This window comes from Orcinus orca, chromosome 15, assembly GCF_937001465.1.
Source record: "Orcinus orca chromosome 15, mOrcOrc1.1, whole genome shotgun sequence".
Lineage (NCBI taxonomy): Eukaryota > Metazoa > Chordata > Mammalia > Artiodactyla > Delphinidae > Orcinus > Orcinus orca.
Window position 1 is genome coordinate 88897335 of NC_064573.1, and position 520004 is coordinate 89417338.

General features: G+C 51.2%; 13 protein-coding genes, 1 long non-coding RNA gene and 1 other non-coding gene across 68 annotated transcripts; 9 read left to right on the forward strand and 6 right to left on the reverse strand.

Moving 5' to 3' along the window:
* Positions 1-32758: 32758 nt before the first annotated feature.
* Positions 32759-118424, forward strand: FBRSL1 (fibrosin like 1). 16 transcript variants are annotated; one of them, XR_007471885.1, is made up of 20 exons: positions 32763-33439; positions 48274-48474; positions 64806-64910; positions 67078-67113; positions 85730-85759; positions 104069-104114; positions 106583-106910; positions 107025-107245; positions 107982-108421; positions 109177-109227; positions 109429-109524; positions 110081-110149; positions 110308-110337; positions 110534-110605; positions 111807-111936; positions 112460-112733; positions 113933-114010; positions 114214-114297; positions 114494-114731; positions 116336-116476. XR_007471885.1 is itself a non-coding variant. In XM_049698527.1 (20 exons), exons 1-20 carry the CDS (start codon positions 33161-33163, stop codon positions 117168-117170), a joined length of 3198 nt encoding a protein of 1065 aa, XP_049554484.1. In that variant the 5' UTR covers positions 32766-33160; the 3' UTR covers positions 117171-118424. The 16 variants fall into 16 exon arrangements, 14 of the variants coding, with proteins under 14 accessions (XP_049554488.1, XP_049554484.1, XP_049554478.1 ...); XR_007471886.1 differs by having other exon boundaries at positions 32765-33439; positions 114533-114731; XM_049698527.1 differs by lacking the exon at positions 112460-112733 and having other exon boundaries at positions 32766-33439; positions 107982-108050; positions 108222-108421; positions 116336-118424.
* A 6565-nt stretch (positions 118425-124989) lies between these two features.
* Positions 124990-130884, reverse strand: LRCOL1 (leucine rich colipase like 1). The gene is made up of 6 exons (XM_049697698.1): positions 130851-130884; positions 129291-129490; positions 129104-129185; positions 128840-129054; positions 127231-128450; positions 124990-127022 (listed from the first exon to the last, which is right to left on the reverse strand). The coding sequence occupies exons 1-5, from the start codon at positions 130882-130884 to the stop codon at positions 127890-127892; spliced, it is 1092 nt and encodes a 363-aa protein (XP_049553655.1). The 3' UTR covers positions 124990-127022; positions 127231-127889.
* On the forward strand, positions 129723-154596 carry P2RX2 (purinergic receptor P2X 2). 8 transcript variants are annotated; one of them, XM_004276623.4, is made up of 13 exons: positions 146845-150383; positions 150776-150960; positions 151256-151391; positions 151499-151570; positions 151681-151756; positions 151836-151932; positions 152106-152186; positions 152320-152458; positions 152838-152968; positions 153207-153297; positions 153418-153483; positions 153570-153647; positions 153840-154091. In XM_004276623.4, exons 2-13 carry the CDS (start codon positions 150785-150787, stop codon positions 153942-153944), a joined length of 1248 nt encoding a protein of 415 aa, XP_004276671.1. In that variant the 5' UTR covers positions 146845-150383; positions 150776-150784; the 3' UTR covers positions 153945-154091. The 8 variants fall into 8 exon arrangements, with proteins under 8 accessions (XP_049554513.1, XP_049554518.1, XP_004276671.1 ...); XM_049698559.1 differs by having other exon boundaries at positions 146847-150383; positions 153919-154595; XM_049698556.1 differs by lacking the exon at positions 146845-150383 and adding an exon at positions 129723-129858 and having other exon boundaries at positions 153570-154091.
* A 1120-nt stretch (positions 154597-155716) lies between these two features.
* On the reverse strand, positions 155717-212024 carry POLE (DNA polymerase epsilon, catalytic subunit). Of its 4 annotated transcripts, none has more exons than XM_004276622.3 (49): positions 211874-212023; positions 206835-206976; positions 206308-206388; positions 205832-205876; positions 205586-205678; positions 205121-205275; positions 202358-202499; positions 202151-202231; positions 201395-201502; positions 200964-201074; positions 200604-200689; positions 200307-200426; positions 198713-198845; positions 198506-198619; positions 198183-198395; positions 197799-197906; positions 193227-193355; positions 193050-193152; positions 192812-192958; positions 192257-192402; positions 188401-188549; positions 187257-187349; positions 186869-187013; positions 184483-184640; positions 183910-184105; positions 183057-183271; positions 181446-181548; positions 180931-181011; positions 180695-180817; positions 175043-175255; positions 174614-174823; positions 174210-174353; positions 172689-172829; positions 172329-172482; positions 172146-172252; positions 171746-171922; positions 171416-171639; positions 171062-171282; positions 170606-170810; positions 169313-169486; positions 168243-168368; positions 166398-166530; positions 164733-164916; positions 163590-163721; positions 163282-163475; positions 158963-159163; positions 158474-158599; positions 157708-157797; positions 155717-157584 (listed from the first exon to the last, which is right to left on the reverse strand). In XM_004276622.3, exons 1-49 carry the CDS (start codon positions 211933-211935, stop codon positions 157471-157473), a joined length of 6852 nt encoding a protein of 2283 aa, XP_004276670.1. In that variant the 5' UTR covers positions 211936-212023; the 3' UTR covers positions 155717-157470. The 4 variants fall into 4 exon arrangements, with proteins under 4 accessions (XP_004276670.1, XP_033296509.1, XP_033296510.1 ...); XM_033440618.2 differs by lacking the exon at positions 211874-212023 and adding an exon at positions 211045-211247; XM_033440621.2 differs by lacking the exons at positions 155717-157584; positions 157708-157797; positions 158474-158599; ... (2 more) ...; positions 163590-163721; positions 164733-164916 and adding an exon at positions 163728-164732 and having other exon boundaries at positions 211874-212024.
* TRNAW-CCA (transfer RNA tryptophan (anticodon CCA)) lies at positions 190575-190647 on the forward strand. Its single transcript has one exon. It is a non-coding gene; the product is annotated as a tRNA-Trp (tRNA).
* Positions 212025-212132: 108 nt separating the features above from the next.
* Positions 212133-219937, forward strand: PXMP2 (peroxisomal membrane protein 2). The gene is given in 5 exon segments (XM_004276770.4): positions 212133-212377; positions 214063-214179; positions 215688-215731; positions 215734-215849; positions 218705-219937. Coding segments are annotated over 5 exon segments (507 nt in total). The 5' UTR covers positions 212133-212255; the 3' UTR covers positions 218813-219937.
* Positions 219938-221776: 1839 nt separating this feature from the next.
* On the forward strand, positions 221777-231439 carry PGAM5 (PGAM family member 5, mitochondrial serine/threonine protein phosphatase). 3 transcript variants are annotated; one of them, XM_004276621.4, is made up of 6 exons: positions 221777-224820; positions 227140-227318; positions 228268-228393; positions 228461-228549; positions 228683-228816; positions 230504-231439. In XM_004276621.4, the coding sequence occupies exons 1-6, from the start codon at positions 224630-224632 to the stop codon at positions 230652-230654; spliced, it is 870 nt and encodes a 289-aa protein (XP_004276669.1). In that variant the 5' UTR covers positions 221777-224629; the 3' UTR covers positions 230655-231439. The 3 variants fall into 3 exon arrangements, with proteins under 3 accessions (XP_004276669.1, XP_012390990.1, XP_049554519.1); XM_012535536.3 differs by having other exon boundaries at positions 228686-228816; XM_049698562.1 differs by lacking the exon at positions 221777-224820 and adding an exon at positions 225214-226408.
* Positions 231440-232880: 1441 nt separating this feature from the next.
* ANKLE2 (ankyrin repeat and LEM domain containing 2) lies at positions 232881-257046 on the reverse strand. Of its 2 annotated transcripts, XM_012535507.3 has the most exons (13): positions 256809-257046; positions 249411-249881; positions 246640-246846; positions 245414-245607; positions 245148-245336; positions 242234-242356; positions 240524-240590; positions 239150-239322; positions 237685-237791; positions 236653-236843; positions 235710-236352; positions 235030-235161; positions 232881-234723 (listed from the first exon to the last, which is right to left on the reverse strand). In XM_012535507.3, exons 1-13 carry the CDS (start codon positions 256990-256992, stop codon positions 234558-234560), a joined length of 2847 nt encoding a protein of 948 aa, XP_012390961.1. In that variant the 5' UTR covers positions 256993-257046; the 3' UTR covers positions 232881-234557. The 2 variants fall into 2 exon arrangements, with proteins under 2 accessions (XP_012390961.1, XP_033296514.1); XM_033440623.2 differs by lacking the exon at positions 249411-249881.
* A 7705-nt stretch (positions 257047-264751) lies between these two features.
* Positions 264752-309871, reverse strand: GOLGA3 (golgin A3). 4 transcript variants are annotated; one of them, XM_049698520.1, is made up of 24 exons: positions 309555-309871; positions 303641-303953; positions 301402-301524; positions 298487-298599; positions 293532-294190; positions 292759-292870; positions 290615-290921; positions 288211-288413; positions 285528-285665; positions 283905-284066; positions 283267-283635; positions 282427-282504; positions 281414-281677; positions 280329-280423; positions 279398-279614; positions 276802-276945; positions 275953-276150; positions 274968-275084; positions 272943-273082; positions 272057-272189; positions 271712-271834; positions 270192-270356; positions 268650-268813; positions 264752-268132 (listed from the first exon to the last, which is right to left on the reverse strand). In XM_049698520.1, the coding sequence occupies exons 2-24, from the start codon at positions 303771-303773 to the stop codon at positions 267916-267918; spliced, it is 4374 nt and encodes a 1457-aa protein (XP_049554477.1). In that variant the 5' UTR covers positions 303774-303953; positions 309555-309871; the 3' UTR covers positions 264752-267915. The 4 variants fall into 4 exon arrangements, with proteins under 4 accessions (XP_049554477.1, XP_033296508.2, XP_004276816.2 ...); XM_033440617.2 differs by having other exon boundaries at positions 281414-281716; XM_004276768.4 differs by having other exon boundaries at positions 301282-301524.
* A 6903-nt stretch (positions 309872-316774) lies between these two features.
* On the reverse strand, positions 316775-339342 carry CHFR (checkpoint with forkhead and ring finger domains). Of its 3 annotated transcripts, none has more exons than XM_033440615.2 (17): positions 339249-339342; positions 338949-339092; positions 335417-335516; positions 332991-333100; positions 332043-332102; positions 331698-331916; positions 331145-331312; positions 328625-328778; positions 327352-327669; positions 324719-324861; positions 323557-323673; positions 322925-323008; positions 322411-322481; positions 321382-321469; positions 319546-319653; positions 319042-319094; positions 316775-317870 (listed from the first exon to the last, which is right to left on the reverse strand). In XM_033440615.2, the coding sequence occupies exons 2-17, from the start codon at positions 339079-339081 to the stop codon at positions 317850-317852; spliced, it is 1947 nt and encodes a 648-aa protein (XP_033296506.1). In that variant the 5' UTR covers positions 339082-339092; positions 339249-339342; the 3' UTR covers positions 316775-317849. The 3 variants fall into 3 exon arrangements, with proteins under 3 accessions (XP_033296506.1, XP_004276666.1, XP_049554508.1); XM_004276618.4 differs by having other exon boundaries at positions 319022-319094; XM_049698551.1 differs by having other exon boundaries at positions 319022-319094; positions 339268-339291.
* Positions 339343-376069: 36727 nt separating this feature from the next.
* LOC125961319 (uncharacterized) lies at positions 376070-382523 on the forward strand. Its single transcript, XR_007471888.1, has 3 exons — positions 376070-376302; positions 377502-377604; positions 381812-382523. It is a non-coding gene; the product is annotated as an uncharacterized LOC125961319 (long non-coding RNA).
* Positions 382524-382813: 290 nt separating this feature from the next.
* On the reverse strand, positions 382814-402767 carry ZNF605 (zinc finger protein 605). Of its 10 annotated transcripts, none has more exons than XM_033440602.2 (9): positions 402696-402767; positions 401687-401834; positions 398529-398628; positions 398300-398429; positions 396624-396760; positions 396125-396291; positions 391633-391753; positions 391310-391402; positions 382814-387893 (listed from the first exon to the last, which is right to left on the reverse strand). In XM_033440602.2, exons 6-9 carry the CDS (start codon positions 396137-396139, stop codon positions 386098-386100), a joined length of 2025 nt encoding a protein of 674 aa, XP_033296493.1. In that variant the 5' UTR covers positions 396140-396291; positions 396624-396760; positions 398300-398429; positions 398529-398628; positions 401687-401834; positions 402696-402767; the 3' UTR covers positions 382814-386097. The 10 variants fall into 10 exon arrangements, with proteins under 10 accessions (XP_033296493.1, XP_033296492.1, XP_049554506.1 ...); XM_033440601.2 differs by lacking the exon at positions 402696-402767 and adding an exon at positions 402499-402661; XM_049698549.1 differs by lacking the exon at positions 402696-402767 and having other exon boundaries at positions 396698-396760; positions 401687-402308.
* Positions 402768-416318: 13551 nt separating this feature from the next.
* On the forward strand, positions 416319-429000 carry ZNF26 (zinc finger protein 26). Of its 2 annotated transcripts, none has more exons than XM_004276614.4 (4): positions 416319-416758; positions 424933-425059; positions 425329-425424; positions 427047-429000. In XM_004276614.4, exons 1-4 carry the CDS (start codon positions 416726-416728, stop codon positions 428396-428398), a joined length of 1608 nt encoding a protein of 535 aa, XP_004276662.1. In that variant the 5' UTR covers positions 416319-416725; the 3' UTR covers positions 428399-429000. The 2 variants fall into 2 exon arrangements, with proteins under 2 accessions (XP_004276662.1, XP_033296503.1); XM_033440612.2 differs by lacking the exon at positions 416319-416758 and adding an exon at positions 416824-417179.
* Positions 429001-457164: 28164 nt separating this feature from the next.
* ZNF84 (zinc finger protein 84) lies at positions 457165-485064 on the forward strand. Of its 6 annotated transcripts, XM_033440597.2 has the most exons (7): positions 457197-457391; positions 457805-458040; positions 458813-458870; positions 462092-462278; positions 476403-476529; positions 477344-477439; positions 479249-485064. In XM_033440597.2, exons 4-7 carry the CDS (start codon positions 462264-462266, stop codon positions 481231-481233), a joined length of 2223 nt encoding a protein of 740 aa, XP_033296488.1. In that variant the 5' UTR covers positions 457197-457391; positions 457805-458040; positions 458813-458870; positions 462092-462263; the 3' UTR covers positions 481234-485064. The 6 variants fall into 6 exon arrangements, with proteins under 6 accessions (XP_049554505.1, XP_033296488.1, XP_033296489.1 ...); XM_049698548.1 differs by lacking the exons at positions 457197-457391; positions 457805-458040 and adding an exon at positions 457165-457190; XM_033440598.2 differs by lacking the exon at positions 457805-458040.
* Positions 485065-497188: 12124 nt separating this feature from the next.
* Positions 497189-510705, forward strand: ZNF140 (zinc finger protein 140). Of its 6 annotated transcripts, none has more exons than XM_004276616.4 (5): positions 497189-497360; positions 497659-497711; positions 499281-499407; positions 499797-499889; positions 508784-510705. In XM_004276616.4, exons 2-5 carry the CDS (start codon positions 497703-497705, stop codon positions 509968-509970), a joined length of 1416 nt encoding a protein of 471 aa, XP_004276664.1. In that variant the 5' UTR covers positions 497189-497360; positions 497659-497702; the 3' UTR covers positions 509971-510705. The 6 variants fall into 6 exon arrangements, with proteins under 6 accessions (XP_004276664.1, XP_033296487.1, XP_049554510.1 ...); XM_033440596.2 differs by having other exon boundaries at positions 497192-497360; positions 499794-499889; XM_049698553.1 differs by lacking the exon at positions 497659-497711 and having other exon boundaries at positions 497192-497360; positions 499794-499889.
* The last annotated feature ends 9299 nt before the right edge of the window (positions 510706-520004 follow it).

The window sequence follows — 520004 nt, forward strand, 5'->3', positions numbered from 1 at the left end:
TGTAACAAATTCAGTAAAGACTTTAAAAATGGTCCACAGCAAAAAAATCTTTTCAAAACCCCAAACCAAGCGGACATCCCCATTCCCTCACCACCACCACTGTCACCCGCTGTCACCAGCAGCCACGCCATTACCCACAGCACCCCAAACAGCGGCACTGCTATTGCCGACACCACCTTTGGCATCCCTCCCCCCCCCCCCCCCGCCAACAACTCCACGAACCAATCATCCGTCTACCGTCCCGGGATTCAGGAGCTGAGGTCCGCACCCTCAGGTAGCTTGCATTCCAGTGACACGGGACAGATGACGAACAAACCTCCACGCAGATACACAGCACTTGTGGGCCGGCTGTGTGGGCCCGGTGTAGAAACTGAAAAGCAAGGCCCCTTGCTCAAAACACAGGGGGAGAGTGTCGTAGGCACTAAACCTTTTTCTCTTTTCTCGCTTTCTTTCTTTCTTCCGCTGTTTCTCTCTCTCTGTCATAGTATTTTTCACTTGCTATTTCATGTCATTCTAACTAAATAAAATCTTGACACTATTAGCACGAATTTCACTCTTCATTCCTGCATCATGCAGTGCACATGCCACAGCATGGAATCTACGGGCAGCGTCACCAGACTCACGTGACGTGTGTGGCTCGTCCCTCAGCCGGCCCAGGAGAAAACACAACCTAGACCAAGGGAAGTCGCAGGGGGAAGAGAGGACCCCCCAAAGCTTGGAGCCTGTCTGAGGGACGTTGTAAAACAGAGTACTGATGGGAATGTGAGGTACCACCAGGCCGGCGGATCAGGAGACCACGTCCACTGATGGGAGGGGGTTACTCCCAGCTCCCAGGAGGACAGGCCACGGGGAGGTCAGGAGGCAGAGGGTGGGATGCACCGGGGTCAGAGCCTTTACTGGGCTTCCCAGGGAAGGATGCCTCAGGGGAGCCCAGCAGTGACTGGCTGAGCCATTCCCGGGGCTCTGGGGCGCGGGGCTGGCTCTGCCCTGGGGGTGAGAGCCCACGGCGGGGGGTCGGGGGGGGCTCGGGCTGGCTGGGTTACACGTGACAGGGGCGCTCAGGTGAGTGGCTTACAGCCTCCTGGAATCCGGAACCTGGGAGAGGCCGTCCCTCCGGGTCAGCGAGGCCCCAGACATTCATAATTACGGAAGGTGGAAGGCGTGGTTGATACCAGGGAGGGTGCCAGGCATGGGGACGTTTGTGGGGCCTGTTCCTGCCACACGGTCGTGTGCTCGGACCTGACGACTGAAGGTCCCCTCCTCCTGATGGTCTGACGGCCAGCCAGGGTCTGGGGGTGTTGGGCCAGGTGTCTCCCCTTCCCAGAGGCCCGTACCCCAACAGACCACTCAGACAGGTGATCCCCCAGGGAATTTAGACTTCCGTGCTGGGACGCACATGCTTCCCTGATCAGGGTCCCGAGGGGCTTGCGTCCTGCAGGCTTGCTGCCGTGCTGCCATCCGTGTGGGGCGGCCACCGCCACCCAGCGCTGAGACACTGCAGGGTGGGCTCCCAGCCTGATCTGATCCCTCTGCCCACACCAGGCCCCGTGGAGGGCAGGGAACCAGGGCCTGGGGCCCTGGGGTGGGAGAAGGGCACTCTCCTCCATCCCATCCAGCCCCACTCGCAAAACAAGCTCAAAGACAAAATCATTAGACGTTTCAAGGCAGCGGCCGCAGAGCATTAAACTTAAGTGTGGTCCCTTGGGTGGGGGGGCCCATGCACTGCTCGGGTGACACTCTGTGAGGCCAACCCAAGGTGGTGTTTTGATCAGAGGAGCCCAGGGGGAGAGCTGAGCTGTTCAGTCCTGGATGGAAGGTGGCTCCCGGCCAAGGCCCCGAGGAGGGAGCAGGGCAGCCAAGTGGGTACAGGCAGGAGGACAGTGTGGCCGGAATACATGAACAGGGTAGAGGATGAGCTCAGAGAGGATGCAGGGAGGGGGGCTCAGCCGTGGACAGACAGCAGGCCAGGGGAAGAAAAACAGAAGCTGGGGTGTTGAGGGAGAGTCATGTGTGTAGATGGAAGAGCCCCTAGAGAGAGACTGTGGACGATGCAAGAAAGAAGCAGCTGCTGGGGGACCATGCGGCCCAGGTGAGGGATGCAGGCCCAGGCGCAGGAAGCCAGAGGATCCCGGCAGCTGCCCCTTGAAGGCAGGCAGGCGGGGTCCCGGCAGATCAGGACACGGGGTGCAGGACTGGGGAAGTCATCTTGCAACTGCTGGAGTAGGAAACGAGGTGGGGGGCGAGAGTGAGGATGGGAGGGGTGTCTGACGTTGGAGAAGAGGAGAGACGGACGCCGGGAGAGAGGGCAGAACTGGGAAACGCAGGACTGACAGCTGCGGACACTCCCGGGGTCAGTGGCTGTGAATCTGAAGTGAGAACGATTGTTGTCCTTATGTCCCCCGCAGCCAACTTCAGCTGAACGATGCAGAGAGCACCCAGAATGATAGCTTTTCAGCAAAGCGTGATGAAGGGAGAGCATGGCGGGGTCAGGACACCCATGCAGGAGGGACCATGAGGGTTACCTGCCGAGGCGCAGCGGGCGGGAGAGGTGGGGACGGCGAGAAGGCGGCGGTCCTGGGGCAGCAGAGGGAGAAGGGGGACGACCAGACAAGGCTCCGGAGACGGGGCTGGAAACCGAGGTGCCGAAGGACGGGGCGCTGCAGCCGAGGCTGAGCGTGGGGGCAGGCCAGGGGACCCGGCACATGCGGACCTTGAAACGGGCAGGGGGGCGACCCAAGTACAGCGGATGGGTGTGGGGGGAGCCGGACCTGAATGCCTCAGGGAGTGAGGGGCGCCCGGCAGTGGGCAGCCCAGACCCCGGTGGGGAGGGCAGAGCGGGAGGGACCCACGGAGGCTGCACAGTCACACCAGCCTATCCAACTATGTCGACTTGTCAGGGACGCGGGATGCTGTCCTGCCCCCGCCCGCTCCACCAGGGAGACCCCACGATGCCAGAGCAGCAGGTGGCCACGTGCAGGGCACCAGGCTCCGATGGGCTCAGGTCTCCCGGCCTGGAAGAATCTGACGTCGCTGCTACCCACGTGGCCAGCAGGGAGGCGACGGGGAAGAGGAGTGTCCCCGAAGCCTGCTCCTCTGGGGTCAGAACGAGACAAAGGCAGATCCTACACACACACAGGCAGACCAGGACCTCGTACCTTCACGTGGGAGACTCTGCATCCATCATTTAACAGTGGATGGAGCTCCGTGACTTGGGGGAACGGAAGCCCCCCCCCCGTGTTCAAGCAAGTCGCCACAAGCGAAGGGGTGGTGAGGGGCAGCCCCTGTCTCCCACCGTCTATGCTGACAGGTCCAGATGCACGGGACCCAGCTCTGGCCACCCAGACACTCCTATGCCCGGCTTTGACGCAGAGCAGAAGTTGTGCTCATAGCAGCCGTGGGCAGGAAAGGGTTAACTCAGAAGGTCCCGCTTGTCCACACTCTGCAAGCTCCCAAGGTCCTTAGGACTGGCCCTCGCCAGCTTCAGGGAGGTGACCTCTGAGCCCCGGGGAGGTCCTGCCTGATAAGAGTGTCTTTGTTTACCTGGGGCCCTGAGCCACACCAGACTGTCTCTGCTGCCATGTGATTTACGGTCAGGCCTTTGTCCACACAGCGTCAGCTCGACTTCCAGAGGGGTGGGAGGCTAAGAGCAACCACATGGGCAGGCAGCTATGTCTATGTGACCAAACCCAGCGAGAACCCTGGACCCCAAGTCCCGGTGACCCTCCCTGGTCGGCGGCACTGCGTGTGTTGTCACTCATCACAGCTGGGAGAATCCAGCGTTGCCCACGCGACTCCCCGGAGAGGGCAGGACCGGGACCCCACGCCTGGTTTCTCTGGGACTTGGGCCTGTGTGTTTCTTCCCTTTGCACATTCTAACCTGTACCATTTGCTGTAATAAACTGTAGCCCTGAGCATTGCAGCTTTTCTGAGTCCTGTGAGACTTAGCAAATCATTGAAACTGAGGGTGGTCTTAGGGACCACCAGACTTGCAGTGGGTGTCAGAAGTGAGGTTGTCTTGAGGACCCCACACAAGCAGGAAATGTGCAGGTGTTTCCAGGCGTGCAGAGCACCCAGAGCCAGCAGGGGGACAGCCGAGGGCTCTGCCTTCAAAGGCAGCCTCAGTCACCCCTCACCAGCCTGAGCCCCGACACAGGGACCCTGTCATGCTCTGGCCTCTGACCTCCCTGTGTGTCTTCTGCACCTGTGTTAAACTCACTTCCTGCGTAGATCACCGAGTCGATTTCTCCAGATCCAGAATGCTGACTCATCCAAAGGATGCGGTCTCGCCGGGACCTGAGATGGGACCACTGAGAAAGGTCGTCATGCCAACGGCCATTCCACCTGGAGACCAGGAAGGAGCAGGTGTGCAGCCCTGAGTGGGAACAGGTGCGCCACGTCAGCAATCAGCCGCAGGTGAGACGGCTGGGCGTGCTCTTTGAGGCAGAAGGAGGGACAGACATGAAGTCCAGAATGCGGTTTCTCACTGAGACACCGGGAGCCTTCCAGGCCCACGACGGAGTCAGGGACATGCTGGGATGAGGGACACGCTGGGGTGAGGGACAGGCTGGGGTGAGGGACACGCTGGGGTGAGGGACACGCTGGGATGAGGGACAGGCTGGGGTGAGGGACACGCTGGGGTGAGGGACACGCTGGGGTGAGGGACACGCTGGGATGAGGGACAGGCTGGGGTGAGGGACACGCTGGGGTGAGGGACATGCTGGGGTGAGGGACACGCTGGGGTGAGGGACACGCTGGGATGAGGGACAGGCTGGGGTGAGGGACACGCTGGGGTGAGGGACATGCTGGGGTGAGGGACACGCTGGGATGAGGAATGTGCTGGGATGAGGGACAGGCTGGGGTGAGGGATGCGCTGGGTTGAGGGACACGCTGGGATGAGGTGGGGTGAGGGACGTGCTGGGATGAGGGACGCGCTGGGGTGAGGGACACGCTGGGGTGAGGGACACGCTGGGATGAGGTGGGGTGAGGGACGTGCTGGGATGAGGGACGCGCTGGGATGAGGAATGTGCTGGGGTGAGGGACACGCTGGGGTGAGGGACACGCTGGGGTGAGGGACACGCTGGGATGAGGGACACGCTGGGATGAGGGCTCAGCTATTGTGTCGAATGCCTTCCTTGTCACCTGCAGTTTGGGGGTCCCCGAGAGCACCCTCGCCCTGGCCCCGCTTCTCTCCCGCAGTCATGCCTAAGGTGCATTTGCTTACTTATTCTGTCCCCTGCACAGGGGCAGCCACTGAGGGTGGAGGCGTCCCTGGTTTACACACTGCTGGGTCCTGAGTGCCTGGCGAGGACTCGGGGAAGGCGGGGTGGGATCGCCGAGTTCCCGGGGCTCAAGACCACCCCCGCTCCAGCCTGGTAGGGAGGACTCACCAGGGGTGACAGGCCCAGGCCACGGCCAGAGAAAAGGTCTGGAAGGTGCCCTCCATCACTGGGAACTCGCTGAAGGCCCTCCTGACCGGCAGGTGTGGGGCAGGACTGGGTCTGCTTTGCCAACACTTGGTCATCGGCAAATGCTCCCGCCCAGCATCCCCACGCCCGGGAGGAGGATGCCCCAGATTCCCCCGTCGGCCGTGTTGTCCGAGTGGGGCACCTCGGGCACTAACCCAGGCCTAAGGTGTGGGCTCATGGCTCTCCTTGGCCGCGTGACCGGTTCTGGGATGGGCACTATCGGAGCCAGTGTGACGAGTGAACCACAGGACTTGGGAGGCTGCTGGGACAAGGGCTTCCTCTTTCAGGACCCTCCACGCGGGCAGGACCAAGGCCCTCTGCCCCTCCCCCATGCAGCTGCCAGTCACCAGGGCACTTCTCCCTCCCCGCTGCTGCCCTTGGCCCTGCCAGCCCTCTGCTGGCTGCCCCCGCATCCCACTCCTCTGTTTGCACCCCGCAGAGGCTCCTGACTGACAGATTGCAGCCACAGCTCCCACGAGGGGTCCCGATGCCTGCCCTGAGTCCAAGGTCACAGCACCTCCCTCTCTGTGCTGTTGGCACCCTTCCACCCACCCCCAGGGCCACTCCCTCGGGTCCTGGGAACACAGCCCATAAGTGCTCTGCAGAGGATCGCTCAGTCCTAAGCCCCCGGGAGAAGTGCTATCCCACCAGCTCTGCGAAGAGAATCCAGTGTTAACCCACTGGCCGCTGCTCAGAGCACCTGCCGGAAGCCGTGGCCCCCATCTGCCAGGCGAGCGTTCCAGCTGCATCCCGGCGCCCGCTGCTCATGCCGTAGCCCCGGGGCCGCGGGTGACTGAGAGGCCAGAGGACCCTCAGGCGGAGGCCACAGGTGCTGCGTGCGGCCGAGCTGGGCCAGGGGTCCTGTGCAGAGTCAACCTCCCAGTAAATTCTCCAAAGTTCAAGTGTAACATGCTTCCACTCAGCTTGGACTGGCGACCAGAGATCTCCAGGAGGTGACGTGACTCCCTCTGAGCTCACCACCCAGGAACTGGATCTCCCAGCAGGGCCACTTGAACGGGAGGCTTGTCCTGGGGACCCCTGGGCTGACATAAGGGGTGTAGATATCTGGGTCTTGGAGGTCAGACTCCCCCCGCCCCGCCTCTCCTGTCGGGGAGGGCGCTCAAGGCAGGCACTGCAAGTACAATCACAGACACCTGAGTGGCCCCCATGGGAGGGCCCCCAGGAGCCCCCAGGAGCCAAGGGCCAGGCCTGATTGCCCCTGGGAGACGCCCCCGGCCTGTGAGAAGAAGCCACGCAGAACCCAGCAGAGAGGAGGCCAGGCCTGCTGGGCAGTCCTTGCCCAATGGAATAAAGGGTCCCCAGGAGGCCAGGCAGGGCTGAGTAGTCCCCGCTTAAGAGGCCAATGGGAGGAGGGTGAGCCCAACCAGCTCAGGAAGGCAGGGGGCAGTGAGGGCCACCCAGCACCGCCCAGGAGTCTCCAGGGCCCGCCCACACCGCCCCCATGCCAGGACCACATCCTCTCTGGCGCCTCCTGCCACTGGTCAGAAGTGTCTGAATAAGGAGTTCCCAGGGCTCACTCTCTGGGGCATTCGCTGAGGATTTCACTGGTTTTCCTTCTGCAGCGTCAGGACAAGCTGAACACTCTCTTAAACAGGAGAGACTGGGCAGGGGAGGCGGGGAGGGGCGCTTGGGGGGCACACCCATCCCTCCTTCCACTGGATGTGCAGCGGCCCAGCGGACAGCCAGGCGGGCTCGTGTCGCGGCTCTGAGGACACAGGCCCCCCAAGGGCAGGCTCAGAGGCCAGGCCGGGGTCCCCACAGGCTGAAGTGCACGGAGGCCGGATGGATGACGGCCCCAGAGGTCAGGCCCACGAGTCACAGGGCAGGACGTCCACCGCTGGCGAGGGGCGGCCAGGCCTGGAAGAGGGGATTGCAGCACCCGCAGAGGCGCTGTGCTCTCCTGCCGGCTCCTCCGGCCCCTCCTTGCAGCCCTCAGGTCCCTGGGAAAGACATCCAGGGCTGCAGGGCCGTCAGGGGCAGGTGTGGAGTGGGGCGGGGGGCAGGGCCAGGCCCAGCCTCACCCCAAGCGGCTCCCACCACGGGGGGCACGTGCAGGTGTATGAGGGGTTGTGTGAGGGTGTGACGGGCCCCATCCCCGGCCGCCTTCCCCCAGGCTGACCCCAGAGCCCCGGTCAGGTTGCTGTCAGGGCAGCTTAGCTCCTACGCCCTCTCTGTCAGGGCTGCCGGCTCCCCCTTCTCAGCCCAGAGCCCACGCAGGTTCTCCCTTTTCCAGAAAGTTCTAGAATATGGACACATATACCCACAAGGAAGTAGTTATGGCTATTTCATGAAGATAATTTCTGAAAGTGAAACCACTAGGTCAGAAGGGTCTGAACCACTATGAAATTGCTCTCGAGAAGGGCCGGGTCCATGTAATTTGCCTGCTGACTTCCAGACTGAGCCCCTGTACTAAGAGACAGAAACCCAAAGTGACCGCCCATCGGAGTACCCATATCTCTCCCAATCAGGGAGCCCTACTTGTCCCTCCATGGCCGCACCTGGTACTTGCTTGTATATATTTTTTTAATAACTTTACTTATTTATTAACTTATTTTTGGCTGCGTTGGGTCTTCGTTGCTGCGCGTGGGCTTTCTCTAGTTGCCGCGAGTGGGGGCTACTCTTCGTTGCGGAGCGTGGGCTCTAGGATGAGTGGGCTTCAGTAATTATGGCACACGGGCTCAGTAGTTGTGGCATGTGGGCTCAGTAGTTGTGGCTCATGGGCTCTAGAGCACAGGCTCAGCAGTTGTGGTGCACGGGCTTAGCTGCTCCGCAACCTGTGGGATCTTCCTGGACCAGGGCTCGAACCCGTGTCCCCCGCATTGGCAAGCAGATTCTTAACCACTGCGCCACCAGGGAAGCCCTATTCGTATGTCTATATGCATGTTTAGTCACACTTCTGCCTCTTCCAGCATCCCGCGGCTCCTGCAATCTCTGCTCCATCTTCAGGGGTCCTTCTCCTCTCTGTGTCTCCGTCTCTGTCTCTCCTCTTATAAAGACCCAGTCTTTGGATTCAGGGCCCACCCTAATCCCATATAACCTCATCTTAACTTAGTTGCATCTGCAAAGACCCCATTTCCAAATAAGGCCACGTTCTGAGGTCCTGGTGGACATGAATTTGTGGGGACACTCTCCCACGCAGCACACTATGAAACCACAGTCCGTATAAACGGCTTTGGAGGCATGCTCCCTCAGCCACCGACTCCCCACGCTGTGCTCCGGCCACGCGTCCCCGCAGGGTGTGGCCAGCATTCCGGCTTCGTGTCTGAGGGCCTTTGCATGGGCCGCTCCCTCTGCCCCCACGTTCCCGGGGCTCGTTCCTCACTGAATTCTAATATCACCTTCCTGGTCATCCAAAGCAGACCAGCCGTCCTGGGCATCCTGAGCCCCACTGTGAGGCACTGGCCTCCGTGCGGCACACAATGTGGCTTCGTGAGGCCACATGTGCCTCTAGCCGGATGGCGCCCCCAGGGCAGGGCTCTGCCTCTGCTCACAGCGGCACCCCACCGCCTGAGCAGCGCCGGGCGCGTGGCCTGTGTGGAGGGGCTGAGGGTCCCAGGCAGAGCCGGCAGCTGGCAGGGCCCCAGAGCAGGCGTCTCAGCACACCCAGCAGCAGGAGGATGGCTGATTTAATTGAAGCCCAGAGTCCCTGCAATAAGCTAGGAAATGTATACCTGCAATTTGTGGGCCGAGCTGAGCAGGCAGACGCCTCAGGCCTCGTTACGCCTCCCACAGGAGGATTTACTGGGGCCAAAGGCGCTGCAGTCTGGATTGGCTCCAGCCCGCCAGCTCGCTCTGGGTGGCTGGGCGGCAGGTTTAGGGGCGCCCGCCCAGCCCTGCCCAGCAGGCCTTGGGGGTCAGGACGAGCTCCCAGCCAGTCTGGGCGTTCTCTCCGGTCTGCTCCCCGGCCTGTGTGAGAAGGGGTTAAGGGAACATCTGTCCAGCTACTCAGTGGTGCCAGTGTCATCCAAGGGATCAAGCAGGGGACACACCTGCAGCTGGCAGGGCAGGGCCGGACAAGGGCTCAGTCCGCAGAGTAACCGGCGTCCCCAGATGGACACGTCGGAGCCCCATGTGAGGCCACAAGGCAGCTGCGAGGCCAGCGCCCAGCGTTCGGGAGGCTCTGTCCCCGTTCCTAGGCCCGGGGGGACCAGATACTCAGCCTTCTGCCACCCAGGGAAGAGTGCCAGCAGAGAGAGCTGTCAGCACAGAAGCCTGAGGAGGCCACCTGGCCAGGGCACAGGAAGGTGGGGGGCGAGGAGGCCAAGAGAGCAGGGTCCCCCAGGCCATTTATAAAGACTGGCTTTTATTCAAGTGGGGGGGACCGCTCAGAGAAGAGGGAGGGCGCTGAGCAGGGCAGGGTCTCGCCGGCCCAGGGCAGAGGGCAGGGATGGGCCTGGGGGTCAGCCAGGGGGCGCCAGGAGGAACCTGAAGGGCTTGCTGCCCCCGGCCCTGCACCGGCGCTCCGACAGGCGACGCGGGGGAGGGGAGCCATTAATTTGGAATAAATAGGGGTGTGTGTGGTTTTACGGGTTACGGCTTGATAAATAAGACTCTGGGTAGTATGTGAGCATGTGTGAACGTGTGTGCATGTGTGCGGGAGTGTGTGGGCATGTGTGTGAATGAGTGTGTGAGCGTTGAATGGTTGGTGTAGTGTGTGAATGTGCTGCCTGACTGGGGTGGCCTAAGGTGACGTGTGTGACACACCCTTCCTGAAGTTCAGAACAAGAACAATCGAATGTCCCACCGGTCTGTGGGGCGAGGCCGCCTGTGTGCCGGCAGGCGGTGGCGAAGACGGCCAGGGCGCCGCGGACCCCTGCACCCACGCCCCGTGACTTGTGACAGCCTTCCCATCGAGGTGGTGGGGGGAGGTATACTTCCCCTCCCCCGGAATCAGGGCTGGCCTGTGTCCCACCCAGATGGTCAGACCAGGGAGTGTCATCGCTCGAGCCCCGGACCCAGGCCTCAGGAGGCCCCCGCTTCCAGAGAGCCCCAGGGGAGGCTTCCGGGGAAGACAGAAGACCCGGGCTAGCCAGCCGAGGCGAGAGGCCACCGCTCCACACCCCCCACGCCCCAGCAGAGCCCCGACAGACCTGGAGCAGCATGTGGAAAGGGCTTCCTTCCCAGCACAGCCGAGCAGCTGAGGCCGGGCCCTCTGGAGGCCGAGGGGGTGTGTGGGAAGCCCCGTGAGGATAAGAAGGCCGACCCCAAGCCTCCCGCTGCACGACCTTGCGGCCAGCGTAGCACAGCACTGGCGGGCGTCAGCACTCATCTAAGGCCTTGTTACGGGTCGAGAGGTTGAATGGCCTTCCAAGAGTGTGCGCCCAGCACCTGTGAGTGTGACCTCATTTGGAAAAAATCTTTCCAATGTGATCAAGTTAAAATGAGGTCTTACTGCTGCACTGAATCCCTGGAAGCAGACACGGCAGGGGATGAAGGTTGCTAATCTGCTGGCCTCCGAATAAGATGACACTGGCGATCAGGCGGGCCCAGCGCCACCACCGCGCCCGTAAGTGGGAAGGGAGGAAGGGAGGGGCTGTACGTAGAGCGGGTGTCACTCCTGCCTCGGTGCGTAAGTCGGAAATGTCTCTAGACATGCCCCGGGGGCAACGTCACCCCAGTGAGATCCCTGCCCCGCCTGACGCGCCGGCTGGGGTCCCCACGACCCACACACCCTGAGCCACGTGGGGCTCAGCTGCGGGAGGTGAGGGCCAGGCGCCCTGCGCCCACGCCTGCGCCCCATGCACTTACTGAGCACCCTCCCACCGAGCCCAGTGCTTCACGCGGGCCCTCAGTTCTCTGTCGCCACCTGACAAGTCGCCCAGACTCCGTGGCTCAACCCAACTGCACTCAGTTCTTTTGCTCATGCACCTGCCAGGTGGGCAGGGCTCAGTGACCATACTTGCCTCTGCTCCACACCTGGGCAGCTCAGCTGGGTGGGAGGACCCACAAGGCTGGGGGCCAAGGGCCTTGGTTCCTCCCCACATGGCCCCCTCCACACGTGGCCCCTCCCCCACGTGGCCCCTCCCCCACGTGGCCCCCCCCACGTGGCCCTCCCCCACGTGGCCCCTCCCCACGTGGCCCCTCCCCCACGTGAGCTGCTGGGGCTTTCCCCACAGCATGGCGGCTGGTTCCAAGTGCAAACATCAGTGTCACACAGCCCAGCACATGGCCCGACGTTCACTGTGCTGTGTCAGCCAAGGTAATCACGAAGGCCAGCCCGGTTCCAGGGCAGGGAGCAGCCCCACCAGGACCAGCGGAGGGCACGCAAGTGGGAGATGCTATGCCAGCATCTTTAGAGACTCGCCTGCTACACGTGAATCAAATCACTGTAATCCTCACACCCCCATCTGAGGCAGACGTGTGTTCCTGGTGAGCAACCGGGGGAGCAGCGCAGTCAGTAAGTTGCCCAAGGCCACGCGCAAGGACAGCGGAGCTGGGATTGACACCCAGACCTCCGTCCCCAGGGGGTGGGCATTCCCTTGTCGCAGCTGAGTGGAATCCTTTGGACAATCCGTGGATTCCAGCCACGAGGTTGAGGAGTGTCCCCTAAGGGTCCTCACCCACCTCCAGGACCGGCGAAGGGGCGGCCCGGCCGGCACAGCCCGTCCGTCAGCAGGTGGCGACCCTCGGCCCAGCGGTCACTGTCTCCTTCAGCATCCAGCATTGTTTGCTGTTCGCCACAGAACAGGTTGGAAGTCTGGCCAAATGCTAAGATTCACACACGTTTCCCCAGCCGCCTTATTCCTTGCTGGTCTAGTACAGGGGTGGGGGGAAGAGTCCCAGCCCCCAGAGATGCCAGGTCTCAATCCGTGGGACCCGTGAATAGTTACCTTATGAGGCCAAAGGGCCTTGGTCCTCAAATGGGGAGATTGTCCTGGGTGATGGGGGTGGGCCCAGTGTCGTCACAAGGGTCCTTATAAGGGGAGGTGGGGGGTCAGTCAGAGAAGGGGACGTGACGGCAGAAGGAGAGGTTGGAAGGATTGGCTCTGAAGTTGCAGAGGGGTGGGAGGCAAGGATGAGGACAGCTTCTAGAAACTGGAAAAGCAAGGAAAGGACTCTCGCCGGAACCTCCGAAAGGAACCACCTGCCCAGACCTGACCCCCCAGACGGGGATTCGTGGGGAGAAGAGGGCCGGGTGGCTTTGAGCCGTGAGCTCCTGTGATTGTCAGGCAGCAGGGGAGCCTGCCACCCGGTGACTGTTCCCTCTCCCAGGGCCTCCAGTGTCCTCTCGAGGTCTGCCCCGGAATTGTGCCCAAGGCCACATCCATCTCAGAGGTCCGAGGGCTTGGCCCCCATCCTCTCCACCCTTTTGGAAACTGAAATCTCACTTTGTTTGGTCCCCAGCCTCCTCTCCTGGCTGCGAGGTCTCTCCCTGAGCTGCTGACTGGGGCGCAGTCAACACCGCCAGCCCAGAGGTGCCCCCGGGGAGGGCTTCGTGGAGGGGTCGGGTGTCTCTGGCCATCAAACCGCGTCAGTCCGATGTTGCTGAGAGGGCTGGAGGGCCGGGCTTGCATCCCATGGTCTGATGGTCACAGGAATCAGGAGGCAGAGGCAGGGAGGCAGCCCTCCTCGGGGCCCCAATGCGGCAAGCCTGGGACCCCCATAAAAAGGACTTCCTCTCCCGTGCCGCCAGCTCTCCCAGGCCAGCAGCCTCCAGCACCTGCAGCCAGGCCACCTGGCGGCACCCACCCGCCGGTCCCCAGCCCAGGACTGGCTTTGGGGGACATCGAGGTGCTGGTGTTTGCATCGAGACGCTGGTGTTTGCATCTGTCTCTCCTATTTGTACGTCACACTTCGAAGTTAAATTTTAATCTGCATTTAATTGCCGTCATTGTCTAGGTATTATATGCTCAGAAATGAAGTCTAAGATGGAGCAAGATGAAAGTCGGGGTCACCCTCCGCCACCCCTGTCTCTCGTCCCGTCCCCGAGAGGCCCTAACAGAGCTGGCTCTAGACTTACAGTTAAGGCAGCCTCCGCCTGGCGCCGCCCGTGTCACGCCTGCATCTACGAATTCGTTTATTCCTGGGCTCCTGTTCTCCTGAGTTCCAGCTCTCTCACTTACCATTCGGTGGCCCCCAGAGACCATCAGATGAGAAAGGGAGGGCACACAGAGAGGTGGAGGTGACGTGATGACGCAGGCAGAGACGGGGCAACGCAGCCACCAGCCCAGGACAAGGATGCTGGCAACTCCAGGAGCCGGAGGAGGCCCGGCCAGATTCGCCTTGGAACCCGCAGGAGGGAGGGCCCAGCCCTGCAACCCCTGATCCCAGAGCTCTGGCCTCCCGGCTGTGAGAGGATAAAGTCTGTTGGATGCGGCCCCCAGTTTGTGGTTACTTGTTGCAGCTGCCCAAGGTGACCAGCCCAGCTGGATGGCGGATGAGAGCTGGGTGGAGAGCAGGTACAGTAAATGGTGCAGCCGCGTCTGGACGATGGGCTGTGGGTCTGCACTGGAACGTTCTTTCGGCTTCCCCGTGTGTTTGAAAATTTTTCATGACAAGTGTTGGGGAAGAAATGAAATGTTAGCAAAATAAGAAAACTGTCTCTCCCCACCACCGCTTAACAAAATCTGAACAGATGTTTAAAGACCAGCAGTGTGAAGGGCAGCTGAACTCTGGCCAGCGGGTCCAGGCCACCCGGATGTCCCCGTGCTACCTGCACAGAGGCCTTCCCCTCCCCGCTCCACCTCAGCCTGGCCTCCCACTCCTGCACCCCAGCCTGCCTGACCTCCATCGGGTCACCCGTCCCGGTGAGGCCTTAGCAGGAGGACCCTATTTCTCGCCAACGTGTGAGGCTGGACATTCTAGGGACGGAGAGCAGGGCCACGTCCTGCTCTGCCCATGGCGGCCACCCCGAGAGCCCTGGAGCAGGACAACCCCATGGGAGCAGGGCCTCTCTGTGCCTGGCTCTGCCTGCCGCCAGTGCCCAGAACAGGGCCCGACCCACAGGCCACAGTCAGCACTCGCCCATTCAAGTGACGAGTGAACGAGAGCATTAGCCAGCACCCCACAGTTGCCTCTGTCCTGGGGACGCCGTGGTGGACACGAGGGCGCTCACAGCCGTTTAGGTGAGTCCCTGTCTCGGGCAGAGGAAATAGCTCTTAGCTCTTTTCATGTCATAGCCGTTGTTATTCAAGCAGAATAAATATGACCAGCCACCAGGGGGAGGCTGGCCTCCTGCCTGCCGCCCCAAGGAGCCGGTGGGCCTCCCCCAAGAGCGGCTCTGGTCCTGTCCCCTCCCCTTTGAGATCCGGCCTGGAAGCAGGACACAAGCCTCTGTTTGGACCTCAGCACCACAACCTCTTGCTGAGAATCTCAGGCAAGTCGCTTTGCCTCTCCGGCCCCCATGTTCGTCGTGAAATGGGTACAGCGCCAGCAGCCTCGGAGGCGGCCTGTCAGGGCCGTAGTGCAGGTGAAGTACCATAGACAGCCTGCAGCTAAGCAGCGTTGCTGTTGCAGGTGCTTGGATGGCCACCTGGCGTTAGACGTTTTCTCCTGGAACAAAGTCCATGTTGGGGTGAAGGAGTGGAAGTCCCTGTCGAGAGACAGGCCACGCCCACACAGACAGATCCAGGTCCTATTCCCGGGCCCTGGGTAAGTAAGCAAGATGCCTGGGAGGGGCCTGCACCCCGGAGAGGAAAAGGGCGGGAGGAGGGTTGGGCAGAGGAAGTCCAGCTGGGTGCAGGTCAGAGACGGGAGTGATGGGGCCACAAGCCCAGGGACACCTGGGGCCCCCAGAAGCTGGAAGAGGCAGGAAGACCCTCCCCTGAGCCTCTGGAAGGAGCGTGGCCCTGCACACACCTTGACTTCAGGCTTCGGGCTTCCAGAACGGTAAGAGAACGCATTCCTGTTGTTTCTGGCTTGTGGTGCTTCGTTGCAGCAGCCCCAGGAAGCAAGCACGACACCCCAAGCCTGCCCCTCACACAGCGTCCCCCCGTTGAGAGACGACTGCTCCTTCCTGGTTTCCTAGGTCGATAGGAGGACCTTGGCGCCTTCCCAATTCCTGTCCTCCCGGCCACGTCCAGCGCGTTGGCGCGTGCTGGCGCGTCACCGGCAGCTGGGTGCCGGCGCGCACAGTGGGCCAGGGACATGGGCTCGGAGCAAGTGCATCCGACCAGGACGAGAAGGACTCGTATCCAGACGCACGTCCCCAGCCCCGCCTCTGCTGCCTAGGTTTGCAGTGGCTTTAGCCGGCCTCCTGCTTGTATCCATTCATTCATTCATTCTAGGAATGGGCTCACGTGATTATGGAGGCTGGGAAGTCCCACAACCTGCCGCCTGCAAGCCGGCGGCTCAGGACAGCCGGTGGGGTAGATCGGCCCGCGTTCTAAGGCCTGAGAACCAGAGGAGCCGACGGGGTGAAGCCCGGTCCGAGGGCAGGAGGAGGTGAGACGAGGTGTCCCTGATCGCCAGGGAGGCGGGAAGAAGGGGGGCGTCCTCCTGCCTGCACCTTGGGCGCTACTCAGGCCCTTCCAGACTGGAGAGGCCCGACGCCGGCGAGGCCTCTGCGGCAGGGGCCCGCGGCCAGACGAGCTGACACACGAGGCGCTGTCTCCGCCTCTCCTACCTCCTGGGTCTCACGCCCTCCCCGGCGCCCGTTTGGCTCAGAGGCCGCGTCACAGCAGCGATAGGTGACGGGCCTGCGCACATGCCCCACTGCTCCCCGCCGGGCAGCCTGCTCGCCCCCGCTGACCTTCCCCGGGCATCACGTGGCTCGCTCCCTCACCTCCTCCAGATAAGGCACCTGCTCAGCCGGCCCTGCTCTGCCCTTTGAGTACGCTCGTTCCCTACCGTCTTCCTAATGCATTTTTCCGTGTGACACTGGACAGGACACACAGCAGCCCGGCTGCGTCCCAAGCCCGGAACACCAGCACACAGTGGGCACCCAAGCCGTGCCACCCGAGGGAGTGGCAGCTGGAGCCCGAGGCACAGCGCTGGGGCAGCGTGGAAGCCCCACACCGTGTGGCCACTTAGTGTGCCCCCTGCCCCCGCCCTGGCCCAGGGCACAGTGACGGGACCCAGATGGCACTGTTGGCAGTTGTAGCCGTGAGGCTCTGCCTCATGGAAGGACCTTGTGTGGCAGGTAGCACGTTCTGACCCTGCCTCGGGGATTCTCAGTCTGCTGCAGCCAGAGACACTTTGCAGCGGGTGTAGAGCTAACCCGCCCCCCCCAAGTTGAGGGCTGGCCTTTGTCCGGCTCCAGGAGGGACCCGAGGCCCCGGGCGTCCTGATGGGAGCGCCGTCTGCGGGGCCGCGGCCCGTCAGAGTCCCCGATGGGGGTCACGGCGGGGCTTTGGGCTGAGTGGCATCCGCTCCCCCTCCGGAGGGGCTGGACACTGGGGGCAGCCACGTGGGTCCCACAGCCCCGGTAAAAACGGGATGCCGAGGCGGGGAGCCCCCGGCTGGCAGCACCCCGTGCGTGTGCTGTCACACGTCAGGGCCCACGGGGAAGACACCGGACGCTCGTGGTCGGGGATCTCCGGGGTCTGTCCTGCGCCCTTCCCTTGGCCGGGGTACTTCACGCCCCCTCCCTGCAGTGAACCAGGACCGTGAGCACAGAGCCCTGAGGGGGCTCGGGTAGTCCTCCCAGGGGGTTGTCCAACCCGAGGGTATCTCAGGGGCCTTGGACTCGTAGTCGGTGTCAGAAGCAGGGCTCTTGTGTGCACTAGGCTCCCCCTAACTTTGAGGGTGGCTAACGCTCACACGATGGCCAGCAGAACTGCTTCCAAAACTCACACGGGGCACCTTCTGTGCTCTGTCTCGCTGCGTCCCAGTAACGAGAAGAGAGCCTGACACAGAGCGGGGGCTTAATCAATACCGGCTGGAATCAGTCAGTTGCCCGGTTTGATGTGAGGGTCGGGGAGAAGCAGGGGTGCCTTCCAGATTCCAGGAGCGCTGTCTGGGCCTGAGGACCCAGGCACTGGGTCACCGTGACAGAGAGAAAGGCCAGGGGGCGGGTTGACCCCTCTGCTAGCACCTGACCCCTTGCTGCTTCCCAGGGAAAGCGTTGGCCCCGTGAGAGTCGGAGATGACCTTCCGTCGCATCTATGTGGACGGCGGGTCCTCCCAGGCTGCAGGGGCTTCCTGCTCCGAGGGCTCCGTCCCGGCCCTGGGAGCGCCAGGTGGCCTCTGGTGAGCCGAGGGTCCCTCAGTGCACGGTCTGACCTTGACCCAGGCCGCAGTTCTCTCCCAGGTCACATAGGCTGAGGTCACTGGGAGCTGGGCCGTCGTCCACTCGTACTCACAGCCTCTGCCCCTCACCCAGGGTGGCCGCGTGTTCACGCGCTCTCCCCACTGCCACAGCAGGGTCCGCTCTCAGGCCTTCACCCAGGCCTCTATTTGACGCCCCCCCCCCCGCCCCTGGCCTCCTTTTTAACTGTGACCTAAGCCCCCTGGGCCCTGTCTTTGCCAGCCCTCACCACCGACTGTCACCCATCTGACTCACTTATTGTGTCTCACTGGGGTGAGGATTGGGGCCTGACTGCAAGCAGCGCTCAAGAGCAGGGCCAGCCGGCTGCCTGGGGCGCCTGCCGACTCCTCGACCCCTTGGCCCCCATGAGACCCGCATCGGGCTCCTGGCCTCCAGACCGAGGGAGTGCCTCTGGCGTGGCCCTCCCTCCGGCAGCCGGGAAACCGCACGCCCGGTGACAGTTGTGAGAGCACATTCATCCCACGGGCTTTGCCGAAATCAATCTGTTTGAACAACAACCCTCTGACAGAGCCCTGGGGTGGGGGGACAGACGGAAGCAGCTGTCACTAACAGCTGGTGGGTGCCAGGAGCCTCCCGCAGGGCCTCCCTGCAGGCCCAGAACGGCCCTGGGCTGTCCCCACCCTCTGGCTACATCCCTGCTTGTCGTCGCCTGGAGGCTGTGGGGTGGAGAAGGATTGCATGTGTTAGATGAGTAACGTGGCTGATTAAATTTGCTGGGCAGGCTCCTGGCACACCACGCCGTCTCTCCCTGGGGGGCAGAGCATCTGTTTGAGGTCGTTGAAAAGACGGTGATTGAGACATCCTGAGGACTAGATCCCGCCATGAGCGCACAGCCCCCAAGGACAAAATCCTGGCCCCATCACTCAGGCTCCAGACCCCCCGAGGGGGGCGGGGGAATAAAGCCCAGGCCCAAGGACAAAATCCTGGCCCCTTCACTCAGGCTCCAGACCCCCCGAGGGGGGCGGGGAAGTAAAGCCCAGGAACACAAACAGGCGTCTAGCAGCTCCCGGGTACTGAGAACGGGGGCGGGTCACCATCTGTGCCTTTCCTGGAATTTCCCTGCCCCACACTTCCCCATCCTGCTGTGGACCCGGACAGGGCAAGTCAGGGGCTCCCTGCCCTCCGGCCACCACTGAGTCCAGCCCAGGGAGCGTCCACAGGAGAGCAGGGCCAGGGGCAAGAGAGGGAGGCCCCCTGGATGCCGCCCTTGACCTATCTGGACCACAGCCCCTGCGGGCACCCTGCCCACGTAGGGTCCCCTCCTCTCTCCCTCCCCGTGTGTCTGTCTCACTCCCTCGGTTCCCATGTCTGTCCTCTCCCCTCCGCCCTTCAGCCCCAGGTGGGACAGCTCCTCCTGTGCCAGCCCCACCTGTGGATGCCCACGCCCCAAACACACCTGTGTCCCTTTGCAACACGGCAACTGTACTTCCTGTGAAAAAAAAAAATGTTTGGTAGTTGCCCTAGAGTCTGCGATGTACATTCACAACCTATCCAAGTCCACTTCCAATAACACTGCCGGGCTCCACAGGCATGTCCACACCTTCCTGGAACACTGCTCTGTTCACATCCCCATAAGCTATAACCCCCCGATACATTGTGCTGGGATCATTCTGAAGAAACTGTTACGTGTTAGGACAACTAGAATAAGAAAAAGCGAAGATTTTATTGTGCCTTCATTTATTCCTTCTCCAGCTCTCTTCTCTTCTGCAGACCTGAGCTCTGGCCTAAATCATTCTCCGTCTGCCTGAAGGCCGTCGTCCACCATTTCTTTCGAGGCAGGTTCCTGGCGCCTGTTTCTTTTCTATACCTTCCTCAGAGGGCCCAGGTGGAGGGTGCCTGACTCATTCCATTTCATTTAAACCTACGATTTTCAACAACCCTACGACATGGGCATGATTTTGCATGTCCTACAGGTGAGGAAACTGAGGCCCAGATTGCTGTGTGCACAGCGTTGGAGGTCATTCACCCACGCAATGACTTCAGAGCCAGGCTCCGAACCACTGCACCTGCACCCAGGAGACTCTGCGGGATGGGTGAGAGATGAGCTTCAGTTGGCCCAGTCCTGCCTGGCCCTCCTGGGAGCCCCCGGCCTCCTTCCACCTCCTGCCAGCCGTGTCGCTAACGCCGCTGTGGGCCACACCCTCAAGCCTGGCTTCTTCCCTCATCAGGACGCAGGGCGCGGCCTCACGTCCTCTGAGAGGCTCGTGAAGCGCCTGCCCAGCTGCCAGCTGGCCCAGTTGTTGCCATGGAAAAGCCCAGGGCGTGTGGGCCGCCTGGCAGCCCGACACCCGCTCCCCTGGGACCCCCCGGCCAGGCTGCTGGCCCAGTGCCCAGAGCACACATGTGGCTGGGGACCTGCTCCCAGCGGGCCTCACTGAGGACAGCCAGAGGCCTTCCCTGGGAGGGACAGGCGATGCTGGGCCCCTCTGCATCCGTCAGGGCCAGGGGAGCCCCACTGCGGGCGACAGGGCTCTTTCTGCCTGCCCACCTCCCTCCCCCTTTTTGCTAATGGCACCCCAGCCTGCTTTGAGGAGCAGCCTCCTCCTGTGAGTACAGACTCAGGGGCCCCACCCTCACCTTGGTCAAACCCAGGTCTGGCCAGTCAGCAGGTGTCACTCCCCTACCTCTGTCTGTGTCACACAGGTTGGTCCAGGTCTGGGCAGGTAACCTTAGTCAAACCAGTGATACTCCTGGATACGTGCAAACACCTAGCAAAGGCAAATGGCTGAGCACAGAGCCAGGGAGACTCAGATGTGTCGGCCTGGGTTGACCTCTGGTTCAAGCCATACCTGAAACCAGTATCCCTGGCATCTCCCATTGCCTGAGGTAGCACAGCTCCATTTTTATTCATGCCTGACTGGGTTGGGTCTTTGTCACTTTGGGGAGAGCCCTCACTAACACTCTTTGGGTCCTAAGAAGATCCCTCCAGGTAGGCTGTGTCCTGTGTGCCTTTAAACTAACCACCCCCCGGGAGCTTTGGTGTCTGTGTCGTAGGGACTGGGTGCTACAAGGGCCTCTCACTGTGAGAGCATCCTGCACTCTGTGTCATCAGGAGGACGTCAAAAGAATCTCCTTGTGACGTCAGCCTTTCCCCGTCTTCAGAAAAATGTCAGGGCGCCCAGGGGAGCAAGAAGGGCCGAGCGTTGTCTCTTTAACAGAGGTTTGAGCTGCCTGCCTCACTGCAGCAAGAAGAGACTTGTCTGTGCACAGCCAGCCAGGAGGTTCTTTCTTGTTTCCACCCTTGTGTTCCAACTTGTGCCCAGCTCTTTGCCCTGGGACTCATTCCTTGCCCATTCCTGACCCTGCAGGTGGAGCCTCCCAGGCTGGCTTGTGCCTGGGCTCAGCCAGAAGGAGCCTTCGGTGGGAGACTGTGTGTCCATCACCCTGGATAGGAGCCCATGGCCCTCAGTACTTCCTGCAAGACCTGGTGTGGGTGTTCCAAGTGGGGCTTGAGGGACTGGGAAGGAGTCACTCCACATCCAACTCTGCCTTCTTGGAGGAAAATTCCACAACTTACCCCAACTGTGAGCAAGTCCCCATGTCTCCCCAGCACATCACATCTATGAGTAGTGACACTGCAAAGAGTGAGACTGAAGCCAATATATTGGTCCTTTAGCAAAGCCGTGATATTTCCAACGTCCCCCCTGACTCTCCCCATGCAGGCAAAGCACTGTTGCCTGACATCTGGGCTGGAGACCCCAGTGCCAGAGAAGTCTTCCCTGCGTCCCTCACCACTATCACCACCTCCGCCTCCACTTTCACTCTCAGGATGTTGATGATGGGGGTGGAGACAATGAGGAGGAGGAAGATGGTGAAACAGGTGATGAAGAAAGTGATGGTCGTGATGATGGAGGTGAGGGTGGTGATGATGGAGGTGAGGGTGGTGATGATGGAGGTGATGGTGGTGATGATGGAGGTGATGGTGGTGATGATGGAGGTGAGGGTGGTGATGATGGAGGTGATGGTGGTGAAGATGGAGGTGAGGGTGGTGATGATGAAGGTGAGGGTGGTGATGATGGAGGTGAGGGTGGTGATGAAGAAGGTGATGGTGGTGATGATGGAGGTGATGGTGGTGATGATGGAGGTGAGGGTGGTGATGATGGAGGTGATGGTGGTGAAGATGGAGGTGAGGGTGGTGATGATGAAGGTGAGGGTGGTGATGAAGAAGGTGATGGTGGTGATGATGGAGGTGATGGTGGTGATGATGGAGGTGAGGGTGGTGATGATGAAGGTGAGGGTGGTGATGATGGAGGTGATGGTGGTGAAGATGGAGGTGAGGGTGGTGATGATGGAGGTGAGGGTGGTAATTTGGGACCCATCAGCCCCGGATCATGACTAAAAGCTATGTGACTTCTAGGTCAAGTTGTTCAACCTCTGTGTGCTTCAGTGTCCTCAGTGATAAGATGAGGATGAAAAAGAATTGATCTCATTGGGTTGCTATGACAATTAAACATCTAGGTAACTAGATGGCACTCTGGTCATTGATGACACTCAATAACTGCTAACTATTAGTGTCACTGTCATCATCCCCCTAGTCACAGTGTTTGATCAAGGATCCCCACGAGAGTCCAATCAGAGTGAACCCTGGGATTTTACTAGGACCATCTCACTGGGGTCACTGCCCTGGCAGAGTGCGATCGGGCAGCTGCAGTTCTGGGCCATTTTGCCCCAACCTGCAACCAGGGTGTGAGCCTGGCCAAGAACAGGGCCGACACAGGGGACACCGGAGCTGGTGGAGGGAGGCAGGGTCTCGGCAGGTTATCTGAAACCCTAGGTCAAGCTGGGTCTGCCCTTTTCAGCAACATGAATAAAGTCCTTTCATTCTACGTCCGCCAGTTGTGTTGGGTTTAGGTTCTTCACGATGGAAGGGGCCCCAGTGGGTCCATGTGAGGCTCCGCTGAGCCCTGAGGGCAGGTGATAAGTGAAGGATGAGCCATGCAGGGTCTGAAGGGTGAGGGAAGGAGGGAGAAGAGGCTGTGGCCATGGGCAGCAGCTTGAGCTTCCTCACACCATGGTGGCCAGGTTCCAGAACTGGCCCGTCTCTCATTCCCTTCCAGTCAAGGGTCGCCGTGTACACCCACACGGGTTGTGCACTGCACAACTTCAGGAGATGCCAACCTTCAGCACTTAGGCCTTCCAGCCTGTATCTGGAGTGACAATTTTCAGCCCAAATCTCTAAAGGTCAGCTCAGGTCAGGTTAAGCATCAATTCTCTGGAACCACCTGAAACAAGGCTTAAAGAGTAACCTGGACAAGCAGATAAGGAAATCCAGGGGCAACAGATATCTGCGGAGACAGGCAGGAACCAATGAGCGAGGCACATGGTGGAAGGGAATAGGGAGTGGTGAGGATAGTGGCAGGGGAGCACGGGCTCTGCCTAAAGGTGTTCAAATGCCTTGACCTTCCACCTGCCAAAAAAGTGGGCCCACAGCAGAATTCAGGTCAAGTTCAGAATCTTTGAAATAGAGACACTGCGCCTTAAGCAAGGATGGAGCCTTATGTGTCCCACAGAGAGCCCAGCAGAGCGGGTGCTCGGCAATAACACTGACCTGGGTTAGCCTGAGACTCGAGACCTCATGTAATCTCTGAAGGACTAGAAAATAGGGCTTCTGCGCACGAGTCCAGATAGTTACAAGCGCAACGGCTGGTGTGTATCGAGTCCTGTCCACACTCCAGGACGCGTAAACGCTGTTGGAGAGACATCTACTGCTTACAAGTACCTGCGAGCTCCTCTCACTTCCCAGCCTCTCCTGTTTTGGGGACCCATGTGGCTGCTCTGCCCTGTGTCACTTCAGGGCCACCGCAGGACGGGTTGGGGCCTTCCCTCCCAGCTCCCTCTTACACGGCTCGGGCAACTGATACCGTTCCAGACAGTAGACCCTCCACCGGCCTGGGTTCCTGAATGACCACGTGGACAGGAATGGAATGAGCCTGTGAGAAGCGCTGCGCTTCCAGCTCCACTCGCACCGTGACCTAGCCTGTCGTGGCTAAGGCCTGGGTGCTCACACACAGTTCAAGGCAGTGGAGAGGGAAACAGCTCCGAGAGCAGCCGCCGCCCCTCGGAGCCCGTGGACGTGCGCCTGAATCCCATTCCGGTGGCTCCTGAGCGCCCCCACCCCGCCCTCCAGGGCTCATTTGCTCAACCTCCCTCCCGTGCGCTCGATAGGCTCCTCTGGCCCGAGTCAGCGGAACCTGAACTTGCGTGTCTGCCGTTTGCAAGAAAAGCCAAAGAAAACCTGACAGATCCAACGTTGTCCTGCTCTCCTCTGGGTTCTCCATAACCGAAGGGAAGTTCTGGGGTTCCAAGGAGCTCAGGAAGTGTTTGCTGGATAAACAAAGAAACCAAGCGTGGCACGGGTGCCTGAGAGCTGCCGGGGCCGGACGCCTCAGGGGCCACTCCCTGCCTGAGGAGGTGGTGGGTGGCATCAACCCTGACTGAGGGGCAGCCAGGACCCTGGGAGGGAGTATCAGGCTTCAAGGCACAGAGAACCCGGGCCCCATCCCCTTTGCTGTGGCTTTCGTGGGCTTTTGACAGGTAACGGGGTCGTTTCAGATGCACTCTTTCAGTAAGATGTGCTTGTGGCGGAAGACTCAAACTGGATTAAGCAAAAAGGGAATATATTGAATCACGTGTATGTGAAGTCCATGCATAGAACTGGCTTCGGGTACAGCTGGATCCGAAGTTAAAAATATCGTTAGATCTCAGTCCCCTCAGTCTCCTTGCTCAGTTGTCCTCCATGTGGGATCCAGTCTCTGGCAGGCACTCCCCTTGTGATGGCAAGACCCCAGCTGACACCTGCCTACCCCCAAGACCTGAGGAAAGAGGGAACCTCCCTTCCATGGTCACCACCAAGGCCCTGGGTCATGTGCCCACCCCTGGACCAATCACTGGGCACATAAACGGGATGTTGCAACTGGCATGGCTTGAGTGACACACTCACACCTGGAGCCAGAGATGAAGTTAACACCTCCTTAACTTCATGGACTGAGTACAGGAGAGGAGGGATTCCCCAGAGGAAAATCAGGATGCCAGCAGCAAAGACGTGCTGCACGATGGACGATGGACGATGCCCGCTGTCCACAAAATAGCCGTCCATGCCCCCCTTCCTGGCTCACAGAGCCCCATTTTGTTCCTTCAGAGGCAGAAACCCCAGGACCACAGGAAAGTCTGACCCCCAACCCCAGCCTTATGACAAATCATATTTGGTGGAAGACAGTCATTAGTAAACCCACCCCCCCTTTGCCAGTTTTTCACTTTCCCAGCTTCCTTTACAACAATTAATGGCCATGAGACACACTATTCTGGTGATGAGAACTCCTGGGATTTGGCATCACTGTTGCTTTCCTCTCCTCGTGGGGTGCTGGAGTGACGCCATGATGGCTGGAACTGCAGCAATCATGTCGTATCAATAAAACATCGAGTAAGATAAATAAAAGCCAATGCTGTAAGTAACGTTCTATTTCTTGATTGTTACATGGGTAACACGGAACACGTAACATTTTATGAGAATGCGTTGAGCCTTGCACTTTTCTAGCTGGAGACAATTAAGAATTGCAACTGGGCTTCCCTGGTGGCACAGTGGTTGGGAGTCCACCTGCCAATGCAGGGGACGTGGGTTCGTGCCCCGGTCCGGGAAGATCCCACATGCCGCGGAGCGGCTGGGCCCGTGAGCCATGGCCGCTGAGCCTGCGCATCCGGAGCCTGTGCTCCGCAACGGGAGAGGCCACAGCAGTGAGAGGCCCGCGTACCGCAAAACAAAACAAAACAAAACAAACAAAAAAAAGGACGGTAACCTGTAATAAGAACACCTGCAAAGAGTCTTGTGTTAGCTCAACTAAGAGATTAAATGAGTTAATGCAGGAAGAGGATTTGGAACCACATCTGACAGATAAACTCTCAAAAAGCGATGGCTGTTAGTGCCCTTGTCACCATCACCAGTGCTGCGCCACCACATGGTGCCCCATCCGTGGCGAGCTTCTCCCGGCCCTACCTTTCTCTCCAGGTACCGTCCCACACCATGTTCCCCTTCACTGTCACACTCATTGAAAGAGGTGCCTGTGCTTCCTAACGTCACACCCACAGCCAACCAGTCGTGGCAGAACCTGGTAACTTCGAGTGTAATGACTTGCTAACTACCCACCTCCAGTACTGACTGCAGGCCCCCGAGGGCCAAGTCTGTGCCCCTCGAGGTCACCACTGCCTCTGCTACACACACAGATGTCCTGAAAGTCACTGCAGAACCAACAGCTGGTTCCCACAGGCTGGCAGAGCAGAAACGTTTCAGTCCCTGACCGCTGGGCTCATCACAGTCCATGCCTGAGGCACCCAGCTGTAGCTGAGGAGCTCTGTGAGGTCTTCTCTGAGCCTGGCTGCACGTCCCCTCTACCCTCCTCATCGCCATCTGCATCAGTCAGCTAGTCCACAACATGCTGAGTAACAAACAGCCCCAAGATCCCAGCTTCTTTGGACAATAAGTGTTTATGGTTCATGTGTTTGGACATTGGCTGGACTGCCCATTTCAGCTGGACTCACTCTAGGATGGGCATGCCCAGCACTGTAGCCAGGGCACTCAGTCCTGGGTGTGTCTCACCCTCCCTATCCTCCTGGGTCCAGTGGGCTAGCCTGGGCACGGCCTTCTCACGGCCCTGGCAGAGGCATAAGAGAGCAAGTGGAAACACACAGGGTCTCCTGAGTCTAGGCTCAGAATGGGCACATGGCCACTTCCATCCCTTCCATGGACCAAGGCGAGGTTGTAGGGGCCTCTAGGAGGGGGTGCTGGTAGGGGAAGCAACGCACCCCCCTCAGGGTAGCAGCCTGTAGTCATTTCTTGTGGCCACAAAATGGGCAGCTTAAAGCAACAGAAACTCACTCTCTCCGAGTTCTGGGGGCCAGAGGTCTTAGATCAAGGTGCCAGCAGGCCTGTGCTCCCTCTGAAGGCTCTGAAAAGACTGCCTCTTTACTGCTGACCTGAACTTAGCAGGATGAGACTGCTGCAACCCTCACCTCCCAGGTGAAGCCAGTCTGAGTCCAGCCCGACCTGAGGCCCAGGTGCACATCTGAAGCTCCACAGCAGAGGAAGCCAGGCTGGGTTTGGGTTTCTGTCCACTTCAAGTGGAAAAGCCCCAGGGGTCCCTGCGGCCCTGTCCTCCCTCCCACAGGCTGCCACCCCCAACCTGCTGTGCATACCGCTCAGGGCCATGTTGGGGATACAGGGACAGTGCAGACAGGATCTCCCTGCCTTGCAAACACCCCTTTCTTTCTTTTTTTATAAATTTATTTATTTATTTATTTTTAGCTGTGTTGGGTCTTCGTTGCTGCATGCGGGCTTTCTCTAGCTGTGGCAAGCAGGGGCTACTCTTCGTTGCAGTGTGTGTGCTTCTCATTGCAGTAGCTTGTCTTGTTGTGGAGCAGGGGCTCTAGGCGCGTGGGCTCAGTAGTTGTGGCTCGCGGGCTCCAGAGTGCAGGCTCAGTAGCTGTGGCGCACGGGCTTAGTTGCTCCGCAGCATGTGGGATCTTCCCGGATCAGGGCTTGAACCTGCATTGGCGGGCGGATTCTTAACCACTGCGCCACCAGGGAAGTCCCCAAACACCCCTTTCTTGCATGAGCCTTCCACTCCTCCAAGGCTGGACCTGCTGGAAGACACCCTCCAAGGAGAATCAGGAAGCCGGGACTCCTGGGGCGCCCCAGACAAAGGATACTCAGGGCCCCCAGTGTGTGCGGCACGGAGTCAGGCCCACAGCTGCTCTTCTGGAGCTGACGCACTCACGAAGGAGAGGGTACCAAGATGGCAGGAGGGAGCCTGTGCCTGGAGAGGCCTTGGGCCCAGGGAGGTGCACTGCCTGTGGGACTGGGCCCCAAAGCCTGGCCTTCTGCGATGGGCGGATAGGGGTGGCGGGACAGCGCTACGGGGTGTTGCCTGTGTGTCTCTAGCATGGCCAGGAGGCCGGGCAGCAGCTGTTAAGATAGAGCCTGGACAAACCCACGCTCCAGAGGGACCTCTCACAGCCGTCCCGGGGAGCCAAGCCCTTCCTCGGGGCTCCAGGAGGGGCAGGAGATGGAGGAAGCCCCTGAGGCTGCAGCCCAGAGCTGCCTGAGCCTCTCGGGGACAGGGGCTGGTGGGTCCTCACTCCGTGGGTGACGCTGGCAAGCCGGGCGCCTTGCAGGGCCCCCGGAGGTGAACTGATGGCTCTCGCTCTCACTTCCGCCTGCCAGAGCGCACGGACTTCTCACGTGGGCATCCCTGACCGGCCACTCGGCGAGGGGAATTCTGAGAAATGTTCCCACTCAGCTGGGTGAACCCAGCACGAAGCGCCCAACTGCACTTCGGGGAGGAGTGACATCTGAGTTAGGGCTGATGAAGAGGGAGGTTGTGGACAGGGTGGGGCAGTAGGGGGTCAGGACAGCTGGGCAGCCCCCGAGCAGCAGTGGCTCAGAGCCCAAGCACAGAGCAGGTCCTGAGCAGCAGGAATGAGTTGGGGGGGCACACTTGGGATGAGCACACCCAAATTCCAATCCCCTGGATACCCTGCTCAAAACAGATTCTAGGGAATCCCCTGGCGGTACAGTGGTTAGGACTCTGCGCTTCCACTGCAAGGGGCGCAGGTTCCATCCCTGGTGGGGTAACTAGGATCCCACAAGCCTTGCAGCGTGGCCAAAAAAAAGGACAGAGTCTAATTTCAGTCAGAGGCCATTGGATTGGCGTAGCCTGGGCCCCTGTTGTGACAAATGGGAATATGGTCCCCAAATCTCTACTTCCTTCCTGCAGCAGGGCCACACACACACACACACACACCCCCGAGAATACAGCACCACACTCCCCTCCCCACGCTGGAGCGGCGGCCTCAACTTCCTGCCCCATGGGTGGCAGTCTTGGCTGAAAGACTTGCTTTGGACAGGACGTGAGCAGACATGATGAGGCTTAAACATAGACTTTCAAAGTGCCTGTGCAGTGTGGCTTGGCCCCATGAGTTTTGCAAAGAAAATGCCTCAGGTAGCTCACGTCTTACAGCCTGGGTCCCAGAGAGAGACCCTTGAAACAGACCTGAACTTGACCCACAGTCTGAAGCTGAGCCCCTCCAGGAACCTGCAGCCCCACCGGCAAGAAAGAAAGAGTTATGTTCCAAGTCACAGAGATGCCAGGGGCTGTTTGTCACACAGCATTAATATGGCAGGAACTAGGACACCTGCCCATTCCGGGGCTAGGAGAGGGGGGAGCGTGCAGTGGGCCGTCCACCCCTCCCAGACTGCACCCATGGAAGGAGGCTATGGAGGCACGCTTGCCGGAAGGAGGTGGGATGGATACTGGGAAGGCAGAAACCAACATCATCTCTCACCGTGCTGGAGCAAACAGCTGTTCACAGACGGGGCAGCAGAGGCTGGCCTGTTAGCAGGAACTCATTTTCTGGCTGTCACCCTACAAGCGAAAAGTATGTTTGAACCCCAAAGGAGCAGCTGACTCTGATGATTTATAGGGCCTGAAGCGGCTCTGTGAGGGCAAACTGAATTCTGAATACAATTCCACACCAATTACCTCTGCTCAGAGCCTGACAGAAAAGCAGTGACTCTAAGACAAAGCCAAACAGCGGAGACTGATGGGGCTGACAGGCCACCCTGGAAGCAAATAACTTTCAGCGATGCCTCTCGGAGCTCTGCTGGGGAGGGCGCTCTGCTGTGTGTGGTGACCGGGCGAGGGCCTGGCTCTGGGGATGGGCCCAGGGGAAGGCTGGGCTTCTGGCCTCACGGCAATGGCCAGCAGGCTGGGGGTGGGATGGGGGGCTTCTCTCTGGCAGCGTCCTGCCCTTGGGGAGGGCCCCCTTTCCCCTGTTGGACTGGGAGGGATGAGTCCTCAGGGATGGGATGAGGCAGGAGAGACCTGGCCTGGCTGCAGACCAGAAAGCTGAGCCCCAGGGGCATGGAGGGAGCTTGTGGGAAGGCAGAGAAGAGGGAGGAAATCAAGGTCATCAAGAGCCAGGTCCTGAGGGGCGCATCTCTCGGGGGAGGTGGAGCAAGAGGCGAAGAAGCCCTTTCTCACGTGAACAAGAGGGGCGCACAACCTGTGGTCCCCAGACCCGCAGCCCCGCTTGTTGGAAAGGCAAATCTCCAGGACCAGCTGAGTCTCTGGTACGGTAACAAGCCTCCTGCCTGTGTCACTCCAGGTGGAGTTCAGACCACCCACCACAGGGAGCGTCGTCATCACGCCCCCACCCAGGGTTTACGGAAGGGACAGCTGATGCAGAGAAGTGAGACCATCTGCCCACAGTCCGATGACAGAAGCTGAGGTTGGAGCCCAGGTCCTAGATCTGCACTGCCCAGCAGAGTAGCCACCAGCCACAAGGGGCTGTTTCATTTCAGATTAAAGTTAATAAATAAAATGTACAGTTCAGTTCTTCAGCTGCATGAGCCACATCTCAAGGGCTCAAGAGCCTTGTATGGCTGGTGGCTACTGGACTGGGCAGCATAGATCTAGAAAGTTCCCATCACTAGCATGGTGTAGAAGCTATCCCTTAGCCACTGTTGGTGTCCGCACTCCAAAGCCACCCCCCCATGTCTGTCCAGCAAGAAGAGAGCAAATGTGTGTGCAAGCAAACAGGTCAAAACGAGAGACACAGGGGCCCTGTCACCCCTTACACCAGCAGGGAGCGGAGGCGTCAGGCGCTCAGCTCTGCGGGGCTCCTGCAAACCCTGCGGAGCAGGGTTAGAGCCCTGGGAAGGGTACCCAGTCATTCTGTCACCATGTGCATAGCTGGGGGGAAAATGAGCACAAGGCAGGCAAGTAGGCTTCCGGCCTCAGATCGCCCCACCCTGCCCCTCTCCAGAGGGGAGGTTCCCTGGGCCCAGAATCCTGAGGAGATGGCGGCAGCTGGTCCCTAAGGCGCTGGCCAGCCACCTGGAAATGAATCGAGGGAGGGAAACACCTGGGGGGGGAGGGGGGTGCTCCCCAGGAGAGCTAAGAAACTCAGAGAGGAGTTCCCACAGGGCATCTACAGAGACCCCATCCTTCACCCTGAACGCACATCCAAGCGTCTTCAAGAACAGATGAGCAGACACAGTCATTTCTACACTTGAAAATTTCAACACTAGAAGCTGGACCTTCCCAAGCATTGCTCTAGGAGGGTGGGGAAGGGGTGACAAGGAAGGGCCCATAGGAAGCCCCTACAGTCCCCAAGGTCAGTTCAGCAGCCCAGGCTGCAGGTCTCTGAGGCCTCCGGAGCAGGTATGGGGCCTGGAGACCCCTCTGGGGATGGGCAGGCAGGCCCAAGGGCCTAGATCCAAATGAAACCCGGAAGATTTCCCCTGGGACCACCCCCCAACACAGATTTTCTGGCCTTCTGTCCTCAGAGGGGAATTAGGGGAGGACGAGCGCGGAGAGGGTTTGCTGCGTCCCTAACAGGGCTCTGAAAAATCTAAAGGGATGTGCTGCTGGGGGAAGCCAGAGTTACGGCGGGATCTGGGACGGGAAGAGGGGGAGGGGGACCCTGCCCCACCCCAGGGAGGCTAGGAGAGGCTGGGGGAGGGCCCGGAGCAGAGGGAGCCTGGCAGGATGGGCCTGGGAGGACTGGAGGCTGGTCTGGAGGTCTGAGCTCCCCACCACCCCCGTATCCAGAAGTTTGCAGAGCAGCCTTCCCAGCCGCCCCCAGGGACAACCCTGCCAACAGCCTGTGACAACCCAGACCACACAGCTCCCTGCCCTGCGCACGCTGGGGCCCTGGGCTGGCTGCTGGCTGGCCCCCTCTCATCTGGTGGGTCTCAGCTCGAACTGCCACTCCTCAGAGACCTTCCGGGACCACCCCATGCGCACTTCCTGTGACACTTCCCGTGACACTTCCCTGTCAGTTTTCTTCAAGTTGCCCTTCCATATTATGTTATTTGGCTGCGTTCATGCTCTCTCACTTCTAAAAGAGCCATCTGTCTCATCGACTACTGCATCACAAACAGCGCTGGGATGGAGGGCATTTGGTAAATGTGTGCTAAATGAATTGATGACCTTAAGATTTGAGGAAGACAGCGGGCCCCTCCCGACCTGCAGTCGGTCCTCACCAGTCTCCATGCGTGAAAGAGGAAGGTCCTCCTAGACCTAGCTTTCAACTCTCAGGCTGCCCTTTCTCATCCGTTCCTGCCCTGGTGCAGCCCTGGATGGGGAGCAGCCCCTGCACCCCAAATTGCTGTCTCTGTGCCAACCAGGCACGCCCGGGGCCTCCCACCCAGAGGGGTGAGGTGGGGAACTTGACCCAGGAGAAGGGAGAGGGGCTGCACTTCGTGTAGAACTCCCCCTCCCCAGACTAGAACCCAGAGGTTGGGGTGCCTGGGCAGGGGCCGGTGGAGAGCACGGGGAAGCCGTGGAGGGGCAAGACCAGCCTGCAGGAAGCTCCCGGGGGAACAGGGGCAGGAGACACGTGAAGAAGTCCTGGACTGGGGCGCAGGGTAGTGAGGGGCCGAGAAACTGTCACCCGACTTTCACACGCCCCCACTCGGGGCGGAGGTGGTCTGTGCCCCTCCACAAGCAGAGTAAGACCCTTACCCTCCCCTGTATCAGGAGTGGCGGCGAGGACGCCCCACCCTCGGCCCTCGCATCAGGGCTGGGACAAGGACGCCTCATCCATGCTCACCCTGCGGGGGCGGGGGCGGAAGGGGGTGACGGTGAGCGTGGAGAGGCCCCCACTTTTCTGCTCATGCGCTCCCATTTAAAGATTCTTCGGAACGAGGGTGCGCCTGGGGAGGCGCAAAAACGCCCCCCCACCCCGCAACTGAAACAGCGGGCAGCGATCCAACTCCCCACACCTCTCACTTTCGGGGACGCCTGCCCAGGTGCGAGCGGAGGGGCGGGAAGCGGGTCGGCCTCCCAGCTGCCTTCCCCGAGGGGCGGGATGAGGGCGGGGCGGAGCGCGGCTCGGGCGGGGCGGGGCCGGAGGCGGGGCGGTGGGGCAAGGCCGAGGGGCAGAACGCGGCCTGGGCGGGGCCAGGAGGGGCGGGGCCAGGACGGGGCCAGGGCGGGGCGGGGCGGGGCTCGTGTCGGCCCTGCTGAAGCGCCCACTTCCTCTGGCGCCGGCTGCCTGGCGGAAGTACGTCAGTTGTTATCCGCTCGGGGCGCCGCTGCCACCGCCGCCTCACGAGCACAGGCGCCTCAGCCCCGGTCCGCGCCCCGCCCGCCCACCGGGCCTCCGCCCAGCCTTCGCCCGCCGCCAGCCGCCCGCCGCCAGTCGCGCATGGGGCGTGCCCCCGGGTCCGCGGCCGACGGCCGCTGAGCGCCGGCCGCCCCGCCGATGCGCGCGGCCTCCCGCGCCGAGGCGCCCAGGCCGCGCCGGGCCCGGGGCTGAGGCCACCCGCGCGGCATGTCTGGCCCGGCCCGCTGCCCGCCGCCGCCCACGGCCGGAGTCGGCGCGGTCCGCACCGAGCCCGGCGGTGCCGCGTAGCGCAGCGGCAGCGGAGCGGGAGCCCGACGGCGCGGCCGCAAGGTCACCGCGCGCCATGGAGGCCAAGGTCCGCCAGAGCCGGCGCTCGCGCGCGCAGCGGGACCGCGGCCGGCGCCGGGAGGCGGCCCGCGACGCCCGCGACCAGAGCGCGTCGTCGGGGGACGAACCCGAGCCCGGGCCCGGCAAGGAGAACACGGGCCTGCCCCGCGCGCCCCCGCCCCGCGCCGCCGCCGCGCGCCCCCCGCGCCGCCGCCGCCGCGAGTCCAGCTCGCAGGAGGAAGAGGTCATCGATGGCTTCGCCATCGCCAGCTTCAGCACGCTGGAGGCCTTGGAGGTAGGTGGTCCCCCCGCGAGCACGCTGCCGCGGGGTCGCGAGCGGGAAGCCCCTGGGGCATGGGCACACCCACCCCTTAGGGCTCCCCGGGCTGCGTGGGCCCCGCGCGCCCGGCGGGTTGCTCCTGGAGGACCGGGCAACGTGCATTGGGTGCAGGTGTGTTTGTGTCTTGAGGTGCTGGGGAGAAAAATCTCTAAATTACACTGTCCGAACTGGGGGCTGTCTGGCTACTCAGCCGGTCTTTTTTCAATTGTGTTTCTGTTGCCAAAATGTCACTTGATTCGGTTCAGGATGTGCTAGGGAGGTGGACACTGCTGGACTTGGTGGAGGCCGTGATAAAATGGATACATGGGGAATTCCTCCTGTTCCTCTCCTCCTCCTTGAGGTTTCTGTTTAGACGGGGAGAGGGAGGGTCATGTTTTATCCCCCTCTGTGCGACCGCTGTTTGCTGCGTGGTTAATAGGATGGCAAAAAAAAAGTTGTTTGTCTGGTTGAGGTATCATGGACAGTGTTTGTTGAGCAAATGCTTCCCTTCTCGCCTGGAACCAAGAGAGTGGAGAAGGAAATGGATGCTGTCAGAGTTGGCAAGTGGACCGATTGGGCCTGGGTAGGAATGCCGCCTGGCTGCGGAGTCCCGTGAGCCCCAGCCAGCCCGCCCCTGCACCCTCCAGGGGCCCCAGGAAGCACTTATTTTGGGGGACCAGCACCCGCTGGGTTTGGGGCCCCAGGGACCGCTCAGTTAACAGCTCCCCTTTTCCTGGGGGTTGGGGCCAGTGGCCTAGGACTCAGCAGTCACAGAGGCTGAGCTTTGGGGGAAGGGAAGTCCCCACAGTGCAGGTCTCTGCAGTGAGCCCCCTCCCAGGGGTGCCCCGGGTCCGTAGAGAGCCTCAGGGTCAGGTGCTGGCAGCCAGGGAGAGGTGGCCCAGGGACAGGTTTGCCCCTTCTTGTCTGGGCACGTGGATGCACAGAGGTGGGGCACCTGTGTCAGGATCGTCTGTTGTGCACATCTGGGAGGCCTGAGATGCCTCCTGGGCCTAGGGGTCCTCAGCGAACGCGCTTTGGTGGGGTGTGGTGGCACGTGCCTTGGCTCCGTACTGGGCAGGGGAGGTCCCAGGGCTGAGTTTTCTGCCTTTGTACAAGCCAGGTCCTGCCCTGCGGCCTCTGAGAGGGGATACACCACCCACCTTCCAGAAGTGTACCCGCTCTGCCCCGGGGGGAAAAGACAAAACCCCTGCTGCGGCCTCCGAAGCCCTGCGTCCCATCAGCTGGCCTCTGCCACCTGACATCGTCTCACACCGGCATATCAGCCCCTTTCGGGTTTTGCCTCAGGGCCTCCGTACTTGCAGTTCCCTCTGCCTGGGTTGTTTGGCGCCTTCTTGTCTCAGGCGCAGATGTCACTCTGAGAGGCCCTCTCCGGGCATGGCCTGAAGCAGCGTGCCTCCCCCAGCTGTCCATCGCCCAGTCTTATTTCACACACTTTCTCTGCTGTCAGTTACCACTCTTGCCGAAGCTGTCTGCTCTGTTGTGATGCTCTCCCCGCCAGAACTTGTAGCTGAAAGAGAGCAGGCCCCATGTCTGTGTGTGTGTGTGTGTGTGTGTGTGTGTCCCCTGCGGGGTCCTAGTGCCCCATACGTGTTTGTGGAATGAACCAGTGAGAGGAGAAGCTGAGGTTCAGGACAGCTGCGCCCAGGGTCACTCGGCGCACCTGTCGGGTCCGCACGCCGCCTGCAGTGGCTCTGGCTGCGCCCCTTCTGCACCAGGGGCCGGAAGGTGCAGCCTCGGCTTTAGGGGACTTCTGCAGGCTCAGACCAGCCCGGCCGGGTCATAGTGAGACTGAGCTTGCCTTCTGCTCGGCGTTCACACAGCCGCACCACCCCAGGGCCACTCCGTGCCCCTTTCTCTGCCCTTCTGAGCCAGGGAGGAGCCTGCCTGCCTTGGAAAGTACGGGGCTTCTGGACGAGTCATAACTTCTAGACCAGCCCCGCTTGTTTGGCCTCATTTCTTGCTAAAGTGTAGTGGTTTTCCCCCAGAGTTCAGATAGTTGATAATGAGGCTGATAGTGACAGCTAGCACTCAGCAGATGAGTGTGCTCTACCAGGTGCTGTTCTGAGGCCTGCGTGTCCCCACGGCACAGATGGGGACATTGAGGCCCAGCACCGTGAGCGTTGAGGCCTCAGCCTGCCTGGCCTCAGAGCTCTGCCAAGCCCTTGGGGGTCCGTCTTGGCCTCCATGCAGACACAGGCTGCCACCCCTGGAGCATAACCTAATGTTGGATGTGGCCCTGCTCAGGAGGTGGGACCTGTGCGCGGTGCCAGTGTCCCTCAAGTTCTCCTTGCCTTTGTCCTGAGGATGCAGGCCCCAGTCTGGGCAGGGGGTCTCACACCTGAGCCCTGGTCCCCATCGGCTTTCTGAGTCTGCATCTATCTGTGTGGGGGCAGCGAGCAGGTAGCAGTGGGACAGCAGTCTTGTGGTTTGGGCAGGACTGGGGCTCTTTCTTCTGTTCTCACTGACCAGGGACATTTGGGACAGACTGATGGACAGCCCTTGCTGTCCCTCTGGTTCCTGTGATGTCTCCACCTCCCAGTGTGTTGACCAGAGGTGATGGGAAGGCCCTTGGGGGCAGGCCAGAGCTGCACTGTGGTTCTCTCCCCAGGTCCTCTCAACCTTTCTTCCTTATGGCAGATCTGCCCTCCGACCGCAGGGCAGGTTGTGCGGGCCCCGAGGTCTCTGGGGAGTCGCCTCGCAGGCAGTCAGGACGTGCCCAGCAGATCTACTGTGCGCCTCCTGGGGCTTTCCCTCAGGGCCGCCAGCCCTTGCCCTCAGCTCCGTCTCTGCAGGTCTGGAGAGAAAGCATTTGCCGCTAGAACCACTCTTCTGGTTGGGCATCCGTATGATTCTTTGTTAACTTGCTTTTCGAACAGCAAAACACTTTTACGTGCTTCAAAAGTCAAGCTTTATGACAAGGTGTATTTTGAAAAAAGTCAGGTCCAAACTCAGCCTCCTTCAGTGACCACTCTCGCCAGCCCGTGGCCTTTCCAGAGCATGTTGTGCAGCTGTAACCGCGCTTTCAGTCTTGTGTCTCCTTTTGTGCAGCATAAAAGGTTATTTACCACATCTGTACACATGTCTGGGAGGTGTGTACCCGGGAATAGAGATGGAAAGGAAAAGACCCCACATTTTAGCTGTGGTCGCAGGTGACAGGCTTCCTCTAATTCTGTTTCCTACACGCTGACCAACACGTGTTACTCTTATGAGCACAGAGCACACCCCGAGGCTGCACGTGAGCTGCTGCACGTGGAGTCGTGCCTGGGGAGCCCTGCCCCTGCTGCACTCCACGCGGGGGGCTGCCCAGGGGCTTGCTGTGCATTTCCCCTAAAAATAGTGGCGCTCTTCCAGCTTGGGAGGCAAGCCTCACGCCCGCTGAGCGGTGGGATCAGGTCTGGACCTGGCCCCGTGGGGGGTCGGGGAGTCGGTGAGGGGTGCCGAGACGCCCCCTACCCCCGGCCACATCAGGAGGCTCAATGGTGGTGGTCTGTCTGCGCGCCGGGTCCAGCGGCCCACGGGGGCGGAGAGCACGTGGTCTGTGCTGGCTCTGGGTGCTCAGGGAGCTGGGGTGGAGTCCCCGCGGCCCATGGACGGAAGCCCATGCTGTTGGTTTGCCTGCGGGCCCACGTGTCCAGCTCAGCCCTCTGACGGGGAAGCAGGGCTGAGACCACGCAGATGGTTGGGCTCTGTGAGGAGAGCCAGCAGCCGGAGAAGCCTTCAGCTTGCAGAGCGTCTGAGCCTCCAGGCCAGAGCACCTCCTCCAGGCTGCCTTCTAGTCTTCAGATGGGGAAACTGAGGCTGGGCGGGGGGACAAGTCCTCGCCCAGGATCTGCCCGCCACAGTCCCAGTCCGCAGATGGGAAGAGACAGAGGGTGGTCCTGCGTGACATCGAAGGGGCAGCCTTTTCCTGCACTGCAGGAGCAACGTTGTGGCCCGGGCCGGCTGTCCCACCTCTAGGGAAGGGCTGTCCCTTCTGAGCACCGTGGGGATCGACGCCAGACTGCAGAGCCCAAGGCTGCACCAGGCTGGGAGGGCTCAGCTGCGTCCCCCGCGTCACCACGTATCCATCGCGGGCAGTAGGATCACAGAGCGAACTCTCAGAGGTGACACCCAGCGTGGAGGCAGCCACAGTCCTGACGGACGTTCAGCTCGTTACCCTCGCCTGCCCCTGAGCACAGGTGAGGGTCTTGAGCCCCATGCAGGGGGCCAGGGCCATCTCCTGCGCTCCGGCACGCTGGCCCACTCCCCTGCTCCCATGGCTGGGGCTTGCACACACAGCACTTGTGGCCCCTGGGCCTTGGTTTCCCTGTGTGTCCCACCCACGCTGTGAAGGCCGGCGGGGGGCTGACGACAGGAAAGGTGGTGGACGTCCGTCTCCCCACTGCCACCCTCTCCTGGGCGTCTGGAGGCTGTGCTGCGCCTGGGGCAGAGCGTCGTGGGCCCCCGCGGCCTGCAGCCTCCCCTTCCCACAAGCTGAGTTTGCCCCGGTGGTGCGGCCCGGGGGCAGCTGCACCCCGCTTTCCCTTTGCCCCACCCTGGCTTCTGGGCAGTGTGCGCATGTCTGCGCTGCGGAGGGCTGGGGGCCCGGGTATGCGTGTCAGGCGGGCAGAGTCGGCCTTCTGTAGGAGGGATGCTGGCGCTTGGAAACCACCCCTACCGTGGGCGTGGGGTCACTGTGAGCTGGGGGCCGCCAGAGTGACAGCAGTGGCACGCAGTGAGACACCCGCTGGGGGACACCACCGTCCTGGCCTTGACCCGTGTGGTTCACGTGCTCTGCGCAGAGCCCTGGGAGCGGGGAGCCAGGGTCACGGGGGCCCTGTGCAGATGGGGAGACTGAAGCATTGGCCTGGCCTCTGCCACTCACCTGGAGCAGGGCCCAGGTGCCTGCTGTGGTCTCGCTGCCCAGGCCGTGCTGCCCGCCTGCCTGCCGGCCCTCACTCCTCTGCCGAGAGCCCCTTTCTGCCTCCTTGGTGACTGGCGTACCTGCTGGCCCTGGTGCCCCTGAGGATGTGTCCCCAGGTGCAGTCTCGTGAGGCCCCTGGGCAGCCGGCCCGCCTCCCAGTCAGAGGCTTTCAGCACCGTGGGTTGCGTAGCTGAGCCGTGGTCCCCCTCATCCAGCCCTGGCAGCCTCCCTCTCCTGGACGGCTGCTCGGGACGGTCTCTCGTCGCTCTCGCTCCTTGCGGCCCAGGCAGCGGTGGCCCCAAGGTAGGCGAAGGCAGGCCCGCATGAGGCTGCCGGGCCTCTGGCAGCAACCGCTGGCCACCAGGGAGGGCTCTGACCCGTCCTTCTCTCCTGACTCACTAAGCATCGATAAGCAGTGGCCGTGCCCGTGCTGGCTGCGGGCTTGGCTCCAGGCAGATAGGTGACTAGACTCGCCGGAGGCTGGGGGGAGGTCACGGGCTGTCATGACAGCGTCCGCCGTGCAGGCCAGGCGGCTGCTGGGCAGGAGCCGGCACGGGTGGGGCTCTCAGGTGGAGACGCCTGGGGAAGGTGGGTGAGGCGCTAGTCGGCTGGGGTGAGGGTGGGGATGTGGGTGGTCACTGGGGTCACCTGAGGTGCTTTCTCCCTCGGGAGCTGGAATCTGAAACCTGCATGAAGTCAAGTGCTTTGGGGACTTGGGGCAGACGTATTTGGCTCCAGTTGGGTGTGGAGAACCTTCCAGTGCCCTGGTTTCCCACAGTAGTCCTGGAAGGAAAACGCACTGCGCTACTCCCTTCATTCAGCTCACCAGGACTCTGTGTGAGTGTGGCGGGCGAGCTGATGGGATCCTGGTGCGCGCGGAATGTATGTGAGGGCAGGGACTGCCGGGTCACAGCCTGGCCTGGGGAAGCGTCTCAGTGGCCCCGGCTCTGCTCCTTCCTTGGAGCAGCCACCTGGGGCGGTCGCTGCCCTCTGGACGCCGCACGGAGCAGCACACGCTGACCGGCCGCAGGTGCCTGCAGGTCCCAGACGAGGGAGGGTTCTCTGGTGAGAGCTTAGCGTCAGCCGGTGACTGTGGTGAGCAGAGCCGCCATCTGCGCGAGGCACACGTGTGGCCCTGGCAGGGGGCCGCCACTCACACACCACTGCCAGGAAGGAGTGGGAGGCCCGAGTCCGGCCCGTCTGTGGTGATGCCGAGAGCCACGGAAACAGGAGCGACGGCCTTCGGGGCCTCGGCTCACTTCATCCTCCTAGCAGCCCTTGCAGTGGGTGCTTGCTGTTCCATTGTGTAGACGAGAAAACTGAGGCATGGGGGTTAAGTCACTTTTTGAGTCTACAGGGCTGGCAAGTGGCAGCGCGGGATGGGAGCCAGGCACAGGGCGTGGGTCTGTGCTGCGCCTTGGGGGCTGGGGGTGGAGGCCATGTGACCAGAGAGCGGCAGGGCTCCCACCTTTCCAGCCTGGGCTTCACCTTTCTGGCCTAGGGCTGCGTGTCTGGCCACCCTGCCTTTCCTGTCCTTGGGAGGGAGGGGCCTCGCAGTTTCACGCTGAGTCAAGAGTTGACCCTGTGAGGATCAGGTTCCTGGTGGGTCCTCCAGACCAGCTTCCATGGGAGCTCCAGCCCTGCGTGGCCATCAGCCACGTCCTGAATCCTCTCCCCTGGCCCTGTCCCACTGGTCGCCCCCAGTCTGACATATTGTGCCACCTCGGGTGCCTGGCAGCTGCCACCCTCCCTGCAAATACTCTGCAGCCTTGGGTGGGGTGTTCTTGTGGCCCCAGGGCTCCCGTCTCTGTACGAGCCAATCCCCACAGGGACCGTGGGTCTGCCACGACCCCATCACTCAGCTGACCTCACACACCACAGCTGTCCCTTCTGCCCCCCAGCCCTGGACCCACATGTTGGTCCTCAGACCCTGGCAGGCCCCTAGGCGATGCTTTTCCCACGTGCTGCCTGGCCTGCCCTCAGCCCTGGCTCCGCCTGCGGCCCCAGTGAGGATTTGTCAGACAGGAATGCTCATAGACTCATCTGGATACAGCCAGGGGCCCCTGGCTCCAGAGATCACATCTCTGCCTGGCCCAGATCCCCTAGGGGTCCCTGTCTGTCATCTGCGGAATGAACCCACGTTCCCCTCGAGGCCTGGCCCTACCCATCTCCTCACCTCGGTCCCTGCACCCAGGAACGTCTGCCCTGGGGCCTTTGCCCAGCTCTCGCCGTCCCCCAGGAGCAAGTTTAGGATGCTTCTTCCGAGGCCCTCCAGCCAGCTGAGGTGGCCAGTGAAGCTGGTGAGTGTCTCCCTCTCCTCACGTGTGGCCCCTGCCAGCCCTGTGCCTGCTCCGGGTCTCAGTTTCCTCGTCTAGGGAGTGACAAGGTGGAAGTACCTGCCGCGTGGTCCTGCGCCCTCCCCGTCTCCACTTCGAGGCCCTTCTCTGAGCTTGTTTCTCTTTGTGCCCCACCCGAACGGAAGGCAGGCACGAGATGCTTCAGCAGCAGCGGCCCCGGCCCCCACAGCTTCCCCTGCCGGGCCAAGACAGTGTGGGATGCGCTGTCTTGGCGTGGAGGAGCTGGCGGTCATGCCGAGAGGGGCCTGGACAGACTGACCTCGCAATGTCACTGTCAGGACAGTGGCTGTGACCGTAAATCCCAGTCGAGTGCGGGGCAGAGGGTGGCCCAGGCCGTTGGCCAGGGTCGCGGTGGGGGACCCACACGTGGACGTGGTCTTGGGTGGCGGCTCAAGCGGACCCACAGGGCGCAGACCTGGGCAGGCGGCCGCCTTCTTCCACCAGGCATCGTCTGGCTTGTCTTCAGCAATGGGGTGGGTCTGTGTTTTGTTTCCAGGTGACTTCTCTGTCCTGGCACACTGCGGGGGCTCACTGGATATGTGAAGGGGTGGGTACAGGGCCTGGGAGGGGCCTCCCTCCCGGAGGGGCTCCCCACTCACGTGCAGGGCGCTGGCGCTCGGAAAGCACTCCAGATGCCGTGGTCATCCTGCTGGAGGCCCGGCTCCTGACTCCCGGCTCCCTGACCACCTGCCATCCAGCCATGCCGGCCTCACCGGGTGTTCAGCGGGCCAGCGGGAAACGGACCCAAAGGGACCAGGATGCAACGAGGCAGGTTCTGGAAGCTTCCGGAGCAGCTGAGATGTCAGTGAGGCCTTCAGGAAATGGTCCTCAAAGGCCAGGTGACTCAGGCAACATGACTTGCCTGGAGGGTTGGCACACTGGGCGTGGGGTTGAGGAGAAGACGGGCAGCGGTGCCTGTGCGGTGTGAATGTGACTTAGGCGGTGGACGGGTCAGGGAGGACAGTTCTGTCCCGGCAGCATAGCTGGAGGTGGTGACTGGACCTGGTCCCCACGCCAGGGTTGGGACAGCCGGGACAGCTCCCAGTTCAGCGTTCAAGCCCTGAGAGAGGTCAGCGGCAGGTGCTGGAGGTGTCCCCGGCCTTCCTGCACCTGGAGCAGGGCCCGGGGTGGGGGTCAGGCCAGGCAAAGGGACCTTCTCACCCCTCCATCCTGGCCCCGAGCCCACTGTGTGGGCAGGGAGGGGCTCTGGTGAAGGCTGTCTAAATGAAGGAAGATGCTGTCGTCATGGTTCACGGGGCCTCCTCAGTGTCTCTAGGACTTCCCTGATTTTGGCACTGGAGTCCCACGTCGTCGCCAGAGCCTCCCTAGTCCCAGGCAGGCGTGGAGAGTTGGTCACTTGGGGGTGTCGGGCACCAGTTGCTGGTGGGTGGTGCAGAAGCTGCCTCCTGTCTGGCCAGGGGGAAGGGGAGGGGGTTCCCGCTTGGGGAGAGACGCTGCGCTAAGCCACCTGCTCCCCCGACCACAGGAAAGGAGCTCCTGCAGTTGAGTCTCTGAGGAGTGGGGAAGGCGGGGCGGGGCCTGGGGGCTGCGGTTTTACCCTGTGTGGGGTAGGGGGAGTTGGAGGCAAAACTTGCAGGTGAGAGGGAGGGAGCCACGTGGGTGCCAGGGCAGAGGGAGCAGCTGCGCCAAGGCCCTGGGGCAGACGCGCTCTGAAGGGCATGCAGGTCGGGGGATGACAGCCTGCCCGGTGAGCCATGGCTGAGGCTCTGAAGGTAGAGTGGGTGGGGCCGCACTCAGACTGGACGTGGGTGGGATGTGGCGTGAGCTCCTGGAACCATGGAGAGCAGGTGCCTGAACCACGAGTCGGGAGGGCTGCTGGGGCCCTCAGGTCCAGAGGTTCTGGGAGAAGGCAACCTCCGCCACCCGCAGCCTCCTGGCCCCTTACGGGGATGGGTCTCCAGGCCTGGCCCTGTCCTAGGGTGACATGGACATCCCACAAAGCCTTCCTCTGGGAAGTGGAGGGACAGGTGGGGTGGGGGGCAGTGGTGAGGGCCCAGGTGGGCCATCTGCCTTCTCACCCCCGGCGGCGAGAGTTGCCCAAGTTTGGTGACGAGGGGTGAGTTCTATGGGTTGGGGCCCAGGTACTGGGGAGCAGACCCCAGCGTGGTTCACAGAGTAGAGGGGCCCCCGCCTGGCCAGAGGGGTGTGGCCACGCCTTTGCCTGCAGGGTCTGGGGGCCTGAAAGGGCCTGATCCAGGTGGGAGCAGGCAGCCTCAGCCCCCCGGTGAGGGGAATCATTCCAAGTCTGTGTTTACTAGTTGTAATTGCTTTTATCTCTCCACGGTCGGTTTACAGAAGCGAGTTAGAAATTGTATCGGTGCTGCATAGTCATCCTGTTTAGGGGGGTTAACAGGTGGTCACGTAAAATCGCTGCAGGAAGATCTAGTCTGATTTCACAGCAACGTGCCCACCCCCGCCCCCGTGGTCCGGGAGGGTCAGAGGGCCTGGCTACTGCGGGGGGCTTCGCTGCAGGGCCACTGCCTCAAGTCAGTGGGGGCCCGCAGTGTGGCTCAGAAGCGTGGCTGTGTGTGAAACCCCCGCACGCCTCAGCCTCGCTCCTCCCTGCAGGCCTGGGCACAGCTGCCGCGCCAGACTACAGATGAGGAAACTGAGGCCAGCGAGGGCAGAACTCTGGCACTGCGTGTGCCCAAGCATGGCTGAGCCTTCAAAATGGGCCCAGATACACCCCCGTGGGGCTGGTGTCACAGGCCCTCGAGGGCAGCCCCAGCCTCGGGCACCAAGCTCAGGCCTGGCTCGCGCTCACTAGCAGTGCGGTACAGAACAGAAGCCCAGGGAGCTCTGCGGTCGTTCTCATGGCAGTGGCTTGGGGTAGGGGCAGCTGCATCTGGACGCTGGTAAGCCCTGCTCCAGAGAAATCCTGCTGAGGTGGCGGTTTTCCTTCCAGGAGAGGAAACTGGCAGGGCCCTTGGCTTAGAGTTCATGCTCTCGAACCTTCAAGCGGGAAACACCATGGGCCTCGCTTGGAGCCGGGACGTGTGCAGCACGAGGCCTCCTGCCTGCGGCAGCCAGGAGAGAGCCGGTGGTCCTGCCGTCCCCTCCGTCTGCACAAGGCCCACGCCTGGTGCACCTCAGCCCGGCCAAGGCAGGTGGCTTTCCTGCTCCCCCCATTCTTCCAGATGCAGGAGGTCCCGCCCTGGTCCCCACTGCCACTGTGGGCTGTGGTCAGGATGGAGCTGGACTGAGTCCAGGCCAGGGGAGAGGCACTGGTGTTTCAAAGATTCTGACAATCTAGTTGTTTTTAATGAAAAACAATAGAATGCCAAAAACAGGTTTACAGAAGATGTGACGAGTTAGAACAGTCTGTGGTTGACAGACGCATCCTTTTTACCACATGAACGATGCGGTGGCCAGATGTGTCTGGAGAGATGACCTAGAATTTTCCTGAGGCCCTTCCAGAACCTGTGGAGGGGCCGAGGTGGGTCCCGGAGCGCGGCAGGGGCGGGTCTGTCTGAGGTGCTCACCACGTGAGTCAGCACCACGCTTGCTTCGCTGCACGTCTGCCCTTCCCTGTCCTTCTTTGTTCACAAATGCTTGTTAGAAAGACAGGTCCCAGGTGTCCCCCTGGGGCAGGCTGCCCCTGTAGATTCATGGGTAGTAGTGGACTCGTTCTCTGTGTTTGCTCGGACGCGCCACAGGCAGCCCTGTTCTGTTGCAGGGCTCAGACATGAGAGCTCAGAGGTCATCCCCCGGGCTAGAAGCAGTCTTTGTGACTTCAGCCAAGTAGGTCAAAAGTGGCCTCGGGTGGCCCCAGAAAGACCCTGAGGCGGGTCCTTGCTCCCTTCCTGCCCTGTAAAGGCGAGGCTCACCCCGCAGTGATGCGGGACGTGCGCATCCCAGGACCAGGTCGCACGGGGACAGGCTGGTTAGTTACTCTTTCCAGAAGGAGGTGGCCCATGGGGAGGTCGGGGGAGATAACTTGCCACTTTCTGTGGCGATGAGAAGGTCAAGGTGGCCCACGGTGGGGGGGCTCCGAGGTGTGGGAGTCGAGAGGCCCGTTGTCAGGGCAGGCTTGGGCCCGGGGCCTGACCAGAACGGCTGCAGCCCAGAGACTCGCGTCCTGCCCGGGGCCCCAGGGTCTCTAGGGTCCCGGGTGTGCAGGGCGGGGTTGCCTCAAAGCCCCACCTCCCCACGCCCGCGGGGCCCCTCAGGTGGCGCCTGCCCGTGCCAGCCTGGCCCCAGACGGGAGGCTGTGTGGATGGGGCTGCATTTCCACCGCAGACAGAGTGCGGCAGGCGTCCCCTGCATGCGGGCGGGCCTCGTCCTGTCTGCTGAAGGCCTGTGTGGAACCAGGAGGCCCGCCCTGCTCCGAGGAAGAGGGGGCTCCTCCTGTCTGACGGGGGCCTTTCCTCCACCTTCAGACTGGAACTACTCCCGCGGCCCTCTGGGGTCACGAGGCCGCCCGCAGCGGGTCGCCTGCACGGTCGTGCCGCCGCCTCCTTCTAATCGAGCTTCGCCTGCGCACGCACGCTGTGGGTCTGTTTCTCTGGAGGGCCCTGACTCATGCACCCCTTACAGCGTGGTGCCTGGGGACTTGCCCTGTCTCTCCCTGGGGCCTCTGACCGCAGCCTGCTGGGCCCACCCTCTGCACCACGATGGGGCTGGGTGGAGGTGGGCACCCACGGGTGGGCAGTGAGGCTCTAAGGTAACGGCCCTGCAGGCTGGCGCCCCGTGGTCAGGAGGTGACATCCAGGGTGGACAGGTAGGGACTCTGGAGGCCTTGCTGCTCTCCGGGGCCTGTGTGGGAGCAGCCTGTTAGCAGTGAGACCCTTGTGGGCTGGGTGACCAGGAATATCTCTGGACCTCTCTGGGCCTTGGCCTCTGTCTATAAGGGGGCTGACATTCATGCGTCACGGGCACACCAGGAGTCAATACGTATTAAGTACTTTGCGTGTGGAAAGCGAGCCACCTTCACCAGTGCTTCCTCGTCACCGGAGGGACAGCCTCAGCGTTCTTCGCCAGGGAAGCCTGTGGCCATATCCTGGGCCAGCTGCTGACCAGTAGAACCTCCCTCCTGGCATCACCGTCCTGAGGAGACGGGCACCAGAGGGGGAGCATGGAACTCCTCATCACTTCAGGGACTTTGCACTGGCTGCTCCCTGAGGGAGGCTCCCTGGGCTCTGACCAGGGGTCGTCCCCAAGCATCCTGAAGTGGCTCCTTCCTTTCCGCTTCCCTGCCTGTGTTACCCTCCTGCCTTTTTGGGTGTCGTGACAACTCGCCTGTTGGGCCAGCTCCCTCCTGATCTGGTCCCAGGTGCCTGGAGCCAAACTAGCCTAGAGTCGGCGCTCACTGCCAGTTTAATGAGTTGGCCTGTGAGCAGGGCCGGTGCTGGGAAGTCCTGGGGTCAGCAGGGGCTCTGTCGGCAGGGCATGAGGGAGAGTGACCCCCTCGGGCTAAGATGAGCTGGTGCCCTTGGGGTTCTGGCAGTGGCCACGGAAGTGCAGATGACCTGTGGGTGTCCCTGGGGTCTGATAGCCCAGAGTGTGAGCATGGGGAAGGGTCAATCCTGCATCCAGGACGTTGGGGTCCCACCTGCTGCTCAGGCAGAAGCCTGTGGAACTTTGGGCAGATCCATGTGTGGTGGGAGTGCTTCTGCGTGGAAGGGTGTCTGACCTCACAGATGCACCAGGACGAGCGTCCTGCCTGCGGCCTCACGGTTCAGCTGACCTTTAGGAGCCCCCAACCCCACTGGCACACCATCCCTCTCTCTCTTCCTGGTTGACGCTGAGTCAGCCCCTGAGTTGACACTGGGGACAGGGCAGGGATGCAGGGCGTGCAGGAAGGTGAGTACGCCAGCCCTTGGTGTGGGGTCAGAGGTCAAGGGGTGCCACATGCCCCCTCTTGAGAGGCTGTGGATGGCCCTTCCCTCCCCAGATCCTGCTTGAGCCGCAGGTCTGTGTGCCCATGCATTTGGGCCTGGGAGAGGAGGGGGATCTGCTGCCGCTGCCTTGTGCAGACACGACTGTGTGCAGCCGCCGAGGGGGGTGGTCAGTCAGCCTGCGATTGGACATGGCTGCTCCCAGGCCAGGCCACGGGCCACACCAGGCGGGGCAGCTGGGGGGCTTCCGTGCCTGGAGGGACAGCTCCAGTCTGGCTGACCTCATTGGCACTCCTCTCGAATTCTGGGAATTGTGGCCCCCCTTCACTGGACGGGAGGAGGGACGTGGGGAGTCGTCTTGAGGTAGCTGCTGGCTCCAGGTCAGAGGAGCCCACGCGGCAAGCACAGCACATCCCTTTCCCTGCCGCCAGTCCAGGGGACCACAGCAGGCTGGGACATTGGTCCTTCCTGCCACCTGCTTAAGTGGCTTAGGGACGTTTCCTGGGGGGCCGTGAGGGTGTCACCTGGGATAAGTCACCATTGCCCTCATTCAGGCTTTCCTCTTCCCCTCCTTCGTGGGCAGATACTTTCGGAACCTTCTGGGTCCCTTGTTGGCATTTCCTTAGCTCTCTCTTTAGCAGCCCAGTGGCGCTGGCGCTGCCCCTGGTTCCCCCATGGACCCAAGCAAGAGGCCGGTGGGTGCACCTTCCCTCTTCACCACCAGTGAATGCCAGGCATCTCTGGGCACATTGGCAGAGCTGCGGGTGGTGGTGGGTCCAGGCCCCCTTTGCACAGTAGGAGCTGTGCAGGCAGTGCAGAGGCCCAGCCGCCCGTGGGGATGGGAGACCATGCTGCCGTTGTCGGCATCGTTTTAGCACGTGCTTATTAGACACCCACTCTGTGTCAGGCCCGGCTCCAGGCACTGGGCACAGCTGTGAACAAGGCAGGCCCAGCTCCCTGCTCCAGGGGTGACGTCTGGGGTCGCTGCAGCTCTGCACACCTGGCTGACGTGGAGACTGCTTTCCCAAGACGGGCTCCCATTGGGTCAGGATGCCAGTTGGGCATCCTCGAGTTGGGCTGATAAACCCACGGGTGGCTCAGGACCAGGGGACGGGGCAGCTGGAGTTGCAGCATCTCTGCCTGCAGCCAGCTACTGTGGTGATGGCCCTCAGCCCAGGGCTCGCCCCGGTCTCAGACCAGGAATCCAGAGGGTGCCAGGATGGGCCATGCCTCCTGAAGGCCAGCCCAGCCACCAGTCTCAGCAGCTGCTTCCTGCTGAGCTTGGGTGAGGCCTCACACTGGGCCAAGGATCAGGGCCCCACGTTACTGGCTGGGCTCCTCGGGAAACTCACCCCAGTCACCCTCCCCAAACCCCCAGTCCTGACAGGCCCACCCACGCTCATCAGACCCGTCTGCCGCCTACCCATTCACCCATCTCCCTTCATTCCCCTTCATGTGGCCCTCCCAGGATGGGAGGCTCCTTCCCGAGGTGTGGCAGCCTGACAGCCCACTGCAGGGGGGTGGCGGGGAGTGGCACCTCCAGGTAGGTGCTGTCACATGCCCAGGGCCCCACCTTCGGCACAACGTGGTCTCTCACGGTGTCACTGGTGGGATAACACTTGGAATCGTGTCACTGCCGATTAACTGGCTTTGTCCTTCCTCACCCCACAGAAGGACATGGCCCTGAAGCCACATGAGCGGAAGGAGAAGTGGGAACGTCGCCTTGTCAAGAAGCCCCGTGAATCAGAAAACTGCCCGACTGCAGAGCCTGGTGAGAACGGGCGGCCCCTGGAGGCAGGCAGCTCCGAGCAGGACCTGGAGCCCACCTGCGACCGAGGGGAGAAGAAGGCCCCGCTGCAGCCCACCAAGCAGGTGAGCGCTGGGCCCTCCCACTCCGAATCAAGGGCTCCCGGGCGGCCGGGGGGCCACGGCAGCACCTGGACACCACCCGTCGGCATCTGGGCCTGCCTGGCAACGCGCTCCGTTGTTGTCGGGGGTGGGGTTAGGGGCATACGTGGATTGGGGCCGGGGGCAGCCGCCTGCCGGAAGTCTGAGGGTGCTGAGTGGAGGCAGGGGACACCCCGGGTTGGGGGTGGGGGTCACAGCCAGAGAAAGGCAAACCAGGCCAGGAACCCAGGAACTGGGGGCAGGGGGTGCTTGGCTCAGGCGGAACTGGAGGGTGCACCCGCTGATAGGCTGGCCCCGTTTCCCCATTGCGTCTGTCAGGCTCCGCCGACTATGGGGTGTCCAGCGTGTCTGTAACGCGTGGGGACCAGGCTCATTGCTGGGTGCTCTCCATGTGCTAAACTTACGCGAAACGCAGTGGGTCTGCGAGACAGGGAGGGAGTCACATCAGTTGTGGTTGGTGGACCAGGTGCAAGGAGCAGCCCTGCTGGGAGGGGCCGTCCTTGCTGTCACCCAGAGCCCAGCTGGCATGGGGCAGGGAGACTGGGGCCAGGGGCTTTCTCCCAGGGTACAGGGTTCTGTCCTAGGTGTCGGCTCAGCACTACAGCTGTTTTCCTCTCCAGGGACTCACTGGTTTGCGCCTTCTTTTCAGAGAGGGGTTCTTCTTGGTGTTTCACACTCCACTTTCAACTCCCTTGGGGATTGGAATGCTGGTGAGGGGGCAGCATGTCTCAGGGGCCTGGGCTGGATGGGGGGTCTACAGGCACACCTGCCCAGGTGGACACGTGCTCTTTCTTCCATGCAGGTGTGCTCCCCAGAAGGGGGGCCGCTCCCAGCCAACCACTGGGACCAGAACGGCCCGGCCCAGCGCCAGCAGCAGCTCCAGCCCAGCCAGCCCCAGGGGTCACTCCCAGCCCCGTGTCAGCGCTGCCAGCCCCGTCGGGCTCTCCCGGACCCTGGGCAGCCCTTCCAGCCCCAGCGGCCACTCCCGGGTCAGCGCAGCTGGCCCCAGCGGTCACTTCTGGGCCCAAGACAGCCCAGCCAGCCCCGGCGGTCACTTCTGGGTCCAGGTCAGCCCTGCCGGCCCCAGCAGCTGCTTCCAGCCCCAGATCAGCCCTGCCGGCCCCAGCGGTCACTCCCGGCTCAGCCCCGCCAGCCGCGTTGGGCACTCCTAGCCCCCAGGCAGCGCTGCCGGCGCCTGCGCTCCCTCCTGGCCCCGTGGCAGCGCTGCCGGCCCCTGCGGTCCCTCCTGGCCCCGTGTCACCTCTGTCGACCCCTGCGGTCCATCCTGGCCCCGTGGCACCGCTGCCGGCCCCTGCGGTCTGTCCTGGCCCCGTGCCACCTCTGTCGGTCCCTGCTGGCCCTCTGGCACCGCTGCTGGCCCACGCGGTCGTGGATGGGCCCGTGTCTCCGTGGCCAGCCCAGCAGGGCATCCTCAGGACAGCGGTGCCGGCCCCCACAGTCACTCCTCGTGCTGCGCCCACGTCGCCGGCCCGCCAGCTCACTCTCGGGCCAGTGCTGCTGCCCCCGGCGGCTGTCCCTAGCCCCATGCCAGCCCCGAAGGTCCCTCCTGGGCCAGCCCAGCCGCCCCCGGCGGTCCCTCCTGGGCCTCAGTCAGCCCCAGCAATTAGTCGAAACCCCAGAGCAGCCTGGCCCCCCCAAGCCTTCACTGCTGGGCCCTGGACAGCCGTGCCAACAAAAGCGGCCACTCATGGACCCAGAACAGCCTCACCCGCCCAAGCGGCCACTCTTGGGCCCAGAACAGCCGTGCCGACGAAAGCGGCCACTTCTGGGCCCGAAACAGCCCTGCCAGCCCCTGCGGTCACTTCTGGGTCCGAGCCAGCCCTGCCAGCCCCAGCCGTTACTCCCTATACCTGAGCGCCCGTCACTCCTGGGCCGGCCAACCCCGCCCCGCCGGCCTCTCCTGGGGCCCCCGAGCCAGCCACGGCAGTCCCTGCTGGACCTGGTCCGGGCCCATCAGCCCCAGCTCTCCCTCCTGGCCCCAGGCCAACCCTGCCGGCCCCTGAGGTCACGACGGACTCGATCCTCCACCCCTGCAGTGGCCCGCCAGGCCCCATCTGTGAGCCCTGGAGCCTGACGCCCGTTTTCCCAGACCACCCCAGGTGTGGCTGTGCTGGGCCGGGCCAAGGCCCCCTCAGCCTGTGGCCCGAGATGTGTTGTCAGACTGGCCGGAGGCCTTCTCCGGACAGGCCGGGCCGTTTGCGGCTGGAGGCTGAGGCTCAGGCTCAGCAGAGACGGGAGCCCCTGCAGGGCCACCACCGAGCCGAGGCCCCCCACGCCGGGAAGAGAGGAGAGGACCACAGCGCCTTCCCACCTCCCGCCAGGCTGGCCCCCGCCGTGCCCGCTGCTCTGTGACGTGCACGCGCCCGGGAGAGGGCACACAGCCACCCCCAAGGCTCAGGCTTGTGGGGTGGGGGGTCCTTTAGCATCTCTCTGTGCCTCTAAAGTGCCCACATGTCCTTGGATGTTGGACTTCCACGCCCGGGTGTGCTGCCCAGCCAGTGTGTGAGTTTGTGTGTGCATATACACGGCGTGTGTCTGCCTGTGCGTGGAGTGCGTGCGTGTGTGATTTGGGGGGGCGTGCCAGCTGTAGGCCTTGCCCTCCTTGGGCCCCACCCCATCTGGCCAGTGTGCATTCCCGTCCCCCACCAGGCAGAATGTGGGCACAACCAGAGCCAGGCCTGAGGTCCTGCTGCTTCCCTCTGCAAAGGGTGATGTTTGCCCAGCTCTAGAGTCCTGTGACTGTGGAGAGGGGACGCGAGGGATGCTCAGGGCTGTCTGTGGTTGAGTAGCAATTACTGGTGAGACAAGAGGCTCCCCCTCAGGACTCTTCTTCCACCCCAGTGACTGAGCACTGAAGCCGGGGGCAGTCTCCTGTCCACCCCCCCAGCTTTGGACCAAGAAAGCCTGCAGGGCCTGAGGCCATTCCCAGAATGTCCCCTCCCATCATCCCACTCGTCCCCTACAGCTTTCCGGCTCCGGGCCCCCTAGGACGTCCCCGGTCAGGACAGACCTCACACTACAAACCTTTCTCTGCTTCCCCCCACTCCCACCCGACCCGCACCTGCGCTCAAGGGCCACCACCCCTTGCCCCTGACCTCTGGCTCAGGGCAGCCCCGCACTAGTGCTCCTGGAGTCCTGGGCACAAGGTGGGAGAGCAGCGTCGGCCACCAGGGGTGCCCTGGCCAGGCTCCCACGCGGTGCTCTGTGCGCCCAGTCTCACCCGGCTGTGACAGCCACCTCTAATACCGACCCGGTTCATGGAGGCCACGGAGGTGCCCCCCGGTTTCCAGACCCGAGCCTTCCTCCCTGCTTGGTCATGAGGACCCTGGCCCTCGGGGGGTCCTGACACCCAGAGCAGAGCCTACAGATACCTGGTCTCCCTCCCAGAAACATGGGGCTTATTTTTCTGATTAAAGAAAATAAAAAGTGCTGTGCCATTATTTTTATAACAGCATCAGTGTTTGTAATTTAACAAAGTATGTGTCGTACTGGAAGTGCTTTACTCTGACAAGTGGTTTTCTGCACATCTGGACTTGCCTGTCGTTCATTCCATTCCGGCTGAGCTGCAGGAGAGCAGCCAGGGGAGGGGGTGCCTGGCCTGGACCTGGCTCACTGCGTCACATGGTGTGGGCTTGGGGGGACTCAGCTCGCCATAATCACCCTCCAGGCCTCCTTGGCAGCCTCCTTGATGGATCAGCTCCACCTGTCCTGTTTCGGAGCCCCAGCTCTGGAAGGGGTCTTTTTCTGGATGCCACTGAAGGCGCTTCTGAGGTCTTGTTGTTGACCCTTCACGTTCATTCCCACTGTTCCCTGTCGTCATGCAGTGAGGGTGGCAAGGCTTCAGGCCACCCCCTCCCTCCCAGTGCCCTGAACTCCCAACCCAAGGGGCAGCGTGAGCATCTCTGCACCGCCCACGCCCCCGGCCCCGTGCTCTTGTCTGGGCGTGGCACAGGCAGGCCAGGACTGGACGGGTGCAGCTGCTGCCTTTATAGGCCTTTCTGCTCTGGGCATGTTGGCTGCAGTGCTTGGGTGCCACTTAGTGGGGGAGACAGGACTGTCGGGGCACCATCTCTGATGGCAGAAGGGGGGTGGGGAAGAGGGCTGAGCCCACAGGGACACCACGGCTGGGGCCGCCCTCCTTCTTCCCCTCCGGAAGGGCCCCGACTGGGGGGGAGCTCCGAGGTGACTGGGGTGGGGCTGTTCCCTGTGTGATTGCTGCTGAGGAAGGGGCTTGGCTTCTGCCTGAACCTGCAGGGGCCCTCTAACCCCTACGGGGCTCCGCATGGCTGCAGCTGGCCTCAGGTTCAAAGTGCTGGGACCTTGAGGGACGTGCACTTTGGCGAGGCACCCGCTGGCCACGGAGGGGACTGGGCTGCGTGTGTCGTGTCCTGGGGGACCCGTGTTGCCATGAGAAAATATAGGTCCAGTGTGGCCAGATCTTTGTTTCCGCGAACAACTGGAAACCTGGGTTTTTCTGTGGATTCAGTGAGTTTTGAAACTTTGGTGGCTAATTCTAATTTGATGACTCACCTTGTTGGCCAAAGGACACAGCTGTGTGGGCTCTGCGTGGCCTGGTGGCAGAGGTTGGGGCCCTGGCAACTGACCTGGCCCCGAGGCCAGGGGTGTGGGGTGTGGCCCACCCCGTCATAGGGAGAGTAGGGCAGCCCAGCCTGGTGGGCAACTGACCTGGCCCCGAGGCCAGGGGTGTGGGGTGTGGCCCACCCCATCATAGGGAGAGTAGGGCAGCCCAGTAGGGGCTGGAGTGAGTCTTTGGGGGTGTCGTGGGGCTTTGGGGGAGGCCCCATGCTGCCCCAGGGAGCCCTCGGACGGAGACCAGAGCCTGGGCACAGTGCTCTACTGGGACCTCTCCTCCGGCCCTGCAGCCCACCTCCCCTTCTGCAGACTGGGCTGTGGGGAGGGGACAGGCACCTTCTGGGCAGGAGCCCCTGACTTGGTGCCTGGTCCCTGTTAAACCTGTGATGGGCAAGGGCAGTGGTGGTTGTGATTTGCTGCCAGGTTGAAGAGGGAGGGGTGACCAGGTGGTCCGTCCAAAAGCGGCCAGAGATGGAGCGTACTGTGCAGGTGCTTACTAAGGAGACCCCTTGGGATCCAGCCAGTGGGTGGCAGGGCAGCCCCGGGAGGTGAGCGTGGGCGACCCCTGATGAGTCCCTGGCCCTCAAAGAGGACCACACGCCACTTCCAGCGTCCACCTGGGACGCCCAGTCCCGGCTGGCAGTTTCCTGGGGAGGATTGCTTGTCTGCTGCCGTGCGCAGGCCTTCCCCATGTGCGTGTGCACGCACCTCTTCTGAGCACAGAGGTGCTCCACACGTGAACGCCTGGTCACTCCCAACAAGATCTACTCCATCACGTGGGAGACACTCTGGGGAGGACAGGCCCCTGGACCGGCCGCTCCCCGCACGAGGACGTCGTCAGCACCTAAGGCGCCGACACTGAGGATGCGTCCCGACTGAAGCAGATCACCTGCGCCCCGTGAAGCCTCTGTCCCTGCAGACACGGAATGTGACTCAGTCCCCCAGTATGTTAGGAGAGGCAAGCGTGTGTCTGGTGTGCACAGACGTCTGGCTGGCCCGCCTCCCCCCAGCCAGGGGCTGCATTGACTGCAAGACACCCCTAGCAACTTGTCAGAGCGGGGGTGGTGGTGTCTAAGGAAGATGGTGTCCATGTCCAGCCACCTGCCCTTGCCTGGGGGGCTTGGCAAGAAACCTATCCCAGGGGTGGGACTGGGGAGGTTGAGACTGAGGGGTGCACCGCCCAAACCCCTGGGGGGGTCCCAGGGGCCTTGTCAAAGGCAGGTCCTGACCCTGCAGGTGACGCTTGGAACAGCACACTCTTTGATAGGACTGTAATAGGAGCCACATTACAAGTATGAAGAGAAGAGACAAAATTAATCCTAATATATTTTAGATCCATGTACCGTCAGCTCTGTGTATCCGCGGACGCAGGGGGCTGACTGGGCTACATCATTTTATATGAGGGACCTGAGCAACCGTGGATTTCGGTATCTGCAGGGGGCTCCTGGAACCAGTCCCCCACGGACACCGAGGGACGGCTATATTCTAAGTAGTATCGTTTCAACATGTAGTCACTATGAAAATTATCAATGGGATATTCCAGTATTTTTGTACCAAGTCTTGGAAAGGCAGCGTGTATCTTACTCTGCCCTTATGCAGCCCTTCCCAGTAGAGACTGGCCTCAGACTGGTCCAGTGTGTCTCAGAACCGGCAGGGTGGGGAGGTGAGCTTCCCAAGTTCACTTTCTCCCCACACTTGCTCCTCTTGTTGGTTTCCTCATTCTCTCGCTCAGCCAGCCTTGGTTTGACCCCTCACCACTGGACCGCAAAGCCGGGCGCGTGTCAGCCTAGAACCTCCCCTTGAGCACCAGGCCTGTGTATCCAGGGCCAAGACCCTCCACTCAGATGCCACAGCCCCGCACTGAGTGAGAACAAGCCAGAACACAGCTCTAAAGCTTCCCCGCACTTCAGTGGGGAGCCTTGCGTCTGCCCCAGTGATTGGGCCAGAAACGGGGAGCCACCTTCCACTGCTCACTCCCCTACCCAGGCCAGTCCTTTGCTTCTGCCTCCTACCTGTCCTTATGAGCAGGGTTTCAATAGAAAATTCAAATGGAAACAAAAATTCACCATATAGAATGTGTGGGGTGCAGCTAAAGCAGTGTTCGGAGTGAGACCTCCAGCTTCAGTGCTCGTGTTACAAAAGAAGACGGGTTCAAGATCAGTGACCTGAAGAAGCTAGAAAGAGAAGAGGAAGGAACCCTAAAGAAGAAAGGGGCGAATGCAAGTGAGCGTAATTAGTGAACCAGGAAGCAAACGATAGAGAAAACAAAGCCAAAAATTGTTTCTTGGAGAACATCAGCAAAATTGAGAACTCCCTAGTTAAGACTGATCAAGCAAAAAAGAACGCAGATTACCAGTGTTAGGAACGGAAAAGGTAGTAGCACTGCAGGTGCTACAGACGTGGAAGGGATAGCGCAGAAACGATTTTATTCCAGTAATTGAACAACCTAGGTGAAATGAACAAATGTTTTGAAAAATACAACTTGCCAAAACCGACATAAGATGAAATAGGTGATCTGAATAGTCCTGCACCTGTTAAAGAAACTGACTTTGTCACCGGTGCCGTGCCTACCCGTCACGGCCAGCCCACCACCATCTCACCAGCAAAGAGAAGCTGACCTCACAGTCGGCCCAGGGACTGTGTTCAGCGACCACGCCTGTGAGGCAGCGTGTTGCTAGTGCCATTTTCAGACGAGGGCACTGAAGCAAAAAACAAGCAGCAACAGCAATAACAACACGAGGAAGCATCTCTGTAACTTGCCCAAGACAAGCAGGAAAAGTGGCTGAGCCAGAATTCAAACCAGGTGGCTCGGCTCCAGAGTCTCTGCCCTTGACCCTGACCTTTCCGTGGAAGACAACAGCAGCAGCTGGCCGGCCCCCGTCTCCCTGCCTGTCTGCGGGCAGCGAGGTTCCTCTCAGGAGCTCATTTGAGCATGCCCTTCCCTTGCTGAAAGCGTTCTGGAAGGTCCCCTCCACCCTCGGGAAGTCCTGGCTCCTGGATATGGCCTGAGCTCCCCCTGCTCCCCCCCACTCCAGCCTGCCTCCCAGCTCACTCACCCTGTGGCTCAGCTCCCGCGCCGCCCACCCCTCCGCATACTCCCTCCCTCCCCTGTGCCCGTGCCCCTCTCCCCCGCTTTTTTTTTTTTTTTTTTTTTTAATTTTTATTTTGACTGTGCTGGGCCTTCGTTGCAGCACGTGGGCTTCTCTAGTTGCGGCACGGCCCGCGCCTCGCGGCATGTGGTATCTTAGTTCCCTGAATGGGTACCCAGCCTGCGTCCCCCGCATTGGAAGGCGGATTCTTAACCGCTGGACCACCAGGGAAGTCCCCCGTGCCCCTCTCTTTCAGCTCACCCTTCTGCGGGGTGGTGATGACCCGTTTCTCATCTGCACCCCTCCACCAGGCCTGGTAACCCCGAGGCTGGCAGAGGGCTGGGCCCCTGGAGCCTCGGTAAACGCCGAGAGTGAGACAGAGAGTTGCAGAGTCCTGGGCGCACTCCACGTTGGCCCGTCCGTCCTCCTCACCATCACACCTGTCGGCCGGGCCCACATTTGTTTGCCAGTTTGTTTAGGGGTGTTTCTGATCACTTACAAGACAGTTTCCAGACTGGGCCGGGTAGAGTCCTTCCAGAAGATTCACACCTGGCCTCTGGCAGATGAGCATCGTGGTGGGGAATAAGCTCTGACACCTACTAGCGGTGTGGCCTTGGGCAGGTGACTGCCCCTTGGTGCCTCAGTTTTCTCATCTGTACAGTGGGGTAATGACACCCCTCCCTAAGGGTTTTCGGTGAGTCAATTTAAAGTCAGAACCATTCTGGGTCCTGGCTAGCTGCTGTAAATGCCTGGCTCCTTTAATGTGCATGGTTTCTCCCACCTCCACCTGTTCTGAGGCCTGGGCTGCAGCTTGGGGGGGGGCAGCCGCGGGGGGCTTTCCTGGGTCGTTCTTCATACTCTCCCCCTCCCCCCCCCATCATGCCGTCATCGTCATCGTCATCGTGGGCTCTGCGCCAGCCTGGCTGGGACCACACACGCGGAGGTGCAGTTCCAGGGTTAGGCGCCCGGGCTCTGCAGTGGCCCCAGGCAAGGACTCCTCCTTTCAGATGGCCTGTCTCCTCGTGTGTGAAGTGGGGCTGTCAATACTGCATGCGCCTCAGGTTGCTGAGATGAAAAGCTGAGTTGGCGTGCACGGTCCGTGCTAGACCCGCTCGTTTGCTGCCCTTACCGTGGTTGCTGCTTTATCGTTATTCCCTGTAGAAGGGTTCCTCCTGCCTCCTGGGTGAGGCCTGGCCGGGTGAGGCTCAGCTTTGGCCTCCTTGGCAGGCTCACCTGGCCCCATCCTGCAGGGGGAATCCGGCGGCCTGGCAGGGCCTAAGGGCAGAGTGCTTGGCCTTTCCGCGGCTTTGGCGCCTGTGCCCGGGGCCTGCAACATGGGCCCCCACCCCAGACGGGACCCTCACGCGGATGGAGCATGGGGGACTTGCTGAGGGGCGCTGTTGGGAGGAGGGCGGAGGGGAGTGGACGCCTGGGCGCGGCCGGCACCCACCCCACGCCCCCGGCCCGCCGTGCTGTCACAGCCCGTTCGGCGTGTACTTCTTGGGGCTCTGTTGTCAGTCCCTGTCTGGGCCCGGGAATGCCTCGGTGACTACGACACCCGTTGGAGTTCCAGACAGGCGTGACAGGAGTGGGGAGATTTGGGGGTGACAACAGGCCTGCCTGGAAACGGAAGGGGGCTGCTTTAGACCAGGGGATCGGGGCGGCCTCACCCAGGAGGTGACCCGAGCTGAGGCCCGAGTGACAGAGCCAGCTGGCCAGTACCCTGGGATGGGGGTGGCGCAGGGCCTGGGCAAGTGTGAATGCCACTCGCCCACAGAGGGGCCACTTGGGGGTTTTATGCTGCGCAGTGACGTGAGCTGAGTTATGTTTTTCAAAATTCACACTCGAGGAGGGCTGGGCGGCTGCGGGGAGGTGCTTGCGGCCTGACTTAGCAGACAGATGGGGCCGGCAGTGGAGCAGGCTGAGTGGAGGTGAGATGGAGCCCAGAGGACCCTGCTCTGGTGGCACACACACCCAGAGTCCACTGGCACGACTGGGGGCAGGACACGGCACACCACCCCTGTCCCCCAGCAAGAGGGACCACACTCAGGGCGTCGTGGACACTCACATGCACTTGCTTACACAGAGCTCCCAGAGCCTGCTGGCTCCTCGGGGTGTAGCCTCAACTCAGCCAGCATCCCGTATACAGTCTGTTGCACGTCTCCATCCCCCATCTGTCCATCCATCCATCAGTCACCCATCTGTCCATCTGTCCACCCGGCCGAGTCCTGGGGAAGGACGTGGAGCAGCGGGAGGGGTGGCCAGCCTCCGAGGGCAGCAGCTCGCTCGCTGACCCTGTGCTGGCCGTGGGACCCTCCCCACTGTGCCGGGCCCCATGCCAGGTAGTGGGGACTTAGGACAGCCCCTGCCTATTGGGCACTCGCGGTCCAGCGACCCTGCTTCGCTCTCAGAGGGACACCTGGTGACGCAGGAGTGGAGGGAGCGCCGGGAAGGATCCTGGGAGAAGCAGGGCCCGCGCCCAGAGCCGGGGCTCCTTAGGGCTGACTCCACCCCTTCGCAGCCCGGAGAACCGGCCCCCTCCCTCCCGCTTCTCCGGGTCACCCGGCGGCTGCAGTACCACACTTCACCAGCAGGCGCTGCTGTCAGTCGCGGACGCCAGCCTGCAATGCTGCACTTGGGGTGACCGTCCTCCACGCGGAGCTGGCGGGGGTGCTGTGCACATGCGGAGGAGAGGCCGTGCAGGCCGCCTTGTCGGGTGGGGCGGGGGCCCTGACCTTCCTCGCCCACCCCAGCGTCGGACTCGCCCACCAGCCCCCTCGTGGGTGTGTTTGCACGGTCTGTGAGAAGGGCCCCTCCCTGGGCCAGCCTTGCCCTATGGCCCTGCCCAAAGCCCAGGCTTCCCAGAGTGGGAGGCAGAGCACAGACGTGGAGCTCGGAGGGCGGGGGCGGGGGCTGAACAGAGTAAAGTATGTGATGTCCTCACTGCTGTCACGTGCCAGGCCGGAGGGGGTGCAGGTTCAGTGGGGTCAGGTGGCCCCCTGAGCGACAGGGAACGGGGTACAGAGCAAGTAGTCTGGGCGGCAAGGGGCTTCCTGGGCAGAGCTTGGGGTTTACAGCCCTGGGGCACTGATGTAGCCGGGGTGACAGAGGGGCTAGGGGGCGGGGCACCATGGGGAGGGGGGCCGCATCCCCGGCACAGCCTGGGCCTCGGACCCGGCTGCAGTCCAGGCTTCAGGTGGACCGGACAGGCTGTCGCCCCCCACTTAACTGTGCCGGGCACCTGCTCCGAGGGATCATGGAAGGCTTCGGAGCCCACAGAGCGCACTGGACACTGGGGATCGGCTGGAACGAGCAGGGGCCGCGAGTGGGGGCGAGAAGGCAGATGGGTTCTCACGGATGAGCGCAGCTCGGCCTCCCAGTCCAGCCCGCGGGGGCCAGTCAGGGCCATGGGCTTGACCTATGGCTGCCCAGACGTCCTTGAGGTGCCCAGGGGAGTCACCTGGGGGGCCCAGGAGCGCTTGGTTTGCACAGGGGTTGGTCCCTGAGAGGAAATCGGGGTGCTGGGAGGAGTGGGGAGTGAAGGAGGAGGAGCCTCCGCTGCAGGCCTGGGTTGCCATGTGGCCCCGGCACGGAGAGGCCGGGAGTATGCACGTGTGTGTTTGTGCGTGTTCGCTGAGTGGACACGGGATGGGGTGCCTGGGCTGTCGTGAGCCTGTTTCTGCAGGGGTGTAGTGGAGTTGGCCATGGCGGCACTGTTCCTGACTCCCTTCTCGCTGGGATGTGCCTGACCCTTGCCCCACCCCCCCAGAGCCTGTCCCCCGACTGGTTTGAAGGAGACTCTGGGTGGCCTCAGCCGCAGCCCCCTTCCAGGGTTCCCCAGGGTCTGCACTAGGCCATCCTCCACCCCTTCCCCTCCCAGGCCCGCAGGTGTGGAGGCCAAGTGGGTCTCTCCTTATCCTGGAGGCCAGTGCAGACCAGCCGTGGGTCAGAGGGCACCTCCCACCGCTGGGGGGCAGGGGGGAGAGGCATGGGGCAGAGCCCAGAGCCCCTGAGAATGTGTGTGTGCTCGTGTGCACTCCTGAGAGCTCCACGGGCTGGTGCTCGTCTGCGGGCAGAACCGTCTGGTGGGGCGTGAGCTCCCGCAGGGGCTGTCGCGTGTGGCTGTCCGGGTTGTGCACTGCACAGCTCCAGGGCCGCCACCCCACTGTCGCCAGAGGTGGCGCGTGCATCTGCGTGCGCACAGCAGTCGGGTGTGCGGAGGGAGGGCGCCTCTGCTCCGTCTGCGCGGCAGGGCTCCATGGGTTGCGGGGGCCCTGTGTGCGCCCTGCTTCAGCCAAGGGTCTCGGCAGGGTGGTGTGCATGCGGGGCGCCGGGCAGGTGTCAGGAGCCGGTGGGCGACGGTCGGGATGTGGGCAGGAGAGGCCGGGGTGGGTTCACGCGGGGCCGTCCAGGGGCTCTCAGTCACCCTCGTATCTGTGTGCTCTGGTGGGCGCTGGTCTGTGAAGGGTCTGGAGTCCTCGTGAGCCTGCTCACTGCTGGAGAGAGGGGTGCCAGGTGCCCCCAGCCAGCCCCAGGGCATCCCAGGCCCAGGGCGTTTCCTCCCCCCACCAGGGGGGAAGCCACCTGGTGTGCAGCTTGAGGGGCAGCCTGGGGACACCGCTGGGTCCCACCTCTTGAGCCCCTTCTCAGCCGCACCCCCTGGACTGGACGCCCACTCCCCACACTCTGGGGGGTCTGATCACCAAGTGGAACCACATGCTGCCTCCCTGTGGCCAAGTGCGCTTGGCGGCCGGCCCGGGAGACAGACGCTTCCTCCTGGGATGTGCCACAGAACCCAGGGCGGGGAGGGGAGCCCTGCTGGCCGGAAAGCCCCGGACCCCAGGTGCTCCTGGGGTGCCTCAGTCTGAGGGTGGTGTCCTCTCCCCACCCTTCTGAGGGCCGTGACCTGACTCTGCCAGCTGGAGAGCAATGCCCTGCTTCCACATATCCACCCGTCTAAAGGGGAGTGCTGGCCCCGCCAGCCTGAGGACACGTTCTGGTGGTGTGCCACCTTGCACGAGCCGATTGTTGTGTGTTCAGGAATTTTGCACACCTCGAGGAAAGCCTCGTTGCTCCCGGCAGTGCCGTCCCCTACCCTTCCCGATAGCCTCGTGACCCACCTCCTCACCTTTCAGAGTGTCACCTTCTCAGTGAGGCCCTCCCTGGCGACCCTTCTTTGCTCTTCTTTGCCGTAGTCCTTTCAAAGCACCTGTGGCCATTGCCGACCGTGTGCTGGCCTCTTTGTGGGCTTCAGGGGGCGGGGCTTGTGTCTGTTTGTGTTCATTGCCCAGAACAGAGCCAGCTCATAGGCACTCGGTAAGCCTTGGGTGGGTGGATGGATGGATGGGTGGACGACGGGTGGGTGAATGGATAGATGGATAGATAGGTGAATGGATGGTGGATGGATGGGTGGGCAGATGGATGAATGAGTGGACAGGTAGATGGGTGGATAGATGGATGGATGGATGCGTGGGTGAGTAGATGGGTGGATAGGTAGAAGGGTGAATGGATGGATGGATGAGTGGGTGGCTAGATGGGTGGATAGGTGGAAGGGAGAATGGATGGATAAAGGATGGATGGATGGGCAGATGGATAGACCACAAGGCCCAGGGGTGGGCACAGGCACAGGGCCTCCCAGCTGCCCTACCAGGACAATCTGTGCCCAGGGAATCTGATGTTATCTCTCCAGCTCCAGCTAGAAATGGAGGCATGGCATCCCTGGCCTTCTGGCGTAGCTGGCTAGCAGCATTTCTGAGCCGCTAGGAAGCAGGGCTACAGGACAGCCAGACCCGAGCTTGGGCTGTTTGGGGTCCTGGCCTAGGAAGAGAAGGTGACCAGCCGTCCCAGTCCAGGGTTGGGGTGGTTCCCAGGGCACAGGACTCAGTTTTACAGGATTTTCTGGGAAATGGGGCTTTCAGAGCTAAAACCAACTGCCTAAGGAAGGATGACAGACCCCAGCCTGCCCCCCTCTGCAGGGCACCACCGAGGAGTCAGGATAAGGCATCCTCTCTGAGGCCCAGCTTGGAGAGGAGACAACTTGTGTGAATGTATGATGTGGAATGTGGCATCCTCCCTCCTCACATTTCAGCGGTGTGGGGGTTGTTCTTCAGCCTCTGCTTCCCCTCCCGCTTCGTTGGGTGTCCTTGTGCAGTGAGCAACCTGCACAACTATACACAGCGGCCCTGCGCCAGGCCTTTCCTGTCCTTGCAGTGTCCCTGGGTCCAGCCTTCTTCTTCTTGGGCAGGGACCCTGCTCCGAGCCCAACCCAAAATACTGTCCCCAGCAGTGAATGTGGGGCTCATGGGGGTGATTACTAATGATCAGAGCTGTGAGTCCCAATTGGAGCCGCAGCAGAATCCCCCCGAGGCCTGATGGCGCAGCGGGTCTGCGGTGGGGCCTGAAAGTGCGCACTTGCACTAACGAGCTCCTGGGTCCCGCCGCTGCAGGTCCAGGGACCCCACTTTGAAAACCACTGGACTAGGGCGTTTGTTTTCTTGCAGAGGCTCCCCACCAGCAAGGCCGTGAGGAAGGTCCCCCAGGCTCCCATATTCCCTCCTTTTGGTGAGACCTGTCACGGGGTCCAGAGGCAAGAAAGGCCCATCCCTGCGGGGCAGTTAGAGCCCACTGGGGGCAGCAGGGACACCTGGTGGCTTCTCGGTGCTGGAGAAGGGTTCCGGCTCACAAGCAGAGCCTCTTACCCCCATAGTGCCTGTGCAGCTCTGTCGGCACCCCCATTTCACAGATGAGGAGACAAGCTCAAGCACAGTCAGAAGAGGCAGCGCTGGCCCAGGGGCTGCGCGTTCACCGCTTGGCTGGGCACGATGGAGCTAGTGAGGCGGGGGTGCTCCTGCCTGGGCGAGGACTGGAACCCCACCCTGGGCCTGCCGTGGGGAGCGAGGGTGGTATTGAGGCGTGGGCTCCCCCGGCTGTGGCTGTTCCAGCTCCCCAAGAGGGGCTGCCCTCCCCTGGGTCCTTGCACCCAGGGCCCGGGCTGTGGGTGGTCACTGGTTCTGTGTTTGTCATTACACTCTGCTGGCCGCACAATGTAGGGGCCTGTGGCTTTGGGGAGTTGTGCCCCATCTCAGGGCTTCGGTTGGCCCTGGGGAGCAGGGGCTCTGAGGGGCTGCCTCGAGAGAAGCTTCTGGCTGAGCCCACCCTGGGCTCTGCAGGAAGAAGGGCGCAGGCCATAAGGGGTTTCCTGGGGACTCGAGAATATTCCAGAGCATAGCTGGTGCACCCTGCTGACCCGTCCTGGCCTTCCGCCCTGCCTGGGGTCTCCGGGGCTGAAGGATGCTTATGACAAAACGGCTGGGTGTGGAGGACGGGGCCTGCCTGACCCCATCGTGGTGCAGGTTCTGAGCACTCCTGAGCTCCGCGAGCTTGTGCACTGGGCTGGGAGGCCTGGGGGTGGATAGGAGGGCAGGACGTTCGCACGCCCTGCACGGCCCCCAAGCTGCCCCACAGGGACAGGGGCCGCCCCTGGAGCAGGGGTCATCGGGTGCTAGGCAGCGTGCAGGCCGAAAACCACGGCCTCGGTGTGCTGCTAGGAGACGTCAGACACGCAGACGAAGGTTTGGGCTGTCGGTGTGTGTCCAGATGAAGCTGTGGGAATGTTCCAACACAGGGAGGCTGGAGAGACCGGGAGGTGGTGGGATGGCCGAGCTCAGTGGGTCCTGCCAGGAGGGCACCAGGAGCTGGCAAGACATGGGTGGAGGCTGGCCTGGTTCAGGGGTGGTGACTTCCTGGGCCAGGGAGGGTGGAGGTCTGGGGCTGTGATGTGCATCCCTGCCCCACAGTTTTGTGAGGTTTGAAACTATTTCCGAGTAAAAAGAAAGATGCAAGCAGGATTCTGGGTCCACTTTCCACACTGTCACTTAACCTCTCTAGGCCTTGGTTTCCTCGTCTGTAAAGTGGGCACAGAGCATCTAACAGGGCTTTTGTGTGAGGAGCAAAGAGCTGAGGGCCCGCCAGGTCTACAGAAATTCTGGCAGTTATATGACATGGCAGCACCTGTCCTAGTGAGTACTACTTGCTTCGTTCTGCAGATGACAGAACTGAGGCACAGAGAGGTTGAGTAATGGCCCTAGGACACAGAGCGGGGAGTGGCTCTGCAGACCTTGCAGCCCTGACTGCCCACCTTGGGTTGTGGTGAGGACTGAAGAGGCCCGGGAGTGACGTGCATGCCGGGAGCGGGGGTGAATTGCCGCCGGCCTGTCTTGACGCCCCATGACCGGCCCTGGTGGAGTGGAAAAGGGCAGGGCGGCCCATTGGCCCGCTCGCCATCCGGGACTCTTTACAGCCGTCCACTGGGCCAGCGGGAGGAAAGGACAGACAGAGCTGGTAGCAGTTTATGCTGCTGAGTGCCCGCCCTTTGCTCTCTGAGGCATCTCTTTCCCACTCTGGGTAGGAATGGGCGGTAGTGGGTTGTAAATGTTTGGCTGTACCCCTGGCGCCCCCGCCCCAGGCTTCAGCCCAGAGGGACCGGGTCGCAGAGCGGGGAGGGGGTCGCGGAGCGGGGAGGAGGCCGAGCCTGGCTGTGCCCCGGCCCCACCCTGCAGGGTGTTTGCTGAGCCCGTCTCTCCCGTTCCCCAGATGAAGGTCACAGTGTCCAGAGGGGGCGACCACAACAGTGACGGCGACAGCGTCCGAGAAGCCACCAGCTCCCGGAGGAGCAGTTCTCGGGACCAGCTCAGTGACGTGAGTAGCCCAGCCGCTCACCGGAGCATTTCTGGGTCCCTGGGGCGACTGCCAGACCAGCCCCCAACCTTCAGACACTGCAAGCCGTGTGCTTAGGGGCCCAGAGTCTCAGCTGAGGGTTTTGTGCTCACAGTTAGCATCTACCTTCATTAAAACATGATTTTTCACTAATTAGGGCTTCCCCGTTAGGAGGGATTTAAATGAGGAGCAACCATGAGGCACTGGCAGGGGCCCACGGAGGCGATCGTGCTGGGGTGCAGGTCCTGCGTCCCGCTGGGGGCAGGCTCGGGGTTGGTGCCAGGCTGGCAGCCGGCAGGGATGTGGATGGGGAATGACTCCCACAGATGTGTTTATTAAGAAGGGCAGGGGGAGTGTCCCTGGCCCGGTGAGTCGGTCTGGAACTGCAGGGAACAAGCTGGAAGCACTCCCACCTGCCCAGGCGGACCAGCCTGTCAGCTCGGGCTGGCAGGGGCATGGGTGTCCAGCAGTCCAGCTCTCTGCTGAGGCAGCCACTGGGGGCCACGCGGAGGGGAGGGTGCGCCGCCGAGGCACAAGCTGGCCCGGGTCTGGGGACACCCTTCGGTGTCCTGCCTAAAAGACGGCTCCCTGAGCTCAGGTCCCGGGGTGGGTGTTCTTGGGGCCCAGTGTGCAGATGACCCGGGCAGGCAACACACAGGAGCTCCCGCTGGGATTTGGCCCACCACAGTGGGGGTGCTGGGTAGCCCTCCAGGGCCCCCAGGTCTCCCTGGACCATGGAGAAGGGGATGGGCAGGTGATGTAAGGGCTAGGGGTGGGGACAGAGGGGCCCCAGGGGGAGGGAGGACTCAGGCAGAAGGGGCCCCAGGAGGAGGCGCTGCTCCGGGAAGCGGCCTTTGTCTTCTTGACCCCCAGCTGCAGAAGTGGCGGCAGAGCGAGCTGGGTTTTCTGCAGGGCTAAATGGAACGAGCCGTCTCTCATTATCATTTAAATGGGGGCTGGGGGAGGGCGGGCGCGGGAGGCCGGGAGGAGGGCCTAATTGCCGGGCTCCGATCTTGTTGCCACAAGATGGGAAAATAGGCTGGTAATTGTCTGGGGCCGCGGGGGCTGCCCTAGTTCGAACTCCTCTAATTGCCAGCCGGGGTAAATGAACGGAGACCGATTCTGAGCACAGCGCCGGCGGCGTGAGGGCGCAAGCTTGGGGGCAATTGTGGCACCCTCCCCACCCCCATCCGCAGGGCCTGGGACTGGGCCAGCCCTGGGGGTGAGGGACCCCCACTGCGGTGAGCTCGGCCTGGCAGACCCCAGGGGCTGGCCCGGGCCGCCAGGGTCTGCCTGGGGAGGGGAGGGGTGGCCCGGCCTCAGCTGAGCAGAGCAGAGTGGTCCAGGCTGCAGTGGTCACCCCTCCCAGAAGAATCTTGGCATCTGGACCTCAGTGCGGGCTGGACCCTGGTCTGTGGGTCCCACAAACCTCAGACAAGCCCACCCTCGCTGACTGCGCCAATGTCCCCCGCACACACACCTGCCCGGTCACCATGTCCTGTCCGCCTGGACCTCAGGGCTCAGCCCTGGTGACCACCGCCAGCCCTGGGGAGCTGGTGAAATGCACTTGACTGGTCTCTCCCGTCAGATCCGAAATGCCCTTTTGAACCAGAGGGAGCGCCATCAAGCATCGCTGGGGTCGCCCTCACAGGACCTCTGGGGTGGCTGCCAGCCTCCGGGCCACAGCTGACCCCCACATCTTGACATCTGAGGCCCCAGCTCCTCCCCCAGGAAGGCTTCCCGCTGGACCCTGTGACCTGGGAGGCTCGTGGGTGGTGAGGGAAAGGTCGACCTGAGCACAGAGAGGGGGTCGACCCCTGGCCCAGAACCCCGTGTGGAAAGGTGGGGTTGGTCCTCTGGGAGGGGCTGAGATCTGGCCAAGGGCTGAGCCCATCCCCGAGGCACGTGGGGAGACCCCGCTGGGCTGGACCACATCTCCAGGTCTGGGGGTGGAAGGCTCCTGGTGTGGGTCTTCAAGCCAGGCCCCAGGCTGATCTGGGCTCCATGGTGCTCGGCGTGGCCCCAGGCCAGAGTTCCAGCAAAGACCCCGGAGGGGGCTGCTGGTCTCTGCCCGCTCAGGTCCTCGGAGGAGAGGGTGGCCATCAGGGGCTGCCCCCGGTTCCTGACTGTCCTTCTTCCTTCCCTGCAGAGCTCGGCGCAGGCGGTCTCAGGCAGAGGTTACTCCGTAAGTCTCCCGCCCTGCTTCTGCTGTCTGCTCCCCGCACCCCGGCCCTCAGGAGTCCCGACTGTGCCAGGCGCTGCCCCCAGGCTGGAGGGGGTTGGTGCAGGTTGGGGGTGGGGCCAGAGTGGGCAGAGGCGGCAAGGGAGCATCCCGCCTGGGGTCCTGGCCTGCGAGGAGTGTGGGTGGGCCGGACACTCTGCCTCTGGGTCCTGTGGGGCAGCGCTTGGTGTCAGGGGTCCCACCCGTGGAGCAGCTGCCCCCCAGCGCCCTGACACCACCTCCTGGACCATACTCGGCCGGGCCGGAGAGTCTGGACCGGGACATGAGGCCCCAGCCCCTTGGCTGTCGTCTGGGGCCCAAGGGCAGGAGGGGGACAGCCTGCTGCCGCCTGATACTCCAGCCAAGGGGGGTCCCGTCCCTGTCCCCCAGCCCCCTCCTCACGACTTCATTTCATTTCCTCTTAAGTATCAGGAGGACTGTTAATGACACCATAAACCCAGAGCTCCGTAAAAGCCATTTCTGCGGATTTACAGCCGTTTTGGCTCGTTGGAGGGCAGGGGCCTGGGCTCCGCCCGCCTCATCCCCGCAGCCCCTGATTTACTGCGAGTTCCAGAGTTCCAGGGTTTGACAGGCAGCCTCTCTAAATCACGGGGGCTTTTTATAGGGTGTGTAATTAACCCATTAATTCCCCGGGTGGCAGGGACAGCCATGGATCCCTGGCCGTCCTCTCCCCCAGCTCCCCGACCCCCAGGGTCCGCTGGCCCAGGCAGCTCTGCCTTCTGCCTCTAAGCCCGGGCCAGGCCATAGCGTCTGCGAGCCTTTGACCTGGGGGGGCTGGACACTTCTGGGTGGTGGTCCCGGGTACCACCAAGGGGTGTCTCCCTGGGGAGGCCTCTGCCCTCCTTGGGTAGCCTTGGTGCTCTCATCTGTGGTCACAGTCATGGTTGGTGGCCCGTGCTGTCCCTTCCTCCCGTGGGCCTGGGCGGACCTGACACACCAGCATCCCCTGGAGCTGACTGTGTTGGCAGTGACATTCCAGCCAGGAGCTGGGCCAGGACCAGGGCTGTGGGAGATGGTGGGCAGTGTGGCGCAGGTCGGCATGGGGGCGAGCTGGCACGGTAATGGGAGCCAGAACACCCACCGGCCTGCATCGGCCCGAGGGTCCAGGAGTCCCGAGAGGCTGGGCCCAGGGACGCCTTGTGTGGAGCCTCCCACTGGCTCTGAGATGCCCGGGGCAGCTGGGGTCTCCCTGCCCCAAGTCTCCTTGCCAGAGCTGCTGGGCGGCCCTTCTGCTTCCAAATCACCATGTGTCATTCGTGGTTTCTCCCCAGAACGCTGCTTTGAATGTTTCCTGGAGAAGAACCTGTAATTAACATGCCAGCTGCTTGCAGCTTAGCTCCGTACCGCCGCTGCACAGGAGTGACAGATGGTGGCGGGCAGGGGCCCAGCCTGCTGCTCAGCCGTGGGGTTCCTGAGCCATGTCTGCGGCAGCCTGCGTGTGCGCACCAGGCCCTGGCGTGAGCAGATGTGTCCGCAGGTCCCTGACGTGTGCCGGCCAGCACTGCAGGGCATGCGTGGTCAACCCGGCCCTGGTGGCACTCTTGCCCAGTTGGCGTGGTCGCAGGTGGGGCTGCCCCTGCAGCTGGAGGAATGGAAATGGGCCCGGAGGACCCTTGCCCAGCAGGCAGCGGCTCGGGGCTGGGGGCAGGCAGGCGGCTCTGCCAGGAGCCAGGGGCAGCTAGGGTTTGGAGGCCAGCTGGGCTGAGCTCAGGGCGGCTGCAGTCCTGCCTCTAGACCCAGATTTCACTGTGGAGGCCTCAGACACACCTGAGGGTGCCACTCAGGTTGGGGGCCGTGTCTGTGTGTGGCTCTCAGTGAAAGGGGAGTGTGTGTTGTGTACCCCTGTGTGTTGACATATGTCGGTCACATGCACGTGCCTTGAGGCGGTGTCTCTGTGTGGCCATGCGGCTGCACGCCTACGCGTAGATACGTTACGTGTTTCTCTCTGGCCATCTGTGTGTGTGTCTGGGTCTTGTCCTCTCGCATGTCTGTCTGGAGGTGCCCGGATGTGTCTGTGTTTGTAGCAGGTGGGTGTGTGCCACACGTGTGTGTCTGCATGTAAGTGTCCATCTGGGAGCCTGTGACTGGACGTGGCACGGGTGCATCTGTACATGTACAACTGTGATTCTGCAGTACGTGTGTGTGTGTGTCTGGCCACGTGGCATTGCGTGTAGGTGTGTACCTTGGCCTGTGTGTCCCTTGCCGTCTGTGCGTGTCTGCAGTTGGGGCCTCAGGCCCAGCAGGGGTCACGCTTGTCCTTGCCTCTCCCCGACAGCATCCCCCCACCCCCATACTAGGTGACAGGGCGGCGGGGGGGGGGGGGGGGGCGTCTGTCACCTGACCTGGTTTATAGACCGTACTTAAAAAAGTTTAATTTGCCAAGATTTATCCCCAGCAAATCCCCAATTATCGTTCATCCTCAACAGCGTCTGTCCTGAGAGCTCCGTGCAACCTCCCCTGCCCGCCATCAGAGGTTCATTAGTGCCATAAAATTACTTAGAAAGTGATTTTCCTAATTTGACTGCTTGCAACCAAGGACACGAGGATTCGTCTCCCGCCGAAGCAGGGGACTTGGGGCTTTCCTGTATTAAAGAGAAATGAGTATCTAGACTCCCGCCGGGGCGGGAGGCCGGCCCTGGCCCCATCCCGAGTGTGCTGCCCGGGGACGGGAGTGGAGGACGCCAAGCGGCAGTGACGCCGTGGTGACCCGGGCAGGTGTCCCATGCCACCCTCGGGGTGAACGTTGTTATCCTGGCGATGGCTGCCCACTCTGTAGATGAGGGCGCTGAGGCACGGGGGCAGAGAACCCGCTGCAGCGCCCACTGTCAGGAGGGGTCTCTGCTAAGGGACCCCCGGCCCTGGCCACACCTCGGCGTCCCTGCCGTCCCCTCCCGCCCAGCCCCGCCCGCCCCCGGCCCCTGCTTGTCACCGACGGGAGGAAGCCTGCCCGCCACCTCGCCCGCCTGAGCCCAAGGCGCAGCACCCAGCTGGTTGCCTTTGGCACCTCTCCCGCCCTCACTGGCCAGTCTCAGCTGAGCCGCCATCCTCCCGCCTCCCCTGGGCTTGGGTGCATTTGTTTCTTCCCTCCTCCCCTCAAGACACCTGGGTTGAGGTCTGCTCTGCACCAGTCACCGCCCTTCACGGCAGGCTGGGAAGGAATCAAACAGCCAACGCCCCTGCCCCGGGGATAAGTAGCGTCCCTGTGGAGGCGGTGAGCGCTGCGGAGGAGTTTGCTTGGCGTGGCGGGAAGGCCTCCCCACCTCACCCTGACACCGGAGCGGCCCTGACACACACGCACACACAAGGAGCGGCCCTTGCCGCGGGGCCCACGTGTGTCGTGTGTCGGGAACAGTGCGGGGGCGGTCAGTGAGCCTCTAACTCTGGTTCCCAGTAGAGTGGTGGAGGGCTGGGAGGAGGGGGCACCTGCCTGCACCCTGGCCTCCAGGATGTCCAGGCTTGCCTGGGTCGGGCGGGACCCCACCTGCCAAACCTGCCAGGGTGGCCCCCGTACACACACACACACACACACACACACACACACACACACACACACACACACACACACACACACACACACACGAGGCACGGTTAGCTGATGGGCGTGACTGCCTCAAGGGGGTTTCTGGAAATGAACTCTGAGCTGTTGGCTGGGCTGCAGAGAGCCTGCCAGTCTCACATCACCTGCACTGCAGCACCAGCCCCGGGTCTCAGGGACCTCCACACCTCGCGTTCCTGGCGCAAGTGGGTGAATAAGACGTGTCAAGGCCCAGCTGGCGACCTGCCCCAGGGCCACGGCGGGGGGGGGGGCTGCTGCGGCCTGTGGCGTGCCCCTGGCTGGTCCCTTCCCCTCGGAGCCTGGGCAGTAGGGCAGAGTTAAAACTAGCAGCTGGCGTGGCCCAGACAGAGCCGACACGAGGGCTGGCAGGGCCCAGGCTGGCGCTGTGCCCAGCCAGCTGTTGCCGAGGACGTCTGTCTGGAGGGGCGGGGAGGGGGGCCGCCGGGGCTCATCGTCGAGGAAACACCTCGACATCTGGGGTCACGGGAGGCTCCTTTCCTCCCCGTTCTGGGGCTGGGTGCCAGCTCATGGCTGGTGGCCTCAGCTCCTCTGACGTGGGCCTCCCCGGCGGGCTGGTTGGGCTTCCTCCAGCGTGGTGGCTGGTTACCAGGGTCCCGAGAGCTTGGAGGAAGCAGTAGCGGTGGCGTGGCCTCAGCTCCGGGTGGCACGGCGTGGCTTCCTGAGGCTGTGTTGTCGTAAGCACCCCTTAGGCTCGTGGGGAGAGGCTGTGGGTGCCTCCCCTCTCTGGTCAGAGTGTCAGCACCTCATGAGAGGGGTGCAGGCACCTGGGCAGCCTGGGGAAGCACAGGAGCCCCTCCCCACTCTGACGAGGCCTCTCACACTCGGGGGCGCAGCGGCTTCCGCTGGGGAAGTCAGCCGTGCACGCGCGTGTGACACTGGCATCAGCCCGCACGCAGCCCTGTGAGGTGCGGCGGTGGCCGAGGCCAGCTGCGCTCTAGCCACGACGGCAGGGCCGTGTCCCGTGCCCCGCGTGTGCACGCGCCCACCACCCTGTGGCTCCTGCCGGCCCTCCTCCCGGACGTGCTCGTCGGGGCTCCCGGCTCCACACTCAGCTTTCTGCCCTGCCACCCTCTCTGGCAGGAGCGAGCGGCACAGCCCTGCCTTCTGGGAGCCCCGGTCTGGGGCTCAGGAGGGCAGAGCAGGTGGCCCCCGGGGACGGGGTACCTGGTTGGCCGCCTGCAGGTCACTTGCTAGCTTTGCCCGTAAGCCAGGGGCGATCGTGGCTGAGATGAGGTGCAGCACGTGGCGGGGGACTCGGCTCTCGTGAGCCTTCAGGGGCGGGACGGCTGGTGGACGCGAGCGGCAGAGTCCTGCTGGCTGGCAGAGGCACCCGGGGTGCCCCTGGGCCGTCCTGAAGCCTGCCTGCCCCCGTGCCCACCGCGGGAGCGGCTCAGCGCCCTCAGCCCCTGCAGCGCCCACTGCACACTCTGGCGGCCCGGGCCTCCGCTAACCCGCCCCGCTGCCCCCTCGCAGCCCGCGGCAGGCTCCGTCTTTATGAGGCGGGTTTACAACATCCGTTACCCTGCTTCTCGGGCCACTTCCGAGCAGCCGTAATTTGTACAAAAGCAATAAAAGCCTGTCAGGCTTTCCCTGGAGCCGGGAACTGCATCCTCGTCCCACCTCCGAGCACAGGACAGTCCTCAGCCGCCCGCTGGGAAGGGGTCGCCAGGGACGGCGGGTGTGCGGTGGGCAGTGTCCTCACCTGTGATGCAACCCCAGCCCGTGCCCAGCCAGCCTTCTGTCAGGAGGCACCGTCTGCCCATACATCCATCCGTCTGTTCGTCCATTCTTCCATCGTCTGTCCTTCACTTGGCCCACCTCTCAGGGTCCTGGGGTGCAGCTGTGCCCCACATTCGACCAGGCAGAGGACACGGAAGTCCTTCCCTGTGGGTTGATGGAGAGCCTGTGTCCCGCTGCCCCTGTCATCCGGCACCTCTCCTGGCCTGGCTTGGGGCAGGGGGGTCAGCACCGCCTCCTCGGCCAGTTGTGAGGGGTTCTGAACGAGGCATGTGGGTACATCCGTGGTTGTTATTCCCAGGGAAGCAGACCGTGATGTGTTCGCCTTGGGAGCCAGGGCCAGGAGGGGAGAGCGCCCAGGACAGCCGGACCGTTCTTTGTCGCTGACCTGGGTCGGTGGGTGTGGCACCAGGAAGGGAATGGCCCTCAGGGCCTCTGCTCAGCTTCCTGGGAGCGGGCACTGGGTGGGGGGCCTCTCTAGGCCGGGGGCAGCAGGGTCTTCCTAAGAGGGGTCTAGGCCCCAGATAGAGCAGGGACAGAGTGATAAATAAGAGAAGCAGGTGACCCGCACGGTGCTGTAGGCGTAGGTGGTGCAGGCACAGGGGTGCTGGTATGGGGGGTGGGTGCTAGCTTTACAGGGGGTGGTGGTGTAGACGGAGGAGCGGTCAAGGGCTCGGGATTTTCCCGGCACGAGCGGCCCCGAGTGGAGCCGTGCGCATCTGACAGGTCTGCCTGCCGGGGCTTCCCGTGGGCGCACTCTGGGCCCCTCTGTCTGTGGCCATCCTCTGCAGGCAGCCGGGTCCTTGGCCCCTGACTCTGCTGCCCCGCACAGAGGTCAGCCTGCCAGGGCGCGGGGTGTGTAGCAGGCAGGCCAGGGCAGCATGCCCTCCCCCTGAGGGCTCCAGCGTCGGGGCCCCTCCGGGGTCCTGGGGACCCGGCCTCCCGGCCAGGAAACCTCCTGCGGCCACCCTCTGTCCGGCCAGACGCTGGGGTGGGAGAAGGAGGCGTCCCGTGCTCCCCGGGGGTCCCTGGCCCAACCTCTTGGCCCTGAGCCCGCGTCGCTCCCTCCGCCCCACCGCTGTGTGCTGCTTGTCCTCTCAAGGAGCAGCGCCCCAGCGTGTGCTGCGGGGAGGCCGTCTGCGAGCCCCCACGGGTCACAGTCCGGTTGGGGTGGCACAGACCTGGGCGGCCACCTGCCTCTGGGAGCCCTTGGCCTCGGGGCGCGTGACCCGGCAGGACGGCTTGGCCCTCCGGTTGCATATTCTGGCTCCTGGCTCTGCTCTGTCAGGAACACGCTGGAGCCACCTCCGGGAAGGCCAAGTGTGGCCCCCAGTGTCGATCAGGGGAGGAGCAGGGATGGCAGAGCCAGAGGCCACTAGCCCCTGCCCGCCTGGAGGCTGCACTGCCAGTCCGAGGTCCTGCGAAGCCTTAGGGCTTGAGCGGCCCGCTGGGCAGGGCCTAGCAGGGTCTCAGGTCGGGAGAGGAGGTGAAGCCGCCGGGCTGGGTGCCACCCGGTGCCCCAGTCTTCTCATCTGTAAGACAGTGAAGCCCCGGGACCCGCCCCACAGGGCTGCGGGGAGAACCCGCGAGCCTGCCAGGCGCCTGCTGTTACTCTCTGCGTGCGGCGGGTCGCTGTCACACTCCACGTGTCTGCCGAGGGCACCACTGAGGCCTGTGGCCTCTGCGCCGCCCGCCCTGGGGGCACAGGATAGCGAGTCTTGGGGTCCCTTCCCTGGTGGGGAGATGGTGGGAGAAAGCAGGTACATCAGCGGCAGGTGCTTCCAGAGAGTGCTGGCTGCTGTGGAGGGCATCTGGGGCAACTGTGCCAGCAGTTAGGGGCAGCGTCCCAGGAAGAGCCAGCAGGGAAGTCGGGCCAAGGGCAAATGCAAGCTGGGGTGCAGGTGCGCCAGGGGCCCGAAAGGAGGAAGGGAGGGGCCCGCCAGCCCATGGCTTCAGCAAGGCTCGTCCCAGCTGCCCAAACACATCAGGCGTTGGCACTCCTCTGGGTGGGTGGCTCCATGGGAGCTCTGGGGAGTGGTCAGCAAGCCGGACTGGAGGCTGGGAGGCCCTCTGCTCGCTGGGGCCTGAAGCTTCAGGCTGGGTTGTCCGGGCCTCGGGTTTGACACGGGTGTGTCACCCTTGTGTATCTTGTGCTGTTATCTGAGCAAGGGTCGGATTTAGTGGCAAGAGAGCATTCATTCGTGAGAAAACCTCAAGTCTCCATGGCATTTTGCAACCATCTTTAAAAGGCTCCCCCCCACCCCCCATTATTTTATTTCAAACCGCAGCAGACCCACGAAGAGACATCAGCCCGCTGCAGAGGCAGGAGCTGAGATGCACGCACCAGCCCGCCCAGCGTTATGGAGCCGCTGACGGGAGAACACCCGCAGCTGGCCTTGCGGGGTCAGGCCTTCAGGGGGCCTTGGATCTGGGCCCCCCTTGGGCACTTAGCAGGCACTGCCAGGAGAAGCTACCCCGGACACCGTACCAGCCCCTGCCCTGCAGGCACCTCCATCCCGATGCCGAGCCCCTGGCCTCCGTACGGGGTCCCTCCCCTCCCCTGCTCTCCATGTGGAAGGCTCTGGGACATTCTAGAAACCACTGGCCCCCAGAGCTGTCTCGTCGTATCCCACTGCTTTGTGCACTCAGCTCTGGGCGTTCTGCCCCCATAGCTGGGCGGCAGGCTGCAGGTGGCCTCACCCACACTCCTGACTCCTGGGTGGGCGCAGACCCACCCTCTCCATGGCAGCTCGAGGCCCTCCACGGGGCTCTCCCTGTGGGATAGTGGGGCGGCTCGGGGCCCTCAGGGGGCCAAGGCAGCCCTGGGGCTGGCCTGGTGGCACGTGTGCCACTTTCCGTTGGTCGGCTCAGCCACGCCAGCCCAGGTCCGAGGGGAGGGGATGGGCCTCTGCCCTCGACGGGAGGGCGACCGAGAACATGGCCTGCTGCGGTGTGGCCCTGCCGCCTCAGGACGCCCCTCGCCAGGCCAGCGAGCTGCTTCTCACTCGTGTGTTTGTCATAGTTGCTAAGTAACCAGTTGCCCTGACTTAGTTGCTTAGGGCAGCAGCGCTCACCATGAGCGTTTCTGAGGGCGGGCATTCAGGGGCGCTTGGCTGCGGACCTCTCCAGAGCACAGCCTTCGGTGGGGGGGCGGGGGGGCGGTGAGGCCCAGCTCTGGGCAGCGTGGTCACTCTGCAGTGGGCTCTGGGAGGGCTCGTGGGGGCCACCACAGCCCCCTCCCCAGGTTCCTCCCCCGCCCCTCTGGACAGGCGGCAGCTTCTACCCCCGGCCCCACCCGTCCCGCCCCCTCGGCCTGCGGGGCGGCTGCAGAGGCGAGATGCGGCGGGCGCCCGCCCCTCCTGGCCCAGCCTGGGGTGCCAGCAGACCCTGAGCAATTCAGGCCCCTGGAGGCCCCGCCCCCCTCGCACGAGCCAAGGACTCTCGTCCAGTCTGGTCCTGTCCCTAGAGCCTGGACGCCGATGCTCTAGGGAACCCCTCAAGGCCACGGCCACATGTGCCAGGAGCCACGGCTGGAGGGACGGTCATTCTGGGGAGTGGGTGGGTGACAGGCAGGCCGCTGGGAGTGAAATTCAATTATGTGGAACAGGCGGGGCTGCCAGGACCCAGAAGGTTAGGAATTAATGTTAACACCGTTCTGGTTAAGACTTTTTGTGTTGATAAATAATTCATAAGGCAGTTAGCGCTTTGAGTCTGACAACAGGAGAATATATTAATACAGTCGACTCCAAAAAGGTCAGCAGCGGGCGGCAGGGGCCATCTTTTATTCATTCCTGACATGGGATCGTTCATTATTCCAGCCCAGTGAGGGCTGCGGGGAGAGCCGCTGATGAGAAAGGGAGAGCACGTTTGGTGTGACCCAGCGTCCTAGGCGTGGAGGAAGGATGGACCCAGCAGGCCCCAGCGAGGCCCCTGAGGCGAGCCGAAGGCTGCAGCGAGGCCCCGCCTGCTCCCCCGCAGCTCGGGCGGGCAGTGGGTCCTAGAGCGGTGACTGCTGGCCGTCCCCAAGTATTTGTGGCGCCCTCGCTGTGGGCCAGGTACCACTCCAGGCCCCAAGGTCAGAGGATTGAAGAGAACCCAGAAATCCCCGCTCTCGTGGAGGCCATGGAGGGGGGGGCAGATGGGAAAGAGGGGAAGCAAGTCAGAGGAGTGTCGTGTCAGCAAAATTGCACGGAGCGGATGAAGCAGGAAGGGGAGAGGATGTGGAGGGTGCCCTGAGGCTCGGGGTGCAAGGGTGCCATCCGAGGAGAGGCTCGGAGGAGGGGCCCGGCCTCTCCGGGTACCTGTGGCATTGGCGCTCCTAAGGGGAACGGAGTGCGTGGGACCCTAGCCATCACGTGAGCATTTGTGTGTCAGTGTGTGTGTGCTTGGGCATGTGTGCAAGTACGTGTACAGGTGTGTGCGTGTACACAACAACGTGAGTACACGTGTGTACGTGCAGGTATAATTGCAGTCGCAGTGTGGCCGGCCAGTGGCGGGGGGATGTCAGGGGAGCTGGTGGCCCGGGAGGCCTGTGGAGATTTGGGGACGTCACGTTTGCCCCGGGAATGAGGCGGATGTCACTCTTGGCTCTCAGCGGTGATGCGGCTGCTGCTGTGTTGCCAGGAGCTGCTGGTGGGGACAGATGAGGCATAGAGCGGAGGATGGGGGCTGCAGGGATAGACACGTTTGGCCCGTCTGGGGGCAGCAGATTTGCTAATCGGCTGGCAGAGCCTGCGCGGAGGGCTCAGGGAGGGCTCCCCGGAAGGACGGGGCTGCCCTCCGCGCCCCCTGTCCCCGCATCCTGTGTCGCCCCTCACGGTGGGACCACATAACCCCAGCACAGAATTAGAAAGCAGAGAGTTCGGCCCTTGGTGAAACTGATGGGAAGAGAAGTTGCTGGGGGAAAATGACTCGTTCGTGATGTGAGTGCCAGGCCTGAGTCCTGGCGCGGATGCGCAGAGCAGAGGCCATGGGGCGCTTGCAGTGCGTCCTCATCGCTCTTGGAAAAGTTACCCACAAGGAGATGCCCCAGTTCTCCTTGGTATCTGTGGGAGCTGCACCGGGAGAAAATGAAAAGTAACTTTGTGTTTTTCGTAACAGGGTCAAGGCTCTGGTGATACTGAGCAGGCTGTCAGCTTTGTGAACATTCCAGAATTATGTGAGGTGCTAGGCAATGCTGTGGGTACGGCCCCCAGCACAGGCAGAGCCCCACTCTGTGTGACACCCAAAGCGCCCTCTGGATACCGACCCTCGAGACCCGTGAGGGGAGGAGGAGGGCGGGAGCGGCCTGTTGTCAGGGCCTAAGTCATCCAAATGCTCATTCGTTCATTCCCTGCCCGTGCTGTCTGGGGTCTGTGTGTACCCCACGAGTCATTCATTCATTCGTTCCCTGCCCCCTGCTGTCCAGGGTCTGTGTGTACCCCCCGAGTCATTCATTGGTTCACTCCCTGCCCGTGCTGTCTGGGGTCTGTGTGTACCCCACGAGTCATTCATTGGTTCACTCCCTGCCCGTGCTGTCTGGGGTCTGTGTGTACCCCCCGAGTCATTCATTCATTCCCTCCCTACCCCCTGCTGTCCGGGGTCTGTGTGTACCCCACGAGTCATTCATTCATTCGTTCCCTGCCCCCTGCTGTCCGGGGTCTGTGTGTACCCCACGAGTCATTCATTCATTCACTCCCTACCCCCTGCTGTCCGGGGTCTGTGTGTACCCCACGAGTCATTCATTCATTCGTTCCCTGCCCCTGCTGTCCGGGGTCTGTGTGTACCCCCCGAGTCATTCAGTCAGTCACTCATTCCCTGCCCGCGCTAGACTGCAGGAATGAGATCTTTGTACTTTTTTTTTTTTTTTTTTGGCCTTGCCGCGTGGCATGTGAGATCTTATTTCCCCGACCAGGGATTGAACCCGTACCCCCTGCATTGGGAGCGGGGTGTCTTAACTACTGGACCACCAGGGAAGTCCCAGAATGAGATCTTTGTTCTCAGGGAACTTGGGTTTCACTGGAAGGAGGCTGATGATAAACAAATGAGCAACTAACTGAAGATGGCTGCAGGGCGAGGTCAGGACTGCATAGGCAGCTGTGGAGAACTGCACCCAAGCCCAGCTCAGGAAAGGGTGGGGAAGGCCAGCCTGGCAGGGGAATGGGGGGCGGGGCAGCAGGCCAGTTGCACAGGCCAGGCGTGGGAAGGCCTGGAATTCTGTTCCAGGTCCTCCTGAGGTTGGCGGGTTGGGAGGGGCGGCTTTTGCTGTGCCCGCCTCCCCTCTCACTGGGCACCGGCTCCACCCCAGACTCTCCCCACTGAAGACAGACCACACGCTGGCCGCTCGGAAGCCGCGGCGTCCACAGCGACAGCTCAGACTTGGGGCCTGGGATGAAGCCGGGCTGCCAGCAAGACCCGCACCGTGTCCCCGGAGGCTTCCCTCAGAGGCAGCTCTCAGCCGCGTCTGAAAGTGCAGGAGGGGCCCCAGCCCCCCACCCCGCTGGCTCTCAGGCCCCGCGAAGCCCTCGGCCAGGCTGCAGGGCCATCTCTTCTCAGCCAGGCTTGGCGGCGCTGTGGCCCCCAGAGCTCCACCCACTGCCACCTCTGGCTCCGGCTCCCGGCCGGCGAGGCACAGGCGCTCAGGCAGAAGCGGGGAAAGGGGAACGGGCTGCGGGGCTCAGTCCTCCCGGCCCGGAGGGGCCTGGGGCAGGCAGGTGGGCCGTGTGGGCTGAGCACCTGGCCCAGGCGGACTCGGGCCCCTCTGTCCCCTCTGCACCCCATGACGGATGGCGTCCCCACAGCGCATCCCTGCTCGGTGGTCTCCCCACCTTCTCTCTGCTCACAGAGGCAGTCCAGGCTCAGGCTGTTAGGATGCAGTAACTTAATTGCTCGTTAATTGAGTAATTAGTGCTTTGTTTTGCTTTAAAGCCTAAACACTCAGAAAAAGTGACTTAGCTGAGTAAACAAGAATGGGATTTTCAGGATCCACCATCCAGGCATCATGCCTAGTTAATCAGGGCCGACTGTGACTTCCTGGGCCGAGGGGGCCAGGGGCTCTTTGAGGGACAATACTGGGACCTCAGTCCAGTCTTGGCCACCACGAGGGAGTCGCTGGCGTGGGGCCCTGACGATATGGGCCAGGTTAAGACTGTGGGTTCCGGAGCCCTGCTCACCCACCCTCCAGCCATGCCCTAGGAGGACTCCCAACCGCTCTGCCTCAGTTTCCCCGTCCATAAGCAGGTAGATCTGTGGCGGGGCCTAGTGAAGTGTGTGGAAGCAAGCCCAGTGAGCAAACACAGCATCAGCCCCGTGCCCTGTGGTTTTCTGGGCCTCTGCCTCTCTTCTGCCCCCACTCCTGCCAGCCCTGCGGTCCCAGGGCTTGCCTGGGGTTCTAGGGCAGGTGGACAGTGGCACAGGGCCATTTGGGGCCCGGACCCAGCTCACAGCCCCTGCTCAGTGGCCATGTGGCCGCAAATAAATCCCTTTAACCTTTGAGCCTCTGCTTTCTCGTCTGTGAAGTGGGCTTATGCCAGGGTGAGCACTGGTGGCTGCGGCCGCCCTTGAAAGGAGGGCGGTACCAGCCTTCCCCAGCCGTGTGCCCAACTCCCGGCACTGCAGAGCCAGCCACCCGACAACCCCATGGGCACCCCATTCCGCAGATGAGACAGCAGAGGCCCCAGCACTGCCCTCCTGGCACCCCCGCCCCCGAGGGCCCCCAGGGTCTACTTCTGACAGGGAGGGGGTGCCTGGCTGAAACCCTCAGCCGGTGCTCCTTTACATGTTGGAGGTGCGCATACAAGGATGAGAAGTGGCCTTGCCACTGCAGAGCGTAACCGAACAGCGCCGCCTCTTCCCAGGCTGCCCGCGGCCCAGCAGGGCTCACAGCGCCTCACCTGGCTCTGTATTTTCGCTGAGTCGCTCAATTGGCATGTGTTCTACATCCCCATAGGGCGTTTGCAGCAGAAGCGAAGGTGACGCTTCCGCCCGGGCTGGGGTCCCTCTGCTCCCCAGGCAGTGACGCCCCTCTCTCCTCCCCCAGTTCTTCCAAAGCGGCTCCAAAAAGCAGAGTGTTTAATAAGCTGGAGCTGATGTGGGGCCACGGGCGGGCGCCCCGAGCGCAGGCACGGACCGTCCACACAGCCACCGCTCCCGGGCCCGCGTGGCCCCACGGCAGGTCGCCTGACTGTTGAGGTGCCACACCCTAGTGGGACAGCTGGCGGGACACGCTAGGGTAGAGCAGCCCTGGACAGGGTGCCAGGTGCTCACGTGTGAGATGCCTCGGAGCACGACTCCCGTGTCCTGGCGCTCAGGCGTGCAAAAGGCACACATGAGCCGCGAGAACATGCCCAGCGAGCGCTGCCCACGCCGAGGACTGTGCCACCGGGGCTTCCCCGGGCGTCCCCTGGCACACCTCCGGCCACGTGGCTACGACCCAGGGCAGGGCTCAGCACCGGCTGCCCAGCAGCTCAGACCTTCCTCGCTGCCACGCTCAGGTGGCCTGAACAGAACGTCCTGTCACCTTCCACTCACGCACAGACCGCGGACCCTGCGTACTTTTTCAGTTTGCAGCTGCTCCGGCCTTTGCAGGTGACGGTGCCCACTGGGAGCCCGGCCCAGGCCGGGGGGAGGGGCCGGCCCTCCTTGGCCCCCAGCAGCTCTGCAGTCAGGGCCTGCTGCTGGGCAGGGGCCGGCCCACCCCCGCCTCCAAGCGCCAGGCCACACTGACCCTGAGCCTGCTGGACCCCTGGATGGAGGGGGGGCCGCCTGAGTGAGAAGAAGGGCCGGGGCGGTTTCACACCCTCCTTCCAGCAGCCCCCCGGCCGCCCCTCGACCTGTGTCTCCATTGCACAGTGGAGACTCCGCAGCGATCAGGAGGGACACCCCCGCCCCCATGGGTGACTTTGGCCCAGCCCTGGGTGCTGGAACGTCTGCTGGGGGCACAGGCTCAGCAGCAGGGCTCCCTGCCCAGGAATTTTTCATGCCTTTGTTTGGGGAGTGGGAGAGGCAGCCTTCCTCAGCGCTGCTGTGACGCAGCGGTAATTAACGTTCGCTCTGAGAGCAGAACAAGGCCCGTCTCTGCGGCTGCTGAACAGCCGTGTCAATTTGTGGAGGCCCGTGAGCCGCCCTCGCCCCAAGCCAGTAGCTGCCCAGGTTTCTGGAAGGGTCTCGGTGACGGAGGCCAAGCTCTCCAGACCTGCTGTGCAGGTGCCCCCAGGGAAGCAGGCACTGTCCGGCGACAGTGTCTGTGCCCAGGCCCGTGGATGGCTCAGGTGCCTCCAAGGGCTGGTCGGGTGACATGGAGGAAGGGGCCGGGGCACATCACGGTGACGGCGAAGGTGACAGTGCTGATGATGAAGATGACGGTGACGATGGGGGTGACACTGAGGAAGGTGGAGATGACGACGACAGCGGCTCACACTTATGAAGCCCAGACTGCCAACCAGCTGCTGCTCTGAGCTCTCCACCCACACTGACTAATTTAACCCCAAGCCACCGCAGCACGGAGGCCCCCCGTCTCAGCAGACGAAGAACTGAGGCTCAGAGAGGTGAAACGAGCAGCCACCATCACCGAGAGTGAAGGCAGGGGAGCCCCGGGCTCCAGGACCCACCGGGGGGCTCTGTCCCCAGCATGCGATGAGGGCCAGCACTCAGGCCCTGGACGCCAGGAGAGGCGGGGCGGGGGCCCAGCGGAGCCCTGCCTGGCACTGGGTGGGGCTGTGTGTGGGCACGTGGCTCCGCATTCCCAGTAAGACGCAGGGTCTCATGAGAAATCTCCAGATTTTTAAATATTGGCAGCGAATTTTTTTTTCTTTTTTTTTTTTTTTGGGGGGGGTACGCGGGCCTCTCACTGTTGTGGCCTCTCCCGTTGTGGAGCACAGGCTCCGGACGCGCAGGCTCAGCGGCCATGGCTCACGGGCCCAGCCGCTCCACGGCATGTGGAATCTTCCCGGACCGGGGCACGAACCCGCGTCCCCTGCATCGGCAGGCGGACTCTCAACCACTGCGCCAACTGGGAAGCCAGCAGCGAATTTTTTTTTGAAAATTAGGCCAGTTAGGCCAAACAAAGCCTCATCCAGCTCATGGCTTCTCACGCTGTGTCTCAAGGCCATGTCCACCCATGGATGGGTCCCTCGTCACATCACGTCCGTGAACGTGGGCGACACGCAGTTAAGCCTTGGGCATCCCCACGTCACATCTATTAGCGTGAGTGACACGGTGGCCTGGGACGTGGAAGAGCTGAGCTTTGGGGCTTTGGGATGCGGGACCCTGAGCTCACATCTGCCTCTGACCTACACGGGGTGGTCTTGAGCTCCCAGCGGGGTGCCTCTCCCCAGCCACTCATTAGAGTCACCTGGCCCAGGCTTCAGGCTGACGGGGTCTGAGGTCCCTTGGGTGAGCTGAGGCGCACTCAGGACTGTAACCCTCTGGGCTGACTGAAGGAGGGGCAGAGGGGCTGGTCCTGGATGAGTAGTCCTACTGGTTCATTGTTTGCTGGCTCGACCAGGCTGGGCGGAACTGGTAGGCAAGTAGAGGGGCGTGCTGCCTCCGGAGCGGGATTGGAGCCGGGGGCGAGCAGGGAAGGGTACAGTTGATACTGGGCTCGCATCTGGGCCAAGCAGTGCTGCCTTTCTGGTCAGCAGCCGTCAGGGTCAGGCAAGAGCTGGTACTTCCAGGGCCCAGAGACGCCTCCCTGAAACGCTCAGGTTTGGGCCTTCAGCCATTCCAAAGGGGAAACGCTCATTCTTGGCCTAGTTGGAAGACAATAATAATATTGAGTGATGGTGGTGGTGATGGTGGTGGTGACAGTGATGATGGTGGTGGTAGTGGCGGTGGTGGTGAAAATACAACCACACGGTGTATCATGATGAGTACATACCCAGCACTGTCCCAGTGCTTTGCCCGTATTCACTCATATAAGCTGCACAACAATCCTGTAGGTGGGCTGTTGGCTCTGCTTTACAGAAGCGTAACTGAGGCACAGAGAGGTCATGGTACTTGCCCAGGGCTGCACAGCGTAGGTGGCAGCACAGCGTCAGAGCAGGCGTCTGCTCCAGAGCCCATGTCTTGGGCTCCCACCATACCCAGCACATCCCTTGGGGCCTAGGGGCTGTCCCCTGCTCTGTGGACTCCCCGCCTGGACCCGCACCCACACCAGGATGACGCCCTCCAGGACCCGCCCAGCCCAGCGCAGCCCCGTGAAGGTCGCCCCACTCAGGCAGCTCCCACAAGACAGATGGGGCTCTTTTTCTCTCTTTGTCCTGATTAATTGCCTCATTCAATTCCGACTGTATTGCAGTTAAACGTTAATTCAGTGGGACTTAATAACGTGAATTCATTTGCAGTGCAGCCTGTGCTGCCTGAAAACGGTGAGCTCTTTGGTTAATTATAGGCTCCGACTCGCTGGAAAGCACCCTCACCCCCTCCTCGACGTCAGATCATTTAGCTGTCACCAGTGGCACCGTCCGAAAGCGCAGAAAGGATGGAACCGGGCCTGGGGTGGAGCAGGGCCAGGCCTAGGGGTGCTTCCAGGCTGCCCAAGGGACAGGTGCGCTGCGCCCAAGGCCTGGCCCCCTGACGGTTTGATGGGATTGCAGTTTCCACCTCAAGGGCTAGTTAGGCATAAAGAGGCCTGATTGGGGGTGTCTGGCAGCTCAGCTAATTCTGCAGCATCAGAGGGGTTCCTGTCCCCCACAGCCCCCCTCCAGGCCGCGCTCCCACAGGCCACGAGCCCCCAGTCCCCCCACCCCTCCCTGCTGGCACAGAGAGCGTCCGGAAGTGCCGGTCATGTGGCCGCACGACAAAGCTCAGTCCAAGCTCGCTGCGCAGTGAAGCTTTGCACGTTCTGGCCACTCGCCTTTCCAGCCTCATCTCCCACCTCCCCTTCTCGCCTTCCTGCTCTGTCTCTGGGTTTCAGCCACCCTGCTAGAGCCAGCCAGCCATGAGGGGTGGACCTGGCCTCTCACCGTGGTTGTACGGCCAGGAGACTGGGCCCGTGGTCCCTTCTGCCATTTGTGAAGGGACACGCGCCCTGGAGGTCTTGGGCCAGCCTGCAGGGTGCAGTGCGAGGTTGGGGGCCAGAGGGTCCACGGGGCTGCTGTCAGCCTCAGGAAGATCCCCCTGTCCCCAGGGTCACTCTCCACCTGCTAAAGCAGAGGCAGGCCGCCACACTCGGTGAACTCTGTCATTGGACCCGCCCCGGCCCTCGCCCCAGGGCGCGGAGGGCGTGTGCGATCGCAGAACGGGTCTGGTGGAGGGCCCCACGAAACAGCACGTGTCTGTGGAGCACGTCCTCATGTCTGCCTGGGGCCCATCACCCTCCTGTGCGGCCCGGGGAGATTTATTTTCAGCAGCGTAATTCACTTGACATAAACGTGTCACAATTACAGTTGCTGGGAAGAGATTCTTTATGGTTTATATTCTTTTAGGGGGAAAATTGCTGTGGTTTCTTTTTAAAGCTCTGCTCACTGAAAATGGAAAACAAGGATTTGTTTGCACGATTTTCACAATCTTCCCTTAACCAGCTGCGCTACAACGTGGAGCGGATTCTGCTGGGGCACCTGCAGGGAGGGCAGGGGGAGCAGGTGGCCCCCACCCCGCCAGGCAGCACCTGCAGCACAGGCTGTCCTGACTGCTCGTCTTCCACGGGTCCCAGCCCTCACTGCCCCCCGCCCTCCCTGCGGCCCCTTCAGGCCACCCGAGGCTGGGCCTCTCTGTCTCCCTGCCCAGACGGTGCCCAGAGTCCCTCCCCTGAGCCCTGGTCCTTCGGCCTCGTAAGCAGCCAGGGGCCCCTCGCATCTCACCGTGGCACCCCCGCTGCCTGGAGAGCTCAGCACCTGGGAGGGAGCCTGAGGGGGCGGGGGGCTGCTCCACGTGTTTCCTGGGGTTACCGGGTAGCTCGGGCCTGCTGCAGCGTGCCGGTGCTGGCCTGCATCTGCCCGGTCACGTGCACTCCTTGTCTCACCTCTGCCTCGCCTACCCCACAACCAGCCCCCTTCCCAGGTCCTCGATGGAGCCCCCACCCAGGGCTTGCCTAGGCCCCCAGATCCCTCCCGGCTCCCGGTGCCTGGGCCCCTGGTCCTGCTGGCTGGGGACACCCCCATCCCAGACCTGAGGCCCCGAGTCGGGGCGTGGGGCGGCCAGAGCCGCCTCCTTTGGCCCTCCCCCCCAGCCCAGGCCCCTCCCACACTCTCACCTTCTCAGCCCCTAGCACCTGACCCGCCTGTGGGGCGCTGACTCACCTCTCTCTCTCTCTTCCCCCCACTGCAGTGCGACAGCGAGAGCGACGGGGATGACAAGGTAAGCCTTCCACCCCCTCACCTGCCCCTCCTGCTGACCTGGACCCCAGCAGGCAGGGCCCTGGACACCAGGCAGAAAGGTCGTGGTTCTCCTGTGGGGTGTGCGGGTGACTGTCGCCTCCCTGACCTGGCTGAGGACCAGATGCGGTAGACATCCACGCTGGGACCTGGGACACTGCCCGGGCCCCTTGGGACTGCAGGACCGGGCCTCAGCTCCTGGCCTGTCAGCAGCTGTCTCAGTCCAGGGTTCCCTGGGATGGGGGAGCCATGGGCAGAGCGGGGGCCACACTCTGTTGCGTTTCCATGCTGGGGGCCGTAAATATCACCCCAAAACAGAGACTTCCGCTAATAGCAACAGCGCCTGGCCCCTCGCAATTCCCTCCTACCCCCCGCTTTTCAGGAACAATGAAGTTTCTACTAACTCGGGATTTATGCAGTGAGAGAGTTAGCACAGGGACAGCCGAGGGGCCTCCCGGAGGTGCCGGCATCCTTCTGCGTTCCTTTCCGCAGCTCCTGCCTTGGCCCTTGGGGTGCAGGAGACCTTGGTCCTGGCCATCTGCAGGGCCCTGTGTGTCCTGGGGGAAGGGGAGGAGCTCTTGGCTCAGCAGTTACTTGCAGAGCACCTACTGTGTGCTGAGCTCTGTGTGGGCAGGGATGCAGCTGGGCGCGCCACTCGGGACTGGCTCTCAGGGGCAGCGCCCAGCAGCAGCAGGCACAGGCGTGAGACCCAGCGGGTGCAGGCGCCTGGCACTCACCGCCCCAAAGCCCTGTGGGGCAGGGACTGTCGCCATCTGATGTAGAAGTGGAGACCGAGGCACAGAGAGGGTAAGGAACCTGCCTGAGGTCACACAGCTGGAACCCGGGCAGGCTGGGCACGCCGTTCTTGGTGAACGAGCTAGCAGCCCACCTGAAGGGCCTTCGGTGGTGAGACGGCAGGAGGTGGCCGCACCGCCGTGGTGGAGCCCCTCGTCCTCGGGGTGGGGCCCCCCGGGGGTGGCGCTGGGCACCAAGGAGGACAAGTGTCCAGGCAGCGGGGCCAGTGTGCATGAGGGCTCTTCGTGTGAGGCAGATGGAAGGGCAGCTGAATACCAACTGGCGTCTAGGCAAGTTTCTGTGAACTGGAACGTGGTCCCGTCGGGGGGGTCTGTGCGGTGTGAGAGCCTCAGTTGCTGCCTCTGTGGTGTGTCCTGAGCTGCGTGGGCAGGAGCTGTGGACGGACAGACGGCCAGCCCCCCTCGTACAGGCTTCACGCTCAAGCACAGAGCAGCCTATGAGCACATGAGCAAGTGTGGAAAGAACCCAGGCCGGCTAGCAGGGTGCTCAGGGTCAGGGCAGGCCTGCAGCGGATGCCTGGGGTCCGGATGCCCAGCCTCATGAGGTAGGGCACGGGTCTGGGCTGGGCGAGCGTTCATCCCACGGGCCGGGAGGGGGCAGGAGTCGCGCGGCGAATGGAGGAGGAACAGGTGTGGGCGGCTGAGGCTGGGGGTGCGCCGCCCAAGGCGAGGGGCCCAGAAGCTCTGTGTGGAGTCCTTGCTGCGGTCTAGACCATCCGGGGAAGGTGGCCAGAGGGCAGGGCAGCTAGGAAGTGTCTGTGGTCCCGAGTGCTGCCCCTCAGCCGTCCTGTGAGTGGACAGGGTGTCGGGCCGCCGGTGGGCACTGGGACAGGTGCCGCGTTTCCGCAGGAGCTCTCGCTCCTGATGGGTTTTTTTAATATATAAATTTATGTGTTTATTTTGGCTGCGTTGGGTCTTCGCTGCGGTGCGCGGGCTTCGCATTGCGGTGGCTCCTCTTGTTGCGGAGCACGGGCTCTAGACGCACGGGCTTCAGTAGTTGTGGCTCGCGGGCTCAGTAGTTGTGGTTCGTGGACTCTAGAGCGCAGGCCTCAGTAGTTGTGGCTCGCGGGCCTAGTTGCTCCACGGCATGTGGGAATCTTCCCAGGCCAGGGCTCGAATCCGTGTCCCCTGCCTTGGCAGGCGGATTCTTAACCACTGCGCCACCAGGGAAGCCCCACTCCTGATGTCTTTAATGTATTAGATCGCAGCACCTGGGAAAGTGCTGCGCTGGGCCATCACCTTCAGCACCTCCTTTAATTGCAGATCTGCAGGAAACGCTCTCTGAGGCCACGGGCTGCTTTGAGGGGGTGTGGGGAGGGGCTTCTGAGACCCTGAGGCAGCTGACTGCTCTGTCCAGGGGCCCCTTGGTCAGCGCTGGGTCTGGCATGTTTCACCCTCCACCCCTCGGTCCACCCCTCCTGCCAGAGCGAGGACCCTGGAGTGGAGACCAGGCGCTGGAAGGGGCCGAGCCAGGGCACAGCCCCACGTGGCAGCTCCGACCAGGCACGCCGAGAACTTCCGCCCAGGGCCGTCAACCCCGGGCACCGAGGCCAGCAGGCTGTGACCGAGGGCTAGCCGGAGGCCGTGGCTTTGGCCTCCTCTGCATTCACGCCCACCCGCGCCCTGGCCGTGGCCCCGAGCTCAGCCTGGCCGAGGGCTGATGGGCACAGCAGGCGCGGTCACCGGGGGTGGCCCGGGAGCTCGCTCTGGTCGGGTCTGGGGTGGGGTCTGGAACCAGCAGTTCCTCCTGACGATTCCCCGTGCAGCGTGAGGGAAGAGCCCCACTCGGAGGGTCTTTGGGAAGGCCAGGGTCCGAGTTGCGGAGGCCTCTGCTGGGAGAGACGGGGTTCTGCGCCAGGGCTGACCCCGTGGCACTCTCACCGGGCCTCGGCGGCCAGGGCTCCCCAGGAGGAGGGGCAGAGCCCAGTCTTCCCCGTGGTGACTGGCGCCCGGCGTGGCCATGGCGGTGGGCCCCCAGTGGGCTGCACAGGCGATATGGGCATGTGACCACCCCTGGCTCCGTCGCGGGCAGGCCTTAGTGGGGCCCAGGCAGGGGGAGGGAGAGAGAAGCCTCCCACTGTCGCCACCTGCTCCGTGAGTGATGGGGTGCCTCTGCTGGGCTATGGTGAGCTCTGAGCTAGCACCGGGTGACTGGGCCTGCCACTTGTGGGGCGATGGGCCCGCTGAAGTGGGCGGAGCCGGGCCGTGCTGCAGAGAGCCTCTCAGCTGATGAGCCAGGGAAAGGTACAGGATTCCTCCCCGGTCACCCGAGTCTGCCTTCTCCATGAGCACATGGGGCTTCTGGGACACTAGGGTGTGTTCCAGACAGCTGGAGATGCAGGCCAGAGGCCAGGCCGAGATTCCATGCAGCGGACCATGGTGCCTCTCGGAGAAGGGGGCCTGGACGGAGCCCAAGAGCTGCCTGGTGGTGGGGAGGTCTTGGGGCTTCCCAGAGCTGCCCCCTGGGATAGGGGCCCCCGCTAGGGCCCCAGGGCTGTTCACCAGCCAGCATGGACAAATCTTGGTATTTCTGCCGCCGGGACGGGGATGTGTGTGATCAGCACTGGCTGGGCTGTTGTGACTCGCCAGGCCCTGCGTGGCTGCCTGGGCTGTAGGTCTGGAGGCTGCAGCTGCCCTCACCCTGCCCTCACCAGCTCTCCTCTGGGCGTGGCACAGTTTCCTTGCTCGCCAGCTCACATCTCTGCCCTTACAGAAGGATGCAGAGACCTCTGTTGCCTACGCGATAAACTCCCTACCTCTGTCCTGGCTTTCAAGGTGCACACACCAACTGTCTACCACATGGCCCCGTGTCAGGGAGGAAGCTGTAATGGAACTGGACTAGAGAAGGAGTTTGCATTTCTCACCTAAAGGCCCGGATGTGGACCCTCCCGGCTGGCATGGCCTGTCTGTGGTCATCAGGCTTCTCTGTCTTTCTGCTTGGCCATTCTTGGCATATGGCTTCCTTCCTCATAGCCACCTCTTAATCCACAGAAGCAGCTGTAGCACCAGCCATCTTATCTGCATTCCCCTTTCCCACATCATTGATCTTACAACCTGACTGATCGCCTCCTGCGTGGTGAGGCAGGGATGATGTTGATGTAAAATGTCCAGTGGGGCCGAAGCAGAAGGAGGGAGGGAGGGAGGGAGAGAGTGGCTGAGCTCAGAGAGGCCACACTGTAAAAAGTCATGGCAAGAAATTCAGCTTTTGATCCAAGTGTGGTGGGGAGCCACCTTCCTGGGAGGTCCCTGACACACAGCCTCGCCCTGGCAGTGCTCCCCAGGGACACGAATACACCAAGGGTATCACCTGCGGTCCAGACCTCTCTGTTTCCTCCATGGCAGTGACACCCGGTTACTCGAGGCTGTTTGGGTCTGAGTTGGGGTGGTGGGTTTGGAGAGACCTTTGGAGTTCCTTCTGTCCTTTACCCGAGCTGGGTTTCTGGGCAATGAGTAACTTCCTCTGGGCCCGTCCAAAAGCAGGCGCAGGTCAGAGGGCCAGGGTGGACACTTGCCTGGGACTTCGGCCAAAGTTACCATCCCCCGCCTTCCCCACCCCCTAGGGCGGGGAGAGCAGAGAGAGGCGTCCGCCCTCTGCTGCACTCCGGGGCAGAGCCCTGCCTTTCGGAGGCCGCGAGAGCACAGGTGGCAAGGAAAACACCGTCCGCTGACAGCAGTGCCCTGGCCTCCCCTGGAGCCTGGCCGCGAACAGGCTGAACGAAGCTGGGACAAGCTTGACTTGTCACACTTCTTGGTGCACAGCAGACTGGAAGCAGCGGTCAGAAGGCCCCCGGGCTGCGGAGACGCAGCTGGGTGTGCAGGTGGGGCGGGAGAGTGAGGGCGGAGCCCCGTGCGCGGGGTCTGTGGGCACTAACTCCACACCCGTGCTGGGCGCTGGGGATGGCGTGCCAGGCAGGCAGCCCCAAGGAGGCCTCCTCCTGGGCAGGGCGGCGGGAAGACCAGGGCTCCGTGTCTCCTGGCCGGTTTGCGCCCCCGCGCCCGCCAGCATCTGAGGTCAGGGTCTGAGAGCAGCTGCACCTCCAGGGCCTACAGCTGCCCCTCCTGCCCTGCTTGCCTCCCCGGCCCCGGGCTCCTGCCGGCCCACCCGCCCCTTGCCCACCGGCCTCGGGCTCTGCCTCTTGGCTCGAGGTGCGGACATGCTGAGGACAGTGTGCCTCCCAGACACGGACAGCCGGAAACCCGTGAGGCCTCTCCAACCAGCCCAGCCCCGGAGGGTGACGCTCAGACTTAGGGACAGACAGACAGATGGAAAACCTCTCCGCCGCCTCCCCTTCTGCGGGACCAGGCCCTGCCCCGGGGGCAGCCCACGCCCGGGATGCAGGCCCCCCGCCCCCTGAGACGCTCCCCTCGCCACAGAACCCCTACATGCTTCCCCACGCCCCACCCCGGCCCTGCTCTGGGCGCTCAGTGCTGGCGGGGAAGGCGGCCTGAGCTGCCAGGAGGCTCCGGAGCCGGGCGGCCAGATGGCTGCGGTTGGTGTCTAACTGTTGTTTTATTGGAAAAATACGGGGTGAAAAATTGTGTGGGGCTCGTCAGGCAGCCTGCTGGTCCGGGCCGGCTGCCGTCTGCCTGAGCAGCCCGGCCAGCACCCAGCCCTCTCTTGAGGGGTGTCTGTCTGGCCTGCCCGCCAGGCTCGCCCCTCCAGCCCTCCAGGACGTGCTCCCCGCGCTGGGCTGCGGGAACGGGCAGGGCCGGGGATGGGGCCGTCAGGTGGCTGGCCGGAGGGCCGGGTGTCCTCCGAGGGCAGCCCTGCAGCCCCGAGCCTCGCTCTTCTCTAGTTAAGCGTTGCGAACGGGGGTTGTGGCGGTGCCTGTGGCCCGGGGGGGAGGCTGGGGCTTGGGGGGTCGGCGCTTGCTGCTGAGATGGCCGGGCAGGCGTCCACCCCCCAGGCCCCGGGTCCGCCTCGCTGCTCGGGGCCCTCAGTCTGCAGTGAGCACGGACGCTGGTCCAGGCGCTGACGCCTGATGCCTGACGAGGGCCTCCTCTGAGCCCCCGCCTTCTCGCCTCTGACACGAGGCTCGCTGGACCCACCCCTCAGGTCCCTGTGGCAGCCAGGAAAGGGCACGACAGCCCGACAGCAGCTCCGCGCAGCGCCCGGCGTGCGTCCCTGCAGCCCGTCTCGGGGCAGCTCCCCTCTGCATCCCGCTGGTACTTGCCTCCCACGCCACCGCCGCCGCCCCAGTTCCCGCAGGACGCCCCTGCTTGCCCTCGGAGCGTCCCTGCTCACAGAGGTTTCCTCCGTGTGCCGGCCCGGCCCCGCTCCCGAGAACACCTTCCCGTAGTCTGTAGGAGGTGCACCCGTCTTCCTCTCTCCCAGCCGCGGGCCCCCCTCCAAGGCCGGGTGCTGGGGGGACAGAGGTGTAGGGAGCTGGTGCTCCCCGGTGCAGGGGGTCCTACACCGGTGACCTCACCAGGGTGTCCTCACAGGGGCTCCGGGCTGTGCACCGTGACCTAGGGCTGCTCCAACCAGAGCGTGTCTTCCCACGGGGCTGCCCGAGGAAGAGGAAGGGCCTTTGGCGGTTTGCTCACTGAGGGTCCCAGGCAGGCACGGGGGCGGCACATAGGTCCCAGCAAGGACCACGATCCGATGACTGAAATGTAGCCCGCGCCTCCTGGGCCCTGCACGCGTCAGCTCATTCCGCCCCAGATAACCCTCTGACGCGGCATCTGTCCTGCAGCCCCACCTCAGCGAGGAACCCGAGGTACAGAGTGAGGATCTGCCAGGACCGGAGGCCTCGGGGGAGTCAGGCACCGTCAGGCTATGCAAGAGTCCCAGCAGGCGCGGGCGGAGGCCTGGGCTGTGGATGCAGGGGTGGGAGAGGCGCTCGTGTCCTACAGCTGCTGTAACAAATTACCATAGACTGCGTGGCCTAAAACAGCTCAGGTTTATAGTTCAGGAGGTCAGAAGTCCAAAATGGGTCTCCCTAAGCCAAAACCAAGGCGTCAGCAGGGCTGCTTCCTTCCAGAGGCTCCAGGGAGAACGTGGTTGCTTGCCTGGCCGGCTTCTGGAGGCTGCCGTGTTCCTGGGCTCGTAGCCCCCTCCCCTCGTCACTCTGACCTCTGCTTCTGAGGTCACGTCTTCTCTGACTCTCCTGCCTCCCTCTTATGAGGCCCCTTGTGATCACGTTGGGTCCATCCAGGCCCACTAGGGCCTGTGGGCTGGGACGCTAGAACCCGCTGATGCCTTCGGGAACCCACTGCTCCCCTGGGACGGCCCTGGGCACGTGGGGGGCCGCAGGACGCCACGGGATAGAGGTAGGGGAGGGTCTCAGTCTGGGAGGTGCTGGGTCTGAGGAGCCTGAGGGGTGTCCCAGCATAGGTGAGACAGGTGTGATGGCCGCCAGGGACAGAGAACGGGGGGTGGGCACCGACCCGAGGGGCCCCGTCCACGAGCGCCGTGTAGCGTGAGGCCCGGCACAGCAGCGAAGGTGGGAGTGCCCGCTGTGCTCAGCAGAAAGCTGGGTGCGGAGAGTTTAACTTCCTGCTGGGGTCACACAGACCTGAGTGCCGGGCGGGACTTGCACCTGCACCTTCCAGCTGAATGGGAACGCTGAGGCCGAGGAGGAGCCGGCAGGCTGGAGGAGAAGGCAGGAAGCCTCCACGGTGGGGGCCAGCTGCCCCTGCTGCCTCCCCTGCCCTGGCCTTTCCAGAACTAGCTGAGCAGGACCCCGGGCAGCTCCCGCATCCACCTCCAGGTCTCCCCGGGCTCCCGCAGGGATGCACCGGGCTGCCTGGGCGCTTACAGGGAGGTTGTCCTCTGGCCCTGGGGTGTCCATACCCCTCTGTGCCTGGAGGGGTCGTAGCACCTTCAGACGACACCTGCCCTGCTAGCCTCGGAGGGGGCCTCACTGGGCGGGGGCGCCAGGGGCCTGGTGCAGGCTTGCGAGGTGGGTGGTCCTTACCTGGGGGAACCACGGATTGGTCAGGGCACAGGCAGAGGCCAAGCACGTAGAACAAGCAGATGCTTTCAGAAATGGTCAGAGCTTGAGGACCAGTCAGGTGGCTGGGGCAGGGGTTAGAGGGCGGCCGAGACCCCCCACCCCGTCCCTGCACGCCCCGGCCCTGCCACGGCGCAGAGCTGGATCAGCGCCACAACGGCGCTGTGCCCCCGGGTCCCCAGCAGGACCGGAGGCGCCGCCCCGAGGGGAAGGGCTTTGCCGTTGCTCTGGCTGAAGAGAGCCAGGCCTCCGTGGCCTTCGTGCAGACGCAGACGCGGCTGGGGACAGGCAGCCGCCGCACGTCCCTGCCCTGCGTCACGCACGCACGTGCTCCCACGTGCGCACACGCACGCCTTCACACCCGCACACGTGCGCGTGTTCGCCCACGGAGTGTCGCACACACGTGCACTCAGTGGGCACTCGCGTGTGCACATACACGGGTGCACTCAGTGCCCGCACGCCCCTCCTGATACCTGGAGCTCATGCCTTCTGCATTAGACACCGGCTGAGAACCCACTCCCCTCAGGGGTGGGCTGGTCAGGGTGCCCACCGCACACTCAGTGGACCCCAGTACCACACACTGGGCAGCCTAAACCACAGGAAGTTGTTCTCCTACGTCCCGGAGACCGGGAGCCTGGCGTCAAGGTGTGGGCAGGGCCGCGCTCCCCTGGAGGAGGCCTCCTGCCCCTGGTGGCCTCAGGCTTCCCTAGCTCGTGGAATCGCTCCCATCTCCGCCTCCGTGGTCACGTGGCCTCCCTCCCGCACCCCCGTGTCTGTGTCTCCTCTGTGCAGAAGGATGCAGTCATAGGACTTGGGCCCCCAGTCCAGGGTGCACTCACCCCAAGATCCTGAATCACAGCTGCAAAGACCCTAATTCCAAACACGGCCACATCCTGAGGTTCTGGGTGTGCATGTCTTTGGGGGCCGCCGCAGCAGGCTGCCCTGGCCTGCTCGCAGCGGCCTCACGGGCAGCACAAACCGCAGAGGGTTGTCGTGGCCGCAGCGCTGAGGGCTGCAGAGGGCCCGGGGCCTCCTGCGCCCTAGAAGCCCCGCTCAGCCTCACGCAGCATCCACGCGGCCGTTCTCCCCAGCCCATCAGATCCTCCCTCCTCCAAGGCTTTCCAGAGGGTCTTCCCAATTGCACGCACCCTCACATCTTCGGCACAGTCTGCAGTTACCCCTCTGCCGTTGTGCACTGAACTTGCATTTTCTGGTCAGTAAGGAGGGCGAGCCAGCGTTGAGCGGGGTCTGAGTCCACCCTTGGTCGGCCCATTAGTGAGCATTTGTAGATTTTTCTGGCCTTTGCTTCGTTCCCAACACTGGACACCAATGATGGACATGCCCAGCTAGCGAGGACCCTCTGGACCCCGCCCCGCCTCCCACGCCCTCCCCTCCGCTGAGCCCGCCAGCCTGGCCCAGAGGGTCTGCGCTCCGGCCCACAGCCACGGGGTCCCTCTGTGTGAGGCCACAGTCGCAGCTCGGCAAGGATGAACCGAGGCTGGGGAGCCCAGCCCAGGAAGCCTGGCCCCCACCCCCCCAGTGACCCCCCCCAGCCACACTGGCCTTCTCACACGCATGGGACCCTGTCCCGGCAGGTGTCCTTGTCACACGGCCCACAGGCCTTCGTCTGCAGCCCCTGCATCCACTTGCCCCCCAGAGAGGCAGCCACGAGGGAGCGGGCCAGCTGTCAGCGCCTTAGCCCAGCCCAGCGGAGCCCAGCGATTGACGTGGCTGCTTGGCCGTGGGGTGGGCACTCCCAGTGCCCCCCGGCTGTGGGTGGAGCCCCTCCATGGCCCCTGTGACGACACCTCCCCCTTGCTCTGTGTAACGATGACAGATGTGGTTCTAAGATTGGTTGTCGGCCCTGCCCACCACGCGCGGGCCCTGAGTGGGTTACCTCTGTTGGGCCTGGAAGTCGCACAGGGATGTCCCTCCTGGTAATCTAGTCCCGCCCCGTTTCCTTCTAGATTTCTAACCTCATTAAATCTTTCACATCACAGCCACTTTCCTTTCTAAACAGAATTAAAGCCAGTCCTGCCCAAAGTCTGACTTTACTCCCAAACCAGAGGGCGGTGCCGTGGCTCGGAGGTAGCCTGGCAAGGACTGCGGCCTTTTCAAGGACCATGAGAGCCCAAGGTGGTCTTAAGAATGATGTTTGAAGTGAAGCCGCGTCATTACGGGAAGACAGGCTCCTCCAAGGTCAGGCTGTGGTGGGAGAGGAGCCGGGGGGCACACTGAGACCTTGACCATGACCTGATGGTCAGACCCAGGGGCTTGGTCTGGACCGGGAGACGAGGCCGGGCTGCGGCTGGAGAAGCTGCTAGCTGCTCCCGCTGGTTCCCGGCGCTGGCCCAGCCCTCAGTTGCCACCCGCTCTCCCCACCGCCACGGGCTCCAGGAAACTTTTACTGCCAGGGGTGGGGTCTCCAGGTAGCTGGGAGAGACTGGGTGCAGCCCGGCTGCTCATCCGGAGGAGACATGATGATGCAGTGTACCTTTGGGGCCCCGAGGATTCAGCTGCTCAACTGGGGGAGGTGGCCTGAGCTGGCGCACCAGGGTCACCGCCCCCAGAGCTCCAAGCTCCGTAACCACTGCCAGCTGACATCTCCAGTGGGAGAGCCCCTGTCCCCACCTCTGGAGGGGCCCCACCACCTACCCCCTGTCATCCCCATGCCTGCTTGTCACTGCAGCTCCTAGCCCAGCTCCCTGCGCCCCACCCAGCCCTGTGGCGGATCCTACAGAGGGGTCTTTAAAGACCTCATCGTCCGTCTCCTCCTCAGATCCCACACACATCTCTTCCTGTTGCTCAACACAAATGCCCAAGCTCTCTCATGGCCCTCAAGGCCCTGTGCCCCACCCCACCTCCCTGGCTGGCCCTGCCAGGTTGTTCCTGCCTCAAGGCCTTTGCACTGGCTGTGGCCGCCCCAGAAGACTCTTCCCTGAGCTCCCCTCAGCGTAGCCTGGTCCTTCTCATGTTTCAGGTCTCAGCTCAGACGGGCCTCATGGGAAGGCTCCCCCAGCTGCCATCAGATCAGTGCCCGTCACTGCTTTTCACATTGCCGTTTACTGTCTGTCCACCCCATCTGCACTCGTATCACCTGTCTCCCTGTGTGTGGCCCTTCTCTCCCACTAGGCTGTGAGCTTGACTCAGGCCTGCCGATGGGGCGGCTTGTTCTGCATTCCGTCCCCTGGTCGGGGTCCTGGCTGTGAGTGTAGCTGAGTGTGGCTGCGGTGACAGGTTGTCACCAACTCGGCAGCCAAGTACTACACTATTATCTCTCAGTCTGGAGGCCAGAAGTCCCACAGGAGTGTCCCCGCGGGAGTCAAGCTGTGGGCTGGGCCGGCCCCTCTGCGGCTCCAGGGAGAATCCCTTCCCCGCCTTTCTGAGCTTGTAGAGGCGCCCACATGCCTGGGCTCCCGGCCCCTTCCTCCATCTTCACAGCCAGAGGGCAGCGTCTTCCCGTCTCTCCTCCCACTAGTAAGGACCCTGAGATTAAGCTGTGCCCATGGCATCGTCTCCCCATCTCCGGGTCAACTGACCAACCTTGATTCCACTTTGCTGTGTAAGGTTCACAGACTTCTGGGCTTAGGGCCCTTTTGCTGCTGACCCCAGAGGGGTAGATCAGGACACCCCACTGCATGAACACCTTTCCCCTTCGCTGCCAGAGGCCTTGGAGCTGGGCCAAGTGCAAGAGCTCACACCCTGCTGGGGCATGGTGCAGTGGGCACGGGGGCACATGGGCCCACAGACACCCACCCCTGAGGTACAGCCACCCCCCAGCCTGGGAGTCAGGGTTCTCCCGCCAGAATCCCACGTCCCAGGACCGGTCTCTACTGCTCTCCTAGAGGAAGAGCACGTCTTGGCTAAACCCACGGACCCCAGGGTCAGACTGCCGGGTTTCCAATCCCAGCCCTGCCACATACCAGCTCCGTGGCCTCCAGCATGTCACCTCACTTCTCTGTCTCAGTTTCCTCATCAACAAAACGGAGATGACAATAGTATGTCCTCAAAGGATAGGCGTGAGGGCCCAGTGATTTCATGGTTAGAAGCCATTCAGCACGGTGCCACATATGTGCTGTTTTTATGGCAGGAAACAGGGTTTCGTGGTATGATGTTTATGGGGGCGGGGTAAGGGGAATATATGTAATTGGTAAATAATTCAAACAGAACAAAAGGACTTAAAAGCCCCACCTAGAGGCTGGCACCGTTTCTTTTTTACGGTTGGAGATTAACTGTGGGCTGTGTGAGTGCATGTGTCTGCCTGTGTTTTGCCGCCTTTTGAAAAGGGAGCGCTGGCCCAGTGCCCGAGGCTCTGGAGCTGTGTCCCAGGGTCCCGTTTGAATGGCTGCGCGCTTCCCCGCTGAATGGACCCGCCTCTGATCACCCAGCTTAGGGCAGGCGTCTGCAGGCCCTGAACCTGGGCTCTAAGCTGTGGGTCTCAGGATGCCTCGCCAGAGCTGACCTCCTGGTGGCCTTAGCCCCACAGCAGCTTAGAGGTGGGCTCTCAAACTCCTTCCAGGAGCCCCTCGGCCCCCTTACCCTCCGTGGATTGTTTTACAGCAAGTTTCATGATTGGGAGTTGTGCTGCTGGCGTCCTGGTGTTGCACCTGCGCGCTCTGGAATGTTAGGTGCCACCCCGTGGGCCTGGATCCATGTGGGGCAGATACTCGGCCTTCTCAAGGGGCGGTTGTTCCCCCTGGATCTGAACTCGGTTTGAGCCCACGGAGCGGCCAGGTGGCTCCGGAGTAGTGGTCAGGGTTGGCGTGTACTCGCAATTACAGTAACTAGTTGGACCCCTTCTCCCACTTTGCATCCCCATTTCGCAGATGGTGAAACTGAGGGCGGAGCTTACATCGGACAGATGTGGGGGCTCTGTTGTCCTTCCTTCAAGTCCCAGCTCCTCGACCTCGCCGCTCCGTGACTCAGTTTTCCCCCCTGTAAACTGGGCGTAGGAGCCATCCATACTCGTTGCTGTGAGCGTCGGAGGAGCCGGCCCATACAGCGTTCGGTACAGCTGGCACCGCGCGCTCTGACCTGGTGACGGGGATGGGACGGCGAACGCTCGAACCCAAGTCCGCGGCCCCGTGCGGGCAGATCTGCGTCTCGGGGCTGGATTAATCGGGCCTGCCCGCGCCCCGCCCCCGCCCCGCCCCGCCCCGCCGCGCTCCCTGGCCGCCGCCTGCGCGCCAGTCAGCAGTGAGCTTGCCGCCTCCGTCCCCGCCGCCTGTGGGCCCTGCCCCGCGCCCGACGGCGTCCGGGAGCCCAGTGCGCACCGAGAGCCGCCCGGAGCGCGCCGAGTCGGCGCGGCGGACATGCGTGCCCCGCGCGCCCCCGGCCTGGGTTCCGGCTAGGCAGGGCGCCACGGGAGAGGGGCCACCTCGACGGGCCGAGGCTGGCGGTGGCCCGCGTCCATGCCGCCCAGCTTCGACTCCGGCTCCGGTACGAGGACTAGCGGCGGTCGCCTGCAGAGCGCGCCGGACCCGGGGCGCCCGCGCGGTGAGTGAGCGCTGGTGGCTGCGGGGAGGAACTCGGGACTTCGGGGGCCGGGGTTGAGAGAGCAGCCGCCCCTTCTATAGGAACGGGGAGCGGGAGAGGCCCCCGGCGCTCTGCTCACTCCGTCTCTCACGGGAGCCGGGCGCGCGGAGACCCCACGTACCTCCGCCTGCGCCCCTGGGGCGCACGTGGCGGCAGACCCGCAGAGAGTCCTGGGCCTCGGCCAGGGCGCTGGGGGGCCCGCGGCGGAGGCGGGGCAGGGCGCTGGGGGACGCGCGCCTTTGTCTGCGCCCTGGCGCGGGCTCGGCCGCCCGGGTTCCCGGCCGCCGCCGCGCTCACCTGCCCGGAGTTGGAGCTCTTTGTCTGGGGCGGGGCGCGGCCGGCGGAGTCTGTGCCGCGTGTCTGGGCCGAGGCTGCCCCGTAGGTTGGGTCCTCGCAAACAAAGCGCGCCTTGACCTCCGCCCGCGGCCGGGATTGCGTATCTCCGGGGAAAGAGTGCTGATCCTGACATTCTCCGTACGGAGCGGGCCTCTTCCACGGGGACCCTGAACTTGCAGCCCGGGGACCTCCAACCTGCACTTTGGCCTGAAGTGACCCTTTCCTTTCACACCCACACCGGCTCAGTGCCAGGATTGGAGGGTGCCGGCGCTGCCTGGGTCAAGTCCCAGTGGATAATCCTCGGGAAGTTATTAGCACAGATCTATCTGGTGGTTGCGCTAGGGCTGCCCACCCGCCTTGGGTCAGCTGGCCGGCTCCGGACCCCTTGTCCTGGAAGGGAAAGAACCGAGGGACCTCGACCTGGGCCAAGTCCCAGCAGGGGTGGCTTTGTGCCTGTGCTGGGAAGGGCTGGAACCTGAGCCACGGCCTCAGAGGTCCTGGGAGCTAAAGGTGCCTGTGGGTGTTTGTTGAGAGACTTCTCCAGTGGGCCTGGCTGTGCCTGGCCCGGTATCCCGGCCCTTGCCGTGCGGTGGAAGCCTGCCAGGTCCCTGCCCACGACCCCTGTGGGGACTTGGATCCCTCAGCTTCCCTGAGCAAACTTTAACTTGGGCAGTGTGACTGTGAGGACCGGACGGACAGGGGACAGTGGCCTTGCCATCTGCCTCCCTCCTTTGCCCGGGTGGCATCCCAGGGCTTGGCAGGGCCAGGGAAGACGCTCCCCGTCGCCGCTCCTCGCCCCCCTCCACTCCCTCCTGTGCTCCCCTTTCACTTTCCCAGTGTCTGGGGCGCCACCTCCTGGCTCTGGGGCCTTGAAGTGAACCAGAACTGGCCTAGCTGGGCCTCCCGGGCAGGGCAGCGGCGGCGCCTGCAGCCTTAACTGGACTTGCCGCTCTTCCCTCCACCCCCAGTCTCGGACCGAGGGCAGTCCTGCCCCGCAGGAGCAAACGCACTTTCTCACAGTGACGCCTCTACCACGTTCCTTTGCGACCCCAGCCTTGGTGGGTCGGGGTGCCCTGCTGTATCAGGTGAGGGCTGGCACACACGCCGACCTGCCGTGGAGTAGCCCCTCCCCCTCCCAGTGGCCCAGCGACCACAGCCCTGGGAGCTAATGACAGCTTGCAGGCTGAGCTCATTCATTGCACCTGCTGATAGCGCCCGATAAGGCACTGGGGTGGGCTGCTTGCACGGTCAGCACCACCCCCAGGCCCGGAGGGGCTGTCGGTGCCTCAGGTGATGGAGACCTTGAGGGGGCGGCCTCCGGAGAGCAGAGTGGCTGCCCCTGCTCTGGCCCATCTCATTTGGGCGGCGCCAGCCCTGCCCACTCATGCCCTTCTCCCGCTGGTGCAGGGCAGCAGGCGAAGAGGATTTAAACGTGCGCCAGTGGGGGCGGGGCACCCTCAGACTGATGGGGTCTGGGAAGGCCTGTGGGGACTTGGCCGAAGCCACTGGGTCAAGGGCCCAGACAGGCCGGCCGGCCACACCCTTTTCGGGGCTGGGGGAGAAGCTCACACTGTAGTTTGGGGCAGTGGGAAGGCACTGGAGTGTTTTCAGTCCAGGGTGACTTGTTCTGGTTTGGTTTTTAAAGATACTCTCGGCTGCTGTGTGGAGAATTAATTTGTGAGAGTGTTAACGAGACCAGCTAGTAATTAGGCAGCTGTCACTCGGGCTGTGTGGCCTCAAGTGGGAGTGTCAACAGGACCCCCTCCTGGGGTCATGGCGAGGGTCCAGTCCTGTTAGGCCTGGGGTTCTTTGGGTGGGAGGAACGGTGACTCATGGGCCTCTGCGGGAGGATACAGGGCTCTGGGGGCCCCTGGCCATAGCTCCCAGCAGAGCTGGGGCCATGCCTAGTGCAGAGTGAGCCGGCGTGAGGTGTCCCCATCCTGGCCCTGAGCGGTAGGAGGGCCGGCGCTGCTGACTCTGCCGTCCTGACCCCGCGGACCCCCAGCTCAGGTGGACCCCTCACCCAACCCATCCCCGCCCACCCCCCGGGGGTCTCCTCGGGCAAGGCCACGATCCAGGCTGCTCACCACGCAGGATGCCTCGGGAACACCCTTAGGAAGAGGTAAAGCCACAGCCTCCTTGCAGAGGGCCCGCCGGTCCTCAGCTCCCCGCTCCCCCAGGCGGGGGATCCTCCGCTGGGGACTCCCCTCTGGTGCGGGTCCGAGTCCAGCCCGAGGAGCGTGGGCCTGTGTTTTCGGGCTGCGTTTGCCACCTGTTTTCTTCCCAGTGCGGGGTTTCGGGGCGTGGTTAGGCAGGAGGCCCCAGCCCAGCACGAGTGTAAGGGGCGCAGCGGTCTGTTCACGGTTCGCTCTGCACGTTGCCGTCAGCAGGCCTGGAGTGACACGGGCCTGGGGAGCCTCAGTCCGAGCAGCTCCTGCCCTTTCCCACAGACCCGGGCCCTGCCTGTGCTGGGCCTCCTGTGTGCGTCACTGTCTGGGACTCCTGTTTCTGTTCTGTTCACCTGTCAGTCTGTTCTCACCTCAGTCCCCGTCTCATGATTGACTTTCTTGCACCACAATTTACGTGCAAACAAAACGCGCCTGTTCTGAGTGTACAGTTTGGTGTTTCGACAAATACATCCCACTACATACCCCCCACCAGAGTCCGACAGAGGATGTTTTCATCACCCCCAGAGAGCTCTTTCACGCTTTTTTCTTTAAGGTTTTTATTTATCATGGTGAGATACACATAACAAAATTACCATCTTAACCATTTTAGGTGTACAGCTCGGGGCATTAAATACATTCATATCGCTGTGCAACCATCCAGCTCCAGAATTGCTTCATCTTGCCAGACTGAAACTCTGTCCCCGTCAAACACTAATGCCCCGCCCCTCCCCCGGCACCCGCCAGCCTGCTCCCTGTCTCCGTGGACTTGCTGCTCTGGGGGCCTCATATCGTGGAAGCACACGGGATCTGTCCTTTTGCGACTGGCTTGCTTCACTGAGCATCACGTCCTCAAGGTCATCCACGTTGCTGCCAAGTCAAAGTTTCCTCCCTTTTCAAGGCTGACTAATATTTCATTGTGTGTATACACCACATTTTGTTTATCCAGCCATCTGTTTATGGACACTTGGGTTGCTTCCACGTTTGTTGTTTTTTTTGGTTTTTGGGGTTTTTAAAGTATTTATTTATTTGGCCCGCACCGGGTCTTAGTGGCGGCACTCGGGATCTTCGTTGCCACATGTGGGATCTTTTTAGTTGCAGCAGGCGGGCTCTTAGTTGCTGGCATGTGGAATCTAGTTCCCTGACCAGGGGTCGAACCCAGGCCCTCTGCATTGGGAGCACAGAGTCTTAGACACTAGACCACCAGGGAAGTCCCTGCTTCCACGTTTTGGCTCTTGTGAATAATGCTGCTGTGATCGTGGGTGGACAGATACATGTTGGAGCTTCTGCTTTCAGTGCTCTGGACATATGCTCACGAGTGGGATTGCCGCATCATACGGTAGTTCTGTGATTGATTTTTTGAGGAACCTCCATACCGTTTTCCACAGCGGCTGCACCGTTTAACATTCCCACCAGCAACGCACAAGGGTTCCAGTTTCCCCACGTTTTTCTCGCCAGCCCCGGCTGTTTTCTGTCTTTCTTGATAGTGGACGTCCTGGGAGGAGGCCTCATGCCCTTTGGTACTCAGTCACCCCACGCCAACAGCAACCACTGTCTGCTTTCTCCCCGAGGACGTCCACGATGGGGGCATCGGGAGACACTGGAAGCAGAGTAGTGGTGCCCGGGGCGGCGGGAGATGCGAGGATTGGGGTGACTGATAGCTGAAGGGCATGTGGTTTCTTTTTGGGGCTGAAAATGTTCTAAAACAGGTTGAGGTGATGGTTGCTCAGAGCTGTGTGCCTCCAGTGGGCGTGTTACATGGTATGTGAATCATATCTCAGCGAAACTGTTTGAAAACAACACCAGCTAGGAAGAAAAGGTCTGCTCAGAACAGCCTACGGGCTTGCGGCCCCGAGCCAGCGGGTGGGCCACACCCTCATCCTCCCTGTCCTTCCCAAGGCCCTGCACACACAGGGGCGTCTCCCCAGGAGAGGAGAGGCCGAGCGGCCCAGGGGCCCATCAGAAACTGCCACGTTCCCTCCTGAAGTGGGCTGGCCCCACTCCACGTGGATACTCAGTGCATCAGTGGTGGCCGGGGTCCCCAGACCTGGGACGCAGCATGTCTGGGGCGTGGCAGGTGATGTCCTGCAGCCTGGGGCTGGGGGGCGGGGGCATCCCAGCTCTGCTGCCCCCACCCTGCCACCTCCAGTGCCAGGCCCAGCGGAGCCCCGATCCCCAAGTCCTAGCTCCCCACCCAGCAGGGCCCCGCTGAGCCCCTGCATCCCTGCCGAGTGGGGCGTCCTGGGTTCTCTGATCCCAGGCCAGTGACCTGTGTCCGAGTACTTGCAGCTGGGCCTGGGCGTGGTCACCCTCCTCCATGGGGGCTGTGGGCACAGAAGGATGTGTTCTGCCAGGCTGGGCGGCCCTTGTGTGCGCAGAACCTGCCCAGACCTGTTTCCTGGGTGCCGGGGGCAGGGGGTGAGGGCCAGGTTCACCCCAGCGCTGTAGGTCTCTCTGGCCTCTGACCCTCCTCTCTTTCTTCCAGGCGTCTGTGGGCTCCGAGAAGCTCTTTGCCCCGGCAGCCGATAAAGGTACGTGTGTCCCTGGGCTCCTGGCCTCTAGGAAGGGACAGGACACATTCCTGAAGTCCGTGGCGGCCCCCAAGTTAGGCTGTCTTGGGTTTCAGGTGCAGAGCCTCAGGCAGGAGTTGGGTGCTGTCATTTACTGAGGGATGCAGCCCGCCCCCCCGCCAACCCCCGGGGAAAACCCCAAGGAAACAAGGGAAGCTGAGAACGGGGCCAGTGTCTCGGCCAGAGCTGGGCAGTGCTGGAGCGGCGGTTCCCAAAGCGGGGTCCCTGCACTGCTCGGGACCGTGAGGAACGCACTTCCCCGGGCTCAGGGGCTCCGGGGTGGCCAGCAGCTCCCGGCTCGGGATGCGGCCCCGCCAGCACACCCAGGCCCTGGCCAGTGAGCCCCGAGTGGCATGGCGCAGGTACCCAGCATCTCACTGTCCCACAAAGCTCTTCTGGCAGGCACTGTTCTGGAGGGTGGATGTCTGGCCACGGTCCCATCAAGGCCAGGATAGGCCTTCGTGACCCAGCCTGTCGGCTGTGGGCTGTGGCCGGGAAGGGGGTTTCACTGGACCCAGCGCAGAGAAGGGACCCTTTTGCTTGGAGGGCTCCCTCAGGATGTGACCACACAGGACAGGCCTTGGGGCACCCGCAGCCCTGTGGTCCTGCTGGCCTGGTAGCCGGGCATGGCCTCTACGTGCCTTGAACTCAAGAAGCCCCTTCCTCGAGTCAGAGCATCGCAGCCGAGCAGACGCCTGCTGGGGAGCCTGGGTAAGGCGGCCCACCAGAGGCTCCGAGGAGCCAGGCACGCTGAGCTGGCATTTCACACGGAATTAACGCAGGGCGTATCCGCTTCAACAAATGACCACAAACCGCGCAGCTTGAAACAACAGGCGTTCACCTGCTCGTGGTGCTGGAGATCAGAAATCTGGAGTCCAGTGTGCGCGGGGCTGCGCTCCCTCCAGAGGCTCCGGGGGAGGGGTGCCTCCTGCCTCTCCAGCTCCTGGTGTCGCCGGCAAACCTGGGCGCCCCTGGCTTCTGGCTGCATCCTTCCCGGCTCTGCCTCCGTCTTCGCGAGGCCTCTGCCTCTTCTGCCCCTCTCAAGGGCACTGCCACTGGATTTAGGGCCCGCCCGATTCCAGACTGGTCTCATCTTGAGATTCTTAGCTTGATTACGGCTGCAAAGACCGTTCTTCCAAATAAGGTCACAGCCACAGGTTTGGAGGTTACGATTCAGCAGAGTTCAGGGAACTCTGGGCTTTGAGGTGCCCAGAGAGGTGCCTAGTGGCGGAGGGCGGGGGGGTGATGAGTAGCAGTGCTCATGCTTTTCCAGTGGCAGGAGGCTCGTAGAAGATTCCAGGCGTCTCCAGAAGGGCTGGGGCACTCGTGGTGCACGTGGGGTCGCGTCCAGGTCTGCATGGCCCATGCCTGCCTCTTCCCATTCTGATGGCTGCGCTTACTTTGTGAGGGCCTCGTGTGGAGATGTGCGAGAGACAGGAGGGGACAAGGGGCTAGCGTCCCTGGGCAGCTGTGAGCAGCAAGTGGGCTGAAGCCAGCGGTCTTCTGTTCCTGTCCTTGTTGCAGGAGTGGTGGCAATGGCCTCCTCTGTACGTGCGTCCCTAAGCAAACAGACCCAAGGCAGAGGGAGGTGTTGCCCTAGGGAAGGAGACTTCCCAGAGGCTCCAGACCTCTCACCTCTTTGCCAGCCTGGGTCACACTGTCCTGCAGCTGCAGGGGAGGCTGTGGCCAGCTCTTCACTCAGCGTGGCAGCCGCGGGGTCAGCCCACAGCCCAGCGACCTGAATTTCCACTCCTCCTGGGGACCGGGATGCTGCCCCGTGCAGGCAAAGCTGCTCACGTGGGTGGTGCTGCCCTCCGCCTGGCCACTGGGGCTGTGACCTGAGGCCTCCCTTGTAGCAGTTTCAAAAGGAGGGTCTGAAGTGAGCAGGCATCTGGCTCCGGCTGGCTGGAGCTCACGGCCCAAGGGCAGACCCGCAGCCCGGAGGGGAGCAGAGGCTCTGGGCGGTGAGGAGGGGGGCAGTGTTGGCCCGCAGCAGCTTCCTCCCGACAGACCAGGCAAGGCGTGTCATCCGGAAGTCTCCCCCAGGGCAAGGGCCCAGAGGGCTTAGGCCAGGGGTCACCGGGTGGGTCCCGAAGGAGCAGCCGCTAGCACAAGTGAAGCTCCTGCCAGAGGAAGGAAGGGCGACAGAATGAGCTGGGAGCCCAGCGCCCTGCCTGGCCCGGCTCCCTCGTGCACCTCCGTCTCCCTCTGTAAAATGGGGCCGGGACAGCCCCTGCGCTGGGATCTCCGTGGGCAGGAGGTGCAGGACACTCCCTGCGGGTCGGCCCTCGGGGCAGGTGGCCTGGGGGGCGGGGGTACCGAGGTGTTGTGGGCGGGAGCTCCGCGCCGCGCGTCGCCCCGTGGGAAACAGTCCTGGAGGGCATTCAGTGAGCCAGGACCCGGGCTCACTCCGGCCCCTCTCTCCGCAGGACCCACGCTGGGCGAGAAGTCCGAGGCCAAGGCCGGGGCGGAGCCCAAAGTCTCGGGCCTGGAGCGCAGCCGCGAGCTGAGCACCGAGCCGCCCTTCCTGCCCCCTGTGCGCAGCCCCGCGCCGGTCCTGCCCTCCGCCGGCCCCGCGCCCGGCGCCCCGTCCAGCCCACCCGTCAAGAAGGAAGCCCCGGGCCTGCCCCGCCTCACGCCACAGCCGCCGCCCGCGCCCTTGCAGACCCGGGCCTCCCTCCCGACGCACGTGCCTCTCCCCCCGGGCGCCTTCCCGGGCCCCGGCGCGGCAGCGCACAACGGCCTGCACAGCCTCAGGTGGGCGCGGGGCGGGGCCCGCGCAGCCGCAGGTGGGCGCGGGGCGGGGCCCGCGCAGCCGCAGGTGGGCGCGGGGCGCGCCGCCGGCCGGGCACTGAGCGCCCCTCCCTGCAGCAGGAGCAGCAGCGCCAGCAGCGGCGCCAGCCTGGGGCTCGCGAAGCACGCGTCCCTGTCGCCTCACGGGCCGGGCCCCCACCTCTCTACCTCACACTTGGCGCTCCGCTCGCAGGCCCAGCACCAGCACCACGCGGCGGCCATGTTCGCCGCGCCCCCGACACTGCCCCCGCCCCCGGCGCTGCCGGCCAACAGCCTGGTCATCCCAGGACACCCCGCCGGTAGGTCCGGGCGCCGCTGGTGGGGCAGTAGGGTCACTGTTTCCCTCCACTGTGGGATCCTAATCCCCGGGGGGAGGGAAGCGGCTCCTGGGGAGGGGCCAGCCCCCACCCAGCTGGATGGCAGCCCCCCAGCAGCCCATAGCGCTAGCAGGCCACCTTGCCCAGGGCAGAGGAAGCTTCCTGCCAGGGCCTCCGATGTGTGTGTGTGCGCGCGCACACACACACAGATACAGGTGCTCACACGCGCGTACACGGACACAGACATCCCTTGCTCCATTCTGAGCCCTTGCCAGGCCTGGTCGGGCAGTCTGAGGCAGGGGATTGGTGCAACCTGGAGCTGCTCCGTGGTCATGGCAGTGAGGGCTCCCAGGGCCTGCCGTGGCTCTTCCCATCCACCGTCCCTGGGCTGCTGGGCGGGTGGGGGAGGGGAGGAGGGTTGAATGGTGGAGGAGAGGGGCTCCAGGTGAACAGCTGGCCTGGCCCAGCCTGGCCTCTCCCTCCCTGCCTGATTCCAGCAGGGGCTTCCTCACGGCCAAATCTTAGGTCACTAAGGATTTCTCTGTGGGTCTCCAATTTTTTTCTAAAGTCTTGTCGGCCTAGCTTGGGTTGGGGCAGCTCAGTGCCCCAGGATGGGACCAGGACACTGGTCCGGGGGTGCTGGGACGGGCAGGGCTCCCCTTCAGGGCTGTCTCCGGGGGCTCCCAGGGTGGCTCACGGTGTTCTCTCTTGCCTTTAGATGCCAGCCTGTTGATCTCATTCAGCCAGCCAATCATGTATTGCCAGCCTCATTCGGGGATTCTGATTGGTACTTGGTCACAGGCACCTCTCTTACCTCCACCCTGGGGCCCGCACGTAGCGAGCGGCCACCACGGCTTGGCCTGCCGAAACCGGGAGTGCCAGCAGGTGACTATCCGCCTCGCCCCGCCGGGAGCCCGCGGCCGACGTGCCTCTCTGTCTCTCTGTTTTTCTCTTGTAGATCACGAGCTGCTCAGGCAAGAGCTGAACGCGCGTTTTCTGGTCCAGAGCGCCCCCCTGGGCCCGGGAGCTCTGCTGCGGGCGGAGTTCCACCAGCACCAACACACACACCAGCACACACACCAGCACCAACACACATTCGCCCCCTTCCCTGCCGGGCCGCCCCCGACGCCGCTCCTGCCGCCTGCCGCACCCCCGCCGGTGCGTAGGCTGCGTGCCGGCGGGCGGGCGGGCGGGCGGGGGCGGCCCGGGCGCAGGACACGTAGCAGGCACACGCAGACGCTCTCTGCACGCATGCAGGCTGACACCATCCCCTTCCGTCTGGCCATCCGTCCAGCTCCTTCTCTCGTCCCCCCCCCCCCCCCCCCCGCCGCCGCCCGCCCCAGGTCATGCCTTGAGGTTCCCCATCCTGAGCCGTTCTTTCGGGCTTGGGGAGCACCGCGTGTCCACACGGCCGTGGGGCCAGTTGCACCCACATGGGTCCTCAGTGTCTCCACTGGTAGCAGGGCGGCAGGTCCGGAGGCCTGACAGGACTGAGGGGCCACGGGAGCCAGGACTCTTCCCATGTTCCTTGTCCTCGAGGTCTCATGCCCTGAGCCAGCTGCTGTGGGGCAGGGTCCCCTCTGCTCCCACCCAGCTTTGTTTGGTCACTCACTAGTCTGCCAGTGGCCTCGGTGTGTCCTGCAGCCTAACCACCAGCCTTGGGCTCCATGCCCTCGCCCCCGCCCCAGTCATGGCCACAGACACCAGATGGGCGAGTCTGCGCCTCCCGTGCTGGGACCACTAGAACAGGGAAGGCCAAGGGGCAGCACGCTCGGGGAGCCTAGGGGACAGCTGGCTGAAGGCCACCAGCCTTGCTCTGGCCACTGCCTGGCTGGAGGGCGTGGGTGGGTGCTTGACCAGCGGAGGGCGTCAGCGTGGCCGGAGGCCTCACTCTCTGCCTCCTTCCCTTCCAGTTTGACAAGTACACGCCCAAGCTGGACAGTCCCTACTTCCGACATTCCAACGTGAGTGTCCCTGTGCGCTCTGAGCTCTCCAGGCAGGGTGAGGGGTGTGGAGGGCGGCGGGGCTGTGCCGTGTCCGTGTAACCTCCCACCCAGTGCAGGGGTGACGGGGTGGGGACCAGAGGGCTGGGCCCGGCGTCCCTGCCCTGGGCGTCCAAGCGTCCAGCGAGGCCCCTGGAATGCCCCTCCCACCTTCTCTTGCAGTTTTTCCCGCCCTTCCCTCCAGCCGTCCCAGGACTGCCCGCCCTGCTCCCACACCCAGGTCCCTTTGGATCCCTGCAGGGTGCTTTTCAGCCCAAGGTACCAGCTGCTCCCAGGAGGGGGGTGGGCACTGTGGGTGGGCTCTGCAGGACCACCCCGCCCCCAGCCAGCCCTTGCTGTCCCGGGGCAGCTCCAGCCGTCTCGCACGTAGTTGCGTGTGTCATGACCCTGGGTGGCCCCCAAGGGGTCTTCACCTCAGTGCAGAACATCCTGACCCTTGGTGGGGCTCTCTGTGCCCCATGGGGCCGGGAGAGCCTGGCTTCGCTCGTTCTCACCTCCTGGCAGCGCTCGGGGTTGGGGTCTGGATGGCGGCAGCGCAGGGGCATCCGCGCTGCAGGAGGCCCAGGCAGGAAGCACCCCCTACGCCCCAGGACCAGGGACTGGGCTTGCTCTGCTCACCTTGCCTGAAGCGGGGCTGCCTTGGCCCTTGGGGAAGCCCCTGGCCCAGGCACGTCGATCAAGAGCCTTTTCAGAAACCTCCGGACAGGATATGGTGGGATGCCAGGCCGCCCCTGGGTGGCGCCTAGGGGCTCTCATGCCGCCTGGGCATGGGGCCTGCAAAGTCATCTCGTGCCCTGTCCGTCTCTCCCCTCAGACTTCAAACCCACTCGAGCTAACAGGCCAGGCCAGTGCTGTTAACACCCTCCTACAGAAAGCCCCCGGGGTAGGTGGCAGCGGTGCCCGTGCCTCCTTCCTTCTCTGGTGGGCATTCCCGCCGGCGTGGCTCCTCGTGGAGGCCCACATAGTCCTCTCCCCCCGACCCCCCGGGGCTGGGCTGCTTGCAGAGCCTGGGTCTGATGCTTCTTCCTCTGTCGCTGGCAGGTGTCAGACCCATACCGGACAGCAGTCAGGGTGAGTGTGTGTGTGCCTGCTTGCCTCACCTTGGGAGGAAGGGGCCTGGCGGGACCTCAGGGAAGGTCCAAGGCCAGGGAGGACCCTGGGTGCCTCTTGAGTGGCCACAGGGGTGCACTGTGACAGCAGGAATCGGGGGGGGGGGAGCGAGGAGGTCCTGGCCTCAAAGCTGAGCCCGTCGCCCGCCCTGTCGCAGAAGCCCGGGAAGTGGTGTGCTGTGCACGTGCAGATCGCCTGGCAGATCTACCACCATCAGCAGAAGATAAAGGTGAGCCTGACAGCTCGCGCTGCCGGCCAGGCCTGTGCTTCAGAGGCTGCCCCTCGCCCAGGCGCTGTGCTGGGCTGGGAGGGGTTGGAGGTGGGGAGGGGACAGGACAGCAGTGTGTGGGGAACTCAAGGCCACTTCCCACCTGGCCACCCAGGGTGACGCAGGCAGGGGTTTGGGAGGAGCTGACCCTGCGGGCCTCCCCACCATCAGTTGAGTCCTCCCAGTGGGCCGTCGGCCCTGTCCCCTTCTTCCCCCCAGGTGTCTATTAGCACTTGGGCCTGCTGTGTGCCTGGGTTTTTAGCCAGGGGCAAAGATGACCAAAAGCGCTCGCGGAGCCTTCGTGCTCCTGGGGTGGGGGGGGTGACAGGTGGTGAACGGGAACCCAGCTCGAGGCCGTCGCCCTGCCGGCAGGTGGTACCAGGCGCCCTGGCCGAGCGACACAGGGAAGTGGGAGACCTGGGGACCCACAGCTGGGGCAACGGGCCGGGGCGCTGCCCTCGTACCGCAGAAGGGTCTCCATGCTCTCGTCTGCCGTCTCAGATAACGCGTTACCCCACGCACAATACTTTTAACTCATCACGTCCTAAATGTGCTACAAAGGACCAGTCACAGAAAGGGATTTATGACAGATTATTGTGCAATTCAACATGCAGATGCTTAGAGCCACCTAGAAGGCACAGTGAAGGAGGTGGGGCAGCGTCCCCAGCTAGGGCCCAAGCCTCCCGCTCTGTCGCTGCCATCTCGGCAGATAGAACTCACCTAGCCCCGTGCCTCCTGCGGCCCTTGTGACCCAGGGACGGGCTTCGTAGTTCTGTTTAACTTCACTAAATTTGAATCTTAATACTGAAGGTAAATTTAGTCATCGGAAAACTGGAACGACTTGGGTGTGGGATGTACGTTTCCAGCTCAATTTTACAAAATCTAAACCAAATATTTCCAGTGAAAATGTCGCATCCAAATTGAGATGTGTTTTAAGTGTAAAACACACCAGCTTTCAAGAAGCGCATGAAAAGGAGTGGAACACCCCAGTCAGGACCTTCCTGTGTCAGTCACACATGGCGTTCGGTTATTCTGCATCTGCTGAAACGTCGTCAGGATAAATCTTACCTGTCTGTCCGCTCACTGGGCAAGGCCAGGAGCAGGTGGTGTCCCACTTTGCTGGCAGCTCACTGGCAGCCCCTGCGTACCCTCTGTCCCGCAGATGCAGCTGGGCCCTCACAAACTGGACACGGGCGCCAAGCTGGACTTGTTCAGCAGACCCCCTGCCCCGGGCGTGTTCACCGGATTCCACTACCCGCAGGACCTGGCCCGGCCCCTCCTCTCCAGCTCAGGTAAGGCGGCCTGGCTCGTGGGCGCTGGGGGCTCGGCCACCGTGCAGGCCGGGGGGCGGCCGGGCGGAGGCGTTCTCACCTTTTCCCTCCAGCTGCTCGGGCAGCGTTCTTGTTTCTCCGGCCGTAGCTGGTGGGGTCTGGCAGCCTTGCCCTCCTCGAGCTTCTCCCCCTGCGGAGACTCCCCCCCACCCCCAGCCGACCTGAGCCCCGCGTGGACTCTGGCCAGGATGCCCTCCTCTCTGGGGCGTCCTTTCCGCTGTCCCTCCCAGGAAGGGTCTGGCTTTTCTCTCAGAACCCGTGTGCTCGCCCCCGCCCCGCCCCCCAGCAGCCGTGCCACAGCCTTGCGGCGTCAGGGTCCCTGGGACTACCCCAGGCTCGCAGTGCTCCCAGGACTCGGCACATGTCACACTCCAGCCCCGGCTGTATGCGTTGCAGCCTCGGCCAGGAAGAGGGGGAGGGTGGAAATGGGTGGGTGTCTCCCGAGCACTGCCCCAGGGGCCCCAGGACACACTTCATTCCCCAGCGAGGAGCCGTGACAGCAGGGCGAGGCGCTGTCTCCCAGAGAAGCTCGTGGAGACCCACTGCCCAGGGTTTACTGGGGGCCGTTCACGTAGGCAGTTCTGCCTGCATGGACCAAAACCTGGAATCCCAGAAGGAAAGCAGGTGCTCACACAGACCACCTTGTTTGCACAAGCAACTGAGCTTCCGTGCGGCCTTCCTATCAGAGGGAAGCGAGAAACCTGCTGGAACCCGAGTTCCCAGACGCTGAGGGCAGCCGAGCAGCAGGCCTTTCCGAGGTCAGCGGCCTTGAGCCCTCGCTCCGGGGCTGCTGCTGCTTCCTCCCCAGCTGTCAGGCCCTCAAAGGACGTCACCTCCTCAGAGAGCCCTCCCTGACTGCTCCTCGGACACCTCCCCCCGCCCTCCTCCAAGCTCATGTACGCTCACCCCCACCTGCTGCCCCTTGCACATGGACACGTGGTCCATGCGGGCAGCCCGTCGGCACACTGGCACGACGGGTGTCACGCTGGCCGTCTTGGTGAGCGTGGCGCCTCTTCCCAGCCCTGGCTCCACCACCCTGATGGCCTCCAGACCCCAGCCAGGCGTCAGGGCCCCTCAGAAAGCAGAGGGCCTCCCATCTGGGCCAGAGCCCACAGGCTGTGGCCTGGGCCCCTCTGTGCTCCTCACCCACCCACGGCCCTGTCGATACACCACCCTCTTTAGCCCTGGGGCCAGCTGGCTTCCGAACTTTGACTTAAGGTCGCTTGGAGGTGAGGTCAAGTTTCTAGCTGGGAGCTGTCTGGGGACTCGAACCTGCGTGTGTGTGGGTGGAGGAGCCCACCTGTGACGCACACAGCGCACCACTGTTGGGGTCCCCACAGGTGGAGGGAGCTGGAGGGACACGAGGGGGCGCCGTCACTGGTCTCACCAGGCACTCACTTCTAGGCTACGGGATGGGGCACCCTAAGCGGCAGAGTCGGCCCCTGACTCAACAGGCCCCGTCCCCAGACTGGGCCTACCGGCTGCCCTCCAGGTTCGGTCCTGAGGGGCGTCGGGGGAGCCGGGGCTGTTGCCATCGTGACGCTTGTGGACTGTGGCCTGCAGCCAGGGGACACCACAGGACGAGCTGCGGCCTCTGGCAGCCGTGACTCGGGCCAGTGTCCGTCAGCACCCAGGCCGCACCCACTGTTAGGTGACCGGGACTGTAGCTCTGGTCGGAAACTCCAGGGCCGCTGGCTTCGGGAGAGCCCCCTGAAGGCTCGATCGCAGGCCGTGTCTCTGCCCTTTTTCCTCTGGGGGCTCCACTGCTGTCAGCACCTGCCTCTCTGCTCCACCCCCTCGGGGTCCCCCAGGCTCCGGGGAGATGAAAGCCCACCTCCTACTTGGTCACATGCCTGCAGTGGGAGGAACAGCCGCCCAGGGCGCACCCACCCTTGGAAGGAGCCGCAGTCGAGGCCCCGGGTGCACTCCGGCTTCCATCAACCTGTCCCCCTCTCAGGTGCTGCCCATCCCACCACCAACCTGTTCGGACCCTCAGCGCATCCTGGCAGCTTCCTGCCCACTGGTCACTTGACGGGTAGGTGCCCCTTGAGGTCCGTGCGGTCTGGCTGGCCTGTGCTGACCTCAGGGCTGGGGTGATGCAGGTGGGTGGGGAGATGACCCCAAGAACCGGGTACCCCTCCGATTGCGGAGGTAGCACCTGCCAGCTTCGGGAGCCACGGGGTGGGGGGAGGGTCCGGTGCGCACGTGGAGACCCCTGAGCCCTCGTTACCCCCGCAGACCCTTTCAGCAGATCAAGCACCTTCGGGGGCCTGGGGAGCCTGGGCAGCAACGCCTTCGGAGGCTTGGGCAGCCACGCGCTGAGTGAGTGACTGCGTCCTCCCCGCCCGCCCGTGCATGCGCCGTCACTTAGCGCACGGGCACGCGCATGTGTTTTCCGCGCGCACGCCTGCGTGGGGCGGGGCCGCCCTGACGCCGGGCGCACGGACCCCTTTTGCCGGCTCCTTGGGGCACGTGCGGGTCTGAGGTCGGGAATCTCCGTGTGTGTGCGCCTTCCTAGCAACCCGGCCTCACGCTCCCACCGCCACCCACCCCCCAGCTCCCGGTGGCAGCCTCTTTGCCCCCAAGGAGGGCCCCACGCTGCACGGCCTGCCCAGCCCCCGCGAGGCCTGGAACCGGCTGCACCGGGCGCCGCCCTCGTTTCCCACGCCACCCCCGTGGCCTAAGCCTGTAGACGCCGAGCAGGTCTCAGCCCTGACCAACCACGACCGAGAGCTGGACAAGAGCAGGGAGGAGCGGTGAGTGGGGACCCTCCGCTCTCCCATCCTGCCGGCTTCCCGCCCCCGCAGCCCCTAGGCAGCTCAGCGGAGCCGCACGTACCTGCCCGCGGGGCGCACTGAGCTCTGCCCTCAGTTTCCTTGGTTGGGAGGCTGTGAAGTTTGCATCCTCAGGGCCCGGGAAGACTAGGGGAAGGGAACCCCACACCCAAGCACTCTCCATTCTGTCTGCACAGAGGACCCTTGCTGGTGCAGGGTCTGGGCAGGCACCATCCAGGGCGGGGGTTCACTCCCTCCGAGGCCTTGGCGGGGACCGTGGGCTTGTGGACCACAGCGGGGCCTCGAGGGAGCTCAGATCAGCAGGGCAGAGAATGCCGTTGCACGCTGCAGGGGGCCGCTGAGCCACCAGGGGGCCCGAGTCTGGGAGTTACACCTGTGGGCAGGTGGATGGGGGCTGAGCTTGTGCGTGCTTCCCTACCCCCAGCCCCATGCGTTGCAGAGCTAGGCCAGGGCAGGGGAGGTGGTAGCCACGTTCTCAAGTCAACGGCAGAGGCTGGGGCTTGAGTGTTCTTGAGTCGTGGCCTGCCACGTGGACTGGAACAGGGGGCTCGCTGTCCGGCCCTTCCACCCAGGTCCTGTCCCCCCAATCCTGAATGTGGAGCATTTCACTCATGGGTAGTGCTACGTGCCAGGCACTGGGGTGCACAGGGTGGAGCTTGACGCAGAGCAAGGAGAGAGAGGAGACGACCTAGAATCAGCCTGGAAGACGGTGGGGATGTGTCGCAGAACCCAGGAAGGGTGCCAGGGAGCAGCCCAGGGCCTGCCCACCTCCTACAGCCACAGCACTGTCGCCACAGCGGGTCAGGAGCCCGGGGAGTTGCAGGTCCCCCATGGGGATCTCAGGGTCAAGCGGGTGGGGCTCGAGTAGAGTGATGGTGGCCAGGTGCAGCACAGGGTTGGTCAGGGGGCCGGGGGACCTGGGGACTCCCAAGGGGAAAAGGAGCCTCGGATCTGACCCAGTCAAGCCCAGCTGCCCTCCCAGCCCTTCATCAAGGTGGGGGCCGTGCCCATCGTGCTCCCAGCTCAGGGGCAAAGGACTAAAAAGTACAGGGTGAAAAGAAAAACAACAGGGTGGCGCCTCGGGTGAGAAGCAGCCTGCAGTGGGGTGGGTGGAACTATGGTGACCGCAGCCAGGCCACATGCTCCACATGAGGAAGGATTTGCAGGACCCTGTCCCTGCAGCAGGTCTGGGGCATGGGTGGAACTGCCCTAAGTTTCTCAGCGAATGACTGTCCGGGCTCAGGGGCTCAGCGGCCTGGGTCCCCGTGGAGCGCTCTGCGGTTCCGCTGCAAAGTCGGTGTCCGTGGTGCTTGTGGAGGGGAAACAGGCGTGGGGTAACTCTCGTGGGGACGTGGGTTGTGGTCACCACGTGTTGACGGGGTCTCACTAGCAATGATTCCACGGGAGGCGGGGGTGCTAAGCGGACCCCACACGCACGCACGCAAGGATCCTGAGGTCACTACGGCGGGCAGTGGCCTCGTCGCGTTGAGGTGGGAGCTTGGTGTCGGGGGAGCTCGCTGCAGGGTGTCCCGCCAGGCTGAGGGGGGCTGTCTTGTCGCTCCCAGGGACCTCCTGGAGAAGACGCGCCTGCTGAGCCGGACCTCGCCCGTGGCCGCCGTGGGCCACCTGGGCAGTGGCCTCCTGCTCCGCGGCCAGGGCGAGCCGGGCCGGCCCGGGGTGCCTGCCGAGCGCGAGGCCGAGCCCCGCGTCAAGGAGAGCCGCTCCCCACCCCGGGAGGACAGCGCCAAGCCCAGCAAGGCGGCCCTGGGGGACGGCCTGCGCCTGGCGGGCCTCCTGGGCCGTGAGCCGGCGAAGCCGCTCGAGGCGGCGGCCGAGCGGCCCCAGAGCGACGTGAAGGTCAAGGAGGAGCGCGGGGAGGACGGCGACGCGCCCCCGCAGCCCGGCCCGGGCCTCGCGGGACGCGAGCGCCCAGCTTTCGCCTGGGAGCCGCCGCGGGAGGCCTACCGCGGCCCCGAGCCGCCCCGCCGCGCCCCGCTCGCCCCGGGCCCCGCCGCCCTCCTCGAGCCGCCCGAGCGCCCCTACCGCGACCGCGAGCCGCACGACTACAGCCCCGAGCGCTTGAGGGAAGCGCGCCGCGACGAGCTGGAGCGCGCCCGGGCCGCGCACCTGGACGGCGCGGCGCTGCTGCCCAACCTGGGCGCCCTGCACTACCCGCGCCTCGCGCCGGCCGCCGCCGCGCTGCACAACGGGCTCCTGGCGCGGACCCCGCCGGCCGCCGCCGCCTCGCTCGGCGCGCCGCCCCCGCTGGTGGCCGCGGCCGGGCCCCCCACGCCCCCGGGGCCGCCGCGGAGCAGGACTACGCCGCTCGGGGCCCGCGCGCCCGGCGAGGCCCGCGACTACTCCCCGTCGCGCAACCCCCAGGAGGTAGAGGCGCGGTAGTGGCCGCGGGGCCGCGCTTGCCGCGCCTGCGAAGGTTCCTCCACGAACGAACGCACTGCTGTCGACTAACCTAAACGTCTGTTTCTAGAACTTAAGCACAGTTCCATCGGTCCTGGGGCGATGCTCGCTCTTCCACTCGCAGCCTGCGGAGTTGGGGGTGTCATACACAGCTCTTCTGGGGGTGGTCTTTTGTTTTCCGAGCTTGAGATGAGGCTACTGGAAAAAAAATTCAAGTTTGTACCTTTTTTCCCACAGGTGAGAAGCGTTTTTAATAGATTTGTATTTTTTTCAACTTTGTGCTCTTTAGACATTTAAATGAAACAAAAAAGACTTGCTTTTTAACTTTTAGTTTGCTTTTGCGATTTAATGGCCTCAGAGCCCCAGGGGTTTTTTTTGTCTTATTTATGGAGAAGAAAACGGTCATTTTGTCCAGCGCACTGTGAGGTCCCCACTCAGGCCCGGCCCTGGCCCTCCCTTGGTACTTGGAACCGAAGTTACAGATATATATTAAGATAATTAATAATGTACAAAACTTTATTTGCCTTATTATGCAGAAGTGTAGAAGGGTTTCTTTTTCGGTTTGTTTTTTTAAAAAAAACACAGTGTAAATAGTCTGTTAATATAAATATATGATGTTATTAAATTCTTAATTTAGGTAGACTTTATAAAAACGGTTTCTAGAAACTCCTCTGGTTATCTGTTTAACGTGGTCACAAAAACCCACCCGCTGTCAGTTGGAAATGCCCTCAGACGTTTAACTGCAGCACCGTCCTTCAACTATGCAAGCGCTCAGGGCGGCCGGGCCGCCGGGGGGACCACGGAGCGGCCCTGGGACGTGTGTGCACCTTGTGCTGACTGTGCAGTGTCCTCGGGATCCACCCCAGACAAGTAGGGTTTGGGAGGTGAAAAGGCTAAAGGCACAAAAGAAATAACTTCTCTTCTCACGGAGGACATCAGCAGACGTTTGTCTCATGTTTTCCCACCGGCCAAGGCCTTGGCATGATTTCCTTTTGGTTTCAGTCTTACTTTCATAACCCCGTGAATGTCACCATGCCTTGTCGTCAGCGTACCTTGTTTCCTGGCATCCACACCTGTGTCCTCGGCGTTTGAGCCTTGGTTCGGCCATCTGTAGCTGTTTGCTTTCTTCGGTTCTGTATCTTCAACCCTGTGTTTCCACTGTAGACTCCGGTTATTTTAAACATTCTGTTCTCACATCAACCAATGAAGGTAAATACAGCCTTGATTTTGGATGGACAGGTGGTTGAGTGTTTTGTGGGGCTTTGTGACAGCTGGGGGTCGCGCACCCACCCTCAGCTCCTTCCCGCATCCTGGCTGCTGCCACCACCCGGGCTGCCCAGTGGAGCGCCGGCCTCGAAGTCGCCAACCTCGCCTCGCCCCGCTCCCCCAGGCCGTTCAGGCTCATCTCTCTGACCTTTGCATCTCCAGCTGGGCCTTCAACTCCGCTTTGGTCACGTGGTCCCCACCCTGTCGTCTGCCACATCACCCCTGTATGGAACTTGTCCGCTGGGTTGGTCTTCTCTGTGCACCGGCTGTTGGGGTGCACGTCCAGGGCGGGGCGGGCCTTGCCCCCCGCTGCCCCAGCAGAGCAGGTGGTGGCTGTTGGAGAGGGGAGAGCTCAGGAGGGAGGGGAGCAGGGGCACAGCTGGCTGCCTCCACCCGCTGGAGGAGAAGGGCGAGGGGGCTCCTGCCCTGGCCGTGGTTTAGAAATGGGGCCCTGGCACTGTACCCCAAGTGGACTGGCCTCCTTGGGTGAGCAGCCAGGGCCTAAGCAGGGCCTCTGAGCCCATGACGGTCCCCATGGAGGGTTGGGGGTGCCCTTCATCCCCAGGGACAAGCTCCTGGTCACCGTTGCACCCTGGAGCACCAGCCAGGGGCTTCTCCAAAGGGGTTTGGTTCCCGGGGACCAGCGCCACCGGGCCGCAGTGCCTTCCTCTTGCACATCTTGGTTTTCCCTGGTCTCAGTTGTAGCCTACACAGCAGAGCTTCAGGGGCACCCTGTCACCGAGTTCTCCTGTGATGGACTGGGGAGGCTCATGGCCACGCCCACCCTGGGCTGCCCCCCACCCTGCTGCAGGGTCCCTGCAGAGCAGGCAGTGAGAAGCAGAGGCCCAGCCGGCTGGCGCCCAGGGCTCTGGGACCCCACCCATAGGTGTAGTTGCAGGGTGGGTGCAATTCAGGGTCTGCCCTTGACCAAGATCACTTGGGAGTCCAGGGATATCAACGTGAAGGAATAAAATACTTGAGTTAAAGCCAAAGGACACAGTCTGCACTGAACCATAGGGACCAGGGGAGTAGGCCTATGCTGCTTGCCTTTTCCCAGACAAGGGCCCCTAGCAGCATGTCACCTGCAGGGTAGTGCTGGTATCTGCCCTGGGGCAGGCCATCCCTAAGGGACGTCCTTTTCGAGGGATCCTGTTCTCTAATGGAGTGTCATCCAGAAGGGTATGATTTTTGATGGAGCAAAATCAATAACGGAATTTGCCCACTGGGGGGCGCCCTCCGTGCTGGCTCATCACCCAACAACGGCCGTAGTCTACGAAAGTGGCCCATAGGGACCGTTGTCTGTAAGGCAGCACCAACGTCCAGGGACCCACAGTCCACGCTGGAGTGCCACCCCCTAGGAAGCGTCTGTGAAGTTAAATGATTGTCAAAATTTTTCAATAAAAGGATTAAAAGATAGAATTTATAGTTTATAAAATCCCCTAGAAGGTAAAACAAAAAGTGAGTTGAAAATGTGAGAAAAGGTGAACGACTTAGACGGCCTTTCCAGGATGTCCCTCATCCAACTAATAGAATTTGGGCGGCGGGGAGAAAGCTAAGTGCAGTGGGACATTTTAAAGGAGCGATTTTAAAACATCCTGGCCAAATACCAGTCAAGAAAAAGACGTATCAGACACGCAAGGATTCAGACATACATTCATTCCCTGCGTCTCTTCTTTGCAAGCCACTGGAAGAAATATTCCGGTAAAATAAGGGTGTAAACCACGTGAAAGAGAAAGAGAGGGGCCCAGGAGGTCGCCCTCCTGGCCCAGGAAGCAGGTGGGAAGCCTTGGGGGAGGCTGTGAGCACAGACTTTGCTGCTGTTCTTGCAGACAGTTTCTCTATGTGAACTTTAGGGTTAGCTTGTCAAATTTTGTTAGTTTTTTCCTGTCACTTTTATATTGGGATAGCATTGGATTTATAGACAAGTTTGGGAGGAATTGACACTTTTACAATGTTGATCCTTCCTGATCCACCACAGGACTCTCACTGATGTATTTAAGTTTCCTTTCCGGTCTCTTGGTGAAGGTCTCAATTCTCGTCAGCTGTCTCGCAGCTTCTCGCGTGTACTCCTCAGTGTTGCCGCTTGCGGTAAAGCTGCGTGTCGCGCTGCTCATTACGACAGTGCGGAGTAGCTCCTGGTTCGCGTGTCTGCCGTGGGTCTCTCTGCCTTCCTGTGGCATTGGTGCTGCTCGCCGAGCACCCCGCAGCCTCCAAGTGCACAGGAGGGCTGTACCACTGGCCCCCGTGTGTGGGCGGAGCTGTGGGACTCGCCCTGGTCTTCGTCAGCCGCGGAAGGGCATAAGCTGCTTCTGAGCAGGGACGCTCGATCGCTGGTGTGGCGTCCCCCGGGGCCTCGGCAACCAGGACTGTTCCCAAGCGGGCTGCACTGTGGGGCTCGTGGTGGGAAAGCACAGAGCAGAGCCCTGAGACGTGGGGCTGTCCATCATGGCAACACAACCGGACCTCTCCTGACCAAGGTACTGACCAAACCTCCTACCGGTTCCAACGGCCTTTCTGTTGGTTCTCTTACTTTCCAGGTAGACTGGGAGGTCGTCTTCAGGCAAGAACAGTCTGGCTGTCCTCCAGCATCTTCTCGCTGTCCCCTCGTGCTGTCCGAATATAGTGGGTAGTTTGATGTTAAGTCACCAGGTTTTCTTCGTTAGCTCACTTTTTAAAAATTTTAAATCAGACACAGGTGTTCAATATCTGTTAGCTGGCCGTGTGGGTTTTCTCTTTGAGTCGGATAACGTCACACATGGCACAAACAGCTGTCCTGACGCTGAACCGCCTTTGTGCTTACGCACTCAAGTTCTTGCGAAATGGCCAAGTCTGACCAAGCAAACCCGTGCTCTTCCGCCTGACCCTCGCTGCCTTGAGCCAGGCACTCAATTTTAAAATGGTTTTGTAAGTTGCACACTTGACCACTTTAACCCCACAGGTGTGGTGTTTTTGTTTGTTTTTTTTTTGGCTGCGTTGGGTCTTTGTTGCGGTGCGCGGGCTTCTCATTGCGGTGGCTTCTCTTGTTGCGGAGCACGGGCTCTAGGCGTCCGGGCTTCAGTAGTTGTGGCGTGGGGGCTCAGTAGTTGTGGCTCGTGGGATCAGTAGTTGTGGCGCACGGGCTTAGTTGCACTGCGGCATGTGGGATCTTCCCGGACAAGGGCTCAAACCCGTGTCCCCTGCGTTGGCAGGCGGATTCTTAACCGCTGCGCCACCAGGGAAGTCCCTCAACAGCTCTTTGGTGACCAAATTTTATTCTGCTTCTCCGAGTCCTGAGGAGGAAGTTGAGACTTAGTTTCCTGTGCCTCCGTGGCCGTTTAACGCGTTGCCTGGCAACCTTGCCGCCATCTTTCTGAGGATGTCGCGTTCATCTGTGACCACATCTGTCCCCCAAGGAGGTCCCGGCGAGCCTGCCCCCGGCCAGGCAGGGGCACTGACCTTTCCTGATTTTAGGGGGTAACCCGTCTCTTCAGCATTACTACCTGGTTTCAGAGACAGTTTGGGCAGTTTTTATCTTCCTGGGAATGGGTCTGCTCTCTGAGGCATGTGGACGCATCAAGCGAATGGGTCCGCACAGCACGCTTCTTCCAGGTTTTACAACTGTCTTTCCTCGGAGACTGTGGTCTTTCACGTTCCTCGGGCTCACCGGTGTCTCCTCTTTCGTCAGTCAGACTCTCAGAGGTTTGTCTCTTCTATTATATTTTGCAAAAGCCAAACTTTGGGTCTTCCCTCCCTCCCGTGCCCCTCACGCCCGCAGGACGCAGCGCCCCCGCCCTCCTTCTCCCCAGCAAACCTCCCAGTGCTCGGGGCTCCCTGCCCGCGGGTCCTGCAGGGCCCACGCCGCCCCCGAGGCTCCAGCCGCCGGCGCTCGCCGCATCGGTACCACAAAGCGCCCGCTTTCTCTCCAGCCACGTTACCGCAGCCACAAAGCGCTTCCAGGGACATGCTTGCGCTCAGCACACAGCACCTCGGGGATCAGCCACCTAGAGACTTAATCCGAAACCCTACCCAGGGAGCCGACACCTCTTGTCACTTCTCATCAGAGTTTTGGGGGAGACCACGCGGAGTGTCTCCAGTGACGGCCACTTGTCCCGAGCGCGAAGCTCCCGTCCCCTGACCGTCTCCCCATCGTGGCCCCGCGTCCCGGGGAATTATCGATAGTTTCGTGACCCACTGGGCTTTAAGCCAGAGCTTCTTAGCGCAGGAAGTGGCCGCGCTGAGCAGTGACCGCCAGGCAGAGCCTGCAGCAGGGAGGCGGCTTCACCCCTCCCCACGCGGATAGAGGGACGGCGCCGACCGTTCACAGGCGGGGCGGCCGCGGGCCGCGGGCTCGGCCTTGCTCGGCGCTGGACGCCTGCCAAAGTGTCAGGGGTCTGAGGGGGCAGTTTCCGTCTGGGGAGATGAGAATTTGTGGAGATGGTGGTGGACGGTCGCTCAGTGCGAATGTACTGAATGCCCCTGGGCTGTGCGCTTAAAATGGCTGAGAGAGAAATTCTTATGTCGTGTGTATTTTACCACAGTTTTTCAAAAATTGCATTCTGTGACTACAGAATAAGAAGTTTGGGGGAAGAAAAAAAGTCAGGAAAACTGTAGACCCACTTCCTGCCCACGGCGGACAGGCGTCCGCAGCATTTTGCGTGTGAACTTGGGGGCGAGGAGGCCTGGGGGCACCCGTGGAGACCGCTTTCTCGTCTGCAGAGGAGGTCGTCCCGTCCTCCCCGTGACGTGGGAGACGTTGTGCGACTTGCTCTGGACGAAGAATCACCCAAGTCTCTTCCGCAGGGTGGTGCCCGGGACCGTGGCCCCCGGCCCCCAGCACCGCGGCAAAGTCCCCGCGGCCGCCCAGCCACCAGGCCTCAGAGGCGGGGCCACCACCATCGAGTGACCCCCGTGAGCCCCTGTGGAATGTGGCCCTCGGATCACCTGTCGCCAGCTCCCTTGCAGACCCCCTCCTCCTGCTCTGCCTGGCCCTGGACCCGAGGTGGATCCCGGGGTCCCTCCTCCGAGGAGCCCTCGGTCTGCCATCAAATCAGGGCCGCCCAGGATGGCAGGAGGCCAGCGGGGGGGGGACCCGGAGGACCTTCAAGGGGACAGATGAGAACCCCACCTGGGGCCCCTCCGTGAACTGCCGCTTCCTCTCCCTCCCTTCCCAGGGCCTGGGGCCCGGCAGCTCTTCCCACCCGTCTACGGTGTTTCTAGAACGACTTGGAGGGTGTCACGGGCTGAACTGTGTCCCCCAGATTCACAGGTGGAAGCCCTGACCCCGGGACGTCAGGATGTGACTCTGCGTGGAGACGGGGCCTTTAAATGTGTGACTGAGGGAGAACGAGGTCATTAGGGTAGGGCCGAATCCCACAGGACAGGCGTCCTGAGAACAGACACAGGGAGCACCACGTGGGGACACGGGGAAGACGCGGCGTCCACGCCGCCCCGAGGCTCTGTCAGCCGTGCGCGCGGGGGCAGCTCGCCCCGGACACCACGTTCTCCGAGGAGTGCCCGGCCTCGAGGGGAGCAGGCTCTCCTGGAGGGGGAGGAGCGCGGGCTCCGGCCGATCCCCGCGAGAGGGACCCCCCCCGCCAGGAATCCCCTCGCGTGCGGCGCTCACCCGGGCTAACCTGCGCGAGGCCTGCAGCCAGTGGGCAAACTGCTGTTTTCCTGCTGCAAAGGGGAAACGTCGGGGTCTGTCCGCATCCCGGGAGGAGCGAGCCGCTGGGGCGCCCCGGGGCCTGGCCGGCTGCCGACCCCCCCCCCCCAGCGCCACCTGGCGGCCGCGGGCGGAACTTCCCTTGTGCCCGCGGGGTGCCGGCGGGTGGGGTCGCTGTGGGTGCATGGAAGAACAGAACCGGCAAGACGCCCGCGCGGCGGGCCCAGCGCCCCAGGAGCTGAAGCACCATGAAGCAGGCGGAGCGTCCGCAGCATTGGAAGGCCCCGCACCTGAGGACACACGGAGGGGCCGGCACTAGGGTGGCCGGGGTCCCGCTGAGAACCAGGCGTCTGAGTACGGACTCGGCTAAAGGCGCCCCGTGGCTCTGCGGGCGGATCCCGGGAGGCCCTGCGGCGCGAGACCGGCTCCCGGAGAGGGAGGGGTCGGTGGGCAGAACCTCAGGGAACGAGGCGGGGACAAGGTCGGACACTGCTGGCCGTGCGGGGGACCCTGCGCCACAGCGAAGGTCCCGCCGCTACCCCAGAGTCTCCAGAGTATTTTGAGCTAAGGAGAGCGATCCTTCTGGTTTTGCTGGGTTTATTTTATTTATTTATTTTTGGCCTTGCTGGGAGCGGCGCCCGGCGGGCATGTGGGATCTTAGTTCCCCAACCGGGGATTGAGCCCGTGCCCCCGCCAGGGGAAGTCCCGGTTTTGTTGTTGTTGTTATTTATTTATTTATTTATTTATTGGCTGCGTTGGGTCTTCATTGCTGCACGTGGACTTTCTCTAGTTGCAGTGAGTGGGGGGCTACTCTTTGTTGCGGTACGCGGGCTTCTCATTGCGGTGGCTTCTCTTGTTGCGGAGCACGGGCTCTAGCCGCGCGGGCTTCAGTAGTTGTGGCTCGTGGGCTCTAGAATGCAGGCTCAGTAGTTGTGGCGCACGGGCTTAGTTGCTCTGCGGCATCTGGGATCTTCCCGGACCAGGGCTTGAACCCGTGTCCCCTGCAGGTGGATTCTTAACCACTGCGCCACCAGGGAAGTCCTGTTTTGTTGTTTTTAAAGAACGAGCTACAGTCACTCTGGGATCCACTTCCCGCCCACTGGGATAGCCAGGACCAAGAGGACAGAGCATAAGCAGCGTCGTGCAGGGGGTGGGCAAAGCGCCCGTGGGAGTGTGACAGGGCGCGGGTGCTGTGGAGAGCAATCTGGCATTTCCTAAAAGGTGAGACGTGGAGTAACTGTATGAGCCAGAGTCCCACTCCTGGTACAGGCCCAGAAAATTAAAAACCTGTGTCCACAGAGGACGTGTATAGGAATGTGCACAGCAACTCTACTCAGAAGAGTCAGAAATGGAAAGAACCCGAGTGTCCCTCCACGGATGCTGGTAGACAGCATGTAGTTGCAGCCACGCGGTGGAATGTTACTCAGCCACAAAAAGGAGCAAAGTTCTGCCTCACTTGACAGCGTGGATGAGCCTTGAGAGCATCGTGATCCGTGAAGGAAGCCACAGCGGCCCCGGATCGTGTGAGTCCATCTCCACGGAGCGTCCAGAGCAGGCAAAGCCGCAGAGACAGAAGGTGGACGAGTGGTGGCCTGCGGGGGAGAGGGCGGCGTGGCGGACGCTGGACGGAGCCCCGAGGCCTGCCCGGCCTCCTGCAGACTCGCCCGCCCAGAGGACCCTGGGGGGAGGGGGGCGCCCTGCAGTGAACCTCGACCCACGACCCACGGGCGGCCCCGACCCCAGGGCTGGTCCAAGCGTCCTCTCCTTGCCCATCTCCCCGAGAGCCCTGCATGCCAAGCGGCCAGCCGCGGGGGGGCCTCAGCTCGTGGCGGCTGCCTGTTTCCTCACGTCCGTCCTGCTTCCCTGCTGCACAAGCTCAAACACACCAGCGTCCCCAGGGCTCCACCAGATTCGTTTCACGTGGGGCTCACGAGCGACAGTAAAGTCTCCCCCAGTCGGGCGAGCCGTGAGGAAAGCCACAGACTGACGCACCCCTCACAACCGGGGCCTGGCCTCTCGTGGCCCCCGGAAGCCCTGCTGTGGCCAGTCGTGCCACCCCCAGCCCGCAGCCGCCTGGGCCCAGTTGGGCCTCTTCTGGAGAATCGCGTGGATGGGGCCTCGCGGGCGTGGCCTCTGAGGCCGCTCCTCCTCGGGCGGCGGGACCTCCCATCCGGGGATGCACCACGTTTGTCCACTCACGCAGCAGCATCAGGAGCGAGAATGAAGAGCTTGAGCAGGTCAGGGTGCGACACAGGTGTTCAGCGTACCCGGTGAGTGTGTGCGCGGCCGCCCCCCACTGCTCGTGCGGCCGCCGGCATCCCGTCCGCCGCGGGTGCCCCAGGCTCTGCAGCCTGGCGGCCCTTGGTCCGTCTAATCACAGGCTGGACTTCAGCCTGCTCTGCGTTTCCCTCGGGGCTAACGATGGTGGACCAGCTTTCTCGTGCGTCTGAGCTGTCTGTATATTGTCTTGGTGAAATGTCCGTTCAAATTTTTTGTCTTGTTTTTAATTGGGTTGTTTTTTTTTAAATTTATTTATTTATTTATTTTTGGCTGCGTTGGGTCTTCATTGCTGCCTGCAGGCTTTTTCTAGTTGCAGCGAGCAGGGGCTTCTCTTGTTGCGGAGCACAGGCTCTAGGCACACAGGCTCAGTAGTTGTGGCACATGGGCTCTAGAGCGCAGGCTCAGTAGTTGTGGCTCACGGGCCTAGTTGCTCCGTGGCATGTGGGATCTTCCCGGACCAGGGCTTGAACCTGTGTCCCCTGAATTGGCAGGCGGATTCTTAGCCACTGCGCCACCAGGAATGTCCCTTAATTGAGTTTTTTTCACTTAACTTTTGAGAGTTTTTTGTATAGTCTGCATCCAGGTCCTTTGTCAGATGTGTCATTTCTTCTCGTCTGTGGCTTGTCTTTTCATTCTCTTAACTGTGTCTATCACAGAACAAAAGTTTTTAATTTTTATGAAATCCAATTTATCTAATTTTTCTGTTATGTGTGGTGTTTGGTCATGACTAAGACATCTGTCTAATCCAAGATCATGAAACTATTCTCCTCTTTTTCTTCTAAATGCTTTACAGTTTTATGTTTTACATTTAAATCTATTCTTTTTTTAAAAAAACAACTATACTTTGTGGCTTACCTGGCTTGTTCTCACTATTAGGGTGGGAGCGACGGCTTCTCATGACTTACTCTGCAAGTACTGTCATAGTCATCTCCAGCCCAGGAGGAGCAGGCAGAAGCGGGGAGGCACAGGGTGGAGAATTGTTTTAGCAGAGCCCAGAAAAGCAGCCTGGTGTCTGCGGGGTGGGTGCTGGGCACAGAGGAAGGTGACAGTGACATTTCTGGCACTCTGGGTGCAGAGGAGCGGCTCTGGTGTTTGCCCCGAGAAGCCACCAGAGGGAACAGTTTCTAGATCAGCCAGCACTTCTGCTCCAGGGGAAGGTGGGACCAGTGGGAGCCCCCCCCCCAGGGGTCTTTAGCGGGCTCCAATGTCCTCACTGTGCCATCCGCAAGGTCAGGGGAGCCTTTCCAGTTGGAACGGCCAACTGATGACTTTTACCTGCAGTGACCAGTCATCTGTGTGCGCCTGCGGGGGAGGGACGTGTCTGCACCTGCCCTTTCCTCTGGGGAGACTCGGTCTCTGGTGAAGGGGGCTCCTTAGGACGGTGCTGAGCTGAGACCCGGTGTCTCCACGTCCACAGAAACACTCACTCAGTCGGGAGGTTTGCTGATGCTAAGTTATCACCTCGAGGTTCCAGTAGGGGCCACCTGGATGCGGGCGGTCTCAGGAGTTCACAGCTAGACGTCTGATACCTGCAGGTTTTCACCATCCCGGGAAGAGCAGCCTGAACACGTGCGGGGCTCGGGGTCCAGGCAGGTCTCCAGGGCACAGAACGGGTCCAAGTCACTAGAAGACACAGCAAAATTAGGAAACGCACGGGGAGACGCAGCCTTCGGGCAGCTGGATTGTAAGGGCCACACTGTCCTCGGGACCGACAGTCCGCGCCTCTGGGCGAGGCTGCCGGCGGAGCGGCCTGGTTGTCTCCGACACCCTCGGGACACCCGTGGACTCACTGTCGTGGCACCTCTGCACCCACCGCCGCTCTGGGTGCTGACGGGCCAGGTGGGCGTGCTCAGGAAGCTCTGGCTCTCACCCTCGGGGCCCCGACACACCTTTTCCGTCAGACTGCAGTCACGGGTCCCAGAGTCTGAGCTCGGGCACCAGAGTGTTGTCTCCCAGTCGCTCGCCGTGCCCCTCCGGTCACCGTGCCCCACCTCCCTCTGCGGCCCCCCTACCCCGTCCTCCGTGGTGTCTTCAGGTCCTGCGTCCTGGGGGGCCGCCTCACTGAGCTCCTTCTTCTGGGGAAGGTGATGGGGGGGAGGCCCCCGAGACAGTCCTTCCCTTCGTCCAGCCCCACAGGAGTGAGTCCCGGTGCTGCCCCGTCCCGTGGGTCCGCCCCCCGCCGCTGTGCTGGCCCTTCCCCGGGCATCCAGCGCCGTGTCCTGCTGCGACCCTGGTGGACCTGAGAACCCACCCCCCGTGACCCGTGCCCTTTTCTGACGCCTCATCCGGGCTCTGCTTCAGGAAACGGGAACAGAGGCCGATCTGCAGAGGCAGTTGGCGGCCTCTCCTGGGAGGGGACACACCACTTCCAGGTCACTGCCCGCCCGCCCGCCCGCCCGCCCGCCCTCAGGCCAGTCGCTGGAGTTAGCCCCACAGGCGGGCTGGACCCGGTTCCAGGACTCACCCAGGGCAGGCACTGGACCAGGACGCCGCTCCGGGGGACGCAGCGGTGGGGGTCGACCTCGTTCGGCTGGACGCAGCACTTGCTGCGGCACTCGCCGTGGTCCGTGCAATAGTCCCCGTTGGGCTGGGGGCTGTGGTCCGTGCAGTAGTCCCCGTTGGGCTGGGGGCAGCGGTCAGAGCCAGCAGGCGCCCCCCTCCGGCCCCGCGGCCCTTGGCCTCACCTTGCACCACGGCACGCACTGCAGGAAGATGGTCTTGGCCATGCAGTACGTCTGCAGCCCGTAGCTGCTGGTGACGCAGCAGCCGCTCCAGCACTCCGTGTGGTCCAGGCAGGTGTGCCCGTTCGGCTACGGGAAAAGGAGACCTGGTCCCTTCTGCCAGGCCCCCAGCCCTCCTTCCCAGGGTCCGCCCTCCCTGGCCTCTCGCCCCTCGCCGGCCCGGGCAGGGCACACCTTCTGCCAGGACAGGCACTGCTGGAAGACGGCCTGGGGGCTGCAGAACTTCTGGGGACTCAGGCTGTTGGTGACGCAGCCGCCGCTCTGGCACTCTGAGTACTCCTCGCGGGCCTCCCCAATGGCTCCCCCCCCTGTGCCCGCCACAGCCCCGTGTGCTCCCCCACCCTGCAAACTTGGCTCGCTCGCCTGACACTGTGCTGGAACATCCGCAGACCACGGGGGTCCAGAAGACGGAGAGCCGGGGGAGGGAGGCAGAGGGTAAACTGAGGCACAGAGGACAGAAGAGGCGGCTGTGCGGCCGAGCAGCGGGCAGGGAGGGGTGCCACGAATGAAGCTTCCAGCCCCTCCCCACGCTCTCACGTTTTACAGGTGAGACGCTGCGGCTCAGAGAGGGTAGGTGACCTGCCCGGGATCACAGAGCCAACAAGGAGTTGGACTGAAGCCCAGGCCTGCCGCCCGCCCACCACCTGTGAGGGGCCCTCCACTCGGCTCTCAGAAATCTCCTTCACAAGCTCAAAACTGCTGAGGGTCCCAAAGAGCCGCTGTTCCGCGTTTCCTGTTCTGGGTAAGTCACTTCAGCTCTCAAGGGCTGAGAATAAAGGCGTCTGGGCTCAGGGTCGGGGCGGCCCAGCGGGTGAGACCCGAGGACAGAGGAGGAGCCGCCCAGAGACCAAGCAGACAGGAGGGCCCCGGGGAGGGGGCCGTGCGGCACGGAGTCCTCCCTGCTGCTCCTGTGCAGGGGCCACCGCGGACGAGGCAGGACGAGGGGATCAGGGCGGTGACACACAGCCCCCAGGACAGCCAGGTCGCGTTGTCTCCGCTGGCACACCACGATGCACACGAGCTGATCACTGTCGCCCAGCAACCCGCTGCCCCCTCCCCCCCCCGCTCCCCTGGGCCCGCCTCCTGCCATTCCACGCCGCGCCGGGTCCCTGGAGCAGCTTCTGTCCCAGGTCGCAGGGGCCACTGGACTGGGTACTTGGCGCCGGGCCTGGGTGTGAGTCAGGAGTCAGCTGTCCCGGGGGCCTGAGAGCCTTGGGAGGCGGGCGCGCTCACAGGCTGGGCGTGGGAGGGGGGACAGAAGAGGGAGCACAGAGCCGGGGCAGGAAAGCGGGCTGGGAGCCAGGGGCCCCGCGGGCCTGGGTGCGGGCAGCCCTGCACTGTGCAGCGACAGGGGGCAGGGACGTGTAGCTCACCTTGTGGGACCGTGGCAGGTGCGTCCCCCGCGTTGTCACCAGGGTCGCGGGCCGCAACCAGAGCAGCAGCAGACGCCCAGCGCTGGCCGTGGCGCGTGGCCTGTTGGCCCCCGAGAGGCCCCGCCCGCAGGGCTCCTGCCCCTCCCCTTCCCAGGCTTTCTCCATCCAGATGGATTTTTAAACATGAATAGTCATTGTTTTCTTAGAGGGGTTTTGTTTACAAGATTGGGCAGGAAGTGGAGAGAGTTCCCGTACATGCCCCTGCCCCGCCTCCGTTTCCATTATCAGTATCTTAGCCGGTGTCATACATTTGCTGCAATCCATCTAGCGATTTTGATAATTATTATAAACCAAAGCCCACCGTTGCATGAGGGTTCGGTCTTGGTGTTGTACATGCGATGGGCTTGGACACACGTATGAAGTGTACCTACGCTTGAGAATCATATGGGGTCGTTTCACTGCCCAGAAACTCCTCTGTGCTCTGCCTGTTCATACCCCAGCCCTGGCACCGCCCACCCCGACCCCGATCCCTTCACATCCCCATGGCTGTGCCTTTTCCAGACCGTCCCAGGGTTGCAGCTGTGCAGTGTGTCACCTTTCAGGTGGCTTTTCCCACTTCCTAATATGCACCTGAGGGTCCTCTGTGTCACTTTAGGGCTTGGTAGCAAATTTCTCTTTATCACTGAGTGGAAAATGTATTTTCAACAGCCTTTCTCTGGGGAGCGATCGAGCCCTTTATTGGTTTAGACAAGAGCGTCTCTGAGGTTAGCGCGCCCAGAATCTCTCCTCGCTTCTCTTTTGGGCCCATCTTGGCAGCGGTCCCCTCTGGTCTCCAGCTCCGGACCCTGCTATGTGACAGGACGAGTGTCCTCAGGGCCCGCGGCCCTCACCCTCAGACTGTCCCAGGTCACTTTATTTGTTGCGGGGCATCTGGGGAGACCGCCGGGCCTTTCTGGGCCCTAGTTCCCCTCCCTGTGAAATGAGGGGTGGGCCCCCTTTGAACCGTCGGTTTTCAGATGATTCCGTGAAGCACGGGGTCATCTGCCTGGCGAAGCACCGCGGAAATCTGCGTTTTAAACTCCTGCACCTGTTCTGGAGCAGGCCCAGCCCTTCAGAGCCTTCCGGAGAGCAGAGCCGGGGGGAGCACAGATGGGGGGGGTGGCCTGGTGCCCCCCCGAGCCCGCCCGATTGGGGCAGATCCTCAGACCAGGAAAGTCGTCGTGGGCAGGGGCCTGGTGGGGCAGCGGTGTTGGGCACCTGGGGGTGGGCGGGCAGGGGCCTGGTGGGGCAGCGGTGTTGGGCACCTGGGGGTGGGCGGGCAGGGGTCTGTTTGTCTCCTGCGCACTGCACCTCACGCAGAGCACCCTATCCAAACAACCAGGCTGGTATTTGCTCCAGAACCATTCCTGTCTGTCAGCACAGACTCTTTTGGCCCCATGCAAATATCCAGAAATTACCCTGTGCCTTCAGTCAGGACAGAATTGAGCAACACAGAACATCTCAGAGTGGCTTCGTTTACACTTTTGTTAATGAAAATGGCAAGTCGCAGGACACATCACTTCTCTGAGTTTTGGTTTTCTGTAATTTTAGAGTTAAATTTATCTACAGTAAGCCATAGCTCAGGAACCACAAAAGCAGTGCTAAAGCATTTCATTCTGAAGTTTTGCTCTTTCAAAAGAGACACAATAGCATGAACTCAGAGCCCTATTTGGATCTGCGGATGCCGAAAAGGGATGAAGCTGCAGAGAAAAGAGAGCAGAGGATGCAGGTCTTAGTGACAACAATACCATTTCTCTTTTAAATTTTACCTTTGAAAAAGCACCTCAAAGTCTATTTCAACGTGTGTTCGACAACAGTGTTTTAAACTTTTCCCCTCAAAAAAAAAGCACCTGCAAAGCTGGGACGCACCTTTCCCACACGTGCGTCCTACGTGCTGGCAGAGGTCCAAGTGTGTCTGCAGGTCTCCCTGCAACCCCATCGCAGGTCGGCAGATGTGAGTGGGCCGTTCTGAGTCCTGGGGCCTCACCAGGCGCTGCCGCCCGCACTTCCCAGGCCCCGGCCCCGCCCAGGATCCTGTCCCTCCACTCAGAATCGGCCCTTGGGACAAGTGTTTCCACGGTGGAACCCAAGACACACTCTCTGGTCCTGGGAGACTGAACCTACAGACAGACCCACAGCCTGGAGCAGCCACCCTGGGGAGCTGGCCAAAACTCTCAGTGACCCCAGATGCGAGCCCCAGGTCAGTGACCCCAGCTTCCCTGGCTTTGCCCCTCCTCCAACTCAGGACCAGCCTGAGAAGCCAAATGTGCCCCCTGACCCATCACACGGGATGCCTGTATCAGTCTGCCAGGCTGCATAACAACCCCACAGACGAGGACGGCCTTGTGTCCTGGAGCCTGGCAGGCCAGGTGTGGGCAAGGCTGGTTCCCTCTGAAGCCTGTCTCTTTGGCCGTCTCCTCCCCTGCGTGGTGGACCAGCCCCCATGCTGGGCAAGCTCTGGACAAGCGCCCTTGTGCTGACCACGGCGCTCTGCCTTGCTGCTGACCTGTGAGGGCCACCGGACACAGGCTCCAGGGACGGCGCGGGAACTCACTTGTTTTCCTTCATAGCAGGTCAGAGGTCTCGGATGCCTCAAATCACACGACTCAAGGAAAATGACACCAGACAGTTGAGTCGTACAAGCAGTTTCCAAGATAAATGGCAACCCCACAGCCATTGTAGGAACTTTGTAAACCCTGTTCCCACATCATATCAAACCTATCAAATATAATCATTATGTCACAACTACGTAAGAGCTAAATTTCAATCACAACTTGAACACCTTTAACTTTCAAACCTGCAGTGTTCTTTTTGTACTTTAAACCAGGAAAAAAATATTTTCTGGTCTCAAACCTTTTCTTAGGCCCTTGAAAAGTTCGCAGACCCAGTTTACGCAATTGGGTACGATGTGCCTGATCAATCAGACAGCCCACACGGCGCGGGAACGCTGTACCCCTTGGAGAAAGTCCAGTTCATGGAAGGTCACAGCCCACCTGTGCTCACAGCCCATCACTCACAACAGCCGAGGGGGGAGCAGCCCGAGGGTCCATCGATGGATGGACACATAATACGTTTGTCCACATAATAGAACATTATTGTCCACATAATAGAACATTATTGTCCTTAAAAAGGAAGGACACTCCGGCACCTGCTACAACACAGAAGAACCTGGAGAACGTGATGCTCAGTGAGATAAGCCAGGCGCCAAAGGACAGATTCTGTGTGGTTGCTTCCCACTATGTGATCCTTCCTGGAGGAGTGAAATCCACAGAGACGGGAAGCAGGAGGCTGGCTTCCAGGGTCTGGGGGTGGGGGGTGTTATTTTATGGGGACAGAGTTTCCGTTTGGGAAGATGAAAGAGTCCTGGAGATGAGGGTGGTGAAGGTTGCACAACAGTGAAAATGCGCTTAATGCCCCTGAGCTGTACACCTAAAAAATGGTTAAGGTGGTAAATTCTGTATTGTACACATTTTACCAGAATTAAACTCAGGGCCCTGGAGGCATAGCTGGTCCTGAGCTTGAAGAACCACGCATTCGCAGCCCCTGCTTGTTCTGAAATATCCTCTATGCATAGAATCTCGTTTCTCGGACATTCGTTTATAAGTCTCTCGGCTCAGGCATCTTTCCACGGTTTTGCCTTCCGACATCAACGTCAGGTGTGATGCCACAGCGTCTCAATCTGACAAAAGCCCGATGCCAAATCTTGCCCAAAACGTTACACATCCTGATAAATTAGATTATACAACCACAGGTACCATATTTAGAGCATAAACCCCTCGTGTGGGTCCCATACCCACCCGGCCTCACTTATTCTCCGAGCGGGGAGGCGGCTGAGCCTCTGGTGCCCACGAGGAGAGGTGACCCACAGGTACAGCCCTGACGAGTGCTCGCATGCAGGCCGCCCAGTGCTCACACGCAGAAGACATGCCAGCAAACGTGTGAGAGTGGACATTCCCTGCAGAGAAACGCCCTCTGGGAGCTGATAACGGCTTAAATCCTCAGCGGCCCTACCTTTGAATCTTGGGTCCCACCAGCTCCTCTGTGTAGAAGTGAGGCTGGCCAGGCTGTGGCTTCCGGAAAAGACTCCCAGCCCCCAAACAGAGATTCACACAGGAGCCAGGCTCCAGGGAGCCTGGGGCAAAGCTGCCGCAGAATCGCGGGAGCAGCTCCCAGCCCCGCCTCTGTTCCCGCCTTTACCCTCTCGAGAAGTCTCCTCCCTCCTCAGGAGAAACCGGACACACAGTGGCCGGTGGCCGGGCCACACAGGAAGGCAGGACGCTGGCCCACGTGGGAACCCCAGGAACCAGCCGCGGCCTCTGCAGCCGTGGGCCCAGACGGCCGGCCCCAGGCCAGCGACCGCAGCTCCCCCGGGTCTGCCCGCCCCGACTCAGGACCAGCCCCTGCCCCATCCCGTGGGACGTCCCACTGCCGGTCAGCCGCCCTGCCTCCCCACGAGCACCCCTCAGGGTCCCTGGAGCCGACCTCTTGCACTCTCAGGGTCCCCACCCGCCTGCCTGGGGGGCTCCTGATTCGCAGTCCTGTTTGTTCTCACGGGGGTGGTCTGAACACAGTGTTCATTCAGTTACATTTCCTGACTTATTTATTATTGACGACAAGCCAGGCTCTGCGGAAGAAGACTGAGTGTCCGCAGCCACCTGATCGCCTCGGAGGGGGTTCTTGGCCTCGTGTGGGAAATGGACCTGTCGACAGATTACATAACGTGTGGAAGATGCCTCTAAGGGAGCGGTGGGGATGCTGGGAGGGAGGACCGGGTTTCCCCAAGTGGGGATCCCCAGGTGGTGGGATGCAGGACAGAGGTCCAGGCAGAGGAGGGGGTGGGCCTGGGAGTTGGGGACGGATGGGAGGGTCGGGCCTGGAGAGCTGGCACAAGAACCTTCACAGGACCAGAGGGTGTCTCAGAAAGTTCTGGGCACCACGCAGGACAGGACGAGAGTCTGGCACTGCTGGACCACTGCAGGGGGTGCTGCCTGGGTGTGTGGGGCGAGGGCACCAGGGACCCAGGCCCACTCTGGGCTCTGGGGACGGGGGTGTGAAGGGCTCAGTTCCACACAGTGTTTCAGGGGTCCACCACTGCCTAGCGGCCCCCAAAACTCAGCGGCCCAAAGGGCAATTGGTGACTGCCTCTCGGGTCCTGTGGGCTGACTGGACTCAGCAGGGTGGTTCTCGCTTGGACTCATGCGGCAAAGGGCAGTCAGATGGCACCGGGCTGGCGAAGTGACCTGAAGCCGCGACTTCTCCACCCGCTTGTCCACGGTGGCTGAATGGCAGGGGCGCCTCCCCAACGTGGCTGCCTCACAGCACTGAGTCCCGGGGGACCAGCCCAGGAGCCAGCATCACCCCAGAGACGCCCAGGTCAGTGTGGGAGGAGGAGTGACCAGAGCCAGGGCTGAACCCAGGAGTGGGCACGACCCCCAGGAGCGGACACGAACCCCCGGGAGTGGACACGACCCCCAGGAGCGGACACAGCCCCCAGGAGTGGACACGACCCCCCAGGAGCGGACATGAACCCCAGGAGCGGACACAAACCCCCCAGGAGTGGACATGAACCCCCCCAGGAGCGGACACGAACCCCCCAGGAGTGGGCACGACCCCCAGGAGCGGACACGAACCCCCCAGGAGTGGACACGAACCCCCCAGGAGCGGACACGACCCCCAGGACTAGACACGAACCCCCCAGGGGTGGACATGAACCCCCCCAGGGGCGGACATGAACCCCCCAGGAGTGGACACGAACCCCCCAGGAGTGGACACAAACCCCCCAGGAGCGGACACGACCCCCAGGAGCGGACACAGCCCCCGGGAGTGGACACGACCCCCAGGACTAGACACGACCCCCAGGAGTGGACACGAACCCCGCAGGAGTGGACAGGAACCCCCAGGAGCAGACACAGCCCCCAGGAGCGGACACGAACCCCCCAGGGGCGGACACGAACCCCCCAGGAGCGGACAGGAACCCCCAGGAGCGGACACGAACCCCCCAGGAGCGGACACGAACCCCCCAGGAGTGGACACGAACCCCCAGGAGCGGACACGACCCCCCCAGGAGCGGACACGACCCCCCAGGAGCGGACACGAACCCCCCAGGAGCGGACACGAACCCCCAGGAGTGGACACAGCCCCCAGGAGTGGACACGAACCACCCAGGAGCAGACACGACCCCCAGGAGCGGACATGAACCCCCCAGGAGCGGACATGAACCCCCCAGGAGCAGACACGACCCCCAGGAGTGGACACAGCCCCCAGGAGCGGACACGAACCCCCCAGGAGCGGACATGAACCCCCCAGGAGTGGACACGAACCCCCAGGAGTTGACAAGAACCCCCCAGGAGTGGACACAAACCCCCCAGGAGCGGACACGACCCCCCAGGAGCGGACACGAACCCCCCAGGAGTGGACACGAACCCCCCAGGAGTGGACACAGCCCCCAGGAGTGGACACGACCCCCAGGAGCGGACACAGCCCCCAGGAGTGGACACGACCTCCCGGGAGATGGCAGAAGGTGAGGAGGGGCAGCTGGTGACAGGATATGGTTTCTTACAGGGGTGATGTCTGCGCGACTCTGTAAATATACTAAAGCAATGAAATATACACTCTAAATGGGTGAATTGTATAGCATGTGAATTTTATCTCAATAAAGCTATTTAGAAAAGGAAATCTATTTGAACTTTTACTTATAACTTCATTGTTTTTACATTGTTATTTATACGTTTTTAAAATTCTATCCTTGTCAGAGAGTAACATTTCCTTTTAACCAAAGAATTAGAATTCAATTGAATAACTTGCTTTTTTCCCTTGTAAAATGCCTTTTTAAGTAAAAAAAGAAAAAAATCAGTCCTCCTAAAACTAATTTCTTTAACTTATTTTTTTTAACCATTTTTTAAATTGAAGTATAGTTGATTTACAATGTTGTGTTTGTTTCTGGTGTACAGCAGTGATTCAATTTTATATATATATGAACTTCCCTGGCAGTCCAGTGTTTAAGATTCCACGCTTCCACTGCAGGGGGCACGGGTTCAATCGTGGTCAGAGAACTAAGATCCCACATGCTGTGCCCCGTGGCCAAAAAAATTATATATATGTATATATTCTTTTTTAGATTATTTTCAATGATAGATTATTACAAGGTATTGAATATAGCTCCCTGTACTATACAGTAGGACCTTGTTGTTTACCTGTTTTATATATAGTAGTGTGTATCTGTTAATCCCAAACTCCTAACTTATCCCTCCCCCACTTTCCCCTTTGGTAACCATAAGTTTGTTCTCTATGTCTGTGAGTCTATTTCAGTTTTGTAAATAAGTTCATTTGTATCATTTTTTTAGATTCCACATATAAGTGATATCACATGATATTTGTCTTTCTCTGTCTGACTTACTTCACTTAATATGATAATCTCTAGGTCCATCCATGTTGCTGCAAATGCATTAGTTTATTCTTTTTTATGGCTGAGTAATATTCCATTGTACATATGTACCACATCTTCTTTATCCATTCATCTGTTGATGGACACTTAGGTTGCTTCCATGTCTTGGCTATTGTAAATAGTGCTGCAATGAACATAATCTTTTCGAATTATGGTTTACTCTGGATACATGGCCAGGAGTGGGATTGCTGGATCATATGGTAGCTCTATTTTTAGTTTTTTAAGGAACCTCCATAGTGTCCTCCATAGTGGTTGTACCAATTTACATTCCCACCAACAGTGTAGGAGGGTTTTCTTTTCTCCACACCCTCTCCAGCATTTATTGTTTGTAGACTTTTTGATGATGGCCATTCTGACTGGTGTGAGGTGATATCCCACTGCAGTTTTGTTTTTTTTTTCCCCACTGTAGTTTTGATTTGCATTTCTCTAATGATTAGTGATGTTGAACATCTTTTCATGTGCCTGTTGGCCATCTGTATGTCTTCTTTGGAGAAATGTCTATTTATGTCTTCTGCCCATTTTTTGATTGGGTTATTTGTTTTGATATTGAGCTGTATGAGATGTTTGTATATTTTGGAGATTAATCCCTTGTCAACTGCATCATTTGCAAATATTTTCTCCCATTCTGCAGGTTGTCTTTTCATTTTGTTTATGGTTTCCTTTGCTGTACAAAAGCTTTTAAGTTTAATTAGGTCCCGTTTGTTTATTTTTGTTTTTATTTCCATTACTCTAGGAGATGGATCCAAAAAGATCTTGCTGTGATTTATGTCAGAGTGACCCGCCTGTGTCTTCCTCTAGGAGTTTTATAATATCCGGTCTTACATCTAAGTCTTTAATCCATTTTGAGTTTATTTTTGTGTATGGTGTTAGAGAATGTTCTAATTTCATTCTTTTACATGTAGCTGTCCAGTTTTCCCAGAACCACTATTGAAGAGAATGTCTTTTCTCCATTGTATATTTTTGCCTCCTTTGTCATAGATTAATTGGCCATAAGTGTGTGGGTTTGTTTCTGGGCTCTCTGTTCTGTTGATCTATGTGTCTGTTTTTGTGCCAGTACCATACTGTTTTGATTACTGTAGCTTTGTAGTATAGTCTGAAGTCAGGGAGCCTGATTTCTCCAGCTCTGTTCTTCTTTCTCTAGATTGCTTTGGCTATTTGGGGTCTTTCGTGTTTCCATACAAACTTTAAAATTTTTTGTTCTAGTTCTGTGAAAAATGCCATTGGTAATTTGATAGAGGTTGCATTGAATCTATAGATTGCCTTGGGTAGTATAGTCATTTTGACAATATTGATTCTTCCAATCCAAGAACATGGTATATCTTTCTATCTGTTTGTGTCATCTTTGATTTCTTTCATCAGCATCTTATAGTTTTTAGAGTGCAGGTCTGTGTCTCCTTAGATAGGTTTATTCCGAAGTGTCTTATTCTCTTTGATGCGATGGTAAATTGGGATTGCTTCCTTAATTTCCCTTTCTGATATTTCATTGTTCGTGTATAGAAATGCAACAGATTTGTGTGTATTTTTTATCCTGCAACTTTACTGAATTCATTGATGAGCTCTAGTAGTTGTCTAGTAACATCTTTAGGATTTTCTATGTATAGTGTCATGTCATCTGCAGTGACAGTTTTACTTCTTCTTTTCCAGTTTGGAACCCTTTTATTTCTTTTTCTTCTCTTACTGCTATGTCTTGGACTTCCAAAACTGCATTGAATAAAACTGGTGAGAGTGGGCATCCTTGTCTTTTTTTCCTGATCTTAGAGGAAATGCTTTCAACTTTTCACCATTGATGTTAGCTATGGGCTTGTCATATATGGCTTTTATTATGTTGAAGTATGTTCTCTCTGTGCCCACTTTCTGAAGAGTTTTTGTCATAAATGGATGTTGAATTTTATGATATTTATAGAGATTTCCATCTGAAAGCAGCAGAATACACGTTCATCTCAAGAGCACATGCAGGGCTTCCCTGGTGGTGCAGTGGTTGAGAGTCTGCCTGCCGATGCAGGGGACACAGGTTCGTGCCCCAGTGCAGGAATATCCCACATGCTGCGGAGCAACTAAGCCCGTGCGTGAGCCATGGCCACTGAGCCTGTGCATCCAGAGCCTGTGCTCCGCAACAGGAGAAGCCACAACAGTCTGTTGTGAGAGGCCCGCGTACCGCAAAAAAAAAAAAAAACAAAAAAAACACATGCAACATTCTCCAGCATAGATCACATGCTGGGCCACAAAGCAGGCCTTGGTAAATTTAAGAAAATTGAAATCATGTCAAGCATCTTTTCCAACCACAATGCTATGTGGCTAGAAATCAACTACAAGATAAAAAATTGCAAAAAACACAAACATGTGTCCAGGCTAAACAATATGCTACTAAACAACCAATGGCTCACTGAAGAAATCAAAGAGGAAATCAAAAATACCTAGACAAATGAAAATGAAAACACAATGATCCACAACCTATGGGATGCAGCAAAAGCAGTTCTAAGAGGGAAGTTTACAGCAATAAAAGCTTACCTCAGGAAACAAGAAAAATCTCAAATAAACAACCTAACCTTACGTCTAAAGCAACTAGAGAAAGAAGAAGAAACAAAACCCAAAGTTAGTAGAAGGAAATAAATCATAAAGATCAGAGCAGAAATAAATGAAATAGAGACTAAAAAAAATAGAAAAGATCAATGAAACTAAAAGCTGGTTCTTTGAAAAGATAAACAAAACTGATAAATCTTGCAAATAGAGATTATCATACTAAGTGAAGTAAGTCAGAAAGAGAAAGACACATACCAGGTGATATCACTTATTTGTGGAATCTAAAATATGACAGAAATGAACTTATCTGTGAAACAAAAAACAGACTCATGGACATAGAGAACAGACTGGTGGTTGCCAAGGGGGAGGAGGGGGTGGGGGAGGGATGGAGTGGGAGGTTGGGGTTAGCAGATGTAAGCTTTTATATATAGAATGAATAAACAACAAGGTCCTACTGTATAGCACAGGGAACTATATTCAATATCCTATGATAAACCATACTGGAAAAGAATATTATATAAAATGTATATACATAGATGAATTAAATTCTTTATGTAATAAAAAAAGAAACAATAATACTTTGGATGTATTAGGTTAAATAAAACATATCAAAATGAAAAAAATATGATAGAACTTTAGCCAAAATCATCAAGAATAAAAGGGAGAGGGTCCAAATCAATAAAATCAGAGATGAAAAAGGAGAATTTACAACCAACACCACAGAAATACAGAGGATCATAAGAGCAACTATATACCAATAAAATGGACAACCTGGAAGAAATGGATAAATTCTTAGAAAGGTACAATCTTTCAAGACTGAACCAGGAAGAAATGGAAAATATAAACAGACCAATTACCAGTACTGAAATTGAAGCAGTGTTTTTGGCCACGCCACATGGCTTGCCGGATCTTGGTTCCCTGACCAGGGATTGAACCTGGGCCCATGGCAGTGAAAGCACGGAGTCCCAACCACTGGACCACCAGGGAATTCCCTGAGTCAGTAATTTAAAAACTCCCAAGGAACAAATATCCAGGACCAGATGGCTTCACAGGTGAATTGTACCAAACATTTAGAGAAGAGTTAGCATCTATCCTCTGAAACTATTCCAAAAAAAATTGCAGAGGAAGGAAAATTTCAAACTCATTCTATGAGGCCACCATCACCCTGATACCAAAATCAGATGAAGATATCACAAAAAAAGCAAATTACAGGCCAGTATCACTGATGAACACAGATGCAAAAATCCTCAACAAAATACTAGCAAACTGACTCCAATAATACATTAAAAGGATCATACACCATGATCAAGTGGGATTTATCCCGGGGATGCAAGGGTTTTTCAATATTGGCAAATCAATCAGTATGATACACCACATTATCATACTGAGGAATAAAAACCATATGATCATCTCAATAGATGCAGAAAAAAGCTTTTGATAAAATTCTTTAACTTATTTAAATATGTTTATGCAGATTGTAGATTTTAACTGACACCTTAACTGTCACCACTGACTCTGTGGTTGGGGCCATGCTTGTTTCCTCCCAGCCTGAAGTTTGCATTAGGACTTTCCACTTTTAATTTTCCTTCCAGGACGCTTCAAGACAACTCACCTGAACCTCACAATGAGCGTTTGGGGTCCAGACACAGGCTTCGCACTGACTTTGAGAGGCTGCTAACGGGAGAGTTCTAATGGGGCGGGTGCACACGGCAAAGCCACCTTCCTGGGGGCACCCTGCAGCTGTCCTGTCGTCCTCAGCATGATCATAACACTCTTCTCAAACAGTGAAAGAAATCACTAAATTCTTGGACAAACGAGATTTTATAACATACCTTTTCTTCTGAGAAAAGATAAGGAGAAAACATTATACGTTTTCAGAAGACAGAACCCCTGCCACAGCTGGCCGGGCAGGACTTTGCCCAGGGGGAGGAGGGTGACCTGCAGGGGAGAAATCTCCCTGTTCGTGTGGGTTTCTTTCTATCCCTGAAACGCCAGTATTTTGCCCTGACATTTTAGGTGTGAACCTTTTTTTTTAATATATAAATTTATTTATTTATTTTTGGCTGTGTTGGGTCTTCGTTTCTGTGCGAGGGCTTTCTCTAGTTGCGGCGAGCGGGGGCCACTCTTCATCGCGGTGCGCGGGCCTCTCACTACCTCGGCCTCTCTTGTTGCAGAGCACAGGCTCCAGACCCGCAGGGTCAGTAGTTGTGGCTCACAGGCCTAGTTGCTCCGCGGCATGTGGGATCTTCCCAGACCAGGGCTGGAACCCGTGTCCCCTGAATTGGCAGGCAGACTCTCAACCACTGCACCACCAGGGAAGCCCCAGGTGTGAACCTTTTTAAAAATCCTCTTGCCTGGGGCCCACCAAGTCCATTTATCACTTCTCCCCAGTTTCTCTTCTTTCCTGAACCGTGTGACAGCCTCTCAGAGCTGCTCACACCTCTCCTCCCTCACGACCTCTGTTCGTGGGGTCAGTGCCAGATGTTGAACGCGCAGTTGTTGGGGTCAGGCCACTAGTGGGCCACACACAGCGACCAGCCCCTGGCCTGTGGAGAGCCCTGTACTGTGTGCTCCTGTAACCCGTGCTGGGCAGACTGGCCAGCCACTCCCCTTCAAGGCACAGGGAGAAACCGCCTCTGCTGACAGCAGCATCCGTGGGCCCAGGAGCAGGGCAACACCCCAGGGAAGGGTCTCTGTTGCCTCCAGGTCGCAGGCAACGAGGGAGCAGGGCCCCATCCCACCGTGGCCCCCTGGAGGTCCCAGGACTCTGTAGCCCTCACTCCCCATCTTCCCCCCACCCAGTGCCTGGCAACCATTAATCTGCTTTCCCGCTCTATGGATTTGCCTGCTCTGCACATTCCATATAAGTGGATTCATACAACAGGTGGTCTCCAGGGACTCCCTTCTTTCAATGAGCAAAATTTTTTCAAGCTTCACTCACATTGTAACGTAAAAGGTCCTTCATTTTTTTCATTGCAGAGTCATTCTGTTGTATGGATATACCACATACTATTTATTTATCAGTTGATGGACATTTGGGCTCTTTCCAATTTTAACCATTATGGATAATGCTGCCGTGAACACTTATGTACAAGTTTCCGTGGGGACACGTTTTCGTGTCCTCTGGGTGTTCCACCTAGAAGTGGATTGTTGGGTCCTGTGATAACTCTAGGTTTAACCTTTTGAGAGACTGCCAGACAGTTTTCCAAAGCGGCTGCACCACTGTTCATTCCCACTGGACATAAAAAGTATCTGACTTTTCCACATCCTCACCAACACTTGTTATTATCTTCTTTTCAATTACAGTCATCCTGGTGGGTGTGAAGTGGTCTCTCACTGTGGTTTTGATTTGAATTTCCCTACTAGTGGATGCTGTTGAGTAGAATTTCATATGCTAACTGGCCATTTGTGTATCTTCTGTGGAAAACTTCCTATTCAGATCCTTTGCTCCTTTTTCAAATTGGTTATTTATCATTTTATTATTGAGCTGTAAGAGTTTTTGAGGTACAATCCCTTATCATATTTATGATTTGCAAGTATTTTCTCCCATTCTATGGGTTGTCTTTTTACTTTCTTGATGGTGTCCTTTGAAGCACAAAATTTTTTTAATTTTGGTGAAGTTCAATTTATTTATTTTCTCTATTTGCTTATACTTATGTTATCATTTATAAGAATCCATCACCAAACCTAAGTCCACAAATATTTACACCTGTGTTTACTTCTAAGCGTGTTATGGTTTTAGCTTTTACATTTAGGTCTTTAATCTTGAATTAATTTTCATATATGGCGTGAGGTATGGGTCCAAGTTAATTCTTTTGCATATGGATATACAGTTGTCCCAGCACCATTTGTCGGAAGACTACTCTTTCCCCAATGAATTATTTTGGTATCGTTGTCAAAATCAATTTATTTTATTCTGGTTTACATATTTATATTTTCTTTCTTTGTTCTCAATTCAGTTCCATACATCTACATTTCTATCCTTATGCCAGTAAGTGCAAGTGAATTGTTGGGTCCTATGGTAACTGTTCTGATTACTGTAGCTTTGTAGTAAGGTCTGAATTTGGAAGTGCGAGTCCTCTAACTTCACTCTGCTTCTTCAAGATTGTTTTGGCTACTCTGGATCCCTTGCATTTTTATATGAATTTTAGGATCAGCTTATTCATTTCTGCCAAGAAGCCACCTGGGATTTTAATAGAGATTGTGCTAAAGTTGTAGGTAAATTCAGGAAGAATTGCTATTTTAACATCATTAAGCCTTTCAATCCATGAACATGGACTGTTTTCCAACTTACTTAGATCTTCTTTAATTAAAAAAAAAAGTTTTATAGGTTTCAGATAAGGTGGGCACTAGTCCTGTTAAATTTATTCCTAAGTATTTTATTCTTTTGAATACTATTGTAATGGAACTCTTTTCTTTTTATTTATTTATTTGTGGCTGTCAGGCCTTAGTCGCAGTGCGGGGTGGGGATGGGGGGCTTAGTTGCCCCGAGGCATGTGGGATCTTAGTTCCCCGACCAGGGATCGAACCCACATCCCTTGCATTGGAAGGCGGATTCTTAACCACTGGACCACCAGGGAAGTTCCTGGAACTGTTTTCTTAATTTTCAGATTGCTCATTGCAAGTGTTGTAAATATAACTGATTTTTATATATTTCTGTTTTTGGCCACACCGCCTGGCTTGCAGGATCTTAGTTCCCCGACCAAGGATTGAACCCAACCCCCCTGCAGTAGAAGTGCAGAGTCTTAACCACTGGACCCTCAGGGAATTCCATATATATATATATATATATATATATATATATATATATATATATATATATATATATGTATGTATGTATGTATGTTTTTTTTTTTTTTTTTTTTTTTGCGGTACGTGGGCCTCTCACTGCTGCGGCCTCCTCCGCCGCAGAGCACAGGCTCCGGACGCGCAGGCTCAGCGGCCATGGCTCACGGGCCCAGCTGCTCCGCGGCACGTGGGATCCTCCCGGACCAGGGCACGAACCCACGTCCCCTGCATCGGCAGGCGGACTCCCAACCACTGCGCCACCAGGGAAGCCCCCTATATATTTTTTACTGAACCAAACTTGGGTCTTCTCGCCTGCAAACAGTAAAGCCAACCCACTGACTCCGGGTTGTGATGAAGGAAAGTGCAGCATTTATTGCAGGTACCAAGCGAGGAGTCCAGGGAACTAGTGCTCAAAAGACCTGAACTCCCCGAAGGCTTTCAGGGAAAGGTTTTTAAAGACAGGGTGAGGGAGGGAGGTTGTGGGGTGGGTGATCAGCTCGTGGACCTTCTTCTGATTGGTTGGTGGTGAGGTAATTGGGGGTCAACATCATCAACCTTCAGGTTCCAGCCATTCTGGGGTCTACATGCGTGTGGGCAGCATAGAGTTAACTTCCTCCATCTGGTGGGGGTTTCAGTATCTGCAAAACAGCTCAAGGACACGGCTCAGCATAGTATCTACAGCCCTTGAGGAAGAACTAAAGGCCCTTGACTTTGTTTAATGGCTGAAATATTGTTATTTTGTCTTGTTTGACTGTTTTCTTTCTGCATTTTCTCACTTCTCTGATTAAATTTGTTCTTTGGAACTAGGGGAAGGCCTAGGAGGCTAAAGTTTTTCTACAGACAAGAGGCAGGCAGAGGACAGGGGAGGGTCTGTCCCGGGAAGGACCCACAGGGTCCTACTCGGTTACATATTGATCTTGCATCTTGCAACCTTGCTGAACTTGCTTATTAGTTCTAATACGTTTTAGTGGATTCCTTAGGATTTTCTATTTCTATTTTAATTTTGTCCCCATTTTCTTGCTACTTGCCCTGGCTGGAACCTCCAGGACAATGTTGAATAGAGGCACCAAGGGAGGACAACCCCTTCTTATTCCTGATCTTAGGGAGAAGCATTTATTCTTTTCACCATTAAGAATGATATCAGGGGCTTCCCTGGTGGCGCAATGGTTGAGAGTCCGCCTGCCAATGCAGGGGACACGGGTTCGTGCCCCTGTCCGGGAAGATCCCACATGCTGCAGAGCGGCTGGGCCCGTGAGCCATGGCCGCTGAGCCTGCGCGACCAGAGCCTGTGCTCCACAACGGGAGAGGCCACAACAGTGAGAGGCCCACGTACCGCAAAAAAAAAAAAAAAAAGAATGATATCAGGGCTTCCCTGGTGGCGCAGTGGTTGAGAGTCCGCCTGCCGATGCAGGGTACACGGGTTCGTGCCCCGGTCCGGGAATGATCCCACACGCCGCGGAGCGGCTGGGCCCGTGAGCCATGGCCGCTGAGCCTGCACGTCCAGAGCCTGTGCTCCGCAACGGGAGAGGCCACAACAGTGAGAGGCCCGCGTAACGCAAAAAAAAAAAAAAAAAAAAAAAAAAGAATGATATCAGTTGTGGGTGTTTTGTAGATACTATTTTTTATCAGGTTGAGAAATTTCCTTTCTAGTCCTAGTTTGTTAAGTGTTGTTATCATGAAGAAATGTCTTAGATTTTGTCAAATGCTTTCTCTGCATCTACTGAGATGATCATGTGGTTTTTGTCCTTTATTTTGTTGATATGGTATATAACTAATTTTTGGATATTAAATTAACAGTTGGTTTGCTTTTTTTTTGAGATTTTTTTTTTTTTTTTTTTTTTTTTTTGCGGTACGCGGGCCTCTCAGTGTTGTGGCCTCTCCCGTTGCGGAGCACAGGCTCCGGACGCACAGGCTCAGCGGCCATGGCTCACGGGCCTAGCCGCTCCGCGGCATGTGGGATCATTCCCGGACCGGGGCACGAACCCGTGTCCCCTGCATTGGCAGGCAGACTCTCAACCACTGCGCCACAAGGGAAGCCCATTTTTTGAGAATTTTTGCATCTATATTTTAAGGAATTAGTCTGTTCTTGTGATGTCTTCCTTTTTTTTTTTTTTTCCACAGAGCAATGCTAGCTTCATAGAATTAGTTGAGATGTGTTCCCTCCTTTTCTAAATTTTACAAGTTAACATTTAAGGAAGTTAACATTTAACACCAATCCTGGAAGTTCTAGCCTGAAAAATCAGACAAGAAAAATAAATAAAAGGCATCCAAATCAGAAAAGAAAGTCTCTGTTTGCAGATGACAGGATCTTATATCCAGAAAATCCCAAAGAATCCACAAGAAAACTACTACAACTAATAAATGAGTTCAGCAAAGTTGCAGGGTAGAAGCTCAACCCACAAAAATCAGTTGTGCTTCTACATACCATCAATGAACAATCAGAAAATGAAATGAAGATAATTCTCTCTACAATAGCATCCAAAACAAACCAAAAAACCATAGGAATAGATTTAACCAAGGAAGTGAAAGAGTTGTATAAGAAAAATGAAAAAGCATTGTTTAAAGAAATTAAAGAAGATGTAAATAAATGTAATGACACCCCATGTTCATGTATTGGAAGACTCACTATTGCTAAGATGGCTATGCTACCCAATGCAAACTGCAGATTCAATGCAATCCCTATCAAGATTCCAATGGCCTTTTCTGCAGAAATGGTACGGCTGCTCCTTAAATCCATATGGCATTGCAAGGGGCACTGAATAACCAAAACAATATTGAAAAAGAACAAAGTTGGAGGACTCACATTTTCCAATTTCAAAATTTTCTATAAAGCTATAGTTATCAAAACAGTGTGGTGCTGGCATAAGGATAATACAGATAGGACAATGGAATAGAATAGAAAACCCAGAAATAAACTCTATGTCTATGGCCAATTGATTTTCAACACAGATGCCAGACCCTCAGTGGGTAAAGAATAGTTTCTTTAACAAATGGTTCAGGGACAACTGAACATCCACGTGCGAAAGAATGAAGTTGGAGCCCTACCTCACACCATAAGCAAAGATTAACTCAAAATAGATCAACAATCTAAATATAACAGCTAAAATCATAAAACTCTTAGAAGAAAACAGGGGTAAATTTTCATGACCTTGGATTTGGCAGTGGATTTTAGAAATGACACCAGAAGCAGAAACAACAAAAGAAAACATAGATAAACTGGACTTCATCAAAATAAAAGACTTCTGGGTTTCCCTGGTGGCACAGTGGTTGAGAGTCCGCCTGCCGATGCAGGGGACACGGGTTCATGCCCCGGTCCGGGAAGATCCCACATGCCACGGAGCGGCTGGGACCGTGAGCCATGGCCGCTGAGCCTGTGCGTCCGGAGCCTGTGCTCCGCAATGGGAGAGGCCACAGCAGTGAGAGGCCTGAATCCCGCAAAATAAATAAAGACTTTTGTGCATCAAAGGTCATTACCAATAAAGTGAAAAGACAACCTACAATGGGACAAAATATTTGAAAATCATATATCTGATAAGGGTCTACTATCCAGAATACATAAAGAATTCTTACAACTGAACAGCAAAATTTTTTAACCCAATTAAAAAATGGGCAAGGTGGGACTTCCCTGGTGATCCAGGGGTTAAGAATCTGCCTTCCAATGTGGGGGCCATGGGTTCAATCCCTGGTCTGGGAACTAAGATCCCGCATACCACGAGGCAACTAAGCCTGCATGCTCTAGGGCTCACATGCCACAACTAGAGAGCCTGTGCGCTGCAACTACTGAGCCTGTGCTCTAACTAGAGAGGAGCCTGCATGCCACAACTAGAGAGAAGCCCACGTGCTGCAACGAAGGGCCCGGGTGCCACAACGAAAGATCCTGCAACTAAGACCCGATGCAGCCAAATAAATAAATATTTTTTAAATGGGCAAGGGACTTGAATAGACATTAATCCAAATAAATTATATAATTTCACCCACTAGGATGGCCATAAGTGAGTGGAAAATAACAAGTGTTGAAAAGGGTGTATAGAAACTGGAATCCTTGTATATTGCTAACTGGAATGTAAAATGGTTCAGCTGCTTGGGAGACATTTTGATGGTTCTTCAAAAAGTTAAACACAAAATTACCATATGACCCAGAAATTCCACTCCTAGGCATATACACCAAAGAATTGACAATAGTTGTTCAAATACTTGTACCCGGATGCTCATAGCAGCACTAGTTACAATAGCCAAAATATAAAATATAAAAGCTCAAATGTCTATCAGTGGATGAACAGATAAATTGTGGAATGTCCATACAGTGCAATATTGGTCTGCCGTAAAAGGGAGTGGAGTACTGACACAAGCTACAACCCCGATGGATTGAAAACATTACGCTAAGTGAAAGAAGTCAGACACAAAAAGGCAAATATTCTACGATTCCATTAGTTGAAATATCCAAAGTAGATAAATCCACAGAGAGAAGGTAGATTGGTGGTTGCCAGTATGTGCGAGGAGCAGGGGGACGGGAAGTTCTTGATGGGCATGGGGTTTTACCTGGTGATGATTAGAATGTTTTGGAAGTAGATGATGGTGGTTGCACAACATTGTGAGTGTACTAAACTTCAGTGAATTGTTCATTAAAACGGCTAATTAAATGCTATGTGAATTTCACCTCAAAAATGTGTAAAACATTTATCATTTTGTGAAATGGTACGATGTCTGGGATTTGGTCCAAAATAATGAGGTGAGGGTAGAGGTACAAAAAGTAAAAACAAAAACATGTTTCCTCCGAGCTGTATAGGAAACAAAACAAGAGACGGAAATGGGTAGAAGCCTAGAGTGCGGAAATCCAGGTGAGAAACGCGGCGGGGCGCTTTGTGTGGGGGGGAAGGGGCTAGAACCCAACAGCCCTGACGTGGATCTGTAGACAAAAGCAAGAGGACTGTTAGGGCAAAGAAAGAGATCCAGATTTTTTGTCTGAACCCTGGAGGCAGGGGTGCCTTTGCCGAGCTGCGGGGAACCGCGGACACGAATCAAGGATTGCTCTTGGGAAATCATCTCCTTGTGCACCTTAAACTTACAAAACTTCACGCGTCGGTTGTATCCCAACAAAATTGGGTAAATATACATATATTTTTTTAAAGGGATTGCTCTTCGGGTTTAGTGCGCGCTGCGCATCAGACACCGGCGGAGACGCAGAGGAGGTGGGCAGTGCTCTGCCGCGTCTTCCCCCCGAGTTTTAAGTGTCCTCCCGAGGGACGCGAGAGCCTGCACCGTCTTCGCGCCCTCCCTGAGCGGGCTGGGGGCGACGGCTGCCGCGACCCCGACCCTGCCCGCTCAGGGCCCCACCTGGCGACACCTGCCAGGTGCGCTGCGTGTCTACGCCCGGCGCCCCCGCGGCTCGGGGACCGACCTGGGGCGGGGCGAGGCGGGACAGGGCGGGGAGCGCGAGGCCACGCCCGGGAGGCGGCCACGCCGGCGCCCCCCAGCCCGATTTCCTGTCCCAGCAGCTCGGGGCCATGGCGGCGGCCGAGCCCAAGACCCCCACGGGGACGGCCGCGGCCCGACGCCTGGCCCGGAGCTGCTGGTCCGCGTTCTGGGACTACGAGACGCCCAAGGTGATCGTGGTGAAGAACCGGCGCCTGGGCATCGTGTACCGCACGGTGCAGCTGCTCATTCTGCTCTACTTCGTGTGGTGGGTGCGCACGGGGGGAGACCCGGCGGCAGGGGGTGTCCAGCGGGGTCAGGAGCGTACGGGAGGGCGCCACCGGGACGTCCCAGGTTGGAGGGGCCGCTCTGGGCAGGGGGCGAGGAGAATGCCGGCGGCCGCCGCCAGGCTGGCCCCTCGGGCGCCGCAGAGCCTACCCAGCCGGCCCCCGAGAGACGGTGACGCAGCCTCGATCCCGCCGGAGTCGAGCTGACTCGGCAGGGGAGGGGTCCCGGGCCTGCCGCGGGGTCGCCTCCAGAGCCGGCCCTGCCCGTTCGCACAGGTACGTGTTCATCGTGCAAAAGAGCTACCAGGACAGGGAGACGGGCCCCGAGAGCTCCGTCATCACCAAGGTCAAGGGCATCACTTCGTCCGAGAACAAAGTGTGGGACGTGGAGGAGTACGTGAAACCCCCCGAGGTGCGCCACTCGGGCCCCGCCCCCCCCCTCCGAGCACCCCGAGGGTGGGACCGAGCGGCGGCCGAGCTGCCCGGCGCCGGCCGACCGTCCCTTGTTTCTGAGCCCAGGGGGGCAGCGTGTTCAGCATCATCACCAGGATCGAGGTCACCCCCTTCCAGACCCTCGGAACCTGCGCCGAGGTGAGGTCGGGTAGAGAGCAGAGCCGGGGCGGGAGGGAGGGGCCCTGCCTGGTTCGCTGTGCCTGGGGGAAAAGAGTGTCGGGCCCCTGACCAAGCAGCCTCCTCCCTAGAGTATGAGGGTCAGAAACGCCACGTGCGACTCGGACGAGGACTGCGTGGCTGGGCAGCTGGACATGCTGGGAAACGGTCAGTGTGTGCCAACTGGGGGCGGGGGCGGGCCGCGCCCGAGGGCGCATCTGCCGCCTGAGCGCGCGTCTGCCCACAGGCCTGCGGACCGGGCGCTGCGTGCCTTATTACCACGGGTCCTCCAAGACCTGCGAGGTGTCCGCCTGGTGCCCGGTGGAGGACGGGGCCTCAGTCAGGTGTGCACACCCGCTGTCCCCACCCACCTGGGGCCAAGCTCCTTTGCTCCTTTCTCCTACCTGACCGGAGTCGGGGTGTGTGGGGGGAGAAGGACGGGAGGGGCAGCGCAGCAGGGGAGCCTGGGGGACCGGGAGAAGGGGAGACTAAACACACCCGCTCTGTGCCTCCTCAGCCAGTTTCTCGGTAAGATGGCCCCCAATTTCACCATCCTCATCAAGAACAGCATCCACTACCCCAAATTCCAGTTCTCCAAGTAAGAGCCATTAGCGTGTGGTGACAAGGGATGGGCTGCGGGGGGGGGGGGGGGTTGCCTCTTGGAATGTGTTGTTTGGGGCTGCATGGCTTCTGCTCCCTCCCCATCTGATGCCACTAGGCCTTGTCTTTAGGGGCAACATCGAGAACCGGAAGGATGGCTACCTGAAACACTGCACATTCCATGAGGTCTCTGACCTCTACTGCCCCATTTTCAAGCTGGGCTACATCGTGGAGCAGGCAGGGGAAAACTTCACGCAGCTGGCACACTCGGTGAGGGCACCAGGGAGAGTGGGTGGGACAGCTGTCCGTCCAGGTGCTGGCTCCCACCTGCACACAAAGGGTCTCGTTACAGCCGAGTCCGTCTGTAGTCTTGGCCAGCCCTGGCCCTGCTCGGGCAGAGGAAAGAGAAACACGATCGTCTGACCCATCTGGGTGTGCATGGCTCCTGCTAAATTATTGACTCCTGGCATCCCCTTGTGCCTCAGAAGCAGGGCACTCAACGAGCCCCCTTCCCCAGCTCTCTGCCCTGAGCTGCCCTGGGTGCCTCACAGTATGCACCCCACACATAGCCTCAGCAGGACCTTGGGGCTGTTGAAGGTCCTCTCTGTGAGCCCACCCTGACCCCGTGTCTGTGCCCACTTCTGGACAGGGTGGTGTAATTGGGATCATTATCAACTGGGATTGTGACCTGGACCTGTCGGCGTCAAAATGCAACCCCAAATACTCCTTCCGGAGGCTCGACCCCAAGCATGTCCCAGCCTCATCTGGCTACAACTTCAGGTACCTTGGCCTTGGGACACTGGGTCCTCGTCTGCCCTAGCCGTGGAGGTCCAGGAGTCAACAGGGCAGGTGCCCAAAGGTTCAGGGGCGCCAGTGGTCGGCTGAGTCTTAGAGCTGCCCCATTTGGGCAACAGGTGCGCCCCCCCGGTCATGCTCCTCAGGGTCAGGTGGCCAGGTTTCCTGCACCCGGGTCATTCCCTCCCAGATTCTGACGTGCTTCCGGGTCATTCCGCCCTAGGTTCGCCAAGTATTACAAAGTAAACGGTACCACCACCCGCACACTCATCAAAGCCTACGGGATCCGAATTGACGTCATCGTGCACGGACAGGTAAACCAGCCCACCTTGCCTACCTGAGGCTTGGGCTGGCCCAGCCTCAATCTCTCCTACCACACCCCACGCCTCCCTTGAGCCCCACTCCCGCATCTCAGGCAGCCTCTTTGCCTCCAGGCAGGGAAGTTCAGCCTGATTCCCACCATCATTAACCTGGCCACAGCGCTGACCTCTATCGGGGTGGTAAGGGATGCACACTAGGGTCACGGGGGGTGGGGGGACGGGGGGGCAGGTGCCAGGCTCTTACGCATTGGTCTTGCTGGTCTCAGGGCTCCTTCCTGTGCGACTGGATCTTGCTAACGTTCATGAACAAAAACAAGGTCTACAGCCATAAGAAATTTGACAAGGTGTGTACTCCAGGGCCTTCCTCAGGCAGCTGGCCTGTGACCCTGGCCCTTCTTTTGGGCCAGGGCCCTCCCCCACCCTATCCCTGCTCCGCAGACCCAGGCCAGGCTGGCCAACCGCAAGGTGAGGGGCAGAGCCAGGCCTGGGCTGTCCCACCCCCATTGCCTTGCCCCACCTCTGCCCCGTCTGAGCAGATGGTGGATGCTCCCAAGCGGGGTGCAGGACCAGGGCTTGGCACCTCTGAGCCTTCCCAACAGGACTGCGCTCTCACAGACGCCCGAGGATTGGCCCAGCTCTGAGCCCACTCCCACCTTCTGTCGTGCTGCACTGAAGACCTGGGCCTGTTGGGGGCCCCTGAAGTCTGTGGCCCCAGGAGCGCCCCACTCCCCAGGGCAGCATGGCTTGGACCTTGGACCTGGGCCCTGCCCACACATCTCAACACTGCGTCGCAGCAAAACCAGCAGCCAAAGGGCCCCGTGCAACCAGGCAGTGGGATGACATGAAAGGGACGGCACCTGATCCCGGCCTGTCCATCTTGTCCCCCAACTGCCCAGGGGCCTGTAGGGGGCAAGTCCCCACCTCCACCTTCTCCCTAGCTGTTCTCCTCCCAGGCTCTTTGCTCCTCCCCCCCACCCCCCACCCCCACCCAGACCCTTCACTCACCTCATAGCCAGGAAATCACACATCCAGAATCCAATAAAGCTGTGACCAGACCCTCCTGGCCTCGTCTTCGGGGAGAAGCATGTTCAGGCTCTTAAAAAGACAAACATGCAATGGCAGGTCTTTGCGCACGGGGTCTCTCTTTTGGTGTGCTTGGCCCTCCGTATCGCCCCTCTAGCCAGCCTGCGTGCAGAGTGTGTGGATGTGTCTGCTGCCCCCACGTCCAGCCAGGCTACAGTCATGTCTGAACTGGGGGCCAGTGGAGGTGGGGGACACACAGGCTGAGAGCGCACAAGGACCCCTAGACTCATCCCAGCATGTCCTTCAGGCAGTGCACTTACCAGCTTCCTGCAGGGCTCATCCCGGGCCCCAAACCTCAAAATACAGGAAAAGGCTCCTCCTAGACCCCAAACCTCTCAAGGAGGAAGAAAGCCAGGAGGGAGGCGATGAGAGTTGTACCCAAGGAAAACGAAAGCTTAGGCTCACACCAAAATGCCCGCCCAGGCCCTGCGGCTCTATTTCAAATGGGGATTGGGGTGGAGGAAGGAATTCGGTGCTGGGGAACAGGGGTGGACAGGGCAGAACGAGGTTGGAGGAGTGTGGGAAGCCGGCACTAGCTGGATCAGGCCTACCGGTAATCTGGTTACGGCCTTGGATGCTACAGTGGTCATTCCACTTAGCAGCTCTGCCTGGCCAGGCCCTGCTCTGAAGACACCACGACCTGGTTGGACGGTGGTTTCCCCAGCAACGGGTATGATGGTGCACAGACCTGAGGAGGCATAGTCCCTCCCACAGATCCTTTCACCTGTGACCCCGTCACTCCCAAAGTCAGAGCTGGCCTCCCCACCTGCCAACGAGACCAGCACCACTCACTGGAGCCATAAACCCTTGAGAAGCCCCCACCCAGCCCCCCTGCAGATTCTCCTATGCTCGTCAGCTCCCTGGGTCACTCAAATGCCTGTGACATCCAGCTCTAGTTTTAGAGAAACCAGCTTTTCCAGTTGGAGCTGGGCTGCAGCTCAAGAACCAGGGTCAGAGGCTCAGGTTTCCCATCCCCAAGCATGAGAGTGACCCTAGGACCTCCACCGCCCCAGATGCCCCCAGCCCCTAAGCTGGCCTCCGCTGGCACCCCCGGCCCCGCTGCAGGGAGCACAGTGGGGTGGGGGTGGGGCAAGACACGCAGCCCCACCTCCTCGTTCCTCCGTGCTCCCCTGGGACTTCTCCGGCTCTGCTTCCAGGAAGCGCCGTTAGCCCTCCTCCTCCCCAACTCGGCCCTAATTTGATTTGATCTCCATCTGGGGGCTGACGGGCTCCATCCCCTTCCAAGCCGAGTCAGGTTTCTTGCAGTCACTGGGCCTGGATGCGCCTGGTGGGCAGTACCCAGGGGCCAACAAACCCAGACAGACAGACGTCAGTTACTTAGTCTTCTTTCCTTCCTTCCAGAAACCCAGGCGCAGTGCACAAACATACACACAGTGAAAATTGTAGGAAATGTCAAAGTGTAAAATTAAAACGAAAATCCAAAGTGTAAATTGAGATAACGGGAACAAATTTAAACCAGGCTCCACAGCCAACAGTGGGGCCCCCACTGCCCACCCGTTTGGGGTTTCTGAATTTACGATTCACTTTTTTTTTTTTTTTTTTTGCGGTACGCGGGCCTCTCACTGTTGTGACCTCTCCCGTTGCGGAGCACAGGCTCCGGACAGGCAGGCTCAGCGGCCATGACTCACGGGCCCAGCCGCTCCGCGGCATGTGGGATCTTCCCGGACTGGGGCACGAACCCGCGTCCCCTGCATCGGCAGGTGGACTCTCAACCACTGCGCCACCTGGGAAGCCCCTGTGATTCACTTTTAACATGTCTGTGTTCTCGCCAATTTGGCTGGTTTTCTTTTGCTTCCAGTTGCATTTAGTTAGAAATGAGGTGCACAGAGTTGATCTTATGTTCTGGGGCTGTTGCTGGCAGAACGGAGCGAGAACTCATGCTCAGCAAAGGGTCCCCCAGCCTGGCCCATTCTCCTCTTTCAGCCCCACCCGGGAGGAGAAAACAGCACGGCCCACATCTCTGTGCAGCAAGGGGCACATCTCTGTTCCCCTCTGTTCAGGGCCCTGAACAAGCTGGTGGTGAGTGTCGCATTTTAAAGGGGGTACAGCCCAAGGACCCTCTCTGCCTTGGGGTCACAGGTCTTGTACTGATCCCTGAGGCTGAGAAGCAAGAACAGAACTGCCTCAATCCCGATAAAACTGCTGTTGCCCTTTTCTCCATCCTCTCCCAACCACTCCTCAGACCTGAAGGAAAGAACCTAGTCTGGCATGTGAAGAAATACTTCTCTAGAATCCAGGTGCTAACATATGATGTCGAAGTCCGCGATAATGGCGCGCCTCCTCCCTCCCCGGGGCCCTCAGGCCTCCTGCTGCAGTGGCCCCCTCACAGCACAGGCAGATTCAGAGGGAGAGGTGCCACGCCCCGCTGCGGCTGAGCCCCAGCCTGAGACCCTCCCCTTCCTCAGCCTTCCCGCCCTCCGCCCAGTCTCGCTGCTGCCGACGAGGTGACTACGCCATGATACGGACACTCCGGCAAAGGCTGCTCTGACTGGGAATCTCCACAGACAGAGGGGCCCAAGCCCCAGAACTCAGTGTGTGAGAGACGCCCAGGTCTCCACAGGTTCAGCCAGGGTCCCCAGGATGCGGCCCGCATGCCACTGGCGTGGACTGTAGGACAGCCACCTCTCCCGGAAGCAAGGAACTGGAGAGCTGGGGCTGCAGACTCCCACTCAGGTGCCCCTCGCCCTGCGTCTGGCTTCCAGCCATCCTCAGGGGCTCGGCTCAAACAGAAGACCTCCAAGGGCACCTCAGGGCAGCAGAGGAGTGGGCAGGGAGGGCCGTGCAGCAGCAGAGGGGTGTTCATCCAGCGAGAAGGCAGCCCTGGGACCCCTCGCTGGAGACGCTTCTCGGGCCTAGAGAGGGCTGCCCCGACCGAGGCTGGGCCTAGAGAGGGCTGCCCTGGCCGAGGCTGGGCCCCGGGAACCTGGAGGTGGAGCCACTTCCTGCTCTGGCTGGTTCACGCTTCTTCTGGGCTGCATGACCTGCTCCCTGAGGGTCGTCTTCCTGGGTGCCCGTCTTGGATGTGGGTAGTCAGAGAAGAGAATGGGGACGCTGCCCAGCTTGCTAATGTCCCAGCTGGGGGTTCTGCTGCAGCAGCCACTCCAGGGTCTCCATGAGGTACGACATGCCATAGTGCTGGGCAATGTTTTGGAAGGTTCTGATCTGCTCCATGAAGACCTACAGGAATGACCAGTCACAGTGAGAACTAGTCCCAGAGGAGGCACAGAGATGCAAGGCCGAGACCCAGAAAGGGCCAATGGCCGAGGGGCAGCAGGGCTGGCTGTCCACGGGAGGCCCCACCTTGGTGTGGATGGTGAGGGAGAAGGCCCCGGCACAGCTACAGTACGTGGCCATGTTGGTCTCCTTCACACCCCGGCACTTCAGGCAGATCTGCAATGAGAAGCAGCCCCAGTCAGGAGCCTCCCTGGCCCAGGCCAGGGCTGGCCAGTCGCTTGGCACCTGACAGGCTTCCCTCCCCCATGGCCTTCACCTCAGTTCTGAATAAAATCTGAGACTCGATAATGGGCTTTATCCAAACATCCCAACTGCTTCCCAACACCCTCCTGGTGGACACCCTACCCTTGACTCTGAGTCTGGGGCTCCCCCATCCATCACACCAGGCACCAGCTGTTCCCTGTCTGGACCGCAACACCTTCCTCGGGTCTTTGCTGAGATGTTCCCTCTTGGTGAGACCACTCCTCCAACTAATGCTGAAAGCTTCCCTCTTGCTCACACACTGCCTGTTGGTTCTCTTTACTCTTACCATCACTTAGTTGTCCTGTTTACTGTGTATCTCTCTCCACTAGAATAAAAAAGGTCCATGAAGCCAGCACTTGGCCCCTGTAGGTGCCTAACAGATGCTGTAGGAATGAATGAGTCACCTGGGCTCATGGACAAGGCCTGACCCAAGAGGTGGTTACCTTGGAGGACCAGGTAACGATGTTGAGACCTGTGTACACCTCTAGTTTCCCGTGGGTGCGAACTGCTTATCAACAAACCCTCCACCAACTGGAGGGGCGGTCGGGCTGGGTGCAGAAAAGCCCCAGCACCAGGCCCCGCTGCTCACCAGGTCCTGCAGGGTGAAGGCCATCAGTTTCTTCTGCAGGGCTTCCACCAGGGCCATCTCAATGACTGACGAGTCGTAGGCTACCTGACAGTTGGAGCAGAGCCACTGAGGCAGCACAGACCCATCCTAGGCAGAGAAGGAAAGGGACCAGGTCACCTTCCTCAGCCCCAGTATTGAGAAGGGATGGAAAGAGAAAAGCTCGTGGTGAGAACTGTGGTACTGCTTGCTCACAGCTCCAGGGCACACTCACATCACCACTGTCATCACTTACGTGTTTACCAGGACAAGGCTCTGGCATGTGGCAGCTGAGTGGCCTGAAAAGGGTGTTTGTTTCTAATTCACATCAAAGCTAGCTGGGGGCCCAGTAGGTGTAGCCCAGTAAAGGTGGAGACTGGGGTCACTTGATAGGGAGTACTGCAGGACCCCCTGATCCACTGATGCCTGGATATTCTGGCTTTACCAGCAAGGGGCCTGACGGAGCTGGCCCACCTGAGAGAAGGAGGGCTCTTTGCACAGGTCCAGGTCCCGGCAGAAGTTACAGCTGCGGCAGATGACCTCAGGGAGCACGTAGGAGCGGCAGGGGTCTCGGAACTGGGCCTCCTCCGAGAACTCGCCGACATCTACCAGGCGAAGCAGGTCTCGGTTTAGCTTGTTCACCTGGTTTGTGATGTTCGTGTCCAGAGACAGGACCTGCAGAGAACAGAGCCCACATCAGGGACAGCTCCCGGGGCCTCCCTGCTGCTGTTTGGACCAGAAAACCCCACAGCCAACTCTCTAAGCTACTGTTTCTCAGCATCATCTCAACTCTTCCTGCCTTCTGTACATCAGTGATTCCCCGACTCGGGGCCATAAGAGTGGAGTGGAGGCCCTGCCCCCAGGCCTTGTGGTCTCTGTCAGCTCCGGGGAACTCTGGGACACACCGAAGTGTGCTCTACGTGTTCTCCTTACTGGCTCCTTCTTCCTCAATGACAGGCAGTCCTAAGTCTACCAGAGCTCTACAGTCTCACTGCAAAGGGGTTGACTTCAACCTTCCACGGTGGGGGGGCTCCCAGGCCAGCCGAGAAACGCCTCTGCAGCACACGTGTGTGTCAGTGCCCGCAGTGCTGGCACTGGAAGTCGCTCCCGCAGAGCCACAGGAGACTCGTTAACCCCCCATCTGTAAACAAGAGAAGACAGCACTGGCATGTTTCACTGGCCTCTCCCAGCCCTACAACTCCTGTCCTAGCACAATGCCAAGAGCACAGAACCAAACGCCACTTAGAAGACTTCTTTAGGAGGAGCGTTTATGGTCGATCTGAAACAAAGTGGGTGGATTTGCAAGCACATTTATAATGAGGATCGACAGCCTACTGGGCAGTATTATTTAAAATATATACATTATACATGTCTTTTACATAGGGAGAACACTGGATGTAATTAAGAGACAGAAAAAAATGAAAGTGAATTTACCAAAACATTAAGGAAGAAGTAATGCTGATTCTACACAGTATCTTCCAGAAAACACAAGAGGGAGAACACTCCTAACTCATCTTGTGAGGCCAGTATCACCCTGATACCAACACCAGACAAAGACAGTACAAGACAACTACAGTAAAAAAAAAACTGTCACACACACAGACTCAAATATCCTCAACAAAATACTGGCAAATTGAACCCACTGGTATCACGACTAAGTGGGATTTACCCCAGGAATGCAAGGCTGGATCAACATTTGAAAATCAGTGTAATTCACCATATCGAGACTAATGAATAAAAACCAATACAATCATCTCAATTGACACAGAAAAAGCCCTTAACAAAATTCAACATCCATTCATGATTAAAACTCTCAGGATAGGACTTCCCTGGTGGTGCAGTGGTTAAGACTCCATTCCTCTGATGCAGGGGGCGCAGGTTCGATTCCTGGTCAGGGAACTAGATCCCGCATGCTGCAACTAAAGATCCCGCACGCAGCAATGAAGATCCGGCGTGCTGCAACTAAGACCCAGCGCAGCGAAATTTAAAAAAAAAAAAAAATCAGTGCCGTTACAATAGCACCCAAACCATAAAAACCTGAGGTGCAAATATGTGCACTATTTTTATGCTGAAAGCTCCAAAAACACTGATGAAAGAAGTCAAAGACAACTTAAATAAATGGAAAGATATAGTGGTTCATGGATTGGAAGCCTGAACATTAAGATATCGATTCTCCCTAAATTAATCCAAGACTCCAAACAACTCCAATCAACAATCCAAGAGGATTTTTTTTTTGGTAGAAATTGATATGCTGATTTGAAATTTATAAGGAAAGGCAAAGGAACTAAAATAGTCAAAATAATTTTGAAAAAGAAGAATAAAGTTAAAGCATTCACACTACCTGGTTTCAAGACATATTGATAAAGTTACAGAAATTTAGACAGTGTGGTATTGGAGAACAGACAGATATTCAGATTGATGGAGACCCAGAAACAGACCCACACACATATATATGGCCAGTTAAGTTTTGAAAAAAGCACAAACATATTTAAATGGAGTAAGGCTGATTTTTTCAACAAATAATGCTGGAATAATTAGATATGTTTATGCAGAATATGAACCTCAATTTATAACATGCACATTGCACAAAAATTAACTCAAAATGAATCGCAGACTAAATATAAAACCTAAAACTATAAAACTTCTAGAATCTAGAAGAAAACATAAGAGAAAAACTTTGTGACCTTGGTTAAAGCAAAGATTTCTCAGATATGACACCAAAAGCTCAACCCTTAAAAAGTGACAAATTAGATAAAAGTTAAGACCCTCTGCTCACTGAAAAATGGAATTTTGAAAAGGCAAGCCAAATTCTGGGAGGAAGTATTTGGAAATCACAGATCTGATAAAGGACTTATATACGGAATATATGAAGAACTCTCAAAACTCAACAATAAGAAAAACAACCCTGATTCACTTTGCTGTACACCTGAAACTAACACAGCATTGTAAATCAACTATACTCCAATAAAAATTATTTTAAAAAGAAACAATTTTTAATAATGGGCAAAAGCTCTGGACATTTCACCAAAAACACATGGAGAGCAAACAAGCACATGCATAAAATCTCCACATCATTAGCATTAGGGAAATGCAAGTTAAAACCACAATGATATACCACTACACACCTATCTGGACAGATAAAATCTTGAAAATCAACACCACCAAGTTCTAGCGCGTTGTGGAGCAGCTGGACTGTAGCCATACACCGCTGATGAGAGGCCTGAAAAGTGGCAAAACGGGGCCACTTTAGAAACAAGCACGACATGACCCAGCCAGTCCCCTGCTAGGTTTCTATCAAGAATGAAACTTATGTTCACCCAAAACCTTCTCTATGAGAATGTTTACAGCAGCTTTACTAACAGTCACCAAAAACGTGAAAACAACCTGAATGTCCTTCAACCGGGGAACTGCGGTTCTCCCACACAACAAGGGAGAAAAAGACTCAGCGATGGAAAGGAACGAAGCACTGAGACAAGCAATGACATGGAGGAGCCCCAGGTGCATTCTGCTGACTGAAGGAAGTCAGACCTAAAAGGCTACATGACCAACCATTCCACTCGTGTGACATTCTGGAAGCGATCACAACGCAGGGACAGATAACAGATCGGCGGTTCCAGGGCTGCAGGCGCGAGGAGCTGAGCCCGAGGGGAAGCGTGGGGGAGTCTCTGGGGTGGTGACCACTGTGTACCTACCTGGCTGCTGCTGGCCAGCCCTATCCATGTGTGAAAACTCGAACGACTGCACTGCACGGAGAGTGACTTTTACTGCATGCAACTTTCAAAAAGTAAATGAACACAGGGACAGACAGATCAGAGCGTGCCAGGGGTGGGGACTCTGGTTCTGTATCCTGAAGGCGTGATTGGGTACCTCACAGAATGCACACTAAAATGGTGAATTTTCCTGTATGTAAATTATACTTATTCTTTTAAACATGTATTTATTTCTTTACTTGGCTGCGCCAGCTCTTAGTTGCGGCACGCGGGATCATCGTTGCTGCAATGTGGGATCTTCAGTTGTGGCACGTGGGATCTAGTTCCCTGACCAGGTACTGAATCTGGGCCCCCTGCACTGGGAGGGCAGAGTCTTAGCCACTGGACCACCAGGGAAGTCCCTGTAAATTATACTTTAATAAAAATAAAACTTAAAAATTCTGAAGTCTACCAAGGAATTAAAATGGTACACTAAACCATTTCTTCACCACAATCAGAAGCCAATTGATCACTGTGAAACTGTGATTTGCTGGGAGGTAATTTAACGGACAGGAAAATGCTCCGTAAGGGATAACGCCGGCTGGGTCCTCATCTGGTAATATTATGCCATCGTTTGATGCAGCCTGCCTTTCCCAGAAAGGCATTTAGCATCCGAGCAAGCTCTCCTCTTAGGTTTCACAGCAGCCCAGACGTTTTGGGAGCCCTGTCCAGTTCCTAGTCTGGCCCACCAGCCCCACGTGATCCATGAGCACCTGCCGTTCCACTACTCACCTTTCACCAGCACCACCAGGTCATCCCTCCCCAGGGTCTCTGCATCCCCTCTGCCCATGGCCAGACCCTCTTAGCCACAGTGGTCTCATTCTCAGCCCCAGGCCCCATCAGAGGGCCTTCCTCACCTGCCCCACCCCTGAGCCCACCTCTCAGCACCTGTGCTCTCTGAGCTCACCTGTCCCTCACTGACTTGTGCCCCCTCAGCGGAGTGAGAACAGAGGTCTTTCCCACAGTGGCTGCATGGAGTGGGCGCAGTGGGTGTTTCTGGAAGAAAGGAGTGACCTGCACACACGTCAATGGGAGTGTCCTCACCTTGCACACATATTTGATGAACTCCAGAGCGGGGTTATTGAGGAGGAGGTGAGAACCGGGGAGGACAGGAAACATTTCTGAGAGCTCAGTCGAGTTCCGAGAGCCTGTGACTTTCTTCTGAATCTTCTGTGTGATGGTGAAGAAGTTCTGAGTGAGTTCGTTCGCCACATAATCTTGTGAGAAGGTGATCATTCCTGGGAAGAGAAGCAACACGATGCCTGCTCCCTATTTTGCACGGCGATCGCGACACCGAGGGAAGGACCCCTGAGGAGCACACAGTGGTGGCCCCCCGTGGCAAGGGCGCTCACCTGGAAGGGCTCCGGCCTCTCCCTGGGCCTCCTGGGAGAGCTGGCTGGCCCCCCTCCTCCTCACAGGGGTGCTGCCCGGGGCGCTGCGCCTCAGCTCCTCCTTCATGCTGTGGTACACGGCCACGATGTACGCTGCAGAGAGAGGGCAGGCTCAGGCCACAGGCCCCGAGATTTGCCATTGCCGCCAACATCCCAGAATCCGGGGGCACCCTGTGGCTAGTCACACTGCCGGCCAGACTGGCTGAAATGTCATTAGTAGCGATGATTCTATTTGCTGCACTAAGATGAGCCAAAGTCAATCAGAAATGGGGACACGCAGGGCACTCGCTGACGCCCAAGCTCAGGCAACACGTGTGAACCTTCACACTGGACGGCAAGACAGAGGGCTCGCCTCGACCCCCAGGCACAGCACACTTCTCCAAAGTCTCCACCAGGCCCACACATTCCAGAAGAGAACTTAAGAAAGCAAAGGGCTCAAAGACAAGTCGACAAAATATAAATATAAAATATAAAATAACCACAATGGAACTACCTCTGTCGCTATGTACGTGGGTGCACCTATATCTACGTCTGTGCGTCTGCTGACAATTTATGATTTAATTTATGATGCTCTTCATCAACTGTTCTAATGATTAGCTCTGAATTATAACAGGTGTTTAATCTACACACTTCGTTTACACATCAAGCTAAATAATTTGATTTGTAACACTAAAACTTTTTCTTCGTTTTAAAAAATTTTGTTGGAGTATAGTTGATTTAAAATGTTGTGTTACTAACACTAAACCTTTAGACCCAGATGAAATATAGGCGTTTCTTACACCGTAAGTTGAGCCTCAAGGACCAGCCAGTGGGGCAGTCGATTCAGGAAGTGTCTAAACTTTTCTACTTGGGGTTTACCTTGATCACTATACGTGCACGCGCACAAACCTCGGGGGCAGGGCCACGAAGCCTTTGTGACGCCCCGGGAAGGGCAGCCTTCCTCACGGTGAGCTTCTGCGAGGGCCGAGGGTCTCCTCCCTGCCTCTCACAGTGCTGTGCAGCCAGGGCGCCCCTCAGGGGCCCCCGACTCTGGGCGTGCCCCCACCAGGGCCACGTTATTCCCAGTGTGTGGCTCAGGCGCTATGGAGAGTGTGGACGACTCACCTGAAACGATCATGAGGAAGTAGCTCTGGCAGGAGGCTGCCTGCGGCAGGAACTGCAGGATGTTCCAGCTGTTTTCCAGCAGGTCCTCGACATCCAGCTCCTGTGCACCTCCCTCCTCCTCTCCCTCCTCAGGTTCCTCCTCAGGCTCCTCCCCCTCCGCTCTGCCCTCTTCGGGGGAGTCTTGCTGGGACACAGAGACAACCCCAGTCACGTCTGCGCACAGCAGCACCGCCCAACGGGTGCCCTGTTCGCCCCCCAAGCCCAGGTGAGATTCCTGCGGGACGGCTTTAAGAATAAGGTCATTTATGGAACGTGCCTGGTGCACAGAAGCACTCAGTACACAGCTGACTGCTACTCTCGTTTGCTCTTTCAGAGGATTCACTTTAAAATTATTCAACTCCCACCTCCCAGGAAGGCAAGAATGTTCAACATCTGAACTCTGACGGCCGCCATCCTTCAGAGCAGCAGCCACCACTGCCTTCCCTTGATTCGTCTACATGGCCTGCACTTCCTTCTCTCCCATCGTGGTCTCAGTGGCCCTCCCAACCCCAGCACCAAGGGCAGCCTCTGTTTCCTATCTGCTCTCAGCAGCACGGCTCCTTCCTTCTGGGGTCGCTCTCCCTTTGATGCCTGAGGCCCCATCCCCCCAGTTCCCCTACCCACTGGCAGCTTCCTCCATGGGGACCTGCCCTGGGGGCACTCAGGCCTCTCAACCCACGCTCACCCCCAGGTGTTCTCATCAGCCCCAGCTGCCAGGCTCAGCAGCTGGGATGACCCCAAGTTCCCACCCCCAGCCCCTCCCCTGACGCCCCTGCCACCACCTGACCTCTGCATCTCCACCTTGTGCACATCAAGCAAACGTCAGGCTCGGCAAACACCACACGCCGCAGCCAAGCACAGCTCCCTTCTCCCCATACTCGCTCTCCTGCCCCGTCCATCGGGGTTCACACACCCAAGCACAGGCCCACCTACAACCTACTCGCCCAGACATCGCCCCTGTGCCCCCGGGCATCACCCCACATTCATTCTGCTGGCCCATCCACTCCACCTGCAATGCCCACCAGAGTCCTTCTCCCTGACTCCACCCTGCCCCACATATCCTCCCCTGGGCCGACACTAACCGGGCTCCACTCAGACCTTGACCTCCTGCGGTGCTGTCCACTCAGGATCCAAGTGGAAGTCAGGCCCTGACACTCCCCCACTCAGAATCTCCCCATCACTGAAAGCCAAGTGTCCATCACAGCCCTCAGGCCCAAGTGGCCTGGCCCCGGCCAGCTCTCTGCCCATACCTGTGACCACTGTCTCTGCTTGTCCTGTAACTCACGGCAGCCTAACACTGCAGTTCCGTCACCCCCTCAGAGGACTCCTCGACCTCCCCATCCAAATCGGCCCCTCCCCCGTGGCTCACTCTCTATCTCTACCCTGCTTTTTGTTTACTCCGAGCCCTCATCATTGCTGACACTGGCGTATACATCTACTTGTTTGCTTGTTCGTGATCTTTGCCCTCACAGACTCCGTGAAAGCAAGGACTACATGACCGGGGCCTAGAACCGTGTGCCTGGCACTCGGCCTGCGACCCTCAAGTGTGCACTGAAGGGACCAATGTGGACCCCTAAAGTTGCTTCAGATTCCAACCTCTGCTCTCTAAGACTGGTTACCTCTTACCTGTCCACAGTGAATACTAGATGGAACATTTCCTTTGATTCCACCATAGTTAGAGGGATCCATCCAGAGAAGAAATTCCCAGCATCGAGAGAAAGAAATTGTCAAAGAATGGAAGATCTCTTTAGAATGGATGCTAAAACAAGCAAAACAGAAATTGCTTAAATGAAATCAATAGTTTTCCCCTTTTTTCCCACTTTCCCCACTTCTTTTATTATCTGTTTAACCCTCTACTTATCTAAAGAGGGATATAAAGTAGACGCACATTTTATCATCCCTCAAAGTTTCTAGGGAACACGGGAAACATGATACTAGGGAGGCATCTGCGTCCAGCCAGGAGGGGCCAGCGCCGCAGGGATGAGAGGCGAGAGCGGCACAGAGCAAACCCCACACTCAGCAGAGCATGGATCACGCGCAAGTGTGAGAAAACCACACCAGGCCTGGGGTGCTTGCTTCCCGCCGCTCTCAGAACCTCGTAACTCAGAGGCACGTGCAGCTGTGCTCACAAAGTCTTGCTTCAACAGTGGGAATAATGAGCCCTAGACTAAACACTGCTCTGGCTCTGCCTATACATCTCAAAAAATGCCCCAAAGGATCAAACTGTTTCCAAGTAACATAACATAAAGCTCAAGAATATTTACAGGAATGCAAATTACCCAACGGACAAGCCAAGATTCTTAATGTCTGGCATCCCATCCTGTATCACCAGGTGTGCAAAGAAGCAGAGAAAACACAACACATAATAAGGAGAAGAATCTATCAACTGAAGACAAATCAGAGCTGACAGAGACGTAATAACGAGCAGAACAGGAATTAAAACCGTTATTAGGGGCTTCCCTGGTGGCGCAGTGGTTGAGAGTCTGCCTGCCGATGCAGGGGACACGGGTTCGTGCCCTGGTCCGGGAAGATCCCACATGCCACGGAGCGGCTGGGCCCGTGAGCCATGGCCGCTGAGCCTGCGCGTCCAGAGCCTGTGCTCCGCAATGGGAGAGGCCACAACAGTGAGAGGCCTGCGTACCGCAAAAAAAAAAAAAAAAAAACCCGAACAAACAAAAAAAATCCCTGTTATTAGGGGCTTCCCTGGTGGTGCAGTGGTTAAGAATCCGCCTGCCAATTTAGGGGACAAGGGTTCAAGCCCTGGTCCGGGAAGTTCCCACATGCCGTGGAGCAACGAAGCCCGTGCGCCACAACTACTAAGCCTGCGCTCCAGAACCCGCGGGCCACAACTACGGAAGCCCGCGTGCCTAGAGCCTGTGCTCCACAACAAGAAAAGCCAACGCAATGAGAAGCCCACGCACCGCAACAACGAGTAGCCCCCGCTCGCCGCAACTAGAGAAAGCACGCACGCAGCAAGGAAGACCCAACGCAGCCAAAAATAATAATAAATTAATTAAAACAAAAACAAAAAACCTGTTATTAGAACAGTATTGCATGTGTTAAACCAGAGGGAAGACTGACCATGTTAAGTAGACTCTAGAGATGTATAAAACCCAAACCAAGCTTCTAGAGATGAAAACTGTCAGTGTGAAATGAAAAATATACTAGATGGGATTAATGGCTGATTAAACACTGCAGAAGATCAGTGAATTTAAAGACATAACAACAGAAATTATCCAAAAAGAAACAAAGAGGAAAAAAAAGACTTTCAAAAAAGATCCATCTGCAATTCTATGCCCAGCAAAAATATCCTTCAAAAACAAAGGTGAAATAAAGGCTTCTTCAGATACCCAAAGGCAGAAAGCATTCGTTACCAACAGAGCCATGCTACGAGACACGTTAAGGCTGTCAGCAGCAGGTGAATGGATCAGATAAGACACAGATGAATGAAGGGTACAGGAATGCTGACACCTGTTGGTGATGTACTCCACGTAGGCAAGGGCGTCCTCCACCCGCCGCTTCTTGGTGCACAGGATGATGCGGTTGAAGTTGGCATACACGACTGATGACCCCAGGCGCTTGAACTCAGCAATGAGCCTGCAGACCAAGTTCAGAATCAACGGTCAAGACACCAGAGAAGACCAGAAGACACTGTGAGAAAAAAGCTGATCGTCCTGAAGCAGAAAACATACTTAGAACCCAGAAGCAACAAAGAACAAAGAGGTCTGCATTGCAAAACCCTACCGTAAACAAAACCAAAGACAAAGACTGAGGAAAAAGTGTGCAACTCACATCACAGAAAAATGGCTAATTTTTATCTAGAAAGAACTCATACAAATTAATGAGGGAAAAAAAACCCCAAATCTACAGAAAAATGGGCAAAGGATATGAAAAGGAAGTCCAATTTCATTCATAATAAGGACTGCATATTAAGGGTATACCAAGAGAGCATTTTATCCCATCTGGTTGGCAATAATACCCCGCATGGCGGCGTGGCCTGGAGTGGGGACATACATTCCCAATCATATCTAATAGCACAATGAACTGTACGACCTTTACAGGGAGCTCTCTGATAATACTGATCAAATTGGTGTTTACCCGTCTAGATTTATCTGATAATATCGATCAGATCTGCAACAGCGTCACTTCCTGAAGACTATTCTACAGACATGTTTACACGACCTCATCACGTACAAGGCCACTCCACGTTGGTCACTGTGACAGCAAAAGTTGTGGAAGCAGCCTAAATGTCCATTAGCGTGGTACATCCACACACAGCTCTCTAAGATCTACTGTTAACGAAGGCAAGCGAGGTGCAGAACAGTAAGCACAGTGTACAATGACTTATGAAAAAGCAACAAAGACTATGCATCGCACAGCGTGTCTCTGGAAGCTGCGATGGCAGCTAAGCTCTTCCTGGGACCCATCTGATCGCTATGGTTCAAGTGGGCTCTTGACTCCCAGAGGTGCTGACTGCCATCTTTCTGGCTTGGGGACTGAGGGATCAGCATAGCCCGGAGAAGGCCACGGGCAGCACTCACTGCAAGAAGAGCTTCTTCATCATGCTGTGCAGCGTGCGGTGCAGGGTGGGGTCGTGAAGCAGCGAGGACGGGGACCGGAGCCAGCGGTAGAAGTGCACCACCTGGTTGTCGGCGTAGATGTTGCGGTACTGCGTGATCTCCTTCACCCAGCCCACCACCATGCTCTTCAGGATCCTGCAGGAGGGGTTCAGAGGGCGCCCCCTCTGTTGCTGGCACCAGCTCTTCCCTGTTTTGCTGTCACCTTTGCCCCCTCCCTTCTCACTGTTCAGATCCATTCCTCGGCCCTCTGTGACTCATCTGCACCCCTCAACACCACCACACTCAACACAACCTTCCAAGTTTTCCCTACGGCTGGTGCCAGGACAGAGCTGAGAAGACGGGGGTGCCCCACAAGAAGGCACCTCACCTGCTGGGAGAACCAGGAGAAGACTGACCACAGAGACCTGCAGGGCCCTCCTCCCTTGGGCCAGTCATGGGCCTAACGATCTGCTTCACCACGACTGCCCTGGTTGTGTCGCCCCAGGTGGCTCGCAGCCATCCCCGCCCCGTGGCAGCTCTGCTGCCAGCACCTCTCGGGACACAGCGGCCGCTTCCCTGCCCAGCAGCCCTCGGCCCTGACCACACCGTGCCTTCGGGCCCTGAGCCTCTTCTCCACCAGCCCCCTGGCCTGCAGCCTGCTCCTTCCAGCTCTGCCCGCCTTCTGTGAGAATGCAACAGGAGTGGCGGTTGGAGAAAACCATTCTTGAATCCCAAGACTTGCTCCTGAGCACCAACCCTTCCCCTCAACTGCAGCACGACCACAAGCACGGGGCCTCAGTTTCCTCATCTTTACAACGGGCCACAGTCATATCACCTGGTGGGCTGTGGAGAGCACATGTGCTCCCTGCCCGTGTCACCGCTGCAATTCGCACCCCCTTCTGTGTGGCTTAACCCACTGTGCATGTCCTGCTGTGCATCCCACAGCAGATACTCGATACACACCCGCACCCCAAGTAAACTGGCGATTTCCTGCAGGCACGCCTCTGGCCACAGGAACTGTCAACCCATACCTGGAGGGCAGCAAAAGACCCATGAGCAGAGGAAGGAGCCTGGCCCTATGCTGGTTTCTGGCAAGGCGGAGGGAAACCCCACTGACACTGTCTTAGCTCTTAGTTTCCGAAACAAGGACAGAAGATAAAAGGATTTCTACTGCTCCTTCTAGAACCCAAACTGTTGTTCGGCCTTTGGAGAGGAGAGGGCACAAGAAGAAGAAAAGGTCAGGTGATGTTCTCAGGGTCGCAAGCCCCTGGGTACCTGAAGGTGCTGGAGCAGAGGGCCGTCTCGTCGTAGCTGGTGGGAGCGCTGGCAGCCTGATTGCCCGTGATCATGTCCTCCAGGGAGGCCTGCTGGATCACATCGAAGCTGATGCCCATGCTGTTGGCCCCCTCCATGTCATTGACGTGGTGAGATTGCAGGATGGTGTTGACAGCCAGGTTCTGAATGTCCAGCTCCACGCACACTGCACACAGACACCACCGCTTATGCACTGACCCCTCGCTGGGTGCGGAGCCTGACCCCAGCAAGCACTATCTCAGAAAAATCCCTGAGGCTGCTGTTGGGGGCGGCCAACTGCAGAGCACACACCCGCAGAGCCCTGCAGGCTCGGCTCCCAGGCTCTCGGCCCAACAGGGCTGAGCGTTCCCAGCAGCACAGAACGGCAACAAGCGGCAGAGGCAGCAGCCCAGGCCCCCAAGCGCCTCACCCACCCACCTGTGGAGTAACAGCCTGAACTGTTGACCTCCACAGGGGCTCGGTCATCAAACTCCACGACAAGGCGGTTGTCGTCAGCCTCCTTCCCGCCCAGGTCAGGCCGTGATGTGGAAGACAGCCAGAGTAGGTGGTTGTGGCGCTGGAGATGGCGGGCAAAGAAGAGGTCGGAGCCAAACGTAGAGATGTCCTCTGGCAGATTCCCAACGGGGATGTGGAAGTACCTGCAGGGGCACGGGGTCAGCCAGCCCCAGAGGGGACAACGACCAGGGAAGCGGGGAAGGCCGACTTGCCACCAGAGACCCGTGAGGCCAGCCACAACCAAGATGGGCAGAGACACCCCTCCACTCGGCTCACCTGCTCATCTCGAAGGCCTGTGACAGACAAGTGTCCAGGTTGAGGTAGTGCCGGATCATGCGCCGGGCTCCGTGGCGCTGCCAATCCAGGACCCCGTAGCTGACCTTATCAGCCACACGGACAGGCACTAGCGGGAACTCCTCCAAGACGGGCACTTCGCCAGCCAGCCTCTTCAGCTCCCAGTTGGACTGAACAGCGATGAGTGTGGGCCCACGGCGCTCCTCCTGGGCGCAGGGAAGGAGACAGCTAGGTGGACCCGGCCCGGGGGAGGGAGGGAAGGAGGGAAGGAGGGAGGGGGCTCCCGCAGTGTGGGACCCCGACGGCACGCACTTTGTAGGCCAGCAGGAAGCGCTGGATGGCTCTGCAGATGACCTTCAAGTCTGTTTCAGCCCGAACTTCAAAAGTGTGTTTGCTGGGGGGCAGGAGCTCAGGGCCCACTTTCTCCAGCAGAAGGCTGTGCTCGGCTGAGTACAGGGCACTGAGGCTGGGCATCTGGTTGCTTCGCACCTAGACAAACAAGGGCTGGGTCGGCGCCTCTCCCCACAGGGAAGGAAGTGGGCAGCCCGGAGTGGACATGGGTGGCCGGGCTACCTCTGCGGATCCACTTCTAATTGCTGGGCGAAGGCTTTTGGAAACAAGGCAGCAGTGGGGTCAGGGGTGCGAGAGTTCCGTGCCCAGGGATATGCTCCTCCCCCAGCGAGGCTCGCCCACAGCCTGGCCCAGAACTCACGGTATCCAACACAAACACAGACGCCTTGCGCTGTGCGGGCACGAAGATGCCGAAGAGAGCTTTGTGGCCCTGCGCGTGGTGATACAGGTAGATGTGGCGGATGCTCCCTGCAGGAGGACATGGCCTGTCACCCTGAGATAAGCAGGAGGTGGGTCAAGCAAGGGCGGCTGGCACATGCCATACCTGGTTCCAGGTAGCTGAACTGGGCCAGAGAGCGCATCTCCAGGTGCTCAAGAGCGAAGGTTTCTGCTTCCCAGCCTGAGTGATGCCTCACCAACTGTTTATTGACCACACACACACAGCCCAGCTGCACCAGGGCCCGAAACAATAACGGAACCTGGAAGGGGGGCAGACAGAGTGGTGTGAGAGCTGACGGGGGAGAGCACAGGCCCGTGGCCATCTTCGGCAGACATGCTGCTGAAATTCACTGTGTCCATGAAGTCCACAGCCAATGCTGCTAGCCTGTCCATGCCTCTGTGGGGTTTGTTTCCCTCTATTCCATCCGGATAGATCCTTGCACAGTTCAGCTGGGAAAACAGTTACCTGAGTCTCGTACACGCCCTCGATGTCCGGCGCCGCCAGCTCAGTGTTGATCTCGTTGATGTGCTCTTGGTACATGTCCTCTGGCACCGAGTACTCATAGAGATTGTAGACCACGTTGGAGCGAGGAAGGACCCGATTCACCTGGTGACACAATATGGCGATGATCTCACCCCACAACTGAGCTAAGTCGTAATGTGTGCTACAATGCACAGGCAAACACATGTGCGCACACTCTTACAGCCATGCATCGTTTAAACAGGCCTAGAACCTCTGGTGTCCACAACCATGGAGTAAACCCCTACAGCCCATCTCTCCCAATGAGTAAAATGAAAAGGTCTGGGCATAACTTCAAGAAGCTGCCCGAGGCTTCTAAAAAGCAGACAAGCTCCCAGACTGTGAGGGGCAGGTGTTCCCGCTTTATATTCCTCTTTTCTCTCCTGGGTTTAACCTTAAGGGTGCAGGAAGCAAAAACCGCGAGAGAAGCCATGTTTTCCTGGACAGAAGACTAGGAAAGGAGTGTGGGAATCCTGGCGAGGAGGGAGCGGGAGAGGGGTGCCCAAAGGGGAAAATATCCTACAAGGAAGGATGTCCTCCTACAAACTTACATCACATCACATCCAAGAAAGCTACAGAATTCCAGATCATCTGTCCTCTGCTGCCCAATACCCACCCTGTCCTCTCTCTAGATCCATATTTTGCTGAATATTCTGGTCAGAATCGAGTTTCACCTTCTCCAGAAGGCTCCTCTGTCTAGTTGCCAGTTACCAATACTCGAATCTCATCTCCTCAACTAGACATCAACCTGTTAATCGGTTCCTAGCACCCAACCAAGAAACGTGCTCATTTGCTCAGTGAACGAGCTCTGGGTGGAGCTGACTGGGAGCTCGGCCTCTGAAGACACCACAGCTGAGAGGAGGACGCCTGCTGTAGGACCCCACGTATGTGAAATGTCCACAAGAGGCTAATCTAGAGGTAGAATGTGGACCAGTGCTTACTGAGGGCTGGGAGAGGGGAGAGACTGCTAAGGGGCCCGGGGTTTCTTTGGGAGTGATGAAAACGTTCTAAGATTGACAGTGGAGATGGCTGCATAACTCTGTGAATACACTAAAAGCCAACGAATCGTACACTTTAGATGAGTGAACTGTATGGCATGTGAATTAGACCCCAATAAAGCCGTTAACATCAAAAGAGCCTATGGAGACAGAGCCTGCAGCCTCTGACTAATGTCCACCCAGTCCTTTCCCTGCTACATGGACGTCAGATGCAAGAGGACGGCGCAGCAAGGACAATGACACCCACAGCTTCCATCATTGAGCATTCACTTGGCGCTTCACAGCACCATTTCAATTAATTTTTACAGCATCCCAAGAAGGTTCTCAGGAGATGGAGGCTCCAGAACGCCTCGCTCAAGGTCACAAAGCTCACTAGGTCTTTGCGTGGCCTCCTCCATAGTGGAGACAACCTCAGAGGCTGAGCAGACAGCTGACCTCAGTGATCAGCAACGCCAGCTGCCCCCTGTACCTTCCGATAGGAAGGGCCCTCCTCCGCTTTGGCCACCCGCTGGTTCACGTAGAATACCCGGGGAATGTTCAGCTTGATGCAATACAGGTCACTGCTGATGACAGCCCACAGCCTGAACAAGCCAGCCTGGCCGGTCTCGCTGATCTGAAAGGAAACACAGGTCGCACAACAGTGCGTGTCTCACCGTGTCACAGAAGGCACTCAATACCTGTGGACAGGCCATCTCCCAGGTGGCCTCCAGCACCAGGCCCTGTCACAGAGGCACAAAGGTAAAGCCCTGCCCTTCCTGCTCCATTCCAGACCAGGTCCCCAGGATCGTGAGCCATCCAGATACCCCTTCGTTCCCATAAGCCATGCTCCCGCCCTCAGGGGTGTCCCGCCCTCCCACTGCTAGCTGTCCGCACTTGCACGATCTGCCACGGGAGGTCCAGAATGCTGCGAGCAGTTCTTCGCAAGAAGCCCCCCAGCCCTGTGGAGGGCCCCTCTCGGACGGTCCCAGGCCTCGGTGCACCTTCTGGCCCCGCCAGACGCCGCCTCTTCTTGTGAGCGAGGCGCTGTCGAGCCTGTAGCTGCCACTTCTTCTTGTGGAACTGGAGCCAGACCAGCCACTCTTCCTGGGATAGGGCAAGAGGAGGAGACGGGAAATACAGTTGAGCACGAGTGAAACAGAAACACCCTTCCACAGTCCCCAAGTGCTCTGTAAGAACTGGGTACATCTTGCCAATTTGCTCAGGGGTCAAGGCCCAGTTCAGGGCCCAGACCCTGCAGGGAGACGGCTCGTCACAGGTCAGGCCTGACCAGCGTCCCTGCTTCCTCCCCCTGAGGATTCTTGCCTGGGTGGATCCAAGCCCCGGAGGCTGCCCCAAGATCTCCTGCCAGGGCACCGTCAGCTCCAGGTCCTGCGCCTCCTCCTGGCTCTCCCAGTGGCTACGCCTCCTCTTGGTAGCAACGGGCACTGCCAAGTGCAGCGGCTTCACAAGGCCGAAGTCCTCCATGTCGGGGGCGCCAAGGCTCTGGGCACCTTCTGAAGCTTGTGCCACGCCCACCTGCAAAGATCCAAAGGAGCCTTAGAACAGCTCTCTCTAGAAATCACCGTAAGTGCACCTCTGAATAAGGTAAAATACTTGTATGCAAACGTATTCATTTACAGACTAATCTATTTTTAAACTTTTAAGAGTGAAAAGGTCAGACAGAAAATGTCACTCAGGCATCACCATTATGAAGTGAATGTTTACATTTTTCTGTGCTTGCTTCAGAACTCTCTCCTCTTCATAAGAAATAAAATACTGCAAAGAATAGGTAAAGGCCCCCTGTTTCTCCCTCCCAGTCCCCAAGCACAGTGCCTACCACTCCCCACACATTTTGAATTTTTACTCCGTACCTATAAACCCATATACCATTACTTTAAGCTGCAGTTTTATATGAACAGAGACACATGGTACACAACCTACTGCAACTTGTTTTACTCAATAACGTATTTTTGAAATTGATCCCTATTGATGCATGTGGACATTGTCCATTCATTCTAACTGTAGGATATTCCATTATGCAAATAAATCAGCTTACCTATCCATGACATTCTAAAATGAAGAATGGTTAATTTCTACTCTTTCAGAACTAGAAACTGGGTTCGTCAACAACCATCCTTCCACATGCTGCCTGAAGACCTTGTGTTCACACTCCCACCAGAAATACAGATAAGCTCCTATTTCCCCACATGTGCTAATAGTTGGTGTCACCATACTCATTTTTTGGTGTGATGTGGTATCTAAATACTTCATTTTTCATTTACCTAACTGACAGTGGGGTTGACCCTGGGGCAGTCAGTTTTCTAAAATGGCCCTGATGACCCCCACCTCCAGCTGTTCATGCCCCTGTATGACTCCCTCCTGAGTGTGGGCTGGACCCAGTGACCTGCCTCAAATGAACAGATTACAACGAAAGTGACAGGATGTCATTCTGAGATTAGATTATAAAACACAGTGACCTCTGAACTGCTGCCACTCTGGCTCTTATCCAGTGCTTGCTCTGAAGTCAGCTGCCAGGCTGTGACCTGCCCTCTGGATAGGTCCATGGAGCAAGGAAATGAGGACGGCTCCACTAGTGAATCCTGCCACCAGCTACCAGAGTGAAGCACCTCCTTCCCCAGTTGCTGGGGAAGCCTTCAGATGAGACCACAGTCCTGATGACACCTGACTGTAGTCTGTGGGAGACCTTGAGCCAGGGGACCTTGATAAGCTGTCCCCAGATTCCAGAACCACAGGCCACAGAAAGTGCAAGATAATAACACACCTGTGGGACTTCCCTGGTGGTGCAGTGGTTAAGAATCCACCTGCCAATGCAGGGGACACAGGTTCGATTCCTGGTCCAGGAAGATCACACATGCTGCAGGGCAACTAAGCCCGTGCGCCACAACTACTGAGCCTGAGCCCTAGAGCCCGCGAGCTGCAACTACTGAGCCCGCGCGCTGCAAACACTACTAAAACCCATGCATTCTGGGGCCTGCATGCCGCAACAAGAGAAGCCACCACAATGAGAAGCCTGCACACTGCCACGAAGGGTAGCCCTCGCTCGACACAACTAGAAAAAGCCCGTACGCAGCAACAAAGACCCGGCGCAGCCAAAACAAAAAACAAAAACACCTGTGTTACTTAAGCTGCTACGTTCTCGGATTACTTGCTACATAGCAACAGAAAAATATACACATGCTTATGGACCATTCCTAACTTTCGTACATTCCAAATATCTTCTTCGAATTATGACTTGTCTCTTTATGGTGACTTCTGTACTATAAAAGTGTGTGTGTTTTTTACTTTTTATTATAAAAATTACAAAAGTAATGAATATCCATGGTTCTTATAACTCAGATTCAATAAATACCAACGTTCTGCCATTCTTGTTTCAGACTACAGAAAATTTACATTTTAATTAATTGAATGTATCTGTCTTTCCCTTTGTGATCGTTTTTTATGCATGCCTTAAGAAGCTCTTTCTACCTCAGCATCATAAAGATAGCCTCCTGTGTTTTTTTCTAAACAGTTGTTTTCTTTTTCAATTTAGATCTGTATTTGGAATTTGTTTTCATACTCAGTGTGAGATAGCTACTTACTTCTTGAAATATGAAAAAACATTTCCCCCAGTATCATTTATTGAATAAGCACTCCGTTCTCCTTAATAATGTATAACGCTACCTCTGTGACAGACCAAGCTCCCATACGTATTTGGATCTGTTTCTAGGGTACCTATTAGCGCTACTGCTGTATGGTCTTGCCTTAATAAGACTTTCTTGTGTGTCTTGTTACATACTAAGACAAGCTTCCTCTTGTTAACCTTCAAAATTGTTTTTGTTTTTCTTATACTTGTTCTTCATATGAATTTTAGGATTAGACTTTCAAGTTACATGAAAAAACTTTTTGCAGGACTTCCCTGGTGGTCCAGTGGTTAAGAATCCGCCTTTCACTGCAGGAGGCGCAGGTTCAATACCTGGTTGGGGAATTAAGATCCTGCATGCCGGCCTTCCCTGGTGGCACAGTCGTTAAGGATCTGTCTGCCAATGCAGGGGACATGGGTTTGAGCCCTGGTCCGGGAAGATCCCACATGCCACGGAGCAACTAAGCCCATGTGCCACAACTACTGAGCCTGTGCTCTAGAGTCCAAGAGCCACAACTACTGAGCCCACACACCACAACTACTGAAGACCGCACGCCTAGAGCCCATGTTCTGCAACAAGAGAAGCCATTGCAATGAGAAGCCCACACACCGCAATGAAGAGTAGCCCTCGCTCACTGCAACTAAAGAAAGCCTGCACACAGCAACAAAGACCCAACGCAGCCAAAAATCAACAACAACAACAACAAAATCCTAATTGTTTCTAGTATAAGATAAAGCTACAGATTTTTATATATCAGCTTTGTATCTAATGATCTTGCTGAAATGTCTTATTAGTTAAAACAATTCCTGGGTTTCCTTACATTTTCTGTGTTAACAATTATATCATCTGCAAATGACGAGTTTTATGCCTTTCTATCCTTAAAATTTAACTTCTTTTCCTTGTTGAATTATGCTGGCCAGGACTTCCAAACAATTTTGAATAGAAGTGATGGTAACAGCCATCCATCTCCTGTTCCTCAACTTTAATGATTCGAATGTGCCATTAAATATGATGTGTGCTATTGAGTTTCGACAGAGACTTTATCAGAGAAACATCTCATCTTTTATGATTTTGCCTGCTCAAAGTTTTATCACGAACAGACATTAAAGTTTATCAAATGTTCTTTCTTGCCTCTATTGGAAATGATCCCATAAGTCTTCTCTTTTGATGATGATGATGAACAGATTTTTCCTAAAATTAACTGAATTAGCAGATCTCTGAAGTTAACACCTGCCATTCCTTGCATAAGTCCTGCTTGTACACAATGTTACTGTTTTTATACGGTGCAAAATTTAGTTTGTTACTATTTTGTACCTGTTGTTTGTTACTGCCAATGGCCTATAACACTCCTTCCTTTTCCTGGCCTGTCAGTTTGTTACCAAGGTAACAAGTGTTATCAAGATTACCAAATGAGCTAAGGAGCCTCTTTTTTTATTCTCTGGAATAATTTGTTTAAAAAGTTCGGTAAAATCCCTCTGAGAAACCATTTGGGTCCAGTGTTTGTTTCTTTCTAATTATGATTCTTTTTTTTTTTTTTGCGGTACGCGGGCCTCTCACTGTTGTGGCCTCTCCCGTTGCGGAGCACAGGCTCCGGACGTGCAGGCTCAGCGGCCATGGCTCACGGGCCCAGCCGCTCCGCGGCACGTGGGATCTTCCCGGACCGGGGCACGAACCCGTGTCCCCTGCATCGGTAGGCGGACTCTCAACCACTGCACCACCAGGGAAGCCCTATGATTCATTTTTTAATGGTTAAAGTTCTATTCAGTTTTTCTCTTTTTTTCTTAGGTTAATTTGAATAATTCTTCTAGGATACTATCCATTCCATCTAAGTTTTCCAATTGTTTAGGAAAGGTAACTACTTATTTATTTTCAGGCTTTATTATATCTGCAATGATAATGTTTTCATTAAAACAAAACCTGAAATACCTATCTTGACAAAGATTTGTCTATTTCATAAGTCTTTTCAAAGATCAAGGTTTTGGTTTTACTGTTTGTTCGTTCATTTCTGCTCTTGCCTTTATAACTTCTTTCTTTCTACTTTCTTGGTTTACTCTACTGTTTTCGAATTTTTCACAGCTATAAGCTTACTTAATTTTCTACTGGTTTTTCTTTTCTATTATATGCATTTAAATAGATTATGTGTTATTTGTAGTCCTCTTTAGCTGCATACTACAAATTTTGATAGTATTTTCATTCAGTAAGTACTTCTAATTTCCATTGTGACTTCTTCGATCCATGAGTTACTTATAAATGTGTTTCTTTTTAGTTTCCAAACAATATGGTCTGTATATAAATTATTTGGAATCTGTCGCAATGCACTTTGCAGCATACAGACAGTCTTATTTTAGGTGTTCTTGAAAAGAATGTGTATCCTTTAATTACTGGGTGCAAGGTTCTATTTGTTAACTAAATCTAGTTAGCTACTAAATCTAGTTAGCAATTGTGTCATTCCAACTGTACACATTTTTACTAGTTTTTGGTCTGCTAGATCTATCAATTGAGAGAGATGTGTCAAAATCCCAAACTGATTAGATGTCAATTTCTTCTACCTTAGGTAATTTTTACATTAATTAATTTGAAACTAAACTATTAGAATTGTTATATATTTCTAGTGAATTGTGATTTTCAGTATAGTTTAATACCATCCTTATCCCTACTAATATTTTTTGGCCTAAATATTTTTTTGGTCTGGCATTAATATAGCTACATCAGCTTTGTTTTGGTTCATATTTACCTGATATATATGTTTTTTCATCCTTTTAATCATTTTGAGCCCTTTTAAGTATAGCTCTTATAAACAAGATAGTTAGACTGTAAAAATTCAACCTGAGAGTCTGCTTTTAGCAGGTGAGTTTGTTTACTGCTCTGGTTGAAGCTCACTTTCCATTTTCAGCACCTCAGAATTTTCTTCTTGCTCTTCTGATTTTAGCTGTGCTTTTCATTACACTGTCTTCAGTATTTTTTGGAGTTTCTAACAGAATTTTTTTTTTTTTTTTTTTTTTACAGTTTAGACAACTGAGGTCTCAAGGTATAGTGATGCATTCCAAGTTACTGAGTCTAATTAGTATATCCTCCATTTACACATAGTTCTTCACCCTAAACTGATGATTCACAAAGTTTCTTATCACAAAAGAAGAACATTGGAAGGAATTAAAGGATAAAGTATCAATGTGTACATTTTTAGAAAGAAAAAAAACATTGTAAATGCCTGAATGGAATGAAGCATCCAAAATTATGGACAGCAGTGTGGAGACTTTGGTGCCCTGTGTGCCCGTGGGACACTGCCCAGCACCAACCGTCACAGCCTCTGTTGGCCTGGGCCAGGCCCCATTACCTGTCTCTTGCCCTCAAGGACGAAGAGCTCACTGATCTTCTTCTGCTTGTAGACATCGTTCTTCTCCAGCAGTTTTTTGTGCAGCCAGTCAGGGTGCTTGACACGTGGTACTGGGTTCTTCACCTACATAAAGGTGAGATCGATCACTTGTCTGATGCTGTTAGTCTGGGCCAGGCCCAGGTTTCTGTAGCTTTTAGGTCACACTGCGCCCTGTTTCCACCAGTTCTCAACCTCACCTGCTGCAGAGCCGCAGGGATTGTGATGATCTTCTGTATGGCACTCCCCAGTCGCTCGATGTAGTAGTCCCAGTCCAGAATCTGAGCGCGCAGGAAGCCAGCAACAAGCGGGGTGTGCGAGAGAAAAGCAGCAGCAGCGGCATGCTTCACGTGTCTTACTTAACCCTCTCAGAAATTCTAAGGTAAAAGGTCCCATTTCGCAGAGGAGGAAACTGAAGTGGAGAGTGTAAACGACTCTCCCGGGATCAGAGCTGGTAGGGGGCCAAGCCAGCACTAGAAGCCTGTGCCAGACCCCAAGCCTTGGTCCATCCAAGAGAACAGTTAAAAGGGCCTCCCCAACATTTAGCTTCTCCAGTTTTGCCCTAAAATGTAACTATTTCCTCATTCATTACATAACAGAAAGGAGGAAATCAAGAGTGAAGTCTCCAGCCAAAAAGGAGACCTGAGTCAGGGATACTCTGCCCTGTCTAGTTTTCCTCCTAAACTTCTGAGAGTAGGAAAAAACCAGCACTCACTGTCCGAATATCAAAGTCTTGAAGGGAAGAACTCTTAAGCCATTTCCGGAGAAAGTGCTTCCTCACCGTGGGCTCTGCCTGGAAAATGGCGAGTGGAATGGCCCTGGGCAAGAAGAGACACAAAACTCAACAATGTGAAAACCTCCCTAAACCAGGTCATAGCACTTATCAAGTACACACATATTCTACATGGAAATAAGTTATTATGACCTACTTTGTAACCTATGTTTCTATTTATTGTAGTTATTTGTATAAACTATACCTATATCTGATGTTTATCATACTTAATAACTAAAGAATACTTCATCATATTAAAATACCACGGTTTAATGTACAATCCCCTATCATTGGCCATCTGGTCTGTGTTTGGCCACTGTTAACAGAGCTATTTATACAAGTGTCCTTACATAAGTTATATATTCATGTGCATGTATGTAATTAAACACTTAAAAAATTATTATTCATTGGGTAAAATATTAGAGAGCCCACCTGCTCACCTGAAAATGAAGCCAGTTTTCACATCATTAGCAAAGCAATAGGGCAACTGTCACTACCCCTTTCTTTCATTGGAGGAAGTATTTGTTATTGTGAAATATCATGAAGAAACTTAGAAAGAACACAACAGACACCTGTGCACCCACCACCCAGTCCTATCAAACTGGCCCTGCCGTTTTTATTTCATGGATGAAAAAATAAAGATGACGATGAAGTCCCCAGTGCAGCTCTCCTGACCCTCCTCATATAGAAGTAAACACCATATTTTTCTTGGTGTTTATCAATCCCATGCATGCTTTATAGAACTATTTTGTGTACCCATAAAAAAATAAGAGTACTTTCTATGTGTGTAAACTTAAACAGGTGGAAGTACACTGCATGTGTCGCCCTGCAGTCTGCTTTTCTTGCTCTATCAGTGATGTAACACGTAGCTGTGATTCAATCATCCCAACTCGAAAAGCACAGCATCAGTCTCCTCGGGGGTGTGAGTGATCTGGAGTCCTGTCCTAAACCTGAAATGGACCTTGTGATGGGGCCCATCGTAGCAGACCCTCCAAGACATCCCCACTCCCCTATGCCTGACTGAGAGGGTGCTCTCAGTCTGGTCTCCCAAGAACCCAGATTCTCCGAGCTCCAGGTGGATGGGCTCACCACGCTCTCTCAGGGGTCCCACCAGGGCCCCAGAAAGCCTTCCTGTCATCTGATCTGCAGGGGGTCTGAGGCCTAGTTCCTCCCTTTTCTAAATCCAGACTATCCCTATGCTGTTTTTTTAAATATTTATTTATTTTTGGCTGCATCAGGTCTTAGTTGCAGCACAGGGGATCTTTTCTTGCGGCGAGCAGGCTCTACAGCGCACAGGCTCAGTAGCTGCGGCATGCGGGCTTAGTTGCCCCACGGCATGTGGGATCTTAGTTCTTCGACCAGGGATCGAACCCACGTCCCCTGCACTGGAAGGCGGATTCTTAACCACTGCACCACCAGGGAAATCCCTCCCTGTACTGTTTAAGGAAGCTCATCTCTCTATGGAAGGACAGAGGTTCCACAACAGATGCAGGTTTTCAACGTGAGCATACGAGACCCTTAAGGAATTCCTTCCTTAACACTGGAAACCCTTACCTCTCTGTGACCGGAGACCCCTCAGGCTTCCGGGAGATGATGTAGCGGCAGCTCAGCCCTGCATCCTTCACCATCTGATCCCCCAGGAACTCAGCCAGGCGCCTGGCCGTGCTGATGGACGTAGACTTCTGCTCCCCATAATCTTCCAGCTTCCGAGACATGGAACGGTTCTCAGAGATCAGCTCGAACAGCTCAGAATCAGGCATGTTAGCTGCCTGGAGAAAGAGGCAGTGGGCAAAACGTCACGCAGAAGGAAGGGAGCACCACCGTGAGGCTACCCGAGACTTTCCTCCAAGTGAAAGTCTGCGTTTCTCTAGCCTGATGAGCTGAAGGCAGCAGTGTAATAGGGCTGTCTCATACCAGCATACAGCAACACTTACACCACACACAAAACCGTACCTTTTATTAAAGTGTGCAGAAAAATATCAAGAAACGTTTATTGAGCTATTAGCACAAAGACTGCAGAAAAAGAGAAAAGACAGAGAATTGATTTTTCTCCTAAAAGGAAAAGGAAGATGGGGAAAGGAGGAACCAGCAGGGAGAAGAGGCATAGGCCAGCCGGACAGCAGCTGGACCAGCTGAGGAGCCAGCAGCTTCCTTCAGCGATGAGGAGTCCAGGGGGCCTATCTGAGGACAAACAGCTTACAATTCGTTCATTATCATGCTATTTGTTTCCTTCACAGAATTCTGTCACTGGTTATAGAAGTTAAGGGGGGATTCTGAGAGGCCCTGGAACTAAGGAAGTAGTGGGAGCCCATCAGAATTATTAGCCTTGAGTTCACCTGTCACCTTGCTCACCAGGACCCTCTCTGACTGCAGGACCCTCAGAGCCAGGTGAGGAGGGTGGCCTTACCTTGCTGTACAGCACGTCCAGCCAGTAATCGGCCACCTTGGCAACAGAGCCATACGCCTCCTCTAGGGTGCTGCCCTTAAGGAAGGCCTCGAATACTGAGGACTGGAAGATTTTAATCAGCTGCAGCTCCCCACGGCGTTTGACCTCGAAGCCCTTGAGCTCAGCCAGGGAACCATCCTCATTGAATACGGCATACCTAGAAACACAGGCAAGCACAGCAGAGAGGGAAAGCCTGGGATGCTGGCTGCTTCTCCTCGCCCTCGGCCTTCCTCCTGCTCTTACCCACCCCTCTAGCATCCATCAAGCAGCAAACATCTCTCCATCCTGAGGTTTATGCTTCTCCAAACTAAAAATGACTTAAGGGCCTGCCATCTGTAGAACCAGAATATAACAGGTGGAGAACAGAGTTGGTAGCATCAGTGTCGAGAACAGCTTTCCAAATTGAATCAAAAAGGCCAAAAAACTAGAACTGAGGTCTGTTCCCATCCTGGCTCCTGGTCCACTTCCTGGAGGAGTTGTTAAACCTAGTCTATCCATTTCCTTTCCTAAGCATAAAGTCTGTGGGATTCCTACCTCTTCTTCAGTTTCTTGCCTTCTTCCTTGGAGGCTGGAAGGATCATGGCAAGGTAGGGTCCGTCAACCTCAAAAAAGATGCTGTTCTCTGAGCGGGAGACATAGGTGAGCGAGGAAGGCTCAGCCAGCTCCTGGTACTGCTCATTGGTGAAGCCTTCCTGCACAGCAAGAATGAAGAGGGGCTCAGCCTCACTTGCGATCGTCCAAACCTGGAAACCACCAGCTGCCCTCCAAGGGGTGGACATATCAGCCAAGAGCTGGGGCTCTTCCATACAATGGACACCACTTGGCAAGAGAAAGGGATCAAGTTCTGACACGTGTCCAACGTGGATAAAATGAAGTGCATCCTGCTTGGTCCAGAAAGTCACACGCATGTTTCCTTTCATAGGACACGCTGGAAAAGGCAAAACTATCACACAAAGGACATGCTGGGGAGCCAGGCTTGGGTGTAAGGAGAAGGGCTGACAACAAAGGGGCAGCACCCAGGAACCTCTGGGGTAGTGGGCTATTCTGTGTTGCGCTGTGGTGGTGGACACACACCTCTATGTGTGAATCAAAACCCACAGAACCTCACCCTGTAAAAAGTGAATTTTACTGTAAGCAAATTAAAAAACATTCAACCAGGATCTAGGGTGACCCCAAGAGAGCCTGCAGACTGGGACAAACGAGCTTAACTTCATTATCGCTGCATGACAGAACCCTGCCAGAGGGCTGGCTTAAGAAACTCTGGCAAACCTTGTGTTGCCTGGGTGGTGTAAGACTAAAGATAAAACGCTCGACTGCAGCTGGTGAGCTTACTGCTCACAGACACATGGTTCTGAACCTATTTTACACAAATACTAGGGTTGAACAAATAAATAAATACATTAGGAAAACTAGAAACAGGAGAAAGAAGTTACTAATAAGGAAAAGAGAATAGATTGGAGCTGGATATATCAATAGACTCAGGTTATATATTTTTAAATATATATGCAGATAAAGAGAGAAATAAACGTACATTCATGCGTGCAAGGTTATTATACACACACACATTTCCTAGCCAATCTGCTGTGAGCAGCAGTGACACCTCAGACCCCATCTCGGTTTCTAACACCACTCTCCAATAAAAGGAAGCCAGGCTCCTTGGGGAAATGGCTGATTCCAGGGTGGGACAGGGGAAATACAAGATGAGGCTGGAGTGTCTTGTAGTCCCAGGAAGTAAGAAAGTACTCCAAAAAAAGCCAAACCCAAACCCCAGAATGGGGTATGTCTCAAGGACACGCGGGTGAATATGGAGGAGCCCCCAGCGGCCAAAGGGGAACAAGCTGAGTAACAAAACATGCCAGGACAGAACTGGGTTGTGGCCCAACAGAACAAACATGCGCAAACCCACACCGACCTAACAAATGACTCAATAAAGAGACAAGCAAGGGAGTAAGTGGGAGGGAAGGGTGGCAGCTCTTCCTTACAGAAGGTTCCGATGAATAATTTTCAAGGAATGAGGGAACTAGAGTCGCCTTGGGCAGAGTGATGCCTGCTGTAACCACTGCTGAGACCACTGCTAGCGCTAAAACCAGGGGGCGAAGGTTCCAAGCGAAACGGCACATCTGCAGAATCTCGAAAGTATCTCCTCCACTGTCTTTACTAATTACAGTGGTGGCTTTGCTATGTGGCCAGACTCTGCCACTCCTCCTGGGAGTGTGGACTCACTGGCTCACTCCAATAACGCGACACTGGGAAGCCAGCAGGCAGCGGGAGTGCAGGTCCCAACACCATGCCCTGACAGAATGCCAACACGGGGCATGTACTCTGGAGTGTTCCTCCAAAAACCCCAAATAACCTCAGTCTAATAACAAACAACAACAGACAAATTCAAATTAAGGGTCAGTTAGCAAAGCACCTGACCAGTATCGAAGTGTCCTGGTCATAACAGACCAGAGAGACCAAGGGGCTGCCAGGCTGGAGGGGACTAAGGAGACAGGACGCCCAAACGCAGTGCACAAAAAGTGGGGAATCCAAATACAGCTGTAGTTGAGTTACGGTGTGGTGCCAAGGTGACTTCTTAATTCTGACAATTACACTGCGGTTTATAAAAGATCTTACTTAACATTAAGGGAAGCAGGCTGAAGGATATACAGAAATTCTCTATTTTTGCATTTTTTCTGTAAGTCTGGGTATTACGCTGAAGGCGAATGTAGACTCAGGTAACTTTTGAGCATAGCGTTTTCTGGACAGATGCTCAGGCTAGAGAAAAACAATCTGAACGTTGGAGACAGGGAGGCCTGAAGTCAGGATGGGAGCATGTCAGTGACAGCCAGCCCAGCCCCCTTTCCCAAATCCCCGTCAGAGCAGTGGCACGAGGAAGCCAAGCCCAGATGGTAGCCCCCTACTGGAGACGCAGGCTCACCTTGACCATGATGTTTAACATAGCCCCAGGGTAGGAGATGGTCACCTTGGGCTTTTTCACACTGGTCGTCTTGATGACAAAGTTTTCCGGGAAGCTGTTGGGCAGGACACACCATATTCCATCTGTGTCCAGCTCTAAGGGCCTCCTTCAGGGAAACAGAGAAATGAGACCACATGGATGGTGGACATCGACGCCTACAGAGCAAGAACCCCCTTGTCAAGTCCTTACGGTGGACAAGGCTCCCCCGGTTGTGAACCCACAGAACGAAACACCTGCCCCTCTCCAGCTCTATCTTCATCAACCTGTCCCTTCTCTCCCCCAGCCATCCGGCCTCCCCACCAGGCCGCGGCCCACCCAGCCTCAGCAGCTGACCAAGTGCAGCACTCACCCAATCTGCTCAATCAGCTCCCGTGCCTGGGTGATAATGTTGGCCCCCGTGAAGCAGACGATGCCAGCCATCTCCATGGAGTACCAGCGGGCCCTGGGAGGGACAGTCACAGCAGAGGGGGTGGGAGGGGCTCCCTCTAGAGGGTCATTAGAGTTGGGGCTGGGAGGAGGGGACATCTGAAGCAGGGAAGAACTAAGGCTGAATTTAGCTCTGTGCTGAGGACACTCCTCTGTTCCTACTTCAAGGTGCAGGGCTCCGCTCAGGAAAGTTCTGGAAGGATGCCACATGCTGCCACTGCAACAGCTCACAACCTCAGCTCAGCAGGACTCTCAATACCAGCCAGATGGCCGTGTGTCCCTGAGTCCCCTCCCACTCTCCCCAGCACCGTCTCACGCCTCCTCTGTTTTCCCAAAGCCCACTCTCATCCACTGACTTCTCAGGGAAAACACCAGCCCACCTGGCTCAGTGTTCACACCGGGTCTCAGAGGTGTCAAGCGACCTGAGGCCAGGCCCTCCTGCCCCAGGGAACTCTGCTCCGGTTCTAGCCCTGCTCTCAGCCCCTCCCTCTCTGCCATTAAAAAGCAGCAACAGAGAATCAAGGCCTCTCCCCCTCAGACCAGTCCCTGGCCCCATCACCACCTTTCCCCTTCTCCAGGCCGCCATGCCGACCCTCCCAGTCTCCAACCACAGGGGCTAGGCCTCACCTTCGATCACCTGCTCTCCCGAGGCCCCCACCCACCTGGCTGTCGGTCCAATGGACACAGGCCCCACCTTGCCTCATCTCCCTTTGGCCTCTGATCACGGGCACAGTCTCTATGGGGCTTTAGGACACCCAGCCCTGGCTTTCTCGACTTCTCAGAAGGCTTTATTTACACCCCTCACTAGTCGTATGCCAGAAACTACACACCGCTGTCTGCAGCCCAGGATGCTCAGAAGAACATGCCCAGCAGTACTGACCCCGCTGATGCCCAGGACCCTCTGAGCCAGCGTGACCTCCACCCCTACCCAACCTGCTCTGCCACATTCCTTGAACTGGGGCCCTGCCTCTCCCCTCTCACTCGTGCCCATGGGCCCCACGCATCTCAGCTCCTCCCTTCGTCCACTAGCCCCACCGGCCCCACCAGGCACCCGGGCAGGAGCCTACCCCTTGCGCATGACGTAGCCGTAGAAGGAGTTGAGGATGCACTTGTGAGCCAGCTGCAGGGAGTCGTACAGGACCTCCATGTTCCTGCAGCGCTTTGCTTCCGCTGCCTCTCCCACCTCCACCGCCGCAGATAGCTTCTTTCTCCACACCTGAGACCCACACAAGGTGATCATCCCCCACTCTTCCAGCTCACATTCTCTATGGCCAGTGGCCCAAGGTTTACTATGTTGCAAATTTCCAGTCTATAGGAAACTTGAAAAAAAGTAGAGTGAAGACCATATGCAAGAGGGGCCACTGTTGATATTCTGTGCCATATTTCCTTTATTCCATTCTCTCTCTCTCTCTCGGCACAAACAATGGGAAGATGTAGCTCTCATGACCAGAGCCCCCTAAATACCTAAGCATACAACTTCCAGACAAGCACACTCTCCCACAGAACCTCAATACTGCTATCACACCCGAGAAACTTAACACGGAAACAACATCAACTTGTTCCTCACAGGGTCGGCACGCTTGGTTCTCACCAATCCGGAATCACCTTCAATCTAGAACTGCCCCATGTAAGACAGATATCCTGAAAGGAGTGCTGAACACAAAGGAATATATTGATATTACATTTTTATTTCTTGTGAGACTATGGCCTAGGAGAAAATACTCTATGACAGCAACAACTCACTTGGACACCTCAGACGTGGGGCAACTTCAGCCTCCTGGGACAGAACCCAGAACCCGGCAGCTACCTGGAGAAGGGGATGAAATCCACGCCTGAAGACCAGTGACAGAGGCAGGGGTTTCGCTCCACTAGAGGCCCAGGGGCTCCCAGTCCAAGTCCTGTCATTCCATTTACTCTCTTATTAATAGACTGGACAAGCTGAGTGACAGGGTCTCTCAAACTACGTAACTCACAAACCACTGACTGAAAGCAAAGTGCACGTCATTAGAGGCAACATCTTAGAATAACAATTTACCCCTTAGCCAATACTTATGAACACACAACTGTTTACCAGACACTAGACCAAGCGGTGGAAGATGGACACCGCAACGCTAACCAGGACCGTGTGCTACTGTAATTGGTTGCAAAGGAAATGTTCTCATCACTGTGGTGGTGGTTACACAGCTGTATGCGTTTGTCAAAATCCATAGAACTGCCCACCTGAAAGGGTCAGATTTATCCCACGTCAATGTTACCTCAATAAAGTAGACACAGCCACTAGGGACGGTGACAGACATGGACGCTTGGGGGCGTATGAACTCACTTCCTGCCCGAGCAGCATTTCTTTCCGTTTGCTAGGCTACATGCTGTCACAGTGGTCAAACACCGGACATTCTCCTTGCATCTCAGAACATTTCACCTTTACTCCCCCAGCTGATACCTTTTCAGTACCTAGAAGAATGTCGGGCACATAACAGGCACTCCGTAAACGTGCTGAGCGAATGAAAGGCTTCCCAGGATTTGTATCACACGGGAAGACATCAGGCTGTTAGTGCTGAGGGGGTGGGGAGGGGGCACGCAGGACTCCAGGAGCGCCCAGTGCCAGCCGGGGTCGGGGTGGGAGGCTCAACACGGTGACACCTGGCCCTCGTGTCAACACAGCCTGTACCTCCCGGGACGCTGAGCCTCAAGGAGGCCGACAGGCAGCTCAGCTCCCCCAGCTCAGCCCCAGCAGCTGTGAGGCTGGCGTTTGGCAGCTTAGCTCCCCCTGCTCCATTGAAATGAAGCGAGTCTCAGCTAACAGGAAGTGTGGGGGGCCGGCGACACCGCACTGCCAAGCTTCCGCGATGCGAATGGCCGTCCTGAGGTACCCTAGGACAAGAAGCCAGGCCCATCTGTGTCTCATTAACTAGGGAAACAAGAGCTACTCAGGAGGTCCCTAGTAAGAGCAACTGATAAAGAAATGCAAAGAAGGTCATAAATATTTCAGCAAATTCCCCGTCCAATGTGAGAAGAAATTCTTTTAAAGGTCTGGTATTTAAAGAACAAAAAAAATTAAGAAATTTATTGAGTGCCTACTATGTGCCAGGTAATATGTTAGACTCTAAAGAACAAGACAGTCACTACACTTTCGGCACTCTGAGGAGGCAGACAGATGAACAAGTAACTCAATAGTTTAATTAAAATAAAGTGAGAAGGTATGGTGGTTCCTCAAAAGATTAAAAATACAATTACCGGGACTTCCCTGGTGGTCCAGTGGTTAAGACTCTGCACTCCAGACGCAGGGGGCCCAGGTTCGATCTCTGGTCAGGGAACTAGATCCCACACGCATGCCGCAACTAAGGAGCCAGCGGGCCTCAATTAAGACCCAGCACAACCAAATAAATTAATTAAAAATTTAGAAGTAGGGCTTCCCTGGTGGTGCAGTAGTTGAGAATCTGCCTGCCAATGCAAGGGACACGGGTTTGAGCCCTGGTCTGGGAAGATCCCACATGCCACGGAGCAACTGGGCCCGTGAGCCACAACTACTGAGCCTGCGCGTCTGGAGCCTGTGCTCCGCAATGATAGAGGCTGCAATAGTGAGAGGGCCATGCACCGCGATGAAGAGTGGCCCCCGCTCGCCACAACTAGAGAAAGCCCTCACACAGAAACGAAGACCCAACACAGCCAAAAATAATTAATTAATTAATTTAAAAAAGAAAAAAGAGTTCTGAAACTCTTATTAAATATTTTTTAAAAAATTTTAAAGTAAAATAAAATTTTTCTCCTTTAAGAAAAAAAATACAATTACCATACAATTCAGCAATTCCACTTCCGGATATATACCCAAAAGAACTGCAAGCAGGATCTCAAAGAGATGCCTGTACACCATGGGTGAATAATTCACAGCAGAAATATTCACAATACCCAAAACATGGAAGCAACCCAACTGTCCACCGATGGATGACTGGATAAACAAAATGTGTTATGTCCATACAATGGAATATTATTCAGCCTTAAAAAGGAAATTCTGACATAAGCTACAACATGAATGAACCTTGACAACATTAGGCTAAGAGAAATAACCTAGTCACAGAAGGACAAATCCTGTGGGACTCCACTTATATGAGGTCCCTAGAGTGACCAAAGTCCACAGAAGGTACAGAATGGAGGATTATTGTTAAGGTAGAACAGAGTTTCATTTTTGCAAGATGAAGAGTTCTGGAGAGGGATGGTGGTGATACCTGCACAACAATGTGCATTTGCTTAATGCCACTGAACTGTACACTTAAAAATGTTAGATTTCATGTTGTGTATATTTTATCATAATAAAAAGCCAAAAAAGTTAAAAATGATAATAAAGCACAATGATGACAGTCTATCAAGGCAGGGTGGGATGTGAAGACTCACTGAGTCTAGCAGTGAAGGAAGGTCTCTCAGAAAAAAATGATTTGCTTAAATAGAACACAATTATTTGTTGATATTACAACTGAGGTATTGTTATGTATTTCTATGTATTTCCCTTAATCTTAATCCTAATCCTAATCCTGGATCAAACATGTCAGTAAAAACACCCCCCTCACTCCTCCTGGTCAGAGGTTGGCAAAGTAAAGGGCCACATGGTGTGTACTGTACACATGCAGGCCTCAGTTTCTGCTGAGGGCAAATGCAGCTCAGTTCCAATAAAACTTTATTTATAAAAATGACTGGCCCAGCCATAGTTTGCTGACCCACTGCTCTAGATAATTACTTTAAAAGCAATCATTCAGAATAGTTGCGAGGCCCCAGGCCCTTAATTCTTCAAAGTTAAGAACAACTGCACATTTATTGTCTGAATGCAGGTACCAGCCCAGAGGTGGGGAGTAACACATCCAGACAGCGCCAAGCAAGGATTTTCACCTCAGAAACTAGACTCTGTTCCGACCTCACAAAGGTCAGCCTCACCTTGTGGAGACCTTTGAACTCGTAGCGCCTGTCCCGAAAGGCACGCACTGTGTCCACATAGAAGGAGTTCTCCCGCTGGCAGATGGTGGTAAGACGTTCTTCCACCTTGGTCACGTGGATTTTCTTGTATGCCTTCCGGCAGTAATCTGAGGCACAATTGAGAGTAGGGGGCACGTGAGACTCCACACAGCAGACAGGCCTCCTGGACACAGCCAAGAAAGCTAGGCAATGGATGCCAACAAACGTGGCTTTTTAGGTTAATGCAAAGGAGCAGAAAACTCAGAAAGACGTGCTAGCAAAGCATATCAAAGAAATGGCAGCCCCGTATGAACGGACCAAACACATGAAGACCACAGGGAGGGTTTGGTAGCTGAACACGCACCGAAGGATAAATGACAAAAAGAAGCCTATAGGACGAACTAGTTCCCAGTGGTCTCATCTAGTTCAACAACTGGTTCGACTGACCTCAAGGGGTGACACACCAACACAGCCCAACGAAGACTCAAGTCAGAGAAAACGCAGTCTGTGGAGATGCACGCTGTCCCAACTGCTCACCTGCCAGCCTCCGCTTCTCGTATTTAGCCTGCTCCTCGCGGGACAGCTCGTGAAAGGCCCGGGCTGGGCCTTCTGGGGTCAAGGGAGGGAACTTCTCTGACTCCAGCTGGTGCTGGATCCGATGATACTCGCTGCGACTGGCTGGCACTGGGAGGGGTGATGGGAAGAGAGTGTGTGATAGAGACCCAGCCCCTGCTGGGCTCCCTGCTGAGCAGCACCACCCAGGGCGGACACTCACTGAACTCGCCCCTCCACTGCCAGGCCATCTTCCTCTGGCAGTTTGCTCCAGGCTTGTTGAAGTCACAGGCAGCACAGGTGGCCTCATCCACCATGGCAGAGGGCTGTGAGGGGACAGGAAGGGAGCAATTAGGGTTTGGGCAAAAGAGCTTGATTCTGATGTAAAAATCTCTCTCACCTGCAGGCGGTTCGTCAAGATGATGTTGGGGTACATGGCCCCCACGTCCAGGTGGTAGATAAGGGGACACTCAATTCGGTTAGGAACATCTTTCAGGGAGGTGAGCTTGGCCTTAATCTGATCACACACCTACAGAGAAAGGGGAAAGAAGTGGAGGCTGGCGACCAAGACGAAAACTTGGAGACTGTACAGAGTGACAGAGAAAGCACCATGGGTTGCAGACGGACGACAGATGACAGGCACCAACACCAGGCCCTGGATGTGCAGGGGACTTGCAAGAAAAGACAGGACAGCATCACGGGAAGCAGCAGCCTCCACCCCAAAGAACTCTGGGGTTCGGGAGAAAAGTGCAGAGTCTGTGGCCTCACATGGCACGGCCCATCTGCTAGCAAGTAGGGGACCCAGCTAGATTATCAAGAGCCACACTTCCGGGCTTCCCTGGTGGCGCAGTGGTTGAGAGTCCGCCTGCCGATGCAGGGGACACGGGTTCGTGCCCCGGTCTGGGAGGATCCCACATGCCGCGGAGCGGCTGGGCCCGTGAGCCATGGCCGCTGAGCCTGCGCGTCCGGAGCCTGTGCTCCGCAACGGGAGAGGCCACAGCAGTGAGAGGCCCGCGTACCGCAAAAAAAAAAAAAAAAAAAAAAAAGAGCCACACTTCCTGGGTGCCCCGAGTGCCCCCATGGTGCAGGTGTGTGACACAACATCAACATCCCAGCAATCCCTCATCTGATGGATGAGAAGTTTCAAGAGGTGAGTATGGGCTCAAGAACGGGCCCTCTTAGACCAAACACCTGCTCTGAACTGTGATGCTAGACTGTTTCCAGCATTACTTTATAAACCAATGAATCAGATTCTGTTTCCAGCCCAAGGCTATTAGCTTAAAAACCCTCCTAATGCCAAACACCTAGAAATCCTAAATGAAATGTGAAAAATATCCCTGTAAATGCAGTTCTGAGCTTCTAAGTCATCCCCAGAGAACAAAAGTGATGAGCAGACTCAAAACCAGAGCAGTGAGTTGACTCAATGGGTGCCTGGCAGGGCCGGGCCCTGCGTTGGGGTCCCCAAGACCATCCCCAGGTTTGGTGACTCACAGGGAAAAGACACAGAGCTCAATCAGCAAAGGAAAAAGGCGCTTGGGGAGAGCCCAGGCTCAAGCTGGGATGAGCTGAATTCTTCCAGCATCAAGCCATGACAACACATGAGAAGCGCTGTCTCCCAGAGAAGCTTGTGGAGACCCACTGCCCAGGGTTCTTACTGGGGGCCGTTCACGTAGGCAGCTCTGCCTGCATGGACCAAAACCCGGAATCCCAGAAGGAAAGCAGGTGCTCACACAGACCACCTTGTTTGCACAAGAAACTGAGCTTCCGTGCGGCCTTCCTATTAGAGGGAAGCGAGAAACCTGCTGGAACCCGAGTTCCCAGACGCCAAGGGCAGCCGAGCAGCAGGCCTTTCCGAGGTCAGCGGCCTCAGGCCTGTGCTGTGAGCTCTTTCCTTCACACTTCTCATGCCTCCTCAGGGAGGGGCAGGCTACACACAACAGGGAGACAAAACACAGAGCCCCAAATAAAGGCAGGACTCTCAAAGGCCACCTCCGTAAAAGAATAAACTAGAACAAGTCTGCTCACCAAAACCATGTGCATTCTGGGCTCTGGGCAAAGAAAGCATCTTCCCTGAGCATCTGTCATCACGGGTGCTAAGAGGTCTGTGATTTGCATTAAACTCTCCACTAAGACTGAGACCCTCCAGCCAAGGAACCAGATAAGAAGGGACATCAGGCCTGTGTCACTTTTGTGGAACCAGGAAGAAACTGTAAAATTACCTGACAGTCCTCCTACTGAAGAGGAATTCACATTCCAAAACTGCTGAGCATGGGGAAAAAACACCCACCGTGACTGAGAGAAGACACAGTGGGAGGAGACCCCTGAGAACGTCAGAGAAGTAACCTCCTGGAGTAAACATGCTAAAATGAGGCTAATTAAAGACAATAAAGACCAAAAATCTAAAACACAGGAAGAGAAACAACAAAGACCTACTGTATAGCACAGGGAATTATATTCAGTATCCTGTAATAACCTATAATTGGAAAGAATATGAAAAAATATATATATATATATAGGGAATTCCCTGGCAGTCCAGTGGTTAGGACTCTGCACCTCTACTGCAGGGGCATGGGTTCAATCCCTGGTTGGGGAACTAAGATCCTGCAAGCCACGCGGCACAGGCAAAAAAAAAAAAAAGAATATATGCATATGTATGTACATACGTATACGTATGTGTGTGTGTATATATATATATATATATAAAAAACTGAATCACACTGCTGTACACCTGAAACATAAATCACTATACTTCAAAAAAAAATTAAAATTAGAAAATAAATAAATCAGCAAGAGAAAAAGTCCACTTTAAAGAAATAAAGCACATTTGAAAAAGAACCAATAGAGCTTCTAGAAATAAAAATATTGTCCTAAAAAACAAAAACAGTCACTGAAACTATAAAAGGCTAAACAGGCTCTGATAGCCGCGTATTTTTGTTTTATTTTTATTCACTCCCCAAATGTAACACCTAGTTAAACCAGAACATTAGGTATGTACTTATTTGATCCAAAATGTATATGCAGCACTAAAATTTGAGAACTACTGTATTTAGGAGTTATCTAACACTCATTAGATAACTTAATTGAATACACTGGCATTCTTAGACAAGCTGGCTAAAAAAAAAACCTTTAGATCTGGGGTCGGCAAACCTCTGTGAAGGGCCAGATAATAAATACTTCAGGTTTTGTGGCCACAATCTTATCACATATTTTTTTACAACATTTAAAAAATATGAAAACCATTCTTAGCTTGCTGACTGTACAAAAACAGGCCTTATGGGCTATAGTTTGCCAATCTCTAGACATTCAAGTATAAACTGGAAAACATCTAAATTATGCAAAAATTAACCAGAAGAAAAACATCAATCAGAAGGGTAGCCATATTTTATGAAATACATTAACTTTGGTAAAGTCACATTAGAAAATCACTTGAATGCAAAATTGCCCTTAGTATTAAAAAATTCCTTAAAACCCTCCAAAGAAGTCAAACTCAAGCTAGTAAGGAAAAAATGACTAAAAGGAACATCTATCAAGTAGAACAGGAAATACCAGAAACGTAATACTTATTGTTTCTAACTGAATCTCAGGCAAATGAGCCATTTGGAGAACAATCCCCCATCCATCTCTGTGCTAAGGCAAGGTCTGAAATGCTGCTCTGGAGGGAAGATGAAGACGACCCAAACAAGGGGCGGAAGGCTGGGATGACAGGGGATGACATCTGGACAGGCCAGATGTCGCTGTGAGCCCCCAGCTGACACCTCCCACCAGCTGTCATCATACCACTGCCCGGATGATCACTCAGGAACAAAAAGGTGAACCTGCTGCCCTTCCCCTAAAGACCCTGGGCCACCCTATAGAGAAGTTTCAGGGACTTTGGAGACAGCTACTAAGACATACTACCTGTCACCTAGAAAGAGTTCACATCCAGATTCACTAAGGTGTCTGGAGTCCCTCCAGTTAGCATACCTTAAGCCTCACTCCTCACTCATTTCATTGGTTCTTGGACGTGAAAGTAGTATCTTTTGGGAACTCGCTGGTGGTCCAGTGGTTAGGACCCAGTGCTCTCACTGCCAGGGGTCTGGGTTTGACCCCTGGTCGTCTGGGAACTAAGATCCCGCCTGCTGCGCCCACACCCACACCAACTCCTCAAAAAAGAAAGTAGTAACTTTGTTCCTTTCAAGTTGTTCTTTAACTCCTATTTGTTATTCAGCCTAGACTCCCTTCTCAGGTTGGTTCACAGAGAGTTCCCAAAGTACATGATAGCTGCAGCTGACAAGAGCTGCACAGTACTTCATAGTTTGCAGAGCATGTGCACACGTTCTTGTTTGAATTTTGCCTGGTGAATCTGTTATAAGGCGTTTCTTGAAATCAATCCTAGAAATGGTAAGAACTGCAAAGTACTAAAGTAGCTGAATATGTTAAAGTGTTGAGCAGGACCTGACAGAGACCCAAGATGTGCCGCATCCAAAGGAACAGGACAGCGAAGTGGGAGGTGCCTGGGGCCTCCAGTCATGTGACACGCTTTGCATATGGCATTTTCTAACCATTATGTGATGGACTTTACAGTCACTATATTCTGCCCTGTAATTTGTAGGAACTCCTACCATCATTTTTTAAAGTCTCTTGACAATAAAAAGTTAAAATCCTCCAATGGCTCCTCATTGCCTACAAAATACAGTTCAGGTAAACTGGCACGAAACCCTTCACTTGCCTTCCTCTCTCCCACATCACACCACTTTGTCCCGAAAGCCTTCGCCATCTCTGTGAAATTCTCCCACCTCACCAAATCGAGTCACTCACTGTGAGCACCACGCTCTCCTGTCCTAACTAGACCAGACCAGGCCCCGTGTCCTCTGTCTCGGCGCCCAAGCGCCACCACACAATAGGTGCACAATAAACATGCTGATGAAAGAAGCCAATGTGCAAGGCGAGACGTGTAAGCGGACTGTCCCCCCTCCAGCCCCCCGTGCGTCACCTCTTGGAAGTTGGTGACCTGCTCCATGGGCACCTTCTCCTCTTCCTCAATGGCGTGACGCATGGTCTTCTCCACCCGCTGCAGCAGGAAGTCAAAGGCAGCAGGATTCTAACACAAACAACCAAGAGAGGACATGAGTAAGAGAGGAAAATGCCCTCGCACCAAGTAACCTGCCTCAGGTGGGACGCTACAAAGAGAATGCTCCAGAAGGAGCCAAGTGCTCGCCCTACAGCACCCTAAAGGGCAGGCCAGACAAAGGACGGCTGGCAAGGGGCCCAAGGGGCAAGGGCTTTATTTCAGCCCTTGTGGGCTGGGTCCTTCCTGGGTCCGCCCACAGCACTGGTGGGAAGAGGCCCAGCTTCAGGAGCCTCAGGAGGGGCGCACCATCCGGAACCGGCAGGGGATATCGCTGCGGAACACGCCCGACTCCAGGGCTTCCACGTGGCCACCCACGTAGGTCTCGGCATCCAGCACGTGGCCATCATCTGTCAGCTTGCTGAACTCTGGCTCCTGCTTGTTGGGGAAGACGATGTTGGCGTGGAAGGCCTGTACCATCAGCAAGGCCTCACACAGCGTCCCGGAGCCCTTCCGCAGCACCTACGGGGGAAACGCCAGGCTTTAAGCCAAACACCAAACTCCAACGGCTGCGTCCGCATCAGCTGCCTGGGACCACCCCTGGCAGGCAGCGGGCCAGGAGAGGCACTGACCTCATCGGGCTCCATGGGGATAATGGTGCACAGGGCGAATATAAAGGGGTGGACGTACTTCATGTACAGGTAGTATGTGGCCACTGCGTCTGACACCGAGTAGGTGGCCAGCGTCTAAGGAGAGAATATCAGAGAGTAAGGTCAATGAGGCGCCCAGCAGGCCACCACCGCCAGCCGAAGGGCGACTCAGCGAGGCAGGGCACGTGCCTGGGGCTGCTCAGTGGCCATCCGGCACATGTCCTCGGGGTCCAGCTCCACGGGGTCATAGCCCAGCTTGGCTTTGGCAGCTGCTTTGAGGTTGTGGCTGCCCACGGGAAGGTAACTGTCCCTCTTCACCCACCTGGGAATGAGAAAGAGCAAAAGCCAGAAATGATTCTGAGACGAAGCCCAGGAACCTGTGAGAGGCTGCAAAGCCGGACACACCACAGGAAGATGCAGGGTCCTGATGGGCACCCAAAGATCTCCAAGGCGTCACGTGGTGCAGGCCCCTTGTGAAAAGCTTTCACCCGGATCCAGTCAATTTCACAGACAAACCCACCAACAAGGAGATGCCAGAGCCAGTCCTTCCAGCCCCACGGCCTTCCTCTCAGCCTCACAGAGAAACGCAAAGGGGGGCAGGCAGGAACCTGCGCCCTCTGGCGTTCTGGATCCCTCCACGGCTTGTCCCCTCTACAGCCAGGCTCTGCCCTGCTCTCCCCGCCCCTCACACCCTGTCGTCAAACTCTCCTCATCCTCTTGCACCATCCCTTTAGCACAGAAACACTCCAGGCCACCTCGCGCCCATCTCCACCTCTTCCCCCATGACACACACCGTTGTCTCTCTAGGACCCACATCTTCTTACTGGCAGCATCCAATCTCACCGTCCTTGGCCTCTCTGCCCTGTGGGCCGTCCTCTCCCTCAGAAATGCCCCACTGGGGCCTCCATGGCGCTGCTGCCTCCACTGAGGGTGCCCGCTTCTCTTTTACTTCTCTTCTTGAGAATCTATCAACTATCACTTTTTTTTTTTTTTTTTTACCACATCACAGTGCCCCACAGTCTCCAGGCCCTCCACGTGGGTAGGGCTCCCAGGCCTGCTGCTACTCGGAACCCGAGCTCTGTTCTATTCCCCCATAAGCCCACCCCAAGCCCTGAGAACCAGAGTTCGCCATGCCTCCTGCACCTGTCCCCAAATCTAGAGATCCCCAAGTCCTCGGCTCTCAAATATCTCTAGTCCAGCCCTCTTCACTCCTGTGCACGTTATGACCCAGCCTGCCCCTTCAATCCACGTGCCGTAACACCAGGGCTAAAGAGAAAACGCATCAATGGCTCCCCATGACCACCAAGATAAAAACCCCTCCCCACCAGGCACAGAAAGCCCACGAGACCTCCTTCCACTCCAGCCTTGCCCCTCAGCACTCTGAGCCACTTTGCACACTTGTCCTCAGCCTGGACACCCCAGCCTGCCTGGACACCATGCACGAGCCTGACTGCCACATCCCAACCTCGTGTGGGAAGCCAAGGCCCCTCCACGAGCTCCCATAGCACCGGGCCTCACTCTACCAGGTCTTTCTTTCTGGTCTGGTTTCCACACCCTGAGGACCAGTGCTCAGCATGTGTTTGCTGACTGAATGAAGGATGAACAAATGATGAAAGACACATCCCGGGACCTGGGCAGAGCCGGCAGCCACTGTTCTCTCAGATGATGGGAGCTACTTCTTGTGGACAGGACCAGCGTGTGCGAGAAGGGAACCTTGGACCTCACTCACAGGAAGCCCTCATGAGACACTGTGACCAGCTGCCAGGTGAGCTGTGGGGCCTACCTGAGACAGTCCATGTGGATGCACTGGGGTGCTTTGTACTCCCCCTGGCTGTCCTTCTGGAACCCAACCTCCTGGTACATGCTCAGTCCATGGACCGCTGCTCTGGCCTCCACAAACGGCCTAATGATGAGAGGATGGACAAGCACGTGGGGCAGTGAGTCTCTAATTCCTAAGAGACCAGGAAGACTGCCCCCAGGGGACGCCTCATGCGAACTCCTCTCAATCACAGTGCGGAGCCCACCCGCGCCACCCAGCGGTGCTCCTCCCCCCCCACCCCCCACCCCCGTTCTGACTCACCAGTCAAAAAAGTCCCCATTATAGGTGACCATGATGTTGGGTTTGGTCTCCTGGATGTGTTCGAACCATCTTTGGATTAGATGAACCTGAATTCAACAAATCTTAGCAGTCAGAGGGTTGCTTTTACTCTCCTTCAAGCGATTTCCAGGCAGCTCTCCAAAGCTGAGGAGCAGCAACCTCACGTGAGCCTGTTATTTCCAACCCAACAGGGCCTCCAGGTGAACGAGGACCAACCACTGGGGACTGAGTCCAGCTGCTGCTATGATTAGAGGAATGCTGAGGCCTAAGAGGGTCACCAGGTCTGCCTCCCCTTCCCACTCTACCCCAAACATCAAGCAGTTTCCCAAGTGACACCTCTACCTCATCAGGCGCATTGAAGACATAGAAGGGCCCTTCATATTCTGGCTTGGGGGTGAACTCGAAATCTTCTATATCTTCTGAGACGATCTCCCTGTTGGTGATGAGGTAGCCCTGGGAAGTTCATTAGCAGTCAGTATGAGTTAGAGACACAAAGCCAAAGACACACCTCTCACACGCAGCCCAGAGACTCTCGCTACGAAATCTCTGCAGCAGCTTGAAGCGCCCTGGCTTTCCCAAGAAGAGACACTCTACCTAATCCTCAGATTTGCCTGGAAGGCAGGGCGTGGCTGGATGTTAGAACAGGTTCTGTGGACTCCACTCACTCATTATTCACAAAAAAAGTACTAACCAAGGGTGGACACTGTTCTGGTTTGGGGACCAGCTATGGTCCTTATTCACAGAGAGCTTACATCCCAGAAGGCACCACTCACCTGACCATCAATCATATAGGAAATCATCATAATCTGATCAGTCTCAGCATCAGGAAACTTGAGGGGCAGTTTGGTCGTCTCAATGTCAAATGCTAAAACCACAGGGTCCTGAAGGGACAAAATGTAGCATTAAGTCGGCCACAAACCAAGCTGAGCTCTGGAGACCCTGTGGTCCTCTTGACACCCACCACCTCCACCTCTACTGCCAGTTACTAAAAGTAAGAGTCAAGCTGCTGCCGGGAAAGGTTCAGGAGGAAGTGGGACTGGCATCTTGGGGATGAATGACCTATGTCCAGAATACCATGAGGATATGAAAACTTAAACATACATTTTGTCCTTTATGGCAACCCTGACAGGAGATTATGATACAGAACTGACAACTTCATTTTGGATGTGAGAAAACAGAGTATAGACTTTCCCAAGATTACAAAGCTGTCCCCAAACCAGTTAAGAATCCACTTTTCAACATATCACTTTACTATTAACCACCCAAAATGGAAGTCAGAGCTTTCCCTCAAATGTTCCGATCCAGCCTAGCTCAAATACTGACGTCACGTGATGTCTGTGTGCAAAGTCAAATTATACTGTCAGGTCAGAAACTGATGAAAAAAACAACTACCCCATAATTCTTTTAAGAAGGTATCTGAGGAAAAAGAAGCAAACAAACCTCTGAATCAAATTCACCTTTCAGCGCAGAATTCACTCTCCAAAAACAACTGGAAAGTTTAAGATGGAAGAAATGCAAGTAGTACTTACGGGTCGTTCAACAAGGTCATCGCGGCGGGCAATTTCCACTGGAAAGGCACTTCCTCGGTACCGGATGTTGTACCAGTGAGCCTGCAGGACGTGTGGTGCATTAACTAAAGACTTCTACATCTGTCCAAGGAAGTCAACTCTATGGATCTATCCTTCAGTATCACCTCCTGGCTATCAGGAACTGCCCACATGCAATAGCCCACTCACCACATGGATCTTCAGGTCAATGGAGAGGCGGATGTGGTAGGGCACATCGTACTCTCGCATGTCCACAATGTTGTCCAATTGGTCAGAAATCTTCTTAGAGGCTTCCTCTTCGTCAGTAATCACACTGCCCCCTTGTAGAACACTGCAAAATAAAGACAGCAGCTTTTTCAACTATGCTCCGCTAGGGGCTGGAGGGGGGAAGACCAGTGTCCATACAATGAAAACACTAAAGTTTTACAAGGTGGCTGAGATGATCAGGACAGGCCCTTCGTAAGGAATGACCTTGGATGAACCCCACCCCACCAAGCAGCAGGCCACAGACACAAGGAAATTCAGTATACTTAGGACATTCATTTTATAGGACGTAAGTTACACCCCATTTAAAAGAGCAAAGAAAGGAAACTGTTACTTGGGAGGCATGTCTACAGATGTGACCCACCCTCACTGAGCTTATTTCTTCATCAAGAAAACGAGGATGACAGTAACAGGCCCACCCTGCAAGAGCGTCATGAGGTACTAGCCACAAAGCTGTAGGCATGGTGAAGTGACAGGTAAACAGTGACTATTTCTGTATCATAATTATTCTTACCATATCAAAGAGGGAATCATTGTCACTAGAATATTCACTCCAATATTAGCCCACTAAGCTTTCAAATACCGAATGGACTATTAAGGGGGGAAAGAAAGGCAATGGGTTTTAGAGAAGGCAGGCCTCTGGGGACTCGGTCTCTGGTTACAACTTGCAATATTCTGAAAAGTAATTAATGGGCCACTGTGGGGGGGTAGTGTGCAGAAATGTTCAGGGTCCCAAACTGATCAACTTTTGTCAGAGGATACAATTAGTTCTTCTGAAGTCATCTTAACTTTCTGTGTGCCTTTTTTAAAAATTGAAGTAGAGCTGATTTACAATGTTGTGTTAATTTCTGCTGTACAGCAAAATGATTCAGTTATACATATATAAACATTCTTTTAAAAATTCTTTTCCATTATTGTTTACCACAGGGTAATAAATATAGTTCCCTATGCTATACAGTAGGCCTTATTGTTTATCCATTCTATATATAATAGTTTGCATCTGCTAACCCCAATCTCCCAATCCATCCCTCCCCCCCCACCTCCCCCTTGGCAACCACAAGTCTGTTCTGTATGTCCATGAGTCTGTTTTTGTTTCGTAGATAAGTTCATTTGTATCATATTTTAGATTCCACATTATAAGTGATATATAGTATTTTCTTTCCCTTTCTGACTTACTTCGCTTAGTATGATAATCTCTAAGTCCATCCATGCTGCTGCAAATGGCATTATTCTATTCTTTTTTATGGCTGAGTTGTATTCCACTGTATATATATACCACATCTTCTTTATCCATTCATCTGTCGATGGACATTTAGGTTGTTTCCATGTCTTGGCCATTGTGAATAATGCAGCTACGAACATAGGGGTACATGTATCTTTTGGAATTATGGTTTTGTCCGGATATATGCCCAGGAGTGGGATGGCTGAGTCATATGGCACTCTATTTTTTAGTTTTTTGAGGAAACTCCATACTGTTCTCCATAATGACTGCACCAATTTACATTCCTACCAACAGTGTAGGAGGGTTCCCTTTTCTCCACACTCTCTCCAGCATTTGTTATTTGTAGTTTTTTTTGTTTGTTTGTTTGTTTTGCAGTACGCGGGCCTCTCACTGTTGTGGTCTCTCCCGTTGCGGAGCACAGGCTCCGGACGCGCAGGCTCAGTGGCCATGGCTCACGGGCCCAGCCGCTCCGCGGCATGTGGGATCTTCCTGGACCAGGGCACGAACCCATGTCCCCTGCATCGGCAGGCGGACTCTCAACCACTGCGCCACCAGGGAAGCCCTGTAGACTTTTTAATGATGGCCATTCTGACTAGTGTGAGGGGGTACCTCACTGTAGTTTTGCTTTGCATTTCCCTAATAGAGATGTTGAGCATCTTTTCATGCGCCTGTTGGCCATCTGTATGTGGAAGTCATCATAACTTTTAATTAGCCAAGATTTCTTCTTAATCTCTTACCCTGTTTCTTGTTACTGTTGCTGTCTAAATATTTAATGAACAGTGTTTGTTGTCCTATATTTAAATTTCTCTGTATAATACCCAGGGATCTCTGGAGAAGATGTGCTATGTAAATATAGGTATTTAATAAAAATTGCAGACATCTTAACACTTACTAAAAACCATGAAAACAGACTGTGTTAAGATGGTGGGATTAGAAATCTAAAATGTCTACTGTTACAGCAACTAAATTTGGAGCCACAAATCTACCCTCTATGTAAGAAAAAAGGGACAGCTAAAATACAGCCTGGGAATCCACCATTTATTTAACACAAAGGGAACATATAAGAAAGTCTACCAGGGCTTCCCTGGTGGCGCAGTGGTTGAGAGTCCGCCTGCCGATGCAGGGGACACGGGTTCATGCCCTGGTCCGGGAGGATCCCACATGCCACGGAGCGGCTGGGCCCATGAGCCATGGCCGCTGAGCCTGCGCGTCCGGAGCCTGTGCTCCCCAACAGGAGAGGCCACAACAGTGAGAGGCCCGCGTACCGCAAAAAAAGAAAAAAAAAAAAGAAAAGAAAGAAAGTCTACCTAATTGCTCAAAACTGTTTCCACATTGAATGGAGCCAATCATTAAGGTAATTTTATTGCTGAGTTTTCCCACCTCCTACCCATCTTGTAAACGTAGGAAAAATGGGAAACAGTCCTTGTGGACTGACTGGCTGCTCTGCTTATGTGAATGAAGCTTACCTGGTGAGCATAGCCGTATAGGCATCACTGGTGTGGCCCTGTTCCCGGTTTTTCTTCACAGCAGGGGAGATCTCCTTCCTCACTTTGACAAGGTCCTCCACGGTATTGAAGGACAGCTTAATGTAATTTCGTTTCAACCCAACCAAGTGATTTGGCTACAGAGTGAAGAGATGGTGCTCATGAATTCAAAGAGAAAAAAAATACTACATTGGGGAGAGGAAATAAGGCGAGACGATTCAAAGGTAAATAAATGATTTGAAGAGTTGGCAACTCCAAAGCACCTTGTTCAACTCTGCATGTGGCACCAACTATGCCACTAGAGTTCTCTAAGAGGATACAGGGACAGTCACCAAAGCCCATCATCTATACTGTCCCACAGGTGTGGAACTTGTCCTCTTCCCATCTCACCCCATGGGCAGGGTGGACCCGGCCTCATTTACCCTGAAAGGGCTGGGTGATACTCACCAAGTCCAGATCCTCTTTAGGGACAGTCTCTACTTTAGCGATTTTACCCTGAAACTTCTTAGAGAGAAAAGACGAAACTTCTCGCTCACAACCCTAAATCAGGATCAGAATGAAAGGACTTCCCATTAGTAAAATCTATTTCCTTCCTTGCTTATTTCTCTTGAAGCCTCTTTATTTCCAGTTTTAAATCCCCCCACAAAACGAGGCACAGGTCGTTTGACCTGAGGCCATGAACCACAGACTTACCTTTCTGGTTGCAATGTAGAAATATGGCTTATAGGGCAAGGCCACCTGCAAGAGTCACACCCATCCAGGGGGGTGATGAGAAAGAAAAAAGGAAGAAAAATGAAGACAGGCTGTTTGCTGTTATACCCGTGATATAGCCTAGCCTAGATCCAATGCATCCTTGACCTTGACATATCTTAAGAGAGACAGTGCAATAGAAAATTAGGACCTGCACATATCACCGGGGCAAGAGTCTAAGAGACACAATGTTGCTCATCTTTCAGTCTTTCTGAGCTAGCTTCTCTTAGGACAACTTAAGTGGTGACTAATGTGGCTCCAAGGGGCCCATGTCCCTAAAGGGCTTCAGGAAGCTGCACACCGCAAGCCTCCCAATTCTTCTCCTCACAGTTGCAGAGCTAAAAGGACACTTGCCATTTTGAGCCCAGCTATGCCTCATTACTGAGTGGTTGTTAGCTTCTTGGATGTCAAGGGCTTACCTTAAATCTGCTCCCATCATCTTGAATAAAGTAGTAATCCACTGCACTAACTAAGCGTTTATCTTCATCTAAAATCTCCGTCTACAAGAGAAGCAGTCAACATGGGCACAAAGTTATCCTCTACACAGCACAAGAGCCTTTTCCTCCTTCTCTGGGAAACTGAGCACTTTAAAAACAAAATCTTTCTCTACCCTTTTGCATAAACACTACTGGCCCCATTCACAAGAACCGCATCATAACAGCCTCCAAATGGGAATTTCTCTGTTCCTCCCTCATCTTTGAAAGCTTTATTCTTATGGGTAACAGGGATGCCCCTTACCTCAGTCTTCCCAGTGGCCTCTTTATGACCCAAAGAAGTTAGAGAGGAAAGCAGGAGAGCTACGAACAATCCCATCTCTACCTGTATTGCCCAGACAACAGGTTCCCGCTGGGGGTCACCTACTCTTCAGACAAGGGCTATGCCACAAGGGGTGCAGCCACCCTCCTGAATGGAAGGAGGAAGATGGAGGAAAAGCACAGGTGCTTACAGGGTGCATGTTGATAAGCCAGCCTGTCTTCTCACCAGGCTCCTTGAGTCTCTCAAAACCAAACCGCAGATCCATCTTATCTGTCCATTGACTGCGCTCCAGGCGCTTGAGTGCCGAGACAGAGGTAGAGGGGCCATCGTCCCTGAGTGAAAGGAGAGAAATCCGGTCTCCGGTGATCATGACACTATCTACTCCCGCAGCCCTCAGTCTGCCTAGTGTAAGAATTTCGTTTGTGACATGGTAGGAGCATCCCTGAAAAACCTCACATTTGGCAAAATAGCTCATTAAGATAACAGGTCTCAGGAAAAAGATGACTGGGGCAGAACCCTCAAAACTTGTTTACCTGTGCAACCAGAACACTAATAAAAACAACAATCTTGGCTGGACACTGCTGCCTCATGGGATATTAAAAATGCACAAAGTCCAGTACTGCAATCCTGGGCTTTTATCCCAGAGAAAAGTCGTGCTCATACCAAAAACTTGCATGTGAATGTTCACTGCAGCTTTGTTCATTACAGACAAAAAGCCGAACCAACCCAGATATTCTTCAACAGGTGAATATTTAACCCATGTTTTATCCTTCCCACGGAATACAATTCATTGATAACCAACTTATTGATACATGCAATAACCTGGATGGGTCTCAAGGGAATTATGCTGAGTAAAAAAGCCAACTCCCCCAAATTGCATATTTTATTCCACTTATACAGCATTCTTAAAATAACAGTTAGAGATGGAGAACAGATTAGTAGCTGCCACGAATGGGGGAAGGGAGGTGGCTGTGGCTATAAGAAGGTAGCACGAGGGATCCTTGGGACAGAACTGTTCTGCGTCTTGATTGTGGTGGTGGTGGTCATGAATACACAAAGTGCACAAAACTAAATACACACACACATAAATAAGTGTACATGCATGGTTGTATCATGTCAATTTTCTGGTTGTGACATTGCACTCTAGTTACATCAGATGTTACCACTGGGGGAAATTGGGTTAAGGAATCTCTGTGTAATTTCTTACAACTGCATAAGAATCTACCACTATCTCAAAATAAAAAGTTGTTTCTTTATTTTTTAAATGTTAGTTCCCAAATTTAGTTTGTTTCTTGGAAAATGCAATTAACGGTATCTACCACACAGGATTTTCATGAGCATTAGAGACAATGAATGTAAAAGCACTTTGAAAAGTGCCAAGTTGGCAGCACAGTATTATGTATGAAAAAATGAATGACCAATGGAGGGGAGTCTAGTTCTACCAAAAAGGAGCAGTGATGATTAAATCACATGATGCATATGATGTGAGGATAGGATTTTTTGTAGCTGAGTGGGTGCTTGATATAGTATGTGTGATATTTACTGAAGATCAATAGAAACAGAGGGGAATATCTGTTTTTTGTCATCTACAAGGTAAAATTCTGTAATGTCAGAGTTATTTGAAATAACTTGAATGAACTAATTCATCTGTGTTTTCAAGTCGTGTAATTTGAGTTGGAAAAATATTGATTGAACACTTTTCAGGTACTACCCTGTGCAAGGCACATGTAAATAAAGCACAGTACTCCTACACACACTGAGGTGGCTACAGCACATCTGGGAAAGCGCATTTCACACTAGCAAAGTGCAACAAGGAGGTCTGCAGTGCCTGAGTGTATAGAGACAGCAGTGACCCAGGCTAGGCCGTTTTCTCTTTTACCTGGTTTATAAACATTGTAAGGTAGCTATAATTTCTACACAGCAAAGTCATTAACCACGTTTTTAAAGAGCTGTTTGTTTTAAATGCACAACATGAGAGGAGAGGTCCTGGTTTATGACTGCTGAGCACAGGAGAAAAGTGTAGCCTGCCACCCGAGATGGGAGGGAGGCCCTGGTGCAGGCGCTCAGATGAAATTTTCTTCAAACAGAGCCAACAGTGCACATGTCTGTGCAACACTCCAGCCAAGAGCTCTTTCCTTCCCTACTGCGGATTCCAACCCCCTTGCCTAGAGAAAATTGCAAATGAACCAATATAATCTCCACATGTTACTGATATTCTCCTGTTTACCAACTACATATGAGCAAACTGGGGTTACAGAAACTCACCTGTTGTGGCAGAATAAAGTGTACCTTAAAAACACGATGTATCTTCTGGGACGCCTGAGTCTAGATGTCAGTAGAACCACATATGGATAAAAGTGGGGATATAATATTGTTCTGTGTGAGAGGAACTATCTCAACTGAGAAGGGAAATCACTTCTCAGCTCAGTACATCTGCTTCAAACTTCCCAAGCCTTTCTCTGGTTAGGATTTTGTAAATAACTCTTCATACAGATTTGATCATAAACCTTAAATTAAGTACTTGACGAAGACTTTCCACCAACAGAACTATCCAAAACTGTTCTGATTCCAGAGGCTGGGATGATCCCAAATTGTTCACAATCTTTAACTCCACAGGTGTGATCCCATCTAGATCGACCAGAGTGATTATGGCTTATCTATCTTCAAAACAGAACAATTATTTTATTAGCATCCCAACTTAAAACACAAATGCTAGGGCTTCCCTGGTGGAGCAGTGGTTAAGAATCGGCCTGCTAAGGCAGCGGACACCAGTGCGAGCCCTCGTCCGGGAAGATCCCACGTGCCGCGGAGCAATTAAGCTTGTGCACCACAACTACTGAGCCCTCGTGCCACGACTACTGAAGCCCGCGTGCCTAAAGCCCGTGCTCCGCAACAAAAGAAGCCACCGCAATGAGAAGCCCGTGCACTGCAACGAAGAGTAGCCCCCGCTCTCTGCAACTAGAAAAGCCCACGTGCAGCAACAAAGACCCAACACAGCCCAAAAAAAAAAAAAAAAGCTAGTCTCTTCTTTAAACTGCAGTTCTGAGATTCTGGACCCTATATATTTTTGGCAGAAGGCCTATTTATTAGCTAAGCCAACTATATTCTGCACTCCTCAAAAATGTACAGCTAAGAATCGATATCCCTTGCCTTTTTGTCTTTTTTTAATTTTATTTATTTTTGGTTGCATTGGGTCTTCATTGCTGTGCTTCATTGCTTCATTGCTTTCTCTAGTTGCGGCAAGCAAGGGCTTCTCATTGCGGTGGCTTCTCTTGTGTGGAGCATGGGCTCTAGCTGCGTGGGCTTCAGTAGTTGTGGCACGAGGGCTCAGTAGTTGTGGCTCACGGGCTCTAGAGCACAGGCTCAGTAGTTGTGGTGCACAGGCTCAGTTGCTCCGCGACATGTGGGATCTTCCCGGACCAGGGCTTGAACCCGTGTCCCCTGCGTTGGCAGGTGGATTCTTAACCATTGCACCACCAGGGAAGTCCTGCCTTTTTGTCTTAATGTAAATAAATGAGCTACTTTATAAACCAGTGAGCAGAGAAAAATATGTATGTGCAATCCAAGAAAGGAAGCAGTCTAAGAAAGCTAAGTATACAAAATAGAGACCAGATTAAAAAGAAAAAAAAAAGATCTGAACTAAGCCTGTGCAGAATTCATGTCTTTAATTACTGTAACACATTTCACTAGTTATTAACTTATAAACAAAAGTGGTCAGAGAGTTGTTTAAGAAAAACTCCTTTGCCTGAAGGTAGTCCTTGGGTCTATCACCTCCACTTGAAGAACAGAATGACCTATTTCAAGATTAGGATCCTTATTTTTCACAAAAGATTACAGCCACCTGTTGTAGGCAGGATACTTGACAACCCTCCCCCCTCAGACGTCTATGTCCTAATGCAAGGAACCTGTGTTATCCTACATGACAAAAGGGAGTCTGCAGGTGTGATTACGTTCAGGAATTTGAGATGGGGATCACCTGGATGGGCCCACTGCAATCATAAAGGGTCCTTACGCGAGGGAGCCAGAAATCAGAGCGAGAGACTGGAGATCCGACAGTGTTGCTTTTGAAGGTGGAGGAAGAAGCCTCTACGAACTACAAAGGGCAAGAGAACAGATTCTCCCCTCAAGCCTTCAGAACGAAAGAAGCCCTGCCCCATCTTGAGTTTTAGAACTTCTGACCTGAGAATACACTGGTACAGTGCAAGCCACTAAGTGGTCGTCTGTTACAGCAGCAATGGGAAACCAACACACCACCGCACGGTATGGCTTTAAAATCTCTGGATCCACCTTCAATCAAAACCGCAGAAAAACTGTATTCCAGGCCCTGCTAGAGAACACAGGTAACTTCAGTCTGAGGCCCAGATCTTTACCCAGTCAAGACTGAATGAAGTGCTACTTACGGAGAATTGCTCCCGGGCGTGCGGCGCTCTGTACTAGTAATACGTTCCTCCAAATACCCTGGGTTCTATCTTTGCATCAAGTGTTGGATTAAGTGGACTCGAAAACTGCTCACTTGGACCACACCGCCTCTCAAAACTTTTCTCAGGAGCCGCATAACTCACTTTTAACCCCGTGATAGTACAAAACCCGAACGACGGAGGCAACCGTAACAAAGACAACCACCGTTACTGACCGCTTACGACAGGACCGACACTGTCCGAGCGCTGCGCCCAAAGTCCACAGCGGCTCTTCCTATTCGGCAGCGGCGCCACACCGCGCTCAGGGCCGCCGGGCCCGCGCCAGGCAGCGGGCGGGACCGGGAGGCCGACGCTGCGCGCCTCCACCGCCGCGACTCGAGCACACAACGCGCCGACCACAGCGCGCGCCCGGGGCTTGGGCGCCGACCCCAGGTTAGGCTACACCGCCTCGGCGCGCTCCTGCCGTGGCCCCGGGCTTCTCCCCCGAGGAGAACGCACCCGCAGCGCAGCCCCGCACGAGCCCCGCTCCGGCGCGTCCCTCCCCACGGCCCCGTCCCAGAGACGCAGAGTCCCCGCTGAGCCGCCGCCAGGCCGCTCGCCGAGGGCCCCGGACACGGCGCCGACAAGGCGGCACCACCGGGACGAGGGGCGGCGGCGGAGAGACGCCTGACTCTTAATCCGGAGCCCACGTCGGGCGGCCGTGGGGAGCGCCCCAGGCGCTCTCGCCGCTGCTCGCGGAAGCCCCGCGCGCTGAGGAGGGGGCGCTCCCGTGCCGCCCGCCCCCCGCCCGGGAGGCCGGGCCCCCCCTCACCGGCTGGCCTCGCCGTCCGAGCCCGGCTCCGCGCGCCGCCGCCCGCTGTTCCTCAGAACCATAGCTTCGAGCTGGCGCCAACTCCTCCGCCGCAGCTTCCCCGTAAAAATTTGGCGCGCTCCCACCAACTCTCGCGAGAGACCGGAAGCACACCATCGCCCAATCAGAAGGTTCGATGCGCCCCGCCCCGCCGAGCTCCAATCGCCACCGGCGCCCGAGGCGGAGGTGGCCCGTTAGGAACTCCCGGAAAAGTGCGCGGTGTGTCCCGGCGGCCCCTGCGGCTCGCGGTGGGGCGGGAAATGTCCGGCCGTCCCAGCCCCTTGCCCCGCACCCGGAGCCCAGTGGGGTCGGTGTCCCCGGCCCGCGCTGCGCCGGGAAGGCGATGGCGCCGGCGGTATCGAAGCTAAGGGCCGAGGCCGACGTCGGGGCATTCCCGCGGCGGGCGCTCGCCCAGTACCTGCGCCTCCTGCGGCTCTACCCGGTGCTCACCAAGGCGACCACCAGGTCGGCGCGGAGCGGCGGCGGAGGGGACGGGCCTGGGCGGGGGGCCGGAGCTCGGACGGCCCGGTGACGCAGCCCCATAGGTGCATCCAACGTGGGGGTTTGAGCGTGAAAGGCAAAATCTGGTGCGTCAAAACGACCCTCCAGAGGCCTTAAATTAACCAGAAAGCTCAGCACGTGCCGTACTGTATATTCGGTTCCGAACCGTAACTCTTAGACACCCTAAAATGTGGACCCAGGGACCAGACTAAAGGAGTGCACGAGCCGAAGGACCCTGCAGACCTCGGGGCCTTCAGCCCCTCTGCCCCGGAGGTGACGGCCGTCCGGGGTGAATGGGGCCCCGGGGGAGAAGTCTGTCACCCGCCAGCCTGCGCGGCGTCCGCTGCTACCTTCAGGCTTGTTAGTACCTGCTCTTGTTTTGAGCACTAGAATGAACTAGAATGGGTTGAGGTGAACGCCTTTAGGAAGTGCGCGGGAAGCCTGGACGGGGTGGGAGGTGTTAAGGCTTGTTTTCTTTGGCAGCTTTGCATGTGGGAGAAAGCCGACACAGCGCTCTCGGTGCTCGGTTAGGTCGGCCCTTTGATTTGGAGTACTGAGCTTTTTGTGAGACATCCCCCCTTCATTACTTTCAATTAGTCGACTTTATAAGTTTGTCCCCTTTTATTAATTTAGCCGTTCATACTTGTGCACAGCTGCTTCCTGTGTGGGGAGCATTAGCGGTGATTAAGGTAAGTAAGTTCCTACCCTGACGGAGCTTGTATTCTAGTAAAGAACTAGACAAAAAGCAGATAAATGTATAACACAGATAAAGTGGTCAGGGCAGTTTTTATCTGAGGAGGTGACATTTAAACAGCGGGTGCAGAGGTCCTGAGGGAGGAGCTAGCTAGTAATGGTGGAGTGGAAGGTGGGTCTGTGTCCCTGGAGAACATGAACAGTGAGCAAGGGGGACGATGAGAAAGAAGTAGCCAAGGACCAGATCAAGAGGCTCCTTACTGTCCCTTCTAAGAATTTTGGATTTTATAGCTTAGAGAGCTTCTCAGAACGCAGCTGTAGACCAAGCCTTTGAGCAACTGGGCCTGTCTCCACCTTTTTATTTGAAAATTTTATTGTGATAATTGTAGATTCACATACAGTTGTAAGAAATAATACAGGGAGATCCCTTGTATACTTTTCCCAGTTTTCCTCATTGGCAACATTCTGTAAAACTGTAGTACAGTATCCCAACAAGGACACTGGCATGGATACAGCCCATAGGTCATATTCAGATTCCCCCAGCTTTTCTTGTACTCGTCCGTGAGTGACTGTGTGTTTAATTCCATGCAGTTTTATCACATGTATAGGTTTGTGTATCCACCACCATAGTCAAAATACAGAAAAGTTTCATCATAAGGATCCCTCCTGTTGCCCTTTTATAACCACACATGGTAACCTTTTGCAAAATTATGGGATAACATCACAATCAGGATATGACACTGATACCACCCACCAGATGGAAATCTTACTGTGCTCCTGTGTGTGTATATTAAATTCTGCCGTCTCCACCTTTTCATGTAGGGACCTCACGTTTCAGCTGCTCTGATAAGGGTTCATCTCTACCCATCCCCAGCATGTTCTTAGAACCGCCATGCTAATTACGTGCAAGAACAGATGCCCTCCTGCACGTTTTCTGAATACCTCTCTGTCCACAGTGGCATTTTGTCAGCACTTGGGAACTTCCTGGCCCAGTTGATTGAGAAGAATCAGGAAAAAGAAGACTGCTCTCAAAAGCTAGATGTCAGAGGGCCTCTCAGATATGCCATTTACAGGTGAGTTCCATAAAGGGGCTGGTTTACCCAGTAGCAGGCTAAGTGTGACAAAGCTAGGATATCAAAACCTGGAATTATCTACCTCAGAAAAAGTTTTTTAAGAAGCATCGAAGTCATCATGGGAGAAAGTCAGAATGGTGGATAACATTAGCTTCACTTATTTTATAGTTTCATTTGGTTTTTGTTTTGAATTGCATGGGTGAGGGTGGCCATTGTAATTGGGCTGAGAAACCTGAGAGCAGATAGGTCACCTGAACCTAAAATCAGACTTCAAGACCCAAAGACCCTGAAAGAGGAAAACAGACTCGAATATGGCCAGTTAGTTTCTGTTGTTATTTTCATAGCATAAACATCCAGAAGAGAAATACGTACGTATCCTGAAAATTGTCGTTTCTGAACCACTTTTTGAATTGCAGAAGCACAGAGATTCAGAAGCTTTACCTATTAAATCCACCCTGAGTTCTCTGGCGAACAGTAGTGTTTGTATAGATGGATTATTTTGAAGTCTTTTGCAACAAGAGTGATTTTTTTCAGTTCAGAATTCACAAATAACATTTTGTAAGCATGCTAACTCGAGTTATCTCAGCTTTTTCCATAACATATTTAAAGTCCTAATCCCCCCAGAGAGGGGGAGTGTATCAGAATCACCTGGGAGGTCATCCAATCACAATCTTCCATCCTCAAGACTTCCGTTCTCTTCCTCCTGAGAAGCCCTGCCCTGGGCCACTTAACATTCTGTGAAAGGGTGGGGAAAGACGGGAGAACTGCTCGTTTAAAGACTCTTCACTGCCGAGCTGGGAGGCCCCTGGGCCCTCGCCCATCTTTTGATTCTGGACTCTGTGGGGCCTCAGGTCTGTCTTCCCTGTAGGCGTGGTGGCTGGGTTCAGTTCTCTCCTGAGTGCTCTGTGCTCTTTGCAATGAATAATCCTGATACAGACAAGCCAGTGCACAGCACCAGGTTTCAGCCCTGACAATGATCCGAGAGAGACTGATGACAAGTTCTGACACCAGGGATGCTCCCATTATTTACCGAGCACCTTCTCTGAGCCAGGCCCTGTTCTAGGCACTGCAGACACAGCAGTGGACAGACAGACGCGATCCTGTCTTGTGGCGTTTACCTTCTAGGGGTGAAGAGAGGGCACTATATAACTAAGCAAATGAGACCATGACAGTCAGTGATCAGTGCTCTGAAGAAAATGAAACAGGGCCTGGAGTAGAGAGTGGCTGGGATGGTGGTGGGTTCATTATTCAGGACAGTCGGAAGGAACTCTCCAAGCCAACGTGTTGAGAAGGAGCCAGCCATGTGACAGCTGGGGTCAGGAACGAGCCTGGTCTGTCAGAGGCAAAAAAGAATGCCTGGAGAGGAGTCATAGAAAGCGTATTTTCTAGAAGGGCCACACAGACCTGTGTGGTCAGTGCTGAGGGACTCAGGGTTTAGGGTCTGGGGTTTGGGGGTGAAGCTGGCCCCAGGATGGGTGTGTCCAGCTCAGCCCCACCGCGGGCCTCAGGTTCTTTTTCACAGGGCCGCTGGGTCACTCCTTCCACCTCTTCGTGGGGACTGGATCCCTCCCGAGGCCCCCTCGGCAGGCGTCACGAGGCTGCTGCTGGGCCGCCTCCTCTTCGCACCCGCCTTCCTGTCATCGTTCTTCCTCATCGTGAACTCCCTGGAGGTTGGTCTCTGCCATATAGCACTCACGCAGGCCAGCTCTTCTTTGGCACAGGGATGCTGTGCTTGGAATTCAGAGGCTCTGTGAACTTTACACTCAAACTTAAGTTTCACATTGTCCTCTGTGAACGTCAGAAGCAAAGCACAGTCGTATTAGCAGCACCTGTTGGCCTGCGGTGGCCGTCCCAGAGAGTGGGCTGTCACACGTCCATTGTCACAGTTATAGCCCAGAGTATCAGTGATGCTTATCACTCCTTACACCTGCTGGCAAGTCTCAGCACTGAATGTGTTAGTAAAGAAGCATATATACTGGTCTGTCATAAAATTTTTTCTGAATAGTTTGATAGCTGTACTTCAGTATAATTGGTTTCTTTGTAGTCCCACATATTTTATTTTATACATTACAAAACATGATTCTGAGAAGTGGGTCCATGGGCTTCACCAGACTGCCAGAGAGATCCATGGCACGGAAGTTCCAGCCCCTTAGTGGCCTTGCAGAAGCCTGTGGTCACTCAGGGTCTGGACATCACAAGTGCTCTGAAGAGGCAACTTACCAGTGTAGACTTAACATCACAACGGAAGACCTGGGAGGTGTGTTTGCCCAACCTCACTCCACTAACTGGCTCCCTCACCATCCCCTCTCCACCTCCATGCCTGAGACGTGTCATGTTCTGCCCTGAAAGTAATTCGTTCAACCAGTCACAGCAGGTGAATGCTTCTCACTTGGGTTTTATTTTGAAACCTCACCTCAAGTTCTTATTAGTAAGGAGAACACCCATGCTGTCTAAAGTGACCCTGGTGGGCAGTAGAAAAGATGTTTAAACTTCACTGTGATTGCTAATAAATCCCTGATAGTAAAAAGAAATATTTGGGAAGTCCTTGGGAAATCAGAGGTAGGAGAAAGTAGAGGGTGCCCATATTAGGAGTGAGGGTACCACAGCAGTTTCTCCCTTTTTTTTCCTTCCAAATAGGAAGGGAGTATATTTCCATTAAAGAACAAAAACATTTGCCTCTACGTATATGGCAAATGTTACCAAAGTGCATAAAGTACCCACCACATCATGAGACACGTGGGACCACACTATCCATACGGCACACACACTACAGGTGCTTCTGCATCCAGCATTCTGTGATGCAGACGTTGTGTTACAGACTGCAGACCGTTCCACCCACCGTATGCCTGTCCCTTTTGTGTAAGGATTCCTGCTTGGTTAATTCCTAGAATTGTTGTCCCAAAAAGGCTGTCGTTTTCTGTCCTCCCTGCAGTGGTGCAGAATAATAGCATCAGCAGACATTTATTGAGCACTTGCCTTGTTCCAAGCTCTGCATCCAGTGCGTCAGGTCTTTGAGCCTCACATCAACCCCACCTGACGGTTGAGGAAGCTGAGGCCTTCAGTTATTTGCAGGGTAAACACTGGCCTGAGGTCGTGTAACGAGTCCGTGAGTCAGGATTCAGACACAGGTTTTGTGACTCTTGAGAGCTCCTAACCCTTGTGGCTTTTCCCTCTGTGTGAAGTTTGTTTCCCTACACTTTTTTATTTTAATTAATTTATTTACTTTTGGCTGCGTTGGGTCTTCATTGCTGCGCGCAGGCTTTCTCTAGTTGCGGCGAGCGGGGCTACTCTTCGTTGCGGTGCGTGGGCTTCTCATTGCAGGGGCTTCTCTTGTTGCGGAGCACGGGCTCTAGGCACGTGGGCTTCAGTAGTTGTGGCTCGCGTGCTCTAGAGCGGAGGCTCAGTAGTTGTGGCGCACGGGCTTAGTTGCTCCGCAGCATGTGCGATCTTCCCGGGCCAGGGCTTGAACCCGTGTCCCCTGCATTGGCAGGCGGATTCTTAACCGCTGTGCCACCAGGAAGTCCCAGGTGTTTGTCTTTTAACTTCATATAAAGTTAAATTGTTTGCATAAGTTATATAAATAAAGGGTGTTATGGTGGCTTTCTCCATACAGGAGTTTAAAAAATTCATGCATTCAAATCTGTCATTCTTTTCCTTTGGAGGCTTCCTTAAAGGAAGATAATGGAAATATTCTCCTATATTTTCTTCTTCTACTCTTGTGATTTTTTTTTGTACATTTTGATAGGCCAAAAAGATAATAGAAATATTCTCCTATACTTTCCTCTAGTATTATGTGTTTGTTTTTAATATAGTGAGAGGTATACTTCAGTCTTAGTTTTTTCCACTTAGATAGCAAACTGTCTCGTTACCATTTATTGAACAGTCCCCAGTATAGGAAAATGTTAACTTTATCATATTCTCATTCCCATGTGTACAGGCCATTATCTGGGCTCTTTGTTCTTTGCTGGATTCTATTCATTTCCACATTTCCATGATTTGGTTTGTTTTGGGCTGTTGCTACTAGACTTTTTAATTGCCATAATTTTACAGCATTTTAAAAAATTTCTAGTAAGGTAAGCCTTCCTTTCTTATTCTTTTTCAAGATGGCTATTCTTATGCATTTATCCTTCCAGATGACAATTAGAATCAATTTACTGGGGTCCATTTTTTAAAAGCTCCTGACAACTTTCGATTGGAAATGCATCAGCTTTGGAGATTATTTTGGAAAGAATTGACAGCTGAGCCATCAGCAGAGCAGTTCTGGTGCCCAGACCAGCAGCGTGAATCACATCGTCAGCTCAGCTCTCAGGGGTCATTGGGCGAAGGTCGCGCACAGTGTGAGCGCTGTTCTGGTGATTTTCCTGCTGGATTGTTAGCTCCTTGCTGCACCGCTGCTCAAGCACACGTGTGTGCTGTGTCCATATAAATGGAACACACTGCAGTTTTAAAGAAATCACTGTGTCAGGCTTTGGGGCCCCGGTATTGCTCACGGTCTGCGTTTCCCCCTGCGTTCCCCACTCTCCAGGGGAAGGACGCGGCCGCCTTCACTGCGAAGATGAAGAGAGGATTCTGGCCGGCGCTGCAGATGAACTGGCGAGTCTGGACTCCAGTGCAGTTTATTAACGTCAACTAAGTCCCTTTGCAAGTAAGGCCAGCCCGGCACCGCGGGGCCAGAGAGGGGCTTCGAGCTCCCCCAAAGCCCACCCCCGCCAGCCGTCTTTTTCTCGAGCCTCAGGGTCACCCCAAGTTCCGGATTCCTCCTGGGGCTTTCCTCTTCGCCCGGAATCGTTACCGGTCTGGATTCTGGCAGGCAAAGTGACATAGAAGGAGGGGCCTCCCAAGCGGCGTCCACGCTGCGCCCTTTCCTCCCGGGCAGCGCTCGGCTTTCTAGGGCTGGATTGCAGCCCGCACCCACGAAGCTGCGGGAGGGCAGCCTCCCCTGCAGGGACGTCAGGGCCACAGCGGGGCGGGGCAAGGGGCTCTGAGCTGAGGGTCGGAGCGTCTGGGTGGGGAACCTCTGCAAGCGGGACCGCAGGCCGCAGGCAGGCTGCGGTGAGGCCGCCCTCCGGTTTGCTGAAGGGCCTGCCGGTGTCCACTGCCTCCACACGCAGTACAGCCCATCTGTGTCTGGGTCCCAAGACCACTGCCGGGTGGACGGGCTCACAGCCTAAGTTTATGAGGGCCACGCAGCCAGGATGCACAGCTGGATCCTGGGAATCCATTGCTGGCATCCTGTGCTCCCTCCCTCCCTCCCCTGAGGACCACACAGAGCAAGCCCTCACCCACCCGCAAAACGCAGGCACGTGGCGTTTCTGCCCAGGGTTTAATGGGGGCTGGACACATGGGCACTGCCCCCTGCACCAGAGTTCCCTACACCCCGGGAGGAAAGGCAGGAACCCCACATGAAATCCAAGTTCCCAGACACCAGCCGAGCACCAGCCTCTCAAACAGGCCTTTCCAGGGATTCCCAGGCCTCAGGCCTGCTGTGTTAACCCTTTTCTGCACACCATTTAAGTAACCTACCTGAAACTAGCTCATACAGGCTGATTTCCATCCTGCTTTAGGGAGAGGAGAGAAAGAGACCTGGGGCAGGAGCCCCCTTGGGAAAGAGGTACCTTGCAAGGGTGGGAAGAGGGAGGGGACGGGCTTGGTAATCACACACACACCCCCCAAGGGGTAGCAGAAAACCAGAGGCAGCGATGGACAGCAATAGCTGATGCTGCAGGAAGTTAAATCAAAATAAAAATCGGAATGTTTCCATTGGCTTTAAAAATGGCCTTCCCAAGAGCAGCTTCAGTGGCTCGATGGGGCTGAAGCCAGATGGCTGAGAACTGATGAGTGGGTGGGGAGGTAGAAGATAAACTACAAGTCTCAAAAAGTCTCTCGGACTGTTGGGAAGCGGAGGGGAAAATGGCAGTTAGCCGTGGGCCAGGGGAGGAGAAGGTTTTGCAGCCAGGAGAAGAGTGGCCACGCTGCATGCAGGTGGCACCCCAGGCTGCCCCAGTGCCGGGGGTGGGCGTGGGACTGCGGCGTAAGCAGAGAGGCACTTCAGGTGGAAGGCTCGCCTCCCCTGTGAGCACAGCAGAGAGAGGAGGTCACTGTTCACTGGGGACCCCGGCCACACCTTGTCTTCCCTCTGGGAGGGGGAGGGGTGGGGAGGCTTGGGGGGATGGGTATTTTGAGGGGAGTAAAGAAGTGGTCACCTTGGTGCTGCGGAGGATAGGAGAGGAAGCTGATTGGAGACGGGGGAGCCAGGAGAGGCTGAAGACTTACGTGCAGGGGCCTGGGGCCTGAGGCAGGTGAGAAGGCAGGAGGATCTAGGTTTTTCCAGGGAGTGCATCTGAGGAACAAGAAGGGAAGGAAACCAGGGCTATGCACTGTGGTTCTAAGGCATATAGAAGATGAAGTAAAGACATGAGAAGACAGACCGGCTGAGGACGTGGAAGGGTCTATGGCAGGGAAAGTAGAGAGGCTGGAAAATGGAGTCCTTCTGACTAGTGTAGGGACAGTGCTGCAAGCCTGGGGTTAGAGACCTTCCTAAAAGGTGGTTGCCGGCGCGTGCTTAAGGGGCAGGGAGTTTATTCAACACATATGTATTGAGCACCTGCTGTATGCCCTGCTGCTCTAGACTCTGGGGCTACAGTGACTAATGAGATAGACCAGACTGCTACTTTCATGGAGCTTATGTGCCTGGGAGACCCAGTAATTGACTACAGGTGATTTCAGGTGGGAGTATGCCTGTCAGATCATAGAAGCAGGGTAGTGGCATAGGATGGGTTAGGGTGAAGAGCAGGTCGTGGAGTTGTCAGGGAGGAGCCGGGTGAGGCCACCTGCATGACTGGTCCTGGGGTGAGAGGCTGAGCCAGGAGCCGAAGTGCTCAGTGAAGGAGTATTTTCCCTGCTGTCCCGTAAACACCATCAGGCAGGGACTGTCCTCACCCCTCTCTGCTGGGCCCCATCACAGTGCCTTGTACGCAGTAAAGGCTCAGCAGGTACGGCAGTGGGTGCGTGACTGACCCGCGACTGAGCTCTGTCCTGGGGGGTGGGTGCCTGATGAGTGTGCCCAGGGCCCTGCTCTTGCTGCAGCCCGTGTTCTCTCCGGCAGTTCCAGGTGCTCTGTGCCGACTTGGCAGCTCTGTTCTGGCACACCTACCTGGCCTCTCTGCGGAAGTGAAGATGACCGGGAGAGGTCCTCAGACACACTGATGATGTGGGGGGAGGGGGGTGCGGGTGAGAGAGCAGGAACAACCCAGCCTGCCTCTAGATCATGTGATTCAAGATGACCCTAAAATGACGGATGGAGAAACAGAAATCTCTGAATGTCAGAATCCGTTTTTAAAAAGGTGGTCCCTGTCCTCAGGTGGTGCTCCCCTAAGAAACTTAAAATACAGTAGAGATGATTTCACCTCTCACCTTGGATTGAATTAGGATCACAATAAACTATAACGTAGTTTTTTCAGTGGTGATTTTAATTTCTCAGAATAATTGCTGTTGCTTTGAAAGAAATGGGTGATCAGAGGGCTGCCCTCAGATTTTTTAAAACGTTTAAGAAATTGTGGTAACATATATCACAGTACTACTGCTTGGCTACCTGGCCCCATAGGACGCGGGCCCCTCTAGACCAGGGCTTGCCCTGACCTGCTGAGCGGCCCTGTATGCCACCCTTTCAGCAGCGGGGTCTGCTTTCCCGTTGGTCATTTACTTTAGCCCTCCCTCCGTGCTTTTTCATTCTTAGAACATTGCTTCCTGATTGCCTCCCATCCTTATTTCATGGATACAATATCTCTTGGGATCCTAATTATATATTTTTTGAATTTTTTTCTGTCTCGCGTGCTGCTTCTATTTTCTCAGGGTTTTTTGCTTTTTGTTTTTCCCCTGTTTGATCTTTGTGTTACCCTATCGGGATTTCCTGAAATGTCTATCGATCCTTTTCTTTCTCTTTTTTTTTTAAGATTTTTTTTTGAAGTGGAGCATTTTTAAAGTCTTTATTGAATATGTTACAATATTGCTTCTGTTTTATGTTTTGGTTTTTTGGCTGAGAGGCATAGCTCCCTGACCAGGGATCAAAACCACACCCCCTGCACTGGAAGACGAAGTTTTTGTTGTTGTCGTCATTGTTGTGCTGGGTCTTAGTTGCAGCGTGCCGGGTCTTAGTTGCAGCTTGCCGGCTCCTTAGTTACAGCATGGGGGATCTAGTTCCCTGACCAGGGATCAAACCCGGGCCCCCTGCATTGGGAGTGCAGAGTCTTAACCACTGTGCCACCAGGGAAGTCGCTGAAAGTCAAAGTCTTAACCACTGGACCGCCAGGGAAGTCCATGTTGATCTTTTTTTTCTTTTTTTAAAATTAATTAATTTATTTTTGACTGCGTTGGGTCTTCTTTGCGGTGCGCGGGCTTCTCATTGCAGTGGCTTCTCTTGTTGCGGAGCACGGGCTCTAGGCGTGCAGGCTTCAGTAGTTGTGGCTAGTGGGCTCTAGAGCACAGACTCAGTAGTTGTGGCGCACGGGCTTAGTTGCTCCACGGCATGTGGGATCTTCCTGGATCAGGGCTTGAACCCGTGTCCCCTGCATTGGCAGGCGGATTCTTAACCATTGCGCCACCAGGGAAGCCTGGGACCCAGTTTTGTTGGGGACCACCCATTTTCAATAACTGAGGTATTTTCTCCTGGGCTGGTCAGTTTACCCAGAGAGGAATCTTTTCATTTCTTGCCCAGGGTTGGGGGGTGGGGCAGGGAGAGTGGTGGCTGTAGGGGAGCATGGTATAAGCACAGTGGCCAACATTCTTGTGGCTAACTGGAGAAAAGGGGTTAGAGTCCTACTATTAGTATGTGAACTTCATATAATTTCATCTTTATTACTGCAGCCCAGTCTCACCTGTCAGGTGTTCTCAGATCCAGAGGCCTTCTGGTTCAGATCCTCTGTAATGAAAGTTCTCTAGTCTTCTGCCATGTTGGAGGTGAGGTAGTCACCTGAATACACTGGTGATGGAGGGGATGAAGAGTGCAACCTCTCAGGTTTTCAGTCAGTCCTGCTGTGTCCTCAGAGCTCAGAGGTGGGGCTAGTAACTGTAACTGGCCAGGCTCTGCCAGACTCACCGGAATAGATGAACTTGCTTCTTGGCTTCCCTCAGTGCAGGCGACAGATATTCCATCTCCTCAGATCAATAACAATCTGATTTACAGCTTCCAAAATTTTGTCAGCTGATCTCTTGGCTTTGTTTCTTCTGTGGACTCAAGTATGTCCTTGTAGATTTGTCTTTTTAAATTTTTTTGCTATCATTTTAATAAGCGACCTTCTGGAAGAAGGAGACATAAATATATGGGTTCAAGACACCATGCTTAAGCAGAGGTCTGGGTATTTCTGTGGAATACATTTATTCTTCAAAATCCAGAGTGACTTAAAAATGTAAATCAGATCGTATCACTTCCCCATTTAAAAGTCTGTCAAGATGATCCAGCAATTCCACTTCTGTGTATACACCCAAGAGAACAGAAAGCAGGGACTTGAAGAGATATTGCACACCCATGTTCACAGCAGTGTTATTCACAATAGTAGCTAAAACTGGGAAACAACCCAAATGTCCATTGATGGATGAATGCATAAACAAAATGTCGTCCATCCATACAATGGAATATTATTCATCCTTAAAAAAACGGAAGGACATTCTGACACATGCTACGACTCAGATGAACCTTGAGGACATTAAGTGACATAATCCAGTCCGCAAAGGACAATACTGTCTGACTCTACTTCTTTGGGGTCCCTGGAGCAAATTCATAGAGACAGGAAGTAGGGTGGTGGGTGCCAGGGGCTGAGGGAAGGGGATGGGGAGTTAAGTGTTTAACGGGGACAGAATTTTAGTTTGGGAAGATGAGAAAGTTCTGGAGAGGGATGGTGGTGATACTTGCACAACAAAGAGAATGTCCTTAATGCCCCTGAGCTGTACACCTAAAAGACGGTTACGATGGTAAATTTTGCGTTATGTGTATTTTGCCACAGTAAAAACAAGGCAACCAGCAAACCCTGCGGGAGTTTCCCAGTTCACTTAAACCAGAACCCCAAGTCATCTGCGGGGCACGGGTTCCCCATGGGCTCTTCCCGCATTTGACTCGGCCCAGCCGCTCGGCGCCGGCTTCGGTCCTCCCGTTGCGCCCCCGCCCAAGCGGCTCCCCGGGGGCGCCGCGTAAGCACTAGCTGCTCGAAGGCAGGAACGACTCCCGCCCCGGGCCCCCCGCAGCGGGTCGAGGGAAGGGTCTCAGAACCACCGCCTACCACCGGGCTCCGCCTTCGTTCCCGGAAGTCGCCCGCGGCAGGCAGGGCCATCCCGGCGACTCCCGCGCAGCCCGGCGGCCGGAAGCGCGCGCCCGCCGAAGCCTGTCCCTTGCGGCGCGCCGTCCGCGCCCGAAGGCGCCTGCGCGGAGTCGACGCGGCCCCGCGTGGGACGGGCCGGCATGGCGTTCCGGCAGGCGCTGCAGCTGGCGGCCTGCGGCCTGGCTGGGGGCTCGGCCGCGGTGCTCTTCTCGGCGGTGGCAGTGGGGAAGCCCCGCGCGGGCGGGGACGCGGAGCCGCGCGTGGTCGAGCCGCCGGCGTGGGCGGGGGCCGCGCGCCCCGGGCCCGGCGTCTGGGACCCCAACTGGGACAGGTGCGGGGCCGGCGGCGGGAGCCTTCCCGGGCCCCGGCCGTCCCGGCCGGTCGGTGTGGTCGGTTCCGCGGAGGGGCGGGCGGGGCAGGCTTGCGTGCGGGTTTCTCTTTCGGTTCTGGCCACAAGGGTGGCTGTGGACGTGGGCCGTCCTTCGACCCCTCTTCTGAGCGCCAGTTTCCTCGTCTGCCCAGGGAGTCGTTCTGAGGAAGGAGCACCGTGATGCCAGGGACAGTGCCTGGCGCACAGGGAAGCCCAAAGTGGTCGTTTTCAGTCCTAGACGGAGGGCTTGGACCTTTGTAGGGCTCTTGTCCTTGTTTCCGTTTCCCAACTTCTGAATCCTCAGATTGGGTGACGGCACGTTGGTCCCATATTTGCGATACAGCTGAGACGGCGAGGCGGTCTCGCGGGGACAGGACCAGCAGCCATCTTGAGCAGGAACGTGAGGTCCAGGGGTCCCGGTCCCACCTGGCCGCGCGCTGTCAGTGTTCTTATTGAGCCCTTTGAGTGTGGCTCCTGTGATCAGGAAGCAATTTTTAGTCTTACTTAACGTTAATTAAATTTAAAAACCAGAGCAGTGCAGATCTTAAAATACTGTATTGAAACGATAGTAGTTTTGGTATGCTGGAGTAAATAAAGTGAGTTACTGAAATTTCACCAGTTTCTTCCTGCTTTGTAAATGTGGCCACTTGGAAATTTTAAATTACGTATGTTGCCGGTGTTCTGTTTCTATTGGACAGCCCTGCTCTGGGTTGTGGGATGGTTTACCCAGTCCCAGCTCTTCACTCCTTGACACTCTTGAGTGTGGGGCACAGATCCAATATTTATTGCTGGCCTAGTTGTATCGGGAACTAAATAGGTATTCTTTTTAACCTTTAATTTTTGAAAAGTAAACTTATCTTAGAATCATCTTGTATTTACAGAAAAAGATGATAGAGTACCTGTATACTCCACACTTAATTCCCTCTGTTGTTAACACCTCACACTAATATGGGACACTTGTCACAATCAGTGAACCAGTATAGATACGATATTTTTAACTGACGTTCGTACGTTATTGAAATTTCCTCAGTTTTTACATGTTGTCCGTTGTGTCTTCCCGGATCCCACAGGACAGTCAGGCTTTGACGGTTTCTCAGACTTGACTTGTTTTGATGACCTTGACAGTTTTGAGCAGGGCTGATCAGGGATTTTATAGAATGTTCCTCAATTGGGATAAGACTGGGGTCATATTCTCTTTTTCAAACATCAGTACAATCTTGTGAATTTCTTGGGCCTTTTTAAGGAAACAGAGTCACTCAGGTTAAAGGACTGACTTGAGGTAGAGCCGGACTCCAGCCTTGTATGAGGCCAACATTGCTGTATTTACTTGCCAAGTCTAGATTTATGGGGGGGTGAGGGGGGTGGTGTCCATGCTAGAAAGTTCCAGGGCCTCATCCAGTGAAATCTCCAGCCTCTTTCTGAGGAGCCAGGCTTCCTGCATCTGTGCCTGTAGGTCCCAGATGTCTTCTCTGGCTCAGCCCCAGCTCCCACGTGACCGCCAGTGTGGCATCTCGGCCTGGCCATGTTACAGGCACCCCAGGTTCCCCAGGTTCGCACGGCCCAAGCAGAACCCGTGAATTCACCATTATTCCCCTCAAAACTTATTCTTCCAGCACTGCCTCAGCTGAGTACATTCTTTTCCCAGCTCTGCCGGTCTCACAGGCATGTAATTTCTGTTAGCTTGAGGCCAATGAGCCGTCAGAGTGCCTGTCTTCACCAGACTTGCTGGTGTCTCAGCATCTTTTCTGCTGCAGCTCCCTCCCAGCATTCCAGCAGGGCCATCCAGGGGGTTTCCGTGGTAACGGGAGCATTTTCCTCACTGTCCGATGTGATGCCTACTATCCCATGTGCTACTAAGCATTGAAAATGTGTTTAGTGTGATTGAGGAAATGGAGTTTTAATTGTATTTAATTTTCATGATTTTGAATTTAAGTAGCCACATGGTCAGTGGCTACTGTTGGGCAGCACAGCGTCCCCATCAGTGAGGCCACCCTGTGGGCATTTCCCACCTGCCCTTCCACAGACACTCCTTCCTCCTCTCTGCGTCCCTGGTCCCCTTGCTGTGACTGTCAGTCTCCTCACAAGGACGTGGGCAGCACAATAGCTTCGCCTGTCTGTTCTGTTCACATCCAGCCACCCAGGGCGGGCCTGGCGCCAAGAGAAGGGGGGCGCTGGCTCCTCCCCTGTGCCTCACCAACCCAGGAAGCCCCTCTGTCAGAAAGACTGGGGGTGACTTGTGAGCAGGGGCACAGGACACACCATCTCGTATTTCTGCATCAGGAGAGAACCACTGTCCCTGGTCAACCTGCGGAAGAGGAACCTGGAGCCCGGAGAAGAAGAGCTGGCGTCCAGGCTGGACCACTACAAGGCCAAGGCCACACGGCACATCTTCCTCATCAGGCATTCGCAGTACCACGTGGACGCCTCCCTGGAGAAGGACCGCACGCTGACGCCCCTGGGTACGTGGCTGGGCCTCCTTGAAGGTGCCCTTGGGGCGCTGGGCCTCTTTGGACCTGTGTCGGGTGTTCTCGACCCAGATGCGAGCCTTGTCATTATTAGTAATAATCAGCCAAATCTGACACAGGCTTTGAAAACGTCCTCGTTAAGGTGGATCCTGCCCGCAGGCCCGAGGCTCTCGGAGGCGCCCCGCCCGGTGCTCCTTCTGGCTTGACCTCGTTGCTGGAGAGCCTTCCTCATAAACGGTGGCGGGTCTCAGCCGCCCCCGCCGGGCGGGACCGCCTCGGTCTTTGTGCTCATGTGTCTGTAGGAGAAATTCCTAGCCAGGAAACGGCAGGGAGGTTGGAGATAGAGTTTACATTTAAAAAAATCTCTCTGTTGAATGAGATAGCACCCACTTGTGTGAAGGGGCTTGCTGGCCTGTCCTCAGGCCCGGGTGGAAGTAAAGCTGCATCTGTGGTATCGTGCATCCAGCTGAGACTGACTTTCCAAGGGCGTTTCGACTGGATTCTACATTTGAGGAAAAGCATTTGTATTTGCACCGAGGCTGCAGCAGTGCTGAGGCTGTCCGTCCTCACGTGTTAACACCTGGTGGTGGTGATTGAGCGGCAGGTGGTCACTGGCGCACTGACACCCAATCTTTGGACAAAGTTGAGTAGGAATGGTGTGGGGGACCCAGAAATAGTAAACAGGACCCCACCCAAACTTCAGCCAGCCTCCACCATGGCCGTTGTCTTCAATGTTTCTTCCTTATGGGGCTGAAGGTGGCTGGTTTGTCTCATTGATTTTACCTGTTGAAAGCCTGACCCCTTCCTTAGGCCTGAGCCCCGGGAGGGGCTGCCCGTCTTGTCCCCCAAACCTAGTGGTGCTTGGTAAGGACTGAAGTATTTGTGAAGTAAACAAACAGGGACTCCGGCGACGTGTAATTCTCCAGTGTATTCCACCTTCAAGGTCGTGAGCAGGCTGAACTAACCGGTCTCCGACTTGCAAGCTTGGGGTTGAAGTTTAATAAAATCGTCCATTCCTCCATGACCCGTGCAATAGAGACCACTGACATCATCAGCAAACACCTGCCAGGTGAGTGCCAGGCGCCCCCCGGGCCGGCTGCTCCTGAAGGGGCCCTGAGTCCTGTGTCTCTCCGCAGGCGTCTGCAAGGTCAGCACAGACCTGCTGAGGGAAGGCGCCCCCATCGAGCCTGACCCCCCCGTGTCTCACTGGAAGCCGGAGGCTGTGGTAAAAACTCCCCCCGGGCGGCCTTTCCCGGGAGCGGCCTCCACTCCACCCCTGGGCTCCTGGCGGCCCCTGGGCTCCTGGCGGCGGGCCGGCGCACTGCCTCCATACAGACGATCCCTCCCTCTGCCCCCAGCAGTATTATGAGGACGGGGCGCGGATCGAGGCCGCCTTCCGGAACTACATCCACCGGGCGGACACCAAGCAGCAGGAGGACAGCTACGAGATCTTCATCTGCCACGCCAACGTCATCCGCTATATCGTGTGCAGGTGAGGCCCCAACGGGGCGCCCGCGGCCCCGCCTCCCCCTCCCCCGCCGGCCGCCCGCCCCGCCCCCCGCCTTGCCCCACCCCATCACGGCCCCGCCTCCCCCCTCCCCCGCCGGCCTGTGCCCCCAGCGCGGCTCCCCCCCTCTTGTCTGATGGTGCCCGCCAGGCCCAGCCGGTGGTCTGGTAGAACGGCTTTCTCACGACTGCATGTTTTTGCTGGGAACAGACCAGACTGAGGTGCCCCCGTGGGCGGCCTTTCCCGGGCGATGCTGGCGTGGTCGCTTGGTTTAGGCGCTGTGCGCTGCTATTCCCAACGCGAAGTCCCACTTTGTAGGAGGCAACGCGAGCGCCCGTTTCCCTGAGGTCCCCCAGCTGGTTTCAGCACCTGTCGATGGCTCCTGCCCCCGTGGTTGTGCGTGGTGTTTGCTTAATGGTTTCGTATGTCCCTTTGTTTGTTAATTGGAATGTGTGTGACGAAGGACCCACGGATCTGTTTTGTGCAGGGTGATAACCTGTGAGCGCCTTAGTCCCTGGCAGCTCCAGCTGCTCCTGCGGGGCTCCTGTTTCCGTGGGGCAACCAGGTCCCTTCGTCCTGGCACCAGAGGTGCAGGGCCCTCACAGTGATGCCTGCGCTGAGCCCCAGGCAGAGTCACGGAGGGCCCTGGACCTGGGAAGGCCAGCTGGGTGCTAGTGTGTTTGACCACATCCCACTTAGTGCAAGTGGGGACCCAGCCTCCCCCGGGGCCATTCAAGGTGCTCCGCAGGTGCTTCAGGAGCTGAGGGGGTCCCCCTTCTCACGAGGGCCCATTCGCTTGCCCTCAGAAGCCGCCCGCGTGGCCCGGGGCGAGCAGCCCTGCGCCGGAGGAGCAGGCTGCGGCGCCAGGTTCCCGGCCGGGTTGAGAGCTGCTGGGAGGAGGGGCTGGGCTTCAGGGGCAGCCCCAGCCCGTGTGCCGCTCAGGGCGACTTCGGGTCTGTGTGAACACGCGTCCTCCCATATCCCGGGACAGCACTGACCCCAGTGCTGAGGGCCGGCCGGAGACGTCAGGGCTGGGAGCGGCCTGTGCCCCCAGGACACGTGAGGGCGCTCTGCTCCCTAACTTAGGGCAGTTTTGAAAGCGGTGAGGGTGACGCTGAGCCTTGAAAAATCAGCGTGTAGGTAGTTAATCCTTCAAGTTGGCAAAACTCTCGACAGAGGGCGTGCCAGTTGAAGGCGAGCCACAGGGGTGCCGCTTGTTCACCCCAGTGTCCTGGGGCACAAAGGGGTCCGGTGGCTCGGACGGAGGCCATAGTCCTGCTGGGCTCTTCAGCAGATACCAACTGTGCCTAAGAAGCGTTAAGCGCATGGAAATGCTCCGGGGTTGTGGATTGCCCCTGCCGCACCTTCTGGCTGCCCCCGTCCCCTTTTGGTGACACTGGAAGAACAATTCAGTTGCATGCATTTGTTAACTAGTGTGTTTGTGACTCACATGCAAGCCTTGAGTTGGGTTGATCCCCCGTCCCAGAGGGGCTGGGCTGTCACCTCCCCTTGTTTGATTGATGGGTTGGCATCCACCCGACAGTTCCTTCCTCTGAGAAACCCCATTTGAAAATGGGAGGGACTTGCAGGTGTTGGCCCCAGCCCCAGGGAAGTCCCCTGAGGCCTTGTCATCTGGGGTGGGCCCCTTCCCAGCCTGTGCTCTCTCCTCCAGGGCGCTGCAGTTCCCTCCAGAAGGCTGGCTCCGCCTTTCCCTCAACAACGGCAGCATTACGCACCTGGTAGTCCGGCCAGATGGCCGAGTGGCGCTCAGGACCCTCGGGGACACGGGATTCATGCCTCCTGACAAGATCTCTCGCTCCTGAGGGCCACCTCGAGGCCCCGCTCTCCTCCTCAGCCCCATGCCGGCCTGGTGTGGGTGCCACCGAGACCGCGGGCTCCTCCCCTGCCCCCACACAGGCCACGCCGCAGGGCCAGGGCTCCAGGGCGCAGCAGCTGGAGAGAAGGATCCACGAAGCAGTGCTGCAGCGCTGAGCTTCTGGCCCAGGATGCAGAAGGGAAGCACTCAGGTCAGATCAGCTTCGTCTCTCGCAGTGTCTCTGCCTCACTCTTGTCCACCAGGATGAGCCTGTTTCAGGAACAGGAACGAGCAGGCCTGTTTCAGGGACTGGACGAGGCCCCCAGATGCCGTCCCCACAGGGGCCGCGGCAGACGCCGCAGCGAGCTGTCCGTCAGTAGAGCCCGTCAGGCAGGAGGAGGTGGGCACCAGCGCTCTTCCACTCGTAACTTATTTCGCTGCTTTTTACACTCTTTTCATTTCCTAGAACTCTTTGTCACTTAAGTTTTCATCGATTGAATATTTTCCTCATCTGGTTCTTGTTTTGAAAACGCATTTCTCACTCCCGAGTCACACAGCCCTGACACTGTTGGATCTGAACTCACGTGTGTTGCTAGGCCTTTCCGACACAGAGGAGGGGCACCTTAGCAGGTGAGGGAGGTGACTCGACCTGCTGCTCTCGTGGGAGGGGCTGGGCAGTGACGGACCAGGAGGGGCCCTGTTTCAATAAAGTGTCTGGCTGACAGTTCAGTCCTTGTTTACCTGTGGCTATTAATCTTTTATGCTTGTGGATTAAAATATTTAGATACAACACGTCCATCCCAAATCTCCATTTATTTAGACGGAAGTACAATTTCTATGAAGTGGTTGTGAACATTTTTGTAATCAGTGCAACTAATTGGGATATTCGATCCATTTCTATTTTGGAAATACCTACAAAATGAAATTGTGTTTTACTGGTTTTTCAGAGTACTAATTGTGAGTGTTTTAAAGGAAGCAGGAAGCCTGTGCAGCATAACAGCCGCAAACTTGCTGAGACAGATTGGGCAGAAGGCTCTTTCCCCAGTATTTTGTGCGCCCTGGGCTGACAGTTTTGCAGGGTGTCTGCCCGCCAGGGGCCTCAGTGAGAGGCCCTGACCCAGGACAGTGAGCTCGGTAAGTAAAAGCAGCAGGCACACACCATTCTGCGAAATAGTTGAGACAAGTTACCCAGGGGCTGTGCTAACGGCTGAGACCAGAAAAGCCAGAGGCGGCACCGTGTCTGGCCTCGGGCACTGTGAGGCCCCGCGGCCGGGCCCTGGGCCCCTGGACCCTCGGGCTTGCGCGGCCACCCTGCTGTCCTGTCTGCAGACCTGGCTTTTCCGTGGCGTGTCCACCCTTTACACTTGACCTTTGAGAAGCAAGGCAGCATTTTAGAAACAGGAAAGGAGCCCAGGAGCAGGACAGTGGTGTTTGGACGGGGTCAGTTAGTTACAGGGGCCCAGGGAGGTCGCACTGGAAACCGCCCCGAGGTAGGACAGATGACCGAGAACTTCTGAAACGTCGGGAACGTCATCCTAAGCTTGACCAAGGTGGAAAACCACCCCAAGAGCCCGTGTGACAGGAGGGATCCTGAGCTGACAGCAGTGGGAACAGTAGTGGTTCCTACTGACCGTGTTGCTGTTTGTTCCAAAATATTTTCTTTCTTTTGAGACGGCTGAGGAAGGAGGCCGAGGGCACGTGTAAGAAGAAACCCCTCCCTGCGGGCCTTGCGCGCACACAGACCTGTGTGGTTCCAGCAGCCTGGGGGGCAAACCCGGCTGGGGACGCCTGACGAGGCAGTCACCCCACAGCTGTTCCCTCTGAGCTGCAAATGCCTCTGGAAACATCCAAACACTATCCCGGAGGGTCCGTCTGGATCCAGGAGCGGGGAACCTTCCGGAGCCGCCTGCATGCAGCCCGTGGCACCTTAGCCGCTGCCCCCCGCTCAGAGGGTTCCTGTCACCTCTTCCCAACTGAAGAAGCGACACACTGTCAATGTCAGAAAAAGGTTCCCCATTTCCCAGGGCAGTTATAAAATATTCGATAGTTGAACTGATGCCAAGGTTTTTCACAACCGTGTTGTTAGGAAGGAAAGGGCCCCAAACAGCAGATAAACCACTCTCAGATCAATGTTCTGTTTAACCAAAACACTGCTTAAAAGTTTGCTAAAAAGGACACTTTGCCTGGGCACAGGCGAGAGAGGTCTTCCTGAAAGCTCAGAATGATGATCACATGGTTTTGAAAATAATTTATTTCATTAAGTCGTTTTAAAAAGACAAAATCACCACAGGACACATGACTATGCATTCAGTGGAACCGGGGCCAACTTATACAAACAGACGGAGAAACAAAGAAGGCCTAAACTCCAGAAAACAGGAGCAGAAGTCTGCAAAATACGGGCAAATCACTTTAGCTTCCATCTGAATATCTACAAAAATATATAGGACCGCACGGTCAAATTTTAGACAAAACAGATCATCACTATGACTACATCTGTGTTCTGATTTCTTTGAGAATAGAGATGTCTTTTAAATGCCATTTGGTTTTTAGAACAGAATGTATTTTTCTGTCTTAGGCTTAAGTCGTCTGCTACACAAGTGAAAACACCCTGTGTAACAACCTTTTGAATTTTAAAATCCAAATCTTGGTTCCAATATTCCTGACCTGCCTCTCGTTATCGTGTGAAAGAAATAAGTTTCTGGGTTTTTTTTTACATAAATTTAAATTCAGAATATTTACAACTAAAAAATCTCACGTCTACTTGCTATCACTGTATATTCTCAAAAAGTAAGTTCGGGAAAACCAAAAGTGATTTACAAAAGGCACTGAACTCCGCAGAAGCATTAGAAGTTTTCACTTTGGATAAAACACTGGCAGTGTCCCCAGAACACCGCTGTGAGCAGTCGTTGGTGACACCCAGAGAAACAGCCCTCAGCTCAGCTGCAGCGTCCTGGCACAGAAAGCTCTGTGCGCAGACCCTCCAGCAGGAACAGCCAAGGGGGAGGGACGACAAACTGCACTAAAGGAACGGAGCTGGGATCAGATACGTCCTCCAAAGTAAACCTTTCTTTTCTGTACCAAAACGCAATGCTCTTTCATAAAGCAAATCCAACTGAAATGTGTTCTAAAATATGGGGTACATTTCGAAACTAGGCAACGCCTTTCAGATTATTTTATTACCACTGCACTGGCAGCTAAATAAGGTGCACTGTGAAAGGTCAAGTGCTGGTGAAAAGGAAATCACCTTCCAGTGACTGCTGGTGAGGGAGCTGTGTGTGACTATTTGCATGGCTCCCAACGGCTAGACTTTTTCCAAGAGAAAAGCTAGTTTCATCCTCTGGTCACTCACTTAAATGACTCAACTTGTAACTGTCGCTGCAAGTCTCCAACACGTTGAAGGCTCGTTCACTCCTGGATGCCCACCTCGCCACTGTCTAACCAGCGGGGCTGAGCAGCAAAGCAGAGAGGCTTTTCTGTCACGAGCCAGGAAGTCAAAGACCCTCCCCAGGAAAGGAAGAGGCACGAAAGTCACCTGTGTTTTAGGAACAAAGCTGAAGTGAATGCAGCTACTCTCGGGGGACGGGGGCCCGCGGGGCGCCCCGGCCTCTCTGGTGCCCTCCTGTGCCCCTGGGGCAGCTAACGAGCCTGTCGCCACCACACTGACGGTTTCCAGGAAATCTGCGTCTGAGTTCGCTTTCACCCACTTCTCTCCAAGTATCAGAAAGCGACATTTTATACAGGACACCTGCATCTTGTAAAATTCTTTTACCCTCTAAATGAGGACTGATATTCTTTCTCTGGGTGAAACTTTAGCAATAAACACATTACCTTTCCTTGTTCCTTTTTTCCTTTTGTTTTTTTTTTTTAAACCCAAAGAAAAAGCTGACCGCCCCAGCAGCGCGCACGGGCCCTACAAGGTGGCGAGCTGGGCCAGGCGCGCCATCCGGTGGAGGTGGCCCCTGCGAGCGGGGCTGTAGCGCCCGGGGCTGCAGCGCCTGGGGCTGCCGCCGCTAGGAGGGCCACCGATGTCCAGCAGCTGAGACTTCACCTTCCCTTTCAGCGAGGGGCTGGGCCAGCTGAGGAAACGGAGAACGGGCGGTCAGCAGGGACGGCAGGGCGGGGTGGGGAGAGCGGAGGCCACAGACCGGAGCCGCGCCCCCGACCCGGGGACCACTGGGGCTCCGGGAAGAGACGCCTCCCACGTGACTGCAAGCTCACACTACTGCGTCCCGCACGAGGGGCGCGGGACCGGAGCGGAACCCTGGCTGCCCCACCCCGCCCCCCTCAGCTCTCAGCAGCACCCCTTCTGCTCCGCCACCCCCGGCCAAGGGCGGGGAGCTCCCCCGTGAACCTGGCGACACCGTCCGCCGGGCTGCAGGTACCTCTGTCTGTCCGCGGGCGAGTAGCGCAGCACGGCACTCCTCCACCTGTGCAGGGCCGGGTACTGGTGAGGGTCCACGTCCGCACACTCCAGGGCTGCCAGAACATCGCGATCCAGTTTTGACGGCTCTTCTCTAGAAGGTGTGAGAGAAGCAGAACAGCCGTGACCACACACGCACCTGGCGCCACCGCCCCCTTCAGAACCAGCAGAGCAACAGAGGCGTGTGTGAGGCCCCAGCACCGCCACCGCAGGCTCCGGCGGTCCGGCCGACATCCAGGCAGCGGGGGGACACACTGCCCGCGGGAGGAGACTCCGGCCCCAGCCCTGCTGGGAAGATGCGCTCTGCATACCCCCCCTCCAGGATGATGGAGCAGAAGGTGGGACGGGCCATCAGCCGGGCAACTGAGACCGACCCCAAGACGACCTTTCTTCCAAAAACAAACTAAACCCACAGGACAGCTCAGTGATTGTGGGAAGCAAAGAGGCTGCAAGGACGAGTGAGCAAGGAGACCGCCATCTCCCACCGGCCTGGAGGACACCCGAGGAGCCACATAGACTCGCGAGGGAGACGGAACCACAAGTGCCCGTCAGGCAGGCCAGGGTGGAGGGAACTGTCTGGGAATCACACAGTGGCGCCCGTGCCCACTGCCCCTCGACGTGTGTGTGCTTCCCGACTCATACCCAAAAAGGAAGAGGCTCTGGACGGACTCTTTCGAGGCAGGGACCCCCGAGGGCTCAGAACTGCCACCGTGACGGGCCTCTTGCGTGGGACTGTCGGGGTCCAGGCACATGTCAGCCATTCCAGCTGACATTCTGTGCTCTGTCCTTCCTTGGTCATTCCCGAGTTTGTCAGCAGCAAGAGGTCCTAACATGTCACTTTCTGCTGGGTTCACTCTTGATGTCAGGATCTTCTTATCTCTAGTTTTCACAGTTGGACGGGGTGTCTTATTAGAAAAGCTACTTTGTAGATTCTGCAAATTCAGTTTATCAAACTCCACAGTCAAGCCGGAGACAGGTGACAGGAAGGCGTCCTCCCCACTTGGGGCCTTTGGCCTCTTCCCACCCAGGGTCTTGCTGTCACTCGGGGGGCTGCAAAACCCATTTTTGCTGCTGCGGGGACTGGTCGGGGCTGAGGCTTCTATGAGGTCTGTCTTCTGCTCCAAGGGAAGGATGTCACACCCCGAGTCTCCAAAAGCAGCCACCGTGGGCTGGGTGTTGTTTCGGGCTGTGTTTTGCCGGTTTTTGATCTCTTCCAAGCTCATGTCATCATCTTCATCTAGAAACGCCCTCACGGAGATGGAATTGCTGCACTTCCTGTGACGGCCTGTGAGGGAGAGACGGTATGGATGGGGGCTGTGGGGTGTCACCCCGCACAGCGCAAACCCTGCAACGAGTCACTCCCGCATTCCAAGCCTCCTCCCTCCTCAGATTCCACGACAGAAAACCACTTGCGACATGCCTTGGGAAAGGCAAGCAGGAGCCCGCAGACAGAATGCCAGGCTCCAGGCCCAGCTGTTCCCCCTCACAGGCAGGAAAAGGAGAAGGAAGCCGGCTGGTTGCCACGGATGCGGCCACAGGACGGGCTGCCAGTCCCGCCGGCCGCAGACGCACTGCATGCTCTTACCGAGGGCTGAGGCGTCCTCCTGCAGACAGGCGGCATTTTCCCCCATGTCTTGTTGGGTCTTTTTGCCCACTTCCTGCTGGGTGAGATATTCTTCTAGTTTTTGCAGGCCCGCCTGGGAAGACAGATCAACAAAACAGCCCAGAAAGTCCCAGTATTCGACCCAGGGATACCCCAGCTCATGAGCCAGCTGCCTGTAAGAATAAAGCAAATTAACCAGTTGTGAGACCAGAAGAAAAACTCACAGAACTAACTAAACAGAAAAGGGCCATTTGACACTGGAAGTGCCAAAACGGCACCTGCAACCTTGGCTACAATTCCATGTTATCCTAAATTTGGGGCTGAATTAGTGCACTCCACTTCCTGAAGCAGCACTCCCTCACTGGGTAGGACCCTGTTACAGAGCAAGCCAGGGTCACGGGGAGAAAGGAGACGCCAGCCGAAGTGTAGTGCTCACACCGACACTCACGAGCCATCAAAAAAAGGGCAAACGGTAAAACTCCACTAACAGGACATTTCGGTTCTCATGAAACCGTACAAAGTCGGAGATGATTCGGGTTTGGGCCAGACATGAACATTTAGAGGTCCTTTTCACTTTCAAGTTGTAAACCTAAGGCTGGGCACATATTTTGAGAAAAAGTTCTAAAATGATTCAATTGAGCTTTATTTGCTCACACTGTAAATTAGCTTCTGAACTGTGGAAAACACTTTTCAGGGGCTTCTTTCACTAGCAGCTTCTGGCCACGCCCCCCTCTTGTGTTTGATCTTCTCCATGGCCGTGCGGCACCTTCTCCCACACACTGTCATGCCCCTCGGCCACCCCACCCCCGGGAGGGACTGTTTTAAGGGAGACTTTTGCTGCACAAGCTGCAGGGGGCACGTTCGCAAGGAATTAGACCTTAGTGAAAGGCCTTAAAAGTCTCCAGTCAACGCCTTCTGGGAACTGCTGTTTTGAAAGCCCCAGTCAGCACACGAGGGCACAGCACGCGAGGTGACACCAGCACTTGGCCCTGTCACTTCGTGCCCTTTAAGTACCTTCCCACTCTCTCGATGCCTCTCTCCGGATCAGACTTCCTGACGCTGTGGAAGAAGCCCGCTTTCTCTCGAGGCGGGGTTTTCCAGAGTCGGCGAAAATCTTCTGCCTAGAACAGAAGTGTGTTAAGCTGCGCTAGGCATCCACGTCACCAGGCAGCCCTCCCCCACCAACCCAGCGCGCGCAACATGCCCACTGCCCTGGAGCTAAGGGGCCGTGGCTGCGTCCCGGTGAGGCCAGGAGGGACCCTGGCAAGGCCTGGGCTGGGCTGAGGATCAGAGCTGACCCAGGAGGCCCCGAGGGAGACACTGCAGAGCTGTCACCCCAAGGGCCTTGAGTCACCTTGCCATCACATGACAGGAAAATAAATATTTGTGCTTTCGGTATTTCATGCAGCTGAATCTAATCCTAACGTTTTTATAGTTTCAGGGAACTAACTATCGATAGTTACAACTTTCTTTTCTTTTTTTTTTTTGCGGGCCTCTCACTGTTGCAGCCTCTCCCGTCGTGGAACACAGGCTCCGGACGCGCAGGCTCAGCAGCCATGGCTCACGGGCCCAGCCACTCCGCGGCATGTGGGATCTTCCTGGACCGGGGCATGAACCCACATCCCCTGCATCGGCAGGTGGACTCTCAACCACTGCGCCACCAGGGAAGCCACAACTTTCTTTTAAGAGGAAAGATTATATACAGGTCAGTGTATGAAGTACCTCAGTCTGGAAGGTGAACACCGGAGTCTGCAAATGGAAGTTTCCTAGTGACAGTACAAATCCAAGGACCCTGGAATGGACAGCCTAGCCACCTGGGCAATATGGTGTGCGAAGGGCCATGGGCACCTGGGGGAGGGGAGTCAGGTGACGCTGGTGTGAGGAGCGTTAGCCCAGGTAAACCTCGCTTCTCGGAAGCACGACTCATCACATACCTGCCCTGGCTAATGAAAACAGGGGCAGGCTTCCCTGGTGGCACAGTGGTTAGGAATCCGCCTGCCAATGCAGGGGACATGGGTTTGAGCCCTGGTGTGGGAAGATCCCACGTGCTGCGGAGCAACTAAGCCCGTGCATCACAACTACTGAACCTGCGCTCTAGAGCCCACGAGCCACAACTACTGAGCCCACGTGCCGCAACTACTGAAGCCTGAGCGCCTAGAGCCTGTGCTCCACAACAAGAGAAGCCACCGCTACCTGCAACTAGAGAAAGCCCATGTGCAGCAACAAAGACCCAACACAGCCAAAAATAAAATAAAAATAATAAAATAAATTTAAAAATAAGTAAATAAATGTTAAAAAATAAAGAAAGAAAGAAAGAACAGGGTCAAGACACTCGTTTCTCCAGGGAAGTTCTGAAGCCTCACTGACAACTCTCTGGGGTCCTGGTCTCCAGGACCAAACACAAAGCAAAAGGCTGGAACAACCCAGCATGCTGGTGGGATGGCCAGGAGCTATTCCAGCAGCTTCCACAGATGCTCACCTTGGACGGACTCAGGGGCCCTGCAAAGGCTCGCAGGGTCAGAACGGGGTCTCTGGGGCCACCTCCACCGTGGCCGATGTGAGAGACCTCGCCCGGGTGGTCTGAAGACCACAGCTCCCCGATCACGGGAGAAGACGTGTCCTCTGCCCTCAGGAGGGGCACGTAGTAGTGACCTGGGAGAGGAAACACACCAGGGCTGGACCATCTGCGTGGACAGCCCCACACCCAGTGGATGTCAGGCACCTGGGAACCAGCCTGGGCAACAGCGCGGTTGCTACCCCACGGGCTCTGCACGTGAGTCAGCGATGCTAACGGTGAATGAAAAGGCCGCCACAGCCCCGGAGCCAAAGGACCCGGGCAAGAGGCCAGTCCACGCCAGACTCCTGCACATAACGAGCCCTGCGTTCTTCCTCTGCAGGGAAGTAAAAAGAAGGAGGGGGGGGGCGGCAAACACCTGCTCACCCCCAGGTTCTTACGAGGCAGGACCTGTGAACCAGAGCAGCGGAAGCCAAGCAGAGGAACATCACAAAGAAGACACGTTTGACCCCCTCCCTCCCCAGCTCCCTCTTCTGTTTCGTACGTTACAGTTTTGTATCATTGAACACCCGTCTCCAAACAGACCTAGAATCACAACCTGGAAAGAAGAAAGGCAGCGAGGCCACAGGGATGGGGCGGGGGGCAGGAAAGGCCCAGAGACATCGGGCGAGCGACAGTGGTGGCTGCTGGGCGCCACCGCAGGCCTGGCCGACCCCTGCACTAAACGGAGACCAACGGGGAGTCGGGTAGGAATGGCAGCGGAGAGAGAAGTAAGGACGGGCAGACGGGGGAGGCCGAAGAGCCTCAAGCATCCGAGGCCAGGCCCTCCAGCGCGCGGGGCCAACTCCTCAAACTGCCCGGAAACAAGGCAGAGGAAGGGCTGGGAAATGCCTCCCGCCCCTGGCTGCCTTCGCGCCCCTGCGGCCTGCGAGCCGGGAGCTTGGGTCCAGAGGCGCCAGGCCCCGAAAGCCGAGTGCGAAGCGCTGCCCCGCAGGCCACGGTCTGAAAGGCCCTCGGCCTGGAGTGTGGCGATCCGGGGCGGCGAGGCCGCAGGGCGGGGGACCGGCTGGCCAAGGGGCTCCAGGCAGGCCCCTCCCACCTCCCCGCCACCCTGCAGGCTGTGCCCGAGGAAGAGGGCCGCGGAGGTCGAGGGGCAAGGCCGTGAGCAACAGACAAATGACAGACAAGTCGGTCTCCCAGGAGCGGGAGGTGCAGCACAGGGTAACTCGGAGGCTCCCAGCAGCCCCTGCTTCACTCCTGCACACAAGGCCTGGCCTAGATGCCGCCCAGGACTTGCCCCACCGTGGGCCACACCTCGGGCGCCCACTCCCCGCTTACCCTGTAAGCAGTCTCTAATCCGCTCCTTCAGTTCCACAGACTTATTTGTGCTTCTTTCGCAAATAACCTGTTTTAAAAAAACAGAGCACGCAAGCGCCCTAAATCTGACTGATCACATCTTATCATTAAAATGATTTCATAAGGGCAACTTGTAAAGTCGGTGAAACAAGGGTAGTGTCCTAACGCCGAGCATCTCATAAAGCCCACAATAAAAACGCGTGTGGAAGAGCGGAGCCCTCCTTCTCGTTCTGTAACGGCTTCGAGGGGCCAGGACAAAGAAGAACCAGCTCTGAGATTACAGGCGAATTTTGTCTTCTTTCTTCATGCTGCTCTCCATTTCCTAATTTTCTGCAAGGAAAGGAAATCTCAAGGTACACCATCAAGTCAGAGCAGAGGTGCAGACACGCCCGCACCTTCGGTCTGGGCGCCTCCCTGGCTGGGAGCCTGTCTGCTATGGTTTGGCTGGGTTGATATACAACTCCCATCTAACACGAACACAAGTTTTATTCTTGCAACTACAGGAATCGATGTTCTCAGCCATTAGAGAACTGTGAACATTTTAGCTACAAACAATTAAAAAAAACAAAAGAACCAATAACCTTAAAATAAGAAGGAAGGAACCACAAAATTACCACCTCCTGCCAGCCTGTGACAGAAACAAACTACAACCGCACAGTGGACCCTTCAAGTAGTGCAAGTATTTTCTTTTAAATTCTGTAACTGATTGTGAGAGATGTCCAACGCTCTAAAAACGTGTTACCAGATAGCACTTTATATTGAGAAAATACACATACCCATGCACACAAAAAGTTGAGTCAGATTTATGCAAAATAATGGTAATTTCTGAGTTGCGGAATTGTCCGGTAAATTTTATCCTTTTTACCTGTATTCTAAACTTTCTACAGAAGTGGGCACGACTTACATAATCCCAGCAACTACAGAGGAAGTGGCACTGCCAGAATCGGATCTTACAGATTCTACTTCCAAAGGGCTGGCAGGTCCAGGCCAGCTCACAACTCCAATGCCTGGTACAAATTAACCATCTTCCAGTTCTTTTCAGGCCCACTCTCCTCTCCACCTCACTGCACAGAGGCACCTCTGCCCTCTCTAAGGCACATGTGCCCAACTGCTGACAGATCATGACAAGGCCTGTTTCCTAAGGCTTGTATGGGCCAGGTGAGAATACCGGGGAGGGGCTCAGGACAGCGCCTGGTGCACACTGAGCTCAACACATGTCAGCTACTTGCAGCAGCAGCATCCTCACCAGCACGTTACCCCACCATCATCACCATCTCCACCATCCATCAGTCAGTCACCACCATCCTCACCAGCACCATCCTCATCACCACCATCCTCACCAGCAGCAGCAGCAGCGTGAGTGCCACCTCCTCTGCTCTCTCTGACCCTGGTCAGCTGAAGGACTCACAGAGGGAACTTGACAAAAGACAGTGAGCTGCTGAGAACAACCTGACCACCAGTTTCAGGAAAATAAAATCAGCAAACAGGCAGTTCACTCCCTCCTGGCTTTACAGAGGCATCGTCTTCACAGAGTGCATCTTACTCAACAATTAGGGCTCTAAGGTGTGCCACAAGGCACACACAGTCACACAGAGTTACCTGCGTGGTCACAACAGCTGTGATCGCAGACTGTAATTTTATGTATTTTCATTTCTAACACTATGTAGTAATAGCATTTTAATAGGTACTTACATCTTCAGGTGTTTTATCATATTTATTTCTTGGGTTTTTTACAATCAAAGGGTGTGAAGAGAGCACATTGACCACATCTGCGTTTCCAAACTTACAAGCAAAATGCAATGGTGTGTCGTAGCCCTGAGAGAGATGAAAAGGAAGAACACTTACTTCTTATACACACTTTTTTGCTTCCTAAGGTTGCTTTAAGGTAAAAATAGGTATTTAGTAAAACAAACAATCAAACAAAAACACTCAAAAATAAAAGACTATAAAAAGACAGTGCTTTTATAACTGAAAAGCAACTGGCATGCTAGCACACACCCACTTTATGCCAGGGCGTGAGCCCGGCACAACGTCCCAGTTCCTGCGTGTCTAGTGCCTGTGGGAAGCTTACAACAGAGCTAGGGTGTAACACCTGCTCAGCAAACGGCAGCTTTAACAACTCAGGGCCCTGTACAATGTCTTAAAATCAATGTTCAAAAAGCAAAATAGGGCTTCCCTGGTGGCGCAGTGGTTGAGAGTCCGCCTGCCGATGCAGGGGACACGGGTTCGTGCCCGGTCCGGGAAGATCCCACATGCCGCGGAGCGGCTGGGCCCGTGAGCCATGGCCACTGAGCTTGCACGTCTGGAGCCTGTGCTCCGCAGCAACGGGAGAGGCCACAACAGTGAGAGGCCCGCGTACCGCAAAAACAAAAACAAACAAAAACAAACAAACAAACAAAAGCAAAATAAACAGATGAAGACAACCTCCAGAATGAAGCAAAGACCACGATCCGGTCTGTGCTGAGAACTTTCTCTAGTCACTAGTGTTGCAGCAAACGAAACTCTCCCCCTCCTGACTTCACGAGGTTTTCCAGTGCGGACCTGCCCCTGGTGGCATCCTTCCCCGGGCTGCCCGCAGGCCAGCAGCCCCCGAGCTGTGGAACCACCACCTCCGGCACCTTCACCTGGACAGCCTCAGGCTCAGAGGCAGCTCATCCCAAACAGAACTCGCTCAAGTCCACCTGCGGCCACCGCACGTTCCAGCCCTCAGGTCCCTCCCTCCGGACGCCATGCTGCATTCGCCCAGAGCTTCTCCCCCAGCTCCAGCCCCCACTCCACTAGGCGACCCCGGGGCCTTGTGCAAGCAAATACCCTCAGGCCGGCTCCGATCCCTGCTCCACACCTTCTAGGGGCATCTCGCTACCTCAACATCCTGTCGGCACCACCACTCCCTCTCCCACACAGTCAGCCGCCGGGGCTCCGTGGGCCACCCAGGCCCTGTCAGCACCTCCGGCCGGCCTTCCACAGCTGCAGACGGCACAGGAAGAACGAGCAGAGCTATGCTCCAGTCAGGCGCTTCCTGGTCCATGGTCTACCTGAGTCGCCTCCAGCCCTGCGGCCCAGGCTCCAGCATCGGCACAGCTCCCGGCCAGCCCCACGGGGCCAGGGCCGCTGCACATTGGGGCGGCCGCGTCCACTCGGCGTTCAGGGCATCAGACCGCAACATGCCCCCCACACCCCTTTCCTCCTGGCCACCCCTCTCCCTCACCCACACAACGTCCTTCTCTAACCTGCTCCGAGCCCCGCCAACTTGACCCCAGCCTCTGCCCCATTCCCGCGCAGCCGGCAGGCTGTGGGCCCTCCCGCCACGCTTGGTGACCCCGCTTTTCCTCCACACCACACCCTCTGGGGAGCCCCCGGCCTTGCTACACAGTCCAGGCGCTTGAGGCGATTCCTACTCTTAGCGCCTATGGTCAGGGGACGTGACCTGTAACATCTAGTTTCCGGAATTTATTCAGCGGTCTCTGTGGATCCACAGATGCGTATTTTCAACAAGCGCTGCAGGCGTTAAGAGAAGACTGTATTTCCCGCCGGGCACATGTCCTGCATCGCGTGTAGGAGCTACACTTCCCGACTGAAGTGTCGCACAGCCTTACTGTGTTCACATTTAGTCTCATACACTTGGATTTGGTTCCTTCTGCCCTATTTCACACTTACTATTGCTTTCATGTAGCTACCGTTTTCTCTTTTATGCCCTTCTTTAATTTTGCTAGCATGGCCAAATTTATCTCCATTCCCCCTTTTCTTTCTTGCTAATTGAGAAGTTATTCTTGCTTGCAGTTCTGGGGTTCAATGTATCATATTCAGTATGTTACGAAATAATACAATAGGCTTTTTAAAATTCCCTCTCCTGCCCACCACGACTTCTCACACCCCTAGGTTTCTCTCAGAAACAATCCTTGGTTCTCAGCCATCTCTGGGTTTTCCCTCATATAAATATGTAAAAACTCTTCTGTTTCAAGAATCCTTACTTAAGCTTTGTGCACCATCTCCCCACTGGAACTTCCCTGGTTATCCAGGGGTAAAGAATTCGCCTGCCAATGCAGGGCACATGGGTTCGATCCCTGGTCGGGGAGCTAAGATGCCACGTGCCACGGGGCAACTAATCCCGCATGCTGCAGCTACTGAGCCCACACGTCTTAGAGAGAGAAAAACCCAATGCCACAACTAGAGAGAAGCTCGGGCGCCGCAACGAAAGATCCCGCATGCCGCAACTAAGACCTGACGCGGCCAAAATAAATAAATAAATGAAATAAAAATTTAAAGAAAGACATATCTAGGACACTAGACTACAAGGCACCAAAACCTTCCTACATCCTTCTCCCTTTAGCTTTGTGGCACTCGCCCACCCTCCTATCAGCTTGGGACTCTCTGAACAAAGGCCAGGAGGGACGTGTCCTGGGGACGGCTCCACCCCAGCTGGGACCCCGGCGCGCCAGCCAGCGGGGTGCACTTCTCACGTGTGAGCGGGTCTGGGTCCAACCGTATCTTTCTGAGTTCTCTGACCTCAACAAACGCACATCTCCTCTGAGCTGACGCAGTGCAGAGACATGGTAAATAAACACCCAAACACTGTTTCCACCCTGAGCCCGGCTACGAGGCGCACCACTCTGTCAGGGGTGTTGAGGTACAGGTCCACCACGTAGCAGATGCGTTTCTCCAGCATATGCGGCTCGTCGTCCGGGTACATGAGCCGCATAAACTCGGGGTTCTCCAGCGTCTCCAGGGTAAGCTGGCACAGGGCAGCCTGGTTCTCTTTGGCAGCAACATGCATGACATTGTACCGACATCCTTCCTGGAACAAAACCACAGATTTTGGGCTTCACTTTCATCACCGCAGTCTTGATGCTATGATGCTGGAAGCAGGCTTACCTGTACGATGGTCGGGTTGTCCCCCGAACCAATCAGATACCGGGGATTACTCCAGATAAGGTCGGAAAAGGTGTCTTCCTCTCCCTTCTCCACAGCTTTCCGAAGTTTGGCCGTGAGATCTTGTGTACGAGGACTTTTATAACTGTTTGCTCGCTCTTTGCTTGCTGTTTCTGAATCAGACAAGTACAACCCATCTGTTAAGAGACAGAATTGAAGAACATTTAAGTTCACATTTTCTCATCATCCACTATGCGCTTCACTGAGGGCAAGAAAATCTTTCCCACAGAGGCTGACGATCTCCTTGTAGTGAAAAGTAAGAAACAAGCTGATCCACAGCAGACGGACGTGTGTCCCAGCCCGCCGCAGCGAGGGGAGGGCTCTGCGGAGAAGGCGGGGGAGGAGTGCGAGGGCACGCGGCCAGGACGCCACCCACACTCGCGAGGGGCCTTCCAAGAGCCAGGAGCACCCCCAGAAAGGCAGGGAGCCAGGAGGGACTTCTGCCGAATCACGACACCTGCGGAGGTAGGAAGGCTATCTTGAGGAACCTTCACCAAGTGTGAGGGGCCTCTAAGCGCCCCAAATCACTCTGGCCTCCGTGAGGTGGCACACGGACTCTCGATCCAAGGCCAACCGTCTGCAAGGAAAGGCGCATCCTCGGGAGCCCCAGCCAGCCTGGGGAGCAGAGCAGCCGTGAGCCCATGGAGTGGAGGGGACCAGACGAGGCTGGGATGCCAGGGTTCTGTCCGATGCTGACAGCAAAGGCCCCTCACAAGACCCTGGTCCTGAGCTAGGAGTGGCGCTGGCCAGCTTTCTGGCTGGACGGTTCAGCCACCGCAGAATCGTCTGCAGCCAAGCAGGTGCCACAGTCCTAGAAGGAAGTGTAGCTTCACGGGGGGAAGTAGAAAGGTCTCAGCACCTAAAAAGGCCCTGAACCCAACAGGCCACAGGGACAAGAGTGTGACAAAGGGGACAGGACAGAAGGCGATGGAGGCCCTTTTGCGGCTTCTCCCACGGTCCCCTCAGCAGCTGCCTGACCCACTTGGCCCCTGCCACCTCCACCCAGACCAGCCTACTGACCCACCCTCCTCCAGCTGCTCCATGGCCTGGGCCTCAGCTCTCTGTTCCCAGCAAACCAGGCTGCTCTCAAAGGTGGAGAGAACTAGTTACCAGGAAAGAGGGAACAAAATACCCAGGAGTAAATCTGACAGTAATGCCAGACAATTTACCTCTTAACCCACCACTGCTAAAGAGCGGCACTGTTTTCACAGGAGAAAGTGGTGAAGAGGTTTTGCTTGGAGAAGGGAAATAATCACAAGTTCCTCTAGCAAATTTCTCTGCATCTTCTCTGCTTGTAAAAGCCTTAAATCGGGATCCTTTGATCATTTTGACAGCTTGCAAGGCTTCCTTCTTGTCTTCATAAACATGAATCCTTTCTGTGTGGGAAAAGCAGAGACGAGGAACTGCAGCCACCGTCACTTAGTTCACACTTGAAGCCCTGGGTTTGGTAACTAACGACTGTTAGCCAGTGGTCTGGTTTTTCTCTTATTAATATTTCAGAGTTTTAATCTTCAAGAAAAAAGGGTTTACTTAGTGAAAAGAACACAATAACTTTGATCATATGTATGTACATGGATATAAATGATACATATCTTGTACCTGTATATGTAGTTTTTATATCCAAGTATACTATTCCATACCAAAAAGTAAAATTTTTGGACTAACGATCTAAATAAAAATAATTTTAAAAAGTAAGTAAAAAACTATGACTAGGGACTTCCCTGGTGGTCCAGTGGTTAAGAATCTGCCTTCCAATGCAGGGGATGTGGGTTTGATCCCTGGTCAGGGAAGTAAGATCCCACAGGCCGTGGGGCAACTAAGCCCATGCGCCACAACTACTGAGTCTGTGCTCTAGAGCCCGCGAGCCACAACTACTGAGCCCATGAGCCACAACTACTGAGCCCGCGAGCCACAACTACTGAGCCCACGTGCCTAGAGCCCGTGCTCCGCAACAAGAGAAGCTACCACAATGAGAAGCCCGTGCACCGCAACAAAGAGCAGCCCCCTGCTCGCCCCAACTAGAGAAAGCCCGCGCGCAGCAACGAAGACCAAATGCAGCCAAAAATAAATAAATAAATAAATGTATTTACTTATTTAAAAAAAAAGGTCAATAGGGGCTTCCCTGGTGGCGCAGTGGTTGGGAGTCCACCTGCCAATGCAGGGGGCACGGGTTCCTGCCCCGGTGCGGGAAGATCCCACATGCCGTGGGGCGGCTGGACCCGTGAGCCATGGCCGCTGGGCCTGCGCGTCCAGAGCCTGTGCTCCGCAACGGGAGAGGCCACAGCAGTGAGAGGCCCGCATGCCACAAAGAAAGAAAGAAAGAAAGAATGAAGTCTTGCCATTTGCGGCAATATGGATGGACCTGGAGGGCATTATGCCGAGTGAAATAGGTCAGACAGGGAAGACCAGCACCGTATACGGCATCACTTGTGCGGGATCTAAAGACAAAACAAACGAAACAGAAACTGAGTAACAGATTCAGAAAACAAGTGGTTGCCAGAGGTGGGTGGGTGGATTAACGGAAAAGTTGAGGGAAATTAAGAAGCACAAACTTCCAGTTACAAAATACATGAGTCACAGGAATGAAATACACAAGGAAAAAAAGAAAAAAAAAGGTAATAGACCTAAATCAAGATAGAGATTTCCCTTATTTGAAAGACAAAAAGGGAAGTTTAATAACATGCAGTATGGTTGATGGAATAGAAACAAGACGCCCGTTTTCTGTTTTTAGATAGATAAGAATGTACATTCCATATTGTATAGCAGAGAGACTGGAAAAGTTACTCTCTCATCCACAGTGAATGGTAACACCGTTTGGAGGGCAGTAGCCCTCAAAGTTTTAAAAATGCATACCTTTTGACCGGACACTTATAGTTACCAATTTTATAAAAATAAAAACAATGTACATACATACAGATATATTTTTTTCTTAAATTTAAATATATTAAAAATAAAAATAATGTAAATTTATATATACGAATAAAACAGAGTAAGTAGGGTGAGGAATGATACACAAAAGTACTTATTAAGTGGTTACTTCTACAGAGTAAGATTCTGGTGGGGAGGAAGAAATTTCACTTTTACTTTACAGACTAAAATGTATACATCATATATACTTTGTTTTACAAAATGCAACTTCATTCTGATCAACATCAAGCTTTCATTACTTCTTTCCAATCCTATCTATTTTAGTCTTGTTTAAAATTACAACTCTTTAATGTTGAAAATTATTTATACCTTCATTGGCAATTTGCATTCATTAATATAAGAGGTGGTCAGGCTACAGTGAATTTGAAAAAAAAGGAAAAAGGAGAAAGGAGGAGAGGAACTTCCCTGGTGGCGCAGTGGTTAAGAATCTGCCTGCCAATGCAGGGGACGTGGGTTTCAGCCCTGGTCCAGGAAGATGCCACATGCCATGGAGCAACTAAGCCCGCGTGCCACAACTACTGAGCCTGTGCTCTAGAGCCCGCGAGCCACAACTACTGAAGCCCGTGCACCTACAGTCCGTGCTCCACAACAAGAGAAGCCACCGCAATGAGAAGCCCGCGCACTGCAATGAAGAGTAGCCCCCGCTCGCCGCAACTAGAGAAAGCCCGCGTGCAGCAACAAAGACCCAATGCAGCCAAAAATAAATAAATTTATTTTTAAAAAAAGGGAGGGAGATGGTTAATCAAAAAATGGAACCAGCCCATAAATATCTGTAAGTGAAGTATATCTCCACAGAATCCAATTTTCTTAATTTCTAAAACTTTCTATATAGATTTACAAAAAATTCAGGAACATACTATATAAAAATGCTAACAATGGTTAATTTGGAGTGATAAGATTATGGTGTTTAAAGTCTTCTTTCTTCTCCTCTGTAGTCTGTGATTTTCAAAACCCCTCTCCCCCTGCTGTCCACGCACCACCTGTGTAAGAACCACGGCGCTGGTCACATTACCATTTCTCGCCAGGGCGTCCTCGTACGCTGGGCACACCCCATAGTATAGAGGCGGCTCTGCAGAGGCCCGCAGCATGGCTTCGTGGCTGCCGACCCCGGCCAAGGCACTGAAAGGCACTGAGCAGGTCTCAGACGTCACGGCATCTTCCTCCGGAGGATTCAAGCCCACACTATAACCAAAATCTCTGTCTTCAGAAAAGCTGACCCGCTCAGCCGGGCTCCCTACCGCAGACTTCACAACCCTTTGTGTGTCCTGGCCCAGGGCTGGGGCACCTGCAGTGGCGTGGTCTGGAGGGTGCGAAGGCAGTGTACTGTGCTCTAATAAAGCCCGAGCCAACTTTTTCTCAAAAATAAACCTTGTGGTTGATGTAATGGGTCCACATTTCAATCCAGCTTTGATAACTTCTTCTCTAAGGTCATCTGGATTCAGGAGTTTCAATCGAGCCAAGATGGTATCCATTGTCATTTCACCTAGGCCCAAGACAACAAAAATCAATCTGATGGCTGTAAAGTACATCTTCTCTTAAACGAATTCAGCAAAGTTGCAGGATGCAAGATTAATGCACAGAAATCTGTTACTTTTTTATACACTGATAATGAACTACCAGAAAGAGAAAGTAAAAAATAAATCCCGTTTAAAATCACATCAAAAAGAATAAAATGCCTAGGAATAAACTTAACCAAGGAGGTGAAGACCTGAATAGACAGTTGTCCAAAGAAGACATACAGATGGCCAACAGGCACATGCAAAGGTGCTCAACATCACTAATTATTAGAGAAATTCAAGTCAAAACCACAATGAGATATCACCTCACACTGGTCAGAACGGCCATCATTAAAAAGCCTACAAATGATAAATGCTGGAGAGGGTGTGGAGAAAAGGGAACCCTCTTGCACTGTTGGTGGGAATGTGAATTGGTGCAGCCACTATGGAGAACAGTATGGAGGTTCCTCAAAAAACTAAAAATAGGGACTTCCCTGGTGGTCCGCCTTCCAATGCAGGGGATGTGGGTTCAATCCCTGGTCAGGGAACTAAGATCCCACATGCCGCCAGGCAACTAAGCCCATGCACTCTTGAGCCCTCACGCCATAACTAGAGAGAAGCCTATGCACCGCAACGAAAGGTCCCGCATGCTGCAATAAAGATCCCAAGTGCTGCAACTAAGACCGATGCAGCCAAATTAAATAAATAAATAGAACTACCATATGATCCAGCAATTCCACTCTTAGAAAGAAAACAAAAACATTAATTTGAAAAACTATGTGCACCCCAATGTTCATAGCAGCATTATTTACAATAGCCAAGATATGGAAGCAACCTAAGTGTCCATCAACAGATCAATGGATAAAGATGTGGCATGTACACACAATGGAATACTACTCAGCTATAAAAAAGAATGAAATCCTGCCATTGGCGGCAACATGGATGGACAAGGACGGTATTATGCTGAGTGAAGTCAGTCAGGCAGAGAAAGACAAATACTGCGTGTAATCACGAATGTGTGGAATCTAAAAAATAAAACGAACTAGTGAATACAACAAAAAAGAAACAGACTCACAGATTTAGGGACCTAGTGGTTACTAGTGGGGAGAAAAGAGAGGGGAGGGGCAAGATAGGGGTATGGGATTAAGAGATGTCTATGTATAAACTAGACAAGGAACGAGGATAGATTGTACAGCACAGGAAATTATAGCCATTATCTTGTAATAACTTTAACTTTTAATGGAGTACAATCTAAAAATACTGAATCACTATGCTGTAACCTGAACCTAATATGATATTGTAAATCAACTATACTTCAATTTTTTAAAAAGTGGCAAAAACGCTCGCTTCAGGGAATTCCCTGGCGGTAGTGGTTAGGACTCCATGCTTCCATTGCAGGGGGTTCAATCCCTAGTCGTGGAACTAAGATCCTGCAAGCCTCGTGGCACAGCCAAAAAAAAAAAAAAGCTGGCTTCAAATTTTCATTTCAATCCACTATTTCCCCATATTCTCTGGAGTCTATGAACTTTCTATGAGAATTTTCATTAGGTTTTTGTTTCCGGATTTATAACAATCTAAACAAGATTAAGATAGGCAGTGTCTGGTTCATTCGGACAAGAATCTTACAGCCCAGTGTCATGACATGATCTGATCACACCAACATTCTAGGGAGGTCAGCATGCTGGGGAAACAGGCACACCCATCAGCTGTCACCTGCAGTGTGATTAGGAACAAATCCCCAGGAAAGCAACTGGATAATATGCGTCAAAACTCCAACTGCAGAAAGTTATCCTACGGATACATTTGCACTTTATTTCATAAGTCATGAGAAATTATGCAAAGATTTAAACAGAAGAGCATACAGATAGCTCCACAGTCATTTTGCTAATACTGAAAACAAACAGCTAATGTTTAACGTCTGGGGGGCTTCCCACATGCCTGGCTCTGTCCTAAGCACCCTGCCTGCATGAAATTATTTAAAATTCACGATAACTCCACACGGAGATTTTTCACCACTGCTCACTCCTGCTGTACAGATGGAGATCCTAAATCAGAGAAGCTAAGTCAACTTGTTCAAGGTATTCAGCCGCCAAGCAAGCGGATGTGAACTGCAGCTGGAGCTTTAATCAGTATATTTACAGAAAGAGCAGTTAAATCTATGGGGTAGAGGTTTAAGCATGGTCAGCCAGAATTGGGGAGAAGGTAAGAAATGACAGGGTACAGGCCACTGCTGCAGTTAATGGGGCTGGAGATGAGTGCTCAGACTAGAGAAAAAGGATGTCTCGACCACAGATTAGATGCTGGGGTCGGTGGGTGGGGGGGTGTCTGAGGGATTGCAGTCAGCCTACGATAGATAATACCTAGGTTTCCAGCCTGGACGCTTAGAAAGAGATTCTGCCCAAGGCAGAGAATATGAAAGAACAAATGGGGATTTAGGCGTTGAGCATTAGAAACACCCACTGCACATCAAGTGGGCATTCTGATTTTCAAGTCTGAGATTCAGAAGATAAGCTCAGAGTGAGAAAAACAGCTCCGGGAGTCATGAGCCCATAGGCGGTGGCTATAACCCAGGGATAACAAGGAACACACATGGCCGGTAAGACAAGAATGGGATCTGAGTAACAACAGAGATTGAAAGACAGGTGAGAAAGAAGACAGACTTGAAGAGGCGATCAAGAAAGAACCGGACGTGTTAATACTGTTTATCAGTGAAGCTAGAGTAGAGGCTTTTAGGAGGTGTTTACAGATGAAATTATAGGATATCCCAGGATTGGCTTTAAATTACTCCAGGAGAGCAAAACAGAGGGGGCAGTGACAGATAAAACAAGACTCAAAATACTAATACCTAATACTTGCAGCTGGATGATGGAAATTTCTGCATATTTCTTTTTTAATAACTTTTTATGATACCACCCTCCCCCCTCCAAGATTTCAAAAATGGCTATTACTTATTTTAAACAGTGAATGTATTGCACAGCCCCCTCTAGAGCTGCCAAAGAACATGAAGGGGGAGGCCAACTGACCACAGGATTCCACTCAGGGAGCACCCCTAAGGGTAGTCTCTGAATATTGGGTATAAGGGCAACAGAAGTGATAAGGAACTGATATGAAAGGTATAGGACAGGCTGAAGCCACATGCAAGGCAAAGTCTGAGGGGTAGGGGCGACTAGGGCAGATGCCAGGAATAAACAGAGAGGAATCCACCCAATCCTGGTAATATTCTCTTCTGCATACCCTCCCTGTGTGTTTACTCAAAAGCTACCTTTTTTTCCAGTAAATTTATTTATTTATTTATTTATGGCTGTGTTGGGTCTTCATTGCTGCAAGTGGGCTTTTCTCTAGTTGAAGCGAGCAGGGGCCACTCTTCGTTGCGGTGCGCGGGCTGCTCATTGCGGTGGCTTCTCTTGTTGCGGAGCATGGGCTCTAGGCACGCGGGCTTCAGTAGTTGTGGCTCGCAGGCTCTAGAACACAGGCTCAGTAGTTGTGGCGCACGGGCTTAGTTACTCTGTGGCACCTGGGATATCCTTCCAAACCAGAGCTCGAACCCATGTCCCCTACATTGGCAGGTGGATTCTTAACCACTGCACCACCAGGGAAGTCCTAAAAGCTACCTTTTTAAGACAGGCTAGTCTGAGGGGGTTCTGTCCTTGTAATCAAGCAAGCCCCAAATGGAACAATTACATTACATTATATCACTAACTGGGTGAGCTTGGGCAAGTTATGTAACTCTAAGCCACAGTTTCCTCATCTATAAAAAAGACGTAACAACAGCTCTACTTCTTAGCTTGTAATGAGAATTAGATAAAATAATGGATGTGTTTGACACTGACAAATTATCCATTAATGTCAGTTAGGGCCATGAAGTTATCAAGTAATACAGACTTATCAGCCTTGGAGAATACACAGCATGCTAGAAAGTCAACTTGAATAAAGACAAACATGTACACTCTGTTTCTAATATTCTTTTCTTTTTTTTAATTTTTGGCTGCGTTGGGTCTTCGTTGCTGCGTGCGGGGCTTTCTCTAATTGCGGCTAGTGGGGGCTGCTCTTCCTTGCGGTGCGTGGGCTCTAGACACGCGGACTTCAGTAATTGTGGCACATGGGCTTAGTAGTTGTGGCTTGCAGGCTCAGTAGTTGTGGAGCACGGGCTTATTAGTTGCTCCGCGGCACGTGGGATCTTCCCGGACCAGGGCTCGAACCCGCGTCCCCGGCATTGGCAGGTGGATTCTTAACCGCTGCGCCACCAGGGACACCCTGTTACTAATATTCTTAATACAATAAACAAGTATCTGCTCACGTGTGGAAAAGAAACAAAGGATAAAGCAGAAAATAATGAGACTGCTTAGCTTCAGGGAAGGGTGTGAACCAGACAGTAAGGACAGAGGGCAGGGGGAGCAGCACTTCTGAATACGCCTTTACATGTTCTGACCTTTAGAAGCATGTTTAATTCACATACACAAAAAATACGTGGATAAACAAATAGACAGGGGGAGACCCCCAAGTGGAACGCAAACCAAAACAAATTCGCTCAAGGGTGTTACAAGTTCGTATCATAATGAGTGGGAGAGAAGGAACGTACTAACCGAAAGATAACAGCACGTGACCACGTCCTCTAAGGGTAAAGACAGAGGAAGGACAGACAAACACTATACTCTAGCTGGCAGGTGGGTTTTCACAGTGGTATAGGTGAGCAATTCCGAAGCTATCTTATGTGTGCTCTAGGAACCAGCAAACAATTGGATACACTGTGGCTAATGAGAGCCAGTCTCCTCACTGAGAAGGGAGAAGCCCTCAGCAAACTTCTGTAAAGGGCTGGGGAGTAAATTTTGAGTCTTTGTGAGCCTAAGTCCCCCCAAACACTCAAGAGCCACAGAAGGAAGAATATGGCTGTGTTTCAAAAACAGGTGCGGGCAGGATCTGGCCCGTGGGCCACAGTTTGCTGACCCTGGGCTGGAATTAGAAGTGTCTGCCAGACCTCCATCCACTGACTGATAGATAGACAGAGATGTAAAGGTACAGGTATAGGAAACTGAGGTAGGTCTGCAGACTGGATAATACTTCCTGGCTTTCCTACTTGTAGTGATTATGTAAGATACTAACATTGGGGAACCTAAGTGGATTTCATTAACTGCTTATTTTGTAATAATAATAAACACAAGAAGTTGAAAAACAGTACAGAGAGGTCCTGTGGACCCATCACGTGGCTTCCCTCAGTGGCACACCGTAAACACTGCAGAGCGTCATCCAAACCAGGTAGCTGGCCCTGGCGCAGCATAGCGAACTAGACCGTGGCCTCACCAGGTTCTGCAGCCACTCTCCTCTTGTGGCTCTCTGTATGTAATTCCATGATCGTTTATCACACGTATAGCTTCACATGGACATGACTGGTTCCTGAACTGTTCCATCACCACAAAGATCTCCCTCCTGCTGACCTTTTACTGTCATATCCAACCTCCGCCACTGTCCCCTACCCTCGGCAACCACTGACTCGTCCTCTGTCGTTATAATACTTGCGTTTCAAGAATGTTACATAAATGGAATTGTACACTACAGACTTTCCGAGACCGGCTTTTTTCACTCAGCGTGATGCCCCTGAGCTCCACCCAAGCTGCTGATGGACCAACCGTTCTGCCTCACTGCTGAGCAGCATTCCACAGCTCGCAGGTGCCAGTTTTACCATTCACCCCTCGAGACACAACTGGGCTGTTTCCAGTTTTTGGCAATTACAAATAAAGCTATAAACAATCGCATATGGGTTTTTGTGTGAAAATAAGTTTTCGTCCTTCTAGGGTAATGCGCAGGAGTGCAGTACAGGTTCGACTATTTGAGAAACTGGCAGTCTGACCTCAGAATGGCTGCACCTTTAAAATTTCTACCAGCAGTAAATGAGACCCAGTTTCTCAGCATTTCCACCAGCATTACCAAATGTCGTCGGTATTTTTTATCTTAGCCATTCTCATAGGTGTGTGGTGGTATCTCATTGTAAGTTCGATTTGTATTTCACTACTGGCTGGTGATGTCGAACATCTTTTCACATGTGTTTATTTGCTCTGTATTAATGACTTAGAAATGAAAGCTAAAAATTAAAAAAGAATTTAATGAATAAGTCACTCGAAACTCTAATCTCGTAGCCCCAGACCCCACTGGCCTCACACGTCCTTTAGCTTTAGGGTCTGCAAGCCTTTCGACTCTGGCGTCCTGCGCTGGGTTCTCTGGCACGGTGTTGACAGTGTAACTGGACAACTGAGCATGCTGTTTCCTAAAAGTACCACCTGAAACTTTCTTAAGGGGATGAGAGAAGGTAGGACAATCAGCATCTCAACAGGGTGGAAGGCAAGCTGGACCTCGTGTCAACAGGCCTACGTCCCCACCTGGCTTCTGCCTTGGACCTGTGTCATCTCTGCCGAGCAGCACCTTCCTGGAGCCTGTTTCCTCAGCTGTAAAAACTAAGTCACCCATAAGGACGGCTTTAGCCCTCAGAGTTCAAGGTAGGTCATCAACTATGCTTTCTGCTAATAAAATTTCATCTTATCAGGGTACTTACTTGAGGAGCTCTTGCTTATCCTCCAGGAAGAAACCAGACTTGCGGGTAAGAGGGTGAATGAAAACTGAACGAAGGCGCGTTTCGGAAGCGCGCAGGGCGCACACGGTCTTCTCAGTCAAATCAGGGGGTCAAACCAGCAAAACTGCGCACAGACGCGGCACCCAGGCTCCCACCCTCTACTCTCTCCCACCGTCTGTGCGCGGAGGACTCGTGACTTTTACTCCAGGTCTTTTCCCAGAACCCCCGACTCAGGCCGGGGAGGAGAGCCCCGGGAGGCGGGAGGGGAGGGGAGGGGGTCCCGGCCTGGGGAAGAGGGGGCTGAGGATCCAGGCCGGGGAGGGGCGCGGGCCCACCGGCGGACCGGCCTTACCTGGATCAGGGACTGGGCCCGCGGCCGCGCAGGGCGGGTCGGGGGGCCCGCTCCGGCCCAGGCCCCGCGGCCGCCTATCCAGCCGCCGCACCAGCCAGCGCACCGCGATCAGCAGCACCGAGGCGCCCAGCAGCTCCCAGGCCAGCGCCGCCCACTCGGCCGCCGCCAGCCGCGGCCACAGCATCGCCGCCGTTCGTCCTGTCGCCGTTGCCGTCGCCGCAGCCGCCGCCGCCGCCCAGGTCCGCCCGCCCGAGGACCCCGCGTGCCGGGCTGCCTGCGCCACTGCCTGACGGCGCCGCGCACGGGGCCGGCCGGCGCGGGGCCGGGTCTGCACGCGCGAGACAGGGCGCTCGCCTCCGCGCCCGGCGGCCCGACGGAGGAGCGCGACCGCAGCCCCTGCAGGCGCGGGGCCGGTGAGGACGCTGTCAGGCAGTGGCGCGGGCAGCCGGCACGCGGGGTCCTCGGGCGGGCGGACGGCCCCCCGGGGCGGGTCCAGCGGTCCCAGAGGCCCGGGGCGGGGTGTCCGGGGGAGGGGTCGTCCTGGGCGGGCTTCGGCGCGCGGCCATGCGGTCCGCGAGGATTCCGCGCTGGGGCTTCAGCCCGCAGGCTGGCCGGGCCCAGGTTACGGTCTCGGCGGGACCACAAATGAACCGCTCCGGTTTCCCTGGAAACAACCAGCTTTGTGTTGCGCTGGGTGGAAACTTGGCTGCTTCGGCAGGTAAAAGCGACCAAGATCCTACAGGCGAACGTCGGGTATGTTACTCTCACGGACACACTTTCAAACAGCAGAGGTTCTGACAGCTTGGGATTCTAGAGAACGAGTTTCTCCGCCGAAGCAAGCCGACTTTCCAGCCGCAGCGTGACTCCTGTTAACTTTGCAGCAGACTCGTCTCTGCGTCTGGCTTATCGGGCTCGGATTACTCTCTTAGCCGGAGTAGGTTACTTTCTCACCACCCTAGCCCTGTGGGCACCCACGGCTTCCCAGAAACGGATGCACAGCTGTACCTAAGGTGTCAGGCTCCACGCTGTGTGACCCCATTCACTGGACGTTCACGCAAAGGGACAGGCAGGGGAGTGGTCGCCGCGGGCGGGGGAGGGGCTGACTATAAAGTGGCTTAGGGAATTTTAAAGACTGCTGGAAGCTTTTGTCTTAATTGTGGTAGTGTCACACAACTACATATGCTTGTCAAAACTCTCAGGCATGTACAATAAAAAGGGTTAATTTTACTGTGTAATTTATACATTAACTTTTTAAATAGAAAAAAACCTAAAGAAATAAAATTGACATCCTTGGTTAAAAAAAATTGGATGGTACTAACAGTCAATCGAGCACAACAGAAGAATCAGTGAATTTGAGGATGGGTGAAATGCAAATTAAACCCAGCACGATACTACTTGACACCCACCAGGATGGTTAAAATTAGAAGACAGTATCAAATTTTGGTGAGAATGTGGAGCAGTTTTATAATTCTCATACACTGCTGGTAGGAGTGTATAATGAGCCAACCACTTTGAAAACTATGAGGCAGTTTCTTGTAAAGTTAAACGTAGGCCTCCCTATGGTTCAGCAGTGCAGCCCTAGGTGTGAAAAAGAAAGTTCACAGAATGTTCATAGCAGCTTTATTCATAATAGCCAAACGAGAAACACCCAGATGTTTGGATAAACCCCGTAAGAATGGATAAACAAATTTGGAATCATCATATGATAATCCTATGGAGGTTTATTATTAGCAACAAGGTGGCTGAATCTGAAAACCATGCTAAGCAAAAGAACCCCACACAAAAGTGGTAAGGCAGAGCTTATGGTGATAGAAATCAGAACAGGGGTTGCCTGAGTGGGGTGGTGAGCTGGGAGGGACATGAGGGGACATTCACTGTGAAAGAGACGCTCTGCATCTTATTGTGTTGATAGTAATACAGGTACACATTGGTTGACATTTGTCAAAACTCACCAAAATATACACTTAAAATCGGTGCCTATTTTAGTGTAAATTCTGTCTACATTTAAAAAGGAAGAGGGGGGCTTCTCTGGTGGCGCAGTGGTTGAGAGTCCGCCTGCCGATGCAGGGGACACGGGTTCATGCCCCGGTCCGGGGGGATCCCACATGCTGCGGAGCGGCTGGCCCCGTGAGCCATGGCTGCTGAGCCTGCGCTTCCGGAGCCTGTGCTTCACAACGGGAGAGGCCACAACAGTGAGAGGCCCGCGTACCGCAAAAAAAAAAAAAAAAAAAAGGAAGAGGGGCTTCCCTGGTGGTCCAGTGGGTGGGACTCCGCGCTCCCAGTGCAGGGGGCCCGGGTTCAATCCCTGGTCAGGGAACTAGATCCCACATGCATGCCGCAACTAAGAGCCCACATGCGGCAGCTAAAAAAAGATCCCGTGTGCCACAAGTGAGATCCAGCGCAACCTAAATAAATAAAAAGGAAGAGCAAGCACCATGTTAGAATGAAATCTTACCATTTGTTGTTTTTAACTTCTAAGTACCTGAGAACAGACCTCAGTCCCCAGCTGCTCCCCAGTCTTGACCTTTCTGTGAATCTGTGCCACTGTGCAGTGATGAGTGCCAGGCCCTGGGCAGACCTTCCCTGCCTGCTGGGTAACTGTAGGTGGATTCTTTCATCTCCCTGTGCTGCAGTTTTCTCAGGGGTAACATGGGATAACTGCCCCTGTCTCAGAGATGAGGATTAATACGTGCCAGGCTCTTGCTACAGAGCAAGGTGAGGACTTCATAAACGTTAGCTGTTATTACCACTTCTTTCATACTTCAAAAAACATAAAAGTTGTATATATATACATGCCTTTCAAGGGTAGCAGGGTCAGCCCCCATCATGAGGGATTTTGTTATAGTAATCATAAATCCCAGGAATTCAGAGCACAGGGGACTGATTTGAGAGATTGTGTATTGCGATAGAGGCCGTTGCCAGTAGCATCCATCCTCTTGATAACAGAAAGTCCCAGCTGGAGCTGGACACACTGCTACAAACACACATCCTGTGGCCTGGTGACTTAGTGGAGGCAACAGACGGTGTACACAGCTAGTGAGTGACACCCTTGAACGAGGGTGTGCGACGTGCCTTCCACCTGGGAAAATGCAGACAGTAACAAGTGGAACCTGGAGCAGCTGTCCGAGGCCACAGATGGTACTGGAGGTTAGAAGGCACTTGTGTCCTTGGCACCAGAAGCTGCCCTCATCAGTCCTGTTTTTCTGCTTCGGCTGTTACACGAAAGAGAAACCTCTCTCATTTAAGCCATTGAATTTCGGGGTCTCATAGCCTTTACCAGCCTAACCAGTATCTTAATACCACGATTTTCTGTGGAATCCAGCTAACAATAGGTATGCTATTATGGCTGGATTCTCCTCACCACCATCTAATGCAGTCTACACTCCATTAAACAAGACTGGGATAAAAGCAGGGGTGGGGGGAAACACAATTCCACTATTAAGAAGCCAACCCTACAGATGGCCAAGAAGCACATGAAAGGATGCTCAACATCACTAATCATTAGAGAAATGCAAATCAAAACTACAATGAGGTGTCACCTCACACCAGTTAGAATGGGCATCATCAGAAAATCTACAAACACAAATGCCGGAGAGGGTGTGGAGAAAAGGGAACCCTCTTGCACTGTTGGTGGGAATATAAATTGGCGCAGCCACTATGGAGAACAGTATGGAGGTTCCTTAAAAAAGTAAAAACAGAATTACCCTATGAACCACCAATCCCACTACTGGGCATATACCCAGAGAAAACCACAATTGAAAAAGACACATGCACCCCAATGTTCATTGCAGCTCTATTTACAATAGCCAGGTCATGGAAGCAACATAAATGCCCATCAACAGAGAAATGCATAAAGAAGATGTGGCACATATATGCAATGGAGTATTACTCAGCCATAAAAAGGAACGAAATTGGGTCATTTGCAGAGACGTGGATGGACCTAGAGACTGTCATACAGAGTGAAGTAAGTCAGAAAGAGAAAAATATTGTATATTAAAGTATATATGTGGAATCTAGAAAAATGGTATAGATGTATTTGCAAAGCAGAAATAGAGACACAGACGTAGAGAACAAGGGGAAAGCAGGGTTATGTGATGAACTGGGAGATTGGGATTGACACATATACACTATTGATACTATGTATAAAATAGATAACTAATGAGAACCTACTGTATAGCACAGGGAACCTGACTCAGTGCTCTGTGGTGACCTAAATGGGAAGGAAATCCAAAGAAGAGGGGATATATGTGCATATATAGCTGATTCACTTTGCTGTACAGCAGAAACTAACACAACATTGTAAAGCAACTCTACTCCAATAAAAATAATAATAAAAAAAGCAGCCAACCCTATACTGGCCACTACTCACCTGTGAGGTAGAAATGAGAGAATTTGAGATGTAAACCCCTGCAGGTAGAAGTGGATTTCCACGAATGAAGAGGAATTAAGTTTAGGGGAACTGATGGTCTTTTGGGAAAGGAGCAGGTTTAACCTAATTGCTGATTGCAGTCGGTATCCTAACTTCACTCCTGATCCCAGATCACGAGAGGGCCAGGGTCCGAGCCAGCCCCGGAGACTGAGGGGGGAGGTCTAGTTTCACATGTATTGTGAATAGCCTTCAATGAGAGGAGGAAAAATGTGTATGCTGTTACACATGGTGGGGGTCTGGTCAGGAAAGCAGCCCATCCCAGGTGATTCAAGAGGGGAAGTGCAGCCCTACGAGTGACGAGGGACGGCCACAGCAGGAAGCCACCGAGATCCTCGGAGCCCTGAGATGGCAAAGATGCAGCCACTGAGGAAGCTGCACTGGCAAGGAAGCCTGGACATTTCATTTGCAGATTAGCAAAGGGATTATTTTACACAAAGCTGTCAGGATCTTGCAGAATTTTAAGAGATCTTGAAGGGCATTTATTCCTAATTCATGAGTGCTCTGTGAGCAGTGTTTTGTTGTGGTACTATATGTAGCCACCATTTCTACACCAAATTAGCGCGGAAGGAAACCCAGTTGGTGTTTGTTTACATGTCTTTCAGTTACTGAACTAGGCTAACTGAGGCTCATTGTCAATGAAATCCACCTGCTGAGTGTTCCCCATGCCCCTGATGCCCTGTAATCTAATAGGAGAAACAGGGACTCTCCAGAAATAACATTGCTGAAAAGAAACATGATGTAAAGTGGTATAAACTTATACCTATCTGTATAAACTTACACCTATCTGTAAGTGCACACAGGTTCAAGGGTCATTCGGGGTTGGGATCAGGGAAGGTTTTACGAAGCTGACCCAGGTCTGTTTTCTGCTCACTTGTCGCATCCCTAGGGGACAGTCTGCTGGGCCAGAGTCCCCTACCTGCGACAGCCCACACCCCTTCCCAGCTGCAATGACTGCACAGTGGGAGCGTCCCATGTGCCCCAGTGGGGTATTTACACCTGGGAATCACCAAACGCTGCGAATCAGGCTTCTTCCTCCTGCGGAGCTGCTCTTAGATAGCTCTAGGAACAGTGAGCGCCAGCCCGACTCAGACACGTGCTCAGTGAGCAGAGACAAGGCAGGGGCAGCTCAGGGCAAGCGAAGCGGGCAAGACGTCCGGGCAAGGCCAGGGCACTCCTGGCCTGTCGTGGGCACGCGGACTGGCCAGGAGAGGCCGAGTCACATCGCAGGAACAGGTCACCCCAGTCTCCAGAGGCTTGAGCGGACAGGTTCATCGCTTGCCCCCATGTGCCGGCCCTTGTGGGTCAGCTGCTGGCACTGTTCCTCAGGTAGGTGCTCACGCTGACCAGAGCACCGGCCGAGGACAAGGCTGTCGCCATGCGGGAGGGCTTCGCAGCAGCCGGTCAATGCCGTGCACCATCTCACCGGCTTGAGGAGCTGTGCCTGCTGCCCCATGGCGCACATCTACGTCCCGGGCGAGTGCTGGCGGGGCCTGCAGAGCCCACCCAGTGCACGCGGACCAGCTAAGAAGGAAAGCCAGAGAGGCTGCTCCTGGCCAGATGGTAGCGGGCTGGGAGGCTGGGCCATGTGCGCGGCACTCGGGCCACTGGAAGGCTTGGGCAGCAGCGGGAGGACGACGACCCTGAAGGCTGGACAGCGTTAAGGGGCTGCCTCCACAGCTAAGCCAGGCTCCGGCTGATGTGGAGAAAGGCGGGGCACGGAACAGAGACAGGGAAGAAGCCGTGGGCCAGGCTGGGCCGGCGAGAACGGTGCCGAGGGTGGGAAACCCTGAGGTTTAGAGACCAGGGGACTGTATCACGATCAGAGTCGGTCAAAGGAAGGGACTCTTTTCTGGATGGAAATGAGGCGTTCCAGCTTTCAACACACCAAGGCTTAAGCACCGGGAAAATCGCTCCGCAATGTCCATCAGGTCTTTAGAAATGCACACGGAAAGCTCACAGACGAAACAAAGGCCCTGAGGCCCCAGGAGCCGAGAATTACCCCCGAGTGCTGCCTCTCCAGCAAGTGCCAGACCAGGCGAAGGAGGGCCGAGCGCGCAAACCTCGAGGTGCTTCCGGCCCGAGCCAGAAGCACGCTGTTCGGGAGGGGGTGCCCACTCCGCCTGGAGATGGGCTGGCGCGCAGGAGCGCCGCCCTCCGCACCCCACCGAACAGGCAGACAAAGGGGTCAGCAGCCCAGTGTCACATCTCCCGTGTTTCCAGGAAAAAGTCATTGCCAAAGAATGCTTCTTACGAGAACCCGCAACACTCTTCGTGACGTGAAAGCTAGCATGAAGACAAGCAGAAGGATTCCAATAAATGCTGCTTCTGGGGCGGGCAGTTACTGATTGCTAAGAACTCCTCCTCATTTAGGGAAAGGCTCGGAGACTCTCCCAACAGCTAGCACGCTTGTCTACCACACTGGACGTCGGTGGCATAAAGAATCCTACTTCTGTCCCCACCTAGCCGGCTGCAGGACGGATGAGACCGCGTAACCGGGAGGGCTGAGACCAAGTCCTCGGGCCACACTCAGTGCGCACTGCTGCCCGTACTCGCACCCGCTCTGAGCCGGGGAGCAGCTGCCCGGGAGTCTGCACCTGGACCACTCCGGTAGCACCCACTGCACTACCGTTAAGAGGGTGCAGCACAGAACAGCTATCCGACGGAGAGACAACTTAAAAATAAACCCATCAACTCGTTAGTTTAGCGCCTTCAAGTGTTTAGCAGCTTTACAGGAAAAGGAAAAAGTTCCGATACATATAATCACCCTCTTCATGATTACTGTAGGAAAGGAAATTTGCATCCTCAGTACTTCAGGAAGTTAAGGCCACGAAAGGCGGCGGTCAGAGCATCTTCATTTAGGTCTGGGTGGTACACGTAATACCTGACCCTTGGTTATAGAAGCTCACGAGGTGGGGACACAAGAAAACATGTGTCCAACCCACCACAAAATCGAATTCTGTGACCACTGGTTTACTGCTCCTTTTCTGTACGTTTTTTACCATGCTGGTTAAGTGATAACATTTAACTGAAGAATCTACATCCAGTCTACTCTCGCTGATCAAAAATGAAGTATGGATGAAGAAGGCGGGTGAGACTGGGGAGCCACAAGGTTGCGACTCGGAGTCACGGTCCCACTGCTGCAGGCGAGGGACAGTCAGTGGTGGCTGGGGGCTGGACGACACCGGAAGCACGCGTGCAGTGCGTCCGCACCCTCAGGAGCGGTTCCCGTGAAGGAGCGTTACTCCTGTGAACGCTTCCCACCTCCGTACTTACTGGCGTGTGGTAACAAGTGAAGTGCGGGTGAAGAAGGAAGCAACACGGCGAGACGCTACGCTCCTGCTGTGGTCAACAGCAGCCACAAGGAGTTAGATTTCACGACCATCTGAAACTCTGGCAGAACAATAAAATTTTCTTCAGTTATCTGAACAGAGTTGGTAACAACATGAGATAAAAGTTACTCCCAGTTATGAAAAAATATATATATGAAAATGAAAGCACCCCAAGGAAATATAAAAATCTTTAACAAAAAATAGTTTATTGCACAAAATTCAAGGAATTCCCAAGCACACTTAAATTTATAAAAAATCAACATGCTTTTTAAGTTACAATTCATTGTGCATGGTGACACTTTTCCCCTGAATAGCCCCAACCTGAGGACTCCCTTTTAACGAGGAAATTTTTATTAAACATGAATAACTTAAAACCACCGAGTTTTCTAGATCCTCTGAAGCATTCCTGTCAAGGATCCTATTGTAACCTGAGACCACCATACACTGAGAGGCGCCCTGCGGGGAGTGAGTGAACTTGAGTGCGGCTCTGAGAAGACTCTCACAAGCCCCGCCCTGTGCACATCACGGCCCTTGGGGATGCTCCAGGACAGTTCTCTTTCAGATCCGCTGGTCCCTTTCACTACTGGCAATCTTTACACGCGACATTTAATTTTCGTTAAAAAAATACTCAGAAAAGTAGGAATATATGTCACGGTGCCCTTGCAGGCCCATGGCTTTTGCAGTATCCCTATACCAAGAAAAGTCTTTAAACCGAGGAGCAGTTGAATGAGAATTTTCCTAATGCAGCATTCCACAGGCTGTCTTCCTCGAGGCCCACCCTGGCACCTGGACCCCAGGCCAGAGTGTGAGCCAGTTTCACATCTCATCAAAGACACTGCCTGTTACAGCTTCCAAATAGTAGAACAAAGGCATGTAAGTCTAAAAGATCCGTGGCATCTATCTGACGTGTACCGTGGAAAAATCAACAACAACCACTCACAGTAAGTTATTTTAGGAGCATAAGAAAATCAAGTCATAACATCACGAAGTGTCCAAGCTGACATGCTCTCCAGTGAGGACACGAGGATGAACAACATACACAAATACAGCGCAACAGCAAACGTGTTTCTACACGTGCTCCAGAGTGGACTGCTGTTTTCCATGAGGAAGTTCCTAATTCCCACTTCTGCCCACAGTGGAAGAATATTTCCAATGCTGCTCCCTAAAAGAATCAAGCTCTGGGAGACAGGAGCGCCAGTAAAGCCCCTCAGAGAAAAAACCCGCAGCAAACGAAGAGCAGGCGATTCAGTCCAACGTCCCCCCTTCAGGGTGATTTGTTAAGGAAGCCCGGACACAAGGGCCCCTGGTCGGGAACTACAGGCCAGACGTGACAGCACGAGGGGCACACACAGGACATGGGAGGGGGGCAGTCTGAGCGCTCAGGCCAGAGGCAGGCCGGGCGCGCACAGAACTAGAGGATGAAGCTGGCACAGGATGACAGCAGGAGCCCAGACGAGGCACTGCTGCTAAAGGCGCGCGCGCGCGCACGTACACGCACACGTACACATGCACACGCACACACGCGCAGACGCACGTACACACACAGAGGTGACTCGACAAAGGAAAAAGGGGTGGGGAACAGAGATTGCTTTCTCTTGATGGATATACTCAGGATTCCTTTATCCTTTCCTAAGGAAGATACACTGATTTTCTGGAAGACCTCAGCAAGGAGAGAGAAAGCGGCTCTAAAATTAAAACAAAAGATATTGCAGCCAAAATAAATAAGAACATAAATTACCATTTTTCTTTTCCAATGGTACAAAAACAGTTTTGTCAAAAACGATTTCCAACTTAAAATGAAGAGCAGAATAAAGTTTTCAAGTATAATTTCCAAGATTAACCCTGTACAAATGATACACATATTTTAGACGTTCCAATACTTGCTGGGGAATTTTTTTAAACACTAAACATCTTTGTGATTAATGTTACTTTAATATTATCAATTAACCTTCTAACAGCATATTGTGAGAGAACACAAGCAGGTTAAAAACACCACACTGTCTTCTCCACAAGAGAGACCCAGGTGATGCGGTGATACGAGCATGTCTGGCCTGATCAGTAACACCGCACACTTCATCTTCAGACCAGCCGACCTGCACAGGGGGCCACACAGACCCGTTCTCTCTCTCTTCTCTAACTTGGAACAATAAACATTATTTTAGATCATCTTAGCAAACTAGGGGCAAGCTTACAAACCTCGAGTCTCACAGTCACTCTAGGCGGGACCTCGCACACTTGGGGTGTCTGATTTCAGGTAAACCTCGGGAGACCCTCTCATGCTGACCTGCCCCTTTCGCTGCTTTCCAGATGAGAGGGTCAAGGGCCTTCTCCCCCTTCTGAAGGCTGTCACCACACAGAGGCCAGCATATCTCTTGACGACCACACAGGTGCTGGTGGACGTTGCCACACAGGGCAAAGTGCTCCCTGGTCTGGAGCCCACGGAAGCCCTGGCCCTGCCCCTCCTCCTTGCTCTCCCCCCCCACCTCTTGAGGCCTCTCCCCATGCCTCATGCATCAGGTCAGCATGTGCTGACCGTGGTGTCTATGTGGGCGTCCTGGTGGCCATCAGGCCTGCCCGGGGGTTGGCCAAGGTGAGCGAGGCCATGCAGGGCCAGGGGTCAAACAGGTGGGCATTGTGCACTCATGGCAAGGAAAGACCCTCAAAATTAAGTGAAACTAAAATAACAAAGAACTTCTGCCTAAGAATATTTGGCTTTAGAAGGTAAATAAAATAATTACATTTCTTAAAACATAAATTTCTGACATTCCTAAATCCTACACATACGTTACTTCCTAACTGCAGATTTTCAAAAGGCAATCAATAAAAAGACAATTCGGGTCATTCTTAAATAATACGAGCATATACTTTTTAAAGATTAGATGATGATTTCCGGTATTTATATATACGTTCTACGGAGAGATGGCTATTGAAAACAAAACAAAATAAAATAAAAGCCAAAGGTGCAAACGAGGTCTCACTCCTGCAGGGAGGAAAGCTCTTTCTGAATCAGACAGGAAAGTGAGAAGCCGGACGCAGCCACGCAACGCCTCTGCCAGCGGCCGTCCGAGAGCAGCGTCTACGGTCAGGCCTAAGATGCCTCCTTCCGCAGATAACCCTTCAGACACATGCAAAATGTCTCGCTGAGCCCTAGATTAGGTTTTTAAGATTTGGTCACTTCGTGGGAAAAGCTGGCTGCGACCTGCAAATGACTGTCATCAATTCTCGACTCTCGCTTTGTTATTTTACTCCTTGTAACGGCCAATGCAAAACTTAACTTCCATCTCTTAGAAAGACAATAGAGCACACAGTCAAATAAATAACACGGAGGAGAGAGCATTCCTGCAGTCAGCTACAAACACTCGGGGTGGGGATGCTCGGCGGTCACCGCTCCAAAGTGCTCTCTCGTGGCCCCGCTCTGCCCGTGTTGCTCCGTGTCTCCTCTGGGGTTGGTGTGATCACCCAGGCGGGAGGGGCTGGCGGGGTCCCCCTGCGTCCACGAGGACAACGACTGGTGCACAGTGACCGCATGAGCCTCCATCTGGCGCTGCAGGCTGTCCATCTCCTGCCTGGGGAGACAGGGGAGGTGCGCGGTCAGACGACAGCCGGGGGCGCTGTCCCCCCCAGAGACAGCTGGCTACCTCTGACCCGGCCCTGACGGCAGGTCGCTCACGCACACCCTCGGGGGCCCGTCGAGCCTCTCTCCTGGAACAGCACGGAAGAGACTCTGGCCATTTTCCTGTGCACCACACAGAGGCCGACAGGCCGATTGGGGAGAACGTTGGAAACACAGAGCCGAGGGTCTGTCCTGCAGGGCGTCCGCTCACAGGGCCAGAGCCACACCTGCCCTTGCCTCAGACACGGGCCTCCCACTGCCTGGTGTGCAGGGTCATTTAGCCCTGGGCAGCTCCCACCTTGGAGATGGAGGGAGAGGCACGGGACCAGCCCACCGCCAAGAGACACTACGGAGCCGCTCGCCAAGCGAGCGCACCACGGTGCGGTGCTGGCAACAGGGAAGATTCTTCCAACTGAGACCTGCAGCTTATTTGTAAAGACTACGAGACGGAACCCAGAGCAGAGTCATACTTGAGTTGCTGCAGGCAGCTGTTGAGGTTCTTGAGGGGCTCCTTGCTCACGGCAGGCGGGGGCCGCAGCAGCTCCTCCAAAAGCGAGGCTGGCACGGGGCAGTCAGGGATCTTCACCGGCGTCACGGGGCTGGAAGAGCTGGCTTCTCCCTTCGGCTCCTTTCTCTGTTTTTAAAAGCACACGGTTAGGTGCTTCCCTGGTGGCACAGTGATTAAGACTCCGCCTGCCAATGCAGGGGACACGGGTTCGAGCCCTGGTCCGGGAAGATCCCACATACCACGGAGCAACTAAGCCTGTGCACCACAACTACTGAGCCTGTGCTCTAGAGCCCGCAAGCCACAACTACCGAGCCCATGTACCACAACTACTGAAGCCCATGAGCCACATCTACTGAGCCTGCACGCCACAACTATTGAGCCTGCACTCTACAGTCTGTGAGCCACAACTACTGAGCCCGCGTGCCACAACTACTGAAGCCAGCACACCTAGAGCCCGTGCTCCGCAACAAGAGAAACCACCGCAATAAGAAGCCCGCGCGCTGCAACGAAGAGTAGCCCCCACTCACCGGAAACTAGAGAAAGCCCGCGCAGCAATGAAGACCCAACATGGCCAAAATAAATAAATAAAATAAAAAATGAATAAATTTATTAAAAAAGAAAAAAGACACACAGTTAGCTCTCCCACTCGGAGGCTGACGCCCCTGCCCCTTCCCCGAGGGTCTCTGCCATCACACGTGGTCTTCGAGGTGCCTCCCCAGCTCCCCTTGGGCCTCTGGGGAAGCACTTTCCACTTGTTCTAAATCGGCAGAGCTGGCAGCCATGGGGGTTCAAGAAATGTTGGCTGAATAGAAAACCTTCTTCCTAACGCATGAAGCAACACTACAATCCTGGCTCCTCAGGAGGCCGGAGCTGCCGAGAGCCCCCTAATGAGAGCTCACGGTGGGAGCTTTCCAGAGAGACCATGGCCTTGCCTCTGAGTTTCCCTAAGAAATTAAGTCAATTTTCCAAGTCATAAGACTCCCCTTCCTAGGACTTCAAACTTTTTCCACAGATAAACAAACCGTGCTAAATAAACCTCTGAATCTAAGCGACTTCTTTGCACCTGCAAAATATTTACACAGACTGGTAGAAAAACAGACGGTGGGTAAACAGATAACCTGAACAGAGCTCGTGACGGCTGCTTCGGGCTCCCCGGGCCCCTGAGCCTGTTCTGGCAGCTGTTGTGTCCCAGCTGGTCTCGCCTAGAGGCCCAGGGGCTCTTGTTAACACAAGCAAACCATGCCCTCATTTGCTTTATAAAGCATAGTACAATAAAATGGCATCTAAATTCATAGAAAGAGGCAAACACTCTGTTGGAAAAAGCTCTAAATTAAAAAGATTTGGCCTGTGGTCCAAGGAGAACACCCCATCGTCATCTATCTTCACACAACCGTCACTCAGTGTTGGTTAATGTAACTCTGTGACTGGCTGACCGACTGGAAAGCCTGCCAGCCTCCCGCCAGCACATCCCCGGAGCCCCACCAGCCGCCCGGTGGCCCAGTACCGTCTTGGCTGCTCCCCGCCGCAGGTCCAGCTTGAGCTGCTGGTTTTGCTGGAGCAGTGTCTTCATGTTGCTCTTCAGTTCCGACACTTTAGCTTGAAGCATGAATTTATCTTTCTGGGTCAGGGACAGATCTTCCCGTACCATCTCCAGCTCAGATTTAACATTCTAAAGAAAGTAAAAAAGTCATAGATTTTTAAAACTGAAAGGTCTTGGGCTTCCCTGGTGGCGCAGTGGTTAAGAATCTGCCTGCCAATGCAGGGGACACGTGGTTCGAGCCCTGGTCCGGGAAGATCCCACATGCTGCAGAGCAACTAAGCCCGTGCACCACAACTACTGAGCCTGCGAGCCACAACTACTGAAGCCCGCGAGTCTAGAGCCTGTGTTCTGCAACCCACCACAGTGAGAAGCCCGCGCACCGCAATGAAGAGTAGCCCCGGGCTTCCCTGGTGGCGCAGTGGTTGAGAGTCCGCCTGCCGATGCAGGGGACACGGGTTCGTGCCCTGGTCCGGGAAGATCCCACATGCCGCGGAGCGGCTGGGCCCGTGAGCCATGGCCGCTGAGCCTGCGCGTCCGGAGCCTGTGCTCCGCAACAGGAGAGGCCACAACAGTGAGAGGCCCGTGTACCACAAAAAAGAAAAAAAAAAAAAAAGAGTAGCCCCACCTCACCACAACTAGAGAAAGCCCGCGCACAGCAACAAAGACCCAATGCAGCCAAAAATAAATGAACTAAATAATTTTTTTAAAAAAGTGGTAAATGTATAACTCACATTAGTTTAAAAAAAAACCTGAAAGGTCTTAAACACACTGCACAAATCTTAGTTCGTACATCACAATTCCAAGGGGCTGGAACTCTCAGCCTTCATGAGTTGCTCCCCTCCCCCTGCCACTCCTCTCCAAGGGTCTACACTGAGGAGAATCTGGTTACCGTCCTGTCCTCAACGTTCCCATCCACACTTCAGAGCCTCTACCGAGGGGCCGGTAACATTCCCATGTCCACATCTGACAGTGAACCCAACCCTTGTTTAAACTCCAAGATCAGCTACTAGAATAAGCCTAACTGTTCCTAAGACAGAATACAAGTCAGTTCTGGTTATCTCAAGCTGTCCACCTACAAGCAGGAATCCCAGTCAGAGTCACATTCCCGACCCTTTCCTCGAGCAGTCAAGACTGTGCCTAGATTTCTTCGTAGAGAAGCTTATCACAGATTGGCGAATGGAACCGTCTCATTTTTTGGACTTAATGAGATCCCGTTTCTGGGACACACCGCACAGCTCAGCCCAGGGTGGGGCCCTGGGGCTCTGGTCTCTGCTCAGCGTCCCTCAGCTGCCTGACCTGGGCTTCTCTCTGAAATGGGATAATGTCTGCAGAACGGTTTGGTGGGAGCATTCAAGCCATTGAGAACTGCTGCTGCGCACCTAGCACGCTGCCTGGCACAGTCCAGGGAGGAGCTGCTGCAGTGCTGCCAGGGGCTCGTACACGCTCCATACACACCCCGTACACGCCCTGTACACACCCCGTACCTGCATTGACTGCTGTATCCCATCCAACTCCTGTTTACTCTGCCGCTCAGTCACGTCCAGCTGCTGCTTCAAGGACTGGATTTCTCTCTCTTTCTGATCCACCTCCCATTTGAGATTTTCCATCTAGAGAAGGGAAAAAGTCACACAACCAAAAGAATTTTAAAATGGCTTTCTTGCATTATAACATTGCTCTAACTATATCTCTGCGTATCATTTAATATCATACTTAGAAAAAATAAATATCCCTTTCCAAGAAGGCAGAGAATGAAGTGAAAGTGTCAACCAGCAGAGTCTAGCTCTGTAAGTCCTGTTAACTGGAGATGTAAAGCCGCCCCGGCGGGTCACCTCTTGGTTTCCTACAGGCTCTTTGCTCAGCTGCTCATCCAGCTGCTTCTGCAGGAGCTGGAGCTGGGTCCGGGCCTCTGCCAGCTCTGCCTGGAACTGTGCTATTTCCTGGGAATGTTTCCCCTCCTGAATCCTAGCATAAAAAACAAGGAAGAGTGAAATTACAGCGTTCTTCCAATTACCTTCCCACTCAAAAATGTTGTTAGTTGAACGTTACATGTCCTGGGTGGACACGCATCATGACAAAAACTCCCATACTGCTCACCCTGGGCAGGGACTGTTCTAGGAGCTCTGCAATGCACTAGCTCAACGAATCCTCACAACCCCCGGGGAGGGACGCTTTGTGAGCCCAGTTCACGGATTATGGTGGCAGGGACCGATGCACGTGCAGTGCCCAACACATGTGCCTGCACGGGTGCGAGCCAAGGCCACTCCAACGGGAGCCGCGCACCACAACGAAGGGAAGCCCGAGGGGAGCTGGGGAGGCGCCTCGAAGACCACGTGTGACGGTGGGGACCCTCAGGGAAGGGGCGGGGGCGTTAGCCTCCGAGTGGGAGAGCTGTGTGCCTTTTTTTTAATAAATTTATTCATTGTTTATTTTTTTAAATTTATTTTTGTCTGCGCTGGGTCTTCTCTGAGAAGAGGGCTCAAGATCTCTTCTCAGAGAAGAACCAGCAGGGCACAGAGTGGGAGCACACGGCATCAAGGCCAAAGCTTCAGACGGAAGCTGCGGCATCCTGAGACAGCCATCGGATCTCTCTCTCCTTCTCAGATCTGCCTGCAGAGTACTCAGCGATCTGCCAGGACACCGGGGCCCTGGTGCGCTGAAGGCACTAACTGGAGATGGAGGGGGTGGTGGCGCCCGGCCCCGCCCTCTCGCACTCACTGGAGCCCATCTGCCTCCGCCTGCAGCCTCTGCACCTCCCGCTCCTTGGCCTGCAGCTCCTTCTTCACCTCGCTCAGCTCTAAGGTGGCGGCCTTAAAATGGCGGCGGTTGTGCCCCGCTTCCCCCTGGGCGGCAGCAACCTGGGAAGAAGAACACGGCGTCATCGAGGACAGAGGCGCAGCCTCACAGGACGTGCCCGGGTTCGTGGAGGCCGCCGCCCAACCCCTTGCATCCTAGCTGCTCTTGCAGGCCTTCCTTCCAAAGCCTTCCAAGGTCCCCATCAAGGATGAAAGTACTGAACACACGCTTGGCCCTCAAGCATGCAACGTGGTAGCAGAACCTGCTGAGCGAACAAATGTGCCCAACTTTCTTTGTCTGAGCAGTGGTTACAGTCTTCCTCAAGTATATCTGCATGTTTCTCATTACATGCATTCACAATTCACGTATCTGGGAGGAACCCGCCTCTCCATCACATACCATCTAATAACTGTAAGAAAGCTATTGCTCGTCATCCATTAGGACGCAACTAGCTTTCTGCATAGTTAACGACAGTTTATCTCAAGGTTTCTGAGAAAACAAGCAAATTCTCAGAATGTAACGAAATTTTCCATTTTCCTTTCCAACAGTTTAGTTTTCTTGTCTAATTGCACTAGCAAGCACTTCATTTCAAAGAAGTTTAGTAAAAATATTTATAGTATATTACAGATGAATATAGAAAGAACTCATACATGAATGGAAAAAAAACTCCAATAGAAGACATTAGCCGTGGTTGTCACCAGGTAGAGATTCAAGATGATCTGTACTTTAATCTCCGTGCACACTAAAAATTTATACTACGTGTACTATTTTTACAATCAAGACAATCAGACCAAACGCACTCAGAGGAATAAATAAGCATCATTTACAATTACTGCCCTTAAAAAAAGAAATCAAAGTGAAATAGACATTATCCCTCCAGCACCTTTAGTTAAAAATCTCCTAGTTACGTCTTTAAGGTGAGAATAAAACTATTAAGTGATACCTGAGTACAGAGCAAAAGATAGGAAGGTGGGGATAGAAAAGTAGGGAGTGTTGCTGACTCAGTTCGGAACCACAAGACGTGCAGCAACTCCACGGAAGGATAAAATGTCAGCTGCAGGCGAGGCAACCGTGGGTCAAGAACAAGCCAATAATTGTTCACGTTAAAATATTCTTAACGTATCTTAAAACTAGTCCTACTTTAAAAGAATGCCTTACTGTCTCACCCAGGAAATAAAGAACTATCTCCTTCTATCTCTAGTGTACTTTCGTGGAGAAATTTTTAAAGAATGTAGCAAAGCCCAGGTCACATGCACCTACACACGCATGAATGCGCCAATGACAAACATGTTCTGAGAATCTGCTCTGTGCAGGCACTGGGGTCATGAGGGTAAGCAAGCCGCAGACCTCGTCCCAGGAAGCTGACAGTCTAACAAGGAAAGAGCTTTACAGAAACCACAGACGAGGCATCATGACAGTAAAAATTTTCAAGTGCACGGCCTGAGGCCCACTCTAGCTCGCAGGGTGGCCAGGGCAGGGCCCTCTGCGGGATGAGCCACCTGATGCACTGGTGAACACATGAGCCAGGAAGACTGCTCCAAATGCAGAACTTGGCCATGGGTCTCCAGAACCACCTATCTGGGTTGCATTTTTAACACTAATAAACATAGACTACTCTGCAGTTTGCTTTTTAACTCCACACTACGTGCAGGGCATCTTTCCCCAGCAAAATACGTAGCTACGGAGCTCTGTGCACATATCTTAGAGCCGCACAACGGCACACACTCTTTCACTGATGAGCACAGGGAGGGGGCCCTCTCTAGCCTCGCTGTCGCCAACCCCATGACGATACCCTGTCCTTGGACACGTCAGTAAAGGTATTCACACGCTAAGTTCCTGGAAGGGAACTCATGTCAAGGGTACTAATACTCAGTTTTCAGACATTTAAAAATTACATTCCAGAGGCTCTATGAGGCTGTAATCTGGAGCCGGTTGGAAGACACACACCTGCTCCTTGAGGCTGTGCACCGTCACCCTTTCCTTCTGTAGCGCGGCCTGCAAGGCCTGGACGAGCTGCTTCATCTGGCGGTCCTCCTCCTCTTTGCGCTGCAAAACTGCCTGCACCTACAGCACATTCCAAGAGTGGTAAGGAAGGAAGGACGTCAGATTTCCAAAGCCTGAAGAGCCCTGGGAACAAGCAGGGGCCACTCTGATCAGTGCCAATGGAGATGGAGGGGGTGGTGGCGCCCGGGGAGTCTAGTGTCACGGGGGCCCAAGACATCACGACATGTTGCCAACAAGGGTACAAGCCAGGAAAGGAGTGAGAATCCCATCTCTGGAGAACGCCGTGTGCAAAACCGAAATCTCAGATCACAGGAGTATCATCAATCATATGATCATATTCAAGCATCTCGTTAGGAACCCAAAAGATGCATATAAACCCAGGGTTATCAACGCAATCGCCTCCGTAGCAAGGCTGCCAGGGGCAGGAGTGGTGGGAACTAAGGAAGCGCTCTAAAATCTGGTGAATTCAAGGCATGGGCTGGGATGGGCTGTTGAACACCATTTGAAGACTTCCCTGAAACGCCCAGAGGGGCTGCAGAGAGGAGGAGCTAACAACGGGGTCTGCAGGGAGAGCCCCGCTGGGATTTGAACCCCGGTGCTGAATCACAGGAGGCCCTCGGGTCAGAGTCCCTTACGCACAGCATGACTGCCTTGAGCTGGGAAAGGTCCCCTCTACCCTCCGGGAGTCACCCACCCACAAGGAACCTCATGGGCTGAGCCTAGTCCCTCCACAGCTCAGCTGTGGGGAGACACAGGCTCCCCGGATCCACCCCCGCCTCAGGGCTGGCAGAGGGGCTGCGACTCCAGCAGATTCTCTGGCCTTTACCCTGCAGGTGGCTGTGATGACCAAGTGCAGACCACACAGCCGAAGCCCTCGGAGGGCTGCCCCGCCTGCAGCAAGTCTCCTGCTGCAAAGGAGTTTCCATACCTGCAGGTTCAGCTGGACCAGGTCTGCTTCCCTCTTGGCTAAAGCTGTCTCTAAGATGCCGTTGTGTTCCCTCAGGGCCGCGCTGGACTGTCCAAGGCCCATAAGCTTCCCTCTCTCATGCTCTAAGTCCAGAGCCAACTTCTTATTCGACTCCTCAAGGCACTTTATCTTCCTCCTGAAGCCTCTGGACTCTTGCAGCTGAAACAAACCAAAGTCACCGTGACATAAGGGAGTTGCCCATTCTGGCTCGTGGAGCGCTCGCACATCAGGAACTGAACAGCTAACACCACCCGCAAGAACGCACAGGCAAGCACTGCCCCGGACACGAGGGCCCTCGTCTCACAGCTGGGAAGGTTGCCGCGGCCACGCCCCTTCTCTCGTGGACCCACAGCCGACAGCCCAGCCCTCCCCCTGGGGACCGTGGGCTTGCAGAGAAGCACACCCAGGGTCGGAGCCCAGGCGGGCCAGGACTGAGAGTGAGAGACAACTGTCAACGGTGCACGCAGCCCCGCAGCTCCCGACAGCCACCTTGGGACCCTGTGCAGAGCCCTAGGTGACACCACCACGCTGCTCGTGTGGCACCACCCGAAGCCATGACCGTCTGGGACTGAGAGTTACGTGGAGTTCCTCTAAAGGGTCGAGCCCCTTTGAGCCGGGTGTCTCGTCTGCCACACCAGAGAGGCAGCGGGCACAGCGGGCCCCGCTGCAGCACGTGCATGCACGGCTCCAGCAGGGCGGGTGCTCAGAGACCCGGGCAAGCGGCCGACGGCCCCGGAAACGCAGGGCGGAGGCCGAGCGCCCCGGCCAGCAGTACCGCCCTGCACGTGGGGCCGCGCGGCGCCCGCCTACCTCGTCCTCCAGCTCCAGCACCCTCTCCCGCTGCTCCTCCAGCTGCTGGCTGGTCAGCGCGATGACCTCCTGCAGCTCCCCCTCCAGCATCCTCTTGCTGTGGCCCACAGCCTGCAGCTCCGCCTCCAGGGCCTGGACCCGCTCCTGAGGGCCGGGACGGAAGGTGGGTTTGGTCACGGGTCCCAGCACGTAGCCCGGCTCGGACCGACTGCGCAAGGCTGCAACCAAGGTGATCGGCTCTCTGCAGCCTTCCCTCTCCCTTACAGGACGCAGTCAGCTACCGGGTAGCCACACAGTAATGACTCACAAACTCACTTTTTCACTTAATGCTTTGAAAACACAGAAAGATAAGAGCTACCAATTACCGTCTGTGGCAACTAAGCTGCACCAGGCACGATGTAACCAATGCCACACGCGTGTGCACACACACGCGCTCACACACACAAATGCACACGCACACACACTCTTCCTGCTGCTGCTGTGGGGCAGGCGCTGATCTAAGCACCTCACAGGTGTCTCTCCACAGAGCCTTCCTAACGAGGGAGGCTCTACCATTTACCTCATTTCGGCCTCATTTTTTTTTTTAATAAATTTATTTATTTTTGGCCGAGTTGGGTCTTCGTTGCTGCGCACGGGCTTTCTCTAGTTGCGGCGAGCAGGCTTCTCATTGCGTTGGCTTTCCTTGTTGAGGAGCACGGGCTCTAGGCACGCGGGCTTCAGTAGTTGTGGCACGTGGGCTCAGCAGTTGTGGTTCACGGACTCTAGAGCGCAGGCTCAGTAGTTGTGGCGCACGGGGTTAGTTGCTCTGCGGCATGTGGGATCTTCCCAGACCAGGGCTTGAACCCGTGTCCCCTGCACTGGCAGGTGGATTCTCAACCACTGCGCCACCGGGGAAGCCCCATCGGCCACATTTTTTTTTTTTTTTTTTTTTTGCTTTTTAGTTTATACTGGAGTAGAGTTGATCAACAATGTTGTGTTAGTTTCGGGTGTACAGCAAAGTGATTCAGTTACATATACCTGTATCTATCCTTTTTCAAATTCTTTTCCCATTTAGGTTGTTACAGAATACTGAGCAGAGCTCCCTGTGCTGCACAGTAGGTCCTTGTTGGTTCTCCTCGGCCTCCGTTTTACTGAGGATCAGCAAGGTGAGTGAGCTGCCTGAGACCCCACCTCACCAGGGCCGAAGCACAGGCTGAACCAGGATTTTGGCTCCCAGGCTGTGCTTCTGCCCAGCTGCCACCGGCTGTGCAGCAAGGGGGTGACAGACTGCATGGCAGTGACACCCACTGCTGGTACCATGTAAGTCAAAGAATTAAACAGTGAGAGATTTTAAAGTAAAAAGGAAATTGCAATTGAGTAAGTTCTCCCCCTCCCAATGTAAAAAGTAAGCATGTGACAGGGAATACTGAATTTATGTATTTTACAAGAGACCACGCTATGCTACAGTGTCCTCCAACTTACGAATTCTTAAACTGAGAGGAGAGAGGAACAAAGATGAGAAAAAAATACGATTACTAAGCATAAGGGAAATGACTCAAATCGGTGGGTGATAAACAAAACACAGAATTTTATACCCACTAGCCAAAGTAAAAGGAGGTGGTCAGATCCAGACTGCAGGGATCTGGGGACCAGGACACTCGTGACTGACAGAGTGACAGTGTGACGCCCAGAGGAGACCTGAGAGCCTCCACCACGTGCATACACCCCCTACACACACACACACACACACACACACACACGCGTGCCCACCCTGCTGCCGGTCCCCCACCCTAAACAATAACCCAAAGCAAAAGGCTCTCCTCTCGCCTCAGGACGCCATGGGGGGAAGAGCAGTTCCCGCGGCTCTCAGCCCTCTCAGCCCTCACCGCGTGCAGGTCCCTCTTCCTCCTGGACCCGAGCGTTTCACAGGCACTTCCCTCCACTACGTCGCACATGCTGTCCACCTCAAGGGCCGTCTGTCGCAGAGCCATCAGCAACCCACCCCGCCTTGGTGCTGGCCTCCGAGACGCCTCCCACCACCTCCTGCACTTGGCTCCCATCACCTCAGCTACCGTCGCAGCCTCTCCTGGCCTTAGGTCGCCCCGACAGGATGGTGGCCAGGTCTCGGCTCGCTCTCTGTCACACGGAAGCTCCACTCCAAACCCCCCGACCCCGGCTCCCAGCCCCTCCAGCCAGACCCCTACCTGGCCCCGTGCCCCCCAGACCCAGCACACAGGAGCAGCGCTCTGCTGAGATGCCCGCCGTCGCGCAAGACCATTTCAGACGCCACCTGTCCAAAAGGCTGTCCTGGACCCCTCGACCCTCACCCCAAGCCCTCTCACACCCCACGCATGGCGCTCACAGGACCTCCTCCCCAGACATGAGGAGGGCCGGGGCCAGCAGGGCGAGCGCCCCGCACGCGTTCGCAGGGGTCAAACGCAGCGTCAGAGCCCCCGGTCACATTGCTACCGCGAGGTATTCTGAAGAAACGCTGCCCACACACCTCCTTTCTAGACCCTCCTAGAAGGGTTTCGGAGGGGAGGTGCCTGTACACGTCATGCCCCCGCAGCCCCCTGCACCGATTCTCCGCAACCAGCGGAGTAAGCAGGTTACCCACGTGCAGGGTGTGGTCACTGCCGCCACCGGCCACCCGGGCTCTCAGCTGGCTCAGCTCGGCCTCGGCCGCCTCCTTGGCCGCGAGGGCCTCCTGCAGGCGGCGGCTGAGGATGCCCACGGCGTTCTCGTAGGCCTTGTGCTTGGTCTTCATCTCCTTCTGTGCGCTGCTCAGGTCTGAGCCCAGCTGCTTCATCTTCTGCTTCTGTTCGGTGATGGCCCTGGGGCGTGGCAGAGACAGAAGGAAGTCTCAGCTCACCTCCGACCCACTTGCCACACCAAGCAAAGGCCAAGTGCGTTTCCATCCAAGCTCCACCCTCATCTGCCCCCAGCACCACCCTCTCCAGCACTGCGCTGCCCAGAACCCAGCTCCCCAGGATGCGGTCGGTGGGTATCCCCTACAGAGCCCATCACCATGCTTTCGTCTGTCCTGCTCCCCTCTCGGAGCTGCTTAAACCACCTTGTGGAGACAGAGAAGACTCCTCTCCTACCAAATGGAAGCTCCCAGCGCTCTTCCTGACCAGCAGCAAGGAACCCAACACTCAGGCTCACAGTACATCAGCGGCTGACAGAGCAGAGCGGTGTGGGACACGCAATGGGAGTGAAGGGCCTGGCGCGGGCCGGGTGAGGACGGGCACAGGTGTCCACCCTGGGCAGTGCACTGGCGGTGCGAAGGGCGCTGCCACAGGCGCTTGACACGAAAAGTCAAATGAAAACAAAAACAAATGGGGAGTGTTTGTGAAAGGATGTGTTAGCACATCCACGTGTAACCGTCAGATCACGACGGAATCACTTTTCCAGCTTTAAACGTGGACTCTGACTTCCTAGGTCACCTGTTGTAGACCGGCAAGGGCTGGACAGACAGTGCTGGGGGGCCCGCACGGCTCACAGCCACCGCCCGGCGTCCCGCCAGCACGCGCCCCGCGCCCGCGTACCTTGCGGCTTCTTGCTGCAGCTCTTCTATTTGTTTCTTGAGCACCTCGTTGGCCTCCGTAAGAGCAGCCATCTGCTCTTTATCGAACTGCAAAGACTTCAAATAAAGGGAGGACGAGACAAAATGAGGAGTGCCAAGCCTTCCACCTGAAGCCCAAATGTGGGACTGGCTTCCTCTCAAGGCCGCCTTGCAGGGCACGGGCTTTGAGGAAGACCCTGGCCAAGGACCCCGCGATAAGCGGTCACTGCACGGAGGCCAAGGGTCCTGCACCACCCGTGTCAAGGCCGCTGGTGGGACAGGCGGGAAGAGCTGCCAACGAGAATGCCTCAGGCGACGGCTCCCGCCCGGTCCCCTCCCCAGCTTCTCCCAGCACCTCGGGGTAGCCTCACGCCCCCCTCCTGGACTTGCCCGCTGCCCCGTCTCCCCCTGTGCAATGAGCACCGTCCCCCCAGGACCGGCTCGGCCCTCGCAGCCGCGAGCCCTGCGTCCCACAGCTGCAGGGGTCCCACCAGCCCCTGGCTCCCCACAGCCTCCGGGCCCTCTTGTCCTGCCTGCACTCTCATGGCTCTCAGCTGTGGCCTCCAGCCTACCTGCCTCCCTGGACCCTGCCCGGCCCTCCGTGGGACTTCTGACACGTCACACGTTAAGATGCAGCCCTCAGTCTGACACCCTGCCATCGCTCTCCCCAGGTCTACCGCCTGCCTCAGAAACACTCCTCAGCTGCAGGCATCCGGCCTGAGGGCTCCCTCTACCTGGCCCCGTGCCAGACACCCTCAGCGGCACAGCCACCACTGTCTCTCACAGACTCCACCGGCCATGGGGGCCCTGGTGCGTGCACAGCAAATCTGGCCCCACCGCCCTTAAAGCCCGGAGCCCAAAGCAGCTGCTGCAGGCGGCCCGGCCCACGTCCCCGTGCCCCCTGCTGCCTCTCTCCAGCGCCCACTCAAACGCCCGCTCGGACCATCTCAGGAACCGCCCCCACAGCTCTCCTCCGCCTGGATCTGAGCTCCACAGGCCCCGCCCCACCCACCGTACAACCCCAGGCCCGTTCGGCTGAACCTTCACAAGTCAAAGGCGTCCCCAGACCTGTAAGTGCGTCTCCATCTCGTCGCGCTCCCTCTGCGTGGACTGGAGATGCCCTTCAAGATCCACCACCTGCTGACGGGCCTGCGACGCCTCCCTCTGCAGGTGCAAGCGCTGCACCTCCGCGGCCCTCTTCTCCCCCTGAAGTCTGACGGCCTCCTGCCGCTGCTCCTTCACCTCCGAGTCCAGCCTCCTCTTTGCGGCCTTCAGCTCGCCGATGAGCTGGTCTTTGGAGGTGGCGTCCCGGCGGTAGGCCTCCACCATCACCTGCCCAACAGGCCGGAAGCTGCAGCCCGCGGGGCGGGTCTTCCAAGGGGTCAAGCCGTTTAAACAAAAATGCTCACCACTTATCTATATAACTTTCTGGGGCTGAAGATATATATTTCACCAAATCCGTGATACCACTCACTGAGACACACACCTAAACAGGACTGGGTAATGGACAGGGGAGCCATGCCAGCCGCTGGGGGCCTGACTGCTTCACTTCCTCGGGGGAATGCGGCCACTCCTTCCCACTCCACTTGCCCTGCCTGGCTTCTGACAGGCACTCCGCTCGCATCTCAAGTGATAAAACCCACCACCGCTTACAACGTCCTCGGCTGCCCCTTCCTCAGACCCTTGGTGGTGCTCTGCACTCATTCCTCAGACAGCAGAACCAGCTTCACTAATGTGAAGAGCCTTATTTCAGTGCTGGGTCGTGGTGCGACATTTTTCAAAGCAACATTACGCAGGAGCCCCGGCCGCTGTGGAAGCAGCACGCACTCACTCTGATGTCCCAGCAGGGTATGTCCGCATGATCCGGATGCCAACCCCACCCTGAAAATGCACCTGACTTCAGAAGCATAAAAACGGGAGGGGTGAGGAGTGTATCTCAGAACCAGTGAGGTCTCTTAAAAAAGCTGGAGTCTAGCTGTTACCTTCCTCTTGAATTGTTTCCTTCCAGTGAAGAGATTAAACGTACAGGATTTTCTTCATGTACTTGTTTCACAGAAAGCAAGCTAACCCCACGTTCTCACCTTCTGTTGAAGAAACTGCTCCTTTGTCTTCTGTGCCTGCTTTTTCAGGGAGGCAGCTTCTTGTTGCAGGTGCTCCACCTGTGAGGGACACGTGTGCAGACATTACACGGATGGCTCCGGGAGGGCCCTGTGCCTCAGGGGGACACGGGTGCACAGACCTGCCTCTGTGCCTCCTGTCCTAGAAGGGTACAGACGGGTCAGCACCTGCAGAGAAATCGCACCTACTTCCTGGAGGGAAAACGTGCCGACTTCCTCTTGTCCTCGACGCTCATGGAGCTGGATTCGAAGACAAAACCACTCCCGACACTAACTCTACTTCCTCCACACCCTGCAGCTTTCTCGTTCTGTCTGTATTTGTTTACTGTTCACCCACATCATAGCATGGCAGCTCCCGGGTGTGGCGTGCTAGGTCACGTGCGCACACACCCGGACCCTCGGCCGTCTCCCACCCTCACCCACCGTCATGCCGACACGTCCAGGGCGTTGCACTGGGTCAGGCAGTCAGGAAGGAAAGAACCAAAGCCCCACGCTGCTTCTCCCAGGTCTGAGCTCCTCCTCACAGGTGCACTGAAGCTGGTGTTTCTTGGCAGATTACTTTCAAAGCCCCAAACAACTCGGTTCCCAGTTCCCAGCCAGGTATCTACACACCCAGCCACTAACCTAGGACCGGAAGTACCCCATCAGCTGCTGTGGGCCCCTTCCCCAGCTGAGCCCTGGGCCCCCCCCCGGAAGCGTTCTTCCACGTTTCAAAAAAAGAACAAAACAAAGGACCAAACAATCAGCGTTACTTCTTGTATATGTGATTTCCACGCGTAAAAAAGTGACAGCAAACTGCATTACCTGGCTGGACTTGATGGCTAATTCCTGTGTCAACTGCTCTAAAGTTTCTGACGTGTCCTGGGCACCCTCTTCCAGGCATTTTGCCTCTCTATCAAACTCCTCCCTGCCGCTCTGGGCTGCCTGCACAGCCACCTCCAAGACGATCTTCTCGTTCTGCAGGAAACGGATGGCGTCGTCCCTTGCAGCGGCCTCCCCCCGCAGCTCATCCAGCCTGGCCTGCAGCTCGTCGTGGTGTAGCTGCAGGTCCCCGAGGGACTGCTCCCTGCTCTGCAAAGTCTCCTGCGTCGAGGTGAACTGCTTCAACAGGTCCAGGTGCTCCTGCTGCAAAGCCTCAAGCTGCTGGTCTCGCTGATGCAAAGTCAGCTTCACCTAGGAAAAAAGGAACCGTAGTCAATGTAACCGCGCTTGAACGAAAACACCGCGTGTCCCAAGAGTTTGTACTTCTTCCGTGCTTGGGTTTTAAACAGTCTGGAGGATGCTCTGGAGGCAGCCTTCTGCGTAAAGCTGCGGCACAGAAGACCACGAGCTGAAGTGAACCCCCGCCGGGTCTGACGACGTGACGGACAGACCAGCGCCAACGAGCCCCGTGAGGCTGGCCGCGGCCCCAGGGCAGCGACAAGAGCGCCCGAGGGGCTTGCCTGCTCCAGCTGCTGCTCCAGGGCCGCCGCCGAGGCCGCCGTCGTCTGCAGCTGCTGTTTCTCATCTTCGAACTCCTCCAGCCTCCTCTGCAGGTCCTCCTCCACCATCGTCTTCGCCTCCTGAATCTGCACAAAGGCAGCTTCCTGGTCCAACATGTCAGCCTGGGCCCAGAAGACAGAGCATTTTTTAAAAAGCAGGATAACCTGTAGCTACAGCCTCGGCGGGCAAGCCCACCACCCTGGAGAGAGGCCACCGTCCCCGTCACCATCCTGTCCATGACCCACAGAGAGAGGGCCCGAGGGGACGGGGGCAGAAAGCTGGTGCCCTCCCACTGCCAAGACAGGCCACCAGCCGATTCCTCCACCCATGGCTCCCCTGCTGACCCTCGGGCCTGGCTGAAGAGAGAAGCAAGCAGACAGCCCAGTTTTAAGCACTGGGATAAAGTGGTGAATGAAACTCCACAGCCGCCACCGCCGCCACCTGCGTGAAGACAGGCTGTTCGGGGTGATGCACGGCACATTCTCTTTCACAAGATTACTTCCTTTTTTTTTTTTTTAAAGATTATTTATTTATTTTTGGCTGCATCGGGTCTTAGTCGTGGCATGCATGATCTTTCGTTGCGACACGCAGGCTCTCTAGTTGAGGCGTGCGAGCTCAGTAGCTGTGGTGCGCAGGCTTAGTTGCCCCACGGCATGTGGAATCTTAGTTCTGTCACCAGGGATAGAACCCGGGTCCTCTGCACTGGAAGGCGGATTCTTTACCACTGGACCACCAGGGAAGTCCCACAAGGTTACTTCCGGATGCCACTTGGTAAGACTAGAGACCAGGGGCCGTGGGGCAATATGGCATTCCTTACGTCCTGACTATGTAGTTAAGACGCAACATCTAGGAGTTTTCTTAGGGAAAAAACATTAGCTTATAACTTAGAATTTTTTTAGTTCTTTGACACTGAGCCCTTGAAGCATGTGTTTGACACAACACAACTGTCTTTCATCATCCACGTCATCCGTGAGGACAAAGGAGCACGTGCAGATAAGTGGGGATATGGGAGACCACAGTCACAGAACACCAACCTTCTGTGTGACCGTGAGGTTCTCGGTACACAATGCCAGGATGCCGTGTACCCCTTTTCTTCTTTACTTTTCCCAACAAGCCTATTAAGTAGGTATTATCATCCATATTTAATGAAAAGGGAACAAAGCCCAGAGAGTTAAGATATTAAGTCCAGGGTCTCACAGCTGACAAAGACCACAGGTCAAAGCCACTGCATCTCCCTACCCTGGGATAATCCACAGAGGAGGCTGGACACGGTCCTAACCAGTCCACGTGGCTGTTGGAGCGTGAAATGGTAACGCAGGCTGAGGCCGGAACTAGGCAGTTCAGAGGAAGGCCCAGGTTACCTCTGAGCGTGCAGAGATGAGGGAGGGGGGATGAGCATACAGGGAACACAAGGAACAGAATCCCAAAACCTTAAATCACTGCACATGGCTCAAAGGAGTATTTTTAAAGATATGCATACGTACGCACGTATGTAGTACTAATGTTTACGTATAAAAAAAACCCCCAAACCCCAAACCCCAGGACAACACTGACACCCCACAGCCCCAGAAGCACGGCCCCACCTCGATGCCCTGGAGCTGGGCGGCAATGCGCTCCTTCTCCTTGATCGACCTCTGCTGGGTCTCCGTCAGCTGGTGGGACAGGGACACATTCTCAAGCTTCAGGTGCTCCAGGAGGCCCGCCTGGCTCATCTGTCCAATCTTCAAAGAAAAACCACAAGTTGAAGGTTGCTAGATTCCAAGCACAAGCACAGCCCAGCCAGTCCCTGAGGCCACCAGGCTGAGCGTCTCTGTACAGCGCTGGCCCCCGGGAGGGCCGCTCCCCAGGACCACCGCCCCCGCAGGGCCTCCCTGCCCACCCTCCTGGCAGCCACCATGACACTCAGGCCATCTGTGTTCTGTGTACTTAAGAGGAGCCAGCCAGCAGCCCAGAAGTCAGTGCTCATCACCCCCACGATGGTGCGGTCTGTTGTAAGACCTACATGACAGTTCCCACTGAAGGGGCATCCCTGAGTCCGGAGGTTAGGGGCCTCAACTGGGCGGCGGGGACAGCCAGGAATCTGCCCATCAGATAAACTGACCCACGGCCAGACACACCTTAGGCCCTGCCCTCTCAGTCCCTGACTGTCCTGGTCACGCACCAGGCTGACCCTGGCCACTCCCAGGAAGTGGCACTGGCATCCGCCCCGGTCTGACCCAGGCCATGCAGACCTGCGAGCACGTCCCTTCCAGAGCCGACGCGAACGCTCCTAGACCTACAGGTGCCCAATGCGACCAGAAGCTGTGAGCTTCAGGGTCTAAGATGGAAGCTGCCCAGAGCAAGGAAAGGCGTCATTCGCCGGGACTTCATCTCAAGGCAACAAAAGAATAAAGACTACCCTGCGTTCTTCTCCAACCTGAATGTTCCTGGGACGCTTCCATGTTACTGGAGAAAGAGGGTGAAAATGTACCACACGCGGTGATTAAGGAACGCTGACCTGGGTGTCAAAGGAATTTGAAAAAAGCAGTTATGGTTCTCAAACTGCCATTCCCTTGGACTCTTTCTCCACTTCTGTCTTCCAAATGCCATTTCTGACTTAGCTCAGGATATAAATCTGGATTCTTTAAATATTTCATGCCTCAAATAAATGCACGACAGCTTCAAAATTGCATTGACTTGCAATTATTTCCAAGCACACGGTAAGTAGAACAAACGCTTATTTATGCTAAGGACGTATTTAAGCCAGGTCCTCTAGCTTAAAAAATACACAACATAAGGGCTTCCCTGGTGGCGCAGTGCTTAAGAATCCGCCTGCCAATGCAGGGGACATGGGTTAGAGCCCTGGTCCGGGAAGATCCCACACGCCGTGGGGCAACTAAGTCCGTGTGCCACAACTACTGAGCCTGCGCTCGGGAGCCCGTGAGCCACAACTACTGAAGCCTGCGTGCCTAGAGCTCGTGCTCCGCAACAAGAGAAGCCACCGCAATGAGAAGCCCATGCACCGCAACGAAGAGTAGCCCCAGATCACCGCAACTAGAGAAAGCCTGCATGCAGCAACGAAGACCCAACGTAGCCAAAAATAAATAAATTTATTTTAAAAATAGATACAACAAATTTTTTTAAATTCTATTTTTTTTTTTTTTTTGCGTTATGCGGGCCTCTCACTGTCGTGGCCTCTCTCGTTGCGGAGCACAGGCTCCGGACGTGCTGGCTCAGCGGCCATGGCTTATGGGCCTAGCCGCTCCGCGGCATGTGGGATCTTCCCGGACCGGGGCACGAACCCGTGTCCCCTGCATCGGCAGGTGGACTCTCAACCACTGCGCCACCAGGGAAGCCCTAAAATTCTATTTTGTATATTTGTAGACTTTAGATTTTTTTAAAAAGGAGGATTTGGTGGAGTTAGTACTTTACATCCTCTACTTGAGAAGTAAAGTTTCAATGTTTTGAATATTGTAACAAAAAAGGTACAATATTTTACTTGGATAAAAAAAAAGTGGGGAGATAAAATAAAACCCACAGCAAAATTCAAAAAGAAGACAGGCTGACCAAGGCACCATCAGCACCCTCACAATCGGTCCAATTAGTCCAAACACTGAGATTTGGAGCAAAGTGCATTTCAGCATCTTGCCTACTGCTCCCGAGAGCATGCCTCGGCCCCGGTACCCTGCAGACCTGGACTCACACCTGTTCCCACTCACGCAGAATTAGAGGCTGACACTCGGTACCCTAACAACACAGGAAGAAAGCGAGGATATGGGAAATTAGTGTTCTCTGGGAGGATCTGGTGACCAGGCAGCTGTAGAGCTCTGCCAGGAGGTGGCGTGTGCCGCGCTCTGTGCACGTAAGAAACGCACCACAGGAGGCGGTGACGGCGCAGGAGAGCCGGGGAGCAAGCGGCCTGAGACCCCCGCAGGTGTGGATTTGACAGCTGGGTTCCAACGACAAAAGGCGACCCCAGAGAGGGGACGGGATGTACGACTTGGAGCGAGGAACACAGGACATCCCAGAGAGGGGGATTTTAGTATTTAAAATGCTCAAGCAGAAGCTGTGAAACTCCCTGTGTCAGAAGGTCATAGAAGGCGGTGACCCCTCCCCGCAGGGCCTCCCTGCCCACGTGGTGGGGTGTGGGCTAGACGGGTGCTCAGCAGATTTTCAAACAACCTATGGGTGAAGTCTAAACTCAGAAAAGTCGCTTCAACTTAGGGAAAAAGCAAGTGTTCACACCAGATGTGCAGCATGAGCCGCTGGCCACGGCAGGTGCTGTACCTGGATGTGGGCCATCTCGCCCTGCAGCCGGACCCGGGCCTCCTGGGCCAGAGCAAGCTGCTGCTGGTACCACTGCCGGACACTCTGCAGGGACGCAATCTCGGCCTGGGACGCCTTCAGCTTGCTGGTCAGCGTAGTGCGCTCCAGCTGCACCTGCTGCAGTTGGCTCTGCAAGGCTGTCATCTGCTGCCGCAGGTCATGCACTGAAACAAGCAAGCAGAGACGCTCAGGGGAGCCCGGCTGCGCCAAAGGTCCCGTCAAGCCGGCTCCGCAGACAGCGGCGCACGCTGGGTCCCCTCCTCCTCGGCACGACGCCTTACATGCAACCTCAAGCGCCGAGCCACAGGTCCCGGGCATCCCGGCTAGGGTCTGGTCACTGCTCATCAACTGATCAACACACAGCCTTGCTTTACGTGTGCTTCTGCTGAAAGACACCTTGCTCCACTTGCTTTTGATTCATTAACGCTGAACTGACAGTCGACAGCGCTGTGCCTCGTGCCTGTGCAAAGCTTGTCTATCACCCATGCTTTCTCCACAAAGCACATCACGGCCTTCCTGCACTTAGGAACACCACACAGTGTTTGGGGTTAATCGTAAAGAGCAAAGCCACCCCAAAAAGCACAAAAATGTAAAAAACGTGGCACTAAATCGACCATTAAAGGACACTTGTGGTACAAGAGCTGAACCAGGAAGGCTGAGCCTTTTTGCACATCAGGTGACCGCAACCCTTCTCTGCTCTGCACCTATCTGCAAATGACCAGAAAGAGCTGTGAGTACTGGTGGGGGTACAAATACATTTAGTGAATCGGAGAATTCACAATTAGCAAATCTACAAACAATGAGATCGACTGTGTGTCCACAACGTTGCCATGGGAGCTTTCTGGCTCAAGACTTCGGCACGATGACGTCTGTGAGTCATCAACAAGCTCAGGAATGGTATACACACTAAACCCTGCTGGTCTGCTGATATGGTCAACACTGTTGAGGGCAGGGCAGGAAGGGGAGCAGACAGGAAATCATAGCAGAAACCCAAATCATAGTACAAACAAAACCAGTCAATTATTTAAAAAATAAATTACACCAGGTATTTAAGAAAACACTTATGATTCTAATGATAGTTTCCAAAATTTTAAAACGGAACAAAAAAACACGATAGGATCCATGACCCCTGATGTGAAATCCTTGGGGATAGATGTGCCGCAGAGCAGTGGGGCTTTAGGATGGCAACAGGAGCATCTCCCCAAATCCCCCAGCCAGCAGACACACCGACAGCAAGGCGTGGGGAGGCTGGCACTGCGCTGGGTGCGGGTCAGTCTGATGCCTGCCGAGCTCTGGTCTGGCCATGCCTTGCAACCCAGAGCAATACAGAACTTCTTGGATTTTATAATTTTCTTAAGGGATTGGGTACCATAAAATGCTCAGAGACTAAAGTCAGTTGGCTGTTTTATTTCTCAGCTGGTGCTTTCCCCGCCCAGGATCCGGATAAAGTTTTTGCCACAGCGGTTTGTCACTTTTCCTTTATTTCATCAGACCTGAAACCTCGTCTCACAAGTCTTACGGGCAAGACTCCACGTCGGCAGACACCGTGGTCCTTCACAGAAGCCCCGCCGCACCCCGCTCACGTCGCTCAGACGCCCAGACCTTGGGGACAAGAACGTCATCTCTGCAGCCTGCACTGGAGGACCAGGGTCTGGGCTGACACGTCCTGGGCTCTGAGCGCCATTCTCCCACCCCCTCTCCCCCTCCTCCCGTCAGCACAGTGAGATGTCGTGAGCCCACAGACCACACTTCTTGGCGCCGGCCGTGTGTGGAGCGTGGGCTCTGGGAATGGAGTACGCGCCCCCAGGATGAGCAGAAAGCACGAGGGAAGGACACACAGGTCCGCTGTGCCTGGCCCACCAGCAACGTTCCCTGACTCCACTGTTCCATCTGTCTATCGTTCCAGAGGGGGTTCCCACGGGGATCCAGCTAGACCCAAAACCTGAACTTATGGAAGGGAAAATAAAGATCTACTACTCAAGTGATGCTTTTAAATATTTTAAATGGCGCCTGCAATTCTGGAATAAGCAGGCAGATCTAGCCCCCAAACACCAATGGACTGAGAAGGCAGAAGAGTGGAAACGATTACTTCTGACAGTCAGGGGTCCACAGTCCATTTCTAAGACCTAAGCCGCCCCCCTGATGCGCATGCAAAAACGTGCAGAATTCCTCAAGCTGAGCCAAAAACAACACTACTTTAGGCAAGTGGACACTTCATGTATAAATCAGAAGGGAGGATAACCCCCAGCACACTGATGTGACAAAAGTCAGTCCTCAGAGCAGACGAGACAACCCCTACCAGGGGCACAGCCCCTGGGAGCCTGCGCGCGACTGAGGGACAGACGTGCAGACACGGGATGCTCACCTGTGTTGTCCTTGCTGAGGATGCTCCTCTGCATCTCCTCCACTTTGGCCATGAGTCTCTGGTACTGCCCCTCTGCCAACCGCAGGTCGCTGTTGGAGGAGGCCAGGCTAGCATTCTTGGCTTCCAGCATGTTCTGCAGAGCGCTCATTGCCTGCTCGAGGTCCCAGCAAGACTGCTTTAAGGTGTCCACCTCCGAACTGAGCGAGTCCTGCCTCTGCTGGCTGCTGTGGCTGTGCTCCAGCTGTGCCCGCAGCTTCGTGTGCAGGGCGGCCAGCTGCGCTTGCAGCTCGGCCTTTTCTTTAAGTGCCTGGAAAGACCCACACACAGCCACGCTGACATTCAGGAAAATAAGTCGCTTCCACCCTGCGTATTAAGAGGGCTGCCAAAACACAGCCAATGAGACAGAGGAACGTGTCCAACAGGTGAACTTTACAGGAAAGCACCATGTTTTCCAAAACATTCAGTCTCCTCTAGCATTAGTTATCCAAAAAGAAGGGGTTTCTCCAAACAGGCGCAAGAGGTAGGAGGGGTGAATACAGAGTCTGCCTGCTTTCCGCACGGTGGCACCTGGGCAGGACAGCACGTGGGAAAAGCTCTGCAAGCACCCACTCACCCACAAGGAGGCTGGAAAACATATTTGTCCAAAAAACAAAAAAGCGCACAAGCATGCACAAACACACAGTGTAAGAATGCCCGGAGTGCTGAGGGGTCTCTAAAAGATGAAGAGCAGCCAGATTCAGATCTGGGGAAAACAAAATCCACAGAACACGTCTGTGGGGAAAGGGTGCCATTACACAGGAGAGGCTCGGAGGGGCTGCGGCCAGGGCTGCCGGGCACGGAGCAGCCTGAGGCACAGTCTGTGCTACGTGGCAGGGCCGCGGGGACCACTGTCCGCGGCACCCAGCAGGGAGAGGAGAGGTGGGGCCTCGAGAAGCCCTAGGCCCCAGGGGCAGCTGAGAACAGACACTGAGCAAAGGGCACGACCCCTACCCACTCATCAGCACCTCCCACCCACCCTGAAGTCAGCCTATCAGGGCGTGTACAGCAATTTCAAAATGCAAAGAAGAGCAGACAGCTGCACGTCAACACGCAATAGCAGAAGACCAATGTCGTGAAGACAATAAATTCAACAAACAGAAGAATACCCAAAAAAGTGAGTTAACTGAGCAAACGCAGTAAGATTTTGTAATAAGCATAATCAGCATATTCACAGAAATACCAAAAAGTTTTGCACCCGTAACAATCCACAAAGATCTTGGCTTGGACACACTGAAGAGCAAATCAAATCCCAGGAGGATAAGGAGGTAAAGTAAAAGCCAGCTAAGGTGCTTCGATTGTTCAGGGCGTCAAACTCAGGGGAGGTGGACATGCACTTGCTGAGGTCATGTTCTACAGGAGGACAAAGTGAAAATCGTGTGCAACTAAAATTAACCCTGACACCTCGGTAATCACCTCTTCAGTTTAGAGGTTTATGTACAGAGTCTGTGTCCCAGGACTGTGTGAACAAAAAAGTCATCAGACGTGAGAAGCACATTCAGCAGAGCAAGCACTCTCGTGTGCACGGCTCCCCCGCCTGCACAGCGCAGGCTCCTGAGGGGAAGGGAGAGCCCCCTGCCTCGACCTCACACCCCCCAGTGCTGTGTGCTCTCCCCCGTCTCCGTGCCAAGTGCAGAGGATCAAAGGCAGCTGAACTGAGTTACTCTAATTGTTGATCGGAAAGCTGAAAATTAAGGGATGGAAAATGATTCTTTAGGCATATGCTAACCAGACAAAGCAAAATTCGTATCAGAAAAAGTAAAGGAGTACTAAAGGGGCAAAGATGACAATTTCACCAGGCCAGAAAAAGGTGAAATCCACCCCAAAGACTTCATTGCCATGGACTGTTAGGTCTCTGACAGCAGAGCTAGGAAGCCTCCCGGGCAGATCCTGACGGAGATACGAGGAGAGCCCACACAGAGCGGAGAACCAGCACACCCCTCTCTGGGGCTGGCAAATCACGTGGGCATAATGTACAGCTACGGAAGGCGAGGCTGCGCCGCGGCGGCTTATTCCTAAAGACACGTGTAAAGCTGTGCGCACGAACAGGAGCTGCACATTCTTCTCAAAGACATGGCACGTTGATACATCCATCAAATCTCCATTACCTGACTAGCCTCTAATGATAAAGCTTCCAGCTGTCCTTCGAGTCTCATTTTTTCTTTAAGAACCTGCAACATTTCATCATGAGTTTCAGCAACAGAGCTTTCCATGGACGCGCTGGAGGATAAAGGCACAAAGGATCAGGCAGTGGGAAGATGACCGATCATTGTCTTTCCTTTACACCATCCATACTCTCCAAATTCCACACCCCTCTGCTCCTCTCCCCCAATTAAAAAAAAATAAGTAAGTAAAAAAGATTTAGCGGCTTCCCTGGTGGCGCAGTGGTTGAGAGTCCGCCTGTCGATGCAGGGGACACGGGTTCGTGCCCCGGTCCGGGAAGATCCCACATGCCGCGGAGCGGCTGGGCCCGTGGGCCATGGCCGCTGAGCCTGTGCGTCCGGAGCCTGTGCCCCGCAACGGGAGAGGCCACAGCAGTGAGAGGCCCGCGTACCGCAAAAAAAAAAAAAAAAAAGATTTAGGTAGCGAGCCAAAGCTCTTAGGAATGCTACCGATACACCCCCGCCCACAGCATGGCCTTTTCAGCCACCACATGGCCAGAATGTCCTCATGGAGACATGAGCCCCCATCACATCTGTGCAGTTTTAGAGACAGGTCTACACAGATCCTGGAAGGCAGAATATCTTAACACTGCAGGTGATTACTCATTCGACCCAATTCCACTTCTTACAAAGAGACAGAGTGCATATAAATGAAGCATTAAAGACCAAGGGGGGACTCGGAGAGGAAGGCAGTGCCTCGCAGGCCCGGCGTCACCCACCTGCTGCAGATGCTGTCAGCCCGGCGCCGCGTCTCCCCGTTGACCTTCTGCCTCTGCTCTTGGCGCTCCGCGGCTGCGGCCTGGAGGACATCCGAGATGGAGGGCAGCTGGCCCAGGGCGCTGGCGGCGATCTCCTGGCTGCTGACCCCACAGGGGGCCTGGCGCACGCCCCCCGTGTTCACTGGAAGGCTGGCCGTCCCTCGGGCGGAGATGCTGCTATAGGAGGAGCTGTCACTCTCGGTCCCGTCAGCCTCGGACACATTGTCCCCCGTCAGGGACGCATCCTCCAGGCGGTCATCGGCCTCGGGACACAGGCTGAGCTCAGACACCACTGACGTCCCACTGCCTCGGTTCTGCTCCAGGGAGGCCCTGGCAGAGTCCGGAGCCGGAACATTTCCACCAGAATTCCGAGCGTCTGAATCTTCAGTTCTGTAATCAGCCAGAGACCGAATTTTGCTTGATTTGAAACTTTTTTTCTCCTTAGGATGTGCCAGGAGCCCTAAGCTGCCCACCTTCGGCCCCCGAGGGACGCTGGTGCGCAGGAAGGAATATTCTTTGGTCATAGCCACGGCACTGGCCCTCGGTAAGGTTTCTGGGTTCAACATGAGTTCAGGATCAAGTGTGCTAAAAAGTCTCGTTTTAGTTACAGGTTGACTTGACTGAGAAGGAAAAGAAAGTACAAAAATTATGTTTAAAATTGACAAGCAGCATTCAGAAATCGCCATCCAGAGAGGCCACGCCGATTACGCAACGAGGGCTCCGTGCACGCGGCCGCGGCACGGGCGTCCCGTGCTCTGTGACTCGCTGCCTCCACGGGGCCCCGGGTGAGAGCCAAGCGCACGCCTGACTCTGACCCGACGGCGTTTCCAAACACCCACCAGAGCACGTCCTTCCTCTTCACATCTGCTTCACACAATATTCCTGGCTATCCTCCCATGATAATTCTTTTACATAAACCTTGAAATTTTTCTTCAAGTTAAGAAAAAAGTCCTGTTGAATTAGAACTACCTTAAATTTATAATTACTGAGGGGATAATGAGCCACTTCCCCGCATTTATTTATATCTGTTGCCTGACCCTCGACAGAGGAAGTTATGTCGTGTTTCAGAGTCTAAACCATCTTTGTTGTCATTTAGATTTATGCTTAGGTATTTTGTTACTTTGTTGATATTATAAATATTCCCTTTTCCCACTAATCTCATAACTGGCGATACCAGGGCAACTTGATTTTTCATATTTGTATCTGAAACTGACAATTTCTAACCCCAATTATTTTAATAATTTTATATTTTTATAAATTTATAATGACCGCAATTTTTCAGTTGATTCTCCAGCATTTTTCCAAGGTGTTACCAACACCTGCAAATAACATCTCTCCTATTTTTTCAATATTTATATCTCTTACTTCTTTTTCTCATATCTTCATGTTAGCTAGAACTTCCCAAGTGGCCTTGAATGAGGCTGGAGATGAGGGGAGACACCTTTCCTTGGCGCTGAATCAACATGACTTTCTCTTACGATTAATATTCTATGTTACTCTACAAAGTTAGTGCAATCCCAAAGTGGCAAGGAACAAGGTGGGCGAGGAGCATCTCAAAACGATGCTGGGATACAAGAGGAAGGATAAATGAGCCAGAGCAGCAAGGAAGAGTTAGGGGCGTGGTGCGTTGGACATGCCAGGCCTCCCAGATGGTAACACACACTATAAAGCTGCCATGATTAGATCCACTGAGAAGGAGAAAAGAGTAGGTGGGCTGATGACACAGAACACAGCCCAGGAACTGGTCCAAGCATAGGTGGGGTCTATAGATATTTAAGAAGCACCACAATAAGGTAGCATTCCAACCAGTGGGGAAAAGAGAGACTACAAAATAAGCAATTTGAGATAACTGGCCAGCTGTCCACAAAGAGGCTCACTCCCACCTCTCACCTCCATCCAAAACATTGCAAGTGGATTAGATTTACACAGAAAAAACCACAACTTTTTAATACTTTTTATACTATTTCTTACTTATAGCATAAGAAGAAAACAGAGGTGAATTTACTTATATTCTTCAAACGGGGAGATCCTCTCAAATATGACATGAACCCCAAAAGAAGTAACAGCAAATACTGAAAGTTCTGACTGTAAACATTCAAATCTGATGTGCAGGGAATTCCCTGGCGGTCCAGTGGTTAAAACTGCACTTCCGGGACTTCCCTGGGGGTCCAGTGGTTAAGACTCCGCACTCCCAATGGAGGGGGCCCGGGTTCAATCCCTGGTCAGGGAACTAGGTCCTGCATGCTGCAACTCAGAGCCCACATGCCACAACTAAAGAGCCCGCGTTCGGCAACTAAAGATCCCGCATGCCACAATGAAGAGCCTGCACTCAGCAATGAAGACCCCATGTGCCGCAACTAAGACCTGGCACAGCCAAATAAATATTTTTTAAATTGAATTAAAAAAAAAAAAGACTGTGCTTCCACTGCAGTGGGCACGGGTTCGATCCCTGGTCAGGGAACTAAGATCCTGCAAGCTGCGCGACACAGCCAAAAACAAACAAACAAAAAAACTGATGTGCAGCAAAAAGTATGCCAGAAAAGAAGTCACGGCGAACTAAGAAAAAATTGTTTGCAAAAATACTAGAAGGGGATAACTTCCTCATATACAGTACCAACATAACAAAAAGACAACCAACAGAAAAACAGACAAAGACCGACAAAGACACCCAAACAGCCAACACGCAAAGAGGCGCTGACTGTTAGGAAGTACTGGGTTTTTTCGCCTATCAGAGGACGAACATTCAATTTTCATTATTTCTAATGCTACCAAGGATCTTACAGACTGCTAACCGGAATGTAAACCAGTCCATCCTACGTGGAGGGCAATATATATCAACTAACATAAAGCCTTTTACCCAATAATTTGACAGTTAAGGATTTACCCACAAAAGTATACCAAGACACAAAACATTCCCTGCAACATTGTTTGCAATTTCAAAAAATTAGAAACCACCTAAAGTCAATCACTATGGGTTGGTTAATGCAATGCTGGTACATACACATGGTCACGAAGGATGAGGAGGGCCTCCACTGTGTTGATGGAGAAGGAGCTAAGGACAGGGGAGTGAGAAAGGTCGTGTGAAGAGCAGTGCAGAGAGGGGGCTCCCCCGCATAAAAATTATCACCACCTCTACGTGAAGGCACATGCGTGGAGATGCTCTCAAACAGGGGAGGACTTTCATCCATCATGTCTACCATTTAAACATGAGGTTTGAACTACATTCCTAAATAAGTATCTTTCTACTCCTAGTTTGTTTTTGCTTGCCTGTTTTGCATTTTTTGAATTGAGAATTCTGAGTTTTATCAAATGCCTTTTCAGCACCTACTGAGATGGTCATTAAGTCTTGCCACATGGAACGACCATTATGATGAGTTCTATCAACAGATTCTCCCATTTTGAACTAACCTGTACTCTTAAAGAAAACCTCACTCGGTTTATGCTACTCCATGAACCGACAGGCCATGCTGATGGGTCACAAGCACAGCAGTGGAGAGCACAGCTCTGTGCTCAGATAGGCAGGTTCAAGTCCCAGCTCAGCCGGGGGCACTGGCGGTCACTTCAGCTCTGAGCTCCCCTGGGTCATGGGGAGAACCCACCCAGATGCCGATCTGCATGAGGACGGCACCTGCCAGGCTGCACTCTCCTCAGCCGGCCCTGCCCCGAGGGTCTCCAGAGCTGGGGACAGGTGGGGGCCAAAGTAGCCGGCATCTTGCTGCCTGCCTTCCTTAGTGCGGCGCGGGGCGGGGAAGGCGGGGTGACCAAGCAAGTGGGCCTGTCAGGTTGCTCAGACCAGTGTGTGATGAGCCCAGCAGCTGGACAGAAGTTATCTTACTGAGGCTAAGGTTTTATACACATATATGCATACATATAATTTTTAAAGATGGGAAATGATGTGAAACTTCACACTGAACTCCTGACACATTGCCTAACGTTGGATGACCCAGGCAGAGCTTGACTTGTGGTGCAAACCCCTGGGAGGCAAGCTGTGGACAAGCTCGGCACAGACACTGTCTGGTCTGTATCTTGGCTCTGCTACTTTACCGCAAGCTCCTTACCTGTCCGAGCCCACTATAAAGTCCGTGGGGAATTTAACACAGTGCCTAGCACACGTAATTACTACTGACTATTGACCATCATTGTAATGTTTTCTGGCAGGCCATCTGGACAGATCCCTAGAAGCCCCTGACCGGGTGGGAGCCTCTGTCAGTGCAGAGCCTGGTGCTGTCCCTTCCAGTCCGTTTACATTGGCTTCAGAGCCCCGACGCTCGAAAAGCCAAGGTTCTCTCTTGGGAAAACAAATGGCCAACCTTGATGAGGACTCGTCACTACTAAATCAATCCCCAAAAGCGTTTTTTAAGTTTGTTTAGTTTTAAATTCCTTTAATTTGACATTTTTCAAGTCCACAGAAAACTTGGATGAAGAGTGAAATGAACCCTCATACCCCCCTTTCTTAGAGTCACTCGATGTGATTAAAAAGACTGCTTTCATTGGTATCCTAACGAGAGTTTCATACCTGAACAAAACTGATTTTAGCAAAGCATATGGACATACTTATCATATGTGTGGGACGTGGCACATATTCTAACACTGTACAGCAAAGTTCAGTAGAAACTGTGCCACTTATACAGTAAACAAGCCAAACCCAGGACTGGCCGCTCAAGCACAGACAGCAGTTCTGCCCAAGTATTTGTTGCCCCTGCTTTTCTAAAGGCAGCCTTAGAGGGAAGAAGGACCAGACGGGGTGGGAACCAAAGGGTGGGAACTACATGACAAAAATGATCCTTGCAGAGAAGCACAGAAGCCCACCCCCCCAGAGAGAGAAATAAACAGCAGATCCTGGAATTATGTCTGACAAATTGCTGTTTTTCACACGTGAGGTTTTCCACTAGCTCGTCCGAGAGAGGGAGACTCACTCTTTCCTGCTGGCGCTTCGCCCTGTACTGTCTGAGCTGCTCTTCCAGCTGCTTCCGAGCCTGCAGTCGGACCTGCTGTTCCTTCTCCAGGGGCACTGGAGCCTCTGTTGAGCCTGAGGTGGGGAAATGGCCATTTAGAAACTCACAATGCACCAGGGTACAGAGGACCAATCAGAACGGCAGCCTGGCTGTTTTGTGTTTTATTACCGATACGATTTAGCTTTGAACGACACACGGCTGTCTAGTTTGAAAGAAGTGTTTGCCGATGGAGAGAAAACTGCGAGCCTTGGACACTGACCACAGAGAGGACCCACCTGGTGGCAGACACACTGGCCAAGCACAGGGGCCGTGCTCGTGCCACGAGTGCATCGCCCCCTATGGGCACCCGGCTGGTAAAACAGGACACGCGCGGGGCTTTCCTGGTGGTGCAGTGGTTGAGAATCTGCCTGCTAATGCAGGGAACAAGGGTTCGAGCCCTGGTCTGGGAGGATCCCACATGCCACGGATGAGCTAGGCCCGTGAGCCACAACTACTGAGCCTGCGCGTCTGGAGCCTGTGCTCCGCAACAAGAGAGGCCGCGATAGTGAGAGGCCCGTGCACCGCGATGAAGAGTGGCCCCCACTTGCCACAGCTAGAGGAAGCCCTCGCACAGAAACGAAGACCCAACACAGCAAAAATAAATAAAATTAATATATATTTAGCCTGAAATTAAAAAAAAGAAAAAATAAAACAGGACACGGGCAACCTGTGCCTTTTAGTAACAAAAGAACTGAACTTGAAATTGGTGCCAGTGTGAGTGTTCTGAGGTTCTCACCAAGCTCCAAGTCCGCTCCCTGACAGTACAGAGGAACGTGAGAAGCAATCCTGACTGGACAACGGCCGCTGAACTCGCCTTCTTCATGCAGTTATGTCTGGGCCCCTCACCTCAGTTTCCTGCCTGAGGCGACTCCAGTCCAGGGTCTCTGCTCAAGGACAGGAGGGGAACTACTCTGACAACTTTCTGGCTAATAACAAAATTTTAAATATCTAAAATCCAAACCTTTCACTTTGGGTAAGAAAAGGGCCGAACAGCGAGTGAAAGGGAGGAGAGCCCCAGGTCTCCCCAGGGGGGTCAGACAGCAGGCTGACGGGAGCAGAGAAACGCCGTAACTGAGCCCCTTTATGGGCGGAAGCATCTTCAACTGTGGATCCTAGGAGGTACGTAGCTGCTGCTGAATTTCACTAGGAATTCAGCAGTGTTGTCACTAACTGTGCACTCATCACTCAAGAGGTCTCTCATACTTTTCACAACGCTGAGTGGTCCAGACAGTAGAGACCTAGGAGCTGTGGCCTCAGGCAGGGAACCCAAATCAGCAAGCACAGCACCAGAGACATGGCCTCGGGGCTGGGCTGGGGGCAGGCGAGCCGGGTGGGTACCTCGGGCCAGAGCTAACATACCCCTCAGGTCAGGACCCAGGATTTCACACAACATCTTGGCTGACATGCTAACAGTTAGTTTACAGAGATGTTTAAAGTACGCTGTGGCCCTAACAAAATAATGCCTGTGAAGAACCCTCTAGTAACCAGGGAAGTGGGAGCTGCAAGTGAAACTATCAAGGCAGCATCACAGCACACCCATCAGACTGGTAGACTCAGAGGAAACAGCCTCTGTGTCCTCTCACAGGGCGTCAGCGCCCTGGCAATGTGACCACACATGATGGAGGTAAACACAGCTGTTGACCATGAATTCTGCTTCCGGGGTGGAGCCCACAGAAACGAAAGCACCAATGCTGCAAACATGCATGGGGAGATGCTCACTGCAGTACTGGTCACGTGGCTCTTACCGGCCACACACGGGGCTCCTACCAGCCTTAAGAGAATAGATACGGAGTTGCATCAGCTGATCAGCTGATGTGGGGCAATATCCATGTGATAAAGCTAGGTGAGGAAAGCACACAATAATGTGAGGGACATTAACCCCATTTTAAAAAACAATGACCCCCAAACCTGGCTGTTTCCAGACGCCTGTAAAGGACTATGTGAGAATGTGGCTGACCTGGACGGGAGGGGAGGGGAAGAGGTACTAAAGGGAGGATGAGGCTTAAAAACAGCACGTGTGAAATGATCCCATTAAGTAAAATCACACAAGTCTGTGTATGAAAACCTACATGTTAGAAAAAGGCCTGGAGGTTTCTAGGGCTCAGAGGCTGCCAGTTTGCAACTTGTTCACCCATGAATCCCCAGGGATTGCACAAAATGTACACTGATTAAAGTAACTCATAAAAGAAAGCCTTCAAAGTGTAACTGTCGGGCTTCCCTGGTGGCGCAGTGGTTGAGAGTCCGCCTGCCGATGCAGGGGACACAGGTTCGTGCCCCGGTCCAGGAAGATCCCACATGCCGCGGCCGCGGAGCGGCTGGGCCCGTGAGCCGTGGCCGCTGAGCCTGCGCGTCCGGAGCCTGTGCTCCGCAACGGGAGAGGCCACAACAGTGAGAGGCCCGCGTACCGCAAAAAAAAAAAAAAAAAGTGTAACTGTCAAGATCAAAACCCCACTGGCTGCTTGCTCACCACCCAGGGTGACAAAAGACACGCATGCACAGGCCCTTTAAACTTGGGCCTCAAGCCCAAGTCACCATCAGGCCATGATGAAGTGTATCTTGTCTCTGAAATGGAGCTAACTGTTAAATGTACGACCCACCACAGTGATAAAACAGCAAATGGAAGGGGGGTGCAGGGCCTGTGCCTCTGAAGGATGGTGGGTGACAAGGGCCCTGGGGTGGGGGGAGAGGGGGGAAGAGCCCAGTGGGAAGATGCTTACACAGTTGCGTTTCTTGCATAGGAAGACTGAGTCTGAGGGACTGCAAAGCTTCTTTTCTAACACTGCCCTCAGCACTAGTCCCCTGAGACTTCCTTAGGTTGTCATGGAAATCAGCCACACCTGGAGAGGCTTCAGGACCCACTGACAGCGGAGGGTCTGGGAACTGTGGCGCCGGCCCATTCAGACAGGTGTCCCCTTGGCTTCCTCCTTCATCTGAAGCTCTGTCTACCTCGACACCGGCACCTGGAAAAGAGGGTGTGCTGGGCCATCACGGTTTTAACAACTCAAGCAGGACAAGAGGGGATCTAGATACGTGAGCAATCTCCACATGCCATGGATCTGTTCACTCTGAGAGGACAGCAGGATCGTCCCCTCCTGTGGGCGGTGAGGTGGGACAAGTCACTCGACCTCGCAGAGCCTGACACACTCACCTGCAGGACGCCCTCCTCACCCTCCGCGCTACGGCTGTGGAATTTAAGTAGTAATGTTTCCTTTGCATTTAAACAAGACCAACAAGAAATCTTACGAAAGTCTGTTTTTTAAAAAATAGCAAAAAAAACCTTACACATGCTTAAAACACAGTTGACGATGTTTCTAACAGGCGTTGTTAACAGCAGTGCTAACCCGTGTCACAGCCTAACGTTTTCAACGGGCTGATTCCAAATGAGAAATCAAAGGCAGAGTCAGAATAGCTGCTGAGAACGATTATGGCAAAGCTGAGCACAGAACCTAGAGTCCGTGCTCATGGCTGAAAAAAAACCTGACGGATACAAAGCCAAGTTGACCAGTGGTGACTATACATGGCTACCAAGCTCACTCTCCTCCACTAACACTGTTACGAGTAGACTTGTTTATGCTCTAACTGAAACCTATTTCTGTGCCAAAAGGAAACTAGAAAGAAAGCACTCTCCCCGTGACAGACCAGCCAGTTGGCAGCCAAAGAGCCAGGGAGACGTGTGGAGGGGCTTCCAGGCAGGTGCCAGGGCCCCAGCACTGCAATGCCCCAGCCTCGCACAGGGTCAGCATCACTTGGCTCTCATGACGTACCCAGTATGCATCCAGGAAGTTCTCTCTGTGCCCAAGCAAATTTAAAATGGGTTTCTGTCACTTGAAATGTGACTCCCAACTAACATAGCTACTGTCATGCCTCTCTGAAAGGAAAACCAGAATATAAACGGGGCACCCCAGACACAAAGCAGAGCGGGGAGACCCACCACCACCCTGAAACAACCATCTGTTGTTTTACACAAACAGCCCTTCAGTCTCCTGCTGGGGTCAGGGTCGGGGTCGGGGGAGGAATCCTGCATCTCAGATCCAAGGTAATCGGGTCAGTTCTGCTTTCTGACAGGCTTACTTACGGATCTAGGAGAGTCTCTAAACCTTCCTGTTTACAAAACAAAGTCATTTTTTGAGCATCATATTGCACTTTAAAAGAAACCTAAAAGAAGGCCCAATAAATAATAAGACTTGATTGTTTCCAAACACAAGGCTAATTATGGATAAACAAATAACGATGACGACACACACACGGCCAGCACCGCTTCCCGGGTGCTTCCCAGGTGCTTGCATTTCACATGGGCCCTCACGACCATCCCGAGATGCAGGTACCGTTCATCTTTCCGTTTTCTCAAGAGGAGAGTGAGACTGAGATAAATCAAGGATCTTGCTTGAGGGCTCCTTGCTGTTAGTGGCAGACCTAGGAGCCGTCCCACTGTAGAGCTCTTGGTCTCGGGCCGAGCCACACTGGCCTCACCCGGCGTATAAGGAGCAGTAACCAGCAAAGCCATTTCAGGTGCTTGAGCACTGTTTTACAAGAACAGGAATGCAGTTTCTGCTAGTAAATCAGTAAATACACATGGTAACGATTTTCAAGCACACACCGACCAGGAAGGGGCATGGAATGGAGTGGGTAATTCACCCTGTACTTCCGATGCACAAATAACACATCAGCTAACATGCAAATGTGATCCAATAATCCTCAGATCACTAGTGGACCATTTCTGGATCCCAGTTAGTAAAATTCTGGCAACCAACCAGAAAGGTAGAATGTTAGGGCACAATGATGTGTCAGTGAAGACCTACAGAAGCCTTAACGGTAACCATGCTGCTCTGTCCTGCTGGAGCAGAAAGTTCCACAAAGTTCCCGTTCTATTTAACACGCGTGGTGCTTGATTCAAGGTTGGCATCAACTAAAAAACAAAACCAAACCCTCATCTGATTACTAAAAACACACTCTGAATGAATTAAAAAGTTCATTACGGTCTTAGACACCACAGGCTTCCTCCAAAATGCACGCTGACCCACGTTCTCCTGTTTGAAGGCAGAAAGTCAGCAGCACACAGAGTAACTGGTGACTTACACTGGGCTTCATCCCACTGGTCCAGTGATGTCAGGGAGCCAGTGGGCTCTGGGGGGGCCTCGGGGCGAGCTGAGATCCCACTGCCGGGTCTGTCCTCCAGCAGGCCTTCCTGTACGGCCGCTGCACCGTCCATGGCTAGGGTGACACGGGCTGGGCTGACAGTCAGGGGCTGCAAGTGAACTGCGAGCGAGCTTGGTTTCTGCCATCAGCAACGGCTGAGAGCTCCTGGGATGGGCCGCACCAGGGCTGCCATTTTCGGAAGATTTAAAGTCTCACAAATGGCCTGAAATCTAACCAAGTAATATCATGATACCTGACAGGAGAAAAAAGAGAAAAAAGGTATTATGAAACTTCGTTTGCCAGACTTGAAGTAACAATTCCAAGACTAACATTTGGTTCCCAATTTGCATCTGTATAATAAACAAATATAGATTTATTCATTCAACAAATAATCCTTGAGCACCTACAACATCCTAGATTTTGAGGATAAAATGCTGAACCAGCTCCACCTGGGCCCATCCCTACAGGGCGCCTGCACTGGCGCCGGCTAAAGACCGTCCCGCCAGGGTGAGAAGCTCCACAGTCGGCGCTAGAATCGGCAGAGGTGGCCACGGAGCTGGGGGTGGGCCTTGGGTGACTGACGAGCTGAGTCTGTATTTATTTAAATTTAACTAATTTGTGTGTAAATAGCAACATGTGGCCAGTGGCTTCTGTACTGGACACACAGGCCCAAGAGCTCCCAGGGCTCAAAGGGCAAGCCCCTGCCCCAGGAGACCTGGCATGTCAGTGCCCAGGCCACAGCTCAGATCCAGAGGGCAACATGGAAGACGCGATGGCGTGGGACATGGTAAACTGGACACTGTTGGAGGAAAGCACAGGAGGTGAGGACAGAGGGAAGTAGCCGTCCCGGGATGGGGGCAGAGACAGCATGTCACAGCAGGTAACCAACGCATCCTTCATTTCTCGCAGGATCTGCTATCTTTCAGCCCATCCTGCCAGGCTGAGTTTAAGGTGGCAAAACTTTGCCCGAAGTCTGGCAACTGGTTATCACATTTGACGTGTAATGAGGATACCATCGCAGGTTTCAGGACAAAAATTTACATGACTTTCCTCCCCAGCTTACAAATCCCATATAGACATTTCTGAAGAGCCTAAGCAGGAGCCGACTCTCACTGGACAGGCAGGCGCGCCTGCTTCTCCACAGTCCTCTGTCACCCTGTCACCCACGAACACACAGCCTGAGGCTGGCACAACCTGGTCTACCTCGTGGTGAGGCCCAGCGACGGGAACCCAGTGGTGTTTGGCCCACAGCTCCCATCATCCACACGTTCCCCTCTGTAACCCGGCGCCCGACAGGCCAGCGATACCATGGATCAATAACAGTGCTGTTACGAATATAAAAAGGCTATGGCTGGGCTTCCCTGGTGGCGCAGTGGTGGAGAGTCCGCCTGCCGATGCAGGGGACACGGGTTCGTGCCCCGGTCTGGGAGGATCCCACATGCCGCAGAGCGGCTGGGCCCGTGAGCCATGGCCGCCGGGCCTGCGCTTCCGGAGCCTGTGCTCCGCAATGGGAGAGACCACAACAGAGAGAGGCCCACATACCGCAAAAAAAAAAAAAAAAAAAAAGGCTATGGCCAATTTTTTTTTTTTGTGGCCACACCTCTCGGCTTGCAGGATCTTAGTTCCTGGGCCCTCGGCAGGGAAGGCGCAGTCCTAACCGCTGGACAAGCAGGGGATTCCCTATGTCTACTATTAAGTGTAGAGCTAGTTCTAAGGGTTTGTACTTGAGAGGACCACGGATAGAAATGTGTGAAAACATGGGCAACTGTTGCCAATGCCCTTCTCTCCTTGACTCCAGGCAAATACCCATGGACCCTTCCATGTCTACCATCAGGCACTGCTCTCAAGTCCCTCCTGGGCCTCAGGTAAAGCACGTGGCCCGCTCGCTTCTGCCATCACGATACCCCCTGCAAGCATATCACATCGCAGTGTGTGTGTGCCTATCTCTTCCATCACGCTGTAAGATCCTGGATGCAGAAATCACGACTCCAAGTCTGCCCCTACCCCCTGGAACATCCCCTGCACAGAGCAGTGCTCAGCACAGGCTACTGACTTAAATCTCTGCCTCACCAAGTTCCACCCCTTAACAACCAAGCTAGTGGTTCCAAAACAAAACGATGACAGTATTTGCATCCTTGGTCATCCACAATGCCTTGTCAAATACAGAATAAGTCTGTTTCTACTAAACGCAGGTGGGAGCCGCAGTTCTAGTGAGGGCAAAGAACACCCTGGGAGGTATAAACTGGGAGAGCTGTACGTGAATGGTCACAGGCAGATAAGCAGTGACAGTGACCAGGAAGAGCGCGACAGCCAGTGGGACTGGACTTACCTACGGAAGACGGAACATGCCAACCAAAGGAGGGAGGGCACAGGGGCGGCCAAGGAGCCACAGAGAATGCGCCACCGAGGCAAGCGGTGACCACACCTGACCCTGACACTGTGCGGGAAAGAGGAACACTGGCCTAGATGTTCACGTCCACTGAGGAAGGCAGGCCAAAGACAAATGAATCAGGCCGTCTGAGCTCAGTGCCAACGCACACTCCGCTCACTGGCTTCCCTTTATTTGGATTTCTTACTAAACAAGAAGCCTTCTGATTCCCAAGGAGCCCTACCCCCTCCAGAGATGGATGGTGCAGCCGCCGAGAGTTCGAGACCCTGTGACTGTGACTTGTTCTGGTAACTTATGAAGGTGGCTCCTGTTCACATGCAGCTCTTCCTGAAGCCAGACAAGAGATGGAATTCACAGACCACCAGAAGCAGCCTCTGGTGAAGGGACACTTCTCCCTGTCCATAATACCCTGGCATTCTCCGTGTATCCTCAGCCTCCTGTGAATTTTACTTAGCATGATTCAGTTGTCCAGGGCCTCATTATCTCAGACGGCTGACAAACACAGGGCAAGGAGGGTCAGACAGCTGGGAGCACATCACAAGGAAGCTGTTAGTAGTAACATGCACACTCCATTTTGTGATTAAAAAGCAGAGATCAGCCTAATCACAGTACTGTTTTTGACCACGTGCATTCTGCTGTTTCCCAGAGGGAAGAGATGAGGCAAACCGTCACTTAGAACTTCGCGAAGTGCGTGTAACTCTAGGTCCATCACTGTCTGACATCAAGAGACTTCAGATCAAGAAACTACCATCTCAGGCACCTATGTGACTTCCAGCTTCCCCCAGACAGAAGATTACATGGATTTGGTATATGCACATTAACAGCTCCATCTACCCCATCTTCTTTAAGATGTTCCTATCAGCAATCAGAAACAACAGAGCATGGGAATTCCCTGGTGGTCCAGTGGTTAGGACTCTGGACCACCAGCACATGCACTGCCGATGGCATGGGTTCGACCCCTGGTGGGGGAACTAAGATCCTGCAAGCCACGTGGGGCAGCCAAAAAGAAAAGAAAAACAACAGAGCATGGCCAAAGTGAAAACCCGGAAAGCCTAATGTCACCATATAGCAGTGTAATGTAAAGGACAGACTCAGGTATCAGACATCTTGGCTGCAGGTCCTGACTCCCCGACCCTCACCTGTGAGATCATGGGCAGATTTCTTAACCACTCTTAGCTGGCGATCTCATCAGTAAGATGATGAGAAAAAGAATAAAAAATCTGTGCCAGGATTAACTGCACACGTCCCATGAGCTCAATAAATAGCAGCTATTATTATTAGTGTTATTTTCCCTTCAATTGCTGCTTGTCAAAATCAATAGGTAAAAGCCAACTGAATATATTCTCATTCAAGAAAGTATACTGGGCTTCCCTGGTGGCGCAGTGGTTGAGAGTCCACCTGCCGATGCAGGGAACACGGGTTCGTGCCCCGGTCCGGGAGGATCCCACGTGCCGTGGAGCGGCTGGGCCCGTGAGCCATGGCCACTGAGCCTGCGCGTCTGGAGCCTGTGCTCCGCAACGGGAGAGGCCACAGCAGTGAGAGGCCCGCTTACTGCAAAAAAAAAAAAAAAAAAAAGAAAAGAAAAAAGAAAGTATGCTGCTTTGATAAAGAAGATATGGTACACACACACACGCCAGAATATTACTCAGTCATAAAAAAAGAACAAAATTTTGCCACTTGCGACAACATGGATAGACCTGGAAGGCATTATGCTTAGTGAAATAAGTCAGACAGAGGAAGATAAACACTGTATGTTATCACTATGGAATCTAAAAAGAAAGCAAATGAACAAATATAACAAAACAGAAACAGACTCACAGATACGGAGAACAAACTAGTGGTTACCAGAGAGGTGAAGGGAAGGGAGAGGGGCAAAGTAGGTGAAGGGGATTAAGAGGTACAAACTACTAGGTATAAAATAAATAAGTTACAAGGATGCAACGTACAGCACAAAGAATATAGCCAATAGTTTATAATAACTTTGTATGGAGTCTAATTTATAAAAACATCAGGGCCTTCCCTGGCAGTCCAGTAATTAAGACTCTGTGCTCCCACTGCAGGGGGCATGGGTTCGATCCCTGGTTGGGGAATTAGGATCCCGCATGCTGCACGGCATGGCCAAAAAAACAAAAAACAACCCATCAAATTACTATGTTATACTCCTGAAACGAACATAATATTGTAAGTTTAGTTAAATTTAAAAATTATACTGCTGCTTAAGGCAACTGGCTAAAAAGAAAAAAAAGGTTCCTTTTGAATCTGAGTAATGTCAGATGACTTTTATTTCCTTTTCTTGCCATTCAAGGTCCACTGGAACTGAAGGCTATCACTCCAATAAAAAGTTGTATTTGCAATATTTAAAGGACAATTTAAAATGTAAAAAAAAAAAAATCCACGAGTCACCTGTAAATGGCTTACAACGTCCCAGTGGTTTTCAATCACACTGACAATCAAATCTAAGCCTCTCACCACGAACTAGGATGCTGCATACCATCTGACCCCTCCCTACATTGCATCCTTGTTCCTTATCATTTTCTTCCTTTTTCATTACATACTTGCCATACTTCTCTACCTCAAAACATCAAACGTACTCCTCCCTCAGGGTCATCACACTTGCTCTTCATTCTGCCCGAAACACTCTTATCCCACAGTTTTGCATGGCTAGTTTCTTGTCACAGAAGCCTTGGCTCAAAAGTCACCTCCGCCGACGGGGTCTCCTACAGACCCACCCCAAGCACCGCCCAATACTCTCTCAGCAATGACCTCATTTATCCTCCGCATCCCTCCACGACAGCGTGAGCTCAGTGAGGGCAGGGACCCTGACACGACTTCGGCTCTGGATCCCAGCACCTACAATGAACAGTGCCGCTCACACGACCGACACTCAACAAACAGTTGCTGAATGAAGGCCGAGCTGTTCACCTGCATCACCTGCAGACTAGTGACTACGCCTGACCCCACTGCCTCTGGAAGGTATCACTGCACCAGTGAAACGCCTCTAAGCACCCAGAATCGAGATGGAATCGAGGTGGAATGAGAGGCTGAGAGCACATGGGCTCTTTAAACCAGGCTTCACACTAACCACCCGACACCATGTCACACATGTCATCCTGACAGAAGTTCTGCAAAAGAACAAGACCAACAGCAGTTGTGGGCACCTCTGAACAGATCACTCCCCGGCACGGGTAGACAGCGCTCCGGAAGGGCTCGAATGTATGTATATTTATGAAGCCAGTTCCCTAACAGCTACACAGGCCGGCTTCCAGGCCCGGAGGCTACCAACGGTGAGAAGCCGGACTAGCGCGGGGCGTTGTCGCTCTAGGCGGAGCCGCAGCCGGCCCTCCGCGTCCGCCCCGGTACCGCCGCCCTTCGCCCGGCCCCCACTCCGACCGCGCCGCGGTTCCCTAGCTCCCCGCGCCCTCCCCGGCCGGAGGCCCTGCCCAGGAGCCACCCCGCGACCCTCACCCCGGCGCTGAGGAAGCCGCTGCAAACGCCCCGCCCGGCCGCTCAGGCGGAGACGTGGCCCCGCGCGAGACGGAGCGCGGCGCGGCGACGGAGTCCGGCCCCCCGGAAACAGCCAGTGCGCGCAGCCTCCGTTCCGGAAGAGATAAGGTCCTCTTCTGCTAGCCAGCAGCCGCCCTCGGGGCGGGACTGCTCCAGCTGCAGTGTCGAGACCCAGCCCACTCACAATTGGCCCGAGGCCGATTTGAAAGAGTGAGTTTGGGGCTCTTTCCCTTGTCAGAAACGCAGCTCCCGGACCTGCCGGACCAACTCCAACAGGAAGCCGGGCAGTTGAGCTTCCGGCGGAAGTGGCGTGCCTAAGCTCTGGTTCCCGCCCCCGCCCCGCCCCAGCTGTCAGTGTATGGGCGTCCTGGCCCCGCCCCTACCGTGTTGGGGGCGTGGCTAGTAAGCACCCGGGGCGGGGGCTGGGTCCGTGTGGCTCGGAGGTGGCGCTGGCCCCTGGCCTTGGCCCCTGAGCACCTAACCTTCTACCGCGCTAGTCCTTGTCTTTCAGGTACAAATGCAAAAGTGACTCCTGCCTTGGAGCCGTAGCAATGTTTATTTATATATGTGTGTGTGTGTATATATATATATATATATATATATATATGTATTTTTTTTCAATCTTTAGAAAGAAAATTGTTGGCATAGGGCATGAGGTTTAGATGAAGATATTTTTCTTTCTTTTTCGTCTACTGGTATCAAATTGTTCCAGCACTGTTTATTGAAAAGTCTATTCTTCCTCCATTAACTTGCTTTTGTACATTTGTCAAATCAGTTGGCTGCTTGTTGGCTGTTTCTGGGATCTCTGCACCGTTCCGTTGATCACCATGCTTATCCCTCTGCCAACAGCACAGTCTTCACCGCGGTAGCTTTACAGCAAGCCATAATATCAGGTTAGATGATTCCTCCCACTTTACTCTTTTTCATGACTGTTCTAACTATTCTGGGGTCCATGTCCTTCCAGATAAATTTTAGAATAAACTTGTCTGTGTCCACAAATATCCTTTGTTGGATTTTGATAGGAATTGCATTAAAACTATAAATCAATTTGGGGGAAATTGGCATCTTTACTATGTTGAGTCTTTCAATCTGTGAACATGGTATGTCTCTGCATTTATTAAGATCTTTGATTTCTTTCTCAGCATTTTGTAATTTTCAGCATACAGATCCTGTACATGTTCTGTTAAAGTTTATACCTAAGTATTTCATTTTCTTTGGAGTGACTGTAAATGATATTGTGTTTTAAATTTTGGTTTCCACATGTTCACTGTCAGTATATGGAAATGTGATGGACTTCTGTGTGTTGATCTTGTATCCTGAGACCTTGCTGAACTCATTTATTAGTTCTAGGAGATTTTTGGTTGTAAATTCCTTGGAATTTTCTACATAGCTTATCATGTCATCTGCAAATGCAAATTTTAACTCAAAATGATCATGGACTTAAGTGTAAAAATGTGTGAAACTATAAAACTTTTACAGAAAAAAAAATAGAAAATTTTCAGGACTGAGGGCTTGGTGAAGAGTTCTTACACATGACACCAAAAGCACAATCCACAAAAGAAAGAAATCAATAAATTGGCCTTAATCAAAGTTAAACATTTTCGTTTTGAGAAAGACTCTATTAAGAGGATGAAAAGACAAGCCACAGACTGCAAGAAGATATTTACAAACTACATGAAGGACTGGTACATAAAATATTTTAAGAACTCTCAAAACATAAAATTTAAAAAAATGATTAGAATATAAGCAAATATATGAAGACATGTTTCACCAAAAAGGATATATGGATGGCAAATAAGCTTGCTTGTGAAAGATGTTCAACATCACTAGCCATTACAGAAATGCAAATTAAGATCACCTTGATATATTACTTCACACCTATCAGAGCAGCCAAAATAAAATAGCGGCAATACCAAATGCTGGCAATGATGTGGAGAAACTAGATCTCTTATCTATGTTGCTGATGGGAATGTACAGTGGTACAGCCACTCTGGAATAGAGCTTGGCAATTTCTCTAAAAATGAAACATATACTTAATTATATGACCCAGCAACTGCACTCTTGGGTATTTATCTCAGAGAAATGAAACTTATGTCCACACAAAAGCCTGTGTGGACATAAGTTTCCACTCATGAAGAAAGTAAGAAAAGGCGTCATGCAGGTAATTGTGGGACAGCAAGGAGAGCCACGGGTTTGGGTTTTTTTTTTTTTTTTTTGCGGTACGCGGGCCTCTCACTGTTGTGGCCTCTCCCCTTGCGGAGCACAGGCTCCGGACGCGCAGGCTCAGCCGCCATGGGTCACGGGCCCAGCCGCTCCGCGGCATGTGGGAAGAGCATGTGGGATCTTCCCAGACCGGGGCACGAACCCGTGTCCCCTGCATCGGCAGGCGGACTCTCAACCACTGTGCCACCAGGGAAGCCCTGTTTTTTAACTTTATTTTTTAAAAAAGTGAAGTGTAGTTAATTTGCAATGTTGTGTTAGTTTCTGGTGTACTGCAAAGTGATTCAGTTTTTTTTATATATATATATATATATATATATATATATACACTCTTTTTCAGATTCTTTTACCTTATAGGTTATTACAAGATATTGAGTACAGTTCCCTGTGCTGTACAGTAGGTCCTTGTTGTTTACCTATTTTGTATATACTGGTGTGTATATGTTAATCCCAAACTTCAGTGTTTTCTTTGAGGAAGTCGTATTTGAGCTGACTTTGCGTGACGAGGAGGCCGGCGCGTGCCGGAGCTTTACAAGGGAAGGAATCGCACGTCCAGAGCAGGAGGGGTCCGAGATGAGGCGGGGTGGCAGCAAGCCACACAGGGTCCATCAGAGTGGGGAAGTCACTGGCACCTTTCAAGCAGGGGTGACATCTGCCTGGTGTTTGAAGAGGTGGCTCAGGCAGTGTGGACGTGGGTTTTGGGCACCTTGAGACTGTGGCCCTGCTGGCCGGGGCAGAGGCTCAGCCCCGTCCTGCAACGGATCAACTAGCTGAGGTGTCGCTGGGGGCTCAGGTGAGAGAGAATTCTCCAGCCCCTCCTGCAAAGCCTCGGCAAACACTGGACCCTTCCTAAAGACTGAAAACCAAAGGAGAAGACGGTGAGGGTGTGTCTTAGCTTCCTGTGGCCGCTATAACAAGCCACACCAAACAACACGGACTCACCCTCTTGCACTTCTGGAGGTCAGACGTCCAGAATCGTGGGGTTGCTCCTTCCCCACACTCTGGGAGGAGCTGTTTCCTTTGCCTCTTCCAGCTCCCACAGCCTATCTTGGCTTGCGGCTCTCCCTCTGCCTTCAAACCGTCACTCCAGCCTCTGGTTCTGTCACATCTCTTTTTGCCTGCCCTTCTTGCCTCCCTTGCAATTGCACTGAGGACCCACAGAACAATCCAGAGGTGTCTCACCTTAAGGTCCTTAATTTGCAAAGTCCCTTCTGCTAGATAAGGTAACACTCACAGGGGCCAGGGGTCAGGACACGGATGTCTTTGGAGACAGGGGCAGAGGGCATTATTCAGCCTGCCACGGGGTGTTAATAGTATATAGGGTGTGGGGTTTGCCTAAAGGAAACCCACCTGACTTTATAAAACCCTGTGGTGTTTGATGTCTGATGACAAAGTGTTATGGGCTGAACTGTGTCTGCCTCTGCCACCCTAAATTCACATGTTGAAGCCCTAACCCTGAGGACCTCAGAATGTGACTGTGTGCGGAAATAGGGACTCTAAGTGGGTGACTGAGGTAAAATGAGGCCATATGCGTGGGCCCCAACCCAATGTGACTGGTGTCCTTATAAGAGGAGGAGATCAGGGCACACACACACAGGGACTACCACATGGGGACACGGGGAGAAGACAGCTGTCTACACGCCCAGGAGAGAGGCCTCAGGGGGAACCAGCCCTGCAACACCTATCTCCAGAACTGTGAGACCAGAAATGTCTGTTGTTTAGGCCTCCCCATCTGTGGTGCATGTTATGCAGGCCCCAGGGACCAGCACACAGAGCTGCTACTGAGAGCAGCACCGCCCACAGCAGCACGTACGGTTGGGTCAGCACTCAACATGGCTTCCCACACTCGTCCTGCCAGGCTGCTCCGTGTGGGTGGGGGAGAACCAGAGATGAGGATACAGGTCAGGATCACCATCTCCAGAACGAAACACACAGAAAACAAAATGAGAGAACACACTAGGCTCAACAGAGAGGAGAAGAGCCTCAGGAGAGGGGTGCAAAGCAAGGTCTTTGTGAGCACCCGACTGCCAGCGGTCAGCAGACGCTTCAGCCAAGTTTACACCAGCGGAGCAGCCAGGAAGTGTCCTGCTCTGAATTGTGAAGGGGAGATAAATAGTAAGGAAACGTTTCCTTTCCAATGGTCGGCACCAGGAAGAAAGCCAGACAGGCTGATGCTAGAATGGCTGGTTGGGAGGCCCCTCCAGGGAGCGGGTCTGGGCCAAGCCCTGAGTGGGGAGGAGACATCGCCAGGCAGCCCGGGCGAGGGCCCAGGTTTGAGTCTAGCTACGGAAGACCCTGGGGAGGTTTGCTGAGGGAGGGGAGGGGGCCACCCAGTGCTGGGCCTTTGTGGGCCGTGGTAGCACCATTCATTCCTACGTAACAAGCCAACCCAAACCGCAGTGGCTTCAAACAACTATTATTTCTCACGATTATACTGGTTGGGGGCAGTGGCATGCTGGTGTTTAACAACCTTCTCTCCAGAAAACAACAAAATGACCCTGATTTGCAGCAATTACCCATTTCCATGGTGTAAATACTCCTAGTGGGGCCAGTTTCAAGCTACCAACAGTGAGGTCCACAGACCGGATCAAAGGCAGCACCGCAGAGAACCTACAGGTACAGTCGTAGACGCCCTCGGGAGCAGAGGGAACAGCCAGATGCGCACGTTTATCAAGAAGGGCTGAGTCCTGAGTGCTTATTACCTTTGTTTAATCATAACTTGAGAATTCCAAGTTTATACAATTTTCTGAAGGGCTGTGTTTCAGTTACCAGTGGGAGTCATTCCTGAGATGGTGACAGTTGTCCCCTGGGAGCTGGCCACGAGGTCCTTCTGCAGGTCAGGACTTTCAGCTGGCAGATCCGCGGGGCTGGGCCTCCCGCCAGCTTCCCAGCTCCACTGGGACCCAGGGCAGAGGCTAAGAGTGGGAAGGAACGCGCACAGCTCATCTCTGCTGCATTTGCTTTGCCAGCGTCCCGAGGAACAGGATGGAAAGGACATCCATTTGCAACAGAGAAATGAACCGGCACGTGGCACGCCCAAGGGAGCGCTGGACGGCTCGACTGGGGGGTCCTCAACACCCCTCACGGTGTGTACTTCATGGCTTCCATCTCAGAGGGGCCGGGAAGGGGTGGGAATGAGGAGACAGAGCCACAGAGGCCGAATTGGGTGGCAGCCCTGTGTGCTGAGGGCCTCGGACTTAATTCTGCAGGGAGCTACGAATGCCACTGCAGGCCGGCACTTCCGGGGGAGTAACCGAGACCCAGCAGCACGGTTCCCGTCACCGTCAGGCCTGGGACGGGCTGAGCTCTAGCGGGCTGCCTGGCCCAGCAGTCAGTCTGCTTTTTCGCTGGTGACACTGGAGCCTGCCTTCCCCCAGCCCCACCTGCTTACGGGATGCTGGCGACTAGAAGGCGGTGAGAGGCTTGGGTCCCGCTGCTCATCAGCTTGGGGGTCAGGGACAGGCTTCTGTTCGAACTGGTGGGGAGGCCACCAGTTCACCTGTGTCAGCTTGGAGGAAGGCTGAGGTCTGGGAAGCGGCCACCACACACAGGAAGAGAAGGGTCTCGCATCCAGCCGCGCTGGAAGTCAGGCTCACTCTGGACTTTCAAACCCAATCCATCCCCCATTTTCTCTTCCTTCCTCCAGAGCACAGGTCAGCTGCTTGGTGCTGGGCTGCTGGTGCCCTCTGCAGCAGCAATCCTGATTCAGAACCTGAGCTTTCCTGGGCGTCTTCTCTGCTGGCTGCATGAAGACTGGTCCGGCTGCAGTGCCCCCACTGATAGAGGCCTGGCTCAGAATCCACTCTCTCTGTTTGGGCACTTCCCTGGGGCAAGATCCACCGATGTCATGCTGGGGCTCTCAGATCTGGGCCTGTGATTCCAATCCTGTTAGCTATGAGGTATTTAAGATGACCTGCTGGGTCCTTGGTCACACCAGGAGCGCTGACAGAGGCTGGCCCGAAGAGGACTCCAGGTGGTTGCCTGGGAGCTTGAACCCACAGGCCAGGAAGGGCAAGTGTGCAGCCCCTGGAGGATGCCCAGCAGATGGGAAGCGCAGGCAGGGCCAGCCCGTCTGACGGGGGCACCAGGAGCCCAAGAGGGACACGGGTCTGGGGATGGGCTGAGCAAGGCTGTACGAGGACGCGGGCTGGGCCCAAGGAGCCGGCCACAAGCACACGGGAGTCATCGGGCACGAGCTGAGCCACCAGGACACGAGCACACAGCAGGCTCCAACCCACTGTGGGCTGGATGCGGCAGGGGGCGGGGGTGTGTGTGTCACGGAACAGGAAGCAGAGAAAAGTCGCAGAAACACCGCACGGTGCGCCCTGTAAAACAGCTTGTCAGCAAGCCTGGAGAACCACCACCCCGGCCCGGGCTCCTGCCTCAGGTCAGAGCTGACAAGCTCCGTTCTGACCCCGGTGTGCTTGTCAGAAGTGGGGAATCCAAGTTCCACTGCAGTCGGGCCGGCACCGGGGACCAGCAGTCTGACGTGGTGCATGCCCTGCCCTTCGCTGACGGATCCAGCGTAGCCCACGGAAGGCTGCGTGTTTAAGCCTTGGCCAAGAGCGCTGCTACATCTGCTACGGGGCCTGCGTCTCTGTTCTTAGTCTGAGGGAGGGGTCAGGGTCAGAAGTGAAGGGGGTGATGAGTCAAGGTCCTAAGCGTGGAGGGCAGCTTCGTGCCCGCACGAGCCAGGCCGGGGCTTAGACACAAAGCCGTGCCTTCAACCTGGGACCAAGTCGGGGTTGGCGGATCCAAGGGAACCCGTGCCTTTTCCCAAATGCTCAGACCCGGGCCCTGACCCCAGGTCACACGTGCCCGCAGGGCCTGCGAGGCTAATCCAAGTAGAGCCCCCCGGGTGGGCTCTTTGTTAGTCAGCAGGTAACCAGTGACGCCTGCAGCCGGTCCCACCGTGACAGGAGGGAGCACATCACAACCAGCACACGAATGAACGTGCCGGGGAGAGAAACAGACACGGCTTGTTTATTAGAACGCAGGAAGGAGGCCTTCTTCCACGGAGCGCTGCTTCTCAGAGTCTGTATCAAGAGCAACACAAAGTTGAAAATCGTATTCCTGAGAAGAAGCAAAAAAGGTACAATTTTGCAAACAAACGTTAATGGGTGATTTCAACAACTGATAAAAAACTTTTTTTTTTTAAACAATAAAATTTCAAGTATTATTCCAGATGACACGGCAAACCCATAGCAGGCGGAAAGGGCAAGGACTTGTGGAAGCTCTCGGTGGGAAGAAGCTGCTACTGGCAGGCCGGGGCACCACCAGGGACGACCTGCACCCCAGGTCCCTGGGCCACCCCGGCCCCGGCCGCAGGGGAGGAGTGAAGAAGGCGGGACAGGTTGGCAGGGCTGCAGTTGTGCTGAGGAGCCCGGCGTGGCAGTGACCCAATCATGCCCTTGGAGCTGGGGTCCCTGGACGTCTGATGATTTTTCTTTTATAAACAGAAACATATGCTTATTCTTTCAAATATCATACTATCTCCCATTTTAGTCAACTTGTAAATTATAAGTTATATCATTTGTGCTACAGTTTGCGATATTTAAGTCTTATTAGGAGATGAGCACCAAACCTATGAAAGTGCACAGGTCAGCCGCTGTGTGCGCCCCAGCTGGAAACTTTGTTCCCTTCCCTCAAACAGCACAGCATTTCTGACAAATTCCCCTTCTTCTCCCAGGGCACTTTTCTTGAAGAGAGACGTCTGCTTTGACCGTGGCTGTGCGAAAGGTACAGAGAGCAAACCTTGTGGTTGTCTTCAACAGGAGGGGACGGCTGACAGCTCCTGCTCTGGCCCAGGGCTCTGGGCGCCACTGGTAGGGGTTCTCGCCGAGAGGGTCTCACTCCACAAGAGAAAGGTCGCACCAGAGTGCCCGAAGCAGAGACCCCCGGCGTCCCCTGAGGGGCACTGTGAAATGCTCTTAAAGCGTCTGTATTCAGTATTTTCTGAGACACTGTCATTGACTGGCAATACTCCCAAGCCATTGTGCTGCCTCCCTGGATGTTTAGTTCTTGAACCTCGTCTGTTCACAGATGTGATTGAATTTCCTGCAGGGAGACAACGGTGAAATACACAAGAGGGCATCAGAGACACGTTCAACAAAGGAATTCTGAATTGCGCCTGGGGGAGCTACAGGAGAAGCAACCCTGTGCTTGGGGGTTTGCAAGGGCTTGTCTCTCATACCATCAAAGAAACTAGCCCCAAATGCAGCCTCTTTTCTCCTTTTTTAAATTTTAAAATGTAAGTGGAACATTTAGGTAATTCCCAGAGACTCAAAGCATTCCCAAGGCACTGCGGGTGACCTGGCGGGGCTGACGCCACCTCCTCTCCAAGAAGACGACTGTATCTTTGCTGCCCTGACCCAAGTGTTTACTGAGAAAGGTTAGCCTGTTACTGCTGAAATCTCTTTTCTTAGAATAAAATGGTCTCTTCCACACAGTTAATGCTCGCATACAAAGCAAGCCTTTTATTCCGCCAAATCGCTCCCTCAGAGGCAGCCGCCTTTCCGGAGCCCTCATGATGACTCCTAAGCCAGGGGCGCTCTCTCAAGTACTTCCACTTGAGCCTCAAGTGGCTGTCTGGGGTTACAGTTGCCCCACACAGCATGCATCCTCAGGACTCATTTATGTGATTGCTTCCCTTACGGTTTGAAAGCGTAGGCGAGCCTGCTCCCATGGGCCACCGCGTGTGGCAGCGTGCACGTCAACGTGAAAGCCTCTAAAGACCCCATGGGACACTCCCAGCAAGAGCCTACGAGCCATCACGGCACCAAAGGTAGACCCAGGTGCACGGCGGCGTGGCTCGGGATGGGAGTTCTCAGTGACCTCAGCCATGGATTCAGAAAGTGCTAAACCTTGAACGTGTGGGCTGGGGATGGCCGCCTGTGCGCTGGGCACATAGAGGTGGAGCGGGAGGTGAACGTTTGTATGCCAACGTTTCATGAAATGAGATAACAGAAAAGCAGAGTGTCTAAGTGATGATTTTTTATTGATATATACTATGTGACTTTATAAAAGCATGACAACTAAATTAGTTTATAAGTAGAGAGCTGACTAGTTCACGCACATCCCTAAAAGCTGCGATATCAACTTGGCCAAAACGCTTAAAGAGCACCTTCCTGTAGGGAAAGCGTGGGTTTGCCTCTCTGCAGGGGACTCCTTCAGCCCCGGCCCGGCCCCCGCCCCCGTGCCGCACTCACATTGCGTGGTGGGCCTTCACCTGAGTGCGGCAGTTGCGGCCCCAGTAGCAATCAGGACGGGACGTTACGGCCACTAGGGAGAGAAAAAAGTGAACACGTGTGACACACATACCACACTCACAGACTCAGCCTAGTGAATTTAAGCCAAGGCCAAAGAGACACTGCAGCTCAAACGCACAGCGCTTCGTCACATTTCACAGCTCGTTTCCTTGCACTGTTCTCCAGGAATGGAAAAAAAGGTTCAACTGAAAACCCAGGTTAGAAATGAGATGACTCCGGTTGCCCATAGGACGTTTTTTGGGCATCTTGTTTTAGCAACCTGCTTCAGAGACCCAGAGCCTGAGCAGGCACCAGGCAGGGACGGCCCTGAGACCCGCCCGTGTCCCTGGCCGACGCAGACGTCCGCTAAGAACACAGAGCAAAGGCCCACACAGGCTATCTAGCTATTGCAAAGGAGAGTAGGAGCCAATGCAAAGAGAACTGAGCTGTGGGCCAGGTGGGGGTAGGGGCGGGGGTCTCCTTACCCGGCAGCTCAGAAGCAGGGATGTTCTGCCGATACTGGTAGGTCAGCTCGCGGAAGCTCCGCAGGCCACAGCAGTAGCACAGCACGGTGTTTCCGGTGATTCTGTAATCTAGAAGGAACACAGCCTCTTACAAGCACGGCGGCAAAATAGACGCGGCCTTGCAAACTGCTGGGGGACCAGTGCATGATCCACAGACTGGCCGGAGACAAAAGGCTGGACGTTTGGAACACGAGAACAAAACCAACCTAGATACCAACTTACTTCCTTATGGCAAAATAATTCCACCTGGATTAAAAATTCAAATATTCAAAAAAATCTAGAAAAGTACTAAGAGGAATGAATGTTCTTCTCTTGAGCTATTTCCAACTACAACATGAAAACCAAACGGCACAGAGGAAAGGATTTGTAAATGTGACTGCCTACAGTTTAAACATCACAATGGAAACACGTACAACAAAAACGAAATACTAATGAAATAGCAGAGAACGTATTTTCAGCACAAATGACAATGTGTTGTACCCTTAATTAACAAAGATATCACACAAATCCATACCTCCCAAGTTCAAATAGCCTAACATAAATATGGACCAAGGACACAGACAAGCAAATGGCCCATAAAACAAAAAGATCTTCAATTTCATTAATAATCAAATATGGCAGATAAAACAATGATACCTCACCATTTGCCTCTTTCATATTTACAAGGCCTCGAAGGCAAACACGCAGCTGATGGGCTCAGGGGATGCTGGCCCTCAGGCCCCAGGCACACCTCAACCGTGCCTCCAGCAGCCCTGTTTATTATCCTAAGGGTACAACTGTTAAACCTACAGGACTGCATGCTTGGCAGCTTCAGTGTTGTTTCACACAGTGAAAAGCTGGAAACAACTGAAATATCCTTTGCTAACGAACTGGCTACATGAACGACGGTATCAGGATGCTAACTAACAATCACGGTATAGATCTTTAGTGACATAGGAAGGATCCAAGATATACTGGTGAGTGAATAGCTTATTAAAAGCATATCCGATAGGATTTCATTCATAAAAATTATACACACACATGGGTACATGTACTTGGAAGGGTGATCGTGAAAGTATTATCACTGGGTATATTTTTAGGCGATGGGATTTCTAATGATTTTCACTTTATCCTTCAGTCTTCCTTGCACCACTTACATTTTCTTTGTGAACCACGTCATTCTTATAAAAATAGCCATTAAAAAGCACAAGGACTTAAGACCCAACCACACAGAGACGTCGCAGCAGAGAAAACCCAAGACATTCACTAGAATGTGTCCAAAAACAGCTTAGAAGGGTTCCCAGCAAACCTCTCAAGTCTTTCATAATAATTCATGTCTTAGGAAAAAAAAAAATCACTTGCTGATTTTTCTGCACCCTCCCTTAGTGACAAAAATTCACATTTCACAATACACTGGGTGTCCCTGGGAGAGGGGGCGAGCCTTCACTGAGTCACCCACGCACTGAGGGACAGGCACCAAGGACCGCGAGGGTTTGGGAACAAGCAGCCCCAGGATGTCAACGCTGACAAGCGGTAGGGCCAACACCTCTCCAGCTGTGCCCCTTCCCTCCCCTGTGCGAGAAAAGATTCCAGAATATGTCATGTCGACTCAAACCCAACATAAAGAAAGAAACCCAAGAGTAGTAGGACCTTTGTGTGTGTCTGCCAGGGTGGGCGGAGGTCTCAGGTGTGAGCGTGGGAAGCCGACAAGCAGTACTGCCGGCGTGCGGCCTGGCGGGTGTGGCTGGTTCACCAGAGGCAGAGCTGCCCTGGGAAGCACCGCTGTCGGTGCAGGAGAGCAGGCACAACGCGGCTTACCAGACAGCAGGAACGCTCCCCTCTGCAGAGCCCCGAGGCTCTCAGTCAACATGTTTTTCCACGTCAAACCCCTGGTGGCCAGATAATTCTGTAACAGGGAAACGGGCAAGAGAAGAAACACAAGCTTGGAGAAAGAAACACTAAAATGGCAAAAAGGATTGACATTTCATAAAAGGCCCTGGAAGGTGGGTAAAGCCAAGCACCTAAACGTGGTGGGCACTTGCAGAGGGCGAGCACTGCGTGCAGTTAGGGGGCCTGCTTCCAGGACCACAGCCTGGACGGCCCAGGTAGCCTCGCAGACCAGGAGGCCTGGGACAGACGTGGTATCACATCCACACACTACTGCACAAGATTTTTGTCCAAGGTGCTTCTTCTGAGTCTCAAAAGGCAGGCTAGCTTTACAACCTCGAGCGTAAGAGGTAACACACTCTCTCTGAAATTCTGCAAAGACATTCCTAGCACAGGAGCAGCGAGACACCTAACCTTGGCCGGAGTGGCCACAGTGCAGAACAGGCCCATGACCACATGACAAGGAAGCCAGGGTCTGGATCTGTGCTCTGCCCTCAAGACACGTGGAGCTGCTTGGCTCCTTCTGTGCAAACCTACAAGAAAGGCCCTGTGGACATCTAGCCTGAGTACCGCCGTGCTGAGGTGCCTGCCATTCACCCTGCGGCCGATGCCGCACATGATCCAGGTGAAGGCAAGGCTCCTGGCAAGGGACTGATGTGCACGTTAAGCACTGAAGTTCTAAAAGCCGGCTGCCCCCTGCAACGCGGGAAGAGAGCGAGGGGCAGTCCTGGTTCCACCCGAGGGCCGGCCGCGCCCTGCCCCACTCGGCGCAGGCCGAGCAGGAGCTGGAACTGTGGGACACAATTCCTGTGGCTTCCTGTGTGGCGGGTGTGAAGGAATACCTATTTGGGGGGAATATAGGGATAAGCAGATACAGTGGCAGCACTAGTCAGAAGTGCAGGGTCATGAGGTCACTGGCGGGTCCTGGAAGGCCTCCCGCTGGCCTCGCCGCGCCTGTACCTTCAGGACATCCGACTCGTAGTTGTTGTTGCTCAGCACCCCGTCCAGACACCGGTCGCCCAGGTTGAGTTCTGTCAGGACGGAGGGAAGCAGTGTTATCCGTTTCATACACACTTTACAAAAGCACCGTTCACCCAACAGTTAAGATAACCAAATTTCCTTCATTACGGGGTCTACAAAGAATAAAAAGTTCCATGACAAAATACAACTTCAAACAGAGAAAAAGTAAAAGGACTTCCATTCCACTCCCCCCAGAAACAGCCAGTCTGTGCAGCCCCTGGTCTGGGGTCGTGAAGTCCGGACACGATTTTTTAGTGGGGGTGGTCCTTGTGCATGACTCAGCGTCCCCCTCACTGACGCTCGCAAACCTACGCAGACCACCAGGGAAAGGGGCCAACTCATGGTGACCAACGTGGCCTCTCCCTCCTCGGGCACACGGCCAGCCCAGCACTGGCCTCAAGTGCACGAGAGAACAGGGGAAGGTGGCGGCGATCGACGGCAGGGCCAGCATTACCGCAGAATGGGGCCAGGCAGCCGAGGCAGCCAGTCCGGGCGCAGCCCCAGTACAGGTGGCAGAAGGGCTGCAGGCAGATGGCACCTGCGGACACAGAGCACAAGCACCGGTCACGCCATCCAGCGAGGAGAAGGCTCAAGGGACTGGTAAATAAATGACAAGCTCGATTTTCATAGTGATCCAAAGACTGTAAATTAAAGCACCATGTAGTTAATCCGTTAGACTTTAAAGTGACACCTTGGACCCGGGTTCAATCCCTAGTCAGGGATCTGCGGTCCAGAAAGCCACACAGTGAACAGAATAGAATGGAATAGAATAGAATAAAATGACACATTGGAGAACTACTGTGGGGACACACGTCAGATACAAGATCCAGAAAGAGAGCCCCCCGTGTGTGTAAACTTAGTGTATGACGGGGGCGGGGTTATCAACCGGTGGGAAAAGATAGATTATTCAACGTGGTCCCGCAGAGACACCTGACGACGCAGGTGGAAACAGAGCTGCACCCTTACTTCACACCACACAGAGAAGTCCACGACACTCTTGAAACCTGAGCTGGAAGGACACACAGGAGCGGCTCCGAGGTGGGGAGGGGCGCCGGGGAGACGGCGCACACCCACACCCTCACTCACACTGCTGGGGGGCGATGCGGGGGTCCCGCTCGCGCTCCGCCCTCCGGTCGGGCATGGGCTGGAAGCAGCAGGTGCATATGGCGTGGCTTCCTTGCAGGGCACACACGTAGTCCTGGGCTGTGGAACAGATAGGACGCTCAGGCTGGTGCCGCCAGCACACGGGCAGCAAGAGCGGCTCAGACCACACCTAGAGGGGCAGCTGTAAGGTATGCACGAGGACACAGACCTACAAGAAAACGCGGACAGAACTCAGGCCTATTTTCCTACAGCCAAGTGACGGTCTACCACTCAAACTAAGAAGTTTAAATAGATTGAAAAATGACCGAAGTTATCTCCTGGTTCAGTAGTTGTAGCAAGATTTCAAAGATCACATGAAGGTTTTTTACCATTTCCCATAAAGGAAGGACAGCCCAGAGAACAGTAAAGCGATTTCTCTAGTCCCTGCTGGCTGACCCTGGACCAGGAGCTGTGTCCACGTGGCCCGGCCCCCCGTCACTCACGCACCGCACGAGGCTCTGCCTGTGCACACTGCATTACGGTCCCAGTGGGGCCTTCCACACGCTGCCCCAGCCATCCCTACCTGAGGGGCCTACAAGGAAGCCCCCAAGAGCCATGGCACAGCATCGTGGAAGATGGTTAAGAACGCGGCTCTGGGTCGCAATCCTTAGGTCAATGGCCTCTTGACAGGCTCAGGCTGACGGTGGCAGAGAGGCCAGGCCCTACAACGCAGGACCACAAACCACAGTCCACGTGTCCACCTTCCCTTTCTCGAGGGCACCTGGGGACCTGCCCACTGAAACGGGCATCGAACAGATAGCTCAGGGCGGCTCTGGTAACATCATGTCCTGTTGCTGGAAAGAGGCCAGTCCCTCACTGGAGGGGCCTGTGTGTGATGGTCCTTTTGGCTTTGGTGTGAGCACCACGGGGGATGCCGACTGCCCTGAGGTAGTGGGCTGGGCGGGGTGGGGAGTAAGTGTTAGAATCAGGACTGAATCCTTGGGTGTGTCCAGGAGCCGAGGCCCACAAATGAAGTTAATTATTTGGTTTCTTAGCTCCAAACAGGTTATGAGAAGCAACGAGCCATTCGAGCAGAGAGGAGCCCGCAGAAGTGCCACCCGCTTCCCGAATGGTCGGGACAGCATGGAAGGTGTGGCTGTCTCACCTGTCGTGATGCTGGCGGACGTCGATGGTGCATCCCCAGGGGCCTGCGGTACCCCTGGCTCACTGCCGGGCCCTGGGCAGGGAAGGGGCCGCCCCGCCTGCCTGCGGTACTCGGGGCACTGTCTGCACACGATGTACGGCTGACTGCAAGGGAAGAAAACCCGGAGCTTGGAGGAAAGAGGAGACACCTGCTCTGGCCGTGTGTAAGGGTGGTGGCAACGACGGCCCAGCCCTGGTGACGGGACAAGACCCAGATACTCGCTCACCGGCCTTGTCCTGCCTGCATGCCTCAGCTCTGCACCAGGTGCTGCACCCAGTGTGTGCAGAAGGGAAGGATGGCTCGGCGCACATCCTGCACAGCAGCAGTCGGCAGGCTCTCCTCCCCGCCACCTCCCAGCCCCCCTTTCCCGCACGTTCCCAGAGCCCTCGGCCACTCCTGGGGTACTGAGATGTCTTCTCCCTGCCCCTCGCCCCACTGAGCCATCCCTGGGGGCAAAGCCACCCTGTCTCCACACTGGGCAGGACGCGCTCTCACAGGTTTGATGCCCGCCCAGTGCACACCCTTTTGTTAAAATCTGAGCAGAACACGCCAGGGCTGGATGCCGCTGTCAGCAGGGGCTTTCACCCAGCTGTATGCACTTCAGCTGAGCTTTCAAATCTGCAGATGGTAAAACAGAATCTGCAGGAAAGGCACGCACGGACTCTCCCCTCATCTCAGTCAGAGGACGCCTGCCCAAGCCTGCCACCAATGGGAAGGACAGGCGAGACCTGACTAGAAAATGCAGAAACACTGAAGACATTCAGCCTCATATGTAAGAAAAACATATAAATGGGAATAAGATACCTGTTTGTCCCATTACTCTGAGCGTCGCAGGCATCACTGCTGTCCCTCTGCATACCCTGTGGGGTACCAACACCAGGACTCTCTGACAGGCATTTCATGACAGATGCCAGAAGTCCAGCAAGGCGTCCCCTCAGTGAGACTACTGACCTGAGCATCCTACTTCCATGTACTTATCTCCAAGAAATGACTGGACATGTGCACTGAACTGTAAATGCACGCCATGCACTGCAGCTTTGTTCGGAATTCAAAATATTACAAAGAAATGTTTTAAACGGTAAAAATATAAGTATGTATGACTACACGTATGTATGGCCAGATGAATACGTAATAAAATGTTCACACAAACCAAAAGTGATTTTTGGTTTTCTTTTTACTTGACCATTATGTGCTAAATTTGGGGGAAAGAAACAAAGATAATAAACTGAGGAGCGGGGTAGCTGTTTTGTCTTTTTAAATTTTATGGCCTCAACACAAAAATTCATACCCTGGACTTCCAAGTCTGGAAACATCAACATTCTACAGCAGAGGGCTTCCCTGGTGGTGCAGTGGTTAAGAATCCGCCTGCCAATGCAGGGGACATGGGTTCGAGCCCTGGTCCGGGAAGATCCCACGTGCCGTGAAGCAACTAAGCCCGTGCGCCACAACTACTGAGCGTGCGCTCTAGAGCCCGCAAGCCACAAATACTGAGACTGCGTGCCACAACTACTGAAGCCTGCGCTCTAGAGCCCGCGAGCCACAACTACTGAGGCCATGCGCCACAACTACTGAGCCTGCGCTCTACAGCCCTCAAGCCACAACTACTGAGCCCGTGCGCCACAACTACTGAGCCTGTGCTCTAGAGCCTGTGAGCCACAACTACTGAACCCGTGGGCCTAGAGCCTGTGCTCCGCAACAAGAGAAGCCACCTCAATGAGATGCCCGCACACTGCAATGAAGAGTAGCCCCAGCTCGCCACAACTAGAGAATGCCTGTGTGCAGCAACAAAGACCCAACGCAGCCAAAAAATAAATAAAATAAATAAATTTATGAAAAAAAACCCAACATTCTACAGCAGATAAAATAAGGTCTCCTAGGTCTTCCCTGGTGGTGCAGTGGTTGAGAGTCCGCCTGCCGATGCAGGGGACACGGGTTCGTGCCCCGGTCCGGGAAGATCCCACATGCCGCGGGGCGGCTGGACCCGTGAGCCATGGCCGCTGAGCCTGTGCGTCCGGAGCCTGTGCTCCGCAACGGGAGAGGCCACAACAGTGAGAGGCCTGCGTACCGAAAAAAAAAAAAAAAAATGTCTCCTAGGATTGCACCCTCTGCCAGGTGACTGTGGCTTTTCTACAATAACATCCTAACAGATGATAAATACTGCAACTTACGGTGCAGGACATATGATCACTAGACAAGCTACAGAGAGTGAGTGTGCTTCTGCAGAGTCTGTCTCAGCCTGTGAATCAAGGCACTTGATGATGACTCAGCAAACAAAAGGGTGTCACTTACTGTGGTGATGCTCTCACAGTAATTAAGCCAAAGCACTATGCTGTCCACCCTGAACTTACATAGTGCGGTATGTTAGTTATATCGTAATAAACTAGAAAAAATATACAGATAAGCAACAAAATAATAGAATAAATATTCCACATATACCAAAAAAAAGGGGCTGTCGCAGGAGGCAGGGCCGTGAGCAAGCCTCACCACAGTCACCTGGGCCACAGCGTCGCACCTCAGCAGCGGCCCAGACCAGCAGGTCCTGGGGAGCGGTCAGACCCGCCCCGCCCGCCCCGCCCCGCCCCCACGAGGCTCACCTGACATCCGAGGACTCGCTGTCCACGTCCGACAGCTCCAGCAGGTCCTCGGAGCTCCCCTCCTCGTCGGAGAAGGCCCTCCTGACCTTGGGCTGCAGCATGTCCTGCGTGATTCTGTTCCTGGCGGCCATGCTGCGCACGTCCTCCTCGCTGCGCCTCTTGTCCGGGTGCTGCAGCAGATATGCCTCCACCAGGTTGTTGAGGATGTGGTTTTTACAGATCCGCTCCACTGGACAGCGGCAGGTGGGGCACAGGGCAGAGCGCTCCATCCAGCCCGAGTAGCAGGCAGCGCAGAAGGTGTGCATACAGGGCTGCAGGCTGAGGGCACAGGACGGGCACTGGGTGTGAGAAGCAGGGACCCAGAGTCATGCTGCCTCTTCCCCTGAAGGAGGACGTGGCCCTGCTCAGACTGAGGTTCGGGTAAAAACAGAAGAATGGGCCAACTGCCCCCCCGCCTCCCGCCCCCCGATCTTTCGACTCCGCAGGGCCTCAGGCCTGTGCTCTGGGGCGCCCCACCCACGCCGTGGTGGGGCCTGTGGCTGGCGGGGCTGCACCTCGGCTCACGCAGGGGCACGCCGCCTGCCTTCCACGACCCTCCTGAGAAGCAGTCCCTGCGCAAAAACAGGGCGTTCGGCTACAACTGCTTCATCTGTGCGCTTGCCAGCTACAAGAGACCGGGGCCACGCGGCGATCTGTGCTCCAGGAGGGCCAGGGACCACTGGGGGCCAGGGCCACCAGGAACGGGAAGAGCGGAGACACTGGGTGTGGGTGGCAAAGACCCGCGTTTATGCCGAACTGCGGACAAATTCTTAAGTTCCCACAGAGAAGCAAAGAGAGATCTTTGTTCTGGCACCTTCGCTCCACCTTAACTACCGTGTTTCCTTAACCACGAGATGCTGGCCACTCGGTACAGCTCCCCTGCTCTAGCTGAGGTGGACCTGGCGTCACTGAGGTCAGAGCCACTGCACGCGTCTCGCGGGCTCCTGTGCAGCGTCAGTCACTGGGCCCGGCTTTCAGCTCGTCAGCCGCACAAGGAGAACGGCTACGGTAACCTCGGCGGGCCTGACGCAGAGGCCAGCCCCGTCTGCGGCCCCGTGGGCCCTGCGGGCGCACCTCACACAGTCGTGCAGCAGGTCCTGGGCCTGACGCAGAGGCCAGCCCCGTCTGCGGCCCCGCGGGCCCTGCGCACGCACCTCACACAGTCGTGCAGCAGGTCCTGGGCCTGACGCAGAGGCCAGCCCCGTCTGCGGCCCCGCGGGCCCTGCGCACGCACCTCACACAGTCGTGCAGCAGGTCCTGGCAGATGATGCACGTGAGAGTCTCCTCCATCTTGTCTGGCTTCACGGTCGCAGCTCTGACGTTGAGGGTACTGTGGGGGTCTCCGCCCGGGTCTGTGACCAGGGGCAGGTTCAGGGCGGGCTCCCCGTCTGCAAGGGAAAGGGACACGTTCTCAACATCATGACCATGGAGGAAGTGCACTCCATCTCTTGGTTTTACAGATGTCTTAACCTGTGGACAGGAGACCCAGTCCTCCCTGTATTTTTTTTTTTAATCTTTAAATTTTACTTATTTATTTACTAGCCACGCTGCGGGGCATGTGAGATCTTAGTTCCCCGACCAGGGATCGAACCCACGTCCCCTGCAATGGAAGCTCGGAGTTGTAACCACTGGACCACCAGGGAAGTCCCCTCACTGTATTTGTTTTTTTAACATCTTTATTGGAGTATAATTGCTTTACAATGGTGTGTTAGTTTCTGCTTTATAACAAAGTGAATCAGCTACATGTATACATATAACCCCGTATCTCCTCCCTCCTGCTTCTCCCTCCAACCCTCCCTATTCCATCCCTCTAGGTGGTCACAAAGCACTGAGCTGATCTCCCTGTGCTATGCGGCTGCTTCCCACTAGCTATTTTACATTTGGTAGTGTATATACGTCCATGCCACTCTCTCACTTCGTTCCAGCTTACCCTTCCCCCTCCCCGTGTCCTCAAGTCCATTCTCTAAGTCTGCATCTTTATTCCTGTCCTGCCCCTAGGTTCTTCAGAACTTTTTTTTTTTTTTAAGATTCCATATATATGTGTTAGCATATGGTATTCATTTTTCCCTTTCTGACTTACTTCACTCTGTATGACAGACTCTAGGTCCATCCACCTCACTACAAATAACTCAATTTCGTTTCTTTTTATGGCTGAGAAATATTCCATTGTATATACGTGCCACATCTTCTTTATTCATCTGTCGATGGACACTTAGGATGCTCCCATGTCCTGGCTATTGTAAACAGAGCTGCAATGAACATTTTGGTACATGACTCTTTTTGAATTACGGTTTTCTCAGGGTATATGCCCAGTAGAGGGATTGCTAGGTCGTATGGTAGTTCTATTTGTAGTTTTTTAAGGAACCTCCATACTGTTCTCCATAGTGTCTGTATCAATTCACATTCCCACCAGCAGTGTAGGAGGGCTCCTTTTCTCCACACCCTCTCCAGCATTTATTGTTTGTACATTTTTTGATGATGGCCATTCCCTCACTGTATTTTAAAGGGCATTTTTACGAAGGTTCAAAGTAAGTCTCATAATCCAGTATGTTTAAGTTTTGCTTTATAATAGTTAACAGCATAAAAAAGACACTCAGGATACACGGGTGAGAGATAAAGGCCAGGTGTCAAATAGCATTTGTGTGTAAAGTCATTTTTGTTTAAACAAACAAAAAATGTGACCCATATGCACACAGGAAAGTGCTGGAAAATACAGACCCTCAAATGTTACCAGGAGCTTAAATTTTTTTTTTTCTGCCAGTGTGTTTTACTTTTTTTATAATCAGAGATTAAATTTATTTTTAATTAAAAAAATACTTACAATTTAAAAAGTCAAATATTTAAAAGAAAACCAAAGCAGCAGCCCTCTGCTCCAGCCTGTCCTCAGCTTCACCCTCCCTCCTTTGGGGAAACAACTTTCATGTCTTCTGTTTCTTCTGGTCCGGACCTCTGTGTTTCTGAATTGTCATGCTACGTTTAGGCTGATGGATTTTAGACATCATCTCCTGACATCCATTAAAGCAGAGAAGGACTCTGCCCCTCTGGGTCTCCTTCCCAATATTATTCTAACACAATTATTTGTTCAGTATATTGTATTTATATTATTATGCTTAAATATTCACTGCTCACACAGTATAATTTTCTTCCTTATACAATTTTTCATTTCTCATAGAGTTAAAAGTGGCTCCATTTTCATACGTATTTTTTTGTACCTGTTGCTGACTCATCCCACACCTCCCCAGGCCAATCAACTCAATTTTCCACTCAATACATCAGATAATGCAGTTTCTTTCCGAGGCCCTCCCTCCTGTCACACTGCCCCAATCCAGGGGAAGCTCTCAGGCCTGCCTCACAGCTACTGTCCTCCCAACAACATTCCCAAAAGTTTTTACAATCTTTTTAACTTTGACTTTTAAAGTATAGATTTTTCTCAAAATCACCTTTAACGTGAAGGTTCAAACTATCACTTAAAGATAATATACTCTTAAAAACTGGCTGCTGTATCAGAACAGAGCTGCAACCCCAGACTGTGGTCTCCAGACCAAGAGCATATCCTGACAGTAAACACAGTTCAATCCCGACGGTGCAGACAGGAAAGAAAAGGCCCAGATTGCCATCTGGAAGATGCTGAGGTACCACAGGTGTCAGCTGAAGACAGGGTCCTCCGACTTCTGCAGATGGTGGGGCCCCAACAGGCTCAGATGGGACGGTGCTGCCGGGGCGCCAAGGCTACACGCAACCACTGGACTCTGACCTGCTTTTACTCTCTTCTTAACGGGCTCCAAGTCCTCCTGGTCCTTGGGTTCCGACAGAGAAAAGGACGCCCCCTCTCTTGCTGGGAGAGCCAAAGGGAAGATGACGACTTCATCACTTGCCACAGATGGACCACACCCTTTTGGGGAGACGTCTGCACCTCTCGAGCCTGTGAGAGGGACAAACAAGAGACATCCTGATTCACCTGCCTCAGAAGAAGAGACAGCAGTTCAAAGCGTCACTGATTCAAACCAGGCGCAGGTAATCCAAGATGTCGTTAAAAAACAAACAAACGGAAGGGTTCACTTTGTGTGATTTTTACAGTATATGAATTATAACCTGTGAAGAATACCACAGTATTGTAGTCCCTGGCCTTCAGCCTGTCTCTTGGGGATGGAACAAGACATTTACTCCTACAGAAATCTTACTACTGACAGCCTGATGCCTGACACCACCTCTGAACTCCTCCGTGGCTTGTCTGTCTCCGTAACAATGCAAGGCAGGATTAGCAAACAAAGGGCAACGCAGCTACCACCCTGAGATCCCCATCTCACCGGAGCTGGAGGGAGGCCCTCGTCCTGCAGAGGTGGGCTCCATGGAAGAGGTAGAGGCCATGGGGAAGAGGTCCGATGTGGACGTTGATGGCTGTGGTTCCTCAAAGCACACCTGAGTGGCGGGTGGCGATGGCAGGACCTGGGGATCCTGGGGGTCGTCGCCTCGCCCTGCACCTGAGGTATCTTTGGTCACGTGGAACACGTTTTCTTTATTAGCTTCTGTAAGCACAAAGAAGCAGGAGCATAACACAGTCGGGGCGCAGGGGGAGCCGCTGCGTCAGGAATACATTCCAGCGGATGAAGAGTCAACGCATGCACCCGCTCCTTTGCGAAAATCTCACTTACCGAAGGAGTCTTGCGTTACGCCTTGCTTTTCATGGAAGGATTCGTAGAGGTATGCCACATCTGAAGGAAATTAACCGAACCGGAGTGGCGTTTGCCACACGTCAAGAGAGCTCATCTTTCTCTTCTGCTCCCTCCCATCACCTCACGGTCACTTTGCCCTTGTTGACTAGTTCGACTTATCAGCTAGTAACCACATCCCCCGGTTTAAGGGATTTTTAAAGCAAGTGATCCAAAACATCTGAACCAAACTTAAAATAAATAAGCCTCAGAAAACCATCCGGCGTCAGGAGGCAGACTAAGGCAAGCAAAGCGATGAGGAGGAGTGAGCCTGTGTCTTGTCATTTCAAACCACCAGGACCGGACACAAGATCCTTCCCTGTGGCCGGGGGCTGGCTTTGACTGCTGAGGACAGTCTAGGGGATACCCGCCCTCTTCTTCCTATTTCCGGGGTAACCTTCGAAGGACTCCCCTAACTCTCCCTGTCCTGCATCATTCTTCTCCCGCCAACACAGGCGCAGATGCTCAGAGCTGGAAAAGCCCTCACGGAATATCCCATCTAACCTTTGCTGTTTCCCGTAAAGCCTCCCAAAGCAGAGCTGTCCGTGGCCTCCAGCCCCCATTCTAGGCCTTATTCTCCTCACTCAGGTGCCCTCCTCACCGCCCCCCCGCACCCCGTCTCCCTGGCTACCATATCGAGACCGTGGCTCATGGCCACAGTGGCATTTCTTAAGAGTGGCTGGGGCTCAGTCCACGAGGTCAACACTCCCATTCTTCAACAGACGCTACCCACACCAAGAATGTACATGAACGAAAAAGGGGACGCAGCTAGCACTAACATTCCTTCAGGAAATGCCTGCTTCAACAGCCTCTTCCCACAATGCTTCCCCGCTGTGGCAGGTCCCTGCTGCACCACCCGTGAGTCCAGCCCAGGAACCGCCCCTCCCTTACTGTGTTCTGGCTCATTCTTCCTGTACACCAAGTAGATGACGTCCCCAGTCTGTAAAGGGCAAGTCTGCTTCTTAACAACCTTCAGCTTGTTAATTACTGTTCCGTTGGTGCTGTAGGGACAACAAAAATCCAATTTATCCTACTTAAAACAACTTGGAGTTAAAATTTTCCTTTTCTACAGCCAGTAGGAAAGCAGTTCAATACTACCACTTTGCAAATGACAGAACGCTCAGAGGAATGACGTAAATACTCGTGCCACCTTACAATTCTCTTGAGAAGAACCTTGCCTGTTGCCCCCTCACTCACAGCCCAATGGTGTGTCAAGTGTTTTAACGCCTCCGCTGTGCCAGCCCCACGTTCTCCTCCTGGTGGAGCCCTGGACGCCCACCAGCAGCACGTGCTCTGATTCCCAGCTTCTCTCTTGCTTCTGCACCACGCTCTGTCGACAGGCCTAACCCTGCTCCGGCAGCCGCGGCCCAGCTCAGTTCACTCCTCACATGAGCACTGACCCTCCTACGACATGGGCTCTGGGCAAAAGCAAATCGACGCAGTGCTACCGAGCAGAAGATAGCGCGGTCCCTGCTGCTGGGAAGTCACTCCAGTTAATCAGGGACCACAGTGCCTGATGGGAAGGCACGGCCAGGAGACACCGGGACCTCGGTCAGGCGGGACAGGAGGCACCTCCCTGAGGAGCGGCTCCCGCAGGCAAGGGGAAGAGCGCACCGGACAAAAGCCAAACTCGGCAACTGAGCAAGCCCTCCCCGCCCCTTTCCAATTTCAGGCACTCAGTCCACATGGGCCCCAACTCCACGGCCCCACTCCTAAGGCCCCCAGTGCTGAAGAGGCGTCGTCACCTTTCCCTCTGAGCAGACTGCCACTACTTTAGACTTCTGTAAAGGGCCAGGCAGTAGAAATAGTTCAGGCTGCGCGGTCAGGCCGTCTCCGTCCCAACTCCTGCAACCAACAGGTGGCAGGTCCCTGGAGGGCTGGGCTGCCTTCCCAGTAAAGCCCCACTTACAGAGACCAGCAGAGCTGCTGCAGCACTGCCGCGGCCTCTGCTGCCAGGCTCTCCCCACGACCTATCCTCAAGCTCTTTCTAACCCCGAAGTCTGATTTCACTTTTCCGTTTAAACCCCTCGGTGTCTCTTCACTGCTCTCAGGCTAACGTCCAGTCTCTCCAGCGTGGACGTCGGGGTCTTCCTGATTGCACCTCAGGGCCTCTGCACCTGCGGCTCCTCCCACCTGGAACACCCCTGCCCCTCCAGCCACCTCGGCCAAGGAAGGCAGCAGCCTCTAGAAGCTGGAAAGGACAGAGGATGGCTTCTCCCCTAGAGCCCCCATAAGGAGCTGACGCCAATGAGACCTGAGATGGACTTTGACCACCCAGGCCTATAAGATCACAGATTTGTGCTGTTTTAGCCACTGAGCCTGTGGTAATCGTTACAGCAGCCTTGGGAAGCACATACTATCCTGTGGCCAGGGTGGGAGAGCCAGGGCCTGAGGCAGAAAGAAGACTCTGGAACCAGCACTGTTACTGTACATTGTGCTGAGAAATACAGGACTTGACCTGCTACCTATCAGAGGAGGAAAAGCAGCATCCGTTCTTCCTAATAAAACCAAATTCCTGGTCTTCTATCCCTCAAACTGCTACTTACCAAAGAATCTCATAGCATTTGACCTTCACAACAATAAAAAAAATCACCTTGTGGGAAAGGCGTGTTCTCAACACACTGCTGGATGGCCGTCCGCCACTCACACCTTCCACCCAGCATTCCTTCCCATAAACTTACCCCAGGAAAATCATCAGACATGAATGGAAAGAGTTTTGGAGGAGAGTCACTGCAGGGTCATTTATAATAAGAAAAAGTCAAAATAATAACTTTCCATCAGTAAGGGAGCTGACAAGTTATTATATAATAATGAAAAAGACGAGATGGACCTAGACATACGGACGTGATGAGCACTCTGCAAACATTCCAAGTAAAATAGATACACAGTATAACAGTATAATCTCATTAATACAAAATAAATATGTATGTATTGTGTGGGTGAGTGGAATTTTGGAAAGCTTTTCACTTTCATGTACTACTTATGTGGTATAATAATAATAAAAAAAAAGAAAGACTTGTTGATTTGGGGAAGTCTAACTTGAATAGGTTTGCAAGAACCCAAAATGTATCACTGCCTTTTAAGTCTTATTTCTGAGCTATTTTTGCTTTAACCTGAATACATTTAAGAACGGTCACAGACACCAAAGTGTCACTAAGTAGCCCATCCTGGAAACCAGAAAATACATCTTCCAATACCCGGAGACCCTATCGGACTACTGAGCTATAGAAAGCAGGCCCTTGTCTCTTCTCTGCACTCACTGGCTTCAAGTCGGCTTCCTGAAGCTACAAGAGGAAAGAAGTTCAGAAAGAGCTTACCTGGTATCTTCCAGCGACACCTGACCAGATTTTTCATCCACTATAATTTTACAGTGATCTCCAGAGACCAGTTTATTGCCGGGGAATGAAAGGTCACAACCTAAAACAGTGAGGGGGGCGTGCTGGATACGACCGTGGGTACCGGGCATAATACCGCCCTTTGCTTAAACAAAGCATGCGGCTGGAAGTCAAGACCCATGTTGTACCCACTTACGGAGACAGCACTTAATCAAGTACAAAGAAACTTTTAAAAAAGCATTTAAGTGTTAATCCAAAGTAAGGGACAGGGACTATGTCTTGAACCTTTCTGACTCCTCCTTACCTAGAGGATATGCGCCATCAACACCTCCAGCTACACATCAGCTGCTTCTTGGTGACATTTTTACAATATGCACGCATATGCAGATAGCCTGATAAGTATTACAGAACTTTAAAAAAACTATGGGGCTTATTAAATATCTTCAGTATCTTAGTCCTTAATTTCTTCTGTGTAACCTAAGGTTTCATAAATCATCACAAAATTAAAGCAATGACAGAGTCACAGAAAATATGAATGAGTAAATTATCATAGGCACATGTAAGCGTTTAAGAAAATTTAAAACAGAAGGGGGATGCATCTATAGCTCAATACAATTGTTATACCCTCATCAAATCCAAGAGGAAAACCCTCAAATGCTTTGTTCTCTCCTTAAATCAAAAGAATAAAAGCGGGCTTCCCTGGTGGCGCAGTGGTTGAGAGTCCGCCTGCCGTTGCAGGAGACACGGGTTCATGCCCTGGTCCGGGAAGGTCCCACATGCCGCGGAGCGGCTGGGCCTGTGAGCCATGGCCGCTGAGCCTGCGCATCCGGAGCCTGTGCTCCGCAACAGGAGAGGCCACAACAGTGAGAGGCCCGCGTACCGCAAAAAAAAAAAAAAAAAAGAATAAAAGCTTTCAGGAGTGTTTTAATACTGAGTCACTAATCTCCTTATAACAGGTTTGCACCATAGCTACTAAGGTTTATAGTACCTTTATTTTATTTTGGGCCGCGCCCCGCAGCTTGCAGGATCTTAGTTACCTGACCAGGGATTGAACCCACGCCCTCGGCAGTGAAAGTGCAAAGTCCTAACAACTGGACCGCCAGGTAATTCCCTACCTAGGGAAATAAATAAAATAAATAAATAAAATAAAAATAAATCTTTATTTTTTAATAACCAAACGTGGGAAGCAGTACTGGTACCCGTCAACTGGTGGTGAATTAATAAACACACTGCAGAACATCACCCAGCAACAAAAAGGAACAAACTACTGATATATGTAACTGCCAAGGATGAACCTCAAAAGCACCAACCAAGGGAAGGCAGCCAGACCCAAAGACTGTGCTGCAATACAGTGTGATTCCCCTTAGACGGCATTCTTAGATGGTCTCCTTGCAGCCCCAGACCCAGGCTGGTCACCAGGCTTTGTCACCGGAGTGGGGTTTTACTAGGCTTCTCCACACCTGAACATCTGCATTCCAACTGAGAACTGAAATACCTTTGCTAAAGTTCTACTATTGGTATTTGCCCTGCTTGTCGTTCAGTTGGTTACTCTCTCCATGGTTGGTACACATCTCTGCCACTCCCCGAGAATGGGAAGCTCTTTGGGAAGGCGAGAACCCCTGCATCCTTCCACACACGTCAACTCAGCTCTCCCTTTTCCTCAAAATAAGGCCTTGTATATAGCAGGCGTGCAATAGTTTTAAAATAAATCTAGTTCTACAACCTGAGACCCTATCCCCCAAAGTGACTGTATTTAGAAAGAAGGCCTGTAAATGATAAAAGTTAAATGACATCATTAGGGTGGGGCCTTAATCTGATAGGGCTGAGGCATTTATAAGAGGGAGACGCCAAAGATCTCTTGGTCCAGCAGGCCAGGACACAGCGAGAAGGCAGCTGCCTGCAATCCAGGAAGAGGGTTCTCACCAGGAAACAAACTGACTGTCACCGTGATCTTGGACTTCCTAGACTCCAGAACTGTGAGAAATATACTTCTGCTGTTTAAGCTTCGTGATCTGTGGTATTTTGTTATGGCAGCCCAGGCAAACTACGTTTTGCTGGAAAGGTTAATATATTCAAGGAAAGGACTTCCATTAAGAATCAACTCAACAACACATTTTTGCTCCTTGTATTAGCATGTAAAATGATACTACAGTGTTGTGTTATAACAACAATGGCTAACATTAAGTGCTAACTCTTAGGCAGGCTCCTTCTAAGCACTTCACTCACGATCTCCTTTAATCTTCACAGTGACCCCATGAAGTAGCTACAAAGGCACCAGAAGGTAAATTGGCCCAAAGCAGGTTATGCGGTGGTGGTGATGCTGGTGGCCTAGGGGTCATGAGGGTGGTGGTCTCCAGGCTTCTGCTCTTCACCAAACTTCCATTCACACCAAGTAAAGACAATACATCTTGAAAAGTTTCTAATGATATGTAAATATTTTTAAAGTTGTAAAAACAACAAAAAAAAATTAACTTGATATTGGGATTTAAGACTGCCTCCCCAAAAAACCCCAACCAAAAACAGGTACAGGTGCATGATGATGGGTAAAATGAAACCAAAGAACATTTGCTTTTAAACACTAATCTTTCTCATTATCTCTTGCTTAAAGTATAAAGTCAGTGTGACAACTTATTAATTTGCAGAAAAACGAAATATTTTTGTTGGCCTGATCAGTGCACTTCACTCCCAGTAGGAAAGCTACAAGGGAGGTTAAATCACCAGATGGCCGCTAGGAGTTTAGAGGCAGCAAGCGTGGGGGGGGGGGGGCTCTTCCTCTCACTAGTTACAGGACTTTCTTCAAGGCCGTAGCTTCCCACGTTCATTACATCAACGAATATTTGAGCAGCTCTATTCTAGGAGCTGGGACTTGAGATCTTTTTTTTTAAATGTAGCTGCCTACGGCTATAAATTTCCCTCTGAGCACTGCTTACCTGCATCCTCTAAGTTTTGGTACATTAAATTTTTATTTATCTCAAAGTATTTTCTAATTTCCCCTTTGATTTCCTCTTAGACCCACTGGTGGGTTAAGAGTGTTATTTAATTTCCACATATCTGTGGATTTTCCGGTGTTCCTTCTGCTAACTTATTTCTAATTTCACTCCATTAAGGTCAGAGAAGATGCTTTGGATAGTAATACCCTTGAGAAAACCGCATTCCAGGAGATAAATTATTGCACCTACTTCATAACGTTGCACTGAAAATTAAATAACCTGCATGAAACACGCAGAAGTAACTGGGCCGACCAATACGTGAATAAACGGCAGCTGTTACACGACGGCCCATTCCACCGGAAAAACCGGGCAGCAGAACGCGCCGCGCCCAGGAGCCTCCCACAGCCCAGTGGGCCCGGTCTCGCCCAGCCCCCGCCCTCAGGTCCCGGCTCCAGTCCCCCAGCACTCGGACCCCGTCGCCCGCCCCCATCCCGGGTCCCCGGTCCCCACCCCCGTGCCCGGACCCGTCCCCGGCTCGCCCCCAGTCCGTCCCACGTCCCCCATGCCCGCTCCCCGCCCCGCACCTCTTCTCCGCCCGATGGTCCACTCCCGTTTCCTCAGGAGGACGTGCGGCTCGCCCTCCTCGGCGCCCAGGCGGAGAAGTCTCCCCCACGGCTGCTGCGGCGGCGGCTGCTCGCCTTCCCCCGGCCGCTCCATCGGCTTCACATCTGACGAGACCCGGAAACGTCGGGTGAGACCCGGCCCGCGAAGGCAGAGGCTGCGGCCCGCCGCTCCTCCTCGGCGCCCGCGCCACGCCGCCGCGGCCCGCGCCGCCAGCCCCCCACCCGGGTCCCGACGGCCGCCCGCGCCCGCCGCCCTCTTACCCCCCGCCCCGCGCCGAACCCGGAACCGGCCGCGCGGCCGCCGCCGCCGCCGCTGTCAACGGACATCTCGGATCCCTCAGCTGATCCGTGAGGCGGGGCCAGCGGCATCCGGGCCCTGCGATTGGCTGGTGGTGGCAACCACCGAGCGCGGCGGCTAGAGCGGAACCTGGCGGACTGCCTTCGAGAGTGGACGCGTGGAGGCGAGCAGAGCGTGCGCAGACTGGAGGCTGCGGGCCTGGACGCCTTCTTTGATGCTGGCCGGGACGATTTGGTGTTCCAGGATCTCGGAAGTAGCTGCGGTCAGCGCCATGTTAAGTCGGGGCAAAAGGGACGGAGTGATTTGGGCGTTGGGCCCCGAAGCAAATTCCCAAAGCGGTGTTGGAAGTGCAGAGGGCGTTTAGATATGCAAAGGGACGACCCGCCTTACAGATGACGAGGTAAACGCAAGTCGAAACTTTCGGGTGCCAGTTTCCCCGCGATCGGAAAGTTGGTAGTGCCCTGGGAGAGCTCTGGAGAGCGCGAGCATCTCGGTTGCGGGTCTGCACCTCTTGGAGGGGGTGGTGCTGTCTTTCGGTTTTAAACGCGCGTTTCGGTGGCTCAGCGATTCCGCCTCCTGGGGTCTAGCGGCGTTGCGGTGTGTGTGCCCGGGGAGGATGCCCTGGGGTCGTCCGTGCCGGGCGCGTGGGAGTGGAGGTGCGGGTCGGCCAGATGCCGAGTCGCGGGGGGGCGCCGTGCGGCCCCGGGCTGCGCGGTTCAGAGCAACAAGGCCATGCCTGACCGACGGGGACCTCGAGATGGAAGTAGAAAGGACAGATGTGTTCATGCGCTCATAAAAATAATGTGAAAGGACAGAAAATAGCACTGGCTGCCTCGTGAGAGAGCAGAAGTCAAGGGAGTGAGGGAGACATCTTTCGCTCTGTACTCCTTTGTGTAACTTAAACATCATTTGTAATTTTTACCTTTTCTTCTTCAGATAAAAAAATGTAACCATTCTTTCTCTGAGGCTGTTTTTCAGTATTGTTTCGTGGGGGACTGAGGTTATTGCACTTGCTGTCTGAACCAGGGCCTAGCCTGGCATCAGGAGTGTTTGGAGGGCCTGTGTTAGTCTACACAAGGCCGACCTGCTGCGGAACCAGGATGACATTGAGCCGAAGGAACAGCCCAGGCTTCTTGGGTGACAGGCTTCCAGACCTCGGGGACAGTGAGCTAACTCAGGCCAGAGGCCCATGTCAACTTAGTCTTAAAAAAGCGCATCTCTCCTGTCCGTCTCAGATTCAGGACACAGGAAAGGCCAGAATTTAAAATTCCTCTGAAGAAATTTGGTTTAGGGGGAAAAGAAGCGAATCACAGCACCCTAGCAGACTCTTTGGGTGTTGGGGGCAGTAGGTGCCTGGCTAATCAGGCCTTTCTGTTCAAATGGAAGCCCTGTTCTTGGGATCACAGCTGGTGTAGCCCCAGCAGCAGCTCAGCTTTACAAGAACTGGCAGCTACTCTCTGGTTGAAACCTTATCCTCTCTGCCCCTCTCCGTCACCTCAGGCACATTCACTGGGTCAGTAGGGTGCTTGCTTCACAGATGTTCCCTTAAAGGCTGGGCTTAACTCACTAATGGTTTGGCTTCGGTGTCCAGCAGGCCACAGTGGCTCTCCAGGTATGTAGATACGAGAGCAGACGTAGTCTCCTCAGTGGACAGAACTGAGGCCGTTCTCATAGCTCTGGCCAACACTCACTTTGATCTTTTGGCCCTTGAATTGCCGCCAGTGGTCAAGCTGTCTGGTCTGTCACTTTGAAGAGTGCTGACTGACAGATTAAAGACGTTATTCTTTGGGGCTGCAGACTGTAAAAACAAATTGTGGCTGCCTATCAGACTGTCTAGGTCAGTTGCATAGACGCCCATCTTTGATGGAAACAAACAGAATTAAGCTATGAAGCCTGCCTCTCCCTGATCACTGACTACCACCTGCAGTAGTCATCACAATGGAAATTCCAATGTATCCCCCATCATGGACTGGCAGAAGTGGAGGATTTTACGCTCCTGATGTAGAAGCCAGCAGGTAACTTGGAGGTGGCAAACCTTATGCCTAGTCCACTGAGGGAGCCTTGTACCTCCTGCCAAAAGTTGGCCCCTTGGTTTTGTGTTAAAAGAGGACACATTATTTGGGGCATTGATCTCCTTACTCCTGGAAAACTATATCTGTCCTTTGACCCCTTCTCAGGGCTACCAGTGATGTCTCACCACTGCTGACACGTTTTCAGAACGTGTTACCAGCTAATTCTGGACACATTGACTTGGCCCTTGAAATGAAACGAAACTAAGCTTTCATCATGTTTTTGATTGTCTGGCCCATTTGCCACCTAACAGTGGTCCATCTTTTGTAACAAAGTCTGTACAACAATGACTTACAGTCAAGGCAATCAAGGGACCTGCCAAACTCCATCATTTCCTATTCTACTCACCTGAGTTGGGTTGTTTGGTTACTGTATTAATTTCCCATTACTGCTGTAACTAATTACTGCACATTAGTGGCTTAAAACAACACAAATTTAACAGTTCTGGAGGCTAGAAGTCCAAAATGGGCCTCATTGAGCTAAAATCAAGGTATTGGCAGGATGGATTCCTTCTGAAGGCTCTCGGGGGGAGTCCGTTTCCTAGTCTTCCCCAGCATTCCTTGGCTTATGGCCTCTTCGTCCATCCTCAAAGCCAGCAGTGCCCCGCTGAGTCTTTCTTACCAGGCTGTATCTCTGTTACTGTCTAGTACCTCCATCTTTCGCTTATAAGGATCCTTGTGATTAAATTGTACCCACCTGGATAATCCAGAGTAATCTCCCTATTTAAAGGTTCATAATTTAGTCACGTATGAAGAGTCACTTTTGCCATGTACGTTCCAGAGAATAGGAAGTGGACATAGTTGGAGGCCACTATTCTGTCTACCCCAGTTACCGAACTCTGCTGTTTCTAAATAGGGATCATCTCCATTTGCCTGATTCCTGGATAATGTTCAAGAAAAAGTGGTAGGGAGATATGTGAGGTTATACAGACTATTTTAAAAATTTAGGTATCCACCTTGACCATTCCTGGGCATGGTGCTTCCTTGTTTCACCCTCGAGCAACAACGGGCAAGCCTGAGTGTTATCCCTTGCAGGTGGCTATCCAGAAGGAATCATAAGGGATGAAAATAAAATTTAATTCTGGTTCATTCAGCTGAATTTTCTTGTCGCAGTGACACAGTCTTGAATCATGAGAATAATAATCACTTGGCTGGGTACACTGCTTTCTGATTTCCCTTTCACTGGCCCACATAGGGCAAAGTGGGAGATACAGTGAGTCTCTGAAATTTTTGGAAAAATGCCTTTGTCCCAATCCACACCTTCATGTGAAAAGTCTGGGCATGAATTTGGGTTAATTGTTGAAAAGATAAAGTTGTAACTTCTGAATACACTGATTGTGTAGCAGTGAGAGAGAGCAACAACATTGGTGATTTGGAGCAGGGTGACCCTTAGACCCTGGGAGGTACAGGGAGTTCATGGGGCAGCCAGTGCTCTTTTTGCCCCCTCATCCAGCACTGATTCAACAGCTGTAGCTGGCAATCTGACCTGCAGGCAAACTTGTCATGCCCACCCATATCCTATCAAAACAAAAAACTGACTCCCAGATTCCAGTCCAAGGTGTAAGGAGCTTCAAGTTATCTCTCCCAGCCTCACAACAAGAAAAAAGCTGAAGAAGCTGGAAATCAACAGCTCTTCTCAGATCTAACAGATAATTGACCCCAAAATTGTAGAGACAGAAAAATACAGGGAATCAAAACTTACCGGAGCAGAAGCCACTACTGGAGCCAGTACCAGGATATTAAAACTTACACGTTAATTGGAAAATGGCCAGAGGCTCAGTGTGGACAAGCTTGAAAGTTAAAAACTCCAGGGGTGCCAGTCTTAGAGGGGTCCTCACACTTTTGTTAATTTTACTCCCAGCAACCAAACACCCCCTTGTGCTCCTGGTAGGGGCAGGAGAAAAGTAAAAATTTTGAATATACCCAGAGTATTCTGTTCTCCTTCACAAAAGTCTGCCCTCAAGGGAAACTATTCCACCAGAACCTAACGTACTGGGGTTTTATTGGAGCCTACTTGACAGAGGGGAAGGAGAGAACCCAACTCAGCCTCCTCCAGCCTGCCTGCCACACATGGGAAGGGCAATACCCAACTCCAGTCTTCTCTAGCCTTCCTGTCTCACCTGAGGTGGGGGAGCTTGGAATAGAACAATCTGAGAAGCACTGTAAAGGTCACAGCCCAGGAGTACAGATTAAATAAATACTGAGACCTAATCATAAGCGGATAGACTGCTTCCCCGGCCCCACACATTAACAATACACCAATAGGGACGTTGTATAATAAGAGGGGGTACAGCTGCAAGAACTGCAGAGCTCAGACCTTACTTAAGAAGTAGTCTCTTGGGCTTCCCTGATGGTGCAGTGGTTGAGAGTCCGCCTGCCAATGCAGGGGATGCAGGTTTGTGCCCCGGTCTGGGAAGATCCCACATGCCATGGAGCAGCTGGGCCCGTGAGCCGTGGCCGCTGGGCCTGCGCGTCTGGAGCCTGTGCTCCGCAACGGGAGAGGCCACAACAGTGAGAGGCCCGCGTACTGCAAAAAAAAAAGAAAAAAAGAAAAAAAAGAAGTAGTCTCTAGGGAAACCCAAGGACAAAGGGGAGACAAAAACAAATACACCAAAGAGGAAATTTTAGCCTCTATCATCACCTACACCTATAGGAAACAATAAGCAACCTGCCTCCTAGCCAGATAAACATGAAACCTCACACTAAAAGCCTATTTACCTCAATTCCTTTTACCCAATGCATCATGTTCCACTTTCAACCAGAAGTCTACAAGGAAGACTAAAAGACAAAAACACAGTTTGAAGAGAGTAAGTGTCAGAATCGGACTCAGACACGGCAGAGATTTTGGAATTATAAGGGCCCTCATGGAAAAAGTGGACAACATGCAATAAGAAATGGGTAATATAAACAGAGAAATGGAAATTCTAAGGAAGAATCAAAATGAAGTGCTGGAGATAAACATTAACAGAAATCAAGAATGCCTTTGATGGGCTCATCAACAGACTGTACACATCCAAGGAGAGAATCAGTGAGCCTGAAAAAATATGCCAACAGAAACTTCCAATGCAGAAATGCAAAGAGAAAAAAAGTTTTAAATGAAAGAGAATATCAAAGAACTTTGATGGACTAACATGTAAAGGGAATATCAACAGGAGGAAAAAGAGAAAAAAACAGAAAAAAATATTTGAAATAATAATGGCCGAGAATTTTCCAAAATAATGACACCAAACCACAGGAATCTCAAAGAACACCAAGCAGGATAAGTACCAAAAAAATTACAACTAGACATGTCATATATGCAGAAAACAGAACAATAAAAGAAAATCCTGAGGTGAGTAAGAGGAAAAGAAACAAAAGCCAAAAACACCTCACCTATTGAGAATCAGCATAAGAATTACATCAGGTTTCTCTTCAAAAACCACACAAGGAAGAAGAGAGTGGAGTGAAATATTGAAAGTATTGAAAGAAAAAAAAAAACCAAACACTGAACTAGAATTCCATACCCTGCAAGGTTATTCTTCAAAAGTGAAGGAGAAATAAAGACTTTTTCAGACAAACAAAAATTGAGGGAATTTGTTGCCAGTCATCCTGCCTTGCAAGAAATGTTAAAACAAGTTCTTTAGAGAGAAAGAAAAGGATAAAGGTTAGAAACTCTGATCTACATGAAGAGTTAGAGAAGGAATAAGTGAAGGTAAAACAAAAACCTTTATTTTTCTATTCTTCAAAGAGGTAACAGTTCAAAGTAAGAGCAACAATGTAGTCAGTAATTATAGCTGTAATAAGAGCTAGGAAGAAGGAATTGGGAATATTCTGTTATAAGATTCTTGTGTTACCATGAAGCAGTACAGTGTTATTTGAAAATGAACTTGGATTAGTTGTAAATGTTTGTTGCAAACTCTAGGGCAACCATTACAAAAAAAATTTTTTTAAGTATAATTGATATGCTAAGAGAGGAGAAAAATGGAATCTTATAAAATGCTCTATTAAAATAAAAAAGGCAGAAAAGAATATGATAAGTAAGGAAAAAATAAGGGCGATGCATAGAAAACAGTAACAAATATGTAACAGTAACAGTAACAAACATTCTACAAATATGGTAGATATTTACCTAACTATATCAATAATCACTTTGTTAATGGTCTAACTACATCAATTAAAAGACAGAGACTGTCCTTGTGAATTAAAAACAAAACAAAACAAACAAAAAACCATGAAGCAGTACAGAAAACCAGAAGAACCCAAGACCTAACTCTGTGTCAACTACAAGAAACCTTTCAATATAAAGACACAGATATATTAATGGTAAATGAATGGAGAAAGTTATACTATGCTAACACTAATCAAAAGGAAGTGAGAGTAGTTACATAAATTTCAGACAAAGCAGACTGCAGAGCAAGGCAAATTATCAGAGATAACGAGAGGCATTACATGGTGCTAAAGGATTCAAACCTCCAAGAAGATATAGCAGTCCTTAACGTATATACACTAACAACACAGCATCAACATTTGTGAGGGAAAAACTGATAGAACTGCAAGGACAAATAGATTAATCCAGTATTATATTTGGAGATTTCAACACTGCATATCAGTAATGGGCAGATCCAGGAAGGGCATAGTTGAACTGAACAGCACCATCAATCAGCTGGACTTAATAGACATTTACAGACTACATCATCCAATCAGGGCAGAAATCACATTCTTCTCAAGTTTATCTGGAACATTCACCAAGATATGCCACATTCTGGGCAATAAAACAGTCGAACACATTTAAAAGAAAGTAAATCATACAAAATACGTTCTCAGACCACAATGGAATTAAACTAGAAATTTTCCAATAGATAGTTGGAAAATCTCCAAACACTTGGAGATTAAACAACACAATTCTAAATAACAAGCAAAACAATTTCTAAGTAACAAATGGGTCAAAGAAGAACTCTCTCAAGAGAAATTTTCAATATTTCAAACTAAATGAAAGTGAAAGTACAACTTAAAAGAGGATATATATATATATACATATATATATATATATATATATAGCTGATTCGCTTTGCTGTACAGCAGAAACTAACACAACATTGTAAAGCAACTATACCCCAATTAAATATATATATTATATATATATATATAAAAGTATGCTATTTCTCAGCTGCTGAACCTGATATAAAAATTAACAACAACAACAAATTTATGAGATGCAGTGAAAGCAGTGCTTAGAAGGAAATTTATAGTATTGAATGAATATATTAGAAAAGAAAAAAGATCCAAAATCATTAAGATACCACCTTAGGCAACTAGAAAATGAAGAGCAAACAATAAATGCTGGAGAGGGTGTGGAGAAAAGGGAACCCTCTTGCACTGTTGGTGGGAATGTAAATTGATACAGCCACTATGGAGAACAGTATGGAGGTTCCTTAAAAAACTAAAAATAGAATTACCATATGACCCAGCAATCCCACTGCTGGGCATATACCCAGAGAAAACCATAATTCAAAAAGGGTCATGTACCACAATGTTCACTGCAGCTCTATTTACAATAGCCAGGACATGGAAGCAACCTAAGTGTCCATCGACAGATGAATGGATAAAGAAGATGTGGTACATATATACAATGGAGTATTACTCAGCCATGAAAAGGAACAAAATTGGGTCATTTGTAGAGACCCAATGGTGGATGGACCTAGAGTCTGTCATACAGAGTGAAGTAAGTCAGAAAGAGAAAAACAAATATCGTATATTAACACATATATGTAGAATCTAGAAAAATGATACAGATTAACTTATTTCCAGGGAAGAAATAGGGACGTAGACATAGACAATGGACGTGTGGACACGGGGGAAGGGGAGGGTTGGACAAATTGGGAGATGAGGAATGACATATATACACTACCATGTGTAAATAGATAGCTAGTGGGAACCTGCTGTATAGCACAGGGAGCTCAGTTGGTGACCTAGCTGGGTGGCGTGGGGGGGTGGGAGGCAGGCCCAAGAGGGAGGGGATATATGTGTAAATATAGTTGATTCACTTCGTTGTACAGCAGAAGCTAACACAACATTGTAAAGCAACTATACCCCAATAAAATTTTTTTTTAATATTTTCATGGGTATATACATATGTAAAATTCAACAAATTGTAGGTTTAACCTAAGTTCAGTATCTGTGTATCACTTAAAGGTCAACACAGCAGTAGGAAAAAAACCTGACTCAAACTGTAAGAGCTTTTAACTTTCTTGACAAAAAAAAAATAGCTTTCTAAAACAGAATTAAGCTTATGAATTTATAAGCCAACTTACAATTGGGCGTAAAAATGAACCCATAATTTACATACTAATGAATCTGGTGTTTCATTAGTAAATTCGCAGACTGCTTGGCTTAAGGCCATTGGAAAATATCTAAATGCATTCAGCATGGATGGGAAACGCACACTGTCTGAAAGGAAGCAGTGGCTCTTGCAGATGTGGGCCAAACACACACAAAGGCAGAGCCATCCTGTCACTAACTGGTCATTTCTACATCGGGCAACTGGATGCCGATACCTAGATTAGATTAGACTGGGCCGAGGAAACCATGCCTCAGGTGATTAATATCTGACAGTCTAAGAAATTAAAAAAAAAACTGCAGAATGAAAACTAAGAGTTATTTTGAAGGCTATACAGGGTGAAATTAAAATTCACTCATGTATAAGACTTACAAAGTGAGAGGCTTGACTGAGAAAAAATACTTTTCCTTCTGAGGAAAAGTTTAATGAGAGAGAATCTGGAAGACGGAAAGAAATCAGAGACACCTCGAGGAAGGAGACATTTATCTTTGTCTACTCTTTGTCACTGAGACCAGGGTTCATAGCCAACTCCATGTTTACCCATAGGGTGGTTTCAGCGTGGCTATAATCTCACAAAGAATCATAGGCCATCAACACCAGATGTTGTATGTAGGTCCCACCACCTGGTAAAATCAATGGTCGAGTTTACCTCTATGCATCATCCCCACCAAGGAATTATTCATTTGAGAAAACAAGCCAAATACTCTGCTTTTACAGAAGACACTCTGCATGAGTGGTCGTCAGGAAGCTGTGCTACCAGGAAGGCAGGACAGTGGACAAGATGCTGTTGTTCCCCACAGAGCCTGTGACTTTACGGGAGAGGCCAAGCCATGTGCACACAGCAACCGCAACTCAGGCAGTGGGAACAGAGGCCTCGGGGGCACCCAAGACAGCAGAGACTCCTGGATGGTCCTGAGGCTGTGTGACCCCAGAGTGGGGAGGGTAAGAGTTGGCCTCAAGAATGGTCAACTGCACTTGAGGTCAGACATGGCCGTAAGCAAGGTAGGAAATGCCTACTCTAGTGCTCAGAGCTGAGGCAGGAGAGCTCCCACTCTATGAGTAATGCACCCTCGCTCCAAGGAAGAGTTCCAGTTTTAAAGATTATCTAAAAATCGCCTCCTTATTCTGCAGAGATGCTTATTGTATTAGTGCAGTCGTCTGCTCTAGAAGGCCACTCCCATCATAACTAGTGAACACAATATGTTATCTCTGATCAGTTCAATGAAAACACATTTTTCAGAAGCCAATTTCCCAAATACACCAAGCTTTATCATTCACCAACACCACTGACTTACCAAAATCTTACTATTAATAATACATACAGGGCGTCCCTGGTGGCCCAGTGGCTGAGAGTCTGCCTGCCGATGCAGGGGACACGGGTTCATGCCCCAGTCTGGGAAGATCCCACATGCTGCGGAGCGGCTGGGCCCGTGAGCCATGGCCGCTGAGCCTGCGCGTCCAGAGCCTGTGCTCCGCGACGGGAGAGGCCCACATACCGCCAAAAAAAAAAAAAAAAAAAAAAAAATACATACAGGGCTTCCCTGGTGGTGCAGTGGTTGAGAGTCCACCTGCCGATGCAGGGGACACGGGTTCGTGCCCCGGTCTGGGAAGATCCCACATGCCATGGAGCGGCTGGGCCCGTGAGCCATGGCCGCTGAGCCTGCGCATCCGGAGGCTGTGATCCACAACGGGAGAGGCCACAACAGTGAGAGGCCCGTGTACCGCAAATAAAATAAAATAAAATAATAATACATACATACATTTTGGGACTTCCCTGGTGGTCCAGTGGTTAAGATTACATGCTTCCCAATGCAGGGGGCCTGGGTTGGATCCCTGGTCAGGGAACTAGATCCTGCATGCCGCAACTAAAGATCCCACATGCCGCAACGAAGATCTCACATGCCACAACGAAGACTCAGTGCAGCCAAGTAAATAAATATTTTTTTAAAAAAAGCATACATTTTAAGGCAATTCATATTTGGATGGGATGGTTTTTAACATTATTTGAGGATAGCTAGGAAGTTTTAGTTGAAGAGATTCTGTTTAATTTTAATGGAACCATTAAAAAGATTGTTACCTGTTTACTGTCAGGGTGGTTTAGTATTCTAATGAATATAATATTTACTTACAAGTGTATACTTTGTCATTTGTATCCCAAATCTAATTATAAATTCAGGTGGAAAATGAGATAAAATCACAAAAGTAACCCAAATCAGGAAAACATTGACCTACCTGTGAAAATAGAATCAGGAAACTCCTGGGAAAATACTGCTGTAACAGAGAGGAAAGTGTCCCCATTCCAGAGAAATTCCTGTGAATGTCCAAGAGTTAAGGAAAACAAGAAACTCTGAGTGACCAGAGACATTGAGGGAGAATCCAGAGACTACAAAATCAGGCAAACAGGATTCAGATAAATTCCAGATACCATGGCAACACAGACTCCTTAATCTTAAAGGGAAGCCACAGGTAAATGGTATTTCACTGAGTTCAATAATTACTGATGTATATTCCACTTCTACTAGTGATTCTTAACCATTCTTTTTATAAAAGCCGTTTTGGGAATGTACACATGCCACTTCCCACCTCGAACCTCCTCTACCCCAGCCCTACCCAGTCTCTGAGAAAAGCCCAGCCATCCTACAAGAAGCACAAAAGCTTTTCTTTAAGTGACAATAGGTGATGAAATATAGGTGAGAAAAATTTAGAAGTAAGTAAATCAATTCCTGTAAGAAAAAATGTACAAATTATGTCAAATGCCCTCTAGAAATGAAAATCTGCCAATTTGCTATACCATGAATTGAGAGACAGTATATTAAAAAAATTTGTAGGTGAGAATAATAATAAATAAAATTTCAATATACATCAGTGAAAATTTTTAATTTGGTGGCATATGTTCCTACATGTCAATTGCAAGCTGAGGAAGAAAATGGGGCAAAAATCACAAAATAACAGGGAAAACAAAGCCAAGAAGACAAATGACCCATCTGTTAGATCAGGCAGAGGAAGGAAGCTACCCAGGAACGGACTTGGCCTGACACAGGAATTTCCATCATAGGTGGCTAGAAGTACAAAAGACCCTGGAAACTCCGAGGGGCCAGGGAAGTGGCGGAAGGATTCCTATCTTTAAGGAAGTGGGCAACGGACCCTGCTGGGGCCGGGGGGAGGGGCCATGCAAGCCAACACCCGCCCCAGCCCGAACCCTGCTGCACAGACCCTCGCGGTGCGGCGTCAGCGCTGGGAAGGGCTGCCGCCCCGAGCCCGGGACAACGGCGGACCCCCGCTGCGGGGCCCAGGTGCCAGCCCGAAGCCGCCCCCGGGGCGCCCACACGGCGGACCCTGCAGATCCTCCGCCCTCCGCGCCGCCAGCTCTCCACCCCTTGGGACCCGGGACGGGGACTGAGGCAAAGCGCGGCAGGGGAGCCGCCTCCGCAGCGGGAACCGCCCCAGCCAACCTCAGCACCTAGGCCAACGGCAATTGTCCGCCTCCCGTTGCTGGGCAGGATGCTGTCTCCCGGCAACACAGAGGCGCGGAATTGGCCAACAGACGGACAAGGATTTTAGCCAATGGCGTCTTGCGCCAGTGGGCCGTGGGCGCCCTGGCCAATGGAAAACGTGAGCGGTCAGTTACTAAGCTGAAACCGGTCTCTACGTAGCGCGCCTGCGGAGGATGGAACCCAGAAGGCACTAGCTGAGCGTTGATAAAGGGAAAGAAAATATTCTCTGTGAGCCAGATTTAAAAGTTTTGCTTGCCTTCCTAAACCCACTAGGCTTTCAGTGTTGTTCAGCCTCGCTCATGTACTGCTGTTGATCTGGCAGCCGCTCTGCCCCAGGCCACCCCCATCCAGACCCGGGTTTATCCCCGAAGAGCCCCGAGGACCGGGATGCCAAGGGATCACTGCACAGAGAAGGCAGGAGCAGCGACCTCCCAGGAACACTGAAATCAGTGCTTTTATTTATTTCTGCTTTAATTTTACTTTTAATTATGTTCTTGGGAAAGAAGTGCTGCATTCCCACGGGCTGGAATTTAAGTGGGTGGTCGGTAAGCTCAGTGACAGAAACCTGGCTGGCTGTGATGAGATTCCTTGGGCTCACAAGATGGGGACAGGGGTGTCAGAGAGGTGAGCTCTATCAGCCAGTGATGGGTCTGGTTTGAAATAGTGGAAAGATAGAAGGAAGAGTAACTCATCTGAGTATACATTTTGGACAGCTGTGATTTGGGAACTTTTTATATATTCAATAATAAAACAAAATAAACAAGGTTGGGCTTAAAACATTTAAAATTGAATACAAAGATAAGGGCATGGACTTCACTGTGTTTCAAATGAACACTACAGTCACACAGGAGAAATAAAAAGAACCAGGCCAAGTAGATTGAAATATCAATACGATACTTTTGTTATATGTGCTTAGGCCAAAGACAGAAATAACTGCAAAGAATTCTGAAAGCTACTAGTAGGTTGTTTTTTGCAGTAGTATGGTGTAGAATTCTAGAATTATTTTTGTATTATGTAACTGAATACATGATTAAATAACTGAGCAGTGATTAGTATTATTGGGACCCACAGTTTTCCCCACTCGAGAAAGGAGATACAGACACTGAGGAGGGAAGGGGAGAGCAGTTGCAAGAGGTTAGATTAGAATTAGTTATAGCAGGGATTTATAATGGTCACATATACGAGGTTATGTGTGTCTGTTTCCTAGCTCTGTCCATTAAAACAGCCTAGCTCTAATGATACCTCAGTAGCAACGAGCACACCAGCCTCCATATTGAGATTGATGAATCCCATTCGCCCCTGATAGGAACCAGCCTCCCTTGGAGAGGGGTTGGCTGAAGCAGGGAACACACAAGACTGACATGAGGGCAGGGTCAGCGCGGCACAGCTGCCCGACACGGTGGCCACACCCCTCAGAGATGTTTTTCTGTGGTCTTTGCTCTGCGGTCCTCAACCAGTCACTCCCTCTCCGGGCCCTACTTCCTCCCTAAGAGAACAAAGGATTGTATCCTGGCAGCCTGGGGTCTCTTTTGCCCCCTTTGCTCCCATACCTACCTGTGACCCTGTGGTCTTTCTCCAGCACCAGTCTGAACAGTGGAAGTGGGGTGTAAACAAGCTGTGAAGCCACAAAGCTGAGTCCCCACCCTCGCTCTGAGACGTCTAAATGGCCCTTCTGCTCTCGTTTCACGGGAGCTGCAGCCTGAGGGTCTCAGCACTGCGCTGGGGCTGGGCAAGAAGGGGAAGCTTCTCCAGACTCGGCGCACGGCTCGCAGACCGGCCGGGTGGGAGAGACGGCACGGGGTGGGGTCCGCAGCCTCGCACTGCTCCAGTGGGGCCCGCAAGACGTTGCACGCGGGCCCCCGGCGTGTGTGCTAGAGGGACTGGCGGTGGCAGCTTCGTGGGCTAGTGCTGGCCTCCAGTTCTTCACGTGTGGCGACCACAGCCTGCAGGTCTCACTGTGAGGGCTCGTCTTCCGACTTCTAACCCACTGCAGGTTGGGGGCCACGCCCACCCTGAGCCCGAGCTGAGTCGCTGTGAACGCCCAGACCACGCACTGGAGGCCCTGCTCCGCGACAGCAGAGGCAAAGGGACCGGAGACCCCTGCCTCCCAGCCCCCCAAGCCTGTGCGAGCAGACTGCAGGGACTCCACTCCCTTCCTCATTCCCCGGAGTGCAGCTGGGGCTGGTGGCGGGCGCCAGCAGGGGCAGCCATCTCGTGACCCCTGTGCTGAGCGGCTTCCCCGAGGGAGAAGCAGGGCGGGCAGTGCCACAGTCACTGCCTCCTATGGCTTGCCCGTGGCCTTCAGCCTCTGCCTCAGCACAGCTGGAGGCTGAGTGGCAAGCCCGAGAGCATCCTTGGCAGGAGGACACTTGCCCCGGGGGGCCAAGGAGGCCTCAGCAGCAGGGCCCCCTGCCCAGCCAGAGGTCCCCTGATAGCCCACCGCAGTCCCGTGGATGAGGAGGCGGTTCTGACCCTCTCAAGGGACCAGCAGCCACCCCGACCCCCGCCCTGGTGCTGGCTGTCGTGTAGTCCTACAGCCTCGGGCTTGGATAGCTGTCGGCCCTGCAGCCGGGGTTCCTCTTGCCCGTTCAGTGTCAGCCCTCACTGGGGCTTCAACACAGACTCGTTTCTTAAGAACGTTTAAAACGTGAGCACACAGAGCAAGGTTTGGACGGTAAACTGTTGTGGATATGATTAGATGCATATAGACGTACTGTTTTACGTAGACATGCTAGAGGCCCCCAGGAAAGTCAGGCTCAGGGTACCAGCTCCTGCATTTCAGTGGCAGCTTTTCTCCTTCTCCCACGCTTCAATGAAAAGTAGGGGCAGGAAGTGAGGTGGGGACCTGCAGCCCATCCGCTGCCATTGTCGTGCTGTCCGCTCTTAAATCTGGTACTGGGGAGAAGCAGGAGGGGAGGAAACACCTGTCAGAAAATCCTGGAGGGACTTCCCTGGTGGCGCAGTGGTTAAGAATCCGCCTGCCAATGTGGGGGACACGGGTTCAAGCCCTGGTCCAGGAGGATCCCACATGCCACGGAGCAACTAAGCCCGTGAGCCACAACTACTGAGCCCGTGTGCCACAACTACTGAGCCTGCGCTCTAGAGCCTGTGAGCCACAACTACTGAGCCTGCAAGCCACAACTGCTGAGTCCGTGTGCCACAACTACTGAAGCCTGCGCGCCCTAGAACCCGTGCTCCACAACAAGAGAAGCCACCACAATGAGAAGCCCGTGCACCACAACGAAGAGTAGCCCCCGCTCCCCGCAACTAGAGAAAGTCCGCGTGCAGCAACAAAGACCCAATGCAGCCAAAAAGAAATAAATTTAAAAAAAAAAAAGAAAGAAAGAAAATCCTGGAGCCACAGGGAGCTCGACTGGGGGATGAGGAGACCCTGGGTTGGTGGTATGTGGGATCTTCAGCTGAGGTAGGGTCAGTGTCCAGGCAGCCAGGGAGCCCTGGCTTCAGGCCCCTCCCCGTTGTCTCCTGCTTTCTGACCCTGACCCTCCCCTCCATAGGAACAGATGTCACTGCTTAAATGTCAGTCCCACGGGGCTCGGGGCTGGGAAGTGCCGAGCCTCCCTCATGGCCAGATGCCAACTTGGAGAGGCCAAGGGCAGGAAAGACTGGCGTCGGCGCCCGAGAGCTTGCTCACGTCACATTGGAGAACATCCAGGAGGATGGGAGACGGATACAAAATGGAAATTTCAAACATGAAAAGCGTTTTATACGAAATGTTCACAGCACAGAAAAAGCAGTTTAACTCAGAACAAAGTGACTTTGGCTCTGACTCTGACAATGAGTGAGCAAAGCACGTGTGACACCTCGCCCACCTGTGCCCACCTGCGCCCCAGGTTCTCACCTGAGCGCCCTGGGCTTGCGCTCTGGGGAAAAAATTCCCTCTGGGTTTACACTTCATCTTCAGAAAGCCACCTCTCATCTTCCGGAACTTTTTTGGAACTGAGGGTTTTTCTCACCCTCCCGAGGTCCCACATTCTTTGTTTCCCAGAATTTCTTCTCTATCTCTTTGATGTTACTTAACAAGAAGGATAACATGAAAGAGGGATTAGTGATCACTAAACCCTGGGGATGATCCCTCTAGCAGTAAACTGGTACATGGTTCTAACCGGTTCTATTATTAGTGCTGTTAACTATGAATTACTAAAATTTAAAACAATATTATATCAAAAGCTGATCTTAGAATAATTCTATTACAGCTCAAACTGTAGAGAACCAGGCAAATGGAACAAAAGTATAAATGTATTTCTTGCTTTCTGTTGACTTACATGGCCGTTTCAAGGGAAAATGGGTGTATTCACATGCCTTGCCATATAGAGGAAGAAAACATATTTTAAATTCGAATTCAGAGGCTGTTGTCCTGCAGCTCTTCACATACTATAGAACAATATCTCCTCTTTGGCAAGTAAGGTAAAGAGGCTAATTTGTGACTGGATATTTGTGGCCAAGAAAGTCAGGTGATACATCACTGCACAGGGGTGGGAGATGGGGGTGGGAGGTGGGCATCTGCTGTTGCCCCGAAGAGACCGAACCCAACCAAGAGCGAGGTCAAATCAATGACCTTGACACACCTGCACAGTCGTACTGCTCCTGACCAATTCATCATCCAACTTTATAAAACTTATACGATCACCAGCTTATCAACTGCATAGCAGAATTTCTTTGTCCAATTTTTGTGATAAGAATTAAGGGAACAGTCATAAAGGGTCTAACTGGATAAGCACATGTGCAGAGACATTTTTCCAAAATAATTAACACTGCACAGTTCTGTGAAAGGAAAAGTGTACACTGAAATGTAACACACCATTTAAAACTTGAAAATCAATAGTATTAACACTTGTCAACATTTTCTAAGATGCAAGCCACGTTTTAGATTTAAAACGTTTGGTAGATACTAACCAAACTTTAGTATTTAGTAGCTAAAATAATCAAGTATTTTTTAACCAGGGACAAATATAGTTTTGGTATGCAATTAATTATGTGAATTACTTGAAATTTGAAAATGAAGACTTAAATATTGAAAAATTCTTCATAAATATAGGGTACATAAAATGTATTTTTATTTTGTGGAAATGAAAGGATATTAAAACATACCTTGAATGCATCCATCCTTTTTCAAATGTTCACTCATTTACTTCATCAGAAAAAATTGAATATTGTAGACTAATATGGCCTAACATAGCATAAAATTGTCTGTGATTTCTAGATATGCCCACTGTGTCCAGCAGAGCAAACCCAGCCAGAACGGCTGATTTCAGAAGGCTGTGAATGTCTTGATGCCCCATTTTTGTTCTAAATTCTCTATACTTACATGCAATTTGAGTGTGTCATTTTTTATATATAAATTTTTACTTTAGCTGCTAATATCAACTATTCACATGCAGTCTAGTGCATATAAAATATAATGACCAAGGGACTTCCCTGGTGGTGCAGTGGTTAAGAATCTGCCCGCCAATGCAGGGGACATGGGTTCGAGCCCTGGGCCGGGAAGGTCCCATATGCCGTGGAGCAACTAAGCCCAGGTGCCACAACTACTGAGCCTGCGCTCTAGAGCCCGTGAGCCACAACTACTGAGCCCACGTGCCACAACTACTGAAGCCCGTGCTCCTAGAGCCTGTGCTTCACAACAAGAGAAGCCACTGCAATGAGAAGCCCGCGCACTGCAACAAACAGCAGCCCTTGCTCACCACAACTAGAGAAAGCCCATGCGCAGCAATGAAGACCCAACGCAGCCAAAAATAAAATAAATATATAAATTTAAAAATGTATACAATGACCAAACAAAATGTTGTGAAATTCAGTGAATAGCTCTGAAATATTTTCATGCACTTAATTATAAACATGATAACTACCTGTGGGTTATTAAAAGATGCCTTCCTAGTCTCTCTTCCCAAAGGACACAGATTAAAACAATTACCAAAAACTGGTGAATGATTTTACTCTCTAGAAATCTGTAAATGTGAGACTCTTTCCATTCTTATTGTGAGGACTGATTTTTAAAGCTATCTTACTGATGGCTTTCAGGAGTCTAGTGCTACATTATGATTTCTAACAAATGCAGAAGTATCATATGACAAACAACTTTGAATGTTCCTACTATATACATGAAAATACTAATGTGGCTGTGAATTACAATGAAACAACCTATGAATCATTTTTTTATAATTTGGGCATCCAACAGAATGTAAAAAATTTATTATTCCCATATAATTTTAATTATGAGTAATATTCATGATGAAATATTTTAATTCTTTAAGTGTAATAGTACACTATTGATCTTTATTTTATTTATGTATAACATATATAATTTGTTTATTTATATATGTGTACGTATATATCTTAAAGAACATAACGTATATGTATATATATCAGACACAAACACGCTGAGTGAAATATTTAGGTGAATTATGTTTTTTTGTTTGTTTTTTTGGCCATACCACATGGCTTGTGGGATCCTAGTTCCCTGACCAGGGGTCAAACCTGGGCCCTGGCAGTGAAAGTGTGGAGTCCTAACCACTGGACCACCAGGGAATTCCCTAGATGAATTAAAACAAGGAAAACTGTGAAACAAAAAATAGCTCTCAAAATAGAATCAAATCTTTAGCCATCACCCACATTTTATACTAACATTTTAACTGAAGAATTTCTCATGTGTTTTTACGATATTTAATTAAGCTTATTTCTATCCAGGCAACGTAATTGTAAACCTTCTTCAGAAGAGCAATCTCTCAAATTAACATCGTACATTGCACTGACACTAGAATACAACTTGTAGGTCATGGCATGACAGGAAAGGTTTTTTTGGAAAACAAAGATTAAAGCTAGTGTATTTTCCAAGTAGTCATAAAGCTATAAACCATATTTATCAGTTCATTTTGTCCCATGTATTAATTTCTGTTGATCTGGATGAAGTCATCAGGTTTTCCACTAGAGTTTTGTCATCAGGTTTTCCATTAGAGTTTTGTCATTAAAGCAGTTTATTTGAACTGCTACCCAGTTCAGTGGTATTATCTAGAGGCTATCAGAAACTTATATTTGTTTAAAAAAAATCTGTTTTATGAGTCTTCTTGAAGATCTTCATTTTGTAAAAGCATCAGTGTAAAATAATGATTGTCTTTAAAGGACAAAACTTAAAATAGCATGGTTAAAGATTTGAGTACAATGCAATTGGCAAGAAACTTGGATATTTCTGTGACATATAACATTGTAGGATAATAACTAGACTTATGACTGATAACATTATATCAGGGCATATCAGATGTTAGGAATTCCATATAAAATTTGGGATATCTATATTAATGGCATTTATCCATATACTGTAACCTAAGGTTCATCTCCAGTCTCTTGACAATGCTTCTCAAGTATTTTAACATAACAAATAAATTTAATGAGTTTAGCATTTCTCTCTGAGATGTTTCAGGGTTCCTTCAAAGCATCCCAGAGTCAGTTGGAGGCTAAAAGTTAGATTTTGATATTTGGGAAATTTGTTAAAAATATCAAAAAGGTTTTAAAACACAACAGGATCATAGGTCTCTATGAAGCAATACTTATTCGTTTAACCAAAATCACAAAAAGATTTAAAAAACAAATACAGGTCACTTAAGGGGACAGAAACTCACACAATCCGTTATCAAAAAGGAGCACTCTAAGAAACTTCGTTCAAATTCCAGTCTTGTACAACAACAACAAAATCCATTTACTTAACTTCATTCTAAATTTAATTAATCCTGATCATGCATAAAACCTTTTTTTTCCCCCTTCAGGGTTCCTTTCCACAATCTTTCATCACTTTCTGTTTCCATATTAGTTCATCCCTTATTTTCCCATCCAAAACCAACCAGCTCTAAGACATACTTTCTTTTTTTTCCCCAATAAAGTGTAATTCCATTCCTCATACCTTCTTTACTGAAAACATGCATTCTACTTTCCTACTGTATACTAAAATGCTTCCTACTGAAGAGGGATGTAGAGGGGTTTAGGGTCCCTCCTCTTGCTGGCTGTCATGTCAGGTCTCTGTCCACTTGTCCTGGGGGGTTGATCCAAAGGTCCCATGTAGAATGAAGTCATTCTTGAGTGTTGGTGAGCTGATATCCTTGGCTGAGGACCATCTGAAATGTCATTGCCTGAAGGCAAGAGGAGGGAAATTTAGTTAGGAAGTTTAGTAGGCAAGGCCAGAACAGGAGCAAAAAGAAGATGGAAGCATGGGGCCCCAGAAAAGGAAGGAGCCAGGACAGCCAAGACCATGTTTTTTTCGTTTGTTTGTTTTGGTTTTTTTTTAGTGAAACTCTTGGGAGGCTCTATCCTTGAGGCTGGTTTTGTGATTGGAACAAGTATTGGTAAACAGCCTCGGGGATCTGGACAGAAGGGCACTTGTGTACAACATAGTCTAAGTTGGCTGAGGTTAAAGCCTGTCCCCAAGGTGTTGTCAGATATGCGGATCCACGTCCCCCAACAGATTTGTCAAGGCATAGCCAACAGTAACTGGAATATGTAGAACTGGTTGCCACAAGGAAGTGCTGTGCCTGCTTGAGAACCCCCTGGTAGGGGTTTGTGTCAGCGAACTCGGGACTGGCAGGAACTGAGAAGCAAGGCAAAAGTTAAAAATGACAATTTGGGGTCTATTCTTGAGGAAGACAGAGAAGTCAAATTACAAATATGAGAAGTCCTATTGTCAGGCAGCAGCCCAGTACTGGAGCCCAGCTATGTTGTGTTAAGAGGGTTTTAAGAGGAGCTACTTACCTGTTTGTTTTTTAAAGAGGAGCCTCACGTTCTCTAGGGCCTTACAAGTGTAGTTGTCTGGAGGATCCTTGGAGGGCTTCTCCTCAGCAGTTGCAACCCGTGGCTTGACCCTGTGTGATGGATCCAGCTAGCAATGCCAGGTACCTTGATAGGGGGTTTTTTGTCTCCAGGCAGTTTGTCTTCCAGTGTCCTGGTTTCCCGCAGAGATGCCAGTTGCCGGGGGAGTTGGGGTGGTGGTGAGGGGGAAGCCTCCTGGGGGCAACCAGGAGTTGGCTGCTGGACCTGTAATGCTGCCACTAGTTGGGCCTGCCTCTCAGCCTTGTGTTTTTCTTTCTCTTTTCCCTCTCCTCCTCTCTCTCCTGGTTGTAGAAGACAGAGGAGGCAGCCCTAAGGAGTTCTGAGACAGGAGTGCTAGGTCCTAGGGCCACCATTTGTATTTTCCTCCTTATGCCTGGGGCAGCTTGAGTGTTGCAACGGTCATTTAAAAGCAGTTTCCCTGCCTCTGAGTCTGGGTCTAAGTGTTTTATAAAGACTTCCCTCAGCCACTCACAGAAGGCAGTGGGATTTTCCTGTCATCCTTGCCCATAATGAACAGGTTTTAGTTTACATTGTTTCTTTCCCTCAACCAGGCAGAAGGGGGAGTGGTCCCTGGCTGCCAGCCCTACTGAAGTATTATAGTCCCAATTGGGTTCCGTCTGGGGAACGGCCAGCCACAGTTCCCCTGGGAAATTGTTGGGGGTTTGTCACGTGGTAGCCGTCTCCCAGCTGAGCGGTGGCTTCGTATATGGTTGTTCTTTCTGACTGAGAGAGTGTCCGGGCAAGGATGATATAAACATCCCTCCAAGTTAACTCAGAGGTCATAGTTAGATGCCTAAACTTATCTAGATTTTTTTCAGGGTCATCTGAAAACTTTCCTAGATCTTGTTTTATCTGACTGAGACCCTGCATAGAAACAGGAACTTTGATCCTTACGGGAAATTCGGAGGGCCCTATTACCTCCTGAAGTGGGCAAAGTTTTGAGTTATGGGGCCCCGGGTAAGGGGCCAAAGCTTCGGCGCGGGGTCGGGGCGGGGGGGCGTCCAGCGTTGGGTACAGTGGGGAAGAGGCCGTTTGTGTAAGAGACTCCTTCTTTTCCCCAGAAGAGGGCGCCAATGGACAAGGCTTATTGTCGGCTAAGGCTTCGTATCACCAGGAGAGGGGGAGGAGGTTTGGTAAGCAAATTAAGCATTGCCAAGTCAGCAGAGTCTACTCAGCAAGTCCTGTAAAGTTCGGGGTTTTCCCTCAAGGCAAAGACGACTTGGACATAAGGGACCTCGCTCCACTTTCGACAAAAAAGGTCACGCTGCAGAATGGTATTGGAGTTTAAACTCCCATATTCAGGCCAAATTTCTCCCCCTCCTAGCTTGTACTGTGGACATGCCATGTTGCAAAAGAAAATTAATTGCTTCTTCCCCAAGGTTTGGGGATCAAACTTAGCCCAATTCTTTAGGATACATCCTAAGGGTGAATCTTGAGGATGGATGGTCAGTTGCCCATCTGATGAGGCTGTTCAGAACTCAAGGGTCTCCAGTTTCTGGAGGGACCAGGCAGAGAGAAAAGAAAGTGTTTTAATTTTACCCACAGGTGTAAATTACCATATTGTAAACCATAAGTAGCTTCAGCAGAAGGGCTTCTCTATATCTTGGCAGCAATCTGAGTCACAGCACCAAGGCACCAAAACGTTATAGGCAGAACAGCAATTCCTCAGGGCTTGTCCTCCCAAAGGAAAGCATCAATCAAGAGACATATAGAAGTTTTAAGCAGCAAGTGTTTTATTAAGCAAAGTGAAAGTACACTCCGGAGAGAGAGAAGGGGAGCAGACTGTCTGGAAACCAGAAGCAGCCTCTATTAATTTTTAATTACATATTTAAATTAGAATCCTCAGCTCTTAGAGACCTGAAATTCTAGTGAAAACTAAGAAATAAGCAATTATGAACTTTTACATTAGGATTCTGTAGATTGGTGAACATAAATGTCAGTGATAATTTCGAAAAACATTTGTTTTCTTATAGACAACATCTCAGTGTGGCACCAAACATATTCATTAATAGTCCTAAATACCTTTAGTTTCTCTGTTTAGTAACTGATGTCTTAGTATCTTATTTTTTGTGTGAATAACCTAGCTATTCAATAAACTTCCATCACTTAACTTTTTTTTTTTTTTAATTTATTTTTGGCTGTGTTGGGTCTTTGTTGCTGCACGCGGGCTTTCTCTAATTGCGGCGAGCGGGGGCTTCTCTTCGTTGCAGTGAGTGGGCTTCTCATTGTGGTGGCCTCTCTTTGTTGCAGAGCATGGGCTCTAGGAGCACGGGCTCAGTGTAAATGTTTTTTTCTTCAGCCCTTTAAATATATATATTTATATATATATTTAAACTGGGGTAAATAGAGTGGACTTGTTTGGCTTTTAATGTTGAGGACCAGTAGGGATGCCTTTTGGCCCATTTAACCTTAGGTAGTGTAATATCAAAACATTGTTTTTTAATCACATAAATGTCTGTTTTATTTATCCCATTTTAAATAACCATCTAAAGATTTCTTTATTCATTTGAGAGAAGTCCTTTTTAAAATTTCTATCTTGCTGGAAAAAGTATCTAGACTTTTCTTACAGGGTTTTTTTCCTGGTAACATTAATTATTCTAATGTTTTTATTAGCATTTGTAAGACCCACTGAGGGGAAGCAAAGACCACAAATAAGGCTTCCCAAACCGGTTTTTCTTGGTTTTAAACTAAAGATGTTCTTTTTAAAAAAATTTAAAAAGTATATTTATTTATTATTTGTTTTCTTTATTTTGGCATGTGGGCTCACCGTGGGCAGTGGCTGTAGAGTCTGATGCTGCTAGACGGCAGGTGTTCTTCGCTTCCTTCCCGAGTGCCCTCAGGGCTCACTGCTCACCTTTGGAGGGCTGCAATTGCTATTGACTATGACATCATTTATTTACTGATATGGCAGGCAATATTTTATTTCTCAAGTAAAAATAATGTTAATGAAGTGGCTCATAGGAAAGGGAGTCTTGTAAGTTTGGTGGAGTGCTCTTCTCAGATCTTGGAGTTGGGTAAACTTTAAGCAATTGGAAAAAGCATTTTCCCTCAATATAAATGATGATATCAGTTTTAAAACCAGAACACTGGGCCTTGAGCCAGTACTAAAATTGCTGAACCTTAGATTCACACAATAAACCAGGATTCCAAAAGGGGGTAGGAAGGGTCCCAGGTAGTAGGTAGCTCCCCCTGGACTTTAGCAGAATCAAATACAAGTTGTCTCTGGAAGAAAATGTTCCCCAATTCATTCAGTCAGGAGTCCTCCAGCTTAAAATTAAACACATGTTATTGACAGTTCACAAACAAAGATCACCAAACCCACATGAAAACGAAGCCATTATGAGGGAAAAGATCACCCAAATGATAAGCAACAGATTTAGGCCCAAAATACATCAGATATTACAATGATCAGATACAGACTATAAAAGGATTAGATGAAATGTTTAAATAAATAAATTAGGGAATCACAAAAGTAAATAAGCAAAAAGAGACTATAAAAATGACCAGGCAGGGCTTCCCTGGTGGCGCAGTGGTTGAGAGTCTGCCTGCTGATGCAGGGGACACGGGTTCGTGCCCCAGTCTGGGAAGATCCCACATGCCGCAGAGCGGCTGGGCCCGTGAGCCATGGCCGCTGAGCCTGCACGTCCAGAGCCTGTGCTCCATAACAGGAGAGGCCACAGCAGTGAGAGGCCCGCGTACTGCAAAAAACAAACAAACAAACAAAAAAAAACAGACCCAAAGAATGTACAGAGAATGCAGCATAGAGGTTGGGAATATGAACTAGCAGATATTGGGCACAGAGACAAAATGAGACAGTGCAATAGTCACCTCAAAAGGAATTGCCAAAGAAAAAACAGAAACTGGGAAAGAGGAAATATTCCAAGCTAAAACAACTGAGAAGTGATGAAAGACGTGAGTTTCAGGAATCATAACATTTCAACAAAAGGATAAAGGCATGATATCCCACAGGAAGTTAAAGAGAAAGATATATTACCCATAAAGTAATGACAATTAAACCGACAGATTTCTTAACAGCAATATTAGAAGCCGTAAGACGGTAAAACAGTTTCTTTAAAGCACTGAGAGAAAATGACTGTCAACCAAGAATTTTATACCTATCCAAAGAGTCATCTAAGACTGGAGACAGAATTAACACGTAGAAAGATACAAAAGGCCCTTGCTCCCATGAACCTGGACACTAATTATACTTTTCTATAGGGCCAGCGGAGACATATGGATACAAGGAAGTTTTGAGGAATTCAGTTTCAGAGAGTAGCAAGCTCTCTATAGGTTATCAGAGAACTGTGGCAGATTCTATACTTGGGGACAGGTGTCTGTTCTGGATATGGTCAGTCAGAGGAGAAGGTGCCATAAGCCAGAGGGACTTAACAAGAATGAGGAGAAATTAACCAGGTTTAGACATGGGTGAGGACTGATGGGAAAAGCTGGAATCTGGAAGAGTCCCTAACAGGAATAAATGGTTTACCCAACAGGTTTTCATGGCATTCTTCTGGAATTTTGCCAAGAAAGTGCAGAGGTAAAAGAGTGGTGTTTCAGGGGTCCCCAAGGCCACCCGCACACTCGGTAATTCAGTAGGGGGACTCGCAAGACTTGGCACAGTTGTACTCATGGCTAAGATGGATTATAGCAACACAGCAGGGACACACAGCAGATCAGTGAGGAAAGAGAAAGAGGCAGGTGCTGGAGGAGCCTGTGTGCACGGTGCCTGTGCTCTCTCCCTCCTATGAGGGGCCACACAGAGTACACTCCACCCCAGCAAAGAGAATGCAGCAACTTCTGTTTGATGTTTCTGCCCAGGAAAGACCAGTAGAGACTCAGCATGCAAGATGTGTCATGGAGGCTGGTCACACAGCAGCTTCCAAAAGGAAAGCAGGTGTCCACCATACACCATGCTGTTTATACAGTACAGGCAGACCTCGTTTTATTGTGCTTTGCTTTACAGCCCCTCACAGATACTGTGTTTTTCACAAATTGAAGCTTTGTGGCAACGCTGTATCGTGCAAGTCTACTGGTGCCATTTCTCCAACAGCATTTGCTCACATTGGGTCTGTGTCACATTTTGGTAATTCTCGCAATGTTTCAAACTTTTTCATTATTATTATATTTGTTATGGTGATCTTTGATCAGTGATCTTTGATGTGATTATTGCAAAACATTACGATTTGCTGAAGGCTCAGATGATGGCTGGCATTTTTTGGCAATAAAGGATTTTTAAATTAAAGTATGTACATTGTTTTTTGAGACATAATGCCACCGCACACTTAATAGACTACAGTAGAGAGTAAACATAACTTTCATACGCACTGGAAACCAAAAAATTCGTGTTTTGGTCTCGCTTCACTGCAATGCTTGCCTTAGTGAGGTGGTCTGGAACCTCGGAGAAGGCCTCTGTGGGCCCACTGGCACCCCTTTATCAGTCAGGGAGCCTGTCACGGCAGTGCAGCGAACTCTCCACAAGCTGACTTGCCAGAGGCCTGCCTTGCAAACACCCTTTCAAAGATAGCAGTCTCAGGCCTACTATGTTAACCTTTTTGTTTTTTTCAACAGGTGGAAAGAGAAAATTTGCACAGTCCTACATATTTTTGCAATGTTTGGATTCCAAGAGTCTTCCAGAGTTGAATACACAGGTGAACCAAAATTAACTGAAACTGCAGTCCAACTCCCTCTCAGTTCAAATACTGAAAAGATCAAAAGGCAGTGTAAGTGGAAGTAGCTACGGGTGGGCTAATCATAGGTGAACCTAAGCTAATTTAAATTGTGAACTCACTGTAATTCAGCTCAACTCTAGAAAAAACCTGAATGATAAACCTCCACTCTAATTTCTAAAGGAAAAAGTTTGTATGCTCTGGAAAATGAACAAAACAAAAAATGGCACATTAGGGGCTTCCCTGGTGGCACGGTGGTTAAGAATCCACCTGCCAATGCAGGGGGCACGGGCTTGAGCCCTGGCCAGGGAAGATCCCACAAGCTGCGGAGCAACTAAGCCCCTGTGCCATAACCACTGAGCCCGTGCTCTAGAGCCCGTGAGCCACAACTCCTGAAGCCCGCGCGCCTAGAGCCCGTGCTCCGCAAAAGAGAAGCCACTGCAATCAGAAACCCGCACACTGCAACGAAGAGTAGCCCCTGCTTGCCGCGACTAGAGAAAGTCCGCACACAGCAATGAAGACCCAAGGCAGCCAAAATTAATTAATTAATTAATTAATTTAAAAATGGCACATTAGTTTCCACTGTGCCATTTCAAAAAAAAAATTAGACTGTGGCTGCACAAGTAGATGATTGCAGAACCCTCTAAACTTACTAAAAAGTATTAAATTGTTCACTTTAAATGGGTGAATTGTATGAAACCACAATTGAGGAATAAATAAGTTACTCACCTGGGACTTGGTCATTTTTTGCTACTCTTGGGAAACGGCCAGCAAATCTAGGCTCTGCCCTATCATGTGAATCTTCTGGACTCTGTCATGATGCTCAAGTTAGAGGGCTCTGGCCAGGACTCTTCACCAAGGATGAATCCCTTGTCCTGGGCGTCCTCCATCTCACATAAGCCGATAGTTCATGGAAACTGGAATCTGTTGAATCAGTAGCAAATTAAATTCTCTTTAGTTGAGGCATACTCTTTGGCATCTAAATCTCCCTATCTTGCTGGAAACTGACCTTCATTTAAAGCCCAGACTGGGTTTTCTATAGACTCTAAACAGAGCTAACAAGGACTGGAGTATGCAGAGGGTACCCCACAGCATTAATAGCAGTGCCTTTTTTTTTTTAATTTTTGGCTGTGTTGGGTCTTCATTGCTGAGAGCAGGCTTTCTCTAGTTGCGTCGAGCGGGGGCTACTCTTCGTTGTGGTGCGCGGGCTTCTCATGGCGGTGGCTTATCTTGTTGCAGAGCATGGGCTCTAGGCGCCTCGGCTTCAGTAGTTGTGGCATGTGGGCTCAGTAGTTGTGGCGCACGGGCTTAATTGCTCCACGGCCTGTGGGATCTTTCTGGACCAGGGCTCGAACCCGTGTCCCCTGCACTGGCAGGCGGATTCTTAACCACTGCACCACCAGGGAAGTCCCAGTAGCAGTGTTTAACCCAAAAGCTCTGCAAAAACTCCAAAAAGCCCTGTGAATTCCATGATCATCTGTGAGACTTAACAGGTCCTCTACAAATATCTCAAGACCCCTTGGTACAAAACATTTAATTAGGTGCTTGGGAGTGAATGTGTTTCAGGCAAAGAACATGAGATATGGAATAAAACAAATAAGGTTCCGTCTGAGCTTTGTCTCTTGCTGGCCATGTGACTTTAAGCAAGGCACTGCACTTCACTAAGCCTGCTGTGTTTTGTTTTGTTTTAAATGGTGATGGAAACACAGACCACGTGGGATGCTTACAAGAATTGAAGGTGATATGGACCCGAAAGTGCCCACCAAGGACCCTTAAGATAAGAAGTGGAGAGCAGAATGGCTATGAGAAGGGTGTCTGGAGCTTGAATGTGTGCGTCAGAATCTTGTCTTTGCCTTGGAGTCCCCATCAACTCTTCAGCTCGAAGGGGCCCACATTCCCTTCTTTCTGTGCTGGAGAGGATTCGGGCCCTCTGGCCTGGCCTGTCCTTACGTGGGAGCAAGAGAAGAAACACGGTCCAAACACAGGACTGCACGTGGGTGGAGGGAGGGGTGAGCGCAAGTGTGCATGGTCTCTGAAAGGCTGCCTCTGAATTCCAGAACCCTTGTCTCACACAAGCTTCCACAGCACAGCACTCTGGAAGGTTGGAAGCATGTGATTTTCCTCACAAGGGTGGGTGGCCTGGAAAATTGGGCATTTTCCATCACTCTCTCTGAAAGTAAGTAAGTGAGGAAGAGAGACAAAGAATGTGTGTGTGTGTGTAACATATTGCAAATGGGAAAGGAGAACATCAATTTCACTTTTAAAGGCATGAATAAAAGAGGAAATTGAATCCAACAATTCATTAAGTGAATAATTTGCATCAGTTTCTCCTCAAAATACAACAGAGTTCATTTTAACCTCATAATGTTCTTGGGTGTTCTAAATTAGTTAATACGTGTAAAAAGCTTAGAACTGAGACTGGCACACAAACATTTTATAAATGCTACTTAGTGCTCTTATTATTGCATAATACGATTATAGAGAAATCAGAAAATACATGTAAGCTAAATAAAGAAACAATTACCCATAATCCCGCTACTTCAAGGTAAGTAGTTTCTCAAAGGGTGGTAGAAACAAAAACGTGATCTTATAGTCTTTCTAACTTTGTGAACTGGCTTTAATGCTATATAGTGAAAACATATTTTTATATACATATTTTTTTTCAGTCCAATAAATATACTCAGAGACCTGTTGTTTTGGCCTATCAGAGGCCACCCAATCCGTCTCAGTCACTAACCCCCAAATGATACCTAACCCCTCACCCTGAGCCCCTGCCATGCATTACCTCCCCAGGTCCCCCGGCCATCAGCTCCCAGAAGGTCTCCCTAAACATGAGCTGCCGAGGCCCTTCAATGATTCACGCCCACAGGCTCCCCCCACCCCTTTCTCTCCATAGTCCATTCACTAGCCCCCAGACCAACCAACATGCGATATCCAGGTGTCCCATGTCTCCAATCACTGATTCGAGGCCACCCAATCATTACCCTCAAAGACCCCTCGCTCAATCCCACACCCTGGGCAAACACTCGTAAGGCCCTCATCACTTACTCCACCAAGGCCACCCCCAACCAGCCCTGCGACTCCCACTCAGACCCACGTGGCCCATCCCGGCCCTCCCACAGCCCTACCTCGTACACCAACAGCTCCCATCACCGACTCTCAAAATCATCCACCCCCACAGGCTTCTTCATGTTTTTGTAAAAATTATTTATTTATTTGTTTGTTATTAGTATTTTTTTTAATTTTATTTATTTATTTATTTTTGGCTGTGTTGGGTCTTCTTTTCTGTGCGAGGGCTTTCTCTAGTTGCGGCAAGCGGGGGCCACTCTTAATCGCAGTGCGTGGGCCTTTCATTATTGCGGCCTCTCTTGTTGCGGAGCACAGGCTCCAGACGCGCAGGCTCAGTAGTTGTGGCTCACGGGCCCTGTTGCTCCACGGAATGTGGGATCCTCCCAGACCAGGGCTCGAACCCGTGTCCCCTGCACTAGCAGGCAGAGACCCTTAACCACTGCGCCACCTGGGAAGTCCTATTTATTATTATTATTATTATTATTACTTGGCTGCTTCAGGTCTTAGTTGCAGCACGCGGGATCTTCTTTGAGGCACGCGGGATCTTTCATTGTGGCGCTCGGGCTTCTCTCCAGGTGTGGCGCGTGCCAGTTTTCTCTCTCTAGTTGTGGCGTGTGGGCTTAGTTGCCCCGCGGCATGTGGGATCTTAGTTCCTCGACCAGGGATAAGATAAGCTTCCTCCACGAGCCTATAATTTACACACACCGCACTCCCCGCCCCAGCACTGACCCCCATAGGGCCCCCAACCCACTCGTCCCTACGGCACAGTAATAAGCTACTGAGAAAAATTCTCCCCCCAACAATGAGATCCGGTCTCCCCATTCACAGAGCTCTCACAAACCCCAGCCATCCCCAAACCATACAGAACCCCAATCATTCACCCCACAAACATTAAAGGTCATGGTTCCTCCAAACGGCAAGTTCGTCGCCCTCTGCCGACCCCAGCAGGCACCCAGTTTCTGCTCTCCACACAGGCCGCCGTCACCGACCTCCAGAAGGCACCCCAGGTCCAGGTGCCGCATCACTGACGCCTTCGGACCGACTCAGGTAACCTTCAAGCACCAGTACTGCGCACCCCACATCATTTATCACTACAGCCGTCCAGTCACTGTCTGCGGACCCACGGATCCCCACACACCGGCCCTCGCACGTCCGCAATCACTTAAAACCCCTTCCCCACGCCAGCTCGTCCCAATCACCCACCCCCGCAGCCCCGGTACTCGCCTCCCCAAGCCCGCACGGCGCCCGACGCAGCTGTCACGCTCCAGGCCCGCGACCTGCGGGCCCGAATCACCCAGTCTCCGCAGTCCTCAGCCACTCACCCCAAGAACCCCCGGATCCGACCCTCACTGGCCGCCTCACTCGGCCGCACGGCTATGCTGCGGGCCCGCAGCGGGACCCCCGCAAACGCGGACGCCGCCCCCGACACCTGACCTCTCCCCCGGGGCGCGACGCTGACGCCGCAGGGCCGCGCAAGTGTCCGCTCAGAACTACATTTCCCATAGCGCTGCTCGCTCTAGAACTACATTTCACAGAGGGCTCCGCGGCGCATCTGGCCGGGAGCTCCCACCGCCTCCTCTGCGCGGGTGGGCGGGCTGCGATGATGGATGTCTGGACCCGGCGTCAGCCCGTCTGACCCCCCTGGCGTCAGACGCCGGGGGTCTTGAGGTGGAGCTGACCTGAAGCACAGAGAGTGACGGTGGTGGGGGGAAACTAAGAGGAAACACCCTCCTAAGTGTATTGTTGCAAGAATTTTAGATCACATAGTGCAAAGTGGAGTATCCCACTACTTTAACAGGAAAACGTGGAAATAAATGAATTAGGCAGTAAAGACATTGGGAAGAAACAAAATAGACGTCTGGGAAGCAGAAGAAATAAATGTGTGAAAGAAAGATATTGCCTGCCATAACAGTAAACAAAGGATGTTGCTGCCATCAAGCCATCACATTGCAGCTGCCCCCATGGTGAGCCCTGAGGGAACTCAGGCTAGAAACAGGATGCCCCCCATCTAGCAGTCACCTGCTGCAGCCACCCCCCACCCCTGACAGTGCACCCTGAGGGGACTCAGGATGGGAAAACACAGGACACTGGCCCCAGAGAGCTGAGGTGCACATCAAAGGAATGACTTCAGTGACCTCAGACTCTTGCATCTTCCCATACGTAGAAAAGCACTAAATCCCTTAACTTGAAGTATCTGGGTTTCTTTAATCAACAGTAATCTTTTGATGTTCCATCTACCTGGTCTTTGTTGCAAAAACTCCTATGTATCCTGGCGCCCCCCACCTCGCCTCTTCAGAGCAGTCTCTCACAGTTATCTGACATGCTGTGTCTTGGGCTTGAAGTCCTCAGAATGTCCACCAAATAAAACATAACTCTCAACTTTTAGGTTGTGCATTTTTTTCAGTCGACGATGCAGCACATAAATCAGTCCTTATGTATCACATAAATCTAGTTCTTTGAAAATTTAGCAGCAACATGGATGGACCTAGAGATTATCATTCTAAGTGAAGTAGTCAGACAGAGAAAGACAAACATCATATATCACTCATATGTGGAATCTAAAAAATGATACAAATAAACTTATTTACAAAACAGAAACAGACTCACAGACATAGAAAACAAACTTATGGTTACCAAAGAGGAAAGATGGGGGGGGATAAATTAGGAGTTGAAGGGCTTGTTAAAATTCCCCTGAGCCCACCCCCTGGAGAGTCTGAAATAGTGGGAAGCCTGAAATCTGCATTGTCAAAAGCACCCCACGGGCTTCCCTGGTGGCGCAGTGGTTGAGAGTCCGCCTGCCGATGCAGGGGACACGGGTTCGTGCCCCGGTCCGGGAAGATCCCACATGCCGCGGAGTGGCTGGGCCCGTGAGCCATGGCCGCTGAGCCTGTGCATCCGGAGCCTATACTCCGCAACGGGAGAGGCCACAACAGTGAGAGGCCCGCGTACCGCAAAAAAAAAAAAAAAAATAACAAAAGAAAGAAAACATTGTTATCAGCTATTCATTAGCCCCAGTACATCAGTCCCACTCCCTTTAGCCATCCCTCCCAGCGCAAGGAGAGGCGGCTCTAATTCATCCTGCGTCTTTCTACTCAGAGCATCTATAGCTTTACTACACAGACTACACGTAGTGATGTTGTCTTAATCCATTTGGGCTGCTATAACAAAATGCCGTGGGCTGGGTGGCTTGTAAACAACAGAAGTATGTTCCTCACAGTTCTGGAGGTTGGGAAGTCCAAGATCAAGGCACCAGTAGATTCAGTGTCTCCTTGGGGCCCCAGTGCTGGCTCACGGACGGCCATCTTTTCTCTGTGCCCTCACATGGCAGAAAGGGCAAGGGAGATCCCTGGGGCCTCTTTGTAAGGGCACCAATCGCATTCACGAGGGCTCCCCCTCATGACCTGATGGCCTTCCAAAGACCCCCACCTCCAAACACCATCACACTGAGGAGTAGGTTTCAACTTATGAATTTCAAGGGGACACATCAGTCAGTTTACAGCAGATACTTTGTTTTATTTATTTTTTGTTTTATTTTTAATTCATATGAATGATAGGTAAGATGTAACACTGTTTTAATTCATTTTTTTTAAAACTCAACGTTAGGTTTTACCTATATGGATGAACATAGATACGGCTCATTCATTTAAACTATGGTATACTGGTCAGTTTATGAATACACCATAATTTATGCTGATTGTTAGATATTTGGTGCTTTTTTTTTGTTTTGAGTTTTGTTTGGTTTTACCATTCCTAGCCTACTCAGCCTAGAGACTTTATCCCTCACCAGATGCACATCTGTAGTTCAACAACGTTCAATTTATTGACTCATTGCAATGAGGGAAGGTAAACGCCTGAGAAAGCATAGGGATCATCAGTCCAAAGGAAGAGATCAATAATTAAAGTATTTAGGTGAAAGGTAAATTTGGGTGAACTTTTCATGAAGCAGTGTTTTGATAGCACAACAAGGCTGTGTGTAAAGGGAACAATATCAGGTCCAGAATGCCAAGTGGGTCCAGGGTCTGATTTCCTAAGAAACTACAAAGATAAGATGACTGTGGAAGGCTGTGTCCGGACACCCCTTACCTGAAGCTCTGCCCCTGGGTTGGAAAAGAGTTTGCTTCTCTGAGTCAAAGTCATTTAGATCCCCCAGGCAAGAGTGAGATATTTCATTTTTACTGATATATTTTCAAAGGGCACAGTTTACGATGATTTATGATTTTAGAGATAAAGTTTTCTCGGTGAGGAAGAAAGCAGCAACCACTCTAAGAGGGCTTCTTGATGAAAATTTACAGCTTGTCCTAGGGAGAAACATTGTTTCCTGTTAACTTTGCAGGTGCCTTAATTTATGTCTGTCCTTCCAGCCTAATGAGGGGCAGTGTTTACTTCCTTTTTTTGTTTTTTTTTGGCGGTACGCGGGCCTCTCACTGCTGTGGCCTCTCCCGTTGCGGAGCACAGGCTCCAGCCACGCAGGCTCAGCGGCCATGGCTCACGGGCCCAGCCGCTCCGCGGCATGTGGGATCTTCCCGGACCGGGGCACGAACCAGTGTCCCCTGCATCGGCAGGTGGACTCCCAACCACTGCGCCACCAGGGAAGCCCAGTGTTTACTTTCTTGATCCAAAATAATTTTTACTTTTGCAACTGATTCAGCATTACTTCAAGGAACAATCCTACACATATTTCCTTGTCCTCCTGTGGACGCGTATCTACCAGTAATGGATGAGGGCTCCCATTACTCCCCTGTTCACATGTTCTGTGAAAAGCTTTTGCCTATTTAGTTTTCTGACTTTTGCTTATAGATTTACAGGAGGTCTTTAATGTATTCTGGATACTAATTCCCTGTAATTATTGTTAAGCTCCTTCTGACGTGATGCTAGTCTTTCTATTTTGCTTATGGTGATTTTTTTGTTGTACAGCAAATTTGAATTTTAATATATTTACATTTGTTAATCACTTTTTATTGTGAACAATACTTTTTCTGACTTGCACGGGAAATTCTTCTCAAGAGTGTTGAATAGAAGCAGTGCTACCAGGCAGATTTGATTTTTTCCTGACTGGAAAGGCTGTATCTTAGAATGGTATGTATTGCAAGCTTTTAGTACAAATACCTTTTCAGGTTAAGGAAGTTCCTTTCTACTCCTACTTTGAAAAATAATTTTATTTCCTTTTCATTTTTTAACATTGAATATCAAAAGTTTTAGGATGTTATTTTCTGCATCTATTAAGAGGGTCATACAGTTCTTGTCTATTTTATAATTTGTTGATTTGGTGAATTATGTTAAAAGATTTCCTAATGTCCAGTTGCCTATGTAGTACTGGGATAAACCCAAATGATCAAATGTAAGTCCATAAAAATATGTCTATTGTGTACATATAAAAACACGTATTTATAGATACATGTATATTGCCTGATTCACTTTTGTTCTTTTTTTTTTTTTTTTTTTTTTTTTTTTGCGGTACGCGGGCCTCTCACTGTTGTGGCCTCTCCCGTTGCGGAGAGTACAGGCTCCGGATGCACAGGCTCAGCGGCCATGGCTCACGGGCCCAGCCGCTCCACCGCATGTGGGATCTTCCCGGACCGGGGCACGAACCCGTGTCCCCTGCATCAACCACTGCGCCACCAGGGAAGCCCCACTTTTGTTCACATTTAATTGAGGGTTTAAAAATCTATATCCATGAGTAAGACCAACTTGTAAAATTTTTTTTTATGGCCCATGTTCAGTTTTGGTTTTTTTAAAATTAATAGACCATTTTTTTTAGAGCAGTGTCAGTTTTACATAAAAATGGATTGTAAAGTACAGAGAGTTCTCTTATACTCCATTCCCCCATCTGCAGACAGTTTTCCCTATATTTACATCTTATATTACTGGGGTATATTCGTTACAATTGATGCACTAATATCGATACATTATGATTATTATTAAAGTCCATAGTTTACCCCAGGATTCACTTTTTGTGTTCTACATTCCCCGAGTTTTGACAAAGTTGTATCCACCATTACAGTCTCATGATTAGTTTTACTGCCCTAAAAATCTCCCATGCTCTACCTATTTGCACCTCTCTCCATAACTAGAACCGCCCCCCCAAATCTCAGCAACCACTGATCTTTTTACTGTCTCCACAGTTTCACCTTTTCTAGAGTGTCATATAGTTGAAATCATATAGTTGAAATCATATGGTAGACTTTTCACATTGGCTCCGTTCACTTAGCAATGTGCTTTCAAGATTCCTCCATGTCGTTTTACAGCTCATTTTAAAATTTCTGAATAATATTCCATTATATAGATGCACACAGTTTGTTTATATATTTACCAGTTGAAGGACATCTCGATTGCTTCCAAGTTTCAGTACTCATGAAAAAAGCTGCTATAAATATTCATGTGTAGGTTTTCATGTGGATATGAAATATTCATGAAATTTCATTTGGACATATTTATTTGGATAAATACCAAGGGGCACGACTTCTAGATTACATGGTAAGAGCATGTTTAATTTTGTTAAAACACATGCCAAACTGTCTTCCAAAGTGGCTGCACCATTTTGCATCCCCACCAGCACTGATGAGAGTTCCTGTTGCTCCTCATCCTCGCCAGCATTTAGTGTTCTCAGTGTTTTGGATTTTAGCCACTCTATATGTACCTGGTGGTATCTCATTGTTGTTTTCATTTGCACTTCCTTAGTGACGTATGATACTGAGCAGCTTTTCATATGCTTATTTGCCATCTCTATATCATCTTTGGTGATGTGTCTGTTCAGGTCTCTTGCCCATTTTTAAACTGGGTTGAGTATTAGAGAAACAGAGAAACAGAACTAATAAGATATATCTAGATTTATCTCTGTGTACATATTTTTGTTTGTTATTGGGTCATTTGACGAAATTTGAACATGGACAATAGATTAACAGAATTGTATCACTATTAAAAGTTGATAACTGTAAGGGGGTTATGTAAGAAAATATCCTTTTCTTAGGAAATACACATTGAAGTATTTAAGGGTAAAGGTACATTTATGCAATTCTCAAATAACATCACACACACATACACATATGGGAGAAAGAAAGAGAATACATAACACAATAATGCAAAAGTGGGGGTGAATTGTTTACAATAGGTGAATCTGGGTAAAGGATATTCAGATGTTCTATGTACTGTTCTCACTCCTACAACTTTTCTGTAAGTTTGAAATTATTTCCAAACAAAATGGGTTTTTTTCCCCAAAAAAGAAAAAAGTTGGTCAAAACAAATGCATATCATTGAGAAAAACCAGAACACTGGGCACAAAATCAAAATCTAATGGGCTTGCAGGAAGAAAAAGGTCACATACAAACGATTAGGAATCAGAAAAGCTTCCTGCTGGAAGCAAGATCATGGAGCAATGCATTCAAACTCATAAGAAAATGTGCTTACAGAATCACAGTGTATCAATGCTGAATATTGCCCTGACCACAGTGACAAGGTACTACTTTGGAAGCACGAGGACGTGGGAAGAGTGTGCACTTGTGGAAGCCAACCCCTCACCCTGATAACAAACCTATGGCTGGTGCCTCATCACAGAAGCAGGATGGACAGCAGAGGTAAAGCACGTTGTCCCATAACTGACATGGTGATCTCCTCCATAAACCAAGTGCATGACGTGTCTTTGTCAGCTTGGGCTGCTGTAACAAAATGCCATAGAATGAGTGGCTTAGACAAGAAAACTGATCTTCTCACTGTTCTGGAGGCTCGGAGTCTCAGATCAGGGTTCCAGCCAGGGTGGTTGGGTCCTGGTCGGCAGATGGCTGCCTTCTCACTGTGTCCTCATGGGGAAGAGAGAGAGCTCAAGCCCTCCAGTGCCTCTTCTTAGAAGGGCACAAATCCCAACATGAGGGCCCCGCCTTCTTGATTTCATACCACCTTACCTCCAAAGGCCCTGCCTCAAATACCATCGCTTTGGGGCTTAGGGCTTCAACACATGAATTTGGGTGGTGGGGGGCATAGACATTCAGTGCATAACAGCATGCGTATGTTTGATGAACATAAAAACTTAAAGCCACGGTGATAGTTCTTGTCTTGTTTAAATTTTTTAACTAAAGGGATTTTAAATAGGTTAGGTTTCTTCACTGAGTTTGACATCTGATGAGCACCAAACGCCAGATTGGGAGCAGATTTAGGGAGCTCCTTTCTATCCCAAGCATTTTTTTTTTCCTAAAGAAAGAATTGGAATTGAATTTTATCACATACTTCTTCTATTTCTTATCTTTAAATCTATTCATCTGAATGTGTTAATTAGTAGTAATAGATTTTTCCAAAGTTAACTGTTTCAATCCTAGTGTGAACTTACTTGTCACTGTTGTTTTTAATATATTGCTAGACTCAGTTTGCTAAAGTTATTTTGGATTTCTTTATTGATGTTCAAAGTGAGTTTGATCTCTTCTCTATATTTTCTGAAAAAAGTGTTTGATCTAAATTTTCATATTTTGTAGTTTCCTCTAATAATTTTTCAAAACTCTTTTTTCATTAGATGCTGTTTACTTTTTATTTTTCTCAACCTTTTTGAGAGATTCATCATTTAATTGGCATTTTCAAAGAATGTTAATAATTTTGTTGATAATCTCTATTACATGTTTATTTTTCTATATCAGTGATTTTTCTCTCTGTTCTTCTCATTTAGCTAATTTAATTAATGTGCTGTTTAAAAATATTTCAAAGCCTGTGGGCAAAATCTTCAACACCCACTACTAGTAGCTTCAGCCTTCCCTTCCACCACTAGTTCCTGTCTCTCCGTTTCTTCCAGAGCCTGAATCAGCACCTTACTGTCCCCGTGTGGCCTCACCTACTAGCCCCAGGACTCCAGCTTCTGTTCAACCCTCTCCTTGGCCCTGGCTGCTCCTTTTAGGGTAAGTGTGAATGAATTCAGTTGTTCTAATTGCACCTTTTCATTGAGCACTTTTGTTTTCCAGTGATTAAGAACAAGGAGAATTATTTAATTGTTAACAAAATGATTGTTTTTCAAATTATAACAAGATGTGATCATGGTTCATCATGTAGAAAATAGACACATACAAAAAAGAAAGTAATTGCCTTTAATCACACTCCTCTAGGACAAGCAGTTGAAATCATATTACATCCACTGCACTGGTACAGTTGGCTAACCACACTCCAAATGATAGGAATACCACTAGGTATTTTCTAAGTAAAGATTTATTGAGATATAATTTATATAAACTAAAAGTCACTCTTTTTATATCAACGTGTGTACGTTTTGACAAATGCGTAATTACATACCTACCACCATAATAAAACTCACTAGCTTTTAATATTATTTGAAACTTCTAATTACATTTACCAAAGCTTTGAAAAATGCACCCACATAACGGCCTATGGGGATGAACCAAATGACTGCTGTTTATTGTCCTAAAGCAGGAGGGTTAAAAAGGAGGAAACAAGTTAACAGGCGTGGAGGACCCCAAAGGAAAGGCTGTGGCCAGGACCAGGCTTACATCCCCACTGCAGGTAAACACACCAGATGGGAAACTAGGAGAGAAAAAAGCTGCCCCAGGTGTGAGAGTCTGATGTGGAGCCTCAGTCAGAGATCACTAAGGGCTGAGAAGGGAGGGAGAGATTCCCAGGGAATGGCCCTAAGGTGGGACTTGAAAGCTGGGAAAGGTTTAAATTAGAAGAGAGTAGATTTGCAAGTAGGGGCGCTGGGGACTGACTGAGCAGGAGATTAATACCAACAGTAACCTGGCTGGGAAAAGTCTATGCCAGCTGTGGCTGAGTAGACAGCAGAGCAGCAGTCTGGATGGTCTTACTCCATTCAGGCTGCTGTAACACCAAGACTGCGTGGCTTATAAACAGCAGGAGTTATTGCTGACAGTTCTGGAGGCTGGAAGGCGAAGACCAGAGTGCCAGCGCGGTTGGGTTCTGCTGGGAGCCCCCCCCCCCGCAGGTCGCTGACTTCTCGTGTACCCTCACCTGGGGGAAGAGATGAGCTAGCTTTCTCGGGTCTTTTATGAGGGCACTGGTTCCAATCAGGAGGGCTCCGCCCTCATGACCTAAACACCTCCAAAGCCCCAGCTCCTAATGCCTTCACTTTGGGGTTTAGGATTTCAACATATGAATTTGGGGGAAACACAAATATTCAGATCATAGTAGAAAGCAAGTTACAATAAGGTACTAAAAGTTGGGAATGAAGACCAGGTATGATTCTAGAGGCGCAACTGAAAGGTCCATGTGGGGGACACGGCAGAGCACAGGCGGGCACTGGGACGCAAGGTTCACGTCCTGGCTCCCCAGTGACATCTGTTACCACCTCTGTTTCCTACCTACATAACAGCAAGATTAAACTGGATGGCCCTAAGAGGCCCTTCTGACTCACATTCAGGACTAGGGGAAACGGGCAGTAGCAATAAGGCTCATTAATAACGGTATTTATTGGGCCCTCACTATATACAAGGCTTTCCACTTCCTATTGCATTCAGCCCTCCTAACAATCATACGTAGCATGTACTATTATGATCATCCTCATGTGTTAGGAAACCGAGGAGCTGAGAAGGCATGTCTGAGGTTATATGTTGAGTGACGTGGCCAGGACCTGAGCCCAGGCAGACCAGCCACCTGAACCACCACCCTCTGTTAGCCCTGCTCCTTAGGTGACAGCAACTGTACACGACTGAATTATTAGAGGGAGTGGGAGAGGGAATGCACATGAAATTAAACACGATGTACTGAAACAAGAACAGGACTTGGTTCCAGACTATACATCAGGGAACAAGAATAAGGAAAAGGCTGAGATTTCTAGAATGGGAGACTGGAGGAATGTTGTTACCAGTGACAGAAGGATTTGCAGCTTGGGAAAGGCAGAGAACGTGTATTTCAGAATGATGAGAGGCCTATGTATTCAAAAAATTTAAAACAATTACCACATGATCCCGTAATTCCACTTCTGGGAATAACTAAATAATTAAAAGCAGGGTCTCAAAGAGACGTTTGTACACCCATGTTCACAGTGGCATCATTCACAAGAGCTAAAATGTGGAAAACAGCCCAAGTGTCCATCAATGGATGAAAGGATAAGCAAAATGTGATGTCTATATACAATGGAATGTTATTCAGCCTTAAAAGGAAGGAAATTCTGACACCTGCTACAACATGGGTGAACCTTGAGGACATTATGCTCAGTGAAATAAGCCCGTCCCATAAGGACAGATACTGTAGGATCCCACTTGTATGAGGCACAGACAGAAAGTAGAAAGCTGGTAACCAGAGGCTGGTGGACGGGCTTCAGGGAGTTTAATGGGTACAGAATTTTAGTGCTGCAAGATGAAAAGAGCTATTGAGATGGATGATGGTAATATATTCACAATATTATGAATATATTTAACACACTGGAGTGCACACTTAAGATAGGGTGGTATATTTTATGTTATATGCATGTTAGCACAGTGTTTAAAAATGAATAAAAAGAGGCCTATGCATTATTTATTTCTTACGTTGATCTTATGAAGAATCTTGCAAATAGCTAAGACAGGTGTAATACCTACTTTAGTCAAAACTCTTTTGATTGCAAGAGACAGAATGCAACTAAAGCAGAATATTAGGAGACAGAGAATTTGAGAGTGTAGCTACCTCAGGGACGAGTGGGTCCAGACCTCAGATGACATCACTGGGACCTTCCTAGTCATGTCTCTGCTTCATTTTAAGTCTAGAACCCTCCACCCCGGCTGAAGATCGGGTTCTCCAGGTAGGGAGGATGCACAGAGCAGCTCCACCCTCCAAGGGAGGCCACCACTTGGCACCCGTTTATAGGGTCTTGGTAAATACAACTTCTTGACTCACATGCCCAAAACCTGGGCCGTCACTGGCCGACAGGACAGAATATGGCCGCGGTCAGGCAGGCCAGAGCAGTGCATTTGCAGTGAGGGGGGGGCCAGGATTCCGGCCCCCCAGCACAGGATGAATGGACTGGCCAGACACCGCAAGACCACATAACCCCATTTTAGTTGTACAGATTGGAAACTGGAGCTCAAAAAAGTTTAATTTGTCAAAACCTATGCAATAGTAAAATGGCTAATAATGCAAATGAGGTATGCCTTTTGTGATCCTAATTCTTTCAGACCCCCAGTCTTTCCAGCTTTAGTTTGTGACAAATGCCGGTAAGGATTTTGAGATATCTAAAGAAATTAGCTGATTTATACAGTGATGAAAACAGCATAATTAACAGCAGTGTAACAAAGAGCACTTCATTTCTAGGGAGATAGAGGGGTTCAAACCCAGCCCTGCCACCTGGTGGGACCCTGGTACCAAAGTAGCTTAGAGTGAGCGTGGAGCTAAACACTAAGCAAGCAAACAGTAAGAGAAACACGGGAAGCGCCAGGCACAGAGCTCACCTGCCACCAGCACTGCACTGACCACGCCCGGGGACTTCTCATTCCTTCCATCGGGAAGCCTCTCAACAAGGCGAACTCGTGAGACTTAACACCCACACTCAGGCATGAGTCAAAGACGGGACCTGATTGACGCTAGTGGGCCATCGAGGCAGGACAGGAGCCGAGGACTGTTGTCTCTCACAGTGACAGCCCGGACGTGGGGTGTGGGATCGAGGCCTGGCTGTGTTCGCTCTCGCAGCACTGCCCCTGTGTTTCGTGGGGACGTGGATTTGGTGTCTGGTGGAGTTTCCAACATGAACTGTCTACGGCCCTGCCCAGACCCTCCTCTTCAGAAGGCGCAGGGCAGGTGTGGGTAAACCGTCTTAGACTCTGTGTCTCATCTCTATTTTTCTTGAAAGTTATGCTCTTGGTACAGCTATGAGTATCCTACTCTTTTAAACCTCAGAGGATTAGGGGTTAATCCCCTTCCCCCAGCTTTTTGTGAGTCTGAGCTTGATGTGTTTTTTAATGAATGATTTTAACGACTCTAGTGCTTTGAGAACTTCAAATTACAAATGTCACCTGTGTTTCTCTCATTTCACCAGTGACTGCTTCATAGCTACATTCTCTTTGCTGGGCGCCTTTAACGATTTAGGTATTGTTAAATACCTAAATAAAATGATTTAGGCATTTAGGTATTAAATAAATTTGGTGTTCCTGGTTTACTTCATCTTAGCATTCTGAAAATAAGAGTCTCAATGACAAGGTGTCAAGACTACCCAGATGAATTGTGTAACAACTGTGAAACGAGCTGTAGAGAGCCCGCAAAGAAAACACAGAATACATGGTGTCACTAAACCTGCAGAGTTGGCCCCAGAACAAATCCACTACTAAGGTGACTTGATGTGGCGATGGGGTGTGTGGTGTTGGGAAGGATCTGTGCTGTGTGGAAGAAAAGCTTACTTTAACTTCGTTAAATTTCATTCTTTTGAGCTGATCATGACATGTTACATTGCCTGCTTCTACGTTGCAGACAGACATCAGGAGACAAATGAAATTTTCTAAGATTATCAGAGTGAGGATGGCTTTTCCCTTCACCATGTGGCAAATAAGGGCCCAGGGGAGAATTCCGATGGTGGAAGCCACTTTACATCATAAACAGAACACAGAGAAACTATTACAGGTAACTCACAATGCTCTTTTCCAATTATGCCCAAACCTCAAAAGATTTATTTCATTCACTAGCTATTTCCATAAAGACAGGACCAGAGTGATATACAAGTTTATTAACACAATCTGCATTGTGAACAGTACCTCCTGGAGTTATATGAAATGGAAAACCTGCAGGAAGAGCTTCTTCAAAATGCAGATTGACATGCAAATCCAACCGTTAGAGAAAATGCCGCTGTGTAGCCTGACGGCAATTATTTCCCTTCAAGTGAGGTTTGCATGTCGGGGGGGGGGGGTGGGGGTGCTCTGATAAATGACAGGGGAGTGTGCTCCACACCGGGCCTCTCTAACAGTCTACTTCCACCTAATTTATTAGGCTTCATGAGGTTATACCTGAAGCACCTCTGTTTTAATCTTAGAAAAGCTGATATTCAATTTGGCATGGTGTTTGTGATGGGAACTGGTGTGGAGACTTTGAAGAGCTTCTCTGGGGTGATTCTGACTCCTGAGATGGGAATCTTGTCTACGGGTGACAGATTACGTGAATTATAATAAAAACAGCAGAATATTGAATAAGAGTATTTTAATTGTGCAGCACAAGTTTTTAAACTGAGAGTACACGGAAGTACAGTACATCATTCCTTTCTTTCTTCACTCAGTAATGGGATACCTTTTTCTTGTCTGTACACATTTAACATAAATAACAACGCTTTCTTGTAAGGCGTTCAGCTAACCCAGAGGCAGCATAAAGACCTCATAAACATTTCGGTTTCTATCCGTGAAGAAAGTCTAGTAATAACCGCAAGGCCACTGGCATATGGAGCAGATGGTAATGATCTCCAGAGCCATTTACGTTTGCAGCAAAACAAAACAAAAACCACAAAGAACTCTGTTATAATTTCTACTGAATTATTAAAACACAAAGAGAAAACACTGATGTTGAGTGTGAAAAATCTTTTTTTTTTTTTTTTTTGCGGTACGCGGGCCTCTCACTGTTGTGGCCTCTCCCATTGTGGAGCAATGGCTCCGGACGCGCAGGCTCAGCGGCCATGGCTCACGGGCGCAGCCGCTCCGCGGCATGTGGGATCTTCCCGGACCGGGGCACGAACCCGTGTCCCCTGCATCGGCAGGTGGACTCTAAACCACTGTGCCAGCAGGGAAGCCCAGAGTGTGAGAAATCTTGACAGATGTCAGTCTATGCCCCATGGACCAGTAACTGATACTCAAAATTTGGTCAAACGTTCATCATTTAACACATCACAGAAAACAAATGTTACACTCAAATTATTAACTCAGGAACATTTAATAAAGGGACTATTTACAGATTTGTGTTGACAATTAAGAAAACCAACCAGGAGGGATGGTGAAGCCCCCAGAAGCAGTTAACACCCTTACATCTGACGAGCAGGGAGCTGCAGCCATCTGGGTGTCTGTAGACCAGCAGGAGGGAGGGAGGGCTGACACATACCTCCCTGTGTGAACCTGAGCAGAAACCCTAGGAAGCAGTTGTGCACTTCCTCTGGGCATGCAGAGCAGAAAAAGGAGAATGGGTGTGGCGACGTGCACAGATCCGTAACACAGACAGCTTCCATCGTGCAGTTGCTACAAACACAAGTCATCCCGAGCCCGTCTCAGACGACACAGTCTGTTCAACTATTTTTACAGATTCACACTTAAGTGCTATCGTAGTCATACACTTTACTTCTAAATAGATCATAACCCCAAGTATGTTGTCATTACTTTGGTTTTAAGCAGTCCATTAACTTTTTGAAAGATTTTTAAATGAGAAAAAAAATCTTTCATATTCATCCACACATTCACCATTTCCAGAGTGTTCTTTTCTTGCTGACCTCAAACTTTCTTCAGTGTTTCCTTATGGCAGGAACTCTCTCTGATTTTGTTTCTTTGAAGTCTTTTTTGCTTTCACTTTTGGAAGATGTTTTCGACAGGCAACCGAACTCCAGGTTGCAGGGGTTTCTTTTATATCTTTCATAATTTAATGATGTCACTCTGCTGTCTTTTAGTTTGCATAGTTTCTGACCAGAAGTATGTTGTTATTCTTTGTTCTGTGAACGTGTTGTGTCTTTTTCTCCAGACATTTTACAATCGTTCTCTTTAACACCGGTTTTCATCAATTTGACGATGATGTCCATTGGCATCTTTATGTTTCTTAGGTGTTGGGTCCTTTGAGCTTATTGAATATGTCGAGTTATACTTTTCATCATATGTGGATATTTTTCAGCCATCGTTTATCCAAATCCTTTTTCTCCCTCCTCTCTTTCTGGACCTCCCATTCCATGTGTGTTACGCCACAGTAACTAATTCCCTGTTCTCCTTTCCCCCCAGTCTTTTTCTCTCTGTGTGTATCATTCACCTGGATAATTTTTATACTTACTGTTCAAATTCATTGTTTTCCTTCTTCTATGTCTAATATGTTCTTAATTCCATCCAGTTTTTTTTAATTTACAGATGTTGTTTTCATCCTGAGAAGTTCCATTTGAGCTTTTAAAAATATATCTTCCACTCATGTGTCGTCAAATTCATGTTTTCCTCTACTTTATACTTACAATAGCTATTTGAACATCCTTGTCTACTAATTCCAATCACTTCAGTCTTTTCTCTTTCTACTGCCTGATTTTCCTCCTGGTTACAAGTCATATGTTCCTGCCCCTTGGCATGCCAGGTAAGTGTTTGGACGTCAGTCACTGTGGGTAGAGTAGCTTTTAATCTAGGGTTAGTTACCCTCCCCACCAAGACAATATTGTTCTGGGAACTCTCTTGATGCCCACGTGCTTTTGTATGGCTGGTGGGAACGTGAACTGTCCCCGCCTGCGCTGAGCTCCAGGGCTCGCCCAGCTCACTGCTCCCCAGTGCCACTCTCATGGTCTCAGCTTCCTTCCACACACGTGTGAATCAGCACTAAAGCCCACAGACTCAAGGGGGGACTCATTGAGGATTTCTGCAGGCCCTCTCTGGGAAGCTCCTTCCTATCTAGCACTTTTCCCTGCAAATTCTAGCCACCAGGGCTCCCCAGACGCCAACTCGGCAACTCTCTTCAGTCCAGCAGGACCACGTTCATTCCCCTCCCTGACCTGCAGCCTGGATGCTGCCCCCAGGCTCTAGGCTGGGCAGTCGTGGGGCTCTCCTCACCTTGTCCACCTCCTGCCAGGGATCACAAACCTGTGTTTGACATATGTCTAAAAAACCACTATTTCATAAATGGTACGGTTTCTAGCTGCTTAAGGCAGTAGAGTTTATCTGGTTCTTCCTATAGCACCATAGCAGAAAGCAGAAGTTTTCACACGTAAAACACAGCTACCACTTTAAAATGCCTATTTTCTTATAATAATTTATATACAATGCACACATCTTCCTTTTAGAATTATTTTAATAGGATCATGCTTATCAAATTCTTCAAATTATTAGAACTACTCCTCTGCATGAGATCTCTAATATATAATACTCAGTATTTCCTTTGTGTATGTATTCTCTAGTGTACTCTGAGTTACCCTTTCCCGGTGAAATCTTTCACTTACTTGTTATAACAATTGAGTTTTTCTCCTGTTTAGGTCTTCTAAGTATTTAACAGGCTGTCACTTTTGACTGAAAGGTCTGTACTTATCACAATACTGATAAGATTTCCACACTGAGGAGCCATCAATATGTAATAAGTTTTGTTTTCTGGGAGAAGGCTTTCCTATATTGCCTACTTAAAAAAAGTTCTCTTTCTGAATTCTGTATGGTGAGACAGTCACTGCAGTGACAGGGTTTCTCTCCTGTACGTGTCCTTGGAGTGTGAGGGGCCTGACACCTGATGGCAGACTCCCCATACTCACCGCACCCGCCCCGTGTCTACAGCATATGACTTCTCTGATGTATCAGGAGCTGTGCCTTCCTGTGGAAGGCTGTCCCACATTCACTGCATCTATAGCATTTATCTCCTGTATGGATCCTCTGATGCCTCATAAGGTGCGACTTTCTAGTGAAAGACTTCCCACATTCCCCACATTTATAGGGTCTCTCTCCTGTATGAATCCTCTGATGTATAATGAGCTGCGCCTTCTCAAAGAAAGCTTTTGTACAATCACTGCATCCATAGGTCTTCTCTCCTGTATGATTTCTCTGATGCTTAATGAGCTGTACTTTCTGAACAAATGCCTTCCCACACTCACTGCATTCATAGGGTTTCTCCCCTGTATGAATTCTCTGATGCCGAAGAAGCTGTGGCTTCCAGGCAAAAGCTTTCCTACACTCACTGCATTCGAAGGGTTTCTCTCCAGTGTGGGTTCTCTGATGGTGAATGAGGCTTGACTTCTCACTGAAGGCTTTCCCACACTCGCTGCACTCATAGGGTTTCTCCCCTGTGTGTGTCCTCTGATGAGATACCAGGCTGGACTTTTGGGTGAAGGCTTTCCCACAGGCACCGCATTCATAAGGTTTCTCTCCGGTGTGAGTTCTCTGATGTGTCAGGAGCTGTGACTTCCCAAAGAAGGTTTTTCCACATTCAACACATCCATAGGGTTTTTCTCCTAAATGAGCTTTCTGATGTCTAATTAGTTCTGACTTCTTAAAGAAGGCTTCTTCACAGTTCCTGCACTGATAGTTCTTCTCTCCTGTGTGAGTCATTTGATGTTTGACAAGTTGCGGTTTTCTGATGAAGGCTTCACCACATTCACTGCATTCATAGGGCTTCTCTCCTGTGTGGATCCTCTGATGCCTAATGAGGAGTGAGTTCCTGCTGAAGGCTTTTTTACACTCACTACATGCATACGGTTTCTTCCCTGTATGAACCCTCTGATGAGTAATAAGCTGTGACTTCCAAAAGAAGGCTTTTCCGCAATCACTACATTTGTAGGGCTTCTCCCCTGTGTGTGTCCTCTGATGTGTAATAAGCCTTATTTTCTGGGAGAAGGCCTTCCCACAGTCATTGCAGCCATAGGGCTTCTCTACTGTGTGGGTTCTCTGATGCCTTTGAAGCTGTGACTTCCTACTAAAGGACTTCCCACAGTCCCTGCAGCCATAGGGCTTCTCTCCCGTATGAGTTCTCTGATGTAAAACAAGCAGTGACTTCCTGCTGAAAGCTTTTTGACATTCACCACACCCATATGGCTTTTCTCCTGAATGAGTCCTTTGATGAATAGTGAGTAATGACTTCTGGGAGAAGGCTTTCCCACAGACATGGCATCCATAGGGCTTCTCTCCTGTATGAGTTCTCTGATGTATAATGAGCTGTGACTTTTTGTTAAAAACCTTACCACATTCCATGCATAAACAGACTCCTGTACGTGCTATTTGGTTTGTAATGAGCCCTGGCTCTTTACTGCTGACTTTTCTACATTTACTGCAATCAGAGTATTTTATTCCACCATAGGTTTTGTCAGGCTTGATACAGAATAGTAATTTCTTATTAAGCTCGTCAAGTTTTTTTCTTTCACAGTTACTTTTTGGAATAAGAAAATCAAAAGGATGTTTCAAACTTTTTTCACCTGTGCCACATTTATGGGATCTCATTCCTAAATGATCAAAGTTAATGCCTGAATGAAACATTTTCCCAAAGACGTCATATTCATGGCCTCTCTCCATACTTTTAAGCTTGTCTTGATTATCCTGGTGCCACATTTTGAGATTATTATCTAGCCAGACTTCTTCTAAAAAGGAAAAAATGAACCATACTGTGTAAATTTCCCCAATGATTATGCTTATTGAATAAGTCTTCTGAAATGGAGCCTAAGATCCCAGTCCATAAAAAAAAAAAAAAATTCTCCCAAATACAATGTCTACTTATTAGGCATTGAGAATTTTAATAGAAATGAAAACAGATTTTGAAATTACAAATGTTTATAAACACAAGTTTCAAATAAGGAAAAATGAAATATACTCAAGTGATCACGATGAGGTAAAAGAGACAAGCAATTTCTGGGGGTGGTTAAGCACTCATTCCACAATGACCTACTGATCATCTACTGTGTACCCAGATGCTGTGAGTAGCAGAAATCAGGGAGGAAGGCAGGTAAGTACCCCCATCAGAGAAGGCTGAGAATCACAGTACACGGAAGAGCAAGATTAGTACACAGTGCTGAACGTCAGGCAGGAAGAAACACTGAATATGATGCACAGCAAATGCAGGATATCAACTTCATGTCTGAAAGGTGAGGTACGTCAGTTTGCTGTACTATTGGTACATTAAAAAAACATTCTCATTCAAGATCCTCACCCGAATCACTGATATCAGTAATTTTACCATCATGAGAGTTACTTTTTGGAATTATCCAAGAGTTCTCCAGAGCTCAACATCAACACTTGTATTTAGGTTTTTGACATTTTAGTTGAATCGATCATCTATATATTGCATCTGTATATGATGGAAATTATTCTAAACCACAAGTATTCTTTGCATAACATTAGGACAGATTTTTTTTTTTTACTCTGTAAGTACAATTATTTGTGATCTCCACAATATGACCATTTATTTATGTTTAGTTCACGATATTCTTTACTAGGAATTGTGAGGTAATACTCCCAAGATGAAAGATATGGCAAGATCTCAGATGTAAGGCTATCACTCCTTTTCTGCAGGATAATATTTTTTTGGGGAAAAAAATCCACATCTAACTCTCAGACATACCAGAATTTCAGAGGAAGAACCAACTAGAGCCCGATATGGAGGAGAACAAAGGATTCAACGATCCGAGCTTCAGTGAGTGTGGATGATAATGCTATTCGTGGGTATTTTAAAGACTAGAGAGAGAAGCTAGGGGGTTAAAAACAAAGTCGTCTGTAGAAACAGAAGCGTGAGATCCACCTGAATGGTTTACAGAAAATTGTTTCAGGAAATGTTAAAGAAAAATTACAAATTTTAATTCAAATCAAATCAGGAAATAAGATTAAGATATATATCCAAATTAATAAGTTAAATGATATAAAACAATATTGAAGTTAAACTGTACCAAAAAATCTTTAAGAAATTTTTAAAAAGTCTTGTCACTTTGGCAAACACGTGGACCGGGTTTCACTGGTGCCACCTCAGGTGCGGGTACACATGTGTTTCCCCGTCTCTGTTTCCATTACACTCCTGTCCTTTCTGCCTTAATTTCACCCGATTTTCAATTGATATTCCCACTTCTAGGCTTGCTTCCTCCCAACTCTAGTCTCCACACAGCAACACGTAATATTTAGAACATGTACTCAGGCCTTTTAACCCTTTGCTTAGAAACCTTTGATAAACCCAGACGTTTATCACGGCTTCCGCACCCCTGTGTGCCGGCTCCTTCCAGCCCCCACTCCCTCTCACAACACTGGGCTCCTCCCAATCCCAAACCCCAAAGGCCTTTTCCTGCTGTAGGCCCTTTGCATGTGCTCTCCCTGCCCAGCTTCCAGCATTCCTGGCTCACATTATTTTAAGGGCACACTAACAAACACCCTGTTTATTCCCTTCATAGCATGTATCAAATAGGTAATCACCTTGCTTCTGTCTCTCGCACTAGAATGTAAACCCTGAGGGCAGGGAACAGGTTTGTATTTTTCACTGAGGTACCCCCACTACATAGCGCATAATCAGCCCTCAATACATATAGGATAAATACTCTTCACTTGTCATTAAACTTCTAAAGCAATTCCTTTCTATATAGTTAATCTTGAGAGTTAACTTCGCATTTTGACACAAATGCTTCATGTTCAAACACTGAATTAGTTTTATATTTTCTTCTAAATTAAAATTCTCTTGTCCTGCAAGGTCATTTCATGACTCATATTTTATCTCAACGCCTCTCATTCCACAAAATAGCAGTGGTTCTAAATTAATGGGGGAACATAAAGTCTATCTTGACAGCTTTTCTAAACTACACATAGCCAGTCCTAATAATCCGCATGAATGGTGCCTAGACATCTGTAATTTGAAGTAGTTCCTAAGGTACGCTGAAACACTTACTTAGACGAAAACCTTTGTACTAAAGAAATATTTGATAAATAAGAAAGCTCCTGCCATACCTGGCCTCACAACAACCAATTAATGAAGTATTTAGTAATTACACAGCATAAATTCCATACAGAACAGAGAAGAGGAAGTTACTCACCATCTTTCTATGTAGGAAAAAACCTTAAGACCTAATTGGTTAAGGAATTACAGATAATGTGTGATCACACCCGAGTTCCTACAATACTGCTCAGTGGGTAGAGATTTCAGAAAATGCTGGGAGTCAGGGAACACTCCCTGGAGGTGGAAAAAGAGCTTAAAGTGAAGAAGGGGAGGGTGTCTAAATGGGAAAGTGTAGGACAACCAAAGGCCCACATGCAGAGAAACAAACGTGAAAGACATGAGGAAAGAACTACTTTGAGTGGCGTCAACCAGGACCTCTGGGCACAGGAAAAACTGCAGAGATAAGATGCTGCCACACCGTGAGGGTCTTCAACACAAATGGCGTTAAAGTATCACAGAGCAGGTCTTAAACCCAGCAGACTATTTGAAGGGATAAATGAGAAGCTTTATAAGCTGAATACCAAAGGCACCAGAAAGAAGCCCTGGACACTGACCCTGAAGTTCTTATCTGCAGGGAGGCCAGAAGAGTGCTTAAGGCGTTAGACTTTTCTCCTGTATCCATGGACTCACCTTCTACTCTATGTGGGTTTGAAATAGAAATCTGACCAATTAGGCAGAGAAAAGAAAATTAATAAAGGAAACTCAAAGGCAATCAGTGTCACCTCAAACAGGAAAAAACTATGAATTCTTAAAGAAGAGGAAGAAAGCCCACCTGTACAGGTGGGACTGGGGAAGCTAGCAAAAGGGGTGTATCCAAGAAGGCAGGTCCTAAATGACTGTGCTGCCGGGTACGGAAGACGGGGCACACCTCATCACCAGCTCCGTCAAAGGGGACGCATCCTGACATGGAGACCAGGATGGAGAGCACATGAAAAGTCAGGAAGGACTTGTGTCACTCGTCCTGAGTCAACTCTAAGGACGGAGGAACTTTAAACACGGTTTTACAGATAACATTTAAGAAGTACCAACCTGTCATCCAAACCCGAGACCTAACTTTCACTATCTGCCATATACCTGATTATTTCTCACCTGGAAAGTTCTGACTTAGGGTTTCTTCACCTAATATCCACGGCTCTTCTTGCTCCAGTTTGAAAATCGCCTCAGGTTTGATCATTTGATAACCTGTCAATTGGAAACACAGAGAGTCCCAACTGCTTGGGCTGAGGGACTCTTAAATATAAAGAAGATTTCACTACAGAGGCTAAAAAACAAAACAAGCAAATAAAAGCCTTTCAACTGGGTGTAGCAATCAAAAAATCCTTTGACATCTGAAACTTAAACCCGAAATCCGTAATATCTTAGGGGTCCCACAGTTGCTGAGTGCGCCCTGTGTCACACAAGAATGTTCTTACCCAAGAAAACTAGATTGCTATAGTTCTCCAACATCACATCCCTGTACAAGGTCTTCTGAGTAGGATTAAGCAGCTGCCACTCCTCCAACGTGAAGTCCACAGCCACATCCTCAAATGATATCTAAAAAAGCATAATGCCTGTTAAATCGGAAGTCATTCTCTTTGTTGAATACAGGCTTTCTTCTCTACAGTGACAGGTGGCCTCCGAGTTGGCCCCATGATCTCCAACTCCTGGGGTTCATGCTTTCGTTTAATCCCCACCATCCTGACTATGGGCTGGACTTACTGACTCACTTCCACTGAATGGAACAGGGTAGAAGTGCTGGATCAGGTGTAAGAGCATGTGACTTCCACATTGCGAACCCTCTCCTGCTCTCCCTGGGCCACATGGCGAGGCAGCCCTGTGCACAAGCCCACGTGGCAAAGACCCGAGGCCTGCCAACACCCACGTGAGTGAGCTTGGAGGGGGTCACCTCCCTACCGCCCCGTGAGATGACCACAGCCCTTCTCAACATCCTGATGACAGGGTCGCATGAGACCCTCCACCAGAACCAAATGGGTGAGCAGCTGTCAGACCCCTAACTCACAGAAACTGAGATACATGTTTGTGTTTTCAGCCACTGAGATTTGGGATAATTTGTTACATAGCAATGGGTAAGTAATATAATGTCCTAGTCGTGCATTATACTTTGAGAGGAAAACAAAAATGTTATTGAAATATTCATCATTATGAATTCATTCACCTATCCACCCATCTGTCTATAGAATAAGAAGTTGGAATAGTCTGTCTTTAAATAAGCAGTGTTTCTCAAAGAAGGTGCCACTGGTATCTGGGCAAAGGACAAGACACCACAGAGACCGATACTGTCCCAGGCTGGGCCCATGTACGTGTGCTGCCGTGTCATCAGAAGGTGCCAAAACAGCGCAGAAAGCTGTCCTGCCTTCCAGACACTGCACGAGACCCAAAACACTGCCCAGGGACAGGCTCCCTTGCCAGCGGGCCACAATGCTCTCAACACATGGACCTCACTGGTCCTCTGGTCCCAACCAGAGGGTTTCACTGGACCCTGACACTTTCCTGGGGTCTGGTCTGGCCATCCTCATGGGCTCCCCAGGCACGGGTCACACACTCCAGGCCTTACCTGACCACATTTACTTCCTGTTCGAATTCACTGCATCTGATAATAGCCCCGTATTTGCAGAGGGGCTGAGTGAGCGTTTTAATGGACAATTTGAGGACAGGCTTAAGGGGCTGACAGGAAGGCTCATGGCGACCCCAGCCTGGAGCACAGAGCTCAGAAGGGAGCGGCCCTTTGCACGGTGCCGGGGCTCGGCCAGGCTGCCCCCAGTCACAGCCCTCCTCTCACAGTCACTGACCCGTCATGTTCTGCGGAAGACCCCACGAAAGCCTCCACCCCTACGACCCCGTCCTGAAGACTCAGTGACTGCCAGATCCTGTACATCCACTTTCAAATCTTTTAAAAACTCAGGAGTTTCTGCTAAGCAATTCTTACATGCGCTCTATCTCTCTGGTTAAATTATGTAAAAATATCTGTTCCTCTGTATAGGGACAACGTGTCTTTCCAGACAAAGGGTCTGGATAAAAACGGAGATGATTTCTTTTAAAGTTTTGATTACTAAATGGGACACACTGATGATGACCAGAGAGAAAGGAAAATAAAGCCCAGCACCAGGGGAGGCACAGGGGAGGGAGAAAGACATTAACGACCTTTGTGTTTTAGACCTACTCCTGAAAACTTTCCTTCCGCCTGGAAAAAACACAAGAAACAAAAGAAAATGACTCGCTGTGCTTCTCTCCGCGCCCATGACCGCTCTGGGTGTAGACTGAAGCCTGCCTGCTCGACGGGGCTGCCGGCCAGCAGCACAGGGCGCCTCAGCCCCCGTGCTTCCCACACAACAGCCCGATGCCGTCTGCCACCATGAGGTGGCAGGGCCTGGACAAACCAAATGGCCTGGAACTCAGCGCCCCAGGCAGCCCCTCGGAAACCAAGGACTGAAGTAAATTAATCAGACCGGGCAACGGAAAGCCACGCTGGGGCCGTTAGCCTAACTGCCTGATGAAAGCACGTGCTGCCTGGAGGCTCTGGGACTGTGCTTCTGGTGCGCACGCCCAGCCGTGTGACCCCGGTGCCTCAGCCCTGGCAGGCGTTCAGGCCAGCCTCCGCCTGCTGCCAGAGCTGTGCTATGCGAACCACTGCCTTGTGCCAGGTCACAGAGGTTCACACGGCCACTTGAGAAGCCTCCTGATGGGCTGACACATGCCTTCCTGATTGGGAAACGGCTGAGACCACATGCAGGCTGAGAGGCTGCCCCGGATGAACCCCCTGGTTCCTGTCTCGGCCCCTCTAGGTCTGACCTGTTCAGGTCCATGGTGGGGTTGCCTGTCTCTCACGCAGGTCCTTAAAATCCAGTGGATGGGCTGAGGAGTCTGGCTCCTGGTTAAAACCTACATGTGAGCCTTCAGGTCCAAACACAGGCAGGCCCAAAGGGTTACCCCGCAGGGCTCCTGGGGGGCACTGTCCCCACTCCTGCCCCCAGACCTGGGGTGCAGCCTGCGTGCCATGGCCTCCAAGGGGCCGGTGAGGATCTCGTGTGCCTGCGTCTCTGCCTGAGGCCTTTGGCAGAGGCCTTTCTCAGGTGCCTCTCTAAGACCCCCTTGTGAGAGGGGGGACCTGAAGACACTGTCCGCACTCCGACCCAGTACCCTGCACTTTCCACTCCCTCGTCCTCTTCCCCTCCTCCTGGCCCCCAAGTCCACAAATCTGCCGGAGCCTTTTGTTCGGGGCTCCCTGGGCAGCGAACACCTGTGTTGACACACCTGACACGTGGCCAGGGCACTGTTCACTCCTCAGGAAAAGGTAATGGGGAGTCGGCGCCTTCTGCGGCATCTGGCTCTCACTCGTGCCAGCACTCTCGGCTACTGCCGCCCTGGCTGCGCCGTCACCAGCTACTCTGACACCTGGCAGCTCAGCCCTCTCAGCTCTGCTGAGCTCCTGGCACAGAACACAGCAGCGAAGGGGAAAAGCTACAGTGCTGTGCGCTGCTGTAAACAACGGGATTTTTAAAAGAAAGAAAGGAACAGAGGAAGGAAAAGAGGGAGGAGGTCAGCTAGGTGGATGGGAATTGTTTTGAAAGGTGAAGGGAGGGATTACCCTGGTGGTGCAGTGGCTAAGAATCTGCCTGCCAATGCAGGGGACACGGGTTTGAGCCCTGGTCTGGGAAGATCCCACATGCTGCAGAGCAGCTAAGCCCTTGCACCACAACTACTGAGCCTGTGCTCTAGAGCCCGTGAGCCGCAACTACTGAGCCCGTGTGCCACAACTACTGAAGCCCGCGTGCCTAGAGCCCATGCTCTGCAACAAGAGAAGCCACCACAATGAGAAGCCCGTGCACCGCAACGAAGAGTAGACCCCACCCACTGCAACTAGAGAAAGCCCGCACGCAGCAACGAAGACCCAATGCAGCCAAAAAATTAATTAATTAAAAAAAAAGAAGAAGAAAAGTGAAGGGACACCGCAGTCGTTTCTTGAGTCAATAAAGTCGGGGTGGTGGGGGGAGGGATGAATTAGGAGGTTGGGACTAGCAGATGCAAACTATTATATCTCGAATGGATAAACAACAAGGCCCTACTGTAGAGCACAGGGAACTATATCTAATCTCCTGGGATAAACCGTAATGGAAAAGAACATGAAAAACAGTGTATATATATTTATATATATAACTGAACCACTTTGCTGTACAGCAGAAACTAACACAACATTGTAAACCAACTATACCTCAAAAAAAAGGTCAGGAAAAGGAACTGGGCAGACACCCTCCTGTGCAGCAGAAGCAAAAACAGTTCTACCTAAAATGTATCGAAATTCCAACTGAGGGAATATATATGGGGCCATTTGAAGGTTTTGTAACAATCAGTTGTGCCGGATGATTCAGGTTTCTTCCCTAAACCCAGAGCTCAGGTGGGACATGGACCCAGGCCTGCTGCCCATTGCTGTGCTCTTTACACCCGTGCCCACCGAGGACCTGCGAGGAGCAGCCTCAGAAATGTGTTCATCCGTTACAGGATGTCATCTGCCACGTCATCTACATCAACAGCTAGTAAAACGCTTTCTTTACAGGAAACCATCAGAAGATGTTTGCTCCCACCGAGCAAATGGTCTGCTTTTTGACGGAGGAAACCACGCAACTCTTCCTGTTTCTCTTTCTGTGGCGGCTTCTAGGAACATGTGAGGAAGCTTGCGGCTCAACTCCAACAGTGCAGGGCCTTAATTCTCTTACATCTGTGCCCCAACTTTAAGACTTTTGTATGATTCTGTGATCCACCTTGTACTTCTTTTGACATCTTCCTTCCCAAGGTTGTATTTTCTCCGGTTACAATTTAAATGTATTTAGCCCTTTCCTGTTAGGTGTAGAGATGCCTGTGAGCCTCATCACACCCACAGATAAAACCGCTAGAGGACAAATAACTCACCTGTGACTTGACCATTCTCCCCCGGTCCTGGGAAATCTGCTCTGCTCTGCCTGATGCTCTGGAAAAAGGCCTCTGGTCAAAGGTCTGTGGACTGGGAACGCACCCCGAGTCCTGAGGCCTCTTCTTTCTTATCTCACATGGGTTTTCGTGCTCCTGAGGGCCATGGCCTGGAGGTGCAGTGGGAATTTATTTTAGATGATGTAATTCATTTGGGGACCTCAATCTTGGTTCTCTAGAGCTGGGAACTCAGACAGGCTATGTGCTAGCACTAAGAAACAGGATAGAAAGTGAGCTGCTGGCGTGTGTCAGCCGAGCCGACCGCAGCCAGGCCAGGCCTGCACCACACACTGGGCTCTGCAGCCTGGCTCCCACCTGGGAATGCCCGACGGGAGCCACCTGCCTCACTGGTTCAACCAAAGACCCCAGGGGAGCCCCACCACCTCAAAGCACTCTGCAGAGACGGCAACAAAGTCTGGAAATGCAGTCTTGGCTCACTCACCCTGCAGCACCTTTTCCCGGGGGCACTTAGATGAGACCACTGGCACAGGTACTACAGAATAAAACGCCACTCACTTCTAGGCAGGACAGGGAACGGGCAATGGCCTGGGGTGCTGGCTCTCTACTCCAAAATCAGCCCTGGAGCAAAAGGAAAGCATAGATCAGAGGAACTAAAAGAAATGGCCAAAAGAAGAGGAGAGACCCCGGGGGAGATGGAGGCCGTGGTGAAGCTGACGCTCGGGTGTGGGTTTCTGGCTGAGCCGGCCGCGCTACAGCCCAGAGCAGATGCAGCGAGAAGAGAGGCCTAAGGAAATCTTTTCAGTTCTTTCTTTCTCAGCTCACATTGGCGCAAATACTGCCTTCCCTTCCCTCGGAAATCAGCAGAACAGCCTAGGCCACAGTAGAAGGCAGCTCAAAATCCCTGCTGAGTTTAGGAATCACAGAAACGGCAAGGGCCCAGCTGCCTTCAGGCACTTGTCTCCCACCACCCCATGGACCCCAAGGAAACTGCTCCACACCTGCTTCTTCCTAAGGGTCTCTGATCCCTGATCGGAGGAACTGCTCAGACAAGTGGTGGGTACGGGGCTATCCAGTGGCTCTAAGGTCCACACTGCTGGCCCTGGAGCCCCTTCCCTTCCCTTTACTTTGAAGGCCTGGCCTCAGCCCTTCCCTAATGCAATTATCAGAGTAGGAAAGCAGATAACACCTCTAGGGGGATACAGCTCAGAGCCTGTGAGGGCAAATACAAATTAAAAAGAAAAAGACTCCCCAGAACCTTATTCAAAGAGTATTTACTCTAGAAAATTACAAAGTCTTTCTCTGCCCTTTTGGGATGTAGGTTAATCTTTCCTAAAACTAAGTTTAACAACTCAAGAATGCCTTTCTTAAGGACCTGGGAGCCGTCTCCAAAATCATCCAGGAAGGTACAGCCCTCTCTCTGGGTCTCTGGGAGGACAGGAGCCTAACCAGCCTGACTTTGGCACCTGGCTCCAAATTGTAAAATTACCCCCCATCATAAAGGTATGACAAGTGTATTTTTCCTTTGGATGAAGGCAAGTAGCCAACACAGTAGCCACCCCCACTACCAGGCAAGGTTAGGATGGACTACATGTGACAAATGATCACTTATCTTGAGATCGTGTGTATAATGGCTTGTACCTGCCCAGCTACAGAAAAGGGCACGATCTCTTCCTGTCTCTCGCAATGTCTTTAGCAGACTGCCTGAGGTGGGCATCAAATTCTGGTTCAATTTTTATTCAATAATAAAACTATTCTAAGGGACTTCCCTGGTGGTCCAGTGGTTAAGACTCCATGCTTTCACTGCAGGGGGCACGGGTTCGATCCCTGGTCAGGGAACTAAGAAACTGCATGCCACGCGTGCAGCTAAAAAAATTTTTTTTTAATTAAAAAAAAAATTAAGAAACAACCACCACCTATTCTTTCTCTTCTACTTTTGTGGAAAAGTCTTCTGGATTGGCAGAGACTGGTTGAAATTATTTCCCCAACGAGCCAAATAACCAAATAAATGAGTACAACCACTATTTTAAAAACTTTTTAAAAGATCACAAACTGTATTACAGAGATCACCTGAGGCAGAATTATCAGAACAGATGAACCAATAGTTAAGATCAGCACAGTCACAAAAAACACGACGCCTTCATGCACACAAATACTTACACTTTCAATGTCTCCACCGCTGTGGAGTGAACCAGGCACTTACACCAGCTGGATACCAGATCAGGGTCAAGGACTCCACGGGCTCACAGCAGGGTCACACAGGGATGTGACTTCCTTCATGAGGGTACACCTGAAAGGAAATATCCAAAAATACAGTTACCGGTAAGCCTGGGGGCCCGAGGGACAAACTCCACCTCCCACCCGAGATGGCTAGCGCTGCGGTCCAGACCTGTGGCAATTTGTTCTCCCAGCTTGGTCCCCACAGGCGGACAGGCTGAGAGGAAGGCCGACATGGTGGATGGCCAGTGGGCACCTTTCCGCGAAGTAAGCTGAGCAAGGAGAGAACGTAATAGCTACAGGAGATCTAGAGCAGGAGCCCCTTGTTCTAACAAAGAATGGGGGGAGAGGAGGGAGGTATCCTCAGGGTCCCAGTGGAACAAAGAGAGATGGCTGGACTCGTCCTCCACAAATGAGGGAAGCAAGTTACGCCCTGGTGTTAGCAGACTGCCAGGTTTTGCTCCCGGGCAGCTAACAAGAGTGGAGAGAACACTGGCCCCTTTGAGGCCCTTCCTGCCCACCCCTAGAGCTGGGCTGAGGGCTGGAATCAGACCACCCGCTCGGGAGCCCCACACCCTCGGTCAGCAAGGGAAAGAGGAAAGGAAACCCAGGAATGCTACTCAACGCCAGGCGGACCACGGGCCAGCTCCTGGCACCGTCTCTCCAGGGCCTTAAACATCTCCCTCTTCGTCCTTTAACGAACTGAGGGAGGACACAGGCCAGGGAGGGAGGGCAGGTCCCAGTGCTCCCCAGGTGCTGAAGATCCTTCAGAGAGTCAAGAACCAGCCCATCTGGACAGACAGGCTGGATTCTGAAATTTGACGTGAAACAGTAGCAGAGGGCAGAGCGAGGGTGTCCAGGGCAGGAAGACCTCTACAAGTGGGAATGGAGAAGGATGGCATGTGTTCTGCCCACGCGTGGGGGGCAGCAGACACAAAGGTCAGATTCCCTGAGTGAAACCGGACTCTCCTGAGACCAGAGTGAACAGTGTGGTGCACGAGAACAGGTCTCTCACGAAAAACGTCCTGGGAGAGCAGAGAGCGACACCCAAAGGAGAAGCGCCTCTTCCCGAGATGCACAGGGAGCTCCCTGGGGCTCCTGGGCACGGGCAGGTCCCGATGGTCTAGGAGGCCCAGTGAAAAGAGAGCCCAGAGTCACTGCTTTCCAAACCTGAGGCCCCCTGAGACAGGCCCACCTGCCCTGGAAGCTTCTATCTTGTCTGGACCCCTTTTGGGTTGATGCCCAGGAGACCTTCTGTAGCTTCTCCTCTGGAAAAGGGGACGTGCCAACTGTACTAACACCCCGAACAGTCACCCTGGTTCCTCCCCCAGGACCCCAACATACTCCTGCACTGTGCTCTCACATCCACGTCAGATCCCACTCACACACTAATGCAGACCTAGACACACACTCACAGTCTCATTTACGGGCCAGGAAAGCAGCAATTTGCTGAAGGCCTCTTACTACCAGGCCCTGTTCCGGGCACGTGGGAGAGACCACTAAACAGGACAGACAGTCCCTGCTCTTTAGGATGGGAAACAGACACACAAGTAAGTAAAATAATTTCAGACTGTGAGAGCGCGCAGAAGAAACTTCAGATGCGCCAGAGGAGTGGGTGGGTGGAGGGCACTCCTTGCAGATGACTTTGAGCCGAGCTCTGAGGAGGCGGGGCCGGCCCCGGAAGGCTACAGGCCAGCCACGCCCGGCAACGAGCATCGACACAAAGGGCTGGAGCAAGCGGGTGGGGGGGACTCCTAGCTGGTGGGGTCTCTGAGTACTTTTCAACAAGGCAATGTTCAAGTAAAAGGAGCCATCACTGACCAACACAGCCGTGCACACGCCGGGTGAGAGGGGCCAAAGAGCAAAGGACAACACGGTTACTGAACGGAAGTCACCACGTTGTCTTGCCTGGGCCAACGAAGGACTCACCCAAACCCCAAAACACCACCCTTAAAGGCCCCGCAATCACCAACACCCAAAGCCCCTCAAATGCGGTTCCAAAGACCGCCTCAATCACACTGACTGACCCCCCGAGAACCCGCAGCCCCCAGATCACTGGACACACGAGTCTCCAGGACACACAACCATTGACTCCATAAAGCCCATGTGCCCAATGCCCCCCCAGGGGGTCTGGGCCGTCAATTACACACACTGTGAGTCCCCATCGGCTCCTCTAGCAAGGCCCCCCCCCATCATCAACCACCAGTGACAAAACCAATCCACAGAAGTGTGTGAATCAAAGAACCCCAAAGTCTCTCCACAGCCAACCCACGATCAGACACCCACAGAACCCCTGACTCCCGGTCACGGCGGGCTCTCCGTCACTCAGCCCTGCGCACCAGCCACAGGCCGCCTTACGGACCACCTGGCTGATTATGACCCCAGAGCCGTCTGACCTCCACAGGCTTCTCAATGCCAAGGCCAAGAAACCCCACCACTGGCTCCTCCAAACCCCACTCGGTAACCTCCACGGTCTATCCACTGACTAGACACTGAGTCAGTGGAACCCCAAATGTTGAGTCCCAAAGGACCCCCAGAGAACTCCAACCCCTCCCTCTCGCAGTGCCCACCCACTCACCTTCACAGAGCCCGCCACCACCCGCCCCCTAAACCAGGCCCTCATCACACGGGGCTGCCAGCCACTCACCTCCAGATACCCACTCTCCAGTCCACGCCATGCTCACCCACCACTCAGATGCCCCCAGAGCTCATCATCCTGCGAGGGTCCCCAGCTCCTCACAAACACCCCCGGCCCCTCCAACGGCGCCAATTACCACCCCCACTTCCCCCTCACAGCCCCCAACAGGCCACTCGTCAACCTGTGTGCAGACCCCAGCCACTGACACGCGGCCTCCGACCAGATACCTCAGCCACAAGGTCCCCAAACACCAGATACCTCAGCCACAAGGCCTCCCCGGTCACTGCCCTCCACCGAAAAAGCTACCATCAAACTGTCAAGTCAAACCAAACACAGACGTAGCAAAGAAATGTTTTACTCCGAGGATTTATTCTTGGGTGGGGGGGAGGGATGCTGGAAGAGGAAGGACGCTGCGGCCCTAAGAGGCACAGCATCTCTGCAGAGTGTGGGGAAGCTGGATCAAAGGGCGGGGGACCAGACAGCAGACGAGAGGACATCTCACCGGAGGTCGGCCAGTTCTGGGCGCAGTGGCGGGCTACAAGCTGCTCAAGCCTACTGCCCAGACTTCAGGGAACTGCAGGAAGGAGAGAAGCTGAACCAAATTTGGTTTCTAAGCGTTCTGATCAGTGAGAACAAACAGTTCAGCTAATCATTGATGAGGCAAAAGATGAGAGGGGCTGCGTCATATTTACCTACGGCCTTGTCACAGGTAAACAAGGGCATCATGTGGGAAGGGGGTTCTTTGCAGCCAGCTGTTTCCCGGAACCCGAGGAGGGGGGGATCTTCCCAGGAGCACACGGCTCAGGTACAGTCCAACACTGCAGCAACCAGCGGCCCCTCCTGCCGACGAATTCCTCAGTGCAACCACTCCGGGGCCTCTACATGCCCCCCACGCGCCCACAGAGCCCCGTCGTTCATCCCTTCGCGCCCCGTCGCCAAGCCAAAAGCACGCAAATCATGGATGGCTAGAGCCTTAACTATTGCTGCACACAGACCCGAGCCCACATCCCCAGGGCACACGCCGGCCCCGCACAGCCCTCCACTCACTCCCGAGGGGAGCCTCCGGGCTCCCTCACCCCCAGGGCCTGCTGCCTCCAGCCCCCGAGGCTAAGGTCCCCCCAATGGCCCCTCCCAGAGGCCCCCACCATCCACTTAATTCCCTCCGCCGGCTTCACAACCACTCACCCCTCCCTGGTCCCGAATTACTGATTTTCACAGACATTCCACTACCTCGCCCGCCAAGTGTCCCCAGCTTCATCAGCCCCACCGTCTCCCCGCACAGCCCCTCCTCTCCCACCACCACGGGAGGCCCTGCCCTGCCCCCCAAATCTCCCTCCTGCTTCCCACATCACTGCCGCCCACACCCGCCCCTCCAGACCCCTGTCCCCCAGGCGTTTCCCCACCGTCGCCCTCCCTCCCGCCTCCCCGCTGCCCGGCCGCCCCGCGGCCCCCGCGGCCCCTCCCCTCTGCCGCCCCACGCCCCTCCCCCACAGCGCCCCCCGACCTGGACCGGAATCGGCGCCTGCGCGGCAGGGCCGTCCTCTCGCGCCTTCCCCGCACCCGGCTCCGGGAGCCGGTTCGTGCGCACGCCGGCTTAGCCCCGAGCCGGTCCGCGCCGGGGTCACCGCGGCCCCGGTCGGACGCTGAGGCCACCGCCAGCCCGCAGCACCCCCGTCCCGTCCCCGCCCCCCACACCCTTACCCCTTTGGCCCACGGCGCCGAGGCGGACACGGCCGGGCCGCGGGAGTGTCCGCGCAGAACTACATTTCCCGGAGCCCTGTTCGCTTTAGAACTACATTTCCCAGAGGGCTCCGCGGCACGCCTCCCTGATGAACAGGGGTGAGGTTTCCTGGTGCCAACCTCTTTGCGGCTGCCTGGGGCTCCCGGTTCAGACGGTGGGATGTAGCCTGCGCTCCCCCCAACACCTCAATGTGCTCCAGTTTTGATCATAGAGAAAAGTAATTTATAAAATCAAAGTAGTAGTATAGGTACGTTTTATCCAGTCCAACAGTACTAACAAAAAGAATGAAAATAAATGAAATGAGGGATTTGGGGAGAAATAAAATGTAATTACGGGAAGAGAAGTAAATTAAAGAATATAAAAGCAGAATATAAAAGGAATTAAAATAGAAAAAACTAAACTTGATAAATCCAATTTTTAAAATAAAATATAAAATCATACTAGAGATTTTTATCAAAAAGTGAGAAGAAACAGCAAAAACAATTGGTAATGAAAAAAGAAAATTAGCCAAAAAGAACAAATTAAAATATTTGTGAAGGAATATTTTGCTCAATTATATGTAATCTAGGAACTATGTTAATAAATTTAGAACTTAATGAAGTACGTGATTTAAAGGAATAGTTAGGTAATTAACTTAAGAAAATAATATCTTTTTAGACCTAGAGTGATGGTTAAAAATGTTTTAGTGGGCTTCCCTGGTGGCGCAGTGGTTAAGAATCCACCTGCCAATGCAGGGGACACAGGTTCGAGCCCTGGTCCAGGAGAATCCCACATGCTACACAGCAACTAAGCCCGTGCGCCACAACTACTGAATCTGCGCTGTAGAGCCTGCGAACCACAACTACTGAAGCCCGCGGGCCTAGAGCCTATGCTCTGCAACAAGAGAAGCCACCACGATGAGAAGCCCGCGCACTGCAACGAAGAGTAGCCCCTGCTCGCCGCAACTAGAGAAAGCCCGTGCGCAGCAACGAAGACCCAATGCAGCCAAAAATAAAATAAAATAAAATTTAAAAAACAGTTCTTAGCTACAGACTCATATGTTTTCCTTGGTGAATCTTCCACATTATCAAGGAGTATAATCTTACCAAACAATTTCTAGAAAAATCTAGACCGAACCCTTTTCTTAACACAAAGATAGCAAAATAGTTATACCATAACCAAAAGTAAATTTAAAAAAACAAACAAAGTGTAAAGCAGTTTCAGTTATATTCATGTGAAAAATTAAAAAAAATAGTAAATGGAATCAAGCAATACATTTAAAAACATATCATAAACAAGTAGAAGTCATTGCAGGACTTTTCACCATATCAGTAGATTAAAGGGGATCATGCATCATCATCTAATTAAATACTGAAAAATCTTTAATAAATTCAAATTCAAATTTAAAAAATCTTTAAATAAATTCAACTTAGAATGTCCATTAAAAAAAAAAAAGCACACAGGGCTTCCCTGGTAGCGCAGTGGTTGAGAGTCCGCCTGCCGATACAGGGGACACGAGTTCGTGCCCCGGTCTGGGAAGATCCCACATGTCAGGGAGAATGTCCTAGAATGTCCATTAAAAAAAAAAAAAGCACGCAGAAGTGTTAAGATACTACTACCACAACATGTGAAATGTCTCATAAATGGATAACGTTATAAGAAGTATTATCATTAGAAATCATAAAACTATCACCAATATTGTTTTCTTAAATTGAGAATATTTTAAAAATACACGAAAGTATAGAGAATGAGATCATAAACAGTCAAATGATCAGATATTCATATTTGGTAATATGAATATTACCAAATATTTGGTAATATTTGATTCAGATCCTTCTTTAATCAAAAAACAAAAATTATAACACTGTATATTCAGTTGCTGTTCTCTGAGCCTTTAGTCTCTTTCTTCCTATTACCATTCCTCTTGGGGCAATCATTGCAATGAATGTGCTGTATAGCCTGCCATTCCATGTATACTTTTACTACACGCAGACAGTGTTTATCATATGTCATACATTTTATGTCTTAACTTTACATGAACGGTATTGTTAACAAACTCAACATTAAATCTCCAGGTTGTTGATCCTGGTCTCAAGTAAAGATTGCTCATTCTTTTTTTGTTTTGTTTTTGTTTTTTAATATTTATTCGTTTATTTGGCTGTGTCGGGTTCTTAGTTGTGGCATGCGGGATCTAGTTCCCTGACCAGGGGTGGAACCTGGGCCTCCTGCATTGGGAGCGTGGAGTCTTAACCACTGGACCACCAGGGAAGTCCCAAGACTTGTCATTCTTAAATAACTGGGAAACAGTACCAGCTGGAGGCCTCACACTGAAGGGTGTTAGGAAATTTTCAGAAGCAGATGACTGCATGAAGTGAACAACTTCTGCTCAAGATCAACAGAACAAGATGACCTGAGCACTTAGGTATGTACTTCATCCTCTTTGTCAGTGAAAGTTTAGAGTGTTTACTGCTGCTAGTTACATCTTTTTTTTTTTAAGTATTTTTATTTTTATTAAGGTTTTTTTTTTTTTTTTTTTTTTTTTTTGCGGTTCGCAGGCCTCTCACCGCTGTGGCCTCTCCAGCTGCAGAGCACAGGTCCCGGACGCGCAGGCTCCGGATGCGCAGGTTCAACGGCCATGGCTCACGGGCCCAGCTGCTCCGCTGCATGTGGGATCCTCCCGGACCGGGGCACGAACCTGCGTCCCCTGCATCAGCAGGCGGACTCCCAACCACTGCGCCACCAGGGAAGCCCCTCTAGTTACATCTTAACTATGATACCCTGTAGAGTCTCGATCTTGACGACCTTGACATTGTTCTTTGCGCCTCCATCACTCTTTGTAATGAGCCCAACACCTGGTTACAATTTGTTGATGATATGGTGAAAATTATTAATTTTGTATTCATTTTTCACCTAGCTTCCTTTGGTGCTAATTTATTGTGATAAATCAGCTGATTTCCTAAGTAAGTTGGATCAACTATGTAGTGCCTTTTTAAGTGTCAAAGAAGGTTTGGTTTTGTGTTTTAAGTAAGCAATTTAGTTAACACTCCTACAACTGGTTCCTTTTTTTTTTAATGTGCTAATCTTTTTTTTTTTTTTTGAAGATGTTGGGGGTATGAATTTATTAATTTACTTATTTATTATGGCTGTGTTGGGTCTTCATTTCTGTGCGAGGGCTTTCTCTAGTTGTGGCAAGCGGGGGCCCCTCTTAATCACAGTGCGTGGGCCTCTCACTATTGCGGCCTCTCTTGTTGCGGAGCACAGGCTCCAGACGCGCAGGCTCAGTAGTTGTGGCTCACAGGCCCAGTTGCTCCTCGGCATGTGGGATCTTCCCAGAACAGGGCTCGAACCCGCGTCCCCTGCATTAGCACGCAGATTCTCAACCACTGTTCCACCAGGGAAGCCCCAACTGGTTCTTTTTTATAAATTTATTTATTTATTTTTGGCTGTGTTGGGTCTTTGTTGCTGTGCGCAGGCTTTCTCCAGTTGTGGTGAGCGGGGGCTACTCTTCGTTGCGGTGTGTGGGTTTCTCATCATGGTGGAGCATGGGCTGTAGGCACACGGGCTTTTATTGCGGAGCATGGGCTGTAGGCACACGGGCTCAGTAGTTGTGGCTCGCAGGCTCTAGAGCACAGGTTTCAGTAGTTTTGGCGCATGGGCTCAGGAGTTGTGGCACACGGGCTTAGTTGCTCCGTGGCACGTGGGATCTTCCTGGACCAGGGCTCGAACCCGTGTCCCCTGCACTGGCAGGCATATTCTTAACCACTGTGCCACCAGGGAAGTCCCCCTAGTTCTTTTTAAAAGCTGACTTTGTAACAATAGACTGATTTTTCTGCAAAATCTTATCTCAGAGGCTTACTGCCTTGTATGTTGTCATGGGTGCTCTGGTGTGCGACCCAGAACCTCCTTAAGGACTGAGACACTGATCCCTCCAGCTACCAATTGTGGTGCCTTCTAAGAGGCCACAAATGAGTCCCTCTCAAGAAATTGCCCTCCGCTGAAGGAGCTGCCTCACCCAAGATTAGCCTCCTCCTTGGGGACAGCCTGTATCCAACAACTGGTCAATATAGGGGTACAAAGTTCCCACCCCTTTGCCTCAATTTTGGATATATCTGAAGGGCCCGCTTCAGAGACCTTTGCGGGGTTAGCTGAGGCCTCCTTTGTAAATGGATCTCTGTTCAAATTTCCCTTCCTTCCAGTCCTGCTTCCCTCATTCCCTTACAAATCACCTGCTCATAAACCTCCATTACAAAGTCCGCTTCCTGCAAAACTCAACCTGCTACCTGTGTACATTTCTTGTTCCAGTTAGTTTATAAGTGTCTGTTAGAGAAATACATTTGTCTCATCTTTTGCTGAGTCCCTTAGTATTAAAGTCCTAGGCTTATATAGTACATTTCCCACACACACAAAATAAAAGCACAGTAAGAGAATGGAAGATCAGGGAAGCTGAGACTGAGAAGAAATTTTTATGAAAAAGACAATTTTAAAAATGGAGAAATAATTTTTCTAGGCATCTTCCATATAAATAAACCAATCAATTCAATATCTAAAGAGAAACTACTGTTTCCAAAATGGGGAGCAAAATAAATAGGAGCACTTTCTTACCCGAAGCTTAGAATTTAAGTAGAGAAAAAAATAAAGATATACAAGGAGGAAACAAAGAATGATATGTGATATGAAGGCCATAGGAGTAATTTACATGGTTCAAATTACAAGTCCTACCACAGTTCATAAATATGGTGGGATCAAAATTCACTGGGATAGATAAGAATGAATTTGGAGGCTTTGCAATATGACCTGAGCAAATTCAAAATGTGTACAGTGCTTCCTCATGCTGTGACTGTCCCATGGAACAGGGTGAATTCATGTATCAGGGGAGTCAGTAATTCTAGAACTAGAGGACCTGAGAAAATCTATTTTTGCCTTCCCTACATCCATTCCCTTTCTTCTGATAATTCATCTCAGTTTTTCTTTGGGAAACAACCTTTCTCCTATGCTTAGTCTATGTGGGTTCAGTAAAGCTTCAGACAATGAAGTATTGGTTTTATACAATGGGCAAGGGCTGGACCATCAGTCATTGTGATTCTTGTTCAGGGATGGGCATCTGACCCTATGAGAGTCCATCCCCGCATATTTTCCCGAACGATTATGAAAGTAGGGTGAGTTTTACTTTGATATTACATGAGAAAAGGCCAACTGGGAAGAATAGAGAAAGGGAGAAAGTAGTGTAATGGCGAATGAAGCTGTGAGTCCAGCCATTCCTGAAGCCCACTGCTTGTCCCCTTCAGTTATAAAACTAATACATTTTCTCTATTAGTTTAAACTAGTTTGAGCTATATTTCTGGCATTTGTATCCAAACGACTCTTAATACAAATTTACTGCATTAATTAGGCATGGTGTTTCTGATCTCAGGGAGACAGCAGTGAGTGGTGGCTTGAAGCAGGATCTTAGTTCCCTCCCCAGGAATTGAACCTGAGTAGCTGGGGTGAAAACCAGGAATTCTAACCACTAGACCACCAGAAGCTAGAGGCTAGAAGCAGAGCTGCCCTGGCTCCTGTCCCCTTTGAAAACAAAAGTTTTTCAAGGAGACAAAAACTTGAAAACAGGCACAAAATTTATTATTAGAGACACAGCACAACATATGGGAGAGCACACAGAGAAGCAGTTTATTTACTTAAGGCAGAAGCAAGGCAGAAATACGCACCAGGAAAAGAGTGCATGCATCCTCCTTAATGAGGAGCACACCAGAGAGGTGAGTTAAATCACTGAGGGCAGTGCTTCTGAGTCTTTGTTTTCCTCTGGCCAATAATCTTGCTTTGTTTCCAACATCTGACCTGGCCCAGGGCCCTTCCCATGTGCGCGCATTTTTAGCCAAGATGGATTCCACCGTGGAGGTCTCTGGGAGATAGACAGCACCTATTATGGGATAGCAGCCCCTCCCTTTCTGACCCCTGAGGAGCCTTTCTGTGCTTGTGCAGTTGGGGAGGTCTCCTTGACCTCCGGAGTGGTAGATGTGGTCATTTATCTCTTTACTCCAACAGAGCTCAGCTCCTGCCATTAACTTTTTCCTTGAAGTGTCAGGGGGAGACAAACCCCAATTTACTCAGCTTGACAAATTCCAGCTGCTCAGCCCCAGAGCCCATCCACCTCCCACCTCATTTCCAGCATCAGTTTCCATGCCAATTAAAAAAAACAACAACAACCTAAGCTAAATCACTGAAAAATATAGAAACAAAAAGGTATGTATTTATTCATTGCTGCAGCTCTACTTCCTTCTTGCATGCAGTTGCCCCGATTACTGTCCCTAATCTTCTATGAACAGAATGGTTTTCTTTGTGTTGTATTCTGTCATATCCTACACACTGAAATGTCCTCGTTGGTCTCCTCTTGTCTATACACTGTCATTAATTATTCTTACAGATGTCTATTTCTCTCACTCACTTTTCCAAGACCTCCTTCCGTTCCCTCATACCCAATAGCAATCCTAGACCCTCTTCCCTAAAAATAGTTCTGCATTGTTTTAAGGCAGTAGCAGCTTTACACCATAACAAAAGTTTCATAATTATGAATAAGGAGACTTGGATTAACAGGAGACTAAGGTCTAATATGGAAAGATCTGGAAAGACAGTAAGATTAGGGATTATCCATTTAAATTTACTTAAATGACATAAAATGGCAAACCAAATGGTAGGACAGCCTAAGAAAGATCTTAAGTGCTGAGTTTCCTTCAATCAGAGAACCGGGCATAGAATGTGTTTGGGACTTGTTACAAATACAATTTGCTTGGGAATTTTATGAAACCATAACAGTGACTGAGCAGGTCTGGGTTCAAATAGAAAGGGAGGATTAAATGGGAGGTAAGTGGAATAAAGGAAAGAGCTCAGGATTTGAATTTCTAGTGATTTAGACTTCTTGATATGTTGCATTTGCATTTTAATTTGGTTCAAAGTATTTTCTAATTTTCCTATGATTTCTTCTTTGAGTTAGGGATTGCTTAAAAATGTTTTTTTTTTTAATTTCCAAAAACCTGGGGATTTCCTACAATTTTTCTGGGGTTGATTTCTAATTTAGTTCCACTGTTGTCAGAAAACATAATTTTTATGAGTTCAATCCTTTCAAATTTATTAAGACTTTTTTGTGGTCCAACATAGGACCTATCTTGCAGAATGATCCATGCACATGTAAAAATGTAAAATTTTTGCATATTTAACAATCTTTAGAGACAGTGTTCTATATTTGTCAGTTACTTTGAGTGGATTCATAGTATTATTTCAGTCTTTTCTGTTCCTGCTAATTTTGGATAGTTTCTTGCTTTTATCTTTAATAGTTCCTCTCCTTTGCCTTCTTTAGATTTACTTTGTTCTTTAGCTTTTTGAGAATTCAACTCACTTATTGTTTTGTTTTTACTGTTATAATTACTTAAGATTATGAAATTCCCTGTCATCACTGCTTTAAGTTTCTCCCACAAATTCTTGTACCGTGTTGTATACGGTTTTGTCTGTATTTCCCTCACAATTTGTTGAATAGAAAGATTTTTTTAAAAAAAGATTTTCAGGCAGAAAGACCTTTTGAAATTATGCTATTAATTTATAGTTAAATATTGCCTGCCATATCAGTAAACAAAGGATGTTGCAGCCATCAAGCCATCACATTACAGCTGCCCTGATTGTGAGCCTTGAGGAAACTCAGGATGAGAAAACAGAGGATCCTGGCCCCAGATAGCTGAGGTGCATATCAAAAGAACGATTTCAGTGAGTCCAGACTTTGCATCTTCCCATACATAAAAAAAGCACTGGAGAGGGAAGACAGCAGAAGCAAGAAGAACTATAATCCTGCAGCCCATGGAACAAAAACCACATTCACAGAAAGATAGACAAGATGAAAAGGCAGAGGGCTATGTACCAAATGAAGGAACAAGATAAAACCCCAGAAAAACAACTAAATGAAGTGGAGATAGGCAACCTTCCAGAAAAAGAATTCAGAATAATGATAGTGAAGATGATCCAGGACCTTGGAAAAATAATGGAGGCAAACATTGAGAAGATGAAAGAAATGTTTTACAAAGACCTTGAAGAATTAAAGAACAAACAAACAGAGAAAAACGATAAAATAACTGAAATTAAAAATACACTAGAAGAATCAATAGCAGAATAACTGAGACAGAAGAACGGATAAGTGACCTGGAAGACAGAATGGTGGAATTCACTGCCATGGAACTGAATAAAGAAAAAAGAATGAAAAGAAATGAAGACAGCCTAAGAGGCCTCTGTGACAACATTAAACGCAATAACATTTGCATTATAGGGGTCCGAGAAGAAGAAGAGAAAGAAAGGACCCGAGAAAATATTTGAAGAGATTATAGTTGAAAAATTCCCTAACATGGGAAAGGAAATAGCCACCCAATTCCAGGAAGAGCAGAGAGTCCCAGGCAGGATAAACCCAAAGATAAACACACCAAGACACATAGTAATCAAATTGACAAAAATTAAAGGCAAAGAAAAATTATTAAAAGCAACAAGGGAAAAATGACAACATACAAGGGAACTACCATAAGGTTAACAGCTGATTTCTCAGCAGAAACTCTACAAGCCAGAAGGGAGTGGCATGACTATTTAAAGTGATGAAAGGGAATAACCTACAACCAAGATTACTCTACCCAGGAAGGATCTCATTCAGATTCGATGGAGAAATCAAAAGCTTTATAGACAAACAAAAGCTAAGAGAATTCAACGCCACCAAACCAGCTCTACAACAAATGCTAAAGGAACTTGTCTAAGTGGGAAACACAAGAGAAGAAAAGGACCTACAAAAACAAACCCAAAAAAATTAAGAAAATGGTAATAGGAACATACATATCAATAACTACCTTAAACATGAATGGATTAAATGTTCCAGCCAAAAGACACAGGCTCACTGAATGGATACAAAAACAAGGCCCATATACATGCTGTCTACAAGAGACCCACTTCAGACCTAGGGACACATACAGACTGAAAGTGAGGGGATGGAAAAAGATATTCCATGCAAATGGAAATCAAAAGAAAGCTGGAGTAGCAATACTCATATCAGAAAAAATAGACTTTAAAATAAAGAATGTTACAAGAGACAAGGAAGGACATTACATAATGGTCAAGGGATCAATCCAAGAAGAAGATATAACAATTATAAATATATATGTACCCAACATAGGAACATACATAAGGCAATACATAAGGCAACTGCTAACAGTTATAAAAGAGGAAATCGACAGTAACACAATAATAGTGGAGGACTTTAACACCACACTTATACCAATGGACGGATCATCCAAACAGAAAATTAATAAGGAAAAACAAGCTTTAAATGACACAATTGACCAGATAGATTTAATTGATATTTATAGGACATTCCATCCAAAAACAGCAGATTACACTTTCTTCTCAAGTGTGCATGGAACATTCTCCAGGACAGGTCACATCTTGGGTCACAAATCAAGCCTCAGTAAATTTAAGAAAATTGAAACCATATCAAGCATCTTTTCTGACCACAATGCTATGAGATTAGAAATCAATTACAGGGCAAAAAAGATAAAAACCACAAACACATGGAGGCTAAACAATATGTTACTAACCAAGAGATCACTGAAGAAATCAAAGAGGAAATAAAAAAATACCTAGAGACAAATGACAATGAAAACATGACGATCTAAAACCTACGGAATACAGCAAAAGCAGTTCTAAGAGGGAAGTTTATAGCATTACAATCCTACCTCAAGAAACAACAAACATCTCAAATAAACAATCTAATCTTACACCTAAAGGAACTAGAGAAAGAAGAACAAACAAAACCCAAAGTTAGTAGAAGGAAAGAAGTCATAAAGATCAGAGCAGAAATAAACGAAATAGAAACAAAGAAAACAATAGCAAAGATCAATAAAACCAAAAGCTGGTTCTTTAAGATAAAAAAAATTGATAAACAATTAGCCAGACTCATCAAGAAAAAGAGGGAGAGAAGACTCAAATCAATAAAATTAGAAATGAAAAAGGAGAAGTTACAACAGACACCACAGAAATACAAAGCATCCTAAGAGACTACTACAAGCGACTCTATGCCAATAAAATGGACAACCTGCAAGAAACCGACAAATTATTAGAAAGGTATAACCCTCCAAGACTGAACCAGGAAGAAATAGAAAATATGAACAGACCAATCACAAATAATGAAATTGAAACAGTGATTAAAAATCTGCCAACAAACAAAAGTCCAGGACCTGATGGCTTCACAGGTGAATTCTATCAAACATTTAGAGAAGAGCCAACACCCATCCTTCTCAAACACTTCCAAAAAATTGCAGAGGAAGGAACACTCCCAATCTCATTCTACGAGGCCACCATCACCCTGATAACAAAACCAGACAAAGATACTACAAAAAGAGAAAATTACAGACCAATATCACCAATGAATATACATGCAAAAATCTTCAACAAAATACTAGGAAACAGAATCCAACAACACATTAAAAGGATCATACACCGTGATGAAGTGGGATTTATCCCAGGGATGCAAGGATTCTTCAATATTCACAAATCAATCAATGTGATACACCATATTAACAAATTGAAGAATAAAAACCATATGATCATCTCAAGAGATGCAGAAAAAGCTTTTGACAAAATTCAACACTGATTTATGATAAAAACTCTCTAGAAAGTGGGCATAGAGAGAACCTACCTCAACATAATAAAGGCCATATACAACAAACCGACAGCAAACATCATTCTCAATGGTGAAAAACTGAAAGCATTTCCTCTAAGATCAGGAACAAGACAAGGATGTCCACTCTCACCACTATTATTCAACATAGTTTTGAAGCCCTATCCATGGCAATCAGAGAAGAAAAAGAAATAAAAGGAATACAAATTGGAAAAGAAGAAATAAAACTGTCACTGTTTACAGATGACATGATACTATACATAGAGAATCCTAAAGATGCCACCAGAAAACTACTAGCACTAATCAATGAATTTGGTAAAGTTGCAGGATACAAAATTAATGCACAGAAATCTCTTGCATTCCTATACACTAACAACAAAAGATCAGAAAGAGAAATTAAGGAAACAATCCCATTGACCACTGCAACAAAAAGAATAAAATACCTAGGAATACACCTACCTAAGGAGGTAAAAGACCTGTACTCAGAAAACTGTATGTCACGGATGAAAGAATCAAAGATGACACAAACAGATGGAGAGGTATACCATGTTCTTGGACTGAAAGAATCAATATTGTGAAAATGACTGTACTACCCAAAGCAATCTACAGATTCAATGCAATCCCCATCAAATTACCAATGGTATTTTTTACAGAACTAGGGAAAAAAATCTTAAAATTTGTATGGAGACAGAAAAGACCCCGAATAGCCAAAGAGGTCTTGAGGGAAAAAAACGGAGCTGGAGGAATCAGACTCCCTGACTTCAGACTATACTACAAAGCTACAGTAATCAAGACAATATGGTACTGGCACAAAAACAGAAACATAGATCAATGGAACAGGATAGAAAGCCCAGAGATAAACCCACGCACCTATGGTCAACTAATCTATGACAAAGGAGGCAAGGATATACAATGGAGAAAAGACAGTCTCTTCAATAAGCGGTGCTGGGAAAACTGGAAGCTACATGTAAAAGAATGAAATTAGAACACTCCCTAACACCATACACAAAAATAAACTCAAAATGGATTAGAGACCTAAATGTAAGACTGGACACTATAAAACTCTTAGAGGAAAATACAGGAAAAACACTCTTTGACACAATTCACAGCAAGATCTTTTTTGACCCACCCTCTAGAGTAATGGAAATAAAAACAAAAATAAACAAATGGGACCTAATGAAACTTAAAAGCTTTTGCACAGCAAAGGAAACTATAAACAAGACGAAAAGATAACCCTCAGAATGGGAGAAAATATCTGCAAATGAATCAACAAAGGATTAATCTCTAAAATACATAAACAGCTCATGCAGCTCAATATTAACAAAACAAACAACCCAATCCAAAAATGGGCAGAGGACCTAAATAGACATTTCTCCAAAGAAGACATACAGATGGCCAAGAGGCACATGAAAAGCTGCTCAACATCACTAATTATTAGAGAAATGAAAATCAAAACTACAATCAGGTATCACCTCACACCAGTTAGAATGGGCATCATCAGAAAATGTACAAAAAACAAATGCTGGAGAGGGTGTGGAGCAAAGGGAACCCTCTTGCACTGTTGGTGGGAATGTAAATTGATACAGCCACTGTGCAGAACAGTATGGAGGTTCCTTAAAAAACTGAAAATCTAATTACCATATGACCCAGCAATCCCACTACTGGGCATACACCCAGAGAAAACCATAATTCAAAAAGACACATGCACCCCAATGTTCATTGCAGCACTATTTACGATAGCCGGGTCATGGAAGCAACCTAAATGCCCATCGACAGACGAATGGGTAAAGATGTGGTACATATATACAATGGAATATTACTCAGCCATAAAAAGGAACGAAATTGGGTCATTTGTAGAGACTGTCTAGAGACTGTCATACAGAGTGAAGTAAGTCAGAAAGCGATAAACAAATATCGTATATTAACGCATATATGTGGAACCTAGAAAAATGGTACAGACGAACCGCTTTTAGGGCAGAAATTGAGACACAGATGTAGCGAACAAACGTATGGACACCAAGAGGGGAAAGTGGTGGTGGTGGTATGATGAATTGGGAGATTGTGATTGACATGTATACACTAATATGTATAAAATGGATGACTAATAAGAACCTGCTGTATAAAAAAATAAAGTAAAATTCAAAAATAAAATAAAAATTAAAAAAATAAAAATAAAAAAATCTCTTCCTAATGGTAAAAGTTACCAAAACAAATAAATAAATAAATCTCTTCCTTATGGTAAAAGTAACAACAACAAGAAAAAGCCCTGAATTCCTTAACTTGAGATGTGTGGTTTTCTTTAATCAACAGTAATCTTTTGATGTTCCGACTACCTGCTCTTTGTTGCAAAAACTCCTATAATATCCTGGCTTCCCCATTTGCCTCTTTGGAGCAGCCCCTCAGAGCTAAGATGCTGTGTCCCAAGATTAAGTCCTCCGTTTTGGCCATAAAATAAAACATTAAGTCTCAACGTTTAGGTTGTGCGTTTTTTTTCAGTCGGCTATTGTTTGCTCTGTCTCGGACGGAGAGTTAGCATGTTCATGTCTCCCATTAGTGATGTACTTCTATTTCTCTTTTCATCTACCGATATTCACAACTGTTTTATAACCCTGTGCACTGCAGCTTGCAGCCTCACACGGTGTTCTTCTCCGCTGTGCCCTCCGGTCGGAACTCTACCCGGTGTGGCGTCCAAACCCGAGCGCCAGCCCCTGCATGGAGAGGGACTCTGCCCGGGAAGGCGCTGGCAGGGAGGAACACCGGGCTCTTGCAAAGCCAGCCAGCCCGCCTTCCCCGTCAGCCTCCGCCGCTCTCCCCAGGCCCTCCGCCTCCTCCGCAGAGTGTTCTGGGAGATGTCGTTTTCTGCCGGCCGCTCCTGGTCGCGTGACGTACTTCCGCGTGCGCCGCACCCCCGCCTCAGCGGAGTACGCGCCTAGCGGGCTGCAGCCTGCGGGGCGACTGTGCACAGAGGCGGGCCGGGGACATACTGTTTCCTTGGCCGCGGAGCTGGCGGAGACGCGAAGGTACCCTGGCCCGGAACGTCTTGTGCGCACCAGGCTCTTGGCCGCCTGAACCCCCCACGGTCGATCCGGGCGTGGAGGCGGCCAGCCCGGCCTCGGTCCCTCCCGCCTCACGGCTGCGGAACGGTACAAACTCATCGCCCCGGTTCCCTCCGCCCGGTCCCGGAGCCTGCGTCCCTGCGAGGGACTCAGCCCCGACGGGCAGGTGCCTGGTGCCCGCGGACCCTCCCTCCGTGGGGCGCGAAGCCCCTGCTGGGTGGGCGGGGTGGGAGCAGCCGGGAGACCCTGCACGAAACAGCGCGGGATGGCCAGCAGGTCCCGGACAGCTTCGTGTTGGGTGAGTCGGGACTTTCTCCCTTGCGCAAGCTGACTGGGCCGTGAGCGTAGCCGTGTTCATCCCGTGACGGCCACGCCAGGGCCTGAACTCGCGTGTTCGCCGCCGTCCGCCTGGGTCTCCAGGAACGTTCCTCGTCTTCGGGCATTTTGTGTCCGGTGCCCTGTCCTTCGGCAGGTACCCTGTTTTATGGTCTACAGCGGCCCCTGAATTCTGAGGGCAGCGAGGGTCCTCGTGAAGGAAGTGATCCTCTGTCGTTTCAGGTTTCTCACACACAAGTACGGAGTTGTCTTCGTGTCCAGCCCTTTCGGGCCCCATCAGGGAAATTAACCTCCTCTTTGTTCATTCACTTGTTGAGATGCTCATACACCGAGTGTCTTTGTGTGCTGACGCTGAGACTGGCGCTGGCAGTGCGAAGAATTACGTACGTTTCTTGCTTTCGAGGAGCTGCGGTCCCTTGTGGAGGGTGGTCGCTGGGCAGGGTGGCGGGCGGGTTCGAGGGCTCAGAGCCGGAAGGATCCGCGTCGCGAGGGGAGAGGGCCAGTGGACCGAGCCGTTGGCGCGCTGCTCGTGTTTCCGGCCTTGAGAACACTGTTGAAAGAGGTATCCAGGGGCCGAGCGGGCTTGTAGGTGTTCGAAGCGCAGTGCCTGTCGTCGGGTCTGTAGGCTTCGGTAGGGGTTTTCAACTAACATGTGCAGATTAAAGGCGCCTGTGTTCGGGGGAGCGCAGGGTACGACGAGTAGAGCCCCAGGAGGGACCAGTAGAGGACTCGGGGGCAACCAGGACGGCGGTGCCGAAGGGCTGGGGTGCAAGGGTGGTGACAGAACATTTGGAGAGTCGTTTCTTCCGCTGCAAATTTGAGAAGAGAGCTTCCTAGAAGCCATGATACGAAATGCCTCAGAAGTATTTCATGAGGCCGAAAGGTGCCGCCTGGACTTCAGAATGTGGGTCTTAAGCAGCTTTTCCAGAGCAGAGAGAATGTCGGGGGTGGTGCAGGTGGTCAGTTCCTGAGAGGCGAAGGGATTGCATGCGACTGTGGGCAGCAGGATGTAGAGAAGCGATTAGTAATAGTATAGACACTTTTTTAGGTGATCAAGTGTGACAGGAAGAGTTTGGGTGTCAAGGGAGAAGGGATTTCACCGGGGCGGCCGGAGGGGTACAGTTAACCTCAAAATCAATGAACATTTTGCTTTTAAACAATAACTATACAGAGAGTACAACGAGAGAAAACGTATTTGCAATAGCAATTAGAAAAGATAAAATAAGTGACCATAAGGGTACAGGACCTGAAAAAAGAAGACTTCACAACTGTTGAATAATATTAATAGGCACCACTCTTGGCCTAGCCACTTTGTGTGTGTGATGTCATTAGCACCTCACGGCCCTGTGAGGCAAGTATGTCCCCATTTTACAGCTGAGGAAACTGGGGAGCCTGCCAGGTCCCAAACTAGTAAGGGAAACAAGGACACGAGGGTGGCAGAGCTGAGATTCAGACCCATGCAGAGTGTCTTCAGAGCCTGTGCTCTTATTGCCTCTTAAGACCTAAAAGACTTGCACAAATGTAGACAGTATTTCCTTGTTTTTGAGTGCACGTGTTTAGCAAGCCTTTATTGACTATTATGCCAGGTAATTTTCTAGGGCATGCAGGGGTGAACAAGACTGACAGGGCCCATGACCCCGTGAAGGGTATGGGAGACGGTAAGACATACCAGGGGAACACCATGAACAAAGTTGTGACTGCTCATGCACTGAGAGGCTGGGTGGCTACTTCAGACTGGCAACCTTGTCTTGAGGCAGCATTTAAGCAGAATCTGAATGACAGCTGGATGATCATGGGAGGATGGGGGCACAGAACAGGAAGCAGCTAAGTCAGTGGCCTTAAGGTGAGAACCAGCAGGTGCCCTGTTTAGTGGAAAGAAGGCATGCGGCAGGAATGGGGAGGGAGCATGCGAGAGCAAGGCCAGATTGTGTAGGGCCCTTTCAGTAGGCAAAGGATCATCTGGAAAGCCCTAAAGTTTATTACGTTTTATTTTGAAATAATTTCAAAACTAGAGAAGTTACAAGAATAGTATAAAATAATCTGTATTGTATTAAAAAAAAAAAAAACACCCTTCACCCAGATTCCCCAGATTACCTCTGTCATTCTCTCTTTACTTGTGTGTGTGTGTACATGAATTGGTATAAAGGGAACAGCCACAGAGACTGAAGTTCAATGTTACTTTCTACCAGAGCCTCTTTCCCCTCTCCTCTGTTGTGCAGTTGGGGAGTGACTGATCACCTCATCTAAACAGACATTGAGCTGGTTTGGGGCTGGGGTGCTGCTTTAGTTCGACTCGGTTCACCTGTATTTTCAGCGGGGTGTGCCGATCGCAGGCTCCTCCCTCGCAGTACTTTGTGTCCTAAGTGCCTTGAGACTATGGGAGAGTCAGTGTGCCATTCCCGCCCAGTTCCTGTACTGACCGCACTCAGAAAATGCCCCAGGGGGACAGCCTGCTGTCCAGGGGGACATCGAAGGCTCCACTGGTTTCTCTTTCTCCTGGTGTCGTCCTCTGTCTCAGCTGACCCCGTCCCACCTGTTCTCAGGCTGGACAAATGCCCTTGGCGAAGTAAACAGCCAGCCAGCTCTTAGGTCACCTGCAAAGAGCTCTCCTCTCTCTGAAATTTGGTTCATTTAGTCCTCCTTGCTTCCGTGGGTCTCTGATGTTCATGAGGATTGTACTTTACCATTAATTTTTTAGTTGTAGCAGCGGTAGTGCAAACGTATGATTTTATTTATTGTGAATAAGTGTTAGAAAAGAAATATCTTCTTAGCATTTTGATTGAGAATTCATTGAATTTATAAATTAATTTGTTGAAAATTAATATCTTTATACCACATTGAGTGTACATATCATAAATGTTACTCGACTACTCAGGCCTCTTTTTTTTTTCTTTTTTAAAAAATATAAAAATGTTTGAAATTTAGTTGATATACAATATTATGGTAGCTTCAGGTGTACTACATAGTGATTTGACATTTACATACATTATGAAATGATCACTGCCCCAAGGCTGGTAATTGTCCCAGTACAAAGTTATTACAGTATTATTGACCATATTCCTTATGCTGCATCCCCGTGGCTAATTTATTTTATAAATGAAGGTTTGTACCTCTTAATCCCCTTTACCTATTTCACTCACCCTTCTACCTCTGGCAACCACCTTTTTGCTCTCTGTGTCTGTGAGTCTGTTTTTGTTTTGTTTATTTGTTCATTTAATTTTTTAGATTCCACATATAAGTGAGGTCATATGGTATTTGTATTTCTGTCTGATTTATTTCACTTAGCATAATACCCTCTAGTTCTGATTGTCACAGATGGCAAGATTTTGGGTTTTCCTTAATGGCTGAGTAATGTTCATGTGTATGTGTGTGTGTGTGTTTGTGTAGCACATATTCTGTATCCATTCATCTATCACTGGACACTTACGTTGCTTCCATATCTGGGCTATTGTGTTTTCTTTGCCTCTGCATTTATGTATTTTATCACATGTGTATTTTTCGTTGTTTTTCTCTATTTTTAAGCTTTATTCCTGAGTACTTTCTAGATTTGTTGTGGTTCTTATTACATTTTCAAGTTGGTTACTGTTGATGTATGAAAGAGCTGTTACATGTTGATTTTTTTTTTTTTAACTGCCACCCTGCTGATGTTTCTTATCGGTTCTCATGTTATGCCAGCTGTTTCTGTTAGGTTTTTTAGTCAGAAAATCAGATGTTTGTAAATAATGACAGTAGTTTCTTCTCCTTGCTTAGTGTTTATCGCTGGCATTTTGCTTTGTTCCTGCTGTGCTGGGTCCTCTGGGACAGTGCTGACTAGCAGAGTTGATGTGAGCGTCCGTGTCTTGTTCCTGATTTTAGTTTCACACAAAGTATGTTTTTTTTTATAGGCTTAGGGAAATTACTTTTACCTGTAACAAACTGAATTCCGATTTTTAAAAGCGTTAAATTTCCTCATAGTACTTTATTTCATCTATTGAGATGATTGTCCTCCATTAATGTACTAACGTTACTTATTTCTTTGATACGGTTGTGTTTTGTTTTTTTAAAGTTTGGACTGTCCTTTAAATTTCTGGATAAACTTCATTCATAGTTTGCTATGTATATATGTACAGGATTTGTTTTACTCTATTAGTGTCTTTATCTAGGTATTTTTAATAAATGAGATTGGACTACAGTGTGTGCTGTCCTTGCCTGCTCTGTAGGGTTATACAGGTTTTGTGTGATGGGTTTCCTATCATTTCCTGGCTCTACATCAGGTTAGATATGGGAGAAATTTTCTGTTCCTTGGATGCTGATAGAACTTACTTTTCAAGATAGTGTGGGACTGTTGTGTTTATGGAGAGGGTATACCTTTGATTACTGTTTCAGTTTATTTTGTGACCATGGGCTAGTCAGTCTGGTCTTCCTAATTCTTTCTGGGCAAATTTTGGTTACTTTTATTTTCCTAGGAAATTTTCCATTTCTTCTAAGTTTTCAAATTCACTGGAAGAAATTTGTAAATACAGTCAGTTCTGCTATCATGTTTGCTTTAAGGATATAAATTTGTTTCAACATGATTGATATCTTAGGGAACAATGTGAGCTTTCTGACTGATTTCAGGCAAGCCTCTTTTCACCACTTTATACTAACCTATGGCCCTTCTGACACCCAAACGTCAGGCGTTTTTCAAGGTACAGTGCCATATTTATGGTAGTATTTATGTATTTCTCAAATCAAACATGTATAAAACTGCTACTGTTTTTATTAAGCTTCCTGATTTTCTTTTTTCATGTGTGCTACAAAGGTGTCACACCCCAACCCTGCTCTTCCCATAAGCCGGAGACTTTGCATAGTGGTGATTTTTTTTTTTTTTTTTGGTAACATCACATTATAGCAGAACTGCTTGTGTATAGTGATCGTTTATGAATTTTAAAATCTCTTTTCTATCTTAGAGTTATGCACCCTGTCTTGGTCATTCCCTCTTTTCTTTCTTTTCTTTTTTTAAAATTTATTTATTTTCTTTATCTTTTTGGCTGCTTTAGGTCTTAGCTGCGGCATCTTTCATTGTGGGGCAGGCTCTTCCTTGTGGCACGCGGGCTTCTCTTTTTTTTTTTAATTTTATTTATTTATTCATTTTTGGCTGCGTTGGGTCTTCACTGCTGCACAAGGGCTTTTCTCTAGTTGCGGGGAGCAGGGACTACTCTTCATTGCAGTGCGTGGGCTTCTCACTGCGGTGGCTTCTCTTGCTGCAGAGCACAGGCTCTAGGCACACGGGCTTCAGTAGTTGTGGCACACGGGCTCAGTAGTTGTGGCTCACGGGCTCTAGAGCGCAGGCTCAGCAGGTGTGGCACACGGGCTTAGTTGCTCCGTGGCATGTGGGATCTTCCCCGACCAGGGCTCGAACCCATGTCCCCTGCACTGGCAGGCGGATTCTTAACCACTGTGCCAGCAGGGGAGCTCCCGGGCTTCTCTCTAGTTGTGGTGCGAGGGCTTCAGAGCACGCGGGCTCTGTAGTTGCGGAGCTCGGGCTTAATTGTCCCACAGCATGTGGGATCTTAGGTCCCCGATCAAGGGTCGAATCCACTTCCCCTGTATTGGAAGGCGGATTCTTTACCACTGGACCACCAGGGAAGTCTCCTCATTTCTTGATTATGCTTGCCCAATTAAATTTTTTTGTAGTATTTCCTTTGTGTTTTGTTTTTATTCTTATCAAGCTTAAAAATAGCAAAAGGCTTAAAATAAAATACACTCTCTGCTCTACCCCTTTCTTCTTCCATCCTGTCTCTTTGGTCTGTGTTTGCTCTTGTGGCATCTGCCTCAGGCCTTGCTTCCTGTTTCTCCTCCCCCCTGCATGAATGCCCTGGGCTTGATGTCATGACTTCATTTTTCTCCATCACGACCTCAGACATGCCCTGTCAGCTGTCCCTCCCCGGCCCTGGCAGTCATCTTGGCAAGAGCCAAGTATTTGGATGTCAGTTAACTTCCAGGCGTTGGAAAGTCCAGGCTACACTCCAACCCCTCTTCTTCCCCGACTCAGGCTGTGAGAGATGGGAGGCTCTTCTCTTTATTCCCACTTCACTTTTTGTCCCTGTGGGAGTTCCTCGTGGGTTGGGATGGGAAGCTTCTGTCATCTGGCGGTCAGTCCCCAGCACGACAAGGATCGCTTGGAGCCTGTGACAGGGCTCTACCCTGTATTTCCACTGGCCTCTGAGGCTCCCCCAGAGTTGCACTCACTGTGTCTTCCCCGGGGTCCCCCTCGCTGCAGGCAGCGCTCTTGGGGAGGAGCCTGTTAGGGCGTCAGTTGGGGCTCCTCTAGCTGTTGCTTCCTTGTCTTCAACCCCCATCCCTCCCTTTCTCATCCTGCAGGCTTCCCAACCTGTAGAGGGCAGTGTCTTCCGTTTGCTTGGCTAGATCCTTGCCTTCTCCTCGACGTCCTTCTCTCTCTCTCTGCGCTGTCGTCTCCACCGGGGCGTCTCTGCCTCTGGCTTCACTGGATGCCTGGGACCCAACCACGGCTCCTTACCCCAGTGCTCTTACTCCAGCCCCAGGGACCTTCATCTTTCACTGGAACTAGGACTCCTGCCCTCTCCGTGGCAGTCAGAATGGTCTCAGGTGGGGGTCAGAGCACGCCACCCTGTCCAAGGCCTTCCGGGGGCTTCTCCTCCTGTGGAATGAAATCCAAGTCCTTACCACGTCCTTGAGCCCTGCAGGCCTGTGCCTTTGTTTTCATGCTGCGTGGAAGGCTCTTCCCGAAGAAATCTCAGAGCTCGTTCTCACACTGCTTGTGTTTCTGCCCAAATGTCGCCTCAGCAGGGGACTCCTGATGACCCATCTGAGATAGTGCCTGTGTCTTCCTCCCCGCCTCTCTCCCATGAAGCTGCTGGAGGCCTGTCAGAGCACTGTCACCGCTTGCGTGCTAGGTGGCTGTGTGTTTACTGGCATCTCCCCTGCAGGAATGGAAACCCACTGAGGACAGGGACTGTGTCCACAATTGGTGCCTAATAAGTACTTATTGAATGATCTCCTGAGGGTCTGTGGCTTGCTGCTATCTTTTGGTCCGGTGAGAGGAATTTATTGTGAGCACACTGGGTAGTTCTCAGAGGCATCAAGCACCAGTCATGCAGGCCGCACGGCTGACACTGCCTCAGGGCCACCTGGTAGGACCCGTGCACCTCGGGGAGCAGACCCCCCCGCACTGGTTTGTGGCCTGCGGCTCCGCGACCTGGGCTTTAGGTTCACAGTCTGTGCTGGGTGTCCCCTGGTTTACTCGGTTGTGGACCCCTTATTTTCTTGGAAGAAGCCTGGGAAGTCACCTATTTGGCACGTTTTTTCTTTCTTTCTTTCTTTTTTTAAAAAATTTATTTATTTTTGGCTGCGTTGGGTCTTCGTTGTGGTGCACAGGCTTTTCATTGTGGTGGCTTCTCTCGTTGCAGAGCACGGGCTCTAGGAGCGCGGCTTCAGTAGTTGTGGCATGTGGGCTCAGTAGTTGCAGCACGCGGGCCCTAGAGTGCACTGGCTTCAGTAGTTGTGGCATGCGGGCTCAGTAGTTGTGGCTCATGGGCTCTAGAGTGCAGGTTCGGTTGTTGTGGCGCACAGGCTTAGCTGCTCTGCAGCATGTGGGATCTTCCCGGACCAGGGCTCGAACCCGTGTCCCCTGCATTGGCAGGCAGATTCCTAACCACTGCGCTACCAGGGAAGTCCCTGGAATGTTTTCTTCATGTGCTCGCTCCCACTGAGACTCAGGTGGGCTGAGCAGCCGGCCAGACGGCAGGCACTTCCGGAGGGTCAGACCTTGTGTGTCTGGTGCCTGTAGTTCGAGTCGTGCTCACCACCCCGTGCAAGGTCTCCCTGAATAGGTTCTTATCAGACTGGAAACACCTTATTTTGTCTGCATGCATAGCTGTTCATTTCCCTCTACAAGACTAAAAGCTTCTGAAGGCCAGAGTGGGCTTCACTCATCCTGAAGTCTTCAGGACCCAAAAGAGTATCTAGCACACAGAGGCTCACTTATTATTATTATTTTTTAATTCTCTCTCAAAGCAAGTGGTGGATTCAGGATGCAGTCTGTGGAGGGACATTCTCCTTTCCTGGGTCCTCTACATCTTTTCCATGGCTCCCAGTATAATTGCAGCCTGTGGAATGGTGTGTGTATTGTTACAGGGATTGTCGTCATTCAAGGATATATCTATGGAGTTCACCTGGGAAGAATGGCAGTTACTGGATTCTGCGCAGAAGCACCTGTACCGGGATGTGACTCTGGAAAACTATAGTAACCTGGTGTCTGTGGGTAAGTACAGCTTCTCTTTTCGGCTCAGGTCGTGAGTCATAAGTTGCCACTGCTTTTTCTTTTGTTGTTCTATCCCGGGGTCTCTGAAGTAATTAATGATTATGGACTTGAGCTCTGGAGGTCATACATTCTTAGTCCCTATTCTGTCTTCACCCCCTCATTGTAATCTTTCTGCAAGTGCAAACGAGCTGCTTCCTTTCTGAGCTCCTAGCTTCCTTTTCTAGTCCCCAGCAGTTTGGCCCACATCCTTTGTGATTTTCCCTTAACAGGGTATCATGGTACCAAACCTGATTTAGTCTTCAAGTTGGAGCAAGGAGAAGAGCCATGGATAATAAACACGGAAGTTTCCCGTCAGAGCTGTCCAGGTGGGTGAGCAGAAACCATGGAGGGGGAGGTCTGGAGTGAACCGGGGCTGGCACTCAGGGAGTGTTGTGTGTGCGAACTGTTCTTTGAAGTCCTTGAACCACCGGGTGGACTCGGGATGAGCCCGTGAGTCCTCAGGTAAGGACGGGGCCCTCGGTTTCCTCCCGTGGCTCTGAGAGGTTGCTTTCTGGGTTAGTTTCCTTCCTTCTGGCACCTTTTATCTCGCCTTCCTTCCCATAGTCATGGGCCTTGTTTTCTCTCTTGCCTCTGCAGTTAAGTCCCTTGACTTTACCCATAGTTTTTCATTTCATTCTCTCCCCTTGACTGTTTTAGGAGATTTCATTGCTTCCTTCTCTCTTCTCACACCAGTCACTTGGAAATTACATCTGTTACTTTCTTGGGCACTTTTCTTTTTCTTTTTTTGGCCACACCGCACAGCACGTGGGATCTTAGTTCCCCGACCAGGGATGGAACCCATGCTCCCTGCAGTGTACGTGCAGATTCTTAACCACTGGACCACCAGGGAAGTCCCTTGGGCTCTTTTCTTAAAAGAATTCTGAAACCTAGCCTAGTCTCACCTGTATCTTAGGTGGTTTTTATCACCCTGCTTTTATTTCCCTGACCCCGCTTACTCTTCCCTTTTGAGTTGTCCAAGTTTGGGCTTCTCTTCTATATTGTAACTGTGGAAAGGCTCTTCTGTCCTGAAAATCAAAGCTTTTTTCCTCCCAGTGTTGTAACAGCAGAATCGCCATCCTCCTTCTCCTTTCCTCGTGCGCTCTGGTCCCAGCTTTATATGCTTGCAGGAGAGTGCCCCTGGGCTTTCCCACTCTGCATTCTCAGTGGCAGAAATGGGAAGGCACTTCTGAAATTGCTCTTCTTCCTCCAGTTTCCCACCACTTTGGGGAGAAAAGTGTTTAGCAAGCAGTCCTGAGAAAGCAGGACAGCTACTGAGGCCCCCAGCCCAGCAGTCGTATAGGGGGGTGACTGAGGCCATGTGTCTGATGGGTGCTGACACACAGACAGTGTGTGCGGGGCCTTGCCTAATCTGGTTCCTGCCTTCACTCTGTTCACTCAGGGGGTCTCAGCTGTCCTGGCCTTTGTTCTGTTCCTTAACCATGCCACGCAGGTTCCTTCCCCAGGAGCTTTGCACTTGCTCTTCCTTCTGTTTGGAATGCTTTTGCCTTACTTTCCTTATGGCTCACTCAGTCTCTCTTTTAATGTCTCTTTGTACCTACCTACAGGTCATGCCTAGCTATTCTGTATCCTGTGAATTAACTTCATGAGTAAACTCCTGCAATAATAAAATTGGCATAGATAGTTGGCATTGGCTTCTAAGTGCAGGCTAAATTTTTTAAACTTCTATTTTTAAAAAAACATTTTTGATCACTGCTAATCGGCTACCCATTTCTGTAAAGGGACTTATTTTGGTTTGATTCACTTCCCCTTGCCCTCATCCTTGGTTATGTGATGTGTGTGCACTTGGCAAGTATTTCTTTTGAACCAGTGTGTCAGAGGCCTGGACCAAAAGAAAAACACTCATTACATGGCAGTTCTAAAGCCCTTTAGTTCTATATTCGGTTTGTGTTATGATTTTAAATATATGGTGTGTTTTTTTTTTTTCTAGAAGGTTGGAAAGAATGGTACCAGAAAAATCAAGATGAACTCGAAAGTGTTGAGAGAAGCTATGCTTGTAATGCATTTGGAAAGCTTCATCTGAGCAAAAGCCACATTTCTTCAAGACAAAGTCTCCTTAAATATAATACACTTGGAAAAAGCTTGACACAAAACTTAGCTTCAGCCAGAAGCTATCTAAGACAGAATCCTGATCAGTTTCATGGGTGTGATGAATCATATTTTCTTAAGCATCAAAGAACTCATAGTATAGAAAAAAACTGTGTATGTAACGAATGTGGGAAAGCTTTTCGTTGTAAATCACAGCTCATTGTACATCTCAGAATTCATACAGGAGAGAGACCATACGAATGCACTAAATGTGAGAGAGCCTTCAGTGCCAAGTCAAACCTCAATGCTCATCAGAGAGTCCACACAGGAGAGAAGCCCTACTCCTGTATCGAGTGTGGGAAAGTCTTCTCATTCAGGTCACAGCTCATTGTCCATCAGGAAATTCACTCAGGAGGGAAACCTTACGGTTGCAGTGAATGTGGGAAAGCCTACAGCTGGAAATCACAGCTGATTTTACACCAGAGAAGCCATACAGGAGTGAAACCCTATGAATGCAGTGAATGTGGGAAAGCCTTTAGTCTGAAGTCCCCATTCATTGTGCACCAGAGAACTCACACAGGAGTGAAACCCCATAAATGCAGTGACTGTGGGAAAGCCTTCAGGAGTAAGTCGTATCTCCTCGTTCACATCAGGATGCACACGGGAGAGAAGCCCTATCAGTGCAGGGATTGCGGGAAGGCCTTCAGCATGAAGACACAACTTGTTGTGCACCAGGGAATTCACACAGGAAATAATCCTTATCAGTGCAGTGAATGTGGGAAGGCCTTCGGTAGGAAGGAACAGCTCACCGCGCATCTGAGAGCTCACGCGGGAGAGAAGCCCTATGGGTGCAGTGAGTGTGGGAAAGCCTTCAGCAGCAAGTCATACCTCGTTATACACCGGAGAGCACACACAGGAGAGAGACCCTATGAGTGTAGCTTCTGTGAGAGAGCCTTTTGTGGGAAATCACAGCTAATTATACATCAGAGAACTCATTCAACAGAGAAGCCCTATGAATGCAGCGAATGTGAGAAAGCCTATCCTAGGAAGGCGTCACTTCAGATACACCAGAAGACTCATTCAGGAGAAAAACCCCACAAATGCAGTGAATGCGGGAAAGCCTTCACTCAAAAGTCGTCTCTCAGTGAACATCAGAGAGTTCATACAGGAGAGAAGCCATGGAAATGCTCTGAATGTGGGAAATCCTTCTGCTGGAATTCAGGGCTTCGTATACATCGAAAAACTCACAAGTGAGAAATCAGAGCGGAGTAGATGTTAGAATCATTCTCACAGAAGCTGATCCACAGGAGACTTCAGAGGATAATAGAGGCAGGAAGTCCTAAAAATACTCTTTTATCAAATTAGTCATACGAGAGAGAGGCCAATCATATTGGAATGAATGTGCAAAAGCTTTCAGAAGTAAGTCATACAAATCTTTATATACAAGAGAATAGTTGCAGGAGTATGGAGCAGTAACTGTATCTGAAGTGGTAGCCTGATTATGAAGATTTAACATGGGGAATCATATTGAGAAACCCTTGTAACTTTAATAAATCAAGAAAGCACTTCCCATGGAAGCTGTGTTACATGGGGAGTCACATTCCAGATGTGATGCTGAAGAAAGTCTTGGTAGAGAGTAAAGTTGTTTTTTATTTTAATATGTAACTAGAGTAATAGCAGGAAAATGGCAAGGAACATACTCTGAAGGTTAAGGGGTATGGAGTGTGACTTTCCTGAGTAACACTGAATAGTGTTTTAAAAATTTTTGGTATTTTATTTTAAAATGTAACTTGTTATATTTGATAGTTTGTGGAATAACACCCTCTAATATTCTCCACATTAAATGCTGAGGATCAGTGTTGTCTTTTTATTTCTTAGCAATATAACTAAAATAATATAGTTTTTAATAAATGAAAGGATTCAGTTCTCATTCCAAATGAATTTACATATCCAGCAAGTGGGTCTGGCAGTTGTTAACAGGGGTGCTTCCTAAGAGCACTCACTGTAATGAACATTGATTATATTTACCAGTTCAGTCTCTGTTCTGCATTGATTTGTAAGAGCGGCTTAGATCTCTCTGGAGAAATACCCCTCCTGTGTGTGTGCACCCTTGCGGTGGGTCTTTCAGGGTGTCCTTTCCACCAGTCACAGGTGAGCACTCTGCCGTTGTTGGGAAATGGGAACCTCTTTTCCAGGAGTTTGCATCTCGATTTCAGTCTCCCATGAACCAGCAGGGAAATATTGGAACCCATTCTTGTCCCAGAATTCTACTGAGACCATCAGTTAGTTCTTGCTGTTTTGATTTCTCAGAATAACTTTGGATACTGCCCCTTTTGAACCTGGTTTTCTGGTCTTCTGTGTGCTTCCTCATCTTTTCAATAAATATTGTTTTCTGCTGAAGTTAAGCAGAATGAGTTCCTATTTTTTGTCACTGAAGGGCTTTAACTGGTAAGTCGTTGTTCTGGAGTAGCTGTAGGTAGTAAACTGTTGAAGAACAGCTGGGTGTGTGGTTTAGGTTTTTTCCTGAGACAAGAAGAAAGTCTTTCAGATTCCTGTTTATATTCCAAGGTGGATACTTTTTAGTACATAGTATGAAATAGTGTTATTGCTTGTGTACACCAAGGTTTTGTGGCCCCTGTTGGTAAGATTCTGGGAATACTGAGGAACTATTGTCCTAGAAGAGTTTTAAATTAATGAGGAAATCTGGGGCAGGAGATGAGATGGCTCATTCTGGTTACATCGGCTCTTAAACACAACAAGGACAGACTTGAAGGCCTGGAATCTCATCTCAAGGCAGAGTACTGAACTCAGCCACGCTCTGACATGGCTGAAATAATTGCTTACTCAGAGCTGTAGCGTTGAGATGGTGGAAACCAAATACACAGTTGGCTTGCTGAATTAGAGTCATCTACCTTAAGTGCGCACTAATCCCTTATGTAAACATGCATTAGAAAAGTTGTCTCTTGATAATTGATAATTGGAGTAGCGATATCTGAGAAGTATCCGAGGACTCAGCCTAGCAAACTCGTGGTATACTTTGCACTGTATGCTCTTCACTCGGGGATATGGTCTAGATGTTGGCAAACTACAGACTGCAGGCCAAATACAGATTGCAGCCCATATTTGTATGGATGGCAAGTAAGAAGCTTTTACATGTTTAAATGGTTAAAAAGAGCCAAACTTTTATGAAATGAGAAAATTATTTGAAATTCAAATATCAGTGTCCATCCATCAAGTTTCCTTGGACCACAGGCAGACACAATCTGACTGTGTGTTGCTGTCCGGCTGCTTTTGCACTGCAGTGGCAGAGTTGAATGGTTGAGGCAGACACGGTATTACCCACAGAACCCACTAACTCCTGATGTAGAGGCCCTTCCCTTCAGTGAAAAAGTGAACCATACCTTGTAGGAGGCAGCTTATTCTTGCAGTACCCCATGCCTCGCTGTTACCAGCTCTGTGTCCAAATTTCCTGTTCTTGTAAGGATACCAGTCATATTGGCTTAGTTCTCACCCTGTGATCTAATTTAAACTTGATTATCTCTGTAAAGACCCTGTCTCTAATTAACTTCACATTCTGAGATACTGGGGGTTAGGAATCCAGCGTCTTTTTTGACAGGATGCAATTCAACCCATAACAGTCTGCCCTCCTGCCCCTCCCCACCCCACCAAATTCATATGCTTTTCACATGCAAAATACATTCACCCCTGCCCAACATCCCCCCAAATCTTAATCTACTCCAACATCAACTCTAAGTCCATAATCTCATCTAAATCAGGTATGGGTGAGACTTGGGATATGATTCATCCTGGGGCAATATTCCTCTTCATCTGTGAATCTGTGACACCAGATAAGATATCTACTTCCAAAATACAATAATCAGATAGGCATGGGATAGACATTCCCATTCCAAAAGGAAGAAATCAGGAAAAAGGGTGTTATGAGTCCCAACCAAGTCCAAAAACTAGCAGGGTAAATTCCATTAGATGTTAAGGCTTGAGAATAACCTCTTTGGCTAAATACTCTGTCCTCTGAGCCCACTGGGGTGGTGGCCCTGCCCCTTCAACCCTGGATGGTGGGCCAGCCCTCTGGAATTAAAAAGGAGGCTTCACCTTCTGGAACCAAGGAAGTGGCCCCGCCCTCAGGGTCATTCTTCCCTTTGCTTTAAGGATAACCTATGTTCACAGCCTGTTTCCAGCCTGTTTCCTGCCTGTAGAATCTCAGAAGTCTGACAAAGTTCCTTCATTTCAACCTTGCTCTGTTCCCTTCAGTCCAAGTTGGTAGCATTTCTGCTGAGATGATTAATTGGATTCACAAGGCATGCACCCATAATCTCTTGAGCAAGCAGCATCTGGCCACATGCTTGGTGTTCTCTCCTGAGCCTGCTTTCTCGTTTTTTGCGAAATGAGTAAGCTGAGAGTCTTCCAGATCTTCATGATCTAGTTCCTTTATGTTTAACAATACATTCTCAGAAGAAGTTAAGTCATGCCTTCAACACTTTGCTTAGTAATCTCTTCAGCTAAATATCCAAGTTCATCACTCACAAGTTCTGCCTTCCATTAAACACTAGAACACAAGTCAGCCAAGTTCTCTGCCGCTTTTCTCTGATTTCCAATAACACGTCCCTCATTTTTGTCTGACACCTCACCAGTACTACCTTAACATTCGTATTTCTACCAACAGTGTCCTCAAGGCAATCTGGGCTTTTTCTATCAAGTACCTCAAAACTCTTCCATCCTCTACCAATTCCAAAGCCACTTCCACATTTTTAGGTATTTGCTAAAGCAGCACCCTGTTTTCCAGCCCAAATCTTCATTTGTTTGCAAGGGCTGCTGTAACAGAGTACTACAAAATGAGTGGTTTAAGTAACAGAAATTTATTTTTTATATTTTTCATAGTTCTGGAGGTTACAAGTCTGAAGTCATGGTGCCAGCAGGGTTGATTCCTCCTGAGGGCTGTGAGGGGAGAATCTGTTCCAGGATTCTCTCTTCAACTTCTAGGTCTCCGTCTTCTCCCATTGTGTCTTCACATCATTTTTCTCCTTATGTGTGTCTATTTCGTGTCCAAATTTCTCCTTTTTATAAGGATACCAGTCCTATTGGTTCAGGGCCCACCCTAAAGACCTCATTTGAACATAGTTATCTCTGTAAAGACCCTGTCTCTAAATAAGGTCAGATTCTGAGGTGGGGGTTTAGGATTCCAACATCTCTTTTTGGGGGGAAACGATTCAACCCATGACATTCAGCAAGGAAACAGGCAATTTGAACAACACTCTAAACCAGCTGGACCTAGCAGACATGTGGAGCACTCTACTCCACTGCAGCAGACTCCCCAAGCACACATGGAACTTTGTGCCGCACAGAGCACATGCTAGGCCACAGAACAAGCCCCGAAGGACACTGCAAGCAGCTCTAACACACTGGCCAAAATTGGGACCAAATAAATAATGATAACAGGTTACAACCCAAAGAATAAAATAACAATCCATATATCCATAATGATATATAGATATATAAATGTATAAACAACTAGGGAAGAGGGGAAAACTCTTTTAAACAGTTGAATATCAATAAATACGAAAGGAAATGACCATTTGGTAGCCAGCACAGTAATACTTGTTTTAGGCAAGAATCATTAATGAATGCTAAAACTGGGTGAGTGACAGTTTTTTGGGTTTTTTTTTTTGAGTGACAGCTTTATGAGAGGTTATTTTATTAGTTTCAAAATATCTGCCCACAAGACACTTATTAATTACAGTTGGAAAAACAAATCTGGCATTTACCACCTTAATTAAGCAATCAAAACTAATATTGCCACTACTGATACAAACAAATATCAGGGAACTGTTGCTGTAATTCTCTGAGAAGGACACAATGTCATTTCTGTAGTATTCCTGCCCCAAATGCATAACCTGAATCTAAATTGTGAGGAAATATCTAGCAAACAAAAGTTACGGCCATTTACCATGAAAATGGCATGCACTTTAAAAAACGTTGAGGTTGTAGAAGAAAAAGGCTGAAAGGCTGCTCCAGTGAAAAAAGAGCTAAAGAGACAGGGCACTGCACACCGAACACAAATTTTGTTTCTTAGACATTATCTGGGCAATTGATGGAATTTGTATAAGTTTTGTGTATTAGGTAATAGTACGACATTTATGTTAATTTCCTCAATTTGATAATTTTATGGTCACTAGATAATAGAATGACCTTGTTGGAGATACTGAAGCACTGGGGAGTATAGAGGACTCACATCTGCAACTCATGCTCGTACCTTTCACGAAAAATATGTTCTTTTATAGAGAAAGCAGACGTGGTAAAGCAATAAAATTGGGGAAGTATAAGTAAAGGGTATTTAGGAATTCTTTACAATTCTTTTTTTTAAACTTAATTTTATTTATTTTATACAGCAGGTTCTTACTAGTTATCTATTTTATACACATCAGTGTATACATGTCAATCCCATTCACCCAATTCATCACACCACCACCACCCTCCCCCCACCACTTTCCCCCCTTGGTGTCCATACATTTGTTCTCTCCATCTGTGTCTCTATTTCTGCCTTGCAAACTGGTTCATCTGTACCATTTTTCTAGATTCTACATACATGTGTTAGTATAAGATATTAGTTTTTCTGTTTCTGACTTACTTCACTCTGTATGACAGTCTCTCGGTCCATCCATGTCTCCACAAATGACCATTTTCGTTCCTTTTTATGGCTGAGTAATATTCCATTGTATATATGTACCACATCTTCTTAATCCATTTGTCTGTCGATGGTCATTTAGGTTGCTTCCATGACCCGGCTATCGTAAATAGTGCTGCAATGAACATTGGGGTGCATGTGTCTTTTTGAATTATGGTTTTCTCTGGGTGTATGCCCAGTAGTGGGATTGCTGGGTCATATGGTAATTAGATTTTCAGTTTTTTAAGGAACCTCCATACTGTTCTGCACAGTGGCTGTATCAATTTACATTCCCACCAACAGTGCAAGAGGGTTCCCTTTTCTCCACACCCTCTCCAGCATTTGTTTTTTTACATTTTCTGATGATGCCCATTCTAACTGGTGTGAGGTGATACCTGATTGTAGTTTTGATTTTCATTTCTCTAATAATTAGTGATGTTGAGCAGCTTTTCATGTGCCTCTTGGCCATCTGTATGTCTTCTTTGGAGAAATGTCTATTTAGGTCTTCTGCCCATTTTTGGATTGGGTTGTTTGTTTTGTTAACATTGAGCTGCATGAGCTGTTTATGTATTTTAGAGATTGATCCTTTGTCTGTTGATTCATTTGCAGATATTTTCTCCCATTCTGAGGGTTATCTTTTCGTCTTGTTTATAGTTTCCTTTGCTGTGCAAAAGCTTTTAAGTTTCATTAGGTCCCATTTGTTTATTTTTGTTTTTATTTCCATTACTCTAGAGGGTGGGTCAAAAAAGATCTTGCTGTGAATTGTGTCAAAGAGTGTTTTTCCTGTATTTTCCTCTAAGAGTTTTATAGTGTCCAGTCTTACATTTAGGTCTCTAATCCATTTTGAGTTTATTTTTGTGTATGGTGTTAGGGAGTGTTCTAATTTCATTCTTTTACATGTAGCTTCCAGTTTTCCCAGCACCGCTTATTGAAGAGACTGTCTTTTCTCCATTGTATATCCTTGCCTCCTTTGTCATAGATTAGTTGACCATAGGTGCGTGGGTTTATCTCTGGGCTTTCTATCCTGTTCCATTGATCTATATTTCTGTTTTTGTGCCAGTACCATATTGTCTTGATTACTGTAGCTTTGTAGTATAGTCTGAAGTCAGGGAGTCTGATTCCTCCAGCTCCGTTTTTTTCCCTCAAGACCTCTTTGGCTATTCGGGGTCTTTTCTGTCTCCATACAAATTTTAAGATTTTTTTTGTCCTAGTTCTGTAAAAAATACCATTGGTAATTTGATAGGGATTGCATTGAATATGTAGATTGCTTTGGGTAGTACAGTCATTTTCACAATATTGATTCTTTCAGTCCAAGAACATGGTATACCTCTCCATCTGTTTGTGTCATCTTTGATTCTTTCATCCGTGACATACAGTTTTCTGAGTACAGGTCTTTTACCTCCTTAGGTAGGTGTATTCCTAGGTATTTTATTCTTCTTGTTGCAGTGGTGAATGGGATTGTCTCCTTAATTTCTCTTTCTGATCTTTTGTTGTTAGTGTATAGGAATGCAAGAGATTTCTGTGCATTAATTTTGTATCCTGCAACTTTACCAAATTCATTGATTAGCTCTAGTAGTTTTCTCGTGGCACATTTAGGATTCTTTATGTATAGTATCATGTCATCTGCAAACAGTGACAGTTTTACTTCTTCTTTTCCAATTTGTGTTCCTTTTATTTCCTTTTCTTCTCTGACTGCCATGGCTAGGACTTCCAAAACTATGTTGAATAATAGTGGTGAGTGTGGACATCCTTGTCTTGTTCCTGATCTTAGAGGAAATGCTTTCATTTTTTCACCAATGAGAATGATGTTTGCTGTCGGTTTGTCCTATATGACCTTTAGTATGTTGTGGTAGGTTCCTTCTATGCCCACTTTCTAGAGAGTTTTTACTCATAAATCAGTGTTGAATTTTGTCAAAAGCTTTTTCTGCATCTCTTGAGATGATCATAAGGTTTTTCTTCTTCAGTTTGTTAATATAGTGTACCACATTGATTGATTTGCGTATTTTGAAGAATCCTTGCTTCCCTGGGATAAATCCCACTTGATCATGGTGCATGATCCTTTTAATGTGTTGTTGGATCCTGTTTGCTAGTAATTTTTTTTTTTTTTTTTGGCGGTATGCGGGCCTCTCACTGTTGTGGCCTCTCCTGTTGCGGAGCACAGGCTCCGGATGCGCAGGCTCAGTGGCCATGGCTCACGGGCCCAGCTGCTCCGCGGCATGTGGGATCCTCCCAGACCTGAGCATGGATCCACGTCCTCTGCATCGGCAGGCGGACTCTCAACCACTGCGCCACCAGGGAAGCCCCTGTTTGCTAATATTTTGTTGAGGATTTTTTCATCTATATTCATCAGTGACATTGGTCTGTAATTTTCTTTTTTTGTAGTATCTTTTTCTGGTTTTGGTATCAGGGTGATGGTGGCTTCGTAGAATGAGGTTGGGAGTGTTCCTTCCTCTGCAATTTTTTGGAAGAGTTTGAGAACAATGGGTGTTGGCTCTTCTGTAAATGTTTAATAGAATTCACCTGTGAAGCCATCTGGTTCTGGACTTCTGTTTGTTTGCAGATTTTTTTTTTTTGGCGTTACACGGGCCACTCACTGCTGTGGCCCCTCCCGTTGCAGAGCACAGGCTCTGGACGCGCAGGCTCAGCAGCCATGGCTCACGGGCCCAGCCGCTCCACAGCATGTGGGATCTTCCCGGACCGGGGCACAAACCCGTGTCCCCTGCATTGGCAGGCGGACTCTCAACCACTGCGCCACCAGGGAAGCCCTGTTTGCAGATTTTTAATCACAGTTTCAATTTGATTATTTGTGATTGGTCTGTTCATGTTTTCTATTTCTTCCTGATTCAGTCTTGGAGGGTTATACCTTTCTAAGAATTTGTCTGTTTCTTGCAGGTTGTCCATTTTATTGGCATAGAGTTGCTTGTAGTTGTCTCTTATGATGCTTTGTACTTTTGCAGTGTCCATTGTAACTTCTCCTTTTTCAGTTCTAATTTTATTGATTTGAGTCCTCTTCCTCTTTTTCTTGATGAGTCTGGCTAAAGGTTTATCAATTTTGTTCATCTTCTCAAAGAACCAGCTTTTAGTTTTATTGATCCTTGCTATTGTTTTCTTTGTTTCTTTTTCATTTTTTTCTGCTCTCATTTTTCTGATTTCTTTCCTTCTACTAATTTGTGTTTCCTTTGTTCTTCTTTCTGTAGTTCCTTTAGGTGTAAGGTTAGATTGTTTGAGATTTTTCTTGTTTCTTGAGGTAGGATTGTATTGCTATAAACTTCCCTCTTAGAACTGCTTATGCTGCATTCCATAGGTTTTGGATCGTCATATTTTCATTGTCATTTGTCTGTCTCTCGCTGTTTTTTGATTTCCCTCTTTGATTTCTTCAGTGATCTCTTGGTTATTTAGTAACGTATTATATAGCTTCCAATTTGTTTGCATTTTTTTATTTTTTTCCCTGTAATTTATTTCTAGTCTCATAGCATTGTTGTCAGAAAAGATAATTGATATGATTTCAATTTTCTTAAATTTACTGAGGCTTGATTTGTGACCCAAGATGTGATCTATCCTGGAGAATGTTCCATGTGCATTTGAGAAGAAAGCATACTCCGCTGTTTTCAGATGGAATGTCCTATAAATATCAATTAAGTCTATCTGATCTATTGTGTCATTTAAAGCTTGTGTTTCCTTATTAATTTTGTGTCTGGATTATCTGTCCATTGATGTAAGTGAGGTGTTGAGAGTCCCCCACTCTTATTGAGATACTGTTGCTTACCTCTTTTATAGCTGTTAGCATTTGCCTTATGTATTGAGGTGCTCCTATGTTGGTTGCCTATTTATTTATAATTGTCATATCTTCTTCTTGGATTGATTCCTTGATCATTATGTAGTGTCCGTCCTTGTCTCTTATAACATTATTATTATTATTATTTTTTGTGGTACACGGGCCTCTCACTGTTGTGGCCTCTCCCATTGCGGAGCACAGGCTCCAGATGCGCAGGCTCAGCAGCCATGGCTCATGGGCCCAGCCGCTCCGTTGCATGTGGGATTTTCCCGGACTGGGGCACGAACCCACGTCCCCTGCATCAGCAGGTGGACTCTCAACAACTGTGCCACCAGGGAAGCCCCTCTTATAACATTATATTAAAGTCTGTTTTGTCTGATCGGAGTATTGCGACTCCAGCTTTCTTTTGATTTCCATTTGCATGGAATATCTTTTTCCATCCTCTCACTTTCTGGCTGTATGTGTCCCTAGGTCTGAAGTGGGTTTCTTGTAGACAACATATATAGGGGTCTTGTTTTTGTATCCATTCAGCAAACCTGTGTCTCTTGGTTGGAGCATTTAAGGTAATTATTGATATGTATGTTCCTATTACCATTTTCTTAATTGTTTTGGGTTTGTTTTTGTAGGTCCTTTTCTTCTCTTGTGTTTCCCACTTAGAGAAGTTCCTTTAGCATTTGTTGTAGAGCTGGTTTGGTGGTGCTGAATTCTCTTACCTTTTGCTTGTCTGTAAAGCTTTTGATTTCTCTGTCGAACCTAAATGAGATCCTTGCCAGGTAGAGTAATCTTGGCTGTGGGTTCTTCCCTTTCACCAATTTAAATATATCATGCCACTTCCTTCTGGCTTGTAGAGTTTCTGCTGAGAAATCAGCTCTTAACCTTATGGGAGCTCCATTGTATGTTGTCATTTTCCCCTTATTGCTTTAAATAATTTTTCTTTGACTTTAATTTTTGTCAGTTTGATTACTGTCTGTCTTGGCGTGTTTCTCCTTGGGTTTATCCTGCCTGGGGCTCTCTGCACTTCCTGGACTTCGGTGGCTATTTCCTTTCCCATGTTAGGGAGTTTTTCAACTATAATCTCTTCATATATTTTCTTGGGTCCTTTCTCTCTCTCTTCTCCTTCTGGGACCCCTATAATGTGAATGTTGGTGTGTTTATGTTGTCCCAGTAGTCCCTTAGGCTGTCTTCATTTCTTTTCATTCTTTTTTCTTTATTTTGTTCCATGGCAGTGAATTCCACGATTCTGTCTTCCACGTCACTTATCCGTTCTTCTGCCTCAGTTATTCTACTACTGATTCCTTCTAGTGTATTTTTCATTTCAGTTATTGTATTGTTTATCTCTGTTTGTTTGTTTTTTAATTCTTCTAGGTGTTTGTTCTTTAATTCTTCTAGGTCTTTGTTAAACATTTCTTGCATCTTCTTGATGTTTGCCTCCATTCTTTTTCCGAGGTCCTGGATCATCTTCACTATCATTATTCTGATTTCTTTTTCTGGAAGGTTGCGTGTCTCACTTCATTTAATTGTCTTTCTGGGGTTTTATCTTGTTCCTTCATCTGGTACATAGTCTTCTGCATTTTCATTTTGTCTGTCTTTCTGTGAATGTGGTTTTTGTTCCATAGGCTGCAGGATTGTAGTTCTTCTTGCTTCTGCTGTCTGCCCTCTGGTGGATGAGGATATCTACGAGGCTTGGGCAATCTCCCTGTGTTTCTCTGGTAGGCAGAGCTCTGTAAAACTTTAATCTGCTTGTCTGCTGTTGGGTGGGGCTGAGTTCCCTCCCTGTTGGTTGTTTGGCCTGAGGCGACCCAGCACTGGAGCCTACCCAGCTCTTTGGTGGAGCTATTGGCCGACTCTGGGAGGGCTCACCGCCAAGAAGTCCTGAATCCCAGGACTTCTGCTGCCAGTGCCCTTTTCCTCATGCTCAGACATAGCCACCACCCGCCTCTTCAGGAAACCCTCCAACACTAGCAGGTAGGTCTGGTTCAGTCTCTATGGGGTCACTGCTCCTTCCCCTGGGTCCCAATGCGCACACTACTTTGTGTGTGCCCTCCAAGAGTGGAGTCTCTGTTTCCCCCAGTCCTGCCAAAGTCCTGCAAGCAAATCCCGCTAACCTTCAAAGTCTGTTTCTCTGGGAATTCCTCCTCCCGTTGCCAGACCCCCAGGTTGGGAAGCCTGATGTGGAGCTCAGAACCTTCACTCCAGTGGGTGGGCTTCTGTGGTATAAGTGTTCTCCAGTTTGAGTCACCCACCCAGCGGTTATGTGATTTGATTTTATTGTGATTGCACCCCTCCTCCTGTCTCATTGTGGCTTCTCCTTTGTCTTTGGATGTGGGGTATCTTTTTTGGTGAGTTCCAGTGTCTTCCTGTTGATGATTGTTCAGCAGTTATTTGTGATTCTGGTGCTCTTGCAAGAGGGGGTGAGTGCACGTCCATCTACTTGAACCAATCAGGCATTCTTTACAATTCTTTAAATTCTGTATTTCTGTGACATTTTTTCAACTTTTCAGCAGCACGAAATCATTTGTAAATAATACAGTTAGGAAGAAAAAATGAATTTAGCAAGGTCACTGGATGTCAGGTCAGTATATCCAAGTCAGTTTTACTTCTACACACCAGAAAAACTTTATAAAATAGGATTTAATAAAATGAATTCATTTTCAAAAGTATCAAATTACACAATAAATTTTCTGTGTGTTGGAACTGTTCTGTATCTTGACTGTAGTCATCGATACATAAACATACACAGGTGATAAAATCAAATAGAACTTGATACATATACACATACAACTGTGTGTAAGTAAAACTGGGGAACTCTTAGTAAGTCTTGTGGATTGTATCGATGTCAGTACTCTGGCTGTGATATTATACTGTAGTTATGCAAAATGTTAACGCTGGGGGTAAACTGGGCAAAGTGTATTAGGGATCGCTTTGTATTTTATTTTATACTGGAGGTGAACTTGCAATTATCTTGATAAAATTTTTAATTAAAACAAAATAAATCTAATAAGGATGTAAAAGTAGAATGAATAAACTATTATATACAATCAATAGAATACTATGCTATAACTATGAAATAAACTACAATTGAATAAACAACATGTTTACATCCTAGATACATAATATTGAGTAAAAAAAAAGTCATTCTCAGAAGACTGTATATAATATAATACCATAGTTAAAGGCCAGTAAAGTGAAATGGATTATATATTATTTAGACACACATGTGTAGGTGATAAGATGATGAAATGAAAAAGCAAGATAATGATAAGCAAAATATTTAGGATAGTGTCTACCTCTGTGGAGAAAGCAGTGAGTTGGAAAGGAGGAACAGCAGACAGAGACTGCAAGTGATTTGTAATTTTCTGTTTCTCAGACTGGGTGATAGATTCGTGGACATTCATGAGAAAGTACTTGTAACTAATATTAGATAAAAAAGGGGACATAAACACAGATAATTTAGATTTTTTAATTATATGAGAATACTAAGAATAACCATGTGCCACTAAATATGAAAATTTAGATTAAAATTTTCAATTTTCTTGTAAATTATACATTACCAAAATTGACCAAGCAGGAAAAAGTGAGATTGAATAAATCAATCACAAATAAAGAAACTGAACTGTAGTCAAAATCCCCTCAATGAAAGAAAAAAAAAACCCTCAATGAAATGTAACAAGCCTAGATTGTTGAACAGTAAAATTTTACCAAACAGTGAAGGACTTGATCATCATTATGTTATACAGCAGTGCTAGAAAAATGTTAAAGGATAGATTACTCTCAAATTCATTTACAATCCTGTATAACCTTCACACCGAAATTGGATAGACACAGTAGAAAAAAAAGTAGAGGTCAATCTAATAGATGAAAAACTGAATAAAATGGAATCCAGGTTTCTTCCCCCACACATTTGTATATGTCTGTATTAGGTGGAACTATATGAAATCACCAACAATGGACCCGTTATTGACACATGTGGCAGATTTTGTTTTCCAAAGTTGACTGTGACAACATGTCCCAGCTGGCATCCTCTTCTACAATGTGACTGTGACACTCCCCCCACCGAGAGTCCTGTTGCTGGTTACTTGTTTGTAGCTAAAAGAATGTGGAGAAAGTGCTGCTTTCCTTGCTTGAACACGTGTTCTTGAAGTTTTGGCGGCCCTGTGAGCAGCCTGTCAGGCTGTGGTGCTCAGAGAGAAACCGCAGAGAGTGCCGGTGGAGAAACCATGTAGAGAGGCTCTGAGGCTCCATGGAGAAAAAGAGATGCCCATCCAGCCCCACATCTTCCAGTGCCACCCTTTCCAGCTCCAGCCACCAGGGGACAGCAATTGCACGAGGAGCCCTGAACCAAAAACCAGCAGCCAAACCCTCCAGGGACTCCTGACCAACAGAAACCGTGAGAGATGTAACATCTTTGTTGTTACATATGCTATAGTTTGGGGACATGCTTTAGGCAGCAGTACTGACTGGAATAGAAATTTGGTCTTAGAAGTTGGGTGCTACTGCAACAAAACCTTAAAACATCTGCCACTGGTTTGGGCACTGGGTGGTGAGCAGAATCTGGAAGACTTTTGAGGAAAATGTTAATGAAAGCCTGAAGGGCCCTTAGGAGGGGTGTTAGCAGAGCCTGAAGGTCATCAAGGAAGTTGTTGATGGGGGCTTGAAGGGACATAAGGAGAGTGTTATGGGAAGATGGGGAAAAGGAGAGTTTGTTATGAGTAGCAGAAAGTATCTCAATACTGTCGCCTAATGGACATGCAAAATAGATACACACCCAATCGTAGCCCAGCAGGAGCCTGTGGGACCTTCCCAGAACAGGACAGCACCCCGACCAGTGTCCTGCCTACCTCTTGTCTGTGCAAAGCCTTTAGCCTCCTAGGCCTTCCCCAAGTTCCAGAGAACCAATGCAACCAGAGAAGTGAGAAAATGCAGAAAGGAGGGAAAACAGTCAAGCAAGACAAAATAATAATACTTTAGCTGTTCAAGTCAAAGGTCTTTAGTTCCTCCTCAAGGGCTGTAGATACTATGCTGAGCCGTGTCCTTGAGCTGTTCTGCAGATACTGAGACCCCCACCAGGTGGGAGAAGTTAACTGTCTGCTGCCCACAAGCACGCAGACCCCAGACCGGCTGGAACCTGAAGGTTGATGATGCCGACTCCCGATTACCTCACCACCAACCGATCAGAAGAAGGTCCACGAGCTGATCACACCCCACAGCCCCCCTCCCTCATCCCGTCTTTAAAAACCTTACCCTGAAAGCCATCAGGGGTTGGTGTCTTTCAAGCACTAGCCAACCTTGCTCCTTGCTTGGCCCCATGTTGGGCGCCTGCAGTCAGCGCTGCCCTTTCCTTCACCACAACTGGTGTCAGAAGATTGGCTTTGCTGTGCGGGGCAAGTGGACCCAAGTTTGGTTCGGTAACATAATGACCTCAAATGGTAGAGCTAAGAGTTTTCTTTCTTTTTTTAAAAATTAATTAATTAATTTTTGGCTGTGTTGGGTCTTTGTTGCAGTGCGCGGGCTTTCTCTAGTTGTGGCGAGTGGGGGCTACTCTTTGTTGTGGTGTGTGGGCTCCTCTTTGCAGTGGCTTCTCTAGTTGCGGAGCACAGGCTCTAGGCACGCAGGCTTCAGTAGTTGTGGCACGCGGGCTCAGTAGTTGTGGTGCATGGGCTTCGTTGCTCTGTGGCATGTGGGATCTTCCCGGACCAGGGCTCGAACCCGTGTCCCCTGCATTAGCAGGTGGATTATAAACCACTGTGCCACCGGGGAAGTCCCAAGCTAAGAGTTTTCTACACACAGTGTTACTGTGCTACCTGGTTTATTCTCACTGCTTATAATAAAAAGAGAGGAGAGAGAGGAGCTAAAAAATGAACCAGTCCATGAGGAAATGACAGTGGCCCAGTACAGTCTTTTCAGCCAGTTAAAATGTTCTCAAAGTGAGAAAGGTCCTCAGGGACTGTAAAATCCTTAGGCAAGGTTTCAGAAAGACCTAAGGGGATGCCTCGTGTACCCCTTCAGAGAAAAGAGAAACCTTCTAAGTACCTTATGGGAAAGCCTCTGTGAACGCTCTCATAAAAAACAGAGCTTCTGTCAGTGTTAACACAGAACCTTCACAGAGAGCCCAAGGCAGACAAAGTCTTATCTCTAAGAGATATTTTGAAGATGTGGCTTTTGCCAAATTGTTATATTAAAAAGCGCACAAAAATTTCCCCCCCATTTCCTATGTATCCTCCCAACAACTCATGTGTACATCCATGAAACTCCTCAAATACTCTCAAAACAGAAATTTGGGAGCTTCGTCTTTAAGAATTGAGGTAAGTCAACAAGCTGTCAATGAGGCAAGCTGTGGAGTCAGCTGGTGAATTGTAAGGTCCCAGTTGCAGATCTGGGGAGAACCATTTTGAGGAAAGTCTCATTACAGCCTCAATTCCCAAGAATATTTTCCATTACTTGAGGTTGCAAACATGCTAACTAAAGAGATAACATGAGTGTCTAATAAAGAAAAATGGTGAAATTGGGACATGTTTGAGTAGAAAGGAAAATACAGGACAAAATTAGGATAGAAGCATGGCTAATTGTAGGGTTCCCAGCAAGAAGTGGGAAAAGTGAAGGCTACTTGTAAACTGAAAGATAGTATAAACACATATATACACACCACAAAGTTTAAAACCAGCCATAATTGGAGAGGGTGTGGAGAAAAGGGAACCCTCTTGCACTGTTGGTGGGAATGTAAATTGATACAGCCACCATGGAGAACAGTATGGAGGTTCCTTAAAAAACTAAAAATAGAATTACCATATAATCCAGCAATCTCACTACTGGGCATATACCCAGAGCAAACCATAATTCAAAAAGACACATGCACCCCAATGTTCATTGCAGCACTATTTACAATAGCCAGGTCATGGAAGCAACCTAAATGCCCATTAACAGACGAATGGATAAAGAAGTTGTGGCACATATATACAATGGAATATTACTCAGCCATAAAAAGGAACGAAATTGAGTCATGTGTTGAGACGTGGATGGATCTAGAGACTGTCATACAGAGTGAAGTAAGTGAGAAAACGATAAACAAATATCGTATATTAACGCATGTATGTGGAACCTAGAAAAATGGTACAGATGAACTGGTTTGCAGGGCAGAAATACAGACACAGATGTAGAGAACAAACATATGGACACCAAGGGGGGAAAGGGACAGGGGGTGGGGTGGTGGTGTGATGAATTGGGTGATTGGGATTGACATGTATACACTGATGTGTATAAAATTGATGACTAATAAGAACCTGCCGTATAAAAAAATAAATAAAATTCAAAAAAAAGAATATATGTATGAATATGTACATATAGAGAACAGTCACTTTGCTGTACAGCAGAAATTAACAGGACATTGTAAATCACTATACTTCAATAAAATAAAATTTTTATAAAGATCTCAATGAAACTAGGAGATCAGGGAGGGGGGCAGGTGCAGAGCAGAGCCTATAAAAGACACGAAATACAATCTTGACATTTTGCAGGGATTTCGCATCCCTGTCACCACAGTTGGACAGAGGGTGCCCAGGAAGCAAAGGAGGTGGCTACGGGGCTGAGGTTCAAGGATCAGGGTTCTGAGCTCTCCAATAACTCCTCCTTTAATCCCCCCATCTACTCTGTAACACTGCAGTGAGCAGGTCTTACAAAAAATAAATAAAATAAAATATACTTTGTAAAAAAAAAAAACCCCAAAACAAAAAAAAAAAACCCAGCCATATTAACTTGAAAAGACAAACCCTGGACAAAATAAAAAGAGCTCTTTGGGCTCCCAACGTTGTCTGGGCAGGAAGGAGGCTGAGAAGGACACTCTGGCAAACGTGGATGTTTAGGATAAGGAAGCGTGGCTCGGCAGAACCAAGCCCCAAGGTGCCGCTAAGAGGTACAGAGAGCTCCACGCGAGCAGGACCGGACCCTAATCAGTTAACTGGTAACACGTACCCAACAGGATTTGGAATTTCTGTGGACCAGCGGCTGCTGTGTGAGGACTCATGTTGTCCCCAGTTTGGAATAGGAATATCTATAGAAGTCTTCCTCTGTCTGCCCCACTATCATATTTCAGGTTTGTAAGACGAAGACTTAGAATAGCACGTAAAGAGCGGTACCCAGGGGAGCAGTCCTGAGGACCCTCACCTGCCACAGGGCCTGATTTCCAGAATGAGGTCTTGGACTTCAACCTGACACCGCGATGGAATGAGACGTTTGGGGTCTTGGGGCAGGAGGTGGTTATGGTTTGCGGAAGTCAATGGTCAAAGCCAGAGGGCAGTCTGTGGTAAGTTTTGTTTCCCTAAGATAGCTACAAGCACACCTCGCACACAGCATCCTCTTCTACAAGGGGCAATGTGATTTTGCCACTCCTCCCACAGGGAGGAGAGGTCTACGCACCCTGCCCCTTGAATCCAGATGGGCTGGTGACTTGTTCATAGTCAACAGATTGCAGCAGAAATTAAGCTGTGTGGCTTCCAAGCCCAGGTCATGAAAGGAAATGCAGCTTCACACCTTGTTCTCAGAAGCTCTCCCTGATGAAGATTGCAGCAGCCGGGTAAGCAGTCCAACTGCCCTGAGGCTGCTGTGCTGTGATGAGGTTCAAACAGCTCACACGAAAAGACCAGTGAAGAGGCCTGAGGCTACGGCAAGAGCAGGAGCTGCCTACACCACCCGGATGTTCCAGCTCCGGCCATCACCTGACTGCAACCACATGAGAGACCCCCAAGACAAAACTGCCTAACTGAGCTTGTCTTGAATTTCTGACCCAGGAAACTCTGCGATATAATAAGCCATTAAATTGTCATCTATTATGCAGAAGAGGAACTGGACCAGCCCACAAAAGGACAATTTCATATTGTTCAACCTTATAAGTAAATAAATAATATGTTCAAGATAATACTAGACTTTATTAATGTATGCATCATTTTAATCTTAATGTAGAAATAGGTTAATAAAGAAACATAACTACCTATATAGCTAAAGAAAAATATTCAGTACATTTCAGCAATTCTTAATAATCAAGTCCTTAACAAACTCAAAATGGAAACTAACTTCCTTTTAAGATAATAAAGGATAGCTACCAACCCCTACAGGAAACATCGTACTTAAAGTAAAACTTTAGAAACATTATAAAATCAGGAACAACTGAGTTGACCCCCCTACTTCTCATACTCTTAAACATTGAACTGGCACCCTAATCAATGCACTAGAAGACAAAAAACGAAAATTAAGAATTATACGGACTGGAAAGAAAGAGGAAGAATTGTGGTTATTAGAAGCAAGACCTGAAAAGGGATTTAGCACTGTTGCTGGGTACAAATCAGTTCTCTTCCTGTACACCACCTCTCTTAGTCTGATCTGGCTCCTGTGACAAAATGCCACAGACTTGGTGCCTTAAATAGCAGAAATTTATTTTCTCACAGTTTTGGAGGCTACATATCCAAGATCAAGGTGCCGGCAGGGTCGGTTTTGGGTGATACCTCTCTTCCTGGCTCGTAAATAGCCGCCACCTTCTCACTGTGTCCTCACATGGGTTTCCTTGGTGTGTGTGCCAGTGAGGCAAGAGATAGACGGACCCTGAGCTACGCATTTACAACTGGCCTCCCGTTTACATTTCATGGGGCAGGAAAACGTGGCCTTCAGGCCGGACACTTACAACTAGTCTCCTGTTTGCAGTTCCTGAGATAGGAGATAGGTGGGCTCCAGGTTAGACATTTAAAATCAGCCTCCTGTTTGCTCTCTGAAATGGAAGTAACAACAGAAACCGGGTAAACAGCCAGGCTTCGTCTCCTGTGGACGCCTTAAGATAACAGTCGTGGCAGGAACAGAGAGGGGCTAACCCCTGTTTGAGTAATAGATCAAGAGGTCATACATTTCCCATCCTTGGGACAAGGGAGACACTGTACATGCGCAGAAAGCCTCCGTGGGTGTCAAAAGGAGGGGGCACCACCCCATAATAGGTGATGTTAAGGCCGTCCCATAGGCCTCTGGGCTAGAATCCATGTTGGAAAGAAGCTGCGCACACATGCTGGGGAGGGTCCTAGGGCAGGACAAGTGTGGAGAAAGAAACCAGATAATTGGCCAGAGGTGAACAGAGACCTGGAAGACCTGCCCTATATAAGTGACTTTACCGCCTCTTTACTGGGCTTCTCCTTGTTAGGGGGGACGACCACATCCTTGCTCTCCGGGTGTGCGTCTCTGCCCTACTTCTGTCTTAACTGAACAAGCTGTTTCTCTGTGTGTTCTCCCACTTGTTGTGCTGTGTCTCTAATAATAAACTTTGCACCTGTTTTTACAGTTTTGCCTCCATGAGAAACGCGTCTTTCACTGGGGCCAAGAGCCAGGGGGTGTGGTGGCTGGGATTCCTGTTATATATATTTTTAAATAAATTTATATTTATTTATTTATCTATCCATTTATGGCTGCGCCAGGTCTCCGTTGCTGCGTGTGGGCTTTCTCTAGTTGCGGCGAGCGGGGGTTACTCTTTGCTGCAGTGCACGGGCTTCTCATTGTGGTGGTTTCTCTTGTTGAGGAGCACGGGCTCTAGAGCTCAGGCTTCAGTTGTGGCACACGGGCTCAGTAGTTGTGGCTCGCGGGCTCTAGAGCGCAGGTTCAATAGTTGTGGCGCACGGGCTTACTTGCTCTGCGGCATGTGGGATCTTCCCGGACCAGGGCTCAAACCCACGTCCCCCGCACCGGCAGGCGGATTCCCAACCCCTGCACCACCAGGGAAGTCCAAGATTCCTGGTTTTCATCCAGGCTACCCAGGTTCAATTACTGGGCAGGGAATTAAGATCTCGCTTCACACCACCACTCACTGCTGCCTCTCTGAGATTACCAGGAGAGCCAGCTCCCTGGTGTTTCTTCTTATAAGGACATTAACCTTATGGGATCGGGGTTATGACCTTATGACCTCGCTTAACCTTAATTTCCTTAGAAGCCTTGTCTCCAAATACAGCAACATTGCGGGTTACGATTTCAACAAATGAATTTTGGAGGGACACAAACATTCAGTTCATAGCACAATTAATAGGCAATAAGAAATTTTACTGGGGGAAAAAAGCTTGTCTTCATAATATCACCGGGAATGATAAACTACTTAGGAATACATCTGATACAATGTTGAATTTAAAATTAGAACTATCTAGGAATAAATCTTTAAAAAATATTTATTTATTTATTTACTTTTGCTGCACCTGGTCTTAGATGTGGCATGCGGGATCTTTAGTTGTGGCATGTGGGATTTAGTTACCTGACCAGGGATTGAACCCCAGCCCCCTGTATTGGGAAGGCAGAGTCTTATCCACTGGACCACCAGGGAAGTCCTTCTAGGAATAAATCTTTAAAAAACTATATAAACTGAGAATTTATTAATAAAATAATAAAATTAAAATTCTATAAAAGTTCATAAAAAACTGAAAATTGAAAGATATAGTATCTTAATGGAGTAGAGTCAATATCGTAAAATATTAATTATTATAAAATATATATTTAATATAATTTAAATCAAAACAAAATATTTTTTTCTTGAAATGTGATAAACAAATTCTAATATTTACATGAATATTTACAGGTCTCAGATATACACGACAATAATGAACATGCATAACAATCAGTGGAGCTTTCCCTCCTAGATACAAGAGGACAAGAGGTTTTTATTAAGCTAGAATAGTAAGACAATGTGATATTCACATAGAACTTCTCAGACAAGCAAAAACTGAAAGAGTTCATCAATACTAAAACGACCCAACAAGAGCTGTTAAAGGGTCTTCTCTAAGTGGAAAAGAAAAGGCTAAAACAAGAAATAAGAATTTTATAGGCAAAGTAAAATTCCACTGGTAAAGGCAAATGTATAGTAAAGGCTGAGGATCAACCACTTAAATAAGTTAGTAGGAAGCTTAAAAGACAAAAATTGTAAAATCAACTGTAAGTACAGTAAACTGTTAAGGGATAGATATGAAGATGTAACATATGACATCAAAAACACAAAATGTGGGGGAAGGGAGTAAAAAAATGTAGATCTTTTAGAATGTGTTGAACTTAAATGACTATCATTTTAAAACAAGTGGATATCATTATAGGTAACATATATGAACTCCATGGTAACCACAAATCAGAAACCTACAAAAGATAACAAAAACTAGAGAGAAAGGAACACAAGCATACTACAAAATAAAATCATCAAACCACAAGGAAAGAAACTAAAAGAAAAAAGTAGAAAATAATTTGAAAAACCAGAAAACAAATAACAAAATGGGAATAAGTACAGACCTATCAATAATTACTTTATTTTTTACTGTTCGTTTATATTTTTGTTTCATTATGTTTTGTTTTTATTGAGATACAGTTGATTTACAATATTACTTTAGTTTCAGGTGTAAAACATAGTGACTAAAATTTTTTGTAGATTATACTCCACTTAAAATTATTATAAAATATTGGCTGTATTCCCTGTGCTGTACAATATATCCTTGTAGCTTATTTATTTTATACATAATGGTCTGCACCTCTTAATTCTCTCCCCCTATCTTGCCTCTCTCCCTGCCCTCCCACCACTGGTAACCACTAGTTTGCTCTCTGTATCTGTGAGTCTCTTTCTGTTTTGCTATATTCATTCATACTTTAGCTTCCATGGATAAGTGATAACATACAGTATTTGTCTTTCTCTTTCTGACTTATTTCACTAGGTATGATAACACCTTGTATTTCCATCCATGTTGTTGAAAATGGCAAGATTTCATTCTAATTTTTATGGCTGAGTAATATTCCAGTATATATATCACATCTTCTTCATCCTTTTATCTACTGATGGGCACTTAACCTTGCTTCCATATCTTGGCTATTGTAAATAGTGCTGCTATGAACATTGGGGTGCATGTATCTTTTCGAATTAGTGTTTTCCTTTTCATCAGATATATACCAAGGAGTGGAATTGCTGGATCATATGGTACTTTTCTTTTTAGTTTTTAGAGGAACCTCCATACAGTTTTCCATGCTGGCTGTACCAACTTACATTCTGACCAACTGTGTACAAGGGTCCCGTTTTCTCCACATCTTCACCTACATTTGCTATTTGTGGTCTTTTTGATGATAGCCATTCTGACAGGTGTGAGGTGATATCTCATTGTTGGTTTTGATTTGCATTTCAGTGATGATTAGCGATGTTGAACTTCTTTTCATGTGTCTATTGGCCACCTGCATATCCTCTTTGGAAACATGTCTATTCAGGTCTTCTGCCCATTTTTTAATTGAGTTTTTTTTTTATGTTGAGTTTTACAAGCTGTTTATATATTTTGGATATTAACTGCTTATCATATCATTTGTAAATATTTTCTCCCAGTCAGTAGACTGTCTTTTCGTTTGATTGATGGTTTTCTTTGCTGTTCAAAAGCTTTTAAGTTTAATTAGATCTCATTTGATTATTTTTGCTTTTGTTTCCTTTGCCTTAGGAGACAGATCCAAAAGAATATGCTATGATTTACGCAAAAGAGTGTTCTGCCTATGTTTTCTTCTAGGAGTTTTATGGTTTCTGGTCTCACAGTTAGGTCTTTAATCCATTTTGAATTTATTTTTGCATATGGCATGAGAAAATATTCTACTTTCTTTTATAAATAGCTGTCCATTTTTCCCAGCACCACTTATGAAAAAGACAGTCTTTTCCCCATTGTATATTCTTGCCTTTTTTGTCATAGATTATTTGACCATAAGCGTGTGGGTTTATTTCTGGGCTTTGTATCCTATTCCATTGATCTATATGTCTATTTTTGTCCCAGTACCATACTGGTGTTTTTGTTTTTATTTTTTGAGGGGCGGTGGGAGCTACGCTGAGTAGCCTTGACCAGGGATTGAGCTGGGCCCTCAGCAGTGAAAGTGTGGAGTCCTAACCAGTTGACTACTAGGGAATACCCTACCATATTGTGTTTTTTTTTAATTAAAATTTTTTATTTATTTATTTATTTTTTGCTGCATTGGGTCTTTATTTCTGCACACGGGCTTTCTCTAGTTGTGGTAAGCGGGGGCTACTCTTTGTTGTGGTGTGTGGGCTTCTCATTGCAGTGGTTTCCCTTGTTGTGGAGCACAGGCTCTAGGCATGCAGGCTTCAGGAGTTGTGGCACATGGGCTCAGTAGTTGTGGCTCATGGACTCTAGGGCGCAGGCTCAGTAGTTGTGGCGCATGGGCTTAGTTGCTCTGCAGCATGTGGGATCTTCCTGGACCAGGGCTTGAACCCATATCCCCTGCATTGGCAGGCGGATTCTTAACCACTGCACCACCAGGGAAGCCCTACCATATTGTTTTGATTACTGTAGCTTTGTAGTATGGTCTGAAGTCAGGGAGCGTGCTTCCTCTAGCTCCATTCTTCTTTCTCAAGATTGTTTTGCCTATTTGGGGTCTTCTGTGTTTCCATATACATTTTAGGATTATTTGTTCTAGTTCTGTGGAAAATGTCATGGATATCTTGATAGGGATTGCATTAAATCTGCACTGTGTAATGTTAACAGTATTAATTCTTCCAATCCATGAACACAGGATATCTTTTCATTTTTTTGCATCCTCTTCAATTTCCTTCATCAGTCTTTTATAGTTTTCAGCGTATAGGTCTTTCACATCCTTGGTAAAGTTTATTCTTAGGTATTTTACTCTCTCTTTTTTTTTTTTTTTTTTTGCGGTACGTGGGCCTCTCACTGTTGTGGCCTCTCCCGTTGTGGAGCACAGGCTCTGGACGCGCAGGCTCAGCGGCCATGGCTCAAGGGCCCAGCCACTCCGCGGCATGTGGGATATTCCCAGAGCAGGGCATGAACCTGTGTCCCCTGCATCAGCAGGTGGACTCTCAAGCACTGCACCACTAGGGAAGCCCTACTCTTTTTGATATAATTTTATTTTATTTATTTATTTTTTTGGGCTGAGTCAGGTCTTATTTGTGGCATGCGGGATCTCCGTTGAGGCATGTGGGAACTTTCGTTGGGGCGCGCAGTCTTCTCTCTAGCTCTGGCGTAGGTTTTCTCTTCTCTGGTTGTGGCATGCAGGCTCCAGGGCACATGGGCTCTGTAGTTTGTGGCACATGGGCCCTCTAGTTGAGGCACATGAGCTCTGTAGTTGTGGTGTGCAGGTGTAGCTGCCCCGCAGCATGTGGGAACCTAGTTCCCTGACCAGGGATCGAACCTGCGTTCCCTGCATTGGAAGGTGGTTTCTTTACCACTGGGCTACCATGGAAGTCTCTTGATATAACTTTATTTTATTTTAAAATCTATCTATTTATTTATTTTTGGCTGCGTTGGGTCTTTGTTGCTGCACGTGGGCTTTCTCTAGTTGCGGCGAGCAGGGGCTACTCCTTGTTGCAGTGCACAGGCTTCTCATTGCAGTGGCTTCTCGTGTTGCGGAGCACGGGCTCTAAGTGTGCTGGCTTCAGTAGTTGTGGCACGTGGGCTCAGAAGTTGTGGCTCTTGGGCTCTAGAGCACAGGCTCAGTAGTTGTGGCGCACAGACTTAGTTGCTCTGCAGAGTGTGGGATCTTCCCAGACCAGGGCTCGAACCTGTGCCCCCTACATTGGCAGGCGGATTCTTAACCACTGTGCCACCAGGGAAGCTCCTTTGATATAATTTTAAACAGGACTGTTTTCTTGTTTTCCTTTCCAATAGTTAATTATTAGTGCATATAAAAGCATCAGATTTTCTGTATATTAATCTTGTCCTGCCACTCTTCTGAATTCATTTATTAGTTCTAATGGTTTTATTTTTTCCTTCAAAATGGCAAGGGAGGTGGGGGAGGCTAGAAATAGGTGAGGGAGATTAAGAGGTACAAACTTCCAGTTACAAGATAAATCAGTCATGGTTATGAAATATACCGTGTGTGGAATATAATCAATAATTATATAATGTGCTGTATGGTGACAGATGGTAGCTAAACTTATTGTGGTGATCATTTTGAAATGTATAGAAATATAGAATTGAGACAGGCTGGCACCTGGGATCTGGGACCCTTTGCTGCAGTGCTGGCACCTGGACAAACATTTCCTTGAGCAACAGATACAAAGAAACCATAAGGAACTAAAAATAACTGCATGCATGCACAATTGGGGCAAATTATGAATAAGATACTAAAAGGCTAAAAACCACCTGATGCTTCTGAGGTGCAGTGAGCAAAAGCAGGGTACTGTGCATGATCCCTGCACCAAGGGGGTGGGCAGACCACCTATGCCACTCCTCTGGCCCGACCCACTGATCTGCCCCTACCCTCATCCTATTTAGGGGACAAGCTTGCCCCACCTCAGAAAGCAAGCAAGGGCACCTGTTTCTTGTTTTGCAGAGTCCCAGTAAAGCCTTGTTTGTGAGTTGTTCTTGTTCTTGTTTGTGAGTCCCAGTAAAGCCTTGCCTGAATTCCTCCTCTGGCCACTTACCAATTTCTGTTTATTAAAGTGTCCAAGGACTGAAGTCAGTAACAGAATCACTGTGTTGTGTAACAGAAACTAACTTATAACTTCCAGTTATAAGACAAATAGGTACTAGGGATGGAATGTGTGACGCGGTAAACAGAATCAGCACCGCTGTGTGTTGTGAATACTGCTCCAAGTCGCTAAAAGAGTAAAGCCTAAGAGATCCCATCACAACGAGAACAAATTTCTTCTATTTCGTTAAATTTGTATCTATATGAGATGATGGATATTCACTGAATTTATTGTGGTCATCATTCCATGGGTTAAGTAAGTCAAATTATTATGCTGTACACCTTAAATTTATACTGTGCTGTATGTCCATTATACCTCAATAAAACTGGAGGAAAAAAAGAAGAAGAGATTAGGACGCAGACACGCACAGAGGGAGGACCATGTGAAGACACAGGGAGAAGACGGCCACCTGCAAGCCAAGGAGAGAGACCTTCGAAGAAATCAAACCTGCCAACACCGTGCAATCAGACTTCTAGTCTCCAGAATTGTGACAAAATACGTTTCTGGTGTTTACCCCACCCAGTCTGTGATATTTTGTTATGGCAGCTCTAGCAATTGAATGCACTTGGGATGAGGAAATTGGCTTCCCATGTGGAAAGAAAATGAAATTACAGGGACTTCCCTGGTGGTCCAGTGGCTAAGACTCCGAGCTCCCAATGCAGCGGGCCCGGGTTCAATCCCTGGTCAGGGAACTAGATCCCAGATGCCGCAACTAAGGGTTTGTATGCTGCAGCTAAAGATCCTGCATGCTGCAATGAAGGTCCTACACGCGGGAGTGAAGATCCCATGAGCCGCAACTAAGACCTGGTGCAACCAAATAAATAAATAAATAAATATTTTTTAAAAAATGAAATTATATCAATATCTGCACTGCATGCACACAGACAACTTCAGACAGATTCCAACCACTAAATATGAAAGCAAAATGCTGAAACTATTAGAAGATAATACGTGGAAATCTTTTGTGATACCAGGATGTAGAAAGATTTCTTAACAAGACACATAAGTAAACCACAAATGAAACATAAAGGAAAAGCTAGATAAAATTTATGTCAAAAATAAAGCCTATGGGATCAACAATTTTATAAACAAAGTTCAAAGACCAGGAATAGACAGAAAAAATTAAAATCTATATTGCATACTGAGGATTAGTAAACAATATACATTCGTCTCCATGAATAGATAATACAATAGAAAAATGGCAAAGATAATTGACAATTTATGGAATAAAACCCCCAAATGGTGTAAAAATGTGTTTACTTCAGCAGTGATCATTGACACACATCCTTGTATCATAGGGAAGAACAAATCTGACTCCATATTTGATCTGTTTCTTTTACTTTAAGCTTTGTATTCTATTGCTTTTGCCATAATACAAGTTAAGAGTGTGGCCTATAGCCTGAAATTTACAGGATAACCCATTCTCAAGGTTCTGAGAATTAAGAGTATAACATTGCTATACTTATTAAGAGTGTAACACTGTTCCATTCATATAGAGATAAAAAGTTGCAGAACAGAGAATAACATTTGCCTTGTTGGGGGTTTAAAGGAACATTGTGACTGGACCTAGGTGGACAGCTGCAAGAACAAAGGATTCGGGCACCAAGAAGTTTGCAGCAACCAACCACACTCCTCCCCTTTTAGTATAAAAGAAGCCTGAATTCTAACTCGGGGAAGATGGTTCTTTGGGACACTAGTCCACCATCTTCTCTGTCTGCTGACCTTCCAAATAAAGTTGCTATTCATTGCCCCAGCAAATCACCTCTGGATTTACTGGCCTGTCGTGTGGTGACTGGCATGAGCTTGGACTCGGTAATACTTGTGTTCTGCATTTTAAGTATTAGTCCATTTTATTTGTGTGTTTTTGTTTTTGTTTTGGCTGTGCTGCATGGCCCTGGGATCTTAGTACCCCGACCAGAATTGAACATGTGCCCCTGCAGTGGGAGTGTGGAGTCCTAACCGCTGGACCGCCAGGGAAGTCCCAGCGTTAGTCCAGTTTTAAAAATCTTAATCCTTGGTATTAGTACCTTGTTCCTAACTCCTCCTTATATTCCACACTTAAGCAGCATACTGGCTTCATGGCTGAAGTCTGTATCTTTCATAAGGCTAAATTAGGAAACAACTTTTTCTGATTTTTTTTTAAAGTCTAGAATGTATTTTTTCAGTTAAAAATTTTTTTCATTTTATTGAGGTAATTCTATTTCCCCTTATTTATTTATATTAACGTATATCCTGATCACCCTCATATTTCTAGAATAGAATCCACTTGGTTTCTATTCTACAAAAATATTTCTATTTCTACAAAATATTGCCAAATAGTCGACAAAAATTATCTGTTCATAATTTCTCAGTATTTTTGCATGGCCAGCAATAATCAAGTTTTTTCTGCGCTTCTTTTTCAAATTATACATCTGTCCATTTTGGTGCCTTTATGCTATTACATAAATAGAAAATTTCCCTTCTAATTCCTCTGTAACTATTTAAATACGAGTTCTCTGATCACTGGATGTTTGAAAGAATTCACTGGAAACTCAGCGAACGATGCTTTTCGGCGGAGAATCTCTGACATTGTCTTCATTTCCATTCACGTTTGGGTTTTTTTGTTTCTTGGGTCGAATTTGACACATCTACCCTTTAAGAATCATTTGTGTCACAGAGAATTTCGAATTTATTAACACAAATCGGATTTTCATTCAATCTCCTATGTATCTGTGATTGTTCCTCTTTTTTCATCCTACCCTTCACTCTCTTTTTAAAAAAATTAGAGTGACTTATAATAACTCCCCCCACAACCCTTGAATTATAAATTAACGTCCCTTTTTTTCTTCTTTACTATCTGCTTTTTTTTGTTTTCTTCAATTGAATTATTAAGCCAATTCTCTATCACATCTGTCTACATACCTACCTATCTCTTATCAATCTACCTGATTTGGATTCCCGGTCTTTTAAAAATCCCGGTCTTTTAAAAATCTTTACGTTTCCCCCGAACGCGCATTCCCACAGCTCGCTCTGGCTGCGGCCGCCCGGGTCTCTAGGCGACCAGCGCTCCTACGACGCCGCACGCCGCGTGTCGCGGAGCCTCCTGGGAAGTGTAGTTCGGAGGCTCCTCCCCTTCGCGCACGCGCAGCGCACGCAGCAGGTTTGGCCCTTCTCTTTGTCCACCGCCACGTGAGAGGCCAGTGGGCGCGTGTCCGCGTGCTCGTGCGCGCGCGCGGTCCCCCAGCCCAGCTCCGGGCCGTTGGGATCCCGCGGGTCCGCCCGGGTCGCGCAAAGGCTGGGGGCGGGGCGGTCACGTGGGTCCCGGTCCCGCGCGTCCGTGGTTCCGAGGCCTTTTTTGCAGGTTCCGGGGCTGGATTCCTGTGGGGCGGGCGGCTGGGGCTGAGGGAGCCCGCGGGGGAGGGGCTGGGGGTCGTGCCAGGGCCGCCAGTGGGCGTCAGCGCTTGGGCCGGGGTCTCCGCGGCTGGGGTGCGGTGGGCACCGGTGGCCCCCGGGGTCGGGGGGAGGCCCTTCGTCCGCCGCGGCTGGTGCTTGTCGCGCCGGGGCCTCTCCTGCCAGGCCGGCTTGGAAAGGCGGTGCCTTCCCACGCGCGTCCTTGCGCGTCCCCGGCCGCGAGCGCTGGGCGGGCGCGGTCGGAGCGTCGGGACCCACGGCGGGTCGGGGAGCGTCCGGAGAGTGTCCGCGGCGTGACCCGGTTGCAGGGCCTGTGTCGCCCCTCCACCCTGGCTCGACTCAGCTCGCCTCTGCCTTTATCAGGAGGGTTTTTCCGAGGCTCCTCCACTAACGAGAACCCCCAAACAACTTCGACAGTAGCTGGCGGGGTGGGCACCGCGTTGGCTCAAGGCCTTGTCTCTGACCTGGACCCACGTCTGCTCCTTGGAACAACAGCCCACTCACGATTTCTGGGTCTCAGGCTTTTCATCTGAAAATGAGGGAATGGAAAGAAGTGACCTTTTCTGCCCTAGTCCGGTGGATTTTGCTGTCATCAAAACGTACATTAGTTTATTTTATTTATTATTTACTGTTTACTTTGTTTCAACCACGTGGTGCTGGACTGAAACTGCTCTGTTTGCCTGTTTTCTTGGGTTAAGGACTTTAAAATATGTTCACTGTAGTTAATTTAGAGTATCTTGATAAACAGATTCAAATGAAAATCATTGATGGTCCCATCAACAGGAAACAGTCACTGCTAACATTTTGTGCATTTATTTTAGTCAAGAAACGTGTGTATGTTTTGAATACACCTTACGTGTTCCCTTAAAAAAAAAACAAAATTGGGAATATGCTGCAAATCCTGCTTAAAGCCCTTAGAGTATATCACAGATATGTTAAGTTGAAATATTTTGTCCCAAGTGGGGAGTCTAAACTTACCAGGGGAGTTTTTTTCAACTTGCCCCTGAGAACTTATCTTTCTCTTGTTATTCTCCTTAGTCTGCCCTGGTGCCGTCATTTCTGGACAGGGGACTGTGTCATGCATGTACTGGGACTATAAACAGGGACTCCCAAGGCCTTTGCCCACCCCTCCCAATACAGTTGTTGAGGGCCTGTGATCACAGGCTCTGGAGTGGGCTGCATGGGACCACTTCCTGTGTATGTCATCTGTTTTTGGCATGTTATTGAACTTCTGTGCCTTATTGCTTCTTCTGTGATAAGAACTGAATGCATCAAAAAAGACAGTACGGTGTGTAGAACATCTGGCACATAGTAGGTGTAAGTTAACGTTATTTTTTCATTATTCTTTCCCTTTCCTTTACAATTCCACAGAATTTGATGCTGAGTGGGAGCTACAGGATGATGATGAAGGTGCCCCTTCCCCCTGCAGGTAAATGTGAGTGCGTGGCAGGGAGAGCTGCAGTGCTCTGCAGGAAACTGCCGAGGTAAAGTCACACCCGTGAAGTTAAAAGGGGCCAAATTGTACAACGAAGGGCGGGCATAGGCTTCCATTTGCTGAAGGGACACATAAGAGTCAAGTGTAAGAGCATTCAGGGAGAACTTCTCCCTCCAGGGCCAACTTGCAAAAACATTTGTTTATTTAAATTAAAGGAAAATAAGGTCCAATCTGTACTGTGCTGAGCAAGTAACATATCAGAAATATTTTAAAACTACCACACTGATGGCGTGTCACACTCTGTCCACCTCACATTCTCAACTCTGTGTTCTCCGCAAAATCTGCCTCATTTTGACATAAGTGTCTCTACTCTTGATAAGTTTTTGCTGAAATCCAGCTAAACTTTACCAAATAGTTTTTGACAAAGCTACAAAGGAAATTTAAAAATCACACTGTTAATTTGGCTGTCTGCTTAAGGAAATAGTTTGAATGTAAACGTAGTTTTATTTGTCAGAATGCCGGAGTTTTTATTACATGAGATGACGTGAAAGCATAATGCAAAGGAAATGACATATTCACTGTAGGTATATTTTCCTTGTCTGGGGTGTGTGTGTGTGTGTGTGTGTGTGTGTGTTATGATTGATTTTTCTTGAACCACTCAGAGTTTATTATGTTTTTTAATGGTTAAATTTATTGACTGTTTAAATAAAATTGTATGGCTTTTGCCTTTGTATCATGTGTTGGGGAGACATTTCCCCCCAAATTATACAAATATTCACTTGTGTTTTCTTTAGGTACTATCATGGTTTCCATTATTTTAAATTCTGATCCATCTGGAAGTACAGTTGACCCTTGAACAATACGGGTTTGAACTGCATGGGTCCACCTATATGCAGATTTTTTTCAATAAATACTACAGTACTATACTATCAGAGGTTGGTTGAATCTGCAGATATGGAACCTCTGATTCAGAGGGCCAACTATAAAATTAATTATATGAGGATTTTCGAATGAGCGGGTGGGTCGGTGCCCCTAACCCCCAAGTTGTTAAGGGTCAACTGTAGTTTGTTGTAATGTATGAGATAGATAACTAGCTTTATTTTCTCTCAAGTGTTAATCACTTCTGTTCATTAAGTAATCCAGTTTTACTTTGTGTGTGAAATGCCACATTTATTGCATGTAAATCCTGACATATTTGGACCATTATGCTTTATTTATCTATATATCTTTTCTGGAGGCAGTGTGAAATACTTTTTTGATAATATAATTTTATAATATATGTTAATATTACATGGGCCTGTTTACACTCATTATTTTGTATTTCCAAAAGTGTCCAAAGCTGTTCCTGAACCTTTTTTTTTCCAGGTGAACTTTAGAATTGCTTGTTAAAGAAAAGCTTTTTGAAATTGTGATTGGAGTTGACTAAAGATATAAATCATTCGGGGCTGACTTCTTTTTAGTGTATGAAATCTTTCTGTCCCAGGACAAGACCAAATTGTGCGTGTACGAAGTCTCTTCTTACAGTCCTCATTGGTGTTTTTAGTTTGTTTCCTATGAACCTTACATATTTCTTGTCAAGTATATTTCTGCATGTTTTATGTATTTTTTTCTGTTATGCGTAGATTTGACTTTCTACCTTTTTATTTGTTTAAATAAGAAAGTTGTTGATATTAACAGAACTATGTCTGTTGATCTGGAAAGATGCTTTGCATAGCGGGAAGAAAACAAAAACAGTTTTTAAATGTGACCATATACCTCTTAAGAGTGGTTATGTGTGGTCATAGGTTATAGTTGTTTCTTATTTAGCTTACATACATTTCTAAGTTTTGCCATCATGTTTTACTTTTGTAATAATAATTATTACAAAATATTATAATATAATTATTACATAATAATATAATAATATATAATATAATAATAATATAATAATAATATAATTATTACAAAAATTAAAAAATATATTTGTTTAGTGCTGATGTGCACCAGCTCCAGTTCTAAGATGAGTATATTTTCACAATTTAAGATATATAAAGGAATCATTTCTTATGTAACCGGGAGGAACTTCAATATATGTTTCTGAGTTGGCACTGAAGTTGAATCACAGGAAGACATGAAAGGGAAGAGCTTGGTGTTTTAAGTGCTGCTTTTTAGTCGTAGGGATGAGCAGGCTGTTCTTCATTTGTATTTCTGTGGAACTAAGGGGACCGAATGTCTGCATGGAAATAAGAGCTAATTCCAGGATATATGGGGTGTGTGTGTGTGTGTATACATATGTGTACATGAATACACACAACTGACATGATTTTGGTACTAAATACCTTGAACAAGAGGTAGCGAGAAAGAGAAATAACATTCCATTTCTGATGTTTAATAATTGTGCAATTATGGGCATATTCTAAGTCTCAGTTTTCTTTCTATAAGATGGAGATTTTGTTAAATGCCTTTTGGGTTGTCTGTGAGGGTTAAATTGTAAAGTGCTTAGTATTTTGTCTTATATATAGAAAGCACTCAGATGTTAGCTATTATTATTACAAGGAACTAGTCACTTTGCTTTTAATATCTTATTTATTCCTCAGAATCCCTGTGGCATTACATAATGATTAAAGAATAATCCTCCAGAAGTATATAACCTCTGTGCATCAAACAACGTAGCTTTAAGCATACAATCAACAGAATTGCAAGGAAAAACTGACCAATCTGTAATCATATTGGGAGAGTTTAACACACTTCCTTCAGAAAATGATAGGATTGGCAGACATAAATTAGGAAAGTTATAGAAAATTTTAATAGGAAACTAAGGCTCAGAAAAATGAGCCTTAGTTTCCTATTCGTTTTTCCCCAAAGTCACAAAGCCAGCAAAGGGAAAGGGTTGATTGAAACTCAGATCTGTTATAATACAAATCACATAAGCTTTCCAAAATTCCATCTGCCTAACACAGAGCTGTCATGTCCTTCACAGCCCCTGTTCCGCACTGTCCTCAGTGCACACTGACTGGATCTCAGAATTACTTACTTCTGGTCCTTCTTTATTTGTGTGCAGAGACTTTTGCTGTTCTTTTACGTTACATTCTGTTTCTGTCCCTGGTAGTCCTGTTTCAGTTATATAGGAAACACACTCTGGCCTTAGATGATCATGAATTCCTAGTTCCTAGCAAGAGAGGAAAGGATTTTTGGTGCAGCGTGAATATACCAGTTGAAGTTCGTCTGTCCCCAAGTCCACAGATCCTGGTTCCACACAAATAAGGCTGCTCGTGTGAGATAAGAAACGCGTTCCCAGAAGCAGAAAGTCATTCCTAGTGTAAAAGACCTCACACCAGAGCTTCAGGGCAGAAGCAGAGGCTGCAGGACAGAACAAATCTCAGACTTGCTACTCATCTTGCAGCAGAAATGACCATGTTACAGGTGAGTTCATGTTTATTTCTCATTATTTTTCCAGGGAATTAGAAGAGGTGTGTAAGACCACTAGTGAAAAAGGAAAGAATAAATGGTTAAGAAATCAGGGGAAAATACCCTCAGAATGGAAGATCCAAGTTGGGACAAAATTGAAGCAGCGATATGTTAACTATAGGGCCTCAAGAAATTCTTTTTTTTTTTTTTTTTTTTTTTTTGCGGTACGCGGGCCTCTCACTGTTGTGGCCTCTCCTGTTGCCGAGCACAGGCTCCGGACGCGCAGGCTCAGAGGCCATGGCTCACGGGCCCAGCCGCTCCGCAGCATGTGGGATCTTCCCGGACCGGGGCATGAACCCGTGTCCCCTGCATCGGCAGGCAGACTCTCAACCACCGCGCCACCAGGATAGCCCGAGAAATTCTTAAAGTTTCAATTTTTATAAGCCTTACTGTCCTACATAATTATCGAATTTGAGCTGTAAACTTGGTTCTCAAATTTTTGACAGGTGTAGTGAGTATGTTTATATGAATTGCATTATCCAAAGGAAAAAGCAAACTGATTTTTCATAGAAAGTAAACGTTTCTTGGTCATTCCTTGGTGAAGCCTTTGAATAAATGATATAGTGGGTAATGTCCTTAGGAGAAAGATTGTAATAAGTACATGGTATTATAGCCATTTTTCATAGTTTTCCACAGAGTGTGATCCACGGGGAAAATGCCAAAGCAGAATTTAGTCCCCGTAATTATTTAAATTATTTATTTACCTCTTTAGTTGTAAAGCAGATTTCACATGGAGAAAAGTTCATAAAATGTAAAAGTATAGCTTAATGTATTATCAAATGAATACCCATGAAGCCACCATTTCATTTCAAGAAATAGAGCATTCCCAGCCCAAATGAGGCCCTTCCTGTGCCCCCTTCCCAATCACAACTTCTCCCTCCTGACAGACGGAGCCAGGACTCCATCTTTTGTAACGATTTCCTTGCTTTTCTGTATAATTTTACTCCTAAGTGTTTATCCTTAAACACTGCCATTTGATTTTGTCTGCTGTTGTGTATACTCATTTGTGTTTTGCTTCTGTCACTTAGCAATTGCAGCCTTCTCTCCAATTAAGGTAGCTTCTCAATATCACCAAATCCAGCCATTATCAAATTTCCAGTTGTCTCATAAATTGTCCTCTGTTTGAATCAGAATCTAAGTAAAGTTCATACAGTGCAGTTGATTGATCTGCCTCTGAATCTTGGCTCTGCCTATTTTTTTCTGTCCAAACTATCTGTTGAGGAAGCCAGGCCGTTTATCTATAGTTTCCCACGGTCTGAAGGCTTTGACTAAGTGGCGTGGTGGATAATGTCCTCGTTTGACTGATTAAACCCCCCAGTGTTGTTGGTGTGTTCTGCCATCTGTGTTTCCTGTGAATTGGTAGATTCAGAGCTGTGCTTTCCAGTCCCGAAGCCACCGGCCACATATGACTGTTTGAACTTAAGTTAATTCAATGAAATCCCTTTGTCACAGTTGCCACGTTTCAAGTGCTCCGTAGCCACAGACTGGACAGCCACGAATTAGGTGGCACAGGTAAAGAAAATTTCCATCACCACAGGAGGTTCCACTTTGAGGCTTGATCAGATTTAAGTGTGACTTTTTGGCAAGAGTGCTTCAGAGGTTGTGGTGGTACATCTTTCAGGAGGTGCATAAAGCCCACTTGTCTCTCTTTGTCTTGCTGATGACTTTATTCTCCTTATTTTTTTTGGTTGTGTTGGGTCTTAGTTGTGGCACACGGGCTCTTTGTTGAGGCATGTGGGATCGTTTTGTTAGGGCGCTCGGTCTGATCGGGTTTCTGTCTGGTTGTGCTGGGCAGGCTCCAGGGTGCGTGGGCTCTGTAGTTTGCAACAGGGCTCTCTCATTGAGGCGCATGAGCTCAGTAGTTGTGGCGGGCTTAGTTTCTCCGTGGCACGTGGGATCTTAGTTCCTCGACCAGGGATCGAGCCGGCGTCCACTGCATTGGAAGGCAGTTCTTTACCACTGGACCACCAGGGAAGTCCCTTGTTGATGGCTTTAAACGATCGTTGCCCAGATGGATTATTTCATTAGGGGCTGCAAAATGGTAACACCCTCCTTGTAACATTTCTTTATTAACTAGAATGCAGCTTTCTAGCATGCCAAGATATATCAAGGGTCAGTTTGTACATTTTCTGCCCCAGAATTGCAATTAGTATCTTAAAATTTAGTCATTAGTTTTAAAAGTGTTTGTTGCCAAAACATGGAAATATACTAGATTTTTGCATATTGACTTGGTATTCAGGAACTTTGTAAGCCCATTTACTAATTCTAATAATTCTTCTTTAGATTTGTTTAGATTTTCCATGTTTATAAAAATATCAGCAATACTTTTTTTTTAGTAAAAAGAAATTCCACTGACTTCCTAGTTTGATGAGACTTTCTATAACAAATAATTGTTGATTATTTTTCAATTTTTGGTGTGTTCATTTGTTCTTTGTTTCATCTGTTTGTTCTTTTTCATACTTTTATATTCTTATGAAATCTAGTCCTTCTTTTTGAAAACCGTAAACGTGCTTTTTAATCTAACTCTGTTGGATTTTTCTGTTATCTGTAGTTCTTGTTATATACATTCTTCCATTTACAGATATGCTTTATCTGCATCTATCGAGGTGATATTATGTTTTTTCTTAATCTGTTAAAGTAGTAAATATCCGTGACTTTTTAAAAAAATGTTAAATCAACCTTGAATTTTTGGGATAAACTCCAGCTTGGTCTTGATATATTTTCTTTATGTTTTGCTTAATATAGTAGTTTGGTAACATTGTTTAGGATTTTCACAGCAGTGTTCATGTGTAAGTAGGCCTTTGCTTTTCCCGTCTTGCAATACCCTTATTGGATTTTGTTATCAAGGTCATGTTAGTATCAAAAAGTTTATCAAAAGTCGCTTCCATATTCTATAAGAGTTTAGTAAAATTGGAATTATTTCTGCATTAAATGTTTACAGAATTAACTGGTAAAGCCATTTTTTTATGAGAAGATGTAAACTCAGGGAACCAGCGTTTTCCACATGACCAATGCATGATTTATAAAATCATTAGTGGGTAAATGATCCATTTAAGGAGGAAGATAAAACAATATATTTTAATGTAACAGTGTGAGAAGTTCATTGATATAGTTGAAGGTTCTACATTGTAGCTTATCTTTGTGAGACCAGTTGATTAGTTTTGATGTTTATGAAAGAAGAATATCCACAATTAACTAATTCTAATTGTTTTAAGGTCTTTTGGATTTTCTTTATGCAGTCATACCATCTATGACAGTTTTACATCTTCCTTTCAATATTTATACTCTTTGCTTGCATTATATTGTACTGACCTCCTGGCCAGTACTGTACCTGCAGTACCTTGTGGACTAGAGGTGGCGTTGGGAACACCCTTGCCTCGCCCTAGGCCTGCACTGTCCACTACATAGCATATCACAGCTGCTCACCTCTGACACCAGTCACCTGGAGTTAGTGCAGACTCTGCAGGGTGAGGGCACCATCCCCAACAAGAGTGCTTTCACTTCAGTTGCCAGCTGTAAGTTTCGGGGTCCCCAGGTCACCTGCACTTCTGACCAATAGGCTGCAAATTTGAGGGGTTCCTATGACCCCCTCAGGTTCACTGGAATTGTTCACAGAACTTAGGAAAGTGCTATACTTAAAACTGCATTTTTTTTTTTTTTTTCTGTACGCGGGCCTCTCACTGTTGTGGCCTCTCCCGTTGCAGAGCACAGGTTCCGGACGCACAGTCTCAGCGGCCATGGCTCACGGGCCCAGCCGCTCTGCGGCATGTGGGATCTTCCCGGACCAGGGCACGAACCCATGTCCCCTGCATCGGCAGGTGGACTCTCAACCACTGTACCACCAGGGAAGCCCCTGCAGTTTTATTATAAAGGACACAAGTTGGGATCAGCCAAATGAAGAGACACACAGGGTGAGGTCTGGCAGGGTCCCAAACATGGAGCTTCTGCGCCCTCTCCCCATGGAATCAGGGCACATCGCCCTCTTGGCCCACGTCTGTTTACCACCCAAGAAGCTAACATGAGGCAGCAGTATCCGGAGTTTTTACTGGGTATTCATTTTGTAGGTGTGATTGATAAAATCACAGCCATGTGACTGAACTCAGCCTCCAGCCTGGAGGTTGGGCTGATAGCGTCTGCCTCAAAGCCCCAACCCTCCAAGCAAATGGTTGGAACTTCCGGCATGGGCAGTGCCCACCTGGAGACTCCAGGAGCCCACCATGAGTTACCTGTTCCGTAAACTCAGGAGGGGCCCACCACGAATTACAAAGGAAGCTCCATCACAGGAACCTGGGACAAAGACCAGACAGTCTTTATTATCCAACAGGTAGCCATTAGCTACACATGCTCTTTACATTTAAATTAATTAAAATTAAATAAAATAGAAAAGTCAGTGCCTAGTCACCTTTGAAGTGTTCAGTAGACACTGGTGCCTAGTGGCTACCGTATTGGATGGTGCAGATATAGAGCATTTTAGTCGTCACAAGAAATTCTGCTGGACAGTGCTGTTCTGGTCCTCAGAGAGCAAGTACTCAGTGTTTTACCATAAAGTATGATGCTACCTGTATGTATTTTGTAGATTATGATTATCAGATTAAATTTCTTTCTATTCTTAGTTTGTTGATAGTATTTTACACTGAACAGATTTTCACTGTATACCTTTTCTTCATTTTGAGGTGATAATGGCTTTTCTCCTTTATTCTGTTAATATGACAGGGATTTCTGAATCGGTATCTTGCACAGCTGAAGGAACCCTCATTTGGTCAGGCTATGTTATACTTTTCATGCATGGCTAGATTCAGTTTGTTAATATTTTGTTAGGAATTTTGATTCTATGAGTTATTTGCTTGTAATGTTCTTTTCTTGTTGTGTTCCTATCTGATTTGGGATTAGAGGTCTGCTGGCCTTATAAAATGAGTTGAGAAGTTTGCACTCTTTTCTCTGTTCTCTAAAAGAATTTATGTGAGATCATTTTATTTGTTCCTTAAATGTTGGGAAGAATTCACCTTTGAAGCTATCTAGACGTTGAGTTTTCTTTGAAGGAAGGTTTTAAAATGTGAGGGTTAATTCCTTTAACAGTTACAGACTAATTCAGACCTTTTTTCTTGTGTCACTTTTTTTTTTTTTTTTTTTTGCGTACGCAGACCTCTCACTGTTGTGGCCCTTCCCGCTGCGGAGCACAGGCCCCAGATGCGCAGGCCCAACGGTCACAGCTCACGGGCCCAGCCGCTCCGTGGCATGTGGGATCCTCCCGGACTGGGGCACGAACCCGCGTCCCCTGCATCGGCAGGCGGACTCTCAACCACTGTGCCACCAGGGAAGCCCTGTTGTGTCACTTCTGAGTAAATTATTTTTCAAGAAATATATCTGTTTCATCTAAGTTGTCAAATATGTTGGCATAAATTTATTAATATTATATTATCTTTTTAACGGCTTTATTGTACTATGATGTCAGTAGGATCCACCTATTTTAAGTGTACAATTCAGTGATTTTTTTTTTAAGTAACTTTATGTTGTGTAACCATCATCACAATCCAGTTTTAGAAGGGTTCCATCACCCCAAGAAGATCTTTGTGACATTTGCGTCAGTTCCTCTTCCCATCACCAGCCTGAGGCAGCCACTAATTTGCTTACTTTCTATATAGGTTTTTCTTTTGGGCATATCATATAATGGATTTATATAAATGTGTAATCGTTTTGTGTCTAGCCTCTTTCAATAAGCATAGTACTTTTGAGGTCCATCTATGCTTTAGCATATATCAGGAATTCATTCTTTTTATTGTTGAATAGTATCCCATTGTAAGGATATACCACTTTTTATTTATCCATTCACCACTTGATGGATTTGGAATATTTACACATTTTGTTGTTTTTTTTTTTTAATTGAAGTATAGTTGATTTACAATGTCGTCTTTCAGGTTACAGCAAAGTAATTCATTTATACGTATTTGTGTATATATATTCTTTTTCGGAATCTTTTTCATTATAGGTTATTACAGGATATTGAATATATTTCCCTGTGTAATACAGTAGATTCTTGTTAGTTATCCATTTTATATATAGTAGTGTGTATCTGTTAATCTCAAACTCTGAACTTATTCCTCCCCTCCTTTCCCCTTTGGTAACCATAAGTTTTCTATGTTGGTGAGTCTATTTCTGTTTTGTAAATAAGTTCACTTGTATTACTTTTTTTAGATTCACATATAAGTGATATCATATATTTGTCCTTCTCTGTCTTACTGACTTCACTCAGCATGATAATCTCTAGGTCCATCCATGCTGCTGCAAATGGCAGTATTTCATTCTTTTTTATGGCTGAATAGTGTGCCACTGTGTGTACATGTACCACATCTTCTTTATCCATTCATCTGTCGATGAACATTTAGGTTCCTTCCATGTCTTAGCTGTTGTAAATAGTGCTGCTATGAACATAGAGGTGCATGTATTTTTTCAAATTAGAGTTTTCATCTTTTCTAGATATATGCCCAGGAGTGGGATTGCTGGATCGTATGGTAACCCTGTTTTTTGAGGAACCTCCATACTGTTCTCCATAGTGGTGGCACCAATTTACATTCCCACCAACAGTGCAAGAGGGTTCCCTTTTCTCCATACCATCTCTATCATTTACTCTTTGCAGACTTTCTGATGATGGCCATTCTGACTGGTGTGAGGTGATACATCACTGTAGTTTTGTTTTGCATTTCTCTAATAATTAGCCTTTTTGAGCATCTTTTCATGTGCTTTTTGACCAGCTGTATGTCTTCTTTAGAGAAATGTCTATTTATGTCATCTGCCCATCTTTTGATAGGGGTGTTTGTTTTTTTTTCAGATGTTGAGCTGTATGAGCTGTTTGTATATTTTGGAAATTAAGCCCTTGTCAGTCACATTGATTGCAAATATTTTCTCCCATTCTGTAGGTTGTCTTTTTCTTTTTAATTAATTAATTAATTTTTGGCTGTGTTGGGTCTTCGTTGCTGCGCGCAGCCTTTCTGTAGTTGCAGTGAGCGGGGGCTACTCTTCATTGCAGTGCATGGGCTTCTCATTGCAGTGGCTTCTCTTGTTGTGGAGCACTGGCTCTAGGTGCGTGGGCTTCAGTAGTTGTGGCACACAGGCTCAGTAGTTGTGGCTCGTGGGCTGTAGAGAGCAGGCTCAGTAGTTGTGGCACACGGGCTTAGTTACTCTGTGGCATGTGGTATCTTCCCAGACCAGGGCTTGAACCCGTATCCCCTGCATTGGCAGGAGGATTCTTAACCACTGCACCACCAGGGAAGTCCCAGTGGGTTGTTTTTAATTTTGTTTCTGGTTTCCTTTGCTCTGCAAAATCTTTTACATTTAATTAGGTCCAATTTGTTTATTTTTGCTTTTATTTCCATTACTTTAGGAGGCAGATCCAAAAAAATATTGCTGCGATTTATGTCAAAGAGTGTTCTGCCTATGTTTTCCTCTAGGAATGTTATAGTATCTGGTCTCACATTTAGGTCTTTAATACATTTTGAGTTTATTTTTGTATATGGTTAGAGAACCTAATTTCATTCCTTTACATGTAATTGTCCAGTTTTCTTAGCACCACTTATTGAAGAGACTGTCTTTTCTCCATTGTATATTCTTGCCTCCTTTGTTGTAGATTAATTGACCATAAGTGTGTGGGTATATTTCTGGGCTTTCTATCTTGTTCCATTGATCTATATGTCTGTTTCTGTGCCAGTACAATACTTTTTTGATTACTGTGGCTTTGTAGTATAGTCTGAAGTCAGGGAGCATGATTTGTCCAGCTCTGTTAAAGATTCTTTACTGGCTATTTGGGGTCTTTTGTGTTTCCATACAAATTTTAATACTAATTTGTTTTACTTCTGTGAAAAATGCCACTGTTAATTTGATAGGGGTTGCATTGAATCTGTAGATTGTCTTGGGTAGTATGGTCATTTTAACAACATTGACTTCTCCAATGCAAGAACACGGTATATATTTCCATCTGTTAATGTCACCTTCAATTTCTTTCATCAGCATCTTATAGTTTTCAGATTACAGGTCTTTGACCTCCTTAGGTAGGTTTATTTCTAGGTATTTTATTCTTTGTGATGCGATGGTAAATGGGATTGTTTCCTTAATTTCTCTTTCTGATATTTTGTTGTTAGCATATAGAAATGCAAGAGATTTCTGTGTACTAATTTTGTATCCTGCAACTTTACTGCATTCATAGATGAGTTCTAGTAGTTTTCTGGAGGCATCTTTAGGACTTTCTATGTATAGTATCATGTCTTCTACAAACAGTGACAGATTTACTTCTTTTCCAGTTTGGATTCCTTTTATTTCTTTTTCTTCTCTAATTGCCGTGGCTAAGGCTTCCAAAACTATGTTGACTAAAAGTGGTGAGAGTGGGCATCCTTGTCTTTTTCCTAATCTTAGAGAGGATACTTTCATCTTTTCACCATGGAGTATGATGTTAGCTGTGATTTTTGTCATATATGGCCTTTATTATGTTGAGGTATGTTCCCCCTATGCCCACTTTTTGAAGAGTTTTTATCAAAGTGAATGTTGAATTTTATCAAAAGTTTTTTCTGTGTCTGTTGAGATGATCATATTGTTTTTATTCTTCCATTTGTTAACGTGGTATATCACATTGATTTGTGGATATTGAACAATTCTTGTATCCCTGGGATAAATCCCCCTTGATCATGTTGTATGATCCCTTTACTGTTTTGTTGGATTTGGTTTGCTAGTATTTTGTTGAGGATTTTTGTGTCTATGTTCATCAGTGATATCGGCCTGTAATTCTCTTTTTCTGGTGACATCTTTGTCTGGTTTGGGTATCTGGGTGATCATGGTCTCATAGAATGAGTTTGGAAGTGTTCCTTCCTCTGAAGTTTTTTGGAATAGTTTCAGAAGGATGGGTATTAACTCTTCTCTAAATGTTTGATAGAACTCACCTGTGAAGCCATCTGGTCCTGGACTTTTATTTATTGAGAGTTTTTAAATTACTGATTCAATTTCATTACTTGTAGTTGGTTCATATTTTCTATTTCTTCCTCGTTCAGTCTTGGGAGATTGTACCTTTCTAAGAATTTGTCCATTTCTTCTATGTTGTCCATTTTATTGGTATATAGTGGTATGTAGTAGTCTCTTATGATCCTTTGTATTTCTATGGTATTGGTTGTAACTTCTTTTTCATTTCTCATTTTATTGATTTGGGCTCTCTCCCGTTTTTTCCTGATGAGTAATTTTATCTTTTCAAAGAACCAATTTTTAGTTTCGTTGATCTTTTCTATTTTTTTTTAGTCTCTGTTTTATTTCTGCTCTAATCTGTATGATTTCTTCCCTTCTACTAACTTTGGGTTTTGTTTTTCTTCCTCTAGTTACTTCAGGTGTAAGATTGGGTTGTTTATTTGAGATTTTTCTTGTTTCCTGAAGTAAGCTTGTATAATTATAAACTTCCCTCTTAGAACTGCTTTTGCTGCATTCCACAGGTTTTGGGTTGTCGTGTTTTTATTTTCATTTGTCTTTATGTATTTTTTCATTTCCTCTTTGAATTGTTCAGTAATCCGTTGATTGTTTAGTGGCATGTTGTTTAGCCTCTACGTGCTTGTGTTTTTTTGCCGTTTTATTCTTGTAGTTGATTTCTAGTCTCAACAACATTGTGGTTGGAAAAGATGTTTGATATGACTTCAGTTTTCTTAAATTTACTCAGCTTGTTTTGTGGTCTAGCAGGTAGTCTGGAGAATGGTCCATGTGCTTTTGAAAAGATTGTATATTCTGCTGCTTTTGAACAGAATGCTCTGTATATATCAATTAAATCCATTTGGTCTTATGTGTTCTTTAGGGCCAGTGTTTCCTTATTGATTTTTTTAGTCTAGATGATCTGTCCATCGATGTAAGTGGGCTGTTAAAGTCCCCTACTATTGTTGTGTTACTGTCGATTTCTCCTTTTATGTCTGTTAATATTTGCATTATATATTGAGGTGCTCCTACATTAGGTGCATATGTATTTACAATTGTTATATCTTCTTTTTGGATTGGTCCCTTGATCATGATGTAGTGTCCTTTTTTGTCTCTTGTAACAGTCTTTATTTTAAAGTCTATTTTGTCTGATATAAGTATTACTACTCTGGCTTTCTTTTGATTTCCATTTGTGTGGAATACCTTTTTTCATTCCCTCACTTTCAGTCTGTGTGTGTCCCTAGATCTGAAGTGGGTCTCTTGTAGACAGTATGTATATGGGTCTTGTTTTTTTTTATCCATTCAGCCACTCTATGCCTTTTGATTGGAGCATTTAGTCCATTTACACTTAAGGTAGTTATCAATATGTTTGCTCTTATTGCCATTTTGTTAATTATTTTGGATTTGTTTTTGTAGGTCTTTTTTCCCCCTTCTTTTGTTCTCATCTCCTGTGATTTGATGACTGTCTTTAGTGTTATGCTTGGATTCCTTTTTCTTTTTTGTATGTGTACCTATTATAGATTTTTTGGCTTGCAGTTACCATGAGGTTTTTGTATATCAGACTGTATATATATGTGATTATTTTAAGTTGCTGATCTTTTAATTTCCAATGCATTTTAAAAACTCTGCATTTGGGGGCTTCCCTGGTGGCACAGTGGTTGAGAGTCCACCTGCCGATGCAGGGGACATGGGTTCGTGCCCCGGTCCGGGAGGATCCCACATGCCGCGGAGCGGCTGGTCCTGTGAGCCATGGCCGCCGAGCTTGCATGTCCGGAGCCTGTGCTCCACAATGGGAGAGGCCACAACAGTGAGAGGCCCGACCGCAAAAAAGAAAACCACCCTGCATTTGTATTCTCCTCCCCTCACGATTACTGTTGTTGATATATTTTACATCTAATTGTTTTATGTATCCCTTAACTGCTTGTTGTGGATATAAATGATTTTACTACTTTTGTATTTTAACCTTCCTACTAGCTTTGTGTGTAGATGATTTCCTCCCTTTACTGTGTGTTTGCCTTTACTGGTGAGCTTTTTTGTTTGACAATTTTCTTGCTTCTAGTTGTAACCATTTCTTTTTCACCTAAAAATGTTCCTTTTACATTTGTTGTAAAGCTGGTTTGGTGGGGTGAATTCTTTTAGCTTTTGTTTGTGAAGCTTTTGATTTCTCCATCAAATCTGAACAAGAGTGTTGCTGGGTAGAGTATTCTTGTTTGTAGGTTTTTCCCTTTCATCACTTTAAATATATCATGCCATATATGGCCTGCTGAAAAATCTGGCCTGCTGAAAAATCAGCTCATAGTCTTATGGGAGTTCCCTTGTATGTTATTTGTTGCTTTTCCCTTAATGCTTTTAATATTCTCTCTTCATCTTTATTTTTTTGTCAGTTTGATTACAGTGTGTCTTGGTGTGTCCCTTTTTGGGTTAATCCTGTATGGGACTCTGCACTTCTTGGTTTAGGTGACTGTTTCTTTTCCCAGATTAGGGACATTTTCAGCTGTTATCTTTTCAAATATTTTCTCAGGTCCTCTCTCTCTTCTCCTCTGGGATCATGTACAAGTTTTTGTATGAGCATGTATCTATTTTTCTTGGGTACATACCTAAGAGTGTAATTGCTGGGTTGTATGGTAAAATTATATTTAACTTCTAAAGAAGTTGCCACAGTTCCAGTGTCTGAACATTTTATATTTCTCCCAGTATGAAGTTCCAGTTTATCCACAACTTTTTGAACACTTGTTATTGTGTCTTTTTGATTATAGTCATTCTAGTGAACATGAACTGGTGTCTCATTGTGGTTTTAATATGCATTTCCTTAATAAGTAATGATGTTGGTCATCATTTCATGTGCATATTAGCCATTTCTATATCTTCTGTATTAAAATGTATTCAAATATTCTGCCTGTTTTTTAATTGGGTTACTTATCTTTTATTATTGAGTTTTTAAAATAAGCTCTTGGGTCAAGTTCTTTATCAGAAATAGGATTTACAAATAATTTTTTTCAGTCTGTGGCTTGTCATTTCATTTTTCAATTACGTTGGTTGAAGTGCAAAGTTTTAAATTTTATTTTGCCACTTCAATAGGAATGTAGAAACCTCACCACTGTCTAGGCCCCTCACCCTCTCTCCTTTATATCGTAACTGTGTTACACAGTTACACCTGCATACACTGAAAACTCCATCAGAAAACATTACGATTTTTGCTGTCAACTATGAAACATATTTAAAGAACTGAAAAGGAGAATAGTGTATTTTATTTGCTCATATATTTGCCATTTCTGTTCTTTCTTCATTCTCGATTTTTTTAAGTTGCCTTCTGGTATGTCCATCTGAAGATTTTCCATTAGTAAATCTTTTAGAGCAAGTCTGCTACCCTTGAATTCTCTTAGTTTTTCTTCATAAGAAAGTATTATCACACTATTCCTTTTTCTTAATATAAATTTATTTATTTTACTTTAGTTATTTATTTTTGGCTGCATTGGGTCTTCATTGCTGCACACAGGCTTTCTCTAGTTGTGGTAAGTGGGGGCTTCTCTTCATTGTGGAGCGCAGACTTCTCATTGCGGTGGCTTCTCTTGTTGTGGAGCACGGGCTCTAGGTGCTCGGGCTTCAGTAGTTGAGGCACACGGGCTCAGTATTTGTGGCACACGGGCTCAGTAGTTGTGGCTTGCAGGCTCTAGAGCTCAGGCTCAGTAGTTGTGGCGCATGGGCTTAGTTGCTACACGGCATGTGGGATCTTCCTGGACCAGGGATTGAACCCACATCCCTTGCATTGGCTGGTGGATTCTTAACCCCTGCACGACCAGGGAAGTCCCTGTCATACTATTCCTGATGAATATTTAAGCTGGCTACAGAATTGTGGCTTAGCAGGTCTTTCCTTTCAGCACTTCCTTCTGGCCTCTTTGCTATTTAATAAGACATTTGCAGTCATTTGAATCACTGTTCCCTATAAGTGATGTGATTTTGTCTTCATCTTGTAGCAGTTTGGTTGTGATGTGATTGGTCATGGATTTCTTTGTTTATCCAGTTGGGGGGTTCACTGAGCTTGTTGGATTTGCAGGCTTATATCTTTTGCCAAATTTGGGGGAGGATTTAGCCTCATTTAGCCCATTTCTTGAAACTTTTTTTTTCACCATGCTCTTTCTTTTCTCTTTCTGGGACTCCCATGACATGCATTTGCTTTGTCTTGCAGTGACCTGAGCTCTGTCCATTCTCAAGTTTTTCTCTCTTGGTTGCTCAAAATGGATACTTTCTATGGACTGTCTTTCAGATTCCCTTGCTACTCTCAAAGTCTGTGGTGTGCTGTTTCTTATTTTCTGATGGTATTCTGGATTTTTAAAAGAGTGTTTGTGCTTTCTTGTCGTCTTAGGAGACTTTGGGACAGAACTCCATCTTGATCTAAAATCCAGATACCTTTCTAAAAGTTAAATTTGGTTGTATCACTTCCATCCTGTAAAAGCTCTAGTGGCTAACTGTCGGCAGCAAGAAGGTGGTGTGGTCACCACGTCTGCCCTGCCTCCACTGTGGCCTGCAGTCCAGTCACTACCCCACGCCCTGTGACCTTGTCTGACTGAACTGTTTGTATCACCTCAGCCCCAGCAGTGCGGGGCCCCATATTGGAGTTGCTGTCTCTCAGAATGCTTTTGCATCCCCTCTTCTGTAGAGTTTTCCTAAAACTCGTTTCAAGCTTCACCTCTTCAATAGAGGCTGATGTGACCACAGGTGGAGTGCCATGCTCCCTGCTCCTGACCCATGTCATGCCCTCCCTGTCTTTCTGTCTCAGCTCTTAAAGCAGTTTCTTTTATTTATAGGTGTACATGTTTGCAGCTGTCTACAAACTGAGCAGTTTCTTAGGATACTATTTTATTATCTGTCTTTCACTGCCATCTCTTCTGGTGCCAGATTTGAGGTTCAGTAAATATTTTGTTGGTGGTTTGGAAGATTTAAAGTCGTGTATTTCAGTTCTCATGTAAGTGGAAGGATGAAAGAATGCATAATGGCATTTTATCTCACAAAATAAGAGTGCAAAAGTAAGGACCCAGTAGACATTCTGTAACTTGCCTTGGTGAGAATGATGTGCTCAAGCTCTGGTACTTCTTTCCCACATCACCTAGTGATACCTGCTTCTGATTCACTGGGATTGTGCTCTTACAGGGGTCGTTCTCATTTGAAGATTTATCTGTGGACTTCACCCAGAAGGAATGGCAACTACTGGCCCCCTGTCAGAAGGACTTATACAAGGATGTTATGTTGGAGAACTATAGCAGCCTTGTGTCACTAGGTAAGAGAAGCTGCCTAGGAATTCCCTGGCAGTCCAGCAGTTAGGACTCTGTGCTTTGACTGCAGGGGGCAAAAGTTTGATCCCTGTTTGGGGAACTAAGATCCTGCAAGCCGTGAGTGTGGCCAAAAAATGGAAAAAAAAAGGAAACTTGCCCAGAGGACCTCATATTGTGTCTAGTACCTGCTTGTTCTTTTTTAGTTGCTGAGAGCTCTGGGACCTCCAAATTTTTTAATGATTTTGGACCTAAATTTAGGAGATCAAAATTCTTGGACTGTGACTCCAGGGAAAGTATTTGGATCTCACCTTCCAATAAAGAAGTCTTAATTTCATTGTGCAGCCTCTGAAGCTAATAGTAACTGGTAGTGGTAGCTCCTGAAGCATGTAATTAACTGTATTTCACATATCGTGCATATATTGGCTCACTTAATCATAAGAGCAATCCTATGTGGCAGGTGTATTACTTTCCTTGTTTTCTTTCTTTTATTCTAATGAGGAAATTGAGGCAAAGGAGGTTAAGTAACTTTTGCAAGGACTGACAGCTAGTAAATGAAAGAGCCCGGATTTGAACCCAGGCAGACCGGCTATAGAGTCTCTGAATGGTGTATGGTTTTGGACTTGAATTATAGAAGTCAAAGATTCTTAGACCTTATTAGCCACTGTGAAGACCATTACCTTTCCTCTGAGAATTACTTACTCTGTTGGTATTCAGATGGGTGGCTTCACTGGGTCAACTAATGCCAAACCTTGCTCATTCTTCAGAGGCCCCAGAGGTCAAGCAGTGGGGGCCAAGGACTTTGTGATTTCCCCTGAACAGGGTATGAAGTTATGAAACCTGGTGTCATCCTCAAGTTGGAGCACGGAGAAGAGCCGTGGACAGGAGATGGAGAAATTCCAGGTTCAGACTCTTCAGGTGAGTGTTTGAGGACCAGACCGAGGGGAGAAGGTGGAAGTTCAGTCTCAGCTGGGTACGGGTCGGTATCTTTGAAATGTGCCTTAGAGAGCTCGTCTCAAAATCTCCAACCTTTGATGGCGATTCAGAACAGTTGATGTGAGCTACTCAGGTAAAGCACATTTACATGTGGCTTCTTTGCTCATAGCTTGAAGTGAAATATTTCCAGCTGGTCTGGGCCATGATGTTATTCCCTGTCTGTCACATCTGGGACTTTGACATCTCGTTAGGTGTTCTGTCCCCTGATGTGGTTAAGCTTCTTCTGTCCTCCCTCCTTCTGTGATCAGAGACACCTGTGCTTGTCCATCAGGGCTTAATTTTCCCTCACTTTGGGCATCTCTGGCATGAAGCGCTCTCTGTTCAGTCTCATTATGTCAGAAAATGGATTTTCGTTCCTCCCAAACCATTGGTCCATTTCTTCCCCCCCTTTTTTTTTTAAAGGAATGTAGCACAATCATTTTTTTTATTTTTAAAAATTTTTTAACAAATTTATTTATTTGTTTATTTTTGGCTGCGTTGGGTCTTCATTGCTGCACGTGGGCTTTCTCTAGTTGTGGAGAGCGAGGGCTTCTCTTTGTTGCAGTGCGCAGGCTTCTCATTGTGGTGGCTTCTCTTGTTACGGAGCACGGGCTCTAGGTGCGCAGGCTTCAGTAGTTGTGACATGTGGGCTCAGTAGTTGTGGCTCAAAGGCTCAGGAGTTGTGGCACACAGACTTAGTTGCTTAGTTGATCCCATGGCATGTGGGATCTTCCCAGACCAGGGCTCAAACCCGTGTCCCGTGCACTGGCAGGCAGATTCTTAACCACTGTGCCACCAGGGAAGTCCCATCTTCCCTTTTTAAATTAGGTTCCGGTGTGCTTTTTCTGTGGCTTAGACACCATGGAGTACCTGGAATTATCTCTTCCTAACGTGTTTTCTTATTATTTAAGTTTTTTGCCCTTTGGAAAATATCTTTTTAAAGACTTCTCTATTCCCACTTAAAACTGGGCCTAATCTTGAACTTCCCAAATTGCTAGGTAGATCCAGGTTCTCATCTCCTTTTGCAACTTGCCTTATGTGGCACCACCAAGCATCCAGCAGTGCTCTGAACAGCTGTACCTCCCTCCTCTTTCCCTGCTGTGATATTGACTTACTTCAAGGTCCCTCAAAAACAGACCCTGAGATACTTATCTGAGTGCAAGAACTTAGTGGGGCTGTGACCCCACAGTGTTAGTGGGAGAAGGGGAAGTGAGATGGGGCGGGGGAGGAATGCACAAAGGGTGTGCTGCTGGGAACCCTCTGAGGGACCAGGAAGCTGGTATCACCGTAACCCTCCTGTCTCTCAGTGACTGAGCACTGCTGCAGGGAACATTAGGGCTCCAGAGTGTTTAGCATGCCTGCACACGGCCCAGACGTGCACTTGCAGCCCACGGAAGGTCTTGGTGGAGAGATGTGGGCACCTGGGGCAGGCCCCACAGTCAGCCCGAGCTGCAGTGTCCTCTAGTGTAGCTGAGGGAGTAGGTGAGGCTGAGGACCCACAGAGTGAGCCCATGTGGCCTGTTCAGCTGTTTCCTCCTTCCCCCCAAGTTGGTGGTTGACTCCATTCAATCTACTGTCTGCTTTCTGTTCTTGTTTACAGCATGTAAATTTTTTTCAGTACCTATAGGATAGACATTGTATTCAGACTGGGAAACTAAGCTTTAAAAGGCATTCATTCCCTCAGATAGCATTTCTAGGTTTTATTCAGTAAGCACAACTATAGAAGGGTTCACAGGGTTTTTTTTTTCCTAGAACAAGTCTTGCAAGTAAATGGTCACATCACTTGGCACAAGGATAACCAAGAGAAGCTTAAAAATATGAAACAAGATCAAGAATGTGATGCACTTGGAAAAAATTTCAATCTGAGCATGAACTTTGTTCCTTTAAGGAAATCAAACAGTGAAGGTGATATAGGTGGATTAATTTTAAAACATCATATAGATTTACTTATTCCAAAAGCAGATTATGGAAAAACAGAACCAGCTGACTTAAATGTATTTGATAAATTGTTTCTCCATACCAAGACTGAGGAAACTGATACTTGGTTAAAATACTATGAATGTGATAAGTATGATAAAGCTAGCTGTAAGAAGTCACAGATTATCATATATCACAGAACCCATTTAGGGGAGAAGCTCTATGAATGCAGTGAATGTAGGAAACGCTTCAGTAAGAAATCAAGTCTCATTAAACATCAGAGCAGACACATAAGAGAAATAGCCTATGGCTGTGGTAAATGTGGCAGAACCTTTCCCCAGAAGTCACAGTTCATTACACATCACAGAACGCACACAGGAGAGAAACCTTACAGTTGCAGCCAGTGTGGGAAAGCCTTCTCCCAGAAGTCACAGCTGACATCCCATCAGAGGACACATACAGGAGAGAAACCGTATGAATGTGGTGAGTGTGGGAAAGCCTTCTCCCGGAAGTCACACCTCATATCACACTGGAGGACACACACAGGAGAGAAGCCCTATGGATGCACTGAATGTGGGAGAGCCTTTAGTGAAAAGTCAAATCTCATCAATCATCAGAGGACTCACACAGGAGAGAAACCTTTTGAATGCAGAGAATGTGGGAAAGCCTTCAGCAGGAAATCACAGCTCGTCACACATCACAGGACGCACACAGGAACAAAACCCTATGGATGTAGCAATTGTAGAAAAGCCTTCTTTGAGAAATCAGAGCTCATTAGACATCAGACAATTCATACTGGAGAGAAACCCTATGAATGCAGTGAGTGTCAGAAAGCCTTCAGAGAGAGGTCCAGTCTCATTAACCATCAGAGAACACATACAGGAGAGAAGCCTCATGGGTGTGTCCAGTGTGGGAAAGCCTTCTCCCAGAAGTCACACCTCTTATCACATCAGATGACACACACGGGAGAGAAACCCTTTGTATGCACTAAATGTGGGAAGGCCTTCAGTAGGAAATCCCAGCTTGTCAGACATCAGAGAACTCACACAGGTGAAAAACCCTATGAATGCAGTGAATGTGGGAAGGCTTTCAGTGAAAAATTAAGCCTCACTAATCATCAGAGAATTCATACAGGAGAGAAACCCTATGTGTGCAGTGAGTGTGGGAAAGCCTTTTGTCAGAAGTCACATCTCATTTCACATCAGAGGACTCACACAGGAGAGAAACCCTATGAATGCAGTGAGTGTGGGAGAGCCTTTGGCGAGAAGTCAAGTCTGGCAACTCATCAGAGAACACACACAGGAGAAAAACCTTATGAATGCAGGGATTGTGAAAAAGCCTTCTCCCAGAAGTCACAGCTCAACACTCACCAGAGAATTCACACGGGAGAGAAACCTTATGGATGCAGTCTTTGTCAGAAAGCTTTCTTTGAGAAATCAGAACTAATTAGACATCAGAGAACTCATACAGGAGAAAAACCTTATGAGTGCAGTGAATGTAGGAAAGCCTTCAGGGAGAAGTCAAGTCTCATCAATCATCAGAGGACACATACAGGAGAGAAGCCCTTTGAATGCAGCGACTGTGGCAAAGCCTTCTCTCGGAAGTCGCACCTCATACCACATCAGAGAACCCACACAGGAGAGAAACCCTATGGTTGCAGTGAATGTAGGAAGGCCTTCTCTCAGAAGTCACAGCTTGTTAATCATCAGAGAATTCATACCGGAGAGAAACCTTATCAATGTAGTGAATGTGGGAAAGCCTTCTCCCAAAAGTCACAGCTCATTAATCATCGGAGAACTCATACAGTAAAGAAGTCCTAGGAATGGCATTAACACTAGTTTTTGACAGAGATCTTAACTGCATTGTACTTCAGAGGATGCAGTTATGGTAAATCTTCCAGGTAATAGTCGCATCATGTTACATGTCTGAGTCCCCGTTTAGGGAAAGGACTCTAAGTGAGGTTCAGCAGATTAACGTGTTTATTATTACATGTTAAAATGCATAGAGGAGAATGACCCTATGAAATGCAGTGGATTTTAAAAACCTTTCAAACCATACTCAAACCTTACACAGCAGAGAACTAACAGCAAAGAAGAATGCTGTGAATATCAGGAAGGCTTCCAGAGATCAGATCTCATTAGCTGTCAGAAACATCCCCACTGGGAATGAATCCTAGTCCAGTGAGTTAAGGAAAACTTCATGAACACAGCAAGTGAGGTAATATTTTCATCAAGAAATGAAGCTCATTGTACACAAAAAGATGCCCTCAGGAATGAAAATTCATGAAAATACTAAATATGGGACAATCTTCAGCAAGTAACCCCACCATATTGTATTCTGTGGGTGAACCTAACAACTTAAAAACATTAGGAATATGTGCCCCTAGAAATAATGCTATAATGGAAAGCCATGCATTCTTTATAGACATGGGTACCAAAAATGCCCAATTCTAAATGATATTTAGGCAGAAGTATGTTTTTAAAAATATGTGACTAAATTGAGTCACTGGAATATCTAAATGAGAAATTTCTCAGTGGTGTGTAATTGTGGCTTATTTTCCTGTGTCACATAATGTGTTTTGTATTTAGGAATTGTGTATGGTAATGTAATTGGGAGCATGAGATGCACATGCCTTGTAGTGCCTCTGATGTCTTTTAAGACACACCACATACCACTGGTTTTTCTATTTTAATGTTACTATAAAAATAGTAACTCATACATGTCTTGTTTTTCAGTAAGTAGCATGGGTAGTATCACCACATTTCCTTTTCCTTATGATTTGTTGGTTTATAAAAGGGTCTATTGTTGTTACTGACCTTTCTCTTTAGTAACAAAAGCCAACATTATATAAAGTCTTTTGCATCCCCAGAGTCTGAGAAGCAGTTTATACAAAAACCTGGTTAACAAGTATTCAAGGGCAGAACCGCAGAACAGCACAAGTGACTCGTGAGCAGAGGAGAGGAGGTGTGTGGACTCTGCACTCACCCTAAACGGTGGGGCCCTCTCCTCACAGAGTGCGGTGCCCCCTGGTATCGTAAGTGCCATGTCACCCAAGTACAACTTGTATTTTAACTTACTGTGATGAAATAGCATGGATACTGTGTGCTGCTATTATGTTTTTTGTGTTCTGTAAAATATCTTGTAAAAAAATTAGATGCAGAAACCAGTTATTTGAGAATTTTGTGGTGAGAAGTATATTTTTGACGTATTCAAGGAAGCCTATTTTGCCTTCCTGCAGATTTCTGTGATTAGTAGACAAGTATTCAGAAACAGGTTTTTTATTATTTCATCATTTGAAATATTTGTGTTTCACCGGCCTTTCACCTGTTACATCATGCACATGGGAAAGTTACCATTGCTATAAGTGTGGTTCCTTTTGAAAATGCATGAACTATTCCTGAGCTTATTTAGAATTTTGTAGTAATCTCTCTATAATGTTGCTTGACAAAGTCAACTGTATTTTTTGTGTGATGGTGAAATTCAGAAAAGTCCAGGATTGGCCTTGTTTCCAAACTTGTAAAAATCAGGCCTTCTCTCATGCATAAGTTGTTTTATCAGTGTGGTGTATGGTACCTTTGATTCTAGCAGTATTTTTCCCTCTAATTACCAATTTTACATCATGGTTGGAAAATTGGGACTTTTAATAAATGATAATAATTTTGTGACCCATTGTTCCAGAATTTCAACAGCCAGATTATCCTTTTTTTCCACATGGTAATTTTTAAAAGTCCCATTTCCCAAATTTTTATTCATACTCAAATTTATGGACTTCCTACTTTTCTCCCTAATACCTGAAGGTCATTTTACCAGGTGGGGGAACAAGTAGTTACACTGTGGTGTCTTACTTTGTGTTTTTTTTCCATTTTTTCCTTTCCATCTATCCTGGGTCTCTTTCCTCAGCCTAGAGGTTGATTTGTTAGGTCTTGGATTGAGCTCAGGAGTCTGTTGTCTAAAAACTTTCTAATTTTGCTCACTCCTATTCTAGATTATTCTGTTAACTACTAAGTACTTAAGCTTAGAACTTCCTTTACGAGTTGATGGAACTTCAGCACTAACCTCTTGATTGAATCCCAAGAGCAAATGTGTTTTCTAAGGGTCTATTGTTAGTCATCAGGAGGGCTGATGTTGGCAGCAGAGGTTTTGTTTATCAAAGTACCTGAGGTGGAGACCCAGGTGTGTTGTGTAGAATTCACTGGGAGCTCTCTCTTCTGAAGGGTCACAAGAGGGCTCTGATTCTGAAATTGGAGATTCTTAGTGTCGTGTTTTAAAATTACCTTGGTAAACCACAAAAAAATGTGTCTCCACATTTCCTGTCATTGAGTCCTACCACAAACTCCACATCAAGAGGAAAGCCACTTTTAAAGTTAGACTGGATTTTCTTGCAGTTTCATGAAGTACGATAAATTACAGTGAGATTCAATACATGAGGGGGAGCATCTCCTTTCCTTTCCTCTTTCACCACCCAGTTCCCTCCACTGGCCTGGGGACGATCCTGCAGAGCACAATTTCTGTTGTATCCCTTTTACTAAGTAGTGGATCTTCTGGAGGTCCCGTCTGTGAATTTTGAGACCTGTCTCAGGACTGCCTTGTGTTCAGCCTTTCTTTGTGGGCTTTGATATCTTCTGACAGTTATCTGTATGGGTCCATGTGTTCCTGATATTTTGGTTTTAAGAACAGCACTTGTAGAGCCCCGAAATAAAATGAACCTAAAGAATGCCAGATTTATCTACCAATACCTGTATTACATAGCAGAATATACAATCATAGACATTTGGATTCTACGCTTGAGACCTCAGTCATTTGGTCATTTATTCCAGCAATATGTGCCCCGGATGTCAATTTCAATGAGTTTGTTAGTCTACAAACATGGTACCAACAAGCTTTCAGATGTTGAGCACCTAGTCCTGGCCTACATGCTGATAAACTAACTCAACCATGACCCTTGCAGCTGTATGCATATTTTTTGCCCCTTTACTTTCATCCTTTTTTAGTCCATTTTTCACACTTATACATAGTAGTTATTTTAAGATGCAATTCTGATTATATACTCCTGTGCTGAAGTGTTGTGTGGCTAATTGTGGACTGAAGGTGTAATATCCTGTGGTACATGAGGACTTTTACCCATCATTTCTGAATACTTTATCTTTCCTCTTACACAGTAGTTTTTTGGCTTTCTTGAACTACTCGCAGTTCCTTGAGATTTCTACAATCTCATCGTATGCTTTTTGCAAATCTACTGCCAGTGAAATGCCCTTGTTACTTGTTAATGCCTATTCAGCATATGTGAACCTGTACGTGTATTTGTCACTGGTGATATTATCATTGCATGTTTTATCTTTTCCATTAGAAAGCTTCTGGAAAGCTGGGACTATCTTGTTTGTCTGTATAATTTTAGCAACTGAAGCTTTAGTACATAAATGTGGGTGGTGTCAGTGGCTGTGTTTTCTACCACATGGGGAAGTGTAGTCTGCAATGAGAGAGAAGAGTGAAGCCACCATGGAAGCAAAGTCATGAGCACCCTGGCTGCGCCCCAGGATCTGGTTCTTGTCTTGATGTCCGGGTTCATCTCTGCCCTTTTTCCTGCCTTGGTTGTTGGATTGTCCTGTGAGATATCCCAAACATCCTTCTAATAAATCCCCTTGTTTGCTTCAGCTGGTTCAAGTTGTGTTTGTTACAACCCAACTAACAGCGAGGTCAGGCCGTGTTGTAAGTTGGGGCTTCTGGAAGCAGATACTGAGATGAAGTTTGGGGTGCAAGATGTTTATTGAGGATCAACATGAAGTGATGGGAGAATAAAAAGGAAAGGATTGGTCAGAGGAAGAAGTGACACTGCACTGCAGGTTGTGGAGACCTTGGCCAGGCCAGCGGGGGTGCTGAAGCAAGCATCACTTGTAAGAGCATCTCACATTTGGCCAGGATGCTCAGGCCCTTACAGCCCTGAGTGGTCAGTCAGCAGAGGCAGGCTGCCCTGGGAAGGGAGTGACCTCAGATGAAGCGGCTCTTTTCCCCCTGAGGCCAACTCTGGACGCACTGGCGAGGGAGGAGGCGTCCCTGCTGCTGAGCAGAAAGTCGTTCCCTGAAGAGGGACCTGGGTGGTGCATCTCCATGACTGCACAGAGCATCCCTTCCCAGTGCTGGGCGTGTCTAAAGAGGGACAAACAAAAGGGAGGTCAGGACAAACTACAGCTCTCCTGTTGCAGTTGTTTCCTCTCATCTGTTACCCATTCCAGATTCTCACACAGCTACAACCCATGCTGGCGTCAGCATGAGCCAGGTCCTCGAGAATCTGAGGGGCATCTGAGGCCTGATCACCGTGCCCTTCTCATATCCCAGCTGCTGAGTTTCTCCGGGTACCATCACAAGTGGGCAAGGAAGCCCCAAGAAGCCCCTCGGTGGGTCACCCGAGTCCACTCAGACTCCTCTTGGCCCAGCTGTAGCAGCAACCTGTTCTCCCCATGGTGTGTCAGACACCCCTGCAGAGACCACGGCTTCGCTCACCTGATGGTCCCTGGGTACAGGCACACAGTCCCCAAGTCGGTCATGGGCTTCTTATAATTAAGTGGAAGATGCTCTGTCCCTGTGAAAAGTGTGTCCCTTTTGGGGTTCAAGACCTCTAACTCTGCAGAGCCCGAAGTGGACGGTACTGGAAGCACAAAGGCCCCTGGAGGGTCGTTGGTAGTGGTGGTAGGTGAGGCCTACCCTCACTTCAGCACCCAGACCCATGGGTTCTTCTACTTTGAGGACACAGCACCGTATAAAGGGCTTTTGTCCAGTTCATAGGCTGCACTTTGAATGGTGGCACCCTGTCCTGACAGAATATTGCTTCTGAGCTGGGGCTTCAGCTGTGCTTTCACTAGGCTGTTCCAAAGCTCTCTTGCACAAGCAGCTACAGGTGCACCCAGTGGGTCCTTTTGTGCTGGGCATAGTCTTGCACACCCTTTGGCTGCAAAGTGGGTCCTCTGGTCTGATGCAGCGTATGTGGGATCCCATACTGGCTGATCAGACATTTCATAAGCCTCTGGATAGTGGTGCTGGCTGAGGCCCTGTGGGCAGGAAAGAAACCACATACCTGGAATATGTGTCTTTCCTATGAGAAACACACCAGCCTTTTGAGGGTCAACATAGTCAAGTGCCAGTTGGTCTCCCCAAGGAATGGTGCTGTACTGGGGCTCAGTCTTGGTCTCTTATTTTAGACACTCTGTAGTGGCCAAATCAGCCATGGTGAGAGAGGCTCTGTGCTGTTGGACGGGGTGGACATTCTTGGCAATTAGAGTAACCCTTGCATTGGATCCCTGGACTTTGGTTAAGGGCCACCATGGTGGGGAAGGCCAGATGGATGGCTCTGAAACTTACTCCCCAGATAAGATAGTAAATAAAAACAATACTGGGACTTCCCTGGTGGTGCAGTGGTTAAGAATCCTCCTGCCGACGCAGGGGATACGGGTTTGAGCCCTGGTCCAGGAAGATCCCACATGCCGTATAGCAACTAAGCCCGTGCTCCACAACTACTGAGCCTGCGCTGTAAAGCCCGCGAGCCACAACTACTGAGCCTGTGCTCTAGAGTCTGCAAGCCACAAGTACTGAGCACGCGTGCCACAACTACTGAAGCCCACGTGCCTAGAGCCCGTGCTCCACAACAAGAAAAGCCACCACAATGAGAAGCCCGCGTACCGCAACGAAGAGTAGCCCCCACTCACAGCAACTAGAGAAAGCCCACGTGCAGCAACGAAGACCTAACTCAGCCAAAATAAATAAATTTATTATTTCTTTTTAAAAAAACACTACTGCCTTCCAGGTAGGGGCTGAGAGAGAGGGTGGCAGAGATTAGTGCTGTTCTTAAAGACCTGAAGGGTGCCTGGGGGGGTGTCCCTATCATGTCCCTGTTTGGTTCGGTAGCATAGCCCGGGTAGAAGCCCGATGTATCCTAGAGAATGGCTATAGGCTAAACACTAAGCTAGACCATAGCCAAGTCGTGGTCCAACTTGCACACATGGCCTTGTTTCTATAGCAGATTTACGTGCCCTTGGGTACATGGCATGCAGCCTTTGATTTGACAAGAGCACTCTTTTTATCCTGCTCAGGAAAAAGGATCAGAAAATGTTTGCATTACCGTGGAGCAGACAGCATTACACATTCACAGTTTTATCCCAGGGCTGTCATAGTATAGTCTGAAGAGATGCAGACTATCTGGACGTGCATAGAACATCAGCGTGCTCCACTGAGGCAGTGAAATCACTCCAGTCAAGCAGGATGCACATGAGGTGGCCAGCAGCCTGGGGACCTGATGCATTACACGCATCCCAGAGGCTGGGCGACACCCTGTGAGTGGTTAGCAACTTACCACAAAGGTAGCATAGGACTCACTTTGCTACACACTACTTTATAGATTATTCAGGAAGTTTGGGGAGGCTGGTTTTCTAGTCATTTACACATTTATTGACAACAAGTTATAGGTATTTTCTTACTAATTTTGGAATCTTTGTATCTAGCTATGTTGATTTTTCTTTTTGAAAAATTCCTCTTTTTTTTTTTGGCTGCGTTGGGTCTTTGTTGCTGCACACAGACTTTCTCTAGCTGTGGTGAGCAGGGGCTACTGTTCATTGCAGTGCGTGAAGTTCTCACTGCGGTGGCTTCTTTTGTTGCGGAGCACGGGCTCTAGGCGTGTGGGCTTCAGTAGTTGCGGCACGCGGGCTCAGTAGTTGTGGCTCATGGGCTCTAGAGCACAGGCTCAGTAGTTGTGGCGCACGGGCTTAGTTGCTCTGCGGCATGTGGGATCTTCCTGGACCAGAGATTGAACCTGTGTCCCCTACACTGGCAGGTGGATTCTCAACCACTGCGCCACCAGGGAAGTCCTGAATTTTTCATTAATAATATTTGTGAATTCCCTTTTATTCTTGTTCCATCTTGGCAGAAGTTTATTTATTAGCTTTTACAATGAACAAGATTTTGATGTCGTTGATCTGTCAGTACCTTTGTTTCTGCTCAGTTAATTAGCTGAAAGCTGGACATGGTAGAGGCCAATCCTAAGGCAGCAGAAATTCCTTGCATAAGTATTTAAAGAAATATGATTGTTGATCTAGATTTATCACGAGTAATTCACTCACCAATTCCTCCAATTTTGACCCCCAAGAGGGACCAGAAGACACTTCTTTTACCCGGACACTGAGACACTACAGGGAGATGGGAGTCCCAGCATCCTGTAACAATGTGCTTGTTTTCCAAGCCGCCCCCATACCAGCCCTAACCACACATCTGCTTGCTTTAACGTTATGCCAGGTCTAGAATTTTTGATAAATTGAACCTTATAAAAGAAAATGTGCTTATCGGCTAAGGGTGAAGAGGGAAGATGCTGCCACTGAAGTGAGACCCCTGCTATCTTTTCCCCCTGAGGCCAACTCTGGACGCACTGGCGAGGGAGGAGGCGTCCCTGCCGCTGAGCAGAAAGTCGTTCCCTGAAGAGGGGAGTGTAGGATTCTGCGAGGGAGCAGTCCTGGTAGCAGAATTTAGTTTTGAGAAGCCAGGTGGGCATGGTTACTGTGTCACCAAACATAAGTCAATGTACCCGACAGCACAGTGAGGCCAAACAATAACAAAACGTCAGAATTTGGAGCAGAGGAAGGTTTATTGCAGGGCCAAGCAAGGCGACGGGTGGCTCATGCCTTAAAAACCCTGAACTCCTGGAAAGCTTTCCTCAAAGCCCTTTTACAGGAAAGGTGAGGGACGGGCCTGGGTAGCTGTTGCAGACTTCTTGGTGTCAGACCCTTTGTTCTTGAGGTCAGGTCACCGTCAGGTCATGATGTTCCTGTAAACTTCTAACAAAACAGAAGCTAGCTAGTCTCTGTTCTGTTTCTAAGCCTCCTGGCGGCTTTTAACCCTTAACAAATCCCATGAGCAAAGCAACATCATTACCCCTCGTTTACTTGTTCAAAGTCCCAAGGCTTGACTTTCGCCCCCAAGGCCCAGGTCCTGCCTGTGAGCAAAGGGTCCCTGCACGGGCTGGTCACCCTGCCCTGGCGTGCTCGTCCAGCACCCGGTCTGGGTCCTCCCGCCGGTACCCAGGCCCGGCTGAAGAGGCAGATCTCAGCTGGTGGCGCCCTCAGGGCCAGGTCCCCAGACCCTGCCCAGCCATCATCACCGAGGGAGCCAGGCTCCCAGGACCCAGCTGGTCCTCAGCTCACCCACCAGCCCCAAGGCTGGAGGACCCGGAGAGCCCTGGGGAGAAGGCTGCGATCCACCTCTCACCGCACTCTCTGACCCATGACCCCTGCGCGTCTGACTGTTGGCCCAGGGGGACCTCGAGCCGCTAGGCTGACGGTCCCGAGCTAAGGGTCTCTCCGTTACGGTCATTCGCTAATGGCTGCTCCCCCGCCCTGCCCCTCTTATAACTGCAGTGGGTTCAGGCCATGATGGTAGTCAGAATTGCTGGACCTATAGAGACCTTTGGAAGTGGTTAACTGATCATGGGATCTTAAGGTCCAAAATAAAGGGACAGCTTATGAAGGTCTTATCTTTGTAATAAAAAGTATAGAAGCTGGATATCCTTGAGGATAGACCCTGTCATTGGGTCACAAGTACATACTGTAAAACTTAGGAACTGTCCACAGGCCATTTTACTGACTGTTTCTGTGTAAGCAGATAAATGTTAATACTGGTGGACTTACCCGTGATCACCATCCCATTATTACACTATCTTTGCTTAAAATGGGTCATTGGATCTGCACAAGATGAGTCACCCTCTCCCGTTTTCTTTCTCTGCCTCTTCTCGGCATCAGTGTGAAACACAAAACCCCACATGCTTGATGTCCACGAGCAAAGTGCCAAGCTCAACCACATGGCCTTTCCCTCATATTTCCTTGTCCCTGCTGTCCCAGTTTTGTTCCTGTCGGGATTCTAACAACCAGCCGAGTCAGTTACTTCTACCAAGCAATTGGTCCATATCCACGTTCCCAGCCACCCCTCCTCCTCCATGAAGCACGGTTCCAAGAGTCCTGCTCACAGCTTTGACCACTGGGAAGTTTTCCCTTAAAACTGTCCTTTAGGGTCTTCACAGAATGGGGGCTGCACATCAGTGGTCCCTTCAGATGGTGCTGATGCATCTGTGAGCCAGGCCTGAGTTGTCTCCTCCTCGGCCAGTGGCCATAGGGAGCCCCCCACGAGGGACACAGGGGTCTGGACTCCCCATTTAAACATTTTACTTTTGGACTTTCCAGGGCCCGGTCCCAAATAAATCATTTCCACAATATGATGAATTGCAGCAGCAGTCCACGAACCCGATAATCCACCTGAGGATGGCCGTCACTGGTCAATGACTGCACAGCAGTGAGGCTTGGTCTCATTAGAGCATGCCGGCGTGGCATGCCGAATCTGTTTCTCCAATGCAGAGTCGTTCTCTGCCACAGAAGTCATGGCCTTGCTACTGAATCCGAGGGCTTTGTAGCTCTATTGGAGACTGAAGGAGACTCCTCACAACATCCCATCTGCCTCGGGTCCTAACACAGCAAGAGCTGCGGCACCATGTGGCTTCATCTGGAGGATGAGGCCCTGGGCCTTGCTGCCGAGCTCTTGCTCTGGGCTCCGCTCAAAACTGGAAGCATTCCAAGATACCCACAAATTATTCACATAGAATTTCCAAGCGTGTCCCCAACTGCCTTCCACATTCAAAGTGTTGTACATCTTTGTGGTGTGGGGTGTGAGTTTTAGTACCCCATCCCTTACTTTAGAGGGCTGTCCCAGCATTGCTGGTTCACTAAACTTCTAAAAACTTCACTGATATCAGGCTCCTAAGTCTTTGGGGGGTTTACCTCCCACCTTTTGGGGCATGTGTGCATTATCAGGGCATCTTGGGTACTTGCTACCTCTTATAAAACACGATAGATCTGTCCTCCACAGGGCCCAGGCTCTGATCAATTGCTGCTTTCTACGGGGTTAGACCTGCTATTTTAAAGATTGTCCCTTTAACAAATTTTAGTGTATCCATCTTCATTCTTTCTTCAGAACCACATTTTTAAAATAAATTTTATTGATAAAGTGTACCTATTTTAATGTAGAGTTCAAGTTCCATGCTTTTTTGTTCTTTTTTGGCTGCACCACGTGGCATGCAGGATCTTAGTTCCCCGACCAGGGATCAAACCCGGGCCCCTTGCAGTGGGAGTGCAGAGTTCTAACCACTTGACCGCCAGGGAAGTCCCAAGTTCCATGCATTTTGATAAATATCTGTGCCTGTATAACCACCACTCCCACCAAGATGTAGAACATTTCCATCACTCAAAACGTTCCCTTATGCCTCTTCCCAGTCAGATCTCACTCCCACCGCTGACCCCAACCATTGATCTCTCATCCAACGCTGTAGATTACTTCTGTCTTTTCTAGAATTTCATATGAATGGAACTATACAATAAGTAAGCCTTTGTGTCAGCCTGATGTTTTTGAAATTTGTGCATGGTGCTGTGTGTATTGGTAGTCTGTTTTTTAATTGCTGAGTAGTCCACTGTATGGTTATGCCAGTTTGTCCATCCATTCACCTATTGATGGACATTTGGATTGTCTCATGTTTTTAGAAGAAACAATTAAGCTGAGAATGGCCAGACATAAAAGACTCCAGTACAAAGTGTTGGCAATGATGTGAGGAACCAGAACGCTCATACATCGCTGGTGGGAACGTAAAACAATGTACAACCACTGTGGAAAAGAGTTGGGCAGTTTCTTAAAAAGTTTAATGTGTACTGACCACAGGATTAAGCAGTATATGCCCAAGGAAAATGAAACACATGCATCCATAAAAACGTGTACACCGTGCTCATAAGGTTTGGTTTGTCTCTTGCTTCTGATCCCTGCTGCTGAAACTATGGCCATAGAACAGGAAAAAGTTAGTCAATAAAAGGAGAAACCTGAGGGGGATATATTTATATTCTTATTCTTAAAAAATATGTTCAAAAGTTAGCTTCATGTGACAGAGTGTGGGAGCCCGTTTGAACAGAAGACTTCTGGTTTGTCCCTATGTGATCTCTGGGCCACTGAAGAAATTTGATTTAAAAATTAAGAGCAGGATGTTTTATTCAATACATGTTTTGGGGACCTACAACCAAACATTTTGGACAAAACAATAACACAGCATCCCTACATCACACTAAAAAATAGAAATTCCAAAAGGGATAATTTTATAATTGCAATATAAGAAACAATAAAAGCATCATATACAATTATATGAATACTTTTAATATCATGGATGAAAAAGATTCTTCAAACATATATTGAGATCAACTATAAAGCATAGATTTCACCTCATAAATTTAATGTTATAGATTATAAAATTGTCTTGTTACTTGCCTATAGTTTTATTTTTAACATTTAAGTCTTTTATCTATTTGACTAACCTATGATAAATTGATACAATGCAAGCATGCACATTTACAAAGATACTTACTGAATATATTCAGTTATGCAAAAAATATTTTATGAGCCTATACATACCATGTGCTACCTATCATGTACCACAGTTCTAGGCAATGAGGTAAAGGTCCAAGTAGGTTTCTGTTCTCAGGAGCTTATATTCTAATGAGGGGAGGTAGACAATAATCATTAAAAAATTTTTAAAAGAAGAAGATATCCAGTAAAGATAAATACTATGATAAAAACAAAACAGGCCAATATGATGTAGAATAACTTGAGTGTGAGAGAAGCTGCAATTGGATGGAGTAGTTCTGAAAGGACTTTGTGAGAAGATAATTTGAGTGGAGACCCTACAGAGTGCTGTAGGCAGAGGAAAGAGTAATCAGTGAGAATTTTTAGTACGTTTGTGAAAGAGAAGGAAAAACAGCAAAAAATATATAGTATAATCACATCTAAATAGGTGTGTGTACTGTTTTTGTACATGAACATACGTTGGGATTTTTACAATTTTTGTTTCCTGTTTCTCATACCTCTTCCATTTTCTTGCTTTTCTTTGGGTTACTTGAACATTTTTTAGAATTCTATTTTTAATCATTCAAAGTATTTTTGAGTGTGTCTCTATGTATTGTGTGTGTGTGTGTGTTTGTTTGTGTGTGTGTGGTTTCACTAGGTATTACAATATACACACCCTACTTAACACAGTCTACGGGTATTGACATTTTACCATTTTGACTGACGTGCAGAAATCTTACCTCCATTTAAGTCCCTTTACCCTCCCTATGCATTAATATAACTGTCTTAAGTTCCACATCAGATGGTATTATAATTTTTTGTTTCAACCATCAAATGTGATTTTGAAAACTCACGAGAAGGACAGTCCATTATGTTTACCCTTATTTCCACTGTTGTTTTTTCTTTTGTTACCAGTTCCTTTATAATTGTAGAACCTCTTTAGCCAGTCTTTTACAGTTAGGCCTTCTGGTGACAAATTCCTAGCTTTCCTTCATCTGAAAGTCTTCATCATCTTGATGTCTATATTTTCCCTTCATTTCTGAAGAGCATTTTTGCTAGATAGAGAATTAGGGGTTTAGATTTGTTTTTTTCTTCAGCATTTGAAAAATGTTGTGCCATCTCTTTCTGGCCACCATGGTTTCAGATGAGAAATCCACCGTCATTCAGTTGTCCCCTTATATGGAATGCATTGCTTCTGTCTTCAGATTGAATAGTCACAACTGAATTTCTAGTGAATTTGCATAGGGAATTAGGCAAGATGATTCTAAAATTTACCCAGAGAGGCAAACTCGTAACACTAACCTAGAAAAATTAGAAAAGAGAAAAAGAGGGTACATGCCCTCCCAGAAAGCTATAGTAATTAAAATCATATGATATGTACAGGAATAGAAGAACAGATCAGTGGAACAAAACAGAGGAAAGAGACCCAGATATAAGGGGATTTAGTATTAGAAGAGTATAGGGTGTATTTTAAAATTTGGTATGTGGATACCCTTTCTAAATGAGAGAAATTCAAAAGTCAGAAGGGAAAAGACTGATAGATTTGACTGCATAAAAATTTCAAATTACTGCATGTACACACACACACACACACACAACCCCAAAGGGAATATACAAGTAATGACTTTTGAGAATATGCTGTATCTGAAACATACATATGAAAGTTATAAAATCCCACCACACTAAGAACTCCTACAAATCAATAATAAAAACACAGGGATCCTAACGGAAAAATAGGCAAAGGACATGAACAGGTATTTCACACAAGATAAATAAGACCTAGTCAATAAACAGAGTTGTTTAGTATCGCAAAAAGTACATTAAAGCAAGATATTTTCACTCACCATGCAACAATATTAAATTTTGGTGCTGTCCATTTGTCATTCATTGAGCCCTCTGTGGCAAGCAATGTGCTAGCTATGGGTGTATCTCATAGTGCTTATAAGCTAGTGAGGAAGATAATTACTAACAAATAATCATAAATACACATAATTACAAATACAATTGCAAATTATTGTAAATGATAAAGAGAATAAGTATAGGATTCAAGGAGAGTTTACAGTCAAAGGAACCTTATTCGGAGATCACACTGGGATCAGAGAACACTTCTCTGAGTAAGAGTTGCTTGAGCTGAAATATGAAGGATAAACTGAAATGTACTAATTATGTTATTGTATGAAGGGATAGATAACCTTTTCAGGGTTAGAGAAAATTAACATGCTCAAAGGTCCTGCGATGTATGGTATATAGGGAAAGAAGGTTAGCACAGTCAGAGAGGAGGGAAATACCATAAGAAGAGCTTGACAAGACAGGGGTAAGATCATGCTGAGTACTGAGGACCATGTTAGGGACTTTTGCCTTTACTTCAGACCAATCAAAAGCCATCGTATTATATTAAGCAGAAGAATATATTTGGAATTGCTTTTATAAACATGAGGCTGACTTCTGTATAAAGAAAAGATTTGGAGGAATTTGATGTGAAGTTATAGCAAGATTGCAGGTGAGAAATAATATTTTGGACAAGATTAGTAGTTAAGATTAAACACGGACACGCTGATCTCAACATGTCCGGAATGAATCCATTTCTTCTATCCTAAACTTGTCTTATCCTGTGTTTTATCGTCATAGTGAAATATGGTGATTAACCAAAATATCTGGGCAAGTTGTATAAGTGGAAGTTGAAGTCATGAGAGTGGATAACAGTGGTAGAAGCGGTTTTAAAGAATGTACTTCTGGAAGCATTTCACCCAAGCAAGAAACCTAGTTCCTCCATGTATCCAATTCATTACCAGGTCCTTTACATTCTTCTTTTAAATTGTTTCCTGAATCAGTCTTCCGTAGCCCCAGTTCCCGGGCCCCAGGATACAGAAGCACTGCCTTCAGTGGCCTTCCTGGCTCAAGTCCTTCTTCCTGTTGGTTCACCCTTACCACTCTGCACCACACTGCACATGAGACGTCACAGCCTCTTTAAAACTCTTCATTGTCTTGTCACTTCACAGCATGAACATTCCTTCACAAGGATGCTTACTTTTTCAGTCTCTTCCTTTCAAGCCACCTCTCCTTTGACCTCTTTTCACCAGGCCAGTGAATTTCTTTCTTCCTTTTTTCTCTTCCAGCTTTTATACTGGACTGTAACCAAGCAGGACCCCATGGGGCCTTCCCAGGACAGACTCTCCCCGCCCCACCTCATTCTCCACCTGCCTCTTATTTGTAGAAAAACTTTAGCCTCCTAGGCCTTCCCCAAGTTCCAAAGAACAAATTTAATCAGAGAAGTGAGAAAATGCAGAAAGAAAGGAAAATAGTCAAGCAAGACAAAATAATAATAGTTTAGCTATTCAACAAAGTCAAGGAACTTTAGTTCCTCCTCAAGGGCTGTAGATACTATTCTGAGCCGTGTCCTTTGAGCTGTTTTGCAGCTCTGAAACCCCTACCAGCTGGGAGAAGTAAACTGTAGGCTGCCCACCGTAGACCGCAGAACAGATGGAACCAGAAGGTCAATGATGTTGACTCCTGATGACCTCCCCACCAACCAATCAGAAGAAGGTCCAAGAGGCGATCACACACCCCACAACCCCGCCCCCCCATCCCGTCTTTAAAAACCTTTCCCTGAAAGCCTTCTGGGAGTTCAGGCGTTTTAAGCACTAGTTCCCTGGACTCCTTCTTGGCGCCTGCAATAAACGCTGCACTTTCCTTCATCACAACCCAGTGTCAGTAGATCGGCTTTACTGCGGGCAGGTGAGTGGACACAAGGTTTGTTTGATAACACATTTTCCTTTGTTGTCTCTAATCTTTTTTTCATAAACTCATAAACTGTTGGCTCCACTTAGAACAATATTCCATGATTCAGCGGGCCCAGTCTCTCTCCTAACCCTTCCATTTCAATACAAAGCTTGCACCCGGCCTCCCATCCCCTGGGCTTGGAGCTCTGTAGGTGCTTAGTCCCCAGACCTCCCCCGTGCTCGGGACCGAGCCACCAGCGCAGGGAGAAGGAAGCCCCCAGGAATCGCGGACTCCCACGGCAGGGCTGCAAGGGGAGCCCGGCTGCCTCCTCTGCTCATGCGGACAGGTCGCCAGTCTGGCCTCAGCGTGCGGGCGGTCGCCGTCCAGGCCGCCATGGCTGGGCCGCCCCGCGGGGCTCCAGGCTCTGAGAATAGTGACCCCTCGGGGCTGCGGGGGCTGCTACTGCCGTGGCCAGGCCTGGAGGTCCTGGATGGAACGGCTGGGGCCGCAGTCGGTTCTGGGAGTTGTAGTCCGAGCGTGGACGGCTAGGCCTCAGGCTGAGGCCGCAGTGGACCCTGGGAAGTGTAGTTGTCTGAGACCCCCCGTTCTCCCTGTCACGGGCGCGGGGTGTCCTGGGAGTTGTAGGGGGTGGGGCGGGCACTTTGCCCGCGACGCGCCGAGGCCGCGGTGGGTCCTGGGAAGGAGAGCTGTCTGAGGCCCGCGGCCTGGTCGCGGTCGGTCTCTGAGGCTCCGGAAGGCGCAGTTTGCGGGACGCTGGTTCGGGGTCCCCGTCGCAGAGCCGAGAGCCTTGCTTGCGCGGGCCGAGGTAGGGGAAGGGCCCGCCCTGCCCGAGCCTGTCCCCGCCGGGGCCCGGGGGGCCGGGGGCGGTGGTCCTGCCCCGAGCTTGGGAAGCCTTGGTTGCCCGGCCAGCAGCGCGGAGGAGACGCCCCAGCTGCGGCTCCGTTAAAGGCAGCGGCGCTGGGGGCGCGGGTCGGGCCCAGGCTCGGAGCCCCCGCCGCGGCGGGGAGGGAGCTGTCGCGGGCGTCCCTGACCCTCGTGACGAGGGCGGTGGATGCGGAGCCCGGGCGCCGGCCCGCGCGTCAGCTTGTCGCTCTCCCCGCCAGCTCCGCCTTCCACGCTCGGTTCTCCGCGGGCCCTGCCGTGAGCCATGTCTCAGGTGAGCTGGTGTTTCCTTTCTTCCTCAGCGCGACTGTGTTTTCCGGACAGGGAACACAGGCTTTCCTCCCCCTGCCGCCCTTCTGGCGCCTAAGAGGACGTGGGAGGGCAGGCGGGGCCGGTCGCGGGGCGGGCGCTGACCGGGCGGCCGGGTCTTAGAGCGGGCTGTCCTGCGCCTCCTTTCCCCGGAATTGGAACGTGGAGGGCTTCACTCTCTGCCCCTCGCCCCCGCTGCCGTTCATTCGCTGACTCCTGCTTCCGTTGGGCGTCTCCTTTCACGCCTGCATCAGCGGTCTCAGTGCGTGATCCTGGATCAGCTCTGTCGGCATCACCTGGTAACTTGCTGGACTTGGGTATTCTCGAGCCCCACCCCAGCCTTGTGAACCCGAACTTGTGCGTGTGCGGGTTGGCAGTCTGCACGTTAACAGTCCCTCCACGTGATTCTCCTGCACGGCGCTTCCTAGGTCCTGGGGATCAGCGGGGAGCAAAACAAAATCTCTGAACTCACCGAGCTCATTTTTTAGGCAAGACGTGAAGTTTCTGTAGCAAGGAACACTGATTATTGTTGTTTTGGTGGAGGCTAAATTGTGTTTCACAGAGGTCGGGGATAAGAAGACCAGCCCTTCCAAATTAGTCCATCTGGTTTTAGTGTCACTTCTCTGTCCTACTTTCTGTCATACTTGTCTCCAAAGCCAGAGGCTTTTCAACTTTTGCTGGAAGTCCAGTTTCCTTCCGTTCTGGAGAGCCTACTGTTTACATTAGGAAACAGCTTCTTTTATTAGTCAGTAATCTATAACAGATTATAGGCACTTAAAATTTTTTTTAACTGTAAAATATAACTCTGTCATACCTCTGGGGCTGTTACTAGTTTGGGACTTTTAAAAATCCCTGTTCATGCCTAACAGCTATGTGGGTCACTCAGGTGCTGCAAAACCAGGCTGCAAACAGGGGCTTATTACTCATCCTGAACCCAAGGGAAGAAGCTGCAGGTTCCACCCTGGGAGGCCCTTGTACTGTAGCCTTCAGCGTCTTGTTCGGCGACATTGCTAAGTATCACAGCTATTTCTTCAGAAACGGGGTTAGCTGTGGTAAACTTGAATGTGTACCCCTTAATCGGGAGCTGCTGCTCTCTGCTACAGCCAGTTGTGCCTACGAAGAAATTCTTACCAGATCATATTAAAATAGGCTGGTATTAAGGAAAATATACTCTCCCTATTACACGTAAAGGGATTGTCTTCATTATTCATAAAGCGTGGTGAGATCTTAAGAATTTTTGCAACCAAAGCCAGAAATTCATGTTGTTCACATGTATAGTCCTTTATCTTCCACAAAATTATAAATTATCTCAGGACAAAGCATGTATATTTTTTTGTCTTTTCTCCAATTATACAGTAAAACAAAACAGCTAGTCTCTTCCTTATACTCTTAATAATTACTCAGAATCCTGAAAACTGTCATTGCGCTACTTGTATACACTGTCCACCATACACAGTGGGACTCATTTCACTCCTTGATCAGGGCCTTTGGGAGCATGGGTGCTGGTTGTGCAGATGTCTGTGTGTCATTTCAGGGGTCAGTGACATTCAGAGATGTGGCCGTAGACTTCTCCCGGGAGGAGTGGGAATGGCTCCAGCCTGCTCAAAGAGATTTGTACAGACATGTAATGTTGGAGAACTATGGCCACCTGGTCTCACTGGGTAGGTATTTCTTCTCATCTCCCCTCAGTCAGAATTTGACCTTTAGGATGGCTGTTGCGAATCTTGATTACCTGGCTGAACATTCCCAAGGGAGGTAAGTTTTTTTGTTTGTTTGTTTGTTTTAGCTTTTCTTTTTTTTTTTTTGGCTGCACTGCATGGCATGGGAACTTCCCTGACAAGGGGATCGAACCTGAGCCCCCTGCAGTGGAAGTGTAGAGTCTTAACCACTGGACAGCCAGGGAAGTCCTTTATTAGCTTTTAAGAGGGGAATTAGAACTTCACCTAATCTTTAGAAATCTTTCATACTTACATCTGGCATTTCTAATAATGGCCCCTCTTTCGTAAGGATTCAGGGACTAATTGTGAATTTATTTCATTTCCGCAAGCAGGTCTTAACATTTCTAAGCCACATGTGGTTTCCTTACTGGAGCAAGGGAAAGAGCCGTGGCTGGGGAAAGATGCGAGCAGAGGTCTGTTTTCAGGTGAGTGAGTTAGAAGCTGGTGGGGAAGTTTTTAAAATAACAACCCACCCAGTCAATGAGAAAGCAGTACTTTGTTATATGCTGGATGGAAAGTTTTCCTTTAAAGGTACCGGAGATACAGGGACTGTAAAGTCTTGCCCACAGCAAGGGGACCACTCACACCCACTTACCTGTCTGCCTTCAGTTCTCATCCTTTCCTCACTTTCTCACAGATAGATGTGTCCCTTCTTTTCATTATTAGCTCTGTCTGGACTCTGAATTTTATTTCTCTTTGGTTTCTCTTCCCTTTCTTTTTAAAAATTGACTTATATGTTTCCATTGTCTAAATTAAAAGGTATATATATTTTTCTTTATACTGCTGTTCTAACCCTCTTGAAAAAGTGATTCATTACACTTTGGTTAATTGATGGGTTTATTCTTTCAGTCATGTGTTATTTTAACAATTTTTTAAAAAGGTTTATTTATTTTTGGCTGTGTTGGGTCTTAGTTTTGGCATGCGGGATCTTCGTTGAGGCATGTGGGATCTTTCGTTGCAGCACCTGGGCTCATCATTGTGGTGCGCGGGTTCCAGAGTGCGTGGGCTCTGTAGTTTGCGGCAGGTGGGCTCTAGTTGAGGCGCGTGAGCTCAGTAGCTGTGGCGCGCAGGCTTAGTTGCCCCGCGGCATGTGGGATTTTAGTTCCCTGACCAGGGATCGAACCTCACGTCCCCTGCATTGTAAGGTGGATTCTTTACCACTGGATCACCAGGGAGGTCCCTATTTTAATGATATTTATTGAAGTTTTAATATTGTTAAGACTTTCTCTTAGGTGGTATGCCTCAGAGAGTAGAAGGCATGGCATAGTGAGATAAATTGGGTCTGTAAATAACTTTGTTAGAGGTCCTCAAGTTCGCAGTTCAACGATGAGAAGAAAGGAATTTCCAGTTGGTGTTATAGACCTGGGTAATTTGGATAGGGATAGTAGTAATAGAAATATAAAAGACAGGAAAAGGGTCAGTTTAAAACAAAACGTGGTGAATTAGTTTGAGATATGCATGGTGTGAGTAGAGGATGGTATTTCCAAGTGAAGAGGTGCAACAAACCATTGGAATATATCTTAGAAAAAAATTCCAAGTAGGGATGTGGGAATCTTATATTAAGAAAGAAAAACAGAAGCAATGAGGTTGATTGAGAAGGGCTCTGAAAGCCTTCTTCACCTTAGGTTGAAATAAAATTGCTGGTGAAGCTCTTTAAAAATAAATACGGCCATGCACCGTGCTTGAAGATTCTGACATAGAAGATCTTTGGAGCCTAAATTATATGTGTTTATGACAATTTCCATAAGTTCTATAGTTGATTCTGAAGCCAACCTCTAATGGAAGTATACTGGCCTTTAGGGAGTGGTCCTCTCGAGATAACAGGGGAATACTTATGTTTATGGTGAAGCAACTAATGGTAGGACTAGTGAGGGAACAGAGGATGCCTTGAAAACCAAGCTCTGGCTGTGAGAGCGAGACCTTCAGGAGGAAGGATGTGGAAAGAGCCCTGTGTGAGCTGAAGTCACGAGGTGGGAGAAGTGCCCAGAGACTTCCTCGTGAAAGGATGAGTTGAAGAAAAATGTTCTTTTCTAAATGTTTTGAAAGTAATAAAACCCATAAAACTATGTACAAGGGAAGTGAGGTAAAGGGGAAACATGGAAAAATTGCCTCTAATTCTACTAGTTTAATACAGCTCTTAGAATTTTTGTGTGTTTCTTCCAGTACCTTTTTGGAAAAGGGAAATAGCTCACAGACAATGCATAAAACGTAAATGTGCAGCTTAAATTATTATAAGGCACCCATGTAACCACCACTCAGGTCAGTCGACACAGCACTGCCAGGTCCCTAACAGCTCTTCGGGTGCTTGTCCCAGTCACCCACCCCCCCACCTCGCCCCCTGCAAAGGTAATCTTTAATGGTAGTAGCTTCCTTGGTTTTCTTTATAGCTTTATCAACTGTTGGTGTCTCTAGTCACTAGTTTAGGTTTGTATGTTTATGAACTTTATATAGAGGGGAATCATAATGTATATGTTATATTGTAATTTGCTTCTCTCAAAATTATTTTTAATATTCATGCATTTTGCATACTCATCTAGTAGTTTGTATCCATTCTGTTATTGATGGCTTCTTGGGTTGTTTGCAGTTTAGGGCTCTTGTAAGCAATGTTGCTCTTGTCCTTGGGTCCTGGTACCTCCTGGCACAGGGTTCCTGTGGTTTATGTCTAGGACTGGAATTGCTGAGTCAGAGGATAATGTATCTCTTTCACACATTAGATGATGCCAGAATGTTTTCCAAAGTGCTTTTACTGACTTACACTTCCACAGACACAGTAAGGGGGTTCCTCTTGCTGCTCCCCATGTTTACCAAATGCCCTGTACTGCCAGGCATCATGCTCTTCACCCATCAGGAGAGTGTGCAGTGGTAGCTTATTCTGGTTTAAACGTGCATTTCTCCAGTTACTAATGAGGTTGAGCACCTTTTCATATGTTTATTGAGTATTTAGATACCCTCATTTATGAAGTGCTTCTTGAAGGTTTTTGCTCATTTATCTATTGGATTCTCCATCTTTTTCTTGTTTTGTAGGAGTTGCATATTTTGGATACAAATCATTGTAATTATATTCACTACAAATACCTCCTCTTACCTGTGGCTGGCTTTTCTCCTTAAAACCTCTTTTAATGAACAGAGACTCTTAATTCTAGTATAGTCAGATTTGTCAGTCTTTTCCTTTATGATTAGTATTCTTTTTTTTCGGCTGTGCTGTGCCGTGCAGCATGCGGTATCTTGGTTCTCTGATCAGGGAATCAGACCCTTGCCCACTGCAGTGGAAGTGCGGAGTCTTAACCACTGGACCGCCAGGGAAGTCCCAATATATATATATATATTTTTGACCTGTTTAAGAAATCTTTCCCTACCATGAGGTCATGATGACATTTTCCTAGATTTTCTCTTTAAAACGTCACTTTGCATTCACATTTAGATCCATGGTCAACTTTGGATTTATTTTTGTGTGTCATGTGACTTAGTGGTCAGTTTTGGTCTCTTCTTCATGGACATCCAGTTCTCGAGGCACCATTTATTGACATGTCTGTCCTTTCCTTCACTGGTTTGTCGTAAGTTAAGTGTCAGTTTTTGCGCATGTTTCTGGGTTCTCTAGTTTTTGTTTTTCTATTTTTCTATCTTTGCATAAATCTATACAGTCTTAGTTATGGGTTTAATAATGGATAACATTTTACTGTATTTGCCTCACCTCATCCCTTTTTTTGCTGAATAATGTAATTTACAGATACCTTGATATTTCACTACACAGTACTTCACTATCATGTATAAAGTATAGGGATGTTTTCTACATCACTGAAATATTTTCACATCAAAATAAGTTTTGCTTAATTTCGTTTTAATGCACTGTCCATATATAAATACTCCATAAATTTGTTTTATAATTGGATTGTCTTTCCCCTGTGGGATGATGAAATTCTTTTTTCTCTGTATGTCCTATAACTTTGACTTGTAACTTTTTTTTTTAAGTATGAAGACTTTGGGTCTTATTTAAATCCTGTTGAGATGTTAACTTTAAGCAGGCTGTCGATATGCGTAAGTTGAAGCCACAGTTCTAACCTGTCTTCTGTGCATGTGGTTCCAATGACAGTCCAGTTTTCAAAGCCTTCTCAGGTCTCTCTTATTTGTCCCCATATGCACCTCCTAGTGGTGTTGGGCACTGGGTTCCCCTTAGGCAGCGGGTTCCCCTTTGTTTCAGTTCTCACAGCTTTAGGTGTGCTGTTTAGGGTCAGATCCATGCATGCACAGCTCAGGGAGGAGCCCAGAATTTCATACACAACTTTATGGGATCATCTTCTTGCGCTCCCTTTTTCACCATGTCCCCTTTCCTTTTTGGCTCCCAGGGCCCCCTCTTTCAGGCCTTCTGGATAGAAAGGCAGGCCTGTAGGTTCCCCTCTGCACTTCCTGCAAGTTTGTCTGCCTCTGCAGCCATGCAGCGAGGGGATGGAGAGAAAAAGAAAAAAGGGGGGGTATTACCTCTCTGCTCTTGGGACCATTCATCTTTCTGCTGAGGGAGGAAGGTTACCCTGCCTTAGAGGTTTAATTGCCTGTATGGCCACAGCTGCTGCAACATGCTTTGGGTTTGGGCAGAAGAGAATCGGAAATGAACAAACAATAAGATTTCTCTAACCAGTATGGACTCCCCTGTCCCATTCCTAAGAACAGAAATAGAGGCTTCTCATGGAGCTCTTTCTCCTCACACCTGCTGCCCAGTTCCTGCTTTCAGGCTGCATTTGAGTTTAGGCCTGGAGAGACTGGAGGGGGGGGAAAAAACCCAAGAAACTCATCACCATTTCAGTGTTACTTTGTGTTCTGGCTTCCTTCTGCAAGCAGCTTGCTACCGTTTACTTTTTTTAAAATAGATTTTAAAAATTTTTTAATTTTATTTATTTATTGTTGGCTGCATTGAGTCTTCACTGCTGTGCATGGGCTTTCTCTAGTTGTGGCGAGAGGGGGCTACTCTTCAATGTGGTGCGCGGGCTTCTCATTGCAATGGCTTTTCTTGCGGAGCACGGGCTCTAGGCATGCAGGCTCAGTAGTTTCGGCACCCGGGCTCAGTAGTTGTGGCAGATGGGCCCTAGAGTGCGCTGGCTTCAGTAGTTGCAGTGCGCGGGCTCAGTAGTTGTGGTGCACGGGCTTAGTTGCTCCACGGCATGTGGGATCTTCCTGGACCAGGGCTCAAACTTGTGTCCCTGCATTGGCAGGCAGATTCTTAACCACTGCGCCACCAGGGAAGTTCCCCGTTTACTTTTTAGAGTTCTCAGCTAGCTGCTTTATGCATTCTGTTCATGGTTTTCACTTGTATTCAGTGGGAGAGCCAGGTTGGAGTGTACTTACTCCATCTTTACAGCACTGGAGCCATTCATATTTTATAACTGAAACAAAACCGCAAAGTTACAGCATGTATAAACATCATACTAATAAAATGAGAGTATGAGGTTCAGTCTAGATTGAGCAAAAGTATAAAGTGTAAGGAGGAAAATGGTGGGAATTAAGGATGGTTAGGGAAAGCACTGGTCAGATCATGCAGGTGTTTTATAGGTCCTATTAATGAACTTAGAGTTCATCCGTAGGCTAATAAGGAGTCATCAAAAGATTTTAGGCAGGCAGGCAAGCATTTTAGTAAGGTCATTCTAGCTGCAGTTTGGAAAACAGATTTATTGGAAGTGAGACTAGGAAACAGCACAGCCATTTAAGAGTTGTTGCCATAACCTAGGCTAGATGTAATCATCATCTGAACCTTGGAGGTGTCCAGGGAATGGAAGAAGGTATACAGACGGTAACAACGTAAGGAAGTGGACTCAGAAAGACCTGGTGATTGACTAGATAAAAGACATTAAGAAGATTGAGGAATTGTGGTTGACACCACTCTTTTTGCTGGTATTATTAGCTCCTTAAAAAAAAAAAGAAGGATGAACAAGTTTGAAGGGGAGGGAAAGATTATATCAATTTGTGACTTACTGAGTTTTGGGTCTCTGGGATAGTCGAGTAGCAATTGAGTATCATATTCTGGTGCTTAAGAGAGATATCACAGTTCTTCTCAAAGTTTAGTCCTTTGGATCATTTTAAAATACATATCCCCAGGCCCCACTCCAGAAATTCTAAGTTATTAGGTTTGGGGTGGAACTCAAGAATTTACATTTTAACAAGCTCCCAGGTGATGCTGAGCTAAAGTAGGATTTAGGAGTTATCTGCACAGCTTCTTAAGACTTTGAATTTTTTTGTAAAATCCCTGTACACCTGTTGTTGAATTAATTCTTAAGCAACTTTTTCAGTTTCTTTTCTAAGAAGTTATATTGTTTTTCTATAGGGATGCTAGTGTATTTGTATATTTATATCTCTCAGTCTTTACTGTAGCAATTAAAATACTCTAAACCTTCCCTGAAAATACTGTAATGATTTTTTTAAATTAATAAACTTTATTTTCTTTCAAGCAGTTTTGGGTTCACAGCAAAATTGAATGGAAAGTACAGAGGGTTCCTATATATCCCCCTGCCCAGTCTTCCCCACTGTCAACATCCCACACCACAGTGGTACATTTTTCACAATTGATGAACCTGCCTTGACACATCATTATCACCCAAAGTCCATAGTTGACCTTAAGTTTCATTCTTAGTGTCGTACATTCTATGGGTTTTGACAAATGTGCAATGACATGTATCCATATGTTAGTATGATACAGGATAGTTTTACTGCCCTAAAAATTCTCTGTGCTCTGCCTATTCATCCCCCTCTCCCCACTAACCCCTGGTAACCACTGATCTTTTTACTGTTTCCATAGTTTTTCCTTTTCCAGAATGTCATATAGTTGAATTCATAGGATATTTGCCTTTTTCAGATTGGCTTCTTTCACTTCATATTATGCATTTGAGGCTCATTCCTTTATATCTTTTCATGGCTTGATAACTCTTTTTTTTTTTTTAGTGCTGAGTAATAGCCCATGGTCTGGATGTACCACAGTTTACTTTTCCATTTTCCTACTGAAGGACATCTTGTTGCTTCTAAGTTTTGGCAGTTACAAATAAAGCTGCTATAAACTTCCACATTCAGGTTTTTGTGTGGATGTAAGTTTTAATTCACTTGGGTAAATATCAAGGAATGTGATTGCTGAATTGTATGGTAAGAGGATGTTCAGTTTTATAAGAAACTGACACACTGTCTTCCAAAGTGGCTGCACCATTCTGTGTCCCCACCAGCAGTGATGAGAGTTCCTGTTGCTCCACATCCTCACCAGCATGTGTTGTTGTCGGTGAATTGGAGTTTGGCCATTTTGATAGGTGTGAAGTGGTGTCTTATATTAATTTACAGTTCCCTAATGACATGATGTTGAATGTCTTTTCATATTCTCACTTGGATCTGTAAATCTTCTTTGGTGACGTTTCTGTTCATGTCTTTTGCCTGTTTTTAAATTGTTCATTTTCTTATTGTTGAGTTTTAACAGTTCTTTGTGTATTTTGGGTAATAACTTGTCAGATGTATATTTTGCAACTATTTTTTCTCAGTCTTCTCATCCTGTCTTCTCATTCTCTTGACATTGGCTTTTTTAAAAAAAACTTAATTAATGAATGAATTTTATTTATTTTTGGTTGTGTTGGGTCTTTGTTGCTGCACGTGGGCTTTCTCTAGTTGTGGCGAGCAGGGGCTACTCTTCGTTGCGGTATGTGGGCCTCTCGCCGCAGTGGCCTCTCCTGTTGCGGAGCATGGGCTCCAGGCACTCAGGCTTCAGTAGTTGTGGCACACAGGCTTAGTTGCTCCACGGCATGTGGGATCTTCCCTGACCAGGGCTTGAACCTGTGCCCTGCATTGGCAGGCGGATTCTCAACTACTGTGCCACCAGGGAAGCCCTTGACATTGGCTTTTGCAGAGCAGAGGTTTTTAATTTTAATGAAGTCCAGCTTATCAATTATCTCTTTCATGGATTGTGCCTTTGGTGTTATCCCAAAAAGTCATCACTCTCTAACATCATCTAGGTTCTCTCCTTTGTTAACTTCTAGGAGTTTTATAGTTTTGTGTTTTACATTTTTGTCTGTGATCCATTTTGAGTTAATTTTTGTTAAGAGTGTAAATCTGTATCTAGATTCACTTTTACGCACGTGGATATCTAGTTGTTCCAGTACCATTTGTTGAGAAGACTGTATTTGCTCCCTTGTGATGTCCTTGCTCCTTTGTCAAAGATGAGTTGACCATAATTATGCAGGTCTGTTCTGAGCTCTGTACTCTGTTCCACTGATCTACTTGTCTAGTCTTTCACCAGTGCTGCACTGTCTTGATTACTGTAGTGCTACAGAAGTCTTGAAGTCAAGTGTCAGTCCTCTGACTGTTCTTCTCCTTCAGTGCTGTGTTAGGTATTCTAGGTCATTTGCTGTTTTGTATAAACTTTAGAATCAGTTTGTTGGAGATCTGTGAAATAACTTGCCGGGATTTTGATTGGGATTTTGTTGAATTTATATACCAAGTTGGAAATAATTTTAAACTTCCAGAAAAGTTGCAAGAATAGTGCAAAAATACCCATATGCCCTTTACTCACATTCACCCATGGCTAATATTTTGCCCTGTTTGTTTTGTCATTTGATATGATTTTTTTTTCCTGAAACATTTGGGAATAAATTGTATACATCATAGCCGTTAACTCCACATATTTCCTAAGAATAAAGATATGTTTTTTAAACTTTTGTATATTATAAAACTCTGTTCTCCCAAAATGATAAAATCCTTTACTAAAATTTAGCCTGGAGAAAATCCTGTTTATCTGTCAAAAGCATCTGATGGAAAGACACTGTTATCCCTAAATTGAGCTTCACATGTCTGTTTAGAAGTTAAGAGGTAGAGTGAGGATGCTAGAAGATATTCAGAGAAACCTTTTTATTCATTCATTCAGAATAAGTTACTGTAAGATGTTTCAAAGGCACTAAGTGAACACAATCTCATTTCTTTGTGGGACCTGAGGAACGCTTGTAGTCTGTTAGCATCATTATGAAATTGTCATTTTCAAGTCATTCTGGCAGCAAATAAAGTTTACCTGGAGGTGAGGAAGATTAACCACCTATCCTTTACAATTACTTATCTTCCTGATAGTTCTGTTTTTCCCTCACCTTCAGTTTCTTATTTTTAATCTTCTCCTTATTCACCTACAGCTCTCCTCTGTTTGATGTCTTCTGAATTTCTGGATCTACTGCTCAGATTTCAGAGTCATGTATGATAACTGTAAAAGCAATGCAATGCTAAGATTTTTTTTTTCAATGTAATTCTCATTAAAAAATGGAGGAGTGGCTTTTATTTTACTCAACACAGAAAATAAACATTTGCTTTGTTTTTTCAGCTTCAGAGTCAAATGGTGAGATCAAAGAGTTTTCTACAGAAAATGTCATATACGAAGATGATTCATCCCAGTATTTGATAAAATCTTCAGATCTTTCATTTGAAAGATTTCTAAGCCAAGGCCTTGAGTATTCCAATTTTAAAGAAGGCTGGAAATGTGAGGGTGATACTGAGATGCTGCAGGGAAATCAGGGATATATCAGGCAAGTGACAGTTTCCCATCAAGAAGCCCTGTCTCAACATATGAATGTTAGTACTGTGGAGAGACCCTATGGATGCCATGAATGTGGAAAAACTTTCAGTCGGCGCTTTTCCCTTGTGTTACATCAGAGAACTCATACTGGAGAGAAACCATATGTATGTAAGGAATGTGGGAAAACCTTTAGCCAGATCTCAAACCTCGTAAAACATCAGATGATACATACGGGAAAGAAACCCCATGAGTGTAAAGACTGTAATAAAACATTCAGTTACCTATCATTCCTCATTGAACATCAGAGAACACATACTGGGGAGAAACCCTATGAATGTACCGAATGTGGAAAGGCCTTTAGCCGTGCCTCAAACCTCACTCGACATCAGAGAATTCACATAGGAAAGAAACAGTATGTATGTAGGAGATGTGGGAAGGCCTTTAGCAGTGGCTCTGAACTCATTCGCCATCAGATTACACACACTGGAGAGAAACCTTATGAATGCATTGAGTGTGGGAAGGCATTTCGCCGTTCTTCACACCTTTCCCGGCATCAGAGTGTCCATACCTCCAAAACCCCCTATGAATGTAACGAATGCAGTAAATCCTTCCGTTGCCACTCATTCCTTATTAAACATCAGAGAATTCATGCTGGAGAAAAGCTCTATGAATGTGATGAATGTGGTAAAGTTTTCACGTGGCATGCATCCCTTGTACAACATATGAGAATTCATACTGGAGAAAAGCCCTATGCATGTACTGAATGTGACAAAACCTTTAGTCGGAGCTTTTCCCTCATTCTACATCAGATAACTCATACTGGGGAGAAGCCCTATGTATGTAAGGTATGCAATAAATCCTTCAGCTGGAGCTCAAACCTTACTAAACATCAGAGAACACACACACTAGAGAACCCCTATGAATATGAAAATTCATTTAACTACCACTCATTCCTTGCTGAACACCAGGGAATTCACACTGTAGAGAAAACCTAAGAATGTATGGATTAAAAAAAAAAAAAAGCAGCTAATGCCTTACTTTGACTTCAGAGAACTCTTGGAAAGAAGCCTTATGTGAATGTGCTTATTATGATGAAATGTGGTCTCTGCTTTATTCAGTATTCTGGAGAAAAACCCAAGGAATGTATGGGAAAGCCTTTAATAGCTGCTCATTCTTTTTGTAATACCAGAAGATGGAATCAAACAATACTAAGAAGACTCTTCATCTGGTAGGATTCCCTTAATCTACATTTGTAAATTCCTATCAGGAAAGGATACATGTCCAATAAATGTGAGAAAACTTTTAGAGATTAGGTCTCATTCTGCATCTGTCAGCTCAGGACAGGACAGAACACATGGGTAAGGGTGTACTTTTTCCTGGACATCAGAAAATTCATAATGAAGGAAAGTCATACAAACAATGATTTGGGAATGCCTTCATGTACCATGCAATATTTATTAAATTCTTAAATACTCTTCTAAGGAGAAAAAGCAACCCTATAAATGAACTTAACATAGAGTGACTTTCTGCAGTATTTCAAACCTACAGAATTATCCTGGGGAAAAACTACCATTGTAATGAGCGTGGCAAAGTCATAAGAGTTCTGAGAAGTTATACTGGAGAGAATCGGTGTGGGAGGATTTTTTACAGGGGGATGTTTGTTTGGGTTTTGTTTTTTTGTTTCAAAGCAAATTCAGAAAAGCTACGAATAAATCTTGATTCATGGTAAATTAATGTAGTATTGGCTGAATTTTTTTCCTACAGCATGTGTGATTCTGAATATGCAACTATCACAATATTGACATCAACAATGAGTAGCATGCTTTTTTAAAAACATACAGACATTATAGAAACATCTTTAGATATATTATGGTTTTAATTTTGAGACAGAGTTTGGACTTAAGGTTATGTATGCTAACTCATGTTTACCCTTGAATCTGACTAGATGTCTTAGTCTGAAATAAATGTAAATAAGGTACATCACAGGAAAATGTCAAGGTTGTTTACCTCTTTTGTTCCATTTTCAGTAAGAACATTTCTTCTGTAAGCACATATTTGTCCAAATAAATCAGATTGTTTTCATCTCCACATACACCTGCCCAAACTTTATTTTCCCATTGTAAATGTTATCTTACCTTTAAAGCATCTGATTGCCTCCTTTCAAGAACTTCTCTTGCGTTTAGTACATGAAATATGTAATTTAGAACTTGAATGAGTGCCTTATTTAAGCATATTTTTTCACGCATATATAATTGTTCTTTTACAAAGTGAGAGGCTGGCATATTTCTTTTCCATTCAATATAACAAAAAACACACAGCTGTTGCCTAGTATTTACTTTTCTAGAGCCATTCAAAGCCTCAAACTATCAGAACAACTCCACTGTATAAATCCCCTCTTTCCTATAGTGGTGGCCAGTATTAATAATTTCCCTCACACCCTGTGGCAGTCTTTGGTGAACAAGAATGTATTTGTCATCTCAGAGGTGTGTAACATTCAGAGGTGTGGCCATAGACTTCTCCCAGGAGGAATGGGACTGATTAGACCCTGCCCCCAGTTTTTTATATAGGAATGTAATGATGGAGAACTATGGGACTCTGGCCTAAGGAGTTTACCAATCCTCCAAATTCAGAATCTGAATTTAGGTATCTGCCTTCTCTATAGGAAGTATCAGGGGGTGGGCTGTAAGTTGCCTGGCTGAATTTGTACTCCATGTTCTTGAGGGAATGTTTTAAAATTGGCCCAAGTAGGAAATGGCATGCATTCTTCTGTTTTTGTTCTTCGCGTAATAGCGTCTCTTCCCTAGGGTCTAGGAAAACCATAATATTTTGAATTATCTATTTTCTCCTAGTAAGCAGGACTTTTATTTCAAAAGCAAATGTGACCTCCTTAATGGAGCAGGGGAGAGTGAAGTATGATGGAGAAAAAAGTGGGAAGAGGCCTATGATCAGGTGAGTGAGGGGCACTCAGGAAAGGGAGTGCCTTTGCAGGTAGCTCACCAAATATGTTGCTTGAATCATTTTTATCAAAAATAAGAAATTTCCCCTAAAATTTACTTCATGCAACATCATTCTGAACTATGTAACTCACCAAAAAAGTCCTCTTGTTCATTTGTGGTAAAATATTTCACAAAATAACTATGCTATTATTTTTAATTTAATTAAAATACAGATAATGTATTAAATACACTAAATCAAAATACAGTTAATTCCTAGGCTATACAGTAAAAGATATGTCAAAACACTGTTGCCACTGAAAAAACAAAGTGAATAGTTTGTGGATATTTTCATTTATACAGTATGCTTTCTTTGTCATAGCAAGTCAGTGCTGGCAAGGTTCATAGTTGCTTTCAGTCAATTTCAGCACACAAGTCTGTGTTATATCTTTCCGTATTTAACATTTATAAGCTGTGGCACTTTTCAGAGGCAGCAGAAGACCAAAAGTAAAGCTTCCTGTTTTTCAAGATGAAATTCAGTAGCAATAGCCAGCCAGACACATTAAGGTATAAAAGCAAACAGAATAAAGCATATGATGTACTTTAAATTACTTGTATAATACATTATTTCAGTTCCAATTGGTTTGACAAAGAGATAATGGTGATACATAGTGTGACCATCTCAATACATGTGAAGGGCTAAACATCCAATATGAACATTTTGATCTAGGAGTTTATAATATAAACTTATAACAAACTTATAAGGAGTTTGTATTACAGACACACAATTGTCTTAGGTTTGCATATTCAAGTTGTGAAAACTTTGTGTGAAACATAGGAAGGAAACCATGATAGCTCTGAAACAGTTATAATATTTTTATTACTCTGTTGTCATGATTATCTAATTATCCATACTAAACAGAAGGGAGAAGGGAAAAAAGATGAGTGTAAGGCAGACATTTAGGACAAACTCAAAAGTTCTAATGTGTGTAGTTAGTCTTTTAAGAAGAGGATGACAGAAGAAATATTTGAGGAGTTAGTGAAGAACCTTGCAAAGAGATGCAAGATATAAGCCCTCAGGTTCAGGAAGCTCAGCAAGTTCCAAGCAGGCTAAAGTGGGACATCACCACAACTATGCACATTGTAACAAAAGATAAAGCCTGGTTATCAGAAGCTGGTACAGAGTAGGGGAGAGACTACTTTCACAGCAGCAACAGGAAGACTGTAAGTTTCCATCTTAAATGAAACGATGGAAGAAGATAATGAAACAACATCTTTAAAGTGCTGACAAGGAAAAAAAATATTCGACCAATCTAGATGTCTATACCAAGCTAAAAGTCCTTTAGAGATAAAGCAGAAATAAAGATGTTTCAGATAAACAAAAATGGAGGGAACTTGTGTAGCATGCCTGTGCTAAAAGAAACATTAAAGATGAGTTCTTCAGACAGTATGAACTGGTCCTAGATGGAAACCTTGCAGTGCAGGCAGTAAAGAACACAAGGGGTAAATATAAGTCAAGTATTGGGAAACTAAGGCCCATGGGCTATATCAGGGCCTGTAAGCTAAGAAAGGTTTTCACATTTTAAATTCCTGTTAAAAAGATGACTCCGCAAGAAATACAAATGAATATTGTCAACACAACAATTATAATATCAGCTGGAGTTTAAAATATACATGAAACTAAAGAAGCATGACAGTAACACTTGATAGGAGGGGATGAATGGAGTTGAGTGTAAGATTCTAGTAGCATCAGTGAAAGTACTCATTTCGTTTTCTCGATCTAGGGGCCGACTAAATAGGTGTATTCTATTTGGGGAAATTCATTAAGCTGTACACATTTCTCTATGTATTATGCTTCAATAAAATTTTTACAAGTTTCCCAAAAGATTATTACACTTCAACATTAAAACAAGAAGTTACTATAAATGCAGAAGGATAAGGAGATGGAGCAACAGGTACATTCAGTACTAGTGATGTAAATATTAGTTGTTGCAAGAACAATCAGAATTCTATATTTTCTTAGAAAGCAACAACCGGTGCTTCAGGGGACTTAAAATAAGATACCCACATAGAGTTCAGGCTGGGTCAAGTTTTGTTACTGAGAAATGACCCCAAAGAATTTTCTATTGAATATTATACAATGCGTCTCAGGACAGGAAACTGTTAAATCCTTCTGAAGGGATGGAAGAAATTTCAAAGCAGAGAGGCAGCAAACCTTGCAGATTGGGTGTGAATGACTTGGAAGAAAGAGGTAACACTTTCAAAAAGTCTGCCTTTAAAGACTGGGAGAGAGAAAAGGTAGTAAAGAAAAGGGTAAACAAATTAGTTATCTGATATTTTAAAAAATGTTTTAAGAAATGAATTTTAAGAAAAGTATTTTTTTTAAGTTTTAAGAAATTCTGCATCACCAATACTCTCAATATCACAGAGAACAATATTATGTAGAAAAATGGAAATTGATCAGAAAATAGAAATTTCAGATTCAATGTGAAACTTTGCTGATGGGTGAAAAATATAATTTTATCTGTTTGCTATGCCTTAAATTACAGCTGAGTTTATGTCGTGACATTTATTAATCTGTGAATTTCCTGTTCATGTTAAGTAAATATCTCATTTTATTTGTTGTCTTAAAAGAACTCTGTATGCTAAGGAAATGACAGTTTTCTGTAATCCAAATTTCATACATGAACTGCTACAGTAGCCTCCTAAACTGGTCTCCCAAGATTTTTCTATACAATAGTCAGTGTAATTTTCAAAAAATAATCTCTTATGAAAGATTCTTAAAGAGCTTCTGATGGCTCTTCAAATAAAATATAAACTCGTGCTGGAGCTGGTAAGGTGTTTTCTAAATCCGGCCTACTCTCCAGCCTGGTTTCATATATGCTTCTCTTTACCACCTTGCCTGCCCACGTTCCAGCCACTGGCCTAGGACTTTTTTTTTAAACAAACATGTCAAGATCTCAGTGAGGACTTTTGTTCTTGCTGTTGTACTTACAAAGCTCTGTGTCCCTCCACCTCTCCAATCCTCTGTGGATGACTCCTTTCCTTCAGATTTCAGCTTGTATGTCACCTTCTCATGGAGGCCCTCCCTGACTGCCTTATCGAACATATGTTCCTCTAATCATAGCACCTTATTTGTTTCCCTCATATTTTGAATTTTGCCTAGAGGTCAATTTAGATGAAGTCTAAAAAGAGCCCAGGCCCTTTAGCAACATTTTCAAAAAGTGCCTTTAAAAAGCTGTAGATAGAAAAGTTGGCTTAAAAAGTGTAAAAAAAAATTATCTGAGTTTTAAAAATGGCTAGAATTTATATATCTAACAATAGCCTGAGCAAATCTATATACAACTTTGAAGATATTAAAATCATGCTTTTGAAAATTATTTAAGTAGTTCACGATGGAATTGTTTACTAGTTAAAAAAATAGACAACTTAGCTCTATTTACTATGTAAACTAGAAAATTTAGCAACAAGTAAAAAAATTACGACTCAGAAATGACCACTGATAACGTTTTGGTATATAATCTTCCAGGATATTTCAATGCACACACATACACACATATTTACAATATATACTTTAATAAAAACATGGTTATACTCTGATATTTTATAATTGTATTTAAAAATCACAGTACAGTAAGTCCCCTACATACAAATGAGTTCCATTCTGAGTCCAATTTGTTCGTTAAGTCCAACAAAGTTAGCCTCGGTACCCAACTAACAAAATTGTCTATATAGTACTGTACTGTAATACTTTTCACACAAATACGTAAAAAACAAACACAAAAAGTAGAAGTTTTTAATATTATAGTACAGTACCTTGAAAAATACAGTAGTACAAGCTACATCACCGCTGCTTTTATGCTTGCTTCCGGACATCCTGGGCTTGAAGTAAAGACACTGTTACTGTATTCTATACAGTACTGTAAAGTACACAAAAGCACAACCACTTGTAGAGGATGCATGCACGTGACAATGTACACTAGATACACGAACTAACGTGATTGGATATGCGAACATAGGTTCGTATCTTTGAAGGTTCGTATGTAGGGGACTTACTGTATATTAGATACATCCCCATTTGTCAATAAATACATAATAACATTTTAATGACCACATTACATTCCATTTTATGGTCATACATAATTTTTAAAAACCAATTAGCTATTATTGGGAATTTAGGAATTTTAGTTCTTCACTAGAGTATGAAACTCAGATGACTATTGTTACTTATACATGTTTGAATGAAGGGTTCTTTTATAAAAGCTAAGAAAAAATTGCTAGGTTAAAGGTTTAGAATATTCCTGCTTTGGACACATACTGCTTACCTGTCCCCCAGAAAGATTGTGTGAATTTATGTTTCCATCAGTAGCCTAAAGAACATGGCACCCTCACCAGTGCTGGGTCATTTCACTCCTTTTAATGTAATACACACTGTAGCAGCATATGAACAGTGGCCAAACAAGGTATATGAACTTGAGGGTGGTAGAGGCAGGGCAGGGTATATGAATAATTAAACCTCACTTCTCTTAACAGTCTTAGTTTCTGCATGCCTGTCAATTGTTAGAATATCTTGCTATGCTGAGTGTGACTCCAGCGCTTGGAAAAAATTTTTGATTTTATGCAATTTTTGCCTTATACAATCACTTGAAACCCAATTCTTATTTTAAGTTCAGCCTCCACTGAAATACTAAGTAAACAAATAAAAGGCACAAAAGTTTGGGAAAAACCATACATGTTTAAATAAGTACCTATTATGGGACAAGTACTAGGAATAAGATAATGAACAATTTAGAGTTCCTACCTTACCAAAGCTTAAAGTTTAGAGGGCAAGACACATAATTAACCAGGCAATACTGTGAAGGTGTGAAAAGCATGTTAAAGCAGATGTAGGATACAATACCTAAAGGATGAACAGGCCAGGTTAAGGTCCAGAGAGAGTGAAGAGATGGAGCAGCAAGGGCTGTGGCCTGAAAAGACAGGTAAGAGTTTAGCATGAAGGGTCTTGTAGAACATTTAAGGTAAAAGGAGGGAAGTCCGCTTGAGGATTTAAAAGTGAGATGTAATATAACCTGATTAGTACTTGAGACGAATCACCCTGGGAGCAGTATGGAGAACAGATGAAAGGAAAGCAAAATATATTAACAATATTGCTCATGCAGTGTTCGTTGTTATTATGAAACATCTGGAGGGGAAAATGGATTAAATGTACATTATAGTCCATCCACATAATCAAATACTAAACTATTTCAATGAAAGAATGAAACAGAACGACATATACTGACATAGAAAGATATGATTAAAAAAAGATGGAGGGCTTCCCTGGTGGCACAGTGGTGGGGAGTCCGCCTGCCGATGCAGGGGACACGGGTTCGTGCCCCGGTCCGGGAAGATCCCACGTGCCGTGGAGCGGCTGGGCCCGTGGGCCATGGCCGCTGAGCCTGCGCGTGTGGAGCCTGTGCTCCGCAACGGGAGAGGACACAACAATAAGAGGCCTGCGTACCGCAAAAAAAAAAAAAAAAAAAAAAAAAAAAAAGATGGAATGAAAGTTATGACTCAATTTCTGTACAAAGAAATCTATATTTGTATGTACATGGAATGTACAGAAAGTGCACTCATCCACAATATTAAATTTCTAAGGCAGGAGGATCTGTGAAGGAGGAGGACTTTCTCTTGTGTAGGGCTGATGTTTACATTTTTTCTCATATGCATGTATTACTTTTATAATAAAAAAACACCAAGAGTAATAAATAATAAAAAGTAATAGAAGGATACTGGGCTCCTGCACAGGAAACATACTGGAAGAAAGTAAGGTCTGAGTCAGAGAAACCCATCACAAGGCTGCTGCAGTAAAATCCAGGTGAGACACCGGGTGAGACTGCTTGAGCCCAGAGCTGCTGGTGTGCCAAGTCACTGGTGAGCCAAAACTAGTGCATAAATGCCAGCGCCCAACCAAGCAGAGCACGCCCCCTTCCTGAATGCCACTCAAGATGATCTCCTCGCGCAAACGCCACACGCATTTGGGATTCTTCTCTAACTGCTGCCTGCTACTGCTGTACCCTGGAGGGCCGCAAACACCTAATGAACAATGGGAATATTTGGTGCCATAGCATGACTGCAGGTGCTCCTTTCCAAGCTACGTGTGAATCTTACTAGACTAGGAATCTATCATCTTAGAACCTGCTGGGATTTAATCTAGGCTCCCTCTAAATTTTGTTTTCACTGGTCACAGCCTAGTGTCAGCCCACCCTCAGCTCTGATCTTACGTTCTCTGTCAGTACTGCCATCATAAAAATGTTCTGTATTCCTCATATCCCAGCCACAAACCCCAAATTCCTACCCTTGTGGAAACTGTTTCCATGGTGCCCTCTGAGATTTCCCTGAGTGACAAACTCCTTTATGTCTTCAACAACTTCCCTAAAAATTCCCATCATTTCTTTGCACTAACTTAAACTTGGCTACCCCTGGGAAAAAACCTACTCGACAACAGTCACATCAAAGAAGGGCTGTCTATTCGCATGCACTCCATATCTATAGGTTGGCGTGTAGGATCAATGTCCCCCTTGCTCACCAATATTATTTCTAACCAATTGCAGCCCCTTGTAAAAAGAAACAGAGACTTTCTTTGAGGCTCATACCAGCTAGTTTCGACTTTCCAACTCTCTTCTTCGTTGCTATCTTATATTCAACTGGACTCTCCTTCTTATTCACTTAGACTTTGCTATTTGCTTTGCTGTCTTCACAGGAGGCCCTACCGGTAACCTGGGGGGACTTTCACATGCATAGAGTCTTCTCCAGTAAAACCTCTGACCAGTCTTTTATCCATCTTACTCTTGGCAGATAATCTTAGCATGAAACCTACAGTCTCATGTCTATATTCTGTTGGCCAAGAACAGGGGGGATGACTAATCTTGGCCATGGAGGCTGCCTGGGATAAAGAGTTTTGTAACTGGACACACTGCTACTCTAAGCAAAACTGAGGTACTGTTAGTAAAGGAGAAGTAGGAAAACATGTATTAGGTTAGCAACTAGCAGTATCTGCCACACTGGGCCAGAAAGTTGCTCTTACGAAACCAAACAGGGACTTCCCTAGTGGCGCAGCGGTTAAGAATCCGCCTGCCAATGCAGGGGACATGGGTTCGAACCCTGGTCCAGGAAGATCCCACATGCCGTGGAGCAGCTAAGCCCGTGCACCACAACTACTGAGCCTGCACTCTAGAGCCTGTGAGCCACAACTACTGAAGGCTGCACACCTAGAGCCTGTGCTCCACAACAAGAGAAGCCACTGCAATGAGAAGACCACACACTGCAACGAAGAGTGGCCCCTGCTTGCCGCAACTAGAGAAAGCCCGCGCGCAGCAACAAAAGACCCAACGCAGCCAAAAATAAATAAATAAATAATTTATATTAAAAAAAAAAAGAGAAACCAAACAAGCAGTATTGTATAGCTCAGATACTCTTAGCTCAAGTAACTTAGATATAAGTAAATAAAGAGGTAATTAAAACCAACCCACACAGTCCTCCTTTCCTTATGAGAGAATGGTGGAAGTATTCCTTCTTGCAGCAAACATCAGTCCTTCTATTTGTGCTCCAGATACCTCCATCCCCTTCTCAGGAACTTTATGGTACTGACTGTCCCTCTTCTTATGCCTGCACATTTAATCTCTCCATACCGGATACATCACATTAGGATTTAAACATTTTCTAGTTTTTCATTATTTAAAACATATTTTCCCTTGACCAAATCTCTCTCCAGCTACCTCCCCATCTTTCTCCTACTATTCAAGCTTGTCTATATTTACTCTTTACTTCCTCGTCCTTTATTATGAAACTCATCCTAACCTACCACCAATCCTCAACATACCATTATCTCCACCTAAGTTCAACAATAACCTTCACGTTGCCATACGTTTGCTTTTGAAGACTTCATCTAATTTGACCTCATAGTATCATTTAAAACAACCGGTTTTACCTTCCTTCTTCAAACACTAGTTTGTCTTGGTTTAGTAAAACTCCATTTTTACTTACTTTAAATATAGGAGGTCTCCATGGTCAGTGGTAGACATTCTCTTTTCACACCATCGATTTTCCCTATACAA

Coding starts and splice junctions, on each gene's coding strand:
- FBRSL1 (XM_049698521.1), top strand. CDS start 33,161: ATGGAGGCCAAGGTCCGCCAGAGCCGGCGCTCGCGCGCGCAGCGGGAC. Junction 64,911..67,077: donor CTCGGGACCAGCTCAGTGAC/GTGAGTAGCCCA, acceptor CCTTCCCTGCAG/AGCTCGGCGCAGGCGGTCTC. Junction 110,606..111,806: donor ACCATCAGCAGAAGATAAAG/GTGAGCCTGACA, acceptor TCTGTCCCGCAG/ATGCAGCTGGGCCCTCACAA.
- P2RX2 (XM_049698556.1), top strand. CDS start 150,785: ATGGCGGCGGCCGAGCCCAAGACCCCCACGGGGACGGCCGCGGCCCGA. Junction 151,571..151,680: donor CCCTCGGAACCTGCGCCGAG/GTGAGGTCGGGT, acceptor CCTCCTCCCTAG/AGTATGAGGGTCAGAAACGC. Junction 151,933..152,105: donor GAGGACGGGGCCTCAGTCAG/GTGTGCACACCC, acceptor GTGCCTCCTCAG/CCAGTTTCTCGGTAAGATGG.
- GOLGA3 (XM_033440616.2), bottom strand. CDS start 303,773: ATGGACGGTGCAGCGGCCGTACAGGAAGGCCTGCTGGAGGACAGACCC. Junction 290,922..292,758: donor TATCATTAGAGGCTAGTCAG/GTAATGGAGATT, acceptor GGGTCTTTCCAG/GCACTTAAAGAAAAGGCCGA. Junction 279,615..280,328: donor CTGCAGCAAGAAGCCGCAAG/GTACGCGGGCGC, acceptor GCCACGCCCCAG/GGCCATCACCGAACAGAAGC.
- PGAM5 (XM_004276621.4), top strand. CDS start 224,630: ATGGCGTTCCGGCAGGCGCTGCAGCTGGCGGCCTGCGGCCTGGCTGGG. Junction 224,821..227,139: donor TGGGACCCCAACTGGGACAG/GTGCGGGGCCGG, acceptor TTTCTGCATCAG/GAGAGAACCACTGTCCCTGG. Junction 228,550..228,682: donor ACTGGAAGCCGGAGGCTGTG/GTAAAAACTCCC, acceptor CTCTGCCCCCAG/CAGTATTATGAGGACGGGGC.
- ZNF84 (XM_049698548.1), top strand. Junction 476,530..477,343: donor TAGCAGCCTTGTGTCACTAG/GTAAGAGAAGCT, acceptor TCCCCTGAACAG/GGTATGAAGTTATGAAACCT. Junction 477,440..479,248: donor TCCAGGTTCAGACTCTTCAG/GTGAGTGTTTGA, acceptor TTTTTTTCCTAG/AACAAGTCTTGCAAGTAAAT.
- LRCOL1 (XM_049697698.1), bottom strand. CDS start 130,884: ATGTACAACACCAAGACCGAACCCTCATGCAACG. Junction 129,055..129,103: donor CTACGGGCTGCAGACGTACT/GCATGGCCAAGA, acceptor GTGCAAGGTGAG/GCCAAGGGCCGCGGGGCCGG. Junction 128,451..128,839: donor TGGTCCAGTGCCTGCCCTGG/GTGAGTCCTGGA, acceptor CACCTTCCCCAG/AAGAAGGAGCTCAGTGAGGC.
- CHFR (XM_004276618.4), bottom strand. CDS start 339,081: ATGGAGCGGCCGGGGGAAGGCGAGCAGCCGCCGCCGCAGCAGCCGTGG. Junction 331,917..332,042: donor CGTAACGCAAGACTCCTTCG/GTAAGTGAGATT, acceptor TTGTGCTTACAG/AAGCTAATAAAGAAAACGTG. Junction 322,482..322,924: donor CTGCCTGGCCCCATTCTGCG/GTAATGCTGGCC, acceptor CCGTCCTGACAG/AACTCAACCTGGGCGACCGG.
- ZNF605 (XM_033440604.2), bottom strand. Junction 391,403..391,632: donor TAGCAATCTAGTTTTCTTGG/GTAAGAACATTC, acceptor TCCAATTGACAG/GTTATCAAATGATCAAACCT. Junction 387,894..391,309: donor CCTAAGTCAGAACTTTCCAG/GTGAGAAATAAT, acceptor TTTCCTTTTTAG/AAGAAGTCTGGCTAGATAAT.
- POLE (XM_004276622.3), bottom strand. CDS start 211,935: ATGGTTCTGAGGAACAGCGGGCGGCGGCGCGCGGAGCCGGGCTCGGAC. Junction 206,977..211,873: donor TCGGACGGCGAGGCCAGCCG/GTGAGGGGGGGC, acceptor CCTTTCACTCAG/GGACGATGGCCCCTCTACCT. Junction 202,232..202,357: donor TTGACCTGAAGATCCATGTG/GTGAGTGGGCTA, acceptor CACGTCCTGCAG/GCTCACTGGTACAACATCCG.
- ZNF140 (XM_033440594.2), top strand. CDS start 499,242: ATGGGTGCTGGTTGTGCAGATGTCTGTGTGTCATTTCAGGGGTCAGTG. Junction 499,408..499,793: donor TGGCCACCTGGTCTCACTGG/GTAGGTATTTCT, acceptor CATTTCCGCAAG/CAGGTCTTAACATTTCTAAG. Junction 499,890..508,783: donor GAGCAGAGGTCTGTTTTCAG/GTGAGTGAGTTA, acceptor TTGTTTTTTCAG/CTTCAGAGTCAAATGGTGAG.
- ZNF26 (XM_033440612.2), top strand. CDS start 417,114: ATGCTCATACACCGAGTGTCTTTGTGTGCTGACGCTGAGACTGGCGCT. Junction 417,180..424,932: donor CTGGCAGTGCGAAGAATTAC/GTACGTTTCTTG, acceptor GTATTGTTACAG/GGATTGTCGTCATTCAAGGA. Junction 425,060..425,328: donor TAGTAACCTGGTGTCTGTGG/GTAAGTACAGCT, acceptor TTCCCTTAACAG/GGTATCATGGTACCAAACCT.
- ANKLE2 (XM_012535507.3), bottom strand. CDS start 256,992: ATGCTGTGGCCGCGGCTGGCGGCGGCCGAGTGGGCGGCGCTGGCCTGG. Junction 245,608..246,639: donor TAGCAGTGGTGGGTTAAGAG/GTAAATTGTCTG, acceptor GTCTCTTAACAG/ATGGGTTGTACTTGTCTGAT. Junction 237,792..239,149: donor GGCCCCTGAGTCCGTCCAAG/GTGAGCATCTGT, acceptor CTTCTGTTCTAG/GCAGAAGATTTTCGCCGACT.